We start from the raw sequence: 545,992 nt of genomic DNA, 5'->3' as shown, positions 1-545,992 counted from the left end.
CGATGGCAGGAGCCAGCAGCCAGGTGCTTTTCCTGGTCTCCCATGGGGTGCAGGGCCCAAACACCTGGGCCATCCTCCACTGCACTCCCTGGCCACAGCAGAGGGCTGGCCTGGAAGAGGGGCAACCGGGACAGAATCCGGCGCCCCGACCGGGACTAGAACCCGGTGTACCGGCGCCGCTAGGCGGAGGATTAGCCTAGTAAGCCGCGGCGCCGGCCCATCTACATACATTTTATAAATCCGTTCTTCTCTCACTTGCTACAGCTGTTAGCCAGGCATCCATTATTTCTCACCTGGATTATTGCAATAGCCTCCTAACCAGTCTTATTTTAGCTCTTGCCACTTACAGTCAGTTCTCAACAAAGCATTCAGAGTGATTGTTTGAAAGTTTATGTCAGATTATGTCAACTCCTCTGCTCAAAATCTTGCAGCGGCATCCCATAAGATGAGTAAAAGCCGAAATCCTCTCAGTTCTATGAAGGCCCTATGGGAATTGTATTCCTTCCCCTTTCTGTGTACCTTGGGTGTATCTTCTGTCCCCTCATCTTAATCACTCTGCTCTAGCCAGGTTGGTCCAGTACTATTCTTCAAACTTGGCAAGCATTCTACTTACTCTTTCTTGCTGTTCCCTCTCCTAGAAGGCCTGGAATTTCTGACTTGCTACCTCACTTGTTTCAGGTCTGCTCAGATGTGGCTTTATTAGGGATGTCTTTTGTGAACAGCCTTCTTTATACTGAAAAACTTAAAGATTACCCTCTTCTGTGTTCTTTAAGAATTCATAGCTAAGGTACTATAAGAAAACAATGAAAAGATATTATAAAAAAAAAAAACATGAAAAAGTTCATAAAATTTCCTGAAGGATAAAGAAACTCAACAGGAAAAGGTTGACTCAGCAAGAGAATGACAACCCAGGATCCCAACACTAACTTTTAGAAATATAATGCTTCCATTGAATCTGAGAAGGGAAAATATACAGCAGAAGTAAAAGAACCCAGGGAAGAAATAGCCAGATAATAGGAGGGACAGATAGATGATGGGAGAGGTGAACCAGTAAGCATTAGATAGAACAAAATAGTAAGTAAAACCATTTTAAAACATAAAGACTATCCCTTTAATTTCTTTTTCTTGCCTAATAGCTCTGGCTAAAACTTCGAGAACTATATTGAATAGCAGTGGTGAGAGAAGGCATCCTTGTCTGGTACCAGATCTCAGTGGAAATGCTTCCAACTTTTCCCCATTCAATAGGATGTTGGCTGTGGGTTTTTCATAAACTGCTTTGATTGTATTGAGGAATGTTCCTTCCATACCCAGTTTGCTTAGAGTTTTCATCATGAAAGGGTGTTGTATTTTATCAAATGCTTTCTCTGTGTCTATTGAGATAATCATATGGTTTTTCTTCTGCAGTCTGTTAATGTGGTGTATCACGTTGATTGTTTTGCGAACATTGAACCATCCCTGCATACTAGGGATAAATCCCACTTGGTCTGGGTGGATGATCTTTCTGATGTGTTGTTGCATTCTATTGGCCAGAATTTTATTGAGGATTTTTGCATCTATGTTCATCAGGGATATTGGTCTGTAATTCTCTTTCAATGCTGCATCTTTTTCCGGCTTAGGAATTAAGGTGATGCTGGCTTCATAAAAAGAATTTGGGAAGATTCCCTCTTTTTCAATTGTTCTGAATAGTTTGAGGAGAATTGGAGTCAGTTCTTCTTTAAATGTCTGGTAGAATTCAGCAGTGAATCCATCTGGTCCTGGGCTTTTCTTTGTTGGGAGGGCCTTTATTACTGTTTGAATTTCTGTCTCAGTTATGGGTCTGTTTAGGTTTTCGATGTCTTCCTGGTTCAATTTAGGTAGGTTGCATGTCTCCAGGAATGTATCCATTTCTGATAGATTTCCATGTTTGCTGGCATACAAGTCCTTGTAGTAACTTCTGATGATTCTTTTTATTTCTGTAATGTCTGTTGTTACATTTCTTTTTTCATCTCTGATTTTATTGATTTGGGTCTTTTCTCTCCTTTTTTTGGTTAGTTGGGCCAATGGGGTGTCAATTTTGTTTATTTTTTCAAAAAACCAGCTCCTCGTTTGGCTGATTTTTTGTAATGTGTTTTTTGGATTCAATCCTGTTGATTTCTTCTCTGATTTTAATTATTTCTCTTCTCATACTAGATTTGGGTCTGGTTTGCTGCAGATTTTCTAGATTCTTGAGATGATCTTGTGTTAGACAATAAATTCTTAGCTACAACACCAAAATTCAATCCAGGGCCGGCACCACGACTCACTAGGCTAATCCTCCACTTGCGGTGCTGGTACTCCAGGTTCTAGTCCCGGTTGCTCCTCTTCCAGTCCAGCTCTCTGCTGTGGCCCGTGAGTGCAGTGGAGGATGGTCCAAGTGCTTGGGCCCTGCACCTGCATGGGAGACCAGGAGGAAGCACCTGGCTCCTGGCTTCAGATCGGCACAGCACCGGCCGTAGTGGCCATTTGGGGGGGTGAATCAATGGAAGGAAGACCTTTCTCTCTGTCTCTCTCTCTCACTGTCTAACTCTGTCTGTCAAAAAAAAAAATCAATCCAGAAGAGAAAAATATATATATGTATAAACTGGACTTAATCAAAATTTAAAACTTGTATTTCATAAGACACTGTTAAAAAATGAAGACAAAACTACAGATAAAATATTTGTAAATCATATTTCTGATAAAGGAATTGTATCTAAGATGCATTAAGAATCCACCCAGTAGTAGACAATCCAGCTTAAGAGTGAGCAAAATATTTTAATAAAGCATTTTTAAAGTATGTATCAATGACTAATAAGCATATGGGAAAATACAATCATTAGTCCTTAGGGAAAAATAAAACCACAATTTTACACCCACTAGAGTGGCTATAATTAAAAAGGCAACAGTATTGGCAAAAATGTGGAGAAACTGAAACCCTGAGCTATTGCTGGTAAGAGTATAAACAACCACTTTGTGGGTGGGTATTGTGGTAGAGTGGGCTAAGCAATTGCTTGGGACACCAACATCCCGTATGAAAGTGCTATTTGGAGTCCTGGCTAATCTGCTTCCTATCCAGCTTTCTGCTAATGCATCATGAGAGGCAGCCCCTGCCACCCATGTGGGATTTTCAGCTTTAGCCTGGCCCAGCTATGGCTGTTAGGGCTGTTTGCAGAGTGAACCAATGAATGGAACATCTCTCTTATTCTTTCTTGCTTGCTCTTTCAAATAGATGAAAATAAACATTAAAAAAAAAAAACTTTGGGATACAGTGTGGCTGTTTTTAAAAGATACGAACATACAGGTGACACAGCAACTCCAATACTAAATATCCACCCAAGAGAAATTGTATCTACACAAACACTATTAAGCAGATAGTCATAGCTGTATTATTCTTAATAGCCCAAAAGTAGAAACAACCAGAATGTCTACCAATTGATGAATGGATACAATACAGGATAGGCAATTCTCATGTGCAGGTTCCAGGTTTGCCTACTTGCTAACATTTATTTGTGACTCCAAACCAATAATGCTTCTTCCCGGTCATTTGTAGACATGCACATGTATAAAGTGACAAAAAATTTTAGTCACCCAACACGTGTTCCCACCTGAGGTTGCAGCAATGTTCTATCTTGTTTCAGCTCTTATACTGTAAACAACTGTCATTTTTACAGTCTACTTAGTGCCATATTTTTTGCATTTTTGTTGGAGATTTTATTATTTAAAATGGCATCTAAGCATCACAGTGAAATGTTGTGTAGTACTCTAAGGACAAATAGATTATGATGTGCCTTACAGAGAAAATGAATGTTTTGAAGAAGTTTCATTGAGGTGCACAGTACACTGCCATTGGTTGAGCTCAATATTAATGAATCAGTAAAATAAGCAAGATGCTTTTAAACAGAAACACAAATAAAACACAGTTATGTATTTTATATATTGATGGGTTGATGAAAATGTAGAATTTTGTAGTAACATAACCTTGTAGTTCTCCCAGAAGCAATGGTTCAGTATTTAATAACTCAGTGTTCACAGGTTTATAAATATGACTTGTAGGACTAATGAGAATCAAATGTATACTATACAATGAAGTACTGTTCAGCAACAAAAACAAACTACTGAAACATGTTATAACATACATGAACCTCAGAAACAGAATACTAAATATGTAGGGGGAAGAGAAATTGAGACCCAATGGAATGTGCCAGTTCATAAATATGGAATAAAATAATAATTTCATTATTGAACAAAAATAATATATTGAACAAAATATTTGCTAATATTGAACAAAAATAATTGGGCAAAATTACAATAATTTCATTATTGAACAAAAAGCAGAATGCATGTAGGTTTCCTACAAGTGGCTACAAAGCTAGAGGATTTTAGCTTTATTTATCTGGAATTAAAGATACAGTCATTATATATTATCCTAGTTTAATAAACAAGCAGTTTTTCAATTTGTGTCAGTATTTATACTGAGCTTTCTCTGACATCTTTTCATAATTCTTCAGCAGGCTAACTGTGATGTCTTGATTTTTGTGATTTGTCAGGTATACTCTGTTCTTCATGATTCTTTACTAATACTTTCTATAGTTGCCTCTGGATTGCATTCAATACCACATAATTAGTTGCAGGCTTCAGCATTCTTCAATAATGTTAGATAAGTTCAATTTCCCACATGTGAAAGAAGCCAGATGCAAAATACTACATAGTGTATCATATCATTTATGTGAAATGTCCACGAAGGGCAAATCTATAGAGACAGAAAGCAGGTCAGTGATTGCCTGGAACTGGGAGTAAGAATAGGGAAGGATTGATTTCAAATGGACATGAGGATAATTTGGGGGTAATGAAAATGACCCTATATTGGATTGTAATAGTTGCACAGCTATGTAAACTTACTAGAAATCACTACATTGTACACTTAAAATTGACATACTATATATTATACTTTGTTAACGATGCTTTCAAAAGGAGAAACAGGAGGCTGCCACTGCTCCTATCCTAACACCCTAGCTGAGTGACACCATCTTCACAGGAAAAGGTTTCTATATGTAAAATATTAGAACTGAGGAGGCCGGCTGAAGGAACACTTCATAAAGAAGTGAGCAGAACTGCATATGGCACAGAGACACTGAAAACCAGCAGAGAGAAAGACAGCAGACTGCCACTTACACTGCCTGCTACCTCTACCTGCCCACTCCTATCCTGGCTCCCCAAGCCAGATAACACCATTCTGCCAGGAAAACTGTTCTGCATTAGAACTGAGCAGGGCCGGCACCGTGGCTCACGAGGTTAATCCTCCACCTGTGGTGCCGGCATCCCATATGGGCGCTGGGTTCTAGTCCCAGTTGCTCCTCTTCCTGTCCAGCTCTCTGCTGTGGCCCGGGAGGGCGGCGGAAGATGGCCCAAGTGCTTGGGCCCCTGCACCCGCATGGGAGACCAGGAGGAGGCACCTGGCTCCTGGCTTCGGATCAGCGTAGTTCCAGCCATAGCGGCCATTTGGGGGGTGAACCAATGGAAGGAAGATCTTTCTCTCTGTCTCTCTCTCACTGTCTAACTCTGCCTGTTTAAAAAAAAAAAAAAAAACTGAGGAGACTGGCTGAGGGAACATTCAAGTAAAGAAGTGGCAAAAATTGCAAGTGGCACAGAGATTCTGAAGGTCCACAGAGATAGAGGAGTAAAGCATGTGGTCTGCTGCCATCACTGCCAGGGACACCATCTCGCCAAGAACAAGTAAGAAGAAAGCACCATGACCTCTGCCGCTGCCACAAAGGAACAGCCCTAACTATGGGAGAATTCCACAGTCCTCACTGACTTTAAATCAAATCTAGGGAACTGACTGAGGGCAGAGTGAAGAGTTTGCTTCAAAGAGAGAACCCACACTGCATCCCTCTGCTCCCAAAATGGCAGACTCATGTTGCTGCTGAGAAGCTGCTAACCTCCACCCTGTCTTAGGAGGAAACAAGTAGCTCCTCTGCTACAAGAAGCTCTGGAAGACAGCAAGGGCACTTTCCAAGGAAGAGAGCATGCCCCAGTGAATCCTGCATCCAGGGGAGCTCTGGGCACAAGCCCTGGAGCTACACTCACTAGGGACTCCTTGTGGCTCTTTAGGGCTAGTTCCCAGCAGTAGCCCATACCAATTACAGACCTGAGGTAACCCCTTCTTCAACTCTAACCACGGGGTGCTGGGGTCCCAAAGAACAAGCCCCAGCATCACCCTTGCATGTCCTATGGAAACTAGAGGCACTCCCTTCTGTACCCTGCAGTTCTGGGACTGTTGGTGGTTTAAAACCCCTGGAATCAGTCATACCTCTGAGATCTAGAAGGCCCTACCTGCATTCATCTGCTTCAGATGGTGATTGCCAATCTTTTTCCTGAAATAGCTGACACCCACCCTATGACATCTGGCTAAGAAAACCACTGTATTCTGCGGCCTGAGACTGTGACTATTAGTACTATATTTCCCAAGAGTCATCAGAACATACATTCCAAGACCTAGAGAAGACCCTACCTGCAAGACTTAGAATATGTCAAACAACTCTTTTGGCATGTAGGGTTTTCTGCTGAGAAGTCTGCTGTTATTCTAACTGGTTTTCCTATATATGTAATGATGTTTTTCTCCTATTGTCTGTTAGCAAACCAAATCCAGTACTACATCAAAAAGATCATACATCACTATCAAATGTGATTCATCCTAGAGTTGCAAAGGTGGTTTAACATTCAAGGATCAATCAACTTCATAAAGCACATCAACAGAGTGAAGAATAAAAACCATATGATCACCTCCATATATGTGGAGAAAACAATTGATAAGATTCAATATCGCTTCATGTTAAAAATATTCAGAATAAATTTGGTATAGAAGGAATGTAATTCAACATTATAAAGGCTATATATATATGATGAACCAACAGCCAATATAATACTGAACAGGGAAAAACTGAATGCATTTCTCCTTAGACCTGTAACCAGACAAGGATTTCCAGTTTCACTCAGTATAGTATTAGAAGTGTTAACAATAGCAAATAAAAAAGAGAAATAAAAGGCATCAAAATTGGAAAGGAGAGGGGCTGGCTCTGCAGCATAGTGGGTAAAGCCACTGCCTTCAGCACCGGCATCCTATATGGGCAGTTGTTTGCTCTGCTACCTATCCAGTTCTCTGGTAATGGCCTGGGGAAAGTAGTAGAAGATGGCCCAAATGCTTGAGCCCCTGCACCCATGTGGGAGACCCAGAGGAAGTTCCTGGTTCCTGAGTTGGGGGGAAAAATCAAGCTGGAGACATGATAATACTTTATTTCAAAGCACACTACAAAGCCATAGTATTTAAAACAGCATGTACTAACATCAAGATCATCACATAGATCAATGGAACAGAATGGAGAGCCAAGAAATTAATCCACATACTGATTTTTGACAAAGGTGCTAGGAACACACATTGGCAAGAGGATAGTCTTTTCAATAAATGGTGCTAGCAAAACTGGATATATGTATAAATGTAGAAGCATGGAGGCCGGGCTGTGGTGCAGTGGGTTAACGCCCTGGCCTGAAGCACCAGCATCCCATATGGGTGCCGGTTTGAGTCCTGGCTGCTCCACTTCAGATCCAGCTCTCTGCTATGGCCTGGGAAAGCAGTAGAAGATGGCTGAAGTCCTTGGGCCCCTGCACCTGCGTGGGAGATCAGGAAGAAGCTCCTGGTTCCTGGATTCAGATTGGTGCAACTCCAGCAAAATGGGGAGTGAACCATCTGATGGAAGACTTCTCTTTCTCTCTGCCTCTCCTCTCTCTCTGTGTAACTGACTTTCAAATAAATAAACTTTAAAAAAATAAATATAGAAGAATGACATTATATCCCTACCTCTTACCATATACAAAAATGAACTCAAAATGGGTCAAACACCTAAATGTCAAACTGGAAACTAAAATTGCTAGAAGAAACCATAGGGGAAACAATTCAAGACAGTGGTATAGGTGACCACATCTTGGATAAAACCCTGAGAACATAGCCAACGAAAGCAAAACTAGACAAATGGGATTATATCAAACTCAGAAGCTTCTGCCCAGCAGAGGAAGCAAAGTGAGGAGACTTCACTAGATTGGATGGAAGAAAATATTTTCTATTTAGCTGACAAAGGATTAATATCTAGAATATATCAGAAATAGAAAACTCAGTGACAATAAAATGACCAATCCACTTGAAATGGGCAAAGGATCTGAATAGACAGTTCTCAAAAGAAAAAAATGCAAATGGCCAACAAATACAAGGAAAAAAGCTTAGAGTTGGCACTGTGGCATGGTGGGTTAAGCTGCCACCTGCAGCACCAGCATCCAATATGGGTGCCGATTCAAGTCCCCAGTTGCTCCACTTCCAATCCATCTCCCTGTTAATGCACCTGGGAAAGCAGTGGAAGATGGCCAAGTGCATGGGCTCCTGAACCCACATGGAAGACCCAAATGAATCTGCTGGCTTCTGGCTTTGATCTGGCCCAGCCCTGGCCATTGTGGCCATTTGGGGATGGAACCAGTGGATGAAGACTTCCCTCTCTGTGCCTCTGCCTTTCCCTTTCTATAGCTCTACCTTTCAAATAAATAAATCTTTGTTTAAAAAATGCTCAATATCACTAGTCATCTGAGAAATGCAAATCAAAGCCACAAGGAGATATCAACTCACTTCTGCCAGAACAGCTATTATCAAAAAGAGTAACTGGCCGGCGCCGCGGCTCACTAGGCTAATCCTCCGCCTAGCGGCGCCGGCACACCGGGTTCTAGTCCCGGTCGGGGCGCCGGATTCTGTCCCGGCTGCCCCTCTTCCAGGCCAGCTCTCTGCTGTGGCCCGGGAGTGCAGTGGAGGATGGCCCAAGTGCTTGGGCCCTGCACCCCATGGGAGACCAGGAAAAGCACCTGGCTCCTGGCTCCTGCCGTCGGATCAGCGCGGTGCGCCAGCCGCGGCGGCCATTGGAGGGTAAACCAACGGCAAAAGGAAGACCTTTCTCTCTGTCGCTCTCTCTCACTGTCCACTCTGCCTGTCAAAAAAAAAAAAAGAGTAACATGCTGGTGAGGATGTGGAGAAAGGGGAACTCTTACATAGTGTGTTTGGAAATATAAATTAGTGCAGTCAGTGTGGAAAGCACTGTGGAAATATCTTAAAAAAAATAGCCTTGGAAACTCATGACTGGAGCATAGGGAGATTACTGATGCCATAGACAGGAGTGTCAATTGGTAAAGTCAACAACAGGAGTCACTGTGCACTTACTCCTCATGTAGGATCTCTGTCCTTAATGTGCTGTGCATTGAGATTTAATGCTATAACGAGTACTCAAACAATATATTTCACTTTGTGTTTCTATGGGGGTGCAAACTGTTGAAATCTTTACTTAATGCATACTAAACTGATCTTCTGTAAAAAAAAGAAATTATCAATTCCCAACTTGACTCTCACTGGGATTAAACATGACAATAGGTCTGATCTGATTTCATCATCATTTAAAAAAAATCATCTATTATTTTTCACTTTATGTTTCTGTGTGGGAGCAAACTGTTGAAATCCTTACTTAATGTATACTAAGCTGATCTTCTGTATATTAAGATAATCGAAAATGAATCTTGATGTGAATGGAAGGGGAGAGGGAGTGGGAAAGGGGAGGGTTGTGGGTGGGAGGGACAGTATGGGGGGGGAAGCCATTGTAATCCATAAGTCGTAATTTGGAAATTTATATTCATTAAATAAAAGTTAAAAAAACTGGAAGTAGAATTGCCATATGATTCAGCAACCCCACTACTGGGTATATACCCAAAAGATAGAAACTCATTGTATCAAAAAGATACCTAATCCACCATGTTTATAGCAGCACTGTTCACAGTAGCCAAATGTGAAATCAACTAAGTTGTCCCTCCCTCATCAGATGAGTAGATGAATAAAATGTATGTATACAGGCTGGCGCTGCGGCTCACTAGGCTAATCCGCCTTGCGGCGCCGGCACACCGGGTTCTAGTCCCGGTCGGGGCACCAGATTCTGTCCCGGTTGCCCCTCTTCCAGGCCAGCTCTCTGCTGTGGCCCGGGAGTGCAGTGAAGGATGGCCCAAGTACTTGGGCCCTGCACCCCATGGGAGACCAGGATAAGTACCTGGCTCCTGCCATCGAATCAGCGCGGTGCGCCGGCCGCAGGGCACCGGCCACGGTGGCCATTGGAGGGTGAACCAACAGCAAAGGAAGACCTTTCTCTGTCTCTCTCACTGTCCACTCTGCCTGTCAAAAAAAAAAAAAAAAACACACACACAAACACACACACACACACACAAAAGAAGCGGGGCAGCTGGGACACGAACCAGTGCCACAGCGCTGGCCCCTTATTTTTGTATTTGAAAGACAGACAGAGACAGATGCAAAACATGATAGCAGGAAGTTGGATTGGAAGCAGAGCCAGAACTCAAGCCCAGGAACCCCAATGTGGAATATGTATTTCACAAGCTGTGCCTTAGCGCAGGGGCAAAGCCTGCCCTCTCAACATCTTTTTTTTTTTTTTTTTAGCTCTAAATATATATATATATATATTTTTTTTTAGCTCTAAATATATATATATATATATTTTTTTTTTGACAGGCAGAGTGGACAGTGAGAGAGAGAGAGAAACAGAGAGAAAGGTCTTCCTTTTCCGTTGGTTCACTCCCCAATGGCTGCTGTGGCCAGTGCTCTGCGGCCAGCGCACCGCGCCAATCTGAAGCCAGGAGCCAGGTGCTTCCTCCTGGTCTCCCATGCAGGTACAGGAAGGACCTGGGCCATCCTCCACTGCACTCCTGGGCTACAGCAGAGAGCTGGCCTGGAAGAGGAGCAACTGGGACAGAATCCGGCACCCCGACCGGAACTAGAACCCGGTGTGCTGGCGCCGTAGGCAGAGGATTAGCCTAGTGACCCATGACGCCAGCCTCTAAAAACTTTTTTTGGGGGGATTGCGGTGGGGGAGTGCTGTGGCTGGGCCTCTACAGCTGTGTGTAGGCTGGGCCTCTACCTGTACTGCCAGTATCCCATATGGGTGCCAGTTCATGTCCTGGCTGTTCCTCTTCTTATCCAGCTCTCTGCTGTCCTGGGAAAGCAGTGGAGGATGGCTCGAGTGCTTGGACCAAGTGCACTACGTGGAAGATTCAGAAGAAGCTCCTGGCTCCTAGCTTTGGATTGGAACCTATCTCCGGCCATTGTGGTCATTTGGGGAGTTAACAAGCAGATGGAAAACCTTGTTCTCTGTCTCTCCCTCTTTCTGTAACTTTACCTTTCAAATAAATAAATAAATGAATAAAATTTAAAAAAAATTTTCAAGACTGTTTTTTAGAAAGCTTTTATTTAATGAATACAAATTTCATAGGTACAGCTTTAGGAATATAGCAGTTCTTTCCCCCATACCTGCCCCCCCACCCCTACTCCCATCCTTCCTACTGCTCCCTCTGCCATCCCATTCTTGATTAAGATTCATTTTTAATTAACTTTATATACAGCATACCAACTCTATACTAAGTAAAGATTACCACAATTTGCACCCATACAGATACACAAAGTACAAAGTACTGTTTGAAAACGAGTTTTACAGTTAATTCTCATAGTACAACTCATAAAGGACAGAGGTCCCACATGGGGAACAAGTGAACAGTGACTCCTATTGTTGATTTTACAATTGACACTCTTATTTATGATGTCAGTGATCACCTGAGGCTCTTGTCATGAGCTGCCAAGGCTATGGAAGCGTTTTGAGTCCACAAATTCCATCAGTATTTAGACAGGGCCATAAGCAAAGTGGAAATTCTTTCCTCCCTTCAGAGAAAAATACATCCTTCCTTGATGGCCCCTTCTTTCTACTGGGATCTCACTCACAGAGATCCTTCGTGTAGATAATTTTTTGCCGCAGTGTCTTGGCATTCTATGCCTGAAATGCTCTCATGGGCTTTTCAGCCAGATCCAAATGCTTTAAGGGCTGATTCTAAGGTCAGAGTGCTGTTTAGGGCATTTGTCATTCTATGAGTCAGCTGTGTGCACTGCTTCCCATGTTGGAATATTCTCTCCTTTTTAATTCTATATATTGTTATTACCAAAGCCCTTGATCTTATTTATGTGATCTCTTTGACAATCCTATCTATGTGATCAATTACATACTTAATATGATCCCTTTAACATGTAAGATGGCATTAGTACCACCCAGCTTAATGGGGTTTGGAGTCCCATGGCAAATTTTTAACTGTACCCTTAGGGGTAAGTTCATGGGAATGTATGCCAAACTGTACATCTCCTCCCTCTCTTATTCCCACTCTTATTTTTTACTGGGATCTATTTTCAATTGGATTTAAATACCTATGAATAATTCTGTGTTGAATAAAGTTCAACCAATGGTATTAAGTAGAAAAAGAAAATAGTAAAAAAATAATAGACTATTACTTGACAGTCAAGACTGTTGGCTGTTTCAGGGCCAGCATTGTAGCATTAAATGAGTAATGCCACCTCTTGTGATGCGAGCATCCCATGTGGGCACCAGTTTGTGTACCAGTTGTTCCACATCCGATCCAATTGCCTGCTAATGGCCTGTGAAAGCTCATCCTCAAATGTGATTTTTATATGCTTTTCATGGAAAGTTTAAGTGAATACTTAATTATATTGAATAGCTCTTTGGTAGAATTTCCTTATGAAGCTATATACGTAGGGGCGGCACTGTGGCATAGCAGGTAAAGCCGCCGCCTGCAACACCAGCATCCCAGTGGGCACTGGTTCCAGTTCTGGCTGCTCCGCTTCTAATCCAGTTCCACATTAATGTGCCTGAGAAAGCAGAAGAAAATGGCTCAAGTCCTTGGGCCCTTGCTACCCTCATGGGAGACCCACATGAAGGTCCTGACTCTTGGCTTCAGCCTGGCCCAGTGCTGTCTGTAATGGTCATGTGGAGGGTGAACCAGCAGATGGAAGATCTCTGTCTCTCCCTCTGTCTCTGTGTAACTCTTACTTTCAAAGTAAGTAAAAAAGTAAATCTTTTAAAATAAATAAATAAATGAAAATTGTGAGGATAATACACAAAAGCAAACCATTGTTTCTTTAAAAACATTGGAGAGTCAAAAACATAGCCTCTTCCCAACATTTATCTTTGTTTACAAATACAACAGTAGATGGTAAATCCTAATGTCTCAACAGGTTGCTTACTGTGTGTGATATAAGTAAATATTTGTGTTCTCACATATGTCTCAAGCCAAATTTTACAGTTTAAGTTAAAATAAACAATTACAATTACACTTAAGTTAAACTAGACAATTACAATTTAAGATAAAATAGACAAATACACAATTTACATGTGTTAAATTTGTCATTTGAAAGCTAAGTAAAACTCAAGTTTGGGAAAAAATATGAAGAACTTTGTGGACATGCATTAGAATTCAAGTTTACAAGAATTCTTTTTTTCAAAAACATAGTATTTATCACTGAAAAATATTTAAACATACAAAGTAATGACATGTTTTCCTCTCACTTTTTCCTGGATGAAGGCATTGCCACAATTTGTCACTGAAAAACAGATACTAGTTTGTTGCAAATAATAAACTTAACTCTTGCATTAACTAAAGGCAGAGTTGGTAATTTACCCCAAAGTAGGACAATCATAGTTTACATATGTTTTGACCTGGATTTGTATTTTAATGTTAATTTCCATAAATAGTAGTTGAGAGCTGTATGACCCATTTAGCTAAAAATAAGACAGATCAGGTAGAAGAAGTTTACTAATCAAAAATTAAGAATTAAAATGAGCACTGGCTAATGGACTCAACACCTGACAATAGATACTGATAGTTTCTAAATGTGTATTCCTAATTATAACTCCAAGAGGTCCATGTTTATTCTATAGGTAAAGTAATCGTGTGTTTAAATTATAACACAATTATTTTCAAAAGTGTGTTTCTTGGGGCCAGCACTGAGGCATAGCAGGTGAGGACACTGGCTGCAGTGCCGGAATCCCATATGGGCACTGGTTTGAGTACCGGGTGCTCCACCTCTGATCCAACACTCTGCTATGGCCTGGGAAAGCAGTAGAAAATGGCCCAAGTCTTGGGCCCCTGCACTTTTGTGGGAGACCTGGAAGAAGCTCCTGGCTCCTGGTTTTGGATTGGCCCAGCTCTGTATTTTGCAGCCAACTGGGGAGTGAACCAGCAGATGGAAGACCTCTCTCTCTCTCTCTCTCTCTCTGCCTCTCCTCTCTCTGTGTAACTCTGACTTTCAAATAAATAAATAAATAAATCTTTTTTTAAAAAGTGTGTTTAGGGAAATAGTGATTATAGAAAAATACTTGAAATAATTTGCCAATGAAGTTGAGTCTAACAATAATCCACACCAACTTAGATTTTAAGTATATAGTTTCTTTTTTGTTAAAAGATTTTATTTATTTGAAAGGCAGATTTACAGAGAGAGAAAGAGAAAGGAAGGATGAGAGAGAGAGATCTGCCATCCACTGGTTCACTCTTCAAATGACTGCAATGGCAAGGTTTGGGCCAGGCCGAAACCAACAGTCAGGAGCTTCATCCGGGTCTCCCATTTGGGAAGCAGGGTCCCAAGGACTTGGGCCATCTTCTGCCGCTTTCCCAGGCACATTAATGGGGTGCTGGTTCAGAAGTGGAACAGCCAGAACTCGAACCAGTACCCACATGGGAAGCTAGTTTGCAGGCAGCAGCTTTACCAGCTATGCCACAGGGCTATCCCCTAAGTATATAGTTTCATAAGCAAATTCTACCAAAGATCTATTCAATGTAATTAAGTATTCACTTAAACTTTTCATGAAAAGCACATAAAAATCACATTTAGGGATAGGCATTTGGCCAAGTGGTTAAGACACCAGCATCCCATATTGGTGCCTACCTGCCTCTGGATTCTAATTCCAGCTTCCTGCTAAAGCAAGACCCTGGAATCAGTGGTAATGGCTCAAATAATTGGGTTCCTGCCACCCATGTAAGAGATTTGAATCAAGTTTCTGGCTCTTAATTTTGAACCAGACTCTGTCCCAGCCTTTGTAGACTTTTTGGAGAGTGAACTAGCAGATGAAAGGTGTCTCTCTTTGCCTCAAATAAAATTTTCAATTGAAAATCACATTGGAATGAGTGTTCTTTTGTGAATACTCTTCAAGAATCATAAACGCAGCAAATTTTACATATATGTATAATACATTTATTTATTTATATACTTTCAAAGGGACTAAAATGGCCAGACCTAGAACAATTTAAGCAACCAAATGGCATGGTATTTTATTACACCTCAAAATATAAGATATGTGTCCATGAATTCATCAGCTATAAATAAAGGAATGGGGGCCATTGTGGCACAGTAGGTTAAGCTGCCACCTATGACATTGGCTTCATATATGAGTAGCACTTCAAGTCCTGGATGCTCCTCTTCCAATCCAGCTCCCTGCTAATGTGCCTGGGAAAACAATGAAACATGGTCCAAGAACTTGGGCCCCTGCCACCCATGTGGGAGATCCGGATGGAGTTCCAGACTCCTGGCTTTGGCCTGGCGCATCCCAGCAAATGCAGCCATTTGGGCAGTAAACAAGCAGATGGAAGCTCTCTCGCTCGCTCTCTCGCTCCCTCTCTCTCTCTCTTTCTCTGGCTCTTCCTGGTCTCTCTGTAATGCTGCCTTTCAAATAAATAAATATTTTTTAGAAAATAAAGGAGTGAATGAATAAATGGAGAAGAGAAAAATATCCCATACAAAAGAACTGCAAAACTTCATGGAGCTATTTTTCCCCTCAAGCAGATGGAGCATAATTCCCCTACTACCGTTGAATGTGTGCTGGTCTTCCAATTAATCAGGTAGAAAAGCGGGCAGGAAAATGTAACTTTATGGTGAAAAAACCCTGCAGCCTCTACCTCAACCACATGATCAAAATTAACATCATGAATGGTAAATCATGCTGATTTATGTACCCTTGATGTGATGTAATGAGAATGACATTTTACTTCTGTGGTCTTTCAATAGCCTATAGCCCCAGTCAATACATGAGAAAAACACCAAACAAAAATGGAGGAATATTTTATAAAATACATGACAAGTGCTCCTATAAATTATCAAGGCCATCAAAAACAAAGAAGCTGTCACAACCTGGAAGCATGGGTGGGATCCTGGTATAGAAAAACATTAGAGGAAACCTAATAAAATCCAAATAGAGTGTAGATTTGAGTTAGTAGCAACGTGTCAGTGTGGGTTCCTTAGTTTTCACAAATGTATCACAACAATATAAAATGTTAATAATAGGGTAAACTGGATGACAGGTACACAGAAAAACACTGTACTGTTTTTGCAACTTTTCTGTATATCTGTAAGTCTCCCAGAATCAAAAGTGTTATAAGGAAAAAAGTAAAATTATACAAATGCTGGAAGAAAACATGGTGAATTTCTCTTTGGGGAGTGTGAGACATTTCTTAACTAAGCCTCAAAATTTAGAAGCAGTAAGAGAAAAGATTGATAAATCTGATAAAAATTTTAAAAACTTGTGAGTTGGTTAGAAACTACCATAACAAAACACCACAGCCTGGGTGGCTTAAACAACAGAAATGTATTTTCTCATGATTTTGGAGGCTAGAAGTTTGAAAACAATGTGTCATCAGGGTTAGTGTCTCCTGGAATTTTTCTCCTCAGTTTACAAATGACTTTCTTGTATTATTTTTGTCTTCACATGGTTTTTCTCTGCATCTGTCCTAATCTCAGACATATTGGATTAAGGCCTACTAATAAGACTTCATTTTTACCTGCAACATACATCAGAAAATGTTAATATTCTTAATATATAAATAACTTCTAAAAATAGAAATGATAAAGACTAAGAATCTAACAGAACAAATAAAAGATGTTGATTAGATAATTTACAGAAAGAGCAATGCAAAGACATTGGGGAAAATGTTTACTTTGGCCTTTCTTATATGAACTGTATCTCAGGACAACCAAATGGTTATGAATGAGATCTCTTTATGGAAGTATTCTGGCTAATAAAAGAATGGTTGACAAAAGTAGAATGCTATCATTCTGCAAACCGTTAATGAAATAATGGGTCCACCAAGGATGATGATCAGCAACAGTGCTAACATCACAGAAAAAGACAAGTCTCAAATGCCTGCTGATAGAAATATGCACCCTGCCAATGAAGGACGATTTCTGCCATATAATCAAACTGGAATCTGATCAAATCTCCAGATCTTACCAGAGATTTTCAAAACTACAGGGACAAACTGAATGTAATAAATAATAATGTAATAATGAAATAAGAAATGCAGACCATGGGAAGTTCTTTAGACAGAAGAACTCATTCAGTCAACAAATAAACTGCAAGGGGAAAAAAAGGAGGAGGAACATACAGATGAAGAGATTTAAGAATCCTACCAACCAAGTGAAGTTATGAGCCTTGTGACATTATGATATCTATATATGGTCACAATATATATTGGATATTGGCCATAGTTTTGGCTCATAACTCCCTCCCAAGGCAGGCAATAGTAATTCCAATCTTTCTTATATATGGTCATAATATATATTGGATATTGGCCATAGTTTTGGCTCATAACTCCCTCCCAAGGCAGGTCATAGTAATTCCAATCTTTCTCCACCTTTTTTTTTTTTTTGACAGGCAGAGTGGACAGTGAGAGAGAGAGACAGAGAGAAAGGTCTTCCTTCGCCGTTGGTTCACCCTCCAATGGCCGCCGCGGCCAGTGTGCTGCGGCCAGCGCACCGCGCTGATCCGATGGCAGGAGCCAGGTACTTATCCTGGTCTCCCATGGGGTGCAGGTCCCAAGTACTTGGGCCATCCTCCACTGCACTCCCTGGCCACAGCAGAGAGCTGGCCTGGAAGAGGGGCAACCGGGACAGAATCTGGTGCCCCAACCGGGACTAGAACCCAGTGTGCCGGTGCCGCAAGGCGGAGGATTAGCCTAGTGAGCCGCGGCGCTGGCCCTCTCCACCTTTCTGTCTTGGATCTGACCATAAAGAAATTCTGTCGGTTACCTTGTCAGATAGATCATAAGCCTCTCATTTCAGAAGGGGTCCTGCCCACACCCAGTAGGAAGGAGTGCTGCATGGAGGCCAGGAAGAATCAGACTGGCCTGGCTGAGTTTCCTGACTCAGTTCATTAGCGTTAGGTCATACTCTTTTTGTCCAGTTGCATTTGTGGTTATCCATGCTTCAATCATACTTATTTATGCAATGACATCTCCATAAAAATCCAACAGTGAAGCATTCTGAGAACTTCGGGACAGCTAAACACACGGAGACTTACTGGAAGGTAAACAAAGACTCATCCACATGCAGGAAGGGGGCATACCCCAACTCCAAGACGACCAAAGCTCTTGCACTCAGGACCCTTCCAGACATCATCTCATGTTTAGCTATTTATTTATCTTTAAAACAGACCTTGATTATCCCCACTTTACAGGTGAGGAAACTGATAATAAGTGAAGTAAAGACTTGCCCCACGTCACATGGATGGAGAGTAACAAAAATCAAGTTCATAACTTCTGATTAACAATGATGCCCCCAACATAAATGCATTCCACAGTGTTGATTTGCTTGCTTCTGATTTGAAAAGCACTTATTTTATTTATTTATTTATTTTGACAGGCAGAGTGGACAGTGAGAGAGAGAGACAGAGAGAAAGGTCTTCCTTTTCCATTGGTTCACCCCCAATGGCAGCTGCAACTGGCGTGCTGCGGCCAGCGCACTGCGCTGATCTGAAGCCAGGAGCCAGGTGCTTCTCCTGGTCTCCCATGCAGGTGCAGGACCCAAGGACCTGGGCCATCCTCCACTGCACTCTCGGGCCACAGCAGAGAGCTGGCCTGCAAAAGGAGCAACCGGGACAGAATTCGGCGCCCTGACTGGGACTAGAACCTGGGGTGTCGGCGCCGCAGGCGGAGGATTAGCCTATTGAGCCACAGTGCCGGCCAGTACTTAGTGTTTTTACAGAATTTTTTAAAATTATCAAGAATGTAAAAATAACCTTGAATCCCATCACTAAAATAAAATGTTAATATTTTGTGCATATCTATCCAGTATGTTTAATGCTTCTGTTATGTATATACTCAGATTTGGACTTTTAAATATCATTTTTGACCAACAAAGGAACTCTGATTCTTTTTGAATCCATCCATTTTTCCACTCATTCATTTATCCAGTTAAATTTAGCACATGTTCAATTTGTGCCAGGTAGAGATGCAATGGATGAGATTTTGTAAAAAAAAAATGGCTGCAATCACAACCCTTGTGAAGCTAACAATCAAGAAGAGATGGACACATAACCATGAGGTAAACCAGTGCTCCACAGGAGGAGCAGTTCCAGGAGAACAGGTCTCCAGGGAAGCGAGGCTACACTGGGGGACCACGGGGGATTCCTGGAGAAGGTGGTGCAGCTCAGACACAGACAGCTCAGGTGCCCCTGTTGCCCACGCCCACAACCAACTTTCCCAGTGAGTTGTGGCTTCCAGGAGGAAGAGCCTCTCCTCCTCATTCTCTTCCTGCTGCTCATGCTGACACAGACGCCGATGCAGACGCAGACACAGACACAGACGGGTTAGTCCGGCAAAAGCAGATGGGAGACTGGGAGTAAGACATCACTCTTCTCTTACTGCAGGCACTCTAATAATTCCAAGGGATGCCGGGGACCTCCCCTGTCTCGGCCCTAGGGAGAGGGAAAACTTACTCAGACACTGCGCACTTCGAGGCTTCAGCGGTGGTTCAAGTGAGTCAGGTGTGGCTTGTTCTGGCAGCAGACTGTGGCGTCCACACGATGCTGGTTTTGCAGTTGTCCAGAATGTGAGAATTAGAGGGTCATGACATTTTCCACAAGTTTTCAAAGAAAGGCCTAGGAGACCAGGCAGAGTTGTGCTGTAGGGTTGGAGCCCATGGAGTGAAATGATGAACGTGGAGCTGCAGGCAGCCCCCTGGCAAGCCTAGGCAAGCGGCAGTTATCAGCATATAAAGCCATCTCAGAGCAGCCTTGTGGGCAGAGGCTAACAGAGCCAGGAAGCTTCCTCCTAGATTTCAAAGGATGTTTCAGACAACCTAAGGAGAGGGGAAAGGGCAGACAGCAGATAGAGGTCCTGTAGCAAGGGTGAAGGTGCTGCAGAGATCTTCTACTGGGGCAATCCCAAGCAGAAATACAGGACCCAAACTACTGCAGACTCCCACCAGGGCAACGCCTAGTGGAGCTGCAGAAATGAGACCAATCCGTGAGAACTGAAGCATGGTCTTCAACAGCAAAGGCAGAGGGGAGGGGATCTCCGGGCTGCTGGAAGCCCGTCCCCCACCGCAGCATACCCCCGATGCCAGACATGGCACTTGCCTTGCTTTATTTTTTCTTAATTTGGTCTGATTAATCCCATCTATTCTCCATCCCCAGCTTAGGAATGGAAATATGTACCCTCTGCCTGTGCTACCACTGCAGCTTGGAAGTTTGTAACTTGAATGCTTGTAGGCTCATAGCTGGAGATTTCCTTGAGTCCCAGATGTGGCTTTGGACCTTTGCATTAATAAATTTGGGCTGAGGTCAGACTTTGGAATTGTTGGGGATGTAATGATTGTATGCTGTGTGGGAAAATATGTGTATTTTGAGGAGCTGGGGTAGAATGCCATGAAGTTTCAACATGATTTGCCTCTTGAACTCATGTAGGATTTTAAACCACAGGTTCATGGGTTAGTGGTGTTGGGAGGGTGGAGACTTGATCCAATTATGGTGTTTAGGAGGTAGACCTGGTGGGCGGTCCTTAGGTTGTTATGGGCATGCCCTCAGAAGGTGGTTCTCATGAGAGGGCTTGTTATATAAGACAGAGTCGGGCCCAGCTTCTCTCTGTCTCCTGGCTCACTTCGTGATCCTGCCTCTGCACATGCTCCACCACTGCCACTCTGGTTCCACCGGACAGCTGAACAACTTGGGCCTGCTGGATCACAAACTGTGAAACTTCAAAACCATGAGCCAAAATAAACCTCCTTCATTTCATAAGCAACTTGAGCTAGATATTTTTGGTGATGAAAAAAGTACCTAGTACACACCTCTTATTAAGCCCACCTCCCAGCACTGTTGTATTGGGGATTAAGTCTCCATTTGGGGAATGCATTCAAACCATAGTACTATATATGTTGATGTGTATCTTTGTATGTAAGTTTTTATATATGTGGACTTACATAATCAAGCATGCCAAAGGTCACAAGAAATTCTGGGTTGTGGCTCTCCCTGAGGAGGAAGGGAAGAGGATGGAATTGGGGAAGAAAGCAAAGGGAAAGTATCAGTAAATTTGTCTTACAATAAAAGACTGAAGCAATTACCTAGAGATGATCTGCTGAAAGGTTTGACCAAGCTAATAGCGTTGTTGGAGCTATTCTTGGAAACACTCATTTTAGGGCCCACTGTAGGATAGATTAAGAAGCTGAAAGAGAAACCAATTAAGAGGTTCCTATTAACTATTTAGATGAGAAATAATGAAGGACTGCACTAGAATCAGAGTTACGGAGTCAGGAAGGAGAGAAAAGGTGACTATAGAAGACAGAATAATGTTCCCCAAGGATGTACGTATCTCAATTTGCAGAACCTGCAAATATGTCTGTTACTTGGCAAGCTGGAGTGAAATTGTAGACAAAATTAAGATGCTCATCAGCTGGTCTTAAAATAGGGCAATTATACTGGATTCCCTGGGTGGGCTCACGGTATTCAGAGCTTCCTTAAATAGTGAAGGCAGAAAAGACTCAATAGGTCATAGCTGACCTTTATTTGGTAGGAGGCCATGAGCCAAGGCTATGAATGCAATAACTTCAAGGGAGTGGAGAAGGCAAGAAAGAGTTCTCTCCTCAAGCTTCCAGAAGGAACCGCCCTGTTGACACTTGACCAATATTAGGCTTTTGACCTCCAGAATTATAAGATGATAAATTTGTGCTGGTTTAGGCCACTAAGTTTGTGGTCATTCATTATAGCAGTGTTGAAAAACATGTGACAAAGACATTTTGTAGGAGGAAGTCACAATTCTGGAGGTCTTGGAGATATCTAGGTATCAGTGTTTGGCAGGAAAATGAGTGAGTGTGGGGAAAAAGATTGGGACTAGACGGAGATAGCAGAAGCTCTGGAAGTTTATATGATGCCAAGGAAATAAGTATAAAAATAGAGAAAGTAGAGAAACCATGGGGGGCATTTAGGTCTGGGAGTTCACAAGGAGAAAGCTGCATCGATGTATAAAATGGAGTGGTTAGAGAGGTGCCAGGTAATCAGAAAACCATCTCACATCAGAAATCAAGAAAAATTTTGAGAGGGAGAAAAAGGAAGGGAACAGTTTTAAATGCTACATGAATATGGTGAGCGACATGGTCATTAGCAGCCTGGTACGCAGGCAGTAGTTTTAAAACTGTGAGACTCAGGCACAGCTTCAGATCACTTAGTCAGAACTTCTGAGGGCAATGCGCAAAGATCAGGTGGTTTTCATGTGCAGTTAGGATTGAGAATGGTGGTGTATTTGTTGAGCAGGCCTTTGCCTGTAACTCGGGAACTGACACCAGGACCTCAGCTGAGGACTGTAGGCACTAGTTCTCTCCAAAGGGAGGTAGACACCAGCAACCGGGGCAGATGCCTGGATCCCTCAATAGTGAAGCACAGTGTTGGCGGTGAGCAGCTTTACCCTCGCTAGGGCCGAGACAGGGGATGCCCTGGCATCCCTTGGAATTATTAGAGTGCCTGCAGTAAGAGAAGAGTGATGTCTTACTCCCAGTCTCCCATCTGCTTTTGCCAGACTCACCCGTCTGTGTCTGTGTCCGTGTCTGTGTCTGCATCTGCATGAGCAGCAGGAAGAGAATGAGGAGGAGAGGCTCTTCCTCCTGGAAGCCACAACTCACTGGGAAAGTTGGTTGTGGGCGTGGGCGACAGGGGCACCTGAGCTGTCTGTGTCTGAGCTGCACCACCTTCTCCAGGAATCCCCCGTGGTCCCCCAGTGTAGCCTCGCTTCCCTGGAGACCTGTTCTCCTGGAACTGCTCCTCCTGTGGAGCACTGGTTTACCTCATGGTTATGTGTCCATTTCTTCCTCCTTTTTTTCCTCTTCCTTCATTTGAAAGACAAAGCTAGGGGAGAAAGAGGGGAGGGGGAGGGGGGAGATGGGGGGAGTAGAGAGAGAGGGAGAGATCTTCCATTCATTGGTTCACTCCCCAAATGGTGGCAACGGCCAGGGCTGGGCCAGTCTGAAGCCAGGAGCCTGGAGCTTCTTCTGGGTCTCCCTGCATGTGGGTACAGGGCCCAAGCACTTGGGCCATCCTCCACTACTTTCTCAGGCACATTAGCAGGGAGCTGGATTGGAAGTGGAATAGCCGGAACTTGAACCAGTACTTATACGGGATACTGGAGTCACAGGCAGAGGCTTAACTTTTATACCACAGCACTGGCCCCCATCATTTCTTCTTGTTGATTGTTAGCTCACTAGGGTTGTGATCGCCACCATTTTTTTTTTTTTTTTACAAAAGCTCATCCATTGCATCTGTACCTACCACAAATTAAATATTTACTAAATTTTATTGGGTAAAATGGATGAATTAAAAAAGAATGGGAGTTCTTTCATTGACCAAAAATGGTATTTAAAAGTCAAATCTGGGTATATACCTAACAGAAGCATTAAACATATTGGATAGCTATGCACAAAATGTTAACATTTCATTTTAGTGATGGGATTCAAGGTTATTTTTACATTGGTAATTAAAAAAAAACAGCAAAGACTTTAAGTTCTTTTCAAATCAGAAGCAAGCAAATCAACACTATGGAATGCAATATGTTGGGGCCATCCTTGTTAATGAGGAGTAGACTTGAGTTCTGTCTCTGCTACTCTCTACCATGTGACCTGGACCATGTCCTTACTTCATTGACTGTTAGTTTCCTGGTCTGTAAGATGGGGATAATCAAGTAGCATGTGTTTCTGAAAATTGAGATAATTCATGTGGTCTGAATGACTGCTCCTGAAGTGTTGATTATTATTACTACCTTTGGGGAACATACCTGTTGCCTTTTGACATTGTATGAATTTCTACTGTAAATATATGTGTGAATTCATTGGGTTGTAACGTTTAAATACTTAACCAAGTTAGCTTAAAATTTAAAATAATTCAAGCCATCACCAACAGGTGGCAGCATACTGTGGTTTCTTTATAACAGTTGGGCTGGTCCTGGTGAACTTGGACAACTTTCCCTGTTAGAATCTGTTTCAAAAGGGATGAGGCTTCAGAGTTTATCAGATTCAACTCTTTCGATGTACATATATGAAAACCTGAATGAACTGAAATCAAAGAGCACAACCTGTTTGGCTAGGAATGGGCAGTATTGGGGGCGGTGGGAAGAAGAGTGTTCTCGTGTACTTTGTGCTGAATTTGCATTATATCTGCAAGATCCCTTAGAAAGCATGGCATATTTTTAGAATGTCATTTTCCAAAAAATATGTATTCATATGTATCAAATATATGTTCATATATATAAAATATATGAATTCATTATAAAATGTTAAGTTATATGGTTAGTGACCCACAACTGGGTAAATAACTTTCTTTTGGGGGGAAAAACAGGGCAGAAAACATTTTCTGGTTGTCAAATGGAAATACCAATTTGGAGGGTGAAGAACATACCCTAGATTGGTACAGTAAGTGATTGATGAACCTCAAAATACAAAGATTCCCCCCACGCCACCCCTTCTTTAAAGAACTTTCTTCCACAGAAGCCCCTTGCCATGTCCCTGGGATCTTACCTGCATAGTCAGGGTTATCATTGTATGACTTCACATCCATATTACTGGCTCATTCATTCATTCACTAGGTGCCCATACTATGTGAGCTGCAGGAATATATAAGTGAACTGCGAATGGAAAACTCAACTCCCAGAAGTCACAATCTCTGTCCTTAAAGGGCCTTGGGGTCTGAACTGCTTGACACCAAAACACACAGACACACACATGCAGACAGTGTGCTGCACACACTGTAGACACCCAACACATACCTGAGAGAAGAGAGGTCTTCAAAAATTTCATATATCCAAGTGCATTATAGAAAAACCATATGGATTTCAACTTTTTTTTGGTATCAAAATGAGCTTCTAGTTCCAATTTCTAGAAACTTTTTGAAACACCCTCATATTACGCAGCCAGGGAACGTCACCCAAGACCTGAGGTCACTGAACTGCACTGGTGGTTTTACCATGTGAGTAAAGTTTTACAGGCTCAGACCTGATTTTTCAAATGTCTAGGGATCTGATTGTTTATACTCTGTCAGCGCTTAGGGGCTTCAGGGTGTTCGCCGACCCAAGGAAGTCTTTGTGTGCTAGCATAATAGCCCCAGATCTCTTTCAAAATGCCCAGCAGAGCTGAAGCTGTGCAGCCCCAGTGTGACTGCCAGATGGCAGCAGCAGCACATGCTGTGTTAGACTCTGGTTAGCAAATCTCAGAGGGGAAGGGGCTGGTTTATCCCCTTCCATTTTACAGATGGGAAAGCAGAGCCTCTCCCTCCCCAGTGGGAAAGGCACCAACCAAGGCTGGGTAACTAGTTAGCCAAACCATCTAAAGCTGATGAGTTGTACATAGTCACTTTTTGTGATTTCGTGGTTACGGGAAGTACTCTTTGTGTATACAATAAAACATGATTTCTTTTCATGTAAAAAGTCTTAGCAAAAAACACAGTAATATGAAGGAATGGGAAATGAGGTGAAAAGTCCGTCTCCTTCCTGCCTATCCGGTCTCCTCAGAGGAGGAGTTTGCTACCAAGTTCTGGAATAACTACCCAGAAGTATTTTAAGTACACACACAGCTGTGGTGCATTTGCAATATCCAAATTATGTATGTGTGCATTTGATCAGATGAATATCATGCATGCATGGAGCATAAAATCGTATGAATAAGCTGTGGTCCCCAGGAACATGTCCCCTCGCCCTTCCAGCCTCCCCTAAAAACAAAACAAAACACGAAGAAAAAGCCCACAAACTGGTTTCCAAACTCTGCAGTGGCTTTACTTTTTAACCATTTCTCTGTTGATTCAACAGATTAAGCTCTGCCAGGAGCACCCATAGTATCGATCTTGGAAAATCCTGCCTTCTGAAGCCCTCCCTGCTGTAATTAAATTACTGTAAATACAATTAGAAGGTCCCTCTAGGTGGTCTGTGTGACACCAGCCCTGAAGGGATTGTCCTCAGATATTTGAACCAAAAGTAAAGAGCAGAGTGGCGGAATCCCCTTCATCTTGGGGGCAGTCTTTGGAGGATTTGTGACTGTGGAGTAACAGGTGGTGGGGTTTAGGTAGAGCAAGTGGCACTTTCAGGAGACAGTTGCCTCAACCATCACTGGCCATCCGGTGTGGGGGCTCCCGCCTCTGTGGCCTGCTTCCTGCCCCCACGCACCCACTCCCCCACCCTTGTCTCCCCAACTCATGGTCTCTGCCAGCCTCTACCAGCAATTTGCAAATTTTGCTTGCAGTCTGAAGGGGCTAACCAGGGTGGTGAGTACTTTGCACCCGACACTTTTGCATGGTGTTGGGCTCTGTTGCTATGTGGTCCACGTGTGTTGCTCAACAAGCTTAAACTTTGCATAGCCCGTGCTAAACTAATTTGCGTCAATTTGTCTACATCATGCCAACAATCGTTCTGAGAGTCTTGAATAGAACATACAAGGCTGCTGATAAAGGCCCTCGGAGCAGATGCTGCCGACCATTCTGCGAGGCCTGGCCGTCCCTAGTGCTTCACCATGGTTTCTCCATATCCTAGTGACAATGTTAGTTTTTCCACTGGGAAGTGAAAACTTTTTTTTCCCCCTAAACAAAGGACAGGGCCTATACAACTGGCACTCCAGCTGATTTTTTTTTTTTTTTTTTTTTTTTTTTTTTGTTAAAGGATGTGGCTGAATTCTAGTCCCAGTGTTTCCTAAAAACTTTTTTTTAAAGACAAGTTTTGGAGAAAGCAAATCGAGTTAGGTTTTTGGTTTTAGAACATTTATAGAACTGGGGCCTGGTGCTTTTCAAATTCTGTCAGTATGCTAGAATAAAATTTTAAGCCTAAAAAATGTACTTTTTATGGTGTGGTATCTTTTTGTAAATAAGAAAATAATTAACATTTAGTACTAAAGATATGCAGTACAAAGTGAATACAAAGCAAAACTAAATATAAATTGTGCTATATGAACTGTAGGGAATGATAATGCTGTTGGGACAAATTCCCTTTTTTGCCCAAAGGCAGATCCAGAAATACATTGTTCCAGTCAGGGGGAGGGGGGCTTCAGAGACCTCTGGAAAGCTAATTTCTACAGGAAATTCTGTTCAACACTGGCTTATTCACCTGCTTGCCAGTTTTGTCTTTCTGTCATGCCTCTCCTTATTTATCAGAAAGCTGAGAAATGGCCAAATGTTTACATTTAAATGTTGTGCTGATATGTTAGAGTATGGGCAACTAGTGAGAATTCATGCAGTTCAACAAATTGCTATTGAGTGCCTACTACGTGCTGGCTACCCTTCTGGGTCCTTGCATGTAGCCATGAGCAATCGGACACACTCCTTGATTTTGTGGCTCCTAGAAAAGATGAAATAGTTAAGGAAACCAGCGAAGACACAGCAGACAACATGGATGTCCAGTGGTGAGAGTGCTAAGAGGAAACAGGGCTCTGGGGTCACAGTGGTACTTTAGCTACAGAGGCTGGAGAACTCACCGATGAGATGAGATGGGGCCCAAACTCAAGGTAGGAAGGGAACCAGCCTCGGCGTGGGGTCCAGGCAGTGGGAACAATCAGTTCAAACCCTGAGGAGGGAATGACACTGCACGTTCACGGAGAGGGAAGCTGGGGCAGCAAGAAGCTGGGAGACGGAGCTCCAGAGATGAGAATAGACAGGAATGGCAAGCGCTGTGGCCATGGCTCTGTCCACTACTCAGTGTCACAGCTCATCAGGACAGCTGGGAACCTTGCAGAGCACCTTTGAGAAATGTAGGCTGGGTGACAGATCACTTGGGTGGATTCAGAGCTGCCTGATGCACACAGGTGTAGGAGAAGGTGTTCAAAATCATTAGTCATTTAAAAATCACAAATCCAAGAACAACTAGATAAACTTCTCTACTGGTGATCTGGTCGAAAGGAGAGCTCGGAATCATGTCAAGAGTCAGCAGGTGTGTGGAGGGTGGAACCCTCACACCGAGCGAGAGAGCAGCAGTCATTCTAAAGGACAATCTAGAATCACTTAGGCAGCTAAGTACCTGAGATACCCTAAGACCCAGCAGTCCTGTTTCTGGTATTCACATTATGAGTTCCATGGAAATCCTGTTGTAGGGATAAAAAAATACAGCTTTGGAATTTAACAGGGCTTGGGGAAAAGCACGCACTGCAGGCAGAAAGGAAGGAGGTGTTGGCCAATCATCTGGGGACTGCCTGTCCTAGTGCCATGTCACACCACTATCCTTTCCACCCCTGTACTGCCCGTGACCTCCAGGAGTAGCCAGAGCGGCTTGCCTCCTATTGGGAAGGCTGACCACTGCTTCTCCCTCCTGGAGTGCCACAGCAGTCACTACTGAGGCCAGTTCCCTCCACCCCCTCTGGGAGCCCTGAGGGACCTGCTCACAAGTCTCCCACAGGAGCCAAGGCTGAGGAGCAGTGTCCCCAAAACATGCAGGGTCAGGGTTAGGGTGATGGAAGCCACTTACCATGACTGAATACCGGAAGTGTATAAACCCAAGTTAAACATGTCCACTACTACCTGGGCAAACATGCTGTCGTGACAACCCAGAAGGCGACAGGTGATTTTAGAACCCATGGTTTCTCCAGAGCTTAAAGGAACCAAGCTTCTGGGTTAAAGCCCTTACCCTTGCTCTTCCTCTCTGGATGCCAGTCCACACCAGGGAGTATGGACACCCAGTCTGGAAGTCATTTCCCACCTGCCCCCAAGCTCAGTGAACGGCTGCCACAAGGCCACTCTACAGGCCTGGGGCATTTTTTTTTTTTTTAAGTCTAGACCCAGGAAAGGGGCCTGCACTGCCCTGTGTATGAACTTGGGACATTCTGAGGTCCAAGTCAAGTGAGTGTGTCTCCTGCACCCGAGGCATTCCTTATCCTGTGAGGAGGGACACGGTCCAAACACAATGCGGATAGCCCTCTTTAGCTCTCTGAAGCCAGGGGACCAGAGCAGTGGCCCTTCTTGCCACGGTATGAGGGTGGTGTTCGTGGGTAGACAAGTGGAGGCTGGTCTGTGACAGGGCCTTAGACGCCATGTTAAGAAATACGGACTTTATTTCTTGAGCACTGGGGAACCGTGATGAACTTCAAGCAGATTTTTGAGATAATAAAATTAAAGATGATAGAAACAGATCCACTTGGAGATCGTTAAAAGTCAGCCTTTCCAAAAGATGAAGAGATTACTTCCGAGCTGTGGGGTCTTGGACCTCCATTTCTCCACGTGTGAAGCAGGTATGCTGGACAAGAGTCGCAGTCTCAGAAGCCTCTTAGCCCCCAATCGTTCTGTCTTAGAGACAGGTGAGAGCTGGATCAGGGATTCTCAATTTGGGTTCCACTGAGGTTTCTGCACACCCTGCCCCCGTTTGAATTAGAATCTTTCAGGTCCTCCAGGGGAGGCTATTGCCACCAGGATTGAGATCCACTGGGCCTGACAATGTCCTGGCGGGGCCACACACCTCTGCCTGAACGTCTCTAGAAAGAGCACATTGTGGGGCAGGGAGTTCTCCGTCTCTTGTCTTCCTTTCTTCCTGGGGCAGAAGGCCTCTGAGACTCAGTATTTCAAACAGCTTTTATTTATATATATATATAATTTATTTATTTGAAAGAAAGGAAAGACCAATCTTTCCACTGGTTCACTCCTCAAGTGGCCGCTTTCCCAGGCACAATAGCAGGGAGCTGGATTGGAAGCGGAGCAGCTAGGACTCGAACCGGGGCCCACGTGGGATGCCAACACTGCAGACGGCAGCCCAACCCACTGCGCCACAATACCGGCCCCAAACAAACAGCTTTGTCAGAAGAGCCACAGGCTCTGAGGGAGGCCCTGGTCAAGGAGTTGCCTGCCTTTGTTGGAAGTGGCAGCAATGGGAGGTGGAGTTTGAGGCCTGGGCAGACAGGTGCTGCTAATGAGAACCAGGCCCCTGTGATGGAGCTGCCAAGGTTGGGGCTTGGCACAGAGGAGGCCACTTCTCAACCAGCATGAATGGGCCCAGGCTTTCTTGGCAGCTCCTCGGCCTCCACCCGCACCTGCAGGCCCGGGCTTGTTGGCGGGTGAGGAGGAGTGAGGAGAATAGGGCTGTGGGACAAGGGGTGGCAGAAACAGGCTGCTGTGTGTTCATCTGGGTCCCAGAGAGCGCAGCGTGGTGGGGAGGCAGGAAAGGGAGTTGGGGAAGTGCTCCTTTCCAGCTCCGGAGCTTAGCATGTTCCGGCCGTGAATGAGACCAGCTGATGCTTTGTACCAAATGTAAAGCAGTCTCTCTTCAGTGAAGGGCTGAGGACCAGGATCCAGAGCTCTCTGGGAGCTTGGCAGAGCCGAGCCTGGGCCCTGAATCCTGACTCTAGGGGCAGCAGAGACAATGCTGCCTGCTTGGAGAAGCTGTTACCATGAAGCAGGAGTCTTCAGCCTGGAGGTTCCTGCCAGGGACAAGCAGACTGACTCTGCCACCCGCCACCCCTCCAGGGCCACATCCCAAGGGCCAAGACCACAGATTCCAAACCAGACTCAGATGTGAGGTTTCAGGTTGGGGAGATGCCTGCTTGTACAGGATAATGCCCCTGGTGCTGTGAGCAACAGGATCAACTGTGGCAAGGAGTGGCCCCAAGAATGGGAGGATCAAAGTAAAGCAGTGTTGGCCGCTTAGTTACGCCTTCTCCGTGCTGGCTTTGTGCAGTCCTCATCTGTGCTCCCATATGTGCAGCTGAGGAAATGCTGAAGTTCAGGCTTGTGAAGTTAGTTGTTCAAGTGTCCAAGCCAGGATTCAGGCTGAAATTCCTCCTTTAGGCTGTGTGTCTTGTAATCCCAGAAAGCAGCTGGGGGGAGCTGTCTGGCAGAGCTTGTCATCGGAGGAAGACAAGGGTGGGAGAACAGGGCCTCCCTCCTAGACCGCTCACACAGACAGCTGTGTGTCTGAGATGTCATAAACACGGACGTTTCTGAAAAGTGAGAGATTAAAGAATTAGATTTATTTGTCTTTTAAAAATTTGTATATTTTAGGTGGGCACTGCGGCTCACTTAGCTAATCCTCCACCTGCGGCGCCGGCACCCCGGGTTCTAGTCACGGTCGGGGCGCCGGATTCTGTCCCAGTTGCTCCTCTTCCAGTCCAGCTCTCTGCTGTGGCCCGGGAAGGCAGTGGAGGATGGCCCAAGTGCTTGGGCCCTGCACCTGCATGGGAGGCCAGGAGGAAGCAACTGGCTCCTGGCTTTGGATCAGCGCAGTGTACCAGCCGTAGCAGCCATTTTGGAGGGTGAACCAACAGAAGGAAGACCTTTCTCTCTTTCTCTCTCTCACTAACCCTGCCTGTCAAAAAATAAAAAAAAAATTATATATTTGAAAGAGCGAGTGTGCACATGCTCCCCTATTCCCAAATGCCCACAACATCTAGGGCTGGGCCAGGCTGAAGCCAGGAGTGAGGAACTCCATCCAGGTATCCTGTGTGGCTGGCAGGACTCAAGTACCCCCATGGTGTGCATTAGCAGGAAGCTGCAATCAGGTGCGGAGCTGGGACTCAGACCCAGGCAGGCCAATGGCAGCATCCCAAGTTAGGTATTAACTGCTCGGCCAAATGCCAGGCCCTGTTTCTGTCTGAAACAGGGTTCATGTGTCTGCAAAGACCCTCTCACCCTGGTTAATCAATCAAAGCCAGTGCATGGGAAGGCTGTGGGGATGTCTCTTGGCCTCCAAGGATAGGAACTGAAGTCAAACGTCAGAAGAGACCAGAACCAGCAAGTGCCATAGCCCCTTTTCTACCTTGTGTTTGGTAGACAGGTGCTGAGGGCTTTGTAGGAAGATTCTCCAATCTGGTGTGGACTGAGCAGTTTGTGGATTTCCCATTTGGAGAGACTGGGATTCCCTGGTTTGCTGATAGGGAATCTTAACACCAAAGACAGTGGCAGTTCTAAAGCAGAGCTGCAGAGTGGAAGGCCCCCAACTCCAGGCACCAGGACAGACAGGGTATGCAAGCAGACTGCAGCCTCCTTACTTTCCTGCAAATTCTCTGTTGTTCTGAGTCCCCCTCCCCCAATTCCAGCTTGGAAAATGAGGATAATCAAGCCTGTTTCAAATAGGCTGAAGAGGCACGGTGCCTCCCAGTGAGGGCCAGCTGTTTCTCGCTTCTTCTCCCCATCACTTCCTGGGGTGGACGTGGCATCCCCTGGAGAACCCCTCCAACTTTGTCATCACCCAGGAGTTCTCAATGTGAGACAAAGCACAGGCTGCAGCTGGGGGATTCCAACTGTTACTTTGGAGCGGCGCCCTGAGCTACTGTGTGGGCATTAACCCTTGAGCTGGGTAGGAATCTGTTCTCTGCTCTTCACAAGAATGGATTTCCTCTGCTGCTTGAGTTCCAGAGACACTGGCAAGGGTCTGGGAGAACTAAGAAGTAGACTGTCTACCACAGAGTTTTCATAGATGGATCTATTGGAGGGAGGAAAGGGGAAAGGGTGGCTTTGTATAGGACTTTAGCAAAATCAGGAACCTATGCAAACCACCATTGACCTGTATTTCAGCTCTTAATTGCTTATTTTTATTTTTTTATTTAAAAGGAAGAGAGTCAGAGATCTTCCATCTACTGGTTCACTTCCCAAGTTCTCACAAGAGCTGGGCTGGGGTCAGGCTGAAGCCAGGAGTCAGGAACTCCATTTAGGTCTCCTAAGTGGGTAGCAGGGACCTGACTACCTGAGCCTTCGCCCTGCTGCCTCCCAAGGTGCACATGAGCAGGGAGCTGGGTCAGAAGCAGAGCCAGGACTGGAACCTAGGAACCCTGATAGAGGATGTCAGTGTCCCCGGCAACATCTTAACCATGTAGCTGCATGCCCACCTTGATCTACATCTGAAAGGTTGTTTTTGTTTGTTTGTTTTTTGTTTTTTTGACAGGCAGAGTGGACAGTGAGAGAGAGACAGAGAGAAAGGTCTTCCTTTGCCGTTGGTTCACCCTCCAATGGCCACCATGGCTGGTGCGCTGCGGCCAGCACACCGCGCCAATCCGAAGGCAGGAGCCAGGTGCTTCTCCTGGTCTCCCATGGGGTGCAGGGCCCAAGCACTTGGGCCATCCTCCACTGCCTTCCCGGGCCACAGCAGAGAGCTGGCCTGGAAGAGGGACAACCAGGAAAGAATCCGGCGCCCCGACCGGGACTAGAACCCAGTGTGCCGGCGCCACTAGGTGGAGGATTAACCTATTGAGCCGCGGTGCCGGCCTAAAGGTCTTTTCTTACTAGGAGACTTCAAAAAGTTTGTGGAAATAGAATTAAAAGGTAAGCTTATTTGGATGCCCAGAAATTGCATAAAAAGGGTCTTTCAAAAAGTTCATGAAAAATGCTAACTGTGAAAAACTATTCATGGACTTCAAAACCTTTTTGCACCAAAATGAGCTCTTTTAACCTATTTTCTCGTGGATTTATAGAAGTGCCCTCACCACTATCATTTTGTAATGCCTAGCAGAGCCCCCACCTAGGGAGCAGGCAGTTGTTAGCATTCGTTTCCTTTTTTTCCAGGGAAGAAAATGGGTGCACAGGTAAGGTAATGGGTACGCCCAAGAATGCAGCCAAGAGGAGGAATACTGATGCCCTATATCCTGACTCAGTTTTCAGAGTTCTCACTGATACCCTGTCTTGAAGGAAGGAAGACAATGATCTTTTTTTATTTTTTTTTTATTTTTTTTATTTTTTGACAGGCAGAGTAGACATTGAGAGATAGAGAGACAGAGACAAAGGTCTTCCTTTGCCGTTGGTTCACCCTGCAATGGCCACTGCGGCCAGCGCGCTGCAGCTGGTGCACTGCACTGATCCGTAGCCAGGAGCCAGGTGTTTCTCCTGGTCTCTCATGGGGTGCAGGGCCCAAGCACTTGGGCCATCCTCCACTGCACTTCCGGGCCACAGCAGAGAGCTGGCCTGGAAGAGGAGCAACCAGGACAGAATCCGGCGCCCCGACCGGGACTAGAACCCGGTGTGCCGGCGCCGCAGGCGGAGGATTAGCCTAGTGAGCCGCTGTGCCAGCAACAATGATCTTTCAAAGGGAATGAGAGACCGTACTGGGCCTGCCTGACCTGTGCCCCTTCACAAGTGGGTCAGCCAGGGTTCTGTAAGATGCACCCTTTTAACCTTGTCTCTTAAGGACCTGATGCTAGGCTAGAAGCTGAGCTATACAGAGCTCAGGGCCCTGTGGCCACTGCAGAAGCCATCAGAGGCCACAAGGGTCTGGCCAAGAGCTGCCACCAAGGACTCTGCTTTCTGCTGCACTTGACATGGGGTCCAAGGACATCAGTGATCAAAATTAGAGGTTTCTGGAAAACTGATGAGGGGAGGAGAGAGAGAATGGGAACAAGAACTTGAATGTACTTCTGTAAAGTCTCAATGAAAGTACACCCACTTTGGAAAGCCACTTGCCATTTTCTACTTGGCTGGAAATAAGCAGATGCCATGGTTCAGCATTGCACTCATGCAGACTGTAGCATAGGCTACAAAGTGTGTGCAGGATCATCAGTGATATGTTGGAATGTCCATAGGCACATTTCTTGTATTAGCACCAATCTGGAAATCCATCATGAAGGGTCAAGGTCAACCAACACCCCTATAACAAAAAGGTTAACAAGACAACAACACTAAAAGTGTATTTGATCTTTTTTTTTTTTTTAAGATTTTATTTGAAAGACAGAGTGACAAGGAGGAAGAGACAGGGATCTTCCATCTGCTGGTTTGCTCCTCAAATGGCCACAGTGGTTGGGGCTGGGCCAAGCTGAAGCCAGGAGCCTGGAACCCCATCTGGATCTCCTACATGGGTGGCAGAGGCCCAAGTGGCTGGGCCATCATCCACTGCCTTCGCAATATTAGCTGGGAGCTGGATCAAAGTGGAGCAGTGGGCAATCCAACTGGCGCTCTGATATGGGATGCCAGCATTGCAAGTGGCGACACAACACTAACCCCTTCATCAAAGTTTGACGTGAGCCAGTAGAATGAACTTCCCAAAGACCCAGGGTGAACTCTCCATGTTCACGCTATGGTTTGATGGAGTGTGGATGGCTATGTAGCTTTAGTGTTGGACATAGAGGGTGTGAGCTAAGAGGAACAGGCTGAGTGGTAAAACCCAGCCAGGTGCGGTGTTCAGATTCTTCTTGGCCCCTGCAGGATTCCTTCCTCTCTGGGTGTGGGGTAAGAGGACTCCCTCTGAAACAGTGATGGTTCAGACAAGGTAAATGGATTTCCTTGGGGTCGGCTCTGAGACTGAAAGTTAGGGAAAGAGCAGAGTGATATTTCTAGGCTCCGTGGGTAGCTCTGGGAGAGGGGGATTGGGTTTCTCTGACGTGCCTTAGGGAAGAGAGATACTGCTTCTGTGGCTTGCCTTGGGAGGAGAGAGCAGAACTGGAGGAGATCAGAGACAGACCCTGCTTAGGAGACCTTCCCTTTGGGGTATTGTTTTCTGAGCCCCAGCAAGGGAAAGAAACCAGAACAAAAATGATTTGTCCTGTGGGTTTTCCATTTATTCGGAGCCCAAATAAGCAAGCGTGGATGGTGCACCTGTAAAGAGAAGCATGGATGGATTCTGGTACCAGTCAGGGATGACCCTGGAGGAAGGGTGTGAGGGAAGTTTCCGGAGTGCTCCCCATGCTCTCATCTCTCTTCTTGGGTGCCCCAGGGAAGTGCTTGATGATAATTGGTTATCCTAGCTCTCTGCATGTGTGTTCGCCCGTCCTCCTGCTCACCCCCAAATCTGCCGCATACAGATTCTCATCTCTGGCTATTATGGGATGGGCTGGAATTGATGGATGAGCCTTCCACTGTGCCAGTTCTCAGCCATGGTGTTGGGACCCTGTGTCAGGCCTTCCTTAATGAAATTCCCTGGGCTGTTCTGCCAGGGGTTCCTAATGCGAGGGCTGCAGTGTCTTCTCAGGGGTCTGTAAACACCGCCCTGCCATGCTATTCGCTACACTGTGTGCACATGTGTACCTTTCTCTGTGTAGTGGTTTCATGTCTTCTTGGGATTGCTAGAGCAACCTATGGCCCTGAAAAGGCCAAAAAGCATTGCTAGAGCCCACTCAGCTAGCTTAAGCAGAAAAAGAGAGAGAGAGAGAGAGAGAGAGAGCAAATGAAAGGACAGTGAGGTCCTAGAAAGCCTGGGGCTGCAACTGCTCCTGCACCACAGGTCTCTGTCCTGTCTGGGTCTGCGCTCAGCTCTGTGTCCTCTTGGCTGGGTCGGGGCTGGCTCACAGATGTAACCAGAAGGTTCTGAGTTGGGTGAGATGGAGACAGCCCTGGAGGGATCAGGTGCAGCCTGGGCAGGCACCCAGGCCACCTCTGCTACAGTTGGGAGCAGAAGCCACACTGACCAAGGAATCCAGAATGCCTCCTGTTGGAGGTGATGGTCTTTCCCTGTGCGCCTCGGCGGGGTTGGGGGAGGGGGAGGAGGGGTGTTCCAGAAGATTCTCAGGCCTATTCTCAGCTCATGCCTGTTTGTTAAAGATTCAGGTGGGGGTCCAGGAGCCCAGGGTGGCTGTTTCAGGCTCTCATCCTCGGGCTGGGTGGCTGTCCCCAGGGCTGCTCCTCTCCCAGCACCAGTCGCTCATTTGCATACGGCTTCCAGCAGCTCCTGCAGGCTTTGTTTTCTGACCCCACGCAGGCCCCCCATGCCAACCACACTTTTCTCACCCCTCTGGGTTTCCGCTTTGTTCACAGACCTTATTCCCCTGAGACCCTCATGCCTGGGGGACCCTGACTCAGGACTTCAGAAGCCAGGTCCCAATGGGCTGGCTCACTTCTCAGTTTGAGTGTCTCTGGGTGGGGCATGGTGGTGCAGACCCCTGCGGTGAGCCTCACAGGTACCTGGCACTTGGTTCCTTGGAGGTTCCTTCAACATCCAGGCAGAGCCCCCTGCCCTCCTCGCCAGGTTATTCCAACACAGGAGGGCTGCGGGAACGGCTCCGGTTCGGCCTCGGAGTCGACTGGAATCAGCCACCCTGACTGCCACTGTGGTTCCATCCCAGCCTCGGGCTGCATCCTCCCTCCGCCCTGGGAACCTGGCTCTCCAGAGTCACCTGTCTTTGACTCCTCCCACCTGGATAAAACACTTCTTAGGGATGCACTGGACCTGAGCAGCTGGGGTACCCTCTAGGGGTACCCCTGGGGGTGGCAGCGAGGGTCGTGTCTCACCTCTTGAACCAGTTCTTTCCAGCTGGGGGAGCAGAGCCAGGTGAGAGTCTGCAGGCACCAACCAGCCTGAGTGGGGTTGCTCAGATGGAGATAAGCATAGGGTGCTTGGGCCGGAAAGGGACAGGGGGCACCTGCCATGGCCTTTGGGAACCAGGCTTTCTTAGGGGAGCCTGTGCTTGAACTGAGCTTGAGAACAAAGCAGAAATGAGAAGGCTTGGGGCTGGGGGGCAGAAGGCAGGAGGTGTGGTCTTGGACAAGCCTCAGTTTTCCCTTCTGTAAATTAAGGATGATAATAGTACCTATCTCCTAAGGTGGTCATGGGGATTAAATGAGAATGCCTCTATGCCACTCATGCTGTTGGAAGTAAGCTCTTGGTAAATGCCTAAGATGATGTGGCCAATATGGAGAGGTGATCAGGTGTTGTGGGTGAGAGCATGGATGCTAGCCCCTAGAACTGGGTTCAAACTCTGCTGTGAACCCCTTAGCGTAGGAATAAAAGTAGAACCTAGCTCAGCATGTGTGTGAGGATGTAGTGAGGTGACACGTGCACAGTGCTGGAGCCCAGAGCCCTGCTGGTGTAGTGTGGATGGAGTGGGTGCTGGATGGGGTAGGAGGTGACAGCGTAAAGGAGCAGGCCATGCCCTTCTGCTACAGGAACACACATCTGATGCTTATGTAGTCTTTGGTGCTCTAAGAAAAGTATGAATACAAGGTTAAACAGGAAAGTGAACACTTAAATACAGATTTAAAAAGTTAGCCAGTACCATAAACGTAAGAACTCAGCAAAATACCCAACTGCTTACTATCACCTATTATAATTCCTTTCCTTCATTACCTGGCTGCATACTCTTTAATAGTAATAGTAATAGTAATAGTAATATTATAACGCTAATGTTAATAATAATTAATAATCTTTAGACCATCTTGCCGTGGCCTAAATGTTGGTGCTGTTCTGAAATTCCAGTGGTAGAACCCACATCCCCATGTGCTGACAGGAAGAGGTGGGGCGTGATACCTGGCTGCATATTTATTACTAATAATATTAACAATAATAATATTACTAATCTTTAGACCGTCTTGTTATGGCCTAAATGTTGGTGCTGTTCTGAAATTCCATTGTTAGAACCCACATCCCCATGTGCTGGCAGGGAGCGGTGGGGAGTGATTCGGTTGGGAGGGCTTTGTCCTCGTGAGACCAGTGTCCCTACAAGAGGCTTGAGGCTGCAATCTTGTCCATTCAACCGTGCAAAGAAATGGCAGGAAGGAGCCACCCTTGAAGCCCAGAGCCATGCCCTCAGGGACACTGACTCTGCCAGCACCTTGATCTTGGACTTCTCAGCCTCTGGAACTGAGAATTAACTTCCTGTGGTTTATAAAGTACCCCGTCAAAGATATTTGCTACAGTAGTCCGAATGGACCAGCACACACCTCTTCATAGTAACAGTGATTGTGTTATGCTGCCTACAGAGCAAATAAAAAATCAGTCTGTCTTTCTAGCGTGGTCGATCCAAGTTTTATGTTTTAAATTGATAGCTTGGAAAGATTTATTTAAACCCCTCAGTAAATGTCATATACCAGCATGATTTTTTTTTATTTTTATTTTTTTTATTTTTTATTTTTCAACAGGCAGAGTGGACAGTGAGAGAGAGAGAGACAGAGAGAAAGGTCTTCCTTTGCCGTTGGTTCACCCTCCAATGGCCTCCGCCATGGGGTGCAGGGCCCAAGTACTTGGGCCATCCTGCACTGCACTCCCTGGCCACAGTAGAGAGCTGGCCTGGAAGAGGGGCAACTGGGATAGAATCCGGCGCCCCGACCGGGACTAGAACCCAGTGTGCCGGCGCCGCAAGGCGGAGGATTAGCCTAGTGAGCTGCGGCTCCGGCCACCAGCATGATTTTTTAGGGCTGTAAAATTTGAGGCAATATCAAGTTCTTGCCTTGAATAAACTGTAAGCATTCAGGGCATTTCAAATTTTCTCGCACAGTGAGTGCTACCAAAGACTCATGAGTGACACCAATAACCAGTGTGTTCCAGAATGTCTTTGTTGCCACATAATGCAGGTGTTTGATATGATCTTCAAAGCTGTCAATTTCTTGACAAAGCAGTAGGAAATCAACGCCTATTTCCAATGAGTCTCTGACTCACTCTTTATCCTTTGATGATCAGACATTTCAAAAGTCTAATGATTACTGCTATAGGAAATGTGCCTCCTACTCTCACTGAATTATTGGCTTTGGTTTACCTGAAATTGATTTTGTTGTGTGTCTCAGCATCAGAATAATTTCTCTCTGTTATTGTTCATCTTCATTTCACATGTCATTTTTTATTGTAGGAATTTTCTTTAGATAATTTCATAAACACATTTAGAAGCACAAAGGAAACTTAAATAGATCCATATCAGAAATCTGCAAATTTCTTTTAAAAAATGTTTATTTTATCTGAAAGAGTTACAGAAAGGGAGAGACAGATCTTCCATCCACTGGTTCACTCCTCAAATGGCTGCAACAGTTAGGGCCAGGCCAAAGCCAAGAGCCTGGAACTCCATCCAGGTCTCCTGCATGGATGGTAGGGGCCCAAAGACTTGGGCCATCTTCCTCTGCTTTCCCAAGCACATTAGCAGGGAACTGTATGAGAAGTAGAGCAGCCGGGGGTCCAACCAGTGCTCTGATGTGGGATGTTGGCTTTGCAACTAATGGCTTAACCACTGCACCACAATGCCTGTCCTGGAATCTGCAAATTTCTTATTTGTTTCACTGAAAAATTCCCAAAGCACCTTGCCAAATTTTGGCTAAAAGAGAGTATGCTTAACCTCTCCTTAAAGACCTCACCGACATAAAGGAGATGTGATAAAGAAAAGATGGAATAAGAAACCGTGATTTTTTTTTTATTGACAGGCAGAGTGGACAGTGAGAGAGACAGAGAGAAAGGTCTTCCTTTTGCCGTTGGTTCACCCTCCAATGGCCGCCACGGCCGGTGCGCTTGGCCGGTGCATCGCGCTGATCCAAAGGCAGGAGCCAGGTGCTTCTCCTGGACTCCCATGTGGGTGCAGGGCCCAAGAATTTGGGCCATCCTCCACTGCACTCCTGGGCCATAGCAGAGAGCTGGCCTGGAAGAGGGGCAACCAGGACAGAATCCGGCGCCCCAACTGGGACTAGAACCCGGTGTGCCGGCGCTGCAGGTGGAGGATTAGCCTATTGAGCTGCAGCGCTGGCCAGAAACCGTGATCTTAACAGATGACCATTAAAATATTTTTTGAAATTTTGCAGCAATATGTGATCATGTGAACCTTTTGCAAGGGTCTCTCTCAGGGGCTTAGCCAGTCCTACAAGCTTAATCTTTGGGTTCAAGGCGAGCACACCCCTGTTAGCAATCAGCCCCTCCAGAGGCTCCCAGTCCACTGCTCACATTCCATCGTAGTTACGGACTTACTCTGTGCCAGCTTTCTGAACGCAAGGCCCCTTGCCTCTCTATCAACCCAAGAATTCCTTAAAATTCATTTGTGCTGTGTACCAAGCTCTGGTGTAATTACTGTCTACCACTGCCCTTATAGATATTGATCAGATTTGATTTTTTTTTTGTCCTCAAGCACTTTCTGGGACACAAGAAATACATAAAAAGTACACTTTTAAAATTATCTTGTTAGAAATTATTTTTTAAAAGATTTATTTGAAAGGCATAATGGTAGCTGTGTATGTGGCAGCGAGGGGGAGAAGTGATGGAGAACAGAGGTCCTCCATCTGCTGGTTCACTCCGTCAATGCCTGCAGCAGCCAGGAATGAGCCAGGCTGAGGCCAAGAGCTGGGAACTCCATCCTGGTCTCCCCCATGGGTGACAGGGGCCCGAGTATTCGAGCCGTCATTGCTGCCTCCCACGTGCATTAGTGGGAAGCTGGATTGGAAGCGGAGGCAGGACTCCATCCCGGGCACTCCAACATGTGAAATGGGCACCCTGCTGCACCACCTACCCCTCTGGAAAACTATCGTGAGGTAGTCGTGGATTCAGATGCAGGCCTCAGAAGTAAAACATTTAGTGTGATTACATTGCAATATTATAGTCAGGAAATTAACATTGATACAATCCTCTGAATTTATAGATTTCCCCAGTGTAATGTAAGTTTGCGTGTGTACTTAATTCTATGCAATTTTATCAGATACATACAAGTAGCCTTTTAAAACAACTGAACGCTTACTTTTAAAAGACTTAGGTATTTGAAAGAGAGAGTGATGGTGGGGGCAAGGAGGGAGAAAGGAGACCCTCCATCTGCTGGTTCACTCTCCAGATGTTCCCAGGGCTGATGAGGCTGGGATCCAGGAACTCAATCCCGGTCCTCTACATGGAAGGCGGAGTCCAGCTACTTGGACCATTGTCAGCTGCCTTTGCAGGTGCATTGGCACAGAGCTGAATTGGAGGCAGAGCAGCCAGGACTCCAGCTGGTGGTGCTCCCGTAGGGGATGCTGGTGACAGTGGTGGGTTTAACCCACTGCACTGAAGCCCTGGTCCCAGTGCTCAAATATTAAACAAGCAAACCATGAGCAACTCCCAAGTAGTAAGAGCTGATCTGAAATGGAACTGAATAAAGATGCTAATTATCTTGGATTTAAGATTGGGATTTTGGCTGGCGCCGCGGCTCACTAGGCTAATCCTCCACCTTGCGGCGCCGGCACACTGGGTTCTAGTCCCGGTTGGGGCGCCGGATTCTGTCCCAGTTGCCCCTCTTCCAGGCCAGCTCTCTGCTGTGGCCAGGGAGTGCAGTGGAGGATGGCCCAAGTACTTGGGAGACCAGGATAAGTACCTGGCCCCTGCCATCGGATCAGCGCAGTGCGCCGGCCACAGCAGCCATTGGAGGGTGAACCAATGGCAAAGGAAGACCTTTCTCTCTGTCTCTCTCTCTCACTGTCCACTCTGCCTGTCAAAAAAAAAAAGGGGGGGGGGGATTTTGTTCTGAAGACTAGAGTCAACACGACGGTTAGAATGAACTTTTCCAAAAGTTCAGGGCTGACATGGTGGAGAAAGGAGTGATGGAGAACCGGCGCCGTGGCTCAATAGGCTAATCCTCCACCTTGCGGCGCCGGCACACCGGGTTCTAGTCCTGGTCGGGGCGCCGGATTCTGTCCCGGTTGCCCCTCTTCCAGGCCAGCTCTCTGCTATGGCCAGGGAGTGCAGTGGAGGATGGCCCAGGTGCTTGGGCCCTGCACCCCATGGGAGACCAGGAAAAAGCACCTGGCTCCTGGCTCCTGCCATCGGATCAGCGCGCTGCGCCGGCTGCAGCGGCGGCCATTGGAGGGTGAACCAACGGCAAGGGAAGACCTGTCTCTCTCTCTCACTGTCCACTCTGCCTATCAAAAAATAAAAAAAAAAAAAAAAGAAAGGAGTGATGGAATGGGATCGGCAGTTGCCCAGGAACTGGTCAGCGGCCCCATCCCCTCCCCTGGAGTCGTAGTCTCTTGGGGCAGCTCCTGAGTGAGTGCCAGCCTAACTGACCCCTGCCGACACCTGCTGCTGAGTGGAGCCTCTCACCCAAGGCCCTGCCCACCACCCATTTAGATCCTCCCCTTAGCTCATGGTGGGTTCAGCCTTCCTCTTGGAGAGATGTCAGCCACTCTAGAAACTGGGCTGGTTTATGGAACATAGAATAGTCAGGAAGAAGTTATCCACGCCCCCACCCCCAGTCACCCCAGCATGGGACAGTACGCTGGGGTAGGGGGTGGGGCTGAGTGAGGGTCGGGGCCTTGGGAGGAGCGCGCCCAACGCAAGAAACTGAACAGCAAATCTTTGCTGATCGTGTCCAGAGCTGTGTGTCCTGAGAATCTAGTGGTGGACAGCCCTAACAGCCTGGCCGGGAGACAGTAAACAGGGCTCTCCAATACATAACCAAGGGGGAAGTATTGTGAAAAGAAAATACAGCCGACTGGGCGAGTCTCCCAGGGTTCCTGGTAGACTTCCCTCTGAGTGCGTCCAAGTCAGATCTGGACCCCAATCCTGGCACCACCACTAGCAGCTGGGGGTCCTGCACAGGAAGGGTGGTCTGGCTGGGCCTTGGGCTTGGGGGTCAGAAACAGAAACAGGACTTCCAGATAAGTGGGCTCTGAGGGCACCTCCAGAGCACAGTCCAGAGAGTCTGGGACCTCAGCAGCTCTTGGAATCAATCCTCTTCCCGTCCTAAGCTGGGTTAGAATCCTGTCTTCCTGGGGGCCGGTGCTGTGGCGCAGCAGGTTGATGCCTTGGCCTGGAGTGCTGGCATCCCATATGGGCGCTGGTTCTGGTCCCAGCTGCTCCTCTTCTGATCCAGCTCTCTGCTATGGCCTGGGAAAGCAGTAGAAGATGGCCCAAGTCCTAGGACCCTGCACCCATGTGGGAGACCCAGAAGAAGCTCCTTTGGATTGGCGCAGCACCTGCCGTGCGGTCATCTGGGGAGTGAACCAGCGGATGGAAGACCTCTCTCTCTGTCTCTACCTCTCTCTGTAGCTCTTTAAATAAATACAATAAATCTTAAAAAAAAAAAAAAAAAAAAGAATCCTGTCTTCCTGATCCCACAGCGCCCTGTGCTGTATTCACTTAGGCCTCCGTGTCTGCAGACTCAACCAACTGCAAACCAAAAGTATAGGGGAAAGCAGTGTACTGAACATGCAGACTTTGTGTTGTTGTTGTGGTTATTCCCTAAACAATACAGTAAACAGCTGCTTACCTAGTCAGAGCTGTTAGAAGTAAGTTAGAGGGGCCAGCGCTGTGGCATAATGGGTAAAACCACTGCCTGCAGTGCCGGCATCCCATATGTATGCTGGTTTGAGTCCTGGCTGCTCCACTTCCGATCCAGCTCTCTGCTATGGCCTGGGAAAGCAGTAGAAGATGGCCCAAGTCCTTGGGTCCCTGCACCCGTGTGGGAGACCTGGAAGAAGCTCGTGGCTCCTGGCTTCTGATCAGCACAGCTCCGGCTGTTGCAACCAATTGGGGAGTGAACCAGCAGATGGAAGACCTCTCTCTCTCTGCCCCTCCTTCTCTTTCTGTGTAACTCTGATTTTCAAATAAATATTTTTTTAAGAAAGTAAGTTAGAAGTGACTTAAAGTATACAGAGGATGTGTCCAATCAAGTGCAGATCCCACACTGTTTACATAAGGGACTTGAGCGTCAGGGGCTGTGCGGTGTGCGGTGTGTGGGGAACCCATCCCCCACTCTGCTGTTGCTCGGGATTGTGATGCTGCTTATTTACATAGCCATCTCTTATTCATGTACTTATTTGTAAATTGTTGTCATTTCTAGCTATTCTTTGCTTTAAAAATTTTTATTTCATGTGATTGGAAAGAGTTCGAGAGAGGCAGGGAGCTGGACAGAAGTAGAGCAGCCAGGTCTTGAATGGGGACTCACAGGGGATGCCAGCATTGCAGGCGACAGCTTTACATGCCTGGCCACAACACCAGCCTCTGTTGTAATTTCCTGTGGGCCTTTTCTCAGCAACTCTGGACTCTGAACTGGGGTGGGCATCGGGCACAGCAGTTAAGATGCTGTTTCAGGCCGGCACCGCGGCTCACTAGGCTAATCCTCCGCCTTGCGGCGCCGGCACACCAGGTTCTAGTCCCGGTCGGGGCGCCGGATTCTGTCCCGGTTGCCCCTCTTCCAGCCCAGCTCTCTGCTGTGGCCTGGAAGTGCAGTGGAGGATGGCCCAAGTCCTTGAGTCCTGCACCCCATGGGAGACCAGGAGAAGTACCTGGCTCCTGCCTTCGGATCAGCGCGGTGCGCCGGCCGCAGCGCGGTAGCCATTGGAGGGTGAACCAACGGCAAAAGGAAGACCTTTCTCTCTGTCTCTCTCTTTCACTGTCCACTCTGCCTGTCAAAAAATAAATAAATAAAAAAAATAATAAGAATAAAAAGATGCTGTTTCAGGAGCCCACATCCTTACTGGAGTGCCTGGGTTGGAATTGCAGCACCACTCACTCCTGCAGCTTCCTGTTAATACACACCCTGAGAGGCAGTAGATGATGGCTCAAGTACTTGGGTGCCTGCCACCCACATGGGAGACCAGGATTGTGTTTTGGGCTCTTGGCTTTGACTTGGCCCAACCCCAGCTGCTGCATGCATTTCGGGAGTAAACCAGTGGATGGGAGATTCCCTCCCTCCCTTCTCTCTCTCTCTCTCTCTCTCTCTCTCTATCTCTCTCTCTCTCTCTCCCTTTCCCTCTTTCCCTTTCCCTTTCTGTCTCTGCCTTTCAAGTAAATAAATAAAATTTAATTAATTTTTAAATATTTACTTAAAAGGCAGACTTACAGGGGGCAGAGAGACCTTTTATTTGCTGGGTTATGCCCCAGATGGCCACAATGGCTGGGACTGGACCAGGCTGAAGCCAGGAGCCATTAGCTTCATCCAGGTCTCTGACATGGGCATAGGGCCCAAACGCTTGGGCCATCTTCTGCGGTTTTTCCAGGCACATTATTAGGGAGCTGGACCACAAGTGGGGCAGCCAGAGCTCCCATAGGTGCCCATGTGGGATGCTGGTATCACAAGCAGTAACTTTACCTGCTGTGCCACAATGCCGGCCCTAAGAATTCAATTTAAAAAATACTCTTAGAATCATGGGGTGTGTGTTTCCTTATCTCTCAGATATCCCCCAGCATCAGCATCTCCGTCATCAGTATCACAGCCAACACATTTACTGTGACTTCAGTGCATTCTGCGCTGTTCAAGACTCTTAAAATGTGTTCATTTGGGGCTGGCACTGGTGCCGCAGGTTAAGCCGCCACTTGCAATGCCGGTATCCCCCGTCAGAGCGCCAGTTCCAGTGCTGCTGCTCTGCTTCCGATCCGGCTCCCTGCTAATGCACCTAGGAAGGCAGCTGATGATGGTCCAAGTACTTGGGACCCCGCCAGCCACATGGGAGACCCAGATGGAGTTCCAGGCTCCTGGCTTCAGCCAGCGCCCAGCCCCAGATGTTATGGCCGTCTGAGGAGTGAGCCAGCAGATAGAAGATCTCTCTCTGTCTCTCCTTCTCTGTCACTCTGCCTTTCAAATTACATTCCTTCATTCTAATCTTCATCCTGCGTCTCTCACTGTAGCGTTGTATCCCACAGAAAAGGGGTGTTGAGCGAATGAGCACAAGGAAAGCAGAGAACCTCTGATTCCCTTCCCCCCAGGAGTCTTAACCTTCACAGAGGAGATGAATTTTAAGGTGAACTTTGAAATCTGGGTTCAGCGAGCAGAGAAGTGGGGATGTGTCATTCCAGAGTAGTTTGGGCGATTGTAAAAGGCACATCAGGTGTTCGAGGGGTGGCGATTAGGTGTGACTGGACAATTATATACATACATAGGGGTGAAGATGGGGGTGGAGAAATGCAAGGATTGGAACAGCTCTTACTGGAAGATAGAACTTGAGGCAGGCTCGTTGTGACAGCTGTATGCACATTGTGTGTGTGTGTGTGTGTGTGTGTGTGTGTAATCCTCTGTACAGCTCAAACATCTACAGCAGTGACCTCTAAGGGAGAGTGTAGGGTGGGTGGTTAGCCTCGTGGTTAAGGTGCCCATGTCCCACATTGCAGTGCCTGGCTTCAATACCTGACTCCGGCTCCTGGCTCCAGCTTCCTGCAGATGCAGGCCTGGTGCAGCGGGTGATGGCTCTAGCAGTCGGGTTCCTCCCACCCACATGGGAGACCCAAACTGAATTCTCAGCTCCTGGCTTAGGACCTCGGCCAGCCTCAACAGTTGTGGGCGTTTGGGGAGGAAACTAACAGATGGGAATTCTATCACTATCTCTATCTCCAATTAAAAACAAAACAAAAAACCAGTGTAGGCACCCATCCTACCCCACCCCAGATGGGGTCTTCAGGAGGATGGGTGGGAAGAAAATATTGGAATTTCTATTTTAAGTTTTTATCTCGCCCTTTAAGCACCTGTGTCTTGGAATGAGGTTCAGAACAGCACTGCCCAGTGGAGGTTTCGTGCAAGGGTGAATGTTCTGTCCCAGCACTTCACAGGGAGCGGAGTGTATGGCTGCTGACTACTTGGATAGCACAGGATTATATTGTCCATTTATAATGTAGTTTACGTGTATAAATCAATATGAGGAGGCAGGTGCAGCTCTGTTTCTAATGCCGCACGCCATTATGACCATTTGCAAGGGTGCACTTTTCATGTTGCCGCGAGGACACCTGCCTCCCAGGTCAGAGTGCCAGGGCTCTGCTTCCAGTCTGGTTTCCTGCTCACTCACAGGAAGATGACTTGGATATCTGGATTCCTGCCATCCATGTGGGAGACCCAGACTGAGTTCTGGCTCCTGGCTTGAGACTGGCCCAGCCCTGGTTATTGTGGCACTTGGGGAGTGGACCAGGGAATGAAGATCTCTGTCACTCTACCTTTCAAATAAACAAAAATTAAAAAGAAAAAACAACTCAACTATTATTTGCAGACTGTTGGTCCAGAGATCAAATTTAAGACTTGGAGCCAGAACAAAAGTTACTGAAAATTTGCAGAGATGGAGGTAACCATGGGGGTGAGTTCTGGACATCTTAGCATTATAAAATCTAGTTTGTTTCTCTCTGTGTGTTTCTCTGCCTTTCAAATGAATAAAAACATTTTTAAAAAAGGGAAGGCATGGGGCCAGCACTGTGATGCAGTAGGTTAATCCTCCAGCTGTGGTGCCGCCATCTCATGGGTGCTGATTTTAGTCCTGGCTGCTGCTCTTCTAATCCAGCTCTCTGCTGTAGCCTGGGAAAGCAGTGGAAGATGGCCCAAGTCCTTGGGCCCCTGCACCCACATGGGAGACCGGGAGGAAGCACCTGGCTCCTGACTTCAGATCGGTGCAGCTCCGGCCATTGCAGCCATTGGGGAGTGAACCAATGGATGGAAGACCTTTCTCTGTTTCTCCCTCTCACTGTCTGTAACTCTACCTCTCAAATAAAAAAATCTTAAAAAAAAAATGGGGGGGGGGAGGCATTTGGTAAAGCATTTAAGATGCTGCTTGGGATGCCAGCATCCTATATCAGAGTGCCCGGGTTCAAGTTTCAGTTTGCTACCCATGAGCACCCTGAAACGTGCCAGGTGATGGATCAAGTATTTGGATCCCTTCCACACATGTGGGAGACTAAGACGGAGTTCTGGGCTCCTGCCTTTGGCCTTGTCCCAAACCTGAAAATAAACAAAATCTTGGGATTGGAAGCGTTCTTAAAGATACACAGTTTTGCTTTGTGGGTTTTTTTGTTTGTTTGTTTTTCCCTGTTGGGCCAAGACAACAGACTGGGACACAGCATAGCTTTAACCTCTGCCTTCCTAAGTACAAGCCCCACCCTCTCACCGAATGTTCTCTCTCTAGCACTGGTTTGGTTGTGGTTTGTTCCTGCTGAGATTCATGTTGAAATTGGATCACCACTGTCAAGTGTACAGAGGCGGTGCCTTTAAAGACAGTTAGGTCATGGGGCTCCTCCACCTTGGATGGATTAATGTCTTTCTCTGAAAACTGGATTAGTTCTCTTGGAAATGCAAGAGCACAAGAGTGGGCTGGTACAGAATGAGCCTGGAACCTTCCCGCAGGCTCTCCCACGTGGACTGTTGCACACACCCACTCTCTTCTGCTTCTCCACCACGTGGCTCTTGCCAGATCTTGGGATTTCCAGCCTCCAAGATAAAGCTCTTTTCTTTATTGATTTCCCAGAGTCTTAGGGGCGGGTGTTTGGCTTAGTAGCTTACACTGTCATTTTAGCACCTGCATCCGACAGCAGAGTCTTGGTTTGAGTCTTGGTTTCTCTGCTGATCCAGCTTCATGCTAATAAACAGCCTAAGAGGCAGCAGATGATGACACACATACCGGCGCGCCTGCCTCCATGTGGGAGACCAGGAAAGAGCTCTGGGCCCCTGGCTTCAGCCTGGCCCAGCCCTGGCTGTTGTGGGCCTTTGGGGAGCAAGCCAGCAAATGGAAGATCTCTCTGTCCTTCAAACAAAAGGAAAATAAATTTCAAAATATTTCCCAGTCTCGAGATTCTGTTATTGCAAACCCTTAGCTAATTTATTATGACATCACTGTGTGTTTGTTTGCCTCCAACGACTCCACTCTAAGCTTCACAGAGGCAGGCACCATTTGTGTGTTGTTTGACACTGTGCTCCACAGCCTTCCCGTGGGTAGGTGCTCAAAATGTATTTGCGTAATCTGTGGCAGAGGGGAGGAGAGTGGGCTCACATTGGGCACTGCTAGAGATCAGAGTAAAATAGATGTTAGGAGTTGAAGAAAGGCTTTGATTAAAGGGCCTTGAATACCTCTTGGAGCAGTTACTGCCGGAGGCCCACCTCTGTAGCCCAGGGGGATGGCCAGTGTTGGCTGACTGGGGAAAGCCAATGGGCTTTGGAGCTAGATGGTCCGGGTTTGGATTGTGGTTCTACCACTTTTATGATCTGAACTTGGATCATTGACTTCCCTAAGGATTTGGTTTCTGCTGTGGTTTGGGTATGGCTTCAATGTGTCCCCCAAAATTTCATGGGTTGGAAGCTTGGTGCTCAGCGTAGTGCTGATAGGAGTGGGTGTGCGACCTCAGAGAGGTTGGACCCAGAGGGGGGTCGTTGAGGGTGTTGTCCGCAGGAGGAAATGCTGCAGTGTTCAGTTCTCAGGAGAGTGAGTTGTTCCGGAAGAGCAGGACTTGTCTCTGTGTGCCCTGTGGCTCCCTGTCTCGACACAAGATCTCCCCAGCTTGTGCTTACTCCTGCCCCAGTGCCACCCACTGTGATGAATGCAGTCGGGGGCTCCCTTGCAAGCGCTGTATTTGCAGCCCCCAAAGCTGTGAGCTGAATGCGAGCGATCTGCGAAAGCTCATGGAAAATGGAATTAAAAGATGTTAATTTTGGTGCAAAAAATTTCAGAATTCAGTTTCTCTACAACACACGTTTTCCAAGAACTTTTGCAGATCTTCCCTAAGTCCTTTATGAGTTTCCCAGCCTCAAAGTTTTGTTACAGTAATGGAAAACTGACCAATACAGTTCCTTGGCTATAAGATAAACATGATAACCATATAATTTTATAGTCATTAAAGAATATAACAGGGGCCAGCATTGTGGTGTAACCACTAAAGCCACCATCTGCCATGTCAGTATCCCAAATGGGCACTGGTTCGTGTCCTGGCTGTTCCACTTCTGATCCAAAACTTTGCTAATGTGCCTGGGAAAAGCAGCAGAAGATGGCCCAAGTGCCTGGGTCCTGGCCACTCGGATGAGAGACCCAGATAAGCACCTGGCTTCGGCCTGGCCCTTGTAGCCATCTAGGAAGTGAACCAGAAACAGAGGATCCCCCCTTCCTCTGTAACTCTTTCAAATAAATAAATATTTTTAAAAGAATATAGTATGTAAAAATGCTTTTGGTAAACTTCAGTTTATTTTTTTTTCTTTTGTTGCTCGTGCTGTTTAAAAGTTCGTTCATTTTTATTTATTTGAAAGGCAGAGTGAAAGATTGAGCAGTCTGATTTGGATCAGAGGCAGACGTGGGATTCAGTCCCAGGCACTCTGAGGTGGGACACGGGCATTTCAAGCAGCAACTTAACCTGCTATGCCCACCCCATATAAAAATATGTTGCTGTTCTTAAGATTTGTTTATTTAGGGCTGGCATTGTGGCACAGCAGGTTAAGCACCCACCAGCTATGGGCAGCATCCCACATGAGTCCTGGCTGTTCCACTTCTGATCTAACGCCCTGCTAATGCACCCGGGGAGCAGCAGCTGATGGTCCAAGTGCTCAAGTTCCTACCACCCGTGGGAAAATCCAGATGGAATCCCTGGCTCCTGGCTTTGGTTTGGCCAGGCCCTAGCCATGTGGCCTTTTGGGGAGTGAATCCATGGATGGAAGATCACTTTGATCTCTGTCTCTTGCCCTCTGTAATTCTGCCTTTTAAATAAATAAATCTTAAAGTATTTGAACAGCTGAGAGGGAGGGGGAGAAGGAGGAGAGACAGACAGATCCTCCATTGTTTGGTTCACTCCCCAAGTGTCTGCAGCAGTCAGGACTGTACCAGGCTGAAGCCAGGAGCCAGGAGCTCCATCTAGGTTTCCCACATAGGTGGCGCTAACTCAAGCAACTCCTGGGTGTATTAGCAGGGAGCAGATTGGAAGCAGAGTAGATGGGGCTCCAATGTGGGTTGTGTGCAATGCAAGTGACAGCTTAACCCGCTGCTCCACAGTGCTGGCCCCAAAAATGTTTTTAATACATCACACGTGTATGTGTGTGTGTGGCAGCTTTTATTGAGTGTTTTTTTAAATGAGTGAATGATTTGAATGAGGTGCCAGATAGAGACGTAGGATGGGAAAGTGACCTTGGAATAACGGGATGAACAAACTGTTAAAGCCCCATGTGTAGCTAGTCAAATAGACCTTTAATCCACGAACTGATCCCTTAGCAGAAAATGTTGGATTGCTTACTGGGAAGCGGTTTAGCGGGATGTAACAAAAGCTATAAACATGTTTATTCCTTATTATCCACTAATCCACTTCTAGAAACCTGCGAAGAAGTAATCAGACATACAAGGATTTATTTACAGAACTATTGGAGCTATTCATTGATGCCATTATACGAAGTCCCAGATGGGCTGGATCTGAGTGGTAAGGGGAGTTAAGACCCTGACTGTTACCCATACAGATGAGTGGTCTGGTTTCGTACTGTGTGTAAACAGACTCATACAGTAGGTGGTGTTGGTTCAGCGTTGTGCTTACGAGATTCATGCGTGTTGTTGCACGTGCTACAGACGGTTTATCTTTTTTTTAAGATTTCCTTTACTTATTTGAAAGGCAGAGTTACAGAGGGTGGGAAAGATGGAGGAGAGATCAGTCTTGGCTCTGCTGGTTCATTCCCCAGTTGGTGTCAAGGGCCAGGGTCTGGGTCAGGCTGAAGTCAGGAGCCTGGAACTCTATCAGGGGCTCCTGTGGGTGCAGGGCCCAAGTATACAGGCTGTATTCAGGCACATTAGCAGGGAGCTGGAATGGAAGTTGAGCAGTCTGGACTCGAACTGGCCCTCATGCTAAGCTGGCCCTGTGATGCAGTAAACCATCAGATTTACTCTTTTTGGACAGGCAGAGTGGACAGTGAGAGAGAGAGACAGAGAGAAAGGTCTTCCTTTGCCGTTGGTTCACCCTCCAATGGCTGCCGCGGCCAGTGCGCTGTGGCCGGCATACCACGCTGATCCGAAGGCAGGAGCCAGGTGCTCTCCTGGTCTCCCATGGGGTGCAGGGCCCAAGCACTTGGGCCATCCTCCACTGCACTCCCGGGCCACAGCAGAGAGCTGGCCTGGAAGAGGGGCAACCAAGACAGAATCCGGCGCCCCGACCGGGACTAGAACCCGGTGTGCCGGCGCCAGAAGGCAGAGGATTAGCCTAGTGAGCCGCGGTGCCGGCCACAGATTTACTCTTACTGCTGTGTCCATCTACCGCCATTATTGACCTTGGCGGGCACCGAGGTGGCTCACCAGCTTGAGGCTTTGATAAATACATTCATGTTCTAGTACACATGTTGTTAGGGTGAATTCTTTGGGTTACAGTTGCCAGAGCAGGGAGTACACATTTCTCAGCTTCGGGAGAAAACCTGCCTTGACACATTTATAGGTTTAATGGCATGAAGAGTGACCCCACTCGCCTTGATCGTAAGTGGTTCAGGAGTGGGCTGGTGACGCGACTCTGTCCCAACAGGCTGCAGGTGGGCTCGGAGGAGGTTTCCTTATTCTTCCCAGGGAGTCAAGGGGAGGTGCAATGGTGGGTGGGTGCGATGCCCACTTTCTGCGCTCGCTCCAGTGTTGAGGGGAGACCCCGACCCCTTCCCTGGAAGCCACCCAGCACAGCCATGTTCTCTTGCACGCCAAGCTGCCGGATCAGCTCCCCAGGACTCGCAGGTGCTGCGGGTGAAGCCGGTTTCTGTTCTTTGCTAACGATCTGCGTGGATGCCCAGCGTCATCTGTGGGAAGCTCACAGCTTCCTGCTGGAGGCTTTCCCTGTGGGGGTCCGGGGAGGGAAGTGGCTGTCTGCGCTGGCATTGGTGATGGCTGCAGAAGGCCAGCGTGGTGGGAAAGGAAGGGCCCGTGCCTCAGGGCCATGGCTCCTCAGACCCAGCCTGCCTCTGGCTTGTTCTCACGGGACCCTGGGTAAACACCTGTTTCTCCGAAAGCCTTAGTTGTCTGGCTGTGAAATGCAGGCCAAGGATCCCAACTCACGTCCCGGGGTGCTGGTGGGATTCAAGCAAGATGCTCTGCACGGGGGCTGAGGCTGGGTCTCCTGACCCCAAGGTCACGGAGGTGTTTTTCTGTCAGACCCAGAACCCGCCCTACCGCTTGGGGGTCACGTTCTGGGCCCTGAGACCCACCTGCGTCTGTTTCCTGGAGCGCCTCTCGAACCACAGTGTCCCCGCCCCTACCTTGGCCGGGCTCCCCCCAAGCCCTGCTTGGCCAACCCTGGCGAGCGGGGGCCTTTGTTGTCCCTGGGCGACAACCCCCTCGCCGCGGCCACTTCTGCTCATTTTTCTCGGGAGCTGCCTAGCTGCAGAGAAAGGCCTTTGGAACACTTCTGCTTTCGCCGGTCTTTATATCACCTCCATTTCCCCCCTTCCAAACGGGAACATCATTTATCTTGGACGTTAAGGGCTTTCTCTCCTCCCAGCTGCATTTGTTGACACGCAGTTAATCTGTTTCTTGCCTCGGCTCCCCTTTCTCCCTACTCGGCCCCCCAGACAAGCCATAAAGTGCCTACAGCTGTGCCCTTTATTCCCCTTCCCATTCTGTGCCCACGAGGGGGACGAGCTGAAATATAGCACAGCCATTACCGCAGACAAAAAGGGACAATTTTAAAACATTTTTGCTTTTCATCAGGGAAGCCGCTGGCACAAAAAGTGCATCATTTTATTGTAAATGCTTTTTAAATATGGGTCACTTGGCCATCGGCAGCCCCAACGGGTGGAAGAGTTCAAAGCCCGCAAAGCAGTCAACGCAGACATCAGGTTTTTCCCGTTGCCTTTTAAATTATGCTGATTGACACCGAGACAAATGGGGAGGGGCTTGCTCCCGCAACCCCCACAGCCGGTCTCCACCTCCCTTCGCCGGGAAGGGCACGCCAAAGGGGTTTGCCAGGCTGAGAATGGCAGCCCCCAGAGTCATGGAACTCCTTTTGCTTTTTTTTTTTTTTTTTTTTTTTTTACTTCTATTTCACAAAGTATTGAGACCAGGGGGTTTGAGGTCTGGTCTTTCAAGAGGAGCTTTTCCTAACCCTGGCAGTGAAGAAGTTCTCCCGTGTTCCCTGCCGCCTCAAAGGTGGAAGGCTGTTGGTGACTGATTGCTGGGGTGGGTCTGGGATGGCTGGCCTAGCCAGGCCAGAGGCGGAGTGCAGTGGAGGATGGCCCAAGTACTTGGGCTCTGCACCCCATGGGAGACCAGGATAAGTACCTGGCTCTTGCCATCGGATCAGCGCGGTGCGCTGGCCGCAGCGTGGCAGCCATTGGAGGGTGAACCAACGGCAAAGGAAGACCTTTCTCTCTGTCTCTCTCTCTCACTGTCCACTCTGCCTGTCAAAAAAAAAAAAAAAAAAAAAAAAAAGTCTGAGACTGGTTGTGAGCCAGGAAGTAGTCCCAGGATGTGACATCTGCACTACAAGGATGGCTGGACAATTTGCTAAGACATCCATACTTGAAACTAACATGGCGTCAGAGGACGCTGAAACTGCCTGTTGCTTTCCCAGGCACATTAGCAGGGAGCTGGATTGGAAGAAGAGCGGCCAGGACTCAAACTGGTGCCCATATGGGATGCCAGCACTGCAGGCAGCAGCTTTGCTCACTACACCACAGTGCCAGCCCCTTTATTTTTAAAAGATTTGGGGCCGGCACTGTGGCATGATGGGTTAAGCTGCCACCGGCAGTGCCAGCATCCCATTTGAGCACCGGTTTGAGTCCCGGCTGCTCCACTTCTGATCCAGCTCTCTGCTATGACCTGGGAAAACAGCAGAAGATGGCTCAAGTGCTTGGGCCCCTGCACCCCCGTGGGAGACCCGGAGGAGGCTCCTGGCTTCGGCCTGGCCCAGCCCCAGCTGTTGCAGCCATTTCTCTGTATCTGTATCTCTCTCTCTGCCTCTCCCTCTCTGTAACTCCACCTTTCAAATAAATATTTAAAAATTACTCATGTGAAAGGCGGAGTTACAGTGAGAAAATGAAGGGTACGGAAGCAACGGCTGTCTGCACTCCTGTCTTCCTGTCTGTCCTCTCTCCTGTAGCCTGGCTGGTCTCCCTGGTCCTTCCTTGTCCACCTGAGAAGCACAGGATGCTGCTGCATCCATCACACACTGAGCTCCTGCTGGTCCTGGGCACACACTATGCACCTTTTGCCCACCAGGCTTTGCTTGAGCCCCCTGTTGTGGTAGAACAGCCTTTCTCCTGGACATGGCAGCTCAGGCTTGAACTTGACCATCACCTCTGAAACTCGCTTGCCCCCACCTCCTCCCGGCATCCTGGAGTACTTAGCACGGTCCTGCATTACGGCTTCTCCCACTGTGGACCCTTTGTGGACGGGGGCTTTGAGTCACATTTGCATCCCCAGGCACCTTGAACAAGACCTGGCACAGTCGGTGCCCAGCAATGTTTGCTGAACAAATGGATGTGGATTGGTGGTTCCAAGTGCGGGTTTCTCTCTGAGACAGACCAGAATGAAGTGAGAAAAACATGTGATTCCTCCAATTCCTTAGTCCTCTTGTAGTCTCCTGAGGTTTTTTATTCCAAATAAGACTTCAGTGTGTTTTACTGATTGCAAAAGCAGTACACAGGTAGCATAGAATTTAACTTGGATTCTGTGAGCAGAGTCAGGAATCTGATTTTTGCTATGTATAGCAAATAAGACTGTCTGCCTTGCACATAGTAACACCTTTGTCTTAGCTTTCTCACTAGCAATGGGTGCTAGAAGACTGCTTGCCTCCTAAGACTGCTGCGAAGATCGCATCAGAATGTGCAGGTAGTGCTCAGTAGTGCCTGGCACAGTGGCCACTCACGATGTATTTTCAGCTCCCACTGAAATTCTGCTGTTCCTACGACCACTCGTGAACACTTTCCAAACAGCAAGATGCAGAAAAGGCAGGGGCCTCTGAGACCTGGTCCCAGCTGCAGTCGCTGTCTCAGGACCTCCACTGTTTCACGAAAAGGACACCCATACTTGACTCCAGAGGCCTTGGGAATAATTGCGATCTTCTGTCCAGGGCATCGTGTCCACAGGACTGAGTGACTGTACTGGACCGTCGTGGGCTCCCTTCCCAGGGTGCTGCCCAGCAGTGACGTGACCCCCAGGAGAGAGGTGCGCTCCTCGGTACAGCACGCCTGAGGCAGGCAGGTGCCAGCGTTTCCCGTGCTGTCTCTTCCAAGGTTGCTCGGGTGCGCACGGGCTCAGCGTAGTCCTGGATCGCACTCCCAGGTTTCTCTGGAAGCATTTGCCTCTCATCCAGTCGTTCTGCTGTGACATTCTCTTCTCCCTCACCTTGTTGGTTCTTAGAACACTATTCATTTGGTCCTTCTCCCTGTCGCGCTCATCACGTACAACCAGCTCTGACGGCGTCACCTTGTTCTTCCTGTCACTCCCCATTTCTGTGCACCCCTGCCCTCTGGAGTTCAGTGTGTGGCATCTAAGAAAACGAATGCCCACCACTGGACTACACCCTGAATGTGGCTGACGTTTGCCCCTTACGTACACAGAGGGCCCTCTGCGTTGTCTGGCTGCCCTGCACGTTCAAGTGGCTCTAGCTGACAGATGCTGGGGCTCCGTGACACCTCCCTCAGCTGTGCAAGGCTGGTGCTATGTCCCTGTGCTCTCAGTGCTGGCCAGGCGGGTGCTGTCTTCCAGAGGGGCAGCAGGCACCTTTGTCTTTTGGGAAGGTGGGGGAGGGGGTGGTAAAGGTCATGATGTCTTCTCTGCTGGGAAAAGAATACTGAGTGCAGGCAATTAGCAGTGTTTGTCACCATTCATGTAATGGAATATCATGTAGCCACTAGTTTTTGAAGAATATTTATTGACATGGGAAAATGCTCACAATATGTTAAAGAAGAAAGCAGGATACAAATCTGTAAATACAGCATGATCCCAATCTTGTAGTAAAATAAATTATATATGCATAGAAAAAATACAGGAAGGACATACACTAAAACATTAACAGTGGTGGATTTGGGGTAAATTTTATCGTTTTCTGCATTTTCCAATCTCTCTCTGATAGATGTATTACTTTTATAATCACTGGGAAAAAGGAAGTTGATGTGGGCCAAACCTCGTCCTGGGAGGCAACAAGGTTGATGGGGTTCTGAGGGGCTGCTGACGGCTGCAGCCTGTGTCCTCCTTTATCAAGAGTGGCACTCTGTAAAGAAGGGACAGGAAAGTGGGGCCTGCCTGCCTCCCAGCACCGCTGGGCACGCGAGGTCACAGATGTCTGGTGATTGTCGTAGAGCGGTAGTCCAGATAGCGTACTTTAGGACCCATTCCTCTGTCCCCTACTTCCCACGTCTGGAGGGCAGTGGGCAGACGTGTCACAGTGGGATGGCCAGTGACTTTTGGTCGTGCCCACTGCAGGAGGGGAGGCCTGTGGCTCTAGTCTCTGACTCGTCCTAAAGGACTCCTGGTCTCCAATTGAAACCCAGGGCTCACTGAGCAAGTGTCCCACTCAAACTTCCATTCCAAGTTACCCCTCTCCTTAAAAGTTCTTTAAACTGGCCTGCTGAAATAGTTATTGCTTAAAATGGCCTGAGAACAACCACCCTCCCACTCTGCTCCCAGCATTGGGCCCAGGTATGTGGTAGGGAAGGGAAAGGGACAGGAGTGGCGTGGGCTCAGGCTGCCCGAGGCAGACTCAGGGTCACTGGCTGTGCTGCTGGGTAACTTGGTCAGTCGGCTAGGAAGGCCATCTCACGTGAGCTCGGGCGCAGCTCTGGAAGGTGACAGACCTAGCAGGCCCAGCATATCATAACAGATGTTGTTTCTTTCAGCGTGCAAGATGAGGTCACTTTGGTCTTCACCCTCTGCAAATTCTCCCTCTTGAAAAGCACAGGGAAACGCAAAAGTGGAACCAAACTGACTGGTAGCAAAGAGTACACTCCTGAAATAGGACTGCTGAAGCACTTCCTGTGTGTGAAGCCGCTAAGATGGCGTTCACTGAGGTAAGATGACACTCATGCCAAAGCTACTGACGGTAGAGATTACAAAAATACTCTGAAAATGCACTTGTAGAATGAAATAACAAAAATACTTAAATTTCTTTTTCTGAACTTTTCCCATTTAATCTGCAACTGGAAATTGCCAAGTTTCACTTTATTTACTGTTGGTTAAGACTCCCGCAACCACTTAGGATGAATATGCTTTTATTCTTCCTAGTCTTTTGTAACATATTCTGGATTTAAATTTTTTTTTATTTTAAAGAAACTCATGGTCATCATAATGAGAATTAATCTACGGGCCATACTACTAACACACACACACCTTGAATATCTTTTCTTTTTCCCCCCATCTCCCTATCTTGTCTTTAGCTGGCTTTTTTGTCTTCAATACAGCAGCCTCCTTTGCCATTTGTGTACATGTCGGGGGAGGGCTTGAAAGCCTGATAACTAAACATGTCAGAAACATATGCAGATTGTAGTAAAGAGGCTAAGAGTGATATTCTTGAAGATCTCTCCTATGAGTAAATTATAAGAAACTTTGTGACATCTCTTCTGGCAGCTCATAGGCCTTTTAAAACTTAATTCCTGATGTGTTGCTTTGCCAGAGAAGTAACTTTTAGGTATAAGATATTTTCACTAATACTCCACAAACTGTACATATCCTTACAAAGGCTATTATGGTAAGTGAGATAATGGACATAAAAGCACTTTTAAAAAGTATAAACTGTGAAACAGTATTTTTTTAGCCCATATATCTATAAAGAAACACACACAGATGGCTAAATTGAATCAACCCCAATGTTTTATTTAAAGTTGTAAAAGGCAGTGGTTAAGCACATTATCTATGTGTGTGTGTGTATGTGTATGTACACACACACATACACACACACACACATACATAAAAAAGGAAACCAACCCCTTTTCAACTTTAGCCACTGATCAGCTAGGTCCACTGTTGCATGATTCGGTTTCTACTTCTTCATAGGACCAATTCAAAAGTAAAAATAAAGTCTTAATCAGTTTAACTGTAACTATTTGTGTTTCTTTTTTTTAATAAATAAAGTTACCATTAAACTGATCACATATGGTAGAAAGGTAGAACATACACACACAAGTGCACACACACAGTCCCCAGTTTAAAACGTGACATATGAATGACCTATATGTACAAACGGGTACTGCTGCCTCCCTGACTCTCCGCAGAGGCCACGAAAGAGCCTCCATTACTCAGGGAGTCCCTGTTCCCACTGCTGGAGCACTGTGCGTTAGACTCCAGAAGGCGCGCTCCCAGTGAGTGCTACAGATGGTGGTTCAGTTCTACGGTACTAGTGTTCAGGTACATTAGGGAATAAATAGGCACTGTAGCTGCCTGGGAACTAAACCATCATTTATAACTCTTTACAGGGAGATATGGATTCTGAAGTTTTAGCTAAGTGACATACACACTTTTAGAGTGTGACCAGTTTGTAAGTCTGGGGCTCTGTGTGTGTGTGTGTGTGTGTATTTCTACGTATTTATACAAAATTGAAATGAAGAACAGGGCTAAGTTTACAGAGCAGCTACTTGGCTTCCATTTCGTCAGTCCTGATCTGAGGAGTCACTGGCTTCAGCCCTTGTTTTACCAGCTCCTTCCGCTTCTCACGTGCCCATAGCTGCTGGAGAGACTGAGAAGGGGCAGCCACCCACGTGGGAAGAGAACATGGCTAATCTTCTGCTAAGAATCTTGGCAAACAGAATTGCCAGACTCACTCAGGGCTGCATGGCAGAGTAAAGTCTTCCAGTCCCAACTTGATGAAATGGATTACATTTTTGTCTGTTTCTAGTCCCTGGAACTCCGTCTAACTGCAGCTCTGTATGAATGCCTCGATATCGCAAAAAACACAGGATCACCTCTTAAATATGCTGGATTCTCAATGAGTAAACCAGTTAATGTGTTTCTAGCCAAAGCAAGGGCATAAATGTTTTAGAGAAAAGATTCCCTGGAGCTACAGAGAAAAGATGCTGATAAAAGCAATACTGAGAGCTGAGCAGGTGACGCTTTCAGTCTGTGTCGGAGCTGGTCTCTTCGATGACAGAGTACTGGTTGAGTGCTTCCTCCAAAGGCGTTATTGTCCCATCAGGTTTTAGTCCCATTGGTTTAAGCAACTCCTCTCTGGAAAAAGAGATAAAAGAGAAAAAAAAAGTATTCACCAGCATCACACACACACACACCCCTCCCCCCACCCAAATCCACATCCTTTTTAAAAGAAGAGTCGTTAAAAACCAAAGTATTTTCCCTCAAGCTCTCTGTGTGTTTGTAATAGGAAAGATGAAAGGGGCATGGAAAGAAAAAGAGGCAGATAAAAGACTTCATTCACACAGGCCAAACCTACTAAGCCAATTAAAAGTATGAAAAGTCAAGGTCTAAATGGGCTCAGGACAAGGAGCAGGTCTCTTCTGTTTTGAATAATTAACTGCCCCCCACCCCGTTTTGTGGATTCATTTTGTTTCGGTGAAGTTGAAGCAGCCAGCACTTCACCTGCCCGGGTGGGTGAGGCACCCAGCTCAGGGCTGACTGGATGTGCAGGCATCCAGTCAGTGGAGTCAGCCTGTCACGCTGCATTTCATCTCCACCACCTCCAGTGATACAGAAGTATTTGCTGATCATCTGGTCTTCTCCAACTTTCCTTTCCTTTTTTCTCTCATGCCTTTCCTTTGTTTCTTCTTTAAAAAAAAAAAAAAAAAAACCATTGCTTTTGTTTGTGGCAGTTTAATTATGGGATTGACAGCCATTTTAATCTCTTCAAAGCTGCCCAACTACCTTTTTTTTAGCTAATCCAATTATATCTACTCTACAAGTTACAGCCTCATCTAAAGATGATTAATTATTGATTAAGCCAATCAAAAAGCATTAGGAGTTAATCTTTTCATAGGCTCTTATTTATTACACGGAGATTATGGCAGATGCACCCATTGCGTTGCTAACTTCAGTTCTCTTCCCACCCTGCAGGTCAGTAGTGTACTTAAAAGTGGCCTTGAAGAGGCCTGTTTCTAACAGAAACAGGCACTGCCCCTTGGAAACAGGTCTATAACCAAAAATCCGTATGACAGCTGTTGTAATGGTGGTAGGATTTACAGTGAAGGAAAATACTAAGCTTCTCCCTCTGCCTCCTTGCTGTTGTCCCTTAGGCCAATACAAAGAGGGGCTCCCTCCTGGGCAGAGGCAGCCACATGCTGTGTATGACAGTGTTACAGGCATAGCGCAACCTCCTGGGAGACAGGGGAGGGGCTGGGGTCACTGGTTAAGCCAACAGGAGCCTAATGAAGCAGCTCTGGCCAGCTCCACAAGACTGCCTCTGAGAATATGAAACACCTGAGAAATGTGGATGGCTGACTGGCTAGGTTGAGGTTCCTCAATGTTCTGAAGTGCGAAACGTGTTTCTTAATCTAAGAAATGGGGTCACAATCAAGGAATTTAATGTTGGAAGGGGCCTCAGAGATCATTTAGTCCAACCCCTTTAAGGAAACTGAGTGACTTACCCAAGGTCACTTAACTAGTGGCAGAGCTAGGTCTTGGCCATGGGTCTCCCCTGAATTCCAGTGCTCCTTGAAACACATCACATCTGGTTTAACTGCCCTCGGTGCACTGGAGGAGCAATAATTATGTGATGGGAGCTATGTCATATATGGAAAAAGGTACATCGGGTACAGCTGCTGCCCTTGAGGTGCAGGTAAAACAAATCAATGAAACAGTAACTTAGAAGACAATGGAGTGGATGCCTGAGAGAATGATGAACGGACGCTGGCAGCGCCTGAGATGAAGCACTTATCAGACTGCCTGGGGAAGGCGAGGAGAGGCAATACCCATGAGATGTTTGCTGAGGTAGCCTGTGCCAGGGCCCAGGTCATTTCAGGCAATGGAGACTGTGTAAAGAGTTATGTATGGTCCAAGTGACCTGTGTGATTTTGTGGAACCCTCTGTGATTGTCAGTTCATCTGTCCCATCTCTGCTCTCATGAAACTGGGAAAGGGCCCACTGTTTGGGGAGGGAAGAGGTTCAGTGAAGGAGTGGCAGGAGGGAAGGCTGCAAGGTAATTTGAGATCCAACAGCCAAGTGTTTTAAATGCCAAAGTAAGGAACTTAGATTTGACCCCGTAACGAGCATTCGGTCCAGTGTGTTTAGGAATGCACCTCCGGCAGCAGTGTGGCAGACACAAGTCATTAAGAAGTCCCGGTGATGGTGTGGAGGAGAGGAGACAGAGCTGGATTAGGGCCGAGGTCATGGGAAGAAAAGGCAACACTGCGGAGGCAGGTGTGACGACCCACTGACAGGAGAAGGGCGTGGTGAAGGTGAATAAGGAGGAGTGTTTCTGTGGCTGCAGCTTGGAACCAAGTGGGTATGACACAACTCGGTGCAGCCAGAACGCAGGAGATGGAGCAGATCTGGTGGGGAGATGCTCAATCTTTCAGGACACACAGAGCTTGAGGTGCCTGCATGACAACCAGGTAGAAATGTTGCTAAGTGGAGAGCAGGAAACCATCTGTTTCCATTGAAATGTCTCTCCAGCACAGATGTAAACATGCTACAGCTATATTTTACAATATGCATTGTATGTATTTTATAATAAACATTTTCCTAGTTCGGATTGTGCTGAAGCACTTGGTGCTATTGGAAACTACGTACTAGTAACTGATAGAAAAGGAGAGGGGACAAGCTTCTGGGAATGAACCACGGAGGGGTAAGAGTTGAGGTCTACAGGTTTGTTGAACTGAGGGCACCCTGAGGTGGGATAGGAATTTAAGAGCAGAGAGAGGCAGAAGTAGGACTGGCAGATGGGACTGCAGGGATTCTACCCAAGACAGTGATGAATTGTTGGGTGGATAAACTATCACCCCTGAGGGAGACTCGCACTACTGCATCTCTGACAACGTGATACCAGGGTTAGCTCCCAACATCTGGGAGTATGTTGCAATCAAATGCAGTCTTACCAGATTCATCCCTGTGCCCTAATCCAATTTTATAATGGTAATTAAAGTACACATTAGCTTTATGGCCAAATTGTGGGAATTTATTTACAGAAGGGCCCCATATTCTAATTCTCACTTGTGAACTATTTTTCTCAGGTGCCTGTTTTTTAATGCTTTGATTCCCTATTCCACTCTCCTTCCCCCTGTCCTTCTGCCCCCGCCATTAAAATGGAAGTGCCTTCATGTGATGCTTGGACTGGACATTTCTGTAGGAAAGGCATCTGTGAAAACTGGCCACGTAATCATGCATGTGTGCAAATGAATTAAGGCAGCAACATGATGTTGTAGAAAGAACTAAAAGATCCGGAGTCAGGAAGTCTGGCTGAAGTCCTGATTCCTCCACTTACCAGCTGTGTGATTTTGGGCAAGTCTCTGAGTTTCAATACCCCCATCTGTGAAATGGGGGTCATAATAATACTAGATATGGTAATAGTAATTAAAATAGTACAGCTCAAAGAGCTCTGTGACTGACCAAGGACTTAAATAGATGTTGTGGTACAGTGAAGAACACATACAAGTGTTTGGAGTCAGGCAGATCTGAGTTCTAATTCTGGATCAGAACTAGGACTGCATAATGTATACAGTATAATGAATGACCATCGTTGGAACCCACATGTTGCAGTGCACTTTCCTTCATGCTCACAGGTTTCCCCATGCTAGGGAGGAATAAGCAGGGGAAGAATATGCAGAAGCAAATTAAAGACATGATCCCTGTCCTTAAGAAGCTTTCAGTCCATCCAGAAGATAAAACACACACACATTAAACAATAGTGAAAGAATTACGGAACAAGCCTGAGATGATTAACAGGCAGAGCCCTGCTTTCCCTCAGTTTGACAGTTCATCAATACACCCTTAATATATTTGAATTTGTTGAAAGATTTCTTATCCTTTTTGGGAGTAGGAGAGGCTCATTTCCAGATGTGAGTTTTTTTCTTATGGGTCCCAGGCTTCTTTCTCATATCCCTATTCTAATTTTTCTGATCTTCTTCCTTGCTATCTTCTAACTCTCAGCCCACAAATACAAAAGTGAAACCTCTGATACAGAGACATATTCCTAAAAGGCTTCGTAATTGATCTGGTTAGACTGGGTTGTTTCATCTCCTGTCTGTTGTGCTCTAAATCAGCAAGAAGTGGACGGAGAAGGGGAAGCTTTAATAAACACCACGGAGATGTCCCTTCCCCAGTCACATAGGCCATGCACATGTGGGCAGGGCACAGGGAATGGGGACGCTGACCATAGGCTCCTTGTGGGAGGTGGATGTGGGGCCAGACTGCAACAGCAGCGATGGACATGGAATCATGGAGAGAAAAGCATCTCAGAAGCAGAATTAGTTGAGCAGAAGCACAGAAGCAAGAGTTAGCCGTGTGCAGGGATGGGCAAGCAGGCTGGCTCAGCTGAGGCAAAGGAAAAAGAAAGCTCAAAACAGAGACTGAGTATAGAAGAGGATTTGAAGAGAGACCCTGAATCCTAGGATGACAAGTCTGCGTTTTAATAGAGGTAATTTTGTCCTTTTTTTTTTTAAGTTCCCCACATTTAAGAATATTTACTAAAAATGACTCATTAAAAATTTGAAAACTATGAAACACTGTCCTGGCAAGTTCAAAAGAAAATATACTCTATGCTTTAATTAGTCAATCTTCATATCCCTATGTGTAGCACAGTGCCTTGCAGAAAGCAGATCCTCAGCAAGTATTTGTAAACTAAACTTTAACTTGCTTGTGACATTACCTGGTATTTTCACACAGAGAATAGAAATGGGGGTCTCTTGCTACTCCTAATAACTATAACAAGAACAAAAGAAAAGCTAAATCCTTGGCTAAAAGATGACTTTCATCATCAAGATTTACAGCATTAGGAAAGATGTTAACATTGCATAGGAAATGTTGCATGATGCTTTCTGGGGATTTTCTAATCTCTATTAGACTATAAGCAACTTGAGGGTAGAGTCCATGTCTCACCTGGCTGTAGTTTGCCAGTATCTGGTATAGGAGAGAGCACTCAGTAGGTGCTCAGTAAATGTTTACTGGAAGAACACAGTACATGGGATAAATGGAGAATGATAGAGAACCATTTCTCATGAATCCTCCTCATTATTTTAACCCTGGTGAGTTACTTCCATGATGAGTGAATGGCGTCAGATGTTCTGACAGCCTGGCAGAAGGTAGGCTCCCGTTTTATCATACAACATGGTATTCCCAACCACTAATTGGTATGGACTTGGCTTCTTATATTTGGGACTTCAGGAAATCTAGATTCTAGTGTCATATCTTTGACTAATGTACTAGGTGTCCTTGGGCAAGTCATTTGCCTCACTGGGCTTCAGTCTTCCCATTTATAAAATGAGAGGTTGGACAAGATGATCCCCAATATTCTAAATGAATTTTAAGAGTCTTAAGTATTAGGCTACTAAATAGTTTTAATCGATTTTAAAAGCTGCTGTTTAATGATGCTCAAACTCATTACTGCTAAGCCTTTGTTTCTAATCAAGATATTCTAAACCTAATAGCCACCCAAAGCATCCTACCTAATTGTCACCGACATACACCGAGACCGCAACTCCTTCCTGGAAATCAACCAGCAAGTGACTACAATGATTATAGAGGTAAAAGTCCAAAGCAATGGTAAGTATTACAAAGAAGGATCCAAACTGAATCCTGGCTCTCAAGGAACAGGTCACTTCATGAGGAATTACTGGTCCTGCATCATAAAGGTCTTATCTAAAAAGGACGGCTAAGTGTCCGATAGATGTATGTCATGTAAAATGGAGATAATATATATCGAAGTGTGTATCAGAATTAAGGTTCACATAGCAACAACTCCTTCATACTTACCTTCAATGCTATACACAGGCCTTAACACAAGTTAAGACTGCCCTCGTTATCATCAAAAAGTACAGTGATGTCTACTGGATAAAGAGCCCATTCTAGGCACTGTGACAGTATCATGGCGGGCTTCTCATCTGATCAGGCATCTGGCCAGGGAAGAGATAAGCCTCCAAGAATGTTCAACTGGAACGAAACATCATTTAGAAATTTGATCTTACTAAACGATAAGGAACCATAATCTATAAGGGCTTGGCCAGGCAAGAGGACACAGATAAAGCACGTCCAAGAAAGGAAACCCTATTTTGCCCCGGTCTAACCCTTGGGACTGCTAATGGAAACCAAAAAAACTTTCTTAAAGATCTAGGGTGGGAGATGATGGGATTTATACCATATTTAAATTTATCTCTCTTTTTAAAAATTTTCCAGATATTTTTAAATGTTTTCCTGAGCCACCATTTCTCTGTAAGTATTGTACTCTGGGGTACTTGGATTTATGTAACTTTTCAGAACTTTAGATAAGGTCCTCTCTCTTTTTGTTTTTGTTTTTAAAGGCTTGTGGGTTTCTGTGTGACTTTTCCCCCACAAATGACAGTGCAACATTGGGGCTCAGATACTAACATACCCAATCGCACATGGCAGAATAGGTCAGATGTGTATGTGTATAAAACACCTTACTTGACCCGGAAGCAAGAGAATACTCTTGCCCACAGCACATGTTTTGTGCAATACAAACAAAGCATTCAGTTCAAGTGTACTTGTTGAAAAACAGGACATAATTAAGCAGTTGGTAAAATGCATTCTTGTTTCCCACTTGCAGATCTCCCAAGAGTCCCTTCGAATTTACCTATACGAGTTTCAGCTTCCCGCTTGCCACTTAGCTTGATAACGACTCAAAAATCATTCCCTTGTTTTCAAGGGCTCTTCTTTCTTGTCTGCTCTGTGTACTACAGGGCAGTATTGACACATGGAATTAATGACAGGGTCTGTAATGAAACAACAGTCATGCAAACACCAGTCTGCTCTTTTGATAAAACAGCATGTTAGAGACCTATTCACCTCCCTCTAATTGAGTACTGCATAATAGTTCCGATCCTTTTATGTAACATATTTTGTTCTATGATTAGAAAAGAAGAATGGGGGGGGAGGGTCTATGAGGCATTGCTTCCTTCAATCACCCCTTGATTAATTCTCTTTTTAATGAGGGTGGCTGCTATTTAGACAGGTTCTGTTACATACTTGTTTTGTTGACTTCTGTACAATGTATAACAAAACCCAAGACAGGATAATTGGGAACCATTTCTTTGGCACGGAGATTCCTGCTCTTAATGTAAGGTTGACTTGGAAAAAAGAACCCTGACATTTTAAATTAGCCATTTCATATTTAATTCCTTTTCACATTTGAAAGATGTAAGATAAATTAGTGTATAAATAAAGCATTTTAATTAACAGAACTTTTCCAGACATGCCTGCTACAATGGAGCCGCTGATAGCCCCAAGGAGGAGGCTCTGTATGTGTAGCCTTGGCTGTCACTCCGAGTCTGGGGTGCATCTCATATCAAGGTTTCAGTTTGTGCTGAAGTGCAATGGATTTCTGAAGAATTTGTGATGTTGTTTTTAGCCTGTTTTTTCCCACAGAAATAATACAACCTTTGTGGCTGGTTAACATTTTCAGATACTGTGAAAGATACTCTACAGTTCATGGCTTCCTAGTGCTTTCCGGTGAGAATCATCTTTCACAAAGCCACTTATCCAGTAGAATGGATGAGTCTGGTGGCTTTCCCACAGCAAACTCAAAATCTGCAGGCTGCCTCTGTTAAACATGATCCTGGAGATCCTCTCCTCAGCCCTCATACTTTGGGTATGGGTGCAATGGGAAAGGTAAAATGTACAGCATAAAATATTCATTCACAAGACAAATGGATATGGTGTATTATCCACATCACCATGTCTGGGAACTTTCTAAGAAACAGTCCTATTGGGAAGTCTTTTGAAAGTTGGTTTTTATTACATGATGACATGAATAGGAATTTGTTAGATTATTCGTATTTATTCTTCCTAAAACAATTAAGAAACACATTATTATAGTACTAGAAATTTTACTGATTTCCCTCTTAAAGCTGGGGTTTTGTTTTGTTTTTCATATGAGTCATTTATTTAGCATTAAACCTGATATTCAAGAAGAGCTGAACAATGCAATGAAAAAGCAGGCATGCATGTCCTCTGCATCTTAATTCTCTTCTAAGATAAATAATCCCACTCTTTTGTTTTCTGCATTTATTTAAAAATTTATTTTTCTTATTTCAAAATAATCAGACTGATAACCTTCAGAGTTGTTGGTAACGTTTCAAAACGGGATAAGGTCTGGAGTCTGAAGACAGAACTGAGTTGTTCTTAACTGGATGCCTGGTCTTGAGTTAGTCACTTTATCTTTGACACATTTACTCCTTAATATCTCTTACCCTATTTAATTCACAGGGCCATTTTAACAATCACTGGAAATAATATATACGGAAATATTTTTTAAAGCTTAAATCACTATATAAATATTAGTCTTTTATTATTCTCATTCCTGTTAGAGGAATTGCATGCAAAACTTAAATTGCTACCCACCTCACATTAAATAGCATGGTTATAAGAAAATATAGAGAAAGATGTCAGAGATAGTTCTGGAAGAATAAAATTCAGTTTTATTCTTAAGTGCTGGTGTTCTTTATTATTTATTGATAATTTATTTACAGAAATTTTCTATCCTGTTGTCTACATTAGCAAAATAAACATTAATAAGTGGTCAGCATGCCAATTGACACTGCTGAATAAAACAGCAGAAAGGAGTTCTCATATACTCTGCCCAATCAGGAAGACTTTAAAAGTTAAAGGTGGGGGTGACTAGGAGAATAGTAAGTTGGAGATTATTCTTACTTGATGTTTCTCTAATGGCCAAAAGTGATTTCAGCTATTGCTTTAACTATGAACTCAGAGTTGTTATTCCTACTCCAGATCTAAAAGACAGTGGCTGCCAACAGGCAATACAAAGGCAGTGTGATATCCTACTCAGAGCTGTCTAGTCACTGGAAGGAGTCCTCTATAACCTCACAATATCAACCTTTTCACTTTAAGAGTGTTTTAACTGTTTGCCACTTTAAGAGTGTTTTAATCTAACTGGATCCAAGTCCCCTTAATTTAATTTCCAAGCAACTTTACAATGCATTTTAATGCTATAGAGCAGAGCTGTCTAATACAAATATAATTGTAAACCACAGGGTAAGCCATAAATGGTATTAAACATTTAGTAGCCACACTGAAAAAGAATAGGTAAAATTCATAATATATTTTGTTGGCTCTAATACTCATTTCAACATGTAATCCATATCAAACACTTAATGAGATATTCTACATTTTGAGGGTGGGGAGACTAAGACTTTGAAATCTTGTAAGTATATTCCAATTGGGACTAACCACATTGCAAGTGCTCAACATGGCTGGTGGTTACCATATCAGTGTAGACATAAAGGATTTTCTGATGGAAACAATTATGATTTTTAAATTTTTGTATCTATAATAGATCTTACAAAGCTTTAGAAATTGGGTCATGTTTCTGAAATGCACCTGAAAAGAAGCAAATTAAACCTGTCTATCTTACCACACAGGTAGGGATAAACAGTTGTTGAATTTTTTGTGAGGAGAGTAAAATAACTCACCTATAAAGAAAAACAAAGTATTTATGCCTGAAAAGTAACAAGTCCCTCTTGTGTTAGCAAGTTTAAAAATAAACTTTCAATTAAAAGTCATTATTCCTCTATTTAATGCCTGCATGTATTAAGAAAGCCATGTTTCAAATAGTATATAAAATGGCCATCAATCCATCAATAAAAATCAATTATCAGCTAAGAGTAAGAAAAGGAAGAAATAGTAGGATAGCTACTGATTCATTTACTTAGATAAACATAAATTTTAAAACAGTAATGGAGTTAGGGCTGAGTAGAGGATTAATCAGTTCTGTGTCCATTTAAGGAACTAAAGGGGATTACAGAAGTCAAAGTAACTTGAAATACTATTTTCTTGGGTTAGTTTAAGCTTAAGTCAATGTTTCTCCCTTTTCTTGGAAAAGGTACCCTTATTATATATGAGGTGTGTGCTGTTGTCAGGGCAAATGCAACTCTAACCATACTGGACTTGCTTAACCACACACAATCCCCATTCTAATCTGCTGGAGTTGTAGGGGCTTATTTTTTTCCAAGTGAGAGAAGGAAAGAGGGGGTGGAGAAGTGGGTAAATTTTACCCCTTCCCATCCTGTTCCCACATTAAAAATGTCAAATGAAGCTTTCTATAGTCTCATGCCCGGGCCTTAATGCTTGTACCTGATAGATATTACAGTTGTTTTATATTAAAGGAATTCTGTATCTCGATACTTAAGTTAGCCAGTCATGACCCAAAGTACTTTAGGCAATTCCTTTGCAGCCTTGAATTTTATGATGTTTCGCCAAGAAATGCAACTGACAAAGTATACTTTAAAGTCTTGCACCATGTAGGCTATTATAATAGAGCAATAAAATTGACATTCAAATCTGGGTATCAGCTGTGTCATTATTTCATTATCACATGTGGGGAAACCTTGGGGTATAAAGCACTGTACTAGCTAAACATGATGGGATTTAATGGGTTCAGATTATTCTCAAATGCTTAAGCCCTCCAGATATACTGCCAATGCCCTTATCTACAAATGTTACAAAAATATTCCTTTTAGTAATACTAAAGAAGAAAAAAACTGCTTGGAATACTACTAAGTCAACTGGTACTCAGAAGAAAATACCTGATTATTAATCTCTCTACTAGAGTCTTTGCACATTCTGGTGAGATAAAGTTGCTAAGGTGCTGCGTTCGTTGAGGCAGTAGTTACGTCCAGCATAGAGGCAAAACAGGGATTTAATTTTAAGTTTTACATTGGTGGTTTTACAATTTTGAAAGTGAGTAACATCTATGCCCTACACCAGGCTCAGTAATGGTACTTGGCATGACCAACCTTAGTCATCACTTTGGTAAGTGCTTTGGCACGGGCCACTGTTGCTAACCACCATCCTGGTGCAGGTCCTTCACATCTGCTCTCCTATGGATGGAAAAAAGGAAGTGTCTAGTGTCCATTCGTTGGCCACGTCACCTCCAACCCTATCCTTTTACTCACACACCTTTTAATTCAGGAGGAGAAAATGATTTCATTTTTGAGAAGGAAAAATTAATCAGACAAAACTACATGACACTCTCAGCACAACAGAGACTTGGTTGAATGCAGAACATCCTAGATGACAGCTGAGGGAATGAGGAGGAAGTGTTCTGGTAAACACTGTGACAGACAGACACAGTAGCACAGTGGACAGAGCAAAGGTCTTGAGTCCTAGAAAATGAAGTTCCTAATCTGACTTTATTAGGAAGCTAGAAAGAGAATGTATATGAAAATGTTTTGTGTATTGTCATAGGAAATGAATTACCATTGGTCATTAGCTTGGAAATATTTTGGACAATTCTTTGGTCCCTGCTTCCCCCAATGATAAATCTGATAAATTTGATTACTATGGTAACATGTTAACAAAACAACCTGAGTTTTTTGCAAAGATGGAGACTATGAATACCAAAGAATGATTAATAAGATTTTAAATTTCCCTCTACCTGGAATGAATGGTCATTTTTCATTTTTCTATCAAATACCTCTTAAATTTTAGGATTAGCGCAAATGCTGACATTGCCTGTGAAACACTCTCTGAATCATCCAGACAGAACGAACTGCTCCTTTTCCTGGGTGCTTAGAGTTCAACACAGCCCTCATTTTGTCATTTCCTTCTACCTTGTATTCTAGAATAGGTTAGAGCCAGTTTCTTCACTAGAATGTGAGTTTCCTAAAAGCAGAGACTGCCATGTTCACCTCTGAATCTCCCTTGGCTGCCTTGCACAGAGTGGCAGCTTTGTCAATGTTCCCTGAATTGTACTAAATTTAGTCTACTTAGACTGTACGCCATCTCTCTCTCCTTTTTTTTAACTTCAAAAAAAAAAAAAAAAGAGAGAAGAAACTTAAGACTAATGAGGAATATAGCACAACAAACATGTAAGATGCATAAAGAATGGCTTCATTCTTTGCATTCCTTCTTTGAAATGCCCACTGCTAATCTTTATACAGATCTGTCATTGTTATTAGTGAGAGCAAATGTTAGAAAGCACACAAAGGCAGACAATGTAAAAAACCCACCACACATCAAGCAAAAAGTTTACATGATTTAGGACTATTCTCAAGGATGCCTTTTGCTTCAACTTTAATGGCAAAATTGGTACCATCAAAGCCAACACAAGACATATTTGCTCTGCTTTATACATGCAAAAATCAGCATCACCTTCAGATTGAGTTGGGCATCTGCTGGGTGTTTCCAGGTGAATGTGCATCTTCTTTGAGGCATAGTTTAAATCAGGTAGAAGCTTGGGTATTTCAGACTTGACGTTTGTGTATTTATTTGTTGGCAGCTTCTAGGATATGTGGATTCCCCTGAGATTAAAAGGAGAAGGACCTAGCACCTTTGGTTTCTGTGCCTGTTGAGAGGGAGGCCTTATGAAATGCTGGTGTCTCTCCCAGTAAGCCACGTAAGTAAATTATACTGTACTGTCTGAGGCAGCTCCTTCCCTCATCTAGCTCAGCGTAACCAGGGTAGATGGGAAGTTGAACAGCATTGTTTTTAACCATTAAAAACTCATTATTCAAAATTGGAACTTACGCAACTTAACTGATTGACTTTGCTAACCCTCTAATGTGCTCCACTCGGGTCCTTGCTACCACTTTGCCCTGCAGCTTCCTCCAGATGGACTCTTGTACAGATACCACTGAGTTTCATTAGCTACATCAGATCCCTTGGAAGAGGCTAACCACATAGATGTTTCATACATATATACACACATATTTAGAAATTGTTATTTTTGCCACAATTACTGAGTTCTAGTCAAACTTTGCAGATAAATGAAGCTACCTCTAAACAACTTCTACCACAAAACCAGCATCATTAAAAAAAAGAAGTTGACTGCAGAACGCCAGAATACCCACACTTGTCACACTCCTGTCAGCCTCATGCTCTTGTCCATTTCCCAGCTAAGTCCCTGCTGTGCCCTCTCAGCTGACTGCTTTGTTATAGCTTTCCTTTTTCATGGTTGGCTTTCCCTTTCCATTTGCTACTTCACCGAGTCATATTAACCTGGCATATATAGTTAAATATATATATATATATACACACACACATACATATATATATTATTGATCTAGTTATTAGGAAAAAGCAGATGACCAAAAGAAATGCACCTTTAAGTGACAGCTGCCACTAACACACAGCACTCACTCAAGATGGCTTAAAGGAGACAGTAACTCAATGTATGATTGGAAAACAGAGCAATTCAGCCAAGTATAAAAGGAATTATTTTCTAATAACTCCTTCAAGATGACTAGTTGCTTATTAGTATATACTTGATTTAATTATTTTCAAAACTAGTTACTTTTGGAGGGGAAGAGGGGGGTGAAACAAGAGGGGGAAGGGAAATTGTTTTTAGAGGCCATAATTAATAAAAATGCTTGCTTTTAAAAAATATTTCATTTGAGCTATTTCTTTTTACCTTTTCCTGCTGGGTATATGACATTTTAGAATTCCTGGTTTCAGCAGCAACCCAAAAAGGCAGAATTGCAAACTTGCACATCAAAAATGGGGTGTGTGTATGTGGAGGGGAGCGCAGTATGATTTGGAACAAAAACCAAAACAGAATAAAACAAAAATACAAGAAGCAGCAAAATCATTGAACCTAACTCACAGCATCTTTTTGAAGACAGGGCGGTTAGTTGGTTAAATATTATAGTGACCTAGTAGTTACTATCGTAGCCTGAAGAGTTTCCATGTTTAGGAATGCACATCCAGAAGCGGCACTTGTAGAAAAGCCAGGGGAGCCAAGAGGTCTCTGAACTACCGCTGCCTGGGCCACCCTGCTCGAATCAACATGGATTTCCAGAGTTGCTGTTCTATGGTAACTCTCAGTGAGAGAGACAAAGAAATAGAACATTTTTAGAAACCAAGCAAAAAATGGATGGTAATACAATACCTGGAAAGTTTATCAAGCATGTTGACAAGTTTCATGGCTTCATATTCTTTTTGTTCTTCTGTCATTTCATCTATGGGGTTTGGCATTGGTTCCTCTAAATGACCAGTGATAAGATTAATGCTACAAAAAGAAAAAAAAGTTATGCTGTATGTTTTAAATTTATGCTCTTTCTATACTTCTCTGGTCCAAGTTTTAGGTGATAATAAGAAAGAGTATAATAGCCAAAAAATTGGCAATTTCAATCATTATTTTATGGTATAGCACTGCTGTAGGAATTTTTTAAAAATGGACTTTTTCTATTAATTTGCTTTGGGATATGGGCTAAAGTTATTGTCTTTTTTAAAAAAACGAAAATTGACTTGCCAACTTTAAAAAAAAGGCATGGCTGCTTTTGAAAAATACAAAATTTGGTGCCGTTGGATAAATATCCTTGGATGCAAAGCTTATTCATTAATTATAAGGGGACAAATGATTTCAGAGAAGGTGAAATGAGGAAATCCATTTTGTGATACAGCATAAAATAAACATCAAAAAAAAAAAAAGAACTGGAAAAATGACAGAGAGGCTGCGATCTGGAAATGAAAGCATGCCAATTTATAATCTCAGGAAATTAGTCCATTAGTGAAACCACAGAGGGCAATGAGTGTTTAAATAAAAGATAAAGCAGAAGATAATTTTAATTAGATCTGATCTGACCTAGATTTAAAAAGAAATAAAATCTAGCCTACCAGAAAACAAGTGTACCATCTTAGCTTTCTAGAAATAGATTTAATGCTTGTACAGTACTTGAAATGAATACCTTACGTAAACTTTGAATGAAGCTCTAATATCAAGCATTCTCTTAATTAAAAGCTGAACTTTTTTTCCCTGAGGGGAAATGAAAGATAACTTTTTCAGTAGCTGCTCAAGTCTGTAACTTAAACATTTTTCTGGAGAAGACGACAACAGGTTACACTATCTTGGTACCAGCCAAATACAGATTATTTTTTTAAATAAGAAAATGAAATATCCTACAAATAGCAAATTACTAATAAATTGCTTTCTAGAGTCAACAAACACCCAAAGCTTTCAGGATCTAGGACTTCAGTATAGGCAAATGACTGAGTAGATCAGTAATAAACAATGTAGAGTGATAGAGACTTGGGTAAACTGACTGGAACACACTGTCAGCCTGATTTTGAAAAATCATGTGGGCCACAACAAAGACATCACAGTAAGATTTTCTGGTGGGCAGCTTGCAAACCCTCCTTGAGACTTGCTTGGTCAAGTTACTTCCTTTGCTGACCCTGGCTCTTCTCGTTTCGTATTAAGGCCAGCTGACTGAGTACTGTTACCTGTTACTATCAGGTTTCCTTTCCTTTTCCTACATTGGTCAGAGGCTACAGGACGCAGAGATTCTTCTGAAGGGACTCAGTGCTCAACTTCCTAAAAAATCAGACTTAAAACCCGTCTTGCTATTTTTACATAAGACTTACGTGTAGAGCTATAGTTTAAAAAGGTTTTTTTTTCCATTTAGAAACCCAGTACATAAAAGAGAACCACAACTTCTCAGGTAGAAGAGGAGATAGGGACAGCAAAGAATAGGGGCCTAGAGCCCCTCTGTTTCTCACGAACATACTACCTCTTAGGGTAGCCTCAAGGCACTTTCAGGCACTCTGAAGCAACCTGAAAACACACAAGCTTAGCACTGAGTCTTAACTTTGATTATACATTAGAATCACTTGGGAAACTTTAAAGAAAAATCTTGGATTTCACCACAGATCAACAAAATCTCAGTTTCTTTCTTCCTCTCTCACTATCTCTCTAGTTAAGTTTTTCGAATGATTCTGATACACAATGAAGTTAAACACTACTGGGCTGCTTCAGACACAAATTGTATACTATTTCATATCCTCTTCTCAGGTATTCATAAAACAAAAGGGCTTCTAGCTAGAGGCCATTGACAAAAATACCTAATTGGTCATCTTATGTCCTAAAAGTCAGGAACAAAAAGGAGAAAGACAAGGCTTCTGAGTGATGTGGAGGTATATCCAGATGCCACACTGAAAATGCACTTCCATCACACACCTATTATTTGCTCCAGCCTATAAAACAAGACATCAGTTTTCACTGGTTTCTTTCTTGCCACCTGCTAAATTATAAAAACAACTAGTCTTAAAAAAAAAAAAAAAGGTACTTATTCTGGATATAGACCATGTGCCAAGCAGACAAAAGAAATCAGGCCTTAAAAGAAAGAAGGGAAGATAGATATATTAACTATGTAGATCATGCTCATTTGCTTCTTAAGATTTCCCTCAGATTCACTGGAGGCATGATTTAAACAATCAGATCTGTAGACTGCTTTGGAGTATGATGACATTAGCACAAAGCATCATTGCTAATGAAAGAAATCTGTCAGGAGGACACACTGGTAAGCCCTGTGCTATTGTGGGTACCGCAGCACACAAAGTCAGGATAGGAATTCCTGGATTAGGACACATTGGATTTTCTCTTGGTTCTCTTATGAGTTAATGTAAATGATGTCTGTTTTCCCTAAGTCCCTGTCAAGTCCCCTGGCTGCTAAGATGATTTAACAGCTTGCTATGAAGTTGGCTACTAAAGTTAACAAAATTTTTTGGTATCTGAGCATAAAAGCAACAGTCAGAACTCATCCTTTACCTGTGGAGTAAAACATTCTAACCCCTGCCCCAAATCTCTCCAGAGAGTTATGTTTCATTGTTTATTTTAAAAAGACATCTCCCCACCATGATACTTGGAAGAAGGTAAACAAACGCACAGATACACAAGATAGGGCTGTGAACTGCACTACTCTTATGGGAAAAAGGTCAGTGTGCTGTGGCGAAGGCACGCAATTTTTCCTCTTGTGCTTCCTTCACTCCACAGCCTCATGTAGCTCCCCTACCCAGAAGTCAGAGAAAACAAACAACAGTCACCATGACAACAATGATGTACAGTTTCACAAAATAGATAATTTTCAGTTGAACAAACACCAGGCACCTTTACAGCCTCAAGTAGTATGGTCTATCAGTACAGAGACTTAAAGTTTAAGGTTTCCAGATCTTGACACTTATTCAGGGCTACTTTTTTTTCTTCCAAGACTCTGAATCTTAAAATGCTTTAAGGACACCAACTGTGGAATACATTTTATTGGGTAGTTGTATTTATAATTTCTCTCACTTCATCTTTGTTTCCCTCCCCATACCCATCTTCCCAGCACTCCAATCCTATGGCTATTTTGCCTTCCAATTAGGTGACAAGGTATCATTCCTATCTATGATATTTCACTATGAAGTTTATATTATATAACCATTATAAGAACTGATAGAAGCTATATAGGCCTGGAGACAAAAGGATTAAGACATAGTAAAAGGTATGAGCGAATGAACACACCCGTAATAGTGAAAATATTTTTCAGGACTTTTGCTCGCTCTTCATATTGTTGCTACCTTTGGCCAATATCAACAGCACTAGGCCATTTAACAAGAAACAGCCATTAAAAGTTCACTCATGTATGTGAAACTCCAATATCTAAAATGTGTGGCTGAAATTTTACTGAAAGCATTCTGATTAAAGAAGAGACTCTCATGTCACATCCCTACAGGGGCTAGGCAGGTAAGATAAGTGAAAAAGAAAAGCTGTCAAACCAAAGGTGCTTATGCCTGCTATGAAGGGGATGGGATCGCAGCTACTCAGATCCATAAGTTGGCTGCCATCTGAGAATGCGGGCCTAAGATACCAAAATTTGCATTTTTCCTAAAGAAGGCAAATATCCAGATTTTTATCTGAAGCATATGAATCCTAAATCTTGGCAAGTAATTTTTTTTTTTAAGATTTATGTATTTACTTGAAAGAGTTACAGAGACAGAGAGAGAGAGAGAAATGAGAGAGCTTTCATCTGCTGATTTACTCCTTAGATGGCTCCAAGGGCCAAGGCTGGGTCAGGCTGAAGCTAGGAGTCAGGAGCTTCATCGGCGTCTCCCACATGGGTGGCAGGGGCCCAAACACTTGGGTCATCTTTTGTTGCTTTTCCCAGGCAATTAGCAGGGCGCTGGATCAGAAGTGGAGCCGTGAGGACATAAACTGGCACCCATATGGGATGCTGGTGTTGCAGGCAAAGGCTTTACTCATTATGCCACAATGCCAGACCCAGCAAGTCATTATTTTAAGAAGCACTGTATAAAACAAAAACACAATCCAAACAGTACTACATGGGATAAGCCAAACAAAACATACTTGTGAGCTAAATCAGTCTATGTACTGACAATTTGCAACCTTTCAAGAAGGAGATCAGTGTTTTTAGGAAAAGGCATTTTGTAAGCTTAGACCAGGAAAGAAATGGGGTAGGTGAAGTGGGGAAGGAGATGTGACATAGGAATGAAACTAAAAATGTCTTCACGGGACAGAAAACAAATACTCAAAATATTTGCCCCAACATGCCAGTACAAACAGCAAAATGGAGGTTTCTTGAATTTCATTCCCTTGGTTCCCACTCCCCTACCAGATGTGAAGCTTGCTAAGGGTAGGAAGGTCAAACATTTTGATATACTAATGCTGAGTACTGGCTGAATAAAAAAATTATTCAACATCTCAAAAAACTCATTCACCAAAAATTTACCAAGTGCTTACTACCATGTGCCAGGTACTATTTTTGAACAAAATCAGACAAAATGAAAACAAAAACCCTACCTCACCTCTCCTAAAGGAGCTTATCTTCTTTGTGGAGAAAACAACAGACTTAATGAGTAAGGAAGCTTGTGTTATATGTTAGAAGGTGACAAGTGTGCAAGAAAAGAGTAATCTAAGTGCAGGTAAAAGAGTCACAACTGTTCATAATGCTTCTCTAGAAAGTGATATTTGAGTAAAGTGAGAGGTGAGGGAATGAAACGGACTAGCTCTCAGGACAACAGGCATTCCAGGCAGAACGGACAAAGCAAAAATCTGGCACAGGAGCATGTCTGGAGTGTCGGACAAAGAATACAGTTGTCAGCATGGCAACAGCACAGTACAAAAGGGGACAAGCATACCACTGCACAGACTCTGGTTTTTAGCCAATGAAGAGTTTTGAGCAGCTGACACGGTGTGACTTATGTTTTGTAAGGATCACCACTGACTGCTATGTTGAGAATAGAATGGAGAGGGGCATCTGTAAGACCAGTTAGAAGGCTATTAAAATTTTAACTAATACTAATTAAAGGTGACTATATTTTCAATGTATTATGAAAATAAAGCCAGAACCACCTGTACATATACAAGGGTCCTTCAAAAAGTTCATGGAAAGGGGTCAGAGTTGTGGTGTAGCAGGCTGTCATCCTCTGCAATGTTGGTATCCCATACGGGCACCAGTTCGTGTCTCGGCTGTTCCACTTCTGATCCAGCTCCCTGCTAATGGCCTGGGAAAAGCAGTGGAAGTTTGCCCAGTTTTTGGGTTCCAGGCACTCATGTGGTGGATCTGAAAGAAGCTCCTGGCTCCTGGCTTTAGTCTGGTCCAGCCCTGGCCATTGTGGCCATCTGTAGTATAAACCAGTGGACAGAAGATCTCTCTTTCAAATAAATAAATATTTTTTAAAAAATGAGAAAAAAAGCCGGCGCCGTGGCTCAATAGGCTAATCCTCCACCTTGCGGCGCCGGCACACCGGGTTCTAGTCCCGGTTGGGGCGCCGGATTCTGTCCCGGTTGCCCCTCTTCCAGGCCAGCTCTCTGCTATGGCCAGGGAGTGCAGTGGAGGATGGCCCAGGTGCTTGGGCCCTGCACCCCATGGGAGACCAGGAAAAGCACCTGGCTCCTGGCTCCTGCCAGGATCAGCGCGGTGCGCCGGCTGCAGCGGCGGCCATTGGAGGGTGAACCAACGGCAAAGGAAGACCTTTCTCTCTCTCTCTCTCTCTCACTGTCCACTCTGCCTGTCAAAAAAAAAAAAAAAAAAAAAAAAAAAAAAGAGAAAAAAGAAAAAATTCATGGATGAATGGAGTTAGAAGATAAGTTTATTTTTGGTGCAAAAAAGGGTTAATATCATGATATTTTTCATAATATACATTTTCTAAGAACTTTTTGCAAACACCTCTTATGTGAATATTTATTGAATTAGAATGGGTCAAATATAACTTTTGTGTTTTTAGGGGTTTATACAGCTACATTTACTTTCTCTTATTTTTTTTATTTTTTTATTTTTTTGACAGGCAGAGTGGACAGTGAGAGAGAGACAGAGAGAAAGGTCTTCCTTTGCCGTTGGTTCACCCTCCAATGGCCGTCACGGCCGGCGCGCTGTGGCTGGCGCACCACGCTGCGGCTGGCGCACCGGGCTGATCCGATGGCAGGAGCCAGGAGCCAGGTGTTTTTCCTGGTCTCCCATGGGGTGCAGGGCCCAAGTACCTGGGCCATCCTCCACTGCACTCCCTGGCCACAGCAGAGAGCTGGCCTGGAAGAGGGGCAACCGGGACAGAATCCGGCGCCCCAACCGGGACTAGAACCCGGTGTGCCGGCGCCGCTAGGCGGAGGATTAGCCTAGTGAGCCGCGGCGCCGGCCATTTTCTCTTATTTTCTAACAAAGAAAGATAAATATAAATGCCCTGAGGACCAAGAAGCTAATTAATGGGCAACCTCATCCTTCCCTTTGATTGGCTTGGAGGAAGAATAAGAATCAGTTGAAACACAAGCTTTGACTTCACATCCATTAAGATGACTATACAAAATATACACACCCAGAAAATAGCAGGTGTTTTGAAGACCAGAAAAAAGAGAATCCTTGTGCCCAGCTGGTGGAAACATAAAATGGTGCAGCTGCTGCATAAAATGGTATGACAGTTTCTTAACAAATTAAACCTAAAATGCCATGAGATCTAGCAATTCCACTTTTGGGTGCATACTCAAGAAAGGTGAAAGCAGAGACTTGACTGGGTATCAGTACACCCATGTTCAGCATCATCAATCACAACAGTCAAAAGGTATACACAACCCAAGTGTCTACTGATGTTTGAATGAATAAACACAATGTCACTGGGAAGCAGGCCACACAGCAGACTCATAGAATGACAAATGCCCTAAACAGCACTCTGGCCTCAGAATCAGCCCTTAAAGCATCTGGATCTGGTTGAAAAGCCCATGAGATTACTGATGCCATAAACAAGAGTGTCAATTTGTTAAGTCAACAACAGGAGTCACTGTGCACTTACTCCTCATGTAGGATCTTTGTCCTTAGTGTGCTATACATTGAGATTTAATGCTATAACTAGTACTCAAACAGTATTTTTCACTTTATGTTTCTGTGTGGGAGCAAACTGTTGAAATCTTTACTTAATGTATGCTAAACTGATCTTCTGTATATAAAGAGAATCGATAATGAATCTTGATGTGAATGGAAGGGGAGAGGGAGTGGGAAAGGGGAGGGTTGCGGGTGGGAGGGACGTTATGGGGGGGAAGCCACTGTAACCCATAAGCTGTACTTTGGAAATTTATATTCATTAAATAAAAGTTAAAAAAAAAAAAAGCCCATGAGAGCATTTCAGGCATGGGAAGCAAAGACATGGTGGCAAAGAATGGCCTACATGAAAGATCTCTGTGACTGAGATCCCAGTAGAAAAAAGAGACCATCAAAGAAGGAGGAACCTTTCTCTGAAGGGAAGAGAGAACCTCCACTTTGCTTATGGCCTTGTCTATAAATACAGTTTATGGCCCTATCTAAATAATGTCAGTTTGTGGAATCAAAGGCTTCCATAGCCTTGGCAGTTCATGACAAGAATCTCAGGTGATCACTGACATCATAAATAAGAGTGTCAATTGTTAAATCAACAACAGGAGTCACTGTGCACTTGCTCCCCATGTAGGACCTCTGTCCTTAATGAGTTGTACTATGAGAATTAACGGTAAAACTTGTCTTCAAACAGTACTTTATACTTTGTGTGTCCGTGTGGATACAAACGGTTGAAATATTTACATAGTACAGAGTTGATCTTCTGTATATAAACATAATTAAAAATGAATCTTAACAAAGAATGGGATGGGAGAGGGAGTAGGAAGCGGGACGGGAGTTGGGGTGAGAGGGTGGGTATGGGAGGAAGAACCACTGTATTCCAAAAGCTGTACCTATGAAATTTATATTTATTAAATAAAAGCTTTTAAAAAAACACAATATATGGACATACTGATTGTTATGCAACCTTAAAAAGAAAATTTGACAAATGCTACAATATATATGAACCTTAAAGACATTATTTTAAGTAAAATTAATCTCAAAAGGACACATACTGAATATGATTCCACTTACATGAGACTCCTAGATTCCACAGAGACAGAAAGTAGAATGGTAGTAACTAAAGGCTGGAAGGGGTGGAAATGAATATAGAGTTTCACTGAGGAAGATGAACAAGTTCTGGGAATCAGCTGTGGTAATGGTTGTAAAACAGTGAAAAGGTATATAATGCTATGATAGGTACATTTAAAATTGGTTACAATGGTGAATTTTATGTATGTTTTACTCCCAAAAAGCAGAGTGAAAGACAAAAAAAATTTGCTTTGCCTACTTCAAATGACAAAATTCTCCCAAATCACAAGTGCTACAGTCAGGCCACTTGACCACTTATGAACTGTTTGCCCTGGACAAGTTTTTATGACTTCACTCAGCTTTAGTTTCCTAAAGTCTTCAATAACTAAAGAAGCCATGCAACAACTACAAGTTTTTGTGGAGTTTACTATAATTAAATTCAGATATAAGATATTTTGAAGAGATACCAGTTCCTAAGGATTTTGTATAAATGTAACACTGATTCAACATTAAAGTAGAGTAAATAGGAAACTGCATCCTAGTATTTACAATATATCAGCAATGGAAGGAACGAGGGTAATGTGGTATCATTCTTTAGCTACACAAATATATGAATACCAAATATACATACATATGTGAATACCAAATTTTATCTAGGCAATTAAAAACTCCAAAAATGCCTTTTTAAATTAGAGTACTTTCAAAATGTCTCCTATATTAGGCTGTTTGATGAAGAATAATATCCTTAATATAAAGGACAGAAAGCTAATGGTTGTGAATCTAAAGGAAAAGAAAATGAAGCAAAGCTCAGCTCAGTTAACACACTTGGCCACCTTGCTGCCCATTAATTCAAACTATAATACAAAAGAAAAATTAGGGAATGCAATTTTGAAGTGCAAAACTGTGATGTGATCACAAATATCACATATGATAGTAAACTTCTGGAAATAGTATTCATGGCAGAAGTGATAATGATTTTATTTTCAACTCTGGTCTTTCAGAGATATTTCAATATGTTTCACGATTGCTTACAATAAATCCCAGTTCCTAGAAATGGTAGTTAAATCTTATTATACACCATCACAACCCAAACTGGGCAAAAAGAAAAACATTCAATTCTTGATTTCTGGTTCACTTCAAAAATACTAAAAACAGGTAAGTTATTTACCTAGTCCCAACAAAAATAAGACAACTATAATAGGACTTAAGAAGCATAACAAAATCATAACAAATAAAGGAATATTTTTGTCTTGTGCTGAAGAAATTATCTGTACAGCTGGTATCATGGTAGCAGATCAGAATAACAAAGTCAAGAAGGCAACACTACTGAGTTTACCTGAGACAATGCTTTGTAAGCTTTTGGATGTACTTGTGAACTAGTGTAGAGTGTGAAGAGTGTCAGGAGCTGTGGTAGGGTTCTGTCCACTCTGATTATTCCCATCTCCTATCCCACACCAAAGTAGCCCTTTAAAGTCATCACTTTGGACCCATACTTGCCTATGTATCCAGCCTAAAAGTCACTGGTCTACAACAAACCAAACTTGATTAGACATATCTCTCTCCATGTACATGCCATGTTAGTCAGTCAGATCACATACACTGTCAAGGGACCTCCAGGCTCAATGCATAAAAGAGACGTGTAGAAGTTAGAATTTAGAAATTTGGTTTCCACTTTGCTGTAACGACCAAAGATTACCTGAAAACTTTTAATAAACCTGGCGAGACAGACTCCAAAAACTTATGTGTCATGTAACTTGATTCTGTGAGTGTATTTTGCTTTAAATCTGCTAATTGCAGAAAGCCATTTCCAGTCCATTAAATACATTTATTTTGACACAAAAAGGATTACTGTGATATTATCTGTCTCCCATAGCCTGAATGGTAAGCTCCATACAATTCTTGGGTTCAGATTCCAGTAAAGGATTACAGGTTACCTTGGTGCATTAATCAGAATCCACTTACATTTTTGACAATGGGACCAGGGCCAACTGGATGAAGGGTTATTTCTCTGCTTCTGCCAATACTAGCAACTACTGTGAATAAATATAAGAAAAGCAGACTGGGGTCTTGGGAATGCTAACTGCTGAAGGGTAATCAGGGAGTAGAGAAGTAAGCAATTCTTTCAGATTCTGACTCTACATTTGACTAGACTGGTAAAAAGTCTCCTAACAAGTTCTTTGAGCTCTGTGGATCAGTCCTCAGAGCACAAAAGATTGTATTCCTTGCAAAGAAGTTTGTGCATCATCACTTCCACAGGGGCCATTTCAAGAAGTCTTTTAAAGTAACTATGAAGTATCCTACCATACTTTTTCCACCTCAAATAGGGAAGGTTTAAGAGAAAGAGACACAAATCTATCTGAAGAGGGAAGATACACCACTTGAAAAATTCATACTTGTAATGAATAATGTTTAAGAAACACAACAAAATTTCACAATGATGACTATTCTGATCATACTAACACACCATTCCTATGAAAAATATATGTCAACTCCAAAGGTTAGAAAAGATTTCAATTAGGGAAGTAAGGTCCAAGTATAGGAGCTTGTCATGACACAGTGCCAAGACAACAACAAAATCAAACATCATGGTTATTGATGTAAACAAAAAATGCTTTCCTGAAATGTAACACTGCTTCCGCAATTTAATCTAAGTCTGTTTGCTGTAACACTGAAAGAGACACACTGTCCTTGTGCTTTCTTTGAGCTTCTTAATATATAGTAGCATTCTGGCACCTGCTAGATAGATGACCATGACCATTTTAGAAGTCTTCTACTAAATAAAGTCAAAAATACACACAGAGGTGCAAAGATATCAACCATCCATGAAAACTCATGAGCTTTTTCTTCCTTGACTTCTCTTCCACATACGCCAGGATTCTAGGACTGTCTAATGTAATTTCCACTTTGATTTAAAAATAAGAAACTTTTCAAGTGGTATATTTTAAAGTCTGAAATGAAGAGATATAAAACTGTTAAATTGAAGTGGAAATATAGTTTATGGGATAAAAAAATCAAGAGCTGGTAAGACTAATTTAGAATGATGACTTCTATAATTAGAAATGAAATAAATTGATACCTCTATCTGAGCTTAAAATACATGATAGGTATGTTCAATTTATAGCATCTAAATAGTGGTAGTATTATGAACATACTTCTTAGAGTCATCACTAGCTTTTTTTCCCCAAAAACCTTTTTTACTAGAACACTTTGCAGAGGCTGATAGTATTGGGGATGCTAAAAGTTAACACTACCTGATCAGCCCTGATTTGCTAAGAAATAGGTCATAGATGTCCTGCTGATTGAGGGTTGACTGATCATTTCCCTCTCACATACTGATATCCCATTACTTGCATGTTAACAGGACACAGCCTATGCTTTTTTATTTTTAAATAAAGGATTAATTCTGCAGATGATACTCTATTCTCAATCATTTACTATATGATCCACATCACACCTGGTTGTTAAAAAACACAGCATGTCGATCTTCTGTATATTAAGATAATCGAAAATGAATCTTGATGTGAATGGAAGGGGAGAGGGAGTGGGAAAGGGGAGGGTTGTGGGTGGGAGGGACGGTATGGGGGGGAAGCCATTGTAACACATGAGTCGTACTTTGGAAATTTATATTCATTAAATAAAAGATAAAAAAAAAAAAAAACACAGCATGTCAATCATCACTGATAATGCCAAAAGGGAAGGGCTTACTTTTGAATGTCCAGTAATGGAACCTAGAAAAAAACTGAGCTTAAATAATTCCTAATAAGTGGAAACTAAGAAATTCACCTGGGATGGAATTTGAGAGGGGAATGAAAAGGATGGGGAAGAAATAGAAAGGAGAGGTAGTTTGTCTTGGGATAAAAGAGAAGAATTATTGTCTAATTTCTAAGTAGTCACCAGAGAAGACTTCAGAGAGTCACTGGTTTGCTTATTCACTGCATTACTGCATCAGTAAAAATATGATTCCCTAAGTATGTTAGATTAAAATTCACTATAGAGTAAGACTTACTTCCTTGTCAAATGTGTCTTCATTGCCTTTTTTTTGGGGATCAGGGGATGGTGCTCATAGGGCTATTATGTAAGAGGGAAGTTCAGAAAGTACAAGACCTATATTTAGATTTCTAAGAAGACTGAAGCATCAAATCATCAACTTAAATACCTGGTCTTGTTTATACCTTTAAAACCTGAACCTATAGAAAGGAAGGCAAATGGTAATCACTAACACTTTTCCAATGTATGATGGTAGATATCTAAAAACACCAGCTCCTTAGTACTTGGGGGAGAATAATGAGCACTGAAAATACTCTGTGGCAGAACAGCTCCTGCAGTATTATCCTTCTTCAGTCACTTGAAATCATACTCTAAGGAACTAGCTGTGAAACTGCCTCTAAAACAGCATTAAATGGAAAGCTTCCAAATCCACAAGAGAAAATTAACACTGGAAAATTAAAGGAAGTGAAAAGCAAATAACCAACTCAAAGGCACAGCCATAGTTAGGTAAAAAGAAATTAGATACTATACTTTGGTTTTGCATTTTTGTATTCTTCAGTGTCTGTGTCCTCATCCTCTGAGTACCAATTATCGCCTCTTCCGCCAGCCAAGAGTCCCCTGGCAGCCAAGAGTCCTGCAGCATTCCCATAGCCAGTGTATTTCAGCAGACTGTCCACTGCAAAAAACAGAACAGGGTTTGAGACAGGGATCTTCAGATTCTCATTATCATCACCAGCCACTCAGCTGCAGGGAGGCTGAAGAGACATACCATGACACAGAGGTTTACCCAAAGGGTGGCAGTGAATACCCACAAGGCCTCCTATGTATTCTGAGGACTAACAGCCTTGTTTAGGTATCAGAAATTCAAACAAGGTTGTTCTGAACACACTTTTGGCAGGAGTAGGGTCTCTGTGACTGCTAGGCCATTGATAACTGTCATGTTTTAAGTTTTTAACTTCAAATTTTAAAATCCAGATTCAGAGAAATAAGAAATTAGAGACAGGAGTCAGATTGGGATTTTACCAATACGGCAAGTCATATAAAATTTTTTTCAAGGCTATAAGAAATAAGAAAACTTAAGGATATTAGTATATAGAATAACTAACTTACTGCTTTTTAATAAAAAGTTAGCAACATAGGGTCTGTGTTGTGGCACAGCAGGTTAAGCTGCCACCTGGGATGCTGGTATCCATATGAGCACTGGTTCAAGCTCTGGCTGCTCTAATTCCAAACTAGCTCCCCACGAATGCACCAGAGAAAGCAGCAGAAGATGGCCCAAGTTCTTGGGCCCCTGCCATGCATGTGAGACCCAGATGGGTTCCAGCTCCTGGCTTTGACCTGGCTCAGTCCTAGGCATTGAGGCCTTTTAGGAAGTGAATGAGCCAATGGAAGATCTCTGTTTGTCCCTCTCTCTGTAACTCTGTCTTTCAAAATAAATAAATAAATCTTCATTATTTAAAAAAAAAAATCCCAGGTTTTTTTCTTATTATCGTTTTCTTTTTTTTAAGACATTTATTTATTTGAAAGGCACAGTTACAGAGAGGCAGAGGCAGGCAGAAAGAGAAAGAGAAAAGAGAAAAAGAAAGAGAGAGGTCTTCCATCCACTGATTCACACCCTAAATGGCCACAATGGCAGGAGCTGGGCTGATCCAAAGCCAGGAGCCTGGAGCTTCTTCCAGATCTCCTACATGGATACAGGGGCCCAAGGTCTTAGGCCATCTTCTACTGCTTTCCCAAGCCATTGCAGAGAGCTAGATCAGAAGTGAAACAACCAGGACTCAAATCAGCACCCATTTGGGATGTCTGCACTACAGGCAGTGGCTTTCTTTACCTGCTATGCCACAGTGCTGGTCCCAATAAATAAATCATTTAAAAAATGTAAATATATATATAAAGTTAGCAATAGGTAAGCATTTGAAATCCACTGAGAAGGTAAGGCTAGATTTTAATAATGGCTCTACCACTTACTAGCTGGTTGACCTTAGACAAGATATTTTGCAGTTTTACTCCAGTTTTCTAACCTGTAGAAGCAGAATAGTAACTATCATCTTCATAAGTTAATACATGCAAAGTGCTAAAGGAGTACCTGGCACAGGTAAACACTCATTCTTTTTCCCTAATAATTTTGGGTAAAATGGTAATTTTAGAGTTTTAAAAAGAATCCCAATGAAATATTTGATGCAATTCCTCTGCAGTTGGTATTCTCCTGCCAACAGTGTAAGGCAGTATCTCTGAGATGAATAGACATAAAACTTTTGCAAGAAAACCCTGCACTGTAGGTTTTTTTTTAATTTTGGGTGATTTTAAAATATCTTTAAGGAAGATACAAAGCAATAAATGGTAGCTTTAATAACCAGTACTTCCTTTTCTTCAGATCAATTTCAAGGTAAACACCAGTATATTTAATCAAATGATAAAAACAGGCAAAATTTATTTCCTACTATCTTATAGTATACATCTTATCCATGTATAAAGCCAGAGGAAAGTCTATATCTGGAATACTAATATAATTCAGGTGATTTACAAAATAAAGTTGGAGGAGATACAGACAAGGATAATTAAAATCACTTTGAAGGGGGCAGGTGCTATGGCGGAGCAGGTTGGGACACAGCCGACAATGCCAGCATCTTCTGTGGGTGCCAGTTCGAATCTTGGCTGCTTTGCTTCCTGTTGGATTCCCTGCTAATGGGCCTGGGAAAGCAGAGGAAGATGGCCTGCCTACTTAGGCCACTACTACCCACATGGGAGACCTGGATGAAGTTTCAGGTTCCTGGCTTTGGCTTGGTCCAGCTGGGGCCATTACAGCCATTTGGCAAGTGAACAAGCAAATGGAAGATCTCTGTCTTTTCCTCTCTCTGTAACTCTGTATTTAAAACAAACAAAGAAGCAAATAAATCTTTTTAAAAAAAGTAGTTTCGGGACAAATAAAAAGAAGCCCTGCTCTCAAAGAATAAAGCAAACTAGTAAGAACCGTGTAAAAGGAAACATGCGTTAATAATATAAGTAAATGAAATGACATTTACCCTAGTCATTTTCTTCTTCTGTTATTTTTATTTTTATTTATTTATTTGAGAGATAGAGCTACAAAGAGAGGGAGAGACAAAGGTCTTCCATCCCTGGTTCACTCCCTAAATCGCCGCAATGGCCAGGGCTGGGTTGATCCAATGCCAGGAGCCAGGAGCTTCTTCCGCATCTCCCAAGTGAATGTGGGGGCCCAAGGACTTGGGCCAACTTCTACTGCTTTCCCAGGCTATAAGCAGAGAGCTGGATCAGAGGTGGAGCAGCCAGGACATGAACTGGTGCCCATATGGGATGCTGGTGCCAGAGTTGGAGGCTTAGCCTATTATGCCACAGCGCCAGCCCCTACCCCAGTCATTTTCAACCTTAAAACCTACTGGTGGGGCAGGTGTTAGGTCCAGCAGTTAAGATGCCTGTATACCATACTGAAGTGTCTATGTTTCCATAACTGGCTCTACTCCTGATTCCAGCTTCCTGCTAATGCAGATGCTGGGAGACGGTGATGGCTCATGTGATTGGGTTCCTGCCACCCATGTGGGAGACCTGGACTGAGTTCTTGGCTCCCAGTTAGGGGACATTTTGGGCATTTGGGGAGTGAATCAGCCAATGAGAGAACACTCTCTGTGTCTCTAACCAAATAAGTAAATCATTAATTTAAAAAGAATACTTAGGACAGGCATTTGGCACAGTAGTTGGAATGCCTGTATCCCTTATCAGAGTGCCTGGGTTTGAGTCCCAGCTCAGTACCTGGTTCTAGATTCCTGCTAATACACATCTTGGGGGGCAGCAAGTGATGGCTCAAATAGCTGGGTCTCTGCCATGCAAGTGGGAGACTTAAAGTTCCTGGTTCCCAGTTTCAGCCTGGCCCAGCTCTGGCTGTTGTAAACATTTGGGGAGTAAACCAGATAAATGGATGTCTGGATGAGTAAACTCTAAAAACAAATAAACACACAAACAAAAAACCTTATTGAAAACCGTAGTTTCTTTGGTAATATTCTCAATGGATGATGCACAGGATCATATTTCAAGTAAATGAATCCTTAATAAAAAGTCAATGTACAGTATAAACAGGCATTTTCAATATTCATGGAGGTCAAACATGATCATGCACAAAACCACTGAAGACAAAGGATCACAAATCTAAACATATGGCACTAATGCTCTCACTGCAAGCATTATTGATGAGGCCTTTTATTTTTCTTAAACAAACAAGTATGTTTTGCACTCTGGCCTCAGAGTCAGCCCTTAAGGCATTTGGATCTGGCTAAAAAGCCCATGAGAGTTTCTTAGGCATGGAAAGCCAAGACACTCTGGGGAAAAAATGACCTAAATGAAAGATCTCCGTGAGTGAGATCCCAGTGGAAAGAATGGGCCATCAGAGAAGGAGGTACCTTTCTCTGAAGAGATAACTTCCACTTTGACTATGGCCTTGTCTAAATAAGATCAGAGTTTGAGAACTCAAGAGGCTTCCATAGCCTTGGCAGCTCATAAGAGCCTCAGGTGATTACTGACGTCATAAATAAGAGTGTCAATTGTTAAATCAACAACAGGAGTCACTGTGCACTTGCTCCCCATGTAGGATCTCTGTCCTTAATGAGTTGTACTATGCGCATTAATGTAAAACTACTACTCAAACAGTACTTTATACTTTGTGTGTCTGTGCGGGTGCAGTCTGTTAAAATCTTTACTTAGTACATACTAAGTTGATCTTCTGTATATAAAGATAATTGAAAATGAATCTTGATGAAGAATGGGCTGGAAGAGGGAGTGGGAAATGGGAGGGTTGAGGGTGGGAGGGAAGTTATGGGGGGAAAAGCCGCTATAATCCAAAAGTTATATTTTGGAAATTTATGTTTATTAAATAAAAGTTGAAAAAAATTTTAAAAGTAAAAAAAAAAGTATGTTTAGTAGCTCCAGAAAATAGGTATTCACTGAAATTATGAAAATCTAAATTGAGGTTATATAAATGATTTAAATTAATATACCTAAAGACAAAATAACAATAATAAAAAATAGCTAACAATTAAAATAATCTAAAAATGGAAAGATCAGGAAAGGTCAAAATAGGCTAAGCAAGTGAACAGAAAATGAAGTATTGCTTTATGTGGAAAATCTCTGTGAAAGCTTGTCAACAGTAAAAATCTGTGGCACATTTAGGGAAATAATGTTTACTGCTCTTTCAGTGGAACAAATATTGTATGCCAACTCTGACAGCATAGGTTACAAAGATGATTTAAGACACACTTTGCCTTTAAAACAGGTAAGGCTATAGGCAATAGTTTAAAAATAAAATGAGGGCCGGCGCCGTGGCTCAATAGGCTAATCCTCCACCTTGCGGCGCCGGCACACCGGGTTCTAGTCCCGGTCGGGGCGCCGGATTCTGTCCCGGTTGCCCCTCTTCCAGGCCAGCTCTCTGCTATGGCCAGGGAGTGCAGTGGAGGATGGCCCAGGTGCTTGGGCCCTGCACCCCACGGGAGACCAGGAAAAGCACCTGGCTCCTGGCTCCTGCCATCGGATCAGCGCGGTGCGCCGGCTGCAGCGGCGGCCATTGGAGGGTGAACCAACGGCAAAAGGAAGACCTTTCTCTCTCTGTCTCTCTCTCTCACTGTCCACTCTGCCTGTCAAAAATAAAAAAAAAATAAAAATAAAAAAAAAATGAGTTTTTATGAAATAAACAGCTAAAATATCTGAAAATGGATAGAAATGGAACACAAAGTCCTCAGTTAAAAGCACTTAGTAGAGCATCTCTAGCTCCTTTTTAGTCTGTTTTCAATATACCACATAGGAATCAGCATCAGCAAGCTAAGCTGCTGTCTGCAATGCCAGCACCCCAGTCTGAGTGCTGGCTCAAGCCCCTGCTGCTCTGCTTCTGATCCAGCTCCCTGCTAATAACGTGCCTAAGAAAGCAGCAGAGGATGGCCCAAGTATTTGGGCCCCTGCCATCTACACAAGAGACTGAATGGAGCTCTGGGTTCCTGGTTTCAGTCTGGCCTAGCTTCGGCCATTGTGGCCATCTGGGGAATGAACCAACATATGGAAGATCGATCAATCAATCTCTCTCTCTCTCTCTTTCAAATAAATAAGCAAATCTTTTAAAAAATCAGATACACCATATTCTTTTTGACACTGGATAAGAAATAAAAGGAGGGCTGAACTTGGATGTTAAAGTGAGCTACTAAGACACCGAAGATTTTCTGGGCAGTCCTTTAAAAAAAGCACATAAGTACATTTGTTCTTTGTTGTAGCAATCATTTATACACTTCTGGGAGAATGCTTCCATCTTGGCATCCAGTCAAAATGCTGCAAGAAATACTTCCCTAGACGCTACAGAACACTAGGAACAGAGCAAAACAGCCACCAAAGTACTGTGCAAATCAGAACTTCACTGGTGGTCAGAGAATTATTGTTCACACAGTGTATCAGAAAAGCAGACAGTTTGCTCTTCTGTCAAGAATGGCAGAACCAAATTCTATCCAGAGTCCATTTCTCTTTTTGTGTAAATCCTTTTTTTTCTAGTCAAATACTGCCACTTTTAGAAATCCATACCAACAGCTTCCTTTGACTAGTGTCCTTATTCCATTCCTTATTCCCTCTACTATTTCTTAAATGCACACAAGTGCCTGATATCTTTGTAAATCAAATGATTTCATTGCCTTCCTGCATCAAACCTCTAATTTATCCCCTAAAGGCTAAACTCAAATTCAAAAACAGAGCCTGGGCTCTTAATTTTATGACTTCTGTCTTCTTTACCAAACTTGTCTCCTCCATTGTGGATGCCACTAATCTTGAACTAGTCTCTAGTCAAGGCTATCTCCCATTCCTTTGTGAAGACTTTCTCTGACCTCTACATTCCCAAGTCATTCCCTCTTCTGGAATGCCATAGTTCCTGGCACATTCTCCTTACCACTGTGCTTACCACAGTGTACTTTTTATATTTACATATGTAAATATATATTTACAAATTATACTTTTATTTATAATTATTTGCAGGACACGGTACTACACCAGTCTGCACTGAGAGAGAGCACAAATGTTGGCTCTTTTATTTAGCATTTATTGGGAACAACTATTTGTAAAGTACTTATTTTATTAAGCAATGGGGATCCAAACATAAGTAAGGGATGGTCTCCAATCTAAAGAAAATAGATGTCTGGAATGCTAGTTTAACAAGTAAGAATTACAACATAACAATTTTCAAAAGTATTAAAAGCAGAGATAAGTAAAAATGATACAATGAAAAGAATGATTAATGATGGATAGAGAAGTCTTCACAAAGATGATGATGAAGCTGATGTTCAAGGATAAGTAAAGCTCTCTAGCCTATCACAGGTAAAGGCACTGCATGCAAAAAGGAACTGTATCTGCCAACCATGGAGATATATCAAGAAATGGGGCAGTATAATAAGGCAAGAATAAAGAATTCAGTGTTGTTATGCAAGGAGTGTAACACATACTACAGAGGTAAGCCATGGAGTAAAATGTGGATTTTATCATGCAGGTGATAAGGAATCACTGAAAGTTTCACATGGGAGGAATGACCAGTATATTTTTATTTTAGAATGATCCCTCTGTTAACCATGTATAAGACAAACAGAAGAAAACCTGACTAAATACAGAAAGATTGATGCTATTACTTTATTAACAGCTTAAGGAAATTAGTGACCAGCTTAGTAGCAGATAAAGCTGTGGCTGCCACTTAAGATACCGACTGGCATCCCATATGGGCGCCAGTTTGAGGCCCAGTTGTTCCACTTCCCATCTAGCTCCCTGCTGATGTGCCAGGGAAAGTAGCACAGGACAGCCCAAGTCCTTGGGCCCCTATACTCATGTGGGAGACCTGGAAGAAGCTCCTGGATTTGGTATGTCCCAGCCCTGGCTGTTGCCATTTGGGGAGTGAAAAGAAGCTAGGAGAACTCCTAGGTTTCTGGCTTTAACAACTAAATAGGTAATGGTGCCTTCTGCAGATTAAGTGATCAAATGATAAAGAAGAGGTTGAGAGGCATGAGAAAGGAGATAGTACTCAACTTTAGACAGGAATTTGAGACATCTGTGTGAAACTGAGGTGGAGATGTCTAGTAGCAGGTAGAATAACATGACTAAGATTCAAGAGAAAGGTTGGGATTGGAGATATACAGATTTGGAAATCCATTCAGCAAACTGGCTGAAACAGACACCAAGAGGATGAGATTACTCAGGGAGCGATGTGAAGTGAGAATTGGAACCTGAAGATAACTTAAGGGAACACTAGCAATTAAATGTGGACATGGAGGGCCAGCACTGTGGCACAGCGGGTCAAACAGTTGCCTGCAGCACCAGTATCTGATATGGGTGCTGATTGGAGTCCCAGCTACTCCACTTCCAATCCAGTGCCCTGCTAATGTGCCTGGGGAAGCAGTAGAGGACGGCCCAAGTTTTTTGGCCCCTGCACCCACTTGGGAGGCCTGGACGAAGCTTCTAGCTCCTGGCTTTGGCCTGGCCATTGTGGCCATTTGGGAAATAAACCAAATAAAAGATTTCTTTCTCTGCCTCTGTCTCTCCCTCTCTGTAACTCTGCCTTTCAAATAAATAAGTAAATCTTTAAAAAAAAAAAAAATGTGGACATAGACAAAGACAGAAATGAAAGAGACTGAAGAGAAAAAGGTTACTTATGAGTGTGTAATAGCACAGAAACAGAGTGGTCAATAGTGTCAACCAGTACCAGATTTGCAAGACTAAGACCTACCTAATTGTTTTTGAAAATTAGGACATTAGTGACCTTACTGAGAGCATTTTCAGTGGAATCTGAAGGTGGGATTGAGATTGGTGATGAAAAGCAAGGTCCACAACCACTGGAATTTGGTGGTAAGCTGTGGACCCGCAGCAAGTTGAAGACTGAGTAGGTAGTAGGGATACTGAGAAGAAAAACAGGTGAGTTTTTTTTAAATGCTAAGATGTGAAGGACAGTGATATGAATATGTATACAGCTTGAGGAAAGCACACAGGGACAGTTATAAAAACAAAACAGAAGGTAACAACCAATTGAGCACACCTTCTACAAAGACAAGAAGATAAAAGATAACAAGGAAAGGGAGATGGTTTAGCCCTGAGCTAAAGAGACAGATACCTCTGGGACTGAAATGGATTACTCTAAATTTATAGGTATGGGGCTATGTACAGAGAAAATTCAAGTCTAATTTATCTGCAATTTATCTTCTACCACAATGCCTACCAGATATACTGAGAATTAATGAACAAGTAAAAAGGGGTGGAAGGAAACTCAACAAAGCAAGTAATTATTTTATAAATAATTTATTTGTTTTAAAAAATGTATTTATTTTTATTTATTTGAAAGGCAGAGTTACAGAGAGAGAGAGAGAAAGAGAAAGGAAGGGGGAGATATCTTCCATTCACTGGTTCACTCCCCATACAGCCACAACGGTCAGGGCTGTGCCAGTTAGGTCTCCTATGCAGTGGCTCAAACATTTGGGCATCTTCTGCTGCTTTTCCCAGGCCTTTAAGCAGGAAGCTGGATTGGAAGTAAAGCGGCCATGTCTCGAACTGAAGCCCCTATGGATGCTGGTGTCACAGGTGGTGGCTTTACCTGCTACACCACAACGCCAGCCCCAAATAATTTCTTTCTCATTAAACTATGTAAGGCTTACCTTCAAGCTCCTGTAAAAAGTACACAATTTGCAAAGCAATAACAAAAGTTTTGTTATGTTAAGTCTCAACAGAATAAGTTGACAGCCTGAGCACAAGTTAACCTGCTGGTCAATATCAGCTAGAGATGCAGCTTGGCTTCTGTTGCTAACTTAATCTAATTGCTGCTTGCTATCTCTACTTAGTGGTCCAAACTTTAAACCTTAATCAAAGTACCTTTACTTTTCAAAGTTAGCTTTGCAAATCCTTGAGAGAAAAAATCAGGGGCTGGCATTGTATCACAGGAGGTTAAGCCATTGCCTACAATGTCAACATCCCATATGGATGCTAGTTTGAGTCTCCGCTGCTCCACTTCTGATCCCACTCCCTACTACTAATGGGCCTGGGAAAGCAATGGAGGATGGCCCAAGTCCTTGTGCCCCTGCCACTCATGTGAGAGACTTGGATGGAATTCCAGGCTCCTGATTTCCATCTGGCCAACCCCTGGCTAAAGTGGCCACTTGAGGAGTGAACAAGCAGATGGAAGATATCTCTTTGTAACTCTGCCTTTCAAACAAATAAGTAATTTTTTTTTAAATAGGGCAAAATAAAAAGTTCAGCCACTCTGATAAATTACTTGAAATGTATTTCGTTTTGATAGTCTAACTCCAAACATAAGCTCCCAAATGTGATGACCTTTAACATTGAAGGTAGACTGCAAACATTTTTTAGACCAAGTTTTAAATTGTAATTAGTTGATTATACTTAAAAAGGTCAGCATCTGATGTAGCTGCTATGACACCACTTGGAATACCTACATCTCATAGCAGAGTGCTTGGGTTCAAATTTTAGCTCTGCTTCCAGTTTAAGCTTCCTGCTAATGTGCACCCTGGGAGGCAGCAAGTGATATCCAAGTACTTGAGTCCCTGCCATCCACAAGGGAAACCTGGATTGAGTTCCCAGCTCCTGCCTTCTTCCTGGCCTACCATGAGTGCTGTAGGCATTTGGAGTGTGAACCAGTATATGGAAGATCTTTGTTAGCCTGCCTGTCTCTATCTTTGCTTAGTAACATAAATCAATAAAAATGTTAAAAATCATTCACTGAATAAAAGCCTGAGAGAGTTTATGTAAAAATTCAATGTTCTAACCATTCTTTTTTTATTTTTTTTAGATTTATTTATTTCTTTGAAAGTCAGCACTACACACAGAGAGGAGAGGCAGAGAGAGAGAGAGAGAGAGAGAGAGAGAGAGAGAGAGAGAGGTCTTCCATCCGATGGTTCACTACCCAATTGGCTGCAATGGCCGGAGCTGTGCTGATCCGAAGCCAGGAGCCAAGAGCCAGGAGCTTCTTCCAGGTCTCACATGTGGGCCCAGGGGCCCAAGGACCTGGGCCATCTTCAACTGCTTTCCGAGGTCATAGCAGAGAGCTGGATCGGAAGAGGAGCAGCCGGGACTAGAACTGGTGCCCATATGGGATGCCAGCGCTTCAGGCCAGGGCATTAACCTGCGGTGCCACAGCGCCAGCCCCTCTAACCATTCTTTTGAAAACTTTCAAAGATCTAGTTATATTGGCTACATATTACCTTATGGTAATAATCAGCTGGAACTAAATGCAAGAGGTCTTCAAAAAGTTAAAAGAAAATGTATATGAAAAAACTATGGATTTCAAAATCTTTTTGCACCAAAAAATTTTAATGTCCCCACAAACTTTTTGAAGTGCCCTCACAGCCCCAGCAACATCCTCCTTCCAGTCTCCTCCCATCTGTTGTGTGCCCCCCATCCCTTACCTCAGTGTTTCCCAAAAATGTGTTCCTGCAAAGTGTCAGTTTTCATTTATCAACCTACATCTAGTACACCTGACTTTTTTCTTCTCTCTCTCTCTCTCCCTCCCTCCCTCCCTCCTTCCCTCCTCTCTCTCTCTTTTTTTACCAGCCTGCCTACTACTGGCATTTGAATCAGTGACCCTTGCAAAAGAAAGTCAGTAACACAAGAACAGAGGTCTTATTTATTTTGTACACATCTATAATCTCAGGATGTAGCTCTAAAAATCTTTGCTAAATGAATGAGTTTGTATTCCAGAGGAATGTATCTAAACATATAATCAAATCTGAAATAAAGAAGATAACTATATAAAGAACTGTCAAAGGTCAAATGAAAAGAAAATATTATTTTACTACTGTGAGTTGGCTTTGGGCACAAGCTTTGGGCTCAAAGTTAGCACTAAGCAACTTTAAGTGTTATGTCCATTGGAGTACAAAGTTAACCATTTCAAGTGAAAAAATTAACAAAGTTCACTTACAAATGAATATACATTTTTTATACCACACTAACTCATGAATAAGGTGATTATATTTAGACAGACATGTAATGTATTGATCTATGGAGTCAAAGATGTAGAAAATGTGTATTATGAAATGACGGTGTAGGGGCCGGTACTGTGGCTCAGTGAGTTAGCCCTGGCCTGAAGCACCAGCATCCCATATGGGCACCGTTTCTAGTCTTGGCTGCTCCTCTTCCAATCCAGCTCTCTGCTATGGCCTGGGACAGCAGTGGAAGATAGCCCAAGCACTTGGGCCCCTGCACCCGTGTAGGAGACCTGGAAGAATCTCCTGAGTCCTGGCTTTGGATTGGTGCAGCTCCGACCGCTGCGGCCATCTGGAGAGTGAACCAGCAGATGGAAGACCTCTCTCTCTGGCTCTACCTCTCTCTGTAACTCTTTCAAATAAATAAGATAAATCCCCCCACCCCAAAAAAAAAAAAAAAAAAAAAAAAGACGGTGTATGTATTTCAAAATGTTTTGCACCAAAATAATCTTAACAAATTATTTTAATTCATGTATTTGATGAATTCATGTATTATTTAATTCATGTATTTGAAAAAGAGAGAGAGAAAGAGAAAGAAGGAAAGAATGAATGAGTATGTTCCCATCCACTGGTTTACTTCCCAAACGCCCACAATGTCTACAGTTTTTTTTTTTGGGCCAGATTGAAACTGAGAGCTGGGAACTCAGTCTGGGTTTTCCACATGGGTGGAAGGGATACAAGTACTTGAGCCATCACGTGTTACCTCCCAGGGTGATTATTAACAGGAAACCAGAATCAGGAGTGAAACTAGGATTTGAATCCAGGAATTCATTCCAAAATGGGATGCAGGCATCTTAGAATAACTATGCCAAATTCCTGTGCCTAAACTTAATTTTTTAAAGATTTATTTATTTGAAGGGCAGAACAAGAGAGAGAAAGAGAAAAAAAATTTTTTTCTACCCACTAGTTCATTCTCTAACTGACTACAAAAGCCAGGGCTGGAACAGGCTGAAGCCAGAAGCATGGAACTCTATCTGGGTCTCCCACGTGGGTGGCAGGGGCCCAAGTACTTTGGACCATCATCTGCTAACTTCCAAGGCGCACTGGTAGGAAGCTGGATCGGAAGCAGAATGGCTGTAACTTGAATCAGCACTCTACTATGGGATGCCAGCATTAAAAGTAATGGCTTTATCTTCTGTGTCACAATGCTGGTCCCCTAAACATACCTAATTCCATTTTTCAATGAACTTTTTGAAATCCCCTCATAGTTAGTAGAAAATTATAATACAGAGAACAAAAAAATTATCAGAAATATTATACTTCAAGGTAACAATCTATAATATTTCAGTGTATACTTTGACAAACTTTTTCAGTGAATAGGTACAAATGTGTGGTTTAGGCTTCTTATACCTACATACATAATGTCATCTTAAAAATAGCTCATTTCTCATCTTGGAAAAATTGATTCAAAACAGTCAATATTTACAGATATATGTAACCACTATGCTAACCAGGATTACAAATCTTCCTTTTTTCAGTTATTAAAGAAGCAAACTGTTTAAAAGAACAAATGCTAAGTAAACTAACCTATAATAATACCTGAAGATAATTATTATAAGAGGAAATATGCAGGATGTAAAGAATACAGAAGTTCAGGCTTCAGCCCTAAGCTTGACCTTAGATAAGTTGCTAAAAGGCTCTCAAACCAGACTGCTTCATTTATAAAGCTGAAATAACAGTATTTACCTTAGATGGTCCCTAAGAGATGAAATGAGATGATGTTCCCAATGTCAGGCACATAGTATCTCATTCTGTAATAGTTATGTTTACTATCATTATGAAAATGATCAATTATACTATTATATCATCTTAACAGATTAACTTAAGTGGTTGGATTAATAAGTCAGAAATGAAGTTTCTGAATACAATTGACTTAAGATTTTAAAAAACATCTAGTTATTCAAAAAAGAGAGGGCAAGCATGCCAGACAGAGAGCTCCCATCCACTTCTTTTTTTTTTTTTTTTTTTTTTGACAGGCAGAGTGGACAGTGAGAGAGACAAAGAGAAAGGTCTTCCTTTGCCGTTGGTTCACCCTCCAATGGCTGCCGCTGCCGGCGCACTGTGGCCAGCGCACTGTGCTGATCCGAAGGCAGGAGCCAGGTACTTATCCTGGTCTCCCATGGGGTGCAGGGCCCAAGCACTTGGGCCATCCTCCACTGTACACCTGGGCCACAGCAGAGAGATGGCCTGCAAGAGGGGCAACCGGGACAGAATCCAGCGCCCCGACCGGGACTAGAACCCGGTGTGCCGGCGCTGCAAGGTGGAGGATTAGCCTATTGAGCCATGGCGCCAGCCCCATCCACTTTTTTACTTCCCTAAATGCTTGCAATGGCTAGGGCTTAGCTGAGGCAAAACTTGGGAATTCAATACAGGTTTCCCATGTGGATGCCAGGGACCCAATTACTTGAGCCATCACTGCTGCCCTGAGGATCTACACTAGCAGGAAGCTGAAGCTGGGAGTTGGAGTCAGGTACCAAAATTCAGATATGGGATGCAGGTATCTTAACCAGTGTCTTAACTGATAGGCCAAATGCCTTTCTCTGAGTTAGTATTTTGAGAGAGGTGAAGCATCTATCTCACAGGACTAGATCACTTTCAAAAAATGGAATAAAAAACCTTCTTGGAAGAGATTTTACATTGGTATAATTAAACTAGGAGAAGAAATAGGTGAGAAATCTCAATAATTTAATCAATAATCCGTGTTTAGAGAACTTGTTTTTTGCACAATAATCCATAAAAATTTATGAAATTTTTAAACAAGATTTACTTATTTATTTGAAAGGCAGAGTTACAGAGATCAAGATAGAGAGATAAAGATATAGAGAGATAGACATGAGACAGAGACATAGATCTTACATCCACTGGTTCACTCCCCAAATGACTGCAATGGCTAGAGCTGGCCACTCTGAAGCCAAGAGCCAGGGGCCTCCTCTGGATCTGCCAAGTGGGTAACAGGGGCCCAAGCACTTGGGCCATCCTCCGCTGCTTTCCCAGGCACATTAGAAGGGAGCTGGATCAGAAGTGGAGCAGCTGGGACTCGAACCAGTGCCCACATGGAATGTTGGTGTTGCGGGCAATGCTTTACCCACTACACCACAGCACCAGTCCCTTTATGAAACATTTTTAACTGCTGGATCTCTCAGTAGACAATAACTTTATATAAACTGACATTGTATTATTACATTGTACTATAGTTATTTTAAAAATTCTCTCTAGGCCAGCACCATGATGGAGGTTAATCCTCCGCCTGCAGCGCCAGCATCCCATATGGGTGCTGGTTCTAGTTTTGGCTGCTCCTCTTCCAATCCAGCTCTCTGCTATGGCCTGGGAAAGCAGTAGAAGATGGCACAAGATCTTGGACCCCTGTACCCATGTGGGAGACTGGGAAGAAGCACCTGGCTCGTGGCTTCAGATCAGCACAGCTCCAGCTGTTGTGGCCATTTGGGGAGTGAACCAACGAATGGAAGACCTTTCTCTCTGTCTCTTTCTCTCACTATCTGTAACTCTACCTCTCAAATAAATAAAATCTTAAAAAAACATTCTCTCTACCACTGTTTTACCCTTAACTGAAGAGTAAGGGACATGTTTTATGCATTATTATTATTATTTTTTTTTTTTTTACAGGCAGAGTGGACAGTGAGAGAGAGACAGAGAGAAAGGTCTTCCTTTGCCGTTGGTTCACCCTACAATGGCCGCCGCGGCCGGAGCACCACGCTGATCCGATGGCAGGAGCCAGGTACTTATCCTGGTCTCCCATGGGGTGCAGGGCCCAAGGACTTGGGCCATCCTCCACTGCACTCCCTGGCCACAGCAGAGAGCTGGCCTTGAAGAGGGGCAACCGGGACAGAATCCGGTGCCCTGACTGGGACTAGAACCTGGTGTGCTGGCGCCGCAAGGCGGGGGATTAGCCTAGTGAGCTGTGGCGCCGGCCTGTTTTATGCATTATTTTTAAAGATTTTATTTATTTATTTGAAGGTACAGTGAACAGAGACAGGGAGAAAGAGACCTTCCATCTGCTGATTTACTCTCCAAATGGCCACAATAGCTGGAGTTGGTCCAGGCCAAGCCAGGAGCCTAGGCTCTACTCATTAGAGTGAACTCTCCTACATGGGTGGTAGCAGCCCAGGCACTTGTGCCATCTTCCACCATTTTCAGGCATATTAGCAGGCAGCTGGATCAGAAGCAGAGCAGCCAGGACTGGAACCAGAGCTCTGATACAGGATGCTGGCATCACAGGCTGTGGCTTAACCCACTGTGCAACAATGCCAGGGACATCCTATATACTTTTGTACTTCTATCTAATATACTATATAGTTTCACATTCACTATTTATTGATTGAGGAAGTAAATGAAGAAACCACAATGTCTACAGCTTCAATTCCAAGAGGAATTAAATAGGGAACTAACACGGGCCTGTGCCTTGTTATCAAGATAGTAGTACCTAAATTACTTAAGCAGACTTTTTTACAATGGCTTCAGGTTCTACCCCATCAAGACTAAGTCATCTGGGTTAAGGATACAGAAGATAAAGTTTAAATTTGAGTATACTCTGTAGTGTCTCTGTCTTTGCATTCAAGTCTTAATGGATTCAGAAGCATATACATGTGCTTCTTAATTATTAATTTTTGTTATCTCCTCAGTTCATCTAATAGAAGCACTGCATGTTAAGCTCTTCAAAGAGTGAAATGAGGTGGTACTACTACTAGGAAGATTTCTCAAATTCTCTCCCAAAAACAAAAGCAGAGGGCAAAGAGAGTTTAACTTACCTCTTTCTTTGCAAAGGACAAAAAGGAATTCAGCAGCAATTTGCTTGACTCCAAGGTCAACATGTGTCATGAGGCGCACCAGCTTATTTCTCACAGTTGAGCCTACTTCAGGTCGATTTGTCACATCCCTCAAAGGTGGTAAAACCTGGTGACACAAACGTAAAAACCAGCATTAATCAAGGGTACTAAAGTAAGTGAGAATGGTACTGTGCAACTGGCCAGTTTTGCAAATTTTATTGGGTTTATTTTCCTAAGAGAGGGAAAAATTCTAAAATATAAGTATGGGTTAGCTAATAAATGAAATAAAATAAAACAATACAACAACAAAAAACTGGCCTCAAATACTTTCATGCCTATAATAGGGTTTCATTTGAACAGAAACATCTCCACTGTACCGCCATGAGTTTTTACTCATCTCAGCACCAGGAATACCTTGCCCCTATCAAAATCCATTTTAAAGGCTGGGTCAAGTTTCTCTTCCTTCCACAGAGGCTAGCCTGAGTCATAGTGATTTTCACCTTTTTAAAAGTCCAGCAGCATTTTCAGTATTTACTAAAAAAAAAAAGAAATCTGTACTTATATTTTCTAGTTGTTTAATTTTACAATAAAAAATGGCTGTTAAAGGTTGGACATCCCTAATATGATATACTCCAAAATTTGAAACTTTTTGAGGGCCAATATGAAATCCTAAGTGGAAAAATTAACACCAGACTTTGTGTTGCAGTCACATGTAGCTGCACTAAAAATACTGTATAAAATTAACTTCAGGCTATGTGTATAAGATATATATGAAACATAAATTAATTTAGTTAGACTTGGGTCCCATTCCTAAGATATCTCATTATGTATAAGCAAATATTACAAAATCCAAAATATCTGAAATCTGAAATACTTCTGGTTAATGTACTTTGGATAATACTCAGCCTGTAATTATTGAGCACTACCTATACACTAGTTGCTCTAATATGCATATATTACTTATAATCCTTAAAATGACCCTGCAAAGGAGGCAGTAATATCATCTTATACCTACTCTATAGACTAATCCTCTGAGGGCACCTATACCTTGCTTAGTTTGTCTGTTCCTTTGGTCCCTCACTTACCTACCCCACCACCCAGATACCTCTCTCCTGGTTCTTCTCTTATCTCATTGGTGGCTCTGTCTCAGCCTCTGTTGCCAATTCTCTTTTCTCTATCTTGTAAATGTTGGAATATTGAAGTGTTGAGTTCCTGGGCCATTTTTCTTCATTATTTTCACTTAAACTATTGGTGATCTCCTCTTGTTTTATGGCTCTCCACAGTCTCTACATCCTGATGACTGCCTAAATTGTATCTCTGTGTTGAATTCTTCCCTGACCTTCAGACATTTTCCTAACTGATAGGAAGAAATATACTTAGAGGATTTTATGAAGGGCTTGTTGAAAGAAGCAGACTGAAATAAGGGCAGAAATTATATTCAAATGATCTCTTCTTAGAATTTTTCAAGATTTTACTTTTTTGGTAAATCTATATAAAGAACAGTCAACATAATACAGTATTAACTATGCTGCCACTACCTTAACTACAGACTGATTATAGAACAAACTACAGTGTCATAAAGTCATCTTACTAACCTTTAGGCTAGTGCTTCTGAGACAGCTGTGCATACCAAATACCTGTGGATCTTATTAAAATATAGATTCTGGTTGACTAAATCTTGATGGGATCCATAACTGCATTTTTTTTTTTATTTTCAATTACTTGAAAGGAAAAGTAACAGAAAGAGAGAGACAGAGACAGATCTTTCATCTGCTGGTTCATTTCCCAAATGCCTACAACAACTGGGGTTGGGCCAAACCAAAGCCAGGAGCCTGGAATTCCATCCAGGCCTCCCACATTCAGGGTCCCAAGCACTTGAGCCATCATCTGTTGGTACTCAGTATGCATTAGCAGGAAGTTGGACTGGAAGCAGAGAGACAGGACTAGAACCAGGCACACCAATATGGGATGTAGGCATCCCAAGTAGCAGCTTAACAGGCTGTGTTACTATGCCTACCCCTAGGGCAGGAATTTCTTTGTTTTTTTTCACTGCTATCTTCCCAGTGCCTAACATATTATAGGTGCAACCAACAATAAATATTCTGATTGAAGGAATAATGAATTAATTCAACTTTTACTAAATGCCTTCTATATAAATAGTTAGGCAGTATACTAGGACATGAGGACAGAAACATATTCAAATAATAATTTTCTGTGTACCTATTATGTGCCAAACCTTCTATGTACATATGATTTATCTGAGTCCATTCAAATGACTTTTTTCCTTCCCTTTCTATACTGAGTTCCTACATCAGGAGGTACTGAAGACACTGGAGATATAACTATGAACAAAAATGGAAATCAACCCTCAGAAAATTGAATAACCAAAATGTTTACAGAGTCCAAATTTCAGTATCTCTCTGACAGAAGAGAGACTACAACACTTGGTACGAAATAATTACACAATAGATGCTTATTTGATTGCATCAACCATACTGATTTGATCTCCCATCTCTGGAAGAACGAGATATGTTAACGAGTGATCTCATATGTGTTTACAGTATCCAGAATACAGAATACATTAACAAAGATTATCACATAAAAACTCCGAAGCTGTGTTTTCGGTTCCTTAAAACCACTTCTTAGGGGTGGGCATTGTGGTGCAGTGAGGTAAGCTGCTGTTCACATCCCATAACAGAAAGCTGGTTTGAGTACTGGCTCTTCCGATTCTGATCCAGCTCCCTGTTAATGCACACCCTGGATATTTTAAGCATTTGGAGAGTGAATCAGCTCTCTCTGTCACTCTGCATTTCAAGTGAAAATTTAATAAAACCTTAAGAAATTTGTTGTTGTTACTGCTAAATATCACTCTCTGCATATGTAGAGACAAACTGCATATGTATTCCCCTCCAAATACTACCTGATAACAATTTTTTCTTTGACATATCTTGCCCAGCTTCTCGGTTTGTGTTTTTTTTTTGTTTTGTTTTGTTTTTTTTTTTTGACAGGCAGAGTGGACAGTGAGAGAGAGAGACAGAGAGAAAGGTCTTCCTTTTTGCCATTGGTTCACCCTCCAATGGCCGCCGCGCTGCGGCCGGCGCATCGCACCTATCCAAAGGCAGGAGCCAGGTGCTTCTCCTGGTCTCCCATGGGGTGCAGGGCCCAAGCACTTGGGCCATCCTCCACTGCACACCTGGGCCACAGCAGAGAGCTGGCCTGCAAGAGGGGCAACCGGGACAGAATCCAGCGCCCCAACCAGGACTAGAACCCGGTGTGCCAGCACTGCAAGACGGAGGATTAGCCTAGTGAGCCGCAGCGCCGGCCCAGCTTCTCTTTCAAATGCATGGAATACTCATCACTTTTGTAAGTCAGTCCAGACTAATGCAACCTGGGTCAATAATTTCTAACATCTGTTTTCTTTCCTATATATCCAAATACAGAATACTCAAGAACATTTTTTTAAAGCTTTATTTATTTATCTGAGAGGCAGAGTTACAGAGAGAAAGATCTTCCATCTGCTGGTTCACTCCCCAAATGGCCACAATAACTGGGGTTGGGCTACAGTGAAGCCAGGAGCCAGGAGCTTCTTCCGGGTCTCCCACATGGGTACAGGGGCCCAAGCACTTGGGCCATCCTCTGCTGTTTTCCTAGGCACACTAGTAGAGAGCTGGGTTGGAAATGGAGCAGCTAGGACTCTTACTGGCACCCATGTGGGATGCTGGCAGCGTGGCAGGTCACGGCTTTAACCCACTGACCCACAGCACTGACCCCTCAAGACCAACTTTTGGGGGATATTTGTGGAGTTGGATTTAATCAGGTATTCATTACAGAACACAATAATTAATTAACCATGGTTCCATTTACACTATTATCCAAACTTATCTGTTACTTTAAGATCTGCCTTTCTTGGGGGAAAGCACTGTGGTGTAGCAGGTAAGGCCACTGCCTGCAGTGCCTGCATCCCATCTGGGTACATTTGAGTCCCGGCTGCTCCACTTCCAATCTAGCTCTCTGCTATGGCCTGGGGAAGCAGTAGAAGATGGCCCAAGTCCTTGGGGCCCTGCACCCGCCTAGGAGACCTGGAAGAAGCTCCTGGCTTCGGATCGGCGCAGCTCCAGTCATTGCAGCCAACTGGGGAGTGAACCATCGGATGGAAGATCTCTCTCTCCCCCTCTCTCTGCCTCTCCTCTCTCTGTGTAACTCTTTCAAATAAATAAATAAATCTTAAAAAAAAAAAAAAAGAAAGAAAAATGTAAGCCGACACCATGGCTCACTAAGCTAATCCTCCACCTGCGGCGCCAGTACCCCAGGTTCTAGTCCCGGTCGGGGCGCCGGGTTCTGTCCCGGTTGCTCCTGTTCCAGTCCAGCTCTCTGCTGTGGCCCAGGAAGGCAGCGGAGGATGGCCCAAGTCCTTGGGCCCTGCACCCGCATGGGAGACCAGGAGGAAGCACCTGACTCCTGGCTTCAGATCGGCGCAGCCCGCTGGCCGTAGTGGCCATGGGGGGCGGTGAACTAACGGAAGGAAGACCTTTCTCTCTCTCTCTCTTTCTCTCCTCTCTCTCTAACTCTGCCTGTCCAAAAAAAAAAAAAAAAAAGAAAGAAAAGAAAAACAAAAATGTGAAACTATAGGAAACAAAGTATTTTCACTTATTATTATTATTATTATTCACCAAGTCCTTCTTTACAAGGAAGAATGTCTCAAAATCATCTACCATGGAAACGGCCTTAATCCATTAATTAATTAGTTTATCCTAGTCAATGATTATTCATGTTATCTCTTCTGTCAATATGCCATAAATTCTAAAACCAGAGTCAAATTTCTTTATCAGCTTTATTTGCGTGCTATACTCATAGCAAGGTGCTTACTAAATCCTGACTATAAATGTAGAGAAAGGAAATGGACCTGGTTCACGTATTAGGGGACATTCTAAATGATGATAAGTGGACAATGGGGCGAATGGTGGTACCACATACCAAAATGAGGAAAGAAGGGGAACAAATAGGTGGGGTGATAGAAAACTAAGATATTAGCTTGAGATATATCAAACTTAAGATACCTAATACATATCTAGGAGGAGGAGACGGGTAAGTATAGTTCATTACATACATCTACAGCTTAGGGACAGGCAAGGGCTGAAGATATAAATTTTGAAGCCATCAGTACACAGATGTTTTTTAAAACCATTACTCCTGAATGACATCACTAAGGGAATAGGGACAGAGAGAAGCCAGCATTGCCTTGGGCACTCAAACATTCAGGGTTGGGAGGAGGAGGAAGATCAGTAAAGAATAGGTTCTCTATTGTGTTCTAGAAATCAAGTGAAGAAATATTCTAGGATGAGGGAAGATTTACATCAAATGCTATTTGGAAATAAAAGGAAAAAGCTTTGAGAACTATCAGCATTGGCAATACTGGGTTGGTGACTTTGATAAACACCTCTACATTGGGATGGAATTCATGAAAATCCAATTACACAGGATTCAGGAGAGAGTCAAAGATGAGTAAAAATAATGGAGAGGGTAACTATAGAAAACTTTTTTTAAACAATTTTTTAAAATTTTATTTATCTGACAGATGGAGTTAGACAGTGAGAGAAAGAAACTGAGAGAAAGGTCTTCCCTCCATTTGTTCACCCCCAAAATGCCTGCCTCAGCCAGTGCTGCGCCAATCTGAAGCCAGGAGCCAGGTGCTTCTTCCAGGTCTCCCACATGGGTACAGAGGCCCAAGCACTTGGGCCATCCTCCACTGCCTTCCCGGGCCACAGCAGAGAGCTGGACTGGAAGAGGAGCAACTGGGACTAGAACCCGGCACCCATATGGGATGCTGGCGCCGCAGGCAGAGGATTAACCAAGCGAGCCACGGTGCCAGCCCCATAGAAAACTTTTTAGAGGAACACTGCAGAAAGAGGGGCAGCAAAATGGCATTAAGGGAAGGATTCTTTTTTTTAGATGGAAGATGTGTTTAGGTGCTAACAGATTAGTCAGTATAGTAAAAAAAAAAAAAATCTAAGAATAGAGGGGAAATAAATGAAAGGACAAAGTTCCTAAGAATGTGAGAGGAAAGGGAATCTAGAATAAAGACTACCACAAACTATAAACAGAAGGAGGGATAATTCATCCTTGATACAGGGGGAGAAAAAGTAGCAATGGTACAGATGCAGACAGAAAATAGATACAGTGGTAGAAAGATCAAGTTTTCCCTTTGCAGCAAAATAGGAAACAAATGAGGAGAGTAAGCATGGATGTTTGGAATAAAAAAAAAAAGAAAAAGGAGTTGTGAAATAGCCACCTTGAAGTGTACTGGAGAACCATGTTGGGTGGCTGGTCTAAAATTTAGAGTAGACTAATCAATATGGTTGTAGTATTTGCTCTTGTCATGTTCAAATGTTCCATGGAAATCCAGAGCAGATAAAAGGCTAGATGTAACCAATTTGTTGAATTTTCCAGGTGATTATGAGTTAGGGAGAGTGAGAATGATTGGTTAAAGATCTATGGGGAAGGGGCACAAGTTAATACTCAGCCTTTGGCACCAGCATCCCATTGGGTGCCAGTTCTAGTCACAGCTGTTTCTCTTCCGATACAGCTCTCTGCTATAGCCTGGGAAAGCAGTAGAAGATGGCCCAAGCACTTGGGCCCTTGTACCTGTGTGGGAGACCTAGAAGAAGCTCCTGGTGCCTGGCTTCCCATCAGCCCAGCTCCAGCCATTGCGGCCATTTGGAGAGTGAACCAGTGGGTGGAAGACCTCTCTCTGTGTCTCTCCCTCTCACTGTTTGTGGCTCTACCTCTCAAATAAATAAAAACTTAAAAAAAGAAAGATGTTTGGGGAGCTAGCATTGTGGCGTAGCAGGTTAAGCTGTTGCCTACAAAGTTGGTATCCCATAGGGGTGCTAGTTGGAGACCTGGCTCCCTGCTAACACACATGGGAAAGCAGTGGAAGATGACACACATACTTGGGCCTCTGAACCCACATGGGAAGACCTGGATGAAGCTCCTGGCTCCTAGCTTTGGCCTGGCCTAGCTATGGCCATTGCAGCCATTTGGGGAGTGAATCAGCAGAATATTTCTCTCTCTCTCTGTCCGTCCTTCTCTGTAACTCTGCCTTTAAAATAAATAAGTAAATATTTAAAAAAAAAAAAAAAAAGAGAGAGAGATGTATGGGGAAGAATGATTATGGCAATAAATATGTGGAATCTGGGCTGAATCATGGGAGAGGTAAAGATGAATGAATGAAGGACAGTGAAAAAAAATGATCGACTGATCACTTGCATGGCAAAAGAACATTACATTAAGAGTAATCAGAGAAGGGGCTTGAAATTGGGATTTTAGAGGCAAGTTTCAGTTACTAACTATGCATGGATGGTTTATGAAAAAGCTATGCACGGATTTCAGTTTTTTTGCACCAAAATAAACTCATTTTTTAATTCAATTTCCATGAACTTTTTGAAGTACCTTATTTTGCAGCCTCATCACATATATCGTCTTACTTTAGCAACTTTGAACTTATCTCTAGTACATTTTTTTATTATTATTTTATTTGAAAGTCAGAGTTAAACAGAGAGAGGAGAGGCAGAGAGAGAGAGAGCAAAAGAGAGAGAGGTTTTCCATCCGATGGTTCACTCCCTAGATGGCCGCAACGGCCGGAGCGGTGCAGATCTGAAGCCAGGAGCCAGGAGCTTCTTCCAGGTCTCCCACGCGGGTGCAGGGGCCCAAGGACTTGGGCCATCCTCTACTGCTTTCTCAGGCCATAGCAGAAAGCTGGATTGGAAGTGGAGCAGCCGGGTCTCAAACCGGGTGCTTCAGGCCAGGGCGTTAACCCAATGCGCCACAGCGCCAGCCCCTCTAGTGCATTTCTTTTCCAGATATTTTCAGAGATACTTTTATACTTTGTTTACTTATTTCAATTTCTGCTCAAGTGTTATCACTTCAGAGATGCATTCTCTCTCTCTCTTTTTTTTTTTTTTTTTTTTTTGACAGGCAGAGCGGACAGTGAGAGAGAGAGAGAGAGAAAGGTCTTCCTTTGCCGTTGGTTCACCCTCCAATGGCCGGCACGGCTGGCGCCCTGTGGCCGGCGCACCGCGCTGATCCGTTGGCAGGAGCCAGGTACTTATCCTGGTCTCCCATGGGGTGCAGGGCCCAAGCACTTGGGCCATCCTCCACTGCATTCCCGGGCCACAGCAGAGAGCTGGCCTTGAAGAGGGGCAACCGGGACAGAATCTGGCGCCCCGACCGGGACTAGAACCTGGTGTGCCGGCGCCACAAGGCGGAGGATTAGCCTAGTGAGCTGCGGCGCCGGCCAAGAGATGCATTCTCTTATTCCCTTTTCTCTTCCCTTGCTTTATCTTTTTTCAGAACATTTATACTACCTGCCATTATATATTTATTTGTTAACATTTTGCCAATCCACTATAAAGGAAATTCATTAAGGGCAGAGACTTGATCTGTTGTTCAGTTCTCAGAACAATGCTTAGAACATGGCACACAGTATTTCTCACAAATATTTGTTAATAAAATAACGAGTGACTCAAAAAATACACAAGTTCACTTATTTCTTGATAAGAAAGAGTTCAAAGATTAAACTAATTTTTCTGATTTTCTGAAAGAAAACATTATCAGTTAATTCATTAACTCCATATAAAAAAAACAATTTTGAGATGTAATACTCATAAAGTGGTTACCTGGTCTTTGAGAAATTTTCTGATGTTTCGATGGGCTCGGGAACACTCTGTTAATAAGCTGAGAACTGGAGTTAGACCCTCTCTATAGCTGCTTCCCTATAAAGAAAATCATACATGCTACATTAGTTTAGTTTTTAACAGTATTATTTTCTTCCATGTACCTGAGCACATTAATACTTCTTGGTGGGGTTGAGGGGGAGGGTGGCAACTTCATGTTTATGAATGCCTGTTTTGTCCTTCCTGGATTTTCCTACATTTTCTAGGGTTCCCACTGGCTCAGTCACTGGGCTTAAAGGAGGCAAAAGGTTTTGGTAACCTCTTAAACTACTTTGCTACCTTTTAATACAGTAACATGACAAAGTGAGTTATACAGCAAAAAAAAAAATAGCTCACATTAAGTACAAAATTGAAAATGTCTTTTTTTTATATAAAGATAACTTTTAGGTATGATAGAAAATATGTCTGTAAGGGGCCAACTTTTTGGACTTATAAAGTCTTTACATGGGGCCGGTGCCACGGCTCAGTAGGCTAATCCTCCGCCTGCGGTGCTGCCACCCTGGGTTCTAGTTTCGGTCGGGGCCAGATTCTGTCCCAGTTGCTCCTCTTCCAGTCCAGCTCTCTGCTGTGGCCCAGGAGTGCAGTGGAGGATGGCCCAGGTCCTTGGGCTCTGCATCCACATGGGAGACCAGGGGGAAGCACCTGGCTCCTGGCTTTGGATCGGCGCAGTGCGCCGGCCGTAGCGGCCATTTTGGGGGTGAACCAACGGAAGGAAGACCTTTCTCTGTCTTCTCTCTCACTGTCTAACTCTGCCTGTCAAAAAAAAAAAAAGTCTTTACATGGAACAGCAATTAATTTTTTCTTTGTTTTCAGGAACTATTTTCATTTTGGTGTTACATGAACATACTTTTCAGCAGTGAACCAAATACATTCACTTGGTTTCAGGAATTTATCATATATGGTAATAAAAAATTATAATGATTATATCACTCATCAGTTACAAGTGTAAGAAAAGCTTAGATTTAGAAATCACGCTCTGGTGTGTGTTTGTATGTATGGCACACTCATATGCTTTAGAAATGGCTTCTCAAGGCGTCTATTTTATTAGCCTTACCTTGTCTATTCTCTTCTCCATAAAATTGAGTAAAACATGAATGGCCTCCATATTCATACCATTGTAAACCATGGTATTGTTTTTCAAAACTGTTTCTTTTGCAGCTGTTTTCTCACTTGGCAGTTCATCTAGAGTCGTTGCCTCTTGGGCTGTTTCCTCATGGGTTAATGGACAAATAAGAACATCCAAACAAGAGACCGGAACGTTGCTTAAAAGGTTGACTGCATTGCTGAAAAGCAATTTAAAAATACAGCATTTTAATTTGATTGGAGAAGCAACAAGCATAGTAAGATCAGAAATGACTTTTTGGAATCAATTAAAATTTTTCTTTTTCAAAATGAGCCATTAACATTAGTTAGAATTTACTAAAAGAGAAAATAAAGAACTATTTCAAATACATATGACAAATTACAAAGAACAGATGTTAAATGGACAGACACAATCACATAACGTCATGTCACTTTCTGAAATGCTAAAATAGGAATTAGTGAGCTTTAATGCCAGCTCTTAAATTAACTATGACAACACTGCTAGCTTTGCATTTTTTCCATGGGGTTTTAGATCCTTTTGTAGATTTACACTTGTTTTATTGTTCCTTAGATGACAACATAAAACATTTGAGAAGTACTGCATATAAGCAGCTTACCACAGAAGTAACAACATTAAAAACCAAATACTGTAGGTTTATGTTTTGTTCTTTCCAGATGCAGAATATACAATTTTTAAATCATCCCATTTTGGGTAAAACATTTGCAGGAAAAGGGAAATGGTGCTCATTTTCCCTCTTTCATCATTGGGTCTCTTTATATGAGGCCAACATAGCTAGTTAGCCTTTCTGCTATGCATTACTGAATACACAGCCTAGGATGCAAACCAGTAGGGGGAACCCAAACCTTGTATTTTTGGCATTCCCTGTAAGTCTTGTTCTGTTACTCTGTGTAGACTAGATTAAAATGATATCTGCAATTTCAAAATTAGAAATGTTCTTAATGAACATATTTTTTTCCACACAATATTTCACATGTTCATTTCAAAGGAGAGACGATGTTCTATGCTAACTGGATCTTACATCTCTGTGCCTCAAAACTTCCCGATAAACAACAATGGAAAGACAGGCATTACATTTCCTAGTGACAGAGAAGCAGATCTAAAAATAACCATATCCTCACTAAAAATAAACTCTTGCAAATATAATTTAAAAGTCTAACCACTTGGAAACTAAATTCAGGGCCTAATCCATCGGATGCTGTCTTAATTTAGACCACTGTAGTCTAAAATTTAATTTAGATTATACTGACATCCTAATAAACAGAAGATAAAAATACAAAGAAAAAATAAAATACAAGAGTTTTTCTTTCCTTTGCCCTGCAGTGTGGTTCCACTGCCCCAAGAATAAATATTTCCTTTTTTTTCCTGTTATGGAAAAATTTTAAATTGGTAAGAAATCAATCTAGAAAGTAGGTAACACTGAACAGTGAGTGGAAATGGACAGGGCATCAAAAAATAAGAACCATGAACAAAAATTAACCAATCCTATGAATAAACAGTTCCTGGTAAAATAGAAATTATTTGATTGTCTTCACTAAAACCTACTGCTGTGATTGCTACTGTTACACAAAATCCCTAATTTTGGTTATTTGTAAATTATCAAGGGTAATTGAAATATAATGCTTTTCCATAATCTTATAAAGAAAAATTTCCAAGCATCTGTAGTTCCTTATCTATAGTTTGAAATGTTTCACTTCTGACTTAAGCAGTTGGAAATTGTTACTGAATACCAAGAAGATTCACTAGGGATAAGAGAAGAACAAAAATGGAACTCTACCTTAGAATTATTTTCTAAAACTATACAAGCCATTCTGAAATGTTGGGATTTTTCCTACACAGGGCAATAGGCTCTGGAGTCCATTGACAGTATGAGTCCCTGAACCTATCAGACAAAACTAAACTGAAAAGTTTAAGATGGGTCATTTCATTAAAAAGGAATGTTTCCCCTTTAAATTCATTTAAAGCAAACAGTTTCCAGGAATTCAGTAAATTTAAGACATCAAATACAGTTTCACTTGATTCAACAAATATTTGGAGGTTTTAGGCTTTTCAAGAAAAGTTCCCATTTTCTCATTTCTTATTAAACAACCAGGTTCCCAAACAACTACAAAATTAATTTTCTGGCTCACTGTGTTTGAACTATTCTTTTTAAGTAAGGAAGGCCAGCTTTCTGAGCTCTGTCACTTCTCTGACAGTTTTATTTGTGGTAGAAGAGTGTATGAAATTCTCCAGCTACCAGGAAGTCAGTGACTATGCACAGATCTGCACAATGGTGTTTGCATTCCTACTCCAGGGGGTAGAAATACTGTGTATATTACTCTCTCCTTTTCAGCTCCGTAGAGATCATTAATCACTGGGACATGACATCCTCCTGCTCCTGCTCCCAGCCCCCTCCTGATATGCAGATTCAAAAGCAAGGCCTATTTAGAACTCCTTAATTCCTCGATTAAAGCCTTGTTAGTTGTGGGAGACGGAAGGCAATCTTAAATCTAGTCCTCTATCAAATGCTGAACTAAACGTAATTTAACACCAAATGACATCGAAGAGCATGTTAATGGCTTATGTAGATTTACAGTAACAAATCTCCCCAGATTGTATCTTCTTTCTATTTGAGGCTTTTTTTTCAAGGCTAGCAAGTCTATTTAAACAAATTATAAGATTTCCAAAAGATATTGCTTCTATTCTCTTAAATAAGAAGTGTTTTCTAAAGAATATTTTTTCTTTTGTGGTAAGAGTACTTAACATTAAGAACTATCTTAGTAGCAAAGTATACGATATAGCACTGCTAACTCCAGGCTCTATTGTACAGCAATCCCCAGAATTGATTTATCTTGCATACCTGAAACCATTTCCCACTCCCTCCAGCCTCTGGTAACCACTGTTGGGTTCTATGAGTTTCACTATTTTAGATTCCTCATAAAGGAGGGATCACATAGTATCTGTCCTTCTGTGTCTGGTTTATTTCATTTATCGTATCTTCCAGATCCATCTTTGTTGTTGCACACAGGACAGGACTTCCTTCTTTGTAAGGATGAATAATATTTTCTTTATCCATTCATCTACTGATAGACATTTAGGTTGTTCCCATATCTTGGCTATTGTGAATAGAGATGTAATGAACATGGAAGTACAAACACCTCTTTGAGATAGTAATTTTATTTCCTTTGGATATATCCAGAAGTAGGATTGCAGGATCACATGCTAATTCTACTTTTAATTTTTGAAGAACCTCCATACTATTTTCTGGAATGCCTACACTAATTTACATTGCCACCAACAACATATAAAGGTTCCTTTTTCTCCACATCCTCACCAACTTTTTTTTTTTTTTTTCCAGAAATAGCCATCATAACATGTGGGAGGTGATACCTTATTACAGTTTTGATTTCATTTCCCTGATGATTAGTGATGTTTACCAACCTTTTTTTAAAAGATCCACTTATTTGAAAGGCAGAGTGACAGGGGTAGGGGAAGGTCTAGCTACTAGTTCACTCCTCAAATGGCTGCAATAGGTAGGGCTAGGGTAGGCCAAAATCAGGAGACAGAAACTCCATTCAGGTCTCCCTCGTAGGTGGCAGGAACCCTAGGACTTAAGCCACTATCCATTACCTCCCAGGGGCATCGGCATGAAGCTGCCACTGAAACAGAGTAGCTGCGACTCAAACTGGCTGTCCATTTAGGATACAGTCATCCCAAGTGGCAGCTTAACCCAGTGTGCCACAATGCCTACCCCACTGCTGAACACCTTTTCCTTTAACTGTTAGCCAGATGTATGTCTTCTTTGGTGAAATATCTATATAGGTCCTTTGCCCATTTTTAAATCAGGTTGGTTTTTTTGGCTACAGAGTTAAAAGTTTCTAATTCACTTTGGAAATTAATCCGTTTACAGATAATACAATTCAAAATTATATTCTCCCGTCCCATAGATTTTTTTAAAATTTTGTTAATTATTTATTTTGCTGTACAGAAGTTTTTCAGTTTGATTTAATCTCATTTGTTTATTTTTATTTTTGTTGCCTGTGTTTTTGGTTTCACATCAAAGAAATCATGTCAGTACCAATGTCTCAAGTTTTTTCCCTATGTATTCTTCTCAAAAGATTATTATTTCATATTTTACATTTATGTCTTTAATCTATTTTGAATCAACTTTGTGTCTTGTGTAAAATAATAGTCCAATTTTATTCTTTTATATGTAAATCCAGTTTTCCCAACACCATCTGTTGAAGAGATGATTCTTTCCCCATTATGTATTCTTGGCACTCTTGTCAAACATGAGTTGACTGTATATGCACGGGTTTATTTCTGAGCTCTTTATTCTATTCCATTTGTCTGTATGTCTCTTTTTATGCCAGTACCTTATTGTTTTGACTAGTATGGTTTTATAATATTTCATGAAACTATGTAGTATGATACCTCTAGCTTTGTTCTTTTTGTTCAAAATTTCTTTGGCTATTACGTGTCATTTATGATTCTCCACTTCCTCCTACTCAAAATAAGGAAGGAAGGAAGAGAGGAAACAGAAGAAAATAAGTTTTTTTAAAGATTTATTTATTTGAAAGGTAGAGTGAGAAATACAAAGAGAGAGAGAGACAGAAAGATCTTCAATCCACTGGTTCACTCCCCAAATGGCTGCAATGGCTGAGCCTGGGCCAGCCTGCTGGGAGCCAAGAACTCCATTCAGGTCTCCCATGTGAGTGGCAGGGGCCCAAATACTTGGGCCACCTTCCTCTGCTCTCCCACATGCATTAGCAGGGAGCTGAATCAGAAGTGGAGCAGCTGGGACTAGAAGTGGTACTAGAACTGGCACTGTGATATGGAATGCTGGCATAATAAGTGGCAACTTAACCCTTTGTGCCACAACATGGACTCCCGAAAAAAAAGTTTTTAAGATGACAGCTGATAATTCAAAGTTAGGCCATGATGCTAGAATATGAACTCAATGTGAACAGATTCATACTACTGTGATACTAAGAACAGAACAGTACTAAATCTAGAGAAGACAGAAACACCGCTGCAGTCAGCTGTGCAGCACAGCCTGCTGCTGGCTACAAGCTGCCATCTTACTACATTCAAGGTGCAAAGAAATCCCTGTGCTCCCGCTGCTTGCAGTTTTAGCTGACGGACATTCCACAGTCACCCACTGACTTTACTGCAGCCTGGGGAGCTGACAGGGGCGTGAGCAACCACTGGGCTCGGAGCAAGGAAGCCACATTGCTTCCTTCCCTCCTCTAATCCCACAGAGCACCATGCTTGTCAGGGGAAAGTTACGCAGTGAGCCTCTGTTCCACTCCTACCAGAATCAGAGTCAGAGTCAGGCAATGTGTAGGGCAAATGACAGAAGCCCTGCATCCTGCAACTGTGGGAGAGTTTTACGGCATTAGCATTTCACAAGAGCTGGGGGGTATTCACCTTAGCTTCTGGGAGCTAACACCACAAGTAGCCCATAGAAAAATCTGCTCGACTCTGTGAGATCTGAGTAATGACTCCACTACACTATGAAACACCAGGACTGTAATAATTCATTCTAGATTTTTCAGTGCCACTGCAATGTATCCACTGGACTCAGGGAAGAACCTACCTGCATTACACCACTCTGCACTCAGACCCTCATGAGAAAAATCTCCTGCATACCTTGTAGTCACCCTGTAGGATTGGGGCAGGGCTCAGTTCACATTCCCTAGTCCTAGGACTAGGGCTGTTGCTGTCATAGCCACTGTACCGGTCGGACTCTCTTAGCAAGACCTGAGGAAGGGTTCATCTACATCACACAACCCTAGAGCCACAGCAATTGGTGCCACAAGCCCTGGAATCACTCAGGTTTGCCAGTAGAACAACAGGACAACAAACCTTGTCTCTCTCGGAGTCAAGAATGAGGCCTTCGTTATCACAATCACAAGGGAGACTAAGAAACTCTCTGTGGACCAAAGGTACACACCCTAGGAAACCCATGTTCATCTTGAAGCCACATAGAAATCACTAAGACCTGCAGTAGACTAGACCACAGTGTCACTTACAGACACAACTGATATTAAGACAAAAGAAATCACTCCAAGAATATATTCCTGGGCACACCTACAGCCAAAGCGAAAGCCAAAGGAATAAGCCAAGTGATACTGTGGATTTCAGCCAATCCATAGACTCTTTTCCAATAAAACTTACTCCATAAATAACAAGGGACAACTACACCACACGCACAGACATCAATATACAGATACATTAAGAAGCAACATAGCATCAGGCCTCCAAAAGAACAATAATCTTCCAGAATTAGATCCTAAACAGAAGAAAAGCTATGAAATGACAGATAAAGAAGTCAAAATGATGGTTGTAAGGAAACTCAGTGAGATGCAAGAGAATACAGATAGATTAAAGAAATAAGAAAATCAATGCATGACATGAATGAAACTATTACCAAGGAGATACAACTCATTAAGAAGAACCAAATAGAAATTTTGGAGATGAAATCTTCAATCAGTGAAATAAAAAATATGACTGAGAGCTTTAACAGCAGATCAGACGAAGCAGGGGAAAAAATTTCTGGCCTCTAGGACAAGACTTTTGAAATAACCCAATCAGACAAAACTAAAAGTGAAAAGAATTAAAAAGAATGAACAAAGTGGGATATGAAACATGGGATAGCATTAAGTGACCAAATATTCATATTATAGGTATTCCTGAAGGAGAAGAAAAGGAAAAAGCTATTGAGAACCTGCTACATGAAATAATAGTTGAAAATTTATCAGATCTTGAAAGAGACGTGGGCATCCAGATACAAAACTCAAAGAACGCAAGCAGACTCAACCAAAAATGATCTTCTCCAAGGTGTATTACAGTCAAATTATCAAAAATTAAAAGACAAGGAGAGAATCCTAAAGACAGCAAGAGGAGATATGTAATGAAGCATCTCTAAGACTTAGAACAACAAGCACAAACCAAATCCCAAATCAGCAGGTGAGAAATAATAAGGTTCACAGCAGAAATAAATGAAATTGAAACTAAAAAAAATACAAGAATAACAAAACAAAAAGTTGTTTTTTTGAGAAGATAAACAAAATAGATAAACCTCTAGCCAACTAACAAAGAAAGAAGGAAAAACTCAAATAAATAAAATTAGAGATCAAAAATGAGACATTACAACCAACACCACTGAAATACAAAGGATGATAAGAAACTATTATGAAGAACTATATGCTAATAAACTAGAAAACCTCAAAGAAATGGATGAATTCCTGAATTCATATAACCTATCAAGATTAAAATAAGAAGATATAGACAACCTAAACAGACCCATACAAGCAGTGAGATTGAAGCAGTAATAGAAAGTCTTCTATCAAAGAAAAGTCTGGAACCTGATGGCTTTACTACTGAATTCTACAAAACATTCAAACAGGAAGTAGCTCCAATACTTTTCAAACCATTCCAGAACATTAAACAGGATGGAACTCTGCCAAACTCTGTATAAGGCCAACATCACTTCGATACCAAATCCAAAGACATGTCATGAAAAGAATACAGACCTATATCCTTAATGAACAAAAATGCAAAGATTCTCACCAAAATACCAGTAAATTGAATCCAAAACCACATAAAAAAGGTTATACATCATGATCAAGTGGGATTTATCCCAGAAATGCAAGAGTGATTTAACATTTGCAAATCTCAATATATGTCTTAAATGACATCAGTAGAATGAAGAACAAAAACCATATGGTCATCTCAATAAATGCAGAAAAAGCATTTGATAAGATTCAACATTCTTTAATGAAAAAAAAAAACTCTACAAATTAGGTATAGCAGGGACATTCCTCAAATTTATAAAGGCCATATATGACAAACCGACAGCCAATAGCATACTGAGTGGGGGAAAACTGAAAGCATTTCTTATCAGGTCTGGAACAAGACAAGGATGTCTAGTTTCACCACTCTTGGTCAATATAGTATTGAAAGTTTTAGGGGATGGCACTGTGGCACAGCAGGTTAATGCCCTGGCCTGAAGTGTCAGCATCCCATATGGGCACCAGTTCTAGAGCTAGCTGCTCCACTTCCCATCCAGCTCTCTGCTATGCCTGGGAAAGCAGTAGAAGATGACCCAAGCCATTGGGCCCCTGCACCTGCGTGGGAGACCTGGAAAAAGCTTCTGGATCCTGGCTTTGGATCAGCGCAGCTCCAACCGTTGCAGCAAATTGGGGAGTGAACCATCAGATGGAAGACCCTTCTCTCTCTGCCTCTCCTCTCTCTCTGTAACTCTGACTTTCAAATAAATAAATAAATCTTAAAAAAAAAAAGTTTTAGCAAAAGCAATTAGGGAAAAGAAATAAAGGGCATCAAAACTGGCAAAGAGGAAGTTAAATTATCTATGTTTGCAGATTACATGATGTTGTACACAGGAAAACCTAAATACTTCACCAAAAAGCTGTTAGAATTGACAAACCAATTCAGTAAGGTTGCAGGATACAAAATAAACATACAAAAAAACAGATTTTTAAATGCTAATCATAAACTTACAAAAAGGAAAATCAAGAAAGAAACTGCATTCACAATAACTACCAAAAATATATAAACACACACACACACATATACACACACATATGGAAGAATGAAATTAGATCTATACTTCTCACCATATACAAAAACCAAGTCAAGATGGATCAAAGACCTGAGACTATGAAGTTGCTGGAAGAAAACATAGGGGAGACACTCTAAGACACTGATATAGGGGACAACTTCTTGGACAAAATCCCCAAGCACAGGCAACAAAAGCAAAACTAAACAAACAGGACTATATTAAACTCAGAAGCTTTTGCACAGAAAAGGAAATGATCAACAGAGTGAAAAGACATTCAACAGAATGAGAAAAAATATATTTATAATCTATCTGACAAAGGATTAATATCCCAAATATATATCAGCAACTTAAAAATTCAACAACAACAAAATAATCTAGTTAAGAAATGGACAAACGACCTCAACAGACAATTCTCAAAAGAAGAAATACAAATTGCCAGCCAATATATGAAAAAAGTACTGAATATCATTAGCCATCAGGGAAATGCCAATCAAAACCACAATGAAATATCGCTTCACATCTGTCAGAATGGCTACAATCCAAAACACAGAAAGTAACAAATGCTGGGGAGGATGTGGACAAAGGGGAACATTTATATACTGTTGGTAGGAACGTAAATTAGTGCAGCCACTGTGGAAAACAATGTGGATATTTCTTAGAAAACTAGAAATAGACTTGCCATATAATCCAGCAATCCCACTACTAGATATATACCCAAAATACATGAACATGTTCTATCAAAGAGATACCTGCACCACCATGTTTATAGCAACAGTGTCTACAATAGTCAAAATTTGGAATCAACCAAAATTTCCAACATCAAATGAGTAAAGAAAATGTGTTATACACACACAAAATTTTACCATTTACAGCAAAAACAAATACAACTGGAGGATATCATGTTGTATGAAATAATCCAGACACAGAAAGACAAATACCACATGTTCTCCCTTATATATGGGAGCAAAAATTTTTTTTTTTTTTTTTTTTGACAGGCAGAGTGGACAGTGAGAGAGAGAGACAGAGAGAGAAAGGTCTTCCTTTGCCGCTGGTTCACCCTCCAATGGCCGCCGCTGCAGCCGGCGCACCGCACTGATCCGATGGCAGGAGCCAGGAGCCAGGTGCTTTTCCTGGTCTCCCATGGGGTGCAGGGCCCAAGCACCTGGGCCATCCTCCACTGCACTCCCTGGCCATAGCAGAGAGCTGGCCTGGAAGAGGGGCAACCGGGACAGAATCCGGTGCCCCAACCGGGACTAGAACCCGGTGTGCCGGCGCCGCAAGGTGGAGGATTAGCCTATTGAGCCACGGCGCCGGCTTGGGAGCAAAAATTAAAAAAAAATAAAAAAGAGGGGCGGGCATAGTGGGTAAGGCTGCTGCCTGCGATACCGGCATCACATATGGGCACCAGGTCATGTCCTGGCTGCTCCACTTACAGTCCAGCTCCCTGCTATTGTGCCTGGGAAAGCAGTGCAGAGTGGTTCAAATCCTTGGGCCCCTAAACCCACGTGAGAGACCTGTGAGAAGCTCTGGGCTTCCGGCTTTGGCCTGGCCCAGCCCCAGTCATTGCAGGGGGAGTGAACCAGTAGAGGAAGATCTCTGTCTCTCCCTCTCTCTGTGTAACTCTGCCTTTCAAATAATACGTAAATCTTGAAAAAAACAAAGGCCTGCATGTATCAGTACTGCTATAAATATAGTTTTGTAAAGCTTTGTTTTATACCTTTGTCGAAGCAATGATTCAGAATGTTATAATACTAGAGATTTAATAATATGTGATTGCTTCAAAATTTACTGTATATGAGTGAAATGGCCATTTTTCCATTCAATTACTGACTACAGCTCTTGTCTATATTCTCACTACACTGGGGTCTTCTAGTTTTTTTAAACTTCTTATTCAGTGAAGTACTAAGCCTTTTTACTGTAATATAAATTTAAAATGTTATCTCAAAAATTAAAAATAAAAAGGAGAAAAAGGAGAGTGGGAGCAAGAAGGGGGATGGAGGGAGAGAGGAAGGGAATCTCATTATGTTCTTAGAATTGTATCTACAAACCACATTGAATCTATTAAAAACTAAATTTTTTGAAAAAAGATTAAAGACAAAAGGTACATATTTAACAATGACATAAAAAAAAAAACAATGGGAAACACTATAGGTGAAGCAGATTTTAGGGGAAGATTAAGAGTTCATTTTGGATATATTAAGTGTGAATTGTCTATTAGACCTACAGGTGGAGATGTTAATAGAAAATTGGTTGTGAGTCTGGAGTTCAGGGAAGATAATCCACAATAGAGAAATACACTGAGAAGTCACTGACATATAGCTAGTATTTAAAGAGAACAGATGAGATTAGAGCAACAAAGGAGTGTGGATTGAATGACTGTAAAGGCTGAGTCTGAATCACTGTAGTACCTAGAGGCTGAGGAGAAAACAACTTTATAACTAGTGAGATATTTCAAAAATAAAGGGAGAATAAACTTACCCACCACTTTGATGTATTAAAAAAGGTAAACAAAGCACTCCACTAGGCACACAGTATGGCAACTATTATGCAGCTTTTGAACAATGGATATATTCCATTATAGAATGGAATAGCAAAAATAACAGAGAAAGAGACTATAGCACCTATGGAAAAATGAAAACAAGTCCCTATGTTTAAACAAAGGATAAGGTCTCTAAAGGAGACAACTTAGTAGACAGTAAGACCAGAAAGGTCTTTGTATTTACGTGTGGAATTGGATGGGACATTAAAAAGAGTCTTAGATGTTACATTAAGATAGTTTACTGATGACCTTAAATCAGAGGTATGCTGGCAAAGGATATATAGAAGCCTAATTAGATTGGGATGAAGAATGACTAGGGAAAATAATAGGTACAAATCAGATATCTGCAAAGTGGAGTGGGGTGTATGCAACCGTGGAGAGATACAGAGGTCCTCCATCCACTGGTTCACTCCCCAGCTGGCTGCAACAGCCAGAGCTGTGCCGATCCAAAGCCAGGAGCCAGGAGCTTCCCCCGGGTCTCCCACACTGGTTCAGGGGCCTAAGGACTTGGGCCATCTTCCACTGCTTTCCCAGGCCATAGCAGAGAGCTGGATTGGAAGTGGAGCAGCTGGGACTCGAACTGGCCTCCATATGGGATGCCAGCACCACAGGCAATAGCTTTACCCACTACACCATAGCACTGGCCTCTCTTAACACCTATTTTTAAAAATTAATCTTCATATTGTCTCTTTTTATTATTTATTTTTATATACAATTGTCATGATTTACTTCGTACAATCATTAGCAGTGTATGTAAGGTCTATACATAAGAGGGGTCTTAAAAATTCCAAAGGTGGGCCGGCGCCGCGGCTCACTAGGCTAATCCTCCGCCTTGCGGCGCCGGCACACCGGGTTCTAGTCCCAGTCGGGGCGCCGGATTCTGTCCCGGTTGCCCCTCTTGCAGGCCAGCTCTCTGCTGTGGCCAGGGAATGCAGTGGAGGATGGCCCAAGTGCTTGGGCCCTGCACCCCATGGGAGACCAGGATAAGTACCTGGCTCCTGCCAACGGATCAGCGCGGTGCGCCGGCCACAGGGCGCCAGCCGTGGCGGCCATTGGAGGGTGAACCAACGGCAAAGGAAGACCTTTCTCTGTCTCTCTCACTGTCCACTCTACCTGTCAAAAAAAAAAAAAATTTTTCCAAAGGTATGCTTTATGAAAAAATTGAGTGGACTAAAGAAGTTTTCTGCACCACAATAAACATCTTTTAATTCCATTTCCCATGAACTTTTTGAAGTACCCTTGTACGTGAATATTTATATAATAGAATATATATAATCATATATATAATATTACGATATATTTGTATTTATATCAATACAAATCAATACATGGGAAGGTATGTTTAAGCATCTTTTCTGATTTAGGGATTTAACCAAAATGTTTGGACATAAATGGTACAGGCAACACTGTGAAAAATCTTAGCTGTCAAGGAAAGGAAAGAAACAGGCTGATAGCTCTAAAGAGCGGATCTGATGAAAGATTTACTTCTACTCCAAATGGGAGAGATCTCAGCATGTTCATATTTTGAAGAGATAAAGCAAAAAAAAAAAAAAAGGCTAAATATCTATAAGAGGAGTTAATGGTAGAATAAAGTCTGAATTTCAAGATGGCGGAATAGTCAGCTTGCTGTTCTAGTCTAAGGGGAGATAGTTTTTAAAAAGTGGAGAAAGTGCAATCTAAGGGAAGAGTTAGGGAGAAAAACGCAAAGGAAAAGCCATGCAAATTAGAGAGACACTATGGATCTATGTGGAAAGTGCGGATGTGCACAACTCAGGACCCCAAGCAGCCAAGAGTCTCAGCAACAGTTTTGGAGAATGAGGTGAGACCTGACTGCAGCGACACAAGCCACTGGTGATAAAGTTGAGGGAAGAGCCTGGTGTGAGTCCGCCATTAAGCCCTGTGGGGAATAGTGTACCTGCCAACCTAGAGGGAAAAAGAAAGGGGCACATTTCTCTCTTCCCAACCACAGGGCACCGGTGTCTTGTAACTAGTCGGTTGACATATGTAACAGCTGCACCAGCTTGTGTCCACATGCCCAGCAACCAGCCAGAGGAGACAACCAAGCATGGCTGGGGGGTGCTCTGTGCTGGGACTGTGAAAACACTGTGGCTTTGTGGGAGAGCACAGGGAGTGGCTGGGTCTTTGGGCAGTCACTGTGGGTGGCTTTACATTCTTGGTGCTCCCTGATTCCCTGGTGAAGGTCACTGCCGTGGGATCCATGCTCACACTGAGGACTGCATGGATCCTTTCTGTGGTTCTTGTGGCAGCGTGGATGATACTGCACCCACTGGGGCTAGTACTTGGGCATTAGTCTCCTTGGAAGAGACAAGGTGAGCGATGAGCGGGAGGCTACACCAATAGAGCCGATTAAACCTCCTCTCTGATTTAAAAAAAAAAAAAAAAAAATTTAACACGCCCAACTTGGGTGTCACCTTGGATACTCCCCTCAGCCTGGAGCACTGAACAGAGCTCCCTGGCCACACCCAGAACACACCTCTGGGTATTCACTGAAAGAGCAGAAAATCCATTAAGCCACAGAAGAATAGACCAAAGATAAAAGTCATCACAGGAGAAAACCAAACCAAACAAAAAAGCCAACAAGTATTTCCACAAATGCTAAAAATAGATGCAGCAATTCAAGAAACAAGAATAAGGAACACACCATGACACACCCAAAAGAACACAACACTTCAATACTAGAATGTGAAGATGAAGAGACTGAAGAAATGCCAGAAAAAGAATTAAAAAAACTGATAGTAGGATTACTTAGAAGTAATTAGAAGTAAATCCACAAATTAAAGAAATCCATGCATGACATGAGAGAAAATTTTTCCAATGAAATTGACATTTTTAGGGGGCCGGTACCATGGCGCAGTAGGTTAATCCTTCACCTGCAGTGCTGGCATCCCATATGGGTGCCGGTTCAAGTCTTGGCTGCTACTCTTCCAATCCAGCTCTCTGCTGTGGCCTGGAAAAGCAGTCGAAAACGGCCCAAGTGCTTGGGCTCCAGGCTCCTGGCTCCTGGCTTCGGATTGGTGCAGCTCTGGCCAGTGCGGCCATTTGGGGAGTGAACCAATGGAAGGAAGACCTTTCTATCTCTGTCTCTCCCTCTCATTGTCTGTAACTCTACCTCTCAAATTAATAAAATCTTAAAAAAAAGAGAAAGAAATTGACATTTTAAAGAGAAATCAAAATGAAATATTGGAAGTGAATGATTCAATAGATCAAATAAAGCATGCAGTGGAAAGCATTAACAACAGACTTGGAGAGACAGAAGAAAGAATATCTGAGTTAGAAGACAAATCTCTGGAAATTTTATAATCAGGCCAAAAAAAAAAAAAAAAGAAGAAGAAAAAATTAGAAAACTTAAAAACCGTGTTGGAGATTTATGGGATACTATCAAATGACCCAGCATATGGATCTTAGGGGTTCCTGAAGGCATGGAAAGAGAGAATGTATTAGAAGGTCTTTTTAGTAAAATATGGCAAAAACTTCCCTAATCTGAATAAAGAAAGGGATGTTCAAGTACATGCAGCACACAGAACTTTATTAGACATACCCAGAAAAGATCTTCACCATGACACATTGCAGTCAAATTCTCTATAGTAAAACATAAAGAAAAGATTCTAAAATGTGCACAAGAGAAATGCCAGATTATTTTTAGAGGATCTCCAACTAGACTCACAGCTGACCTCTCATCTAAAACCCTACAGGACAGGGGCTGGTGCTGTGGTACAGTAGGCTAAGCCTCCACCTGTAGTGCTGGCATGCCATACAGGTACCAGTTCATGTCCTGGCTGTTCCTCTTCTGATCCAGCTCTCAGATATGGCCTGGGAAAGCAGTGAAGGATGGCCCAAGTGCTTGAGACCCTGAACCCACTTTGAAGACTCAGCAGAAGCTACCAGCTCCTCGCTTCAGATTGGCCCAGCTCCAGCCACTGCGGTCATTTGGGGAATGAACCAGTGGATAGAAGACCTTTCTTTCTGTCTCTCCTTCTTTCTGACTATGGCTCTACCTCCCAAATAAATAAACAAAATCAATAAAAAAAAAAAAAAGGAGAGACTGGTGATATATATTAAAAGTCTCAGGAGAAAAAAAAATGCCAACCCAGAACACTGTACCCTGCAAAGCTCTCATTTATGAGTGAAGGTGAAATAAAGACCTTCCCTAACAAACAGAAATTGAAATAATTTGTCACCACTCATCCAGTCTTACAAAATTTGAATGCTTAAAGATGTACCACACACATAAACACAGAAACATGGTCATCACTATGAAAGAAAGTGAAGGCAGAAAATCTCCCAGTAAAAGTACAAAGGAAATCCAAAGTAAACAATAGGTATATTTATGGAAAAATGGCAGGGCAGGCGCTGTGGCATAGCAGGTTGAAACCCTGGCCTGCAGTGCCGGCATCCAATATGGGCGCCGGTTCAAGTCCTGGCTGCTCTACTTCTGATTCAGCTCTCTGTTATGGCTTGGGAAAGCAGTGGAAGATGGCCCAAGTCCTTGGGCCCCTGCACCTGCCTGGGAGACCCGGAAGAAGCTCCAGGCTCCTAGCTTCAGATCAGCTCAGCTCTGTTCGTTGTGGCCATTTGGGAAGTGAACCAGCGGATAAAGACCTCTCTCTCTCTCTCTCTCTCTCTGGCTCTACCTCTATCTGTAACTCTGTCTTTCAAAATAAATAAAATAAAAATCTAAAAAAAAAAAAAAAAAGTGGCAGGACAAAGTCATTACATATTAATAATCAGCTTGAATGTAAATGGCCTCAACTCTCCAGTTAAAAGAACGGATTAAAAAACAAAACCCATGTATTTGCTGCCTACAAGAAACACATCTCACCAAAAAAGATACATGCAGACTGAAAGTGAAAGGATGCAAAAAGATATTCCATGCTAACAGAAACCAAAAAACAGCTGGTATAGCCATCCTAATATCAGACAAAATAGACTTTAACACAAAAACTGTTAAAAGAGACAAAGAAGGATACTATATAAGGTTTAAGGAGATGTGACTATTATAAATATATATGCACCTAATTATAGGGCACATGGATATTTAAAAGAAATGTTAATGGATCTCAAGGGAGAAATAGACTCCAATACAATAGTAATGGGGGATTTCAATATTCCCCTTTCAGCAATGGACAGATCAACCAGACAGAAATTCAGCAAGTAAGCAACAGAATTAAATAACATTATAGACCAAATGGACCTAATGGGTATCTACAGAACTTTTTATCCTAGAGATGCAGAATATACATTCTTTTCACCAGAGCATGGAACTTTCTTTGGGATGGATCACATGCTAGGCCATAAAGCAAGTCTTAGCAAATTCAAAAAAATCGAAATCATACCATGAATCTTCTCTGATCACAATGGAATGAAGCTGGAAATCAACAACTTAAGAACTTCTAGAACACATGGAGACTGAACAACATGCTCCTGAATGAATAATGGGTCCTGAATGAACAGTGGGTCATAGAAGAAATCAAAAGAGAAATAAAAAAAAACTGGAAAAGAATGAAGATGACAATATAACATATCACAAAAATCCATTCAGAATGGATTAAAGACCTAAATCTATGGCCCAATACTATCAGATCAGTAGAGAACATTGGAGAAACCCAATTGCAAGGCATTGGCAATAGGCAAAGAGTTTTTGGAAAAGATCCAGAGACACAGGCCATCAAAGCCAAAACTGAAAAATGAGATTACATCAAATTGAGAAGCTTCTGCACTGCAAAAGAAACACTCAGGGAAGTGAAGAGGCAACTGACAGAATGGGAGAAATTATTTGCAAACTATGCAACTGATAAAGGATTAATAACCAAAATATATAAAGAGATCAAGAGACAACAGCAACAAAACAAACAACCCAGTTAAGAAATGGGCCAAGGACTCAAGTGGACATATTTCAAAAGAGGAAATCCAAATGGCCAATAGACACATGAAAAAATGCTCAGGATCTCTTGTCCTGACAGTTGAGTACAATGTAATACTTTATCCATTTTAGTATTTTTTTTTGTTCTAGTACCATTGGTTGAACTCTGTAATTAACACACAATTATTCTTAGGTGTTTAAATTTTAACTGAAAAGTGATCCCTGTTAGGAATTTGGAAAACATTATGCTGAGTGAAATAAGCCAATCCCAAAGGGACAAATACCACTTGTTCTCCTTGATAGGTGACAACTAACTGAGCACCAAAAAGGAAACCTGTTAAAGTGAAATGAACACTATGAGAAATGGTGACTTGATCAGCCCTCACCCTGACTGTTGATGAGCAACTTGATATGTTATGCCTCTTAGTATTTTTGTTTGTTTGTTCTACTTAATACTTTTGGTTGAATACTGTAATCAATACACAATTCTTCTTAAGTGCTGAAACTTAACTGAAAAGTGATTGCTGTTAAATATAAGAGTGGGAATAAGAGAGGGAAGAGATGTGCAATTTGGGACATGCTCAAGCTGACTTACCTCAAACGGTAGAGTTAGAAACATACCAGGGGATTCGAATTCAATCCCATCGAGGTGGCATGTACCAATGCCATCTCACTAGTCCCAGTGATCAATTTCTGTTCACAATTGATCGTAATGATAGGACTAAGAACCAAAGGGATCACATAAACAAAAATAGTGTCTGCAAATACTAGCTGATAGAATAAAAAAGGGAGAGAACGATCCAACATGGGAAGTGAGATACACAGCAGACCCATAGAATGGCAGATGTCCTAAACAGCACTCTGGCCTCAGAATCAGCCCTTAAGGCATGCGGATCCGGCTGAAAAGCCCATGAGAGTTTTTCAGGCATGGAAAGCCAAGACACTCTGGGGAAAAAAAAAAAAAAACCTAAATGAAAGATCTCTGCGAGTGAGATCCCAGTGGAAAGAACGGGTCATCAAAGAAGGAGGTACCTTTCTCTGAAGGGAGGAGAGAACTTCCACTTTGACCATGGCCTTGTCTAAACATGATCAGAGTCAGTGAACTCAGGGGACTTCCATAGCCTTGGCAGCTCATGACAAGAGCCTAGGGTGATTACTGAGGCCATAAACAAGAGTGTCAATTTGTTAAGTCAACAACAGGAGTCACTGTGCACTTACTCCTCATGTAGGATCTTTTTCCTTAGTGTGCTGTACATTGAGATTTAATGCTATAACTAGTACTCAAACAGTATTTTTCACTTTATGTTTCTGTGTGGGAGCAAACTGTTGAAATCTTTACTTAATGTACGCTAAACTGATCTTCTGTATATAAAGAGAATTGAAAATGAATCTTGATGTGAATGGAAGGGGAGAGGGAGTGGGAAAGGGGAGGGTTGTGGGTGGGAGGGATGTTATGGGGGGGAAGCCATTGTAATCCATAAACTGTACTTTGAAAATTTATAGTCATTAAATAAAAGTTTGAAAGCAAAAAAAAAAAAAATGCTCAGGATCACTAGCCATCTGGAAAATGCAAATCAAAACCACAATGAGGTTTCACCTCACCCCAGTTAGAATGGCTTTCATTCCAAGGGAAATTAAATCAGCATATGAAAGTGTTATCTGTACCCCCATGTTTACTGCAGCTCAATTCATAACTGCTAAGATATGGAATCAACCCAGATGTCTATCAACTGAAGACTGGATAAAGAAATCATGAGATATATACACCATGGAATACTACACAGTGGTTAAAAAAAAAAAGAAATCTTGTCATTTGCAAAAAAATGGATGGAACTGGAAAATATCACACTTAATGAAATTAATCAGTTCCAAAAGGACAAATACCATATGTTCTCCCTGATCTGTGATAACTAACAGATCACATAAAAGGTAATCTATAGAAGTGAAATTAATACTTTGATATACAATGACTTTGAACAGCCCTTGTCTTGACTGCTGAGGAACAAGTTTTGTTCTTTTTGTTCTTGTTGTTGTTTTTTACAATTTGTTGAACTCTTAGTATAGAGATAACTGTATGAGTATAAAGTTAACTGAAAATAGATTTTAGTAAAAAAATAAGCAAAGGAATAGGAGAACAAGGAGGCAGAGGGGTGGGAGTGCAGGTGGGAGGGCAGCTACAGTGGGAAGGATCACTATATTCCCAAATTCATGAAAAGCATGAAGTTTGTATTCCTTAAATAAAAAGTTTCTGGGGGAAGAAAACTTACTACAAAGCTACAATAATCAGAAGAGTATGGTACTAGTCTAAAGATACATAGACCAATGGAATAGAATTAGAGTCCAGAAATAAACCCTTATATATATATATATATATATATATATATATATGGTCAAATAAATTTTGACAAGGGTGCAAAGACCATTCAATAGAGAAAAGCACCATCATTCCAATAAGTGGTAGCTGGAGAAACGGGATATCTACTTACAAAAGAATGAAGCTGCACCCTTTTATAAAACTTAACTTAAAATAGATTATGGGCCTAAAACTGTAAAATTCCAAGAAGAAAACACAATGCAAATGCTTCACAAACATTGGATTTGGTAATGATTCTTGGATATGACATCAAAGACAAGAATGACAAAAGCAAATATAGACTAACTGAACTGCATGAAAATTTAAAAAGTTTCATGCAGCAAAAGATAGTATCCACAGAATAAAGAATAACTCGCAGAATGGGAGAAAATGTTTGCAAATCACGTATCTGATAAGGGATTAATACCCAGGATACACAGAAAAGCCCTAAAACTGAACTTCAAACAGTATGATTAAAAAATGGGCAACAGACTCAAAAAGACATTTTCTCAAAGAGATAAAAATGGCCACTAAGCACATAAAATGATGCTCAACATCACTAGTCACTAGGAAAATGTAAATCAGATTTATAAGACAGCTACTATAAGGGGGAATAAAAGAAAATAACAAATGTTGACAAGGATATGGAAAAACTGGAAACCCTGTGTACTGTTGGTGGAATGTAAAATGGTATAACACTTGTGGAAATCAGTGTAGTGGTTCCTCAAATAATTAAAAATATATTGCCATATGATCTAGCAGTTTGGTTTCTAGGTATATATCCAAAAAGAGCTGAAAGCATGTTCGTAAGAGCATTATTCACAAAGGTAACATGTAGAAGAAACCCAAGTGTGCACTGATAGATGAATGCATAAACGAAATGCAGTGTAAAATATACAATGCATTATTCTCCAGCCTTAAAAAAGAAGGAAAAAATATAGACTTACACTATAAAAGGTTTGAAACCTAAGAACATTATTCTGAGAAAAGCCAGCCATAAAAAGACAAATCCTATATGATTTTACATAAGAGGTCCCTAGAACAGTCAAATCTATAGAGACAGAAATTAGAGTGGTGGTTCCCAGGGTTTAAGGAGAGTCAGTAATGAGAAATTAATATTTAGTGGGTACAGTTAATTTTACAAGAGGAAAAGCTATGGAACTGGCTGGTGGTAGTGGCTGAACAACATTATGAAGTATTTAATAAAAGTGAATGTTTACTTAACAATTGCTAAAATGGTATATTTCATAATTGTATTTTACTATAATAAACAAATTGGGAGGTAGGCACTGAGGTACAGATTAAGTTGCTGTTTGGGAAGCCCTCAAACCATATCAGAGTGCTAGTTGGGAGTCCTGGCTACTCTGCTTCTCATTCTGCATCCTGCTAATGTGCCTGGGAAGGCATTAGATGATAGCCCAAATAGTTGGGTCCCTGCCAACAACTGGGAGACCTGGACGGAGTCCCTGGATACTGGCTTCACACTATCCCAGTCCCAGGTATTATGACAATTTGGGGAGTGAACCAGTGGATGGAAGATCTCTCTCTGTCACTCTGCCTTTCAAGTAAATCTTAAAAAAGAAAAAAGTTTTGTGTGGGCACTTGGTCTAGCAGTTAAGATGCCCACATCCTATAATAGAATGCCTTGAGTCTTGGCTTTGCTCCTGATTCCAACCTGCTAATGTGCATCTTGGGAGGCAGCAGGTGATGGCTCAAGTGGCTACATTCCTGCCACTCATGTGGGAGACACAGTCTGAATTCTTGTCTTTTGGCTTTGGTCTGGTCCAGCTCCAGTCATTGGGGAACAACTGGGGAATAGACCAGTGGATAAAGGGTCTCTCTGTGTTTCTCTCCCTTTCAAATAAATAAAATTAAATTGGAGGGGTAGATGTTTGCCCTTGTGGTTACTATGCCAGTAATGCAGTATGCCTGTGGCCACATTAAAGTACATGGATTTGATTCCCAGCTCCAGCTTCTGAGTCCTTCTTTCTGTTAATGTGGACCCTAGGAGTCAGCAACCATGATTAGTTCAGTTTCTGCTACACACATGAGAGACCTGAATGGAGTTCTTGGCTCTTAGCTTTAGCCCTGCCCAATCCTGGTCATTCCAGGTATTTGGGAGAGTGACCCAGTAGATGATCTCTCTAACTCTCCCATTTCTAATAAATGGGGGAAAAAAAAGGAAAAAAATCTGTCATATGTAAGATATGTTTAACATTGTTTGTAATAAGATATTAAATTGGGACCGGTGCTATGGCTTAGTGGGTAAAGCCACCACCTGCAGTGCCAGCATCCCATACGGGCATCGGTTTGAGTCCCGGCTGCTCCACTTACAATCCAGCTCTCTGCTATGGCCTGGGAAAGCAGTAGAAGATGGCCCAAGTCCTTGGGACCCTGCACCAATGTGGGAGACCCGGAAGAAGCTCCTGGCTCCTGGCTTCAGATCGGCGCAGCTCTGGCCGTTGCAGCCAATTGGGGAGTGAACCAGCGGATAGAAGACCCCTCCCCGCCACCCCCACCCCGTGTGTGTGTAACTATGACTTTCAAGTAAAATAAATAAATCTTTAAAAAAAAGATATTAGGCCGGTGCCGCGGCTCACTAGCCTAATCCTCCGCCTAGCGGCGCCGGCACACCGGGTTCTAGTCCCGGTCAGGGCGCCGGATTCTGTCCCGGTTGCCCCTCTTCCAGGCCAGCTCTCTGCTGTGGCCAGGGAGTACAGTGGAGGATGGCTCAGGTGCTTGGGCCCTGCACCCCATGGGAGACCAGGAAAAGCACCTGGCTCCTGGCTCCTGCCATCGGATCAGCGCGGTGCGCCGGCCGCAGCGCGCCGGCCGCAGCGGCCATTGGAGGGTGAACCAACGGCAAAGGAAGACCTTTCTCTCTGTCTCTCTCTCTCACTGTCCACTCTGCCTGTCAAAAATAAAATAAAATAAAATAAATTTAAAAAATAATAAAAAAAAATAAAAGATATTAAATTGATGCGTTCAGTTTGCGAGACAAAATGAATTAGTCTAAACAAAGAGACAGCAATATAAAGCTTTATAAGTGCCAATGTATTAAGTAAAAGAAAACAGATTGAGAACCCAAAATAAATTAAATCAGATCTATTCCCACCCACTCCTATACTCATCAGGGTATATAGGTCATCCCTATTCTGCTCTCAAAAATAAAACAAAACCACATCCACATATAATTACTTTTAGGCTTTTTAGGCATAAGCTTATTGATTATGGCCAGGGGTACTGGAAATACTTGAAGGCAGACTATAGAGAACAAAATAAAGATGTTGTTTTTTATAGCAAAAGAAAGGTGGATCATCCCACAACCTACTTGTTTCCATTAGTATAGTCAAAAGGAAATGAAACAGAACAAATACATTTTAAAAACTTTCTAAAATGTTGATTAGTGAAACACAAGGTCAAGGACTGCTGTCTTTGTGAGTGAACTAATTTTATCTCTACGTCCATGTCCTCTTGATTTCTCTGAAAAAAATTGGCACTGTCTTACAGAGCAAATAATCAAAAATGACTGCCAGGCTATTTGTTTTTAACTCACTCTTCTAAAGCAGCTTTATAGGCACCAGATGTGCATATATCATAGACTCTATCTGGCTTCAGCAAAAAACAGATTTCTTACACAATCACAGGATAAATATAGAAATACATTTCTAAACAAAATATCAAAATCAAGAAATAACTAAACATTTTAGAACTAAAATATCAGATCTAAAAGGCATTATGTTTATTATAATAATAATAATAACAGAAGTAGCATGCCAGCAGCAGCAACAATTAGCTCTCATTTACTGAGAGGTTACTTAGTGCCAGGGACAGGGTACTTGACAAAAACGTATAACCAAATACTCTACTCTCTAGGATTACCTATGTCAATACATTTTTCCTTCAAACAAATCAAAGTGTCCCCCAAAAAAGAGTAAAAAAGAAACTTAGAAAGTAACTTTAAAATACTGAATGAGAGATGTTACTTTAAAATGTCCTTTTAAAAAAAATCATCTCTTACACACACATACCCACCCAGAAACTGTTCAGGGCAGATACAGAGGAGCAGATTTTAGCAGATATTTTAGTAAGGCTCCTAAAATAGCCCTCTGAGGTTGGTGCAGTTTTCTCTGTATTTAAATGGATTAACCTAGAGTCATTACTACTCAAAATGATACTAATCAGTTTAATTCTGATTAAAGGGACATACAAGGCCACTCCAGACAAACTGTTAAGTCAGCAGCAACCTCAATCTCCTAGAAAAGCATTTGACAAATACTAATGAATCCTCTCTATGTCTCTAGAGATATTCTTTATTTACAATCAAACTAATAGATTTTTATCAAAGCAACTTTTAAAATAAAGCCACAGTAAAAGAAAAAAGTATTATAAATGAAAATTGGTTATTTATTATGTTAATAAATGTATTTTAAATACTTTTATACAGTTTTTGCTCTCTTTTAAGAAATACTGGGTGTTGTGTTAAGGAATTAAATTCATTCTTCAAAGAAATCCTTGGCAATGTATTTGACACTTCCTGTCAAAACATTTTCTCCTAATATCCTTGTATGACTACTATTTAACCTGTGATCTCTGATTTAGAAAAAAAAAAATGAATTTATTCCTGAGTTTATAAGCCAGTTTTCTTTTGGGTTTAGTGTCTAGATTTCTAATATCTCTTGATTACTTAAAAAAAAAAAAAGTTACAGTGGGGGAAAATGCTTAATAAAATCTTTTCACATTATTATTTATTACAGTTAATATGATTACTTTTAAAATGACTTTTAAAAAGATTTATTTACTTATTTATTTGAAAGAGTCAAAAAGAGCAAGATCTTCCATTTACTGGTTCACTCCCCCAGTGCCTGCAATAGCCTGAGGCTAAGCAAGGCCAAAACTAGGGGAGACCAGAAGCTCAATTCTGGTTTTCTACATGGGTGGAGCTTGATACTTGGGCCTTCACCTACTGTCTCCCAGCCACATCCACAGGGAACTGAATAGGATGCGTGGAGCTGCAAGGATTTGAACCAGGCTCTCCAATATGTGATGTGGTAAACCCAAGCAATGTAGCACAACACCAGTCCCGTGATGACTTATTAAAGGTACAGTCTCAAAATATTAAAGAAGTGTTTAATTTGGCCGGCGCCGCGGCTCACTAGGCTAATCCTCCGCCTAGCGGCGCCGGCACACCGGGTTCTAGTCCCGGTCGGGGCGCCGGATTCTGTCCCGGTTGCCCCTCTTCCAGGCCAGCCCTCTGCTGTGGCCAGGGAGTGCAGTGGAGGATGGCCCAGGTGCTTGGGCCCTGCACCCCATGGGAGACCAGGAAAAGCACCTGGCTCCTGGCTCCTGCCATCGGATCAGCGCGGTGCGCCGGCCGCAGCGCGCCGGCCGCAGCGGCCATTGGAGGGTGAACCAACGGCAAAGGAAGACCTTTCTCTCTGTCTCTCTCTCTCACTGTCCACTCTGCCTGTCAAAAAATAAAAAAAATAAAAAAATAAAAATAAAAAAATATTAAAGAAGTGTTTAATTTATAGCTATAGAAAAAAATTATACTTCTTAATCATGAAGTAAACAATCTTTTGATGGCTTACAGGGCGTAGAGTACCTAAAAGTAACCTATCAACAAACTTAGTATCATGGCGAATAATAAACTGTTGATCATGACTAAAAACATGGATTTGACTAAAAGATAGTAATCACGTGGATATTTAACTTTTTTTTTTTTTTTTTTTTGACAGGCAGAGTTAGACAGTGAGAGAGAAGACAGAGAAAGGTTTTCCTTTCCATTGGTTCACCCCCAAATGGCCGCTACGGCCGGCGCGCTACACCGATCCGAAGCCAGGAGCCAGGTGCTTCCTCATGGTCTCCCATGCGGGTACAGGGCCCAAGGACCTGGGCCATCCTCCACTGCACTCCCAGGCCACAGCAGAGAGCTGGACTCGAAGAGGAGCAACAGGGACAGAATCCGGCGCCCCAATCGGGACTAGAACCTGGTGTGCCGGCGCCGCAGGTGGAGGATTAGCCTAGTGAGCCGCGGCGCCAGCCGGATATATAACTTTATACTTTGGTTGTATTTCACCTATATTTTGAAAACAGAATATTTAAAAGGCTCAAAAGGTAATTCCTACTGTTAGGAGGAACTATATGCTTTGTAAAACAAAATTTTTTCATTGCTTAAGATAAACAATTTCTTAAATAGTCTTGAAATTAGTGAGAATAGTCATTAAATGTAGTAAAAAAGCGAAGTCCAAATCCTGGCTCTTTTACTCATTAAGACTGTGTCATCTCAGAGAAATGCTCTGTCCTTTCTACGCCTTGGTTTCCTCATTGATGGAAAGGGAAAAATAGAAACCACCTCATAAGGTTGGTATGATGATCTAAAGAAGTCAATCTCTATAAATCACTTAGCACAATGCCACACACAGTGAACGTTCAGTAACTGTACTATTATTGTTGTTGTCCTGGGTTTTGCTGTTATATGCAACAAATGCCAAATTCTCTTCTACTTGGGCATACTGTAACAAAGTAGACAACCTGAAATTTTCTCATCAGGGCATGGCTATATTGATTTCTGACCTACCAGTACATCTGATTTACTTTAATATTCTCACTGTGCTTATTAGATGCTTAAAAAAACTGATAATGTCCTTCATTGACAGATCAATACAGAGGTTACCCACCTGTGCAGCTCTTCTGTTTTGTCTTCAGTTGGACCTACAATTAGTAAACAATGGCGAAGGACAGCTGCCATGACACGGAACTGATGAGAATCACTCTACAATAAATAAAATAAAAAAAAAAAAGAGGAAAATTGCGAGTTGAATGCCTTAATAAAGGAGTCAGGGGCATTACAATGTCATTTGCCCCACAAAACAATAGTTCTTATACCATGCACGGTAGATGGCAGGATATTCTAAGAGGAATTCCCAAGGCAATACTAAGTAGTCACTATCTTACATGAACAGCCACATGACCTCCAGAAACAGTCATTATCAGTAACTGATCTAGCTATAATGATTTACCCTGAGATTCACTTCCAAGAGTGATTCTTTTGTTAGATCATATTCTGCTCCAGTTTACCAGCCATTATAAAAATTTAAACAGATGTAATGTTATCAATTATTTTAGTAGTTGGCTTTCCATCCTTAATAAAAATGTCTCATTTCTTAACTTTCAAAAGCAATGACTCCATTAATTCCATTTAATCAATCTTCTTAATCTTCTAGTTCCTCCAGAACTATCAGCAAGTGATGAAAACCAAGTTATCTGAATTTCATCTTCTCCTACTTTTCCAATGTTTATTAATTAGCAGTGGTATTAAAAAGACACAGGGAGTCAGAGAGAAGGCAAACAGTAGGAAATAAACTAAGCTCTGAATAATTATTTGGTTTACATCATTATTTCTTGGGTCACTACCATTTCTTTAATCATCTGCATCAAGGTTGCATCTCTCTTCATTCAGGTTTTAATAAAGGCAAAATATGAAATTATACATAATTATGATAGGAAACTGGATATGTTATACTTCAGGAAGACTCCAATTACTTTAGAAACTATTACAAAGTTCTAAAATTTATTAGTATTTAAAAGATTTCAAGTCCGTATAAAGTGAATTCTATTTACATATTATACATATATCTTATATTCGTAAAAATAACTCATCTAGCACTTTTAGGAAGATGTTTTATAAAACATAAAATCTAGGAAGCAATAAAGTGCACTTTTGTTACTCACAATATGGAGGATGTTATTTTAAGCATAACATCATCATATGCTGATCTGAAAGAAATGAAGGCCTTAGTGGCATAACAGAAAAAAGCAACACAATTGGGGTCAGGAGTCTAGGCTATGACCCTTGACAATCATATAGCTACTCTGAGCCTGTTTCCCTACATGAATCTCTACAAACACAAGATTCTGTTAGAGTTGTAAAGCGATTAAATTAAACAATATGCATAAATGTGCTGTAAAGCTTTCTGCAGGAGGTGGAGGTAGAGGAGTAGGAGAGGTGTGCGTTTGACGTAGAGGCTAAAATGACCCTTGGGAAGCCCCACAACCAGTTTTAGAGTTCAAGTCTCAGCTCTACTACCAATTCCAACTTCCTCTTTATGCACATCTTGGGAGGCAGCAAAGGAGGGCTCAAGTGTTTGGTTGGGTCCCTGACACTAACGTGGGAGACTAAGACTGAATTCCTGGATCCTAGCTTTGGCTTAGTCCAGCCCAAAATGTTGTAGGCATTTCAGGAATAAATGATGGGAGATCTATGTCTGTCTCTTTGCCTTTCAAATGAAACAAATAAATACATAAACATTTTTAAAAAACATTTGAAGGTGAAGAGAAAGGGAGAAGGAGGAAGGAAATAAAGGGTAAGACTGACAGAATTGACACACTTCATAAACGAAGGAATGGGAAGAGTGACAATAAGACCAATGGAGACTGGTGGGGTTGGAATGAATGTCATCCCATTCACCATCCATCTCCAAAAGCTAGATTAAAGATTCTTTCATATTTAGGTTACTTTTACCTAGCCCTATTACATAAAGTATCATGTAATACTCATACATTACCTAACTTGATAAAATCATATTTTCCGTGGTTTTGGAAATTAATGGAGACACGTACTTTCTTTTCTTATGCTGATGTTGGCAAGTCTCTTGTGAAATTACCCATTATCTTTTCCATTACTTGCAAAGGCAAACCAAAAATCCCACCTTCTATTCCATTTCCTCCTTTTCCAGTTTTCCTAACAGTTAGTTTCAAGTTGTACACTATGTCTGTGATGCCATCTTTTATTCTAAATTTACTAAATTCTCTTAATTTCTCTATTCAAAATGACTGCTGAAATGCCTGGATTGTTTACCTCTGCTCTTTGCATTGCTGATTCCTTTTCATCCACTAGGTCTCAGTTAAAAACACTTTGTCAGAGAAGCCCCCTCTTTGACATCTTATCTAAATGGATTCCTGCTTTCATCATTCTTTACAAGATATTGTACTAAGATTTCTATCATGAAACCATAATCTGTAATTCCACATTTGCTTGTTTACTTGCACATACTTCCTTTCCTCTAATCTAGTTCCTTCATGAAGAGGACATGTTCAATAGGTGATCAATAATTTAAACGAAAATGTGAAGTACACATAAACAGACAAGAGCCCAGCTAGATAAAAGTTCATGAAATATAACTAGTATGAAATCATATACTGCCAAGGTTAAGGACCCTAGAATTCTTATGCTAGGAGCTTCACCCAGGTCTCCCACATGGGTGCAGGGCCCAAGCACTTGGGCCATCCTCTGTTGCTTTCCCAGGTTCACCAGCAGGGAGCTGGATCGGAACTGGAGTGGCTGGGTCTCAAATCACCACCTATCTGGAATGCTGGTGTCACAGGTGGCAGCTTTACCTGCTATGCCACAACACTGGCCCCTATTTTTTTTTTCATATAACCATATAATTCATCTGGTAACATTTATTTTTATTTTTTAAAGATTTATTTATTACTTGAAGGGCAGAGTTACAGATAGAGAAGGAGAGACATAGAGAGATCTTCCATCTACTGGCTCACTCCCCAAATGGCCACAACAGCTAGGGCTGGGCCAGGCTGAAGCCAGGGGCCAGCAGCATCTTCTGGGTCTCTCAAGTGGGTGCAGGGGCCCAAGGACCTGGGCCATCCTATGCTATTTTCCCAGGCATGTTAGCAGAAAGGTAGATTGGAAGTGGAGCAGCCAGGACTCAAACTGGCACTCACATGGGTGCCAGTGCTGCAGACCATGGTTTTAATTCGCTGCGCCATAGGACCGGCCCCTCTGATAACATCTATTAATAAGTCCTTCCTTTTCCCATTGTATTTCCATGCCACTGTTATCATAAATCAGCTGTGTATGTGTAGGTTTATTTATAGACTTAATTAGTTTATGTCACAATAAATATTTGTTGGATAAGTGCTTTCATTTAAGAATTCTTTCTTAACAAAGGTTAGAGTGGACAATATTTCCTATTGTTGTTTATTGTTGTGTGACTTTTCATGTCATTTAAAGTCTTTGATCTTTAGTGTCCTCATCTGTCAAATGAGGCTAGTCCTCTTGTCTCACAGGATGCCAGGAGTATTAAATGTAATTGCTCTTATTATAGGACATTATACAAACACAGCTTATACAACAGATATTTACTTGATTCATGATTTAGTTATAATATCTTTCAGGTATTAATATTTTCTCCTCTGAAATAATATTGCCTCCAAAAGTTGAGAATGAAAAAAAGTCCTTAAGAACAAAGGATAAAGGAATTTTGAGTGGGCAATCAGGATGATTCTGATAGTAGAAATTAAAAAGGAAGACAAAAATTCAGGAAATTCTTTGGGATCTCTTTTTATAGCCTTCATTTCTTATTTTTTTAACTTATTTATTTGAAAGGTAGAATTAGAGAGAGAGAGAGAGAGAAAAAAAAAAAAGAAAGAAAGAAAATCTTCAATCCATTGGTTCACTCTCCAAATGGCCACAATGGCTGGGGCTGGGCCAGGCCAAAGCCAGGAGCCTAGAACTCCATCTGAGTCCCCAGGTGAGCACAGGGGCCCAAGGACTTGGGCTATCTTCCACTGCTTTCCCAGGTGCATTAGCAGGGAGCTGGATTGAAAGTGGAGAAGCCAGGACATGAACCAGCACCCATATGAGTTGCCAGCATCACAGACTATGGCTTAACCTGCTACAATACACTGCCGGCCCCCAGCCTTCATTTCTTAATCACACATTCTACAACTATACCATTATTTTATTCTCCTGTGTGCAAATTATGGAAGATTAAAATTTATATGACTAAAGTTTCAATTTTTTCACCCTTTTTATTTCAAAATATCTGCCTATTCTATCAATGGCTTAGAGAAAGCACAAAGACAGAATTATGGCATTAGAAGCTGTTATGCATTGTTGAGGTAATTCTTTTTCAGCTTCAAATATATAGAATGTGTATAAAACAGTAATAAGTAAATAAAAAATCAGGCTGAAATTTGATTGCCATTGTAAAGGTACTGGAAGATGGGACTTTTAAGAAGTGTTTTGCTCTTGAGCATGCTACCTTTAGGAATGGATTATTGCCATTATCAAGGGAAGGGTTTTGGATAAATTCTGAGAAGTTCTGGCACCCTTCTGCCTGTGAATGCACTCTTTTGTCATATGATGTCTTCTCCTACATTAATACAGCAAGAAAGCTCTCACCAGATGTAGCCCCCTTGATCCTGACCTTCTATCCTCCCAAATTTTGAGCCAAATAAATCCTTGTTGTTTCCAAACTACCTAGTCTGGTATCCTGCTACAGCAACAGAAAGTGGACTGAGGTACAGCTGTACATCCACCTGTGTTTATGACTGATTTCCATATTAGACTGTTTGTTCCTTGAGGGCAGAATGATGTTTGACTTTCTATTTCGTGTGCCTGACACGGTGATAAGTGTGTGACTTTTCATAGGTCATTTAAAGTCTTTGATCATGAGTGTCCTCATTTGTCAAATGAGGTTAGTGCTCTTGTCTCACAGGATGCTCTGTGCTCAATAAATCTCTGTTGAAAATATGATTCAGAAGGCTAGTGTTGTGGCGTAGAAAGCTCAGTTGGAGTCCTGGCTGCTCCTCTTCTTATCCAGCTCTCTGCTAGTGGTCTGGGAAGGCAGTGGAGGATGTCCCAGGTGCTTGGGCCTCTGCACCCACTTGGGAGACCCAGAGGAAGCTCCAGGCTCCTGGCTTCAGATCAGCCCAGCTCTGGCCACTCGGGTCATTTGAGGAGGGAACCAGGGAATGGAAGACCTTTCTCTCTGTCTCTGCATCTCAAGTAAATAAACTTTGGGAAAAAAAAAAAAAAGAAAAAAGAAAATATGATTCAGCAAGAAAACACTGTATAGGCTAAAGCTTTATTTTTGTTTAATAATACTGTGTTCTTTTTTCACATTTCTTTCAAAGTCTCTACAATCATGGAACCATCCTCTTCAATTACAATGTGATATTCCCAATTAACTTCTATGGGCATTCACTTTTTATCTCATTCAAATGACATCCTTTTCACTCAGATATTTGGATTTCTCTGTTTGTATTTGCCTGTTTGACGTTAGCAAATCTGTTAGTTCTTCTACCTTTTTAAAAATATTATTATTACACTGCACTGACACTTAGGAGCACCGGAGAAGCAAATGAGTCTAAATGAGGACTCCCTAGAAGCATGCTGTCCCTCTTCATCAGCAGAGAGACTGAGGAAAATGTTAAAGCAGGAAGAAGACAAGGCTGTTCCAATCAACCTTTTAAGAACTGACTTTATGTCCTGCTAAAGGAATCATCTGACCTTTTCAAATCTTCTCCCTTTAGGAAAGGGAGAGAGAGGTAAAAAGGGAGACTCACCCTGTTTGTGGAACTAAGACCAGATATATTTCCCACTCAGTGGAAAGGAATCTCCAAATTAATCCACTGATAGTATCAGCAGGCAGGCAGGAATTTAACACTGAGGCCTGAATGTAAAATGAGCCAATGGCACTAATTTGCTAAACCTCAAGAAAAACCTAGTGATTAATTTCCTGTTTCTGGTGGACTGTAAATGACAGCAGTCATAAAAATATCTGCTAAAACAATTACAGGCAAACCCAAATATCGCTATTTTCTATAATTGCTGAGCCATGAAAAAGGCAAAGATTGTTAAAAATTAGATGCCCAGGATTTGAAAAGGCATATATCAGAAGTACTATTTTTTGAAGGTCAATCTGGCAATATAACAAAAACACCTTAAATTTTTGAAACTCTTTGGTCCAGGATACAGAAATGTATCTACAAAGACTGTACAACAAGAAAGCTCACTGAAGGTTTAAAATAGCAAGAAACTGCAAATAATCTAAGTGCCTCTACATAGGGCATTTGTTGAAGACTGGTAAATCCTTATGAAGGAATACTCATAATTATTTTTCTATTTATATTTATGGGTATTATTTGTACTTTTTAAGAGTGTTCTTTTATAAGAATTTCTCTCCTTATTAAATAGCAGTTGGAAGGTGATTGTCAAAAAATTTTTTGGGTTGCAATTATCTTTTTCAGTCCCCACATGAAATCTTAGTTACAATTTAAATTTAAAGAGAAACAACAAAAAATGGCAACAACAATCAAAGGTGCACTCTTTTTACAGCTGGAGTAGGGAATTTGGAACACTATCCAGTTACCCCCACAGCATTCCTAGGAACCTTGTGACTTCAAAGAACACATTTTGAAAACTACTGCTCTTCAAGAACATTTATGTGGGAGAAAAATCAAGATCATAAAATAACTACATTTTTGTATAAAAATGGATATATGTCTTTCTGTTTCTTATACAACAGAGAATGGGTAGAATGGTTAGAAAAGATAAACATCAAAATGCAAATAGTACATAAATCTGAATGGTGAGTTTACGATAATTTGTATTTATTGCTTTTATGTCTTTTTCCTAGATCCTCTACAATAAACATGCATTATTTTAATAAAGAAAATAGCATTATTTATTTAAAAGCTTGTATTCTGTATATTTTTCCATTATTCCTTTATTTCAGCTAGTGTTTTCACTCTCTAAAGACTTATTTATTTATCTGAAAGACTGAGTAACAAAAAGAGAGATAGAGAGAAAGAGAGAGAGAGAGACAGAGAGACAGAGACAGAGAGAGAGTGAGCGAGAGCGAGCGCTCTATCTTCCATCCACTGGCTCCCTCCCCAAAGGGCTGAAACAACTGAGATTGGTCCAGGGCAAAGAGCTCAGAACTACATCCTGGTCTGCCTACATGGTGGTAGGGGGCCAAGTATGTGGGAAATCTGCTGTTTTCTCAGGTTCATTAGCAGGAAACCAGACTGGAAGTGGAGCACTTGGATATGGGATGGCAGCATCACAAGCAGCAGCTTAGTCTGCTGTGTCACAATGCTGACACTTTATCTATTGTTTTAAAGCACTAATAATTCTTCAGGTGCTTGTTCAAGTGAAGTAAAATGTCCTTTATCTGACAATCAAGAAGATATTAAAATCCCAGCATGGCAAGTTTCTCTACCCTGATTATAGATTTTTTTTATGCTAAGTTGTGAGTACTCATTAAAAGAATTCTGTGCTCTGGGCCGGCGCTGTGGCTCAAAAGGCTAATCCTCCGCCTGTGGCGGCGGCATGCCGGGTTCTAGTCCCGGTCGGGGCGCGGGATTCTGTCCCGGTTGCCCCTCTTCCAGGCCAGCTCTCTGCTGTGGCCAGGGAGTACAGTGGAGGATGGCTCAGGTGCTTGGGCCCTGCACCCCATGGGAGACCAGGAGAAGCACCTGGCTCCTGCCTTCGGATCAGTGTGGTGCGCTGGCTGCGGCGGCCATTGGAGGGTAAACCAACGGCAAAGGAAGACCTTTCTCTCTCTCACTGTCCACTCTGCCTGTCAAAAAAAAAAAAAAAAAAAAAAAAAAGAATTCTGTGCTCTGGTTTCTCTCTCTTTTCATGTGTTTTTTTTTTTTTTTTTTTTTTTTTTTTTTTTTTGACAGGCAGAGTGGACAGTGAGAGAGAGAGACAGAGAGAGAAAGGTCTTCCTTTGCCGTTGGTTCACCCTCCAATGGCCGCCGCTGCAGCCGGCGCACCGCGCTGATCCGATGGCAGGAGCCAGGATCCAGGTGCTTTTCCTGGTCTCCCATGGGGTGCAGGGCCCAAGCACCTGGGCCATCCTCCACTGCACTCCCTGGCCATAGCAGAGGGCTGGCCTGGAAGAGGGGCAACCGGGACAGAATCCGGCGCCCCGACCGGGACTAGAACCCGGTGTGCCGGCGCCGCAAGGTGGAGGATTAGCCTATTGAGCCGCGGCGCCGGCATCATGTGTTTTTTAATACCTAGACAATGTTCATCCCTCCATTCTTCAGTTTCCAATCCCCAGAGACCTTCAGAAGTCTTCTCTGAATGTACTGAGTACACTAAATCACTGCAATTTTTCTCTCCAATTACATAACACAATTTGAATCATATATTAGTTAGTAAGCAAATTTATTATCATCCTCACATACAAAACTGAAATTTTATGAAAGCAAATACTATGCCTATTAGTATTTGCCAATATATTACACAGTGCCTAGCATAACGCTTAGTAATTGTCCATAAACATTCATTGACTGAATAACTAAATGTTTGCTAAAAGCTGAATTTACAGACTGATGAAGACATTCTTATCTAAATGGGTTGGCAAGGATCCTATTTTCCATAGTTTAAATTTCTGAAAACTTCAGTAGTAGCCCAGAGTCATATTAACTATGCACATTTTATAACAGCTGTATCAACTGATTCATAGACTGCAACAGGCTCTAGGCCTGAGATAACTGCTCCAGGACTACTGACCCTTATCAGCAGATCTTTATATTTTGGAGAATAAACATTTTATAACACAGAGTGAGAATTTACCACTTCAATGTTTCTGAAAGTTTTTTCCACCCCCACTATTATAACTGAAGCATCCTAACGAGGGCAAACCTCAGTCTACTATTTATTACATGTCAATACATATTATAAACCTTTCTGTCAGAAATCTGAACAGTGTGAGCTACTATTTTCAGTATAATTTAAATAACAGGAGATCCAACAATGGCAAACCAACAGTCTCAGGGGAGTTCTTGCAACTAAATGGAGAACTTAAAAACACCAAAACAAACAGTATAAGAAAAATAACCATAGAAGGTACCAAATAAGCATAGAGACATAACATTTTAAATACTTCTAAATATTTGGTTTCAAAGCATAAATGGAGCATCTGAGCCTTCCACATCTTTTCTTGCCAAATCCCAGGAAAAACTGACCATACTACAGTCATCTAAAACAGCTGTTAGGACTGATCTTCAAATATTTGTTTCAAAATACAGACCTATTTGCACTTTAAAATCAGATGCCTGCATACTCCCACTGTAGCACTGCACTGAGATAATCCTTTTAAAGTAGATTGCTGGAAAAAACAGATCTTTATTCATGGGTGAGAACTATTTCAAATGGACACAATAAAATGTTAACTTGAATATTTTTTTTTTCTTAAGGCAAGGGCTGAATTTCACATTATTTTAGTTTAAAGAGTAAATGTGAAATGTTAAGATTCTAGAAGGATGGAAAAGAGTTTATGATTGTTCACTTAAAATTACTGACTTCTTAAAATGAAATTTCTTGTTTTGCATATTGTTCTCGTGGGTACACAAATCAAACTATGAAATCTGCCTCACTTTGGGATACTAGAGGGTCCAAGACACAGAAAAGGAACCTGGTCTAGAATTAAGTCAAGTGGTTTAAAATAACCTTTCCCACACTCCGGTGTAATGATGCTTGCTTTCTAGGCTGTTTATAGGCACAGATATCTAGTTGCAGTCCTATACTTCTTATGGTTATCTAATGCTATGAAGTAATATCCTTGCAGAATGGAATGATAAAGAATACATAAGCCATCCTTTAATCTTCTGAGAAGACACCATTCCCATGATCAATTTCAGTTGGCTTGATTTCTCTGAAATTTTAAAATAGCAGACATTAAAAATGCCTACAGCTTTTATCACCCACATTATTTCCATTCAAATCTACCATTTAAACCTCATTCTTGAAAAAAAAAGTACAACTCAGAAAACTACATTTGGTATCTTAAAAAACAACAGTCAATCTTCGCTATATTCTCTTCATAGGTTTTACACTTAAATGGAAAGAATAAAATTTGTAACAGGTCTTAACACAACCGATTAATGGGAGAATGGGAAACTTTTTCCATTTTTCAACTTAGCATTTTTCCCTTCCAGGCAGCTCTACAGATGGACCCCAGCCAATTAAATTCTAGATAGGTAAGAATATCATTCTCAACCTTACCTCTTTATGCACCTTCCAACTGTCTACCGTCACATTGAAGAGAGCTTTGAGGGCCTCAATGGCACAGTCTGTCTCCTGAGGTGAGAGAGGAGGTCCATTATGGTCTATGGCCGATTCATACTCATCGGTCCACTTGATACTAAAGGCACTTTCCAAAATCTGGGTTAGCAGCGGTAGTCCCTGGAGCTCATAGCGCAACTGTGACCTGATATCAGTGTGCAAAAGTGACAGGAGGAAGAGCAAGCGCAAGTCAAAGCACTTAATGTCATTGATAAATTTTCGGTCCTTGCATTTTTTCAGAAGGTTACAGAGCTTTGCAGCAAGATTAAGTTCCAGGCTGAGCTGCTGTGCCATCTGACTGTTGAACACTATGTTACACAGACATTTTAATGACTCCACAATAACTGGGAACTCTGACACCTTCTCCAAAGAATCATCCGACTCATTTAGTTTAGCTAGTCGCAGCAGGATCTGCATATTTTCCTTAGTTGTTACAGGAACTAAAATCTTTTTGTCTCTGGAGAGAATGCGGAGTACTTCCAGGCAAGATACTTGACATGTTGTTGGGACGTCCTTCACAAGGACTTTAAATATGCCTTCACAGAGTTTCTGAAAAATAAGAACGAGTATGCAAAAATCATTATTTGACTCAAATGACTTAAAACAGAATGTTTCTCCACCAATGTTACTTAATAGAAGTTAAAGACTTGGCTAGAAAAGGTTTTTTCTTATCATAAACAGAACTGAAAGAGATCTCACATTTAGTGCACTTTTTTCACTGGACAAATATGGAAACTGAGGGTCAGAGGGGTTAAGTTACTTGCACTGGGTCAGAGTGAATTAGTGGCACAGTAAGAGCTAGAATATGGGCTTCCTACCTTCCAGTCTAATGTCTAATGCTGTTTCTATAAAATCACTTACTGTATTTTTAAAAAGATTTATTTTATTTATTTGAAAGGCAGAGTGATAGAGAGAGGGAGAAACAAAGAGAGAGACAGAGAAGATATCTTCCATCCATTGGTTCATTCTCCAAACAGCTGACAAAGCCAGGAGCTAGGAACTCCATCTAGGTCTCCCAAGTTGATGTCTGGGGCCCAAGGACTTGGGTCATCTTCTGCTGCTTTCCCAGGCACACAAGCAGGGGACCAGATTGGAAGCAGAGCAGCCAGGACTTGCACAGGCACTGATGTGGAATGTCGGAGTCACAGGTGGTGTCTTAAACCAATGCACCACTATGCCGGCCCCCACTTATTCTGCTTTAAATTAGCTAGTTTAAAATATCTCCTATAGCTTTATTCTCAATGCACTTTTAAAATTAGGCTCAGTATAGTTTTAGGATAGAAAGCAATCAATCTGAATCACAACTGTTCTCTTCCCAGAAGTAAGATGAACTTTGGTTCACAAAAATTGTCCACAGTAAAGACTTTTGTAGAAAGACTTGAAGAAATATGTGTATCTGCTGGATCTCAGTTATGTTATTTTTCTGAATTTACAGTTCTATGGCAGTAGCCCCACATTTTAGAAAGTCTGGAACCCTTTTTACCTAAGATCTAATAATATTTAGTCATCAAATCATCCCAGAGAAGAACTGTTGCTGACAAACTGATGAAAAATTATTCTAAGTATTGGGGTCCAAAGGGAGTTCAGTTATCACATATTATGCTTTGAGCCAAGGAATCTTCAAAAAAGTTCATAGAAAATGCAGGTTATAAAGAAACTATGCATGGATTTAAAAATAAACCATTTTTCATGTACTTTTAGAAATATCCTTATAAAGAGCAAGGAAATTTTTCTCCAATTTCAAATCTTTCGTATTTAAGACAAAAAATTTTAAATACTACTTCAAATATGGTAATATGAAAGTATTTCAAAAAATTGATGGGAAAATGGAATTAAAAGATAGGCTACTTTCCATAAACTTTTCAAAGTATCCTTATATCCTGAGTGGAATTAGATCACCTTTTCTCCCACACAATTTTATCAAGACAGGAATCATCTACCTTCGTATTTAACTTAAGAATTACATAATAAATGCATTATAAAATACTATGTATGTAAATTTGGAGTTATGCATATCTAGTAGTATACAGATCTTTACCTCCTTCTTTTCTAAGCAAAAAGCAATGGCAACAATAAAATCAAGAAAAATCTATGGGCAATGTGGTGGGTTCCTTTCCTCTTCTACCTTCAGACTCAGAAAAAGAGCACAGCATAAAAACAAATTGGAATACCCAGGGCTTTGTATAAAACAAATGAACTGGGATACTCTGGAATGTAAGGCCATGAAAGAGATTTTATGGTACCTGCAAAATTTATAGTTAAAAACCATTTCATTTAAAAGCTTTCAGGAGATCACTCAGCAATCAAAGACTAGAGCTTTCATTCTCAAGTACAGTATTCAATCATTCTGAAGTACAATATTCTTGTAAATACCATTTCTCAATGCAGAATCACCTCACATAACGACTATTAGGTAGCTTTTTGCTATGATGTCTCTTAAAAAGCAATACCACTTTTTGGATAATTACTCCTTTTTCTTTTGTAGTACAATTTAAAAAACAAATAAAAACACAAACCTGTGAAATTTAATAAAAGAAGTGATACTCAACATAATCACCAGCTAGTGCTGGTGGTCCAGAAATCACACCATGATAATCAGTAAGTTATGGTTAACAGTGGACTGACATAACTGGCCAGATAAACATAGAAAGCAGGCAGGTGAGTTCAGAAAGGTAAATAAGGACTGAAAGCCATTAGCACAAATACTTTAACATCTTCACTGCCCCATGCTGAAGATGTAGAAGGATGGCAGCATGGGAATGAGATTAATACTGCCTGGTAACATTACATTTCTTAATATAAATGTTAAAAATAATACTAGAGGTATGAAGCTCATTGCTTGCTCAAAGTCAATTATAGGCTTGAAAGTTGTCCTACGATGGACTCTGGAAGCAGAGAGTGTAGTAATTAAGAGCAGTTCTGGCTGGCACCACAGCTCACTAGGCTAATCCTCCGCCTGCGGTGCCGGCACCCTGGGTTCTAGTCCCGGTTGGGGTGCTGGACTCCATCCTGGTTGCTCCTCTTCCAGTCCAGCTCTCTGCTGTGGCCCGGGAAGGCAGTGGAGGATAGCCCGAGTGTTTGGGCCCTGTACCCGCATGGGAGACCAGGAGGAAGCACCTGGCTCCTGGCTTCAGATTGGCGCAGTGCCGGCCGTAGCAGCCATTTGGGGGGGGGGGGGGTGAACCAACGGAAGGAAGACCTTTCTCTCTGTCTCTCCTGTCTCTCTCTTTCTCTCACTAACTCTGCCTGTCAAAAAAAAAAAAAAAAAAAAAAAAAGCAGTTCTAGGGGGCCAACGCTGTGGCACAGTGGGTTAATGCTCCACCTGTGGCGCCAGCATCCCATATGGGTGCTGGTTCTAGTCCCAGCTGCTCCTCTTCTGATCCAACTCCCTGCTATGGCCTGGGAAAGCAGTAGAAGATGGCCCAAGTGCTTAGGCCCCTGTATCCACATGGGAGACCCAGAAGAAGCTCCTGGCTCTTGGCATCGGATCACCTTAGTTCCAGCCTTTGCAGCCATGTGGAAAGGGAACCAGTAGATGAAGAGCTTTTTCTGTCTCTTCCTCTCACTGTCTGTAAATCTATATCTCAAAAAAAAAAAAAAAAAAAAAAAAATCTTAAAAAAAAAAAAAGAGCAGTTCTGGATTTAAATTGTCAACATTCAAATCCTGACTCTTTTTACTAATGAGGTAACCTTGACAAAATAGTCTCTTTGGGCCTCATTTACTGTAAGAATTAAACAAGATCACACATACACAGCTTTTAGAATAGTGCCTGGTACATGATAAATGTTCAGTACTGGTTATCTAATACATATTATTATAAGAGAAAATTTCAAAGTACATTTTCCTTTATTACCTCCCTCTACATGCATCATGCCCTTTCCTTCTCTGACAATTTAAGGTTTAACCATCTTCCAAAGCTAAGTTTAAAATCCACTTTCAACAAAAAGTTTTCCTTAACCACTTCAGCCTCCAGGGTTATTCCTTTTTAAGGAATATTCAAACCATGATTTGTAGCAATTATTTCATACTTAGCACATTTGTCCTGTTAGATTTCTGACTTTGCCTCAACTACTAAAAGCTCTCTGAAGGTAGAAAGGACATCTCTTTTTATGAAAGAAAAAAACGTCATCTAATGGCTTTTGAATTAGAAAGACTTGGGTTTTATACCTGGCTTTATTACTGTGTGGGGTGTTGTTTTTTTTCTTTGATCCAGTTATATGATTTAGATATATTATATATATATATATGATTTAGATATATATTATTTAACTTCTCTGTGACCCAGTTTCCCTTCTGAATAAATATAAGATAAAAAAGCATAAGATAGTTAAGATATTAGAATAAAAGGTCCATATCTCACAGGGCTGTTACAAAATAGACTCTGGGACCTAATAAGCACCCGTTTTTTTAAAAAAATATTTATTTATTTATTTGAAAGTCAGAGTTACACAGAGGAGAGGTAGAGAGAGAGAAAGCTCTTCCATCCGCTGGTTCACTCCCCAGTTGGCCACAATGGCCAGAGCTGCACCGATCCGAAACCAAGAGGCACGAGCATCTTCTGGGTCTCCCATGTGGGTTCAGGGACCCAAGGACTTGGGCAATCTTCTACTGCTTTCCCAGGCCATAGCTGGGATCAGAAGTGGAGCAGCCAGAACTCAAACCGGCGCCCATATGGGATGTCAGCACTGCAGGCAGCAGCTTTACCCACTACGCCACAGCGCTGGCCCCAGAAGCATCCTTTAATGGTGATGATTATTGTTTATTTCTTCATAATCCACAAAGCCCTTAGGAGGAAAACTAGAATGCAATAAACACCTCCCCCAAGTAAGATATCTGAATTAAGATATTCCCCAAATCTCATGGATAAGTATAAGTCTACTAACATTGAATTGACACTTCTCTAAGATTTATTTATTTACTTGAAAGTCAGAGTTACACAAAGTCAGGGTTATACAGACAAAGAAGGAGATGCACAGAGATCATCCATCTGCTGGTTCACTCCCCAAATGGCTGCAACAACCAGGGATGGGCCAGGCTAAAGCCAGGAGCCAGGAGCTTCTTCTGGGTCTAGCACATGGATACAGAGACCCAGCGACCTGGGCCATCCTGTGATGTTTTCCTAGGAGCATTAGCAGGAAGCTGGGTTGTAAGTGGAGCAGCCAGGACTTGAAATGGCACCCATATGGGATGCCAGTGTAAGCTGTGGCTTAACCTGCTGCACCACAGTGCAGGCCAACACTTCTTTTTTAAAGTGTAAAGAAAATAGTACAGTCATTCTTGTGATTGCACTAAAAGGGTGGCTTGTTCCACCGGGTAAAAGTATTTTCATAATAGTAGTAAAAGTTATATGCCATCACATAAAGTTATACTACTTAATACATAATTTCTTTTTTTAAAAGATATATTTATTTATTTGAAAGTCAGAATTACACAGAGAGAGAAGGAGAGGCAGAGAAAGAAAGGTCTTCTATCCGCTGGTTCACTCCTCAGTTGGCCGTAATGGCTGGAGCTGTGCCGATCCGGAGCCAGGAGCCAGGAGCCAGGAGCCAGGAGCCAGGAGCCAGGAGCCAGGAGCTTCTTCTGTGTCTCCCACATGGATGCAGGGGCCCAAGGACTTGGGCCATCTTCTACTGTTCTCCCAGGCCATAGCAGAAAGCTGAATTGGAAGTGGAGCAGCCGGAACTTGAACCGGCGCCCATATGGGATGCTGGCACTGCAGGTGGCGGCTTCACCCACTATGCCACAGCACCGGCCCCCATATTTTCTTTAAAACATAAAATTTGGGGTGGACATTTTAGCATAATAGCTAAGACACTGTCTCTCAAGTAAAAAATAAAAATGAATTTAAAAATCATAAAATAAAATAGAAAAACATGTATAATTTTAAAAGCTGCTATATTTTATTCATTTATTTTAAAGAGTTACAGACAGAAGGAGAAACAGAGAGAGCTCTTTCATCTGCTATTTCACTCCCCAGGTGGCCACAATGGCCAAGGCTGAACCAGGCCGAAGCCAGGTGCTTTATCTGGGTTTGCCATGTGGACAGCAGGGGCCCAAGTACCTAGGCCATCTTCCAATGCTTTTCTCAAGATATTAGCAGGGCACTGGAATGGAAGTGGAGCCGGCGGGACATGAACTGGCACCCATATAGGATGCCAGCGACACAGTTGGAGGCTTCTCACACTATGCCACAATGTCGACCCAACATATTAATTAACTGTGATATTGAGCATGTCACTTTATTAGGCTTCTTTCTTTCTTTATACCATGCATAAAGACTACATCCCTCTAAGGCAATTTTCTTTCCAGCTCTAGAATGGTAGGGTTTTCATTATGAATCTGTAAAAGTAGGATAGCTTTGACTTTAGCTATGAACCAACCAAAGTAGGCTACAAAGCATATGCCAGCATTCAAATAACCTATCATGATTTATATGCTGTTTTAAGAGGTGATTTCCAAAAATATTAAAAGTTTATACATAAAGAAAAGATTTATGCTTAAAAGACTGACATCATAGTTAATCTCTTATACTTTGGCAACTCAAAAGTTGTCAGAAAACACTTTCAAGATAAATACCATTTGGCCAGCACTGTGGCGTAGTAGGCTAAGCCTCCGACTGTAGCACTGGCATCCCATACGGGCACTGGTTCATGTCCCAGCTGTTCCTCTTCCAATCCAGGTCTTTGCTATGGCATGGGAAAGCAGTTGAAGATGGCTCAAGTGCTTGGGCCCCTGTACCTGCATGGGAGACTCAGAGGAAGCTCCTGGCTCTTGGCTTCAGATCCATCCAGCTCTGGCTGTTGCGGTCATTTGGGGAGTGAACCAGTGGATGGAAGGACTTTCTCTCTGCCTCTCCCTTTCTCTATCTGTAGCTCTACTTCTCAAATAAATAATAATTTTTAAAAATTCCCCATATTAAAAAAAAAGATACGTGTCATTCAAAAGTGTTGTTTGTGGACTAGTGCCAGTACACAACTGTTTTGTTAACAGATCATGTTGAAAAGGTTACATAAAGTTGAGATAGTATAAAAAAAAGGATAACATGCACTTAGAAACTTTCATGGTAATTTTACATGTAAGGATGTGATCATTTCTTTCAGTGATTAATTTTTATTGTCTTTTTACAAAAGCATTGGTCTATGGCAAATTGGGACACCCATACTGGAGAGGTGGTTCAATTTCTGGCCACTCTGCTTTCTATCTAGTTTTCTGCTGATGTACTTGAGTAGACAGCAGATGATGGCTCAAGTACTTGGATCCCAGTCACCCAGGTGGGATCCCCAGAAGGAGTTACTGCCTCCTGGCTTAAGCCTGGCCCAGCCCCAGCTTTTGTGAGAATTTGGGAAGTGAACCAGTCGATAGAAGATCTCTCTCAGTCTCTCCCTCTCAAATAAATAAACAAATCTTTAAAAAAAAGAGAGAGAGAGAAAAAAACCACCTTGATCCTTAATCACAAATAATTTGAGAAGCATTGTTAATGTCATCATGACAATCAAAAATGTCTTCAGAAATTGTCAAATGTCTCCTGGAAAGCGAAATCAATACCTCCTTCCTCCAGTTGAAAACCACTTATCTAAACATTAAAAATGTCATGACAATACAAATCTAAGGTGCACAATCTTAGAAGAGGAAGTGGATCAATTCAGGAAAAAATTTCCTAAGGACATGGCATCTAAGAGAATATCTTTCAATTTCCTCTTGGTCATTTTAAAAATATTCAGAGTACCTTCTATATATTCAAGGATTATGTGAAGTGATATGTGTACAGTGGTGAATGAAGACATCATTTGGTGTTTTGAAGATAATATTTCAATGGGCAAGATAGAAAATAAATGGAAAGACATAATTAAGATATTTTAAGCATTATAAGGGAAATGAAATGTTTTGATAGAAAATAACTGGAAGAAATTGCAAGGTTAGACAGAGTGAAGCAAAATTCTGATAGGGAGAAGCTGGTAAACATGCACAGAACAGCAGAGCAAGCAGTACAGGGTTATATATTCCCTTTGTATAAACTCTTTAATGACTCTTCAAAGCATTTAAAGTAGTCTAATCTGCTTATCATATTCTGTAAGATTCCATATGATCTGGTTCCTGCTTACTCTCCAGTTTCATCTCACAGCATTGTCACATTACCCACAGTGACTTAAGCAACATAGTGTTATTTATTGAGAAGGGAATGACTAAAGGAAGGAGAGGTACAGGGGAAATTCTGTGAGGCTACAGTAAGTTTGAGATGCCTCAGAAATGTCAATAGGAAGTTAAACATACATGGCTGGAGTGGAGCCCCAAGCAGTCATTAGGGCTATGCTTTCTATGCAAGTAAGGCATTTCGAGCTATAGGAATGGATGAGATTCAGAAAAATAAGTAGAGAAAAGGGACACTAAGAGCCCTGAAAAAATGTCAACACTGATAAAGGAGATTTTGAGGTACCAGCAAGAAGAAATTTAGAACTGTGGTATTCTGGAAGACAACATACAGAAAGTGTTATGGAAGGAGTGGTCAATTATTTCCAATGCAGAGAAAGATCAAATAGCATAAGGATTTGGCAATAATAAAAGCAGTTTCTGCTCTTCATCTCTGTCTCTCGATATCTCTCTCTCTCTCTCTCTCTCTCAATCTCTCGATCTCTTGATCTCTCTCTTACACTATCCTTCTCCCTCTTTTTCTTCTTCACCCCTTCTCTCCGGACTGGTGGGTTTCCCCATCAATAAATCCTTTCCCTTAAAAAAATAAATAAAAGCAGTTTCTGAAGAGTACTTGGGAGGTGAGAAACTGAAGAGAGAAGCAGATACTTTTCAGGACCTGTGGCTATAAGGGAAGCACAGAAATGGAATGGTTCTAAGAGGAAATACAAGGTCAAGAGAGGCTGTTTTTCTTTTTCATTTTTTAAAATGAGAATATATTACTCTATGTATGAATGATGAGTGGAATGAAGAGCTTGGAATTAATCCAGAGGGAAATAAGGAAATTACTGTAGGGTATTAAGCAGGGGAACCACATTAGATTCGTACTCTGGGATTAACACTCTGATGTTAATACGGAAAATGAGTTAGAAAAGGGGCAAGACCAAAAGCAAGAACATCAGTTAAGAGGTTGTGGCAGTAGTCCTAGCGAAAAGTGACCAACGTTTGAAATAAGGCAGCAAGAGAAGATTTTAAGGAAGTAAAACTAACTGATTGGTCAAGGGTGAACAAAGAGGAGGCAAGGAACCTCACAGGTTTTCAACCTGGCTGGCAGTGGTATCATTCACTCCTATGAGAGTGGACTTATTTCCTCAAGTTGCAGCAAAACGAAAATAGTATTGCCAAGTAGACATTCATTTGTTTGCCCCACAGCAAACACAAATAAAACACATTCAAACTCACTAACTAGGAAGGGGTCATCAGACCCTTCTCCCCCAAATTCTCCTTTCTGTAACTCACATTCAACTACTTACTGTTATAATAGCTTTCATCCAGGTACAATAACTTACACTTTAATAACTGCAAACTTCTGTGCCTTTTCTTGTTATTTCTTGCACTTAGAATGTCTACCGAACCCCTGGACCTTCTTCAGTTATTCCTATGTTCAAAACAAATACCATTTCTTCTGCCATTCTGCAGCAGGAAGTAATCTCTTCCACCTCTAAATCCAGAGCTTAATCTCTACCACTTTTACAGCACTTAATGCCTCTGACCTTGAATTATGGAGACAACTCTTAATCAACTTTAGAGAAAAGCGGGACTTGCTATTTCTGTTCTTTGAAAGGTACTAAGATGATGTTGAATACTAACACATATATATACTGTAACATCTTCAAAGCAATGTATGCTACAGAATATTATGTCCCAAAATTTAACAGGTCATTAAAGCTCTAGGTTTAATTCCCACCTGTCACTTAATTGTGTGGCTCTGAATAGATTGGGAAATTAAATGTGTATGTGTGTGTGTATGCTGCACTAGAATTAATTAATAAATGTTACCACTATAATTGTAATCCATATGCCATTACTATAATCATTTACTTTAGTAAACAGAGAATATAAATTGATGTCAGTTAGATATGACTTTGTTATTACTTCTGAGCTCTGGGCAAGTTATTTAGCTCCGGAGCTATAGTTTTATTACCTATAAAATGGGGATAATACTCCCTATATTACAATGCTATTTTATTAAGTTGGATAATATACAGTAAGAGCTAAAATTTTACACTTCCAAGAACATGATCTGTAATTAAAGACCTCAACCAGTGTATTGAGACAGACTTCTTTCTCTGATTGAAATAATAAGTCCACATGTAGATTTGCCATGGTTTTCTGATTTGAGTGCTTATCAAAAGGATTTAATGAGCTGAGGGCTTCAGAAATATTTATTATTAGTTGGTGAAATTCAGCTGAATGTAAATAATTAATTTAGAATAAAATGAGTCAGTGATTATTTAAAGTAAAACAAAAGTGAACAGAGAAAGTAAATATTGCAAAAAACAAGAACTGATGTTTGTGTTATTTACAAAAAACAGGAAAATGATTTCAACTTTCCAGTTCAAGCTGGCAAGAAGGGCAGGGTATACACACAGCACAGACACTGAGTTCAATTTGGCAGTAGCCCTAGGATAACTGCAGGCCAGAAAAGAGCTGAAGAGCCAAACAACACGAGTGTGATTTCCAGAACCAGAATGTCAGGAGTTAGCAGGCACTACAGTAACCATTCAATATTAACAAACACTAGAAGTGCTAACAGTTCTATTAAAAAATTAGTTTTGTGAATAAATAAATTTGGGAAACTTATATACTATGGAATAGATAGCTGTTTAATTTTTAAACTGGTATTTCATTGGCTTGACCACCAAACCCTTTTAAAAAATAACATATTCTAACATATTTAGGACAATGAAGTTTTTTTCTCACTTTGCAGATATGAAAACTGACTTCCAAAGAGGCTAAATGATTAACTACAATGTCAAATTTTTACTTGACTCTCACTTCTACTCTTTTCATCTTATTAGCACTTAGTAATATATAAGAAGTAAAGCAAAAATGAGGGTTCCTAACATTAACAGCAATTTTGGTTAATCTAGGCCCATGAAGGGAAAAAATGAGGATGAATTTTTTAATCCCCTTTCTTAATTGAACAGACCTAAATCCTTAACGATAGTTCTAATTTTTTACTGTTTATATTTCTGTTCTTCTATTGTAGTGGTAGTGAAATAAATATCTTTACAATCTGCCACTTTCTCGTTAATAAGAACTGACTTTCCTCAGCTTTCTGCTCATTAGAATTAGTGTTAGCCACAAGCTTGGATTGTACTCTCACTTCAACCGGTACTCCTACAGTGATGGGATAGGACCCTGCTCTTAAAATAGGCTATGCACATTCATCAGGGAGATGTGGCCCAGTGCCAGAGATATTTAAAGTTACAGGATAATCCTGGTACATCCTCTTGAATCAATATTTTACTAAGATTTATGGGTGGGAGTTCGGGGGGTAGTTCTTAAATGAAAATAAATGCATTATAAATCACAATACAAAAGTCACCAAGAATTTTTAAGGTAAAAAAAAGAAATGTCAAAGGAATTTTTGCAGTTAAGGCAGACTCCCTTGGATGATGTCTTACTGGCCTCTCAAGGTTATGCCTACACTCTCCTCTGATGGATGTCAGTGGATATATATTCCACAGGGATCTAATTTTAGTTCTTAACTAGAGCTGAAGGTCAGCCACCTAAATCTGATAGTTCTAAACTTTTGCCCTCTGTTTTCAGCACATGACAGAGAGTGTGCATGTGGGAGATGAATAGAGAGAGAGAGAGGAAGAGAAAACATATAAGAGTGAACATGTTAAGACCTATTCAAAATTTGTATTTTTTTTTTTTTTTTTTTTGACAGGCAGAGTGGACAGTGAGAGAGAGAGACAGAGAGAGAAAGGTCTTCCTTTGCCGTTGGTTCACCCTCCAATGGCCGCCGCTGCAGCCGGCGCACCGCGCTGATCCGATGGCAGGAGCCAGGAGCCAGGTGCTTTTCCTGGTCTCCCATGGGGTGCAGGGCCCAAGCACCTGGGCCATCCTCCACTGCACTCCCTGGCCATAGCAGAGAGCTGGCCTGGAAGAGGGGCAACCGGGACAGAATCCGGCGCCCCGACCGGGACTAGAACCCGGTGTGCCGGCGCCGCAAGGTGGAGGATTAGCCTATTGAGCCACGGCGCCGGCCTAAAATTTGTATTTTATAAAAATATCAGTTAATGACTTATTGCTGGACTTCTAAAATGTGCTTTAAATAAAGGTTAGAGAATATTCTGGAGGCCAAATTTGGAACTTCTTTATAAAAAACTAAAGTTGAGATTTTCTAAGTGAATACTCACATAACTGAGTCTATGTATATTAGCTTAATATTACAAACTTTGGAGTTTTTCCTACTTGTAGTATGGAAAGCAGTGGTAATTCTCAGTTTTTACTTAATGGATATTGCTTCTGTGAATGAGGTTTTATCTCACTCCTAAATTTCTTTCCTTTTTTTTTTTTTTTTTTTTTTTTTTTTTTTTTTGACAGGCAGAGTGGACAATGAGAGAGACAGACAGAGAGAAAGGTCTTCCTTTACCATTGGTTCACCCTCCAATGGCTGCCGCTGCCGGCGCGCTGTGGCCAGCGCACTGTGCTGATCCGAAGGCAGGAGCCAGGTGCTTCTCCTGGTCTCCCATGGGGTGCAGGGCCCAAGCACTTGGGTCATCCTCCACTGCACTCCCGGGCCACAGCAGAGAGCTGGCCTGGAAGAGGGGCAACCGGGACAGAATCCGGCGCCCCGACCGGGACTAGAACCCGGTGTGCTGGTGCTGCAAGGCGGAGGATTAGCCTAGTGAACCGCGGTGCTGGCTCTCACTCCTAAATTTCATCTCTAGCTTCCCTTTCTGCACATGAACATTTTTTAGCAATACAATCCTCCTGGCTATGTTCTATATTATACTTACACTGCCAAAAAAGATTGAAAAGCGAGCTCTGAGAAACAACAATTAAATATGTTTGGCTCAATTTTCTCTGCTAATTAGCAATCCTAAGAAAGACATGTTGCATCACCAAGAATTCATTAACAGATGGGAAAGACAGCTTAGGTGCAAATGCTAGCTTATACGACCAAGCAGCTACTCTGACTGATGTAGGGTAGAAATGGGCATGTCAAAACATTTTACTTATTTTCAAACACTGCACCAGTCAATGTTGCTTCTCTCACAAATTGAATCTTTATTTTTCAAGAAATCTTTTTCTCTACTGCCCACGTGAAATACTTTGTAGTCTTTCCATATATTGGCAGGTACAGAAGTAACTTTGCTGCATATTAGAATTTACCAAATGAGAGAATACTACCTCATGTAATCTTCAGTGAGTTCTTAGTTTAAGTTATAGCTTGATTTTGCAGCATACTAACCAGCCTCCAACACAGGCACTGTCATGACAATGTATACATCTTATATTTGTGGTTGATATAGATCCTGTTCCCATGGACTTCTAGAGGCTCTTTCCCTTTTCAGTGTTCTTTGCTATTCACAACCCTTTTAGAGTTTCCTTACTTTGCCTCCAATGCTAATCTACTCCATAACGCTGAAGTACTTACTCTGAAATAGTCCTATCTTGAATCACTGGTTATCAGTTCTATAGCTCAGTCATGTATAGAAGACAGACTCTGATGGTAAGCTGATGTATGAACTAAATATTTCTGCCTCCTTTCACTCCTCACCCTTCCTCATTCATATAAACTAAAGCCCTAATCCACAATGTGATAGCAGATGGAGACAGGACTTTTGGGAGGTAATCACAGTTAAATTAGGACATGAGGGTGAGGGCCTGGTCTGGAAGGATTGGTGCCTTTAAAAGAGAGCCTGTTGGGGCCAGCGCTGGGTCACGGCAGGCTGAGGCCCTGACCTGAAGTGCTGGCATCCCATATGGGTGCCGGTTCTAGTCCCAGCTGCTCCTCTTCCAATCCAGCCCTCTGCTGTGGCCTGGGATAGCAGTGGAAAGTGGCCCAAGTCCTTGGGCCCCTATACCTGTGTGGGAGACCCAGAGAAAGCTCCTGGCTCCTGGCTTCAAATTGGTGCATCTCTGGCCACTGATGGCAATTTGAGGAGTGAACCAGCAGACAGAAGACTCCTGCCCCACCTCGCCTCTCTGTAAATCTGCCTTTCAAATAAATAAATAAATCTTAAAAAAAAAAAAAAAAAAAAAAAAAAAAACTCTCATTTTGTAAGACACAAATGCATCTCGCGGGTGCCAGCACCGTGGCTCACTTGGCTAATCCTCCGCCTGCGGCGCCAGCATCCCATATGGGTACCAGGTTCTAGTCTTGGCTGCTCCTCTTCCAATCCAGCTCTCTGCTGTGGCCCAGGAGGGCAGTGGAGAATGGCCCAAGTGCTTGGGCCCTGCATCCACATGGGAGACCAGGAGGAAGCACCTGGCTCCTGGCTTCGGATCGGCGCAGTGCTGGCCGTAGCGGCTATTTGGGGAGCGAACCAACAGAAGGAAGACCTTTCTCTCTGTCTCTCTCTCTCACTGTCTAACTCTGTCAAAAAAAAAATGTATCTCTCAGGCTTACTATAATTAACATAGGCAACATCTGAGAGAACACTGTATAGAGTAAAAGATACCTTATATGTAACTAATGAAAAACAAAACAATTGAAGTAAAGAGAGCACCTGGATTTAAACACTAACTCTGCTCCTTGTAGATTCATGATCTTAAGCAATTTTTTTTAAATCATTTGAACTTCAATTCATTATCTATAAAAATAGGGATGAGAACCAGGATATATAAATGTGAAATGAAGCAGCATTTTTAAAAACCTCTCGCATAGTGCTTGGGGAAGAGTAGGAGACTAATGTACACTTTCATAAAGATGGTCAAACAGATGAAGAAAGAATACCAGACACATTCTACAAAGCCAAGAGTTATGGATTTTTAAGAGGTTTTTAACCAATATTTACCTTTTAATGGCAAAGCCTTCTGAGAAAGATAATTGGTAATGTATAAACATAACACTGCAATTCTGTATTAATTCTACAGATCCTATGGTGTCCATTTGTGAGTGCCTATATACACAGCCTAGATGCAGGCTCACATGAAAATTCTTCCAATTTAAAATTCAATGCATGCAAATTATTCAAGAGAAATATATTTTAAGTGACAAGAAGCCTATTTTAGGTTAAGGAGCTATAAAAGAACATAATTCAAGTAATTTACATTATTAGGGAGACCAGATATGTGTAAAATGAATAAGGAATGCTATCTTACTATATATATTATAAACGTATATTATTATATATTATAAGTATATATTATATACTTATATTATTATATATTATATATATTAAAAGGCTGATGGAATATAAAATTCAGCTACAGTAAGCTTCCTAATAAATGTATTGGGTAGTAAGTAAAGAAAAAAATAAAAAGAGAGACAGCAAGGAGGTAGGCAAGTAAGCCAAATGTTGGATTATATGAACAGAAGTAGAGAGGAATATGAGTAAACTAACACAGTCAACCAAAGCAGATTTGGAATAAATCTAAGTAAAAGCTTTCTAAATCAGAGCTACCCAAAAGTAGAGTGGCTGCTGTGAGCTTCCTATTACTAAAAGTATTGAATCAGACTGTGATGATCCTTAGTGTGGGATACTTTGGATAGAATCACTGTACCATGAGATACTCTGAGTTCCTTACTAAGGTGCTGAGTTCCTTGATGCTGACCCTTGCAAAGATCCCCGAAGACAAGAAAGGAAACCAAACATTTGTTTGAGTTCCAGCTCTTCCACTCAATAACTGTGACTCTAGGTAACTCAACCTTTCCATTTTCATCTACAAATAGTAAAGTTGAGAACACTGGAAATGTATGGTCAGCAAAGAACTCTTTCAATCCCCTAAAGGTTTTCCATTAATTGAAAAATGTACAAATTCTCCATTTACCTTAACATAAGATAAAAATTTGTAAGGAAGAGCTAACCGTTGGTTAAAAAAAAAAAAAAAAAAAAAAAGGCCTGCATTTTTGGCAAATGAAAAAATCAATCTGAAGCATCTAAAAAGAATCTACAACATGCCTAGGTCCTAAAAGTCAAGTACTGGATTGCCTGTGGGAAGAGTTGACAGAGATATCTTCACTAGTTATCCTATCCAGTCACTTACACTGGAAGCATACTTTTCTGTTTTCTGTCAATGGTGATAAATAGTTCAACATCAAAGATTTGTTTATGCTCTGCACCAACTCTCAAGTTTTGGATGCCTAAAATCAGAAAATGAATACAATCAATTCATAAGCTACACAGCAGGTCAATCCAATTATTAATAAGGGACAGAATGGTGGAGCACTGGGCTGTGAGGCCAGACAACTTAGGTTTCAATCACAGCCTCCTACTTCACTAGTTTAGGCAAGTATTTTCTCTGCATGCCTTTGTTTCCTCATCTGTAAAATAAATGAAATAAAAGCACATACTTTATAGCTTTGTTGTGAGATTAGATGTGTTAATACACATCTGATGCTTGGAATGGTGATGGACATATATGCTATCTACTAGTACTTATGTTAAAAAAAGCTTGAGATATAATTCATATGCCATGAAGTTCACTGTTAAAGTATACAATTCACTGTTCTACAGAATATGTATTCACCATGTGCAACCATCATTACTATCTAATTTTAGAACATTTTCATCACACTCCCCAAAGAAACCCAATATGCATTAGTAGAAACTCTTGATTTCCCTCTTCATAGCTCCTAGCAAAAACCACTAATATACTTGATCACTACAGACCTGTCTATCTCAGACGTTTCATGTTAAGGGATATGTGGATATGTGGCTTTTTTGTGTCTGGTTTCTTTCACTTAGCATAATGTTTTCAAGATTCATCCATGTTATGGCATGTATCAGTTACTTTATTCTTTTTTATGGTCAAATATAATCTTGTATGGATATATTTTTGTTTATCCATTTACCAGATGATGAATGCTTGGGTTGTTTCCAACCCAATAATGCTTCTATGAACATCTGCGTGTAAGTTTTTGTGCGAACATGTTTCCATTTCTTTTGGGTAGATATCCAGGAGTACAATTGCTGGGTCATATGAGAGTATTTCTAAAAGTTTGTGGAAGATGAAATTTAAAAATATGTTGGGGCTGGCATAGTGGTACAGTGGGATAAGCTGCTGCTGGCAATGTCAGCACCCCATTTCAAGTGCCAGTGTGAGTCCCAGCTTCTCTACTTCCAATCCAGCTTCCTGCTAATGTGCCTTGGAAGGCAGTACATGAAAGACCAAGTGCTTGGGCCCCTGCCAACCATGTGGGAGCACCAGATAGAGTTCCTGGCTCCTAGCTTCAGCGTGGCCCATCTCTGGCTGTGCAGCCATTTGAGGAGTGAACCAACAGACAGAAGACCTCTGTCTCTCCCTCTCTCTTTTTTAAAAAATTTATTTATTTATCTGAAAGGCAGAGTTACAGAGAGCCAAAGGCAGAGAGAGAAGAGAGCAAGAGAGGCCTTGCATCTGCTGGTTCACTCCCTAGATGGCTGCAATAGCCGGAGCTGCACTGTAACAAAGCCAGGAGCTTCTTCCAGGTTTCCCACATGGGTGCAGGGGCCCAAGGACTTGGACCATCTCTCACTACTTTCTCAGGCCATAGCAAAGAGCTGGACTAAAAGTGGAGAAACCAGGACTTCAACCAAAACCCATATGGGATGCCGGCACTGCAGGCAGTGGTTTTACCCGCTATGCCACAGTGCCAGCCCCTCCCTCTCTTTCTGTAACTCTGCATTTCAAATAAATAAAAAATTAACCTTAAAAAAAAAAAGACAGTCTTGGTAAAAGATAACCTCACTGAATATAAAATTCTTGGTTAGTTTTTTTTTTTTCAAGATTTATTTATTTGAAAGGCAGAAGAACAGAGAGGGACAAAGAGAAAGAGATCTTCCATTTGCTGGTTCACTGCCCAAATGGTTACAATGGCTGGAGTTGGGCCATGCCAAAGCCAAGAGCCTAAAATGCCATACAAGTCTCCCACATGGGTGGAAGGGACTCAAGTACTTGGACCATCTCTCACTACTTTTCCAGGAGCATTAGTAAGGAGCTGGACTGGAACAGGATATGGAATGCTGGCATTGCAAATTGAGGTTTCACCTCTCATACCAGGGGATTTACTTTTCTTTGATTTCTGAGTATGTTATCCCAATGCCTCTGATCGCTGCTTCTTTTCCTTTTTTTTTTCTTTTTCTTTTTTTTTTTTTCCTGATAGGCAGAGAGGACAGTGAAAGAGAGAGACAGAAAGGTCTTCCTTTTTCTGTTGGTTCACTCCCCAAATGGCCGCTATGGCCGGCACGCTGCGGCCCGCATGCTGCGCTGATCCGAAGCCAGGAGCCAGGTGCTTCCTCCTGGTCTCCCATGTGGATGCAGGGCCCAAGGACTTGAGCCATCCTCCACTGCACTCCCGGGCCACAGCAGAGAGCTGGACTGGAAGAGGGGCAACCGGGACTAGAACCCAGGGTGCTGGCGCCACAGGCGGAGGATTAGCCTAGTGAGCCACGGCGCTGGCCTTTGTTGTTGTTGTTGTTGTTGTTTTTAAGATTTATTTATTTATTTGAAAGTCAGAGTTACAGAGACAGAGAGATCTTGCATCCACTGGTTCACTCCCCAGATGGCTGCCAAGGCCAGGAGCCAGAAGCTTCTTCTAAGTCTCCCACAGGAGCCCATTTGGTCCATCTTCTACTTTATCCAGGCCATTAGCAGAGAGCTGGATCCGAAGTGGAACAGCTGGGACATGAACCAGCACCCAAAACACTGGCCCATGACCTCCATTTCTGTTGAGATGTCAAATGTGAATTTCAGTTGAGTTTCTCTTGTGAGAAGTCATTTTTCTCTTCCTGCTTTCAAGATTTTCTGCTTGTTTTTGGCTTTTAGCATTTTTACTATGATGTATCTACTTTCAGATCTCTCTTGAGTTTTGGCACCGTTTCTGAATGCATAGTTTCCAATAAGTTTAGGAAGTTTTCAGCAATTATTTCTTTCAGTGTTTTTCTCCCCTTTCTTCCTCATTCTGGAATTCCCTTTACGCATATGTTGGTGTGTACTTGCTGTCTGACATTTCTCTGAGGTTTTCTTCATTTTCTCTGTTGATATATATTCAAGTCTGCTTATTCTTCTTTCTTCCAGTTCTAATCTACTGTTGAGCTTCTCCAGAAAATTTCTGTATCAGTTGTTGTACTTTATTAAGCTCCAGAATTTCCTTCTAGCTTTTAAAAAAAATCTATCTCTGTATCAGTATTTTCCATTTGATATAGCACAGTTATACTTTCCATTACTTCTTTAATCATGGCTTCCTTTAGTTTTATGAACATATGGATGATTGTTATTTTGAAGTCCTTTTGTTACTTGCTTTTTTTTTTCCTGTGTATGGATCATTCGTTCCATGTTTCAGTTTTTCTGGGAGACTGGATATTTTCTGTACTGTGTCAACTCCATGTATTCTTCAACCCAGAATTCATTCTTTCCCCTGTTCTAGGACTTGCTATTGTTATTTGCTTATTTTTCTTCAGTGACTGGTTGAATTACTTGAGTGACCCCTATTCTCCTCCCTCCCAGTAGTGTGAAGTCCCAACACTGTACCTTAGAGAGCATAACCATGGTTATACCACAGTAGTCCTAGGATGACAGTGGCTTTGGCAGTCCCTTCTTTGACTTTTCCTCACAGCACTCAGATGACAATACTAATTGCTGACTGATTGCCCTATTGTCTTCAACAATTTCCTGGAGTAAAACTCGCATGACAAATTGGTCCAATCTATTAGGGCTCTTTCAATAAACTCTCCCAGAAGACCTCATGCACAGTAAACCCACCCAAAATGCAACCTATTTGTATATTCAATTAGGGCACCATTGGAGGTGGGAGTCCCTTTTTTTTTTCCCCTCTCGTGGTCTCTCCTCACAGGCAAGCATCTCTTTCTCTCTTTCTCTCTCTCTCTCTCTCTCTCTCTCTCTGAGCTTTTTTCTTGGAGGGGTCACCAGAATTCACACCTGGAGGTATACTCACTTTAAATAAATTCTGCTCTCATTACTGTACTTTACTTATGCCTCTGCTTTGAATTCTTATCTTACACAGGAGCAAGAGCCTGGAATAAAAGCTGGGAAACATGTTCTCACAACATTTACACAAAATACCTGTGCCCTGGCTCTGATACTCAGGGCAGGGACAATGACATGCTTCTGAGGGGCACTCCCACTTTAGGAACTGAGAGAACTGAAGGGGTACAGCAAGCTCAGACCTCCTTGGCTTGCCACTGTGGTCCCAGTATTCCCAACAGTGTCATAACCAAGTTACAGCTTCCATCTCATGAGTGGGGGCTGGATGTAGGGAAGGGAATCCCTACCTCTCAATTTCACTTCTTCAGAATTTAGTCTCAGCAACAGGTAGCTGAAAACAGGGTAAGAAATGCTGAGAAGGAAAGCCCTCCACTGGGAGCTAGGAGAAAAGGGAACACTGTTTTTAGCTAAAAGTTTGGAGGAGACTTTCCATTCCATTCAGCTGAGAGAGTACAGGGAGTAAGCAGATGTCAGCTCAAATACTACACATTTTCACTTTTCTTACCAAGTGTTAGGAAACGTTCTTAAATAACTATTTTTATTTTAAATTGACTATATTCTCTTGGGATTATTACAAGAGACCTTAAATGGTGGCTCAAAAAAATAATTTTCAACAGCTTCACTGGGCAGCAGGTGTATAGCATTCCACACACTGTCAAGGATGAAATCTCTTCAGAAATTTTTATATGAAAAACTGCATATGAAACTTAGGTAAAAATCAAAGATACTGTTTTCCTCATGCAAGACAGAAATCCTAAAACAATGATCCAAAGATCATGCATGGAGGCCACACCAAGGGCTGACCTAAGTCAGAAGAGCTGTTCCACCCTTTCAAACTGAGGCCTTTAATGTTTTGGTAAAACAACTAAAATGAAAAGCAAAGTTTGGAATGATATTTTAAATTGTTTTATTTTAATGACTGTGAGGATTCATCTTGCCCTATGATACAATTCAGTACTTTTAATTCAAATATTGTGCCAGATTCCAGCTGGAGAGAATCTTTAAAAAGTTAAAAGGTATCAATGTATTTGGTATTATATGTGTATGTTTTAAAGAGATCAAGATATTGAAATTTTCCTTTAAAGCTTTTGGTTTCAAAGTGAGAACTGTCCTTGCAGTGTGTATCAAAATATGCCCTCAGGTGAAGACATCAAGTAAATTTTGAATCAGATTTGCAAGACATACAAAGTTCATTTTGTTTTAATAAAAACTAGAGTTTCACCATTTCAAATGACCAAAATAAGTATAAAGGGCTTTCAGAATAAGCATCTGTGTCTCAAGCTATTTTCTAAGCACAGCCTCATCATCTAGGATTAAAGGTTCTATGTTGACACATTTTCCTTCAGGGGATTTAATATAAATAATCATCCATTCAGTTTCTATAGTCCACAAAGGCAATCTTCAGCATGCTTCTGTAACTCAGAGAGTGCCAAGCCAAACACCACAGGCAAACAGCCAACTTATGAACCTGGGACTAACATAGGGTCTGGCACACAGGAATTGCTGAAAAATATTTGTGAATTATAGAGATATTCAATATGTGAAGTATATCTGAGTCCAGGGAAAAAGGTGGAAAGATAAAATGTTTAAATAGAAAAACAAATTTTTGTATTCATACACTCACACATTTATTTCACTCCATAAACTGGCCTGGAAAGTAGCTCCAAATTTAATAATATTTTTATGATCCCCCAAAGAAGTATATTAGGTAATCAATATTCAATTTTAGAGAAAATACATAATTAAAAAATGAAAGTACTAGTCTTTGCTTATGCCTCCACACTATTATAACATGCTATATAATTACAGTCTAATATTATAATCTATAATATAAAAGTTTAAAATACAGAAAACAGAAATATTATCCACAGCATTTAGTGAATTTCCTTGTAGTCATGTTTCATTGTATAGAGTTTTTACTGGTCTTACATGGTTGTGTGCTTTTGTATCCTGCTTTTTCAGCGAACATTATGATATGTTCAAGTCATAAGAATTCTAGGTTCCATTAAATCTCTAATTTCCCTTCACTCATCAACTATTTACTGCATGGTCTGATTTCATGCCATAAGCAGTGATAGGGTCCAAAATACAAGCCAGAGTTCTTGTCCTCAGAGAGTTCACAATCTCAATCTTGGCAATTACCCACACTTTCACAGAAACAAGGGCTGTACCAGCATGAGTTTGAAGACAACAAAACATGCTTGAAACCTGACTATTTTTAATTTTACTCCTTTGAGGAAAATTACTATGTACGCAAAGATTTACCACAAACAACTAAACTTTTTTCACATTTAATAAAGTTGTGTTTTTACATTACAGTGAAATAGCTGCAATTCTTTTACTTGTTTTATGACATGTCTTTTCCAACACTTATTGCAAATTAGTATTCTTTATTTATTTTGAGGTCAGTTTTGTTTTTAAAACCAACATCAGGGCTTTCATTTCCTCAAGATGTGAATTTTCAGATTACTCATCACATTCACCCCTCCTCTCCTACGTATTTGCATGATATATTTGTTTATGTGCTGGCAAATAATCACAGACTACCATTTTAAGAGGAGAACGTAATGCAAATGCTTATATACAAATATGCAATGATCCAATGCACCTGTAATTATTTGCATTATATGCACAAACATGAGTAGTCACATTTGACTTTACCTCTCTAAAAAATTTAAGCATGCGTAGTTGGTAATTTCGTTGCTATCTTGGCAATTTAAGTCTAATTGTCTAAATGGGATCTTGAGAGATAAAACAAGGCATTAGATCATAATTTCAAATCTGCTGAAATACATCTAAAATGATAATACAAGTGTACTTCAAAGTTAGTGGAAACTGGAATTAAAAGATAAGTTTATTTTGATGCAAAATTTCTTAAGTCCACACACCAATATTTTCCATGAAACTTCTGAAGTACCCTTTTAAGATGGAACTATGGAGCAGTGAGTACTGAAAGAGTTGCATATAACAATCTATTTTCTGCATCAGGCTCCACTACTTTCTAGCGATGAGAGTTGGAAAGTTGTCATTCATGTAAGCCTCAAGTTTCCTACTGTAAAACAGGAATGGTGATGTGCTAGCACTACTGGCACAAAATAAGTCTCCGTAAAAATGCAAAGCACAACATGTATGTTGAATCAGGACTGAGGATCATTAAATTATAACCATCTTTTTAAAAGTTTAGTATAATCAGTTTTATTTTTTGGAGGCCACTGTTTCTTTAGACTTCTAAATTGTCACAGGCTTTTTATATAACAAAGTTGTGTTCTTCAGTGACAGTACATAGTTTATGGAAAGGAGTGCTGCTGTCACCAAGTAGCAGCTGGAAGAAGGCTCCAGAGACACACTTAGGAAAGAGAAAAAGAGAACTAATGCAGAAAAACAAATTGTGCAGTAATCTGAGTTCCTTTTATTTTTATATTAGGCTTAATGTGGAGAAATACCTATTCTTCTACATGTTTCTACACTGAGAACTTCAATAGTTTTGATGTCAATATCTAAAAAGAGCTTTAGGCATGAAAGAATCTCTAATGGTTTTAACCCTTAGAGACCAAAATAGATTTGTTTGCCAACATTTTTCCATTAAGGAAGATTATTACCTAGCCAGGTCCCTAATGACATTTGTTTATAACAGACCTCCCAGGAAACAGATATCTATACACTATGAGAATGAGTACTACCATAGTAGTTACTGTCTCCAGAAATCTAAAAGTCAATACAGGAAAATCTTTGTATCTGCAGAGTCAACCAACTGCAGACTGAAAATATTTGGAAAAAAACTGCAATTGAACTTCAACATGTATAGACTTTTTGTCATTATTTCCAAATAAGTACTAGTTACCTTAAGTACTCTAGAGATGGTTTAAAGTATGAGGTATCTTCAAAAGGTTTTTGGAATATGCATATTATGAAAAACTATGGGGCTGGCACTGTGGCATAGTGGGTTAAGCCTCTGCCTGCGGTGCCAGCATCCCATATGGATGTTTGTTCTAGTCCAGGCTGCTCCCCTTCTGAGTCAGCACTCCACTATTGCCCAAGTCCCTGGGCCCCTGTACCCGTGTGGGAGACCCGGAAGAAGCTCCTGGCTCCTGGCTTTGGATTGGCCCAGCTTCAGCCATTGTGGCCATTTGGGGAGTGAACCAGTGGTTGGAAAACCTTACTCTCTGTCTCTCCCTCTCTCTGTCTGTAGCTCTACTTCTCAATAAATAAATAAATTTTTTTTATTAAAAAAAAATACATGTATTTCAAATTTTTTGCACTGAAATAATCTTATCTTTTAATTCCATTTTCCATGAACTTTTTGAAGTACCCTTATGTAAGGGAGGATGTGTGGTTATAAACAAATACTATGCCATGTGATACAAGGGCTTGAGCATCAGAGATTTGGGTATCAACAAGGGGAGTCATCCCTTCTGAAAACGGAGAGAGGACTGTACTTTAAAAATGTTAGGTTTTTCTAACACCCTACAGGAAATAAACAACATCCTTTATTAACAACTGTGGGAAATTTCTACCCCTTACCTGAAATTTACACGGGGTGAGGGTATCTCTACCTTACTATATTTATTTTGACCAGCCAAAGCAGTCAAGTCAGATTTCGAAGGCACCATCAATCTATAGATACAGGATAATTTCTTCAAATGAAGATATACATATAGCAGCTGCCTTCCTAACCCTTCTATCTATCACAAGTTTGTCATAAATGATACATTCTTTTTAAATGCTTCCTTTCCATTTTTCACTTAACTTCCTTTCCCATTAGCATATAATGGCATTTTCTGTTCCTATTTTACAATATCACAGCATTCCATCATGTAAATATGTCACAGTTTTATCAAGTATTCCCTAATAGTTGGATACTTGGTCATTTCCAATCTTTTGCTATTATATACAATACTTCAATGAATAACTTTGTTCACTTGTATTCAATCTATTCATGGAATACATCTCTAAAAGTGACACAGCTTTGCCAGAATTAAAATGCATCTGTAATTTTGACAAATCTCCAGAGGGATTGTACTATTTTGCACTCCAAAAAAATGTAAGTATCTCCTGAAAACTAAGCATAAAAATACACCTGCCTGGAGCCCCATCCCCCAACTCCTGATACAGTATGTAAGTAGCTGGGTCTGAGAAGGTCTATCTTGCAAAAGCTGCCCAAAGAGCAAATCCCAGATTGAGAATCCCAATTCTAAAAGGTATTCTCGTCTAAATCCAAAAGAAAGGTGGGATTAAGTTTTCAGTCTCCAAAGTTTATACTCCATGGTCACTCATTCAACAAAGTTTTTGAGTGCTTATTATGTGCTGGGCATTCTAGATGTCAAGGACATAAAGAACGGTACCTGTTGTCAAGTTTTCTCAAGATCTAACATCAAAAGACACATGTAATTGTGAAAAAAATGTGTATGCTTTAGTGGTAGAGATTTAAATGGAATATTATGGGAAAACTGGAGAGCATAACTTCAAACTAACTGGAGTGCCAGAGGAGGCCTGCTGAAGGAGGTGCTCCTGAAATGAGCCGGAGTTAACCAGGAGAAAAGGAGAAGGTACAAGAGGGCGAGGGCATTCTGGTTAGAAAACAAAATATACAAAGGTAGACTGGAAGAAACAGAAGGGATGTGCATGTGTGCCTAACTGGAAACATTTTATATTGCTGGACTAAAATACATGGGAGAGAGAAGAAACAGACTACAAAGGCAGGCAGACATCAGATCACCAAGCACCTAGTATGTTACACTAAGAAGCCAGAAGTTTATTCTGTATCCAAGAAGAGTCCCTGAAGGGTTTTAAGGGTGGGAATGACATGGCCAGATTGCTGTTTAAATTTATGGCCAACTGACTGGAAGGACACATAACTAGGAAATGTACGAACAATTAGGAAACTGATGGAGTAATCAGATGGAGCTTGAGTTAGGGCAGAGCAAGGGAGAAAGGACTGAAGAAATCTTAGGAAGTGAGATGAGCAGGACAACAGAGATTAGATGGGGGTGGGGGAGGAGGCGGACAGAGGGATGAGTTCAAGGTGTTATCAATCCACTATAGGCAAAGTACTGAATTTAGGCTATTTTTCTAGCAGCAGTGATGGATTCACATTGATTCAGTCAAACTATTATCTGGTGCTGGCATCTGTGAGGCCAGGGAGAGATGCATGGAGCCCAGCAAAACTAAGAAGTTTATTCTCATTAGCATCAGGCTTTAATCAACTGACTATTATATTCACAGCAACCCCCAACAGGCAAACTTAACATTAAATGGTCATTTCTCAGATGTAACCTCTCCAGTAAGAACTCCTCTACTGGTGAGTCTCTTGACCTCATTTTATTTAGTGCCCATAGAGCCATGACCTAGACAAGTGAGAACATAAATAATTGCTAGCACAGACAGCTCCTTTCCCAAAACAGCCTCCTTTGGCCAAGGTTTAATCAGCAAGGCATTTGGGGCAATCTGAACACCAAAGTCAATCTCTGGGAGTGAGAAGATATGGGGGGGAGAGTCCCCTGTGAATTCTTTCCACTTTCTTATTTATGCAAATCTAAAGGTCCTGTAGGGATGGTGCAAGGAGGGAGTTGTGTATGACCCACAGGAAACACAGAATCTATCTTTCTTCTCAAAGTTCCTAAAAAAGCAAACTAGCCAACAACATATGAGAACAAGTCCACCACTTGGAAAGTCCATAAATGAAACACACACACACACACACACACACAAACATAAAGGCTTACCTTTCTTTTCTCTTCATCTGTTGTTTCGAATTTGAAAGTAGCCCTATGCTGAGAGGGGGAAAAAAGGAAAATAATGTCATTTTATATACACAGGTTTCAAATTTTGGCTATGTTTAAAAATACAATATGATGACTATATAAAGATGTTGCCTTTTCATATGCTGATATTCTGATTAAAGGGATATGTAAAAGATAGGCATGTAAGTAAATATTAAGTAGTATGAAAGGATTACAGCAGAACTATATACGAAAGAATACACAGAACCAGACCATCTGCTGCCCAAGAAAATCTGGAATGCTTTTTTTGCATCGTGTATAGACCATTTGAGCTGGACCTTGAGGATGAAGAGGAGTTTGCCAGGAGGCAAATGGAAAGTATTCTAGGAACAAAAACAAAGGCTCAGATATGTGAGACTGTATGATATACGCATGAAATAAGCAGTTCTGTGAGAATGAACAGAGGACACACATTAGGGGATGGGGAAGGGGAGGAACATAAAAATGGAAAAGTAGACAGGACAGAATTTGGAAGGGCCTTCCAATGTTCATATGGCATTTATACTTTCTTTTTCAAATGTAACAAGAAATCACTGGAGAACTGTAGACATGGACAGGACCTGACAGTTCAGTATTTTAGAAAAGCAATTTTCTGAAAATGAGTGCTTAAATCACAGTTATCATGATGAGGATGCCAATGATAGTGAAGAAAAAATAACTGGAAGGAATGAGTATCGTAGAGCTCCTCAAAGTATTAGCAACACTATTTTTCACTCTGTGGCTGACAGAGAAGACAAGCGAGAATAAACTGGCTTGACCACTGTCACAGAAAGAGAGGTGGTATTCAAAAAACAGAGCACAGAATTCCTTACTCTCCTCTCAAGTTTTAGTCAGGAGAAACAAATACTCTTATGCATCTTACATCTTCCTTTAAAAAATAAACTCTGCACTGAACACCTTTCTATTTTTCTTTTGTATTTCTCTCACTGACCACACCGACAAATATTTATTGGCAACTCACCAGAAGTTAAGTACATTAGGTACTAAAGATATCATCATTGCAGGTAGTTCTGTATTGACAGCTTTGTAGAAGCAGCATTAAAAGAAAATGTTTATTTAATTACTTTCATCTACTTGAAAGGCAGAGTGACAGAATAAGAGTGAGAATAAGAAAAAGAAAATGTTCCAGCTACAAGTTTACTCCCCAAATGCCTGCAACAGCTGGAGATGGGCCAGGCTGAAGCCAGGAGCCCAGGTCTCCCACATGGGTGGCAGGGGCCCAAGTTCATATACCAACATCTGCTGCCATCAAGGATGCATTAGCAGGAAGCTAGACTGGAAGCAGAGTAACCAGGACTCAAACTGGCATTCTGACATGGGATGTGGTTGTCCCAAGCACTGGTTTAACCAGCTGTCTGTCCACAATGTGCACCCAAGAAGCAGCAATTTTTTAAATTAAATGAGTTGGAGAAATGTTGTCAAGAGCACTTCTGAATATAAGAAATGGTCAGAGAAGATTTAGAGGTAAGAGATGCGGGCCATTTAAGGAAATCCAAGGCAGGCTACCTCAATAAGATGCAAAAGATTCAAATGAAGTCAGGTGGGAAGGGCACAAATTCAGAAATTTATACCTGAACTGACAGGTGACAACCAGGGAAAGACTATGAGGAACATTTAAAAGCACTCTGGAAGAATATTTTGGGTAGAAGCTCACAGGTCAGATCAAAAGAGAATAAGACTGAGGACATAAAGTCATGTGAAGAAGGAGCATCAATAATCCAGGCATGATACTGCTAATGGCAGTATACACTGACACAAACTTTAAAAGGCAAAGTGATTTGGCAACAAATATTAGAAGCCATAAAGATAATCATACTCTGATCCTGAACTCTCACTCCTACGAATTAATCCTAACAAAATGATATAGAAGGAGAGAAAATTGTATATGTAAGTATATCTATCAGTGTTAAAGCATCCTGAATGTCCAATAAGGGAATGATGAAATATTGAGTGTAACAATATTCTACTGAACATACTATATCATCAACCTAACAGACTATTATATGGCAATTTTTAAAAATGACTCATTGTTGGTATATTATAATAAAAGTAGAAATTTAAAAAATAAAAGTATAAAAATGAATGAGGTGCCAGCACTGTGGCGCAGCGGGTTAAGCTGCCACCTACAGTGCCAGCATCCCATATGGACACCAGTTCAAGTCCTGGCTGCTCCACTTCCGATGCAGCTCTCTGTTATGGCCTAGAAAAGCAGCAGAAGATGGCCCAAGTCCTTGGGCCCATGCACCCATGTGGGAGACCCAGAGGAGGCTCCTGGCTCCTGGCTTCAGATTGGTGAAGCTCTGGCCATTGTGGTCATCTGGGAAATGAACCAGTGGATAGAAGACCTTTTTCTCTCTCTCTGCCTCTCCTTTTCTCTCTGTGTAACTCTTTCAAATAAATAAATCTTAAAAAAAGAAAAGAAAAGAAAAGAAAAGAAAAGAAAAGAAAAGAAAAGAAAAGAAAAGAAAGAGGCAGACAGGCCTAGGAGCTTACGTACCACTTTAAAAAAAATGAATGAATGAGCAAAGAAGAAGAAGAAGAGGAAGGAAGGGAGGGAGGGAGGGAGGAAAGAAGGAAGGAAGGGTTGTCAGTCTGAGGCTATACTTGGGAATGTATTTACCTGAGTTTTAATAAAAATTGGCGTTAAAAATAAAGAAGCACCAGGCATTAAAGTTGTAGACTGCAGCTCAGTTCAATGCAAATGAAAATAAATTAAATAAATCATTAAAGAATGATTATTTTGTGCCACCATGTATAAAATTAATTCAGTGAATTATCCTAGTTGTTAATATAATAATTTTCCTAACCTTATTTTGGCACTGCAGTGAGGACAGAAAAATAAACTGTCTTTTCAAAAAGATAGCCATTAAGTTACGAAACTATTTAATAGTTCCAATGTAGACTTAACCTCTTATAGTGATTTAGAATATTTAGGACAGTACCAGTACCAATTTTGCTTTTCAAGTCCAAGGCTGATCCTGTCATAAACCATAATATTAAAAAACATGCTTCCAAAAGCCCTCTCTTAGTATTAGGGCTTAATTTTAATCAGTAAATAAACTGGTATGTGAGGTACTTATTATTAATTGAATTCTGAATGTGTCGATCTATTCAGAAGCTCAATCCTGTAAGACTACTTGGATCCAATATATGCTGGCTTCAAAAAGGCTAGCTTCTTTTATCCAATTTAGATCACACCTTACTTACTCAGTACTTCTAACCCTATTCTCCACCCCACCCCCCTTTCTAATGCTGAAAGCAGAGTGGGGAGGGAACTAACAGTTCTGGTTGTAAATGCCTCTCTGGAACAGTTAGTCAACAGCCAACCACCTCACCTTCTTTATACATTTAACTTCCAGAGGAACAGGAGCAACAAGTCAAAAATAAATTAAAAAGCAAAACCATTGTTAAGTTTGGAAACCAAGCAAGACAGAACAGCTCTGTAACACACCAGACTCATTATGAAGACTCCCCAGGAAGGTTTTATCCTCTTTTTTTTATAAAGATTTATTTATTTATTTAAAAGTCAGAGTTACACAGAGAGAGAAGCAAAGAGGGAGAGGTCTTCCATCCACTGGTTCACTCCCCAAATGGCCACAATGGCCAGAGCTGTACCAATCCGAAGCCAGGAGCCAGGAGCTTCTCCCAGGTCCCCCACACAGGTGCAGGGGGCCAGGGACTTGGGCCATCTTCTAATGCTTTCCTAGGCCATAGTAGAGAGCTGGATTGGAAATGGAGCAGCTGGGACTTGAACTGGTGCCCATAAGGGATGCTGGCACTGCTGGTGGCAACTTTACCCACTATGCCACAGCATCAGCCCCAGTTTTATCCTCTTTGAATGAGCTCTAAAAAGTGCAAGTGTCAGACAACCTTGAGTTTGAGCCCAGTCTTGCCACTTACTAAAAGTGCAACCTTGGTCAAGTTATTCAATTATACTGTCTTATTTTCCTTATCATCATATATGGCACTATGCCCATAGTAGTTGTTCAATAAATGGCTACTATTATTAGTAGTACATGGCCTATGATGTGGTGTCTTATCAAATAATGACCTAATAACAAACACAACTAGGAGTTGCAAATTTCTAAACAAACACTTAAACTTCCTCAATACAAGAGAATTAATCTATTTGGGATACTGGGTGTTATGTTATTTCATGAAAAAATATTATTTCTAGCACTAAAATCAAGTAACATTATATAACCCAATCTGCAAAGAAGAAGGTATAACAAAGGAACAGCCCGCTAAACATGCTCCTCTGCAAATGCCCAGAGAGCTCACTCACAAGTAGAAAGCAGAAAGTCCTCTTACATAGTCCAGCATATTTATACCCTACTCAAGCACAGAGGTATATTTCTAGCACTGACCAGTAGTAGACCTCCATCGAATAGGCTCCTGCAGCACATAAATGAAGACTTCAGCTATCAGTGAGATTTTTCCTCTCCTATGAAGACTACTCTGGGACAACTACCCACTTGCATCTTAAGTAACTTTTACCCTTCATTTGGCCATAAACTTGACTTACTTTCAAATTCTATTCGCATTTGTTATAGGGTAGTCACACACTCTCAGGTGGTCTCCATGGCCAGGCAAGCCACCTCTTTGGTTACCATAGTTGACGACTCTAGCCCTCAGTTTCTTCTCCTACCAAATGAGAGGGTTGGGTCCAATAATCATTGGGGTTCCTTCTAGTCTAAACAACCCATGATTGACAGAATCATGATACTACTGAGCACCTAGGGCCCTTGATCACTGTTGTTAATAATCATAAAAATGATAGCAATCAAACTCTACAAAATCTGTTCTCAGAACTGGCCCTGAAAGAATATGAGCTTGGGTGGTCTAGACTGGAACAACAAATACTTCTCAAAACTAATAGCTCATTCTGTAACCTAAGCAGAGGTGATTAGGACCCCACAGTTAAAAAGGAAGTAGTGTACTGCTCCTGGAAAAAACTTTGTGCTCAAAAACACAGAATCAACAGGGTAAAGGCAACGCAGCTGCGCAAGAGTCCTGCATAGCAGAATCTCAAAACTAGATCTACTTCCTAGTTATGCGCCCTTGAGACTTTATACAGCTACTGTGTCTTGTCTTTCCGAACCTCAATTTCCTATCTCCCTCCACCTAAAAAAGAGACTACTTCAGTCTCTCTCATAAATTTTAATATCTAGAAGATTATATTGATGACACATGGTAGTTCTTCAATAACACACAGTACATAGAACCAGTAACAACCATTCCTTCTATTTAGAAAAAAAACAAAAACAAAAACTTTCCTATGCTGCTCAACTTGCATTATGGCCCTGACAACTAGACAAACTTTGTTCTTCATGGAATATAAATATCTTCCTTCTTTCTCACAGGGGTGGAAAACATCTGGCCCACGGGCCGTAGAAGATCCCAAAACCATTTGGTCTGGCCCTGCCAAGGCAACCACAGACAGGATTCGAAATTCAATAAATCCATAGTAGGCTAATTTTTAAGTTGATAATTTTGTACGGTCCACAATTGTGTTATAAATATCCATATGGCCCTTGGCAGAAATAAGGTTCCTCACCCCTGCATAACAATGATCAGTGAATTAAGCAAGAAGTCTTGGAAATGAGTCTTTGTAACAGAGTAGAAATCAAATGTTGTTTCCAGGAACCAGATAAGTAACTGTTGCTCTAAACATGGTACAAGGTATTCTGCTACCCATCAGAAAGTGCAACGGTCAGAGAGAAATAATGAAATATATTCTCAATTTTCTTATTGTGACACATCAACGTTTTAGTGCCATATATTTAATTTCTGCCTTTTTGGTCAAAAGCTAACAGTATGGGATGCTTCCTCAGCAGCAGGTACTGTTCTAAGGGCTTCACCCATGTAACTCAATCTTGACAACCTATGATATAGGTTATTTTTATACCCTTTTACATACAAGAAAACTAGGCCACAGCAAAGGTAAGCAACTTGTCCTCCACCACATAGAGTTGAGAATTCAGAATCCCAGGGGTCTGGGTTCCAGGGTCTAAGCTCTGGCCACATGACCTCTTCAGTACCTTGATCATTCTAATTTAGTGAGTGCACTGTCCCTAATGTTTGGCGTTACATTTCATTTATTTTAATCTTTTCAACACTTTAAGAGAATGGACTATCATGATTTTACATCTATGGCAACAGACTCAGAGGCCTAAAATATCTATAGTCATGAGCTAACAATCTGAGGTTAATCCCAACTTCTTTGCACTATACTTGACTGCCTCCTTTTAAGATCCGGCTTTAGGAGATAGGCCTGTGGTACAGCAGGTTAAACCACTGCTTGGGACACTTGCATCCCATATCCAAGTGCCTGGGATGAAGCCCCTCCCCCCTTCCCTGCCAATCCAGCTTCCTGTTAATGCACCTTCAGAGGCAGCAGATCCCTGCCTCCCATGTGGAGGACTCTTCTGGCTTTGAACTGGCCCAGCCCCAGCTGTTGTGAGCATCTGAAGGGAGAACCAACAGATGCAAGGTCTCTCTCTCTCTCTCTCTCTCCTCTCCTTCCCTCTTCCTCTCTGCCTTTAAAATAAATAAAAATAAACTTAGGGAAAAAAATACACTGCCTTAGGGCTCGCGTTGTGGTTCACGAGTTAAGCAGCTGCCTGCAACATCAGCATCCCATATAAGCACCTGTTCAAGTCCCAGCTTCTCCACTTCCAATCCAGCTCTCTGTAAATGTGCCTGTTAAGGCAGCAGCAGATGGCCCAAGTGCTAAGTGCTATCACATGGGCCCCTGCCACCCATGTGGGAGACCTGGGTGGAGTTCTAGGCTCCTGGCTTCTGCCTGGCCCAGCCCTGGCTATTGTGGCCATTTGGGAGGTGAACTAGCAGATCAAAGATTCTCTCTCTCTTTCTCCCTGTCTTTAAAAAAAAAGAAAAAAAAAAAAGACTAGCTTTATTAGAGAAATAAGGTCGCATGAAGAACCTCCCTTTTCTCTCAAGCAATCAAGCCATCATTTTCTCAAACCCATTTTTTCAGACAACATAACTGAAATACACGGTACCCAGCTACTTTTTCAAGATTTCAGACTCCATGTACCGTAGAGCTGAGCAGTTTAATTCCACCTCTCCGTTCTTATTGCTTGACCCCTGCGATCATACTTCCCTTCCCATTCACCTGCCCCCAAATTCTTTACCCTTGAGAGGCAAAACCTCACCACAACAAGAAGCTCAGCTATTTCCTCTGCACTGTATACTATCCTGGTCCTACTATAATCTTCCCAAAGAGCTGCTACCTCACCTGGTTCACATCAAGTCAGGACATTCTCAGGCTTAGCTGGAAAAAGTACAAGCGTTTGGGAATCCTCCACAGCACTTCAGGATGCCACCTTAAACAATACGCATCATCCACAATAACTTTGAAAACATTCCCAATACGAAAAGGGGAGCTGAGATGTCAAGGACTTACGTTCTGATAGCACTCAGCCAGAGGTGGTAAGTGGAAACCAACCCAGAGGGCTACCAAGAAAAGGAGATAAACTGAAGGAAGCAAATCTGGAGTCCACTTAGTTTAGCCAGGAAGGGAAAGAAATATTGAAGGAGGTGCTAAGATCCAACTGGAGGTTTCTGGACCTCCCTCCTTTAAGAAGAAAGCTTCTATTTATTGCAGGGTATCTGGCATGTAGTAAGTGCTAAATAAACATCAGCTGATTCAACCCAGTGGGCAAGTTCTCTGTTGTACTTCTATTTAAAAAATCAGTTTGTAGCTGCTTCATATCTTCTGGAAGCCGGCAATAAGTCAAATGTTAAGAATCTAATCTTCACAACATGTAGACTTATGCATTGAGTTTCTCCAAAATTAGGCCAATACGCTCAACAGTAAAGCATATCAGAGAGTGAGGGAACTAAGAAATGAACAGAAGAGATCCATGCAGCTTCCAAAGAAAGCAGCGTAGTACTGTAGAAAGAGCACTGGACTCGGAGTCAGACAACCTAGACTCAAATCTCAGCTCCAGCTCCCAGTGGCTGTGTGAACGGCATTATCATCCTAAATTTTCGCATTTGTAAAATGGGGAATAACACCACCACCCCCCACAGGGCTGCTGCGATCAAATGGGAATGAAGGCTCTTCGTAAATCAGGACTGTGTCTTATCTGCGGGTCTTTCCCATCCATGGAAGAAGTGGCACGCTGGGAGCTCAATACCCACCCCAATGTATGAAAGCACGGGGCGGGGGGGGGGGGGGGCACGGTGCAAACCCTGGAGGGGGAATTATGAATGGAGGCAAAGGGAAGGGACAAAGATGTTACATGGACGTTGTGACTTGGTGTTGGGTGTGTTTCCACGGAGGGGAGCAGTCAGTCATTCCTATAAAGTAGTGCTCGAAAGGGAATAAAGGTGTGGTGACGCTACCTATTGAAGTGAGTATGTAAAATTCCTGGAAGGAGAAGCGAGGGAGAACTAACGGTTCTTGGAGAGAGATTGAGAGACGGGACTGGGGTTTACAAGGCACCATTTCACCACAGGGTTGTAAAGTGGAAAGAACAAGTTTGAAGGCCTGGGTGGGAATCCTGACTTCCAAGTATGACCTTGGGCAAGTTACTTAACTCAAGTAGTCTCAATTGCAAAACCCAAATAATACCTCACAGGATTGCTGTCAAGATTAAATGAGATAATGGATAGGGAAGCTGTTAATGCGATACAAATAAGAGGTGTTATTAGGAGTTAGCCTGGCCACCCACTAACAACATAATATGTCCATGACCTTGGGCGTGATTTCAGTTCTTTGCACCTCAGTTTCCCCATCTTTAAAATGGGGACGATGAGACCATCTACACTACAGTCACTCCTGATCCAATGAGACCACGTAAGACATACCACCCTCTTGAGAACCACAGGGTGCTACAAGTATACAAAGAACTGCCATCGTTGCTGATACGTTTTGTGCATGTCCAGGGCCATGTTGAAGCAGAGAAGCACGTATTTTTATCCCATACAGGTGAGGAAGCCTCGCATGCATTTACGTCTCCAAGAGCGGGGCACGGGGCACAGGCGCACATCTACGGATTCCGGGGGTGTGCCTTCCACGCCTGGGAAGAGGACCGTAGGACCGGCTGCTGGGCCGGGCATCAGAGGAGTGGGCGCTCGAGTGGGGGCAGGGGGATGCGGGATGCAAGGATGGGAAAGGCTGGGGGCGCAAACACGCATGCCCAAGCCGGAAACGTTTTCGGGGGAGAGCAATGCGCATCCCCGGAGTGAGGGGGGTGGGGAGGGATGCGATGTGCAAGCCCGGAGGGCGGCCCGGGGGTGCGGTACCGCACGCCCGGGGCCAAGGGCTCTTTACCTTGTCGCTGTAATCCCTCAGGACCCGCTCGATAGCCCCCGCCTCGCCGGCCCGGACGATGTAGAGGGCGCGCTCCTCATCCATGGCCGCAGGTGCGGGGGAGCCGCGGCCGCTCTGCGCGCCCAAGCCGCTGCCTCCAGGTAAACGCCTCGCGCCCCCGCTCGCTCGCTCCTTCCCAGCTTCCTTCCTTCCCTCCTTCCCTCCCTCCCTCCTGCCTCCAACCCGCCAGCCTCCGCCCGGGCAGGCCCGACGTCACCGCCCCTCAACTTTCACCCCGCAACGTCACCGCTCCCCCAGCAACCGGCGCCTCGCGGCCGCCCCCGACAAGGCCCGGGAGTCGGCCGAGGCCTGGCGGGCGGCCTGAGGCGGGGTCAGTCTCGGGGTCCTGCTAGCTCGCCTGCCTCGCCCTCCCTCGGGGAAGAGCCCCGTCTGTGGAGTGGATTTTCACAGAGAGAACTGTGCTCCTCTCCTGACCCTCGTCTATGAATCATTCTCCTCAGCGGACGGGAGCGACCCGGCTCTTCCCCGCCCATCTGTGAGCCCGCAGCTAAGTGGACTGCAACTCCCGGCATGCACCGGGGCCAGCCCGCTCTTCCATCCAGCTTACTGGCGTGCTGAGTGGCATGCCGGGATTAGTAGTCATCCAGCGGGAAAGACTTCCCGCCAAGGGCATGCTGGGAATTGTGGTCCTGCGAGAGCCGGAAACCGGAGGCCCGCGGCCACTTGAGGCCAGCGAAGGGGGGGACCGTTAGGGGGCGGGTCTAAGCCTGGGTTTTGTTCCCTGCGCCGCTTGCCTGGCCCTCGGCTGGTTGGATTGGCTGACCATCGCGGAAACTGCCACCCCTTGGTGGGAACTGACAGGAGCCGGTTTAATTCCCTCTTCCCTCGCTTAGCGGTTTCGGTCTCTTTGAAATGCTTTCCTTTCTCCCTTGTTTGCGGTCGTGTTCTGCATTCAGCGGAGCAGTGTGGGAAACTGAAGCAGCTATCCGGAGAAAACGGGGCTTGGTGTTTCATCTAACTTAATTGTCATTCAGATTATTGAGATATTGGTGATAGGCATTTTTCATGGAGAATAGTTTAATGTTCAATAAAGGTGAAACACATTTTTTTTAAATATTTATTTATTTATTTGAAAGTCAGAGTTACACAGAGAGGGAAGGAGAGGCAGCGAGAGAGAGAGAGAGAAAGAGAGAGATCTTCCATCCGCTGGTTCATTGTTGGCCGCAATGGCCGGAGCTGTGTCGATCCGCAGTCAGGAGCCAGGAGCTTTTTCAGGGTCTTCCCACGCAGGTGCAGGGGCTCAAGGACTTAGGCCACCTTCTACTGCTTTCCCAGGCCATAGCAGAGAGCTGGATGGGAAGTGGAGCAGCCGGGACTCGAACCGGAGCCCTTATGGGATGCTGGCACTGCAGGTGGCAGCTTCACCCGGTATGCCACAGCGCAGGCCCCAGGAAAACTGAATTTGAACAGGAAACCCAGGCCTTTTCTGCTCTCCCAAGCTGCTTTGGTAGACAGTGGATGAATTCTCCAAGTAACTTCGGGTTTCCTATGCCAAGCCACCTCTACCAGTAGTCACCTCCGATGCCTCTCCTGTAAGCTTCTCTTTCCTGAGCTGTGTGAAGAGGGACTAGAGGGGGCAAAAATGTACTCGTTGAATAGTTGAGCTTCTTCTGTGTTGTGCTAGATATGGTGGCAACGCTGGGAATTTGGAACCTGAGCTCACGGAGCTGTCTGTCTTGCTGTGGATTATACTTTCCATGCCGACACATTTATTGAGTGTATTTATTGAGCTAGGTATTTGGGTAGGTACTGTGTCTGTAATAGAAAGCTTTTAATCTGCCTTTTGAAAAAGCACACTTCTTAGAAAGGTCATGGAATAGTAAGCTTTCAACCCTAAAGTAGTAAGAATATCTTGCAATTGCTTTTGAGAGGTTATAAAACGTCTTATGTACATGCATACAGTTGGATGTACATTGATCTCACTGGAGACTGAATTGTATTGTTCCCACTTTAGATGAATTAAGTAACGTGCCAACTAAGAGCCAGTAACATAACAAAGTATTTGGATGCCTGCTCTGTGTTAAGTGCTTTCTGGGTAACTATATTTTTACCTTTTGGAGCAAGGGACTCTTGGAGAGGATATTAACAAGCATAAAGTATCTCGGAAGAGATGTTCCTGTTAAAAAGTCTCTTACACATATCTTTGAGATGTCTGTTTGCCAGGAATAAGTTATATTTTTAGGCTCTAACACTGTACTTCTAAAAAGAGACATATAAAATGTGAAACCACATGAATTAACAGCTTGGGAAACTGTACTTTAGTAATTTTAATTAAGCGTTAATACTCTGATTTTATAAATCAAAAAGAGCTTTGACTCTAATTCAAGTCATCCTTTGACCACTGACGAGACTCTGGTCCCAGAAAAATTAAGTAGCTTGTCCAAAGTCAATAGTTCAAAGCAGATTCTGGGAATAGAGCCTAGACCAGCTAAATCCTGGGTCGCTACAGCACCTTACCTCCTGAACATTCCTAGTATGAATCTTTCAGTGATAGGAAACTCTAGTCCAGCACTCACTCCAGGTCCTGCTGATGGGTGTCACAGTACCAAGGAATTGGGTTTTAGAGCCGGAGTAATCAAAGCAACAAATATTTATCCACAGAGCCCTGCAGAGATAGTAATACAGCAACTCTTTTTTTTTTTTTTTTTTTTTTTGGACAGGCAGAGTGGACAGTGAGAGAGAGACAGAAAGGTCTTCCTTTGCCGTTGGTTCACCCTCCAATGGCCGCCACGGACAGCGCGCTGCAGCCGGCGCACATCGCTGATCCAATGGCAGGAGCCAGGTGCTTCTCCTGGTCTCCAATGCGGGTGCAGGGCCGAAGCACTTGGGTCATCCTCCACTGCACTCCCGGGCCACAGCAGAGAGCTGGACTGGAAGAGGGGCAATCGGGACAGAATCCGGTGCCCTGACCGGGACTAGAACCCAGTGTGCCGGCGCCGCAGGCGGAGGATTAGCCTAGTGAGCCGCGGCGCCGGCCGTAATATAGCAATTCTATACATACATATGGATAGTGCTTTACTCCTCTGAAAGTGTCTGCGCACGGATTCCCCAGTTTAAACCTTACAATAGCTGACTAATACAAGGTCAATAGGACAGGCACTATCTTCTTTTTTACAGAGAAAACGGAAGTTCAGGATGTTGATTAGCTTGCCCATAGGCAAATCAGTCTGCTAATAAGGGGTAGATACAGGTAAGGGCTAGAAGTGCTCTGGACTCTGATAACATAAAATGTTATGGACTCTCAGGCTGGAGCCAATGAAAAAAACCTGCAAATAGATACTCGTCATTTATTTTGGACTTTGATATATCCTGCTGTGGCATTTCCTCCTGCCATGACAATGGGCTAGTTGGAACGTGCCAAATTGAAGGTCTTTAAGGAGTACCTGGTGCTAACAGCTTTTAAAATTCAACTCTTCAGCATCTAACTCTTTTTATACATTTTGAAGACTAAATCTCTTGGTCTAGTGGCTACAGCTCCAGATTGGAGTTGAGAGAATTAACATTCATTCAAGATCTTACCTATCATTCAGCAACTGCCTCCTCACTGTGTGAGGCCAGTCACTCATCCTCTCTAAGCAGTATCCTCAGCTGTGAAACAAAGGGATTGATCCAGGTATTATTTTAGTTCTCAGTTCCACATTTGAATACACTCATTCTTTAGAAAAATCTATTATTGAGGGTGGAGTTTGTGCAGATCAGTATGTATACATCATTGCTTGGGCGTACCTGCAAAGATTCCTGTGCAGTGTGTCTGTGGTGAAGCCTGGGTAGTGATGTTAAAAGTTTCTCAGCTGATTTGAATAAGAAGCCGGGATTGAGAACCACTGAGCCAGTATTTTGATAGAAGATCAACCACTGAACTAGTGTGCTGATACACTACCAAACTCATACACATGTAAGTCATTCGTTATTAGTTGTTGAGAGATCAAAATGACCTGGCAAGATGCAAGTTGTTTCATTTCATTTTCTATCAAGAATGAAGTATTTATTTCATAGAAATATTAACAGTTTGTTCTTTACCATATTTAGTATACAGCATTGTCTTAGGTACCATAAAAATAAAAACTGGTCAGGGACTGGCACTGTGGTGTAGTAGGTTAAGCCTCTGCCTGGGGCGCTGGCATTCCATATGGACACCTGTTTGTGTTCCAGCTGTACCACTTCCAATCCAGCTCCCTGTGGAAGGTGGCCCAGGTCCTTGGGCCCCTGCAGTTGCATGGGAAACCCAGAAGAGGCTCCTGGCTCCTGGCTTTAGCATCAGCTCAACTTCAGCCGTAGCGGCCATTTGGGGAGTGAACCAATGGATAGAAGACCTCTCTGCCTTTAACTATGCCTCTCAAATAAATAAATAAATCCTTAAAATGATAGAAATAATCGATCCCGTTCTTTGGAGATATAAGAAACAAAAAGTAATTTTTACTGATTAGAACAGATTGAACATAATACTGTGCAAATCAATGCAAAGTAAATCTATCAGAGAAACCTTCTTGGAGGAGGTGAGCTATAAAGAGAGAATGGTGGCAGGAACTTAGAGGGCTCCCAGATAGAGAGAAATGCTATGAGAAAAGGTCAGGAGACCAAAATTAACAAGGTAGTCACTGAGACATGATACCAGCCATGAAAATTTCTTAGAGGTCATTTTTTTCAGTGGAATAAGGAATAGTTAGCTGAGAGATGTTACATAATCAATCCAAGTTCAGCTTATAGTTTGTTTCATTCCTGAAAGCGTTACCTTATGATGTCATATGACATAAATTGAATAGAACTGGGAGATAGGAGAGGGAATGTTGCTAGCCAGCTTTGGATCCTTATGCATATTATTTTACCTCTGGATCTCATAAAATTAGAGTTGGACTAGATGACTTTGGAGTTTCATTTTTTAACTTTAGAAAATTATGAGAAGCGAGTGTTTAGCCTAGCGGTGCAGACAGCAGCATCCCACATCAGAAGGCTTGGGTTCAGTTTTGGGCTCTGGCTCTGGCTCTTCCCGCTAAAATAGACCCTGAGAGGCAGCAAGCGATGGCTCAAGTAATTGGGTCCCTACTGCCCACATGGGAAACCTGGATTGTGTTCCTGGCTCACAGCTTCAGCCCCCCTCCATGCCCTTGACATTACAGGTATTTGGGGGTGAACCAGTAGATGGGAGCATGCACTGTCTTTCTCTCCTTGTCGCTCTGCCTCTCGAAAAATAAAATTTTAATTATGACTGTTTGATCCAAACTTTCAGCACCTTTATGAAGTACTTTATTAATATTCTCAGTTTTCTAATTGTTGAAATTGAGCCCATGCCATTAGTCCTTGACAAATGTACCCAGAGGTGTTCAGTGTTGATTGGCTGTCCACAGTGGAGCTCTCAAATTAAGCATATAAAATGGGCTCTGCCCTTTAGTAGTTTTTATCTATCCAAGAGCTGGACTGTGGGCCAGGCCTATTTGCATCTTGAAGATTTGGAATGCCATCCAAACCCCTCTTGGGAAAACCCAGTACTCTGGGTGGCAATGCTGTCATATGGTGCATGAACCTGGACTGGGCACTGGAACACCAGCTTTCTAGCTCTGACTTAACTGTGTGAGCCTGCAAAGCTGATGATTTATCAAATTTCTTGAACCCCTTCTGGCAACCAATTCCACGTGTGTAACAGGCAAACCTGAAAGCCAAAGACTCCCTTTTAGATTTTAACCTGGCTCTGGGTGTTCAGGGGTGAGTCCCTTGTCCTCTTTGGGCATTGATTTTTCCAAACTGTCATGAGCTTAATTGTATCTATTTTGCAGCATGCTAAAAGGGTTAAAAGAGATAGCTGTCAAATGGCAGACCTGTCTTGGGGTGACCACTCAAATACTAGCCTGGAGTGGAATAAAAAACGCAACCTTCTTCACAGAGAGGCCATGTTACTCATATGAACGCACAAATGCTTGGATTCTGTTGTGCCTGCTGCTGTTTTGAACAACAGAAAAGTAATTGCAACACACAGCTTTGGTGTTTAAGCCTTGAAGTGGACGTCTTTAACACTGCTAGGCTGTGATATGGTTTGGAGATGGTGATGGGTCAGTTGTGGGTGTAAATAAGGAGTCTAAAGCACTCAGTATTCCCGCCCCATAGCCATGCCTTAACAATTCCGTTTATTGAGATTCTCATGTCAGAGGAAATATATTCTCACAACCCTTCTTCCGGCCACCTCCTTTTGCAGTAGAGCATTAATTTACTTACCAACATTTGATTAAACTCTTAAGATCCAACCCTAGGAGGAGGTGGCACTGGACAAAGGATTATTGTCATTCATCATCAACACATTTCAGTCTTCCCTATGAGGGATTAGCATTTCACTGAAAGGAGGACGACAGAATAAATTGCATCTACAGCCAAAGAACTGCCAACTCCTTTCAGCTGGGGGCACATACCGGGAGCCTTTCCCATATTAGTCAGCTTTATCTCAACTTCTGGGCAGTGCCTACATCTGAATTTCATGGGTTTCAGGGTCAGTCAAAACAGAATTGTAGGGTTGTTGAGGTCAGAGGCCACCTCTGTCAAAGAGTAGTGACCTTAACAGCAAGAGGTAGCCAGCCCCCTCTTGCTCTTTGCTCCCCTCCCCAGCCCCCATACCCCCATGGCTTCCTTCTCCTGAATTCTTGGCTCATGGCACCTCCCCCCGCAGAGCTTTTTTTGACCTGGTAATAAAAATCCTCCTGTGACCTGTTTTTGTTGTTGGTTTTTATACATCGTTATTGATTTTCTTTTGTTCCTGTTTGTCTATAGAATAATCAAATCTTGGTTCTTGGTCTTGTATTGGTTTATAGGTTCCTTAGGAAATGGTAGAGGGAAAGCGTATTGTGCCGTTAACTCGGAGTGAGAAGGCTGCCTGGGATGCAGAGCAAGACCTGGCTAGGAGACTGCCTTCACTGAGCACAAACATTTTTTCCCAGAATATCTGAAATTCTCCTGCCACCTGATGGGGTCTATTACCACGGTCAAGGTTGATTTAAAAACTGCAAAGCTGCTTGGGAAAGGGGAAAGAGGGTGGGGTGCGGTGGGAACAAAAGTAGGAAAGAGGAAGCAGACCATGTGCCACAGTAGACAGTGCAGGGAGGGACTTGGGAGTCACTTTCAAATCCCAGCTCTGCTGCCTTAAACTGTGTGACCTTGGGTGAGGCGCTAACCTGAACAGAAGGGATTATACCCTTGCCTTGGCGTGGAGGTAGGGAGACGTGGGGCTGATGGGTCTGCTGTGACTGGTCCACAGTAGACTCCAGTGACTGGGAACCTGCACGGATTAAGGCAGATCAGTTTCAGAACTGTGCCCCACTTCCGTGTGAAGGGAGGCGAGAGCCTTGCAGAAGAGCTGTCTACCTTGACTGCATTTCGGTTCTGAAGGTGACGGTTTGCAGCTTGCTGTTTCTGAGAGGTGTAGCAGGCACAGGATGCCCTGCAGCCATCCCTCTTAGGGGCAGCTGGGCAGTTCCTGGAGAATTCCCCCGGAAGCTTTCCATGTCTATTAGGAGACGATAATAAATCCCCAGCACTGGCACTGTAGCTGTTTCTGAACCCATTGTCTCACCTCTGCTGTCACGGTCAGACCTCATCATTTTTCATAAAAGATCTTAAAACAACTGATTTTAGCTCTTGAGGCATTTATGATGAGAAAGGGAGGGATAAAACTGGGGAGTCCTATTTTTCCCGCCTACCACCTCTCGTCACCCACACTCCTTTCCTAGCAACGGCTCTTTCTTCAACTCTTGTGGCCCACGTCTTCCGTTCCACCTCCACCAGCAGCAGCAAAATACGGGGGCGAGAGGGCCGGGTGGCGGGGGGAGCTGAGGTGCAGGAGGAGGAGTGGGGGGAAGAGCCCCGGGGAGGAGGCTAAGGAAGCACAAAAGGTTCTGACCTCCTTGGAAGAAGAGGAAGCCCCAAGGACTGCATCCAAGCTGCCTGCGTTTGGGAGGTGGCCAAGGAACTGGAGCAGAGGAGTTCCAGGTTAGAGTGGCAGGCGGCTGGGGAGGCTGGAGTGCCAACAAACCAGCTCAGCCGAGGGAAAACTGTAAATACCGTGGGTGGCTGTGGAAGTGCCACTATGCTTGGCACTCTGGCCAGGCTGGCACGCTGTCAGAAAGAAACCTGGGGTGCGTGTTTGGGGAACAGCAGTCTCTGAATCTCTGAAGGAGATTATGTGTCTCAACCTTGGCTGCATATTAGAATCACCTGGGGAGCTTCAACACTACTGATGGCAGGATGAGCATTTGGTGGAGTGGTTAAGACGCTGGCTAAGGGGCTGGTGTTGTGGCCCGGTGGGTTGAGTCGCCGCTTGGGGTGCAGGCATTCCCTGTGAGCATTGGTTTGAATCCCTGCTGCTCTACTTTTGATCTAGCTTCCTGCTAATGTGCCTGGGAAAGCAGCAGAGGCTGGCCTCAGTGCCTCACCACCCACGTGGGAGACTATGATGGAGTTCTAGCTTCTGGCGTCTGCCTGGTCTAGGCCATTGCAGCAATTTAGGGAGTTAACCAGCAGATGGAAGATAGATCTTTCTCTCTCTCCCTTTCTCTCTCTCTAACTCTTTCAAATCAATAATTAAAAAAAAAAAAAAAAAAAAAAAAAAACCTGCATCCTGTATTGGAGCATCAATAAGGACACCTTTCTTTTTTTAAGCTCCCAGTGGCGATAATTTGCACACTGAAGACTGTTGCTGAAGTCTGAACTGTCCAAGGAGTTTTCAGAATTTCATGGAAAATGTGTTATGAATGCATGATATCAAAACTTTTTGCACCAAAATAAGCTATCTCTTAATTCCATTGTCTATGAAGTTCTCACATAAGCTTTCTCTCTTGCTAAATTTCAGAGAGCTTTCTTCCTTGGCTCCAGGAGATCTGTGGCCACCCCTCCGCAAAGGGGGTGAGATATTTATACTGTCCCCTTTCCCAGGATTTAATTTTTAAAAAATCTTGACAGCCTGCCTTAAAGAGATACAAGAAGTTGGAACAAACAGCCTATTGGTGCTCTCTTTCCTTCTCCACATTCACCATAGACATTTTATTATAAAGCAAAGACTATGGCATGTTCTGAGAGGAGGGGAAAATTATGAGCCCCCCCCCCCTCCAGAATCACGCCAAGGAGGAAGAGGTTGGACAGGAGGAAGGCCGTGCATCTTCGCTTGGTGGTGGTGGTGCGGGTGCATGGGCTGAGCTCCTGCATGTGAACCCCCGTCTTTGTTCTGGCACCAGCTGGTGGAGCCGTTGCCTTCTCTCTATGGCGGCCACCCTGAATGAATGCCCAGCTGCCAGTGTAGCCCACTCTGTTTTCCTGAGCTGTCCACCCTCTTCACCCAGATCTGCCAGCCTGGCCCATCAGTACACAGACTATAATGTGGAATGAATGTCATAGTCACGTTTCACAGCTGCTAGAGGTCCAGAGGTCCGGAGTAGGGAGGTGACCCATCCAAGGTCACATGGCAGGTGAACCCGTGGCTCTTGCCACAACTTCGGTTTCTTGCCCCCACTGAGGTTGTGTGTACTCAGTGGCAAACATTTTGGATTGATCTGCCATAGGTCGCAATCCCAGAGCGGACACAGATCCCCCTCCTGACCTGGGCGGGGGTATACAAGAGGCCTGACAAAAACCATAGCAGTGTAGATGCTGAGACCGCCACAGGCCTGCAACGTGGCTGAGCCATCCTGGCTGCTGTCTATGACTTGTCAGTGTCAAGCTGGCAGAGTCCTTTCCAGCAAACGTCCTAACAGGGGAGTGTCCCCTCATTGCCAAGACTCCTCTGCTCTTCAGACAAGTGACTGGCCTCACTCCCAGCTGCCAACCTTGCCCATTCCCATTCTGGTGACTGGCTAGGAACCATCAGAGACAGAGAAAGAAGCTGACTTGGAGGCCTGCGCTCACAGCAGCTGTTGAAGGTTTTGGAACTGTGGGAATACAGGCGGTACTCTCAGCTCCCAAGAGATAGGCACCCTGTGGTCTGGAAAGAACTCCCAGATACTGCTTGCCCGCATATAAAGCTGCCTTCTTTCCCATGGTGCTGACAACTCAGTTCTTGGTTGTGCCATGAGGAGAAGGCCAAGTTCTCTCCTTCACAAACTTCCTGGAGTGGCCTTTGTATTCTCAGAGCCCCTCCGATTGTGACTGATGTTGCCCAAAGTTTTGTGCAGTTAATGAGCTTGTGGCTGTTCCTTATAAATGGGCATTGTTTCTTACATGCGGCCACTATCTGGGTAGACAATTTGGCCATTGCTTAATTTTTTTGTGCTTAGTAAATCAAGAGTCAAACTTACTGTGACCTTTCTTTTTAAAAATGTATTTATTTAGAGGCAGAGAGAGAGAGAAAGAGAGGAGGGAGGGAGGGAGGGAGACAGGTCTTCCATCTGCTAGTTCACTCCCCAAATGGCTGCAAAGGCCAGAGCTGCGCCAATCCAAAGCCACGAGCCTGGAGGTTCTTCTGGGTCTCCCACGTGGGTGCAGGGGTCCAAGGACTTGGCCCATCTTCCACTGCTTTCTCAGGCCATAGCAGAGAGTTGGATCAGCAGTGCAGCAGTGGGGACTCAAACTAGCACACATATGGGATGCCGGAACCACAGACAGTGGCTTTACCCACTATGCCCCACTGGGCTCTTTCATGTATGGATCAATTTGAATTGATAGGGAGTTACAGGTCAAGTCATCCTCAGGCTTATTCTATACCTGAGATAAATCTGAAATTTTACTCTTCCTGTCCCTTGCTTTCCTCATATAAAGCCTAGTGGATTGTGGATGAAAGAACAAACTAATTCACCATCAGAGAGTGAAACCCAGTAGCTACTTTATTTTAGTAGAATAACATAGCGAAGTATATTTAAGGGTTGCTATGAGTACTATGTACATAATTTTGATCTTAATACAATTTTCAGGGGGCTGGCATTGTAGCATAGTGGGTAAAGCTGCTGCCTGCAATGGTGGCATTCCATATGAGTACCCATCTATGTCTCAGCTGTTCCGCCTCTGATCCAGCTCCCTGCTAATGGCCTGGGAAAAGCAGCAGAAAATGGCCCAAGTGCTTGGGCCCCTGTACCCATGAGGGAGACCTGGATGAAACTCCTGGGTCCTGGCTTTTGGCCATCTGGGGAGTGACCTAGCAGATGGATGATCTTTCTCTGTCTCTGCCTCTCTCTTTCAAATAAATAAATGCATCTTTTTAGAAAATAATTTTCAGATATAAATATGTAATAGTAAAAGATTGTTTTTAAAAATAAATCTTTCAAAATGCAAAATGATTATCAAATCCTCATGCTTTTTTGTTAATTTAATCACCATTGCCATTTCTGGACATCTGTAGCTCTGAATGGCGTATAGATCCTGTCCTAGTTGCTCAACATTTTGGCAAAACACAATCATTTCACTTCTGTCTCTCATTCCTCCTAGCTGCGGAATCAAACTACAGTGCTGGGAAAGAATTTGTTAATAATTATTAAGCATTCAGTCATGTTATTGTTCTGTTCCAGAAGTTTATTAGCATGTAAAGCACTGTACTTGAAATATCTTTACACCCGGTGCTCATTGAAGCATAATGAACTAAGTACCAGGGGACTTCTTCGTGATGCTGGTATGGAAGAATAATATTCCCTGTAGGAGCTGACACTAGCCACTGTGCAAACTTAGTACAAGTCCTTGTATGCAGGAGAACTGGTCCCCTACGAACCTCAGTCAGGCTGTCGGTATGATACTTAATCATTATTTAACAATGTGATGTGTGGCCTATCCACATTTTAATTTTCATTGGATGGCAAGATGATGGGCATACAAGACCACTTTGTTTTGTTCCACCTAAGTACTCAGAATGATATTTGTATTGCATGTGCATACACACACACACACACACGAGGTCATATCAGATGCAAAATGAAAAGGAAGAAAGCAGGTCATTTCAATACTTTTTATTTGAGTGTGAAACCATTCATATGTTGCGCAACTGTACAGATAAAACTATTTCCATTTTAGCTGTAGACATGATTATCACACAGAGTGGTGTGATCAAAGATTTTATTTACAGAACAATTGCTAAAACATCCGATGTCATATTTCCATTTATTTCTTACCCATAGGGTAATAGGTCCACCATAATTGCTTGGTGCATTTTATAATACAGAAAGAAAACCTATGTTAATCTCTAACAAACCTCACAAATTGCTACAAATCTGACGGAAAAATGCCTACGAAAAAAATTTCCAAAAGTACAATACATTTTTATTTCCACACATACACAGAATAGTATAGGCTCAAAGGCACAGCTCTGAATTTTATCAAAGTGTCGGGAAATCATAGTCTTATGAAGGAACCATGAAAGTGATTTTCACACTTGCTGCCAGGTAAGTTAAAAGTTTGGTCCATCCAGTTTCACAAAGTTAACACAGTAGAACTGAGTGTGATATTCAACACCATAAATCCACATTCTCACAGAATTCAAAAAGTCCCTCTCCTGCCTTATGCTGACACTAGCCATTGTGCAAACTTAGGACAAATCCTTATCTGTAGAAGAACCGGTCCCCTACAAACCTCAGTCAACTTAAGGCAATACAGAACAGGCCTCTTCCTTCCCTCCAGACACTGCTCACATTCCAAGACAATGCAGGTACTGTGACAGACACCCGGAGGACAGGGAATCCAGAGTTTCCAGACACCTCCCTTTAGCCCTGGAGCTCCAGGAAGTAGCGATGCTACCAACAGGAAGCAGGGAGGCATAAAACATGTCTGAGGACTGCTCATCGTATGATAAGATGACAGACAGATGGCAAGGCGAATGCTCTTGCATGTGCCCATCCAAGAACACAAACCAGATTCCATTTCCAGTATCCATCCTTCAAGACTAAAGAGCTTTTGTCAACAGAAAATAAGTAGCTTACTGGGAGTGGCTGCCAACACAACACAAAGCAAAGTCATGGAACAGAGGGAAAAGGCACAGATTGGCCTGCCCGAGATAGTGCTCTATAGAAACAGTCTGGCTTGGCTACAGGAACCCAATCCCACTGACTTTTAGTAAGTCCTGTTTCTGAACTAAATTTTATTTATCCCACATTGAATCCCATCCTCACATTCATTAGGAAAATGGACACTTAGAAACAGCCCATGAGTTATGATGTATAGAGATAAAAGTCTTCTGGGGAGTGGGTATTGGGTTTATTATTATTATTAATTATTATTAATATTAAATATGGATTTTCCTATAATAGCAGTCATTTAGCCCATCCTGTGGAGGCCTCTCCGTTGATGTAAGCAAAGCCAGGAAAGTGTTGCATGTGCTCGTACTCAGAATTCCTGCGCGTGGTCAGGGGTGTGTACATGTCATTAGAGTTTCCATACCTCGTGGAATGCACAGACGGGCTTGTGTAGCACGTGTTGGCTGTGGGCACTTCTGGCCATCGGGGAGTGACTGGGGTAGGATGCAGTCTGGGAGTACTGCTCATCAAACAAGGTTCCATCCGGGAAGTGGGGCTATTGAAAGGGTACTTGTCGAGGGAAAGAAATTCCATAAAGTTAAAATTAGCTTGAGGTTGCATTTATACAGTAACAGTCATGTTTACAGTTCAAGTTAGATTTCCTAAGATGCTATTAATGAGAGTTAATAGAAAGTAATCAGTGAACTTCAGCAAGATTGAACCTTGGTAAAGGGAAGTCACCGTCAGCAAGAGAAATGCAAGAGTCAGGCTAGTATTCACTCAGACAGGAACATGGTCCTTGTTCTCCTAACCTGGACAATTTTGAGAAATCAGAAGCAAAGGGAAGAACAGCCTCAGTGGGTAGACACGAGTATGTGTGCTCTGTGTGTGTGTGTGTGTGCACGTGTGCATGCTAGCAACAGCATGTCCAGATACGTATGGATGTATGGATGTACGAGTTTTATCATTAGCTATGGAGATGTGATAGGTCCCGCTCCATTAACCAAACACGACAATACTGCCAAGTAAAACACAATGACATTATTAAAAATAGCATTTTACAGCTGAATTCAATTATGAACTGCAGCCTAAAAGCAGGCTGTTGAAGAGGAAGCAAGTCAACAGCTACAAAGATTATTATTAGTGCTTATCATTAGAGAGTATCTTTCTTTTAGGTTCACATTCCCTGAAGTCCTGGAAGATACACTGGTAGGGAATGTAAATTACTGGGCTTGGGGAGAACGTGGAGGAAGGAGTCAAGATAAGCCCGTTGCGAGGGGAGAGGGAGGGAGGGGCTTTTGTGGAGGTCAGAAGAACAGGTGTTAGTAGCTGCAAGAAGAGGGGAAGCGGTTCTAGAAAGGATTCTGAGTAGAAGTGCCTCTGAAGTGCTGCTTCTTTGACATTCTTTCCTGTTTCCAAGACAGCTATGCAAATAAGCCCCTTGTAATAGGATCACAGGGAAGGAAGGGGGGGATGCTTTAAACCCCCCTTGAGAGCCCCCACTTTGCAGAGCAGTTAGCACAAAGATCTCCTTGCTGTGCTGAGAGCCACCCCAACAAGAACGGGAGCCAATCAACAAAGATGGCCAAGGCAGCAAGGAGGAGACCGGGGGTGTGTGTGTGTGAATGTAGGGATTCTTCTGCTTCCCATCTGTCTTCCTGACAGTTGGAGAGTGGAGCCCCAAGGGATTAAGTGGGAGGCTGCCTCCTGCGAGGGAGACAGACAGGCTGAAGCCTAGACAGCAGGGAGAAGGGCTTCTGACAACAATGGCTGCTCCCTGGAGCCCGTGTGGCCAGAGGGAGCTGCTCTGCCTCTTCTGAGTGGGAGCCCAAGGCGAAGCCGGGCAAGGCTGTGGGGCCTGAAGCAAATGAAGAGAACCGGCTCTTCGGAGGTCAAGAGAGAGAGACTCAAACCCTGGCAGTGAGCTGGTTTCTCCCCTGCACGGGACAACATGCCTCACAGAGCCCTGTGCAGCCACTTCACAGCCACTGGAACCGGGAGGAAAGGGGGAGGGTGGAGGTGATGTCTGGGACCTCAAGGGCGAAGGCGCCAAGCGCTGTTGCCAAGGCGACTGCGGACAGCACACCCAAGGCTTCCCTCATCCCAAACCAGATCAGAAGCAGGGCTGGGCACCCCTGGCTTGCCGTGTGTGTGGCAGCGATGGCAGGCCCTCAGGCCTGACTGGTGGCGTTCGAGCCTAGGACCCCTTCTAAATCCAAAGAGACTGCCCTGCCCGAGATAACAAATCCCAGGTGTATTAAACAGACCGCATTAGGAAACAGCATTACAAAACAGGCCTTTCGTTACTCCCACTCCTGACTTCTCCTAAGTGAGCTCCCTGGGCACCCGGCCCCTCCCCGGGGGTGTCCTCCCTAGCGTAGAGGCGTCCTCAGGCCCTGCAGCATTGCCAAGCTGGTGCCCCTTGGGGCGAACTTTGTCCTCCCCGCCCCCTCTGCCTAGAACCCTCCTCTATCCCTTCACCCCCATCTCCTGGCACACTTGCCTTTTTGTCATTCTTTGGATCTCAGCTCACTTTTCTGGACATTCCTATCTCAAGAAATAACACCCTACCTTCTGTCTCTCGGGTCAGGGACCCACCGTCCTGCTGGGCAGCTGACTTTTCCACTGGCTATACCCTCGTGGTGGGGCTTTGTCGTGTTCACCACTGCCACACTCCCAGCACCTGCTGTCTGCCTGGCACCTAGCAGGTGCAGAATAATATTCAGTCACTGAACTTCGGGACGCTACCCCCAGAAGGAACGCCAGGGATCGTGCAGTCTGACCCTGGGTTGCAGATGGGAAAATTAGGACCCCAGGAGGTGAAATGTCCTGTCCGTAGTCACACAGCAAGCCAGCGAAAGCCTAAAACCCAGTCCTGTTCTGATGCGTGCTGTTGGACCAGGCTGCCCCGTCACTCAGCAATCACACAAGAGGAGCAGAGAGCTTCAGAGCCAGCCCATGAAGCTTTAATCTGTCAATCTTCACTAAGCTCCCGCCTACTCTACGGAGCAGCCCCCAGGGGTCTCAGAATTCTGAGCCCGCCTCCGTGGGCTGGTTCTGCTTTGGCTTGTGTAGGTAAAATGTCACAGGATGGACTGGTAATGCCTTCCCAGAGAACCCAAGAGAGTGTGGCTTTTGTGCCTAGTGAAGGACCCTCAACGCAGCTGTGCCCAGAGGTTGTGTCATAGACTCAAAAGAGTAATTGCCTGGAAATGAGATGGGCTCAAAATATCTCCAATGTGACAATAAAATGCTGTTACCACAGAAGCCGGCATGGAAAGTTCTGTCCTGTTAGGTCAGCTAATTGCAAATGAGTCAGTGACTCGTTTTCCCCGTGGTGAAGAGACCATTGAAAGGCGACATGGCCACAGCGCCGCTGCGCTGGCCTGCTGACTAGCGCAAGCAATGGGGCTTCTATTGAGTCTGGGGGGAGTGGCACCCGCCTCACCTTTCACACTTTACATCCGGTGGCACGCAGGGTCCCAAAGCAGGCTGGGCACAAACCCTGGGGTCTGGAGCGCCTGCCCTGACCGGAATAAAGGCGCTTTTTGTTGAGGGCTCGTGACAGGAAGTTACCGCTCTCTGGGGCAAATCACATCACTGTTGCTACTGATTTCAGAATGGCGCTAAGTCCCCGGTTAGGGCTTTATGAGAAGGCTTAGGTGAGGAGTAAGTGTGTGCACACGGTGCCTGTGTGTGCACGGTCACAGGTTCCCTCAACAGCTGCGGCGTAAGTCCATCTCAGCTGGAACCAACTCTCGGCCTATTTGGAGCCGTCTTAGGAAGTTCTATTTTGAGAAATGCCTCCCCACACCACGGCTGACTTTCCTGCCCCAGGAGAGGGAAGAATGAGTGCTTTATCCCTGACCCTGACCGAGCGGGCTGCCACTTGAGACAGGGGTGAGAGGTGGCCCAGTCAGGAGCACAAACTGTTTGCCTATGAAAGGCGGCTCTGACCGCACCAAAGCGAGGCCTGGCCGGGCTGGAAGAGAACGCAGCTCCCCCCAGCTCTTTGTCAGGCTGGCCACACCTGCTGAGCTGTTAGGGCCAGAATTGGACCTGGGAGACATTTAAAGCCACCACGTACTAATGTTTCAGCATATGATAGCTGTTCTTCACGTTCTTCTTCTGAGAATCATGGGACCGTGGTCCCCTAGGGACAGGAACAGCCTCTGTGACTCACTCACACCGGTCCTACCTCTTGTTTTACAGATGGCAGAATTGAGGTGGAGAGGGGAAAAGACCAGCTTGAGGTCAAAGAGCAACTTAGCACCAGAGTAAGGATCCATGGATCCATCCATCCGTTCATTTCATCTCATTGAGCACCCACTATAGGCCAAGCTCTGCACTGGGCCCTGGGACATAACAATGAGAAACATGGGACCTGGTCCTTGCCCTCACAGAGCTGGTGCAGTGAGACAGACAGGTAGTGATTATGATATTACACAAAATATGATGCTATTCTAACTCTGGTGTTATAAAAGATGATAATAATATATGCAGAAGTAGTGCTCACTACTGTCCAAGTCCTGCTTCTAACCTTTATCAACTCACTCAACCCTCACAATAACCCTGTGACGCAGGCAGTATAATTATCCCCGTTTTGCAGCTGGAGGAAGTTGAGGTAGAGCGCTAAACAGAGGCAGAACTGAGATTTGAATCCAAGAGGCCTGGCTGGGCAGTCAGAGGTCTCAGCACTATGGCTGACATTTTTTCTTCTCTGTGGTCCAGGGTGCTCTAAGTGGAATGACCCAAGTAAGCACCCGAGCACCCAACGGCCCTGGGCTGGTATGGGCCAGGCTGCGAGAGGTGGTGACGGGCCGACAGGGCTGGGCCTTGGCCATGCAGACGAGATGTAAGGGTCGGGCTTCTCATCTCCCCTCGGTAGTCTAGCCACAGAGTTCCCGGTTGGTCACATGGCTTTGGAGTCCAGGTCCCAGGGCACAGTACTGGCTGCTGCCAGGGACGGGGCTCAGAAATGTGTGTGGCTGTACGCTGGCTGTCTGGGTGAGCATGGGAATGGGAAACCCGAGAAGGGTCAGGTGATACCATCCCTTGTTCCCTTCCTTTGATGTGAAAAAGTACAGCATAATTTCCAAAAAAAAAAAAAGGTGAATTATGAAATCATTCAAATGTTACACTGACACCTCACTCGTCTGGACTTCCCAGATCAGAAGTTAAGATAATTCAGGCAGGGCTGGGATGCTTCCTTTTGTGTTACCCAAGAAGAAAGCATGTGTTGTGTAACTTAAGTATTAGAGGGCTTAAAAATTCATAAGTTCATAGAGAACTCACATTATCTGTTAGTTCCATTTTCTACCAACTTGTTGAATCTCCCTCATAGTATAAACAAGGAGAGACACATTCTATTTCAAAAAAAATAATCACTTAAAGCTCTTTTGAGCATATCCATGCTGGGAAGCCGGGAATTACTGCACACGATAGATGTACATGTCAGATCTTTAGGGCAGACCTAATGGGCATATATGTGCAGAAGACAGTTTCAGCTACTCCTTTGCTGGTGACTAATTGCATTTCTTTAACCAAATTGTATAATGGCAATTTTTCTTCAATTCAGATTGGCCTTTTTTTCCAGTGAGTCTAATATAGTAAAGTGTGATATTCAGTTAGCATGGGGGCAGCTTGACCGCTGTTCTGGAAGGCTCAAACTAATTAGCCCTGTGGTGGATTTCCCTCTGTATGCTCAACCTTAAACCAAAGAGCCAACAGAGCAAAGAAAGAAAGAAGGTCACTTGGGTGTGTGTGTCTTCTCTTTGGCAACTTGAAATTGACTGAGAACAGTCGCAGGAACCTCTTCCACCCTTCCTAGCACAGTAGTACCCAGTGCCACTGGCTTGGGCTGGGGTTGAGAGCTGGAGATGTTGCATTTGAGTCTGCTTTGTCGTTTACTGAATGCATGAGCTGGTGCACATGGCCTTCTGAGGCTGTCTCCTCATCTTTAATAGCTGGAGAGAAATGCCCTCTTCCCAAGGGTGTCGTGAGAATTACATGAACCCACGCATTTGAAAGGCCTAAAACGGACCTTGATGCAAACATGTTAATGAAAAACAAAGCAACAGTACATTTTTAGCATTGAGCTCACCTATCAACCTGCGTAGAGCTGTGATATGACATGTTTCTCCTCACTGTACACATGGAGACTAAGGCATGAAACATCAAGTGCGTGCGTGTGTGTGTGTGTGTGTGTGTGTGTTAGGGTAAGGGTGGCAGAGGCCCCTGTTTGAAGGCCATAGGCTATGCGCAGGAGAGAGGCAGGCCAAGGACCCCGTGGCCTCTCCCACCTCATCTGGATTTCAAGGGTTCCCTCCTGGGCTTTCACTTAGTCCTTGGGCCTCTCATACTTTTTTTTTTTTTAATTTACTTACTTATTTTGAAATTTAGAGATACAGAGAGGGAGAGTAGGAGGGAAAGAAAGAAGGTGAGAAGAGGGGAAGGAGGGGGAAGAAGGGAGGGAGAGGGGAGAGAGAGAGGGGGAGATGGAGAGGGAGGGAGGGAGAAAGAGAGAGAGAAGGAGGCAGGGAGAGAGGGAGGGAGAGAGGGAGAGAGGGAGAGAGGGAGAGAGGGAGAGAGGGAGGGAGGCAGGGAGAGAGGGAGAGAGGGAGGCCCTTCATATTAAATGCTAATGTCCCAGTTGTGGGTGTTGTGGCTTCCAGAGTGGATGGGGCCGACCTATCTTTGTTCTCCAGAGACTGCCAGGGCCTTCAGGAGAACTTGGCTTTTTGTGGCAATGGCTTTAAAAATATCTGCCCAGAAAACCAGCTCCCGAAGTCTCCTGAGCTGGGCTGAGGGAGTGAGAAAAGCGGGGTGCTAATGCAGGCGCCACGGTTTGGTGCCGGTGCCACCCACTGGAGCACAAGCTCTCCAAAGCCCACTCCCTTCTCTCTCCTCCCATCTGTGTCCCCAGAGGCAGGAGCGGTGCTCGCACACAGAGGCACCCAGCAACCACTGGAGGAATGAGTGAATGAATGAATGAGTGAGTGAACCAGCGGCAGCGTGGAGTGTGCTGCGGGTGAGCCAGGCTGCAGCCCCACCTCCAGGTCATTCAGCCGAGCTCAGCGAGGGGACAGACTCTGCTCCCTAGGGAGGCAGTAGCTGAGGAGCTGGCATCTCAGGGTGACGCAGTTGGAGACCTCTAATGAATGCCCCAGGTGATGATTTAGTGGAATCAACCTCTTGGCTTGTCTGGGGACGTAACCATTCCCCTTGGGAATGTGGATGGAAATCAAAACAGACGCCTGTTTGCCCTGAGTGCCCGTGTGTTGTGGATACATTCTCCTCCGTGCCCTCCCTCGGAGTCAAGTCTGTGTGCTGACAGCTGATGTAACTGTGGCCTCCACCTGGCTGCAGTCCTGCCCTCTCTCCTAGGCTCCTGTGACTCTGCTGTGGGGCAGAGCCCCTTGCCTCCACCAGTACCCCTTTCTGGTCCATCCTAGTGTGTGTATTGTCGGGGAGGGGTTGCGAGGCATGAACACTGACTTTCCTTAGGCATAGCTTTTATCTTGCCAATCCCTGGCTCAGAAGCTCGTTATGGTTTCCTGTGCCCACCGAACAGAGTGAGCATACGGGGCACACCACACTGCCATTCACGCCAGCACTGCCTCCCCACACGCTCATCTGCTCAGTAAACACATGGCGAGTGCCTACATCTGAAAGTCGACCCAGGGTGGTGCCTTTGGGCCTGGATGGGAGTCTCACTGCCTGGATTCAACTCCTTGAGCTGCTGTCCTGAGTCCCCCTTCTTCCACCAGGGTTAGCTAGAGCTGTGGCAAGTGTCTGGAGGTCAGTTCGGCACACCCAAGGTTTGGGGAAAGTTAGTTGTTCTTGATGATGGGTGCTATGGCCCAAGGGTGGTAGACTTAATCTTTGCCTTCAGCGGTCTCCTGTGGGGCTCAGACAGAATCACTGATGATGGACAGAGGGTCAGGTGCTCGTGAGAGAGGAAGCCCAGAGAGTGGCACCTAGTAAGGTCCTAGAAGAAGCAAGGAGGTACAAAGACAAGTGCAGAAGAGCCTGGGGAAGAGACTCCAGCCAGAGGAATGGCATCTCAGAGGTGTGTGGGACCTCAGTACGTGCAGGGCAACTGCATGGCGGCTGGCATTGCTGGGGCAAAAGAGGACTTGGTGGGTAGACCAGAAAGGTAAGGAGTCTTGTGAGACATGCTAAGGAATTGAACTTGACCTGAAAGCAAAGATACGCTAACAAGGGAGACTGTCATGGTGAGATATTTCTTTTCCCCAAAAGACTCTCCCAGCTGCAGTCTAGAGGGTGGACCAGAGACGGGCAAGCTTTAGAGACAGGGAGACCACCAGGAAGGCTCCTGTCACCACCTAGGTTAGAAACGCTGGAAGCCTGAGCTGAGGCTGCGGTGACACTTAGGGTGCAGGATTGAGTGGAACTGTGGACAAGTTGTGTTTGCAGCCAGTGCACGGGAGAGCATCTAAGAAGTAGACTGCCCGGCACTGGTCTTCCAGGTGCCATCACCATTTCCCTCAGCACAGGCCACGAGGTGGCCAATGTGGTGTGTTAGACGGCAAAGACCCAAGGAGACATGCGATCGGAGAGTGATGGAGAAGGGGTGCACTTCAGAAGGTCTGTTCTGGCTAAGATTAGGTACGTGGGTGAAAAGAAGCAGGCCTGGGGCACTAGGGGACCAGTCAGAATGATGCCGTCGCACTTGATCACCACAAGTCTCCAGGATGGTCTGCACCAGGAGCGTGGTGACGCAAGAGGAGACCAAAGGCCCAGCGTGGGGTGGCTGACTGAGCAAGGGCAGCAGGACACGTGGCTGATGGGATCCCGACATTGGAGAGGTCAAAGAGGGGGCAGAACCAACGAGCACTCAGGTGCAGAGAAGGTGGACCCTGGACGCTGGCTGAGCACCCACTGCAGGGCGGAAATGATGCTTGTGGACTGTCCTCTCCCGAGGGACACACAGGTGGCACACACAGTGTACAGAAAGTACTTCATAGTTGTGTTACGTTAGCCCAGGCTTGGCCCAAGCACACGAAGGCCTGGGCAAGCCAACAGGAGCACCGACTCACCTGTGCAGAGCTCCGGTGGTAAGGGGAGTAGTGGAGTGGCCCAGAGATGGCTGTGTCATGAGGGAGGGCTGGATACTGGCTCTGCATCGGATGCGGATGCTGGTTGCCATAGCTCCCGTAGTTGTAGCTTCCTGTGTATCTAAAACGCATCAAGCACATTGAAGCGTGTGACTAAGAGCAGGCAGAACAAATCCATTTGATACCTTCAGAAATCCATCTCCTCTCTTTTTGTTCCTTTTTTTCCCCCTTTGTTCTATCTTTTTCTTCTTCTTTTTGGTTCTTAGCATCTCCACTTTGTGGCCCTGTTGTGCGAAGTTTGAAACCCCAGGTGGATGTTCCTTCTCCCTCAGCTCACCTCCGGCCTGCCTCCCTCACCACTCAGCAAGCACTCAGGGAGTGAAGTCTGGCCCTGAGCAAAACATAATTAACGGTGGAAACTTCTCCTCGTGTTGTGCTAAAAAGTCCCATGCTATGTCCTGAAGCCAAACAGGAAAAACAGAAGAAATTACTTTGGGATTTCTCTTGTTGCGTTACTCAGGCCTCTGCTTCCCCGGCCTGTGTTTCTGTAAGCTGTCTCCTGGAGAAAGCACTGTACTGTGGTCCACCAGGTGTGAGAGACCCCGGTTCAAGGCCAGGCTCCCCACTTTCTAGTAGGGAGACCCTGTCCTTGGCTGCTCATCTGTAAAAACACTACACACAGTTACACTGACGATCCTGTATGGGAAGACACCCTGTGCCACGCAGCCCTGTGTCCCCATGGGCCATTGACATCACTGTGGGCCTTAGAACATCTTTACGGCAAAGAGGCTGACATATGACTGCCTGACCACCTGTGCTGCCTTTCCTGCCCAATCAGAAAGCTCTGTCAAACTCTTTTCTCAGAGTCCATTCTAAATGTGTGGGAAAAAAAGTCTTCCCAAAGTCCCCCAGAGGCTATAACAGGTGTCCTGCTGAGCCCTCAGGGGCACTGGAACCTATGGAGAAATACACTCACATCCAGGGATGCGTCCCCACTCAGGATCACTGCCTGGCTGCTCCGGGCTGGCTGCCTGCGTGGAAGGGAGCCGAGAGACCCTCCCCCGGCTCCTCCCACCGCTGGTGTGTTGGAACAGGGCCTGTGAGCCGCCGCAGCTCAGACTCCCGCCCCATGGTAGTGTCTGTTTATAACGTGGTGTTTTCTCAGATCCCTGCTCCTTAGACACTGTAAGGTCAGTGTCTTTTGATGAAGGCAAAAAGCCACTAATTCAGGTAGCATGTTGGAATGGAGCCACAGTCCACTCATCACTGTGACAGCGCTATACAGAGTTGAAAGCGGGGATGGGCACCTACCCGTGCTCCTCCCTGTGGGGATACACTGGTATCCTGTGTGTGACCGAGGACGAAGGCACGTGGGTGCTCCTCATACAGGGCAGCTGCTGGGGGTTTTCAGCTGGGGACCCAGCCGCCGTCGTCACCGTGTATGTCAGAGACCACGTGTAGGACTGCATTGCTCCTGCAGAGACAAAGGAAGATGTGTGGGTTCTTCGCACAGTTCTTCCTTAGAACACTTTAATGGTTTCCCATCACTCTTAGCTAACGGCCAAAATCTTTACAAAGGGTGTGCATCTGCCTCTTACTGACCTTGCCAGAAGTGTCCCTGCCTTGGTTCTATCTGATCTAGACACAGTATCTTTCTTTTTCTCCAGACGACCATCATTCGCAGCACCACAGGGCCTGTGTACGTGCTGTTTCTGCTGTCTGGACTCCTCACTCTTCATTTAGTACCCACTCATTCTGTGTATCTCAAGTGTCCTAACCTCAGACGAGGTCAGCTACCCCCCACCCCCCACCGCGGGCCACCTTCAAGGCACTACTGCAGTTTCTCATCTTGTCCCTGTGAGTGAATGGGATCTGATTAATGGCTGTGCCCCACCAGACTGTAACCTCCATGAGGATAGGGGCCTTGTGTCTTTTGTTCACCATTAGATCCCCAGTGCTTAGTTTCAAAAAGAAGAAAAAGGAAAGGATAAGAAGGAAGAGAGGAATGGAAGGAAGGAGGGAGGGGGGCAAAAGAAGGAGGGGCAATGTAGTCCCAGCAGGCACCGCAAATTAACTTTTCACCACTCAACTCAACAGGTGTTAAGGATCCAACAAATTGCTTTAAGCAACATAAGTAGATTATTGGGTTCTGCCTGCCCAGGTCTTTTTGAAGATTATTAGACAGTGACCTGGACGGTGACCTATCCCATACATATTATTAATTCCATTTATTTCCTTTTAATTGGATACCTCGAAACTTCTAGGGGTTGGGGGGGGACTGGCAAGATTAAAAGCCCTGAAAATGCTTAGAATTTTAATGGTTTGAATTTTTAAAAAAGATAATTTAAGACATTGCTAGTGGCAATAATAAACTCATCAGACAGCTTCTGCTAACATTGTTAAATATGTTAACATAGTAGAAATAATTAAGCCCATTTTAGAAGGCAGAGGAACTAGGATTCAACAACCTCTTTTAGGCACTTGGAAAACTCAAGAATTGGTGAGGGGAGACTATTGATAAAGTTCGGCAAAAGAGAAAACTTGCTCCTTCTATTCTGTATTTTCTACAGCAGACCATTTCTATCTTAAAATTCCCTTCCTCAGGGAAGAAATTTTTAAATTCCAACCATTCCATCCCATGGACTTGGAAAATAGCTCAGGAGAGTAGTTGTCTTGGTGTGGAATAGCAATAGGAGGCAGAGTTGCTGGATCAGCACTGAACCCAATTATGCAAAAGAGACTCAGTGAATACCCTTCCAGGAATGTGACAATGGAATCCTATTTTAAATACATTGGTATATTATTGAAAGAACCCTGTGGTGAGCCCTCTGTTTATTGGAGAATCTTTTGGAATGCAAATAATGTCCTTTTGAACATGAAGTGACAAAGATTCATCCCAAGAGCTTGAAAGGAGACACCATTTATTGAGCATCTAATATATGCCAGGCACCTTGTGAAGTGTTTTACAGACAGCCTTAGGAGTAACGTTATCCCCAGTGCATAGGGCAGGAAACTGAGGGTTTATTGCATAGTAATTCTAGGGAGTTGGTACATGTAGGAATACAGAAGATCCAAGAAGATAATAAGAAAGTGGGAATGAAAGAGAACAAAATTGGAGGCAGAAAGTGCAATCAGGAATGAGCAAAAACGGATACCCTACAGGTCCAAATTCTTCCCATCAGCGAGCTTTAGGGTTAGCTCTGAGTTGTCTAGGAGCCAATGCTGAAGGAAAACCTGACCAGTGAGGTGCATAAGCTAGTGATTTGTTCAGGAGAATATTGTCCTTGGGATTCTGACCAAACAGGAATTTCTCTCAGATGCCCTCATAAGGAGGCAAAGTGAACTATTCAACAATGTCCTCAACAACACCCTCATAGTGGACTCTTAGGACTGTTCTGTATGTCAGCACCAAGTACAGGCTAGTAGCATCACAGAGAAATCTAGTTCCCAGGCAACTTTGAATGTTATACAGCTTGCCCAGGTCCCAGATTGAGTGGGCAGATGGCCCAACAGGGCTCTGAACCCAGGTCTACCACCCATTTTCAACCCTGTCTACCACAGTGTCCCTCAGCTCTGGGTACTGGTTCTGCCATGAAATTGGCAATCTGAGAGAGCCTCTCAAACTTTTTGAGCAATGTCTCATCATTTGTGAAACAGAGACAATGCCAACAATAGCTTCAGGACTGCTGTGTGAGGATTAACTGAGATAATGCATGCCAAAGAGCCGGACCCATGCCAGGCTGTTACCGATATTCAAGCATGCTTCTTTATGAATCTGGGCATGCTTATGTGAAACCTTTACATAAGAATCTTCCCATTCCAGATCTTAGGGAAGAAGGACAAGTTTCCTGGGTCAGACTCTATTACCAAGAACAGAAACCTGTGAAGAGCAATCATAATTTTACCACTTACAATAAACTTATAAACACACTTTTCTTCCAGATCTCTAGTGTTCTGATTTAGCAGTATGCTTCGCCCATCTGCATTATATTCTTCCTCTGTCTTTGGCAAGCTAAATGTGTTGGCCATCATTGCTAAGAACTACAAGAACACCGAAGGAAAACCCCCAAAGGTATCACATCCCAGGTGACTAGATTACGTGAGACTGCCCTCCTCTCTGTTTTAAACTTCATGTGAAATTAAATTACTGTTAGGATTTTTCAAAATGCCCTTCCTATTACAACACACTAATACGTGGTGGGATTAGGATGATTTTAAAATTCGTTCTTTGTTTTGCTTATCTGTATTTTTCTGTAGTGAATTGTGTATTGCTTCTGTAAAAAGGCAAACATTTATGAAATGGATTGAACAAATTTTGCAGTAGGAAATGGAACTGGAGAGGGGTGAAGAGTTTGGGAGAATAATGAGCCAGCCACAACAAGCAAGGAATTAACCCCTCAAGCCCGCCTCGGACCTTGGGGGTGCACAGCACGGTCAGTGGATATTCAAAGCAGCCAAGGAAGCCAGAGGGATTTTTTTTTTCCAGGCAGTAGGGAGACCTCCTGATAACAGCCATCACCTGCAAGAATGCCGCAGGGCCAACTGTTCCTTATTAATCTCTGTGTCCCCAACAGAGGCTCTGCCAAATAGTAGGTGTGCAGTAAATTTTTGTTCCATTGAATTTGTTGTGGAAGGAGTCAATGCTGCCTGAAGTACACGTTATCAAACAAAAAGCGAGTGGAACTCTTGGGAAAATGGGCTCCTGTGGTCTGGGGAACAAAACCTCTAAATGGCCGTGTGCCAGCAATCTAACGGGTCCACTCAGGCAGGCTTAAGCAGATTAACACCTACTGGCTTGGGTGAGAAACTCTTTTTGCCTGGGGCGCAGGAAAGAACACCCCTTGCATTCCCTTTCCTACTGGTGGGACCTCCAGTGAGAAGTGCTACTGCTGTCCCTTCTTTTCCAGGGAAACCAACAGAAGAAGATCTGTGCTGCTAGCAGTTAGCGCTTAATTTTCAAGACGGCCCTGACACTTTGTATTTATTGGCGGAACAGTAACAAATCTTCCCTATTTGTCTAATTCCCACACCTTTTTCTCTTAGTCTCTGTCCCTCCCCCTCATTCTCACATCCGTGTTTCTTTCGAGGTTGAGAGCAGTGGTGGAAGCCCCTGATCTTTGAGAATCCTGTAAAGACCCCGAAGGAGGCAGTTTGGACCACTTTCTATTGCAGCTGTCAGAGGGGGGCATTATCCCTTCCCAGCCCACACGAAACCTTCTTCCTTGAGCTTTTCGTTTTGATTTGTTTGGGAAGGGGTTTTAAACATAGGATAGGGTGTAATCAGTCGTGATTTGCTGAATAAATGAATGATTCTCCAATGTAAACCAGTCCTCATGCTAGTTTTTTTCATACACGGACTCATTCAATCTTCCCAGTAACTGTTACCTTCTTTTGCAGGTGGGAAAATTGAGGTCCAATAAGTTAAAAGTCTTGCCAAGGTACATGGCAAACTTGGGACTTGAATGCAGATCTGCCCAACTCCAAAGCCTTTCCACAATGTTGCTTCCCAGTGTGCAATGTGCGTTTCACTCCTGGGAATCTTGTTAAAATGCAGATTCCCCGGGGGCACATGTTTGGCACAGTAGTTAAGTCCCTACTTGGGATGCTTGCATACTGTATCAGAGTGTCTGGTTCGAATCCCAGCTCCTTCACTTCTGATCCAGCTTCCTGCTAATGCACACCCTGAGAGGCAGCAGACGATGTCTTGAGTCTTTGGTTCTTGCTGTTTAAGTGGGAGACTTGCATGGAGTTCCGGGCTCCAGATTCAGTCTGGTCTAATCCTGGTAGTTCTGGGCATTTGGGGAGAAAACCAGCAGATGGAAGATCTATTTTGATTTCTTTCTTTATCTCTCTCTCTCTCTCTCTCTCTCTCTCTCTCTCTAATTCTGTCTTCCTTTCAAATAAAGTAAAAATAAATCTTTTATTTTTAAAACAGATTCTGATTTAGTAGGTTGGGAGTGGGACATTTTAAAAAAATTTTTGTTTATTTTATTTGAGAGGTAGAGTTACAGATAGTGAGAGGGAGAGACAGAGAGAGATCTTCTTCCGTTGTTGGTTCACTTCCCAATTGGCTGCAATGGTCGGTGCTGGGCCGATCCGAAGCCAGGAGCCAGGAGCTTCTTCCAGGTCTCCCACATGGGTGCAGGGACCCAAGCACTTGGGCCATCTTCTACTGCTTTCCCAGGTCATAGAAGAGAGCTGGATTGGAAGTGGAGCAGCCGGGACTAGAACTGGCACCCATATGCGATGCTGGTGCTGCAGGCAGAGGATTACCTACTGTGCCACAGTGCCAGCCCCATGGAGTGGGACATTTCTAACAGGCTTCTAAATGATGAGAATTCTGCGGGTCCCCAGACCACACTTAAGTAGCAAAACTCTGTAATATACTATTTCCTTGAAAGGCTGTTTGACTGCTGGTTTAATTCTGTATGGAAGATTTCTCTCTTTGTCTCTCCATCTCTCTATGTTAAGTCTTTCAAATAAATAAATAATTTTTTGTAAAAAAACTACCACTTAAATTAAAAAAAAATCTTTTTAAAAAACTTGGGAGGCAGAGGGATGGCTAGATAGAGAAAACTCCCATCTTCTGGTTCACTCCCCAAATGCCCACAGTGGCCCAGTGGGGCTTAAGCTTAGAGCTGGGGCCACAATGCAGCTTTCCCACATGGGTGGCAGGGACCCAATTACTTGGGCCATCCACCTGCTACCTCCTCCCAGGATGCACATTTAGCAAGGAGGTAGAAGCAGAAGCAGAGCCAGGCACTCCAACAAGGGATGTGGAATCCTAATCACTAGGCCACACGCTAACCCTGCTTTGCTGCTTCTGTACCCCCAAGACACGGCACCGATCATACACAAAATATACACTTGGTCAATGGAGAAAGCAGCGGTCCAACACCGAGATGAGACATCATAGAGGGAAGTCAAAGCGTGGCTCAATCCTGGTTGATTTTCCCTAACACAGTTCCTTTAAAGAAAAGGAAGCAGCAAGAATGGGAGTGGGGTGTGGGGGTGGGGTGGGGTGGGGGATCAACGGTGGTGACAACCCCAAGCATCTGCAAATGACTCATCTGGGGCTCGGTGGCAGGGCTGGTGTCCACCACATCCCACTCAGCTGAGCTGCCCTTGGAATCACCGGGCTTTTGTTAGCTTGCAAAGACTGAGGGGTCAGTTTTCTGTGGGACATCCCCAACAGATGTGGAGAAATCGCAGCTGGCAGGCCAGATGTTCTCCCATTAAGGGAGAGTTACTATGAGGAGTTCGCCTTTATTTCATCAGGCCTCCCTACTATCTCAAGTGATTTAATTTGCTGGTTTTGTGTTGCAGGGAACCCATGGTGGGAAGTTGAAAACATGAGTTTAATAGTTAACTTTTATTGTCATTGCTAAAGGAGGGAATACTTAAAATGACATCGTAAATGAGGTTTGAGAACCCTTCAACCTTTCCGGTGGCCAGCTCTGACAGAGTGGGGGCTCAACATCTTGCTTGGAATGACAGTGAAGAATTGCAGCCCAGTGTCATGTTAAATGGACTGATCAGTTTGGCACCACCTGCCACACTCCTGAAGAGGAGAAGAGCCGGTTTTCCTTAAAGTCAAGGTTTTGGAACTTTGCCAGGCCATGAGGGAGGTGGCAAGCCCACAGAACCGGTGAGAGGGCTTGCTTCTGCCTGGTGGAAATCTGTTGAAGTGGAATCCTTTAACTAGTCCCTTATCCTGGCATCCCAGAAACTAACAAAGGCAATCAACACTGGCCATACATCAAGTTAAATTTTAGGTACCTCTTCTTTTCCTTTTCTTTCCCTTTCTTCCTCTTCTTTAAAAACAGTAACTACAGGCTTAAGAAAATATATTTATAAATACTGGTTAGTATGGACATGGACCTAGACACAGATCTGAATAAACAGAGTGGCTATTTTCCTAGTGAGTCATAACTCATTATCTGTACTACCTTGTATTCCCTTGTCCCTGCATCAAAGGATGCCAAAAGGTTATGTGCAATGAATTAATTTTTGCTCTGTGCTCACCAAGCAGACGTGATACTGTTCTCTTTCTCTTAGCTGAAAAATAGGGAAGTGTCCATCATGCAGAGTGAGACACTGACTTGTTGAAGAGTCACAGGTACCTGGCTGGCCTTGACTCTCAACAAGTCAACCCGGAAAATACATCAAATGCTCACTGATATTTAGAGTACACTGGAAACCCAACTGAATAACTACATCACATGAGAGTCCACTTAAGGTTTTAATAAAATTTTTAAGCTATCATAACAGGTTTTTTTGTCTAATTTTCCCTCACCTTTTAAAAAATATCTTGCTTTCTAGTATGAGTCCTTTAAAAAAATTGGTTTTCCTGTTTTTATTGTAAACTAATTCAGAAACTTTTTAGAAAATAGATGGGATATAAATCAAGGAGAAATTTAAAAATAGAAATAAAATTAACTGTGCTTAAAAACCATGTGATGAGTTTTTTTTTTTAAGATGAAATATGACAAGGAGATGGCATTGTGGCATAGCAGATAAAGCTGCTACCTGTGGTGCTGGCATCCCATATGGGCACCAGTTCATGTTCCAGCTGTTCCACTTCCTATCTTGCTCTCTGCTAATGGCCTGGGAAAGCAGCAGAGGATGGCCCTAGTACTTGGGCCCCCACCACCCATGTGGGAGACCCAGATGAAGTTCCTGGCTTCTGGCTTCTGGTTTCAGCATGGCCCAACCCTAGCTGTTACAGCCATTTGGGGAGGAGTGAACCAGTGGATGGAAGAGCTCTGTCTCTCCCTCTCTGCACTCTTTCAAATAAATAAATAAATCTTGAAAAAAAAAAAGAAGAAGAAAAAATAAGAAACATGACAAATGCTTAAGATTTACATAACCAAGACCAGCACTATGGCATAGTAGGCTAAGTCTCCGCCCATAGCACCAGCATCCCATATGGGCGCTGGTTCATGTACCAGCTGCTGCTCTTCTGATCCAGCTCTCTGCTATGGCCTGGGGAAGCAATAGCAGATGGCCCAAGTGCTTGGGCTCCTGCACTCGCATGGGAGACCCGGAAGAAGCTCCTGGCTCCAGGCTCCTAGCTTTGGATCAGCCCAGCTCTGGCTATTGAGGCCATTTGAGGAGTGAACCAGCAGATGGAAGACCTTTCCCTCTGTCTCTCCCTCTCTCTCTCTGTAACTCTACCTCTCAAATAAATAAATAAAATCTTTAAAAAAAAAAAGATTTACATAACCATTTTCCAATTTACAAGACTATTTAAAGAATGTTGCATAAACTCTCAAATTTAAGGAGCCTATCATAATAAATATCCTAATATTTAGGTGCATATTGTGGATAAATCATATGTGCTTTATAATACTTGTGTAAAGCCACACATATTGTTAGGAAATTATGTTTCTGTTTCCTCTACAACTGGGACTCACATTGCGTGCCAAGGTCCAGTCTCATTTAGCAATGGAGCATTTCAAAAGTGGCACTTGAGAAAGCTGTTAGACACAGTTGTATATAGGACGACATTTTTAATGCCCCCTAGAGATGTCTGAGAACAAAGCTGGAATGTGCCAAAATCTTCAAAGCTTACAAGCATCTGAAGAGAACCTGTTTCACATTTGTATTTCTAAGAAGCTTTTATGACTCTTGAACGCATTGCACAGAAATCTCTGAGCACATTTATGATATTCTTGCGGCCTTGACCATCACACCCGCATCACACCGCTCGAGGCCCTCCAGCTGATACAGAGCCAGGCAGACTTATAGCTGGGTAAGAATCATGAGGTGACCCTAGAAATCTTCCCTCCCCTCTCCTCCCACCCCCTCGTCCCCTTACAGTCTCCCGGCAGGTCTTGTCGCCACATTGTGGGAAATGTTTCACTCATGCTGTCTCAGCTGCGTGATGCAGACATGTTTTCTTTGCGTTATGTCCCTGCTTGCTTCAGAAGTAAGGGCGTTAACACGGGCAGACACGTGTGTGTCTCCCTGGTGGTGACGGCGATATACGGGCAGGATTATTTGGGTCAATGGTGCCTGGCCCTTAACACCTTTGCTCCTTTCCGAGGGACGCAGGAAGGAGACTGGTGGGGGGGGGGGGGATAGAGTAGGATGGTTGCTCGGTGATTCCAATCTTGGACAAACCACTGAGCGACTGAAGAGCTGCGAACCGAGCTTGGATCCCTTCCTCTTTCATTCTCAGTGAACAAAGTAGCTCTGCCCTGTGCAGCTCCTGCTCCCGTGCCTTCTAAGCAGGAACTACTTGTACAACAGCCCACTGTGGAGAGCGAGTGGGAGGGGGAGCGTCTGACCACATTCTTCCTCCTCAAAGGAGAAAACCAAATACGATTTCAGGTGCATCTGCGACAGCGAGGCCGCACTCAGCCTCAGTTTCCACATTAGACGAGGACTCTCGAGCTGTGCACTCGGAGTGCGATCAAATCGCCACCTAATGCCGTGCCCTGGCCGAACCCGGCTTTTCAGTCCTTTGAAGAAGCCGATCTCCTTAGCAGTCCCTGATGGACACTGAATTTGTTGGTGACTTTCTGCCCCTGGAAAAGTTTAGAGCAGGCACCCTACGGCACTCAAGCATCCACTGATTCCCTCCTTGACTAGCTGAGGATCTGGAGAGAGAGGAAACTTTTGGGAGAAAGAATTCATCAAACGACTCTGGGGTGTGTACACTTGAAGATGCCTGAAGATAACTCTCTGCTAGTCTCCAGGCCTGTAAGTTAGCTACTTCCTCCACCTGGGACACCGTCTTGCCATTCTTCAGCCCTCCCGTGCCTTTCACATACAGGCCGGAGGGTCCCTTGCGCTCTCACAACACCAGGCTCCCGACCAGCACTACCTGTAATGGCCGATTCAGTCATCAGAAGCCTGACCTCCAGACATGGACGCCCGGGGGGCAGGCACACAGATGATCTCGTTCCCCACTGTGTCGCTGGCTACGCGGAAGCTACCTGAGAAATATGTCTGGGCGGGCTGTGTGCATGAGTGGTAAAAGACAACATCCTGAATGGGGCAGTCTGACACTATTTATTTGGCCCAATGAAGATCATCTAGTTCTGTCTGTTCTGAGAACAGTCCTATTCTAAGTAAAAGTAGGATGTAAGTAAGCCCAGCGAGGATGAGAAGGAATTCATCAGGGAGCGGATGCAGATAGTTGGCGGAGGAGCAATGGTGTGTGAGAAGCAATCTGGAAAATGAGAGCTGTTTAAAGCCGAGGGTTCTTCAGCTCAGCACTTCGAGGAGGCATGGACTTTACCGAAATAAGCCTACTAGGCAGTGTGGAAGGACAGACGAGGACCTGGAGCAGGTCACCGGCTTGAACGTCACTGTGGACGTCCTTGGGTGAGGAAGGCCTGAGCCATGTGGCATGAATGGGAAGGGAAGGAATGGATCAGTCGAGATTTGTCCCAGAACAGCTGGCCTTGGGAGGCATGACAGGCAATGCCAACTCCTGTCCCCTGTCCCCTAGCCAGCCACACACCATATTCCACATTTCCTAACCTCCTTTGCAGTTCTATGAGCCATGTGCCTGAGACCTCACTGAATATTAATCGAAGTGGTGTGTGCCACTTCTAGGCCAGGACTTTGAAGGGAGTGGGGTTTCCGGCTCTGTGCCTTCTTTCCACCTCTGGGAGCTGGTTGCAGGCATGACAAAGCCCCCAAGGCGGTGGTCCTCAAACTAGTGAGCATCAAGGTGACCAGGAGGCTCGCTGAACTGCTGGCTGGGCCCCACCCCTAGAGTCTCCGATTCCAGAGGTCTGCAGCAGAACCTGAGATCGGCATTTCTCCTAAGTTCCCAGGAGATGCTGATACTGCTGGTGTGTGGACCACACTTTGGAGTATGGTGGAGCCCAGTACGGAACGAGTTTGTTCTTCTAGATGGCTGCATTACAGAGGGCCTGCCTGGAGACTGCATATACTGATGGAACTATTTTCAAACATGAAATAGATATCTATTGTGTTAGTCCCGTCTGTTTGGAACTTTTTCTCTTACAGCAGCTTAGCCTACCCTGAAGAGTACAGGAGTTGAGAGAGAAGAAAGATTTGAGGCTGACTCCCATATTTGGTGCCAAGGTTACGGGAGGGTAACAGAACAGGTTTGGGTAGAAAGATAATGAATTAATTACCATAGCTTTACCAAGTACTGTACTCCACAAACACTGGAGTCTATGGGTCCTTCCTGATACCTCCAGCCAGGCAGAATCTCCTCCTGTGGGATTAATTTATTCTTCACTTCCTGCACATGCTACCTTCTGCCTCCATTAGTTGTCTTTGTACTTCTCCTTATCTCTACGTTGGCTTGGTAGTAAGACCTTGGCACATTAATCTGTGTAATTCTCCTAGCACCGAGCATAGGACTTGGCACACAGAAAGTCCTTATATACACACTGACATGTATGTACACATATATGCACATGCCTGTATGCATGTATGTCTATATGCATGTATCTCCAGGATTGTGGATTCAAGGTTTTCAATGCATTTTTTCTTTGTACTTTTTAAACACTCTGTTTCAGATGTTGAACATACTGTTGCTATTGAGAAGTCCCCTATCTGATTCTCTCCCTTTTGGAGGTTATCTGTTTCCTTTTGGGGGCTAATATGATTTCTTTTCTCTCTGATTTTCTTCAGAGGACTTAGAAGTGAGTGTTTCTTTTTCCACTTGTATAGCACAGTATTCAATGAGAGCCTTCAACCTCAGAAGTCTTCTCTTCTTCCCATTCTGTGAAACTGTCAACCATGATTTCTGTACTTCCTCTAAGACATTTATTCATTAATATTGGAATTTCTGGATTATCAGCTCTTTATCCTAGCATTGCTTTTGTATGTAACTTTTCTGTATCTCTTTGCATCACATCATCACAGAATTCCTCACTCATGCTTTTGGTTCACTAATTCTCTCTGTTGGATCTAATTTTCCATTTAACCTCTCCATTGAAAATTTTATTTCAATAATTATGTATTTCCTTTTAAAGCACTTTACTTCAGGGGCCAGCGTTGTGGTGCAACAGGTTAACCTGTGGCCTGTGACACCAGCATCCCATACTGGAATGCCAGTTCAAATCTAACTGCTCCTCTTCCGATCCAGATCCCTGCTAATGCACCTGGGAAGGCAGCAAAGTGGGCCCCCGAACCCACATGGGAGACCTGGCTGGAGTTTTGGGTTCCTTGCTTTGACCTTGCCCAGACCTGGCTGTTCAGGCATTTGAGGAGTGAACCAACACATGGAAAATTATCTTTTACTCTTTCTCCCTTTCTCTCTGTCACTCTACCTTTCAAATAAAAAAAAAAAAAAAAAAAAAAAAAACCTCTTTGAAAAAGCAATTCACTTCCAAAGTAATGTGAAGTCCTGAGTATGATTTCTTCTTTTTAGTCCCCATCTTAACAGTTCTGTTCAGGTTGTCCATGCTTTCACTGTTTTGAATATAAACTCTGCCTCTTCTTAAGCTTATTGGCCCTCTTTCATGGGACTGGGCTCTGACGGATGCTCTGGTGATTTTTATGGTGATAAAATATATGTAACAACATTTACCATGTAATCAGTCTTAACCGTACAGCTCTTAGCATTACATACATTTATATTGCTGTACACCAGCACCACCATCTTCCCCAACTGAGACTGCATAACCACTAAACGCCAGCTCCACATTCCCCGCCTCGCTGGCCCCCAACAACCAGCCCCCTTCTACTCTCGCTCTTTACAGATTTGACTGTCCTAGAGACTGCATGTAAGTGACATCATATAACATTTGTCCGTTTGCGTCTGGTTTTTCTTCACTTAGCATAATGCTTTCAAGGTTCATCCATGGTGTAGCCTGTGTCAGAATTCAAGTCCTTTTAAGGCTGAATAATATTCTGGTGGATTTATATATAGATCAGATCAGATTTTTAAATCTGTTCATCCATCAATGGACGCTTGCGTTATTTCCATCTTTGGCTATTGCAAATAACGCTGTTAATTATGGATTTACCTTTTGGTTTTTATAAACAATGCTGTTGTGAACATTGCTTCATAAATATCTGTTCAGGTCTCTGCTTTCAGTTATTCTGGGCTTAGGTAATTCTTGGTTGTGACTTCATCCTATGAGGATTCTGGGCTTGTCTTGGGCTATGTGAGCCTCTCATCAGAGCAGCCTCAGGGTAGCATCAGCCTCACAGCCACGAGCAGGACAGCCCTCGCTTGCCTCACCACCAGCTCTGTCCAGAGCTCTGCCTCATTCACGCTGCCATGGCTTAGCATATGGCTTCTTGTCTGCCCTCTTCCAGAGATGCCACTCAGCTTTTGGTTCCTAGGGAGTTTCCTTTCTTGTGTTCGAGAGTGGCTATGTATTAATTTATGTGTTTGAGTGATTTTAGCAGCTTGGTTTTGGGGGTAGAGATTTTACCATGTGCTTGACCTGTCAAAACAGCAGTGAACAGGGTATATCCCAATGAGCAGATAAGTACCTGCAAGTTATCCGCCAATCCAGGAAGACACCAGGCTTGGGCATTGGATTTTAGAGATCGGAAAGAAGACTGCTTTCCCAGAAAGCCCTTGCTTGAGATCAGCTCCCCATCCAAAGCTTTTGAAGGACTTTTTGTTACCTGTAGTGCTGAGCCCAGTGTACTCAGGGGATGGATTGCTGACAGGGGAGGAAGGAGGCGGCACTTCCACAGATGTGGCAGATTTTGCTGGAGAAAACGACGGCACCGGTGAAGGGGTTGGCGGGGTGGCCTCCGTCAAGATGATTTCTTCTCGGACCTCCGCTACGAATAGAGAGAGGGCGAGTTCTTAGAGCCAGATGTCAAGATAGGTTGTCCTTGAGGAACTTGAAAAACTGAAATATTTATTCTCATTTGGGTCATGTCTCTCTCTTCTGCTTAAAACTCTTTGATAGCCGGCGCCGCGGCTCACTAGGCTAATCCTCCGCCTAGCGGCGCCGGCACACCGGGTTCTAGTCCCGGTCGGGGCGCCGGATTCTGTCCCGGTTGCCCCTCTTCCAGGCCAGCCCTCTGCTGTGGCCAGGGAGTGCAGTGGAGGATGGCCCAGGTGCTTGGGCCCTGCACCCCATGGGAGACCAGGAAAAGCACCTGGCTCCTGGCTCCTGCCATCGGATCAGCGCGGTGCGCCGGCCGCAGCGCGCCGGCCGCGGCGGCCATTGGAGGGTGAACCAACGGCAAAGGAAGACCTTTCTCTCTGTCTCTCTCTCTCACTGTCCACTCTGCCTGTCAAAAAAAAAACAAAAAAAAAAAAAAAAAAAAAAAAACAAAAAAAACTCTTTGATGGTGTCCCCTCACCGTCATGCCCCTCGGGGTAATTCCCATACACAGATGCCCACTCTAGAAAGGACAATACTGGCTTCATGTCACTTGGACCCATTTCCTATTCCTGAATTTTTTGGGAGGATACAGACTTAAAAGAAACACAGAGCACAGAAGTAGAGGTACAGATCAAACCGTGTGAATGGGGGCTTACCAGTGCTCCCTTCTCCCTTCATGGCTCGCATGAGCTCATTGGCCCGCTCCTGACAGTGCAGAGATTCTAATAGGTAGAGCACGTAGTCGTCAAACATCAAGTGAATCAGGTGAAAAGACCCTGGCGAGAACAGATCAAACGGCAAGGTTAAGTCACATTGTCCCCTGCGTTCCCTCTCTGCCTGGTCGATGACACACGTTCTCCCGTGCCATCATCATCTGTTCAGGCATCTCCTCTCTCCATTCAACATTGATCTCCCCATGGTCAGAGGTTGATTTTCTTCACTGTGCATGGCATAAAGTAAGTGCCATTAGTGGTGTGTGGCAAGCAAATCTTTTCATTGCTCTATTAATATGACACCATCAGAAATGGCAGCCATCAAGCCATCTGCCCAAATGCTTCTGGGCTCTCACATACCCACTGGCCTCTTCCTGAGTGCTTTTAACTCTGTCCAGCCTTTATTGACACGGTGTCTTTCATAGTGTCTCCTCCCCAAGCAAACCTTATTTCCCCAAGTATGTCCACAGCAGAGACTTTGTGTTCTAGTTCATTAGTATCTACCAGTACACCTGACATGATTCTGGGAGCAGAATTGAAATTTCAAATTTGCAACAACTGAATTATTTCCTTAAATGTTTCTGAGACATGCATGGTTCTTAGAAAAAGTACTGAATTTAAAAATATTTGGTATGTTTAAGTAGTATTCTTCATTTTCAATTTAGGGTCGATTATTTTACAAAAGGGAATATAGACAACCATTTTTAAAGGTTTTTCCTTTGTGCCACTCTCTGTATTCAAGCTCTCATATTCTCTAGTTTAAGCTCTGCAAAACCCTGTTTAAGGAGGATATTTTAAATTCTATTTTGCAGGTCAAGTACTTGTGAAAGATGACACAATGAATAAATGACACATCATTTCAAAACCACCATTTTTTGCATGTAATGCTGCCACCATGGACATGGAATGTAGTGGGGGCTCAGTTAATGTCTGCTGCAATCCAAAACTCAAGTATGCAAAGTCAGAGAGAAGTGCCGCACTTCACTGCTAGTTCCATAGTTCCGTCTCCCTCTTCCTGTTTCGCTCTGGTTTGCTCTTTAAGAGACCTAAGGAGTCTCTCTCACACTATTTTTCTTTTCAGTCCATCATCATCATCATCATCATCATCATCATCATCATCACACCTAGTGGTTATTGAGTGCTTACTGTATACCAAGAACTCTACTAAGGTCTCTTCCTTACAACAAACTGGGAGATAGGTGGTATTTTATCCTTCCTTACACATCAAGGAAAATCTCTCTCCATCTGCAGTTGAGCAGGGATGTGCCACAGTTTGGTCTGCCTCCAGAATCTGTTCCTGCACCTGTAGAAATCCTCTGGCCTAATCTCATAGCACAAGTAGGAAAACAGGGCATAGACGACATAAGTGAATTGGTCCTCACAGGGGCCACTTGGGTTGGGAGCTCTGTCTCTCTGCATCACGGAAAAAGGTGCTGAGGGCCAGTTGGGGATTTTGAAGGACTCCTTGGTAGAATTTCTCAATTTTTTTCCCCTTCTTAATTGCACCTGGCTTCTGCACACACTCACACGCTGCATCTAAGATAGATTTACTATTTTGGTCCAGGAAAGCTACAGAGCAAAATCCTTGCCTTGACTATGAGGCTGCTTGCTTCCCAGCAGGTCATGCACATTTGCTCCTCTCCCCCTCTCTGAGGAGCCTGCAGAGCTCGAGGCCGAGGTCTACTGTCCTGACTTCCCTCCATGTTCTTCTTCCATCGGCACTGCTGTGTCTGCTTTTCAAGTCCATTTGGCATTGAGCAAGATTCAGGCTCTGCTGAGTCATTGTGAGGTGCATTCTCCTACACTAAACTTTCCATCCACTTACCCACATGTGAACTGCTAAGCAAGGCATTATGGGTAACGGCAGTGCTCTGGGATCAACCTATCTAGGCTGAGATCCTAGCTCTAACCATTTAGTAGCTGAGACCGCAGATGAGTTACTTCAACCACCCTAGTTCTTCTAAATGTTAAAAACCAGGAACAGACATTTATTGAGCATTTTTGTGTGGGAGCTACTATGTTAATCCTGTAGATTTTTAAAAAGATTTATCTATTTATTTATTTTAAGGGAGAAAGAGAGAGAAAGAGAGAGAGAGAGAGAAGGGAGGGAGGGATGGAGGGAGGGAGGGAGAGAGGGAGGAAGAGATATCTTTCATTCACAGGTTCATTTCCCAAATGGCCACAATGACTGGGGCTGGACCAGGCTGAAGCCAGAAGCCTAGACCTTCATCTAGGTCTCCCACATGGGTGGCGGGGTCCAGGAACTTGGGTCATTCTCTGCTGTTTCCCAGGTACATTATCAGGGAGCTGGGTTGGATGAGGAGCAGCCAGGACTCAAACTGGCTTTCTGATATGGGATGCCGATGCCAATGCTGCAAGCGGCTTAACCCACTGTGCCACAGTGCTGGTCCTGAGATTTATCATTGCATTTAATGCTCAGCACACACTTGTAGAAGACAAGTGATACTCTCTTCTTACTGAGAAGAAGTACACACTTGATGCTTAATAAATGGTAGTTATTGTTGTATTATCTCTAAGTTCCTGTTTGCTACTAATGTGTAAGATCCTATGAAATCCCTGATTTGTTCACAGAGTTACTGTCAAAGAAATCAAAAGACAGCTTCAAATACTTAGACGAAAAGTCTCCATAATAGAGAAATTATTCACTGGGATGCTAACCTAAGTCAACATGGACGGAAAGCGAGAAAACATACCATGAAATAATAAATTAGAATGGAAAACTTTCAATAGTAAAAATAGGGTTAGTCTAGTAGCACAGTCAGCACCTTGGAAAGCATCTATACAACCCTCCTGTTTTATAGACAAGGACACAAAGATTGGGCTTGGAGAAGTGGCAGGGAAGAGGTCAGATATGTTTATATCCGAATCTTTCTCCTTTGACTTTAATACTCTGGAACACAATTCATCCATACAGTGTTCAAGAATGAGACCTTGAGAAGGGGAGGCAAGTTTCACGTCAGCTTGCCTTGAGCATCTTTGTTCTGGGTCTGTACTCTAGTTGTCCAACACAGAAACCACACATCATTACTTTATAATAAACCTGAATATCAGATGAGAAATTCCCAACTCTTGCTGTTCTTTAGCTTCAGAATCTCTTTAATATTCTGAGCCTCTTGCTTTCCCATATGAATTTCAAGGTTTGATTGTCAAAAATCAAAGACAAAAATTGCAATTTGGAGCAGAATTCCATTAAATTTTATATCAATTTGAAGAGGATTACATCTTTTTGATGTTGAGTCTTTTCCAAACATGAATATAGGATATTTCAATTCAGCTTAAAATTTCTCTTTGAAGAACTTAAAATAATTTTTTAGAATTATTTCTGGGTGCTTTTTAGCTTCTATTGCTATTATGAGTGATACACACACACAAACACATAAGCACATACATATGTGTATTTTAATTATATTTCAAGTTAGCACTGAGGCTGCCAATGATTTAATAAAAACAATCCAGTAATCTATCTGAACTGTTATTTGTTCTGTTAGTTTGTAGGTTCTCTTTATCAAGAACCATTACATCTATAAATAAAGATAATTTTGTGCTATCCTTGAAAATTTTCTGTTTCATTTTCTTAGTGTTGGTTAGGACCTCCAGTACATATTAGACATATTGTTGCTAGAAGATGTTCCTATCCTTTTAAGACTTAAGTGGGAAAACTTTTAAAATTTCACCCATTAAGTCTAATATTTGCTGCAGAGTTTTAGATACCCTTTAATATTAAATAAGTTTTCTTCTATTAGAGTTTTTCTTCAAAATCATACTTGAGAGAGTTTTCTTCAAAATCATACTTGAGAGCTGAATTATAAGAAATGCTTTTATGCTTGGTATGATTTTTATCTTACTCTATTAATATAGTATGTTAATTAGTAATTTTTTTAGACTTTTTAAAAAGATTATTTATTTGCAAGGCAGAGTTAGAGGGAGACAGATAGATAGACAGACAGACAGAGATCTTCCATCTGCTGGTTCATTGCCCAAATGGCTGCAACGGCTGGCACTGCGCTGATCCAAAGTCGGAAGCTAGGAGCTAGGAATTTCTTCCTGGTCTTCCACATGGGAGCAGGGGCCCAAGCACTTGAGCTATCTTCCACTGCTTTCCCAGGTGCATTAGTAGGGAGCTGGATTGGAAATGGAGCAACAGGGACTCGAAATGGCACCCATATGGGATGCTGGCACCTCAGGCGGAGGCTTAATCTACTGCAGCACAGCGCCAGCCCCTCTTGCCAGATCTTGACATTGAAATTAAAGGGCCCATAAAATGAGTTATATGTTTCTTTTGATTTTGTTCTGTGAAATACTGATTTCTGTAAGTTTACAAGTTTAGTAAAACTTGCTTGTTAAAGCATTTGTGCCTGTCACTTTTTGAAGGAAGAGACTTTCTCATTTGCTGTGTTATTTGGTCTTATTTCTGCTATCCTATATTTTGTGTTTTTCACTTTCTGTCTCCATTTTCTATGCTTCTTCAATCATCTTAACTCTTACCATCTCAAGTTTTCATATTCTTCCATTTTTCTCCTCTATAAATTATGATTCTATCCTTTTTTTAAAGATTTAAATATTTTATTTGAAAGGCAGAATTACAGAGAGGCGGGGTGGGGCAGTCTTCCATCCACTGGTTCACTCTTTTTTTTCCAGAAGGCCGCAATGGCTGGAGCTGCACCAGTTCAAAGCCAGGAGCTTCCTCTGGGTCTTTCCACATAGGTACAGGGGCACAAGGACTTGGGCGATCTTCTGCTGCTTTCACAGGCCATAGCAGAGAGCTGGATGGGAAGTGGAGCAGCCAGGACTTGAACTGGCACCCATAAGGGATGCCGGCACTGCAGGTGGTGGCTTTAACTGCTATGCCACAATGGCGGCCCCATATAATGCTATCCTTTCAGTAATGATCTCTTTAATTAATATTTGTACACCTATTTTAAATGTTTAATAAAACTATGAAGTCTTCCTGCAAAACTTAAGAGTTATTCAGTATTCCTAAATAAGACAAAGACCTTTTTTGTTGTTGCTATTTTTTGAGAAGGAGCCAATACAGTGGCTAATGGTTACTGGAAAGAAGCAACTTGGTGGCACATTTTCATTACATTAGCGCAGGGGCTCAGGGAGGCTTGTAACGGGCTCCATCGAGAGGCACTGCTGGGTTCTCATCCTTGTGCAGCCAGAACCAGATGTCAGCACTGTGGGCTTCTTCACAGAGGCAGCCCGCTGGTCACTTGTTGATGCCAGAGGGGACTAAATTAGGGTCTTCTTGGTGCCTTAAGCTGGCTTAGTGGGTGATATATTGCAGGGGTCCAGCCCCTCCTGTGCAGCTCTCAGGACCTCCCTGCACCTCATCAGTTGGACCACCACCTCCAAGAGCCATGGAGTGCGCTGCAGCTGCCCCTCTGGGACCTGCAGGGTCAGTGCCACAGTTCTTGGACGTAACCTTGACGCTATCACACCCATGACAAACAGCCCTTAGCAGCCAAGGATGGCCCAAGTGCTTGGGACCCTGCACCCACGTGGGAGACCCAGCAGAAGTTCCAGGCTTTGGCTTGGCCCAGCTCTGGCTGTCGTGGCCATTTGGGGAGTGAAACAGCAGATCAAAGATTGTACTTGCTCGCTCTCGCTTGCTCTCTCTCTCTCTCTCTCTCTCTGTCTTTCCTCTCTTTCTGTAACTCTCCATCTCAAATAACTAAGTAAATTAAAAAAAAAAAAGAGGAAAAGACAGTTGGGTGTCCACGCATCCTCTTGGCTCTTGGTGAGGCTGTGACTTCTTTGGCCAGTAGAGTATGAAGGAAGTTGCACTGTGGCTCAGAATGGATCACAAGAGCAAGGTGGATTCACATCTGGGGCAGTGGCATGTAGAGTCCTGGGCCACCACGTGATCCTGACCCTCAGAATTCATAAACGAAATGCAACGGTTGTTTGAGGCCTGGAAGCTTTGGGTGATTTGTTTTGTAGCAACAATAACTAGGACATTTTGTTTCTTGTGTTCCAGGCCATTGCTATGGCTTCATTTTTCTTCTTGTTGAAATGCATCCTTTTATAGTTTTCTGGTTGGTTATTCGGTATTTTTAAGTGAATATCTGTGGGTGTCAAATTCTCTTAGTCTCTTAGTCTTCGTGTAACTGAATATGTCTTTATTTTGCTCTCCCCCACTAATAATAGTTGATGGATCTTTGTTCCCAACACTTAAAAGATATTATTCCATTGTCTTTTGGCATGAGTTATTACTCACGACAGTCTAATTATTGTTCTTTTCTCTTGTGGCCTTAAATTTTTTATCTTAATATATTGATATTGTTTAAAAAAATCAGTGTGTGGATTAAATAAATTTGTCTAGCCCTTTTGTGCCATGCAGCTGAGATGAGGCTGTTTGCTCTAATGCTGATAATCAAAAAACCACAGGCTCTGTGGTCAGGCAGATTTGATTTTGAAACCAGAGCTCACCTCTGCTGGAAGGCACCTATTATTATCTGCCTTGCAGAATTAATGTGAGAATTAGAGATAGTATGTGCTCCCTAAATATTTGTTACAATAATGATCATTATCGTGTCTTTGCTTCTTAATCTTAAGCAAGTCCTTGAGTTCTGCCTCAGCTTCCTCATCTGTCATGTTGAGGGCAATCATGCAGACCTTACAGGGGTGTGTGAGAAGTAAATGACAAAGTGCTTAGTGATGTCGAAAGTGCATGAGGTCCTCAATAAGTGTCGTTTGTTATTATTAGCTGAAGAAAGGTAGCAAGGCGGTGGCAGTGTAGCCTAGCAGACGAATGCCTGCAGAAGCACAGGAACAATGCCAGGCTGGACACAGTCTGAGCCTCCCTAAGAGTACACAGGCAAGCTCTCTCTCCTCTCTGGTCTCGGCTCCCTCCCCTGATTACAGGAAAAGCAATTTCTGCCCCTAGGGCTGGTGAGGGCCCAAGTAACACTGCGGACATTAAGGTCCTGCAGCTTAGCAGGTTCTGTGTGAAGGAGAGCCAGGTCAGGACATCTGCACATAGAGAAGCAGTTTGGAAGTCTCCGTCATGGCCACTTGGTCTGGGAGTCGCTTTCTGACAGGGGCCCACGTGGTCTCTCTGGCCTCCCAGGCCCTGCATGAGTGAATGAGCTTTGATGCCAGGCCAGAAAACAAGCAAGCCAAAAAGTGAACCCGAAAGTGATGTGCAACCCTGCCCTCGGCCCCAAGATTACACCCGGGCTGCTTTGCAAACTGTTGCATACCCAAGTACTTCCAGGAACTCTTGTCGTGGTCTGGATGTTCCAAACAGTGAAACAGGCAGGCATTTGGTGAAGACCCAGGATGCGGTGGTAAAGGGGCCAGTGCTCACTGGGGAGCCAGGGCTGAAATCAGAGGGATCAGCTGAAAATAGGGCGAGTGTGCACACATGCACACGCATGTGTGTGTGCATGTGCGTGCATGTGTGTGTGAGAGAGAGAGAAAGAAAGAGAGAGAGAGAAGAAACTTTTAAGTTGCTCAGCTCCTCTAGGACCTAAAGTTCATTGCCTGCTAGCCTACCTTTGCTGACTGATTTTACTAGAAACTGCTGCTTGCAGCAAAGAAAGAAAGTTCCTGGCTTCTTTAGTGCACAGCATAGGCCCTTTCAGTGAAAAGGAATTAGGGAGAAAAGAGTGAAAAGGAATTAAGGAGAAGAAAGGAGTCAGCTACCTTTGAAAGGGGCTGTTCTGGAAAGAGGTGATAGAGTCCCCCACGGGATCATTGTGATATTGCACACGATCATTGTAATGGTCAGTCTGCTACGCTGACACACAAACCCTGCACCCATTCACGGTGACAAGGACCGTGTGGGAGTTATCAGATAGATAGAGCTGGCCCCTGCGGCTGGAGGAGGGGGCCAGGGAACACAGGGCTCTTTTTCCTAATTAGTTGTTTTCATACAGGGAACACATGACCCAAACACAACCACCAACTGGGTCTTTGACATATACAGGCAGAAAGGGGGAGCCGGGCTTTTGTCTGTCACCCCAAGCTGCAAAATTCAACAATGAATCAGATGAGCTGGACCATTTCAGATGGTCTGCTAAATGGACTTAGAGACAGGTATTATTTCACACGCTGAGGACTGAAAAATACTCTAAAAATGAAATTGGGTTAGTATCTCTTTATTTCCTAAATGATTTGTGATTTTTTTTTTTTTTTTTGCCATTTGCCTGAGTTTCCAGTATATCCTAAAGTTCTGTGGGTTTGAAAAGCAATAAATATGCTTTAAGGAACCATAGTCCTTAGTAATAAATTCAACCCATTCATAAATCCTTATTGTTCTATTGTCCAAACTTTCTTTTTTACGTTGACTGTTAACTAAGTAAAAACAAATGGATTTCAGACCACTGCAGAGGGAATTATTTTCCCTATCTAATGAACAGTACTTAACGGTAAACTTGGTTTAAAAATCAGCAAATTAAGGAATAAGGGATAAAGTACGAGGAGGATGCTCACTTAGTGAGCGTGCTTGTCTGTGATATCCTTGCCTCTTTGATTTTGAAGCAGTGAAAAAAATCCAAATTTTGTTCAACAGTTCCTGTAAGTGAAAGCAGTTATGCACAAATGATCTTTCCAGAGCTAGAGGTAACACATGTTAACACTAACGATGCTAAACTGGAAGCCATCAACATGCCACGCCTGATGGCACTGCCCAGGTACAGTCGGCGGAACATTTCCACCTACAGCTCGGAGAGGATTTCCATCTGTAGGCCTGGTGCAGGCAGGTTCAGGGAACTTCCAGTGCTCAGATTAAAGGACTCCACACAAAAAGCTTCTCCGAGTGGGTAAACACAGTCTTTCAAGGCCAGAGCTATGAAGAAAAAATAGTGCCTTTTTGTGTTTCACCACATAGTCACTTCATTGTATAGCACAACTAGAAAATGGTGATGGGACCATAAAAAGCTAGATGGAAAAGTGTCAAATTAAACCCGGAGCAAAACACAGAGTTGATTGGCTTAACTGGAGATCATGAGAAACGAAACCACATCTCTGCTTGCAAAGTCCAATTCTCCCGAGAACTGAAGCAATTCCCCTGAACCTTTACCAACAATTCTTTGGAAAAGCCTAGAAAACTGAGGTCAATGTGTTTCAGGACTTCAAATGTCCAGATATGCCTTAAAGTCCCACCTTGCTTTGCTAATAAAGTCTTGGACTCAATGCCCTCAGGTCTTCCCACAAAAGATAGAAAGCGGTACCCTGCAATGGAGCACAGCACTCGCACCGAGTCAGTGCTTGGATTTCTGGCTACAGAGCCCATTATCAGCTTTTAAGCCCTGTCGTCCTAGAATTCAGTAGATGAGGACTTGGTGTGTGGCTATCTCCTGGAGGTGATGAAAATGTCAGGGGCCAGTAACGCAAAAAGGGAAATGGATGCAAAAGCCCTGTTCCAAGAATTAAACTAGAGTACCTTTTTAAAGAAATGTCAGTCAAAAAGTCAAATATCAATCATTTGAAAATTAAAAAAAAAAAAAGTCAATAAAAAAAAAGGAGCACTAATCAAGCCACTTGCAAAGAAAATGTTCAAACACAGAGGTGTCTTCATGTGCTCCATCTCGGGAGGTCTACAACCATGGAATTCGACACATTTGTCCCGTGGAAGCAGCAGCCACTTGGGGCATTTCACAACTGGGGAACACTGCTATTAATTCCGCTTTAAAGTCAGATCACCCTCTGGAGGCAAACCTCTCCTTTTCAGAGCAGATTCGTCACCTTGGCATGCTAGGGCATCTTCCTCCCTCAAAGTCCTAACATGTAAGAACAGATGCATTTCAGGGTGACAACCTGGTGGCCTCAGAAGCACAAGTAGGACGGTGGCTGACCCCACAGAGGTGCATTCAGTGCCCGAAGCCCAGAGAACAGAGGTTTGGATGTGGGGAGGGCTGGCTGGCCTTACCGAAGCTCGGAGCACTGTGCAAGGTCATGTCCCGGATCACCCTTGTGCCAAAACACGACCACATTAAGAGGAACTGCTGAGCCACCTTCTTCAGAGACCCTTGTCTCTTGGCAGCCACCTACAAGAAAGTAAACAGCTTTAATAGTGACTGACATGGCCTTTTATGTTACTCTTTGAAAAATAACAGGAACTTTGGAGTCTCCAAGTTCAGCATTATGGAGCAACACTATTGGACATTTTTGTTTTGGACAGCAAAATCATGCTTAAAAATGAAATATTATGCTAAGACTCAGTGGACACAACAGATAAAAGAGCCATTGGCCTGGGTGAATCAGGACGCCCAGAGTTGTGCCTTCTGTCACCTCTACCTTCTGCGCATCGGGGGGGCATCCCCTCCGTTCCCCAAGTGCACCATGTCTGCCAAGGAACAGTCAGCTCGCAGCAGGCTCTGCATTAGCCAGGTGTTCACGGAGGTGAGCACTGGGCTGCAGGACCCAAGGCTGCCCCTTAGCTCCAGCATACCCACCTTCACAACACACCGGTCCACCATGGTATCCAGCCACTCGATGTAGGACTCGATGGGAGACTGCTCCTCCAAGAGGTGGTCAAACTCCTGGTACACTGTGGAGCCAAGGAGAACCCCGACACATCACTGCACTTGTGTTTACGGAGAGATGGGTCTTAAAGGAAGACAGCTTTGAATACAATCACATAAATACAATGCCAAAGTCTCAGCAGGGACATTCAGGGCTTCTGCATGCATGTAAACAGGTTAAAATCTGGCCACCCCATGTTCCCTGACAGGGCCTGCCCTTCCCGGTCTAAGTCCTTTTTACAGGCCCCTCATGTACTGCCCGGGCTGCTTGGTCCTTCATGGGCCAGCCGAAATGCCCCTTGTATGAAAGGCTTTTAACTTTCCATGTGCCCCTTGCCAGCTAAAACTGATCACTGCTCTTGAATACTGTTCTAGCCCTTTATTTTTTGCATTCTGCCTTTGTCGCATCACTAAGGACCCCATGTCGTGGTTGGGTGTGTATGTGTCTCCCTGCTGGTTCCTTGGTATCTTTATTATCTAGACATTATCTGCGATATAGCTGTTATCCAATAACTTACCCAGCGACCTCCTGCTTGAATGAACAGGCGGACACAATGCCGCTGTGTTGCTCTCTGCCCCGTGGGAGAGCACATTTGAGAATTCAAAGGTTTCTGGACCACAGCTATGCTGGGCATTTAGTTGCCCAGCCTCTCCGGGTTCCATGTGCAGTTGGTGCTCAATAAACATTTGTGGAGCAAATGAAACAATCTCTCTGTTCCTCAATTTATACACTAGTCCAAGGGCAAGGATTGTAGCACTTACAAACCTGTCTTCAGCCTCCAGTTAGATAACTGAGGGTGGTCATACTCTGTAATCCAAGAAACACTGCAGAAAACAGACACGTGGCTGTGGTGGTCTCCAGTTGGAGATATCTCTTTTCATTTTTGTTTTTTACTGTTTTTATTTGTAGATCAGGCCATAGTTCAAGGACTACACATTTTCCTTGTTTTCATTTGTCTGAGCAGTTTTGTTCTCCCATTCTAGAAGACTGGCCAGTTTGCTGTTTTACTTGGTGGGTGTGTGCCACATCAGGTTACCTTCTGAGACCAGAAGGTCCTAACACTTTGTGATGAGAACAAACTTCAGAAGTCCAGTTAGTGGGTGGGCATTTAGCCTAGCAGTTAAGCCATCTATTGTGACACACACATCCCATGCCTAGGTTCAAACCCCAGCTCCATTCCTGATTCCAACTTCCTGCTGATGCAGAACCTGGGAGGAGTCCCTGCCACCCATGTAGGAGACCTGGATTGGGTTCCTGGTTCCTGGCAATAGCTTGGCCCAGGCTGCTGTAGGCATTTGAGAATTGGAATGTCTGTGTCTGTCTTTCTCTCTCCACCTCTCAAGTAAATAAATACAATTTTAAAAGACTTGAAAAAATCTTTTTGTAAAGTCAATTTGGTTGGTCTCTTTTTATAGATGACCTATGTCTTAGATTAAATGACCAACTTGAAGTCAGAAGGTAAGTAAGTGACAGGGCAGGGACTGGAACCCAGGTCTTTGGATTTCTCCTTGGCGTTCTTTCAATCTTCACAACACTGCATCTGAGTGGCTGTGCTTCAGTGAGCAATGATGATAGTGATGGTGTAATAGGAACGCTAACAGCTAACATTGTTGTGCCCTTGCCACGCAGGGGTCCTCTCCCAGATGCTTTACCTGGATACACTTGATTAACTTTAACACAAGCCCAAGAACATGGACACCACAAGGACGGGACTGTGCTGCGTTCACTGTTTTATCCCAGCATCTACAACAGTGCCCAGTACGAAGCAGGCGCTCAAATAGCTGTTAAATGAATGAATGAGCAATCCAAGGAGGCAGCCACTATTATTATCTCCCATTTTACAAATGAGGAAACTGAGGCACTCAAAGGTGATTAACTTTCCAAAGGTTTCATAGCTAGTGTACAGTAGAATCAAGTTCAAAAACAGACTGACTCAAGCACTTGCTTGCTAAGCACTTCATTATACTAGCCCTGTACTGTGGTTTTTTTTTTTTTTTGATTTATTTATTTGAAAGCCAGAATCAGAGAGAGAGAGAGAAAGACCGAAAGAGAGAGAAATCTTTCATTCACTGGTTTACACCCCAAATAGCTGCAATAGTCAATGCTGGCCAGACTGAAGCCAGGAGCCAGGAGCTTGATCCAGGTCTGCCATTTGGGTGCAGGAGCCCAAGGACTTGGGCAATCCTCTGTTGTTTTTTCCAGGCACATTAGCAGGGAGCTGGATCAGAGGTAGAACACCCAGGACTCGAATTAGCACCTTTAAAAAGATTTATTTATTTATTTGAAAGGTGGAGTTACAGAGAGACAGGGGAGGGGAGAGAGAGAGAGAAAGAGAGAGAGAGAGAGAGAGAGATATCTTCCGTTTGCTGGTTCACTCTACAAATGACTGCAACAGTCAGGGCTGGGCCAGGAGCCAGGAATTTCTTCTGGATCTTCCATGTGGCTGCAGGGCTCCAACACTTGGGCCATCCTTGGCTGCTTCCCTGGTGCATAGCATGGAGCTGGATCAGAAGTGAAGAGCCAGGACAGGAACTGGCACCCATATGGGATGCCAGCATCACAGGAGACAGCTTCAGCCACTCTACCACAATGCCTCCTGCCCCCTACACTGTGTCCTAAGCATGTAACACACATGATCTCATTTAATCCCTCTACATCATTCACATTTTACAGAGATGGGAACCAAGATCACAGTGACTGGAGAATGATCGTGTACTTTCTAAACTCAAGGTAAGTCAAGTCTTCCCAGCAAGGATTTACATCATGGATGCAGTGGTTAACTTAACCCCTACCGCAAGAATCTGCAGATTTGTTAACTGGTTGTGAGGAGAAGAGAGTGTAATACCGAGTTGCCCCACCCCACTCAGTGTGGCTTGTGGCCAGCTCACTATGTGTTCAGGGACTTCCTAGCTGTCCACTTGGGAAGTGCAAGGGTAGCACCCACATGCCAGGCCATCTACCTTCCAGCTTGGTATCTTTCTTCAATACCCCGTTCCTGTGACTGCGTCACACAGCATTGTTCTCTCTGGCAGGATGCCACACATCTGTAAGTTACTTGCTCAGCTTCGGATTTGCATTAACTCTACCCTGCATGTGGGCAGGGCAGTGTCATCTTACTGCTCTGCGCCCAGTGGCTAGCAGAGTCTGACCACAGACAGGCATTCAGTAAGGACCACCTGGGTCCTTTCCTTCCCCAGAGGAAGACTATATTGAAAGCTCAGGAGGGCACCATTCTCTCCCAATTGTAAGGGAACTTAAAGAGAAGGCCCTTGAAGGTTGTCTCCTGGGGAGAGAAGCAGCAGTAACTGCACTTGGAGCACAAGCTCAGAGCCTGCTCCCTCCAGCTGCCCACGGCTGATTGTATTTTTCCCTACAAGTCTCGTTCACATTTTCTTCCCCATCAAAGGCACAGAGGAGAGAAGAGAATGGAGTCTAAAGCTGCTACTGTGAGGAGCCGGCGCTGTAGCACAGTGGGTTAAAGCCATGGCCTATAGCACCGGCAACCCATACGGGCATGGGTTTGAGTCCTGGCTGCTCCACTTCTGATCCAACTCCTTGCTAATGTGCCTGGGAAAGCAGTGGAGGATGGCCCAAGTATTTGGGCCCCTGCACCCATGTGGGAGACTCAGAAGAAGCTCTTGGCTCTGTCCTGGCCCAGCCTTAGCCATTGTGGCCATTTGGGGACTGAACCAGCAGATGGAAGAGCTCTTTCTCTCTATAACTCCACTTTTCAAATAAATAAATAATTAAATCTTAACAAAGAAGAAAAAGCTGCTATGAGTGGTTAGCAGAACTAGGAACCAGGGTCACTCATCTCCTTGGGCCTCCACGGTTGCTACTGGACATGTGCTGTGTGCCTGGCCCATTGGGAGGCTATGGGGACATGGCGATCAGAGAGCCTGGTGCTGTCGGGGTGCTTAGCGCCGTGATTTCTGCTGACCTTCCAGCTGGGTGCAGGGAAGAGCAGGACAGGAAGCTTCTCTGCAGCTCGCTGATCCGCGTCGCAGCTGGGCTCCTGGGATTGCACCCACTCAGCAGGTGAGAGTGGGTGCAACAGCGTGCTTCAGCACCAGCCTTTCCGAGACCTCGTGCAGGAGTGCTGAGTCATCCTTTTTGCCCTCCTGTCCCCCTTCTCCCTCTGAGTGCCAGGAAGGAAGGCTGACCCAAGTGTAAAGAGGTAGCGTGGGCTCCCCAGGCCATGGGCATGTGCCGGGCAGCCGGCTAGGATGGGTGGTGGAGGAGGTTTGCTAACAGTGGCAGTGTTCTCTGGCCCTCTCACCCTGCCTTACCACTAGGAGAAAACAACCTGGCACCCACATCAGGGTGGTGTTTGGAACAGTTTGCCTACAGTTGCACATTGAGGTTCTTGTCCACAGGGACGTGAACTTCCACCCCAGAAATAAAACACCATCCTCCCCCTTCTCGGACGTGGAGTGTGACAGAAAGGTTCACCTGTCAACAGGTGGGCTGACCCATGGGGCCCTCCGCTGAAAAACATGCAGTGGCTCCAGCTGACTCCAGGCTGCCGTATGGAAAGAGAGGCAGTGAGCTTTGTTCTCACTTTCCGTGCTACTTCCATGGAACTACGCCTGGCATTCGGGTCACACGCAGGGTCCTTGGCACCACATTGTGTGCTGCCCCATTACGCAAGAACACTTTTCCCCAGCGGTGTTGACATATGTCCTCTTAAATCAATCAGCCTTCCCATCTGGGCCAACCCATTTACCAGGAACGAGAAGGAGGGCATCCCAGGGAGAAGGACATGATGTTCTGGACACGGCACTGCTGTATTTACCAAGATACTTTTTCTACCTTTCTTTTAAAAAACAGAAACTGAAAGACAAACACTCTCGGGTGTGACATCTTACACTGGATGATGAGTTTCCGGTGTTCGTCGCGAGAGTCTTCCATGGTGTAAAGGGTTTGCTTGGTGATGCTGTTCAGGTCCACGTTCCTCCAGTCCTCCAGCATTTGGAACGTGATGTCTGCACTGTGGATCACTGTTCGGGATGCCTGTGATCCAATCCAAGCAACTCATTAGCCTGAGAGCTGTTAGGTTAAAACCCCTTCATTTTAGTCCCCTCTGTGTCTCATGGGATCTGCTTATGGTATTTTGCAAACTACTTTGTAATTCGGGAAAGTCCACAGGCAAGAAGGCAGCAGCTGACTCCCTGACTCTGAAGATCCAGACATCTCTTCCTATCTCTCCTGCTCTACAGGAAACCATCGAGGTGGCCTAGTGCAGTCCAGACACTGCAGTTCGCAGCCCCTTTGGTCTTGACCCCATGAACAACAGGACGAAGCCCAGAGATCCGTGAGCTCTCTGATGAAATCTTGCAGATGGGGCTCTGCACTTCAGAACCTTTTAGGTTTCAGAATGGTCTCGCTACCCTTGTGATAGATTTGGCCCCAGAAACTTCAAAACGTTTGCTTGTCATATGAGTGCGTTCTGAAGCAGCTGAGGCTCTGGTGTTCTCCTTTTAAGTAACTAGGGTGATTAAAGTAAATAGGAATAACTAAGAAGGAGGAAGAGGGAAACTATACCACAAGTCTCTCTCTGAGTGTGTATATCCTTTAAAGCTGTGGCTTCCTAGCAAACCCTCATTAGCGAGCTTAAATTTATAAGTTGGATACTTGGAACAACATCACCAAGTTGGAACAATCATGATAGAAGAAAAACATATCAGGGTCATTTCCTTCACTTGCATGTTTTCAAAATGTCTTTTAATTAAAATTTTAAAAGGATATGAAATTCACAAGGACCTTGAAAGTCTCCTAATGCTTGTGAATTTCCAGGCAAAGGTAAAAAGATAAATACTGATGATCCCTTGGTACACCCCGGACTGTCTAAGCACAGGTCAAATGCTATTTAAAGAACTGTACAACCCCTCAAAGGTCACAGAGGCCTGGGGTCATTCTGTGATAAAATAATGGAAATAACGGAACATAAAGGGCAGGCGTCTGGATTCAAACAGGCCTAGGTCAGAGCCTGGCTCTGCTGCTCATCACTGACTGATTTGGGGCAGGTGATTCCTGATCTGTGAAACAGAGATGTAATAGTACCTCCCTCCCTTCCTGGGAGGGTCCTGGCTGCTGTTGTGGGACCCTGGAGATGATGTTTGGAAAGCCTAGTGCATGGCACAGAGCTAAGGGCTCCATCAGGGTGACTGCTGGTACTCAGGTTGGTTTTCTCTGCAGTGAGTGTGCTGACACCTCAGGGACTTTGCATATGTGTTCCCGCTGACTGGCTGGAACGCCCTCTTCCCTCACTGCCCTGGCAACCCTGCTAGCATGCATGCTCCAGCCGAAATGCCGTGCACATGGAGAAGACTTTGCTGACCTTTTTATCTGAACAGGACTTGAATGTCCTCCTAGTCCCTACTTCCATTCTATTTCCTTCCTAACACTAAGACTTATATAATTTTTTTGACATATTTTTTCTTCTAAGGGCAGTACCACCGAGCATGGTGTCTGGCATGCAGCAGGCACTCCAAAATATTTTGTGCGCTAAGAGACTGAGATATGAATGCCAACTTTCTTGTGTGATTAGTGCATCTGAAAGAGCCCAGATACGTGCATGCTGGGTCCAAGTATTTGGGATGCATCTTCGGCTGGATGTTGTTCAGCCTGACTGTGTGTGTTTAGGAAAGCTGCCTGGGGCACCGGCACTGTGGCATAGTTGGTTAGGCCTCCACCTGTGGTGCTGGTATCCCACATGGGAGCCAGTTTGACTCCCGGCTGCTCCACTTCCTATTCAGCTCCCTCCTAGTAGCCTAGGAAAGCAGTGGAAGATAGCGCAAGTGCTTGGGCCCTTGTACCCCGTGGGAGACCTGGAGGAAGTTCCTGGCTCTGGTGTAGTGCAAGCCCAGCCATTGAGGCCATTTGGGGAGTGAACCAGTAGATGCAAGATCTCTCTCTCTCTCTGGACTCTTTCAAATAAACAAAATAAATCTTAAAAAAAAAAAAAAAAAAGGCAGGGCAGGTGCTGTGGTGCAGTGGGTTAAAGCCCTGGCCTGAAGCACCAGCATCCCATATGGGCGCCAGTTCTAGTCCTGGCTGTTCCTCTTCCAATCCAGCTCTCTGCTGTGGCCTGGGAAAGCAGTAGAAGACGGCCCAAGTCCTTGGGTCCCTGCACCCACAAGGAAGACCTAGAAGAAGCTCCTGCCTCCTGGCTTCGGATCAGCGCAGCTCCAGTCATTGTGGCCATCTGGGGAGTGAACCAGCAGATGGAAGACCTCTCTCTCTGGCTCTACCTCTCTCTGTAACTCTGTCTTTCAAATAAATAAATCAAATCTTTAAAAAAAAAAAAAAAAAGCTCGCTGGGATGTTGGCTCAGCATTGTGTCATTGTCTGTTGGTTTAGCCCCAGCACTGCACCGGGACTGACTGCCCTGGATGTGTCCGAGAGCTGTCGAGTGAGGATGGCAAGGCAGCACCTGCTCACTAAGCTACACACTGTCTGCCTGGGGGAGCTGTGCAGGGGTGTGTTTGTGTGCATGTGCTTCTGTTCTCGGGTGTCGATGACTTTACCTATGTGTGCATTATAAAGACCAAGTCCTTACTAAACTGTCTCAGCCCCAGAAAGAGGCATCAAAACGCCAAGAGGAACTAAGAGCCACTCTGCCAAGTTGGAGAAAGGAACTAGAGGGCCAGGCTGGCATGCACCTCAGAAATGTGGCAGCGTTTCTTCGTTTTGTCAGCATTCGTTTTCTTCCCTGAATCCTGCAGGCTCTGCCCATCCCCCGCACAGTGCCCTCGTGTCGCCTCTGTAGCAGTCTGCGTGAATCTGGTGGAGTTCCTTCTGGTCTCCACGTCCCCTGCACCCTCTGTTCCAGGAGCAGGACAACTGTGAGGGGGGTTGGGGTGGACACTGCCCCAGGGCCTTTCTTCAGGCCACTCTAACAGGACACCCATTCCTCCCACCTTGACTTTGAGTAACCAGCACAAACCAGAGCCAGTAACACCTTCAGGAGCAGTTACGAAGCCAAGCACAAGCAGGTGACATACGTGAGTGAATGGGCCAAGTGTAAGACAGAGCTGGGGCTGAAGCTGTGGCACAGCAGGTTACGCTGCAGCCTGGGACTCCGGCATCCTATATGAACACCTGTTCAATTCCTGGCTGCTCTGCTTCCAATCCAGCTAATGCACCTGGGAAGGCAGCAGAAGATGGCCCAAGTGCTTGGGCCCCTGCCACCCATGTGGGAGACCCAAAAGGAGTTCCAGGCCTTGGCCTTCGTCTGTGCCAACCTTAGCCATTGTGGCCATTTGAGGAGTGAACCAGTAGATGGAAGCTCTCTCTCTCACACTGCCTTTAAACTAAATTAGTAAACCTGAGAGAGAGAGAGGAAGAGAGAGAGAGAAAGTAAGTTGGCATGACAAGGACAGTGCTTGCTAGAGAGAAGCTGGGGGCATCTAGCTGGCTCCTGTCCTGGGAAACACAGCTCTGGGGCAAGTTGAAGCTCTTGAAATTTCTCTACAGAAAATTTGGATATTTAGCTCTTAGCTCCCAGTTTTGACTTTAAGTAACCAAGTGAAAAGTGTTTTTAACAACGCCAATCAAACATTAACCCCACACATTCGAGGGCCAGATTTGGCCTGCAGCCACTTGTTGGCCAGCCACCTCTGCTGTGAGGTCAATTTTAATGTCATGTTCATGGCTTGCCTCAGCAGATAACCTTCTCTCAGGTGCAAAATTAATAATAGAAATGTCAAGTAATATGCCACCCAGTTCAAACTACAGAGTAGATAGGGGCATGGAGTAGGATCTCCCACTTTTACATTTGAATTTATACACTTTTACATTTGAATTTTTTATAAGGATATGTCACTTCTGAGCTAAAAATAATGCAGATGAGGAACACTACACAAAAGTGAGCGAATACTTAATATACTATGTGGCTTTGAACTCTTGTAGATGACACAACAAACAACAAATCATCTCTTGATCTGATTCCTGTGACTCAGTGGTTAGAAACAGGGGTATGGACGGTGAGGGGGGATGGGATTTCACTGGCATTCTTGGTCATCACAGCTGGGGGTGGGTGGGTGGTACTGCTGGCATCTGGTGGGTGGAGGCCGGGGATGCTACACAAGCAACTCCCTACAACAAAGAATTATCCAGCCCCACATGTCAATAAGGGGAGGGGGCACTTAAGGGAAACATACAATTGTGGACCTAGACCATATCTGAAAGGTTCACAGACACTTGATGTCAGAAATTATTTTGTGTATTAGTTGAAACTGGTTATTAACTAATTAAAATTTTTTTTATCTGTAGAAATTGAAAATAATCGAGTGCCCTGTTAAGCAACCGGATAGATTCTGCAGGCTGCTTTTGTGGATCTGCCCCTGTGTTCACAGTGACTCAGCCATGGTGAAAACCCATTACGGAGGACAGCTACCTGGCAAAGATGATTTAGTGATGTTTGCCGTCTCAGAATTTGGGAAAACCTTCTCGACACTGCAAGAAGAAAAGAGATAGTTTGAAACATCCGCATGCCTATGATGGTACCTGGTGTTTTGAGGCAAATTTCAAAAAAGTTCCTTCCTCATTTTGCCTAAACTTGTCAGAATGCCCAACCCCATTTGTCTACCCACTGGCAAAACTCTGCATTTGGTCTTTTGTTCTCCTATTTGGGCTTCCCCAGCCATTTCCTAATGGTGGCGTCTGATGTACAGATTTCAAAGTCACACACACACACACACACACACACACACACACAAACACACTCGCAGGTGTGAGAAATCATGGCGTCAATCAACCGTGAGTAAAAGGAATTATTTACTTGTCTTTCATTTTGCTAATTGCAAGCTCAATCACTTCTCCCCACAAATAATTGCAGGAATCAAGTGGAAGCTTTGAAGAAGCCCCTTTAAAAAGTAGTGTGTCTAATAGGAAACCTTGATTGTGCCTCACCATTGCGGGGCGGGGTGGGGGTGGGGGTGGGGGGGCAGCTAGCAGGTGCTTCGTGGATAGAACCCTGGCAGCACCTTGATTTTTTTTTTTTTTTGGCTGATCACTACCTGTAGGAAAACTCTTGTTTCCTACACTGATCATTTCAAGTGGGGCGACCCATCTGTGGATTGGATCTTAAAGCAGACAAGCCATGTGCCTGTCCGAGGTCTTCATTTCTCCAGAGCCATCTGGAGAGGTGTTTGTTTCCACCCCTTGCACATTCCCCACGCGCACTCCAGGCTCCCTGGGAAGAACGACTTCCTCCAAGCATGAAGCAGGCGCAGGTGGAAGCCCGACACACCTCCTGGGTGCGCTGCTGCCGACTTTGAACGGGTTTGTTTTGTCTGCATAATTAAAATGGGCGCGGGGCATTCTTCTCATTAATTTCTGAACTGGTCAAGAAATGGTCAGAAATTTCCCTCGGATTATTCTAATTTGTACACAGAGCGGGCTTGGTTTGAAGAAATAGGGTGTGGGGTGGAGGCATGGGGGTTGGGGGGGGGCGGGTGGCAGATGAACTTCTAATTTTCCAGGCCGATCAATCGTTAATCCTTCTCCTTAATTACTTTTTCTTTAACTTTGTGATGTGGAATTTAGTGCTCGTGAAAAGAAAAGAACTGAGAGGCGTGAAATAAAGCGGGCTTTATGGGTGAGGGGCTCTGTAGGCAGCCTCCCAGCGCCTCTCAAAGGGCTCCCTTGGCCTGTGGAGAGAGAGTAATTTGATCGCCTTCCTTTCCCTCGCTGGCTCCTCTCTGGGACAAGAACAGCGAGCTGTATTCAAATGGGGCTTCAAGACACGTATGTCTTAAGACTCTGTTTGGCTTAAAATCGGTTCATCTTTGTCTGAGAGCCACCAATGAGCTGCACCTGAGTCTTCCCCAAACCCCAGCCAGAAATACAAGACCAGTTTTCTGGGGAAGGAGTGATGTTAGCAGCGAAGATCCGCGGCCCCGGGCCCCTCCCCGCAGCAGTAAGATGCATTTGGCTTTGTGATTTAGGCCCAGAATGTTAGGAGCCCTGGCGATGGTCTCTGTCTCTTGCTGCCGCTGTTTTTGTGGGCAGGGAATGCAAAGGCATCTCAGAGCTTGGAGGTCACACAGTGTGATTCCTGGCCCCTGTTTACTGGCTGTGTGAGGGGCTCTGGTTCCTGGGTCACACTGGTGGCGGTGGGAGGCTCAAACAAGACGAGGAGTGGTGGGTGATGGGCAGAAACAGGCCTCAGACAGATCTGGGAGCCATCCTCTCTGCCACTCACTACCCCTCTGAGCCGGATCCCTCCTCCGCGAGTGGGCCACCCATAATACGCATTTTCTGTGGTTCAGTAAGTGTTGGCATATAAAGTTCTTAGCATAATGGCTGCTGCTTTGTAGGCAAACAGTGAGTGGCTGCTGCTATTGCTGGTGTTTCATGAACAAGGGGTGTGAAATATTTGGCTCTGAAATGTATGGTGCCCTTGCCTCCTGCGCCCACACCCTGGTACCTACATTCAAACTTGATGTTGCGCAGGTTTTCTGGGAGGTCATGGAGAGCCACTTTTAGCCACTCGTCCAGCTGCTTGGCAAACTTTCGGATCACCTGAGTTAAGCTAGAAAGAGAAAGGATGCCTTGTGAGTGCCTCTTGTGTTGTCCGGTCTCCCCGCTAGGCCTGCACAGGGGCTTGGGTCCCCCTCACTGGGCTTTAGCTGCTGCCAGTAGGTGCCACTCGTAAGAGCAACCTTAGAGATAGTGCAGGTGACCCAAGTCCTGTGGGAGACCTGAGCATCTGGGAAGGGATGCCAAGAGGGTGCTCTGGTGCCAACGCTGGCCCGCAGTGCCCAGCTGTGGGGAATGGTTCACCTCCTTCTTCTCAGGACAGACAGACAGCAAAGGAAGAGCAGGTCAGTGTCACACTACCTGCAGAACCAAGGGTGATGCCTCCTCTTGTCCCAAGACCAAACCCCATCCAGTCTCCTCCTGCCGTCTCAGGAGCCTCGCTTTCCATACACTACTGTTCCCTCTCTACTCCATCACTCCTCTCAGCATTTTAATGCATTAAGAAATAGTAATAAAATAAAGACTGTTATTCCCTTAACTGTGTCTTCTCAAGTCACCACCCTCCCCCTCACTTCACAGACCTCATGGAGTTGTCTGTCTCCTTATCTGCTCTTCCTCACCTCCCAGTTCACTCCTCACCTCACCCCTGCTCCTTGTCCTCGACAATGCTCCCTTGGGCAGCGACCCCGTCCACAACACCAAACCGGGCAGGCTCATTTTGGTCTCATCTTGCTTGGCGTCTCGGCAGCATCTGACTCTGTCACCCTTTTTGCAAACACTTGCTCCCCCTGGCATCTGTGACCCCCTTATTCAGGCTGCTCCTCGAAAATCCCAACGTTTCCCTCCCTGTACCTGGCCATTTCTTCTTCCAGTCCTTCCAAGTCCAGCCCTGGGGTCTCTTCTCATAAAGCTTTATTCCTTCTCTGGGTACTTGATCCACGTCCAGAGCTTCAGTCACCGTCTACGCTAACTTGTATGTCTCGGGCACAGAGACAGAACCCCAAGCCAACTGCATATGTGACTCCTGTAGCCCAGTCTTTATCCAACTTCCTCCATTCTCTCAAATGTCTTTTAGTTTGAATCAGGATCCAAGCAAGGTCCATACATTGTATAAGGGATATAACATTGCCTTATTCTACTTCATTTTTCATTCTCTTTTGTGCCATTGATTTACAGGTTCACTGGAATGTCCCATGCTCTGATTGGATTGATTTCTTCCTTCCTGTGTGTCGTTTATTCCAGTCATCTACCCTGTGTGCTCCCAGTACTCTAGCTGACTCGATACAACTCGGTTCCAACTTTTCAGGCAAGCAAACTGCAATGGGTGGTCCCTGTGCTCCCTGCTGCACCACATCACGAGGCTTATAAGGTCTGGTTGTTCTTCCTCTAGTACATCAGGTTCTGTATTCACTATCTGAGATTTGGTCTCTCTTCCCAGTAGCAAATATTGCAGATTTTCCCTCCAAGTTGCCTCTTGGGAGCATCCATTTTTCTCGCCAGTTCAAGCTGCCATCATCATCCCTCGCCTGGGCTCTTCCACTAGCTTCCTGCCCCCCTGCCTTGCCACATCCACCCAACTTCTACATTTTTTCCAAAATACTTGCAATCCTGGTCTATTTCACCTTCTGATTAAAACTCCTCAGTGCATTCGTTTTATTCTTAGGATAAAAACCCAAATTCTAACCACAGTCCCTGACGGCCACACTCCAGCCCTCCTCCCTCTCCCACCCCACCTTGCACTTCCTCCCGTTTTGGCACCACCAGCCTCTGCCCTGTTCTCTCCCACCAGCCTCTGCCCTGTTCTCTCCCACCAGCCTCTGCCCTGTTCTCTCCCCTCTCACAGCCTTTGCCCCTGGCGTTCTTGCAGTCAGGAGCAGCTTTTCCTTCTTCATCTGTTCAATTCCTGCCCACCATCAGAGTTGAGACCGGATTTACTCCCAGAGGAAAACCTTCTCTGAAGCTGCCCTAGACCAGGGCAGAGCCCATTCTTTCTCTGGAAAGGCCCCGTGGCTGTGACAGCCTGCATGACTATCTCGTTAATGTGGACCTTCTCTTTCCCCCTAGACTCTGTACTCCATGCCAGGGCAGGGACTAAGCCTCCTTTCCTTACCGCTGTATCCTTAGCCCCCAGCATGGTGCCAGGCGCATAGCAGCCCTGAACAAGCGTTAAACAGAAGAAAGAATGAAAGGCTTCCCATCCCCAGACGGAGCGACCTCAGCTATATTCCCTACAAGGTCCTGCCCACATTGTGCCCCCTCTCCACCCTGTTCATCGCTGGTTGCAGCCCCTCCAGGACCACCCCCTGGCTCACTCCACTCCCACAACACGAGCCGCCTCCCTGTTTCTCCAACACTCCAGGCCTTTGCCTGCCTCCCCAGGGCCTCCGTACCCACTGCTTCCTCTGCCTGGGAAGCTCTTGCCCCAGAGAGTGGCATGGCTCCCTGCCCTACCAACTTCACTTACACTTAGTTCAAGTGTGGACCATGATATTTCAAACCGGGGGCCTCCCCACTCTCTCGGCTCCCCCAACTCAACACTCTGCATCTTACCGTATGTTTGAAAAGGATGACTTTAACTACAGGAGGGCAATCACATGACTGTAATTATCCAGCCAAGATAGCAGTCTGGGGCCAGTACTGTGGCACAGTGGGTAAAGCTTCCACCTACATCACTGGCATCCCAGTTCGAGTCCCTGCTGCTCCATTTCTGATCCAGCTCCCTGCTAATGGCCTGGGAGAGCGGTGGAGGACGGCCCACACCTGCACCCACATGGGATACTGGGTCCCTGCACCCACATGGGAGACTGGGATGAAGCTCCTGGCTCTTGGCTTCAATCTGGCCCAGCTCTGGCTGTTACAGCCATTTGGGGAATGAACCAGTGGGGTGGAAAATCGATCTCTCTCTCTAACGCTGCCTTTTAAATAAATAAATTTTTTAAAAATAATAAAATCCGGTTTTTTGAAGGCAGAGCCAACAGGATTTTATGGTAAATGGATGTAGGTGTTTGAGGAAAGGATGGAATCAAGTTTGTCTCCTGAGAGAAAAGGGACAGAAGCAGCCGCTGTGCCCAGCAGGGTGCCTGACAGGCAGGAGCTGATTCCTAAATGGTAAATACTGGGTGGGCTGTAAGGGCTGTAATACAGACAGGGCCCACATTCAGTACTCGTCATCTTAGCACCCTGGACCCAGCTTCTAAGGGAGAGGCTGCTCCCGACAGGTCAACAGTGAAAGAAGTCCCAGGGTTAACCTTCCTGTGGCTGTGGCTGTGGCTGTGGCTGTGGCTGTGGCTGTGGGCGTTGGCACAGGTGCTGTGCCACTCTCCACCCATGACACACTGCCCTCGCTCCCAGCTGGAGCTGGGGAGCAGAAATAAGCAGCAGGACTGCAGGTGGGGCCCCTCACGTTGAGCTAATGTTTTACTTTATGCAGCTGCAGAAAAGTGAGGAGGGCTTTAGCCCAGAAAGGATTCTATCTGGGGCTCAGACTCGGGACTACAGGACTTGTAGGAGTCATCGGAGCATTCAAGCTGCTATGCTGTGGTGTCAAATGAGCAGGGGAGGAATCGCCTGCCCAGCCTCAGAGATGCGCCTCTAGCCCAGCCTGCTCTGCCTCCTGCAGGATCCGCTGATGCTGCCACACCCCCTCCCTGACAGACTTTCCTCCCGGGGGTACCCTGCAGCTGACAGCTTCCCCCGCTCCTCCTTCCTCCTAGCTCAGCCCTTGGCTGGCACTCCCCCCGTCTGCCCTGGGCTTGTAGTGCTACATTCTCCTCTGTTTTGTGGGGATGGTTCCCACTCCGACCGCTTCAGCATCAGCCCTTCCTCCCCATCTTCCCTCCGCACTTGTAACTCCCTGAATGGCTTCCAGCGGTGATGCTGTAGCAACAGCAAAAGCGGTGACAATAGCAGTTACACTTTCTAAGAGTGCAATGTGCTCAGCGCTAGACACTTCACCAGTACTTTTCTTATGTGATCCTCACTTCAACCCTATGAAGGAGGTACTACTGTTAATCCTTACACAGAGGTAAGAAACCAAGGCGCACAGAAACTTTTTTTTTTTTTTTTTTTTTTTTGCCCAAGGAAATGCAGCGAGTGCATGGCCAAGGCTCAAGCCCAGCTCTGTATGAATTCTGTTATCCTTCTGCAGTCAGGTGATGAAGGGATCCACATGTGCACTTTCAGATGCTTTGCTCCTCACTCTCCCCAGTGCCTTCTATGCAAAGGCAGGCGCCTCCAAAGGGAGGAGGCCATGTGCCTTGGCTCACTTGTGGAGGAGGGAAGATAGAAGAGTATCCCTACAAGTGGAGTAAAAGAATTCTGCTAAAATCTCCAACAAATTGCTGAAGGCTAGGATGAGAGCGTAGAACTCCGGGAGCCACAGGTACAAGGGAAGTTCACATCCATTTGCAAACTTCACAGATCTCTCGAGTGTTCTGAGGAAGACTGAAGACAAAGGAGAAGAACAGAGAAAGCCTTTCGCAGGGGTGCGTGTTTGCAGGAGAGGAGAAAACAACAAACAAACAAACAACCTGCCCCACAGCCAACCCCAACTGGCTAATAAGCACCAAGTCTCAAACAGGTGTAGCAGAGGTCCACTGGGAAGGCCTACAGCTGGGGGTGGAGTAGGATCGTGGAGAAAAAAGCCCAGGGGCTGCAGCTGTGGAGCCTTGTGTTAAAGCTACAGCATGTGACACCACTTCAAGTAGTGGCTGCCCCACTTCCAGTCCAGTTCCCTAACAATGGCCTGGGACAGTGGAAGATGGCTCAAGTCCTTGGGACTCAACCACCCATGTGGGAGACACTGATGGAGCTCCAGGCTCCTGGCATCAGCATGGCCCACCCCTGGCGTTGTGGCCATTTAGGGGAGTGAACCAAGGGATGGAAGATCTCTCTTCCTCCGCCCCCACAACTTTACCTTTCAACTAAATCTTTTGAAAAAAAATTTTTTTTCTTTAAAGCCTAAGAATATTTACAAGCTAAGCACAAGACACCTTAAGAGAATTTGCATCTGGTGGTAGACTGAAGATAATGGCAGCAACAAGAAAAGCCAAACCCAATTAATCCCCGAATATACTGATTGACTCCTTACATTCAGAGCCAAGAGAACAGGCATGTCTGTTTCTAAACATAAATACTATCCACCTCAGTCTATACTGTTCTGAGCAGTTTTGCAGTCATTGAAAATTACAAGGCACATAGGAAACCAAGAGTCTACTGTCAAGAGACAAAGCAGTCAACATAACAAGAGTGACCATGGCTCACTCAATGAAAAAGGGAAACAGTAAGCATGAGCAGATGAGGAATTTCAGCAGGACGCAGAAATTACCAACAACAATAAAATGAAATGGCAGAAACCAAAATGAAAAAAGCATACGTGACAATGTTGAGTCATGCTAGGACCTTTAACAGATAACCAGGGGCCGGCATTGTGGTGCAGCGGGTTAAGCCTCCACCTGTGATGGCAACATATGGTGCCAGAGGCGAAGAATGCCTTCAGCAGCATCAATACTAACACTGACAGACCGAAGGAAAGAACCAGTGATTCTGAAACAGGTCAATAAGAACGGCCCAATCCAAACTCAGAGAGAAAAATAAGAGGGCGGGGTGGGGTGGGGGAGCCAGAGCATCCAGGAGTTGTGGGGCAATGTCAAAGGTCTAACTTCTTGAGCCTGAAATTCACAAAGGAGAAAACAGAGCAGAAGATAATGGCTGGGAGACCTTCAAAAAATAATGAAATTCACTAAAGCACACACCTAAGAATCTCAGGAAGACCAAGCAGGATTCAAAACAAAACACCTACGTCCATTACAGATGAACAGCTGAAAGCTAAACACAGAGAACATTTTGAAGGCAATTAAGAAAACAAAGGCGCATTTTATACAGAGGAGCAAAGATCTATGAAAAAGCCAAATGTGTGGGCCAAAAACAGTAAAGCAAAATCTTTAAAATGCTGAAAGCAAAGTTAAGCAAACAACACCACCACCACCACCCTTGTCAATCCAGAGTCCCATTCCCACTGAAAGTATCTTTCAGAAATGAAGGAGAAATTACGATTTCTAGAGAAGCACAAACTGAAATAATTCATTACAACCAGACCTGTAACACAAGAAATGTTAAAGAAAATTCTGTGGGCCGAAAACTATGACAGATTTACACAAAGAAAGGAAGGTCAGGAATCATTATGATGACGATAGGTATAAAATGTTATTTTCCTTATCTTTAACCATTCTAAAAGATAACTGTCTACAGCAAAAATAGTCCCAGTATTGTGTAAGTTTATAGGATGTGTGCTATGGTTTGTTCCACCAACACTCATGTTGACATTTGACTCTCAGTGTGACAGTGCTGAGTCTTGCTATGACTGTAAGAGGTAATCAGAAGCTGGCACTGTGGTGCAGTGGGCTAAGCCACCACTTGTGATGGCAACATCCCATATGGGCACTGGTTCATGTCTTACCTTCTCCACTTCCGATCCAGCTTCCTGCTAATGTGCCTTGGATTGGTTGCCACAAGAGCAGGTTGTAATAAACTAAGGTTCCCTTTGGTGTTTCGGCCTCTTCCTTACTCACTTGCTCACCACTTGTGCACTTGCTCTCACCAAGTGATGCCGTCTACCATAAAGCCCTCACCAGCAGCCAAGAACTTGGCTCTTTGATCTCCAGAACTGCAAGCCATATAAATCTCATTTCTTTGGAGATCGAGCAACTTGGAGCATTTTGTTATAGTAACATAAAGTAGAATATATAAAAATAAAATTACAAAATAACAACAGCACCAAAAAATTGGATGAAAGAATGGGAGTATACTATTGTAAGATTCTTATACTACTTGTGCAGCAATATAATAATATTTAGTATAGTACATTGTAAACTAAAGATATATAAACCCTAAGCAATGACAAAAAATTTAAGAGGTATAAATAACAAGCCAATCATGGAGGTAAATGGAATGATAAAAAAAAAAAAATAACCAACCTGGTATGGGTGTGTGGCAAAGATCCTGATCAGGATGCCCACATCCCACAACAGAGAACCCAAATTCAAGTTCTGGCTCCACTCCCCACCCTAGCTTCCTGCTAATGTGCACCCTGGGAAGGCAGCAAGTTGGAGCTCAAGTACTTGGGCCCCTGCCACCCATGTGGGAGATGCAGATTGAGTTCCTGAATCCCCCGGAACTGGATCTGGCCCAGTCCCAGTCAGTGCAGATATTTGGGGAGTGAAATAGCAGATGAACACTCTGTTGCTCACTCTGTCTCTACCTCTCACATTTAAAAAAAAAAAGGACTATATTTTTGACTATATTTATTTATGTGTAAGGTAGAGTGACAGAGAGAGAGAGAGAGAGAGAGAGAGAGGTCAATTTTCCATCTTATTGTACATTCTCCAAATGACCGTAACAGCCAGGGCTGGGCCAGGCCAAAGCCAGGAGCCCAGAACTGCATTTGCATCTCCCATATAGATGGCAGGGCCGAAGCACTTGAGCCATCATCTGCTTCCTCCCAGCATGCTCCCTAAATGGGACTCAAACCAGCACTCTGATATGGGATGCTGGCATTGCAGGTGGTGGCTTAACCTGACAAGCCACAACACCAGCTCCAAAACTAAAGAATGTATTTTTAAAAATAGCAACCCCAAACCAGGAAACAAAAAAAGGATAAAAGGAATAAAACCCAATGAAACTCATGGAAAGCAAGATGCAAGATTTTAATTCAACTAAATATTATATATATATATATATAATATTTAGTTGCTAGATAAAGCAACTGAAAAGGGAAATTGACAAATTGTATAAAAACTGGCTGTAAGAAATATATTTCAACTATAAAGTCAGAATAACAAAGTAGAAAAACATGTCATATAAACAATGATTTCTTAAAAAGGCTAAAGTATCTGTTTTACTGCCAATGTATATTTCTAAACAAGAAGGATTTTAAAAATACATTATATTATTAAAAGGAGTCAATTCACCAAGAATACATAACCATCTTAATTTGTACATATTTAGTAACAAAATTTAAAATGAGCCTCAAAATACATGAAGTAAAAACTGCTAGACAAACCCTCAAAGCTGAAGATGTCTATATTTTTCTCAATCAATAGAACAAATGGACAGAAAATCAGTAAGGACAAGGAAAATCTAAACAACACTATCAATTCACTTGACCTAATTGAGTTTTATAGAACACTTCACCAAATGATAGCAGAATATACAGCCTTTCCAAGTACATATAGGACATTCATGAACATATTCTGGGCCACACAAAACAAGCTGCACTAAATTTAAAACAATAAAAATATGATGTATTAAATCTGACAACAGAGGAATTAAACTAGAAGTCCATAACAGAAGATCTTGACAATCTCAAATATTTGGAGATTAAACAAATGACTTCTACATAACCCATGGGTCAAAAAGGAGGTCATGCGAAAGTAGAAAATATTTTAATTGAATTAACATGAAAATAATATATCAAAATTTATGGGATGGAGCTAAGCAGTGATTAGAGGAAAACTGATAGTATTAAATTATTTCACTAGGAAAGCAATGACTTAAATCTTCATGTAAAGAAACTGAAAAATGTGGAGCCAGCCTTGTGGTATAATAGGTTAGACTGGTACTTGTGATGCCAGTATCCCATGTGAGTGCTAAGTCCCAGCTGCTCCACTGTCAATCCACCTTCCTGCTAATGTGCCTAGGAAAGCAACGTAAAATCGCCAAAGTATGTGTGCCCCTGCCTCCCACATGAGAGACTGTGATGGTGTTCCAGGCTCCTGGCTTCACCTTGGCCCAGACCCAGCCATTGTGGCCATTTGGGGAGTGAACCAGCAGCAGGGAGATTCTCTCTCTCCCTCTTTCTCTGTAACTCTGCCCTTCAACTAATGAAAGAAAGAAAGAAAGAGAGAGAGAGAGAGAGAAAGAAAGAAAGAAAGAAAAATAGAGAGAAAGAGAGAGAGAGGAAGGAAGGGAGGGAGGGAGGGAGGGAGGGAGGGAGGGAAAAGAAAAAAGAAAGGAAAAGAAAAGAAAAGAAAGAAAAAAAGGAAAGGGGAAGGGAGGGGAGGGGAGGGGAGGGGAAGGGAGGGGAAGGGAGGAGAAGGGAGGAGAAGGGAAGGGAAGGGAAGGGAAGGGAAGGGAAGGGAAGGGAAGGGAAGGGAAGGGAAGGGAAGGGAAGGGGAGCATAAGAAAAAGGAAACTGAAAAACCCAAAATAAGCACAAAGAAAACAATAAAAGGGGCCGACGCCATGGCTCACTTGGTTAATCCTCCACCTGTGGCGCCAGCATCCCACATGGGGGCCAGGTTCTAGTCCTGGTTGCTCCTCTTCCAGTCCAGCTCTCTGCTGTGGCCCAGGAAGGCAGTGGAGGATGGCCCAAGTGCTTGGGCCCTGCACCCTATGGGAGACCAGGAGTAAGCACCTGGCTCCTGGCTTCGGATCCGGATCGGCGCAGTGCCGGCTGTAGCGGCCATTTGGGGCGTGAACCAATGGAAGGAAGACCTTTCTCTCTGCCTTTCTCTCTCACTACCTATATCTCTACCTGTCAAATAAATAAAAATAAAACAATAAAATAAAACCATAAATTAATAAATTGGAAACATAAAAACAAGAAGAGACTAGAGAAATCAAAAGCTGTACACTGATAAATCTCTTGGCACACTAATCAAGAAAAAGAAGATACAAATTAATTGCATCAGGAATGAGAAAAGGGACATTACTACAGATCCTACAGATAGCAAAAGAGTAATAAATAAATATTATGAACATATTTCTTCTAGAAAAATAGAAAAGAGAGAGCACCACCCAACTCATTTCACAAGACCAGGATTACTCTGACACCTAAACCAGAAAAAGACATTATACAAAAAAGAAAAGAAAAGATCAATACTTTCCTCAATATAATATTAGCAATTTTGATCTACCAAAATAGTTTGTAAAAGTCATAATCAGGGCCAGCACTGTGGCATAATGGATTAAGCTCCCATCTGCAACCCATGTGGGCACTAGTTCGAATCCCAGTTGCTTCTCTTCTGATCCAGCTCCCATCTGATGCACTTGGGAAACAGCAGAGGATGGCCCAAGTCATCGAGCTCCTGTACCCCTCTGGGAGACCTAGAAGAAGCTCTGTGCTCCTGGTTTTGGCCTGGTCCAGTCCCAGCTGTTGTGGTCATTTGGGGTGTGAACCAGCAGATGATCTCTCTTTCTCTCTCTCTCTCTGTAACAGTATCTTTCATATAAATAAATCAATTTTTTTTTAATTATGATCAAGTAAGTTTACCCTGGGGATCAGAGGCTAGTATAAGAATTTTAAAATAAAACAATGTAAAATCTACCATATTAGCAGACTAAAGAGGGAAAACTATATGATGACCTTAGAACTTTTAAAAAACATCTGTAACAGAAACTCCTATTGTGATAGGAACTCTTAGCAAACTAGGAATGGAAAGGAACTTTTTCAACTTGATAAAGGGCATCTATAAAAAGCCTATAGCTAGCATCATATTTTATAGTGAATACTGAATGCTTCCCCTTAACAATTAGGGAAAATGCAAAGATGCCTCATCCTTACCTAGGCTGGGACAGCATCCTAGAAGTCCTAGCAAGTGCAAAAAGGTATGGAGGAAAAAAGATACACTGCCTGGAAATAAATAGAAGAAATGAAGTTTTCTCTAGTCCTACATTACAAAATTATGGCAAATCCCAAAGAATCTAACAAGTGAGTTTAATGCTATCTCACAATGTAACATCAACACACAGAAGTAAGTCATGTTCTGAAAGCCAGCATTGAGCAATTGGGAACCGGGGTTTTAAAAACATTGTTGGGGACTGGAGGGAGGTGGGAACTTCATGCAGCAGTTAAGATGCAGTTTGGGTGGCCAGCGCCATGGTGCAGTAGGTTAATCTTCTGCCTGTGGCGCCAGCATCCCATATGGGCACTGGTTCTAATCCTGGCTGCTCCTCTTCCAATCCAGCTCTCTGCTATGGCCTGGGAAGGCAGTGGAGGATGGCCCAAGTGCTTGAGCCCCTGCACCCGCATGGGAGACCAGGAGGAAGCACCTGGCTCCTGGCTTTGGATCGGCGCAGTGCCAGCTGTGGCAGCCATTTGGGGAGTGAACCAACAGAAGGAAGACCTTTCTCTCTGTCTCTCTCTCCCACTGTCTAACTCTGCCTGTCAAATAAAAAAAAAATAAAGACTTTAAAGCCACCATAATCTAGATTGTGTGGAACTGGATAAAGAAATTATGGGACATGTACTCTATAGAATACTATACAGTAGTCAAAAACAATGAAACCCAGTCATTTGCAACAAGATGGAGGAATTTGGAAAACATCATGCTGAGTGAATTAAGCCAGTCCCAAATGGACAAATATCATATGTTCTCCCTGATCGGCGACAACTAACTGAGCACCAAAGGGGAAACCTGTTGAAGTGAAATGGACACTATGAGAAACAGTGACTTGATCAGCTCTTGTCCTGTTGATGTACAATGTAATACTTTATCCATTTTAGTATTTTTTTTTGTTCTAGTACTATTGGTTGAACTCTGCAATTAACACACAATTATTCTTAGGTGTTTAAATTTAACTGAAAAGTGATCCCTGTTAGGAATTTAGAAAACATTATGCTGAGTGAAATAAGCCAGTCCCAAAGGGACAAATATCATATGTTCTCCCTGATCGTTGACAATTAACTGAGCACCAAAAAGGAAACCTGTTAAAGTGAAATGAACACTATGAGAAACGGTGACTTGATCAGCCCTTGCCCTGACTATTGATGAACAACTTGATACGTTATCCCTCTTAGTATTTTTTTTGTTTGTTCTACTTAATACTTTCGGTTGAATTCTGTAATTAATACACAGTTATTCTTAAGTGTTGAAACTTAACTGAAAAGTGATTGCTGTTAAATATAAGAGTGGGAATAAGAGAGGGAAGAGATGTGCAATTCGGGACATGCTCAAGCTGACTTACCTCAAATGGTAGAGTTAGAAACATACCAGGGGATTCCAATTCAATCCCATCAAGGTGGCATGTACCAATGCCATCTCACTAGTCCCAGTGATCAATTTCTATTCACAATTGATCATAATGATAGGACTAAGAGCCAAAGGGAGCACATAAACAAGACTAGTGTCTGCAAATACTAGCTGATAAAATAAAAAAGGGAGAGAACAATCCAACATGGGAAGTGAGATACACAGCAGACCTATAGAATGGCAGATGTCCTAAACAGCACTCTGGCCTCAGAATCAGCCCTTAAGGCATGCGGATCTGGCTGAAAAGCCCATGAGAGTATTTCAGGCATGGAAAGCCAAGACACTCTGGCCAAAAAAAAAAAAAAAAAAAAACCCTAAATGAAAGATCTCCACGAGTGAGATCCCAGTGGAAAGAACAGGTCATCAAAGAAGGAGGTACCTTTCTCTGAAGGGAGGAGAGAACTTCCACTTTGACTACGACCTTGTCTAAATATGATCAGAGTTGATGAACTCAAAAGGCTTCCATAGCCTTGGCAACTCATGACAAGAGCCTAGGGTGATTACTGATGCCATAAACAAGAGTGTCAATTTGTTAAGTCAACAACAGGAGTCAGTGTGCACTTACTCCTCATCTAGGATCTCTGTCCTTAATGTGCTGTTCATTGTGATTTAATGCTATAACTAGTACTAAAACAGTATGTTTCACTTTGTGTTTCTATGTGGGTACAAACTGTTGAAATCTTTACTTAATATATGCTAAACTGATCTTCTGTATATAAAGAGAATTGAAAATGAATCTTGATGTGAATGGAAGGGGGGAGGGAGAGGGAAAGGAGAGGGTTGTGAGTGGGAGGGAAGTTATTGGGGGGGGGGAGCCATTGTAATCCATAAGCTGTACTTTGGAAATTTATATTCATTAAATAAAAGTTAAAAAAAAAAAGTTGTAGGCCGGCGCCGCGGCTCACTAGGCTAATCCTCCGCCTAGCTGCGCCGGCACACCGGGTTCTAGTCCCGGTTGGGGCACTGGATCTGTCCCAGTTGCCCCTCTTCCAGGCCAGCTCTGTGCTGTGGCCAGGGAGTGCAGTGGAGGATGGCCCAGGTGCTTGGGCCCTGCACCCCATGGGAGACCAGGATAAGCACCTGGCTCCTGGATCCTGCCATCGGATCAGCGCGGTGCGTCGGCCGCAGAGTGCCGGCCGCGGCGGCCATTGGAGGGTGAACCAACGGCAAAAGGAAGACCTTTCTGTCTCTCTCTCTCACTGTCCACTCTGCCTGTCAAAAAAAAAAAAAAAAAGAAAAGAAAAAAAAAGTTGTAGGGGAGACAACAATGAAGTAAGTTGGTACACATTTGTAGCAAGTCTTATTTTTCCACAGTAGATCTAAGGGGACAAATGCTAACATAGTGGAAGAACTACATCACAGTAAAGCTGATCCAAATAACACTATGTCAAAGTCTACACCTTGAAATCAGAAGTGTTTTTTTTTTTCTTCAAGTGTCAATGGAATACCCAGAAAACTTGACTATATTACTAAACAAAGAAAATCTAAGCAAAGTTTCAAGAAGAAATCAGCTAGTCAACAGTCTTTAATTACGAAGCAATAAAAATTAAAGTGAATAGCATAACCATAAGACAACAGTTCCTAACACATTGGCATTTTAAAATGCTCCTTTTAAATTCTTCCTAACCTGCTCACAAATGTAGTGAAATCCCTGACCTCCCCAAATATACAAGAGAACTTCAAAAAGTTCACGGGAAACTCATACTGTATTTTAATTTCAGTTTTCCACAAACATTTTAAAGCCTCTGCATATGTGTGTATACATAGGTATGTATATACATGTATATGTAGACACGCTCATATTTAAGTAGATAAGTTGATACTAAAATACTGCATATAGAAAAACCGGTAAGTGTCAGCAACAGGAAAATTCTGAAAAAGGAAAGTGATAACAAAGAGCTGGCCTTGCCAGATAGTTGGACATGTTTACAGATAGCAGACTTAAAACAGAGGGCTCCTGGAAATATCAATGGGTGAGGGAAAGGAAGTTCGGAAGTAGTCCCAAGTACACATGAGAAACAGTTCCAGGTACATATGAGATGCATCGCACAACAAAGGAAGCATCTCCCATCTAGGAAAAAAAATGTAATCACTCAAATGTGGTATTGGGACAACAGGAGAGGTACAAGCGGAAAAAATGGAGCTATTCTTAATAGCTTATATTAGGGTGAAACCCAAACTGAGCAAAAAGTCAAAAGATAAGCATTATACCGCAAAGTGACTGAGACCTACTATGGGAAAATTATATAACTGCAGTGGGAAAGACTTAAAACAACAATACAAAATCTAGGGATCATAAAAACAAGACCAATAAATTCAATGACATAAATGTATTTTCCGGGCCGGCGCTGCGGCTCACTAGGCTAATCCTCCGCCTGCTGTGCCGGCACACCAGGTTCTAGTCCCGGTCGGGGTGCCGGAATCTGTCCCGGTTGCCCCTCTTCCAGGCCAGCTCTCTGCTGTGGCCAGGGAGTGCAGTGGAGGATGGCCCAAGGACTTGGGCCCTGCACCCCATGGGAGACCAGGAGAAGCACCTGGCTCCTGCCATCGGATCAGCGCGGTGCGCTGGCCACAGCACACCGGCCGCGGCGGCCATTGGAGGGTGAACCAACGGCAAAAGGAAGACCTTTCTCTCTGTCTCTCTCTCACTATCCACTCTGCCTGTCAAAAAAAAAAATGTATCTTCCACATGACAAAGACAAAAAACCAAGATGAATTTTCGCAACTCTTAACGTAAATTGTTAATCCCTAATAAATGTGGAGTTCCTAAAATCAATGAAAGACCAAACACCAAAAAGAAAATTAGGTAAAGATTAAAAACAGAGTTCACAGGAGAAAAAATGCAAATAACCTATAAATATATGAAGAGAGATTCAAGTTCATGTTAATAAGATAATTGCATATTAAAACTTCACTCAGAAAAGCACAAGTCATATATCCTTTGATGCAGGAATTCTGCCCTCTGGGAGTTAGTTTATCCTACGCATAAATTCCATGTAGTGGGATGAATAGTGGCCCCTAAAATCCACGCAGAACCATGAGAACAACCTTATTTGGGGGAAGGGTCTTGGCAGATCTGATGAAAGACCTTCAGTTGAGATTAGCCTGGATTAACCAGGCAGGCCCTAAATCCAATGGCAAGTGCTCCTGGAAGCAACAGAACAGGAGAAGGCAGACAGACACACAGAACAGAGACCCTGGAAGACAGGGACAGAGAGTAAGGTGATGCGTCCACAAGCCAAGGAGCACCAGGTATGGCCCTGACAGCTCCCTAGGGAGCCAACCCTGCTGTCACCTCCATTTCAGACTTCTGACTTGTTTATGAGGGACAGGCTGTGAGGTGTGGACTTGTGTACAGGAGCCCACAAGGGAGACTCCTGCACACCGGGGCTAGGAGCAGCTGGGCTCTCAACCGACCTGTACCTGGAAAGAGAGGGCTGGAAGGGAGTGGAAGCCTGTGGAGGAATGGCCGGCCCCCCAGGACCTCATGGGAAGAGTCAACCTCTTGCCTTCATTTTTCCATTCCTGCCAGCACCATGGCCACAACTAAGGTTTTTGTTGTTGTTGTTGTTTCTTGTTGGTTTTTTTTTTTTTTTTTTTTGGTAAAGCAAGACATAGAACAGTATATACAGTGCCACAATTTCAGAAAGAGAAAATAGTATACACACTGATTCCATGTGCACAGCAGATCTCAACAGACCTCCCTAGTAAATGATTGTGTCCGATGCTCCAGGGAGGGGCTGGGGGTCTGGGGAGCAACAGTGCAGGAGGAAACTTCTCACTGTGCACCATATTCCACCTTTTGAATTTTAACCTCACATGGTTCAACATCTAGACATTTTATTTCTATTCACAAATATCAGTCAACTCCAAAGTTCAACACCAGTGGTCCTTGCAAGGGAGGTCTTTGGGCAGTGCATGGTTATCAACAATAAATGGGAAGAAGGGATAATCGGCCCTCAGGAGTAGCCCCCGGGGGAGGATGGGGACCAGGGTGCCCACCTGTCAGGTAGCGCCTGGAGCACGGTGGGCATCAGCACCCCGGAGATGGCTTTGTAGAGGATGGAGTCGCACACGCCAACGATGTTCACCACGGTGGAGGAGCCCAGCACAGGCAGCATGTGGGGCGGCATTCCTTGCCAAAAGTGCAGAAGGAAGCTTTGAACCTGTATCGACCCACAGAGAGAAGAACCATGAGGTGACACGGGGCTCTCCCAGCACAGCTCTGGAATCCCGCCGAGGCCAGCCCGGGCTGCCGTGCTGCTGTCTCCTTCCCCCGCGGTGGCCCACGCCACTCCCGGCCTGGCTTGGTGTGGGAGCCCTGGGCCTTCCTCCTGCACACAGCTTGAGCACTGCCGGGACTGGCAGCCTAGGGCCAGGAGCAGCACCGTAAACCCAAGGGCGCCTTCAGGGCTGGCTGTGGTTTCGAGTGTTTAAGGAAGGGAAGGCGAGGCCCCCACTGGGGTCTCAGGGACCCCCAGCTGTTCTGGGAGGGAAGGGAAAGGTGTGGGAGTTACACATGAGTGGGATGTTGTTAAAATGAAAATATGTGTCATACACAAGATCCTTGTGGTTCAAATCTGTGCGCCCAAATCCAGGGAATGCACAAAGGATATCCCCAGAGCCCTGGCCAGTTGGTGCCATTATGGGATGCTGGATGGTGCTTCCGGGCAGTTAACTTCAAGTGAGCAGGTGAAGTATATGTGATTGACTTTTCCTTTTTATCCCCAAACCACCAGGCCAGAGCAGGAATACACTGGATACTCAAAGATGGAATGACTCTTATTAAAGCAACTCATGTCACGTCTGCGTGGAATAGCCAAAGCAGAGCCCTTGGAGCAGAATAGGACACACACAAGTGGGACAAGGCGAGGGAAGAGAGCAGTAAAGATGCTTGGCTCATGGACCCAAGGACATTCACAAGCATCTAGACTCAGCTAGCCTTGAGGAGCAGCCCACCTTGAGGCCAGGGAACCCACAAGACTGATGTTTTATGAATTCTAAGAGACCTAGCTTGGTTTCTGACAGATGGGCACCCTCGAACTCCACAGGTGTTGTTATCCGCATATCCCTGGTTCCCAAATCAATCCTGACCCAGTGTGGGAGATAATTTTTCCCCTCTGGTTTAAGGCCCTAGAGCTGCCATTGCTACCGTCATTAGCTTCCTTTATTGAATGCCTGCCATTTGCCAGGTACTCTCGGTAGGTTCTCTCAATACTCGTACTACCATTGCAGCTCAGGGTCATTGCTCCAGTTCACAGACATGCCCTGTGCAAAGCCAGGCAGCAAGTCAGAGAACGGATGCGCCTGTGTTTGTCTGCTTCAGTCCTTGGCCCAGTCAGTCCTTCAGGTTCTCCCTGGAGTAGGGTCTCGTTCTCTTCTGGCCAGGCTGCCTTGGGGAAGTGGAGCCCTGCCCTGCCTGCAGCCCGGTGACCAGAGCTCCGCCTCCTGTGGACACACTCCCCTGATGCTCCCAGCTTGCCTGGGTTTCCCAGTGTCAACACTGCATGGGAAGCAGGGGAGAGAGAGATGGGGAGAAAGGCCACGCCACTCTGACCTCCTAGGGGGGAAGAGTGTCAATGAGGGCAGGTCTGTGTGTAGTGAGATGAAGTTCTGTTTACTCCATGATGATGACAATATAGAAAAGTTTCACCCAGATTGAAAATTCAAATAAAGAAAATCTGGATGTGTGAAGCCTTCCTGAGTTCAGTCTTGGTTCCACAAACAACTAGGGATGTTATATCTCTAAGCCTCATTTTTCTTACCTGTGCAATGGGGATTAAAGTAGTGTTTATTGCACAGGATTCCTAAAATTTATTTAGCATAATGCTCGGGCCATGGTAGATGTTTAAAAAGGAATAGTAGTGGCGATGATGATGATTATGATGAAGAAGAAGGACTACAACTACTAGGCCCCAGAAAGCATTGTGCTTCCCTAAATGTTTGGGACACTTTCCCAAGTTTCTGAGGGCCACCAGCCTGCATCCCCACAGCCAAAGATCTTGTTCTGTCATTGAGACGCCTGGTGGCTGGCCAGGCTTCAGCTCTTAGGCAAGGTGCTTGTCCTCCAGAGGGCCTTCCGCTGTCCCCTGATCCCAGCTTGTCCCTGAGCTTTGGCCTCTGGTCAGGTCCCAGACTCCCTTCCTGCTCCTCTGACTGAGTTTCAGGCTCTGCCGAGCTCATTCCTAAGAGTGGTAGACTCTGAATTCATTTGCCTTACTTAGCTCTCTTCCCATGCAGCCCTACCCCGTTTTAATATGAGCAGCCAATTTCTAGCAGAAAGTCTGGAAAAGATCGGCTGCTGTGCAGGTTCAAACAAATCTGGGGAAAATCAATGTCTTTAGCAGGCATCCGTCTATTCTGAGTGTTCTAGCTGCACAGGGACCCTGCTCAATCCTGTTTGCTCAACAGCTTTTGTAGATGGCGTATCATCCAGGTTTGACTTCCCATCCTACTCTCTGCATTTGAGGCCATTTAAGGTCCAGTGGCACCAGTTCCTCTGGGCGAGAAGGAAAAGGAAGGAAATGAAGTGATATGAAGCAAGAGGTGAGACTGGCAGTCGGATGTGGACAGACACGGCTTCGATTCAGATGGTGCAGCTGCCAGGACTTCCAGGGGACAGAGTGTGAAGAGGGAAGGAAGGGAAGATCCACCGGCTGAGTGGAGGGTAGTGTCGACCTGAGTCTTGAGAGATTTGGAGCTAGAAATATTTGGAAATTGAAAATTAAGAGCTCTGATTTGGCCATGTTCAGTTAGATGCTGAATTGACTGCATCTGGAGCTTAGGACTAAACACGGGGAGAGTTTTATCAAACAGAGATAATGACACCCACCTGTTATTAGGATGGAATAAGATGACTTATGTAAAGTGCCTGGCATCATATAAGCATTTAACAAATGGAAACTTCTTATGATACAGAAGGGAGAATTCTGAAAAGTTCTCCTTCCTCCCTACAAGTCTAAGTGGTTGAAGAACCAGAGATAAATGATTGTTTAACGTTAAGTTTCCCGGATTACTCTCACAAGCTTTGTTGTTAGAAATGTGGCAGAGAGGGTCAGCTGTCCTTTGGAGAGTCGAGCTCCTCTTCTGCAGTGGTGTAGGCTGTCACCCCTGAGAGACCACAGTCCCTAGCCTCCCGCTGGCTGCATCAAGGTGGGACCGTCTCCTGTCAATCGCACAGTGGTAACATGTTTTATTCCTGGGATGACAAGGTCCCTGCCATTCTTTTCCCCACTCATCAGCTGAACAAAGAGGGTTCCAAGGCTCTAGGGCAGGATGGAGCCACAAGATGAAAACAGCAGGTGTCTGGACCACCCCAGCATCTAGCTTTCCAACCAAGGCATCCACACTAGATTGAGACATGAGAGCAAAATAAGTCTCTAAGGTGTTAAGATTTGGAGCGTTATCGATCATCATTGCTTGTGTTGCCTGAACCAATCACGACTTGGGATTTGCCCTGATCTCAGTGGAATGCAAGACACAGCCAATCCCTGCCAAGGTTGCTCAAGGAATTTGGGAGATGTTCAAGGATGTTATAGAGTGCTAGTGGATCAAAGTCGAGATAAGGAAGAAGAGAACTTCTTTACGAACACGGTGCTTTCTCTTTCGGAGTTGTGTCCGTGAGCCAAGTGACATTAAGCGCTCAATAAACACAGCTCTGTGGCACAGCAGTGGGAGGGGCAAGAAATAGGGAAGGGCATTTTGCAGCTTCATCCTTAGATCTCGCCGCCTCCAACACCACCCTTCCCTGGACACACACAAAGGGAAGCTTCGGGCTCTTTCCTACAACTAACTGCTGGTTTATATAGCCCTTTTAGAGCTCACGTAATCTTCTTTGAAACTGAACGTCCCCTCATCCTTTTTCAGTTCCTCTTCTCGATTCTTTCTTTAACTAGAATGCTTTAAAATTAACAAGTGAGATGGTATTCTTAACACTGTGTTTGTAGGTGGGATTTGTAGGAAACGTGGACCAGACCTTGCGAATGGAGGGTCATCTGCACCAAGGAAGAGGAGCCGTGGGGAAATACTAAATCCAAAAATATACGAAAGTTTTTCTTGAGTGTGTCTGAGTCTGCACTTCTGGGTGTAATGACATGCTGGCAAAATGGTCTTTCCAGTTTGCTAAAAGGGCAGGATGCAGTCCACCAGTTAAATCAAGGAAAAGGCCATGCCCACCACTACAAACACATAAGAGTTATAACATAAGGACAATCCTAGAAACTGCTTTGTGGGATTCCTGTGAGTAAGTTGAGTGAATGGGGCATCAAGGACTTCCAAATGTCAGGCCTCACAGCTAGCTGCAGCTCTGGAACTAGGAGCTAGTGTTAATGGTGGTATTTTAATACAAAGTATTCACAGCTCGACACTTGTTGACCTACCTCATCAAAGTTGGCTCTTATTACAGTGTCCAGTATTCTCTGACAGTGGGTTCTGTACATCATAATAAAGGTAGAAACCTGTGGGGGCGGTGGAGGACCAACAACAAAGGCACACATTAATACACATTGCTGCCGCCCTGCCAATTCCAGTTGTTAAGTCATTGTATTCCCTGTTGGGAATTCACCTACCACCTACTCATCCTGCAAGACCCAACTGAGACTGATTTTCATAAGTAGGGCTCTCTGCCCTCAGCCCCTCCTCTGCTCACACAACACCTGAGTGTGGAGAGCCCTCGCCCTGAGGGCATTGGTTTCTCACTCTGCCTCCACTCTCCACCTTCTGAGGCTGTGGGCTCCAGGAAAATAAAAGTGGAGTGTTGCTAATACTTGTGCATCCTGACCCTAGCAAGGTGCCTGGCACACAGAGATCAGCAGGACTTATTAAACTGATTTCTCTTCATTGGATAAGATAAGTGCTTCTGCCCAAATCACCACAAGACATTTGGGAAACTGTTGGGAATGTTTAGCAAAAAATCTTTAATCTCGGTATATCTAAGAATTTTTTTTTTTTTTTTGACAGGCAGAGTGGACAGTGAGAGAGAGAGACAGAGAGAAAGGTCTTCCTTTTGCCGTTGGTTCACCCTCCAATGGCCGCCGCGGCCGGCGCGCTGCGGCAGGCGCACCGCGCTGATCCAATGGCAGGAGCCAGGATTCAGGTGCTTTTCCTGGTCTCCCATGGGGTGCAGGGCCCAAGCACCTGGGCCATCCTCCACTGCACTCCCTGGCCACAGCAGAGAGCTGGCCTGGAAGAGGGGCAACCGGGACAGAATCCGGCGCCCCGACCGGGACTAGAACCCGGTGTGCCGGCGCCGCTAGGCGGAGGATTAGCCTATTGAGCCACGGCGCCGGCCCGGTATATCTAAGAATTTTAAAGTCAAGATGTAGGATGTTTGCTTGTATGAATGTTGGTGGACAAAAAAAAAAAAAAAAAAAGAAATTTAAAAAACTTATCTACTTCTTAGATTTAAAGCATCCTTTACAGATACAAGTTCATTTCTTTTCTTTCAGAACACACACATGCATTTATTTAAGTTTAAGTTTGCTTATACAAGCATCCATCTCCCGATGTGACTGTCAGCTTCCTGTAAGCAGGACCGGGTCTCGGTCTCCACTGCAACCAGCTTGTAGAGTGATATATAGACTTAGTGCAAACTCCATACCTGTTAGAACACTGCTTAGAACCACCATCAAGATAGGTGCTTTAGAGATGTGATACTCCGAGGGAAGCTTATCCAACTTTGTTTTCCCAGTAACTTGCTCCAAATACCCTAAGATCAAAACTATCTGATTCACTATATATATAAAATAATTTTTTTCCTGTGGGACTATGATTTCACCAAATGCCCTGCAGCACACAGGAAAATGAACTATATCCAGAGAGTGGCTCTTCCCTTGTGAAATGAGACTGTGTGGCATCATCTGACAGGTGTGCAGGTAGGTAGATACACAGATAGAGAACTATATAAAAGAGAGGGATAGACAGATAAACTCTCAAATTTCAGAATGGGTTTGGGTTTATAGAAAAGTTGCACAGGTTGTTCCCATATATCTCATACACAATTACCCTTATTGTTAACATCTTACACCCATATGGTATATTTGTCACAACTACCAAACCAATACCGATGCATTATCATTGACCAGAGCCCATGTCTTTTTTAGGTGTCTATATTTTTAAACCACTGTTTTTTTTTGTTTTTTTTTTTTTTTTTTTTTTTTGACAGGCAGAGTGGACAGTGAGAGAGAGAGACAGAGAGAAAGGTCTTCCTTTGCCGTTGGTTCACCCTCCAATGGCCGCCGCGGCCGGCGCGCTGCGGCCGGCGCACCGCGCTGATCCGATGGCAGGAGCCAGGAGCCAGGTGCTTTTCCTGGTCTCCCATGGGGTGCAGGGCCCAAGCACCTGGGCCATCCTCCACTGCACTCCCTGGCCACAGCAGAGGGCTGGCCTGGAAGAGGGGCAACCGGGACAGAATCCGGCGCCCCGACCGGGACTAGAACCCGGTGTGCCGGCGCCGCTAGGCGGAGGATTAGCCTAGTGAGCCGCGGCGCCGGCTTAAACCACTGTTTTGTAATAACAGCATGTGCATGTGTGAGCCAGGGGGCTGGGGGATACCCCTACCCCTGGAAATCACTTCTGATGTAGTTACCTTCTCCTCAGGCAGACTGGCTGGCAGATTGAGATCCTTGACATTGGGAAATTCAGGCAGCAACGTGCCTAGTTTGGACCGGGGTGAATACGCCACAGTCTGCTTGCTCACTTCCTTCTTGCCTGTCTCGCTCACCCAGGCAGCTCCTTTCTTGGAGTACATCACATCATAATACTGGGAACTCTCCTTCACTGCAATGCCATAGTAATGGTACCTGAGCCACAAAAGAGAGAGAGAAAGTGAGAGATACCTCCAACGTCATTAGGTGGGGCTTCCTGAGTTGGGAGTGGGATTGTTGCCCATGGCTGGGTATGGCTGGGCTTATCCTCCCCAGAGCTCCAAGAGTTAACTCTCCGGTAAGCCTTGATATCTCTGAAATCCAGAATTAAACCAAAGTTCCATGTTGCCAGCCATCAATCAGGCAGGTAAAAATAACCAAAATTGCCTCCTACAGAAAATGTTAAATCAAATACTTTGCAGAGAACAGATGAAAAATTTTCCATTTGTACTTGATCTCTTATGTCTAGTCAAATCTGATCCCAGGAGCACAGCACTTGAGTGTGCCCCTGTGAGGACCCCAGCAAAAGGATGTGTTTTTGAACACCAGCCAAAAGTCACTGGGCCTATGTTTTTCATAACCAATAAATGTTTTTCATAACCAATAATGATCATTGTATTTTCTAAAAGAGAAATACAGTGTTTCAGTTGACACTAGATGTAAAACAAAGACCAGAACTTTTTATTAACTCAAAATGAGCTTAAAAATAGCTAGGTTTTCAGTTAAGTCTGATTAAGGGATGAGGCTGTGTTTTGTTTGGAATTTTGCTACCATCTATTAAATCCTTGCAACGTGCTGGGCACTTTGCAAAGTGCTTTCTGTGTTTTTATTTGAAAAATAACCCAGTGAAATAGGGATAACTTTAGTCTTTCTAGATAAGGAAATGGAGGCAAAAACACTCAAGTCATTTGCTTAGGGTCAGATAGCTGTTTAGGGAAAGAACAGGTTCTTAAACCCAGGTCTGTCTGGCTACAGCACCCCTGTTCTCCACTCACAGAAAACACTGCATGGTGGGCCTAAGATGTGTGTCAGAATCACTTATGGAGCTTAGTGCAAACACAGATTCCTCAGCCACCTTCCAGGACCTCTCTAGGATCAGGGCCCCCAAATCAGCTTTGAAACAAGCAGCACAGTAATTCTGGGGCACATCAGCTTGATACCTGTGGTGCTAAGTGCTTGATGCACCTTATCTTCTTTAATCTCACAAAATCTCCATGAGCCTGGACCTAATTGTTAACACCTTTTACAGGTGGGGAGACCAAAGCCCCAGAGAATGTAAGTAAAACCCCCAAGATCTACCAGGGAACCTAGGAGTTGAACCTCAAAAGTGCTTTTAACCACCATACCAGTGATTCTCAAGCTTTCCTAACAATAAGAATCATTTACAAAACCTATTAAAAATAAAGATTCCTGGTCTCACCCCCAAAGATTCCAATTTAGGAGATCTAAAGTATAAAGCAGATTTTCACAGTCCCATGGCAACACTAATGTTAGTAACGGGTGGACCTCGCTTTCAGAAACACTGTCCCACATATGAACCGTTTTCCTCGCCCCACGGAGCTAGGGTGACAGTCATCAAGTGCAACGAGGGGAGGCGTTGGAGGGGAGGGAAGAGCAGCACAGGGGACAGCCCGGTCCCGGCCCCCTCACGCAGGATACCATTCTGTGATATTTGTGCTCAGCGGACATCTCGCCTCCAGCTGCACCCCTCCGGGGATGAAGAGCTCAGAGCCTTCGAAGGCAGCCCAGTTCATTTTCCGGCGCTGTAGTTATCAGAAAGTTCTTTGTGTTGAGCTAATACCTGCCTTCTGTGCCTTCTACTTCCCAACTGTCATAACTGTCTTTCCATCTGAAAGGCACGCCGTGGGGGAGGGGCGGGGAGGGGGAGGGGCCGGTTCTGGTTGGCTCCAGTTGTTCCAGAAAAGCTCTTCAGGTGGGAAGACGGTTATGACATGCCTCCTTAGCTTCAAAAAGTTCCCCTTTATTGTAATTTCTCAAGATCAAGATGGTCAAAATATACTTGGTCTAGACCAGTTCTGAACAATTCAGAGGGAGTGCTGTTCAGATGAGCAACACAAATCAGTTGCTCTGATCCCTTCCTGGATGTCTCAGTTCTGTGGAGTGCATCAAGCCCCTCTCTCTCCTCTAATCACCCCCCAGGTTTCTTCTGCCCCAGCTAAATTTGCTGAGGCATTTTTCTCTGTAAGGCCATGTGTCCAGTCGGGAACTTCCCATTGCCTTTTGATTGGTGAAGGACCTGCCAACCTTGGGGGGTCCTTAATGGAGAGGACACAATAAAGTTGGTTTCACAGAACTTCTAAAGAGGCTATCGCCCGATTTGCCAGCCACTAGGTTAGAGAGAAAACACACACAGCCTCTCACATAAAGACAAAAGGGTACCTTCTCCAGGACTGGGTAGGATGGGAATTCTCCGCTCTCTTTTACCCCCTGACTTTGCTATCTTTACCATTCTTTCCCTTTTTAGAAATGAGCAACAATGTATCAGAGCCAGGGATTCTTCAAAGACTGTGAGCTGGACAAAAACAACTCATTTCCATTCACCCAACATCCATCAGTCCAGGCACTCATCTGTTCAGCCAGCTGTGGGAACTGCCCGCCCTGGGCTCACCTGCAAACAAGGAGAGCATGGCTTTTGTGTGCTATGATCCTACCAAGACTAAAACCTCATTCGACACAGACACCACAGTTTTTCATTATGAATGAGGTTTGTTTTCCAGACGAATCATCTTGGAAAATTACTAGGAATGTATTCCAAGAGGTTCTTCTGCTAGAAACTGTTTTGGACATGCCTTTGGAATTAGCCCATGAGCTTCTGAGCCATACCAAAAAAAAAAAAAAAAAAAAAAAAGCTCATCCCATTATTTTCAGAGCTTAACTAAAAATGGTGTCCCCGTCTGATGATCTACTTTCTTTCCCTAACTTAGTTTCAAAGTGAAATCTCCCCCACCCCCTTATTTCCCAACCCAGGACAGGAATGTGCTGCCCAGGGGTGACGGGAGACAGTGGGTGGGGCTAGGACTGTTACTCAAGGTGATAGTATTGGACACGCTTTTGAAACACCCTTAGAGACAGGGCTTGTAAATCCTATACGGTTGCTTTTTAAAAATGTTTCAGTGTTTTATAGGTCACTGTATGCTGACCTGCTCAGCATAGAAACGCTGCATAATAAGACACCCTCTAGTGGAGTCACCATGCACATTAGCATAATAAAGGTTCTGAGAAGTCTTGCAGAAAGGAAGCCATTTAACTCACTGCTTACCAATGGTACGGCCACCCACTCTTGTTCACGGAGCAGTTATTCAGGGCCAACAAGGATGTTTTTGAAGCATCCTTAGCAGCAAGTCCTATAAACCCAGATTTTCATGAAGCCTGCACGGTTATAGGCAGAAATTCCTTTCCTCCGAGTCAGAACGGGATAGGCAGGCATCCAAGCCCCCCAATGTCACCTCATCACCTCCTTAGAAAGCACCCCCCCAGCGCCTCCCCTCGTTTTTGTTCCCCACTATCCCCCTCTTCACTGAAATCCGATTCTTTTTTTCTTGTCCGTCTTCCCCACCAAAATAAGTGCATGTTCTCTGCAGGCCATGGCGGTTGCCAACACCGAACACCACGTGTCTGACGCACGCAGGACGTGCAGTAAGGGTCGGTCGATGAACTGGTCAAGAGGGAGTGGTGCGCCCCATGGGCCACAGCCTTTCTGCCTCAGCTGGGCACTAGCAGAGCTGAGCGAGTGCTCGGAAAACCAGTCCAAGTCATCTGGAGGGTGCCCAAGCAGCCCCAGGGTGCTCCTGTAAATGAGGCTCAAACACGCCCGAAAGGCAGGTGGCACAAAATCAGATTCCATCAAAAAGCTGGGCCACAGGACCTTGGGCTTTGGGACGGCCACTTGGTCAGGCCCTGGGCTTTGGGGGCCTGGCTGTCACAAAGCTCTTCCATGTTCCCTTTAGGCACAGACCTCCCTCTGGGCTTGTGGACGGAGTTTCTTGGTGCGACAGGCCCGAGACTCAGACTCACTCAGCCCGTCTCAGAGCTCTGCCTTTGGGATGGCTGTCCGGTGCTTACTTTGACTGTCCTCGGGTCCCGAGTCTTCTGGTGGTTAACTGAGGGAACTGCTGCCTTATGATCTGGAAGGCAACAAAAGAATTGGTTACGCACGAGAAGAAGCGGCGCCGTGACCAAGCTTCACAAACAGCGATCTCAGAAGCAGGGGAGACACAGACGGCGGCTTGCCCTGACTAATCAGGGCCTGTTGGGACCCTGGGGGAGACTGCTGGTGTCCGGGAGGCCAGTGGGGAGCCTTCGGGTGATGGTGGGCTCTGGGTCCCTGGAGATCTCACTCCTCCATTCTTTGTTTCCCCCTCCTGCTCCCAGGGTAGGAGATTGGCTGGCCCAGAAAGTGCCGGCCCTTGCCTAAAACCCTCCAGTGGCTTCCATCGCAACTGAAACCAAAACCCACACTTAGCCACCGTGATGGACCCGGCTCACCTACTGGCCTTCCTCTCCTACAGCGCTTACCCTCTGTCACCAGATCCCAGCCACAGGGGCTTCCCCTCACCCCTCTTCCTGCAACCCACCAGGCTTACATCCCACTGTGGGGGTGGGGAGGCTTTGTACCATTGTTCTCACTGCCAAAAATGTAACTGCACCCAGCTCTTCTCAAGATTGGCTCCTTCCCTAAAACCTTCCAGGCTTCTGGGCAGTGTCCCTGTGTCCACGCCTTCCTCTGACCAGCCTGTGTAGAGTAGCACAAGCAGTCCCTTGCCACCGCATGGCCCTGCTCTTCTGATCACTGGGCGCTCTCTGAGACTGTCTTGTTTGATTGCCCTATGAGTGCTTGGATTACGGCTCTTCTTCCCTGAATGCAAGGTCATGACAGCAAGGACCTTGCCCAGGACTTGACACATCCCAAGAGCTCAAGCCCTATGCGTTGGATGAAGGAATGGAGCTCTGATCCTTGCAGGATAGCCACTGCTGTTCCCAGGACAATGCACAGAGTCACAGGAGACCCGGAGGAGAGACCATGTCCCACAGTGCACTCATAGCAAGGGCCTCTTGCCCTGGTGTTTACAGAAATGATGACTGTACAGAGGCAGTACCACGTAGGGCTCCTGTACAAGAAATTTGGAGCTAAACTACCTGGATTAGATCCAAGCTCAGCCATTTGTTGGTTGGGTGCCTCAGGCTAGTCATTTAACAAGCACTGACTCAATTTCAGGGAGGAGAAGGGAGGGAGGATGGAGAGAGAAAGAGACAGAGAACATCTTCCATCCATTGGTTCACTCCTGTAAATGCCTGTAACAGCTGGGACTGGGCCAGGTCAAAGCCAGGAGCCAAGAACTCAAACCGGGTCTTCTATGTGGGTGGCAGGACTCAGACCCAGGCACACTCCAATGGGATGCAGGCACCCCCACCGGCATTTTAACTGCTTCCTGGGGCTCCAAGCTCACACTGGTCCTGCTGCTTCCACCATCATGCACGCTGCTCCCTCTGCCTGAAATGCCCCAGTGGTCCCCACAGCCCCTGAGGGCTCCTCTTTCCTGAAGCCCCTCCTACTCCCCCCGAGAGCCAGTTTCTGGTTCCCAGCCAGTGGACAGCACTGCACGCAGCCTTGGGCTCACCCAGGTTCTAGTCCTGGCTCGGATGCTGTGCCATCTCTTTACTGTATGAGCCCTGTTAGTCATCATGACGACCCAGCATGGCTTCCACTGCCGCTCCCCTGGTGCAGGTGAGTCAGCTGGGGCACAGCGGGGCCGAGCAATCCACCCGCAGCCCCGTGTCTCCCAAGATGCAGACCTGGGATTTCAATGCTCCCAGCCTGACTTGACGTGAAACCATAACAACCTGACTTCTGGAGGAATCAGAGTCCCCCAGTCCCTCAACGGCAGCCTTTTTTTATGTTGTATTCTTGCATTCAAACATTAGATGTGTTTCAAGAATGAAAAGATTTCTTGTTCCCTTCTACTCTTCCGTGAAGAGTTCTCTGTTCCTTCCCCCACCCTGGCCTTCTTGAATGTTCTAGTAACTTCTACTGTGGAGAGGATCCGCCTTTGCCCGTCCCCATAGGCTAGGGACAGTGGGGAACAGCTGAGGGAACAGTGACATCAGCAGGCAGCCCAGTGCCTCCTCCGTGATGAGATCTATCCACAGGCAGTAAGGTGGAAAACTGAAACAGTTCTCCTGCGTAATAAAAATGCCAAGGAAGAGTCATGCCGCTTGGATAATGGAGGCCCCTCAGTGGATTTATGGAAGGAGCAGCCCGTATCAGCACCCGCCCACTCAGGGCCTCCCACACTCCCTGCAGCCACTCAGGGGTGGCTCTCTGCTTCCATCTTGTCTACGTGTCCTCACGTGAACCCCGTGTTCCATCCCAATCAGACGACCTGGAGTCGCCCCATCCTCTGAACTCCCAGGTCCACGCCCCTGCCACCCTCCACACGCAGCTCTGCCTCCCTCCTCACCACCTGGGCCCTCCAAGCCTGCCCTCCTACCCACGGCTTACACGGCACCCTTCTGTGAGCCTGCCCCGGTTCCCTGAGAGGGGAGAGCTCTTCCTGCCCCACACCACGACTGTACTTGCTGTGTGACCAAGCTGTCCTGCTCCATCCTCACCACATTCTGATTCTACCCACGTTTTCCCATCGCTGCCCAGTGCCTCAGTGCCCTTGCTTCCAGTCATGTCTCTCCATGGAGCTTCTAGACTAGGTGCAAGCTTGCAACCTGATCAGCCCTGCGTGCACTGCACCACTCTCCCTCCTCTCCCAACCCCTGCATCCTGACCACAGGGAGCTCACTCGAGTGCCAGGAAGGCACTGTGCTGACTGGGGATCCTCCTGCAGGCTCTTCTCAGGGGCTGGAGCCCTCTCTTTGTGCCCCTCGTCTGTCTGATGTCTGCTCATCCTTAAATCTCAGCTCCTACCTTATTAATCCCAAGAAATCTTTCCTGGGCCACTTTTTTGGTGATCATAGTTACATGGTCTTACAGAATTTTTTTTATAAATGGCAAATACAAATCATAATTACACATGTATGTATATGTATGTTATGCAGTATGGTGTTCTGAAACATCTACAGGGTATAGAATGGCTGAACTGATATATGCATTATCTCACATACTTACCATTCTTTATGATGAGAACACTTAAAATGTACTCTCAGTAATGTATAAGGATAGAATACATGTTATTAGCTACAGTCACCATGCTCTATAACAGGTCTCTTGAACTTAATCCTCCTAACTGAAATTTTGTCTGCCTTGGCCATCACCTCTCCATAGAATCACAGTTATGGTCTATTCCGTTCTGTAAAGTTCCTACCTAGACTGATAACACTGCATGGCTGCATCTCTGGCCTCATTTTCTAGTACTCTCCCGTGTTCAGCAGGCTTGCACCCTCAGTAACCACAGTGGGCTGGCTAGAGGTACGCCATTTGGGTTCACTGAACACCGATTGTCTGTGGGGATCTCTATGCTGAACAGCTTGCAAAGCACAGAGGGATACAACCACTAAGCAAAACACACACAGCTTCTGGCCAAGAAGCTTACATTCCAGCATGGGAAAACAAATGAAAAAGCCAACGTATCTTCCATCAGGTACGTGCTACCGAGGGGAACCAAAAAACAGAGTAGAGGGAGCAGGGACTGTTCAGGGTGATAAGGATCCTGTGATCATGTGGCCTTTGATGGGTGAACTAAGGAAAGTGAGGGAATGAATGGCATGGCTATCTGATGTAGAAAGTTCTTGCAAGAACTTTCTACATCAAAGGCCCTGGGGTTGGAATTTTGTTTTGTTTCAGGAAGAACAAGGAGGCCCGCGTGGGTGCAGCAAAGCCAGCGTACAGGAGGGTGGTAGAAGCAGAAGTTGGGAGGCAGGGATGTGTCGCTGGGTCAGGGTTCATGTGGGGCCTCGGAGGCCTTCCTGGGCACCTGTGGTTTTACTCCCAGTGAGATGGGAAGACAGTGGAGGGCTGTAAGAAAGGCAGTGGGGAATGACAGCTGACTTACCTTTCATAAGGCTCTCTGGCTGTTGAGTGGAGAATCAAGGCAGGGGCAAGGGCAGTAGCAGGGGGACAGACAGGAGGCAGGTGATGGTGTGGCTCAGTGCATTAATTTATGGACTTGATAAATGAAAAGAAAGCGAATGATTCACCCCTCCGTCGTTGGCCATTGCTGTTTCTAGTAATCTGAGATCAGCGGTAACTTTGTGCATTATGGGTTTAGTTTTTGTTGTTGATATTTTGAGTTTTCTCCTTAATAATGGTTTTTGAAATGTGAAGCTGCCTGATCAAAGAAGGGAACCATTTCGATATTTTTTAAAAGACATTGCTGAGTTGCTTTCTGTGGAGTGTAGGATATTAATGCTTTAAGAAAATGTGCTAAATTGAAAAGCCGAAAAAGGTCTTTGTTCTTTCTTCTGTTTGAGCATCAGCTTTTCTTCATCGATAAGATGGGTGGATAACGCTTGCTCAGCTCCTCTCACATGCCTGTTGGGCTTATCAGAGGAGTTGGGAATGGGCCCCTGGCTTTCCTCCTGGACTTCATTGGCCAGGAGCAGGACAAGGGTGTAGGGCAAGCGCTCAACCTCGGCAGGCTTTGTAGGACCGGGGGGCTGCCCAGTTGGGGTCGGTAGTGAGGGGTCCTTGTTTCTTAATGCCCCTCTGTGCCTCTCTTATTGCCTCTTCCTCAAGTCACCTAATTTTTTTAAATATTATTTATTTCTTTGAATGGCAGAGAGTCAGATATCTCCTTTCCAATGGTTCACTTCTCAAATGCCTACATTAGCCAAGGCTGGGCCTATCCAAAGCCAGGAGCCTGGAACTCCAGCTAGGTCCCCAGGTGGTTAGCAGGGACCTAAGTCCTTGAGCCATCAACTTTGCTGCCTCCCAGGGTGCACATTAGCAGGAAGCTGGAATTGGAAGCGGAGCTGAGGCCGGAACCAGGCACTGCTGTGTGCTATGTGGGCATCTTTACTGCTGTGCTGAATGCCTGCCCCCAAGTCCCTGTCCTTTTCCTGCCCACGCTGTTCACTGGCAGAATGAACACTCCATACCACCCCGTTTAAAGGTGTCCAAAGGTTCTGTGTTCAGTCCAGGCTCCAGGCTTCTCTGGCACCTTGTGCCTTCCCAGCAAGCTGTGTGGAGAGAATACTTGATTCTCTTGGTGGACATTCTTTTACAGAAAAATATTTGATGGTCGAATCATCCCTTCCTCCTCCTCCCCAAAAGAAAGGTGATTTCCAGCAAAGAAACAGAGAGGACAGGAAGCTTGGGAAAAGTTGTGGTGGGGCCTGGGTGGAGGTGCAGCCATCCCACACCAGGGTTCACCCCGCTGGAGGTCAAGACTTCTCCCACTCTGAGCAAAGGAAGGGCCTTGCGGACAGCACCTCCTGTTCGCCGTAGCAACAGAAACGTACGGGACAGGGCTTTGGCTTTTTCTTTTCTTTTTTTTTTTTTTTAATAAGTGTTTCTTACGGGCTGCAAATTACAAATTATTCTCTGCTCCTTTCACCAAATAATCAACTGGTGCCTGCCGCTGAAAGCCCAGCACAATTTCGTTTTGAGTCTCAAAATGCAGGGTCGGTCCAGCCCCGCGAAGGCTGTTCAGCTTTTAATTTCTGGAGCAAGACTCAGCAAACAGTAAAACACTTTTGTGGAGCTGTGAGAGTTGAGCTTCGCTGTTTGATAAATGAGCAGACGGGCAGGCAGCCCCTCTTTCTTGTTTTGTATGGATTCAATGAAGCCTGCCTAAAGAACGCCGCATGCTGTTCTAGCTACTGATCTAACATTCCGCAACACCCGGGCCTTCCAAATTCCCTTTAATTACTCGGGAATCCCACCCTTCTCCCTTTCAGCCTGGGCAGACGGGGCCGGGGGTGGGGGCTCCACGGGGCCGGGCTGGGAGCAGAGCAGCCCCGGGGAAGGGGCTGGCAGAGAGCTCTTGAGGCTCCCGTGATGGTGGGGGTGCGCGTGGGGCCCCCTCCCCATCCACTCGCCCCAGGCTGGAGGCAGCCCGGCAGAGCAGGACAGCCTGACGGCCTTTTGTAGGCGTAGTTTTTTAAGAAATGTGAGTTTTCGGCACACGTCCCTGAAACAACACATTCGAACAATGGCCCTCCTTTAAGTCGGGAAAGGGAAAGAGGGGAGGGAGGGACTGACATGCACTGAACGTTGCTCGGCGCCGTGCACCAACAGAGGTGTTTTTCACACTCAGTATTGAATGTCATCCTGAAAACACCCAGGGGAGCACGCTCATTTCACAGATGAGGAACAGGGGTCCAAGGCGACCCAAGACTCCCGGGGTTCACAGTGGAAGAAGCAGGAATCCGGTTGCACTTGCTCTCTCCTTTGCTTTTCTGCATTCTCTCTGTCTCTGTCTCTCTCTCTCACACACACATACACACTCACATCAAAGTGTCCACTAACGGTGCACGTCCTCTCCTGGCATTGCCTCAAGAGACGCCTGGAGAGCCACACAGGAAAGCCATTCAGCGTCGCCACTCTGCATGCAGCCTCTGGTTTGGACCCTGTGGCTGCTGGCCTCCATCTGCTTTATCTCCAGACTCAGTCGTCAGGCTTTTGGTTATTTCCAGAAACTCAGCCCACACTCTGTAGGCAAAGACTTGCCCCCAAGAAGAAGAGATCTCTAAGGAGTTCGCTGTGATGGAACGGGACAGAACCTCCCACGTGACAAAGCAGACAGATCCGCGTGCAGAGAGAGGAAGGGGGCTGAGCACAGTTTAACACTGAGGGCCGTGGGTCTTACTGCAGGGGTTCTTAGGGTGTGCAGAAATGGGGATTTTCATATGGAAAGGAATTAGAAAACAAATACATTGGCAAGTCGTTGTTTTATAATTGTGCATTGAGGAAGTCTTGTGGCTTCTTTTTAAAAACGTACATAAGAATTTTTTGAACCAGAGAAATGATTAAGAAGTTGGTTAGAGCCGGCACCGTGGCTCAATAGGCTAATCCTCCACCTTGCGGCGCCGGCACACCGGGTTCTAGTCCCGGTTGGGGCGCCGGATTCTGTCCCGGTTGCCCCTCTTCCAGGCCAGCTCTCTGCTATGGCCAGGGAGTGCAGTGGAGGATGGCCCAGGTGCTTGGGCCCTGCACCCCATGGGAGACCAGGAAAAGCACCTGGCTCCTGGCTCCTGCCATCGGATCAGCGCGGTGCGCCGGCTACAGCGGTGGCCATTGGAGGGTGAACCAACGGCAAAGGAAGACCTTTCTCTCTCTGTCTCTCTCTCTCTCACTGTCCACTCTGCCTGTCAAAAATTAAAAAAATAAATAAATAAAAATAAAAAAAAAAAAAGAAGTTGGTTAAAGGGGTCTAATTATCCAAAATTTAAGTCTGAAAGTGGAAATGTCACTTTCTTTTTTGACAGTAAACCCAGTCTCCTTTTTAGAGAAGGAAGAATAATAAAGCCTGGTGGGATGAATGAGGACTTTTAAACATCCTACCTCAATGCATCCATCTTTAAATGGGAGTATGCGACAGTGACTTCAGGATACAGATGGAACTCGATCCATTTGATGACTGGGGGTGGGGGGGAGCCTGGCATTTCCTAGGTGTCAGGTACTAGGTGTTTAAAGGCTAGCAGAATGTTGCAGGGGTCACAGGAAGTTTCCCCAGAGAAGTTTCAAATTTCTGTAGTTCATGTCTCTGGTGCAGTGAGACAGAAGTGGAACTCAAAATGGTGCTGTATGAGCTGATGAAAGATTCTGTGCAAGTCCTCGGGGTAAAAGGGTGACAATGAGTCTGCTGTCTCTTGAGGGGCACCATGGCTGGCAATCACGAGATGTCCCAAAAGCCACATGTGAACCTGGCATTGTCTTTAGGCAGACTGGATAAGTTGTCATGTGTGCAGTCATCACACACCAATTCAGCTAGAACAAGGAAAGTTACATAAGCCATGGGTTAAGTAAAAAAAAAAAAAAAAAGGAATAATTCTGAAGAGGTAATAAGAGAGAGTGAGGGTGGTGACGGCAGCGTGTGTGTGATGTAGGAAATTTTTAGAACAATTGTTCTCAAAATTGTTCAGAAGGAAGAGCACCTAGCAGGGTTGGAACACAGATATGTTAGTGATGATATATTAAAGTCAGGAAAAGTGGCTATAGAAACTGACACTGCAACTAACATGCATTGGGTGTTTACATTCGCTGTGGTAAGCAGCACTTGTTCCGCCATCATCGCAACAACCCCACAGGTGGCTGCCATCACTATTCATTTTACAGACAAGACTGAAGTTGAGAATTATTAAGAAATTGCCTGAGCACACACAGCTTGCGACTTGTGGAGATTGAATTCAAACCCGAACAACTGGACTTCAGAGTTTTTACCCCGCACCATGCTGCACTGAAAAATTCTAAAATACCAAAGACATTCTAATGCGGGCACTGGAGGGCAGACCCCAAAGGTATGAAGGATAAAGTGAAGGCAACTCTATGCAGGTACTTAACTTTTTTCCTTTGAAGACTAGAAAGAAACCCTGATTGAAGGGTCTAACAGGCCCCCCAGGCACCCTCATGTGCTGCTGTGTGCCTGGGTGATTGTGCAAACTGCCCCAGGCTAGGGTGGGAGGCAGATGTGGGCGGGTTGCAGGAACTCCAACAAGGGAGAGGGCTGTCAGGTCTGATGAGAGCAATCTTTCATGCCTGTTTCTGTTCCAGGGATAGCTTCTGAGACACAGGTCCCCAGAACACATGTGGCTCTCCCCCCTATTGCTCGAAGCAAGAAGGAAGGTGCCAGATCTTCAGGGAAAAGGTATCCACAGCCCAACCTGCTGGCCACCTCAAGTCCTCTTTGAAAAAGGCAGCATTTAAGTGCACTCAACTCATCCAAGTTCAGTATCTTTGTCGCCCGTTTCCCGTTCTCCAGTGTCTACCTCATCTTCCACTCCACCCACGCCATCTGCCGCAGTTCACAAGGGTCTGGCTTACGAACTTGAGGAAACCACCCAGACCCTGTGAGTCTTAATTTTCTCCACTAGCAAGTGAAAGGCTCCTGCCAGCAGCTGTCTAAGCCTCCTTGATAGAGTGAACTCAGGCATAGCCAGCTGCTGGTAACTGGTAGGCATTCATGAATTATCCCACCCGGTTCTACTTGCAGTTTTACAGACTCGGGGAATCTGAGACATAACAAGCCTTCAGGGAAGGTATATTTTTGAGCCTACGTGATCTCTCTATGTGTTCCAGTTACACGGTCCTGTCTCCTGCCTGTCCATACATCTGCCTTTTCCTGAGAAGGTCACCCAAACCGCAGACACTGCACCACTGAAGCTACTTCCTGTGGGCTCCTAATTTGAAGGTGCACAATGGTTTCACTTACATGTTCCTGTGAAAGCAATACATACTCAGAGACTGTCCATCACATTGTGAAGTTTGATCTTGGCCTTGTGATGTGCAGTTCAGTACTCCTGCGATGGTGGACCATGGCAATGACCCACAGCTGCCAATGGGCCCATCACGAGAGGAAATGACTGATACTCCAGTGTGTACTGTGTTGCCAGCAGCTTTTGAATGTAGGTGCTCAATAAATTACATGAGCTAGTCATTGTGTCAGATGATTTTGCCCAACTGTAGGCTAATGTAAGAGTTCTGGGCAAGTTTAAGGCAGACTGGGCTAACCTGTGATAATTGGTAGGCAAGGTATATTAAATGCATTTTTGACATAATATTTTCACCTTGTGATGAGCTTATCAACATGTGACTCTATTGTAAGTTGAGGCACATCTACATTCATTCAGGAACATGGGTTCTGTTTCATCGTGGTGACAAATAAGAGGGTGCATGGATGTCTCAAATGCCCTCATGGACATTTGCCTACCTCTTCCTCTTTCTAATGAAATCCTAATGATTTTTTTATACTAGGAGACAATGGACTGCATTGTCCTGCCTTCCTGATAGTCAAGGGCAACTAATGAGATGTAAGGGAAAAATCATAGGCCTGGGCTCTGGGACAGTTCCTAAATGAGTCAGGGGCTGACGCTGTGGCATAGTGGGCTAAGTCTCTGCCTGCAGTGCCGGAATCCCATATGGATGCCGGTTCCCAGCTCCAGCCATTGCAGCCATCTGGGGAGTGAACCAGAAGATGAAAGACCTTTCTCTCTGTCTCTCCCTCTCTTTGTAATTCTTATAATTCTACCTCTCAAATAAATAAATAAAATCTAAAAAAAAAAAAAAGAGGGCTGAGTCAGTTGTGGGCTTTGACCTATCTCCTCTTACCCTCTTTTTTTTTTTCCCCATTTTTTGCCTTTTTTACCCTCTTTTTCCCCACTTTTTGTGGAGTTCAGCAGCCCTTTTGGACACGCTATGATGTAGAAATCAGAAGCCTCTGCTAGGGTGGCAGAAACATAAAGATAGAAGGAGGCTGGGTCTCAGCTTTCTACCAGAGCTGGTTGTCTTCTCGTAGATGTAGTTCACGTAGGAATAGTAACAGCATGAATTTATTTAGGGCACTGTGTAGGGATAGGGAGAAACATCTTTTATCCTCAGTGCCAACACAACTCCTAACCGATACACAGAGTTCTACCCAGGATTTACTTCAAAGAGAAGGCTCCAGGGTTAAGCTCCTTTGGATTGACCAGAAATCTCCTATGAATAGTGGAGGTCCCGGAGTCAGCTATCCCACCTCTCAGTGGGAATGAGAGCAGCATCGGGACTTCTGGTTTCCAGTTCCAGCTTGGAAATGGCCAGGACGTCTTTAAAACAAGTGAAAAACAAAACAAACAATAAAAAAAAAAAAAAAAACTAAATGAAACTGAGAGAATCAACAACTCTTTTTGGAACTTTAAGGGAGAAGAGGACATGGGGCAGATGGTGGCCGTAAGACTGGAGAGACAGGGAGGGGAGTGCAGGCAGTCCTCTCCTACTGGAGAGATTCACGAATGGAAATGGCCGCAGGACCCAGGGCCAGGGTGGGAAAACCTGAACTCTCAGTGATGAGTTGCTGGAGGCTCAGTGCAAACCAGCCACAGAGATGGGGCCCAGGCATGGGAGGTGCAGCCAGTATAGTGACAGTCACCTCCAGGATCCGGAGCAGGTGCCCACAGCCAATGTCAGAGGAAAGTCCCCTGGTGCTTCCGGCATGGGGGGTGCAGAAGGAAGCATTTCTGAGATCAGCCAGAGCACGCTGTCCTTACCAAGGCTTGCCTTTGCGAGAACTTTATTAACCAGAGTCTACTCCGCTGGGGGATTGTCAGAGCCAGAATGACTTGGAGAAAGGGGAAGGTCAATTGCAGCCACTTGCAGCCCACTTGTCCCATGGAAAGGGGAGAAAAAGCTGAGGACGCTGGTGAGGTTCACACCCAGAGGCAGATTCACTAAAAAACTGCGACATAATACTTAGATTATGTCTAAGTTATCCTTAAACTGCCACGTTATCTTAGATCCTAGAATGCGTCCCCTCCCCTCGCACCTTACCACCACAATCCTAAAGGCAGATTTCCTTGTATTGGGTACATCATATGCAGTCAGCAAGAAAAAAATTAAAAGGTGGGGGCTGGCGCTGGGGCGCAGCAGGATAAAGCGCTGGCCTGCAGTGCTGGCATCTTCTGATCTAGCTCTCTGCGATGGCCTGGGAAAGCAATAGAACATGGCTCAAGTCCTTGGGCCCCTGCACCCATGTGGGAGACCTGGAAGAAACTCCTGGTTCCTGGCTTGGGATTGGTGCAGCTCTGGCCATTGTGGCTAACTGGGGAGTGAACCAGCACATGGAAGACCTTTCTCTCTCCCTCCCTCCCTCCCTTCCTCCCTCCCTCTCTCTCTCTCTCTCTCTCTGTGTGTGTGTGTGTGTGTAACTCTGATTTTCAGATAAATAAATAAATCTTTAAAAAAAAGACAGTGGCCAGTGCCGCGGCTCACTAGGCTAATCCTCCACCTAGCGGTGCCGGCACACCGGGTTCTAGTCCCGGTCGGGGCGCCGGATTCTGTCCCGGTTGCCCCTCTTCCAGGCCAGCTCTCTGCTGTGGCCTGGGAGTGCAGTGGAGGATGGCCCAAGTGCTTGGGCCCTGCACCCCATGGGAGACCAGGATAAGTACCTGGCTCCTGCCATCGGATCAGCGCGGTACGCCGGCCGCAGCACGCCAGCCGTAGCAGCCATTGGAGGGTGAGCCAACGGCAAAAGGAAGACCTTTCTCTCTGTCTCTCTCTCTCACTGTCCACTCTGCCTGTCAAAAAATAAAAAATAAAAAATAATTTAAAAAAGACAGTACAGTATTGGCAAAAAAAAGAAAAACAGATCACTGAAACAAAGTAAAGAGCTGATAAGCAGACCCACGTAAGTGCAGTCAACTGATCTTTGCCAAAGTGATAGACTGGAGCAGAGTCTGTTTGACAAATTGAACAGGTGGACATTCACATGCAAAAAACCAAACTTACATGCCTCACACTGTTCACCAAAATGAACTTCTAGAAGATAATACAGGAGAAAACCTAGATGACTTGGGTATGGCAAAGACTTTTTAGATACAACAGCAAAGGCAAATCCATGAAAGAACGAATTGTTAAATTGGACTTCATTAAAATTAAAAGCTTCTGCTCTGTGAAAGAATGTCAAGAGAATAAGAGAAAGTCATACACTGGACAATAATATTTGCAAAAGACGTGTTTGACAAAGGACTATTATCCAAAATGTATGCCCTCAAAAATCCCTCTTAAAATGCAATGACCAGGGCTGGTGTTGTGGTGTAGCAGAGTTAAACCTCTGCCTACGATGCCAGCATCCCATATGGGTACCAGTTTGAGTCTTGGCTGTTCCACTTCCAATCCAGCTCCCTGCTAATGGCCTGGGAGAGCAGCAGAGGATGGTCCAAGTGCTTGGGCTCCTGCACCCACATGGGAGACCTGGAAGAAGCTCTTTGCTCCTGGCTTCGGCCTGAGCCACTGAGGCCATTTGAGGAGTGGATGGAAGATTTCTCACTCTCTGTCTCTCCCCCTCTCACTCTCTGTCTCTCCCCCTCTATTTATTCAAATAAATAAATAAATAAATCTTTAAAAATAATAAAATGCAATAATAAGAAAAAAAATAATCCAGCTAAAGAATGGGCCAAAGAACTTAACAAACACTTTACCAAAGAAAACACATGAGTACAAATGGCAAATAAGCATGTGAAAGGATGTTTCATAGATGTTAGCAGGGAAATGCCAATTAAAACATGACACAGCATCACACACCCACTAGAACGGCCAACACCTGGAATACTGACAACACCAGATGCTGGTGAGGTGTGGAGCAACAGGAACTCTCATTTATTGCTGTCAGAATGCGAAATGGTGCAACCACTTTAGAAGGCAGTTTCTCATACAAGTAAACATATTCTTATCATTCTGCTCAGCAACGTACTCCTTGGTATTTACCCAAAGGAGAGGAAGACCTATGTCCACACAAAAACCTGCATGTGGATATTTGTGGCAGCTTTAGTACACACTGCCAGAACGTGGGAGCAACCAAGACACTCTTCACAGAGGAGTGGAAAAATAAACTGTCCGATATCTAGGCAATGGAATATTACTCTGCACTGAAAAGTATTGAGCATCAAGCCATGAACAGACGTGCAGGAAACAAACGCATAGAACAAGGTGAGAGAAGTGAATCTGAAAAGACTTCATACTGCATGAGTCCAATTCAGTGACATTGTGGGAAAACACAATGCAGAAAGATTAGTAGTGCCAGGGCTTCAGGGCCAGGCAAAGATGAACAGGAAGCGCAGTAAGCAATACTCCACATGAGATGACAAGGATGGACACAGATCACGGAATGGGCACCACTGAGAAGGAATCCCAGCTCAGCGGTGGATTCTGGGAGATTTTCATGCCTCAGTGCAGGTTCATCAACAGCCACAGGTGCACCACTCTGGTGGGGAATGTCTGTAACACAGGAGGCAATGCATGCACGTGGGAGGTGTATATGAGAAATCTCTGTCCCTTCCTTCTTAAGCCTGCTGTGAACCTAAAACTGCACTGAAGATGTCCTTAAAACAAACAGACAGATACAAAACCACAGCCCCTCATTCACAGGGTGTGTGAGGATAAAATGAGATAATGCAGGCAAAGGGCTTGCCTGGTAGTGTTAACTCTTAGCACTTTATAATTTCTAGTGAAAAAGTATTTTTCTTTTTTTTAAAGATTTATTTTATTTATTGAAAGAGAGAGAGGGAGAGAGAGATCCTCCATCTGCTGGTTCACTTGGCTACAATGGCCAAGGCTGGGCCAGGCTGAAGCCAGAAGCCTGGAATACCATCTGGGTCTCCCATATGGCTGGGAGGGACCCAAGTACTTGGGCCATCTTCCACTGGTTTCCCAAGGTGCAGTAGCAGGGAGTTGAATTGGAAGTGAAGAAGATAGGACTTGAACTGGTGCCCATATAAGATGCCCCTGTGCCACAATGCCAGCCCCAAGGAAAAATATTTGAGGCTAAAATGACAAAGATCCTCATGTGTCTGTAGACTAATGTTCCATTTGATAGATGGATGGAATGGTGTTCAGAGAAGGAAAGGGATCTGGTTCATGGTTCACAAAGGGTGACAGGTCCTCAGGTTCAAGGTCAAACCCTGACATTATTGCAAATTCCTGGCCCTACAGTACATCATAGACACTCAATAAATGCTAATGAAGAAGAGTGTTCCCCCTGAACCTCTGCTGGAACGCGTGTTATAGATGCTTGGGAAGCAACACATCTATAAACTGGAGATGTTCTCCTTGCTCAGAAGGCTGAGACCCCGTTTCTTTGTGAAAAAGGCTTAGTTTGTTGTCTAAATGCAGCAGCACTCCACCTTCAGTGCAGGTAGAAATTTTCTTTTAGAGTTAACAGAAGACCAGGAGAAAAGCAGTAAAGAAATGTTCTTGGTGAACTGAAAACTCGCCTGCTTTGGCTGGTATGGATCCTCCATGGCTGGGGACCGGGAGAAGGTATTCTCAGTGCCTGGGATTTTTCAAGGCTGACCCTTTTCTCAGGTTGTCCTTGCCCTCAGGCCTACAGTCCCTCTCCTCTGTGTCCTTCCAGTGTGTGTGTGTTCACAACTCAGGAGGCGCATTCCCATCCTGCTCTGCAGTCTCCTGTGCACACGTCCCTTCTGCAGGGCCCTTCCCTTGGGGACCAACTTCCTTATTCTGCATCCTGCTTCCCAGCACAGAGCTGGGCTCGCTGGTGCACATGAGACTAACATATACCAAATAAGGTGGGTGAGCCCGGGGCTGCGGAAGAGCGCGCGGGGGACACTGGCAAAGATGGCCACAGTGCCCAGAACAGCTCGGGAAGAGCTGAGAGGATTTCTCAAGCAGAGTGACCAGCACACCTGAGCCCTGAGAAGCAGAGAGGCTGCGGCTGCTTTCCCAAATCCTACCAGCTGGCTCTTAATGATTACGTCCAAGTCAAAGGGTCAAACGCTTGCAGAAAGCCTGCCTCCACACACACTCATCCTACTCCAGAAATAACCTCTTCTATGTACACGAGACAGTTAAGGGCATGGACTCCAGAGCCAGACTGCCCAAGTTTACATCTGGAGTCTACCACTTCCTGGCTGTGTGACTTTAGGAAAACTGCCTAACTGTCCTGGGACTCAGTTGACTCCTCCATGAGATATGGATAGTAAAGAGTTGTCTGGAGAATTAGATGATATACATAAATACAAACACACAAATAAAGTGCTTAGAACAATGCCAGATACACTGAAAGCCTTATGAAATGCTTGCTATTTAATTCGATGGGAACTCTGAACGCTGCATGCCAAATCTGAGCTGGACATTTTGCTCATCTGCTAAATCAGTATTGCTGATGTCACGTGTGCACCAGTTCTGATTCCTGTTACCTTGTGCTTGTTTCCATTCATAGTTCTCCTAAAACTGATCTCGCGTTTCTGCTGGAGAGCTGTCACTGTGTCTTAGAATGATGAGCCTACAGAACCGAGTAGCAGGAAGGACCAGACCACACCTGCCATTCCACACAGAGGTCCCTAAGCCACACGTGGTCTGAGGGAGGCGCTCCCAAGAGAATGTGCCTGTAGTTTACAAACAGAGGATGGGACTGGACTCCGGAAGTCGAGAAGAGACTGAAATATTGAGCAGGGGCTTGTTCTTATAATCAACAACTGAAAGCATTCAGCCTCAGGAAACCATCAAGGATCAGGGAAAGGAGAAAAATGCTTTTCGATTTGTTCTTCATGGAGCCAGCTACACCTGCTGGGGCTTACTCTGAGCATCTCTGAGAATCGGAGGGCAACGCTGGGTGTGCAGTAAGCTGGCCAACACCCTCTCACCCAAGAACAGAGCTGCGGGGTGACTTCCAAAACTGAGTGGACATGGTAGGAGAATGGCTGGAGAGCACATCCCTCCAGCCAGCGTGGGACCCCTCCCCCGGCATGAGTGGGAGTCATACGGCACCCTAAGGAGCACCAGCTGCTCAGTTGACACTTGCTGCCTTTCCCACTCCACCCCCACCCGGCTCCCTCCCCCAACCCCGGCGAGGGGGGGTTAGAAGAGGAGACAGAAAGAGTCGCATCCCGTTCCTCTTTCCCAGAGCAAATTCTGAGGCACAGGGAGGGAGCAGCTCTGGCCTCGATTGAGACTGAAGTTTTAAATTGGACTGAAGCAGACTTTTTAATATCCGAGAGTAAGTTGTAATTATCCAACCAAGACCGCTGTGATGGCTGAATGCCGTGGGAGGCTGTGGGATTTCCCTGTCACAGGTCATCAAAGGGCAGGGCAGGGACACCCGGAGAGGGAGCTTTGAGGGCAGCTCTTCAAAGGAAGCAAAGAGACAGCCGGGTTCCATTGGTGCCTCGGCCAGTTCATTCCGTGATACCAATTTCATGCAGTGGCTGTGAGGGTTAGACAGCTTCACGTGCGTGAAAATGATCTCCATGGTCTCTGGCGAGGAGTGGTGCTATCAAGTCACTCAACGCGGGCCAATATCTGAGTCCTGTGTGTTGGGGGTGTACAGTGAACCAGGAGTCCTCCTGGGGCATCTCTAGAGGAGGAGGCAGAAAAACAAAGCAGCTGGTCACGTAATCAGCATGCTGTTCTTTCTCGACCTGGGGAGCCTGGAGTAGGGGAAGATGGCCAGGTAGCAGTGTATATGCTATACAAGTGTACACACACACACACAGATATACAAGTTGATGATACGAGAGGCATCTTCATGAGTTACAGAAAATGCATATCACGAAGAAACTATGCCATAGATTTCAAGTCTCCCTCCAAATAAATATATCTTTTAATTACCGTTTCCACAAGCGTTATGACCATCCCCTCATACATATTCAAGTAGCAATAAGGGCAATGGAAGCCTGGTGAGGCAGAAGAGATGGGGTGCAGTGGGACGGGGTTTTCATCCTGGTGGAAGGGCACTTCCCAGTGGCAAAATCCACTCTCGTGCATAAGCACTGTCTCATTGGCCCCCTAGGGGAGCCTGGGGAGGATTATTCTTATCTAACGGTAAGGAAATGAGAGCTCAGAAAAAGCTACACGACCCCAAGTTGGGTGACCTTTCATTACGCTCGCTAACAGCAGAACGCAGGCCCAAGAGCAGTTCACCTGGGGGCTGCAGCCGTCTCTTAGTTCCGGGCCTCAGAGTCAGCACCACGTTACTGGAAGCCAGTGCTTACGGAAGTGGCCCACAGACTTGGAAGGAGGACTTACATTTCAGACCTTACTTGCATTGCATCGTGGAGACCACTGCCACCCACCCCATCAGGAGCACCCGGAGCGGGACAGCTCCCACCCCGCTGATGCCTGCTTACCAGCTGGGCTGGGGACTACGAGCACGTTTTATCTCCTCTAAAAATTCAGTTGGAAATTGAACCTTGACTGCGCTGAGTTAAAAGTTCATAGATGAATCATAAGTTTGGATGGATCTGCTCAAAGGCAGCCTGTCCACAGTGATGCCCCGAAGACTCAGAGAACAACCGGCCCCTTTCTCTCACGGGCATGGCAGCTGCAGCAGGCCTGAGCCCTCAGGGAAGGCAAATGTGTCCGCGGCTTCAGTGCAGCCAGCTAAGGGTGGAAACCCTATGCAGACCCTTGGGTCCTCTGTGGCTGGACGGAGAGCCCCACCTCCCAGTGCCTTTGATATTGATGCAAGGCACATTTGTGTTGTTGATACCATTAGAGTCGTACCTTACTTGTGGACTGAAGGTAAGATGGAGTTTGGTTGCTTTGCATGACTATTTTGGAAGCAACTGTCACTTATTCTTATTAGGGAGGAGCTTACTACTTGGGAAAACTATTTTGAAGAGCCATTGAGGGTACAGGAGACACTGACGGACACATAGGTTTAGAAGAAGCCAAGGCTATGAGAAGAGAGGATATTTGGTAGGGGTTGGCCCTAGAAGAAGGGGGAGAAAGAATTGAGAGGGGAAAGAGAGGAGGAAAAGGAGCTGGCCGAATTATAGAAGCTTTGGAACTCGTTGGGGGTACTGGCAGGGGTATACCAGTAGTCTCTACCTGGTGGGACTCTGGGAAGCATTACCATCAGGGTGGAGGCGTCTGCCTGGAAAGACCCTGTTTGAAACGTAAACCCCTCCTGCAAACCTCAGCCTCCTAGGATCACAGAGGCTTTCTGTGGGCTGTGTTGGGGAAAGCCAACAGGACGCCGAGCTCCATCCCTGGCTTGCCCTGGCCGCCGGAACTTCCTGCACCGGCCAGCATGGCAGCCTCTATGGCTGTTGAGCACCGGCAATGTGACTGATACAACTGCGGGTGAGCTGAATTTTTAATTTTGTTTTATTAAACAGCTATGTGTGGCCAGTGACTACCATGCTGCACGGCATGGGCTGGAGAGAGGTGACATACACGGCAGGAGGAGTCCTAGGGTAAAGTGACCCTGAGAATACACATGCCTTAGGATTTGCTGAAATCTAGTGGCAGGCTTGGGGCTTAAAATGGGAATGAAGCTGGGAATGAAGTTGAGCCATTTTTACCTAGATCATGAGGTCAAGGAAACTGCAAGCTAACAACAGGGTTACAAAAATATTTGATTTTTAATTTTTATTTATTTGAGAAGCAGAGAGAAAGAGACAGAGAGACAGAAAGATAGAGCTCCTCCCAGTACATTTACCAAATGCCCACAATGACTGGGGCTGGGCCAGCGCTGCAATCCAGGCCTCCCATGTGGGTGGCAGGAATCCGACTCTCTGAGTCATCACCACTGCTTCCAGGGTCTGCATTAACGGGAAGCTGAAATCAGAGGCAGAGTCGGGAACCGAACCCAGGTACTCCAAGACAGGGTGGTGGCACCAGAACCAGTGGCTTAACCATAGGTCCAACACCCACTCCCACAAAAGCATTTGCAAGAAAAGGAATAGAGTGTCATTACACAGGCAAATTGCGTTTTGTTTTTTTTTTTTTTTGCTTTTTTTTTTGTTTGTTTGTTTTGTTTATTTTTTTTTGTTTTTTTAAGAAGAGTGGTGGTGGGTTGTTTGTTCCTTTTGCAGAATCTAACAAATGGCTGTTTGAGTCTGTGCACGAACATCTTGTGGAGAATTCCTAACAGTCACGAAGGCGCGTGGTTGGGTACTTAATAATTACCCGAGTTACTGGATGACTCGGTACACAGTACCTTACTTCATCCACTTACACCATTTCACTGAATCTTGCAACATCTCCACGAGGCAGCTGAGGCTCAGGAGAATCCTGATTCCTGGTCTCGGGGTTCACCCAGCCTGTCACTCCATCCTTGTCTAAAGGCCCTGTCTGGGCTGAGCACGTAGATGTGGGTGCCTGTTCCGGGACTCAGACCCCTTGACCCAGCTCTGGCTTCACACACATTCACAGCAACTCTTGCTTCGCCCACCCGCGAGCCCTTCCGCAGCCGAGCCTGCACCGGGCCCCTTTCTGAGTCCTCACCGCCTGGCACAGTGCCCACCACACAGCCAGACCCAGCCAACACTGCAGGACTGAAGAAATGAATGAATGGAACAGCAAAGCGCTTTCTGCACTGACCTTTCAAAATTCTTTCTTTACTTTGGAGGAATAGCATTAATGCATCACAAAAACCCGCCCCATCCCCATCCCAAGTCGGAACAGAGCACCCTGCTTTTTACTGAATGAAGACAATTCCCAGCCACTCCCATTTTCAATCTCTCCAGGGCAGTTGGCTCTTGGTTCTTTGTTTCCTGCTAATGATTTATCTGTTGGGGATCTGAAAAGGGAATTCCTGAAACGTATACACTGACCTCTCTTTGCCACCTTGGCCTGCACTCAGAAAATGAGTGAGGAGCAGGGGTGCAGAATAAGCTTTTCCTGTTTTCTTTGTTAGCAGGTGCAGTAGAAATCATACATAGAATTAAGCAGCTGATAAAAAAGAGGGCAACATTTAGATATACAGACTCAAGGCCCATTTAGGGTCATTTTTTGGTATAGGAACTACTTTTAGCCATCAAATAATTAAGTGATCCATCTTTAGGAATGCCCCAACAGCTCTCCTTAACTAAAGAGGAATGATCAGCGCTAACAATGTTTTGCAGACACAACCCTAAGCATGGAGTATATGTTTTGCAGACACAACCCTAAGCATGGAGTATATGTTTTGCAGACACAACCCTAAGCATGGAGTATATGTTTTGCAGACATAACCCCAAGCATGGAGTATATGCTGACCTTAAGGTGGATGAGGAACAGTCAGGCCTGCAGGGATATTACAAACAGCGCCACTGCCAGCCGAGGATTCCCAACCCCACCCTTTGAGATGAAGCCATTTCCCAATTTGCCCAACATGTTCCTATTACCAGCCTAACAGTGTGCCTGTCCCAGGCTCACTGCCATCCACAAAACTCACTTGTGACTTCAGGATGGGAGAAAAGAAGTTACTTTGTGCAAATTAAGTTCTGAGGAGGTTCAAATGAGACATTGACTTCTTACTTGGTAACATTTCTAAATTGTGTGAAAGTTGTACAGGAAACTATTACCACGAATTCTGCTATCTGTGGATTCTACCAGTTGCAAATCAGAAATGTCTAAGGGGTGCTGGCATTGTGGTATAGAAGGTTAAGCTCTGCCTGAGAAGCTGGCATCTTATATGGGTGCCGGTTCCAGACTGGGTTGCCCCACGTCCAGTCCAGCTCCCTGCTAATGCACCTGGGAAAGCAGCAAAAGATAGCCCACATGCTTGGGCCCCTGCACCCACATGGGAGACTTGGAAGAAGCTCTGGGTTCCTGGCTTCAGCCAGACCCAGCCCCGGCCTTGTGGCTATTTGGGGAATGAACCAGAGGATAGAAGACCTCTCTCTCTCTCTCCCTGTCTTTCCTCTTCTCTCTGTAACTCTGCCTTTCAAATAATTTTTTTTTAAAAAAAAATCACAAGGCCAGTGCCTTGGCTCAATAGGCTAATCCTCCTCCTGTGGTGCTGGCACCCCGGGTTCTAGTCCCGGTCGGGGCGCTGGATTCTGTCCTGGTTGCTCCTCTTCCAGTCCAGCTCTCTGCTGTGGCCTGGGAGTGCAGTGGAGGATGGCCCAAGTGCTTGGGCCCTGCACCCGCATGGGAGACCGGGAGGGGCACCTGGCTCCTGGCTTCAGATCAGCGCGGTGCGCCAGCCACAGAGCACTGGCCACAGTGGCCATTGGGGGGGTGAACCAACGGGAAAAAGGAAGACCTTTCTCTCTGTCTCTCTCTCACTGTCCACTCTGCCTGTCAAAAAATAAAAATAAAAAAAATAAAAAATCACCAAAAAATTGTATTGTGTTGAACACCAACAAACATTTTTCCTATTTATTCCATAAAAAATATATGAAAGTAACTATTCACATAGCATTGACATTGTGCTAGGTGTCGAAAGCAAACCAGAGGGGATTTACGGTATACAGAAGGAGGTATGTAAGCCATATGCAAATACTACACCACTCTTAAAATAAGGAATGTAGCATCCTCTGACTTTGTTCTGCATTTTGATGTTTGATTTGGTATGACTTTGTGACAACTGTTTGAAACTTTTATAGCCAAGTATCCCAATACAGTTAACACAACACTTATTTTGGTAACTTCAAACAACAACTAAGATAACTTTCAATGGTTTAAAACCTGTGCCTAAATTCCTTGACGTGGGGGCGCAGATTGAGCCTGGGGAGCTGGACTCACCTTTCCAAAGCTGGCGGCATTGACGGGCTGCGTGTCGTTCTTCTCGCAGAAATCCAGGTAGTGCATGTAGAGAGCGCTGCGGGGAATGCACACGCCTTCCGCGATCTCGTAGTTCTCCTCCAGCCTGGGGGAACAAATGCCCCATGAGCAAACGGGCGCTCCCTGCCCCACGCAACAAGGGGCTGCTCCTTCCAGCCCTCCTCTGCAGCTGGGCATTAGGAAACAACTCTTCCTACAGATGGGGGACACTGAGTTCAGGAGGACCATGGAAGCTGTCCAAGCTCACGCACAGAGTTAGTGGGTGCTGAGCAGGCTTGGGATCCTGACCCCTTCAGCTACAGCCTTAGGCCACTTTTTCCAGCCCAAATTCCCAGTCTCTCTGCTCTCTGTGCCATTCCTGGCCTGGCTATGGCCGGCTAGATCAGGTTTCCCCAGGCTCCATGAACTATACAGCGTCTTGCAGGTGCCCCACTGTGCCAGGCTTCAAAGCACACACCCATTGTGGAACCATTTACAAAGGTACCTGACAAGGTTCATGGAAAATGGAACTAAAAGATAAGTCTGTTTTGGTGGAAAACATCTTTGAAAGCCATGTGTATGAAAGGTCTTCAAAAATGTCACGGAAGTGAACATTACAATTACATTATGCATGGATTTCAAAAATTTTACACCAAAGTAACTGTATCTTTTAATTCCAATTTCCATAAACTTTTGGAAGTCCCCTCATAAGAGAGTAAAAGCCTGAGGATGTTGGTGTCAACATGTTGCAGCCTCTTGGCTGACTAAAGCAATGCAGAGGACATTGATCTAAAATAGATCTACCATATGACCCAGCTATCCTGGGTAATACCAGCCTATGAAAGAGATACCTGCATTGCCATGTGTATCAGAGCAGTAGTCACAACAGCCAGGAAACACAATCAACCTACGTGTCCATCAGTGGACAAATGGATAAAGAAAATATGGTATATATACACACTGGGATATGCAGTCAGTAAAAGAATGGAAGCTGGCCATTTGCAGCAATACAGATGGAATTGGAGATCATTAAGTTAAGTGAAATAAGCCAGGCACAGAAAAACAAATACCACATATTCTCTTTGATATGTAAGTTTTTTAAAAAAGTAATCTGAACATAGTGGTTACTCGAGGTTGGGAAAGGTGATAGGAGGGGCAGAAGAGGAAGGATGGACAGTGGGCACCAAAACACTGTCAGAGAGAAGTCACCAGTCCTGGCGTTCCACACACGGCGTGGTGACTGTAGTTCACAACAATGTGTTATATACTGGAGGAAGACTGGACAGGAGGAGCTGGCGGGCTCCAAACAAAAGACAAGGAAATGGAAAGGCCAGTTGCCCGGTGCGATTGCTCTATGCTGTGTTTAAATATTGCACTGTGCCCCATAAAGTGTGCAAGTGTTATGTATTAATAATAAGGTTTTAAAATAGACAGCTGGATAGCCACTAATCACTGCCTAGGGAATGTTTCATACCCAAAGTAGGCAGCTGACCTCTTTTATAAAATTATTTGTTTAATCATCCACTTATTTCCATCTTTATTTGAGAGGTAGAAGTAGAGACATAAAGAAAGCGTCTATCTTCTGGTCTACTCCCCATATGGTCACAACAGCTGGGGCCGGGCCAGGCTTATTCAAGGTCTCCTATGTGGGTAGCAGGGACCCAGATACTTGAGCCACTCCCACCTCCAAGGGTGCACATAAGGAGAAAGCTGGCATCAGAAGAGAAACTGGGATTTGAACCCAGACACTCAGATATGGGATCTGCTGTCCCAAGTGGCAGCTTAACTACTGTGCCAAATGACCACCCTGGGAGCTGGTGTCATTTGCTTTATCTCCTCTTCTGTATTGGGATTAAGGATTCCATAGCTATTACCTTCTTAATGAGTACAGGTTAGGGACCCTATAGGAGAGAGTTCCTACTCTCCCAGCCATGTCCCTTGTTGGGTTGGTGAGCTTATGAAGGTGCCTTAACCTTAGGCCTCTGTTTCCTGTTAGAGATGGTAATTTGTAATTTTGCTTGCTAAGGTGGCTGTGAGGGTCAGACAAGGTAATAAGTGACACACATCAGCTCGGTTCCTGACACGAGCCCAGCGAGCACTTAGCAGGCCTCAGACCTCAACGTCATCCACTCTTCCTTTTCATAGAACATCTGGGGCACCTGGACTCTGTGTTAGACATCAGACATATTGGAGATACTACAAAAAAAGAAAAAACTAGATACAGTATTTAAAAAAAAAAGATCTATTGATTTATTTTGAAAGATTTACAAAGAGAAAGGATGAGACAGAGAGGTCTTCCATCCAATGGTTCATTCCCCAAATGGCCTCAACAGCTGGGACTGGGCTAGGCTAAAGCCAGGAGCCAGGAGCTTCATCCAGGTCTCCCACATGAGTACAGGAGCCCAAACACTTGGGCCACCTTCCATTGCTTTCCCAAGCACTTTAGCAGGGAGCTGGATTGGAAGTGGAGCAGCCGGGGCATAAACCAGTCACCCCTATTGGATGCCAGCATCAAAGGTGGTGGTTTTATATGCTATGCCACAACACCAGTCCCTAGATAAAGTTGTTCAAAAATTGTATTCTCTTTTAAGATTTTATTTATTTATTTGAGAGGCACAGCTACAGACAGAGAGGGAGAGAGGGAGAGAAAGGTCTTCCATCTGCCAGTTCATTTCCCAAATGGCCACAATGGCCGGGGCTGGGCCTATCTGAAGCCAGGAACTTCCTCCTAGTCTGCCACACAGGTACAGGGGCCCAAGCATCTGGGCCATCCTCCACTGCCTTCCCAGGCCATAAGCAGAGAGCTAGATCAGAAGAGGAACAGCTGGGACAGGAACCAGCATCCAAATGGGATGTTGGCACCGCAGGCAGAGGCCTAGCCTACTATGCCACAGTGCTGGTCCCTAAAATTTTATTCTTTAACCCAACATCAGAATTTAGACATCCAAAGAAATCATAGCTGCACTGTGATAGACGTGTTGGAGAATCAAACACCTCCTCCAGGAAAACTCTGGCAGCCTAGGACAATGTAGAAACTTCTTTTGGGGCCTTGCCCACATACTACTCAATCAACGCACCAACAGAAAACATTTCTTCTTTGATCGTGGGCTGGCTTCTAGCAAACAACCCACAGTTATCCGGGAACAAGTTTGGGAAATAAGGTGACTAGAATAACCTCTGTCTCCCAGAATTGCTTTTTTTTTTTCTTTTTCTTGTCTTTTTTTTTGGTCAAAAATAAGGCATGATTCTAACACATTGAAATAAATACTCTCAGGCAGCTTTGAACTGACTCTGAGTGCAATTGCCAAAGAAGTGGTCCAGGGCTGTCGTAACCCAAGTGGAATGAGGACACGGCCTCCCGAGGTGCCCACTTGAAAGGGCAGCACTCATTCAGCTCATTCCAAAGAGTGACTGAAAAGAAAATCAATGCAATCATTTCATATTCAAACCCCACGGATGAACGCAACCCTAGGAACACCAGAGCAAATGAAGAAGCTTGGTACCGAGCGGACCCAGGCCGCCTCATCCGTGTCCCACTCTTCTGGGAAGGAACACTGAGTAAATCCTGATGAGTTTTAGAAATGTTCCAGGAAGTAGTTTATGTAACGTTTTCTGGGTGACAAAATTCCTGCAGGTTGGGATGGTGTCCGAGTCACCTCTGCATCTGTAAGAGTCCAGTCTAATCCTTGGCACGGAACAGATGACCAATAAGAGACAGATCATTTCAGTTACTTGTTCATTCAACATATACTTATTGATCTCTTATTATCTACTAAGCTGGGGATATTACAGTGAACAAGACGGTCCTTGTTTGCATATAGAAAACAGAGTAATGGGAGACAGATGGGCACAGACATGACTCAGCAAGTCTTTACCGAGTGCCAGGTGATGCTCTAGACAGCAGGGGAGCAGTGGTGAACACAGCCACGGCTGTCTGGAAAAGGCTTACATTCTAGTGCGTGCGGCCCCGACATCATACACGGGAACTCTGGGTATCGCTGTGGGAAAATGGCTCCGCGGAACAAATAAGTTTCTTAGGACTGTCCCAAGCTTTGGGTCCAAGATGAATGAAAATCAGCCCGTGAGGTTAGCCTGGAACCCAACCTGCCATTCATGGTATTGTTTCTCTATGACAGTGAGTTCAAGGGTCCAAATAACCAGTTTATGCACCAACTTGTAGGGATCATCTGAACAAGACAGCTTTCACAAACTGGGGTCGCACAGGCATGCTTTGTTTGGCCTGAACACTCCTGGCCCAACTTTTAAAATCCAGGACGTTTCTGGATTTCTGGCTTGTTTGAAAAAGCTGAGTTCTGGCAGCCCTGGACTCATATTCCCGCATGACAACAGTTGGCCTGAGTTACATGCGCCCTGGGGTTGGCCAGAGTCCTTACTCCTCCCTATTTTTCTTACAACCAGTCTATTTTCTGTTCCTTGCCCGGCTCCTGGAAGCATCTGTGTTGGCATAGACGCGATCTATGTCATAGTTCACTTTGCAGTCTGCTGGGGGAGAACTGTTCAGAAGAAATAAGAACGTGGAAGCACTACAAACTCCTGAGCACAGGTGCAGTGGAAGGTGGGAAGACAGAGGTCGGTGTGGAGATGGGGATAGATAATGAAGACCTCACGGAGGAATTGGGATTGGAATTCTATGATGATAAACTAGCAGCAAGCATTCGTTGAGCTCTGACCAGGTGTCAGGCATAAAGCATCCTTTATCCCTTCTGATCCTCACAATAACCACATGAGGTCAATCTTATACCTGTCTTCCAGAGTAGGCCACCGAGGCTCAAAGAGCATGGCTCATTTGCCCACGGTCATGCGGCTGCTTAAGAGGAGAGTCTGTCTTGGAACTTCTGTGACATTTTGCAAGGGTTCCGGGCAAGAGGCAGGATGAGAGGCAGATGTGCTGTGTGCTTTGGATGGTGGAGACGCTGATTGGAGTAGAGGGGTGGGGCCTCAAGAGAGGTGTCTAAGAGGAAGAGCTCTGGGGAGGGCTGCTGTCACACGCAGGCGTTGAGGAGTTCCTATAAAATCCTCTTTTACAGAAGAAGGCAGGGTGGCCAGAGAAGACTGAAAAACAGACTCAGAGGCAGGGGAGACCTGAGTGTTTCTGGGATGCTACAGGAATAAAGACAATGTAATCAATAACTAATACTGAAGCGCAACGCATTCTGTTCATCAGCAGTGGGTTGAGTATAAAATAACAAAAATTAATAAAAAGGGGTGCCGGCACTGTGGTGTAATAGGTAAAGCTGCCACCTGCAGTGCTGGCATCCCATATGGGCTCCAGTTCGAGTCCCAGTTGCTCCACTTCCAATCAAGCTCTCTGCTGTGGCCTGGGAAAGCAGATGATGACCTGAGCCCTTGGGCCCCTTGCACCTGTGTGGGAGACCCAGAGGAAGCTCCTGGCTCCTGGTTTTGGATTAGTGTAGCTCCGGCTGTTGCAGCCAAATGGGGAGTAAACCAGCAGATGGAAGAACCTCTCTCTCTGCCTCTCCTTCTCTCTCTGACTTTCAAATAAATAAATAAATCTTTTAAAAAAATAGCAAAAAAACAAAAAAAAAAAAAAAAAAACAACCTACTCAAGTTTCCTAAGTTTCATGTCCTGAGAATTCCATTAAGCAATGTGCTCAGGTAGTTTTTGACTTCAACACTTTAGAACACCATCTGTAGACCCCTGTCATCTAACGTGGACAAGTGAACAACCTGGGCAGCTGGACCTCTGTGCAGCTCTGGGGAGAAGAAAAGTGTCCCTTTGTGCTTGTCTTTGCTAATGATTTCCTAAAGTTTATCTTGGCCAGAAAAATCCATGGATACATTTGACAAATGCACCCTTCAAATCATTCATAATCTTACACAGGATCCTTTAGAATGACTGGGAGCCAATTAAGTTTCTCTAGACGTGGGTGTAGTGTGATCAATTTGATCTTTGGAAACGTCATTCCACACCTCTTTGGCTGGTGGCCAGGATGGACCAATGAGTCTGATTATTTGTTGAATGTCTGTGTTGAATGAACGAATCAACAAATAAGGCCAGTTAGGAGCTGCCATATCAGCGCAGGCAAGAAATGAGGGGGCAGAAACTGAAGGGTGCACAGATAACTTTAGGGTCTTGCATTGCCTGGTGTGAGCTGGTGGAGGTAGGGAGGCAAAAAGCAAGCTCTCAGGTTCCCAACTGGGCCAGGTGGGTAAGGGGGGAGGGTCCCTATCCCCCAAGAAGAGAGATGCCAAAAGGGGAGGCAAGTTGGGAGAGGGGAGGGAACAAGACTCCAAAGCTCTTGGCTATGGTGTCAAAGAGCATGGATTCCCAGCCTGCACTGAAGCCACATGTGCCTCAGTTTCCATTTGCTGTCCCTGTGACTTGTCTGCTCACTAAATCTTGCTGAGATGGCAAGGTTAAAATACAAGATCATGGTTAAAACACATCCCACTGAGCCACAGATGATTTGAACTGGATGGGTGGCAGTTACAGCTCACACAGGCTGAGCTCATTAAGCAGTCACCGTCAAAGGCCAGCGCCGTGGAAGGAAGTGCATTTCTACCCATGTTTTGTTTCTCTCCCTGGAGCATCCGAGCCTGGGTATCCAGGTAGCTTATGACTATGAAGCATTTTAATGGGTCCCATGAATGAATCGAGGTAATTGGCGTGGAGGGATGCCTGATGAGCGCGCACAGGAAAGCATCGTGACCCTCTCCCCAAACCTCCCCACAAAATCCAGAGGGTCTGCGTGTGGACTGAAGTTGCTAATTGGAACGTCCGCTTCCTTGACCAAGGCACGGCAGAGAGAAAGGCAGTTAATTATTTCTCTCCATATCTGATGAAATTTCCCCTCTTCCTCCTCTCTTTTAGACACATCATTAGTCTGACATGGTGAACAATGGTCCATTATACCTGGATTTTTTTTTCTTTTAATGATCACACACACACACACACACACACACACAATTCCTTATTTCATTTTCGTATCTTCTATTTAACAACTTGATCATATGTGAATGGAGCCTATCCTGTTATGGAGAGATAATGAACTCGGCCGCTCGCTGACACAGGTCATTATCGGAGGTGCATGTTTCTGAGAAGACTTCCTCGCCAGGTTCCAGCGTGGGGCCTCCTGGGGCACACAGAGGAAGCTTTGTATCCGCCCTTCATGGCCAGGGGCAAACGGTTTAGCCCACAGGGTGCTGTCCCTTCCGCCTTCCTTTCAAACCTGTGATTTCTGATACGGGCACAGCGGATGGCCAGTGCAAGGTGTCCACTCCTCAAATCCTTGCAGATGTGTCTAGAACAGAAACTTTTTTTCTCCTGTTTTACCAGAAGACAAGAGGATTTTCAAAATTCAGAGATCTGAGACGGAACGAAATCCTCCCGGCTAAGCAATCAGGGAAGACAGCAGTCTACTTCTTTCAGTGGCTCCCTCGCCTCTCCACTCACGTCCAGCAGCAAAGCTCCCACTACCTCGGCCCTGACTCCTTTTCAGGCTTCTCTCGCCCTGCTACCCTACACATACACCTCTCTCCATCTGACCGGAAGCTTGGTCACGCCTCAAACGTACCTTGCCTACTCCTCACACAAGTTCTGGGGCCTTCCCACCAAGGGGGCTGACCCCTCTGCCACACTTCACCTTGCAGAACTCAACTCAGATTTCTCTCCCATGGACCAATGTCTGATGCCCACTCCGCCCCACCTGCCCGTCTCCTCTTAATCATTTCTTCTTTGATGAATTTGCTCATGAACTTGACAACATGTAGAGTGCTTCAACTGTGTAGACACCAGGTATAGAGTTTTGTCCCTAGAGGAGAATATTTTGACAGAGCAGGCCTAATCTCTGCCCGTAAAGCTCTGTAGGAAGGGCCACAGCTCTTCATATATTTTTATGGCTCTAGGAGGCTTCATCAAAATATAGCCTTGGTTCCTGCCTCTACTACTTAAAGCAGGAGAGTCCAGGACATGGAACTTGAACTCTAACTCCCTTTCTGCATCTGTAAAATGAAGGAAATGCTACCCCCATTCCAAGGTTGCTGTGTGGCCCAGACAAGGGCCCAGGCACACTAGCGGGCACGTGGGGGACACTCAGTAAAGGGTGACAATCAGCATTATTCCATATTGTTGGAGGACAGACAGGTAACATTCTATATCTCCGATTGAAGTCCTTTGGAGGCAGGGGCCAAACCAAGTTCCTATTGATGTTAGCATAATTCCTAGGATTGCGCCCTGAACAGTCAATGAACACTGTGGAAGAAAGGCACGGGGGAGGGGACAGGATGAAAGGAGGCCTAGAGGCAGGAGAGCTGGCGTTGGCACAGCTCAAGGGACTCTGGTATTGTTTCATTATCAACATACAAGGGGTTAAAGGAAACACTTGGTTAATGTTAACTTATTGGCTTTATATTTTCAAATGCTGGCTCAGGGCCAGCCATGTTCATATTTGTTCTCACTACATTTCTACTCATGACATGGAAGAAGAAATGGAGGGGCCAGTGGGGCGAAGTGACTTAACACAGTCACTCAGCTCAAAAAAGCCAGGCTTGGAGTGAGAACTCAACTATGGGGGCAGTGCTGTGGTGTAGTAGGTAAAGACGCCGCCTGCAGGGCTGGCATCCCATATGGGTGCTGGTTTGAAGTCTCTGCTGCTCCACTTCCAATCCAGCCCTCTGCTATGGCCTGGGAAAGCTGTAGAAGATGGCCCAAATGTTTGGGCCCCTGTACTCATATGGGAGACCCAGAAGAAGCTCTTGGCTCCTGGCTTCGGATTGGTCCAGCTTTGGCCACTGCAGCAAATTGGAGAGTGAACCAGCAGATAGAAGACCAACCTCTCTGCCTCTCCTCTCTCTGTGTAACTCTTTCAAATAAATAAATAAATCTTTAAAAAAAAAAAAGAACTATGGTGTCCCTAAAGCTCCCACTGTGTACCAAGGACTAATGTGCTTTGGGTCAGTCAGTTGCCATATGTTTACTGAGCCCTTACTAGGTGCCAAGCATTGTAGAATATGGCCATGAACAAGAAGGCACAACTCCTGTCCTGCCTTTAGGAAGCCAACAATCTACCAGAAGGAAGATGGGAAACAAGGAGGTAATATCACTAGACAACAATGAGTAGAAAACAGTGGAGGCTGGCTCCTGTGGGCCCTGGTTAAGCCTGAGGTTGAGTCTACAAAAGGCCAACAAGAACCAAAAAAAAAAAAAAAAAAAACAACAACAACAACAAAAAACCACACAAACAAATAAAAAAACCACCAATCCCTTTTATTAAACAATCACAGCTAAGCCTGGGATTGGCTGCTGGGTAGACAAGCCAATCAGAGGCCTGTGTCCAGTGGACCCTGTGATTCCTCCCAGGACATGGCTGGCCCAGTCCCCTCTTTGGTGAGGGTCTGCTTGGGAGTCAGTTACTCCCCACATCGGGTAGAGTTTAGACTGTGACCCTCTGTAGTGCTTAGTCACTTGTCCTGGTTTCCTACTCTTGAAACACAGGTGATATTATCCTGCCTACCTGAAAGGGTTTTCATGAGGGTTAAATGAGCTCGCTGGTGACATCACCCAGCAGGCCCGGCACTTATTGGTAAATGTTAAACCTGTTGGTTTGGCTGGCACTGTGCAAAGGACTGAATCAGAGATTTCTCTCTGCTGTTGTAAAGACTAAATCAGATGAGAACACAGAGCAGCAGAATCCCTTTTCAATGCTTGGTTTTCCAGAAAAACTAGGGCCTAGCCAGGTCTTGGAATCCCCCTGTTCAGTTGTCAACTATTCAAGTCTATGGGGAGTAGGCGAGGAACAGAAGCTAACAATGTCACAAGTTTTGTGCTGGTGCCAGTGTTCCTGCCGGGTCCTAGGCTAGGGGCTGTCAGCCCGGAACTCTGGTGGCCCCAAACAGCAGCTGAGGTGACTCTGCACCTACCCTCTCCTTTCTTTTACCACCTAATCCTTATGTCTACGCATCTCTACTCTACCTCGCCACCGCAAACAAGGCCCCAAAGGCCGTCTTTGCACGTGCACGCCCAGTGCATTCCAGTGTTCTCCACGTCAAGATGCAGATTGCTGGGTGCACACACTTCAAACGGTAAGAGGATTGCAACACTGCCCATCAAACGGTTGTACCATGTCACACGGACACGTGCAGTACTCAGAGCTTGGTAACCACGCAGGGCTTCATTTCCACCATTTCAAAAGAAGGGCAAACGGTTCCCAGGCAAAGTGACGCTTTGATCATCTATCGTCTTCCCTACCCGTAAGCTGCTCAAAGGGAAAATGTCGCCACCTTGACAGCACACAGGAGCCTGGGATGCGGGTGGCAGGGGCGTGGTGTGAGGGGGCGGGTCTGCGGAGGGGACAGGCACTGCTGCAGGGGGCCGGGAGAGCAGAACGGGCTGCTTTCCATTTCGAAACCCTTGGCGTGAATAGGGGTCATTGTGCAACCGGGATTCCAGCAGCGCTCACCGTCCCCAGCGAGTTGGGATTTACTAACCCTCGTGACGGAGGATGCTGCACAGGGTTTGGCAGGAGGCATCTGACAATATTTGCCTGTTTTCTGCTGGGAGCTGCCTCCTGATCACGTGGCCCTGATTATTTTAGGCTGCTTGACTGCTGTGTTATTTGTTCTTAGAGCGGGCATGGTTTCTAGGGTGCTGGGGAGGGGACCTGTGGGCAGGAGAGGGGCGGAGGAGAAGCAGAGAGCTCCTCACTTGATTCCCAGAACCAGCCAAGGGTCCCAGGAGGGCTCAGGACTGTTGGGCAGGCGCCCCGGCAGGGAGGCAGTGTCCTTTCCTGGGGCTGGGCTGGGGCTGAGGGGCGGCACACTGCCGCTGGACAGAGGGGACCACGTGAAGGACGTAAGCGCCTCAGAGAATGAGATACTTGTAGTGCTACGTTCCTTTTTATTGTTTTTAAAGAAAGTATTTTGTACAGTGAGTTAAGACATAAAATGGTACAGCCACTGAAGTGGGCAACTTTGCAATCCCCTTAACATTTTAAGTGTGTACACTCTGCAATTCTGCTTCTTTTACTCTTTTTGAAATTTATTTTCAACTTATTTGAAAGGTGATGAAAGAGACAGATCTTTCACCCACTGTTCACTCCCCAAATGCCTACAACAGGAGGGCTGGGTCAGATGGAAACCAGGAGCCTGGACCTCAGCCCGGGTCCCCCCACGTGGGTGACAGGGACCGACAGACTTGAGCCATCATCTGCTGCCTCCCAGGGTGTGCATCACAGCAAGCCGGATCAGAAGCTCAGGAACCGGGGCTGAACACGTGCCTCCAAGTCTGATGCTAATGCGGGGAAACTCTCCCCCTGGTTTGCAAGGCGGCACATGTGAAGATGTTCTTTGGGGCACTATTTGTAGTTACTCCCAGGGACATCCCATGGACAACAGGTGGGTGGGAAACTAGGACCCAGGTGCATGGACTGGAATAACCCCTGAAGGTCGACTGTGGCATCAGAACTCCCTGTGGGGTCCGCTGGAGCCTCGGCTATACCCTCCTTCAAGCAGGCCCCCTCTGCCCACATCAGCCTGCCTCACCCCCCCAGGCGTGGACACTCCCACGCACAAGCGTGCACGTCTCTGCTCAGTCTGGGGAGCCTGGCGTGCAACAGCAGGGCCTTTGGGAAAGCGTTTTCCTCCATCTGGAGTGCTTGCCCTGCCTTTGGTTTTCACAGAGTTGTGTTGTCAGTGAGGTCTTGTCAGACATCTGTCTGTTGAAAGGTCACCTCCTCAGAGAAGCCCTCCCCTACGCCTCACCTGACACAGCCTCTGAGACACTGTCCTACCAGCCAGCTCTGCTTATCGCAGGGCACTTACCACTATCTAATACGGTCCTTGTTTACTCACTATTTGCTTTTCAGAAATTGTTACCCTTTTCTTCCTCCTCACCCACTCCTACTCTAGATCTGTCTTATCCACTGATGCCTACAGCAGGGCCTAACAAACAACAGGGGCTCAATTTCTTGAATTAGTGAATGACAAACTCAATCTGAAACATACAATGGGCATCAGAAGACAATTTGTTCTTTGAACAACCGTGATAATAATAAGACTAACAAGTCTTCAAACCTGATTTGGCCTTGAAAGCAGATGTATCTTTAAGAAAAAAAAATCTACTGCCTGCCTGACCTTGTGGACTGGAGGATGATGTGTCTCCTGGAATGATCTATGTGACCTTTAATTTAGAAGAACAGATCATTTGATACAGCGGAAGGCAGAAAGCTTGTCCTTATGCTAGGCCATCCTTGGAGAGCTCAGAAGGGAGGGAGGTAATGAGGGGCTGACTGAATCCACAGCCAGTGGCAGGCACTGTGGACGCGCTTGGTACACAATGACTCACTTCGCCGTCACATCTACACCTGAGTTGGATTCTCTCGTTGGACAGGTGGCTGCTGGCAGCCTCGCTTCAGGGACTGCACCGTCCAGCAGGTGTCAGAGAATCCCAGGAAAAGGCACAGGAAGGAGGCGCTTTCCTTCCAGCTCCTTGCAAGCGTTTTATTCTGAAAGGCGCATGCTCAGGTGACGAGGGTGCGCTATCTGTCTCTTCCTCGCATTTCTAGAAACTCCCACTCCCAAAGGCCTTCGTGGCGATGCCTCAGTGACTGTCCTGGCACTGTGGGAACTGGCACGGCTACAGTATTCAGGGAGATGCACAGCGGGGATCGGAGCTGGGGAGTTGAGTAGAATTTTAAATAAAGCCAAAAGCAGCAAAGGCAACAGAAAGGAACGACATGGGGCAAATGAGGAGAGCGAGAGGACAGGTTGCAAACCAGCTCCTGAACACAACCTTCGCTCTCCTTGGAGCCAACAAGCGGGCTGTGAGGCGCTTGCTGGAGCAGATTGAGTTACATTCCCGCGTGCTTGCTTCCCTCTCACCTCCGCACAGATTAGAGCAGAGACTCTAATGTGATTTGCTCATCAAAGTCCAGCTGCTTCCTTTTCTGATCTCTCTTCTCTATTCTCCCTGATTTTTCTTTTTCCTTTCTTCCTACGCATGGGCTTTGCAGTTCAAGGGACCACACCAAGTTCGTCTCTGCCACGTAAGGGCATATTCAGGCGAGGGAAACAACCACCTCCACTTGATTTTCCTCATCTGCACAATGGTCACAGCAGTACCACGTTCACGGACTGGGGAGAACGACATGAAGCAGGTACACACAGTGCACGGAGCCCGGCACAGAACACATCTCCGCTCCTCCCTCCCTTTATGCCTGAATTCCATCAATTTTCTGGGCAGCACCGCCATGGAAATAACAGCCTTTGACTGCCAAGATCCTTTGAAAGGTGAATCTTGGCCGTCAAGAGAACTGAGCATAACCTAAGTCAAGCTTTCAGAGAATTCATCTCTAAGTATCAAACACAAGGGCAACCACTTCACTGTCAGTAAATATTTCATCAGCTCCAGGAGTTCCAAGTATTAAAGAGAAAGCCATTCTACTATTTTATTCTTGTTAATGTTATTAGTGTTCAAATAATTGTAATATAGTTGCCATCAACTATTAATTCACTAAGGGCCCATTGGTAAGGGGAACATTCCTCTGTTTTCTATAATTTGCTACAATATTATTAATTATAATAATGGATTTTATTAAAATCAATTCATGACATCCATGTGGAATACAGCCTTTGCCAGGGTTTTGATAATCAAAAACAATCTACAAAAAAAAAAAAAAGACAGAAATTCGAATATCCAGCTTTATCCTAAGTGGAGCATTTTGCAGATGCCCACATGTTAGATGGATTTCCTGCGGGTTACTGGATGCAAGTTATCCTAACAATGTGAACCTCTCTCACCCTCTCTCTCTCTAACTTTACCTTTCAAATAAATAAAATAAATATTTATAAAAGAAAAAAAGGTGGAGGGGGGCAGGGTGGACAGGGGCTGGAGTCATGGTGCAGTGGGTTAAGCAGCTGCCTGCAGTGCCAGCATCCCTTATGGGCACTGGTTTGAGTCCCAACTGCTCCACTTCTGATCCAGCTCCCTGCTAATGTGCCTGGGAAAGCAGCAGAAGATGGTCCAAGTGCTGGGGACCCTGCCACCCGTGTGGGAGACCCAGATGGAGTCCCTGGCTCCTGGCTTTGGCCTGGTCTAGCCCCAGCTTTTGCAGCCATTTGGGGAGTGAACCAATATTTGGAAGACTTCTCTCTGTGTAACTCTGCCTTTCAAGTAAATAAACCTTAAAAAAAAAAAAGAAAAGAAAAAAGAAAAGATCAGCGTGAACACACCCAGGCGACAGGCGATCTCCTGTACTCCAGGCAGAAAGCTGTGAACATCCCATTAAGAGAAACTTGTTACCAATGGAAACTCACCATTGCAGAGTCGCAGGAGTGGAGTGGGGCTTGGATGCTCTATTATTTTCTTTTTCCTCATCTGTTAAAGGAAAGAAAAATGAGCTAACTTCAGTAAGGAGCAGCAGGGGTAAGTAAAAGTCTTCTCAGCTCTCCCAAGATTTAAGACTATGTGTTCAACCCTTATGGAAAACAGTATGGCAATTCCTCAGAAAACTGAAAATGCATCTACCACATGACCTATGTGTCCCACTCCTGGAAATCTTTCAAAGCAAGTGAAATCAGCAAATAAGCAAGTTACCCACATTCCCATGTTTGCAGTAGCTCAATTCACAACAGCAAAGATAAAGAATCGACTTAGATATCCATCAATTAATGATCAGATAAAGCTATACCACGGAATAATACTCAGCCATAAAAATGAATGAGAGGGGCTGGCACTGTGGTGCAGTGGGTTAAAGCCCCAGCCTGTAGTGCCGGCATCCCATATGGGCACTGGTTGTAGTCCCGGCTGCTGCATTTCTGATCCATCTCTACTATGGCCTGGGAAAGCAGTAGAAGATGGCCAAAGTCCTTGGACCTCTGCAAGTGCATGGGAGACCTGGAAGAAGCTCTTGGCTTTTTTTTTTTTTTTTTTTTTTTTTTTTTTTTTTTTTTTTTTTGACAGGCAGAGTGGACAGTGAGAGAGAGAGACAGAGAGAAAGGTCTTCCTTTTGCCGTTGGTTCACCCTCCAATGGCCGCCGCGGGCAGTGTGCTGCGGCCGGCGCACCATGCTGATTCGAAGGCAGGATCAGGATCTCCTGGTCTCCCATGGGGTGCAGGGCCCAAGCACTTGGGCTATCCTCCACTGCATTCCCTGGCCACAGCAGAGAGCTGGCCTGGAAGAGGGGCAACCAGGACAGAATCCGGTGCCCTGACTGGGACTAGAACCTGGTGTGCCGGCACCGCAAGGTAGAAGATTAGCCTATTGAGCCATGGTGCTGGCGCTCCTAGCTTTGGATCAGCTCAGCTCTGGCCGTTGGGGTCATTGGGAAGTGAACCAGAAAAAGGAAGACCTTTTTTTTCTCTCTCTCTCTGCCTTTCTCTGTAACTCTTTCAAAGAAATAAAGATAAATCTTTAAAAAAAAAAAAAAAAAAGAGGAATGAGAGCCTGACATTTACAACAAAAGAGATGCAACTGGAGATCGCGATGCTGAATTAAAGAAGCCAGACCCAGAAAGTCAAACATCATGTTTTCTCTTATTTGTGGAAGCTACAGGGTTCAATGTGTCTGATCTGATGGTATTTGGTGGGCCTCTGAGAAGCGATGAAGGAGCCTTGATGAGTGGGATTAGTGCCCTTATAAAAAGGACTCCAGAGAGTTGCCCCACACCTGCTGCCATGTGACGACACAGGAGGCGGGCACCAGGTATGAACAGGAAGTGGGTACTGACCAGACACCAAATCTGCTGCTGCCCTGGTCTTGTACCTTCCCAGGCTCTAGAAATGTGAAAAATAAATTTTTGGGTTTTGTAACCCAGCCAGTTTTATGGTGATTTGTTATAGAAGCTTGAATAGTCTATGACGCACCATTTGCCCTTTGTATTCCCAAAGGATCACTTAGTTAATGTAAGGCAGAGAGAATGTGAGTGTTCGGGAGAGTCAGGTTAGCAGCATAATACAGCGGAGGTCAGCACACTTTTTTTGTAAAGGGCCAGATAGTAAATATTTTAAAGGTTGCAGGCCAAGAGGCAAAACCAAGAATATTATGTAATATTTATAGGACAGGGGCCAGCTTTGTGACGTATCAGGTAAAGTCACCACCTACAACACAAGCATCCCATATGGAATCTGGTTCGTGTCCTGGCTGCTCCACTTCCGATCTAGCTCCCTGCTGATGGCCTGAGGAAAGCTGCAGAAGATGGACCAAGTGCTTTTGCCCCTGCACCCACATGGGAGACCCAGAGGAAGCTTCTGGCTTCTGGCTTCAGCCTGGCCCAGCCCTGGTCATTGTGGCCATTTGGGGGGTGAAACAGTAGGTAGAAGATCTCTCTTTCTCTCTGTTTCTCCCTCTCTCTTTCAAATAAAAAAAGCTACTCTTTCAAATAGGTAGAAAAATCTTAAAAGACAAACAGAAAAGGATTTATAGGACAAGAGAAAAAACAAATTTCCACCAATTTTTTAATGATAGTTTATTCATTACATTATTTTGGGGGGGGGGGTAAATAACATTTACGTTAAGTGGGATACAAAATTTGTGTTTCCTGACACTAAATAGATTGCAACAGATATCTGTAGAAGCCATTCTTAGCATACAGCTCTCCCGAGAGTTTATCAGGCCTTGGACCGTGGGGCCCTGGTTTGCCAACCTCTCCTCTATAACAGTCTGAACAACAGATGAATCTTTGCATAGTTAAGAAGAATTATGTTCACTTCTATTCTGGATTAACTGAGAAATCCTGTAATCAGTCTTTTATCAGCTTATAGTGAAAACCATTCAGGAAAATAGCCCACAAGGAAAAAAAATCCACAAAATTTGACCCAAGATAATTGGTATAAATAGTCTCAAAATAAAATGAACAATGTCAAAACCTACAAACATAATCAGTAAAATTTAATATGGGCAAATGACAAAGATCAATGAAATCAGTCTGTGGTATAAATTTTATATGGAAAAGAACTGGAACCCATGGAAACATTTAAGTAAAATGAAAATGAGATAAAATGCATATATAGTATATAGAAAGACTTTTCTAAAAGTAAATCAGCTCATAAAAGTGAACCCAGGGGCTGGCGCTGTGGCGTAGCAGGTAGAGCTGCTACCTGCAGTGCTGGCATCCCATCTGGGCACTGGTTTGAGTCCTGGCTGCTCCACTTCCGCTCCAGCTCTCTGCTGTGGCCTGGGAAAGCAGTAGAAGATGGCCCAAGACCTTGGACCCCTCCCCGCACCAGCCTGGGAGAACCAGAAGAAGCTCCTGGTTCCTGGCTTCAGATTGGCACAACTTCAGCCACTGCGGCGATTTGGGGAGTGAACCAGCGGATGGAAGATTTCTCTCTCTCTCTCTCTCTCTCCTTCTCTCTGCATGTAACTCTGACTTTCAAATAAGTAAATAAATCTTTTTTTTTTTTTTTTTTAAAAAGGTAAATCCAGAAAATACATTCTCATTGAAAAGGCACCACTCTGGGTAGAACTCTGATGAAAGTGTCTATTCATTAGCACTGTGGTACGTACTACCATTGCTCACTCAACAGTCATATGTACTTACTTTCTTCCTTATTAATAGAATCCCAACTTAGAGGGCACCATGTGTTCAGCAAGGGTGATTCCCCTCTCAAATCCTATAGAAGTGGGTGAAATTGATATATTTCAACCAGTAATGGTACGTGTCAGGATAGGTGGGCCATGTGACATGTTGCTGGCCTACCACATTTGAGGAGAAAACCTTATGCTCCTCCCCTAATTGAGTGTCCCATTGTCCTATATACAGCACACCTAAAGACCTAATAATTTATAGGGCGATAAATATACCACTTATGATAACTTAGAAATAGATGTTGCATCATTGAAATCATCCCAGAACTGCTAACTTGGGTTCTGATGAGTTAAATGGACAAGACACAGGCTCTGGGCATGGCAGGAAGACAACACAACTGGAGGAGGTGGCAAGATTGCGACTGGGACCCGAGCAGTCTAAGGGGAAAGCCAACGCCTGGGAAGGCCGGGGGCGAGATGGAGGGGGTGGTGGACGTCACGTTGTACTGCTGATGAATCCACCATAACAATGGCTGCCCCCTTGTTTGGTGAGAAGAAAACCTCCTCAGTAACTAGGCCTCCTTGCATTGGCTGTTCTCTTCCCCGCCACCAAAAGCATCGAACTCATTCAAACCAAGGCGCACTTCTAGCTAGCTTGAACTGACAAGTGATTCATGTTTTTACTTTCTGGGGCTGGTGCTGTGGCTCAATGAGTTAAACTGCCATCTGCAGTGCTGGCATCTCATATGGGAGCTGGTTCGAGTCCCAGCTGCTCCACTTCTGATCTAGCTCCTTGCTAATGTGCCTGGGAAAGCAGTAGAGGATGACCCAAGTGCTTGGGCCTCTGCACCCATGTGGGAGACTGGGATGAAGCTCCTGGCTCCTGGCTTTTGCCTGGGCCATCCCCAGCCATTGCAGCCATTTGGGGAGTGAACCAGCAGATGGAAGATCTCTCTCTCTCTCCCAAGTCTCTTCCTCTCTCTCTCTAACTCTAGCTTTCAAAAAAAAGAAATAAATCTTTAAAAAATATATTATTGTTCCCCTTAAAACTGAGTTTGCAGCTTTTTCTGCTTCTTTAATACAGTTTTTATTTTTTACTTATTTATGGAAGAGAGAGAGAGGGAGGGAGGGGGAGAGGGAGGGAGGGAGGAACAGAGAGAGATGAACAGAGCTGTCATTCTCTGGTTCACTCCCCAAATGTACACAAGAGCTGGGGCAGGGCTAAGCTGAGGTTGGGATCCAGGAACTCAATCCAGGTCTCTTGTGTGGGTGACAGTGACCCAGGTATTTGAACCATCACTTGCTGCCTCCAGGATGTGCATGAGCAGAAGCTGGAAAGTGGAGCTGGGACTTGAACCCAGGCATTCTGACATGGGCATGGTTGTCTCAAGCAGCAGCTGAACCACTAGGCTTAACACCTCCCGCCTTTTGCTATCTTAAATTTCAGCATTTCAAGATACTTCCAAATTTCAAGGGAAAATGGAATGAAAAGATAAATTAATCTTGATGAGAAATTAGAAATTTGCATAATGTGTTTTCCATGAACTTTTTAAAAAAATACTTTATCGGAAAGTAAGAGTTGTAGAGAGAAAAGGAGAGACAGAGAAACAGATCTTCCAACTGCTGGTTCACTCCCCAGATGGCCACAACAGCCAAAGTTCAGCCAGGCACTTCATCCGGGCCTCCCACATGGGTGGCAAGGGTCCAAGCACTTGGACCATCTTCCACTGCTTTTCCCAGGCCATTAGCAGGAAGCTGGATCAGAAGAGGGGCAGCCAGGACTTGAATTGGTGCCCACATGGGATGCTGATATTGCAGACGGTGCCTTTACCAGCTACGACATAGCACCGGTTCCTCCATGAACTTTTTGAAGACCTCTTATGGGACTAGTATAAGTACTATATTAATCAATTCAAATAGCATGTATTGAGTACCTAATGTGTGCCGGCAAGATGCTGCAGATGAAGAAATTCAACTCCTGCCTTAGAGATTGGTTGGAGAAAGAAAAAGATCAACAGTGGAGAGGAGGTCCCCATTGAGTAGAAGTCACAAATGCTGCGATACAGGGAGGGAAAGAGTGGTCCCCCAACTCGGACTGCACAGAAAGCAGGCCTATCAGAGAGGGCTTCCTGAAAGAAGTGACAACTTAACCAAGTGCCCAAGTCAGCACACGCCACACGGGAGGTGGCCCTGGGCTGGGCCTTGCAGGGATAGTCAGAGTTTTCTAGAAAGCATTATTTATAAAAGCAACATGTGATTAAAAAAATTAGAAAATATACAGAAAACCCAAATCTCTAGAAATCCAAGCCCGCCTGGACAGAGGGAACTCCTGTTCACTTCTCACCTTGTTTGCCTTGGGTCATTTCCCACTGCTCTCTTACGCGCAGACACGGTACCTGACCCAAAACACAGGAGAGCCGGACACCAAGGGACAGGACGCAGGACGACACTGAGGGAGGAAGGGCCTCATTCTGGGAGCCCATCACAGCATCTCCCAGCCTGGCAATACTTGTTGCTACTCTGTCAAACTTTCCTCTCAATTAACTTTGTTATGGCTCATTGCTCTTTTGTTTATTATTTATTTATTTATTTATTTGAGGGGCAGAGTTGTATACGAAGAGAGGGAGACACAGAGAGAGAGATCTTCCATCCGCTGGTTCACTCCCCAAATGGCTGCAATAGTTGGAGCTGGGCGGGTCCAAAGCCAGGAGCCAGGAGCTTAATCCAGGTCTCCCTCATGGGTGCAGGGGCCCGAGTACTTGGGCCATCTTTCATTGCTTTTCCAGGTCCTGGGCGAGAGCTTGAGAGGTCACGGATGCCATGACATTGCCAAACACAGCATGTGAGCGTGATCATGGGATCTGGAGGAGGAGCAGGCACCGAGGCCAGGAGCGCACATTCTAGGTAGAAGGGAAAGGCTCTCGCTCGTGGAGACTTCAGGAACTGGCACTGCCAAATGTGCCCCGAACCAAGCAAGAGTCACCCTAGAAAATGCAATATCCAGGCCAGCAGGGTGCCAGGAGCCGTTCACAGCACGCGCTGAGCCGTCCCCCTCTGATACCCAGCCTGCGTCCTGCCAAAGCCAGGGAGCAGAGGCTTGTTTTTAAAAGCCTCCCACCAAGATGCTGCTGGTCCCTGTTTTTTTCACTGCTCTGATCCGAACCCACTTCAAAGCTGTGCTTCCCAACCCACCACAGGGGTCTCAGTCTACTTCCCAGGCGGGCATCTCTGCCCCACCCCGCCTAGCATCCGCCTCCCAATGTAAACTCTGCAGCAGGATTTCCAGGCTGCAGTCCTGGCTCTACCCCCTTTCTAGCTGTGTGACCTGGAACAGTCTTTTTGTTTCTTGGTGCCCCTATCTGTAGAATAGGGCTGGAACTCAACAACAGAACCAGGCACTTAGGGCCATCGTGGGGAGTGACAGAAGTGGTCCTGGAACAAGGTACCAGCTATGTAAGGGTTCCCTGTGGCTGTCACAGCTGTCACTCCCCTGGATCTGTGTCCCATGCACTCGGCTGGGTTGCGAGTCCCGCATTTGGGATGGGCTTGTCCACTCCGTGTTCCCACAGCACCTGGTGGTGCCCAGGCAAAGCCCCGGTCACGAAGTGTGTCAGCGCTCACTGATTGGTCTAGTCTGTTTGGGTTGCTGTAACAATACACCATTGGCCAGGGGGCTTGGAAACAGCAGGCACGTATTGTTCACAGTTCTAGAGGTTGGGTGGTCCCAGATCAAGGTGCCAAGACACTCAGTGTCTGGTGAGGACCCGCATCCTGGCTTACAACAGACAGTGTCTTCTCACACTGAGTTCTCGTATGCTACAGGGGCCAGGGAGCTTCCGGGGGCCTCATCCCATCCACGAGGCTTCTACCCTCATGACTTCATCGCCTTCCAAAGGCACCACCCCCAAATATCACCACACTGGGGGTTAGGATTTCAACAGACAAGCTTGGCCGGGGTATGGGGAGGGGTGTGGAACACATACATTCAGTCTACAGCATCGCCCAGAACCAGAAGTCCGCCTTGCTGGGCTGTCAGCTCAGTCAGGCACAGACCTCCCTCACCCTGGTGTCTCCAGCCCCCATGTGTGGGAGGAGCTTAGGAAGTATTTGTGGGCCAGCACCGCAGCTCAATAGGCTAATCCTCCACCTAGTGGCGCCGGCACACCGGGTTCTAGTCCTGGTCGGGGCGCCGGATTCTGTCCCGGTTGCCCCTCTTCCAGGCCAGCTCTCTGCTGTGGCCCGGGAGTGCAGTGGAGGATGGCCCAAGTGCTTGGGCCCTGCACCCCATGGGAGACCAGGAGAAGCACCTGGCTCCTGCCTTTGGATCAGCGCGGTGCGCCGGCCGCAGCGCGCCAGCCGTGGCGGCCATTGGAGGGTGAACCAACGGCAAAAGGAAGACCTTTCTCTCTGTCTCCCTCTCTCACTGTCCACTCTGCCTGTCAAAAAAAAAAAAAAAAAGAAGGAAGTATTTGTGGGACGAATATATGACCAATATAGTACCGCAGTCAAACACCAAGGTATCCACCTGCCGTCAGTGAACGAAACAAGAACACCATGCGGGGAAGGTTTACTGAGGATGTGGGATGGGCCTAGTCCTGTGCCTCACGTTATTTCAGTAAATTCTCACGGCTGTCCTAGGAAGTGAGCGTCATAGCCCCTGTGAGGCATCACGTACAGAGCCTGGAGCATCCTGGGCTCCATGGGGGTTAGGCCTAATTACTAGGATTCTCCCCTCGTACAGGGGAACAAAGTGAGGCGCAGAGGCAAAGCGCTTTGTCTGAGGTCACACAGTTACTGGCGGGGCAAAGGCAACGACCCAGGCTAGCAGACACCAAAACCTCCCCAGCTCTAGACGCTTCTGCACTCCACACACTTCACGCCTGTAGTTCCAGACTGAAGATCTCAGGGAACTTGCAAAATGTATAGGAGGAAGAAAGTCACGCGTGGATTTCAAACACTTGTTTCCACTGAAATAAATTTCTCTTAATTCCATGTTTTCATGAACTTTTTGGAGTTCCCATGGAATAGCTGGCCCGTCCTTTCTTACTGCCTCTGTACTGATTGAATTCATGATATTTGGGAGCCTTACACTAGAGTATTTCCTGCCTTGAGCCAGTTCGGCAGAGTTTAATATTGAGGGACAACGTTTCTAAATTAATTACTTCTCTTCAAATCCCAGGAAATGTTAGGTTTATGTGGGTCTTGAGTTTCACCTCAAAGTTCTAATTCTATTTCCTTTCATTACGCCGAGCTGGCTGCACCTGGCCAGAGCTCACCTGTTGGGAACACGTAGCTGCCAAACGTTTTATTTCCCCCACCCGCCCTCCCTCCCAGTCCCTGCACAGGGCACCAGCTGATTATCAGGGTGCTGGCACCTAGGCCTCTGGCAGTGGGCACTGCTGCTGGCAGCCAACCCTGCTCCCCGTGGGAACAGGGCTCAGTCCCAAACAAAACTGTGATACTGGCAACACTGCTTCCAGGGGCCCCACACCTGCTCCCTTCTCCTGCTCTTTCATAATCTTAGAGAAGGAACGGGCCTAACTTTGATACAAAATCCCAAATTCCGCCCCCCCAAATTGATGCAGTTTATCACATTAAAAAAAAATCTAAACTTTCTCTGTGGGAGGTAAAAGAGAATACAACCTAAGTACAAAGATGATGACTCGCTTAGGAAAGCTGCAGGCATACTACAGATAATGTTCTTGTCTGTCCACTCTTCCTTCCCGCTGCCCCACTAGAGAAAAGAGCTCCCGTGAAACCAGCAGGAGAAAGACCAAGAACCAAGACAAAAACCAGGCAGGACACACAGCATGCAGTTGATGGGGAAAATACTCAGTAACTATCATTGAAAACAGAAGCTATACTGAGAGCATTTCTCACTTAACAGATTGACAAAACCCAAACCAAGACCACAGGCCACTGCTGCGCAGCTGTGGGAGGCAAGCTCCCTCCTACCTAGTGACAGAGGTGTACAAATAAATTGGTGCCTCGTCACTTGGGAAGGTCATTTGGCAGAATCTACTCCAATCCACACACCTTTACCCAGCAGCCTCATGGCTGGAAACTGATTGTCCAGCTCCCTGGACACACCCAGAATGATACATAAGCACAGTTGCTTGTTACAGCTTGTCTGTGACAGCAACCATGTGGAAGCAGCCCAAGAGCTTATCCAGTTTCCTCAATTATGATGCATGCTCTCACTGGAATACTGTGGAGCTATAAAAAAAAAAATCTAAACCAGAAAAAGAACCAGATGTTCTCTAAGTTCTACTGACACAGAATGCTTCCAGGTTTATCACAATAAAAAAACACTAAATTATAGCACAATGCATAGTGTGCTACTTTTTTGTGTGTAAGAAAGTGGCAAATGTTAAATATTTTACTTGTATAATGAAATACATAATAAATGAATAAAAGTATTTACTACTAGGAAGCTGGCACATAGGGTTGGAGAGGTAAGATAGAAATCAGATCAAGATTTCTCAATGAGTATATTTTATTATTGATTTTTTTTCATTTGAGAAGGAGAGATAGTGAGTGAGCCCCACTTGTTGGTTCACTCTCCAAATGCCAAGAACTCAATCCTCCCACGGGGGTGCTAGGAACCCAACTACCTGAGCCATCATGGCTGCCTCCCAACGCCTGCTTCAGAGCTGGGAGTTGAACCCAGGAACTTGATACGGGACAAGGGTGTCTTGACCAGTGTCTCAGTCACTAGAAATGCCACACTCCTCAATGAGTATATTTTAGAACACCTTGAATTTTGAATCATGTAGATGTATCATCTATCCAAAAGCATTATAATTAAATTCAAACAAATTGAGAAAAGGAATAATCTACTGAAAAAGTTAAAAAGTCCTACAGTACCCAAACCTGGAAGCAAATAATAAACACCTGCAACCTTGTACAAGTTTGTTCATCGTTTATTTTGCTTTCCTAATATCCAGGTATGAGGGTGGGTCTTCAAAAAGTTCATGGAAAATGCATATTATGCAAAAACTATGCCCGCATTTAAAGAACTTGGTACCAACATTTTGGTGCAAACATTTTACCTCCATTTTCTGTTCATTCCATTTTCCCCACAAACTTTTTGACACCCCCTTATACTTAATGAACACTTGACCAAGCAGCTCCTGAATCCCAGACCCTTTGATACTGAGCCGGTGAGTCACAGTCAGTCGTGGGTGCCTCCCCCTCAGGGAGCTATGGCCCTGTGGAGCGTTCAAGTGGAGGCAGAGATGCCTTGGCTGTGTGCTGGAAGCACTCGGGAAGGGAACCTCATTTTCCAGCAGAGCAACGGAGAGCAGGAAGACAGGCAGGCCAGCCAGCCAGGGGTGGGAAGGGCAGCCCAGGTGATAGGGTGGGCATGGCGGTGAGGAAGGAGAGGAGCCTAGGATGGTGTCCTGTCGCTCCCCCTCTTCGTGGAGGAACGACACAGGACCCTGTGCTGTTCTTTCGTCTGCTCGGCCCTCCCCGGGTTTGCTGCTGGTTCTTCCCGGGTTGGCTACTATCCCTTCCACCTCCGTGGAAGGGCAGTTCCCCCTGGCCACATTCCCCACTTCTGCAGGGGAGCGGCACACCGCCGGCCGGCTTTCTCGGGGGCTGCACGGGTGTTCCTTCAGCTAGATGTTCCCCTTAGATGTTCCCCATAGATGTTCCTGGTGCATGCCGTCTCTCTCCTCCTTTATAGTCCTCCTCCGCCAATCCTAACTCGGCTGCCCACACGCCGAGTACGCTGCTCTCCTCCAATCAGGAGCAAGTCCTACAGTTTATTAGCTGAACTGGAGGCAGCTGTGCGGAAGCTGTTTACTTCTCTCCCAGCGCCATATTGTGGGAGAGCAGATGCATAGAATAAGTCTTAATTCCAGTAACTTAGTCTAGTCCGGATTGCTCCCCACAGTGTCCTAGGTCACAAGGTCAGCGCGGGAGCCGGCTGCAACTGCGTTCCCAGCCAGGATGCGCACTGTGGCAGACACTCCCAAGAGCCACGCTGTTCTCTCTCTCTCTCTCTCTCTCTCTTTTTTTTTTTTGACAGGCAGAGTTAGACAGTGAGAGAAAGAGACAGAAAGGTCTTCCTTCTGTTGGTTCACCCCCCAAATGGCCGCTATGGCAGGCGCACCTCGCCTATCTGAAGCCAGGAGCCAGGTGCTTCCTCCTGGTCTCCCGTGTGGGTGCAGGGCCCAAGCACTTGGGCCACCCTCCACTGCCTTCCCGGGCCACAGCAGAGAGCTGGACTGGAAGAGGAGCAACCAGCGCCCCAACCAGGACTAGAACCTGGGGTACCGGCACTGCAGGTGGAGGATTAGCCTAGTGAATTGAGGGGCCGGCCCCACCCTGTTCTCTGAAGGCAGCCTCGAACCCTTCCCCAGACTGCCAGTCCTCACGCCAGCTCCGGGCGCTGTCTGAACCTTCGGCCCCAGGCTTTGATGGAAACATGTGACAGCTCCTCTCCATCCCGGACTCCCTGGGAGAAAACCACAGCCCTCTCTGGTCTGTGGTAAATAAAGCCACGCAGCTCCTTCATCATATATAAAAAGGATTACGAATATGGTTTAACTACATTTCCTCTTCTCTAGGGCTCCTTTTATGAAGTTATGAGACCCTAAATTCAGATTAAAAAACCAAGACATGCTCAGCGAGTTGAATGCGGTGAGAGAGAGAGAGAGAGAGAGAGAGAGAGGTAACTTCCGCTCCCACAGCCCTGAAACAGGAGGTGGGTTTAACACGATAATGCTGAGTCGCACGACGCCGTGACCCACTGTGACCCCAAGTCATCGCCTCATCAAACCCAAACGTTTCCCTTCCCTGTGCTGTCAGCGTCCTCTGTCACCACCCGACAGCAACAGCCATGCTGGAAAGGAGAGAGTGAGGAGGGAGGGCAGGAGAGAGTGAGTGAAAACAGAAAGTCAGGAAAACAGTAGTTGTCAGGAGCCAGGAGAGAATGGAGGGGACAGGGTGCGGTGTGGACAGTCTCAGGAGAAACGGAACCCTGCCCCACCCACCCACACCCACGCACACCCACCCACCCACACGCACACACACCCACACACACACATGCACACACACGCACCCACACACACCCACGCATACACCCCCACACCCCCTCCCATACACCCCCCCACCCCCCCACATGCACACACACCCACACATACACATGCACACACACACACGCACACCCACGCATACACCCCCACACACCCCCACATGCACACACACCCCCACACACACACACACATGCACCCACACACACCCACGCATACACCCCCACATGCACACACACCCACACACACATGCACCCACACACACCCACGCATACACCCCCCCACACCCCCACATGCACACCCCCACATGCACACACACACATGCACCCGCACACACATGCACCCACACACACCCATGCATACACCCCACACACACACCCCCACATGCACACACACACACCCACACATGCACCCACACATGCACACACACGCACACACACCCACGCATACACCCACACATGCACACACACACGCATACACCCCCCACACGCACACACACGCACACACACCCATACACACCCACGCATACACCCCCACACTCCCCCCATGCACACACACCCCCACACACACACGCACACACACCCCCACACAAATGCATACAAACACACACACATGCGCACACACACCCATACACACCCACACTCCCCCCATGCACACCCCCCACACACACACATGCACACACACCCCCACACAAATGCACACAAACACAGACACATGCACACACACACCCACCCCACACGCACACACACCCCCACCCCCACACCCGCACACCCCCCCACACACACCCATACCCACACCCATGCACACCCACACACTCTCGGAGTCTGCTAACTTGTGGAGACAAAGGGAGGAGAGAAGGCTCTGGACCCGCATCTACGATACACAATGGAGGCTGGACCTTGGTTTCAATATTACAGAAATGGTCACCTTTAAGGCTAAAGGACTTGGGTAGCTCTGGGGTTACATTTGGCTTGTTCTGTTTCCCAGGGAAGGAAACGGGCATGCCGCAGAGTACCACGAGGTTCCCCCTTACACCCCCACCCCAGTCTCTGCATTTTCCTCCATTGCTCTTATACCACCCTAGACCACAGCCCCGTGTCCTCCAACCCAGGTGAGATGCAAGCCCCCACAGTGTCCTCCTGGCCCCGCTCCACGTGCACACAACTTCCACGGTAGTCCAAAACGATACTTTGAGCCATGATTCCTCCAACCAGTTTTTGAGTGACAACTTAGCCAGTGAATTCTAAGACTTATTTTTGGAATCCAAGTCTCTCAACATTCCCAGCTTGTTTTCCCATGGTTCCTCAACCTCTCAGCTCAAGCCAATGTGGAAAACTCTCCCAGCTCAAAACCTGTTTCGTGGCTTTCTGCCCCCATCCCCGTAACCACCATTGCTGGAGCCACATGGACCCTTCAAGGCCCATGCAAATGCCACCTCCCCCAATATGCCTTCCCCCCTCACCTCTAACCCCATGACATCTCCCAAAAGCTGGAGTCCAGGACCACATCTGGCATAGCAAGTCTTAAGAATATTGTGCATTATTTGAATGAAATTGAATATACATGGTTTGTATTGCTAATATTTCTGGTGTTTGCCTTAACTTCCCTTCTAGAACAAAAATTCTTTGTGGGATCAGTGCTGTGGTGTAGCTGGTAAAGCTGCTGCCAGCGGTACCAGCATCCAATATGGGCTCTGGTTCAAGTCCTGGCTGGTCCACTTCTGATCTAGCTCCCTGCTAATGTGTCTGGGAGAGCAGCAGAGGTGCTTGGGCCCCTACACCTAACAGGAGACCCAGAAGAAGTTCCAGGCTCCTGGCTTCAGATTGGCCCAGCCCCGGCCCTTGCAGCCATTTGGGGAGAAAACCAGTAGATGGAAGATCTGTCTTTCCCTCTCTGTAACTCTGTCTTTCAAATAAATACATTTAAAAAAATCCTTAAGAGTAGGGACCCACAGAAGAGGAAAAAAAAAAAACAAAACAGCGCTCAGTTCCAGTTTTAAGTCTACCACTTACTTGCTAGATATTGACTGAGTCACATAACCTCTGAACTGCAGTTTTCTCATATTTAACATGGAAACAAAAATATGTTCCTCCCAGAGAATTAAAGGAAACGGTGGCTGTTACTATGCCTAATGTACTGCCTGATGCTGAACATATTTTAATTTTGGCTCCCAGCTCTTTCCTTCTTTATGTAGCTTTGGGCTTGTCACAGAGTCTGACATGCAGTAAGTGCTCAGGGAATCTTCTGGACCCAACTTCTACGGAAACTACTATTCTACTGGTACAGTTCTTGATCCACTATCATGCGCTTTCCTCTCTGGACACAGCACCCCAGCCAGGCCCAGACTTTATAGCACATTTGCAGTCACAGTCCTCCTGCTCGCTGGTGAGTATACCACGAGAAGCAAAAAGATCTGCTAACATCTGCCAGGCAGAAAGTGCCATGAGTTCTGGTTGGAGGTGAGACTCTCTGATACCTGAGTGGAGGTAAATCACCTGTCCACTCCTGGTCAGATTCTTCACTCATCAGGCTAGTAGCACTTGACCATGCTGCTCCAGGGTTTTCTTCCTAACTGCTTTCCATCAAAATATATCAGTCCCCTATTCCGTTTCCTGAACCTTTAGCTAACGGAGCACTAGACAGAAAGCAGGAGACATGGGTACCAGTGCTGACTCTGCCACTAACTAGGAGTGTGATCTTGGGCAAACCACTTTCCTCCTCTGAACCAGTGTCCTTATCTGTAAAACAGGAGACTGGACCAAGATGATCTGTACTATCGCAGAGTCTGATTCTAGGCTAATAATTGGACGATTTTCCATTCCATTTTCATTTTACTAAAATCCCTTAGTGCTAATGCCCAGCCCTAGCATATGCAGTGGAGTAAGTATTTTCAGCAAGTACAAGTTTGATCTCTCTCAACCACCTGGCATGGTTCAGTCCAGACATACTGTCTGTAGCAGACCCTTCAGCCGGCCACCCAATAGCCAGTCCCTCATTCTTCCTTGCTTACTAACTGAGTCCTAGTTTTATTAAAGGCGGTAATGATTTACCCAGAGGTAAACCACTGGGTCGCTGATGATGCTAAGCTGTTGAATAAACCCTGGAATCTTCTACCTCCCACCTTTAGATAAATCATATAGTAGATATCTCTATCATTTAAGCCACACTTAAATTGTGTGTAAAAAAATTGTCCACCCAGAATACTGTACCCTGCAAAGCTCTCATTTATGAATGAAGGTGAAATAAAGACATTCCCTAACAAACAGAAGTTGAAAGAATTTGTCACCACTCGTCCAGCCTTATAAAAGATGGATAAGGCTGTATCACAAACAGAAACAACACTGTCATCACTAGGAAAGAAGATGAAGGCAGAAAATCTCCCAGTAAAAATACAAAGGAAATTCACAGTAAACAGGAATATTTATGGAAAAACAGCAGGGCCAAGTTCTTACTTATCAATAGTCACCTTGAAATGTAAATGGCCTCAACTCTCCAGTTAAAAGATACAGACTGGCTGAATGGAAAAAAAAATCTATTTGCTGCCTACAAGAAACACATCTCACCAACAAAGATAATGCACACTGAAAGTCAAAGGATGGAAAAAGACATTCCATGCTAGCAGAAACCAAAAAGAGCTGGTGTAGCCATCCTAATATCAGACAAAATAGACTTCAACACAAAAACTGTTAAAAGAGACAAAGAAGGGCACTACGCAATGATTAAGGGATCAATTCAATAGGAATATAATAAATATTATATATTTATACAATAAATGTATATGCACCTAATTACAGGGCACCTGGCTATTTAAAAGAAATGTTAATGGATCTAACAGGAGTCACTGTGCACTTACTCCTCATGTAGGATCTCTGTCCTTAATGTGCTGTGCATTGAGATTTAATGCTATAACGAGTACTCAAACAATATATTTCACTTTGTGTTTCTATGGGGGTGCAAACTGTTGAAATCTTTACTTAATGCATACTAAACTGATCTTCTGTAAAAAAAAAAAAAAAGAAATTATCAATTCCCAACTTGACTCTCACTGGGATTAAACATGACAATAGGTCTGATGTGATTTCATCATCATTTAAAAAAATCATCTATTATTTTTCACTTTATGTTTCTGTGTGGGAGCAAACTGTTGAAATCCTTACTTAATGTATACTAAGCTGATCTTCTGTATATAAAGATAATCGACAATGAATCTTGATGTGAATGGAAGGGGAGAGGGAGTGGGAAAGGGGAGGGTTGTGGGTGGGAGGGACGGTATGGGGGGGAAGCCATTGTAATCCATAAGTCATACTTTGGAAATTTATATTCATTAAATAAAAGTTAAAGAAAAAAAAGAAATGTTAATGGATCTAAAGGAAGACATAGACTCGCATACAATAGTAATGGGGGACTTCAACACCCTACTTTTAGCAATGGACAGAAAATCAGAAAGGACACAATAGTTAATCGACAATATAGACCAAATGGACCTAATGGGTGTCTACAGAACTTTTCATCCTACAGTTGCAGAATACACATTCTTCTCACTAGTACATGGAACTTTCTCTAGGGTAGACCATAGGCCAAGACATAAAGCAAGTCTCAGCAAATTAAAAAAAAATAAAATAAAAAATCGAAATTATACCATGCATCTTCTCTCACCACAGTGGAATGAAGTTGGAAATCAATGACTCAAGAATCTATAGAGCATACTCAAACACATGGAGACTGAACAACATGCTCCTGAATGAACAGTGGCACAGGTCATAGAAGAAATCAAAAGAAAAACAAAAAACTGTTGAACAGTTTTTTTGTTCATACTATTTGTTGAACTCTTAGTATGGAGCTAATCTTCTGTGTATAAAGTTAATTGAAAATAGATCTTAGTAAAAAATAATAATGGGAATAGGAGAGGAAGGAGGAAGATGGGTGGGAGTTGGGGTGGGAGGGTGGGTACAGTGGGAAGAATCACTATGTTCCTAAAATTATATTTATGAAATACATGAAGTTTGCATACCTTAAATAAAATGTTTCTGGGGGGAAAATCCAAACTAGGGTGCTGGCACCTGTGGTGCTGACATCCCATATGGACGCTGGTTCTAGTTCCAGCTGCTCCTCTTCCCATCCAGCTCTCTGCTATGGTCAAGGAAGGCAGTGGAAGATGGCCCAAGTGCTTGGGCACCTGCACTCATTTGGAAGACCTGAAAGAAGCTCCTGGATCCTGGCTTCAGATTGACCCAGCTCTGGCCATTGTGGCCATTTGGGGAGTGAACCAGTGGATGGAGGACCTCTCTACCTCTCAAATAGATAAATAAAACCTTTAGAAAATAAAAAATAATAACAAAAGAATCCAAATCAGGGCTGGTGTTATGGCACAGTGAGTAAAGCCTGTGATACCAGCATCCCATATGGGCGCCATGCCAAGTCCCAGCTACTCCACTTCCGATCCAGCATTATGGGGTAGTGGGTAAAGCCGCTGACTATGAAGCAGCCATCCCATATGGGTGCCAGTTAGAGTCCTGCTGCTTCACTTCTGATCCAGCTTCTTGCTAATGTGCCTGAGAAATCACTGGAAGATGGCCCAAGTACTTAGGCCCCTGAATCCACATGGGAGACCCAGATGAAGTTCCTGGCTCCTGGATTTGGCCTGGCCCAGCCCTGGCCATTGCAGTCATCTAGGGAGTGAACCACTAGATGAAAGTTCTCTCCTTATCTCTCTTTCTCTCTGTGACTCTTTCAAATAAATAAAATAAATCTTTAAAAAAAAAAAAACTTGAAAGCACAGAATCAAAGTGTTCAATGATAATAATACAAGAAAATATAGCTATCAAACATGTATTGTACATCATTGTCAAATTGCTGAAAACCAAAGACAAAAATAAAAATCTTAAAAGTAGCCAGAGAAAAGAAGACACATTGCATTTGAAGGAGTAAAAATAAATTTAAAGACTAACTTTCTTTCTTTTTTTTTTTTTTTTTTTTTTTTTTTGACAGGCAGAGTAGACAGTGAGAGACAGAGACAGAGAGAAAGGTCTTCCTTTGCCGATGGTTCACCCTCCAATGGCCGCTGCGGCTGGCGCACCGCGCTGATCTGATGGCAGGAGCCAGGTGCTTCTCCTGGTCTCCCATGGGGTGCAGGGCCCAAGCACTTGGGCCATCCTCCAATGCACTCCCTGGCCACAGCAGAGAGCTGGCCTGGAAGAGGGGCAACTGGGACAGAATCCGGCGCCCCGACCGGGACTAGAACCTGGTGTGCCGGTGCCGCAAAGCAGAGGATTAGCCTAGTGAGCCACGGCACCGGCCTAAAGACTTTCAATAGACATATTTGGAACCCAAAAGACAATTAATGATAACATTAAAGTGCTGAAAATAAAGGATAAAAAAAAACTTCACTAGAATTTTACATCCAGCAATTATATATATCCTTTAGTGCAATGGTTAAGATGCTGTTTTTTGGGGGCCAGCGCTGTGGCGTAGTGGATAAAGCCACCATATGGGTGCCGGTTCCAGACCTGGTGGCTCCATTTCTGATCCAGCTCTCTGCTGTGGCCTAGGAAAGCAGTAGAAGATGGCCAAGTCCTTGGGCCCCTGCGCCCGCATAGGAGACCCGGGAGAAGCTCCTGGCTCCTGGCTTCAGATAGGCCCAGCTCCAGCCGTTGCGGCCATTTGGGGAGTGAACCAGCGGATGGAAGATCTTCTCTGCCTCTGCCTCTCTGTGACTTCACCTTTCAAATAAATAAATAAATCTTAAAAAAAAAGATGCTGCTTGGGATGCCCACATTCCATATCAGAGTGGCTGAGTTCAAGGCCCAGCTCTGCTTCAGATTCCAGCTTCCTGCTAACGCACACCCTGGGAGGCAGCAGTGCCGACTCAAGCACTTGAGTCCCGGCCACCCATGGTGAGACCTGGATTGAGTTCTTGGCTCCTAGCTTCGAGCTGACCTAACCTTAGCTATTGCAGGCTTTTGGGGAATGAGCCATGGGATGAGAGGTTCCTCTGTCTCTATCTGTGTCTCTCTGCTTTTCAGATAAATAAAATTTATATACATATATATATATGTATATATATATAGAATACAGATGCTTTTTTGTGATCTACAATATACTTCATTACAAGAAATATAAAATTTCCTCCAGTTAAAGTAAAAATATCTTAGATCAAAGCACAGAAATGCTGACAGGAATAAAGAATAAAGGTAAATATGTAAATAACTAGAAATAAATGTTCACTGTTCAAAACAACAAAACCAGGTTATATGGGGCTGACAACACATGTAGAAGCAAAGTACGTTAGAGCCAGAGCTCAGGGAGTGAGGAGGAGGTAAATGAGGTTAAACTAGGAAAGGGCTCCTGTAGTGCACTTGAACTGAGGGAAAAAACAGTGAAGTAGGTAGACTAATCCCCAAGATCACCGCTCTAAAAGAATGTGTAATTGGAAAGCCAGCAGAGGAAAACACTACAGCAATCTTTAAAGTCTATTAATCCCTCCCAAGAAAGAAAAAAAGGAGGAATACAGGAATAAAAACAGATGGGTCAAATAAAAAGTAAATAAATGTGTTAATTTAAACTGAACAATGTTAGCAGCAACATCAAATGTAAATAATCTAAATGTTCCAACTACAGGTAAATATTATCATATTAGTTTTTCAAAAGATATATAAAAAACCTTAATACTGAATACAGTAAGATTGGAGATAAAAAGAAGAGAAACCACAGCCTAACAATCCAAACAGAAAGAAAATTGGTGTAGTTGTACTAATGCCAAAAAACAAAGAATGTTCCAAAATTTCATGAAAAATATGAGTTATAAAAAAAGCATGGATTTCAAAAAACTTGAGCCAAAATAAACATCTTTTAATTTCATTTTCCTTGAACTTTTTTAAGTACCCTTATACACTTGGAGGTAAAAAATATTATGGAGATAAGGTAGAAACAGTTGATAATGATAATGATAATAATAAGGGTCATAGCAACAAGAAGATATAGCAATCCTAAAATTTTAAGAATATCTTAAGAATATAAAAAAGACATAAATGAGAAGATCTATAGATAGATAGATGATAGAACAGTAATCAGAGCTGGAGATTCTATCACACTTATCTCAGTACTAAGAAAACAAAAAAAAAAAAAATCAGCAAGAATATGGAGTATTTTATTAACTTAATAAACCAACCTGACCTGATATCTAAACAACATGCCATATGTTGGGACAGAAAGTCAGTCTCAGAAATTTCTGATACTGCTACCACACAGAGTATGTTCTCTGATCACAGTGGGACTGAAACAGGAAGCAATAACAGCTAGGAAAATCCCCAACTTTTGGAAATTAAGAAGCAGTTTTCTAAATAAAACATGAGTAAAAGAAGAAACCAAACAGAAATTTAAAAATGTTTAATTACTAATAACTACTAATAATTAATTACTAATAAGTGTTACTCAGAAAAATTAGGGTATGTAACTAAGTGGTATTTAGAGGAAAATGTCTAACTTTAAATGTATATCTTGTAATGATCTAAGCATTTGATCTTAAAACTAGAAGGGACAGGTGTCTGGTGTGGCACTCATGGCGCTACTTGGAGTGCCTGCTTCCCAGACATCCTCTGTCTGAGTGTCTGGGTTTGAGTCCGGGCTTTGAGTCTGATTCCAGCTTCCTGCCAGCGCACACCTGGGATGCGGCAGGTGATCACTCAAGTACTTGGGTCCTATCATGCACGTGAGAGGCCTGAATGGAGTTCCAGGCTCTTGTCTTTGGCCTGGCCCAGTCCTAGTGGGCATTTGAGGAATGAACCAGTGAATGGAAGATGTCTAAGTGTCTCTCTCACTCTCTGTCTTTCAACTAAATAAAAATTATACAGTAAAAATAAAAGACAGTAAATTAAAGTCAAAGAAAGTATAAAGAAGGAAATAAAGATAAGAGCAGAAATAAATGCAATTGAATAAAAGATAGAAACTCAAAAAGCCCAAAAATTGGTTCTTTGAAAAGATGAATAAAATTGATAACATTTGCTTAGACTGACCAAGAAAAAACATAAACACCATTATCATAAATGAAATAATGTTACTGTAGATGCTTAAAAATGATAAAAGTAATATAAAGTCATATAAATATGAATATGTAGATAAAATAGATTTCTTAAAATTAAAAATTATTTAAGGTAACAAAACAAGACATAGAGCTGTTTGAAAAATTGAATTCATCTTTAAAAAGCTTCTCAAGGAAAATCCCAAATGTAGATCACTTCAGCGTTGAATTCTTCCAAATATTTAAGAAAGAAATCAATATTATACAAACTCTTCAAAAGAGAAAAATAGGAAACTTACTATCTCTTTGTATGAGGTCTGTATAATCTTGACAACAAAACTTGACAAAGACAGATTAAGAAAGAAAAATCATAGGCAAGAAAGCTCATGATCAAAGATGTCAAAATTCTTAACAAAATAATAATCAAATGAACCCAGAAATGTATAAATAATACTTCTGACCAAGTGTGGTTTATTTCAGGAGTGCAAGATTGGTTAAATATCCAAAATTCAATCAGTGTAATTCACAATACTCACAATACTGACATAATAAAGAAGAAAAACACAATGGTGAATGAAAAAGATTCAGAAAGTGTGTTTGTCAAGAATCTATACCCTGGGGCTGGTGCTGTGTTCTTTCTCTCTCTCTGTAACTCTGCCTTTCAAATAAATAAATAAATAAAATCTTAAAAAGAAGATTCTACACCCATTCAAGAAAAATATCACAGCAAATCAGATATAGAAAGGAATTTTCTCAGTATGATAGTGAGTGTCCCTTAAACTCCACAGCCACTATCATACTTCCTGGTGAGATACCAGTGCTTTTCCTCCTGTGGTTATGGACAAGGCAAGGGCATCTGCTATCACCACTCCTGCTCAGCACTGCCCTGCAGGTTCCAGCCAGTGCATTAAGGCACAGAGAAAAATGAAAATATACAGATTACAGAGGAAGGCAAAATCTCATTATTATTGGGTGACAGGATTATTATCCATAGAATATTTAAAAATGAATACTCATAAGTAGTAAACAAGTTAAGCAAAGTGGCTGGATATATGAAGTCATTATATACAATAGTTGTGTTTCCATGTATTAACAACTAACAACATGAAAAAAATATAAATACTACTACATTTATTAGCATTGAAAAACATGGATTACCTAAGACTACATCTTACACCTGTACACTGAAATCTATAAACCATTGCTGAGAAAAATTAAATGATCTGAATATACAGAAGTCTAATACCATGTATGTAAATTAGAAATCTGATGTTGCAGCCGGCACCGTGGCTCAATAGGCTAATCCTCCACTTTGTGGCGCCGGCACACCAGGTTCTAGTCCCGGTCAGGGTGCCGGATTCTGTCCCGGTTGCCCCTCTTCCAGGCCAGCTCTCTGCTGTGGCCCGGGAGTGCAGTGGAGGATGGCCCAAGTCCTTGGGCCCTGCACCCCATGGGAGACCAGGATAAGTACCTGGCTCCTGCCATCGGATCAGCGCGGAGTGCCAGCTGCAGCGCACTGGCCGCGGCGGCCATTGGAGGGTGAACCAACAGCAAAGGAAGACCTTTCTCTCTGTCTCTCTCTCTCACTGTCCACTCTGCCTGTCAAAAAAAAAAAAAAAAAAAAAAAAAAAGAAATCTGATGTTGCTAAGATGTTAGTTCTTATCAAATTTATTGTAGAGTTAAGGTAATTCCAGTCCAAAATCCTAGAAGTTTTTTTGGTATATGTGAAAATTCACAACTGATTTTAAAATCTATATGGAAATATAAAGAATGTAGATGAATCGAAACAATCTCAAAGAAGAATAAGAGATCTTATACCACCAGATATTTCATTTTTAAAAAGATGTAATCATCAAGACCGTGATTTTACCCATAAAATAAATAAGACCATAATTCATAAAGGTCCAGACACAAATCCAAATTTATATGATCTACCAACTTATGACAAAGGTGCCACTGGAATCCAGTGGGTAAAGAATAACCTTTTTTTTTTTTTTTTTTTTTTTTGACAGGCAGAGTGGACAGTGAGAGAGAGAGACAGAGAGAAAGGTCTTCCTTTGCCGTTGGTTCACCCTCCAATGTCCACCGCGGCCGGTGCGCTGCAGCCAGTGCGCTGCAGCCGGCGCACCGCGCTGATCCAATGGCAGGAGCCAGGTACTTATCCTGGTCTCCCATGGGGTGCAGGGCCCAAGCATTTGGGCCATCCTCCAGCAGAGAGCTGGCCTGGAAGAGGGGCAACCGGGACAGAATCCGGTGCCCCGACCGGGACTAGCACCCGGTGTGCTGGCGCCACAAGGCGGAGGATTAGCCTAGTGAGCCACGGCGCCAAGAATAACCTTTTCAACAAATGGTGCTCCAGGCATTGGAAAATTAACATCAAAATACAGCTTTGACTCCTTCCTCACTACATACACAAAAATTCCAACCAGACTGTTGCCCCAATAAAAATAACATCTTCATGACGTTGAGCTAGGGAAAACTTCTTAATAGGACATACAAAGCATGACTATTCAAGAAAAACACTGATAAATTAAGCTTTATCAGAATTAAGAACTTCTGTTCATCAAAAGTTACCATTAGGAAATAGAAAGGCAAGTCACAAGCCAAGAGAAGATATTTATATACTTTTACCTGACAAACATTTCCTACTCAGGATATAAAAACAAATCACTAAAGACAAAAAACACACTTTTTAAAAAACATTTAGGAAAAAGATAGAACATGTAGTTCACAAAACATAACCAAATGTCCATTAAACTTATAAGATGCTACACTCACTGGTTGTCAGGAAAATTCAAGTTAAAACTACGATGTCATGCAGCATACAACCATGAGAATGGCTAATATTAAAAAGAATGGTTAATACCAAATATTGGCAAGGAAGTGAAACAACTTCAACTTTCATAATCTGCTGGGTAGATTCTAAATGGTCACAAACACTTTTAAAAACTGTTTGGAAGTATCTACGAAAGCTAAATACACATTTACCTTTTTGCAATTCTATTCCTGGGAATATACCAACAGAATAACTGTTTGTATTCACTCTAGACATACAAGAATGTTCACCAACACTTAAACTCTTCCAAATAACAGAAGAAGAGGGAATATTCCCAAACTCATTCTATGAGGTTGGCATCACCATGATACTAAAGCCACACAAAGACACTACCAGAAAACTACAAACCAATATCCCTTACACTGATGCAAAAAATCCTAAACAAAATACTAGTAAACAGAATTCAAGAGTATGGTAAAAGGATTATACGCCATGACCAAGCGGGATATATTCCTTGAATGAAAAAAGATGGTTCAACATCTGAAAACCAATATAGTACCACCCTGACAGAATGAAGGGAAAAGTTCACATGATCTTCTCAATTAATGCAGAGAAAAAAAATTGATGAAATTCAAACACTCTTTCACAATAAAACCACTCAACAAACTAGAAATGGAAGAACACTAACACAACATAATAAATAAGGGTCATGTATGGGAAAACCTACTGCTAACATCATACTCAAGGTGAAAGACTGTCGCTCCCCCTCTTCGTGGAGGAGCAACACAGGACCCTGCGCTGTTCTTTCGTCTGCTCGGCCCTCCCCGGGTTTGCTGCTGGTTCTTCCCGGGTTGGCTACTATCCCTTCCACCTCCGTGGAAGGGCAGTTCCCCCTGGCCACATTCCCCACTTCCGCAGGGGAGCGGCACACCGCCGGCCGGCTCTTCTCGGGGGCTGCACAGGTGTTCCCTTAGATGTTCCCCTTAGATGTTCCTCGTGCATGCCGTCTCTCTCCTCCTTTATTTTCCCATTTCTTCCCGTTTCTTCCCTCCTAAGTTTCCTATCCGTCCTAGGTTTCCTATCCGAGTCACGGCACCACTTGCTGCTCCTCCGCACGCGGAGGAGCCGCACCGGACCGGGCGCTTGTTGTTCCCTTTTTTTACAAGTCCTTTCTATAGCAAAGTAAGAATAAGTAAACAGCAAACTCCCAAAGCAAGAATGAGTAGAGAGAAATGAGAAAGAACGAAGTAACGAACTTCCCCGCGAACTCTCCAACGCACTCTCCAACCAACCCACACCACCATGCCGTCTCTCTCCTCCTATATAGTCCTCCTCCGCCAATCCCAACTCGGCTGCCCACACGCCGAGCACGCCGCTCTCCTCCAATCAGGAGCGGCTCCTGCAGCTTGTCAAGTTGGTGAGAGGCAGCTGGGTAGAAGCTGTTTACTCCTCTCCCAGCGCCATATTGTGGGAGAGCAGATGCATAGAATAAGTCTTAATTCCAGTAACAGTCTAGTCCGAGTTGCTCCCCACAAAAGACCAAAAGTCTAAGACTTGGAATAAGACAAGGTCCTCTCACCACTTCTGTTCAACAAGTCCCTAAGTCCTAGCCAAGCTATTAGCCAAGCAAAAGGAATAAAAGGATTTCAAGCAAACAAGAAAGGAGTAAAATTATTTCTGTTCACAGATGACATGATATGTTCAAAACCCCAAAGATTCCACACATAGACAAAGAAAATTTTAGAACTAATAAAATAATCCAGCAAAGTTTTAGGATTCAAACTCAACATACAGAAACCAGTTGCATTTCTATATAATAACAATGAATGATTCAATAATGAACACTGGAAATTCAGAAAACAATTCTAGGGGCCAGCATCGTGGCACAGCAGGTTAAGCTGCCTCCTGTGATCATGGCATTGCATAGTAGAGTGCCCGTTGGAGTCCTGGCTGCTCTGTTTCTGATCCAGCTCCCTGCTCAAGTGCCTGAGAAAGCACCAGAGAATGGCCCAAGTACTTGGATCTGGATGGAGTTCTGGGTTCCTGGCTTCCGTCTGGCCCAGCCCCAGCTGTGGCAACCACTTGGGGAGTAAGCCAGCAGTTGGAAGCTCTCTCTCTCTCTCTCTGTCTCTCTGTCTCTCTGTCTCTCCCTCTCTCTCTGTCACTCTGCCTTTCAAATAAATAAGAGAAATCTTTTTTAAAAATTCTATTTACAATAGCATCGAAAAGAACAAAATACTTAGAAATAAACTAAAGGGGCAAAAGACTTATACATGGAAAACTATAATATGCTGCTGAAAGAAATTAAAGACACGGTATGCTTAAAATCCATTTTAAAATTCATATGGAATTTCAAGGGACTTTGAATAGCCAAAATGATCTAGAAAAAGAGCAACATTTGAGGTCTCACATTTCCTGATTTCAAAATTTACTACAAAGTTACAGTGTGGTTCTGGCATAAGGCAGACATATAGACCAACGGACTAGAATAGAAGGCCTAGAAATAAGCCCTTCTACAGGTGGTCAAATGATTCTTGACAGGGGTGCCAAGGGCACTCATCAGGGAAAGGACAGTGTTTTCAATAAACTGTGCTGGAAAAACTGGATATTCACATGCGAAAGAATGAAGCTGGGCCCTTATCTAATACCGCATACAAATATTAACTCAAAATGGATCAAAGACCTAAATGTAAAACCTAAAACTATAAAAGACTTCAAAGAAAACATAAGGCAAGGGCCGGCGCCGTGGCTCAATAGGCTAATCCTCCACCTTGCGGCGCCGGCACACCGGGTTCTAGTCCCGGTCGGGGCGCCGGATTCTGTCCCGGTTGCCCCTCTTCCAGGCCAGCTCTCTGCTATGGCCAGGGAGTGCAGTGGAGGATGGCCCAGGTGCTTGGGCCCTGCACCCCATGGGAGACCAGGAAAAAGCACCTGGATCCTGGCTCCTGCCATCGGATCAGCGCAGTGCGCCGGCTGCAGCGGCGGCCATTGGAGGGTGAACCAACGGCAAAAAGGAAGACCTTTCTCTCTCTGTCTCTCTCTCACTGTCCACTCTGCCTGTCAAAACATAAAAAAAAAAAAAAAAAAAAAAAAAAAACACATAAGGCAAGATCTTCACAACATTGGATTGGACAATGACTTCTTGGATATGGAATCAAAGACAATGAAAGGAAACAGCTAAGTCGTAATCAAAAGACAAAGCAGATATCAAAACTTCTGTGTATCAAAGAACACAAACAGTAGAGCGACAAGGCAGCCCATAGAATGGGGGAAAATATTTGTAAATCATCTATCTGATGAGGGGTTCATATCCAGAATATGTAAAGAACTCCTACAACTTAATAATAAAACACAAACTGATTTAAACACAGCCAGAGGGGGCAGGCACTGTGGTGCAGCGAGCTGAGCCAGCACTTGGGCTGCCTGCATCCCATGTCAGAGTGCTGGCGTGAGGCCTGGCTACTCTGCACTTCCTGCCAATGTGCCTGGGAGGCAGTGCGTGATGCTGCACTTGGGTTCCTGCAGCCATGTGGGAGATCTGGATGAAATCCAGGTCTTTAGCCTGGCCTGGCCCTGGCTGTTGCAGGCCTTTGGGGAATGAGCCAGCAGTTGGAAACTTGCTTGCTCACTCTCTCTGTCTCTATCTCTGTCTCTGTTTCTCTCTCTCTCTCTCTCTCTCTCTCTCTCTCTCTCTCTCATTCTGCCTTTCAACTAAATAAGAGAAATCTTAAAAAGATAAAAAAACAAAATTAAAATAAAAAAAGCCACCACCTGCGTCACCAGCATCCCATATTGGTTCCAGTCCAAATCCTGGCTGCTCTACTTCTGATCCATCTCCCTGCAGCAGAAGATGGCCCAAATGCTTGGGTGCCTGCCACCCATGTGGGACACCCAGAGGCAGCTTCTGGCTCCAGCCTGGCTTAGCCCTGGCCATGCAGCCACTTGGGGAGTGAATCAGTAGATGGAAGATCTCTCTCTCTCTCTCTCTCTCTCTCTCTCTCTCTGTGTGTGTGTGTGTGTGTGTGTGTGTGTCCTCTCACTGCAACTCTGACTTTCAAATAAATAAATAAATCTTAAAAAAACACACAATAAGAAACCACTTCAATACTCATTAGAATGGCAATTATGAAGCAAACAGAAAATAAGCAGTGATGACCAGGATGGGAACAAGTGGAACTCTCATGTGGTATGCCCACACAGTGGACTACTGCTGATGGGGATGGAAAATGGTGCAGCCACTATAGGAAGCAGTTTTGCAGTTTCTCTGAAACTAAGCATAGAATTACTATGTGATTCAGCAGTTCCACTTTTGGGTATATATCTAGAAGAATTGAAAGGAGGGAGTGCAGATATTTGTACATCCACACTCAGAGCAGCAGGATTCACAACAGCCAAAAGGTAGAAACAACACAAACATCCATCAATGGACGAATGGATAAACAAAAATGTGCTATAGCCACACATGGAATATTATTTGGCCCTTACAAAGAAAAGACAGTCTGACGCATGCTACAACATGGATTAACCTCGATGGCAATATGCTAAGTGACGTAAGTCAGTCACAAAAAGACAAACACTGCATGACTCCACTTACATGAGATACGCAGTCAGATTCATAAAGGCAGAAAGTGGAATAGAGGCTGGAGGAAAAGGAGAATGGGGAGCTCACATTTCATAAGAACAGAGTGTCAGTTTGGGAAGATAAAAAGTCCCAGAGGATGGTGGTGACAACTGTACGATGAGGTAAATGTACTTAATGTGCCTGAATTATACACTTGGAATGGTGAAAAGGCCCAATTTTGTTATGTATACCTTACCACAATAAAATTTAAAATGTTTATGTTCACAGATGTTTTATCCTTAACAGTTGAAAACTTGAAATAAATACCATCAACAGTTAAATGGCTATGCAAATTATAGTATATTCCTACAGTGGAATATACACAGCAGTAAAAAAATACAGAACCATTAACTATATATAACAACATGAATGAATCTGACAGAAATTATGTGAAGTGAAAAATGTTACATACAAAAGAATACAGAGTCCATGATTCCTTTTATATGAAGTTTCCCAAACAGGCAAAATCAATCTAGGGTGAAAAAAGTCAGGACAGTGGTTACTGACAGGGAGGAGACACGAGGACCTCCCTGGGGGCTTAGTGGAGCTACAGATGTTCTGTATATTTCTCAGGGTAGTGACAACGCAGGTGGATCCAATATGAAAAAAAAAAAATTTACCCAACCATTCATGCAAGATTTGCATACTTCATGTTCAACTCCTCTCAAGTTTATAAAACGAGGAAAATGGTGACGACAGAATGACAAAGCCAGAAGGAAGCTATTCACCACATCCAACAGGCTAGGGGACCGTGGAGCAGGTGGTCTCGGGCTCTTGCTTTGAGAAAACTGGACCAAGGAGATGACCTTAGCAACTAAGGGAGAAAGATCCTGCTGGGAATTACGTTCATAATAAGCCCCACCTCCACTTTTTTTTTCTTTAGTTCATAAGGGGCAAATACAAGTCTCACGTAGTTCTTCTGTCCTTAAATAGAAGGGATCCAGAGGCCTAACATAATATAGGAAAGATGTAAACACAGCTTAAATCTCTCTACTAACTCCAGATTGCTAGTCCAAGATCAGGAACAAACTTCTACTTGTGACAGCGAGGGCATGTGTGATTCTAAAACAGAAATCCCACAGCACAGCTACTTTAAACTCAGTTGGCCAGTGCACATGGATGATGACTCTTCCCATTCAGGGTCCACATCTGCCCACCTGGGGCATCACTATAAAGGAGCTTTGGGGACCCAGGCTGACAAGTCCACTGCAGAAGACGATTCTGCATACAGCGTGCTTTCCCCGTGTCCACCTGACCAGACTCCACTCCCTGTTGTGGAATGCTATGGGGAGGGGCTGGGGCACTTCATAAATGGCTGGAGAGCTTCTCGCTCCAGGTGGCACCCCGCAGCCTAGCAAACAGCCTCCCTGTAGGACATCGGCTGTGTCTGGGACATCATGAAGAACGAGTTTCAAACACTTACTTTCATCATTAGAAACATTCCCCAGAGATGTGTGGCTGGAATAACGTTTGTTTTCACTTTCATTGAGACATCTTTCAATCCAGCTCTCTAAAAAAAAAAAAAAACAAAAAAAAAAAAAAAACAAAAACAAAAAGGAGAGAGAGAAAGAGAAATCACCAAATTGCTCTTGGTGTTTCTGAAGACACACAGACATCATACATATAAAAGATGTAAATGCTCATTGCCTTTCATATCCCATCTGCCCAGACCAGGATTGGATCCTATAGGAAACACCACACGCACCATTACCGAACCTGGCACTACCAGCTGAGGGTTCTCTTTCCTTGCAAAAGAGACATATTCCTGAGAAATCAGTTGTAAAACCACACTGGATCAACTGAACCGTTGATCATGGTTCGTAAACTTGCAAAACCCTTTCTTGAAATGAAAATGAAAAGAATAGCAAAAACAAAACAAAACAAAACAAAACTGAGGATTCTGTTTGAAATGGGGGGGAATAGGGAGCCATGCCTGGAAGGGGCTCTTCGGAGCACAGATGTTCTGTGCCACAGCAGGAGGAAGAACTAAGGCACTAGAGTAGTGACCCAGCACTTTTGAAACCCCAAAGATGGTGGGCTTTCATCCAATTCCAGAGACCAGGAGCATATTTTTTGCAATGTAGTATAACACTTATTTCATTTTCTAGAGCGCCTTCTCTTCATTCACTCATCCAGGCAGTCATTCAATATCAACTAAATACACCCAGTTCTGCTGTAGAGTTTGTTTGAAAAACATCAGTGTATGCAAGTGATGTTTTAGGGGGAAATTGAAGCCTTGTGCAAATGCTGTGTTATCTCGCGCTCCATTTCTTCCATAAGAAACATTAAGTAAATGTAGGAAACCACACCTTACCTAACTGAGCCCCAAAGAGATATGCAAAGTGCACACACATACACACAAACACACATGCACACACCTCAAAGATCTACCAGCTACTGCCACTTACCAACCTGTCGTGCATCACATCCGGCCAGATAACCCAGCTTCTACCACTTTCATAACCCACAGCTGCAACCCTTCCAACATCCACTTCCAAAAGCTGTCTTCAGGTCTCTTCCAAGGCCAAATGCCACAGTTAGTGCATCTGTGTATCTCTAAATCATTTAACGTGAAAACTGTTCTGTCGTTTTTCAGATTACTGTATTCTTTATGTACCACTGACATTCCTGAGTATTATACCCCTAAGCTTATTTTTCCACTAAAATTCTGCAGTTTTAAAGAGTTATTTATTTGAAAGGCAAAGTGAGAGTGAGAGAGTGAGAGTGAAAGAGAGAGAGAGAGAGATCTTATCCATTGGCTCACTTCCCAAATGTCTGCAACAAAAAGGTGTGGGCCAAGTCAAAGCCATGAGCAATCAACTCCTTCCTGATCTCTCACATGGGTAGAGTAGCAGAGACTCAAGAACTCAGGCTGTGTTCTGCTGCCTTCCCAGGCTCATTAGCAGGAAGCTGGATCAAAAGCAGAGCAGCTGGGACGCAAACGCGTTCTGATAAGGGGAGGCCAGTGTCCCAGGCAGTGGCTTCATTCACCGTGCCACAGTGCGATTTGGCATAACGTAGGGACCTGCAGCAGTGCACGTGGTGTCGGGGCAGGACTGACTCTACCCACGCTATGTGCTTTTGCATGGTGCCATCTCCAGTTGCCTCCTTTAGAATATGGAAGCAGCATTTTTGAGCGTCTATGTTAACATGCCAGGCCCTGGGCATATGTTGTCTCACTGAGGCCTCCCAACAACTCTCTGAAGCAAGGATTTTAATCTCTAATTTTTCCTAGAAAGTAACTGAAACTTGGAGGGATTGAGTGACTCCTCCTAACTCAGAGAGTGGAGGAAAAGAACACTCGCTAACGCCCCCAGCCACATAACTGCCAAAAGAAGCCAGTTCCGATCTGCAAGTTCTGTGGAGAGCAGGAAAGTGAATGCACACAGCAGGGAGAGAAATGGGATTTTCCCTTTGTTTTGTGTTTTCTGTCCCAACAAGCTGCTCTTTCCAGAGCTGTTTCCAAAATTATAAATAAGCTGGGGGAAAATATCCAAGGGGAGGAACAAGGACCAGCTTGTGAGGGGGATATGGAAATCTGGCATTTCCAAGGAAATATTGAGGAGCGGAGAAATGCAAAACATTCAAACACTCCCTTACAGCTCTCACATTCACAGCCAGATGCGAGGTGGGAGTTTGTCTTCATGCTGTGTCCATGAGCACCTCTGATGACAGATCTCCAGGATCTTCTCAGGATTCTCCCGCAGGTCTCCACACTCAGATCTCACCTGTCACGTCCTGGCAGATTTCACACGGCCAAATACTGAAGCGTGCAGCCCTGTTCTCACAACCCCAAGCAAAGCCTACTGTTCTGGGCCAGTGCCTCGTGTCCCTAGAGAGGTGCACACACCTAGCTACCCTCAGGTGTGTGCACACACACACAAACACACATGTCCCTGCCCCACCTTTTTTCTACCAGAAACAGAGACTTCAGGAAACACTCTCCCTTGCACCCACTCACCTGTGTCAGCCTCAAGCCTATTGAAAAAGCACCCATTCTTGCAGGTGAGAACCCTCAGTGGTTGGTAGGACACTTCCGAAGAAGTCACGGCAACATCCCAGAGAGCTGATCCAACACAGTGCTAAACCCACCCACAGGACTTCAAGGCCAGTAAGAGTCTTCTGACAGTTGTGCTTCTTCCACCTGCTGCCCAGCCTCAACACTAGAGAGAGACGGGAGCAAAGGTACGAGATGGAGGACAGGGTGGGAAGAGCCACGAGACAGAGAGAAGACTTCTCACCAAGCAAGCCTTTCTGCCACTCAGTGCACCTGCTCAGCTCTCGGACGGCACACTCGGTGCCTATCGCCCACTGCTACCCAGCTCTGCTCCCTGGGACAACGCAAAATAAGTTGAGCCTTGCTGGCATGAGACAGATAGGAGACATTACCCATCATGCCTCCATTTTTCTGGTCTAAGCACCCAATTTGTTTCAGCTCTTCCTTAGAAGATATTGTTCCCATTTGTTTGCCATCCAATCCACCTGCCTCTGGACGTCTTCTAGTTCATCAATGTCCCTGTGAACATCTGGCCCCATGGATAGACTCTGAGAGTCTGGTGTCTGAACAGGAGAACCATCACTGCAGTTGTCCTGGACACTTGGCATTCTCATGCACTGCAAACTATGTGAATGTCACACTCTGAGATATTCAAACAAACCCAGGCCCTCAGATCCTCAGGATCTGTATTAGGCAGTAATGTCTGCAACTTACATCCCCTAAGTCAGGTTGCTCCATATGACTGGAGGGTCTCCATTTAGGTCAACAGAAGTAAAATTTATGTATGTATTTTAAAATGAATTTTTAACAGTTGATCTTGGTCTTGCAAAGGCCAAAACTTAACCTGGCCAGAATGACTTACATAATGAATTTTGAACAAAGTACTGTTCATCCACTTTATCTGTGGCTTAATAATAATAAAGCCTATCATATAGTGAGCCCTTATGTACAAACATACTACCCCCACCAACATATTAATCTTGTTACAGGAAGGGTATTAATGTGCACATTTGAAAGGCCAGCACTGTGGCACAGGTGCCAGTTCAAGTCCCATATGCTCCAGTTCTGATCCAGCTCCCTGCTAATGCACCTGGGAAAGCAGAGGAGGATGGCCCAAGTCCTTTGGCCCCTGAACCCACATGGGAGACCTGGAAGAATCTCCTGGCTTTAGACCAGCCCAGCTCTAGCCATTGCAGCCATTTGGGGAGTGAACCAGTGATGGAAGACCGCTCTCTGTCTCTCCTAACTCTGACACTCAAATAAATAAATAAATCTTTTTAAAAGATATGCATGGGAGCCGGCGCCGCGGCTCAGTAGGCTAATCCTCCGCCTTGCAGCGCCAGCACACCGGGTTCTAGTCCCGGTCAGGGTGCCGGATTCTGTCCCGGTTGCCCCTTTTCCAGGCCAGCTCTCTGCTGTGGCCAGGGAGTTCAGAGGAGGATGGCCCAAGTGCTTGGGCCCTGCACCCCATGGGAGACCAGGATAAGTACCTGGCTCCTGCCATCAGATCAGCGCGGTGCGCCTGCCACAGCGCGCCGGCCGCAGTGGCCATTGGAGGGTGAACCAACGGCAAAGGAAGACCTTTCTCTCTGTCTCTCTCTCTCACTGTCCACTCTGCCTGTCAAAAAAAAAATATATATGCATGGGACTTTGGCACAGGTTAATCCTCCATCTGTGGTGCTGGCATCCTGTATGGGCGCTGGTTCTAGTCCCGACTGCTTCTCTTCCAATCCGGCTTTCTGCTATGGCCTGGGAAAGCAGCAGAAGATGGCCCAAATCCTTGAGCCTCTGCACCCACGTTGGGGACCCAGAAGAAGCTCCTGGTTCCTAGTTTCGGGTCGGCGTAGCTCCAGCCATTGTGGCCATTTGGGGAGTGAACCAGTGGAAGAACCTTTCTCTCTGTCCCTCCCTCTCACTGTCTGTAACTCTACCTATCAAATAAATAAAAATAAAATAAAATAAAACAAGATATACACATTTGAGAGATGGAAAAGGGAAGGCTCAGAGTGGTTAGGTGACTTGTTGGAAGTCACCCAGCTAGTAAGAGGCAGGGTCAGCCCTCAAACTCAGGCCATACCACAATGCTCACTCCAATGTGAGCTGAGCTCTCACTATGTCCCATACAGTCCCTAGAACACAGTGCCAATTTTGCAGCACTGGTCACAGTTTGCTTGTATTAGAACTTCCGCTAAAATTCTACTTACCTGTTATAGTTTTTACTAAACTCACATATTTCTCTGTCAGCCTTTGTCAAACACTTTGGTTTAGATACAAATTAGAGTGGAGCCCATTTTATTCTATTTCTTTGGCCTCTCCAATAGTGCCTGCCACAGAGTCTTTCCTGGAAGAGTCTCAATAAACATCGTATTAGTAACACACAAACTATGGGAGATGCGTAGCCTAAGTAGACACAGCCGCATCTCTGCAGAATTGTCTAATTAGTTTGCAGCCACGTAAGGCATGGAAAAGCACAAAGGCAATTTTCCAGAGAGAGCAAGAGAAATTCAACAAACATCTATTTTTGTGCCTGCTAGATGCAAGAGGCTGTGCTAAAGGAAGATGTAAGCGACACAAACCTAAGACTGGCCTATGCCCTCTCGTTGCTGTCCATGACGCAAGAGGTGCTACTGCCCCAGCTCACAAGGACAAGGCCTTGGCATTTCTGTTACCATCTTGCACTGAGCAGCTGGCCCCATGGATGCTACACAGTAAATATATGGTGTTGAATGCATCACTTTTTCCTAAAGACAATAGTAAGTGCCTACTGTCTGCCAGGCGCTCTCACATACGTGGTCTACACTAGACAACAGAACAATATTACGCAGTATGTTTTAAGATACCTCCTGATAGTCATGGGAAGTTAGGATCGAAGCAAACACTCGAACACAAGGCAGACTGTGATCCATGTGGCAATGCTGGCACCGTCCTGGGGATCACACGCGACATAGAGGAAAGAGGAGTTCAATTCACAGTTGAATAATTTCCTGTTCACTATTGCCTCGTTCCGGATCCAGAGAAACCCTCCAGCCTTTGAGTAAGAACCAAGCTTGTGCTAACCACTCACAGGCTACCCCACGGCTGTGAGTGCGGCCTCCTGGGCTGCACGGCGTCCTTCCCCTGCTTCACTGGAGGTGTGTCTTCAACCCGAGGAAGGACCATGTGGACGGTGCCTGTGGGTTTCTACTTCACAAGGCCCTCACGCCACAGCCCTTGGAGCAGATCTGTATGCCTCTGCACCTCACCTGGAGGGGACTTTCTCCAGTTCCTAGAGTGAGGTTGAGCGGATGATGGGTTTCCTAGGGAGGGCTGTGCTTTCACTACAGCCGCCGCCTGGGGGACACGGCACATCCAGGGGACGCACAGTGGCCCTCACCAACACGTACTGATCTGGCAGGAGCCGATTAATATGCTCACCAAAAGGTATTCCTTAAAGCTTACAGGGCACGTGGACAGGGAGTTCTTCCATTTTTTTCATTCATCCTTTCACTCATTTTTCAAACAATCATTAAGTGCCTTCAATATGAAGTTCTAACAGAAGAGGTGGACAGAAGCCGTCCATGGGAAGCCAACATACATCAATCACAGCAAGATATTTCTGCTGGACTAAAGTCTTAAGACTGGTTGCATCTTGTTGATTTATTCCTGGTTTTAGTGACTTATTTTTCCCACCCTTAAAATATAAGTTCTAATGGCTGGCATTGTGGCATAATTGGTTAAGCCGCCACTTGTGGCACTGGCATCCCATAGGGGCACCAGTTCAGGTCCTGGCTCTACTTCTAATCCAGCTCCTTGCTAAAGCACCTGGGAAAGCAGCAAAGGATGAACCAGGTCCTTGGGCCCCTGCACCTACATGGGAGACCCAGAAGAAGCTCCTGGCTGCTGGCTTTGGCCCGGCCCAGTTGTTACAGCCACGTGGGGAGTGAACCAGCAGATGGAAGACACCCTGCCCCTACCTTTCAAATAAAGAAATATTTTCTTAAAAAAGTAAGTTCCAACAACCTTGTCTACCTTGCTCCGTACGTGGTCCCCAGAGAGCCTGGAGGAGTGTCAGGCACAGAGCTGGTAGTGGTGATTGTAAGGAAGAAGAGGGAGGCGGGAGAAAGGAACGGAGAATGATGGACAGGGCGTTCCTCCTCCAGCAAGGCGCCTTGGGCAGCCTGAGGAGCCCAAGCAGGGGGCAAGGCCTTCGGAGGGTTACAGAGAGGGGACCGCAAGGACGAAAGGCCCACGGCAGGCCCCTGCTTGCCTTGCCTAAGGAGCGGCAGAAACACCAGTGTGGCTGAGGGCAGTGACCGAGGGGGCGGTGGAACAGTGAAAAAGACAGCGGCAGGCTTGGCAGATCGCGAGCCTGGAGTTAGAGTAACTGGGCTTCAAAGCCCAGCCCAGCCACTTCCTAGCTGTGAGGGCATTTCAAAAAGCTTGGGGGTTGGGGGAGAGAAGAAAAGAGAGAGAGAGAGAGAGAGAGAGAGAGAGAGAGAGAGAGAGAGAATGAAAAGATAGTTTATTGTGGTACAAGAAAAAAATGGAATATTTTCTCTGTGAACTTTCTGAGGACTCTGCAAACAACATTGGGATGAGCCCTCCACCTTCCAGCTCCTACCTGAGCACATTTGCCCCAGAGAGGGACTGAACTCATACAAGGGAAAACACTCAGCATGCTGCATTCTGTGGGGCACAGGAGACAGGCACAGACCCCAGGCACTGGGGACCTGGTGCTGAGAGCCGGGGGACAGCCCCACTCCTCACAGCGTCTGAGGTGGGGACTTAATCACCTCCCCCAGCCAGCTGGTTGTCCCACTGGGCCAGGTCGGTCTGACTCCCCCACTGGTGAGCTCTCCTCCTGGCACCCCGTCCCCCTAAGCGAGCAAGCAGGGGGCCCGGAGGTGCGGCTGGTGTGACAATAAGGGGCTGTGCGGCCGGCCGAGAGAAGGCAGCTTCCAGCCCAGCCTGGCTGCTTCTCGCAGGCAGCCAGGGCCCTAAAGCCTCTGCACCTGGCAGGCCAAGGAGGGAAGCAGCACGTTCCAGGCCAGAGGGCTGCCGCCAAGGACAAAGACACAAAGGCCTGACAGCCTGGTGGGCTCTGGGAGAGCTGCTGGCTTCCCTGACCCATGCCCCCACGGAGCAGGGAGCAAGAGCGAGGAGGGGGCCAGCAGGAACGGCTTGCCCCGGCCTCCCCATCCGGCCAGGAAGGCTGTGGGCAGCAGGGCCCGGCCAGCTGGCTCAGCAGTGGGGAGGGGCGTGAAGAACACGCCCAGCCGGGCTCCTGAGCACTGGGGGTCCAGGCCTCGGCAGCACCTGAGGGGAATGGCCTAATCCCCCCAGCGAACCTGGTTTCCATAGAGGTTACTCGTGCTCTTATATCAGCAGCCTTCCAGGGCCCCATGCTGGGCCTACTGTAGGAATGGGCAGCTCTTGAAAAACGACATAAGAGTGGACAAGCCACACTGGCAGCTACTCTGGGTCCTTCGGGGGGTGTCGGGATGGGCCCCCATCTCCCCTCCCCAGGCCCTGTCATTACCAGTGGAACCATGATAACGCCGTGGCCTGCTGCTGTCGCCTCTGGCGCCAGGCTGTGCCTTCCTCCTGCTTGCTCGCCCCCAGCCCCGTCTTCTCTCTCCCCTGGGTTCTGCCATGGAGATCTGGGTCCCAGGAGGTCACAGCTGTGGCCTCTCCAGGGAGGCCCTCAGGTCAGTGGGTTGCCATGGCGACGTCACAGGCCCTGCCCCAGGGGCCGCTGGGTTCCAGGAAGGGGCCCTGCTCTGCCTCCAAAGAGGCAGCCCCTCTCTGTCCCAGCTTTTTTATTCCTTCTGTTGCTCACCAAGTATGGATTTAGCACCTACTGTTTGCCAGGCTTTGGGGGTGTCCAGTGATGAGCATGGCAGATGAGGGCCCTGCTCTCAGGGGGCTCCTGCCCTCCTGGTCTGGGGTGGAGACACACAAACCAATCAAAAAGCAGCAGCTGTCAGGGAGGACAAGGAAGCCCTAGAGCGGGATCTAGAGAGAAGGGGGTGCTGGCTGAGGGGGCGGGGACCCCGAAGGCCTCTCCAATGAGACGTTGGTGTGCAAAGGCTGAGGAGCAGCCGGAAGGAGCAGGAGAGCAGCAGGAGATGAGGTCAGATGGTCCAGAAGGGCTCCCAAGTGTTCAGAAGAGCCTCGAGCTTTTTATTCCAAGTGTGCTGGGCAGGCATTGGAGGGCTTTGAACAAGTGACCGGAAATGCCCTGGCTGAGAAAGTGATCCATAGCCATCCTGCCTGCTATTCGGTTATCAACTATTTAGGGAGTGCCAGGTAGGGGACGCACAGTAGGGGTACAGCTCTGACAAGAAAGCCACAGCCGCCACCCTCACAGTTAGTGCCGTGTGGGCATCAGCTGTAAATAATTACACAAATAGACACGTGGGGCTGGCGCCATGGCTCAATAGGCTAATCCTCTGCCTACAGCACCGGCACACCAGGTTCTAATCCCAGTTGTGGTGCTGGATTCTGTCCCGGTTGCCCCTCTTCCAGTCCAGCTCTCTGCTGTGGCCCGGGAAGGCAGTGGAGGATGGCCCAAGTGCTTGGGCCCTGCATCCCATGGGAGACCAGGAGAAGCACCTGGCTCCTGCCTTCGGATCAGCGGGGTGTGCCGGCCATTGGAGAGTGGTCAACGGCAAAGGAAGACCTTTCTCTCTGTCTCTCTCACTGTCCACTCTGCCTGTCAAAAAATAATAATAAAAAAAAAATAGACACGTGGATTCCAAGGGTGCCACGAGAGAGAGAAAGGGTGGTCTGACCTCAACACGAGAGCCGGGCATCTTCTTGCAGGGGTAGTGTCACACTGGCGGCTAAGGCGAAGAAGGCATGGGCCAGGGGCTGAGGGAGGCAGCGTGTTCCTGGAAGAGGAACAGCATGTGCAAAGTTGCTGACGCTGGGGGAAGAGCGAGACGCATGCAGGAAACTGACAGGGAGCCAGAGCATCTGGCCAATACTGAACACGCCATGTGGTCGATGAGGTGCCTGTTGGATCGGCACTCTGTAAGATGCCACACGGTGGGCTGGATTTCATCCCACGGGTGGTGGGGAACCTCTGACAGTCTCTGGGTGGAACGGGACCTGGGCAAACAGTTCTGGGAGCAGCTCCATGTGGGGCTGCTAACTCCAGTCTAAGAGGAGAGACCCAGAGGAAGGAGGTGTGGAGAGGCTGATCGCATCACTTGTCACCCAGACCTAGCCACTTCTGAGACGGAAAAGCAGCATTCGGAGCAATTTTTCCAGGACCATATGCATAAGCCAGGATTGTCTCAGGCCAATTGGGACTTACTGATGCCCTCGGTAGGAATCCGCTCTAACAGTCTAAGTCTGAACGGCAGTGGGTGTAGTTAGATGGAAAGGAAGGCCCGGGTGAGAAAAGATCAGGAACGGTTCCGTCTTTCTAGTTAGCCGCGTTCATGCCCCTGGTCGGCCCCCGTGAGCCGTGTCTAACCTTTGCCTCAGCAACTGAGGGCGCTCTCAATCACAGCCTGATGCTGGTGAACCCAGGGTGGCACTAATAGCGATCTCCTGAAGCTGGCCCCAGTGCAGGCACCATCATCTTCATCACCTGCCTCCTACAGCAATGACTTGCCCCACATCCCACAGCTGGTAGGCCACTGAGCCAGGATTTGAATCTGACTCAAACCCGCGCAGTTATCTACACTACAACACCCACAGTCAAACATGCATAAAGTCCCATTGTGAGGACTAAGCTGTGTCTAACACCAAATGTTAGGTGCTCGGATAATGTGGTTGTTTTCGCGTTAGGGAAACTCAATACAGAAAATTCCAAACTGGGCCAAGAGTTTAATTAAGGGGTCATTATTTGCAAGGTACCAGAATTAATGAGGAAACTCTCAAGGGTGAACCAATGTCATTTGTTCACAGATCATGAACTCCACAGAAGTCTCCAGAAAGACTAAAGAAAATTAAACCTAAGGTGCTCAGTGCCATCTCCTGTCTAAGATAAATTCAGTGTAAAAGCAGCTCTCTGCTCTGAAGATATTCCTGGGAGCTCCAGGATTAATGTATGTTCTTGCATCATCAGGTTGAAACATTTAATCTCCCCTCGACTTTTGCAGGGGAGCCCACCTACCACCCACTAAGATCAGCAGACTTTTCTCTTTGTTTCCATTTCTGTTACTAAAAATTTTTTGATCATTTATTTGAAAGGCAGAGTTACAGAGAGAGAGGGGTCTTCCAACCACTGCTTCACTTCCCAAGTAGCTGCAATGGCCAGAGCTGAGCCAAGCCTGGAGTCAGGCACTTCATCTGGGTTCCCACATGGGTGGCAGGAGCCCAGGAACTTGGACCATCTTCTACTGCTTTGCCCAGGCCATTATAAGGTAGCTAGAATGGAAGTGGAGCAGCAGTGACACAAACTGGCACCAATATGGGATACTGTCACAGGTGGTGGCTTTTCCTGCTACACCGCAATGCCAGCCTGTTTTTAAATTTCAGATTTATTTATTAATCTATTTGAAAGGCAGTTACAAAAGGGGGGGGGGTTTCTCCCATCCTCTGGTTCACTGCCCAAATGGCTGCAACTGAAGTCACGAGCCTGGAACCCCATCTGGGTCTCCCACATAAGTAGCAGGGACCCAAGCACTTGGGCTGCTTTCCACTGCTTTCCCAGGCACGTTGGCAGGGAGTTGGATTGGGAGCAGAGCAGCCAGGACTTGAGCCAGCACTCTGATATGGGATGCTAGCATTGCAGGTGGCAGCTCTACCTGCTGTGCCACAATGCTGGCTCCTTATTGTCAAAGCATAAAATCACAAATGATGGAGCCGAGGCTGCTTGCTCTGCATGGCATCTGATATTATCCAATTCTTGACACCATTGCCTGTTCTAGTTTTAGGAGTTTGGTTTTGTTTGGTTTTCTTCTTTCTTCTCCATCTCTTCTCACCCTCTCTATTAGAAGATGGGGATTCCCTCGAAAACTCTGGAGGCAGGCATTCCTGGCTACAGGTTCCAACCAGATTTCAACCTAGGCTGAACTTCTGAGATAAACCTTCTCTTGGCCATAATGCTGTTTACTTTCCAGTTTTATGATGGCCTGGAAACTACATTTTAAAATATTGATGGGGCCAGAGTTTTGTCACAGTGGGTCCTGCAATGCTGGCATCCCATATCAGAGTGCTGGTTCGAGTCCTGGCTGCTCTGCTTCCAATCCAGCTCCCTGTGTAGGTGGCTGGCAAGTACTTGGGCCCCTGCCACCCATGTGGGAAATGTGGGTGGACTTCCTGACTCCTGGTTTCCACCTGGCCCAGTTCTAGCTGTTGTGGCCATTTAGGGAGTGAACCAGCTGATGGAAGATCTTTTTCCTCTCCCTCTCTGTCACTCTGCCTTCCAGATATAAATAGATTGCTAAGAAATAGTTGAGACAGTAAAACACAAATAAATCTTAAAAAATAAAATGTTGAAGAGAGAAATATATTTGCTCACAGCCCCGCCCCTCTAACCTGGCAATGGGACTCTCCTTATCTGCGTTGCCCCCCCGTCTCGCACCCAGGTGAGCACAGGCCTGAGCTGTCATACCAGCAAGCACAATTCCGATTCCTTCTCCTCTCCCTATCCTATCAGGCAGATTTTTCCTATGTGGTTCCAGTCTACATATCCATGGTTGTTGGTTAGACATCAATGTTCTACTAAGCTCATATTCCCATTTTCAACAATGTTTTCACGAGCGACTTAGTGCACAGCATTCTTTGTTTTGAGCCATTTGCTGAGTCACCAGGAGGAGGAGAAGCAGGTGGGTTTACTGACTAACTGCAAAGGCATGGCCACTTACTGGGTGAATGGCTCAGGCAGAAGAACACCTCTACAGTTCAGCACCCCTCCCCTCCACCCCCGCATGTAAGACAGGGATGGTGTGAGATTTTGGTGACCAGGGCATGAACAGCGCTGTCCAGCACTGAGAAAGTTCTAGAAATGTAGACCACTATGATTTCCACATCCTTGCTTGTTGGTGATGGAGTCACCACTTTTTTTTTTTTTTTTCATTTTTTTTTAAATTTTATGTTAGTGTCATAGGTAACAGCACAGACTGTGGAGCCTGACTTGGGACCTAAGGGCAAGCAAGGGACTCAACCTGTGTCTGTATCAGCAGCACCTCAAGGATTTTGTGAGAGAATCAGGTGAGTAGAGCATGCAACATGCTTACAGGATAAGCACTGTGTCTGAGCTGCCAGTCTTTATACCCGGCCCTCCCCTGAGGCATCCCCCTGTAGTCCCTTGTTGTTATCAGTTACGCTATTTGGTTCTTGGATCTCAGTCTTAGAAGCTAGTAAGACACTGAATCCTCCCCTTGCAATGGGCCCAGGAAGCTCTGCGCCCCTAGGCAAATTACTTACCCTTGTGGGCCTCAATTCCCTTCTTATAAAAAAAGAATCTATCCCGTGAGGTTATTACCAGGATTAGGAGAAATAACATCAACTCCTTTAGAGAGCTGATTTGTGCTTTATTCCGCATACTTTGAATGGTGCTTGATGCCGAATAACAGCTCAACAAGGAGGAGAGGAAAGGACGGAAGGGAGGAGGGAACATAAGGAGTTATTGGTGTAGCCCAGTACCATGCCTGGCACATAGTGCAGTCTCCGGAGAGCTGGTTCATGGCAGTGACTTTATCAAGTGCTTGTTGGCATGCAGCCTGAGCCAGGCATCCCAGAAAGCAGCAAAGAGCTGCAGCATCCTATGTGCTATTCAGGCTGATTGATCCACACGTTAAGGACGTATTGATTAGGGACTGACCGCGTGCAAGACACTGTGCTGTGCGCTGTGGTCAGCACCAGTAATGATGACACAAGCGGAAATCCTGAGAAACAAATGAAGAAGCTTCATGTAACACATAAAATAAGGGCGGAAAGAACTTGTCCTTTAGACCCACAGAGGTAAGTGCACTTTGAGGTGAAACTAGGATGGAGGACCCTGTAGAAGGGAGACTACCGGCCCCTTCCTTACAGCCATGTGCTTCTAACAGGTGTGGAAGTGAATAATCGAAACAGAGAAGGAGCAGCTTCGATGCCACAGAAAACCTCAGTTTGGATACTCAATCATCGTATGAACCAACACACGTAATGGAACACCCTAAGCCTCCGTTTCACTGAGTGTAAAATGGGAATGAATGATCATGCCAACTCACACTTATGAGTAGAAGAACAAATCCTATAAAATCTTGTATTGTGTGTGTGTGTGTGTGTGTGTGTGTGTATACCAAATGGAGTGGTGTCTTGAGAGCCACTAGGGGACCACAGGAGAAGCACGTGGCACTCAAAGTCCCTGCTGTTTATTGAGCTAGTGCAATATACCACTGGTGTGTTGAGTCCTTCACATCATCACCTCATGTAATCCTCACAATATCCCAACAGGTGGGGACCTGAATAACCCCATTTTACTGAGCAGCAAACCGAGGCTTAGAGAAGTTGCGTGACTTGCTATGTTCATACATCCAGTCCATGGCAAAGCCACTTCTCGTCAATCTCACCAGATTCCACAGCCTGCACTGTGCATGACTCAACCTGTGATCACAAATTAACAGGCCACGCAGATGGAAAGTGCTAGAATTTCAGCAGCAAGGTCTGTGTACTGAACCTACCCATTCAAAGTGAAGTTGTGTCTGTAAGCAAATAGATGTGAAGCCCCTAATGTGCTTAAGATGAAAGATTTGCCAAAGCAACAGGCAAATGGAGAGGTACCGACTGAGCAGAAGTGACGGCTTCCACTCAGAAACGCAGAAGGATTCGAGAAGAAAGGCACACTGAGGACAGAGCCACCCCCTAGCGGAAGGAGTCTCTGGGTGTCCTCAGCCAGCAGCCTGCTGCCCAGGTCACATCGCAGTGTTGGTGGCAGCCAGTGCCCCAAGGACACCCATGGACAGGGTGCCCCATGGAGCTGCAGGTTTAGGGATGACCTGACCGCCTGAACTCTATGTATGGAGGAGTTAGCCAGCATGCGTGTTTCTAAGGTCTTCCTGCTAGTTCTAGGTTTTAGGAGACGAGAGTAATCTGTGTTCAAATTCCAGTTAGACACTAGTGATTTGGCCTGGACACGTTAAACAGGCTCTCTCGGCTTAAGTTTCATTGTCTGTAAAATGGGGATAATAATACCATAGGTTCAGTAGGAGAATTCAGTGAAGTCACATGTATAAATATTTAGCCAAATGCCTGGGAAAAAAAAAATTCCAAGTTTTATTAATCTGCCACCCGATTTCAAAAAGGGATTCACTTGTATATATAAAAAAAAGATCATTTGAACACAATTCATTGCCACCTGCTGCCAAGGAGCAAATGGTTTTTAGTTTCTTTCTTGGTGCCCTCCTTCCGTGCCTGCCTGCCTGCCTGCCTTCCACTTCCTCTCTCCCTCCCCCTTGGCTCCTCCCTCCCTTCTTTCATTCCTTCCTTCTTCAAGAGGGTCTGTGAATCGCCAGGCATTGACAGACCCTCCTACAGAGTGGGTGCTTTCAAAAGTCCCTCTCAATAGCAAAAACAACTATGAACAGTGCACGGGATCTACAGGGAATCCTCTTTGAGGTTCTCCAATCCTTGGACCCTTCCGGATGTTATCTCACCCTGGAGTTTGTCCTGTCCTGCAGGGCTCAGCTGGCCTTGGCGAGAGACTCTCCTTGTGCGTGCCGTCTGGGCAGAGGGAGAGCTCTTCCGGCTCCGGAGCCTCCTCCGCGGTGCCCTCCCTACACAGTAGCCGCGGCTGAAGAATGCCCTGCAGCCTGGGCACCCAGAGGAAACCCCAACGAAGCTGCGAAAGAATTCATTCCTCTAATCACAACAAAGTTTTCAAACTTTAAAACGGAGCCTTGATTAGAAGAAAAGCTGTGCTTTTTTTAACTAAAAGCCTGACGTTTCTGACAAGATCCTTACCCAAACCACAGCAACCTCAGAAACTCTGCCCACTGAGGAGAAAATAAAAGTTCACGGAGACCAAAGGCCCTCTCACAACAACTGCTCAGTGCTTTACAAATCTTCTTTCCAATGCTTACAAGTTGTAAGGTTTCAACGGAGGGCCTCAAGCCTTCTGGAATCTTTCTTCCTTGGAAACTCCCAGAGCTTTCTCAGCCAGACGTATTTATTTTCTATGATGTCGAACAATGCTTTATGGAGAAACTATTTTGCTTTTGAAAAAGCAGTCATTGAGTAAAAGAAATAAAACTCCTAGAAAGAGAGATTTTAGTCCATTTGGTAGTTGTATAAGGACAATATAAAATTAGCTGATTTTTTTTTTTTGGAACAAGAACTTTATACAAGTACCCTAATTTATGCCTCACCCTAGATTTATTTTCAGCATGGAACTGAACACTACAAAGATAACTTGGCAAAACATCTAAAGTGATTAATCAATTCCATCATAAATAGCTTTGGGTGGGTCTAACTCATGGGCTCAATTCTGAAATTTTATAAAATCCGAACTTCAATGCAAACTTGACCTGTTCATGAACATTCAGATTCAGTACTTAGAATACTTTTATTCACTCCAAATTTAAGGTAACCATCCAGAGAAAGACAATAAGGAACTCAGGTCACTCAGGCTCATTTAAAAAAATATATGGATTCTATAAATAAAGCATTGAAAAGAAACACTTCCTGCTTCAAAAGAAACTTGCAATGATTTCACGGCAGGATCAAGAAACAAAACAAACATGTTGACATGATTTCCTTCACCAAAACGCATCTGTGCCCCAAAATTTAGATGCTGGCTTGGTGGTGCGATGAGCAAGCACGCTTTCGATTATTCAGACAACCCTGTTCAAGCTCTAGTTCAAAGACGGAAGCACTGGTGTTGACCAACAGCACATTTCCCCCAGCATGATGGGTGTGAGGGAGCGATGCTGAGGAAGTAGCAATTCTCCATCTCGATGGAACAAAAAACTGCTATATTCAGCCACCTCACATTGGCTGCATCTAAACAACACAAGTCCAGCACGGGTGGGTAGTTGGAAAACACAGGACACAGGGTGCTAACTGACCTTCCTCGGGTTGCAGCCTTTTCAAAGGTGTCTTTATGATCCCTTTAAATTAAAACACACAAGTCGCAGTACAAGAAACCCAACAGGTCCAGGTTCACAGATCTACTCACAATTACGATTGTACAGGGAAAATCACGCCTTTATGCTTACTGAAGATTGACCACCCACAAAAGTGGACATTACGCATGCATGTTCAGTGTTCCTGACTTGAGGATTGATTATGACGCAGCAGAAAGCATACATTCTGCTGGCCCAGGCCAATTCAACCCTGTTTGCTGACATTTGGACCAAATTCAACAGACAACAAAACAGCACTGCATTTCATTCTTTTTCTGCTTTTTATGATCTCCTTTTCTCTTTAACATTTCAAGAACTCCAAAAGCCACAATGTAGGTAAAGATCAAATTCTAAAGACAGAAACAGAACAAACAGAAATGTTATCCATATATGCAACAGAGGCAAGACTTAAATCCTTTCCCTGTACCCTGCTAAAATGTGCTTCAGAGGGTGGCTCACTGGAAGACGACTTTTTGACTTCTGGAAAGTCAAGTATAAAACAGTGATGCCGACAAGTCTAAGGGGGAGGAGGTGTAGAGGTGAAGGGGAGGGAAGAATGTGGGTCATGGAGCTTCCGGAACCGAGAGGGCACCGGCGGCCTGAGGGCCTTGGCAGGGCTGGGTGGCACCCGCCTTCGCTGAGCGCTCCGAAGGGTTTTCCTCCAGGACACCGTGTCAAGTCAACAGGTGGTGTCTCTGTAATGACGCCGTGCTCACCTCCTCTGGCAGATAGCACGCTGTCTCAGCAAACAGGCACGTAAAATGCCTTTTTTGTGGGAAAGACAGCGAAATAAAAACAAAATTCCTTCTGCGGTATAATTCCTTTAGAAAAGAATGATGTATCTTGATGTTAAAATTGAGGATGTGCCTACACAGTACAGAAAACATCAATATATTTGAAAAATTTTTTTGAAAAAAATATTTTGGAATATATATGTTTTTGAAAGTCCAACTAACAAATGTATGTAGAGTTCTTAGGATATGCTTAGCATATAAAAAGCATTCAAAGAACTTTAGTTTTTAAAATACTAACAAAGGGGTGGTTGGTGGGTGTTTGGTTAAAAGGTTAAGACAGCATCTGGGAACAGCTACATTCCATATATCAGAGTGTCTGGATTGAGGCCTGCTCTGCCTCTCAAGGAAGCAGCAAGTATGGATCAAGTCCCTGGGTTCTTGCTATCCACACAGGAGACCTTGACTGAGTTACTGGCTCCTGGTTTCAGCCTGGCCCAGCTCAAGCTATTGAAGGAATCCGGGGAGTGAACCAGTACACAGGAGATCTTTCCAGCCCTCTCTGTGTCTCTGCCTTTCAAATAAATAAATATTTTTTTTAGAAAGGATAGGCACACAGGATAAGCATGATCTTACTCCCCATGCAGTCAAGGTGGGCCTTGCCAGCCCAGCTTCCAAGGACCCAGAAGAAGGTCATTTAACACATCAGCTTCCAGTTTTGACTCTGCCTTCAGCCTCCTGCCCTCCTCATTTAAACCTGAATAACACCAGTTCCTTGCAGAGGGTTGTTCTGAGCACGACATCGGCAGTGCGTTTAAGTTAAATGCTGAGCAAGCGAAGACGCACGGTAGGTACTGGTATGTGTCATCTATTACCACTTTTGCATCACACTCACAGCAGCCCTATCAGATGGTTGTATCGGTCCCATAAGAAAACCAAGGCTCGGCAGCACTAAGCATCACTTGGTACTACACCTGCTCTTCGAGCATTAAACATCTAGACCAGAGGTATCAGCTGACTGGGGCAGACCTGTCCTGGGGGAATAACAAACAGCCTTCTTCCCATCACCATGCTCTATCTCTATTCCTCTGGGTAGACTTCTTCTTCGTGGGGCTTACCACTCACTGAAATTTCCCATTTTTGTACTTTCTCATTGGTCTAGAATTTACAGTATAGACAAGCAGAGACAGCATTTTTGTTAAACCTGGCATGCAGTGCTGGGAACACAGGAGACATGTAGTTTTTTTGAGTAGATGAATGAATGAAGAAAGCCAAGATTTGTCTGTGTCCCAGATCAATCCCCCACAGCTGTGAGAATACCCTGCAATTCTCTACCCTTGCCCACACACTTCCTTCTCACCAAGCGGCATTCAAGCCCACCTTAAAGGCCAGCATGAAAACCAAGCCCTGACCCGGCACTGTAACAGTGTCACTTTTCCCAGTCTAGTGTCCTATCTCTGCTGCGTACAAGCTGTGACCTGGTGCAAGTTCCAGACCCCCTTTCATCTTCCAAAGGGACTACTGAGTAATGGCAAGACCCAAAAAGCCCCTGCAGGAAAAGGAGCCTGGTCCAGTTCTCACACAGGGTGGGCACTCAGCCAGAGAGCATGGTCTTTCCTCTAGGCTCCCACAGGACTGTCCTGTGCCCTTTGTAGCGCTCACCACTCCCAATGTGTCCACCTCTTCTCTCAGCACACACATTCTGAAGCCCTCACCAGCAGGAACTGTGGCTCTGCCACCCGACAGGGACTCAGGAAGTGAGATGGAAGAAAATCCAAAATATTATTGTTACTTGACACCTCCAAATAATGCCTCCAGGGGTTCCTTCTTTCTCCCCCAAGCTTCCTGAAACTGCAAATATCTAAAAGAGAGTGGAAGGGGTTAACATATGAGTGATTTTTCCCACCTTTTCCATCCTGGAGTACCTTGGGACTCCCTGAGGGTGCAGCTGAAGAGAGCCCTAAAAGACCTGGAGACAGGGTGGGTGGCCCGGGGGCCTGGGGGAGTGGAACTCTGCCCAACATTCCAATCTGTGATGTCACCATTGAATCCCTTCTCAACCTATTTTGGCAAAAGACACCAAGGCAAGCAAACACACCAATCTGGCGTGGAACCATGGTCTTACAACTGTTGGAAATGGGAGGGAAGAAACTATGCTTCACGCCTCACTCGTGCAGACCTGAGAATTGATGTCCAGGAAACCATCTGGCACACCACGTGCCCTGCAGATTTCACACACTGCTAACGTCCTAAGACACACACAGACCTGGGCGTGGGGTCAGACGGCAGGATGTCAGGTAGACGACAGCGATCTCTGGGAGCAACCCGCTCATTTACAGATAGCACAGTGGAGTCTCAAGGAAAGGAAAAGCACTCGGAGGGTGGCAGGTGCAAGAAGCAGCTTGAGCGGGGGCCGTGAGCCTGGTTTTTCTTTGACGTCAGCATTGTGGCCCTTGGCCAGCGTTGTGTTCTGTCCAATACACCTGAGGGTCTGTGATGCCGGCTTCACCACCCAGAAGGATAACAGTGTTTCCTAAACGGGCACTGGGGACAGCCCCATAAAGTCTAGTGTCTTTTAGTCCATTCTTTGGGGATGCAGGGAGTTGCCCAAGGAGGTTAAGGAATGCACCTCAGGTGCCACTGAGGGCTTTTAAAAGGGCTCTTACAATCCTAAGTGGCAAAAATTTCTTAGGATATGTTTGGGAAGAGATTCACTAACTGTGCAATGGTCAGATGGTGGTACCGGCTCACGTACTGCTTCTTCCATCCTGCACAAAGGGCCTACGGATAGAGCTGTGCTTCACTTGTCCCAGAATCTCAGCCTGGGAGCTGTCTAACCCTTCATTTTACAGCCAATGAAAAGTGATCTTGGCAAGGGTGGAAGACCGACCTAGGGCCACATTACAAGCCGCTGAGTTCGAATTATAATTCAGAGCTTTGCCTGCTGCACCAAGAAGGGGACACGATCATCTCCCCAGCCCCCCAGCCCCCCAGGCTCCCGCGCCTGGCCCGACACCCCCTTGCCCTTCTGGTTCCCGCCATATCCTAACTCATCACCCTTTCAGATCCGTATTGAGTGGGGGTGGTGGGGGTGGTGAGAAATTCATCCTGGGCGACCCACGGGTCGTGGGGAAGAAACGTCAGAACCTTTCTCGTCGGTGAGCCTGCGGCTGTTGGGGAGGCGGGCGCACTGCCCAGCTGGCGCCTACCCTGGGGACGGGGAGGGAGGTTGCAGGGGAAGGCGGAGAGGAGGGGTGGGAGCCCGGGGCGCGCAGTCGGGCTGTGAAAAGGTGTAGCTGCTGGAGAGAAATTAGCCTCTGGGAAGCGGGATGGTCCAGCACTCACACAGCGGCGGGGAGGCCCCGCGCAAACTGCTCTCTGCTCCGCGCACTCGGCCCTTTGTTGTCCGCCCCTGTCTCTGGCTCCCGTTCCTGCCCTCCGGTCCCCCGCCCCCTGAAGTCACCCCAACTGCACTCATAATATTTTGCTTTGCGCCGGGTCTGTTTTCCACCACCAACTTCCAGCAGTCTCCATGGCGACGCGCTGGGGAGGGGGGTGGGCGAGGCCCTGGAAATCCCAGGCCGGAGCTGCACGGCGGCCCCGGCAAACTTTTCCGGATCTCTGCGTCCTGCGGGGCCGGATGGGAAAACCGCGGTGTTCACAGCCGCGGCGCGGAATACCGTGCGGGATTCCACGCTGGCGAGGGCTGTGGCAGCCGGACCCAGGAACCCCGCGACCGCGCGACATTTGCTTGACCCTGCTGCCAACTCAGGGCCCAGCGCTTAGCAGGTGGCAGAGGTGGGGGCACGCATGCCCCCTCTCCGGCCACACACGCGCACGGCCCGGCAGGGCGAGTCGGTCGGGTTTGGGCTCGGGAGTACCGCTCACACCTCTGGCCCCTGGCCCCTGGAGTCCGCACACCCGTTCCCGGGGCCGGAGAAGGTGGCCTTGTCCCCAAGGCTGTGCTAGGGGAAGATGAAGGAGACCCTGGCCCTTTTCCCTCGGGGTGCGCTCTGCCCCGTGGACTCAGCGCCTAGGCCACTGTTGGATGTCCCCAACTAGAGAGCCAAAGAGCCGGGTGGGGTCTCGTGTTGAGCTGGGGCCCTGTAGATCACTTAGCCCTGGCCACCGACCCAGCCTGGGTCAGGAATACTTCGATCGCCCCAGCTCTGCGTTCTGGAGACGTGGGTAGAAAGTGGGTGGAGACAGAAGTTTCCAATTCGAGTTCGGCAGTGTCCCCTCTCTAAGCCGCCGACCCGCGTAACAAGAAACGACCCTTCTGGTGCGTAGGCGACGAACCTGGCCGCCGGGCCACTTTGCAGAGGTCCTCGGTGGCCTAAAATTCTACCCACTTTACCCCCTCGTTCTCGAATTTCCGGGCAACTTGAGTAACTGAGCAACGCTCGCCGGAGTAGGGCAGACTAGACGGGGCCCGTTCCGCGGCCCGCGTGGGCAGGGGTGACTACGCGCGGTTCAGCACCCGCCGGTGCGCGCGAGTAGGGCTGTAGCGCGGGCCGAACAGACGCGCGCCCCCTCGCCGACTGCGAACCACGCGCCGGCCGGACGGCGCGTCCACCGCTCCTGAGTGCGCCTGCAGCCTGTGGCGCTTGCCCGGGCTCCGTGTCGCCGCCAGAGTCGCCTCTGGCTTTGCTTTGTCGGGCACGGCGGCGAGCGAGCCGAGGGCCCTGGAGGCGCGCGCCGGCTCTCCGACCTCCCCCGACGGGGCCATTGTCTTTAGCCCTACACTTGTTGAGTATTTTGCAATAACCCGAGGAATATATTACGGGCTCGGTGCGCGGAACAAAGGGGCGCGTTTCCGAAGGTCACGCTGAAGTGGCCCCAAAGCCGGCCACTAGAGCCCCGGCCCCTGCAAAACAGTCCTCCCGGGCCGAGACACTTGGGGACTTTGCTTTTAAGAGTAAGGGACGGTGGCTCTGCTGGCCGGCCTCTCTGATCCTGGAGGCTCCCGACTTCGCCCCTGCACTTGTTGTGGGTGGTTGTTCGAGCCCTTTCGGAGTGAAATAATAACAGTAATATTCAAGTTTCTGGTCTCCTGCAATCTTATATAAGAGGAGCAGAATCTAGCAGCTCCAGGGAGCGCTCCTCTCAGCAAGCCGGGGAGAAAGGACCTTTACATAACAAGGGGGACGCAGAAGAAAAGCTAATTGGATTAAATTCTCTGGGAGGGACCCTGCAGCCCCAGCAGCACTTTCCTGGGCTTGGGTTTTGCACGCCCAGGGGACTGTCACCTGGTACATCTCGTGTCATCTCTCACTGCTGTCATTTCCCATTTTGAGTTCAGGATGGCGACCTGGGGAAAGCTCAGATACTCGAGAGGAGGAGTGGCTGGGGGAAAGGACTGCGGTTTCAGAACCCACTGGGGTGTTTGCAGTCTAAGTGGAGATGCTCAGGTGCCCCCCAGGAACACCAGCTACAGTGACGCAGGAAAGAGAATGCATCCAGAGCCCCCAGCGCTCCCCAAAAGGGTCGAGTCATGTGGAGGGGCTGACCACAAACCTCAGCTGGGCCACCCCAGGCTCAGGTGCTAGGAGACCCCAAGTCCCTGCTTATAAATACTTGACTACACACTCTACAGAGAGGAGTTTAATTTTTGTTCAAAATATTGGCTGCTCGTGTTGGGGTGCTCAACAGGTATGCAGCTGTGCAAGTGCGGGGCAGAAAAATATGGAAGAAGGGCTCTTTTCCGTCTCTGGGCTCCTGCCTGCTTTGCCGCCAGCCCTGGAGACCCTAGCAGGGCCCGCTGTGCCAGGGCCGCTGGGCAGGAGACACCTTCCCTTGCTTTCGCTTGGCATCACACCTAGGAGGAGGACTGAGAGGGCTCGGCCTTGCCCCTGACTCTGTGGGGCTTCACGTCCACCTGGGCAAGGGCAATCACGGCGGGGATGGGATGAGTACTTGACTCTGGAGATCGCTGATAGATTCCCCCTGCCCAGGGGAGACCGGGCCACCAGGGCCACAGCCGAAGCATCTTTCTGCAGGCACGGAACAAACAGTATCTGGGGCGATCCCCAGATGACCCATGCCCCCACCCCACACCCCTTTCCAAGCTGCCTGTGGGTGGAGGTGGGGAGGCATCCAAGTGGAGTTTGCTCCGGGAAGGGCCATGGATGTGCTACGGGCAGCGAGACTGGAAGGCACTTGTTGCTCGGCACTGCCCTGTCCAGCAGCGCTCAAGTTCCCAGGCACCCCCTCCAGCTCCGAGGCCAGCTGCCGGCCTCGGCCCAGGCTGCAGCCACGGCCGCCTCGCTACCTCTCCCTGCACCTCACCGCCCCCCAGATCCCACAAGGATGCAAGAGAGCAGGGATAGGAGCAGCCTGGGAAGACTGCGAACGGGATGAAGGGAGAGAGAAGGACCGCAGGGAGTGTAACTCAAACCCTGAAGTTCAGCGGCTCTTCAAAGATGCCGGGACAGGGGGTGCTGAGAACTGTACCGAAGACAGAACGGAGACACTGGGCATTTTTCGTAGTAAGAGATTCCTTGACTTCCTTCCTGCGTCGTTACCGACTGCCGGGACCCTAAAACCTGACGGCCTCCCAATTACAGAGCAGTTTGCAGACCGCCACGCCTGGCCTCGCGGGCTGTCCCGCGCCCTGCCTGCGCTCCAGCAAGGCTACAGCGCGTCGTTGGCTGCCCTCGCCAGCAGGAAGGCTGCAGCCGCCTCCGGCAGCCCTAGGCTCCCACCTCCCCACGCAGCGGATTCCCTGAGACCACCGGGCTCGCTGCCGCCACTCCCTCCAGCTGAGCGTCTCCAGCAGCCGAAGCCTCGGTCGCCACCTCCTAGGCTCAGAGCAAAGCCGCCACCCTCCCCCGCCTCGGGGCGTTCCGCTTGGCTTCCCGGTCCTCGCCTCGAGACCCTGAGCGCACCACTACTCCCGGGCCCCCAAACCCCAGGGAGGAGCCCGGGCCCGGGAGGGGGCGGCTGGCTCGCGAAGTTCCTCCTAGTGGCACCTCGAGCTCGCCGCGAGCCAGCGCATCTTTACGTAACTTTGTGTCCAGGGCAAGCGAAAGCGCGCTCCTTAGCGAGCGCATGCACGCACGCACACACAGACACACACACACACAATCACGCATACACATAATCACACACACACACACAAACTTGCACGCATCATCCACTTCGCGCGGGATTAAAAACTGGGCGCTCTGCCTTCTTTCCTGGGATTCCAACTGTCAAGTTGACCCGTCTGAACTTTTTGCAAACTCTTTCTAAAAGTTGCCTTTCTCCCTCCTCCTCCCCTCCGACGCCCCCCACCCCCGGTAGGACTAACCTGTGGAATCCATGTCGGGTTCCTCCAGTAACCCACAATGCATACTCTTCCCATGGAAAGCGCAGGCGCCCCCCGAAAGTCCTGATGCGTGGGGATCCCCTGTGCTAGCGATGCCCAGGGAGGAAGGGGGTGAGGGAGAGGAGAAGGAGAAAGAGGTGGCGAGAGTGAGAGGACACACGGATAAAAGAGTCAAGAGAGAAAAAGAAAGAGAAAGAAGAGGAACGAAAAGAGAAGAGCAAAGGAGAGAAGGCACGGGGAGAGAGCGCAGGGAAGGCGGAGAGAAAGAGCCAGCGATCGAGCGAGCAGGGACACTCAGTAATCCAGCCGGGCAAAGCCAAACCCGTCAAAATGTTTGCGGATGTTTCATGGGAAAAAGCATCATTTTATAGGAGCCCCGACGGGAGCAATGTCATTGATAGGCCAGCCGGCCTGATGAATGGCCGCTCGTCAGATGGGGCCGTGGCGAGGCGCACTGTGAAGCCCATTGTGGGCCTGTTTTGAATAAGAAAAGCGGCCTCCGAAAAGGGGGGCTCCGAGCGACGCAGTCCCGGCCCTCCGACTTCCCCCTTCTATTATAGCATTAGCAACGTTTTTCTTATTTAAAGTTCCAGAGGCCTTCTCCAGCCTTCGCCCGGCACTCATTATAGGCGAAATCAAAATTGGCTTAGATGTGGCCCCCTCCCCCCGCCGGTCCCTCCCCGGATCGGGCCCCGCGCCGCGCAGGCCTGGGGCTGGGGGGCTGGGGGGGAGGGTGGCAGGAGACTCGGAGAGCCGGGGGAGCCGCACGCGCGGCCACGAGTGGGGCCCCGCTCCCCTCTCTTCCTGTGCCTCCCGTGTTCGCCCTGGGTTAGATTTGGGGGGGCCCTGTCCTGATTCCCTTCCACGAGGACCCGCGGACACGCGTGGGGGTGGATCGCGCCGATGGCAGAGGATGCGGAGGGGGAACTGATGTCTTAAGACACTACCCCACAACCTGAGCGGCGCGAAGGCCGCCTGGAAGCGGGAATGAGGGGCTGGTGGGCTCCTCCGGAACTTTCTGTCTTCTGGGGCGCAGGCCCCTCACCCTTTCTCCCCAGCTCTCTCCGCTCCGCCGTCTCTCGCTCTCTGCCCTCAGTCTCTGCCTCCCTCCCGCTCTCGCTCTCTGGCTGCCTGCGCCTCTGTCCAGCCCCTGCCCCCCGCGTCTCTTTGTCTCTCCCAAGACTCTGCCCCTCTCCGTCTCTCCGCCCCCCCCCCCCCCCCCCCCGGTGACTCTTCCCGTAACTCTGTCCGTCCGTCCGGCGGTGTCTCAGGCCCTCCCTCCCTCCGCCCGCCCCCTCCGCCTCTCCCGCCCCTCGCCTCCAGTGCCCCCAGCCAGCCCCGAAGTTTGCGAGAAGCCCCTGCGGCCCGGTAGGGACGCGGTTTTCCCAGGGACCCCCTCCTCGGCGGAGTTTAAAGTGCAGGACGAGGGGGGCGAGGGAGTGGGGGGCTGGAAGTGGAAGTGGGGGGGCCGGGCTGCATCTCCTGCGGGCCCCGATAAAGTGGCCGTTCGCGGGCCGGCCGCGCTGTGATTAGAATATGAATGGGGCTGGCGGGCGGAAGAGAAAGGCGGATTACCCGGGTGCTTTGACCATGGACAGAGGCAGCGCCGGCCCGGCAGCGCAGGGGAGGGGGGCGGGGCGGCCCGGGTCCCTAACGCCGTGCGGGGGTGGGGGTCTGTAACCCGGGACCCCAAGCTGGGCACTGCTTCCCGCGATCCTTCGGAAAGTACCCCTCCCCCAAAAGAGGGCTAAGTGGGATAATGTGTGTGTGTGTGTGGGGGGGGGGGGGTTGGGACCAGCACGTGCCGAGTTAAGGTCACCATGCGGGAGGAAGGAGGCGGCGCGGAATGCGGGCTGGACAGAGCCCTGGCGTGGCACATTGCAGCGCGGGGTTCGAATCCCAGCCCTGCAGATTCCTTAATCTTTTTTGTGGGGGGGAGGGAGGACGGGTCTGTGAAGTGGGGCAAAGCTGCCCCCGTCAGGGGTTGGGGAAAAGATTCAATGAAGTGGTGGATGTAAAAGCAGCCTGGGACTCTGTACCCCTACTCCTCGGAGAGATGTGCCTGGCCACTCTGCGAAGGTCCGCAGGTCCTCGCGGCAAAGACGCGGGCTGCCGAGTGAGAGATCCGAGTGGCCGGGTCCCTCTCTCGCAGGCTCCACTTCTCTTTGGGTGAAATGCGGCAAACGGTAAAAGCCTCTGTTGGCCGACTGGAGGGGAGCTGGGCCCGCAGGGAGCGCGTCGTCGTCTGGAGAGCCTGAGCTACTATGAGCGCTTCGGGGTGACCAGGGGGAGTCCTCGGTCTCCAGAGGACGGAAGGAGGCTATTATTACTGTTGCTATTTAATCACCGCGGTGCAAAGTAGAGGTGGCCTGCGACGGGGTGGGCAAAAGAACCCCAAGGTGGAGGAGCAGCCCCGCAGTGGGTGGGTGAGAGCCCCTGAAGGCTCAGGCCGCCAGCCCCGCCCTGAGAGCTTCAAGGAATGAAAATAAGGATCATGCAGTCCTTCCTTGGCAAATTTTAGATTGAGCGCCTACTGTGTGCCTGGCAACATTCGAGGAGCTGAGACTACAGCAGCGAACAAGACAGACTTGTACACCAACAGTTCTGGGCATCTGTCTGAATGATTTTAATAATTCAATAGCATGTTTGCTTAGGTCTGATGGTAACGCTGTACCGAGAATGGCTGCCATTTACTATTTATGTATTGACTGTGTGTTTCTATTATCTCATTTAACCATTCATCCCAATACAATCTACACCTACCTAACTGTTGTCCCCTTTCAGAGAAGAGGACAGCTGGGGTTCACTGTGGCTCTCACCCTTGACAAGGCACTGTGGGCACATAATGAGCTTGTCCTCCACAAGCTCCACGCCAGAGCAAATGCAGAATAGGGTGGCAGTGCAGAAAAGTGTGGGTACTGTGGGAAGCAGGAGGGAGGGACATGTGACAGCCTGGGGGGCTGGTGTCAAGGCGGGCATGGGGGTTGCTGAAGGGAATGATCATTGAGAAAGAGGGACCGTGATGGCCTGAAACAGGGCCAGGGCAGTCGGGGCAGGGAGATGAATGCCCAGCTGTGGAGCTGATTGGTTGCGGCCAGTGGAGGAGTGGCAGGAGTGATGTCCAGGTTCTGACTTGGGCAATGCATCCCTAACTGATTCATTCACAGAGCTGGGCCAATTGCATATTGGGGATGGAGAGAGAGGTGGGCAGCAGGGCATTAGCCTGTTTTGGCCAACAGAATATGATCAGACAACCACAGAGACCTTCAGTGTACTGGGGTGGTGCTGTGGTTTTGCTGTGGCTTGAGTGTCCCCTGGGATCCATTGTCATTGGAAGCTTGGTCTGCAGGGGGGCAGTATTGGAAGAGGGTGTGGGCCTTTAGAAGAGGGCTGGGGCCAATGTTGTGATGCCACCATCTCTGGCATCCCATGTGGGCACTGGTTCAAGTCCCAGCTGCTCTACTTCCAATCCAGCTCCCTGCTAATGCTTCTGGGAAAGCAGCAGAGGATGGTTCAAGTGCTTGTGCTCCTGCACCTATGTGGGGGATGTGGGTGAAGCTCCTGGCTTAGACCTGGCCCAGCCCTGGCTGTTGCAGCCATTTGTAGTGTGAACCAGCATATGGAAGATCTCTCTCTCTCTCTCTCTCTCCCTCTCCCTCTCCCTCTCCCTCTCTGACTCTGACGTTCAAATAAAGAAATTTTTTAAAAAAATTCATTGAAAACAAGAGGGCTAATGGGAAGTTCTTGGTTCAGTTGTGGTAGGACTTCAAAAGGGGTTGTAGGGCCCCAACCTCTCTTCTCCCTGGCTAGGGATGTCGTCGGCTTGCTCCCACCATTATGTAACTGTACCTTCTGCCCTTACCAGAGGCCAAACCAATGGCCCTGTGTTGAACTGTGAACTTCCAACACTGTGAGTTAAATCAACTTTTTCTCATCATAAACTGGCTGCCTCAAGCACTTCACTGTAGCAATACAAGGATGATGAGTGCAAGGGTTGGGAAAGTCTCTACTTTTGGACTCTTGCTTTGCCCCCAAGTTGTCACTGGTTCCAGAATGAAGGACCCATGGAGCCAGAACCTACTGGGCATCCTGAAGAGCTCCTCCCTGCCCAGGGAGCTACAGACCTGTGAGCAAGAAAATAAATGTTGCCATAAGCTATCGAAAGTTGTTAGTAATAGTCTTAAAGGGAAAGACAGGTGTTATCGGTCAGGTTTTTATATATTAATGTTGCCTTCTCCTTTAAGACAGAAAGACTATCACCAATAATAGCTGGTGTTTACTGAGGGTTTACAGTTCTAAGTGATTACATACTTTTTTTTAAATTTTTTGACAGGCAGAGTGGACAGTGAGAGAGAGAGACAGAGAGAAAGGTCTTCCTTTTGCCGTTGGCTCACCCTCCAATGGCCACCGTGGCTGGAGCGCTGCGGCCAGTGCATCACACTGATCCGATGGCAGGAGCCAGGTACTTCTCCTGGTCTCCCATGGGGTGCAGGGCCCAAGCACTTGGGCCATCCTCCACTGCACTCCCAGGCCACAGCAGAGAGCTGGCCTGGAAGAGGGGCAACCGGGACAGAATCCGGCGCCCCGACCGGGACTAGAACCCGGTGTGCTGGCGCAGCTAGGCGGAGGATTAGCCTAGTGAGCCGCGGCAACGGCCTAAATACATTTTATCACTTGGTCATCACGGCAACCCTGTGAGATAGGCACTATCACTATCCCCATTTCACATGTGAGACGGCGAGAAGTCAAGTAACCACTTTAGTAGCAAGCAGTGGCAGAGTCGTGATTTGAATCGAGGCAATCTACCTTGAGGAAGAGCAGACTGTTGCAAGGGAAGCCTACAGAGGTGCTGATGAGGCCCTCTCTCCGTCGATGACCTCTCCACTGTGAGCTGCCTAGGAGAGTAAGCCCATGGAAGAACCACCCTCTGCGCGCAGTCCAGCTGGAAACAATTTGCATCTGGGCAAGAAGGAGGGGTCACGATGGCCTGAAGTGGGCACATGGCCGTGGGGGCAGGGCTGGGAGGCACTGGGAAGAGGACACTCAGCGTCCGTGTCCTTGTAGGTACACGGCTGTGGGGGCAGGGCTGGGAGGCACTGGGAAGAGGACACTCAGTGTCCGTGTCCTTGTAGGTACATGGCTGTGGGGGCGGGGCTGGGAGGCACTGGGAAGAGGACACTCAGCGTCCATGGCAGTGGGAGTGCGGCTGGGAGGCGTGGGGAAGAGGACACCCAGCGTCCGTGTCTGTGTAGGTGGGGGTGGGGCTGGGAGGCGTGGGGATGAGGACACCCAGCGTCTGTGTTGTTGGTGTGGCCAATGAGCCTACAGCCTGTGCCTCATACTTGAGCTCGGCACCCGAAGCTGCCAGAAGCCAGGTCTCCCAGGCCATCCAACTCACAAGGACTTCAGTCCCCACACTGCAATTCGAGGCTGACTCTGTCCTCCCAAACCCTTCCCTGGACTCTGGAACTCATGGCCCTCACCAGCAAACTTCTGTGCACTCACAGCCTCTCTGTGCTTCTCTCACCTTCTTTTCCTAACCGGAATCTGGCTGTCCCCTGAGAACAGCACCCTGTGCACAGCCCTCTCAGCAGCAGACCTCTCCCCTCAGCTACCCTACACGTCCTTGCCCCACGTGGTTGTTTAAAAACCACTTCAAAATACATTATCTTCACCCGAAAGGCAGAGACAGCGAAAGAGAAGGAGGAGAGGGAGAAATGGGGACTGAAGAAAGAGAGTGCTCAGATCTGCTGGTCCATTCCTGAAATGCTCAAAACAGCTGCAGCTGGGCCAGACCAAAGTCAGGAACCCAGAACTTAGTCTAGGTCCCCCATGTGGATAGCAGGGACCTAAATACTTGAGCCATCACCTGCTTCCTCCAAGAGTGTGCAGGAAGCTGGCATTGAAAGTAGAATCATGGCCGGCGCTGCAGCACTCTAGGCTAATCCTCTGCCTGTGGCGCTGGCACCCCGGGTTCTAGTCCCGGTCGGGGCGCCGGATTTTGTCCCGGTTGCCCCTCTTCCAGTCCAGCTCTCTGCTATGGCCCAAGTTCTTGGGCCCTGCACCCACATGGGAGACCAGGAGAAGCACTTGGCTCCTGGCTTTGGATTGGCGCGGTGCGCCGGCCACAGCGTGCCAGCCGTAGCGGCCCCTTGTGGGGTGAACCAACGGAAAAAGGAAGACCTTCCTCTCTCTCTCTCTGTCTCTCTCACTGTCCACTCTGCCTGTCAAAAAAAAAAAAAAAAAAGTAGAATCAGGACTTGAATCAGGCATTCCTATATGGGATGCCAGCAAACCAAACGGCATCTTAACTGCTGCTCCAAACACCTATCCCCACTTCAAAATCCAAACTCCTTTGAAATTCATTTCATTAGACTCTACTATGCCCAAGTACTTGAACCATCTTGTGCTGCTTTCCCAGGCACATAGCTAGATCAGAAGTGGAGCAGCTGGGACTTGAACAGACACCCATAGCGGATGTCAGTGCTGCAGGCAGTGGGTTTACTGGCTCACCACAGAACCAGCACCTGGGTGATTTCTTATGTGGAATTATTGCAGCACCAATTGCATTGGGATAGGAATAGGTTAGCATTAGGGCCCAGGCAAACTGTATGGTGATTTGACAAATAAATACAGGTGTGGAGATAGTAAAAGAGATAGATTCAGAATATATGTTGGAAGCAAAGCAAACAGGACACACAGATGGACTGAAGGCATGGAATGAGAATAGGAGGAGAAAACCTGCAGGAGAAACTATGGTCCTATTTACTAAAATGAGAAGCTCAGTAACAAACGAGTTTTGTGCAAAACCAGCACCTCCTTTTGTCTATGAAGAGTTTGAGGTCCCTGTTGGGTGTCCATGTGCAGATGTCAAGCTGATGTTTTGAGGATTAAGTATGGAGTCCAATGGAAAAGTCAGGACCAGAGATATGAATGGGAGGGGGTTGTCATCCACAGAACACTGTTTCCTAAACTTGCTGTGTTGCAGAATCAGCTGGAGAAGCTGTTAATGAAATAAGCCAAGGAGTCTTGTGATCAGAGATTTTGATTCAGAAGGTCTGCTGTGGGCCCAGTAACTTCAAATAAATATAAAGCAGGAAGGATCATGCAATGAATACCCATATAACTACAGGCAGTTAATACCAACATGCGGCCAACGTTGTTTCTTCTATGAGAGTATTTCAAAAAGTTTGTGGGAAATGGAATTAAAAGATAAGTTCATTTCAGTGCAAAAAAACTGAAACCTGGGCCAGCATTGTGGCCCAGTGGGTTAAGCTGTGCTTGCAGTGCTGGCATCCCATATGGGTGCCAGTTCGAGTCCTGGTTGCTCAGTTTCTAAACCTGATCCCTGCTAATGCACCTGCAAAAGGGGCAGAAGATGGCCCAAGTGCTTGGGAAGCTATTACTCATGTGGGACACCTGCAGGGAGATCCAGGCTCCTAGCTTTTGCTGGTTGTGGCCATTTGAAGGGTGAACCATAGGATGGAATCAATTCTCTCTCTCTCTCTCTTTCTCTCTCTCTCTTTTTCTTTCTATAACTCTGGCTTTCAAATAAATAAGTAAATATTAAACAAAACTGAAATCCATGCATAGTTTTCTCATAATACATATTCTCCATAACTTTTTAAAGAAGTCTCATATTCACAGATTTTAATTTTTTTGCACCAAAATGAGCCTTCTTTTAATTCAATTTCTACAAACTTTTTGGAGTTTTCTCAAATAAATTCACTCCATTACCCTTCCTACCCTCCCACTCCAAATGTGCTATTTTGACACAAATTTCAGACTTCAGATCTTTCCACAACAAATAGTCTTAGTACATATCTCTAAAATACAAGGACTAATGAAACCACAACTGTAACATATTTATCACAACTAAGACGTCAATAATAATTTCAGGACCACCAAATATCTCCTGTTCAAATTTGTCTAATTCTCTGATACCTTTTTAAAAGTTGATTTGTTTGACTTAAGATCCAACCAGTCTACACAATGCATTTAGTTGCTATATACATCTCTTAATCCTCTTGAAATCTTGACATGCCCCTCCTTATTTTATGCCTTCTATTTATTTCTTGCCAAAACCAAGTCATCCATCTTGGTGTGTACCCAACCTCCAGCAATATGGCTGCATTATTTAACATGCTCTGTGGTCCCCTGTAGTTTCTGTAAGGTGGCAATTGGATCTAGAGGCTTGATCAGATTCAGTTGAAGTTTTTGGTAAGAATAACACATGGGTGGTGATGTGTACTTTATGTTCCATGGCGTTGAGGTTCACATATTGTCTCTGTTGTTAAGATGATCAGTGGGCTCAGGATTACCAACTTGATCTGTTGTTATGAAGCTCCCCATCAGCTGCTCACCTAATGGTTTTAGTATCCATGCTTGACCAATGCCAAGATCCACTGCTTTTTCTTAGGGGTTGCAAAATGGCAATATTTCATTCTATTACCCTTTCTGCATTCGCTATGAAAAATGTTTCTATCCAGTATCTTGTTGCCTTGCAAAGGAGATCATACTGGAAAAGCACAGTGAACGCTTGACTTTCCCCCTTCACTGAACCAGTTTTCAAAATAATAATTTTGCTCCTAGATTCCTCCAAAAGTGACCTTTATTGCAAATTTTATTGTGGTAGTGTTATGACCTCATAGAATTTGACCAATTTGATGGGCCTTAATCCACGGAGTTACTAAGTTTGATTTTTAATTGGCCCCAGAGCCTTTTGACATGACCCCCCGTTATTGATAGCTTCCTTGCTGCTTGGCAGAAGAAGAGCCAGGTTCATCATTTACACTTCCTGCCCTAGACGTGGAACCAGCCCTGTTCCTGTCAGTGGGGAGTGGTATTTAGAACAGTTGTAAAACAGTGTTTCTTTGCAAAGCAGATGGATGGATGGAGAAAAAGAGAGAGAGAGAACTCATTCAGGCAGTAACCCATCTACTTAAGCCATCACCTGCTGCCTCCCAGGGTACCCCTTAGCAGGAGGTTGGAATTGGGAGTGGGGCCAGAGCTTGAAACCAGGCACTCTGACATGGGATGTGGGTGTCCCAAGTGGCATTGTTTTCTTTTTAAAATATTTATTTATTTTAAAGGAAGAGTGGCTTAGAGAGAGAGAGAGAGAGAGAGAGAGAGAGAGAGACTGAGACTCTTTCAATATGCTGGTACACTCCCCAAAGAGCCATTAGGCAAGAGAAAGAAATTAAAGGGATACAAACTGGGAAGGAAGAAGTCAAAGTATCCCTCTTTGCAGACGATATGATTCTTTATTTAGGGGAGCCAAAGAACTCTACTAAGAGACTATTGGAACTCATAGAAGAGTTTGGCAAAATAGCAGGATATAAAATCAATGCACAAAAATCAACAGCCTTTGTATAAAAACAGGCAATTCCTTGCCTGAGAAAGAACTGCTAAGATCAATCCAATTCACAATAGCTACAAAAACAATCATATACCTTGGAATAAACTTAATCGAGGACGTCAAAGATCTCTACGATGAGAATTACAAAATCTTAAAGAAAGAAATAGAAGAGGATACCAAAAAATGGAAAAATCTTCCATGCTCATGGATTGGAAGAATCAATATCATCCAAATGTCCATTCTCCCAAAAGCGATTTATAGATTCAATGCAATACCAATCAAAATACCAAAGACATTCTTCTCAGATCTGGAAAAAAATGATGCTGAAATTCATATGGAGGCACAGGAGACCTCGAATAGCTAAATCAATCTTGTACAACAAAAACAAAGCCGGAGGCATCACAATACCAGATTTCAGGACATACTACAGGGCAGCTGTAATCAAAACAGCATGGTAGGCCGGCGCCGTGGCTCACTAGGCTAATCCTCCACCTTGCGGCGCCAGCACACCAGGTTCTAGTCCCGGTCAGGGCGCTGGATTCTGTCCCGGTTGCCCCTCTTCCAGGCCAGCTCTCTGCTGTGGCCAGGGAGTGCAGTGGAGGATGGCCCAAGTGCTTGGGCCCTGCACCCCATGGGAGACCAGGAGAAGTACCTGGCTCCTGCCTTCGGATCAGCGCGGTGTGCCGGCCGCAGTGCGCCAGCCGTAGTGGACACTGGAGGGTGAACCAACGGCAAAGGAAGACCTTTCTCTCTGTCTCTCTCTCCCACTATCCACTCTGCCTGTCCAAAAAAAAAAAAAAAAAAAAGCCAGCATGGTACTGGTACAGAAACAGATGGATAGACCAATGGAACAGAATAGAAACACCAGAAATCAATCCAAACATCTACAGCCAACTTATATTTGATCAAGGATCTAAAACCACTGCCTGGAGCAAGGACAGTCTATTCAACAAATGGTGCTGGGAAAATTGGATTTCCACATGCAGAAGCATGAAGCAAGACCCCAACCTTACACCTTACACAAAAATCCACTCAACATGGATTAAAGATCTAAACCATCAAATTATTAGAGAACATTGGAGAAACCCTGCAAGATATAGGCACAGGCAAAGACTTCTTGGAAAGACCCTGGAGGCACAGGCAGTCAAAGCCAAAATTAATAATTGGGAATACATCAAATTGAGAAGTTTCTGTACTGCAAAAGAAACAGTCAGGAAAGTAAAGAGGCAACCAACAGAATGGGAAAAAAATATTTGCAAACTATGCAACTGATAAAGGATTAATAACCAGAATATACAAAGAGATCAAGAAACTCCACAACAACAAAACAAACAACCCAATTAAGAGATAGGCCAAGGACTTCAATAGACATTTTGCAAAAGAGGAAATCCAGATGGCCAACAGACACATGAAAAAATGTTCAGGTTCACTAGCCATCAGGGAAATGCAAATCAAAACCACAGTGAGGTTTCACCTAACCCTGGTTAGAATGGCTTACATACAGAAATCTACCAACAACAGATGCTGGTGAGGATGTGGGGAAAAAGGGACACTAACCCACTGTTGGTGGGAATGCAAACTGGTAAAGCCACTATGGAAGTCAGTCTGGAGATTCCTCAGAAACCTGAATATAACCCTACCATGCAACCCAGCCATCCCACTCCTTGGAATTTACCCAAAGGAAATTAAATTGGCAAATAAAAGAGTTGTCTGCACCTCAATGTTTATTGCAGCTCAATTCACAATAGCTAAGACATGGAATCAACCTAATGCCCATCAACAGAAGACTGGATAAAGAAATTATGGGATATGTACTCTATAAAGTACTATATAGCAGTAAAAAAAATGAAAATTCGGTCATTTGCAACAAAATGGAGGAATCTAGAAAACATCATGAAATAAGCCAGTCCCAAAGGGACAAGTATCATATATTCTCCATGATCAGTGACAACTAACTGAGCACCTAAAAGGAAACCTGTAGGAGTGAAATGGACACTATGAGAAACAATGACTTGATCAGCCCTTGTCCTGACTGTCGAGGGAGTGCAGTGGAGGATGGCCCAGGTGCTTGGGCCCTGCACCCATGGGAGACCAGGAAAAGCACCTGGCTCCTGGCTCCTGCCACCGGATCGGTGCGGTGCGCCGGCCGCAGCGCACCGGCCACGGCGGCCATTGGAGGGTGAACCAACGGCAAGGGAAGACCTTTCTCTCTGTCTCTCTCTCTCACTGTCCACTCTGCCTGTCAAAAAAAAAAAAAAAACTTTATTCTTTTTAGTATTTTTGTTCTACTTAATACCATTGGTTGAACTCTTTAATTAACACACAATTATGTTCTCTAATGGGTCCGAAAAAAGTCACTGCTTTTCTGTTTGTGCAGCTTTTTCTTGTCATGTGGATGGGAGCGACTGCTACCAAGCTTAAGAGTTGAAATGAGAAGCTGATTCATCTGTTCCATTTTGTTTATCATAAAAAAAAAAACTCACAATAACACATTTACATGTTTCCAAAGGCAAATATGCAGATCATATCTGTAAAACAAGGTCTGTTAATATGATTTCTCCTTCCATCCCTCTGCCATCTACCCCGTATCCTCCTTCCTCTGTAGTATCCGTTTCTTTACAAAAAGCTTTTGGCTTATCCTCCCACTGCTGTCGTTGTGGGCTCCCCACAAATGCCACGCATGGTTTTGGTGCTAAAAGTTCTTGGACCCATTTTGAGAAATACTGTCCTGGGGAGATGGCTTACAAAGGAATCAGTAAATATGCATTTATTTGTGAAAGAGAGAGAGAGCGGGAGAGCGGGTGAGCAGGAGAGAGGGAGAGGTAGAGGGAGAGAGAGAGAGAGAGAGAAGGAGGGAGGAAGGAAGAGAGGAAAGGAGGGAGGGAGGAAGATGAATTTCCAGTTAAGAGAACTGCAAGAAAAATAACCATTTCACTATTTCTATCAATTTCTAGAAACCTAACTCAAATGGCTGAAATCACAAAAAGTCTGGTCATTAGAGGATTCCAGGCTCAGCTAATTCAGAGGACCAAGCAGGTCACCATGGTCCCCCCAGGCTCTTCCCAGGCTCTTTGCTTATCCTTCCTCATGCTCGCAAGGTGGCTGCAATTGCTAAAGACTCACAACCTTTCTCACACATTCCTCGAGGACAGAGGGGAGGAAAGAGAGTATGACACTTCCTTCTTCCTTTCTTAAGAACTAGAAAAGTTTCCCAAAAGCCTCTTGCAAGATTTTCCCGCCTGTCCCATTGGATAATTGATATTTAAAACAACCACCACCACCATGCATTCCTTAACCAGTAACAGGAAAGGGGCAAATAAATATCATGACAGGCACAGAGCAACTACAACCCTCCCCTGGGGATGGACTGGTGTCTGTCTTCCTCTGAAACTCACGACACCAGGTGCCTGAACCAGATCTGTGTTCAGTCACCAGGAAGAAGGGGAGGGCTGGGTGGGCATCCAGAAGCCCGTGCCAAGCCCTGTAAAAGGCCAGCCTTGCATAGCTTCACACTGTGGCATGGGAAGGGCCCCTCTACTCACGTCACAAAACACACATCCTCTCCAGGAATACCCCAGGTCCCAGTCTTGCAGAGCACGTGGCTCTGACCCTCCCCTCTTTGGTCTCCATCAACAGTTCCCTTGTGAGCAGCAATATTCACTACAGATGGCACAAAGCCTTGTGCCCCACCCGTTTCTCAAGGTGGAATCTCCCCAGTTGGGTTCGGTGGCTTGGCTTGAGAGGTCCAGTGAAGACCCAGGTCCCCAGCCCTGCAAAGTTACCCATAGTCAAAGGCTCTGCTCCGCTCCAGTGCTTCTGCATAGACAGGCCAGATGCAGGGCACACACATTCAATGAATGCATGAGTGAATGCTTTTAAAATGCATAAATAACAGGGAAAAACAATTTACACATTTAATGCAGTTCCAAGATAAATTCCAACGTGAGTTCAGTTCATCAGGAAGTGTGAATTGCTGAACTTTGTCAAGAAAATTTTCTTTGGTCTTTTATAAAAATCGTTTTACCTTTTGTTACTAAATAACAAAAGCAATACATGTTGCTATAAAAACTCAAATTATACGAGAGTGTACTGGGGTTAGTGCTATGGCATAGTAGGTTAAAGTCTCTGCTTGCAGTGCTGGCATCCCATATGGATGGTGGTTCAAGTCTCCAGGCTGCTCCACTTCCAATCCAGCTCTCTGCTATGGCCTGAGAAAGCAGCAGAAGATGGCCCAAGTGCTTGGGCCCCTGCACCTTTGTGGGAGACTCAGAAAAAGCTCTTGGCTCTTGGCTTCAGATCAACCCAATTCCAGCCTTTGTGGTCATTTGGGGAGTGAACTACCAGATAGAAGACCTCTCTCTCTGCCTCTCAAATAAATAAATAAATCTTTAAAAAAAAAAAAAAAGAGGGTGTTTTAAAAGTTAATAATGTTGGGCCGGCGCCGCGGCTCAATGGCTAATCTTCCGCCTGCGGCACTGGCACCCCAAGTTCTAGTCCCAGTCGGGGCGCCGGATTCTGTCCCGGTTGCCCCTTTTCCAGGCCAGCTCTCTGCTGTGGCCAGGGAGTGCAGTGGAGGATGGCCCAAGTGCTTGGGCCCCTGCACCTTTGTGGGAGACTCAGAAAAAGCTCTTGGCTCTTGGCTTCAGATCAACCCAATTCCAGCCTTTGTGGTCATTTGGGGAGTGAACTACCAGATAGAAGACCTCTCTCTCTGCCTCTCAAATAAATAAATAAATCTTTAAAAAAAAAAAAAAGAGGGTGTTTTAAAAGTTAATAATGTTGGGCCGGCGCCGCGGCTCAATGGCTAATCTTCCGCCTGCGGCACTGGCACCCCAAGTTCTAGTCCCAGTCGGGGCGCCGGATTCTGTCCCGGTTGCCCCTCTTCCAGGCCAGCTCTCTGCTGTGGCCAGGGAGTGCAGTGGAGGATGGCCCAAGTGCTTGGGCCCTGCACCCCATGGGAGACCAGGAGAAGCACCTGGCTCCTGCCATCGGATCAGTGCGGTGCGCTAGCCGCAGCGCTCCAGCCACGGCGGCCATTGGAGAGTGAACCAACGGGAAAGGAAGACCTTTCTCTCTGTCTCTCTCTCTCACTGTCCACTCTGCCTGTCAAAAAAGTTAATAATGTCCCTGTCCCTCTGTAATTCTGTTGTGGTAACACATGCTAATAGTTTGGTGTATGTTATTCCACATCTTTCTCTAGGCTCAAACACAGAGATTAACCAGAAAAGAATTTTTTAGTTTTATTGGATTATCATTTCTCCACTCTTTCCCTACTGACAGACAGAAAGCAAGAGATCTTCCATCCACTGGTTCACTCCTCGAAATGCCCACAACAGCTGGGGATAGGCCAGGCAGAAGCCAGGAACCTGGAATTCAATCCAGATCTCCTACGTGGGTGGCAGGAACCCAGGTACTTCAGGCTTCACTTGCTGCCTCACAGCATGCAGACGGGCAGGGAGCTGGTACTGTACGCAGAGTCAGGACTTGACCTCAGGTAGCCCGCTATGGGGCACAGCCATCCCAAGTGGTGTCTTAACTCTGTGCCAGACATCTGGTCTCTAGTGCCTTTATTCCTGTTAAATAGATTGCTGTGAAGGAGATTGCCAGGTCACTTAATATTTTAATGACTCTGATGTCTGGGTTTTCCCAAAAGTTTAATAGCTCACATTTCCATCACCAATATTTAAGTGCCAGCTTCTGGAGTAGACATTTTGCCTAGAGGTTAAGACACCTGCGTCCCGTATCAGAATGCCTGTGCTCGATTTCCAGCTTCCTGCCATGGCAGACTTGGGAGGCGGTGGTGATGGCAAAAGTAATTGAGTTCCTGCCACCCACATGGGAGACTCAGACTGAAATCTGGGGTCCTGGCTATTGTGGGCATTTGGAGAGTGAAGCCAATGGGGTCTCTGTTTATCTGGCCTACCCTCTCTCGTTCTTTGCCTCTCCAATAAATTAAAATTAATAGTGAAAAAAATAAAAGTGTCAGTTCTGTGTGTTCTTCCATGAACTATTACTTAAAAATTTAGCTAAATGTGGAATAAAAATGATGAATAATAGTGATTTAATTTGTATTTTTCTTGAGTGATACTGAGGTTCAGCATGTTTTCTTGGGTTTTGCGGTCTTCTGTGAATTGCCTGGCTTAGGTAACCTCTAAGATGGCTCCCAGGAATCTCCCAGTATTCGAACACTTGTGTGGTCCTCTCTTCTTGACTGTGAGAAGGACCTAGTGGTGCCCTTCTATAGAAGAAAGAATATGGCAAAGGCGGCAGGAAGTCATTTCCAATTCCACTCCTCCTCCCCACCCCAGTTGTATTGTTTGTTCTATGAGGGTCTTATTGAAGAGATCTTTCTTTGTTTGAGGGTCTTATTTAAGAGATCTTTGAGGGTCTTATTTAAGAGATCTTTCTATCTATCTACAAGCTTGTAACGATAATTTTCATTTTTCTTTCATTCACTCAATCTTTCATCGTTCCATCCAGACATGTAATCCCTCTAATGTTCACCTTTGTATGCATATTTTCCCCCCTAGAATATTTAACCAAATTTTTCCCCACTAAAAGTACTGTCCTAGCCAATCTGGGTTGCCATAACAAAGTAAGGTAGATTGGGTGGCTTAAATAACAGAAAATAACTTTCTCACAGTTCTGGGGGCTGGAAGGCCAAGATCAAGATCGCAGCTAATGAGGTTTCTGGGGAGGGCTCTCATCCTAGCTTGCAGACAGTCACCTTCCTGCTATGCCCTCATGGGGCCCCTCCTTTGGTGTGGGTGTGGAGAGTAAGAGTTGTGTCCCTCCCCGCCCCCTGTCCTTTGTACTAGCACACACATTGATTCCTGCTTCCCTGTTCTTCAGGGAGAAAATATTAGTTTCTGGAGTCATTAATCATAACAAGGGGAAACCCAGGTCCTCACGTGATCAAAATAGGAGACCCAGGGATCACTATTCCCTGGTGGCCAGTGGCCCGATTATACATAGAGGGAGTCAGGGCAGCTGCTGGACACTGACCTGGAAGACACACTTGCGGGAGGCCGTGGCCCAGGTCTGTGAAATGAAGGCAGGCTGCCCAGTGTGACGCCACCACATGAGATTCTCCTCCTCCGAATGCTCGTCAACCCTGCCCCCAAAGCAGCCATGCAGCCATCTGCCTGGTGTGTCCTGAGATGCCCCAGAGGACCTGGATACGATGCCCCCAGTGCAGAGCAGGTGCTTCCTGGCCTCCATGCGGTCTAGATGTCCCACACAGCCTTCTGCCAAGAAGATCATTCCCATACATGGTTAAGCTCCGGGAAACATTTGGGAGCAACGAGAGATGAATCAGGTGGTCTGTCAAATTCTCTCTCTCTCACTCTCTCTCTCTTGAATATATTTGAGAGACAGAGAGATCTCCCATTCACTGGTTCACTCTGCAAACGCCCACAGTGTCTGGCACTGAGCCAGGCTGAAGCCAAGAGCTGGGAACTCAATCCAGAGCTCGCACATAGGGGTCAGGAATCCACCTACTTGAGCCATTACCTGCTGCCTCCCAGGGTACCCAGTAACAGTAAGCTGGAAGCAGGAGGGGAGCCAGGACTTGAGCACACGCTGATATGGGACACGGACATTCCAAGAGGTGTCTCGACCACTGCACCCAACACTCCGCCCCAGACTGTTTCTTTGTTCACCTCTCAATTTCTCTCAAAGACAGACTCTTGAAACTGGCCCAAGGAGCTCCATGTGTGGGGTTTGCTCTGCAGCCCAACCTCCGTGCCCTGGTGAAGAGACAGTTCCAGTCAGAGGAAGGGCAAGGTACAGCAAGCAGATGCAACTGGGCATGCTGGTTCCAGTTTTTATCAAGGTAGCTTTTTATTTTTTTTATTATTTTTTGACAGGCAGAGTGGACAGTGAGAGGGAGAGACAGAGAGACAGAGAGAAAGGTCTTCCTTTTTGCCGTTGGTTCACCCTCCAGTGGCCACCGTGGCCAGCGTACCACACTGAGACGATGGCAGGAGCCAGGTGCTTCTCCTGGTCTCCCATGGGGTGCAGGGCCCAAGGACTTGGGCCATCCTCCACTGCACTCCCTGGCCACAGCAGAGAGCTGGCCTGGAAGAGGGGCAACCGGGACAGAATCTGGTGCCCCGACAGGGACTAGAACCCGGTGTGCCGGTGCCGCAAGGCGGAGGATTAGCCTAGTGAGCCGTGGCGCCGGCTTCAAGGTAGCTTTTTAAAAAGTAGTAACAGTGCATGGAAAGGCACACAGACACTCGCCCTTGCTTTATTCTCCTCAGTTTGCTTGTTCTTTCACTTTTAAATTGGTTTTTTGCTTTATCAAAGAGATACAAACATAGGTAAAGGCAAAAATAAACAAAGCTGTTATCTCCATTTAGATGCTATTTTCTCTTGATATGGAAGAATAGAGGACTCAACAAAATCATTATTTTCTATAGAAAAAAAAAAGGAGAATCTTGTCCTATCAGCTATTAGGACTTATTGTGAAACTATAGTAGTTGATCAACTGGCCTCAATAAAATTAAGAATACCCATTCATCAAAAGACACTGGAAAGAAAGTGAATATGCAGGCTGAATGCTGTCTGCTTTAATATTGCTATGCCAACAGCTCTCAAAAAGCCCCTCCTTCACATATATGTTTCTTATCATTGATTTTGATCTTTATATGTGATTTATCTTTTAAGTATGCCTTTTGCAATCAGTGTATAGCTGGATTTTAAAAATCCAATTTGGCCGGCGCCACGGCTCACTAGGTTAATCCTCCGCCTTGCGGCGCTGGCACACCGGGTTCTAGTCCCTGTCGGGGCGCCAGATTCTGTCCCGGTTGCCCCTCTTCCAGGCCAGCTCTCTGCTGTGGCCAGGGAGTGCAGTGGAGGATGGCCCAAGTCCTTGGGCCCTGCACCCCATGGGAGACCAGGAGAAGCACCTGGCTCCTGCCATCAGATCAGTGCGGTGCGCTGGCCGCGGCGGCCATTGGAGGGTGAACCAATGGCAAAGGAAGACCTTTCTCTCTGTCTCTCTCTCACTGTCCACTCTGCCTGTCAAAAAATCAAAAAAAAAAAAAAATCCAATTTGACAGCCACTTTTTTTTTAAGTTAACCTATGTAGTGATTTGAATAGTGGCTCCTAAAAAGATTATGTCAACTTCCTAACTCCCACAGCCTGTGACTGTAGCCTTAGTAGGGCAGAGTGAAAGAGAAGGACCTCATCTCGGCCGGCGCCGTGGCTCAATAGGCTAATCCTCCGCCTGCGGCACCGGCACCCCAAGTTCTAGTCCCGGTTGGGGTGCCGGATTTTGTCCTGGTTGCCCTTCTTCCAGGCCAGCTCTCTGCTGTGGCCAAGGAGTGCCGTGGAGGATGGCCCAAGTCCTTGGGCCCTGCACCCGCATAGGAGACCAGGAGAAGCACCTGGATCCTGGCTTCGAATCAGTGTGGTGGCCATTGGAGGGTGAACCAACGGCAAAGGAAGACCTTTCTCTCTGTCTCTCTCACTGTCCACTGTCAAAAAAAAAAAAAAAAAAAAAAAAAAAGGACCTCATCTCAAGCTGAGTTCATCTTGGGCTGTTTAGATGGGCTCGGTGTCCTTCCAAGAGACACACAGAGAGAAGAAGAGAAAGAAGCAGAGACGAGTTAGGTAGAGCCCACAGAAGCTGCAAGAGGTGAGGAAGGAGCCTCCCCATTTCACTCTTCAGCTACCAACTTCGTGGTACTTTGTTAGCCTGGCCCTAGGAACCTAACACAACCTGCTTACACTTCTTTTGATAACTAGCATACTGGGATTTGTTCTTAACATGTTTTTGTTTTGTTTCCCATCCTGTTCGGTGCTTCCTTTCCTGATTTCTGATGGATTAATGAAGTTTTCTATATGCTTTCACACACACTCTCCCTCCAGCTCTGAGTGTATTCAGTTCTTCTAGTGGTTGCCCTTGATGTTTTAGCTATATGCTTAAGAGAGCTTCTTATAAAAAGACTAAAGTCACAAACAAAACAAACTGTAATATGTTTGCCCATCAAACATAACTCCCACTTAATATTGACTTCTAGAGTTTGTTTCATTTTTCTATATGTACAAATGAATGTCTTTTACAGTCTATAGTTATATTTATCCACACATTTATTAATTTCTGTGTTCACTTTGTTATCTTGAATCCCACAGCTTTCTTCTTCTCTGAAGGACACATTTAATGGAGAATAAATTTCTTTCATCTTTGTATGTTGTTAGATGTCTAAAATCGTTATGTCTATTATATCCACAATAGTGTCACTAAATTAAACTTTAGCTGGGTATAAAATTCTAGATTGATAGCTATATTTTTACATTGAATATTGAAGAAATTACCCCATTTTCTCTGCCTTCTACTGTTGTAGATGAGTAGTCTGATGCCAGCCTAATAATTGTATCTGTAGATAATGCTATTCTTTCTTTTAAAATTTTTTAAAAACTTTTGCTATCCCCAGACTTCCTCTTTCTCTTTGATGTTCTGCTGTTTTACAATAGGGTGCACAGGCACAGATTTGTTTTTATATTTCAGTACTTAAAGGGGACTTTTTAAGGACACTTTTTTTAAACAAAACTTTATTTATTTATTTGAGAGAGAGGGAAAAGGAGAAGGAGAGGGAGAAGGAAAGGAAGAGAGAGGAGAAAATGCTACCATCTGCTGGTTCACTCCCCCAGATGACCTCAACAAAGCATGGCAGCTGGGGACTCAATCCAGGTCTCCCATGTGGTGGTAGAAACCCCATTGTTGCAGTCATCACCACAGCCTCCCAGGGTCTGCATGAGTAGGAAGCTGGAGTCAGGAGACAAGGCTTGAATCCAGGCACTCCAGTATGTGACGCAGACACCCTAACTGATGGCCCAGAGACCCACCTCACTTACTTTCTTTTTGTTCATGTGTATTATCAGTCTTACGTCTTCAAAATCTGTTTACCTAACGTTCCCTCTATCTTCTTCTCCTGGTACTGTTAGATACATGATGGAGATTTTAAGACCTGTTTTTTGTATCTCTTTATGGCTGTTCCATATTTAAACCCCCACCCCCAACTCCTGTGTTCTGGATGTAGACAGCACCATTTTTCAATACTTAACACTATTTTTCTCTTCTACCAAGACTGCTGTGGAGTTTATTTCAAAATGGAATTTTTCATATGCATAAAAATTTAATACTTATTTTTTATTTCTGTTTCTATTTTATGCTAGTAGTTCTCCTTGGATGTTATTTGCATGTGCTTGTTAAAGATACTAAATAGACTGATTCATAAGTTTTATTTTAAATATTTATTTTATTTTATTTTATTCATGTTTTATTTACCTAGAGTGAATTGGTGTTTCAGTTTTAAATTTCTAAAAAATATTTTTTTATTTTATTTGAGAGTTAGAATCACAGACAGTGAAAGGGAGAGACAAAAAGGTCTTCCTTCCATTGGTTCACTTCCCAAATGGCCGCAACGGTCGGAGCTGTGCTGATCCGAAGCCAGGAGCCAGGAGCTTCTTCCCGGTCTCCCACATGGGTGCAGGGGCCTAAGGACTTGGGCCATCTTCTACTGCTTTCCCAGGCCATAGTAGAGAGCTGGACTGGAAGTGGAGCAGCTGGGACTAGAACCTGCACCCATATGGGATGCTGGAGCCAGAGGTAGAGGATTAACCTACTGTGCCATGGCGCTGGCCCCTAAATCTTTTCTTTTTTAACACAAAGGTTCCTTAATATGCTTAAGAAATTTGACTGCAGGCTGATTTTGAGTAGAGCCTTGTCCCCCCATCCTTTGCCCCTGCCCTCCCCCTCGGGCCCCATCTCTCCTTCTTTCTTCCTCTTATCAGCTAGCATAGGGGTCCCACCCAGTCCCCTTGGCCTGAACTAGATCATACTTGGCAATGGAGGGTTTCTGCCCCATGGTGATATGGAAGAAATGGCAAATATGCTGCCCAGCCGTCAGCAGACAGCTTGATTTAGCTCCTGCTCATAAACTGTGCTGTGGTCTTGGCCTCCCTAGGATCACAGCTTCATGCAAGCCTTGCTCCAGGCAGCAATTGGCAGTGATTTTCCAGCCTCTTTTCACAGGCTGGGAGTCCTGATGCATCCTCAGGCTTCTGTAATGACCTTGGCTGCCTAGCATCATGATTAGACCCAGTTACCTGCAGAAGACAAACCCTCACTGCCCCGTGGCCAGTTCTGAGTCCAGCTCGCCTTTCTTTAGCTAAGATTCTCACTTTGTGCTATTGTCCTGCTTGCCTGTGCTTGGAGATATTTGTTTATGAGCCTGGCTAGGTTTGGTTACTCTTCTGTTTGTGCATTTTGCTCATTATTGCTATCTGTTGGGGGTAAAAAAGAGGACAAATCAGTGTTTTGATTTACAGAGCTATATGCTTTCATGTTCTAGAATATTTCTTAAAAAGTATTAGGGCTTCTAAAATTCTGGTTTGATTCCCACTAGGAAGCCACATGGGACTTTTTTTTTGCTGGAAAGTACTTGACTAAAATATTTGAAACTTTATTTTTTTTATATATAATTGGTTTCTCTAGATTTCTGTCCCTTCTCTAAGGTATTAGATGTTAGCATTTTCCTGGAATTGGTCTCTTTAGATTCCTCTCCCTTTTCTAAGGTGAGTATTAGGTATTCATATTTTCCTGGAAAATCATCTAATTCCATTTTAAAACTGAACAAATATGACATATAATTATTTTAGTTTATTCTGGAATTATTGTCACACTTCTTTATTATTTTGTGTTTTGGGGCTTTCTCCCCTTTTCTTGACTAGATTTTGGTTTCTTTTTTTAAAAAAAACCCTTTTATTATAACTATCTCTTTAACCTTCTAATACATGAAATTCTGTCTTGAAATTAGTTTTCTTTCTGCAATTATGTTTATCCTTTTTCTGATATCTTGTATTAATTTTTCATTCTTTGTTATTTGTAAGTATTAATGTCTTAGGCTATGAATTTTTCTCTCAATACTTCAGTCATATCTCATAAGTTTAAACATGAAGTGTTTTCATTATTTTCTAAATATTCCCTATTTTTTGTTTGATTTCCTCTTTGATTAAACATCTGTAGTGTTTTTTTTTCCCTCTGTTTTGTCATTAATTTTTAGTTTTCTTTCATTGTGCCTGGAGAATGTTGCATATTGTATGGTTCTTGAAAAGATATTGACTATTTGCATTGGTTGTATAGAGTTTAGTGCATAAAATTTGCGAATTTTATTTAGGCTTTTAATTAGCTTGCTTATAATTTTGTAAACTATATACAGACTGACAGAGATGAAGTCTCCAAATTTTATTCTACCTCTGCTTTTATTTTCTTATGTTTTTGATACATGAATTTGGATAGTATTGTATTTAATGTATGAATATATATATATAAAAATGTAAGGCCTTTGATCAATTGACCTTTTAATCTTTTTTTTTTTTTGACAGGCAGAGTGGACAGTGAGAGAGAGAGAGACAGAGAGAGAAAGGTCTTCCTTTGCCGTTGGTTCACCCTCCAATGGCCGCCGCTGCAGCCGGCGCACCGCACTGATCCGATGGCAGGAGCCAGGATCCAGGTGCTTTTCCTGGTCTCCCATGGGGTGCAGGGCCCAAGCACCTGGGCCATCCTCCACTGCACTCCCTGGCCATAGCAGAGAGCTGGCCTGGAAGAGGGGCAACCGGGACAGAATCCGGCGCCCTGACCGGGACTAGAACCCGGTGTGCCGGCGCCGCAAGGTGGAGGATTAGCCTATTGAGCCACGGCGCCGGCCCAACCTTTTAATCTTAATTGTCCTTCTTTGCCACTTGAGGTTTTTGCCCCAAATTTTATTGTGATAATTTTTGTTTCTTTTTGGTTATAATTGCCAGAATTTTTCCCTCTTTTACTTCAGACTTCCTAGGTTACCAAATGTTGTGTCAAATGGCAGAGTTTTGCTTTGTGATATAGCCTGGATATTTTTATTTTCAATTATTTTTTTCAATTATTATTTCAATTATTTTCAATTAGCAAATCCATTTGAATTTATAGGTGGCAACAGATACAACTGGTGTTAGTTTGGCTAAATTGTATTTTGTTATACTATGCACTTGTATTCCTTTAAAAACTATTTATTATGCAATTTGTGTTTTCTGAATGTTGTTTTGTGTATGCAGGTTTTTTTTTTTAACAATTTGGAAATTTTTTAGCTTGTTTTTTAACTCTTTCAGTGGCTTAGTATATTAAAAGTTATTTTAGTGGTTTAATTAATTCTCTTTTTCTTCAAATAGCAATTATTGACCCTTGACTATGTGCAGCACAAAAGTGACCATTCGTTCACTGCCTCCCACCTGCTACTGTCAGTCTGCTCTGTCATCCACATTTTAATTATTATATATAGTGATTTTTAGTTCTTCTAGTATTTCTCCATCATATATTGTAATACAACTTTATATCCTAAAATGTCCTTTTTCATCTATTAATTGACTTATCAGCTTTAAGTATCCTTTGAACTCAAGTTATACAAGATAAGTTAATGGGACTGGTGCTGCAGTATAGTGTATTAAGCTGATGTTTATAGCGCCAGCATCCTACATGGGTGCTGGTTCCAGTCCTGGCTGCTCCACTTCGGATCCAGCTCCCTGGTGATGTGCCTGGGAAAGCAGTGGAGGATGGCTCAAGTGCTTAAGTCCCTGTACTCACGTGGGAGACCTGGAAGAAGCTCCTGGCTCCTGGCTTTGCTTGGCCCAGCACTGGCCATTGCAGCCATTTGGGGAGTGAACCAGTGTATGGAAGATCTCTCTGTGTGTCTTTCCCTCTCTCTCTGCAATTCTTTCAAATAAATAAAAAACTTAAAGAAATTTTTACACCAGTTTAAATTTAGGGAACAACTGCAAAGATCATACAGAAAGTTCACATATACCTCACACTGTTTCCTTTATGATTAACATCTAACGTTAGGACGGCTCACTTACTAATGAGTGAACCAAGGTGATCCATTATTACTAACTAACCTCAATACTTCATTCACACTGCCTTGTTGTTTTCCTAGTACTTTCCCATCAGAGACAGCACATTATATTCAGTAATTCTGTCCCCTTGAGGCCCTCTTGGTTCTCTCTTACCCCTCCCACTCCAACAGGGAGAAATCTGGTTCCCACCAGAGGACAGGACCTCAGAAAGTTCATGGAAAAATCGAATGAAAAGATAAAATTATTTTGGTGAAAAAAATAGATTTTTATACATGATTGTTTCATAATATACATTTCCCATGAGCAGTTTGAAGTCCAACCTCTCATAGCTCATCATTTGCTTTCCAGGATACGTGGATAGCAGCACCATAATGGTTAACTCATGCCCCTGTGAGAACTTCATCAACTAGGACACATATCACATGCGGTTTGTTGTGTCTAGAGACTTACAGATGCCATTCATTTCTGAAGTTACTTAGGTCAGTACCTTTTCCTTCCTTCTCATTCAGTGAAGTTGCTTCACACATGTGTAATACAGTCTGTTTTGTCTACATTTCTATGTTGGGATTCTATATTTGGTCTGCATTCTATATTGGGATCCTGCAACTTCCTAAATGATTTTCACATACCCATAAAGTTTTGTGATTTTTGGCGAATTCATAGTATCATGTATCATATTCCATATGTTACAGTATCATATGGAATGATTTTTCCACCCTTAGAAAAATCTCTGCTTGACCTATTCAACTTCCTCTTAACCTCTGACCCGAGGCAACTACTGATGTTTCCATTATCACACTTTTATCAAAAAGTTTTGCCTTTTCCAGACCCTGGGAGGTAGCAATATACAATCAAGATCTGATCATGCCTTTTAGTCACTTGATATTTGTATTTTGCATTTGTGATTTGTATGGTCCACTTTTAAAAGTTTTCACCACTCTACAGGTATGTAGTGGCATCTCATTTTAATTTTAATTTCCTAATGACAAATTATGTTGAGTATGTTTTCATACATTTGCTTAACATCTGTTCATCTTCCTGTTTGATGTGTTTAGATTTGCTCATTTTAAATTAGGTTGTTTATTTTCTTATGGTGGAGTTTAATGAGTTCTTTGGATATTTTGAACTCAAGTCCTTCATCAGATATGTGCTTTGCCAATATTATCTCCCATTTTGTGGGATGTTTTAAATGTTAGTGAAGCCCAGGCCGGTGCTGTGGCACAGCTGGTTAACGCCCTGGCTTAAAGTACCAGCATTCCATATGGGCACCGGTTCTAGTCCCGGCTGCTCCTCTTCCAATCCAGCTCTCTGCTGTGGCCTGGGAAAGAAGTGGAAGATGGCCCGGGTCCTTGGGCCCCTGCACCCACATGGGAGACCTGGAGGAAGCTCCTGACTCCTGGCTTCAGATCGGTGCAGCTCTGGCTGTTGTGGCCATCTGGGGAGTGAACCAGTGGATGGAAGACCTCTCTCTCTGTCTCTACCTCTCTGTGTAACTCTGACTTTCAAATAAATAGAATAAATATTTTTTAAAAATGTTAATGAAGCCCAATTTGTCACTTGGTGCTTTTATAGATAATAATTTTGGTATTGTATCTAAACAATACCAAACTTAAGATCACCTAGATTATCTGTTTTCTTCTAGATGTTTTTTGACTTCACATTTTAAAATTTAGGCCTATGATACATTTTGAGTTAATTTTTGGAAAAGATGTAAGGGCTGTGTCTGAATTCTTTTTTTACACATCTGTGTATCAGCTACAGGGTGAACATGATTTGTTTCCCCAACTCATGCAGACATTTAAACTTAAAGATACTGGAGAGGGTGGAGGCTTCATTCAATTATGGTAATTGGGGGACTGGTGCTCTGGCAGTGCAGTGCCTGCATCCCATATGGGCACCAGTTCAAGACCTGGTTGCTCTACTTCCCATCCAGCTCTCTGCTATGGCCTGGGATAGCAGTAGAAGATGGCCCAAGTCTTTGGGCCCCTGCACCTACGTGGGAGACCTAGAAGAAGCTCCTGGCTTCAGAATGGCACAGCTCTGGTCCTTTTGGCCAATTGGGGAGTGAACCAGCAGATGGAAGACCTCTCTCTCTCTCTCTCTCTCTCTGACTCTCCTTCTCTCTCTGTGTAACTCTTTCAAATAAATAAAGAAATCTTTAAAACATTATGGTAATTGGGAGGTGGTCTCTAGGGACAGGCCCTTGGAAAGCCTTCTCATAAGAGATTGGTTACATAAGCTGAATTTGGACTCTGATTCTGATCTCTGCAAGTGATGGTTCTACTGTACATGTTCCACCATTGCCAGCCCCTACCTTCCTCAAATGCCAGACTAATGCAGTCACTTGATCTTGGACTGTGAACCTCCAAAACCACGAGTCAGAAACAAATCTTTTTCCTTCATAAGGAACTTCTCTCAGGTATTTTACTTGCAGTAACAAGAAGTGACTAATCCAAACAGCCAATTGTGCCAGCATCATTTGTTGGAAAGACTATTTTTTCTCCACTGATTTATTTTTCCTCTTTTGTCAAAGATAAATTGACTATACACACACACACACACACACACACATATATATATATATGAAAGTCTTGAAGTTCAGTAGTGTGAGTCCTCCAAATTTGTTCTTTTTCAGGATTGTTTTGTCTATTCTTGGTCTTTTGCTTTTCCATATAAACTTTAGGATCATTTTGTCGGTAGCCGCGAAATAAGTTGCTAGGCTTTTGTTTTGGATTGCATTGAATCCATTCAAGTTGGAAGAATCAGAAACTGAGTTTTTTTGTTTATTTTTAAATTTTTTTTTTGACAGGCAGAGTTAGACAGTGAGAGAGAGATAGAGAGAAAGGTCTTCCTTTTTCCGTTGGTTCACCCACCAAGTGGCCGTTATGGCCGGCATGCTGTGCCCATCCGAAGCCAGGAGCCAGGTGCTTCCTCCTGGTCTCCCATGCAGGTACAGGGCCCAAGCACTTGGGCCATCCTCCACTGCACTCCCAGACCACAGCAGAGAGCTGGACTAGAAGAGAAGCAACCGGGACAGAATCCGGCGCCCCAGCTGGGACTAGAACCCGGGGTGCCGGCACTGTAGGCGGAGGATTATCCTTGTGAGCCGCGGCGCTGGCAGAAACTGAGTTTTTTTTAATCCAATATAGAATTATGAACATGGAATATCTTTCCACTTGTTTAGATCTTACTTGATTTCTTTTATCAGAGTACTACAGTCTCCTTATATAGACCCTATACCTATGTTGTTAAATTCGGTTTTATGGCCCAGAATATAGTCTATCATGTTGAATGCTCCAGGTGAGTTTGAGAATGTATGCGTTCTGCTGTTGTTTGATGGGTGTTTGCTAAATGACAATCAGACCAAGTGATTAATAGTGCTGTTAAAGTGTTGTAAGGGCAGCTATACCCTTACTAATACAGTCTACTTGATCTATCAGCTACCGAATCAGGGGTGTGAAAACCTCCAACTATAGCAATACTTTTGTCTATTTTTCTCTTGTGTTCTCTCTGTTTTGGGTTCTTGTATTTTGATGTTCTCTTATTAGGTACATACAAGTTAAGGGTTGTTTTGTATTGTTAGAGAACTGATCCCTTTATTATTACATAATGTCCCTCTTTTTTCCTGACAGTTTTCCTTATTCTAAAGTCTGCTTTGTCTGAAAAGAATACAACCACTAGATTTCTTCTAGTTAGTGTTAGAGTATTGCATCTTTCCCCATCACTTCATGCCCCCTACTCCTCCCACCCAGAAGCGGTATGGGTAACAAGACAACCTTTATGCTTGCTTCCATCATATTTTTCATCGTGTTCCAAATAAGCAGAAGACTTCCTCAACATGCATTATTTTTAATTATCTATACAAGGTGTATGCACATATTATCTGGTCTATGCTAATTGTAGTTGCCTAAGGAGTACAAATTTATACTCTTTGGACTGCAAGTAACACTAGATATAGCTTAAGAAAAAATTGGAAATTTATTTTAAGGCTCTCAGGGGCATCTAATGAAATTCAAGAATATAGAGCTAGTAATAATGTCAGGACAGAACCTGAGTCTGAATACTTAAATTGGGTTTCCTGTATACAAGATACAATTGGATCTTTTAAATATGCTCATGTGTTTGTTTTCATCTACTTGAGAAGCAGAATGTCAGAGAGGAACAGCGAGAGACAGAGTCAGAGAGGCATCTTCCATCTGCCGGTTCACTATACAAATGCCTGTAACAGTCAGGACTGGGCCAAGCTGAAGTCAAGAGCCTGAGACTCCATCTAGTCCCCAATGTGATGGCTGGAACCTCAGCAAATCGAGCCATAATCTGCTGCCTCCTAGGACGCGTTAGCAGGAAGCTGGATCCGAAGTGGAGTAGCTGGGACTGCAGCCAGCACTATGACACGGGATGCCGGCATTCCAAGCAACCACTTAATCTGCTGCATCACAATGCCTGCCCCTTGGATTGGTAGATTTCTGTATGTAAGCCATTCTAACCAGGGTCAGGTGAAATGTATTTATTTGAGAGGCAGCACTGGAGAGAGGGAGAGACAGAGAGAGAGGTCTTCCATCTGCTGGTTCACTCCCCAAGTGGCCAAAAGGGTTGGAGCTGGGCCAATCTGAAGCCAGGAGCCAAGAGCTTATTCTGGGTCTCCCACGTGGGTGTAGGGGCCCAAGCACTTAGGTTATCCTCCACTGCTTTCCCAGGCCATTAGCAGGGAGCTGGATCAGAAGAGCAGCAGCCAGGACATGAACCAGTGCCCATATAGGATGCCAGCGCCACAGGCAGAGGTTTAGCCCACCACAGCACAGCACGGGCCCCTCTCTTTTTTTTTTTCTTTTGCTCTCTCCCTCTCTCCTTTCGGTTTCCTCCCTTCCTTTCTCTCTTGATCTGTCTCTGCCTCTCTTTCTTATCTCTACATTTATGCTTAAGAAGTTTCTGTTGACCCAACTTCAAACTCATTTGTTTTTGCCACACTGTGTTGAATCTACTTATAACCCCAACAAGCACATTTTTCATTTGTTAGGGCACTTTTGGTCTCTAGCATTTTCTTTTGATTTTTTATCCTTGAGTTTCCATCTCTCTTCTTACGCTGCCCAACTGTTCTTGGATTTTGTCTATTTTTCCCATTAGAGCTCATAACATATTAATAGTTATTTAAAATTCTTTGATAATTCCAGCATTTGTGTCATATCTTAGTCTGGTTCTGATGCTTGCTCTGTCTCTTCAGACTGTTTTTTCTTGCCCTTGGTGAGCCTTGTAGTTTCTTGTTGAAAGTTGGACATGTTGCATTGGGTACTAGGAACTGAGTCTCTAGTGTAAGGATTATGTTAATCTGGTTAGGAGTCGGGCTGTGTTTAATATTTGCTATAGCTATAGGTGTCCAAGGATTCAAATTCCTCTAGTGTTCTTGGTTTTGTCTGCTATTTTCAACTTGATCTTTTCCTAAGCACCCCTCATCAGAGAATCTGGATCTTGCAGCTTTTGCAGCTGTAATCTACTGTTGTTACACTGGAACACTGTTGGAGGGGTGATATGGTGTGAGTGAGGCAGGAACATTCTATAACCTGCAATTACATCTCAGTGTTCTAGGCGGATGAACAGGAAAGAATGCCCTTCCTGCAGGTGGGTTAAATCTTTCGTAGCCTTTCTCTCTAGAGGCAGGTGTTGGTTACGGAGAACACTATAGGTGCCTTTCATTATCATAACTCTTCTACCCCTGTCACAGCCACGAGGGCCTCTGTCTTGCATCTTCAGCGTCAGAACTTGGCAGTCACTAGAGGAAGAGCCCACAAAAGTGTGAGTGGCCCCCTAAAACTGAAGTCCCCAAAAGTTCCTCAGTCAGTCCAACACATCCTCTAGGAATTCAACAAAATTACCATTGAAAACTTCTTTCTTTCTTTTTCTTTTTTACTTGACAGGTAGAGTTAGACAGTGAGAGAGAGACAAAGGTCTTCCTTCTGTTGGTTCACTCCCCAAATGGCCGCTACGGCCAGTGCACTGAGCCAATCCGAAGCCAGGAGCCAGGTGTTTTTTCCTGGTCTCCCACATGGGGTGCAGGGGTCCAAGCACTTGGGCCCTCCTCCACTGCCCTCTCGGGCCATAGCCGAGAGCTGGACTGGAAGAGGAGTAGCCGGGATTAGAACCCGGTGCCCATATGGGATGCTGGTGCCGCAGGCAGGCAGAGGATTAGCCAAGTGAGCCATGGCGCCGGCCCACCATTGAAAATTTCTCACCAATCTATGGCTCCCATGGCTTCTGCTGCAGGTAAGTAGATCTCGGATGTGTTCCAGTATCTCCAGATTTCACTGTACGCACTACAGTCTCAGTTCTCTGAGGGTCCACGTTGTTGATTTCCAGTTTTTTTTTCCTTGCTGTAAGGATGCAAATGACAGAATCCATGACATGGCCTTTACACGTGAAGTCTTCTAATCCTTCTTAACACTTTGATCAGCTCTGCCCCATGTTAAGGAACTTAGGTGAGTGCCATTAATGAAATCATTATATAGAAAGCCCGAGCTATACTGATTATAATGAAAAAATAATCTCCACTTCCATCGGCTCTTTAGATCTGCTTGTGGGCTAGTTCTATCCCTAGTTTTGGATGAAATCTTAGGCAAAATTAGTAACTTTCTGGCCAGTATTATGTCTAAAAAAATCAAACTGCAGAGATATAATTTACATACTATACTATTCACCCTTTTAAAGCATATAATTTGGCCGGTGCTGCGGCTCAATGGCTAATCCTCCGCCTGCGGTGCCGGCACACCAGGTTCTAGTCCCGGTCCGGGGGCCGGATTCTGTCCCGGTTGCCCCTCTTCCAGGCCAGCTCTCTGCTGTGGCCCGGGAGTGCAGTGGAGGATGGCCCAAGTCCTTGGGCCCTGCACCCGCATGGGAGACCAAGAGAAGCACCTGGCTCCTGGCTTCGGATCAGCACAATGCGCTGGCCGCAGCGCACCGGCTGTGACGGCCATTGGAGGGTGAACCAACGGCCAAGGAAGACCTTTCTCTCTGTCTGTCTCTCTCTCTCACTGTCCACTCTGCCTGTCAAAATAAATAAATAAATAAATAAAGCGTATAATTAAGTGGTTTTTAGTTTATTCACAAGGTTATCAACTACCACCTTAACTAGTTACAGAATATTTCCAGCAACCTAAAAAGAAAAGCATACCCATTAGCAGTAACTCCCAAGTCTCCCCTTCGTCCAGCTCATTGAAACACTAATCTACTTTCTCTCTCTACCTCATCTAGATATTTCATCTAAATGCAGTCACATAATATACGGCTTTTTGTGCCTGGCTTTTTGTCACCTGGCATTATGTTTTCAGGTTTTATCAGCACTTCATTCTTTCTACAGCTGAATAATATTCCACTGGATGGATAGACCACATTTTGTGTATCCATTCATTAGCTGATGGACATTTGGGTTATTTCCACTCTTGGCTATTATGAATAATGCTGCGATGAACACTCATGGGCAAGTTTTTGTGTGGCCATATGTTTTTAATTCTTTTGTGCATATATACTTAGGAGTGGAGTTGCTGGGTCATATAAAAACTATGCATTTTTGAGTAACTGTCACTATTAGATCTTTAAAGGTCCTTCAGGCACTTATAAAGGCATCAATAGTTTTGTTTTGGTGACTTAAAAAGTCAAGTCCAGAATAATAATTTTAACATCTATGCTCTTAGCTAATTGAGAGATCCTTCTCTCCACAGCTTGGGCTAGACCCGTGCCTGGAGTGTGGTGAAGGTTGTTACTGTCTTTTCTCATGGAGTTCCTCCTCACTCACGAGCCATGATCTCTGACTCATCCAACGTAAGATCTGGGGATAAAGATAGTTGGGGAAAAGAAGGCTCCACCTTGCATGGTTCTGTTGCCATCTACATTGGTGGTGATGATTCTTCTGCTCATGGGTTGCTTTTGAGAACGTGTTTGCCTATGCTCCTGCTTCGACCTGGGTAATGCCTCTGCTATGCCTAGCTCCTTACAACTCAACTCTCAATCCCTGGGCAGCCAGGCTACCACTGCGAAAGAGTTTGCTAACTGTTCCCCAATACTCAGTCTCTCTTTCTTCTTCAGAAATAGAAGCTATAAGTAGCGAAACACATGGTTACTTGGAATAATGAAATTCCCCAGCCTCTCTTGTAACTACACGTGACCTACATCCATGCTCTAACCTTGTGAGTGAAAGTCACATGCATGGTTTCTGGGAATCATCTTCAAATGCTGGGACTCTTCTTCCTTCCAACATAGAACTGATGGAAGAAGCTAGAATAGTCATGTTGGGCCCTTTGGTGCAAGCCTGTGTCTTAGTCCTTTTTCTGTTGCTGTAACTGAAAGAGAGTGAATAATTTATAAAGAATGAAGGTTTATTCAGCTCTTGGTTCTGGAGGTCCAAGGTCAAAGTGCTGCATATGATGAGGACACCTTGCTGGTGTGGACTCTGCAGAGTGGTAAGACAGCACAGAACATCATATGGTGAGTACAGCAAGTGTGCTAAGTTGAGTCTCTCTTCCTCCTTGTACAAAGCCACTAATGCCATCATGAGGTTCCTGCCCTCATCTAGTCCTAATTACCTCCACATGCTATTAACACATGAGTTTGGGGATTATGTTTCAACATGAGTCTTGCAGGGGACAAACCGCTAGACTATAGCATCATGTGTTGAGTAAGGCAGAGCAATAAGATGGAAGGATCAAGGATCTCTGATGAGTTGGAGACCATCATATCACCTCTTGCTTGTTTACATTTGCTTGACAGAAATAAACTTAAGTTATTGCCATTGCTGTTTTTTTTTCCCCTCGTTTGCAGCAAACCAAGTCCCAACTCCCACAATCCTGCTGACTCCCTCCTAAAGTCACATCACCTGTCCAAACAGTTCTCCACCTGGAGTGCCCCAAAAGACAGCATTAAGCAGCTCCCCTATGTGGGTCCGCCTGGCTCTTGGGAAAACTCGCATCCCTGCCCCTATCCATTAGTGGAGGTCTGATCCCTGTCCCTCTCCTGTGTGCTCTCAGTCCAGTGGCCTCCAGCGTCCTCATTTGGCTCTCAGGCGTGTTTCAGACTTCAGATTTGACTCCTGTCAAGCCTCTAAATGGTCCCCCTGACATCCCTCTCTTTTGAATTAGGAGGAGGGAAGAATACCCCTACTGGGGCTGGCACTGTGGCTTAGTGGGTAAAGCTGCCACCTGAAGTGCTGTCATCCCATATGGGCGCCATTTGAGTCCTGGCCGCTCCATTTCCGATCTAGTTCTCTGCTATGGCCTGGGAAAGCAGTTGAAGATGGTCCAAGTCCTTGGGTCCCTGTACTCATCAGAGAGACCTGGAAGAAGCTCCTGGCTCTTGGTTTCAGATGGGCCCAGCTCTGACCATTGCGGCAATTTGGGGAGTGAATCAGCAGATGGAAGATTGTCTCCCTCTCTCTCTCTCTCTCTCTGCCCCTGCCTCTCTGTAACTCTGCCTTTCAAATAAATAAACAGATTTTTTTTTTGACAGGCAGAGTGGACAGTGAGAGAGAGAGACAGACAGAGAGAAAGGTCTTCCTTGGCCGTTGGTTCACCCTCCAATGGCTGCTGCGGCCTGCGCACTGTGACCGGCGCACCGCACTGATCCGAAGCCAGGAGCCAGGTGCTTCTCTTGGTCTCCCATGTGGGTACAGGGCCCAAGGACTTGGGCCATCCTCCACTGCACTTCCACAGCAGAGAGCTGGCCTGGAAGAGGGGCAACCGGGACAGAATCTGGCGCCCCAACCGGGACTAGAACCTGGTGTGCCAGTGCCGCAGGTGGAGGATTAGCCTATTGAGCCGCGGCACTGGCCAATAAATAGATCTTTTTTTTTTTTTTTTAAAAAGCACCCCCTACTTCATTGTCCTTATAGGTGAGAAAAAGGGAAAATAGCACAGCAATCCTCCCACACTTGTGTGGCCCCCTCCCACACTGACTCTGGACTTGGCCATGTGACTTGTGTTAACCAATGGGACACGAGAAAATGTGACACGAGCGAGACCTCTCTAGTGCTTGTGTCCTTGTGGGACGTTCCCCTGCCTTTGGTAAATGTCCAGATTCCTGCTGAGGAGCCACGTGAAGAGAGCGATGAGAAATGCCATCAGCCACTGCAGACACCCAGAGGATGAGGCCTTCGTGCAGGGTGAACGCCGCCAACACGGCACGCGGCAGGACAACCACCTGCTCCAGCCCTGCACACGCTGCTGACCTGAGGAATCACCGCAGGTCCTCTCTCAAGCTGCTAAGGTTTGAGGCAGCAATAGAAACACTCCACAATCCGTGTCCACAGCTGTCTACTGGAAATGCCCAAAAGACTGGACAGGCATCCTCACCTACGCTTCCAGCCATTTATCATCAAACTCCACATAAATCCTGGATTTTAAAAAACGGCAACTATCAGCCCCTTACATGGATTTTAAACAAGTGGAAATAATTTAAAATATTGTTTTTATTTTTACAAAGTATGTTGAAAGCCTATTCATTATATAACCTAAATTGTTGGGCTCCAGATGTGGAGTCTTTACCTGATGAGTGAAACTCCACGCCTGGGAAGCCCCGCTGTGCAGCCCTTCCCTGCCCCCCACAGCTGGCTGCACGTCTGCTATAGGGCCAAGACATCAGAGGAAGGGAAAAGAAGCTCCTGCCTGGGTGTTAGGTGGTGAGAGAGAGGCTGTAAGACAGTGGAGGCCCATCTCCTCTATATACTTAGGACCACAGAGGGGGTCCTACGGGTATAATGTTGGGTGGAAAAGCAAAATGTACATTTCTATCTTTCAAAGGGGAGGAAGATACATGTATATATTTAGAAAACAATAAAAATACAAAAATTAAATGGTTATTGAATAGTGTAGAGAGGACAGGCACAGAAGTCAGACGTCTCAAAATATATACCTTGTATTATAAGTTTGACTTTGAAACTCATAAATATTTTACTTTAATATAACCAAATTTTAATAAAAAATAAATTCCTAAAACCCAAAACCAAATGAAACAAATGAACCCAATTTTGTGTATTATTGGTGATAACCTCACAAAGAACAATTCTAAATTACTGTATAACCAGCAATTTGACTGCTTATCCCTAGTGTGTTACACTGTATAAACAGAAAGAACTGTAAAGCCACAAGCATGTTAAACTCTCAGTAACCATACGTTGGTGGTAATGTTGGCTGTTCTGAGACTGTTGTGCATACATTCTTGCATAGCAAGTGAGTAATTATGTTGGAATTGTTAAGAATAGGGAACTGGGAGCTTTGGCGTGGAACAAAAGGGAACTTTTGATTGAATTTGGTAGGTTCAATACAGTTAACAAACCTTGTAGGGGCCACTGTTGTGGCATAGTGGGTAAAGCCATCACCTGCAATGCCACATCCCATATAAGCACCATTGGAGTCCTGGCTGCTTCGCTTTCAATCCAGCTCTCTGTAATGTGCTTGGAAAAGCAGCCAAGACAGCCCAAGTACTCGGGCCTCTGCACCCATGTGGGAGACTGGGAAGAGGTTGCTGGCTCCTGGCTTTAGTCTGGTTCAGCCCTAGCTGTCATTTGGGGAGTGAACTCGTGGATGATAGATCTCTCTCTCTCTCCCTTCAAATAAATGAAAAAAATTTTTTCAATAAATAAATGCAAAATAAAACCTTGCATTTCTGAACTGGAATGGGACATATCAGTATGAACTCCTATAGCTAGCTCGCTCTATCTATCTATCTATCCATCTGTTCATCTAATCTTAGCTGGTTTGTGCTGCTGCGACTAGGTAATTTATAAAGAACAGAAGTTTATTTCTCACAGTTCTAGAGGGTGGGGTGTCCAAGATCAAGGCAGCAACATTTGGTTTGATGAGGCCCTTGTTACTCTGTTCTTACAGGTGGGAGGCAAAGCCCACCAACTGCTGTGGGAAGCCTCTTTCTAAAGGGCCTTGTTCCTATTCACGAAGTAGCCTTTATAGCATACTCCCTTATTAAAGGCTTTACCTCAATACTATCACACTGGCAACAAGTGAATTTTGGAGGGGACACACTGAAACAGCTATCTATCTATCTATCTATCAACAAGATATCAATCATCTATCTTAAATTTAGCCATCAAAAAGGCCTAGAAAACAATGACTTACTCAGCAGTACTGAGCATCTCTAACATATGGATTGTGGTCTTGAAAATGAAATATTTTCCACAAAAAGGAAAACTCAGTTAATTGGAGAAATGGTTGAATCCAGGCCTTGGGCAGGAAATAAACAGGAGAATGGAACATCATGTCATATTTGAAAGCAAGGACATTTTCTGGGCTTCTGAGTTTGTAACAGGAGCTCATCTGAGTGGCTTCTCCTGGTTAAGGTGAGGCAATGTGAATATCAAAAGCCCAACCCCGGGATGCATAGAGTAAGCTTACTCCATGGGTTCTACAATGACACCAAACTCATTGGATAATATGGAATGATGCTAGGAAAGAACTCAGCATGCTGGTAACTGGTGAGTAAAGGAAATGAATCAAATGTGAGGGGGCCGGCACTGTGGTGCAGCAGGTTAAAGCCCTGGCCTGAAGCACCAGCATCCTATATGGGCACTGGTTCCAGTCCCGGCGACTCCTCTTCTGATCCAGCTATGGCCTGGGAAAGCAGTAGAAAATGGCCCAAGTGCTTGGGCCCCTTCATCCGCATGGGAGACCAGGAATAAGCTCCTGGCTTCGGATTGGCACAGCTCTGGCCATTGAGGCCATCTGGGGAGTGAACCAGCGGATGGAAGACCTCTTTCTCTGGCTGTACGTCTCTCTGTAATTCTGTCTTTCAAATAAATAAAATAAATATTCAAAAAAAAATGTGTATGTGGCCTCTATCACAGAAAATATACCTCTGGATAACCAGAGTCGATGAGGGGAAGTTTCTCTGAACAGGTGTACCCACGCTAATCAGGGAGGGAGAACTGAGAGAATACCACCATTCTGTACTCTCTGTTGAGTAAAGGGGGCTAAGTGTCAAAGGCTGCTGACATCACAAAAAGAGGCAAGAGGCATGTGTCACATCCACCTATTAATCTTGTCACAGCAGTGAAGAGCTTGAATAGCCTTTAGATCTATCTTCAAACTCACAGAAGACACAGAGTACAGAAAAACCTGTTGAACTATACTAAAGAAATACAATTAGCAGAGGACAGGTTATGGGACGCTATGTGACATGATCTGGTTTCTTCCAAAACAGACTGCAGAGTGGACACTATGGTGCAGCAGGATAAGCTGCTGCTTGGGACACCGCATTCCACACTGGAGTGCTGGCTAGAGCCCCGGCTGCTCTGCCTCCAATTCAGCTTCCTGCTAATTCATGCTGGGAGGCAGTGGATGATGGCTCAAGTGCTTAGGCCCCTGTCACCCATGTGGGAGAACTGGATGGAGTTCTGGGCTCCTGGCTTTGGCCTGGCCCAGCCCTGATTATTGTCAGTATTTGATGGGTAAACCAGGGGTTAGACATTCCTCTCCCTGTCTGCCACTCTGCTTTTCAAGTTGGTGAAGAAATAAACGTTTTCCAAAATAAATAGCAAATAAAAAAAGGAGAGGGGGACCTGGGAGATGGGAGAGACTACTGAGGATTATAAGAAACTACAAACTTGTTAACTAATACAAATTATCTGGATTCCAGTTCAAACAAACAGCTGGAAAAAATATTATGAGACAACTGGAAAATGGGAACACAAACTGCACATCTGATGACAGTAATAGACTTTTGTCAACTGTTATTAAGTATGACAATGGTGCTGTGGTTATGGTTTTTTTAATTTTTTAAAAATAATTTTCTTTTTTTCTTTTGACAGATAGAGATAGACAATGAGAGAGAGAGAGAGACAGAGAGAAAGGTCTTCCTTCCATTGGTTCACACCCCCAACCCCCCCCAATGGCCGCCACGGCCAGCACTGCGCCAATCCGAAGCCAGGAGCCAGGTGCTTCCTCCTGGTCTCCCATGTGTGTGCAGGCACCCAAGCACTTGGGCCATCTTCCACTGCTCTCCCAGGCCACAGCAGAGAGCTGGACTGGAAGAGGAGCAACTGGGACTAGAACCCGAAGCCCATATGGGATTCCGGCACCGCAGGCAGAAGATTAGCCATGGCGCCGGCCCCGTGGTTATGGTATTTAAGAAGGGAATTTTCAATAGTCTATTCTAAAAATGTTTGTTTATTTTATTTTTCATATGTTTGAAAGGCAGAACCAGAGAGACTTTTTTTAAAAGTTTGTGGAGAGCCCAGCATGGTATGGCGGGTAAAGCCACGACCTGCAGTGCTGGCATACCATATGGGCACCAGTTTGAGTCCCAGCTGCTCCACTTCTGATCTAGCTCTCTGCTATGGCCTGGGAGAGCAGTAGAAGATGGCCCAAGTCCTTGGGCCCCTGCACTCACATGGGAGACCAGGAAGATGCTCCTGGCTCCTGGCTTTGGATTGGCACAGCTCTGGCCATTGTGGCCAGTTGGGGAGTGAACCCTGGATGGAAGACCTCTCTCTCACTCTCTGCCTTTCCTTCTCTCTCTGTGTAACTTTGACTTTCAAATAAAAAAAGTTTTTGGAAAATGATATTAGGATGTGTTTATTTTGATGAAAAATTTGAAAGCCATGCATAATTTTTTCATAATATGCATTTTTCACAAACTTTTGAAGTACTTCGTGTGTGTATATGTGTGTGTATACGGAGAGAGGGAGAATTTAGCTGGGTACAGATACACATCTGGACGGACAAGAGTTAAGAGTGGGATGAGGGAAGGAAAAGAAGGACCTTAGGAACAGAATTATCCTTTCTGTCTTTTGTTCGCTTATGTTTACTTTATTTCATTTATTTTCTTTTGTGTCATTTAATTTCTTACAAACATAGCTTTATGATATAAAATACTTTGCAAAAATACAACAAATTGGGCCTCTCAGACTTTCTTCTGTACATAATTCTATGACTGCACACACACATACATGCACATGCATACACAATCTCTTTTTGAACTTCAGTCATGGAAAATTAATAATAGTTCCAGAACTGTAAACAAGAATAGACTCCCATGTACTCATCACCCAATTTCAGCAATTATCAATCCATTACTCATCTTTTATCTATAAATTCTACCCACTTTCCCTTCCTAGAATATTTTGAAGCAAATCCTGGATATATAAATATCATTTCATCCATAAATATTTCATATGTATATCATTAAAAAGATTTTCTTTTGTGAGGCAGGGGTTGTGACACAGTGACCTGAGCTGCTGCTAGGGACACCTGCATCTTAGAGTGCCAGTTCAAGTCCCAGCTCCTCCACTTCTCTCTCTCTCTCTTTTTTTTTTAAGATTTTATTTATTTATTTGAGAGGTAGAGTTACAGAGAGAGAGAAAGAAAGAGAGAGAGAGAGAGAGAGAAAGATCTTGCATACATGTACTTTTTTTTTTTTTCAGAGTTCTCTACTTAAAAGATCTCCTGCTATGAGACTAGTATCCTGGTCACAAAAGTTTGGGGTTTTCATAAAATCTGAGGAACTTGTAAGTTTAAATCCTAAACTCCTAATATCTCCTTGGGGTGGACTCTGGCCATAAAACCCAGATGGCGACCCCAGTGATGAGGGATCAGTGACCTTCCAACTCGAGTCCAAGGACCTGCCATTGTGGCCATTTGGGGAGTGAACCACTGGATGGAAGACCTTTCTCTCTTGTCTCTCGTCCTCTGCCTCTGTAACTTTGCTTTCAAATCAATAAATCTTAAAAAAAAAAAAAAAAGAAAGAAAATACAGAGAATTCTGCATCTTAATGTAAACACCCTCCCCACCCCATCACATCAGATCAAAAGAGAATAAAATGGAGAACAATGCCTACATAACAGGGTGGGGTAGGAGGATAATTTATGTAAAGGGACCAGCCTTAGTAGGTTCTCAATGAATTTAAGTTTCCTTGTCTAGAAGGATTGGTCAAACTCAAAACCATGGAAATCATGAGACATGAAGTTCTCATATCAGCTCCTTCCCCACTCCATAAATTCAGGAGCTCCCATTATGGAGGGGGTGGGGGACAGTGGGGTGGGGTCTGCTCACCTTGCCCCTCTCTTGCTGCTCTCACACCTTCCTTCTGCCTGCCCGCAGGGGCCAGGGAAGGTGGGTTAGGTGAGCTCATTAGTCTTCATACTAATCAGGTATTAGTTAATGCGTCACCCCAGGGGACTTGCCTGTGGATTGTCTAAGGTGGGGCTTTCAGGCTGACTGATGGGGAGAGAACTCTGGGGAAGGGTGCTATCCCATCACACTAGCCAGTGTCTCAAGGCCAGCAGTGATCCTTGGTTTGTTTGGCTCTCTTGGAACCACTAAGAGGGGCTGGAGGAGCCCTGTGGCACCATATGAAACTGCCACCTTCTACTCACCTTTCCAGCCCTGTTAGCCCCTACCCCTCCGTGTTCTTGAATTTGCAAGATCCACTGGATGCTTTTCAGATCTCTTCTTCCTGGCCCCTTCCACAGCTTTCAACTCTTGAACTTGCTCCTCTTTTGCAACTCTTCTTCCCCTCCTTTCTAGACATGGCACTTTTCTGGTTTTCTTTTGCTGCCCTATTCAGACTGCTTTGCAGGCTCTTCCCTCTATGCCACCTCCCATGTGTTGGTGTTCTCAGGGTTCCCTTTCTGGTCCTCTTCCCTTCCCTGGGGTGTGTGTGTATGACACTCATTCTTATGCCCTCAATCACCAGTGACTTCCAGACCTGCCTTGGCAGCTGATGGGCTGCCAACTCAGGGATCCAGTAGGCGCCCAACCACCACCACTGGCTTTCTGCTGGTCGCTCTTTGTCTTGGTAGTTCACTACCACTTAGCTGTCCAAGCCGTAACGTCAGTGCTCCCCCTGGGTTCCTTCCTCTCTCTCATCTGCAAAGTCTCGTCGGTTCTACTTCCTTACTTTCTCCCCTGTCCTCCTCACCTCCAACTCTATTCTGTTGGAAAATGTCCACTTATTCTTCAGAAGTGCTGTTACAGTCACCAGCTCTGGGAAACCTGTTCTGACTGCTTGGAATCCCACTCTAGGAAGTCATGGCAGGCGTCCAGTCCCCTTGCAGAACAGAGAGGTCTAGTCTCACTGTCACGATTCTTCAGTCAGCATTTAAAGTGAAAACCTCACAAAGTGAAATCATCCTTGAATAGAACTGAAACCACTCAGCTCTGGAACAGCTGAACACTCAATGGGACAGCACCTTAGATTTAGGGTCCATAAAGCACCAAACCAAACCAAACCCCAGAATCTCTTAACTCTAGAGATTCAACACCAGAGCAGTGATACTTGTTAGAAGCACATGGAGACAGACCTTTCACTCAATCTGGACTTGACCATGGTGGGGGGTGGGGGTGTGGAGGGTGGGAGCTGCCTGCCCTGTGTATACACGACTTTGCCCTCTCTTTCCTAATGCTGAGCTTGTGGGAATTTGCCAGAGCTACATAGGTGAATGGTAGCCTCCCCTCGCTTATAGCTTCTCTGTCTTACTTCCCAATTCTGAGCACCTACGGCCATCATTAGTTCACAACCACAATTCAGAGCCCAGCAGAGCACTCCCTACCTGGAAGAGGCACAAAGAATGCTGGTTTGAATAGATGAATGGTTTAACTTCCTCTTGGACCTCAAGAGATGGGGAGCGCCACAGACAATGAAACAACCCATCTGTCAGAACAAAGGACACGGACTCACTGATTCCAGGTCTCTGTTGGCTTACCACAATCCTAACTGGAATTAACAATATGGAGCAGGGCTTCCCAAAGAAGATCAGGGCTGGAAGGCATAGCAGGCTCCAGATCAGCTGATCAGCAAATAGTACTTCTTTGAAGCCTGTCTCGTGGCTGGACCCAACACATCGGTGGGCCCTGGCTGGGTTCCAGCTGCTGGTCTGGCTTACACCTCTCTTCCCTGATCCAGGTTTAACAAGTCGAGCACCATTAAGAAAGGCAGGGCAGTTATCCTTTAAGTGAGCAAAGTGACTCTTCACAGAAGGACTGATTTTAATAATCCAGTGCAAGACCCCCTTTAAGGTACAGAATGATTCTGGCACATCAGTTAAGTGTTACACAAAACAGACGTGAGCATTCAAAATCAAAGGCATTTTTCATTCATGTGAAAAGGGATCAGCAAGTTGCACGAAGACTGGGGTGCGTAAAGTCCCCGGGGCCTCTGTCCACAGCAGGAAAAGCTCAGAGCAGATTGGACACAGGGGGAGGCAACCTTAGCCATCCATAATTCAGAGACAGAAGGCGGTGATCCTCCCACACCGCCTCCGTTTCATGTGCGGGCTCCTGCCTCAGATCTTTCGGCAGTTGCCTAATTGCCAATGACTGTTTCTGTGGCCACGAGGGTCTGCTAAATGTGTAAGGCCTGCATTTTTCCAGGGCAGACTTTTTCCTTTGCACATAAGCCAAAGATTCCTTCATACACAAATTCTTTCTTACACAGGTCATCAGATTCTTTCACGGGGGACATTAATGCTGAGTTCAAGGCGCACAGCTGAATGCGTATCTATAAAATCTAACGTGAGGGTGGGGGAAGCTGGATGGGAAGACCAACGATGCCATATGCATGTCCTGAGTTTCTTGTACATGTGAGGACTGCACTCCTAACCCAGTATTAGGCATGTGAGTCAAGACATTCATGAGAAGATGGAATTCATTTTGGTACAAAAATATTTCTAAAACCCATGCATAGGTTTCTTATAATATGCATCTTCCATGAACCTTTTGAAGATCCCTCATATGCACAGATTTCAAATTTTTGGCACCCACATAAACTTATCTTTGAATTCCATTTCCGTGAACTTTTTGAAGTACCCTGGTACTTCAAGCTGCTTTCTGCGCATGGAGATGGTCTTACGTCCAACCAGCCACAGCCTGGACCCATCAGTCTTCACTGCAGCTGAAGGCAAATGTTTGGAAGGTTTGTTTTTCAACAGGAATGAGACTCTCTGGCCTTATTAGGGTAACTGGCTGCCCCACTGAGGTAAGGAATTGCACTGTTACATTGAAGCTGATTTAAAAAGGGAAGAAGTGCTATTAAGAGGGCTGGCACATAGATTTCACAAGGAAGCCGCTTCCAATTACTCATAACAAAGGCTGGTGTTCACTGAGCATTATTATGTGGCTCACGTAATAACTGACTCAATGAGCTTCTATGAGCAGGTGTTATTATTATCTCATTTTTATAGATAAGGAAACTGAGGCAAAATCATCGTCCAAGATCATTGAGCTGGCTGTAGGGTCTGAAGGCAGAAGTGTGATTACTGAGTCCTTGCCCTTGACTGTAGCACGTTCCTGCCTCCCCGCTGAGGGTTCGAGAATCTGAGGCCAAGTTCAGGTTGAGTACAGTAGACTGCCTTGAGTGGTTAGGGAGCTGCCAAGGGGATCCTGACGCAGAGTGGAAGCACACGTGTATTTGCCATCCCTGAATTTATTTAAAAGCAAAGGCTTGCCAGCATCTGTACTGTCGGAACTGTGCCTGTCTCATAAGCTCTACAAATATTGACTCCCAGAGTTTTGTAACATCTGACATTAGAGGAGGTAATTAGAATAGCTCTCCCTGTGGGTGGAGCAGGTAATAAATCAAGAAAAGCCCCGTTTCATTTTCTGGACGAATGTTGATGCCCTTGAGGTCTTGACAGACTGTGGAGTGCGTGGGACAGGCAAGTCGCAGTGTCGTAAGGAAGGACATTTTCCAGGAACTCGCAGTCGCTGGCACTATTTCTGGAGCTCAGCTCTGCTGTCATCTGGCAGTGCAGGCGGAGTGCTCTCCCAGGACCGAGCGCCTCGGCGACTCTCACGGGGCCATGCGAGGGGAGGGCAGTTTGTGGTTTTCGGGGTACTGAACAATCTCTGCCACATGGCAGCTAGGCAGCTAGATGCAAAGTGGGGGGCTGTAGGGTAGCTGATAACAAGCAACAAAGGGGTTTGACAAAAAAGACTAGCCTGGATCAAGGACAAAATAGGGATGAGGGCAAACGCGAGAAGAAAGAGATATAACTAACGTCACTTTTATGAGTGTGGCCTTATCATTAGATATATAAAAGAACATTGCTGGGGGCTGGTGTTATGGCACAGTGGATAGAGCTATCGCCTGCAACGTTGGCATCCCATTGGCTGCTCCAATTCCAATCCAGCTCCCTGCTAATGGCCTCGGAAAGCGGTGGAAGATGACCCAAGTGTTTGGGCCCCTACCACCTACATAGGAGACCCAGATGGAGCTCCTGGCTCCTGACTTCAGCCTGGCCCAGCGCTGGCCATTGTGACCATGTAGGAAGTGAACCACTGGATGGAAGGTCTCTCTCTGTCTCTCCCTTTTCGTAACTCTTTCAAATAAATAAATCTCAACAACAACAAAAAGCACAATGCACAACAGGAGTGGAACTTATTTAACTTAATGACCATCCGATTGACACTGGCTTCATCTGATGCCATCCTAACTGCTGCCCTGAGGCTCTGGGTTCATGCTAACATGTGTTCGTGCAGTCACCCCTTTATCCAGAAGCTGATCAGCTGTCGCTTTTCTGAGGGTGACTCTGCCTGATGATCACAAAGTGGTGTGTGTGTGTGGGGGGGGGCACGGGGCTGCTGGCATCTAGTGGGTAAGGCCAGGGATGCTGCTAAACATCCTATAATGTACAAGACAATGCTCCCCGCCTCCCCATACAAAGAGCTGTCCAGCCCAACAGTCAATGGTGCTTCCGTTGAGAAACTACGGTCCAGTTGGAGGTTTATATACAGACAGGAAAGCTAACCTTGACTGAGTATACAGCAAGGGCAGGTGCTGTTCTGAGCTTCTCCAGAATTAATTCTTGCAGTTGTCACAGCAAATTGTGGGGGTGCTGCTGCTCTAATTCCTGCACATTGCAGGTTGGGGTGGAGGGGGTTGGTGGGGAGGCTGTGCTCTTTTAGAACAGAAGAGGAAGCTGAGACACAACGTGTTAGTGCTAGAATCTGGGTCTTCCACAGTAGCCTCTGTTGTGTCCACATGCACAGAACCCAAGGCAAGGCAAAGTGGCTCAGCGCTCTTCTTCTTTGTTGACAAACCAGTGCCAATTCATTGTGAGGACAGAAGTTCTAATGTAAGCTGCTCTGGGGCTCCCTGATTCTTGCAGGCTCAGCTACCTGGAAATTAACTGAAAAACTTTAGCAGCAAACCACCAGCGACCCCAAGAAGCTGTGCGGCACCCCCACTATCTCTGCTGACTGAAGTTTTTGGAGAGACAATGTTGTCATGGGGATGGGAACAGCAAACTACAGTGACTGACTGGGAAGATGATAGGAACTGTGGCCTCCTGAGTGACCAGATGCCAGGCATCCCGGGCACCCCAGGCTGCTGCAGAAGACCTGTTCCTGCACAGATCCGGCTTTTCAGGCCGGTGCCCTCTGCACAGTCGCTCCCAGCAGGGGTGGGCTGGGGCTGGCTGGGAAAGTGCTCTCGAGCACTGGCCAGAGGTGGTGAGTTGGGCTAGAACCCCGTAGAAGGGGTGGGCAATACGATCCCAATACGATGCCTAATGGGAATTCATGCTTAGCAAGTGAGAGAGGGAAGTGTTCAGCTAGTTCCCATGGGAAGGTGCTCTGGTACCCCTACACATCCAGAGAAAAGAGGGCGTGATTCAAAGCTCTTCTTAAACGGTAGCTTGCGTTGGAAGCACCCGGAAGGCTTCTTAAATCAGACTGCGGGGCCATCCCCAGGGTTTCTGAGTAGGCTCGGAGAGGAGCCTGAAGCTTGGCATTTTTGAATTTCCAGGCAATGCAGCTGGGCCGGGAACCACACTTGGAGGACCAGTGGCCTAGAAGATCCCAGCTGACGGGTTACTTCATTCTCCCAAAGATCTGTCATCATAACTCGGCCAGAAAGTGCCTTAGTATCCAGTTTCTCCCAATACAGTGTCCACTGGAGTCACTATTTGAAGTATAGCAAATTCACCAAACCAACGCTCATATTAAAAATATGAATGCAAATTTCATCTTAGCATCCAATACTACAGAGTTTGGCTCTGTCATCTGTTTTTTTTTTTTTTTTTTTTTTTTTTTTTTTTTTTTGGACAGGCAGAGTGGACAGTGAGAGAGAGAGAGACAGAGAGAAAGGTCTTCCTTTTACCATTGGTTCACCCTCCAATGGCCACCGTGGGCAGTGCGCTGCGGCTGGCGCACCACACTGATCCGATGGCAGGAGCCAGGTGCTTCTCCTGGTCTCCCATGGGGTGCAGGGCCCAAGCACTTGGGCCATCCTCCACTGTCATCTGTTTTAATTTACTCACACCACTCCTTGGCTCCACGAATGTGAGTTAACTAGACTTAAAATTTATTATGCATGGGACGAGAGCTATTACCTGCACTTGGAAAATACTTCAGCTCCTTTGACCATGGTGTGGGATAATTAGACTCATGAGCAAAACGGTGAGTTGAATTGAGGCTTTTCCAAAAATTCTGCCATTGACATCCTGATCACAACCTGGATCTGCTGCAGCAAATCTCTTAGGAGCCTGTGTCTGAAATCTAAATTGCTAACAAACAGTATACTATAAACTGTTATACATCTATGCTTCTAGGTTACCATTGCTTTTTCTGTCTGCTTCTGCCCCCAGCTTAAAACTGCCTCTTTAAAACTTGATTTTAATTTCCCACCAACATTGGCCCTGTGGACTGATACAGTAAAAAACCCAAAAAGTCAACAACAAATGAAATACACAGTTTTCAAGACACATATGGAGTAAATATGGATGGTAAAGAGGTGCTACTTTTACAGTCACTTTTCTGACCATCCATTTCACAACAGAATTATTTACAGGCCTCTCAGAAACCGGCTTCTCTGTTACTCAGAGAGGGAGAACGGATGGGCCCAGCCACCACCAGCCCTAATGTACTTACTCTCATGTGACTCGTTACCGCAGATAAAGGTGTTGACCAAAATGCTCCGAAGCATCTGAAAACTATCCCATTCTGCAGCACCCAATCAAGGACCTTGTCTTGATTCTCACCACATGGAAGTGTTTTGAGGACTGATTCGCTGGGCTTCAGGAAACGATTCTGTGACTCCCACACCAACAGGCTTCACTTTGATGTCGGTGGCCAATGGCTGTTCCAGAGAAGGGGGTTCTCTAACCCCACCACCTTCCTTCCTGCCCATCGCTGTGAAGCAGGCTGGCTTCCCAAGGAACTTCTGTAAAACCCTACAGTTCCTGCCCTTGGTCCCAGCCCCAGACTCCTTCCCAAGGAAACTCAGCATTTGCCTTTCCTAACCTTCTGAGGACGCTGTACAGGACAGGGCCAGGGCTGGCAGTGCTGTTAGGAAGGTACATGATGTGATGGTCTTTGATTATTATCAATGAAATCCTCACAAACAGATACAACAAACCCATGCTACACCAGGCACTGTGCTAAGCCCTCGAGATGCTTTATCTCATTTAAACTTAAAAATAGCCTTAGGTGTTAGTACTATTATTGTCCTCAGTTTGAAGACAGAAAAACCAAAAAATACAACTGGGGACGGTGTTGTGGCATAGTGGGTAAAGCTGCTGCTTATGGTGCTGGCATCCCGCCCAGGAGCTGGTTCATGTCCCAGCTGCTCCACTTCCAATTCAGCTTTCTGCTAATGGCCTGGAAAAAGCAGCAGAAGATGGCTCAAGTGCTTGGACCCCTGCCCCCCATGTGGAGACCCGGATGAAGCTCCTGGCTTTGGCCTGGCTCAGCTTTGGCCATTGTGGCAAGCTCTCTGCTATGGCCCGGGAAGGCAGTGGAGGATGGCCCAAGTCCTTGGGCCCTATGCCCACATGGGAGACCAGGAGAGAGAAAGGTCATCCTTCTGTTGGTTCACTCCCCAAATGGCCGCCACAGCCAGCGCTGTGCCGATCCAAAGCCAGGAGCCAGGTGCTTCCTCCTGGTCTCCCATGCAGGTGCAGGGGCCCAACCACTTGGGCCATCCTCCACTGAACCACTAGAACCTGGTGACCATATGGGATGCTGCCACCGCAGGTGGAAGATTAACCAACTGAGCCACAGTGCCGGACCCAAGGATGGGTTTCTAGGTACAACATCCTTAAGGGAAGAAAAGTGCTGTCAAGTCAGTAGTGCAAAAGCCACCTGAGGGTCAGGCGTGTGGCACAGCAGTTAACACGCCACTTGGAGTGTCAGCATCCTGTACTGGAGTAGCTTGGCTCAAGTCTCAGCTCCGCTTCCCATTCTAGTTCCCTGCTGTTGCACACCCTGGGAGGCAGCTGGTGATGGCCCAGGAACTTGAATCCCTGATACCCACATAGGAGACCCATATTGAGTTTAGGCTCCTGGCCCAGTTCTGGCTATTGTAGCCATTTTGGGAGTGAACAGTAGATGAAAGATAATCTCTATCTCTCTTTGTCTCTATCTCTCTGCCTTTCAAACAAATGAAAAATTAATTAAAAGTTTACAAACAAGTAGCAGATACTACATTTGAATAGCTTTAAAGAAAAAAAAAAAGCCGGCGCCGCGGCTCACTAGGCTAATCCTCCGCCTAGCGGCGCCGGCACACCGGGTTCTAGTCCCGGTCGGGGCGCCGGATTCTGTCCCGGTTGCCCCTCTTCCAGGCCAGCCCTCTGCTGTGGCCCGGGAGTGCAGTGGAGGATGGCCCAGGTGCTTGGGCCCTGCACCCCATGGGAGACCAGGAAAAGCACCTGGCTCCTGGCTCCTGCCATCGGATCAGCGCGGTGCGGCAGCCATTGGAGGGTGAACCAACGGCAAAGGAAGACCTTTCTCTCTGTCTCTCTCTCTCACTGTCCACTCTGCCTGTCAAAAAAAAAAAAAAAAAAAAAAAAAAATTTTGATCCTTAGAGAGACAGATAGCAGATAGACCTCTGTCCTAAGGTTCACTTCCTAGTTGCCTACCATGGCCTGGGTTGGGCTAGGCCAAGGCCAGGAGCGGGGAATTCAGTCTGGGTCTCCCACGTGGGTAGCAGCTACTTGAGCCTTCACCTGCTGCCTCTCCAGGTCTGCATTAGCAGGAAGATGGAATCAGGAGCCAGAGCTGGGATTCAGACCCAGATACTCCAATACGGGATGTGGGCAAGTGTCCCAACCAGCATCTTAGCTGTTCGGCCAAATGCCCACCCCTGAATAGCTGTTTGAGAACTACGTTAATAAAAGGAAGCCAGAATTGGTAAGCTAGTCCTAAAAGAGTTTTGTTTTTTAAAGTTATTTTCAAGTTTGTTTTTAAAAACTACCAATTACATTTCCATTTCCAAAATGGTAATTTGTAGAGGCCACCCTTGAAGCACTTTTTCCATCCATGCTTTTCCCGGGTTGCAAGTGGCACAGGGGTGAAGCTCAAACGCCAGGCCAAAGCCACTAAGAGGCTGTGACCCTCACATGAGTTTTGGCAGAATCAAGAGCTGGGGGCTGGGGAGACAAAACTGGGCTCGGAGTTGCCAAGACACCAGAACTGGGGATGCCAAACAAAGTGAACACCCATGGAGGTGAGCTCAGCTTCTCCACCACATTTCCTCTGGACATGTCAGCCCAGGCTGCTGTCACAGAGCGCACTGACTGGGGGTGGAACGGCAGAGGTCTAACTTCTCACAGCTCTGGAGGTTCAAGTCCAAGACAGAGGGTTGGTGTCTGATGTGGGCTCTCTTCCTGGCTGCTGACAGCTGCCTGCCTTCCCGATGTGTCCTCACATGACCTCTCTTAGTACACACTTGAAGAAAGCAAGCCTCAATACGGACACTGGTCCTACCAGATTAGGATCCCATGCTGACCACCTCGTGTGACTTTAATTACTTCCTTGAAAGCCCTCACTCCCGAAAATGGTCACAGTGGGACTTGGGGCTTCAACATGGGTTTTGAGGGCACACCACTCAGTCCATCATACTCCCCAAGGCACTGGACAATTGCTAGCAGCACAGACTAAACTGTTGGCAGTAGTCATTAAAACTGAGATACCCGATAATTACTATTTGCATGTGTATGGCCCACAGAAACATGTACATATGTGTTACCATTTGATGCGTACAAAGATGTTTATGGAGGTATTATCTGTAACAGCCCCAAGTTGTAAATAACCCCTATCTGTTCACATTAGAATAAATCACAGTATTGTCACACAGTGGAACCCTGCAGTAATAATAATGGATTGCTGCTATGTATCATATCATAGATAATCTCCAGTATAGAATATTGGAGGGAAAAAGAGTTACGCCCCAACTGCACTGGCAGTTCCTTTTAAATTTAAAAACAGGCATGACTAATCTATTATATAAGAAACGGTGATACGGAGGAAGCTCCTGGCTCCTGGCTTCAGATTGGCCCAACTCTGGCTGATGCGGCCATTTGGGGAGTGAACCAGCAGATGGAAGACTTCTCCGTGTCTGTTATTCTGCCTCTCAAAAAAAAAAAAAAAAAAAAAAGTGGTGCTAATAGTTGCCTGTGTAGAGTGGGTGGCTAATGACTGTGAGGGTGCAAGAGGAGTTTTGATAGCATGCTGGTGGCGGCTTCTGTTTGTTTTGTAACTATGTGTTCATTATGTGAGTGTGTCCATTTTATGGAAATTCATTAACATGTATATATATGCTGGCGCCATGGCTCAATAGGCTAATCCTCCGCCTTGCGGCGCCAGCACACTGGGTTCTAGTCCCAGTTGGGGCGCCAGATTCTGTCCTGGTTGCCCCTCTTCCAGGCCAGCTCTCTGCTATGGCCTGGGAGTGCAGTGAAGGATGGCCCAAGTCCTTGGGCCCTGCACCCCATGGGAGACCAGGAGAAGCACCTGGCTCCTGCCATTGGATCAGCGCGATGCGCCAGTCGCAGCGCGCCGGCCGCGGCGGCCATTGGAGGGTGAACCAACGGCAAAGGAAGACCTTTCTCTCCGTCTCTCTCTCTCACTGTCCACTCTGCCTGTCAAAAAAAAAAAAAATGTATATATAGAGAGAAACTCAAGATTTTTCTCCTTTCTGAATGTATTATTTTAAATAATACATTAAAATATTATTTTAAATAATATTTAATAATAAGTTTTAAAGAAACCTATCAGGTGACTAAGTGGCTAAGAGTACAGGCTCTAAACCTGTGTTTTAGTCTTTTTTATAAAATGTCACCCTAAAAGCATACATTATTTGTCCTTGTTTCTTTCTTTCTTTTTTTTTTTTTTTTTTTGACAGGCAGAGTTAGATAGTGAGAGAGACAGAGAGAAAGGTCTTCTTTCCATTGGTTCACCCCCAAAATGGCTGCTGTGCTGCACTGATCCAAAGCCAGGAGCCAGGTGCTTCCTCCTGGTCTCCCATGCAGGTGCAGGGCCCAAGCACTTGGACCATCCTCCACTGCCTTCCCGGGCCAGAGTAGAGAGCTGGACTGGAAGAGGAGCAAGCGGGACAGAATCCGGCGCCCCAACTGGGACTAGAACCCGGGGTGCCAGCGACGCAGGCGGAGGATTAGCCTAGTGAGCTGTGGCGCGGCCTTGCCTTTGAAGACTGAGCAAGGCCTGCTCAACTCAACAACTTCCTTTTGCTTTTACTGCAAAGTCTCCGTGATTGCTGCTACAGATTTTTACTGCGAAGGAAGGAAAATGAGGTTGACTTCTTGAGTCAATGACTCGTCTAGCTCCCCAGAATGTTTTTCTTCTGTAGAGTCCCAGTACACACTAGCTTGGGGTCATTAAAAGCTGTGAAAATGTCCTGTGTACGATTCACTTGATTACAGCCAGCTTCCCAACCTTGATTCTTGTTGGTGTGTAATAACTACTTAGACGTGACACGATGGGCATGCGGCTGCTGTCTATTACTTGGAGCTTTTCTGACTTACTGTGAACAGAAAGTGACAGAGAATCCAAGGAGTTTTATTCAGCTCTTTACCACATAGGATTGCACGGTACCATCGTGCAGGTTCAAAACAGTGATAGAGACCATCAGAAAAGACGACATTTTGGCTTAACAAGGTAGCAATATATTTATTATATCCCACCAGGATTAAAAGGACAAGGTTTGGGTCTGTGAGGGTGAGATTCAACTGCAGGGAACACTTATGGTCTCACAGCACCAGGCAGGAAAGCTGGCACTTTTCTGGCCGCTGCCATGGCTTCCCACGGTCCTCTTTCTTCATATTCTGCTCAGGATCGGCCACCTCGACAGAAGCCAAGCTGATGGAGTCACAGGGATTCTTCATACCCTCCAGAGTCATGAGAAGCTTCAGTTTCGTCAGCCAAAAGATGCCAAGGGAAACTGAAGCGCAAGCATCCTTCTTAATGGGTGAGGTCTTCCTAACAAGGCCGCTGCAAGGTACCAGACACAAACAGCAGCTCATTTACCCCTTGGGTCATGTCTCCTTGTTAGTCAAACTGCACTGCAGGCCGTGTGTCAGCAACGCTCCCATGGTTTGGGGTCCACTCACTGGTCAAGGTCGTCCAGTCCATTTTCTGGTATATAAAAAACTCTTGCCAACAGTTCTTGTTTGTTTTTATGAGCCAACATTCAAAGGATTGACTCACAGGAGCAAAAGTAGACCTCCATTCCTTCTGCTTTCCACTGCGTTGGATGTGTCTATTGTTCTCCTTAGTTAGTCATCTCTTCCATCCTTAGTCATTGTACTTGGACAGTTTTAACCTGGGGATAATGTTCATGGACTGCAGCTCCTGGAAGAGCAGCTTACAGGCGTACGGGATGCGGAGGGAAGACACATGACACGATGACTTGCAGTAATGACACCTGAAACCCAAGTCAGCACGTGTTAGAGGGACAGCAGTGCCAAAGCGAAGGCCTCCATGGAGGAAATGAGAGTTTTCTCTATACAATTCTACTAGCATTCCATCAAATCAGTTATTTTTCTATTTCTAAATGTCCACACTATCAAGTATGTACATAAATGCTCGGGAAAATAGAAACATCCATGGAAGCAAAAGAAAAAATAAAAACAAATCCCACTCCCTCCAGTTTTAGAAGCATACAACTTGAATCAGTTACTACCATACTTCTAGACCTTTCTCCTTAAAATGCAAAACACTTGCCTACATGCCCAAGCACTGGAAATTTACTCAGACTCTTCAGATTATATTTTTTGTTGGTTAATAGAGTTTTAAATTGCTTCAATCTCCATGTATTTGATAAGCAGCCACTACACTGGCATACTATTCTAGGTAAGATGTGAAACCATGACTATCCTGAGATAGTCAAAGTCTGAATGTGAGCGTGTATCTAATCAAATGCTAACTTCCCCAGCGTTCTTCAGGCTGGGTTATTTCTGTCAGCTACTGCACTGACAGCATGCAAGGCTTTGTGCAATAAGAATATGTATGTGCACAGATATGTGCATATATTCCCACTTAATCCTTACAACAGCCCTGTTCCTAACCAATATGCTCGCCATTCCAACTAGGATTTTTTTCTTTTTTCTTTCTTTCAGAAGAGCAGATGAACTGAACTTAGGTCTTTTTTTTTTTTTTAATTTATTTATCTGAAAGAGAGGGAGAGCGAGAGAGAGCGAGAGAGAATCTTCCACCTGCTAGTTCACTCCCCAAATGGCCTCAACAGCCAGGGGTGGGCCAGGCTGAAGTCAGGAACCAGGAGATTCTTCTGGGTCTCCCACATGGGTGGCAGGGGTCCAAGGACTTGAGCCAACTTCCACTGCTTTCTCAGGCACATTAGCAGGGAGCTGGATCAGAAGTGGAGCAGCTGGGACTTGAACTGGCACCCTTATAGGATGCTGTCACCAAGGGCAGTAGCTTAACTTTCTATGCCACAGTGCTGGTCCCTGAACTTAGATCTTAATAACTAAACTGAACAAGGGGTCCCAGGAGAAAGCGGAATTTTATTTCAAGTTTTAGGCCACAACAGGATGTTAAACTACTACCCAGGGGTCTGGGGCAGCTAAGACACCAGGTACCCCAGGTATCCAGCACAAATGCTGGTATTTAATAGGGAGAAAGCCAGGTCCTCCAGGTAACGGGAGGAGGAGAGGACACAGGTGCAAGAAGACCTGCAACAGAGGCTCAGAGATGCCATGCTGATGAGAAGACGTGGGCAGTAATGCCTACTTGCAGGAAATGTGTGTAAATGCACGTGTTCTTGGGTCAAGTGAGCACAAAGTGCCAGACACGCGTACAAGACCAATCTCAATCACGCTATGCCGTGTGCGACAGCATAAAGCAGACAAGTCACGTGGCCCCCGGGCCAGTGGTCCTGTGAGTACAGGACATTACACAGAAGGACACTGTGCAGCCATACCGAGACAACATAGATCATATTTATGCAGATGTAAGGTGTGCAGGACACACTGCAGAGTGAAGAGGGCAGTCTGCTAAACAGCGCAGTAACAGGAGGCTGCAGATGGGTTTCAGTGAGTGTACAGGGCCCTTAAAACAGCATGTGAAGTGCTAGAGATCTTTTCTCAAGTGTATATTTGTATTTTTCTGCTGTTATCAGAATCTTGAAAGGATCCCAGTCAAATAAAAAAATTAAAGAACTACTGGCAATCTGAGATGTCTGAAGTCACTAAGATGCTAACAGGGGTCATCTCTGGGGATTAAGACGACCGTCACCTTTTCTTTGTATTTCTGGAACTACTGAATATTTTGGGATGGTTTTAGCAACTGGTAAAACGAAACTGTAATGTGTCAGGGCTGATCTAGTCTCTGCAGGATCACATTCGTGCTCTAATGAAATCGGGGACATGGATTCCACAGGGTAACTTCCTGCTGATTCTCCTGTCTCGGATATGTCCCTGACTTCAAGCTAACCTCTCTAAAATTTCCAAATGTACTGATTCATAATCCAGATAGTCCATTAATCTTCTCTAGCATTAAAAAATTTTTCTATCATGGAAAATGTTCCAATGAGTGTGTGTGCATATAACTACCTCACCCTGTCTCTGAACAACTTCCAAAGCTAGAAACTTGACATGAACAATGAAATAGACTGATTTTTTTTTTTTAAGGACAAAGGCGGCAGCAGCAGGACGAGGCCACGGCTTCATACAGGAAGCGTCTGCCTGCTGAAATACCTGCTAGGGGCTAATTATCTCACAGGGACCTGCTCATCTGCCGTGCTCCTTCTGAACCTCTGTCCTGACTTGCGCCCTTGGCGTCTTCTGTGGAGCAGGTCTTGCTGTAAACATCCCCATAGCAATGCCGCACTAACGTGCAAATCACTGACAAAAGGCCAGTTTCAAGGTTCTGAACCGCTCTAATTACCCAGCCTCCACTGTGCTGCTCATTACAGAGCGACTTCCTGAAGACGCCCGCACTCCCTCCCTCCCACACAGCCAGCGGGACGACAGCATCGCCAGGCTCAGGGAGGCTGCCGGACCACCAGAATGGCGAGGCAGCAGGGAGTGAGCAGGCCACTCAGAATCAGACATGTGGCAGGTAGATTAAGGTCTAGTTTAACCACAGCAAAGACCCTCAAAAGGTATAACCTGATACAGTCCTCGTTCAAAGGATTTCAAATACAGAATACTCTGAGCACATTAACCTTCAAAGCTGGGCACTGCCATCAGGCAACCTGGAAATGCCAAGGGACTCAGCAGCCGAGGACAGGCCTAGAACAGAACGGTACTGTGATGGACCCCTGCGTCCGGGGGCCTGCCTACACGCCTCATTCCCTGAGCATCCGGAAGCCGGCACAGTGCAGACGCAAATCTGGTTTACTGTTGCTTTTCTCCTTTGGAGGATAGGAGGGAGGAGGACAAGAAAAGGGAACTCTTTTTTGAATGAGATGGCTCTTCCGTCCCATCCTTTCAAGGTAAATTACTTAAAAACCCTTGTGCCAAATTTGAAGACTTGACCTAGTGGAACGAGGTTCCAGGTGTCTCCCTATTACATTATTTCTTCTCTCCACCCCAGACTATGAAAAGCAAGCTCAATATGCATTTCAAAAGACACACAGACATCTCAGGATGGAAACAAACCGCTGCCTCACTGCTAAAGAAAGGGCCAAGCTCACCTCCAGAATAATGTCGCCCATCTCACAACCAGATGAAAAGGAGGAGCTGCAGAGGCCACCACGCCCGCTAGCTCATAAATGAAAAGATTTCTGCACAGACAGACTCATCAATTCCTCTACACCCAAAGCATACAATAATTGGCTCAAAGGTTTTGTCACTGAACAAGCAAGGTATACACTGGGTTCAAAGAAGCCCCCTTGTTCTGAACTCTTGATTTGCTTTATTTAACCAAGACGCTGGCAGCTAAGGACAGCAAGAGGTTGGGCTCTGTCCAAAGGAGGCTTTCAATTACTTATGGGCAATCTGACAAATGCAAGATATTATTTTGTAATTATTTTTTGTGAACCATGGACCAGGTCCCAGGCTGGAGACGCAGGGGTCAACAAGACAGAATGTAACCACTCAGAATGAACTAGAAGACAAGTTCCCCGTGAGCAGCCATTTACCTGTCCTGGTCACTACTGTACCAGCATTTCTGAGGCCTGGAACAGCCACGTGACACTTGATAGTGAGATACTCATTAAATATTTGCTGAATGAATGACTAAGACAGACATGGCTTCTCTCGTGGAATGTACAGAGCAAGGGTGAAGTAGCTGGCCACAGCAGAGAAAACAGACAAGGGGTCATGGCACCAGACCCTGGTCCTTTGGCTCTATCATCAATTTATTTAAGGCCCGTGGCAACCTACCTGGTTCTCTGTGTCAGAGGTTACAAATGAGGACATTTTACACAATGCATCTGCTAGGAATTTTTTGGGTAAAGAGTGTTATGAAAGGCATTTGAGATAACATTAAAAAAAAAAAAGATAAAAGTATCTACTCCTTGGAAGTTTAAATTCTAGTAAATATAAAAGCAAATTGTTATGCAGATAAACAAAACCTACAGCTTCCTCAATTACAGGCACATAGGGGGAAGGGCATGTTGGTGATCAGAGGCAGAGATGGGACAATATGGATTATCCAGGTTCAATTCTTGAGCTGTGATTTTAGAGGCAAGGGGTGTGGTAGGAGAGACACATGGGATCTACTTACCAGCCAGAATACCCCAGAAGTCCACACTGGCCACAGACATCAACCTCAAAGGCATCACTTGAAATCATTAGTCTCTCTAGCAAAAGCATGCTGGCTCCATAACCGATTAAACAGTCACGTTCCATTTCTCCAAGACGCAAGCCACCATCACGAGATCGACCTTCTGTAGGCTGCCTTTGAAACAAATTATTAGACAAATGTGTTATTATAGTAAAGAAACAAAGAGTGCCACACGCTGACTAGGAGCACAAGGCTTTGGAGCTGGGCTCACCTGGATCCAACTCACTTACTAGACAGTAACCTTGAACACTGCTGCTTAGCCTCATTGTGAAAGTGCAAAAAATTACCCATCCCAAAGAGCCTCCAATGAGAAAAGACATACTACTGGTGGTTATTAATAAATACCATAATTATATCATATGATGCAATAATGTGTTAGTATATTACCACATAAAACATTAGTGCTAGCAATATCCCAATAGTAAAGTCCTCCAATCACGGAACGATGTCTGAGCGTTCTCAGAGCTGTCTTGGTATTCTGTTATTTAAAGCAGAAAAACTCAGCAGAACAGACAGTGGCTGAAACAAGAGTCCCCTAGTAGACAGGTCTGTCCCCTGAATGGACTCCCTGTGTTTTAAATATATGATGGGAAAACCTTAAAAGGTTAAATACCCAAGAACCAGTGATGGAGGTAAAATTAGGGAATTCCGAATAATTCAGGCAACCTCACCTCAATATTAACCACACAAACTGTTTGAGAAAAGGAAAACCAAGGGAGACGTGAACTCTGTGGTTGGCTTACTTTGGAGTGATTTCTTTAAAAGACTTATTTTTATTTATTTGAAAGGAAGTTACAGAGAGAGAGAGAGCGTGCGCGAGAGAGAGGGGGGGAGGGAGAGAGAGAGAGAGAGAGAGAGAGAGAGAGAGAGAGAGGTCTTCCATCAGCTGGTTTAATCCCCAATTGGCCACAATGGCTGGGGCTAGGCCAGGCCAAAGCCAGGAGCCTCTTCCGTGTTTCCCATGTGGGTGGCAAAGACCCAAACACCTAGGCTGGACTCCACTGCTTGCCCAGCACATCAGCAGGGAGCCGGATTGGAAGTAGGGCAGCCAGGACTCAAACTGATGCCCATATGGGATGCTAGTATTGCAGGCAGTGGCTTAACCCTCAGGGCCACTATGTTGGCCCCAGAGTGACACTTCCTGGAGGAGCTCTTGGAGCAGCGTGGACCATAAACTCCAGGTTTGCTTTATTCCACAGCATCTTTTAATCTTTGTCATTGTCACTAGCTTTCTAAAGAATTAAGAAGGTGAACACAGTGTATGCCAATGTGTGTAGAAATTTTAATGCTGTTTTTGGCATGGGATTGAATGTTACAATGGAGAATCAAAAAAAGCCATAGATTACTTGTTGAAAGAAACTCTACACACGAAAAAGTCAGGTTTAAATGAACACATTATAGTAGAAACTGCATAACCAAGCACAGCATTCATACAACTTTATCTGTGGGTAGAAATAGTCACGGGTAGGTGCTCCCTCCCCTTGAGGTCACCAGATAAGGAGAGGGCAGACAGACTGACTACATGTGGGCAAGGCCTTGGATTTTAACCAACTAAGTTAACTGACTACAAATAAATGTACTTCAACCAGTCTTCAAATGGAAGACACAAAAGCAATTCAAAAAACATAACTTCTGGAACCACTGCCGTGGCGCGCTAGGTTAATCCTCCGCCTGCGGTGCCGGCATCCCACATGAGCGTCGGTTCTAGTCCCGGTTGCTCCTCTTCCAGTCCAGCTCTCTGCTATGGCCTGGGAAAGCAGTAAAAAGATGGCCCAAGTCCTTGGGCCCCTGCACCCACATGGGGGACAAGGAAGAAGCACCTGGCTCCTAGCTTCAGATCAGCATAGCTCTGGCCATTGCGGCCATTTGGGGAGTGAACCAATGGATGGAAGACCTTTGTCTCTGTCTCTCTCTCTCACTGTCTGTAACTCTACCTGTCAAATAAATAAAATCTTAAAAAAATTAACTTCTTCTACACAACAAAGCAGTGTATAGGAAGTAACAGCTCTGACATTTGTGTTACTCTGAAAGAGCGTTGGGGCTGCCACTGAAATGGCAGTGCAGGAGGGGACGGCTACTAAAGAAGGTGAGGGGAGGCCGGCACCATGGCTCACTAGGCTAATCCTCTGCCTGCGGCGCCGGCACACCGGGTTCTAGTCCTAGTCGGGGCACCGGATTCTGTCCCGGTTGCCCCTCTTCCTGTCTAGCTCTCTGCTGTGGCCCGTGAGTGCAGTGGAGGATGGCCCAAGTGCTTGGGCCCTACACCCGCATGGGACACCAGGAGAAGCACCTGGCTCCTGGCTTTGGATCAGCGCGGTGCGCCGGCCATAGCGGCCATTGGAGGGTGGACCAATGGAAAAGGAAGACCTTTCTCTCTGTCTCTCTCTCTCACTGTCCACTCTGTCAGAGAGAAAGAGAGACAGAGAGACAGAGAGAGAGAGAGAAAGAAAGAAAGAAAGTAAGTAAGGGGGTCGCTCTCCTGACCGCAACCTCTCTTCCATCAGTACAACAGATGCACATCCACTTGGCTGTACACGGGGAAGGGGCTGAGTCATCCACACCTCGCCCTTGGTTGATAAGACCATAGAACCCACACCTTACTGCTTTACTCTTCTTCCCCTACCCCCGTACGTTACCAGCCCGGCAGTACTCAGTGACAGCAGGGAGGGAACTGGCTACTCACTGAGCACCTCTTATGGACTGGTAGGGTGTACGTTCTGTATTTAAGGACCTGACAGTCACAGCACCCTGGGAAGCAGGTACTGTCATCTCTGCTTTATATTTGAGAAAAACTAAAACAGAGAGAGGCTTGTGATGGTGCTTAGAGGTGGAGAGGAGGCCATGCCCAAGCCTACCTGTCTCAGTAGCAGGGCCACACCGAGCCAGGTAACTCTCTTCATTGGCTGGGTGGTCCTGTGTGCTTTAGGATGCCAAGTAGCATGGCCAGCCTCTACCCCCTGGTGAAAGTAGCTCCCTTCCCAACCCCAAGTTGTGACAACTAAAAATGTCTTCAGATGTTGTCAAATGTTCCGGGTGGTGTGTTGAGTGTGTGTGTCGGGGTGGGGGGAGGGGATTGTGGCAAAATCAGCCCTATTGAGATCTACCGCCCTGAACTATGCTTCTCCAACTCCAAAAAACATTACTAAGAGCACAAGAAACAGCACAGCTGTCCCTCACTATCTAGGGGCACTGGTTCCAGGCTTACCTGAGGACAACAACATCTAAGCCTACTCAAGTCCCCTATCCACACCCACCAGTGTACAGTCATGCATCACTTGACAACAGGGGTATGTTCTGAGAAATGCAGAGTTAGGTGATTCTCCTGTTGTGTGAACACCACAGAGTGCACTTACACAAACCTGTCGCTCCCCCTCTTCGTGGAGGAGCAACACAGGACCCTGCGCTGTTCTTTCATCTGCTCGGCCCTCCCCGGGTTTGCTGCTGGTTCTTCCCAGGTTGGCTACTATCCCTTCCACCTCCGTGGAAGGGCGGTTCCCCCTGGCCGCTTTCCCCACTTCCGCAGGGGAGCGGCACACCGCCGGCCGGCTCTCTGGGGGGCTGCACAGGTGTTCCCTCAGATGTTCCCCTTAGATGTTCCTGGTGCATGCCGTCTCTCTCCTCCTTTATGGTCCTCCTCTGCCAATCCCAACTCGGCTGCCCACACGCCGAGTACGCTGCTCTCCTTCAATCAGGAACAGGTCGTGCAGCTTGTCAAGTTGGTGAGAGGCAGCTGGGTAGAAGCTGTTGCCTCCTCTCCCAGCGCCATATTGTGGGAGAGCAGATGCATAGAATAAGTCTTAATTCCAGTAACTTAGTCTAGTCCGAATTGCTCCCCACACAAACCCAGGGGGAAGTCTACTGCACACCTAGGCTATATATATGGCATATGGCATACATGGCATAATCTATATGGCACAGCCCACTGCTCCTGTGGCCATGATGAACAAAACACAGGTGTGATTAAATCAAGCATGAGAGAAAAGGATGCAATCAAGAGATGTGGTAACCACGAGATGTACGAGGCTGCAGACGGTGTACTGGCGTTCTGTTTTACAACAGACTTTTTGTAAGTAGAAATAAAATAAAGATGAAGAAGTAGAGAAAACATATACACCAGTAACGTAGTCACTAATTATCAAGTATTATGGACCTTACATAACTGTATCTGCTAGACTTTTTGTACAACTGTTAACACAGTTGTATTTGTACTACAGTTGCTTGTGCTACAGTGTCCCTGGGTGACAGAAAGTTCTCAGCTCCATTATAATTTTAGGGGACCCTCATCATAGATGTAGTCTTCTGACTGAAATGTTGTTATGCAACCTATCTGTACTTTGAATGATCTCTAGATTACTTGTAATAGCTAAAACAATGTAAGTGCCATGTAAATAGTTGTCTCGTTTGGGGAATACTGATAAGAAACAAATTCCATACATTGTCCAGTACAGGCACAATTTTTCTCCCAAATATTTCTGATCCATAGTTGGCTGAGCCTGCAACATGGAACCTAAAGACACAAAATACTGATACAAAGAACTTGTGATTTCCTTCCCCAATAAAGTTACCCACTCATCAACACAGACTCTATGCTTGGAACTGAGGGCATGCTGGGGAAGTGGGCACTCACAGGCCCTCTCCTCCTGGAGCTGACTCAGATAAGCAAGTGGCATTCTCGGTCATGTGTGGCTGTTCAAGTGATCACGAGGGACAGGGAAGATTGGTGGGAAAGGGACAGGGAGAGGCTGGACAATGCATACCAGAATACAGACAGATGGCAGTAGTCGGTCCTGGTGTTTCACAGCACAGTGGGGCAGGAGAGAGGAGCTGACAGGCTCCAAACATAAAGAACAGGAAATGGAAGTGCTAACTGCCTGATTTGATCCATTGATCCATTTATGATTATGTATGTGTTGAAATAATGCACTATACCCCCAAAAAAGGTACAAGTATTAAATGCTAGTTGAAAATGAAAAATAAAATAAACAAAAACAAATAAGCATGCAAGTACCGGAGCCTTCTGTTTCTATTACAGTCTTAGAAGTACAAATGTGGTTTGGGCGTTTTCCATACATGCATGGGTACATGCAGGTAAACTGATACAGGGTACTTGGAAGAATTCATGGAAGTGTGTATAATGAAAAAACTATGCACGGATTTCAGAACTTTTCACGTCAAAATAGACTTAGTTTTAGCTGCATTTCCATAAACATTTTAAAGTTCCCTCCTTGGAGCCCCTCGGAATAGGAGTGCATTTGCAGAGCGTTACACTCCAAATGGCTGTATTTAGGAGGCCACTGGCAAGACCTACCAAGTGGGTTTGTTCTTGTGCCTGCAAAGTGATTTTTAATTGGTAACTTCTTTTTTGAGTTAATAATACATACGTTTCCCCCTCCCCAGTGCTTAACATTCCAAATTTTAACATCCAGGAAAACAGAAACTTCACTGAGTCTGCTTACTGCTCTAACTGAAAACTGCAAGGTGGACTTGACGGTACTACAGATTCTTGCAATGTTTTCCTCTTACCTGGTGAGGACGGCACGTGGGCCCCGGGCGCGGGCGTGCATCTTATCCAACACCATGTGCTTCAGTTTCTGATAGTACACGGGGCCAAAGTAGATGTAGGCTTCTAACGGCTCTCTGGAAGACAGGTCCGCATGTTTGGGTTAGTTAACAAGTAATGGCTTTTTCTAAGATTCGTCCTGGGCTGGTTGCTACTTACATACGACTGACTGAGTGAATAAAAAGGCTAGATCTGAAAGAAATAAAAGCACCACAGCTACACTGAAAGATAAATGGTTCACAGAGAAATAAACACCTGAAGCAATGTGTGTAAGATGACCCATCCTTCATGGCTTCTACTCCAGTGAGGCCACCATCCCCTCTCGCCTACCCTACCACAAACAGTCCTCTAATTGACCTTCCAGCTTCTAAACGTATCCTTCGACAGTCCATTCTTCACATAACAAGCCAGGGCCATGCCTCCTAAAATGTAAATCACAATAAACTCCCCAGTGGCTTCCCATTAAACTTACAACCTATAATGGCGAAATTCTGTCAAACAGAATTTGGTTCCATCTGACACCAGACTCACTTCTCATTCCCTGCTTGGTCACTCTCTTCCAACAACACCAGCTTCTTCATTACTCCTCAAATGCAGCCTATGACATTATGTGACTTTTCCTGGTGCCTGCCATTCCAAATTTTGATATGCCAGGAAACATTCTTTCACCAGGTCAAACATTTCCCCTCTTCAGAGAGCCCCTCTCTGCTCAGCTCATCTAGAAGAGTTCTCTTCCCACCCCGCACATCTCAACCTCACCCTCCAGTGTACTCAACACCTTCAGGGACTGTAGTGCACACTGATTTCTTTGATGACTGCTCGTCTTCCCCACAAGAAATAAACTCTGCACTTTGTCTCCTTGGTCCCTAGGGCTCCGCACCCATGACCCCAAGTGTCTAGTAAACATGGATTCCATGCAACTTTGGAAGAACTGTCATGGAAGTTTTTAAAGTGACTGAATATATAAGTGCTTTGACAGAGACATCTTTTTTTCTTTAGTCTGGAACCAGAACTGTCTCAGAACTGCCTTCCTCAAAGGAAAAGAAGAATCCACATGCTCCATTTAATCCACATGACAATTCAGGAAGGGAGCATTGCTGTCCCTGTTCTGAAGATGCAGGGAAAAAAGCACAGAAGGTCTGCGACGCTAACACGAGCTGGTGAGGGGTCAGCATGGATTCAAAGCCAATGCTCTCCCTGCCACACTGGCTGGTCTTGAAACAAGCCAATTTGGGGCTCCAGTAGGAAGGGCAAATGAAGCAATACACACAGCAGAGCGGCAATGAAAAAGGTTTGGTCCTTGTTTGCTCGCTGCATGTGACAACACAGTCAGCCTCATTCAGAGGCCTCTGCAGTTACCAAGCCATTCTGCTGGCTCACGTGCAACCGGATTCTCGGAAGCCACAGAGGAGGGTGGGAGGCACAACGGAGAGGACATCTTGGGACCCTGTTTTCATCTCAGCTCTGTTGCACAGTAATTGTACAATCTCACTCTCTGTTTTCTACAATCAAATGCTCAGATCAAGGTTTTTTCCATGTCTGGTAACAAATGATTCTAGTCCTCAATAGCATGGCTGCTCATAGAATTTAGAGAACTGTCATGCAGTGCCCTTCCACCACCAACAGAACAAAGCCTTTTCCCTTCCACTTACGTAGAACGTCCCTTCCAGCTATGTTCAAGAATAAACAAGGGACAAAAGCTCGTGGGTAAGTATGTCTGCAGGCCCTCTGCGGAATTTTCATCAAGCAGGCTAAATGGTGTTTCTCAACTTTGCCATGAAAAACTCTGGCTGGGGACCTTGGGGGAGGCAGTGTGGACTGGGGCACAGACTCCTGCGTCCATAGTAGGCAGCACACAGTCTGTCCAAGTCTTTCACAACAGTGATGTTTAGGAAGTTTCTACTATATTGATTCTATGGCTTTCACACTTTCTGGTCAACATTTGTATTCTTTGGGTGGATAAGTAGAAAGATGATCAATTTAGCAATAAATACTGTTTTTAAAAAATGAACTTCCATTATTATACTGAACTCTTTTTTTTTTTTTTTTTTTGGACAGGCAGAGTTAGACAGTGAGAGAGAGAGAGAGAGAGAGAGAGAGAGACAGAGAGAGAGGTCTTCCTTCCATTGGTTGACCCCAAAATGGCGACTACGGCCAGCGCGCCACACCAATCTGAAGCTGGGAGCCAAGTACTTCCTTCTGGTCTCCCATGTGGTTGCAGGGCCCAAGGATTTGGGCCATCCTCCACTGCACTCCCGGGCCACAGCAGAGAGCCGGACTGTAAGAGGAGCAACCGGGACAGAATCCAGCGCCCCAACCGGGACTAGAACCCAGGGTGCTGGAGCCGGCTTTTTTTTTTTTTTTTTTTTTTTTTTTTTTGACAGGCAGAGTTAGACAGTGAGAGAGAAAGACAGAGAGAAAAGTCTTCCTTCCGTTGGTTCACTCCCCAAATGGCTGCTACGGCTGGCACAGCAGAGAGCTGGACTGGAAGAGGAGCAACCGGGACAGAATCCGGCACCCCAACCGGGACTAGAACCTGGGATACCGGCGCCGCAGGTGGAGGATGAGCCTAGTGAGCTGCGGCGCCAGCCTTACTGAACCGTTTTGAAATAGAATGTTAGTCTTTTCCTACCATGTCATCTTGTCTTTTTTTTTTTTTTTAAAGATTTACTTATTTGAAAGGTAAAGCACTAGAGAGAGAGAGAGAGAGAGAGAATGAATGAATCTTCCATGTACTGGTTCACTCTCAAAATGGCCTCAAAATAGCCAGGGCTGGGCCAGGCCAAAGCCAGGAGCCCGGAACTCCATCCATGTTTCCCATGTGGATTAGTCCATCATCCTTTGCCGTCCAGGCACATTAGCAGGGAACTGGATCAGAAGCCGAACAGCCGGCATTACTTAACCCTGTTGAGTCAAAACCCCTACCGTGATTCTAGAACACCTCAAGTATCATATACCTAACAAATCCATAGTACCATAGTATGGCTAAATGATTTCATTATTTATTTTCACTTTTATTTGACAGAGAAAGAGAATGCTTTCATCAGCTGGTTCACTTGCTTAAGGCATGCAAAAGCCAGCGCCAGGCTGAAGCCAGGAGCCTGGGAAGGACTCAAGTATTGGAGCCATCCTCTGCAGCCTCCCAGGATGCCCATTAGCAGGAGGCTGGATAGGAAGAGGAACAGCAAGACTTAAACCAGGCATTGACATGTGAAGTGGGCACCCCAAGTGGCAACTTAAGTCACTGCCATCAAATGCTTGCTCCCTGAGAGACCACTTTAAAAAGCACTCCATATTTTTAACAGAAACAGGTCCGACCAGTTACCCTTGCAGGGTCTATCTGCAATGCCAAAACCAATTCTGTGCTGCTGCTGTGTAGTATGACTTGTGCTTAAGGTCTCTGACCTCTGTCCTAACGAACCCATTCTTCCCCTTTGGGTGACCCAACAGCCTACTCACCCTGTGATGCCGGAGGTGACATAGTCCTTCCCCAAGTAGTTGTAACCATGGCGAACGAGGTCTTCACACACATCCTTCACTTTGCTCCCTCCAAATGCAGTGCCGTAGTGGAACCTGCCGTCCAACACGCCAGCCTTGCCGGCCAGCAGCTCAATCAGCTTTCCCACCTGTGGGAAGGGAGCAGCTCCAGTGAGTACCTCCCCGTGGCACAGGGATTCTCTCTGCCTATTTCTCTCTGGCTCAGATCCTCAAACAGACATGAGACGACTGCTATTACAATAGTGATAAATCAATAGCAGCCAAATTTCTGGCTTTCTTGCCATGTGTCAGACTCTTTGAAAAAGCCTCACACGTGTGAATAAATTTTACGCCTCTCAAGTCTGCCATGAGATAGGTACTGTTATCCCCTCAGTTTACAGAAGAGGAGACTCAGGTACAGGGAGGTTCAGTGACTTGTCCAAGGCCATTCCGCTGGTCAGAAAGGGGAACCCTGAGTATGGAAGGATGCACCTAGGTTCACCACAAGGTTAAGTTCAGCAGAGAGGTGTGGCCCGGAGTGGTCAGGGGCTGGGGACCTGTTTATCCAGCAGGGGATCAAAGGGCTCTTTCTAAAATCCAGCCTCAGGGGCCCATCACCCGCACTCACTCTAACTCCACTACCTGCCTGCTTTCTTCCTTCAAAGTGGCACCCCCGAGAAACCCAAAGGTAACTGACCGTCATTCTCGATGGGAAGCCGTGTGGGTTCATTATGATGTCCGGACAGATGCCAGAATCACAAAACGGCATGTCCTCCTGGGGGACGATCAAGCCGCAAACACCTGGGGGACAGAAGATTTCATGCCACGTAAAGCGAATCGGCAGAAAGGAGGACTACAGTACTTAATTGGCATCTCCCTGCTGCTATCTCTGTTTCCACTGCTCGGAAACCTTCCCCACGGTCTCTATCACGAGCAACAAAGGCAATTTCCAACACTCCTGCTAGACAAACGGTACAGAAATGAGTCTCCTTGCGGAAAAGGCGCTGCAGCCTGCGGCCTGCCCCATTGGCCTGACACACAATGATGCCGCCAGGCTGCCTGCCCACCCTTCCAGGCCGTGGAGACAGAGGGGCAGTGGCTTCGCTGAGCCCTGGGCCTGTCAGCGGCCCTGAGGCGTACAGTCTGGCAGCGATTTTGCTGCTCACTGGCGAGTTTCTGATCTGCTAGGTTCTGCACCCAAGTCCCAGGAACGCAAGTTCTCTGACCGGCAAACACAGACTGAACAAGGGAGTGCGTTTAAAACACAGACTTAAAAAGCTGCGACAAGAAGTCCTCGTGTGTGGCTGATGTGCTAATAGGTCTACCGCTTGGCTACAGACTGCTGGTTGCCTGGCTGATTCTTGCCAGGGCTGCCTTGGCTAAGCCTAAACTGCCAGCAGGAATTTTAATTCCTATAGCTTATAGCACATTAGAAAAGCGATCTTTGATTGAACTTGTAAAGTTGAACAAGAAAATTAAATGCCAAATCATCCTTGGAGAAAAAGGCTAGACTCAGAAGTGGAATTCTAAGAATGAAAACAGAACAAAATAGAAAACCTACTAACTCTGTGTTACCCTACTGGTATTCTCCTAAATTAACTGTCCTTTATTATGTCCTTAATATTATTCTAACCTGTAAGGGACTTTTGTGGCTAAATAGTTCTTAATTCCTCTGATTTCTCTTTCTTGGGAGGAGAAACAGGGGTAGAATTTAGAGTGTTAACCACCTCTACACAATCCAGAAGTTGAAAACAAGTGTACAGTGGCACTGCACTAAGAACATGCTTTTATACTGGAAAAAGACAAAATTACTTTCCTTGTGCTTAAAAGTTGCCAACCATCTGCACCTATTGAAAAGACACTGCTGTTGATTTTTTTCATTCTATTCAAACTACTTTAAAATAAAATTTTAGTGATTTGTTATCATCACCAGGAGGTGAAGCCTGTAAGCAAAGGAGTCTGTGTCTCTTTGACTATTAATATTCTGACTTCTGGTGGTGGCCAACAAAACGGTGACTTGGCTTGTAGAGCTGAATTCTAGGGCCGGGGGCTTTTTGGCTGAAATAGTATTGTTTATTATAAAGAATCTATGCTTTCTTACACCAAGAACAGAGACACCCATTCCGTTCACTTGATTTCAACTCCAGCCATGATGTGTTAGAATTTAAATCAAGCAGAGCGTGTGTCCTCCAAAAATCCATCTTACCCACACTGGAATTATCTGACAAAACCCCAGGGCTACTGGGAAATCTGCCTTGAAAGAGATCAAACTGTAAATCTAAGTGCACGGACAACAACATTGTTTAGTAGTGAACAAAATGTTAAAAACGGCAATTCCGAAGAGGGGCCAGAGTCCCAGGCTGTCTGGATGAGAAGGTGGAGGGCTTAGCTACACCCCTTAAAAACAAAACCCAAGACAGCTCTGGGCACCCCTGAAGCAGCAGTTCACAGGGGGATGCCGGCGTCTGCTCAGGAGGAAGCTGCCCCTTGGCTCCCAAGAGAAGGTGGGAGTGAGGGACAAGAGGTACAAAAACTGAGCGAGTGGGAAGGAGGCCTTTCTACGGGGGGAGGGGAAGGAGAGACTCAGAGTTTGTGTTTTCAGTCCCTGCATTTAATCAAGCGAACTCAACTTCATCATGCTGCTAAAATGAAAGAAATGCTCGTTCCCCTGAAATCTGAATCTCTAATAACTCACTAAAATCTGATTAATATTTAGAGCGCACAGCTTCCTTTTGGGGAAGTTGTTCTCTTATCAGCTCCTTTCTGATAGTTCCTTTAAAAAATACATGTTAGCAGCTTTCGGATTTTTTTTCTCCCTTCCATTACAGGACCTGCTGGGTTTGTCTCCGAACCAAGGGCACCTGTAAGCCAAAAATTAAATCTTAGCTAACTTAAAATTACTTTAGGCTCTGAAAACCCTTTTATATGCCAAGATGGTTCCCATAGCAGACAGCCCTGTGTTGTTTGTTTTGTGTGAAAGTGAATGATAAAAGATCCATGAAATCGACACAGAAAGCCAGAACAGCAGAAAGAACCGAGGGCTCTCCATCACCGCGGCTTCTACCCTCTGCTGACTCGCGGGACAATGGGAGCTACACATCCAACTGCAGATCTAACACAGCTGTGCATTTCATTAGATGAAGAGCACTAGTGACACAAGTAAATAATTAACTTATTCTGCTCCGCTGGCTGTGCTTATGAGACCAGTCATAGCTGACAGATTTTAATACAAGTTAACACAAAGGGACCGTAATGAGCTTAGAAGTTAAAACAAAATATTTAGACAGAATTTGATGATCTCGAATCTCAAATTAGACAGATGATTTTTAAAATCACTGAATTCATTAGGGTAAAAAGTGAGTTCTCAATCTTAGAACCAGACTTTTTTTTAATGGTATTGCTCTGCTTTCAAAATTATTTAAATTCTAAATCAAAGTAGGGAGATTTCTTATTTTCAAAGGGAAAAGTCCGACTGTTTTCCTCCAGGGACAGGGGCATAAAATCCATTCCAATATTTAGTGCTCTTAAAAGTTAGGGTCACTTTCCTTTAATGCTGGTTAAAAAATGTAAATGATATGCAGGCCGCTTCAGTGTGTTAACACTCCCCTGGATCCCTGAAAAGAGGACGGACTACAAATAAACCATATCTAATGGAAGCTGTTGTCAGACAATTACCGATTCATACCCTAAATGCTTACACAGCATTTCAGATTTTAAAATAAAATTTCATCCCCTGGCTCATGCTGGTGGCTCAACCTCATTGTTTACAGCACAGCCTCCTGGCGGTAAAATGCAAACACACCAATTTAACAAGCCCAGGAACACTTCACAGCCCCTCTAGGGCCAGCTGGGAATTAGACCACAGACTACACTCTGCAACTTTGCACAAAAATATATGATAGGGAAACAGTGAATCACAGGGAGCAAGAGGACTGTGGCTACCTAGTCAACAAAATGTGATTCTATCCCCATCGATCTTAATTCCAAGTTGTAAAGGGAGACAGTTTAGGGATCCAAACAAGTCACAAGTGTGAGAGCCCAATCTGCTCAGCAGAGGCATATCTGGAACACCCGGCCACAGAGCTGCGTCACAGCCCAGAGACTGCAAGCTTCCACATCAATTTTCTATTGCTAGTTCCACAGCTTCACAGAACATAGAAATCACTGAAGAAGAGATTAACCCTGCTAAAAGCCCAGTTAATCTTACAGTTCATTTGATTTTCTTATAAAGTACCTGAAACTATTAACAGCAACTGACTTATTCCCAAGTCATTTTTCACTTTGCAAAAATAGTGTTGGGGTGAGCATTTGGCCTAGCAGTTGTATAGTCCACAGCTCATATGGCAGTGTCTTGGAGCCCTGGTTCCACTGTGGATTCCAGTTTCCTGCTAATAAGCACCCTGGGAGGCAGCAGGTAATGGTTCAAGTACTTGGGTTCCTGCCTCTCATGTGGAAGACCTGGATTGAGTTCCCAGCTGTGAGAACTTGGGGTGGGAGGGTCAGTGCAAGAGAGCTACATCTGTCTCTCTCCCTCAAAAAAATTACTAGTTTTACTGTCTTGAATCTGTGTAATGGAATGTCTTCATTCAAACAAGCTGGATTTCTATTTTCTTGGTAGTCACTGCTAAGTACATGCTGTGTGACAAGTGCAGTAAGAGGTAGGGACAGAAAGAAATGCGGGGCCCTAACTCCAGAGAGGCAGAGGCAAAGCCTGTGCAGAGTCATAGGGGGGAATGATGACAAGGAGAACCTTTATACAATTCGGCTTGCCACAGCCTAATGCTGGGACGATGCCCGGCTCACCAGGCAGGACAATCTAGCCACCCACCTGTACTTTCTGCAGGCAGGGAACCATCAGACAAGGTACTGAATGAATAGGGAATGACACTGTGACTTCTCTCAGCCACAGTGCCACAACGCGGCTGTCGAGGCGATAACACTCTAGCACCAGTGCCCAACATTCATGAGGTACATCAGTGCAGGCTAAACGCCATCTGGGAAGAGTTCTCACCACCCTGCCCTCAGACCTCAGGAGTGCAGGACACCAAGGCATCAGGTGGCTGTAAGGTCAACTTAGCCTTAGGGTGTGGATGGAGCACCACTCTGTGGGCGAGCCTTAGTCATCCAATCTTTGTAATGGGAATAATTAGCACTGACCTCACGGGGCAGTTGTGTTAGAAGAACAGATGAGCTAATGTCTGAGAGGTACTTTAAGGTCCTTAGAGAAAGACTGCATCTAAATACAAGGAATCATTATTATATAAGAAACCTAATTACTCCCAGCAGGAAGCAACAAGCTAAGTGAAGGAGCCCAACTTAATGTCACACTCAGGTCGGCTGAAGCTCACTCCTTCGCAGGTTGTTCAGGTCATTTGCCATCACTGCAGAACTTCACAGGGCCTGGGGCTGCCAACTGCTAGTGGGAAAGAGTTTACTGCTGATGAACATGGCGGTAAATGGGGCCAAAGCAGCAGCAGGAATGCTTTCAAGTTTGTTCCTATTAAGTAAGAAATGTTTTGTTTTGAATAAACTCATCTCCATGAGCCTTTACACATTCACAAATGTAAATCTCTAAATCAAAACACGAAGGCCAACACAGGTGGTTGCTCCTTTCTTCCCTTCCTCCTTTCCAGTTATCGAATTAACCTCCTTTTCTTTTTCACACCACTACCTTAAATAATCCCAAGGGGCAGGCGAGAGCAGACAAAAACTGTTGAATCATACGAGCTTTGTTCTCTTGTTGAATCACTTCCAGACCTATCACATCACTTGCCACATCCCGGCTGACATAATTTTAATTCAGCTCTTCCTTACATGTTAACAGATAAATAATGCATAAGAAAACTTGATTAGCTTTCTTATTAAAACATCACTCTAAATGAGAGGAGGCGCTAGAAGACAATACAGTTTTTACACGGCTTTCCCAGGAGCTGTTGAATGGTTTGATGTGATAAATCTGCATAGTCCAAAGCCCACAAAGGGCTGATTAATTGAAACCCTTACAATGCTTCTGGAAGCAGCTATTGTAAAACAATAACCATAGGAACTTTACAAAATACACACGGCTGAATGTGTCAAGAGCTTAATAAAATGTGTTGAGGCTACACTATTTGGAAACAGAATTGGAGATTTTTATTCTGGGCCATAAAACACTAAATACCCTAATTTCAAAGCTTTAGTTGGATATTTACTGAAAGGTCAGAGGGGTTACAGGCTAGCTACTGAAGACCAAAATTTGTTTGGAAAAAGTAAATTACATAAAATCTTCTTACAATAAGGGGTCTATGTGGACGGAATAATCCTGATTTCCAACATGAAAGTAAGAGTTGATGAAATTTCTCTTTGGACCCAACTCTGAGGGGAGCTTTGGCATCATGCACCTTATCTTGGGGCTCATGCTGTCAGCTCCATCGGCCCCGGATCCCCTCCCACTTAGAAACTCCCATTCAAGCAGGATCAAGCAAAGTAGGGAGCCAAAGATATCCAGACTGTTTGAAGCTTCAGAGGATTTCAGACAGTCTCAAGTGCTACAAGGGTACAAGGTGTTATTATTATTACACTAAATCAGGGCCCTTTCACTCTATTTTAGAAAACATAATATTTAGCAAAAAGAACCAACGAAGGTCTGGCAAAACCAGTTTGTAACCAAGCCCCATTTAACAAATACACTTTCTTCTCAGTTTTGCTACATGTGACTTCACATTTTCTTAGTTTTCACAGTGCTTCCTGCCTACTGTGTAAGGATTCTTTGACGTGCTGGGAAACTACACTAAGTTTTCTTTTATTCTAAGAAACAGTCAATCAAACTGTTCCTAAATTAATTTGGCAGGTCAGTAAATAATTTTTATTATTGAAAAATGAAGGCAAATGACCTTATAATGCAACTTATTTTGAACAACAGAAGGGCAAAGATGGAACTTTGTAACAACTTTATGCATAATTCTTCTCAACCAGAGATAGATATGCTAAAGCCTTACATGGAAAACTCCATTTTTGGGAGGCTGGATTTTATTGTAAAACAAAAGGTGACTTTGCTCCCTTTAACCTAGCTGTCTGGTCCTTTATGGTCTGGTGGGGGCAGGGGTGTCAGCGAGCGTATGCCATTGTCTCAAACTCCCCGTTATTAAAGAGCTCCTGTTTGCCAGGACAAACACTCCAGCTCCAGCGCAGTCCCCCTCTGCTTAGGAAGCCTGCCTGGTGCTGCTGCCCGATGCTGTGATCTGCAGGACCTTTGTTGGAGGTGCTAATCCTTTTTCACATGAGAGACTGAGAAATGTTCTTTCAGGGAAGTGATATATTGCTTTTTTTTTCCCTTCTCCACATCAAAGGAGCCCACTTTTTCCTCCCTCATTGTGAATGGCAGCAAAAGTCAGAGGAAATCTGGAAATATAATAATTTGGTTTGCCTGAATACTGAAATGCAACTTAACTTGGGAACTCCAGAGAGAGAAAATGTTTGTTAGAGAATTAAAGAGAAAGAGAGAGAGAAAGCAGGAGATCTTCTAATAAATGCTCAGAGGAAAGAAGGCACGAGAAAAAATATTTGCCCCTTGACTTTCCTCCAGGTAGAATTCATATCAAAATTAAAGACACTTACACAAGTTACTTCAATTTTAATAGAAAGTCTAGTTTCAGACATTATTCCAATCAGCATTATATGTGAATCTCTATGTTTAACTCTGTCTATACGGCTGATCATGAAAGACTATGAAGGACCCATGTTCTGTTCTACTTCCCCTTCAGAACATCACTGTGCATCGACTGTGTAGGTCCTGCGTTTGCTCTTAAGTACTCGGAGAATCTGGAACAGTGGGGAAAGGAGATGAGGACCTCAAGGTTTACATACTTCTCCCCAGCTGAATTTAAAAACAAAACTTTCCTTCTTTTGTAAACACATACAGCAAGTTCACAAATTTGGCCTATAGAAGGTCATTACTGAAACATCTGCCTCCCGCTGGCCAGTGCCCTGCACACCGCTGACGGATGAACTCTCCAGGGATTCTCAGCAGCAAAGGCGCAGCTCCTGGGGGAGCCAGTACACTGCACGCCCACTGAAGAGATACCTGAGTGACCTCACAAAAACCCAGCCTAAGGTTACCTGAATGTCTTATGGGAAGAAGGAGCTGAAATCCCTTCATGGAAAAAGTGCTCAGCAAGAAAATCCTGCCTGCATCTGGGCCGGAGGGCTTCCTGTTCATTGTGACGCTTTCTTTTGTTTTTCATAAACACTTTCTCTCCTCATCACTAGGCTCTCTGCTTAGTCTTCCTCCATTTGGGAGGTTATGAAAGGTGATGGGTCTGCCACATCTTTAACAACTACTGAAAAGATATTTGCATTTCTACAGTGGGCCTCCTCTGGCCAATCACACTCAATACTGCTTATCATACAGCACTGATGCTGATCCCTGCCTACTGGGAACCAGTGCTTCTGGCGGTGGTCAACCCACTCTGTCCTCCCTTCTGCGTGAGCTTGTTCATCATATACAGCAAGTAACATCCTGCCGACCAGCCTCCTTTCCACATGTTTCATTTAGCCCTTAAGTATCCTACAACCTTGGAGGTGATAAGGCTCAAGTGGGACAGATACTCATGTTCCATGGAGCCAGATTCTCAAGGCTGCTAATTGTTAGAGAGGAAATGTTAAGAGGCATTAGGCAGAGACAGACAACCTACATATTATGCATGTATAAAAAGAATCCCCCGGGAATAAGCAGTTAGCCTAGTGGTTAAAACTCCAGAGTCCCACATCAAAAAGAATCCCCAACGACAGCTTTCTCAAAGTAACCAGTTCATCCATATCACACTTGCCAATATCCAACTCTCCCAGGCCTGACCCTGCTCCTCTCTGGGTCCCCCACTATAGCTTGGGTTAGTGAGTGACTCCTGCCAGATACCTGCCAGCTGTGCAGGCTGTACGGAGAGGTTCAAATTCTCTCTTCAAGTACGCCCCCCTTTTGTGCTTTAACCCTCACATCTTGCCAGATGAATTGGGAGAGGGGCCAAAGATGAGAGCTCAAAATGCACATCCCTTTGTATCTGTTCAAATTCTTGATAGATTTTGAATTTTAACCAAGGCTACTAAAGGCTGATCAAAGGACCAACTAAAGAAGGCAGCAGCAATTTGACAATGAGTTGATTTTAGAAAGAAAGGGATACTGGAAAATGCAGCTCCATTTGAGGAAGATGTCTTCATCTGGGAGTTTGGCAGGTGTTTCTGGAATAAGGTGCACAGGGTGGGATTTATTCTCATTAGTGGCAGAAGAAAAGCAACTTACGCAGGAAGAATGAGAATTCTGACAAGATGCTCATCTTAAATAGGAGGCACAGAGAAGAATATTAAGAGCTATTAGGATTTTGTCTCAGGAAAAGGCTGTCTTTTCCAAGGAGAAATCCTTGAAGTTGCAGCCATCTCAAGGGCAGTGCGGTAATGGGATACCTGAAGGCAGAAGAGTCTCTCCACATTCCCACTGCTGTTCTCCTGGTCTGGGCCACAGAGATGAGCTCCCTGCCGCCCTCCTTGCCCTTCTCCTGGTTGAGCTCTTAGAGTTATAAGTTAGAGCTTGTCACCCCTTAGGCTACACTTGCTATCCAGTAGTCCTATTGGTTCCCAGCATATATGCAGAATAAAGCCCAAACTCTTGTTTTTCCCACAAGGCCTGGAGGATGTGTTTCTTTTCTTTTTTTTTTTTTTTAAAGATTTATTTATTTATTCGAAAGAGTTATACAGAGAGAGGAGAGGGAGGGGGGAGGGGGAGGGAGGTAGAGAAAGGGGTCTTCCATCCACTGGTTCACTCCCCAGTTGGCTGTGATGGCCGGAGCTGCACTGATCTGAAGCCAGGAGCCAGGAGCTTCTTCCAGGTCTCCCACGTGGGTGCAGGGACCCAAGGACTTGGGCCATCTTCTACTGCTTTCCCAGGCCATAGTAGAGAGCTGGATTGGAAGTGGAGCAGCTGGGACTCGAACCAGCGCCCCTATGGGATGCTGGCACTGCAGGCAGTGGCTTTACCCGCTATGCTACAGCGCCAGCCCCAGAGGATGTGTTTCTATCCTATTTCTCTGACCACTTCTTATATCATGCTGCTCTTCAAGCATATAACTTACCAGACCTGCCTTTTTATTTTTTCTTAAAATTTTATGTATTTGACAGAGTCAGGGAAAAAGATATAGAGATAGGTAGGAAAGTAGGTACGTAGCGAGGCAGGCAGGTAGACAGACAGATAATAGATATGTGGAATTCCTATCTACTGGTTCAGATCCCAAATGCTGGCAATGGGCTCAGGCTAGGGACCAAACCTGGGATTCAGGAACCCAGCTACTTGAGCCCCAGCTGCTGCCTCCCAGGGTGTGCTCTAGCAGGAGGCTGAGTAAGGAGTAGAGCTGACACTTGAATCCAAGCACTGCAATGTGAAATGTGGTCATCTCAAACAGCAGCTTAAACCTCAGGCCAAATGCCAGCCCCACTTGGCCCCAGCTGCCTTTTCTGTTCCTTGAACGCAGTCTGTGCACTCATGCTTTTGTCTGAACGGTTCTTTCTCCCCACCTAGAACTTTCTTCTTCCAGACTTCCGCTGGCTCCTTGTCCTCCTTCAGGTCTCAGCTCTGCGGCGCCTTCTTCAGGAGGCTGCTCCCGCGAACACCACTCTCCGACCCCCAACCACTCTCCCATCCTCTGCACACCCAGCACTTCTCACTATCCTTAACTAGCCTGTCCTAGCTTTGTTTGTTTCTTTTCTGTCTCTTCCCCCAAGAGAAGATAAACTCTGACACAGCAGAGATCTTGCTGTCTTCTAGGATCTAGAACAGTGCCTGGTACACGTGAACATGCAAGCAATAGATGAATCATGCAATAGCGTATGCACTTCAGAACCTGAGTCCCCATCGACTAAGCTCTGTGAGATACATGCTGCTGTGTGACTGTGCCACTGTTTGCCAGCCTTCCAGCCACAACCGCTGTGGCACCTTTTCTCTTAGAGTCAGTCAACAAGCCCCATCGGTTTGCTCTTCTCTGCAATCCTCCATTTTTCTTCCACAGTTTCATCAAAGCCTCCAGTTCTAAACCCCACCTAGTCTCTGAGCCTCCCCTAACTGCTGGGCATGCAGGAGCAGTTACAGGGCAGACCAGAGTGGCTCCCTTCACCACTGCTGCCCGTGCACCCGGGCTGAGCTCTCTGCTTCACTTCACCATTTACACCACTGGTCACAACCCTCCCAAACACTCTCTTTCAAAGACCAACCCATAAAGGGACAAAGTAGCTCCTCCATTTAGCTTTATGTCTCTCTGCTGTACTTTATCTCAACCTGAAGGCTTTCTGTACATGCTAAACAGAGGGTAGCCACGAAGAAGAGAGGAATGTGTCTGCGAAGAGGGGGAATGTGTCTGTTCAGCATGGACCATGTAAAAGGGTGGGACTGACAGGCGCAGACTAAAACAAAGCACACTTCAGATGAGATGGCCATTAGAACGGTGAGGCTACAGGACAGGTTGCTCAGAAAATAGTGAGGGCCTCCCTTCATAGGCCACACACAACACCGAAAACCCTCTCCCAAATATAGTCTAACAGGAGCTCTTTTTTTTTTTTTTTTAAACAGGCAGAGTGGATAGTGAGAGAGAGAGACAGAGAGAAAGGTCTTCCTTTGCCATTGGTTCACCCTCCAATGGCCACCGCGGCTGGCACGCTGCGGCCGGTGCACCATGCTGATCCGATGGTAGGAGCCAGGTACTTAAGCCAGGTACTTATCCTGGTCTCCCATGGCGTGCAGGGCCCAAGTACTTGGGCCATCCTCCACTGCACTCCCTGGCCACAGCAGAGAGCCGGCCTGGAAGAGGGGCAACCAGGACAGAATCTGGCGCCCCAACCGGGACTAGAACCCAGTGTGCCGGCGCCGCTAGGTGGAGGATTAGCCTAGTGAGCCACGGCGCCGGCCTAGGAGCTCTTATTCTTATACTAGTAGGGTGGATTTATATGAGACTTCTAAAGACCTTTTAATCACTAAGATTCCATTCCTAGCTATAATAAACTCTAAACTTCTCTATCATCAGTGTTTTTTCCATGTAATTTAGTATTTAACTATGTAATCCTTTTGTATCCACACCTTGACCTCAGGTGTACAATGAATTGTCCATGGAGTTAGCCAAGGGGTGAATTTCCTTTTTATCCCCTGAAGAGCCCCAGCTCTTAAATACTACCTGATAGATTTCCCCAGGGACTGTAAAGACAGTCTCACTTGTGCCCAGCATCATGGGTATTTTTCAGTCTTTTATGATTTTATTTATAAATGGAAAATAACTTCAAAAAAACAGACTTGCGGCCGGCGCCGTGGCTCAATAGGCTAATCCTCCACCTTGCGGCGCCGGCACACCGGGTTCTAGTCCTGGTCGGGGCGCCGGATTCTGTCCCGGTTGCCCCTCTTCCAGGCCAGCTCTCTGCTATGGCCAGGGAGTGCAGTGGAGGATGGCCCAGGTGCTTGGGCCCTGCACCCCATGGGAGACCAGGAGAAGCACCTGGATCCTGGCTCCTGCCATCGGATCAGCGCGGTGCGCCGGCTGCAGCGGCGGCCATTGGAGGGTGAACCAACGGCAAAGGAAGACCTTTCTCTCTCTGTCTCTCTCTCTCACTGTCCACTCTGCCTGTCAAAAAAAAAACAAAAACAAAAACAAAAAAACAAAAAAAAACAGACTTGTGCCATTGTCATGCCTCTGACTTCAGACAGATGACATTCAAGGAGAGGATTAAAGAGGCCAACTTTAAGTTAACAACTCTAAAAGAAGATAAGCTATCCTCAGATAATTAAGAGTTGAAAGTGTGATAAGTACTCTACCAATGACTGCTATTAACATTCAAGTATAGTGGCCGGTACTGTGGCATAGCAGGTAAAGCCACTGCCTGCAGTGTCAGCATCCCATATGGGCGCTGGTTCTAGTCCTGGCTGCTCCTCTTCCTATCCAGCCTCTGCTATGGCCTGGGAAAGCAGTAGAAGATGGCCCAAGTTATTGGGCTCCTGCAGCCGCCTGGGAGACCTGGAAGAAGCTCCTGGTTCCTGGCTTTGGATCAGCTCAGCTCTGGCCATTGCGGCTAAATGGGGAGTGAACCAGCGGATGGCAGCCCTCTCTCTGTGTGTAACTCTTTCAAAGCAATCTTGTACAACAAAAACAAAGCCGGAGGCATCACAATACCAGATTTCAGGACATACTACAGGGCAATTGTTATCAAAACAGCATGGCACTGGTTCAGAAACAGATAGATAGACCAATGGAACAGAACAGAAACACCAGAAATCAATCCAAACATCTACAGCCAACTTATATTTGATCAAGGATCCAAAATCAATCCCTGGAGCAAGGACAGTCTATTCAATAAATGGTGCTGGGAAAATTGGATTTCCACGTGCAGAATCATGAAGCAAGACCCCTACCTTTCACCTTACACAAAAATTCACTCAACATGGATTAAAGACTTAAATCTACGACCCGACACCACCAAATTATTAGAGAGCATTGGAGAAACCCTGCAAGATATAGGTACCAGCAGACTTCTTGGAAAAGACCCAGGAAGCACAGGCAGTCAAAGCCAAAATTAACATTTGGGATAGCATCAAATTGAGAAGTTTCTGTACTGCAAAAGAAACAGTCAGGAAAGTGAAGAGGCAACTGACAGAATGGGAAAAAATATTTGCAAACTATGCAACTGATAAAGGGTTGATAACCAAAATCTACAAAGAAATCAAGAAACTCCACAACAACAAAACAAACAACCCACGTAAGAGATGGGCCAAGAACCTCAACAGACATTTTTCAAAAGAAGAAATCCAAATGGCCAACAGACACATGAAAAAATGTTCAAGATCACTAGCAATCAGGGAAATGCAAATCAAAACCACAATGAGGTTTCACCTTACCCGGTTAGAATGGCTCACATTCAGAAATCTACGAACAACAGATGCTGGAGAGGATGTGGGGAAAAAAGGACACTAACCCACTCTTGGTGGGAATGCAAACTGGTTAAGCCACTATATGGAAGTCAGTCCGGAGATTCCTCAGAAACCTGAATATAACCCTACCATACAACCCAGCCATCCCACTCCTTGGAATTTACCCAAAGGAAATTAAATTGGCAAACAAAAAAGCTGTCTGCACATTAATGTTTACTGCAGCTCAATTCACAATAGCTAAGACCTGGAACCAACCCAAATGCCCATCAACAGTAGACTGGATAAAGAAATTATGGGACATGTACTCTATAGAATACTAAACAGCAGTTTCAAATAGTTAAATAAATCTTAAAACAAAAACAAAAACAAAAACATTCAGGTATAATTCTTAGGTGTGAACGTCAAACATTTTTAAGGTAGGTTTCAATCTTACAAGTGGTTAAAACAGCCAAAAAGTCTTAGAGGCAAAGATCTGGTAAGCAGACAAAAGGTTGGTGTTCTACAAATCCTTCTCAACTTTTATTACAATCATTCTGTAAACCACAGTGAACACAACTGAGTGTATCCCTAAGCATCCCTGTGTTGACTATTCCCAAATATTAGACATATGGATTTCCAGTTCAACATGAAGATGGAATGTATGTATTATCTCCACTGTTTCCTCAAACCTAACAGGGCAGTTTAAAAAGTTAGGTATTAACCTATCTATTAAAGTAGGATGAGCAAAGTAGCACTCTGAAAGCTGATATGAGAGTAAGTGACTAAACAAGAGAAAAGTTAGACCCAAGCGCCTGCAGAAAGGTGTGGAGAAGAGAGCTGACTTAGCCTTATTCCAACTTCTGGGAGGCTCAGAAAACAGACTCCAAGTACTGTGAGGAACATGGCAAGGTGTCGGGCTGAAAGCAGGGAGACTGACTCAAGGCCACCCAACTCGGCTGCCAGGTCGAGGGCCTCTACTTCAAATGTGCCCACGCCCTGACCCCTTCTCATCACCCTCCTGTTGTCACGCTCTCCCAGCCCCTCCAGCTCTCACCTGGGTTACTGCAATAGCTGTTTAGCCACAGTCACTGCTCTCTCCCTTACCCCGAACAGTCTCTGTCCACAGAGTAGCCAGGACAAGTCCATCATCTGTGTCACCTGCTCAAACTCCTCCAGTGGCTTCCCTCCCCGGCAGAGCAAAAGCCGGAGTTCCTGCAGTGCCCTCCAAGGCTTCACCTCTGACTCCTTCCCCGCACTTGCTCCCTCCCACCACCGCCTCCCTGCGAGTTCTCTACCATTCAGTGAGCTCCAGCCGCAAGCCTTCCTTCCACTTCGGATGAGCTGTAAGGCTTTGCTCCTGTATTTTTCTCAGATCTTCACTCAAATGTCATCTTTTCAATAAAGCACTAGTCCCCAACCACTTAACCTAAAATTTCCAACCATTAACCACACCCCCTTTCCACTACATGCTTTCAATCCCCCTCCTCTAGCTTTTTTTTTTCCCCCTTCCCTTCTTAGGACTTATTTCAGCATTTACCATAACCTCTTTTGTCCATAAGAACATAAGGCCTACCACGGCTGGACTTTTTGTCTATGTTGTTTACCCTCAGGACCTAAAACAGCACCAGACACTTAGAAGATAACCTAATAAATACTTGTAAGAGAGATGTCTACACAAGAAATCAGATAACTAACATTCTCCCCAGCCCTTACTGGAGTGAGTGAGCCACAATGGTGTGAGACCCAAGGACAGCAAGCATTGTAGGGGCTAGGGTGGGGTCCAGCCTGACACAGAGCAATTAGATAAAGTCTCGAAGCGGAACAGTGAGCTCCCGCCCACTGCGCCCCTGCCTGGTGTCCTGATAGCAGCTGTCCCTTTTCAGCACTGTCCCCCTCACTTCTAGCTCCACCCTCCAGGTAGGTGTCAGAAACATGGTACTATGTGGCACAAGCAAGAAAATGGTTCACTACTTGACTGCCCTAACAATGTCCACAAGTCAGTAACCTCTACTATCTATGGGCCAAAGGGCTTCCAAAGCTTTTAGGGTTCAGGGGTGTGCTAGACATTAAATAAAGCCTCCAACACCAGCAAACCAGACACTAAAACCTATCCAGGGGTAAAAAACAGAATTAGGGAGAAAAGAAAATGATAAAGAAAAGTAAAAGAACACACTAAAATAAAAATAAAAATATAGAGCCATTGCTATTAAAAAAGGAAGAGAAAAAACTATATTTAAAAATTTAATTCGAAGGTAAAAAGATGACAGGTAAAAAAATAAAAACTGGAAAATAAAGTTGATTATAGCTCCTAGAAAGAAAAACCTGAGGCCGGTGCTGTGGTGTACCAGAGAAACCCACTGTTTGTGGCGCTGGCACCCCATATGGGTATCGGTTCAGGTCCCGCTGCTCTACTGCCAATTCAACTCCCTGCTAATGTGCCTGGGGAAGCAGCAGAAGATGGCCCAACTCCTTGGGCGCCTGCATCCACTTGGGAGACCCGGAAGATGCTCCTGGCTCCTGGCTTTGAAGTGGCCCAGCTGCGATCATCACAGCCATCTGGGGAGTGAACCAGCAGGTGGAGACTCTCTCTCTCTCTCTCTGTCTCTGTCTCTGTCTCCACCCTCCTCCCCTCTCTGTAACTCTGCCTTTTGAATAAAAAGAAAGGGAGGGGAAAGGGAAGGAGAAAGAAAAGCCCAAGAAATAGACAATGGGGGAGAAAGAACATTGATCTAGAAGACACAACACCTCATCGGCAAGAGAACCTGAAAGAGCACACAGAAAAAAGATGACAAGGGAGTTATTAACAAAATAATGCAAAATAGTGTCCAATAATTAAAGGACCCAAACTTCAAGAATGAGAGGGTATTTGATTTCTCAGCACAAAAAATGAAATTAAGTCTATGAAATATCAGAATCTCCAGAAAATAAGGTAGCAAAATCCTCCAAGAGAAGAATGGAACAGGAAGGAGGCAAAGAGAGAAACAGGACACAAAAGATTAAGAAGCAAGATGACTATAACTTATAGGAGTAACATGGAGTCTAGATATTATTGTAATGCCATCAAAATCCTTAGGGAATACACATTTCAACCAAAGTGTAAACCAAGAACAGGGAGAACATGTTCAGAGATTTGTGACCTCAAAAAAAAAAAATAAATTTACTTCTCCTGTGATCCTTTCTCAGCAATTTAACAAGCAGAATAGTCTACCAAGAGAAGGGGAAGGGCAGAGGGAAAAAAAAAGAAAAGAGTTGGGGCTGGAGCTGTAGCGCAGTGGGTTAATGCCCTGGCCTGAAGCGCCAGCATCTCATATGGGCAACGGTTCGAGATCTGGCTGCTCCACTTCCTGTCCAGCTCTCTGCTATGGCCCGGGCAAGCAGTACCACTCACATGGGAGACCTGGAGGAGGCTCCTGGCTCCTGGCTTCAGATCGGCGCAGCCCCGGCTGTTGCGGCCATTTGGGGAGTGAACCATCAGATGGAAGACCTCTTTCTCTGCCTCTCCTCTCTTTGTGTAATTCTAACTTTCAAATAAATAAATAAATCTTTAAAAAAATAAATTAAAAAGAAAAAAGAAAAAGAAAAGAGTCCAGGAAGAGGCACAGGGTGTGCTCTGGGCTTTGTCCTAACCCCTAGTACCTCAAAATGTGACTGTATTTGGATACAGGGGGTTAAAGAAAGTAATTAAGGTTGAATAAGGCCATAGGGTGCAGCTTAATGCAATGACTGGTATCCTTAAAGAGGCACAGACACTAGGAATGCATGTGCACAGGGAGAAGGCAGCCATTTGCAGCCCAGGGAAAGAAGGAAGCCTCAGGAGAAGCCAGTCCTACTCAGCCGTTGATCTTGAACTTCCAGCCTCCAGAATGGTGAGAAAATAAATTTCTGGTAAGTGACACTGTCTGTGGTATATGTTATGGCAGCCCTGGCAAACTAATACAGAGTGCTGACCAAGCTTTTAGAAAACAGTTCCAAAGCACACAGTAAGAAAGGCTGCTTACAACCAGGGCTGGCCCAGGCTCTGCCCAGCACAGTGGTGGACTATCGGACCCACCTGCCAGCTCACCTATGGTAGAAACCACCACACGAGCAGGGAACAGCCACCAGTTTGGAGCAGGAAGAGCAGGAGCTGTATACAAGAGATCTTTTCGGGAAAAAGAAAGACTGTAGCAGACTACTGACCACGTGAAAAATTATACTGAGAAAATGTGGACATTACAGAAGAACAGTAATAGGAATAAAGAAAAATAGACAAAAAAAAAAAAAAAGAAAGAAAGAAAATTAACGTAGCATAGCAGATAAAGCCACCGCCTGCAATGCCAGCATCCCATATAGGTACCAGTTCAAGTCCCAACTGTTCCACTTCTGATCCAGCTCCCTGCTAACGGCCTGGGAAAACCAGTGAAGATGGCACAAGTGTCTGGGCCCTTGTCACCCACGTGGGAGACCCAGACGGAGCTCCTGGCTTTGCCCCAGCCATCTGGGGAGTGAACCGTGATGGAAGAGCTCTCCCTCTGTAACTCTTTCAAAAAAATAAACTAACAAAGAAAATGCACCATTACTTAGTTGGCACGTGAACAACAAAATGGACTTATTACAATGCATTCTAAATAATTAGGTAATGCAGAATTGTGATGAGCCTAGGCTGGGAGTGAGGGTAAGGAGTGGGGACAAGAGGGAAATGCTGGGTCTTTCTATCCATCATAACAGGAAATCAACAGCTACAATCCAAAATGAAAGATAAAATATATCCAGGTTTGGAGATATTTAGATGTATGAAGTTCAAGAGTAGAAGAAATTGCTTCTGGGAAACAGAATTGGAGAAGCAGCAGAGACTAATGTTTTTCAGTACAGGAAAACCCTTTTTTGTGCTACCTGACCTTTTAAAATCATGTGTATTTATTATTTGATAAAGAAATGAGTCCTATGTCATTTCTTTCATTGATCTATAAAAGCTTACCCTACCTAGTCTTTGTCTGTTTTATTCCCAATCTTTTCAACAAATCTGATGCAGTCGTAAGAGAAGCGACCATTGAAGGGATCTAGGCTAATCAGAAGGTTTTTACCCTTGGATTAAAAGCCATCTGGAAAAGGAAAACTAGCAAGACGAACTCCTCTCTACAAGTGAAAGGTCAGCAAAACCCAGGAGGGCTTCTTCCAGTTTTGCATAGAGATGCGTAAGGCAAAGCCCCAAAGGCTGAACAGATCTCTCAATTCTATTGCTAGAAACCATGTCTTTCAAGGAGCATCATGCTGATCATTTTAACAATTCAGAAAAAGGCTGTGGTGCAAAAATTCCCTGGCATTTTACTTGGAGGTCTCTACTTACAGAAGCTTACTAATAAGGCGTGCTTTGATTTTCAAAATAACTGCTTTGTCTACATATACATGTACTCGCACATAATGTATAGACCAAACAAAATCAATCTATCGGGGCCAGTGCTGTGGTATAGTGGGCTGAGCCTCCCCTTGTGGCACCAGCATCCTGTATGGGCGCCGGTTTGTAGCTCAGCTGTTCCACTTCCGATCCAGCTCTCTGCTATGGCCTGGGAAAGCAACAGAAGATGGTCCAAGTGGTTGGGTCCCTGCACCCACATGGGAGACCCACAAGAAACTCCTGGCTCCTGGCTTTGAATTGGCCCAGCTCTAGCTGTTGTGGCCATTTGGGGAGTGAATCAGTGATGGAAGACCTTTTTCTCTGTCTATAACTCTACCTCTCAAATAGATAAATAAAACATTTTTTTAAATCAATCACTCATGACTCGAGAATCTGTTTCTTGTCACTCCCCCTATATTCAAATCGTTCATTAGTTCATTTTTAAGTATCTGTTGAGTGTGCTATGAAAAAGGCTTCTCAGGCTCCTTGGAAAATAGAAGCACGTGGGCTCAGCCCTCAAGAGTGGAGGTAGGACACCGTGGATAATCTCAGAAATGTCTTTCAGTCTCCAGCTCTCTACACGATACTCTCATGGAATACAGACACAGGATGTGGGCATGGAATGCTTATAAAGTGGCTCAGAACGATGGATATTCTTTCACGCCATGCATTCTTGTAAAGCTTCCAGTGTCAACATCTTAAGAGTATCAAGCTTAGCCCTTGTCCAGGTAACAGGTCGAGTAAGACAGGGACTGTAAATGGGGTTATGAGCATCCCCAAAAGGACGTAGCAGTGTATCTCAGAACCTGTCAATACCAAGCGAAAAGGAGAAGCAGTTGTGATACAGAGAATTTGATTGTCACTGGCAAGCAGTAGAAAACATTAGAACTTCAGCTATTTTTAAAAACACTCCAAGAGCATTAAGAACCATCTCAGGGGATATGGGAACTAGAGGTGTCAAATTCACATTAATAGATGGAACAAATTCTTCCTCAAAAATATTGACAGGCTGAAATAATCCTGCTTCTGTCAACAGAACTGAAAACACTTTTTATGAAATAGTATCTTAGTCTAAAAGAGTTTCATTGGCAGAATGATAACTCAGGCTGGATTTCTTTGACCAAATAAACTATAATATTTGATTTACTTGCTTAGCAAATAGTTAACAGTCAGCAAGAATATAATGTGCAGCTATCTTCAAACCAATCCATCAAAACAAGGAGATAACACACTAATTTATATGGAAAGGAGAGTCAAGGTTGAAAAGCAGAAGTGACATGTCTCAAGTACACGCCAAAAGAACATCAGCCAACGTCCGCAGGCATTGCTGCCACTTCTTGAACACTTACTATGCATCGGGCACAATGCCAACTGCTTACCCATCAGGGTGGCCTCGTAGTTGGGCAAGAGCTTGGACTCTGAAGTCAAGTTGCTGGGGTTCAAAACATCAGTTCTTCCACAAACTGTGGGAACTCGGGCAAGCTGTGAATCTCTCTCTGTGCCTCCATTTCCTAATTTGTAAAATGGAGCTAACAGTGGATTCCAGCTCACAGGGTGTGTGAGAATCAGATGAGTTATAGATATAATGTAATGAGAACACTGCCAGGTGCACAGTTAGTGCTACAGAAGTGTTAGCTGTTGTTGCTCTTAAAGCTAAGTGGCAGGCACAGCCAAAACTCAAAGATGAACCTTCCACTCTTAAATACTACGTATACTGACTAAGAGAGACTCTACTAAAAATGAATTATCAATAGTGATCAGTGCTCTGGTTATGGAAGATAAACAGAACACAAGGCAAACGGATGAAAACTGAGCAGCAGCTATCAAAGGAGAGAGTGGCTTGCCAAGCAGGCTCAGAGGCAGGAGACTGTCCATATAGAGCAGCCTGCACACTGCACTGGGCCAGGAGGTTCAGGTTCTTTTCTAATTTGAAAGACAAACACATGGGAACAGAGACAAGCAGTCAGATCTATCCACTGGTTCATGTCCTAGATGATTCGGTCAGGCCAAAGCCAGGAGCCTGGAACTCAATCCAGGTCTCCTATGTGGGTGGCAGGAACTCAAGTGCTTGAGTCATCACCACTGCCTCCCAGGGTGCTCATTAGCAGGAAGATGCAGTTGAGAATAGACCTGGGATTTGAACCTAGGAATCCCAAGTATTATCTTAGCCGCTTAACAACTGTCCTGGGACTCAGGTTCTAACACCAGCTCAGCAACCAACTCACTGTGTTCCCAGAATGTATTCATAATTATAATTCTGGGTACAGCAACTCATATAGAACGAAAGAAAAAACTACAGAGAAGCAATTCTACCATATCATCACTAAAATATAAGCAGGTTAATCTGAAATGAAGCAGGAATAATTTTTTAATAACTATGTAATAATTTTCAAACATGCTATATTTTGAATAGGGAGAAGTTATAAACTATTTCTTACATGTATGGTTGATACATCCTTTAGCATCGTCAGTTTTATAAAGAAGCTGAGAAATGTTACAACTCACCTTTCTGCCCGTGACGGCTGCTGAATTTATCTCCGATCTCTGGTCGCCTTGTCTGCCTCAGTAGCATTTTGATCAGAAAAGCGTCCTCAGCATTTGAAGATATCATCACTTTCTCAATATATGAATCTGTGGCCCCCTTGTAGCTAATATTAAGAGAAAATCACAAAACGGTTTTCGGACTGCAGTTTGTGAACCTGTCACCAACATGGCATTCTATTTACTGCCCTCCCCCCCACCCCCGCAGAGTATTTTGACATTTTCATCCTGGGCACTGGAAAATAAATTTAAACATTAAATTCAAATTTTACAATTTCTCTTTACAGCCCTGTACATTTATTATAAGGCAAGCAAAATACAGTTTGACCCTCACAACAGTCCCCTATGGTTATTTTCCATTACCAAGAGGCTAAGGAAAGTGTACAAAGGTACAAGGACACAGAGCGGACTAGGACTTGACTTGAATTTGTCAGACCCAACTTCAAGTTTTTAACCATTTTATAACAATCTTTTGATCTACTCAGCTTCTCCATTATTTTTTTTAAGATTTATTTATTTGAAAGAGAATGACAGAAAGAGATCTTCCATCCACTGGTTCATTCCCCAAATGCCCACAACAGCCAGGGCTGGGCCAGGCCAAAGGCCAGGAGCCAGGAATTCCACTTGAGTCTCCCACATCAGTGACAGAATCCAAATATTTTGGGCCAACATCTGCTGCCTCCAGGGCACACATGAGCTGGAAGCTGGATTGGAACTGGAGTAGCAGACTCTCTGATATGTGATACGTTACACCCTCCATGGGTGTGTATTCCACAGGGCAGGGACCTGCAGTGGCTTTGCTCACTGCACTAGCCTATGCCCCTAGGATGTAGTTCTGGATATATCGTTAGTGTTCAGAAACCATTTTGTGAATAAAGTGAACACACAGGAGGTCTGTGGTGGCCTCTCCCAGAGCTGTGGCAGTGGGCTAGTTCGGAGCGTTGAGGAGTGAGAGGAAGGTCAACAGTAGAGACAGAGCTGACAGAGTTCGTCCAGAGCTCTTCAGTGAATGAAGAGGAACATAGTGGTTGCTAGAAAGAAACCCAAAGTCCAGGAAAATTTCTTTTGCTTTTTTTCCTAATAAACTAAGGAATATCTGGGCACATTTCTGAGCCGGTGGGGAAGGAGTCAATAGGAAATGGATGGAAAATAAGGCAGGGTGGAAGAGAAAATGACAGTCAGGGATACAATTAAGAACCCAGGAAGAGAGAGCTTTGAAAAGAGAGATCCTGAAAGTCAATGTGCACAGCCACCTGCTCCTCTAAAATGCCTTTTCCTTTGGTCCAACTCCCGTGGCTTGCTGTGCATGGAGCACCGGCTCAAGAGCAAGGCTCTAAGGCCGGACTGCATGGGTTCAAATCCTGATTCCACCAATCTGGAGGCCCTGCTAGGTTATTTCACCTCTTTATGCCTCAGTCCATATCTTTTTATGAGCTACCAAAAGAACACAGCTTATGGGGTAGTGGCAGATGAGCTAATATACGCAAAAAGCCCAGAATGGTAATGGTACAGTGTGAGTTCTCCATTAGGATACTATGGCCGTGAAAATTTTAGCTCTATTTTTGGTGTGTGGAGGTCTTTGCAGACATGACTGGTTTATTTCAGCTCTATGTCCCTGGTAGGCTTGGAGGTTGGCACATGATAGGCCTCAAGAACTGAGTGTTGAATGGTCAGGGAAAACAGCATCTCATTGCTCAGGAATCCACTCTCCTGTTACCCTCATCTCCTTCCCATAATTGGTTAACCTAGTTCACCTGGAATAGGTCAGATACCTCTTCTAGTTTGTGTGTTTTTGTGTGTGTGTGTGTAAGATTTATTTTATTTGAAAGGCAGAGGTAGAGAGAGAGAGAGAGGGAGAGAGAGAATGGAAAGAAAGATCTTTCATCCTCTGGTTTACTCCCCAAACAGCTACAATGGCCAGGGAAGGGCCAGACCCAGGCCAGGAGCCTCATCCAGGTCTCCCACATGGGTTCAGGAGCCCAAACACTTGAGCCATCTTTTGCTGTTTTCCCAGGCCTATCAGTAGGGAGCTGGATTGGAAGTAGAGCAGCTGGGACTTGAACCAGAATCCATATGGGATGCTGGCATTGAAAGTGGCAGCCTAACTCATTACACCACAATGCAAGCCCCATTTATTTAATTTAATTTAAAATTTACTTAAATATTACAGTGGGGACTATCCTGGTTCATCTCACGAAGTTTCATAATTTATTATATTTTAGAGCTAAGAGGGAAGCCAGAGATTAGCACTCTCTTTCATTGTACCTATGACAGAATTGAGGTCAACAGAGTTTGGTGTTCCATCCTCACGAGCTAACCCGGTGCGAGCAGTGCTGGAACCAGGCTGCATTCCAGCACAGCAGTAATGTCACCCTGCAACCAGTGTGTGTGTGTTTGAATACGAATCTGATCACGTCACTCTCTACAGAATAAATTCCTAACTCTTCCACAACTTAGCCCCAGCGAGCTGCACTGACCTCCCAAATGCAGGCACCTTCATGCCGTGTACCCCTCATCTTGCTGTTTCTTCAACCTGAAACTCCAATTTGGTTCGCACCTCAAACCTAGACTGAAAGGCTCTGTGATTTCTCAGTCCAGTTTTATCTTCTAGTCCATGCTGATCTCAGCACAAGGTCTAGCACCCTAAGTTGTTATTTCCAGTTATCCTGCCCAAGACCTGAATTCCAAGTTCCCCAGGCTTCCTCTTTGTCTAACCTTCCTATTTATTCCCAAGGCACTGGTGATACATACGTGATGGGCACATCTTTGTACTGTGGCTGCTGTGGCACGTTACTTCCTTCCAAAGGAATCTGAGTCACTGTGGGCATAGACTTATTCACAAGCACTTGCTTGTTTTCTACTTTCTCACCTAAGAAAAAGAGAAAAGTGTTGCACATATCCTCAGAACTATAAGCAAACAGTAATGGGGCATACAGCTATGTAGTTAGATTTGGTCCAGGAATTCCAGACACTGAAGAAAAATATATAGGTCTACACAGTGGGAACTAGAATCCAACCAGTTAAAATTGAAAGCTGTTAGAAATAAAATTAAGAGGTGACTTAAGGGACCACATTAACAATGGACACACCTTAGTAAATAGCAATTTTTTTATACCTCTCAGGGTGTTAGAACAAGTTCAGACCACTTATTTATTTATAGTTATATCAACCAGAAACAAGTCACTGTCAACCTAACTTGGCAGTAAAAGCATTTGTTTACTTTTCCTGCTAGACCTACTTGTGCTTTCTGTCTCTTCTTGGTAAGCTCAAAGATCAGCTTCTCACAGTTCTGTCACAGCATTTATTTTCTAAGCCACACTGACAGGTGTTACTAGTGAGAGAAATTCTCCAAGAAACAAAGGCAGAGGAGAGGGGTCTCCATGCACTGTGTGCCCCGTGGAAGCCCACTCAGTCAGTACTCACCACCTGGATGCCAACCATGACAAGCTCATCTGGATTTTCCTGACCAGTTTTCCAGGGCAGCTTTTCTCTCCCACCTTCACTGCAGCTCCTGGTGCCTGGCCTACTGAGAGGATACTCAGTAGGTCTCCCCTCTGTTCTGTCTCTTTCTAATCCCTTCTCCACACTATACGAAGTCTGAGCAGCTTTTGAAGTTGTCCGATTCTTCCCTTGCTTTTGAGATCATCATGAAAACAGTGCCATGGCTGCTGGGCCTTGCCTAGTATGACCCCTGTCCCACCCTCCCTGCCCCCATCTCTCTAGACTCCTGTTCACCTCACTCTACTATCCTTTCTTCCTTATTTTTTTTTTGTTAGGAAAAAAATCTAGCATTTGATTTATTATTTTTTTGAAATTTTTATTAGTTTTTAACAGATTCAACACAGTTTGTGGATACAATTCTAGCCACACTGGCCTTTCAGATCTGTCAGCTGTCAAGTCTGACAACACTTGTGCAAGTTTTTCTCACTGCTGACAACACATTCCCCATTCCCCTTCCCTCCCTCTCTCCTCCCCCTTTTATTAGCTAACTCTACCCATCCTTCTGATTTCAGCTTAATTCCTTGGGGGAGGCTCTGCTGACCTTCCTAATTAGGTCGAATCCTCTTGCTACCTATCTATCAAATCCTCCTGCTCTGATTCCTCAACATGGTTATAATTTGACCTATGTCTGTGTGTGATCCTTTGATCAATGTCAGCGTCCCACTCCAGCCTGTAAGACTCCTAAGGGCAGCAGCGACTGCGGGTTGCATGAACAACTCATTACAAGACTGCAATTGCAACGAAGAAACGCCTTTTAGGGGAAGAAAATTCTATAGTCAATTCGTAAACAAAATGTAGAAATAAAGACATACTAGTGTGGATGCAAGGACAAGGTTCTAGTCTAAAAAATTCCTTTACAGTGGCTTTTCCAGGATTCAAAACTGTAACTAGAAAATTATCATTTGAATAGGTAACTGCTATGTAAAAACATGGTGCATAGAAAAATAGATTAGAAGGAAATTAATAAAAAATGATGATATTGGTTGAGTCTAGATAGTGGTATTATAGGCTTTTTTTCTGCTCTGTCCACCAAATATTCAGAAATATTAAGGAATAGCTTTCATAATTTTTAAAAGTATACATTAAAAAAATTTTAAAGGCTTTTACCTGGAGAACAAATACCATCTGCATCTAAAATTTCATGTCGCCAGATAGGTTTCCTTGTAGCAGCATCCAACATGGGCCCCATCACTTTATCGAAAGTCTGATTGGTATAGCGTTTCAATGTACATTTTGCATTTTTATATACTAGGCAACGCCCAAAGCCTAAAATAAAACCAAAATGTTTAATTGTGCTATCCAACAATCCATACTACCTTACTCTCCCAAAAAATCCCAAACTGCTCTACATGTGGATAACCTAGGCCTGCCACAAACCAAGTAACAACTTGAAGAAATGGCTCAGGACCACTGCCCTACCTATTGTCTGTATAAACACCGGAATCTCCACAACAATTTGTTGGCATGCATCTTGGAGAAGCGAGAGAAATCTAAGAGTAACAGTATGACTCTTTCAGAGTACAGAGCCACAGAGTATTAGAATTAGAAATCACCTGGCTTAATCCCTCTGCTTTACAGGCACAATAAGTAAGGTCCAAAGAAATTAAAGGACCAAAGTCAGACAGCTGGTAGCAGAGCTGAGAACAGGCCAGGTCTACCAACTCCTGAGCCAGGACTCTGAGTATACATCCTTCTAGCGCAAGACTTCCATTAACCTTTCCTGGAAAAAGTTTTTTCCCAAATATTATCTCTTTATTTGTTTTTATTTGAAAGGCAGACACACACAAAGATAAGAGAAAGAAAGAGGAGCAAGACAACAAGAAAGATCTTCAGTCTGCTGGTTCACTCCCCAAATCCCCACAACAGCCAGGACCGGGGCAGGCCAAAGCCAGGAGCCCAGAACTCCATCCAGGTCTCCCACACAGATGGCAGGGACCTAAGTACTTGAGTCATCACATGCGGCCTCCCAGGATGAGCATTAGGCAGGAAGCTGGATGAAGCAGAGCCAGGACTCAGAAAACCCAAGTACTAGGACATGGAATGCAGGTGGCCCAACTGGGTGGTTTAACTGCTGTGCCAAACTTACCTGTCTCAGAAAGTTTCTTTTTTATTTGTTAATTTTGACAAGCGTGCAAACAAAAAACAAATTTTCTACAGAGAAGAGAGTAAAATGAAGCAGCCATCAGATGTTGTTAATAGGACAGAATGCCTCTGGTGTAAAGATGAGAGTTTAATTACAATTTTAAATGACATTTATCTGATGGATAAAAGAAAAGCTGGGAGATCAATTAACAATCTAAACACGAAATAAGCAAAATGGACAGAAGAAAAAACTCTGGATAGAGCAAAATACTCAACTACTGAATCCCTCAAAAATATCTATCAGTTGTAAAGTTATCAAGAAAGCTATAATTCCTTCAACATTAAATATCATTTCCCAAGATTCTGTGAAAGCATTTCTTTCTTATTTCCCCTTTGGCCAACAAGTTATTTTAAACTGGATCCTCTAGGGGCAGCTCTTTGTGTAGTGGGTAAAGCTGCCGCCTGCAGTGCCGGCATCCCATACAGGTGCCAGTTTGAGTACTGGCTGCTCCACTTTCTGATCCAGCTCCTTACTAATGCACCTGGGAAAGCAGTGGGGAAGATGGCCCAAGTTCTTGGACCCCTTCACCCACATGAGGGAGTCAGAGGAAGCTCCTGGCTTCGAACTGGCCCAGCGACAGCCATTGCAACTGTTTAGAGAATGAACTAGAGGATGGATGATATCTCTGTCTCTCTGTGACTCTACCTTTCAAATAAATAAATAAACCTTTTGTAAAAAGAAACTTGATTTTCTCTCTCTATTCTCCTGAGGATATACCGAGCCATATGAGAATTTACTTAAAGAACAAAAATGTCTCAAGACTAGTATCTCAGGATTAAATGTCAGCTATTGGGGTAGGCATTTGGCAAGTGGTTAAGTTGCTACTTGGGATTCCCCTATCAAATATTGGACTGCCTGGTTCGGGTCGTGGCTCCCCCACTTCCAACCTAGCTTTTGCACCCTGGAAGGCAAAAGATAATGATTCAAATGCTTTGGTCCCTGTCACCCACAGGGAGACCTGGATAGAGTTGTGGGCTCCTGGATTTGGCAAGGTCTAGTCCTGGCTGTTGTGGGTATTTCGGAAGATTTCTCTCTGGCTGTTTCTTTTCCTTTCAAATAAAATAAAAATAAATATATAAAAATTTAAGAAAAAGAATGCTAGCTATTACGAATGCAACAAATGCATAGCTATAAAATCCTTCACTTATAACTTTCTACCAAAAGCAGGAACTCTTAAGAAATCTATCAATGTGACCTTAGAAAACTAGTCAGGTAAAAGTAATTTCTAAATAGACTCTCAGTGTGCTAATGTGATTTTTTTAAAATATGAAAGTGATTGTGTAATTAAATAAATGTCTGCCATTAATGGCAGATGAAAACTCTTGTGTGTCTTCAAGGCAGGTTTTACTCATCATGGATCTAGTAAGTCGTGTATGACCAGAACACACTGAGCTCAGAGAGACAGCTGGTTTGGAAACACTACATGATCTCGCAATTTCCTACAATAGCCATTACTGCATCAGGCTGGGGTGTGGTGTGAGTCTGAACTGCATGCAATCAAGAAGTGTTCTAAGTGAAAATGGACATTTTAGTCACAGGTGCGAGTTCAAGGCAAGGGGACAGTAAACTCAGATCATTACACTGTGATGTGGAGTTGCTGACAGACATCACAAAGTCTGCAGATTTCCACATACACGTTACCAGTTAATCAGAAAGGAAAACATCTAGTTTTAAAGCATGGCTGTTGTCATCTGGAGGAAAAAAAGAGGCATAAATTAAGTGCAGCCAACATTAACGCCAAAGACACATGTCTAGGAGTACTATTATGGCTGCCTAGCAACTGCAGAGGGAAGGGGAAGCAGACTGGGGATGCCAGAGAGCCAGCAGCCAGAGAGCAGCAGCAATGGTGAATAGAGAAGTCAGTCTTCAGTCAGGTGACAGCCCGCACAACCCAGAAAGGGAGACTTGCCCCAGGAAACTGTCAAAATACTGAGAAATAACGTAAAACTACAAGCCAGGATTTGCATATGTGTATTTTGTTTAACTTCTGTCATTGGAAAATTTAAAAAAGGTATAGATTACAGAGTTATGATATGAAATTTAAAATTGCCATTTATTTCCCAACATTGCTTGTTTGTTGATGACTAGACTTTTAAAAATTTACTTCAATTACTGCAATTCCTGCTCGAAAATAAGCAAATTTTTGTATTCTTTTCTCTTTGAGAAATTGTCTCAAGTCACTAATAAAATAACACCAACAAAAAGATCCTATAGGAGTGAATTTACAAAGTTATCTCCATATAATATTAGAAATAAAAATGCCAATAACAAAACCCAACTGCTCCTCCATTGGTATATTACAAAACAGAAATCAACTGCACCAGGTGTTTTTACATTAATTATCCCTTTATTTAATTTTGTAAAAGGCACCTGTAGTGTTACAGCTTTGAAAGTTCACCCACCTCTGTCCAGGGAGGCCTTGTTTAGAACAAGAGCATCTTCGATATCATAGCCACTATAACTCATCACAGCAACTGTCGCATTCTGTCCAGCTGGCAGCTTCTCGAATTCTATCAGCTCAATGGTTTTTGTCTTAACCATGGGCTTCTGTGGATATGCTAACAGATACATCAGAGTATCAATTCTGTTCCGCTGGTTATATCCAATGGTACCTTCATTGACGTTGGAGAAAACAAAATGCAAAATTCCATTATGTGAAACAAGTAGGTAGTAATAAACAGATATACACACACTAACTTTTTAATAAAAAGGAATAAAATCCCTAGGGCAAACATTTCTTTTTAAAAAAATTTTTTTTAATTTATTTGACAGGTAGAGTTACAGACAGTGAGAGAGAGAGAGAGAGAGAAAGGTCTTCCTTCCATTCTCCCCAAATGGCTGCTATGGCCGGTGCTGCGCTGATCTGAAGCCAGGAGCCAGGTGCTTCTTCCTGGTCTCCCATGCGGGTGCAGGGGCTCAAGCACTTGGGCCATCCTCCACTGCCCTCCCGGGCCACAGCAGAGAGCTGGCCTGGAAGAGGAGCAACTGGGACTAAAACCCAGCATTGCAGGCGGAGGATTAACCAAGTCAGCCACAGTGCTGGCCCTCTTTTTTTTCTGTTTTCTTTTTTTTTTAAGATTTATTTATTTATTTGAAAGGCAGAGATACAGAGAGGAAGAGGCAGAGAGAGAGATCTTCCATCTGCTGGCTCACTCCCAAATGGCCACAATAGCAGGAGGTGGGCCAATCCAAGGCTAGGAGCCAGGAGCTTCTTCTGGGTCTTCCATGTGGGTGCAGGAGCCAAGGAACTTGGGTCAACTTCTACTGCCTTTCCAGGCCATAGCAAAGAGCTGGAAGTGGAGCAGCTGGGACTCAAATCTGCACCTATATGAGATGCCAGCACTGCAGGAGGCAGCTTTACCCGCTAAGCCACAGTGCCAGCTAGGACAAACATTTCAAAAACAATACTCTCACAGTAGCTACCAATTTTTAAAAGCAATTTTCTCACTGATGTTTAAAATCCTATAAGAAAAATTATATTCAAGATATATTACTAATTAAATAATTTCCACTTCTAAATTTTTATAATTGATCCTGTTTGATAAACTTCAGTTTATCACTAGTTAAGTTCACAAGCAATTTGGAGGCCAGCACTATGGTGTAGTAAGCTAAGCCTCTGCCTGTGGCGTCGGCATTCCATAGGGTACCAGTTTGTTCTGGCTGCTCCATTCCCAATCCAGCTCTCTGCTAATGGCCTGGGAAAGCAGTGGAAGATGGCTGAAGTCCTTGGGCCCCTACACCCATGTGGGAGACCCAGAAGAAGCTCATGCTCCTGGCTTTAGATTGGCCCAGCTCCAGTTATTATGGCCATTTGGAGTGAACCAGTGGATGGAAGACCTCTCTATGTCTGTAACTTGACTCTCAGATAAATAAATGAACATTAAAAAAAAAAAGTTCATAAGCAATTCAACAACTCTGCATTTGATTCTATTAATGTTCCAGGCACATCTCCAGTTGTTGAGGAAAGGTAATGGGAGAATCAGATCCAGTGTTCACAGACAAGGAGTTTATACAGTGTGACAAACAGATGCATTTCATTAAAAAGCAATTTCAAAATTCAAAGTGAAAAAGAAAGCAGGAGAGAAGGAATGGAATGAAGAAAGAAGAATCCAAGTGAGAGCATGGAAGAGTAGATTTATTGAGTTATTTCAGTTATTTATAACTTAATAAATACTTATTAATACTAATAAATTATACAAATACTTAATAAATATTCATTTATTACGCAATTAATAAACATCTCTTCTGTGCCAACACTGGAGATAAAATGAAGGAAAAGCCAAGTTCCCCTTCCCTAAGGAATCTAGGGTATGATCCAATCAGGATGGGCTCTTCCTGCCTTAACAATCAGCCTGCTAATCTGACTGGTCTTTGCAAGGGTGTTACTAGGTGACTGTCAACTGAAAATTAAATCAGAATGCCAACCCTATTTTTCTCTTAGAAATACATTGGGGCTCATGGACCTGCCCACAGAAAAGTCTTTCAGTCTTTTGGCCTTGTGGATATACACTTGATCCTACACAGAGTCCTTACAACTGGGAAACTCAATCTTGCCTACTTTTGAGCTGGGGTTTGAAATACCAAGTCTCTTAAACTTCTAGGCTGAAAAGAAGGTGAATAAGGAGTAAAGAAGGTAGCTTTAAGTCTCTCTTGCTCTGGCCATGCTTCCATAGTGACACATACATAACACTCACACAATCCCAGGTACTCAGGTGCCAGTTATGGAGGTATGCCCTAGGCTAAACAGATACCAAAACTATTTACTCCCTTTCACTTTTTCTCCATACTCATATTAAATGGTGATTTCAATCCAAGATGAAAACAACTATTCTAGCAGCAATAAAATGGTATTCCTTAACAATCTCTATTGAAAGCAATAATAAAATCTGTAGACTATATCAAAGAAATGCACCAAGTACAGAGCTGGGCTCAAAAGAGGCACTCAATGAATATTAAGTGAATTAAATCAAAGAATCTCATTACACTTTTTTTGACAGTATGTATTTGTGCTTAAATCTCTAGAAAACATACCAAGATTCGGCTAAAAAACACCAGTCAGATTGAATCTCATGAACTATTTGTTGACTTTGCACTATAAATTGCCAATTAATTTATGCTATTTTTGTGCCAACTAATAAACTGGGCAAGACACTTGGCAATAGATCACTTACTGTGTGAGAATAAGATTACTGCTGCTGAGATCATGGTAAAGTTCACTGACAATAAGTTTGTTCTTTTGCATGAAATAATTCAGAATTTATGTTGAGATTTCAACTCCAATTGTGTACTTTACCCAGCTTGAGACAAGGGTCCAGGCAATGTCCCACCAGGCTGCCAAACATGTCTTCTGAAACCTGAGCCCAGCATTCTTATGCAGCAGGGAGGCATAAAGAGCTGTACCTCGAAACAATGGAGAAAGAGCCTGGATCCTGCTATAAATTGTGCTATCAGGCCCCGGACATAATTCTTGAGCATCACAACTCACCACTGAATGGATGAAGAGCAAAATGGCTCAGCCCATGTTTGGTGCTTATGATCTCATCAGAAAGTTCTCGTTAAGGACTTTTTAAAGAACTTGTGGGAGAATTAAAGGACATATATTGTTTGCACTACTGATTATGGATTTGTGAGGTAAAACTATGACTTCTCTCTCATAAAGCTTCACACCTTCAGACTTTCATTATTTTATAAAAATTATGATGCCTTTCTAGCTATTCTGCCAAAAAAGCAACCTTTCTTTTTGAGAAAAAGTCACAGAGAAATTAAATCATAAGGCTTGCTTGTGCTCAAATTAGGGCACTCCTATGACTGTTTCCCGCTTCCTTTCAAGAGGGCCTTCCACTTGTACATATAACAACCAACACAAGGACAATGTCCACAAGTATAAACTGTCTTCTACATCTATTGCCCCATTTTGCTATAACCATAGTCACCAACGATTTCTTACTATACAGGACATAATCTTTCCTACATATTTTCTTGACAATAATAAAATTCTTAAGTCACAAATTGGTATAGCAAGGTATACAGGTATAAGTTTAAAAAATGCTTTTTCTCTAAGTGGTATGAGAAAGGTTAGTAAGGACGTGAATAGTTTAGAAAACATCTATTAAAAAAAGAAGCTTTATGCATTGAGCTGTTTTTTTGGTGTTTTTTTTTTTTTTTTTTTTTTTTTGTCTTCCTTTGCCCAATTTTTTGTCCCTGGCCCCAGGAAACATTGGAACTGTTTTTATCTTTACAGATTTGCTTGCATTTTCTAAAATTTTATATAAGTGGCATATGAGAGCACTTCAAAAGTTCATGGAAAATGGAATGAGAAGATTATTTTGGTGCAAAAAAGTCTAAAATCCATGAAGTGTTCTCAGAATACACATTCTCCAGAAACTTGCTGAAAACCCTCTCATATGCATGATTAATCTTTTCATTCCATTTCAACAAACTTTCTGGTGTCCCCTACAGTATGTCTATTCTTTTGCAGGTATATTTCACTTGGCTTACTGATTCTGAGATTCATCCATGTGACTGTCTGAACTGTAGTTCATTTCTTTTAATTCCACATAGTACTTCAATGTATGAATATACATTTTATTTCTCCATTCACCTACTGATGGACATCTCTGCTGTTTCTGGGTTTTGGTTACTGAGAATAAAGCTGCTATAAACATTCACATACAAGTCTTTGTATGTCCTCAATTCTTTGGGTAAGTAGTTAAGGAGTGGGATTTCTAGGGTGCTTGGTAAGGGTAGGTTAACTTTAAGATACTACCAAACAATTTTTTTTTTTTTTTGACAGGCAGAGTTAGACAGTGAGAGAGAGAGAGACAGAGAGAAAGGTCCTCCTTTTTCCGTTGGTTCACCCACTCAAGTGGCTACTACAGCCAGCGCGCTGCGGCCGGCGCAGTGCACTGATCGGAAGCCAGGAGCCAGGTGCTTTCTTCTGGTCTCCCATGCAGGTGCAGGGCCCAAGGACCTGAACCATCCTCCACTGCACTCCTTGGCCACAGCAGAGAGCTGGACTGGAAGAGGAGCAACCAGGACAGAATCCCATGCCTCAACCAGGACTAGAACCTGGGGTGCTGGCACTGCAGGCGGAGGATTAGCCTAGTGAGCCGCGGCGCCAGCCCACTACCAATTTTCCAGAGTGACTGCACTACTTCACATTCCTACTGGAGCACAGCAGCCTTCTGCTTGCCCTATGTTAGCACTGACATTCTGTATTTACTGTCAGTCTTTAGTTTTCATCAAATAAGCACAGAGTAATATATCACAGTGGCTTCAACTTGTATGGACCTGACAACTTACAATGTTGGACATAATTTCACAGGCTTATTGGTCACATGTATAATTCTGTGATGTTTGTCTCATTAATATATACTATATACAAATCCTTTATAAGATATAACCACAAATACTTTCTCCCATTCTATGGCATGTTTTTTCATACTCTTAATGGTACCTTTCAAAGGACAAAGATTTACTTTTGAGAAAGACCAATTTATTATGTTTTCTTCTTAACAGTTGTGTTTTTTGTATACTATCTCAGAAATTGTAGCTGAAGCCATGAAGATTTTCACCTGTTTCCTTTCTCATGTTTTATGTTTTAGCTCCTTCACTTAGGGCTATGATCCATTTTGTATTAATTTCTTATATGGTAGAGGTAGAAATTGATGTTCATTTTTTTCCACGTAGATATAAACATTTGATTTTGTTGAAAATCTCTTTCCCTTGGAATTGCTTTGACATATTCATTGAAAATCAATTCCCCTTAAATATATGGGTTTGTTTTTGGACTCTTAATTCCAATGCACTGACTTACATGTCTATCCTTCTGTCAACACCATACTGCATTACTGCAGCTTAACAGTAAGTCAACATCAGTTTGTGGAAGTCCTCCAACTTATTCTTGTTCCAAAATTCTTTTCAAAAATCTGTCCCTAATTTCTTAACAATTCTAATATGCCTAAGACTTACTCACTAAATTTTGAAACATTTACTGAGTACTTATACCACCTACTAGTCAGGCACTAGGCCAGGCTCAAAGGATACACTAACAACACAGTCCCTTCATGCAAGGGGCAGGGAAGGTACCTGACCATGATCCATTGCAACAGAATCTACTATGAGCAAAGAAATCTGTGTCAGTTGAGAACAATTTTATAGAACAACTTCCATAGAAGGCACAATGTAACCTTTTTTTAAGTTACACAATCAAACTGGGATTCAGCTACCTTGTTAGATTAAAAAAAAAAAAGGTATGCATGTATGAATGTATGTATGTACTATTATAGTGATTAAAAGAGGACACATATGTGAAGAATTTGAGTACTCAGTGCCAAGATTCATTATGATTAACAATATCAGTAGTAATGATAAAATATTTATCCTTGCACCTTACAGTATCACCCATTCTACCTCCAGCTAACTCTAACCTACACGCCGCACTGGTTTTACCTCGGTTAACTATTCACGGCCTATATTCTCACCTTAGAATATGCCCTATAAACTTATACCTAAAACAGCTACAATGGTTAAAAAAATTTTTTTAACCAACATTTCTAAAAGGGAGTTGCCAGGAATATTTTGACCAAGACATATTTTGTTCATTTTATGTCCTTAAACGGATAAAGAATAAATAAGTTTAAAAAATTCAAACAGAAAGAGGGGAGAAGTTGTAGAATGAAAGAAAATTTTATGAAGATCTCTGTATATCATATACTTCCAATATTTCAAAATCCTCCATCCTGTTTCCAGGACATCCCATCCCTACTGTAAAATGGAGAGCACAGAAAAGAAACTATCTCCTTAGAAATAGAATCTATTGAAAGCAAAAACAAAAACAGAAGCTGCATTAGCTCCTGAGTTAAAAAGGCAAGTCCCAGCAATTTGGGAAGTGGGGCAAGGGGTGGTGAGAAGAGGCTGTGGGAGGAGGCTAGGGGAGGTCTGTGATGCATATTCATTAACTGAGCCAATAGTGGCTGAGAGATCCCTTTACAAGGGGAAAGTGTTTCACTAGACGATTGCCAGCTAATAAAATGGGCAGGATATGAAAGCGTGACTCATGTGAACTTGGCATCGGGTGCAGTGAGAGTATACACAAGACAGCTCCAACACACAGCCTCTGTTCGTATTGCCGAGTGACCTGGATACCTTGCCATTTCCAGATGTCTACCTGGCTTCTTGCTCCAAACCATGTCACACACACAGAGCCAGAGCCATGGAATGGAGGGATTTCTTAGCACAGAGAGTCGCTGTGGGGCAACAAACTTGATCAATAATTTAAAGCACCAAAGATTTAAGAAACACTCTGTGCTGGTGTTTTATGTGAGATTTGCTTCCTTTAATATGCAAGGTAAGACTTCTGGTCTCTGTGGTTTGCACCAGTCTTGGTCTCCTTCACAGTGACAGAAAATGTCTTATTTCTTCCCTGCGTTAGAGGAGGTAAAGGGCAGGTGTTGGCAGATAGGAAATTTTCCAGGTTGGCTAGATTATTTCATGAATTAACTCTGGGCTACTTTCTTTCACTTTCTACATAGATTATCAGACAGACAAACTTTAGCACATCTGCAGAGAATCTCTGAGATTTAAATAGTCTTCAGCAATCGTTCATATTTAAAGTGAGACAGAGCGTGACTGTGAGTTATCAGCTATCCAGACTGCATGGAATTAAAATGATGCATAGAAGTGTGATTCCAAGGGTTGGGTTTGCTTGACAGACCTGGGTCTTTGCGTGGGCTCTCTCCCACTACTGACTTTTCTCCTTGTGTGATTTTTCATACAGACTTCACTCAACACTTTGGCAGCTATGTCAGGGTCCAAAGAGAAATGTGGCTCTGGTATGTGCCAACTTTAAATGTACTTTTATCTCGCTGCTTTTCTTTCCAGTCAGGTGTTTTATAATAACCAACAGTAACAAAGGCTTTTTCTTATTACTTAAGATATTCAGTGGCTTTTGTCTTCCCAGCGTCAGCAGTAACGTCAGAGGATTGTATCCAAGGAGCTAAATGTGCAGGACCCAGGGTCAGAGCAGCTGAATACACCAACCTCAGAAAACACAGACAATGAATTGCAAATGACACTCAAAACAAAACGAGAAAAAAACCCTTCACACAGAAAACCACAAAAGAACTCTACAGACACTGAATTGGCTTTCTGTACACACTGATCCTGCTTAACTGTGTGTGGTAACTAGCAGTGATTCAGATACTCATGGCCACAAAGTAAAGGGTTTTTTTTCCCCCTCTTTTGTGGGGAGGAGTTATAAAAATAAAAATGTTATTTCTTTCCTTCAAGTCTATTCTTTAGTGAGAAGAAAAAAAAAAAAAAAAAAAGAGCTTCCCTAAACAGAAATGGATGTGAGTCTCTGTTTCCATCTTCAAGCACACTGGAGAGCAGCACTGGAGACCAAGTGATTAGTCTTCCGTTAATTCTGCTGAAGGTTCTCCACAAAAGGTATATTGTTTCAGCTGGGATTCACATCATGAAACAAAATGGTTTGGTAAAGCCAATAGAAGTGATAGTCCTTTCAAGACACACAGGGTGCAGTACTGTATATTTCTACTTGTTAGCAAGTCAGAAGCACAAGCGGGAAATCAGCCTACACTGCTGCTGACGATGAATGGGAAAAGTGAAATTGATGAGCTGCTGTTTAGATTTTCCCACTGGGAATTATTCTGAACTGTCCAGGCATTACATCATTCAGGTAAGTGGTAGTAGGACAATGCACTTATTTTATATTACATCATTCAGGTAGATGGTAGTAGGACAATGCACTTATTACTTCTTTATGGCTAACCAAAGAGCAATATGAAAATTTAAAAAAGATAAATATACACACACATATACACAAACTGTGCACCCACACTGAAGAGACAGAATTCCTGAATCGTCAGGCTGTAGTCAGCACATCTGGTTGCAGGTAACTGACAAGCTGGCTGTACCCAGAGGTAACGCCAAAGCCCCCCTCCATGTTTTTATGGTCTTTTTATGAAGCTCCTTCTATCATACTTTCAGTCAGAGCTGACAAGTCACACGGATGTCCAGGCATGTCTGATAACAGTATTTATTAGATTTACGTGATTTAGAAAATATTTTGAGGGTGGGAGGGTAGGTATGGGGGGAAAAAACCGCTATAATCCAAAAGTTGTACCTATTAAATTTATATTTATTAAATGAAAGCTTTCTACAAAATAAAAAAAAAGAAAATATTTTGAAAAGGCTTAGAAGCAAATCTTCTTGCCTGAGAGCTGTGTATTACCTTTAGGACACAACCCCAAGTCCTCAGTGGGACCCCTCTAGCATACCTCTGCATAGACACTACACCAGACAGCCACACCAAGGACTCCACAATCCTGCCTGTACTTCCACTGCCTTTGAAATACACGTCTTTCAAGACATCCTTCAGAAACAAATCGTGCTCTAACTCCAAGTGATCTTCCTCCTCTGATTCCCTGAGATCCCAGCTGCTGGTCCATTACAGCACTACTCACACCACAGGGAATTCCTGTTTTATCTTCTGGTCTCCCCTACTAGGCTGAGAACTCACTGAGGCTGTCTCATTTCTTTATGTTCAGATTCTGGTCCCATGCTGGATCGATAATTATGTTCAGAAAGTTTTATAGGGAGGATAGATAAATTAATAGATGGACAGTTGGAAGGAAAGTAAAATAGCAAAGAGAAAGGAACATGAACTCAGCAATTGGTGTGACAAGGACTGGGTAACTTTTAGGAGACACAGCAGCAACTGCAAGGAGACAGTGGATTCAATGTCTCACCCAGGCAATTAAGAGAACAGTCTAATACTGCGCTACACATGTTCTCCTAGTCCTCCCCGCTCTTTCTACCATGTTTCCTGGTTAGCTGCTTACATCTTGCAGGGCTTGGCTCCTCGTATGTACTTCTTCAAAATTCTGTGACATTTATTATAAGTTGCTTTTTTTAGTCAAAGAAGCAAGTTCAGAGCAGGTTTCTTGGGTTTGTTTCAGCTTTAGACCTGACAGAGCACCAGCAAGCACTGCACAAGTTCCACAGGCAGCCCTCGGTGCTACATGACTGCCTGATCCAAGCCTGTAATACTAGTGAGGCAAGAATAAAAATAAGCCTTTTCCCCAAGTATTTAAAACAAAATTCAAGGAGGGAAGCTTACCCATTGCTTGCTTCCCCATGGCACACTGATAGGTATTTCTTGGGGACTGGTTATGATGAGGGTATGGAATCAGGCCAGCACAAACGCCGAGAAGAGTGAAGGGTTCAATCTCTAAGTGTGTCGTATCTCTAGGAAATTAGGTAAGAATTAGAAGATTGAGACATCAAGTACTAAAGTCAGTGTGTCTCAAAGGTTATAATAATATTATCTAGCTTGCTAAGGGATTTAGAAGATTAAAGTTTAATGTTAATAAACCAGTAAAACAGAAATAAAATAAAATAAAATAAAACATAACAACTTATACTTTTTTAAGTGATAGAAATATAAGAGAATGGAGGTTGCATGTCACACCTATACAGAAAATAAAGATTACACTACATACTAATAACACATTAAAGAAATGACTATACTGCACCTTTAGAAATAAAGTATCAGCAGTAACCACCTGTACTCCTAGCCTGCTTTTCTTACTCATCCAGCTTATATCAATGACAAAGGTGTCTCATCGTTTTAGAGAAAGAAATATATATCTTTCAAGAAGAGTTACTATAGACCTATCAGGATCAATACCACAGCCATAAGCTAGTGTGAGCAAGGAACTAAATGTTTAGTTTTACTTAATTTTAATTATTTTACATTTTAAAACTCAAATTTAAGTGTAAATAACTCACTTTAGTTATTTGAATCTTTTATTATTTTCAGAACTTACATTTATAAATTATTTTTTTGATTGAAAATGTTCTGAAATCACAGTGAGCATTTCCAATCAAAACCTGGCATCTAAACTGAGATGTGCCCTAAATATCTATCACGTTTTGAAGATTTGTTGAAGGAGGAAAGTAATCAATCTTAATATTCTATTTTGATTACATGTTGACATGATAGTTTAGACATACTGGGTTAAATAAAATGAATTAGTTTTACCTGCTTGCTTTTACTTTTTAAATGTGGTTACTAAAAAATCTGAAGCTATACAAGTATAGGTTTACAGGAGTTTTTTATTTTTTTGATAGCTCTGCTATATTTATTGAACACAAAGTCAGATTTTATCTAGGTGTTAGAATCTTAGTTATTTCCATAACATATCTCTTCATAAAACTCCGTTGTGGAATCACTGAAAGGAAAAGAACAGCCAGATGATTTTTAGGTTTCTGCTGGAAATGGCAGATATCACATCTAGGATCTGTGGTCTCTGCTGACGCCCCACTCTTTCCTCTGCGCTTGTCATGTGGAACCTTAGCAACAATTGTGTACGTGGAGAGAAGTGATTTCTAAGACAGTCAGCCTTGAGGCATGGTGGAAATTCAGTTTCAATGTACCCTGGTGAAGGAGGCCCCCACTCATCCATCTGTTTCTTCTCAATACACACGCACTGAGTGATGTCCCAGCCCAGTGAGACGGGACTCTCCTGCAGCCCTGGTTGAAGAACACCTCTGACCTTATCAGCTAGCAGTCCCCGCCTAGCAGACACCCTGGTCTTGTCTGCAGGCAGGGGAAGGACTCTAGGTTTTGTTTTGTTTTAAAGAGCATCAGTTTACAGCTACCTTTTCCTTAAAAGGCATTTGTTTCAAATATACTATTTTGTTTAAACACTGGCTAGAGACAACCTTCTCCATGTTTCGAAAGGTAAAGATTGAGTTAAAAGTTGGAAAAATAAAAAGGAAAACATTTGAAGTTTCTCTTATTATCATGCTTGTAACAAATAAAATCATATAGTATCTAATAATTATTGAAAATCCAAATACTCTGGGTATTTTGATTTTCTAAAAAATCATTTTCCTTAAAACCATAACTAATTTAAGATTCTATCCTGAACAGAATTGGGTTTCCTATTTACTGTGGGGAAAGCATTTAAATTTAGCTTAAATCACAACTAATTAATTATTGTTTATAAATATAGGAAAATCAGAAATAACCTAAACATTCATCAGCAAGGAACAAGCTAAATAAACCATATGTAAGCAGATAATGTAAAAATAGTGATTTAAAATAATAATATATTTATATATAAATAAATATATACACACTAGTATAAAAAATCCAGAATATACTGTTATGTTTAAAGTCAGGAAATGAGGCTGCTACCATTATTTTATACACACACATTGTATGGGCTCCCAAATAAATGCTCATTTGGAAAAAAATCTGGAAGAACCATATTGAACTATTAGTACTATCTAGTTTTGTTTCTAAAGGGTAGAGTGTGGTGGGATGGGGAAGAAAGGAGATTCATTCTTTTTACTTTACATGTTGCTGTATTTTGAAAAACTTCATAGGTATGAAAAAGGTAATATAAAAATGTTTACCAAACAAAACAGATTTGATAAGTGGAACAGGTTGGCAACTGGGTTAATACTGATAGGAAAAGACTCTAGAGGAGGTGACATCTGACTTAAAACTTGGAGGAAGTGATGCAGTGTGCCACACGGGGGTGCGTGAGACTGAGTATTCCTGGAGAGGAAAGGCACTGAAGCAAAGGCACGCTGGAGTGTTTGGAACAGGGGTCCGTGTGGCTGAACCAGGGAGGGAGAGGAGCAAGGGCAGGATGCTGCAATGGTGAAGCGGCCAGATCATGTAGGCCTTGAAGGCCTCTGTAAGGGCTTCTGAGGGCGATGGGCAGCCACTGGCCGGTGGGAAAGTCCTGACATAAGCACGCTGCTCCCTAAGGAACAGACTTATGGTATTAAGTGCAAAAATAGTCAGGAGACTCTTGCAAGAGCCCAGGTAGCCACGGGAGTGGCCAGGACTAGTGCAGTGGGTGGCAGATTTTGAAGACTCGCACAGCACGCTAAGGAACTGATGCGGACATAGGCAAGGAGATGAATCACGGCTGACACAGCTTTTGGGCTTGAGTAACACAAAGGTCAGAACTGTCACTAACAGGGTTACTAAAAACTAGTTCTCCTTTATGTTCTGCCAATTCTGAAATGGGAGGTATAAAGTAATTTGAGAGATTCACATCTTTAAGGAATGAAAAGTCTGATTAGGATGCATTATTTATTGCGTTATAATAGTGTTGTACATTACATCTGGTAAAAGAAAACATAAAAAAATACTTGTTCTTTACTGAAGATACAAAGAATTATCAGGTGCTAATACTAAACTCCCTAAGTATTTAACAACATAAATGCAACAAGTCCAATTTCAGGTAAGTGGTTCCTTAGTTACATACATCAGATAGCAAGGTATGTACATGTCCTCCCATATATTCCAAATGGAACATGGGTGTTTCTAAAAATATCACTGCTCTAGAGGCAATGCTGCAAACATAATACCATTTCAAGTTTACACTGCTCTTAGGTTTCCTGTACTGACAATAAGAATTCAGAGGCCCATTGGGAAAGCTCTCTAAGGAAGAGACAGATCCATTTCTATGTAACCTGACTCAATGGTTCAATTTTGGCAGTAATTAAATATTAAAGATGACCTGTTAGCATCTCTGTGATAATCTCAATTGGAGTAAGTGAAGGGTATACTTTACTATGAGACAGTTTACTTACAGCAATTCCTCCTCAAAGAGTACATGACAGAGAAATAGAAGATGACAAGGAAAAAGAGAAGATAGTAGCTATTGTCAGAATAGGTTTCAACTACACTTGTTACAGATTTTACTTACTTATTAATTGTGTGTTCATATAGTGCAATGTTGCAATCATTTTCTTCATTGACATCTAAATATTCAACCAGACTCTCATGTAAGAAGTCTTCAAAATTCCTGAGAAATAATGGTGAAGAGACATTATCAGAAAGCATTTTACAGGGGCCAGCACTGTGGTGCAATGGGTTAAGCCACTTCCTGTGATGCAAGCATCCCATATGAGTCCTGGTTCAAGTCCTGGATGCTCCACTTCTAATCTAGCTCCCTGCTGATGCACCCGGGAAAGCAGCAGCAGATGACGTATATACCCAGCCACCCATGCAGGAGCCCCAGATGGAGTTCTAGGCTCCTGGCTTCAACCTGGCCCCACTGAGGCTGTTGTAGACATTCGAGGAATGAACCAGAGGATAGAAGATTTCTCTCTCTTTCTGTTTCTCCTTCTCTAACTCTGACTTTCAAATAAATAAATCTTTTTTTAAAAAAGCATTTTACAGCAGTATTTTATTATATAAAAAATAACAAGACACTGCCTTTCATTCAGGCTAAAAGCACCTTTCTCTCCCAAACAGCAGCAGTACATTGGGATACTGATATTCTTGGGTCACAGAGTGATTACAAATCACTGAAACAAAATTAGTACAGCTTCTGTGATTCTTGTCAATCTGGTCCCCACTTCTAAAAAACACATCTAACTTAAAAACCTCCATGGGATGCGAGGCCCTCAGCATCCACATCTTCTCTCACTAGAAACATTAACAGTACACAGACTCACACTGGGCTCTGCAATCCTCAGGATCTGAACTGCTAAGTATTTTACCATGTCCAAGCAGGTGGGAAGGAATAAAGAGACTGAAAATGAAAAGATACTTCTCTTGAAAGCACAGATCCAATGGCCTTGTTACTGACTCATTATTGGTTGACTAAAGCGTACATATGTGTGTGAAGGAGATCTATGTACTTTTTTTTTTGACAGATAGAGTTAGACAGTGAGAGAGACAGAGAGAGAAAGGTCTTCCTTCCGTTGGTTCACCCCCAAATGGCCGCCACGGCCGAAGCTATGCCGATCTAAAGCCAGGAGCCAGATACTTCTTCCTGGTTTCCGATGCAGGTACAGGCACCCAAGCACTTGGGCCATCCTCCACTACCTTCCTGGGCCACGGGAGAGAGCTGGACTGAAAGAGGAGCAACCAGGACTTGAACCTGGCGCCCATAAGGGATGCCGGTGCCGCAAGTGGAGGATTACCCAAGTGAGCCATAGCACCGGTCCCAAGATCTATGTACTTTAATTGGGGCTGCTTACCTGTATCCCTGAGCCAGCTCTTCCATATGCTTATTCGTGACTGCTGGTTTCTGCTTCTTGACAATTATGTAGGGTCTAGAATGCAGAAAAGAAACAAATTAATAGGTGTTCCATGCAAGAATTACGTTGGCAAATTAGTTTACTATAGAGAAATGAGGGAAGAGGTAGATACAATTAAACTTATTACTAGACTGTTTGAGGCCATCAGGTATTTTTGCATGTGTCAGCATGTAAGGACCCACCCTTTCTTTCTTATATAAACATACACACATAAGCCTATATGCATGCAAATATGTGTGTACATACACAGGCACACACAAAATACTGCCTCCAAATATCTCAGAGAACATTTGGTTTTGAATGAAAAGTCAACACAAAAATAATAAAATCTTGTTTTGCTTCCCAGAGTTTCAGTTCCATGGTCTGAAAATATTAAATGGAGTATTCTAGAAATAAACAATTCATAAGCTTTACATTTTGTGCTGTTTTGAGTAGTGTGTCAGAATCTCACACCTTCCCCCTCTGCCCTGCCTGGGATGTGGAGCATCTCTTTGTCCAGCGTTATCTGAGTTATATATCCTACCTGCCCATTAATCATGCAGTAGCCATCCAGGTTACCATGTTGAAAAAGATAGTTTATCTAAGATTGGCATACACTGGGGGGCTTAGAATGTATCCCCACGGATAAGGGGGGACTACTATACTATCCATGGATTCTGCAGGCAAAGAAACATTGTCCCTCAGGACAATAATGACATTTTGTTATGAGGGCTGGAGGACTACCCATATTTGATTAGGATAAACACCACTGAGCTACACCCGCAGGTTACTTAAAGCTACATGTGTCCTGGAAAAGCAGCAATGTGACTGCGACTTTCTTACTTTGCGATTCTTAGCAATGCATGTGGTTTAAGGTAGTGAGCTCCTGAGCAGATTACCTGTAACTGTCAGTGGGGACTTGTTTCTGAGGGTTTTGCCACCACAAGGAAACACTGACACAAAGGAAGGCATGTGGCCATGAAACGTGAAGGGCGGTTGCTATTTGGATAAGCAGCTCTTACCGGGAGGAGCAAGTCACCAACAGACACTTGTGTGCTCTGCCCTGAAGCCCCAATAACCACGGCAGGACTAACAGCACTTCCCGACAGTTTGGAAGAAGAGCTGCACAATGACAAGAGGGGACCAAAGCTGCTGACAATTGAACTGGGTGAGCTTTTCATGGAAATCCACACTATTTGGAAATTCTGGCTGCTTCTTGGTTGGAAGCAGAGCAATCTGCTGTCTCAGTCAGGAGCGGCAGCGTGCCTCAGGTGTCGCATCAGCAATGATGACGGGAACAGGAGAAGGGGCACACGTAGCTACCTGGGTTCCTCTTCACTCTCTAAGTTCTACTGATTCCTACTGCCAGAATCACCTCTAAAAACCAATGTTTGCTTTTAGAGAATGCTACATCATATTGGATATAAGGAAAGAAAAATGATGTACTGTATTTCCTGCCCCTAACTGGACCACGTTAATAGCTATGAATAGTGATCAAGTGCCAATGTGTGCCTGGCACTCTACAGGCACCACAATCTTGTTATCAGTTTTCAGGACAATCCCAGGTAGAGATTATTATTGACATTTTACAGCCAAGGAAATCAAGGCTTGGAGACTTAAGTAACATACATGGACTCACACAAACCAATAAATAAGAACTTGGGATTCAAACATGGGTATATCATCAGTTAGCCATTCTTTGGCTGTAAAGAAGAGAAACCAATCCTGGTTACTTAAAACAAAAATGGAATTTACTGGAAGCATCAGGAATTTACTGGAAGGAACAGAATCCAAGAAAAAAGTATAATCCTCAGCCTCTGAAAGAAAAGGAACCAGAGCAGTCAGTCCCAAGAATCCAGAGTGAGGCTGGCACTGTGGCACAGCGGGTAAAGCCACCACCTGCAGTGCCAGCATCCCATATGGGCACTAGTTCAAGTCCCAGGTGCTCCACTTCCGATCCAGCTCTCTGCCATGGCCTTGGGAAAACAACAGAAGATGACTCAAGTCCTTGGGCTCCTGTACCCACTTGGGAGACCCAGAAGAAGCTCCTGGCTCCTGGCTTCAGAACAGTGCAGCTCTGGCCACTGCAGCCAATTGGGGAGTGAACCAGTAGATGGAAGACCTCTTTCTCTCTGCCTCTCCTTCTGTCCCTGTATAATTTACTTTCAAATAAACAAATCTTTAAAAAAATAAATAAATAAAAGCAAGGCGTCCTGGGCAGTCTCTTCCATGCATCAGCTGGTACGAAGCACCTCCTTCCCGTGATTCACTCCAGCTGGCATTCACGTTTTCATAAGAGAGTCTGGCAGATCTCGCTTGGGTCATATGCCTGATCCTGGGCTAAGGAGAATACACCGAAGACTGTGGAAGAAGGAGAGTCCCAAAAGGAAAAAGTAGCGGAATGGGAAGGAAAAAGGACTCTGGACAGACCCAAACAACCACAGTCCACCTGCCTAGCTCATACTCTTCCAGCCACTTCTAGCTCTCTGCCTACACAGGATGATTAGAGTAAAACAAGAAAAGGCTTGTGAAACACAGCAATGACCTCAGGTGATAGCCCACATGTCCCCAAAAGGCCAGACACTCCATTACCTTCATCTCTAGACCTCTGGCTCCTAGACAGGACTTGTGCATAACAAGCCTTTAATAAAAGTTTGTTGAATGAATAAAAGCAACCCACTCTTCTGTGCCTAATGCTGTTTTTATTCCTTCATGTCTCTACCTTTTTATTCCTGCTTTTCTGCTCTCTTTATATTCAAGTGGCACAACTCTACTACTGTTTTAAAGCTAAGCTTGCAGCAACAGTATATAGTGAGTAAAAATCATGACTACTGGAGTCAAATTAATTCTAGGGACTTTGGAGTAAAAAACAGACGCTTACTCTTTAGCTTTGAGTAAGTTACTTAGCCTCACTGAACTCATATCCTCATTTATAAAATAAAAATAATAATCTGATCTGAGGGTTACATGAAGCAAAAGCATTATACTTATAGTACATGCATTATGTTCAAACAATGGCCAGTATCAATTATTAGCACAATTCTCTGTTCTTCTTTCTGCCTCTCTCAGCAGACTGAGTTCTCTGAGGGCAGAGACTGGCTCCCATGCATCTCAGAACCACCCATTAATTGCGGCTCCCATTAATCTCTGGAGCGTTGGCTAAGCAAATTAATCTTATTAGTGAAAAAAAGTTAAAGCAGCTTCAAAAATAAAAACAAGTCTACTTCTTTCAAAAGTGAATATAAACTGATTCTTAAAAACCGCTTTTGCAATAATTACCTGCACAGCCTTCCTCCATCAGAGGAAATATACACACACCGATCTGTAAGATTTGTCGAAATGGAAACAAATTCATTGATGTATCCTGCTCTCCGCATCAGTCGAAATGTATTCACAAGCTTTTTATGGTCTCGAATGACTCCCAGGATGTTTCCTATGGGAAAAAGAAGAAGAGGTAAGGCAGAAATAAAACATAAACCCAATCTGATTTAAAATATCTACTAAATAAAAACAATAAGCAACAAAAGAATGGTCGTTTGAAAACACTGTTATTAACTCCTGCAGCCAGTGCACAAGCCATAGGAGAAAACACAGGGAGGAGGGTGGTCTGAGGGACATAGAGTCCAGGGCAGGTCCTGCCTCAATGTTGGCTGAGTAGTACTGGAAAGTTCGCTTCATGGTTCTCCTCTCCTCAGCACAGTGCTGGCATCATGAACTTGGGATCCAGGCACCTGGGTTTGAACATTGGCTCTATCTCGTCAACAGGAGTGGCTACAAAGGTTAAATGAGTTGAACAATGTAAAATACATTTGCCTAGCACCTGGTTAGTGCTGTTACTTAACTGCTCTTGTGATCATTGGTTAGGGTGAGGATCCCAAAAGGTACCAGGAGAAGATGCAAAATAAGAGCTCACTTAGCCTCAACTGGTGGCATACGCTAAAAATGGCAGTCAGGGAGCAGCTCTGCCCAAGTTCTGACCCCTTCCTCACCAGCCCATAAGGGCCCAGGGCTAATGCCTCCCAGAGGGAGATATCTGTCAGTAAGCAGCACACAGACTACCAAAGTAAAAGCAGAAAGGGTGAGGTGCACCTACTGCCCAGCTCTGGGGGATGCTGAAGGAGGTGAGAAGAAGTAGGTGAAAGGAGCATCTGAGGCCGGCGCCGTAGCTCACTAAGCTAATCCTCCACCTGTGGCGCTGGTACCCCAGGTTCTAGTCCTGGTTGGGCGCCGGTTCTGTCCTGATTGCTCCTCTTCCAGTCCAGCTCTCTGCTGTGGCCCGGGAGTACAGTGGAGCATGGCCCAGGTCCTTGGGCCCTGCACCCCCATGGGAGACCAGGAAGAAGCACCTGGCTCCTGGCTTCGGAGCAGAGCAGTGCGCTGGCTGCAGCGGCCACTTGGGGGGTGAACCAATGGAAAAGGAAGACCTTTCTCTGTCTCTCTCTCTCTCACTGTCTAACTCTGCCGGTCCAAAAAAAAAAAAAAAAAAAAAAGGAGCATCCAAATTCTCGCCACAGGCTGTTGACGTACCCATTATCAAATGGCTGAATGGAAGTCAACTGACTCTAAAGGCTGATCTGATTGTTTCTTCAGAATGATGTAGATATTAAATATGCACTTAGAGATACTATATTGAGCCTTATTCCACCGTGGATACACTAGCACTTAAAAAAGATTGAAAAAGAAACCAATTTCTGCAAATTACCTTTCAGCTATGGCAGCTGTGTCTTCTCCAAAACTTGGATAACTCAGGCAATAGAATAATTCTGTTATCTTTTTCTACCTTAAAATTAATGTCAACCTGGCCCAGAATTAAAGTATATTTATTCTTTAAATGCACAGATAGGGGCTGGCGTGGTGCAGCAGGTTAAGCCACTGCCTGTAACACTAGCATCCCACGAAACACTGGTTCAAGTCCCGGCTGCTTTGCTTCCAATCCAGCTCCAAGCTGATGTGCCTGGGAGGACAGGGGAATAATTGGGACCCTGTCACCCATGCGGGAAAACTGGATGGAGTTCCAGGCTGCTGGCTTTGGCCTGACCCAGCCTGGCCATTAGAGTGATTTGGGGAGAGAATCAGCGGATGGAGGATCTCTTTCTTTCTGTCTCTCTCTGTCCCTCTTCCCTCTGCCTTATAAATAAAATAAATCTTAAAAAAATGCAAAGATAATAATGGATTCCCTCCCTGTCCCAACAGGTTGTCCGGATCAACATGTCTCTCTAATGTACCCACCATTCAGGAAGACGAGGAACACACTTGGGTACGAGAGCTCTTCCCCACACAATAAGTTGACATCTTCTACTCCCAAGTTGCTGGCTAATTTAACAATAGGTCCATCTTCCATGTCAGTTGTGATATGTGTCATAAGGGCCAAATTTTTAACCAAACCACATGCCTAAGAAACAAGATAGCCATCTTTAAGGATAAATATTAGTAATACAAGGTCCAGTTTGTGTCTGAAAACAGCTCACCTCTTTGTTAGCAGCTATACATACATAGATATATAAAAACTAGTACAATATATACTATTTTACAATAGTTTACAGTACAGTATATACTCTCCATATATACACTTATATATATATAAACAGTACAATCTTCTGTGAGACACTCTGGTGATTCAAACAAAAGCCTTTCAAAGGTACATATCCTTTCACCCAGGCAAGGAAACAAAATAGATTTAGCTGCAGAATTGCTCAGCACAGTACTATTTGTAATTATAATCATGATGACATCATAAATGTCCAAGACAATATTACATAAAAACAGTAAAGGAAAACACTGAAAAACACAGCTCTATAAAAATATTAAAATGCGGCCGGCGCCGCGGCTCACTAGGCTAATCCTCCGCCTAGCGGCGCCGGCACACCGGGTTCTAGTCCCGGTTGGGGCGCCGGATTCTGTCCCGGTTGCCCCTCTTCCAGGCCAGCTCTCTGCTGTGGCCAGGGAGTGCAGTGGAGGATGGCCCAGGTGCTTGGGCCCTGCACCCCATGGGAGACCAGGAAAAGCACCTGGATCCTGGCTCCTGCCATCGGATCAGCGCGGCGGCCACTGGAGGGTGAACCAACGGCCAAGGAAGACCTTTCTCTCTGTCTCTCTCTCTCACTGTCCACTCTGCCTGTCAAAAAAATAAAAAAAAATAAAAATAAAAAAAATATTAAAATGTCCAGCCTAAAATGACAGACATTTAACAAAATATCTGGCCAGCACTAAAGTTTCTTGGTCATGAAAGGCAAGGAAAGACTAAGGGACTGTTTCATTATAAAAGAAACTAAGGAGATGTGATGACTAAAAGCCATGTGGCAGAAAGAAGACACAAGTGGGACAACTGGTGAGATCTATATAAGGCCTACAGATTATAGTCTTTATCAATGTTCACTACATGAGGTTGAAAACTGTGATGGCTATGGAAGAAGTTCATACTGTGGGGAATCTAAGTGAAGGATTATGGAAAATCATTTTATATACTTGTTTAGAAATTATTTTATCTTATGTTTGAGAAACAGAGCGATTGAGCACTGTCATCTGCTGGTCCACTCCACAAATGCCTGCAATGGCTAAGGCTGGCCCAGGGCTGAAGCTGGGAGCTAGGAACTTAACCCAAGTCTCTTACATGGCAGGTGGCAGGATGCTGGAATCAGGAGTAAGAGGCAGGAAATGAACTCAGGCTTTCCAAAATGGGAACATGGCTATCTTAACAGCTCATCTAAATGCTTGCTGCCATAGAAAAATCTTTCTATTTTTTTTAATTCGACAAGCAAAGAGACAGAAGGAGAGTGACAGGCCAACAGAGAGCTCTCATCTACTGGTTCACTCCCTAGATGCCTCTAATGGGGACCAAATGGAGTCTGGGGCCAAAGCCAGGAACAGCAGGAACACAATCCCTTGAGCCATCACCACTGCTTCCCAGGGGTTCCATTGGTAGGAAGTAAAACGGGAAGCACTGCCAGGAATCAAACCCAAGTGCTCCAATATGAGATACGGGCATCTTGACTGCTGGGCCAAAAGCTCCCCCAAAATAGTCAGGGCTGGGCTAGGCTGAAGACAGGAGCTTAGAACTCAGTTCAGGTCTCCCACACAGGTGGTGCCTCCTTGGGTGCTTGGATCTCAAATAGGAGGTGTCCCAAGCAGCATCCTACACTACATCCTGCACCAGATACTCGCCCTGTACTATTGTTGAAATCCTTCTTGTATGTCTGAAATTATTTCAAAATGAAAAGGAAACAAATAGTTTTAAACGTCTATATAACCAGAAAAAAATCTCCAACAAAAATATTAACAAAGATGGAACATAACAAACAGAAAAAGAGACACACATGACATGTGAAGAATTTACTTTCAATTTTTAAAGACTACCTGCTGTAGTAATGAGCAAAGCAGCTACTTTGTTGACATTAGCTGGAGCAATCTCTGGGAAATTTAGTGTTTCTAACTTCAAGACGTATAAATTATGCAAATTTGACAAGTTGCATAATTTAAGTGTGAATTTCCATATGGTTTAAGACAAATTAGGAGAGTAATAATATCTAAAAATCACAACTCTACACGGATTCCTATTTTTCACCCTTCTAAGTCATAACAAGTTCCTGTACTTTGGCACCTATGACTTTTATTTGTCTCAGCATATATGAAGGGGTCTTCAAAAGGTTCATGGAAAATATGAATTATCTTTTAGCTCCATTTTTCGTGAACTGTTTGAAAGCCCTTCATATTCATGGGCCTCAACTTTGGATGAGACTCTTTCTGAACCTGAGAAACAATGGTGATCCTTCCTTTCTCCAGAAGTTCACAAGTTAGAGGGAACAGACCCAAGTGAAACAAACAGTAGTAACACAAAGGAGAAAAGGCCACAACATGGGGAAGAGTGAGTGCTACAGAGGCAGACCCACTCAAACCCCTTGGTTTCATGTTTAGGTAACTGCTGTGCTTCTGAGATAAGTGAGTCAGAATTCACTTTAGGACCTGGACTGCACACTCCTAGTTGGCTGGAACCAAGTGGTTGTTGTGGACTTTTTCTGTTTCTAAAAAGTGAATTAACAATTTTTATTTCATTCTCTCAACAAAAGGTTTTTTGTCCTATCTCAATTTTTTTTCTTATTTAAATCACGATGGCCTATAACAGTCGTACAAACAAAGAAAGAAATAAGTCAATAAATATATACACGTATATATATTTTTAAATTACACGTTAAGAAAATAAGAAGCAGGCAGAGCATTTGGCCCAGTGGTTAAGATGCCGCACGCCGCATCAGTGTGCCTGTATTTGAGTCTCGGCTCTGGCTTCCTAGCAATGCAGACCACGAGGCAGTAGTGATAGTTCAAGTAATTGGGTTCCTGCCACACATGCACATGTGCGAGATCTGGATCAAGAGTGCCTGGTCTGAGCCCCAGCTACTCTGATTCTGATCTACCTTCCTGCTAATGTGTACCCTAGGAGATAGCAGGTGATGGCTCAAGTACTTGGGTCCCTGCCACCCACACTGGAGACCTGGAATAAATTCCAGGATCCTGGCTTAAGCCTGACCTAGTCCTGGCTGTTACAGGCATTTGGGGAGTGAACCAGCAAATGAAGATCTCTCTCCATCTGACTCTCTGCCTTTAAAATAAAATGAAAATATATAAATGATTTTTTACAAGCACACAAATGTGGTTATACTGTTTATGGTATCATCAGGTGACAGGAACAATGGATAAATTACCCCGGGGTACAACTTAACAAAAAAGAAAGAAAAGAAATGAAGGAGCTGGATCAAGAAAGGACTCTAAGCATCAAAGCGGAGGAGTCTCTCAGTTCTCCTTCACATTCTCACCCCTCTTCTTCTTCTTTTTTTTGACAGCAAGAGTTAGACAGTGAGAGAGAGAGACAGAGAGAAAGGTCTTCCCTCCTTTGGTTCACCCCACAAATGGCTGCTACCGCCGGCGCACTGTGCCAATCCGAAGCCAGGAGCCAGGTCCTTCCTCCTGGTCTCCCACACGGGTGCAGGGCCCAAGCACTTGGGCCATCCTCCACTGCTTTCCCGGGCCACAGAAGAGAGCTGGACTGGAAGAGGAGCAACTGGGACTAGAACCCGGCACCCCAACCGGGACTAGAACCCAGGGTGCCGGTGCCACAGGCGGAAGATTAGCCTAGTGAGCCACGGTGCTGGCCTCACCCCTCTTCTTTACATAGGTTGATGCTTGTGATAAAATGCACGAGAAAATTCAGATCACGTTTCCATTTAGTTAAAGCAGTACATCCAATGCATCTGTTAAGTACTGGTATTGCAATGAAACTGATATGGTCTTTACAAGATGCACCAGTAGTTCTTTGCCAGGGAAGTGGCAAATTAAAAAAATATATATCATATGCGCACACACACGGCCTGGGGGATGGGAGCAGGAGGAGACCTCCCCCCACCCTCAACAGGTGTTCCCTCTGCCACAACACGGTGATTCCTCAGGTACCTTACCTCTCCTTCAGGGGTGTCTGAAGGACAGAGCATCCCCCACTGAGATGGCTGGAGAGAGCGAGGACCACTCACTTTTCTTGTTTTTTCAAACTGGGATGAGATTCTCGTCATCATACCAAGAGCAGATATATATGACAAGCGTGACAGCACCTGGGTCACACCCTGGCGGTCCATCTTAAATCTCTTTAGAGACCAATTTCCCTGCAGAGAGAAGGGAGACGTAAGACTACTTTTACATGGTGCCCAACACTGCAGTCACTCAGAGTTAACAATAGGAGCTACTTGCCTATGAAATTATAGCCAGGATTATCCAGAAATAAAAAATATTACAATTAAAATTAAATTTTAGTCAGGTCATGCCTGGGATTTTCTCAGGATATGATAAAAAGACCCATGTCCAGGGATCCTCTGAGAATGCTTCCCTCCACCAACCTCACCCCATCAGAGCTCGTGCCGTGTGAGGAACTAACTGCATACCGCACAAGCCAGCTCAACCAGAGCTTCCCACTGGAAGCAATAAGCTGACTGATACAACACCAGCGATTCCTATGCACATTTAAGGGACAACTAATTTGAAGCTCCAAGAGATAATTTCATACTGGAATGTATTATTCTTTGATGTCTTCCAAACCTGGCCCTAATTAGAGGAAAATATTGTAACAGAAATGACTCTGATAGCAGACAATGAATAAACTGTAGGCTTTTTCATCTAGGCTTGAGGAATCTAAAATTGCACATGTGTTCATATGAAGAGATATTCTCTGTGGTTATCACGTCAATGCTAAAATAGAATCGTATAGAGTACATTGAATACTTAATTCACTTTCTCTCTCATGCATTAAATATTTTATATATCATATATATTATTTTATAGTTGTATTAATTTATACATTAGGTAATACTCTCCAGGGTAATTTAAATTCATAGTAACATAAATTGACTGTAGAAAATAGTATGTATCAAAAAAGCTAAGTAGAAAACATCAGTAAAATGGTTGGCTTAATACCTTCCTGATTCTAAAGAGAAATTCTCCATCTGCTATGGCTCTTCACTCTCCTTCATGAACCTGATGAAAGCTAAGAATGTTCTCCTGAAAATGCACCAAGAACCAGGAATACCAAATTTTATGTTCAGCTTCATGAGTGCACTCACACACGGCAGATTAAATACCCTCCTAGTGCAAAAACCTCCTAGGGTTTCAGGAGATTAGGTGATCTGTTTGCATGAAATTACATGACTTTAGGGCAACTCCTTTACAAGTCAAAGTGCGATCATTACCTAAATGAATATCTACCCCTTTATAGGCCTGAGTTTTTGATAAAATAGAAAAGAGGTAAATTCTAGGAAGAAACTCTGCTATAAAGCAAAGAAACAGAGCAAACACATATATCCTATGAGTTGACTTCCCGTACTGCTTACTCAGTTAACTCCTTTCATCCTTGGAATGAGAATGAATCCAGTGGACTGACTTACACTCACACAGTAAAAGTAAATAAGGTAAACAAACATTCAGTGCACAGCTAAAATAAGGCAGCAGCTGTTGCAAACAGGAAGTGGATGGGGAGTGAAGCCAAGATGTTCAGCAAGAGAGTCTGTCCTCATATTCTGCAGGAGTATTACAAAAGGGAGGGGGTGGAACAGAGGGCTGAAAACTGCTCCAGGGAGAGAATATACTTGGTGAAAACACCATACCAATGGCTCATTGTAACGAGTTGCCCACGGATTGGGACGACAATGCCTAGCCCTGTCAGGAACATAAAGCAGTGTCATTTCATCCAGGGGCAAAAGGATGACTCAAAATAGCTGTTAGGACCTGAAAATCACAGGTCAGGAAGCAAGGAAAGCAAATCTAACAGGACTGTGCCCAAGTACTCTTGGGAGGCTTCTTCTCAAATATTCAGGAACCTATCTTTGGACAAGTTTGGGCCATAAGAACTTAATGTTCTCAACAGGCCCCTTGGCCTGGTTCACTTCAAGTGTGGATGCAGCTGTCACTCCATGGCTGCTCACGTGGACCCAGTGCACAATTCCAAAGTCAAGGACGGAAGCGAGGCTCCACTAACTCTTTGACTGTTAGACTATACTATCCTTTTGTTAAACAAAATCCCATCCATAACACTAATTTTATGTCTGGCACACAAAACAGACAGCAGACTTCATCAGATAGACCTACAGTTGTCATGCTTTTAAGAAAGGGAGCAAAAACCTCTCTGATAACCTTTTTTGAATAGCCTGAGGCCCTGAATACACAGCAGCTGCTGAGGACTGAATTCGTGGCTCGCTGCAAAATAGCCGACAGGCCTCCGAAGAGTAGAAGGCTACTATGAGAGGAAACATGCTTTACTGTTTTTGGCAAAAGTCACCAATGAATAAATTTGCCTGAAATATGTCAATTTTATTACAGGAAAAAAATGGGGGGAAGTTAACATTAACAGAATGACTATAGTTTTTTTTTTTTTTTTTTTTTTTGATAGGCAGTTAGACAGTGAGAGAGAGACGGAGAGAAAGGTTTTCCTTTTCTGTTGGTTCACCTCCCAAATGCCGCTACGGCCGGCGCACTGCGCCGATCTGAAGCCAGGAGCCAGGTGCTTCCTCCTGGTCTCCCACGCAGGTGCAGGGCCCAAGCACTTGGGCCATCCTCCACTGCCCTCCCGGGCCGCAGCAGAGAGCTGGACTTTAGGAGGAGCAACCGGGACAGAATCCAGCACCCCATCCGGGACTAGAACCTGGGGTACCGGCACCGCAGGCAGAGGATTAGCCAAGTGAGCCGTGGTGCCAGCCAACAGAATGACTATGAAACTATGGCCAACGCTGCGGCTCACTTGGCTAATCCATCAGCACCCCGGATTCTAGTACCAATTGGGGCGCCAGATTCTGTCCCAGTTGCTCCTCTTCCAGTCCAGCTCTCTTCTGTGGCCCAGGAAGGCGGTGGAGGATGGTCCAAGTGCTTGGGCCCTGCACCCACGTGGGAGAGCAGGAAAAAGCATCTGGCTCCTGGCTTCGGATCGGCGCAGTGCACCAGTGGTAGCAGCCATTTGGGGGGTGAACCAACGGAGGGAAGACCTTTCTTTCTGTCTTTCTCTCTCACTGTCTATCTCTGCCTGTCAAAACAAAACAAAACAAACAAACAAAAAACCAATGAAACTAAAAGACTTTTTTCCTCTATGTAACAGGATCTGTTTTCTTACTGCCTCATGTAACAATAACTCTCATTTGGCAGAGAAGTTATAAAGCAGTCCTCCTTTCTCAATGGGGAATGCTTTTCAACAACCCTATGGATACTTCAAGCCAGAGATAGTACCTGAACCCTAAGCATGCTGTTTTCTCCTCCTATGCGTGTATGATTAAGTTTAGTTTATCAAGACAATTAGAGGTTAATAACAGTAATGAGTAATAAAATGAGGCAGCTGTATCAATATATTAAAACAAAGTGATTTAAAACTTATGAATTATTTCTGGAACTTTCAGTTGATTATTTTTAGACCATCGCTGACTATGGGTAAATAAAACTGCAGAAAATGAAACCAGGGATGGGGGAGGGGGGAAAAGTATAATGATACAATTCTCACTAGTAACATTTAGGCTTTAGAGTACCTTTCAAAACAGAAAACGTGTGATTTGTGAACATTCCTTTAAATAGGTGTGTGTGTATAGCTCCTGGATTCTCAAGATACTCTGTTTCTGTTCTACTACAGAGATTTTCACAGAATCGTGACTCACGGTGGAAATGGCATTCACCATGCCATTGGTGATCTGGTCTTGGCGCATGTGCTTCACAACATCAAACTGTGCTGCTCGCTGCTTAGGAATCACCTGGTCTGCAATCTTCTTCATTTCAGAATTAAACTTTTTGAACAAATCTTCAAAGAGAAGAGATAAAAGCTGGAAAAAGAAAAAGATTACATGGTGATCTTTCAAAATGCATTACTAAGCTATTTAATAAAACCATAGGTCATGATTTGGGCACTGTTAAAAAAAAACACAAAAAAATGTATAAAACTAACAATCTATATATATTTAAAATTCAATCTGACAGATATGTACATAATTTTCTATGTGCTTAACACCACACTAGGTATTAGGAACAACAGTAAAGACGATGACATATGCTGGCATTCGAAGACATTTAATTACACCAGTTACTCTCAGACTTTTGGATTTCACTGATGAGAGACCTAATAAAGACATCAAAACCCAAAAAAGGTAGAAGGAAGAAATAAACATTAAGATGTCTGACAACACCAAAGACATAGCGACATGTGAACTTCCCTCTCATCATTGGTGAAAATGTAAATTTGTGCAACCACTTAGAAAACAGTTTGCCATCATCTACCTATCCCTCATGCTCCAACAGGTCCTCTAGTAGATGTACCCCTACAGCAGTGGAAATCACTGCTTGAACACACTCTGTTGGTCTCATCCTTACAGTTTCTGATTCAGGAGATAGAGGGCAGAACCCCAATAATCTGCATTTTTTTTAAAGATTTATTTATTTTATTTGAAAGGCAGAGGTACAGAGAGGCAGAGGCAGAGAGAGAGAGAGTTGTCTTCCATCTGTTGGTTCACTCCCCAAATGGCCACGATGGGCAGAGCTGCACCAATCCGAAGCCAGGAGCCTGGAGCTTCTTCTGGGTCTCCCACATGGGTGCAGGGGCCCAAGGACTTGGGCCATCTTCTACTGCTTTCCAGGCCATAGCAGAGAGTTGGATCAGAAGAAGAATAGCCAGACTCAAACCAGCACCCGAATGGGATGCCAGCACTGCAGGCGGTGGTTTTACCCACTATGCCACAGTGCTGGCCCCAAAGAACCTGCATTTCTAACAAGCTCCTAGGAGGTGCCAGAGCTGCTGGTGGAAGCGGGTACTTTAAGCATCAGCACTCTGCAGAAACTTGCATTAATTATACCAGGACACATATACAAGATATCTGTAGTAACATTTTTAACAGCTGAGAACTGGAAACCATATCAATAACATTTAGTTAGACAAACTGTGGCATACTAAAATAGAACAGTAAAGCCCTGAAAATGAACAAAAAATGATCACAAAATCATGACTAAATTTTTTATTTTTAAAGATTTATTTATTTTACTTGAAAGACAGGGAGGGAGAGAGAGAGGGAGAGGGAGAGGAAGAGGGAGAGGGAGAGAGAGAAATCTTTCATCCACTGGTTCATTCTCCAAATGGCTACAACAGCCAGGGCTGAGCCAGGCTGAAGCCAAGAGCCAGGTTCTAGTCCTGGCTGCTCCTTTTCGAACCCAGCTCTCTACTATGGCCTGGGAAAGCAGTAGAGGATGGTCCAAGTGCTTGGGCCCCTGCACCCACATGGGAGACCTGGAGGAAGCTCCTGGCTCCAGATGGGCACAGCTCCGGTCGTTGCAGCCATCTGGGGAGTGAACCAGCAGATGGAAGATCTCTCTCTCTCTCTCTGTCTCTACCTCTCTCTGTAACTCTGTATTTCAAAATAAAAAAAAAAAAAAAAAAAAAACTGGATCAGTATTTGGTGGAGTAGTTAAGACATCCCTTGGGATGTTCACATCCCCAAAGTGCCTACTTCCGAGTCCCAGCTCCACTTCTGATCCAGCTTCCCGCTGATACACACCTTGAGAAGTAGCAGTTGACAGCTCAAGTTTGTGGGTTCCTGCCACCCATGTGGGAGACCTGGATGGAGTTCCTGGCCCCTGGCTTCAGCCTGGCTTAGCCCTGGCTGTTCTAAACATTTGGGGAAGAAACCAGTGGATGGACAATCTCTCTCTAACTCTTTCTTCCCCCCAGCAGTCTTTTGAATAAAATGAAAATAAATAAGTGAAATTTTAAAATACTGAAAAAGTTTAAAAATGAAAATAATTTTTAAACTATAAAAAATTTAAAATTTAAGTGAAATTTTAAAAATTAAAAAAAGCTGAGGGGCCAGTGCTGTGGTGCAGCAGGTTAAAGCCCCGGCCTGCAGTGCCAGCATCCCATATGGTTACCAGTTCAAGTCCTGGCTGCTCCACTTCCAATCCAGCTCTCTGCTATGGCCTAGGAAAGCAGCAAAAAATGGCCCAAGTCCTCAGACCCCTGCACCCACATGGGAGACTCAGAAGAAGCTCCTGGCTCCTGGCTTTGGATCAGCATAGCTCCAGCCGTTGCAGCCATCTGGGGAGTGAACCAGTAGATGGAAGACCTCTCTCTCTCTCTCTTTCTCTGACTCTACTTCTTTATAACTCTGCCTTTCAAGTAAATAAATAAAAAATCTTTAAAAAAGGAAGGATGGGAGGGAGGGAGGGAGGGAGGGAGGGAGGGAGGGAGGGAGGGAGGAAGGGAGGGAGGGAGGAAGGGAGGAAGGGAAGGAAAGAGAGGGAGAGGGAGAGGAAGGGGGAGGGGGAGAGGGAGAGGGAGGGAGGGAGGGAGGAAGGAAGGAAGGAACAAACTTCTAGGGCCAGCGCTGATGGCATATCAGGTAAAGCCACTGTCTGCGGTGCGAGCATCCCATATGGGCACTAGTTTGAGTCCTGACTGCTCCACTTCCAATCCAGCTCCCTACTAATATGCCTCAGAAAGCAGCAGACAATGTCTTAAGTACTTGGACCTCTGAACCCATATGGAGACCCAGATGGAGTTCCAATGACCAGGGCTAGGCCTGCATTGTAGGTGGTGGCTTAATCCATATGTCAGCCCTCAAATGTATAAGCTTTGATGAAATTGTTTATTTGGGCCAGCGCTATGGTATAACGGGTAAGCCCCTCTCTGTGGCACTGGCATCTCATATGTGTGCCAGTTTGAGTCCTGGCTGCTCCACTGCCAATCTAGCTCCCTGCTAATGCACCTGGGAAAGCAGTTGAAGATGGTCCAAATCCTTGGGTCCCTGCACCCACATAGGAGACCCAGAAGAAACTCCTGGCTCCTGGATTTGGATCAGCCCAACTCTGGCCGTTGTGGCTAGTAAGAAGTGAACCAGAGGACGGAAGACCTCTCTCTCTCTCTCTGTGTGTGTGTGTGTCTCCATCTGTCCCTGTAACTCTAACTTTCAAATAAATAAATCAATCTTAAAAAAAAAAAATTGTTAGGGGCCAGGGCTGTGGCTCACTTGGTTAATTCTCTGCCTGCGGCACTGGCATCCCATGTGGGTGCTGGGTTCTAGTACCGGTTGCTCCTCTTCCAGTCCAGCTCTCTGCTGTGGCCCGGGAAGGCAGTGGAGGATGGCCCAAGTGCTTGGGCCCCTGCACCCGCATGGGAGACCAGGAGGAAACACCTGACTCTTGGCTTCGGATCGGTGCAGTGCCGGCTGTAGCAGCCATTTGGGGAGTGAACCAACAGAAGGAAGACCTTTCTCTCTATCTCTCTCTCTCACTGTCTATAACTCTGTCAAATAAAAAAAATTGTTAAAAAAAAAAAAGCTGACTGAAAAAATTTATGTGTGAATCTACTTAATAAAGCTCAATAATAACCCAAACTTATATTGTAATAAAAGATTTTATAACTTTAAAATTTAAATATTAATTTTGAAGATGTAATAAATTAAGAAAATTACACGGATAAATAAGAAGCTTTTGTAGCAGTCTAATTCTTCAGTTGAGTAGTAGTTTTGAGGGTGTTTAATTTATTTGTAACCTTTATAACACATATGTAGCATATTTTTATTTTTATGTCCAAAATTAGGTAATAAAATTAAGCGCTATTAAAGCACAGTGAGGTATTTTAAACAGCATGACCATGGAAGCCAAACTAATGGGAAAGAACGGGAGGTCATCAAAAAAGACTAGCATGGCTCTGTTTCCAGATCGGCAAAGTAGCACCTATCAGATGGCCATGCCTGAGATACTAATTATAATCTCTGGATGAAACGTTTACAAATTCTCTGGAGGAGCTACAGCATCTAGCACCCAAAAGCAGACACAATTGGAGGGTGAATGGCACTGGCTCTCTCCAAGGAGAGGTCACACTGAAGGTAAAACAGGCTCACAGTGTTGTTGGACTGAAGAGCCACAGGAAAAAGATCTGAGGTACAGGGAGAGCTCCCAGAGAGGAAAGAACCACAGGAGAAAACCCCAAATTCTGTAAATAAACTGCCCAGATTTCTGGAACTACACATTGCAGGCAGACAAACTTCTTCAATAATCAAATACATTAGATATTACAGATACTAATTCCCTGGAATAATTAATTGTCTTAGTTTTTTTCCCTTTGTAAGCATTTTTATTTCTTTAAAGAGGAAAAAAATGTTCAATATAGTTGTGTTCTAAACTAATTTACAAAACAAAATAATATTGGGAGGGCATTATAGTTACTCTAATTATTTGCTTAAAGAGGAATCCTAGACTCAGTGAAAACTTCTGAAGCTAAAAATTTTCCAAATTCTATATTCCTGAATGTTTATAACCAACAGGTAGTTTTTTGACTCCTAAAGAAGAAGATATTCAAAGCAGACAAGCCTCCTCCAACAAAGCTAACAAAGAAAGCATTTCCCAAATGGGAACTGATTTCATGCTTCTCTCCCTTAAGTTAGACATGTCCTTCCACTTTTCCACTGAAATCAACTTGCAGATAGGAAAGTCAGGATCTTGGACTTGAATCTACCACGTCAGAAGTGCTCTAAAAAGAAGACTTCCTCCTCTGAGAGCTTAATCCTCTCTTACAGTCAGACCCAGCAGTTTCACTCATGGAAAGAAAGACTACGGGAATGGAAGCAGGTGCAGAGGGGTGAGAGGGGATGAAGCAGCCCATTGCAGCGACTTCCTGTGCAAACTGGCAAAAGGAATTTGAATAAGCATCCTGAACAGAATCAAATGCCCTCAACCTAAACCACAAAAGCTCAGTGCTCTTGCCATTAGCCCCTTACACTCAGACACTTTTGTCTCAAATTATGACAAAGTTTTTTTTTTGGGGGGAGGGGATCCCAGCTGAATGCACTGAAGCCTCCCCCAGTGCCCCAATTCAAACACAAGCAAATGCCCTTGGTACTCAGCAAGTAAAAAGTAGGAGCACAGTCAACAGAAATACTGCCTCATTAGTAAATTTCCCCACTCTTAAAATTTCAACTTAAGAGAATTAAGTGTTGTCCAGTTCACAGAGCTGTGAGAAACCACAAGGCCAAGTCACAAAATAAACCACAGTATTCAGGTCAAAAGAAAAATAATAAAAAAAGGAAGCAAAGCTGGTGTTAATATTCAACACCTTTTATTGCTAGTATGTGGTCTTTCTGCTTGCCTGAGACAGGAGCACTAAAGGGCAAATCATATTGAAGGAAAGAATGCTGATAGCTCATCAATTGATTTTCAATGAAAATGCTGAAAAAATTAATAAAGAAGTTAAGCTGCTGAAATACAGTTTCACCAATTAGCTTAATGTCAGAGAATTCTAATTAGGCGTCTTGAGATTGCTATTTAGTGTTTAAGCCTTCAGAGTGCCAAATTCTCCTTTTCACACAAACTGGTTGCAAAATTAAAGACATTAGGCAGCCTTAATTACATTATCAGAACAGCTGGGATTAGCCAATCTCTGAAGTCAAGACGGCATTCTTTTGTCACAGGGTGGAAATCCCTGGCTTTCCAGGGTGCCGGATTTTGGTGCCATTCCATATCTCACCCATACAAAGCAAGCTGCATTAGAAACAAAAAATTTGCAGACAAAGAATAGAGTAATGCTCAGCAAATAATGAACACATTACCGAAAAAGAAAAGGTAGGTGAAGAGATTAAGCCTGGAATCGGTAGGTTTTGCTAACACCTCTGCTGGCGGCTGGCCTGCCAACCCCCTGGCGGCAGTAAGACTGAGGGACAGCTCTGTGAACCCCCTTGGCCAGTGGAGACAACTCTGTTATCTAAAGCTGAGGCACATTTATACTCCCTCATCCCATGGGGTGTGAAATTAGCAGCTATTGTTTCTACACATTTTTGCCAACACAATGCCTTTTATGTCTTTACATTGTTTATAAAGCCATGCTGTCTTGCACATGGGAAGGCTTTTTAATTCTAATTTTTTAAGCAACAGGATAGTCTCCTGTCTCCCCTCCCTACGCCTTTCCTAGTCCTCTAAACAACTTTTATTTATTTATTTTTAAATGCACTCTTTTAGCAGCAATGATTTTTTTCCACTTAAAAACAGTGAAACTTGGGACCCAGGGTGGTAGAGACACCTAAAATTCCTTGCCATCGTCAATCCGACGCTGGCCAACAATCCACCTGCTAAGTGGCAGCCATTAACCAAACAGAGCTGTCCTGGCCTGATAGCTTTCCAAAACTGAAAATGCTGTCATTTCTTAATTCTAGTTTTTGAATTTTAACTGTAAAACATCTGCTATTATCCCAGTCACCATCGTCTCCCATCTGAAACACTGCTACAGCCTCCCAGCCAGTTCACACTTGGCCTGACTTCAAATCAGACCTTTCTACGCTAAAAATCCAATCACATCACTCCCTTGGTTAAAACCTCTAATGGTTTTCCACTGCATGTAAAATTAAATCCAAATACCTTTCCATGGTCTACAGAGTTTCAGACAATCCAGCCTCTGCCTTGGTCTTCAATGTAACCTCTCACCACCCTCAAACCTCACTCATTCCAGCCACCCGCACCTCCTTTCTCCAGGCCCTAAACTTGTTCCTGCCTCTCCTTGCTGGAACGCAGTTCCTTAGGTTGCATGAGACTGATTTGTCTTCCTGATTTCGCTTGAATGTGTGAGGGCCTGGCTTAACATACATCACTTTTTCAAAGGTTAACTCCTGACTTCTTATCAGCCTTCCCCTACCAACACCCCAGTATTCTGTTAGGATACAATCCAAGATTATTGGATATAAGAAAAACATGATTCATATTTGAGAAGAATAGGGAAATAGTAGAAAAGGATTTTAAAGCAACCATCAAAATTCAAGGATGTAAATAAAAACATGGTTGTAACACGAACAAACAAGAGCTCAGTAGAAAAAAAACCAGAAACTATGAAAAAAGTCCAAATAAACTTTTTACAGCCAAAAAATACAGCAACTGAACTCAAACACTGACTAGATAAATATAACAACTTGTTAGAGATGACATAATAATAAGTGAATCTGAAAATAAACCAATAGAAATCATTCAATTGTAAAAGAGAACAAAAGTGAAAAAACATTAACAGGGCCTCAATACTAAAAGGTCTAACAGTATAAACTGAGTCAGAGAAGAGGTGAGACAGGACAGAAAAAAATATATACTTTAAGAAAGCTTGAGAATTTCTCAAATTTGATGGAAGACATACATTTTTAGACTTAAAAATTTAGTAAACCCTATGCAGGATAAAAATAGAAAAAAGCCACACCAACCATTGCTTTAGAACCAAAGGAAAAAAAAAAACCACATATCAACAACAAGCAGGTCTCTATTCTAGATCTTTGACTTAAAGGCAATATCTGATTGAAACACTGAAAAATGAAAAAATTTTAGTCACATGCTACCTAGCTGAAAGGGATACACACTCTCAAGACAACACCTATCACCTATCAGCTAAGACTCAAAATGAGATTAACACATCCTCACTCATCTGTTTTTACATCACCAAGAAAGGGGACTGTTTATTGTCTCTCTCGTTCTCTCTCTCACACTAGACTATAAAAGTTAAAAGAAAAGGGACCTCTGTGTTACTCCTCTTCATATACCCAGTACCTAGGAGTATATATAGAACATAGTAAGTGTTTAATAAATATGCTAATTGAATGAATGCTATGAACTCATACTTCTATAGTACAGAGAATGAGGGGTAAACAAAGGATATAACACAGTAGCACCAGTAACATTCTTAAAGGATTGCAGCATTTTCATACTTAAATTCTTTTTTTATTTTTTTTATTTTTGACAGGCAGAGTGGACAGTGAGAGAGAGAGACAGAGAGAAAGGTCTTCCTTTGCCGTTGGTTCACCCTCCAATGGCCGCCGCGGCCGGTGCGCTGCAGCCGGCACACGCGCTGATCCAATGGCAGGAGCCAGGCACTTATCCTGGTCTCCCATGGGGTGCAGGGCCCAAGCACTTGGGCCATCCTCCACTGCACTTCCTGGCCACAGCATAGAGCTGGCCCGGAAGAGGGGCAACCGGGTGCAGAATCCGGCGCCCCAACCGGGACTAGAACCCGGTGTGCTGGCGCTGCAAGGTGGAGGATTAGCCTAGTGAGCCACAGCACCGGCTTCATACTTAAATTCTTAAGCAGAAGAGATTTTAAGTCATGTGTGAAATGTTTATACTTCCAACATACAAGTATGTAACCTCTATTCCATTCAAATAGCTCTTTTTCCTATCTAAAATGAATACAGTTAACTTTTATTAAAAAGAATAAGATTTGCAATACAAAATATTAGTTAAATTACCTGTCCTGCCAATTCCAATCGCTTGTTACCGTAATAGTCTCTGTCATCAACTTTATTATCTCCTTGTGCCAGAATGACTCTTCGAACCATCACGGCAGTATAGATACATTTAGCTCGGAAATTGAACTCCTTTACCTGTAATTCAAAAGTAAGAAATTTTTTGAAACAGCACACACTAAAAGCACCCAAGAAAAGAACCAATGGTATAACATTTAAATTTAAAAAACTACTGAACTGTTGATTCTCCCTATTCAAAGAAATACAATTATCCTGAAAACTTCCTGAGAGCTAGAAGGGGACTAAGCATCTCTGCACTCAGTACCTGTGGTGGCTGTACTTCAGAGATGACTGCTACCAACTCCGCCCTGTCCTATCACCCTTCACACCACTCCGTCCTCACAGGTAGAGTCCACTGCCCCTTTGGGATTGGCTCGGGATTAGTCTGACCATGAGAAGATAGCAGAAGGGAAGCCAAGTCAACTGCAGGCCTACCCTATAAGTAAGCTGGTAGTCTGCACTTCCTTCCTTCGAGTCCTGAGATACCTTGTGAGTGCAGGACACTGTTATACAGAGAGGCTACATGGAAAAGCACAAAGGGGCCAGAGACAAGACATGCTGGACTCCCGCCCAGTGAAGACTTCGGATGACTCCAGCCTCAGCTGCTCCCTATTTGCAGACTCACAAGAGATCTAAAATGAGAACTTCCTCTTCCACCTTAGGTAGAGCACAAACCACAGAACCTTGAAGTACAATAAACAGTTAAGTCTTTCAATTTTGTTGATTGTTATCCAGCAACAACAGGCAGGGTAGTAAACAGTGTCTGGCACACAACAAGTACCTATTGAATGGACTGCTGAATGAATCTGCTGCTAACATCCTGTCAATCCTCTCCATGACAAAGCCTCAAGTCCATTGAATAAATCCAGCTCAATCAGTAATTTGAATCAGAACTGGTAAATTAGTCACACTGGTTTATTCTGAGAGACAAAAACCTTTGGCAGATTCTTTCCCTACAACTAAAAAGATGAATTCTGAGAACGTGGCCCAAGTGTCTGACAAGTTCAAGAAACATTTTAAACTTTTCCATAGAGGATACATACCATACTATTAAAAATTTTCAAAAAAAAGATTTTTTCCTTTTCACTCCCCTTAATCATTTATAAAATCCTAATGAGACCCTTTTATTATTTTCCTTTATGCATTATGTAATTGCTGTTAAGGAATTCCACTAAATAACACAGAATGTTAGAATTCCGTATGTGTTTCCAAAAGTTCATTTCCTTCACAGTAAATCTTTTTCTTCTCTAGATCAGTTTATTCCCTTCTACTGGGAGATGTTAAAAAAATAATGCGTCTGGGGGCCGGCGCCGTAGCTCACTTAGTGAATCCTCCGCCTGCGGCACCGGCATCCCATATGGGTGCCGGGTTCTAGTCCCAGTTGCTCCTCTTCCAGTCCAGCTCTCTGCTGTGGCTCGGGAAGGCAGTGGAGGATGGCACAGGTGTTTGGGCCCCTGCACCCGCAGGGAGACCAGAAAGAAGCTCCTGACTCCTGGCTTTGGATAGGTGCAGTTCCGGCCGTGGCAGACATTTGGGGAGTGAACCAACAGAAGGAAGACCTTTCGCTCTGTCTCTCTATCTCACTAACTCTATCGGTCAAATAAAAAATAAAAATAAAAAAAAATAATGTGTCTGAAATGTGGGAAATGAAAAAAATTCACAAAACCTACTTTATCATCTTGCACTTCAAAAACCACTTATATCAATAAGAAAGGTCTCTAAAAAAGAAAAATGTCTTGTTTTCAAGAAAAAAAAATCTTAGAACCATAACACCAATTGCAATACCACCAAGCAAAAAACCCTAGGCCTGAGCAGCTTTAAGTAATTTATATTTCAGTTGGATTTATTTATTTAGTTGAAAGGCAGAAATAGAACGAGAGAGAGAGATCTTTCATTTTACTGGTTCACTCCCAACTGGCCACAACGGCCAGGGCTGGGCCAGACTGCAGCCAGGAGTTAGGAGCTTTCTCTGGGTCTCTCATGTGGGTGTAGGGCCCACTTGGGCCATCTTCTGCTGGTTTCCCAGATGCATTAACAGGGAGTTTGGATTGCAAGTGGAACAGCTGGGACTCAATCTGCAGCCCATATGGAATGCCAACACTGCAGGTGGAGGCTCAACCTTCTATGCCAGAGTGAAGGTCCATTCATTGACATGTAAAAGTTGCATGGCCCTCCACTGAGGTACATCTAATGTGCACTATCTATGATCTTACTGTGGCAAATTAAATTTAATATCTACTTTCTTCTAGCTGTATTTACTTTTTTTATTCATGAAAAAAATGAAGCAAACTTTCATGGATCAAATTTCAATTTTTCTTTTGCATAAATACAGGTATATTCTCCCTAGACATTTACATATACAAAAAAATACAGATACTTAGAGTAAATGTCCCTGTTGCACTTTAAAAGGCACTAAAACCCTAAGTCATTTCACTGCTCCACTGTCTTAAACTACAAATGCTGAAAAGCAAACCCTAGTTCTAAGCTGAAATAATGAGTTAATACCTAGCACATTTTCCCAGGACTATTCCCAGAGTCATATGGACAGGGAGAACCCTATCATCTAGTGGCTGACATCACCTTTTGGTAGAATGCCAATAGTGTTCAATATTCTTTTGTGGGATGTTAACCTCTGGATTCTGTAAAAAAGGGACAGAAAGAAGATCTGACAAATGAGGTTGAAATGCTGAGACAGAACTGCTGTCACCAGAACTCTGGACACTTCTTAACATGACTTTGGAAAGAGGAGTGTGGGGCTCAGACATTTCAGAGTCTCATCACCCCCAGAGTAGTGATTTCCGAACGTCAGTATGCAAGGCCTGTGAAAATATGGACTCCTGGGCTCCACCCCCAGAAGTTCTGGTTCAGTAAGTCTGGGGTAGAGTTCAAGTACTTCTAACAAGTTCCCAGGTGACGCACATGCGGCTAATTCAGGGAATACTCTTTGAGAACAGCAGCCCTGAGGCATGCCAAGACAAATGCCAAGTGCATGTGCTGGGAGCTCGTGGACACCCTGCACATACTTCTCCCTCCAGGTAGATAAACCAAAGCAGTACCAAAGCAGCACCTTGAGTACTGCCATATCTCTGTAATAGTTATTTACTAAATATTTTTAAACAACTCACTTGAAAGTAAGCTTCATCATATGCAATAATACCATAAAATATCAAGTACCACAAAGATGCATTTGATATTTGATGTGCTAGTTGTATTTTTTAAAAATATTTATTTATTTGGAAAATCAAAGTTACAGAGAAGGAGAGACAGAGGCAAAGAGAGAGAGAGATATCTTCCATCCGCAAATTTGCTCCCCAAATGGCCACAGTGGCCAGGACTGGGCCAGACTGAAGCCAGGAGCCAGGAACTTCACCTGAGTCTCCCATATGGGTGCAGGGGCCCAAGCACTTGGGCCATCTTCCACTGCTTTCCCAGGTGCACTAGCAGAGAGCTGGATGGGAAGTAGAGCAGCCAGGACCTGAACAGGTGCCCATGTTGGATGCTGGCGCTGCAGGCAGCAGCTTTACCCTCTATGCCACAGTGCTGGCCCCTAGTTGTATTCTTTCTAATAAGTACATAATTATTTACATCAAAATGCCTCTGAATTACCTAAAAATCATCTACATCCAATCATCCTAAACCATTCTGGAAAGTAAAGCTCTTTTTTTCATCTGCCTGACTTCATTCCCACTGGAATGTATATAACCAAACTTTTATCAGGATCGTTTTAGGCTTACTGCAATCACGAAATAGTGAATATGATTGTCTTTATCAACCTAACTAAAGAAATATCAGTGGGGCCGGCGCTGTGGTGCAGTGGGTTAAATCCCTGGCCTGAAGCACCGGCATCCCATATGGGCACCGGTTCTAGTCCTGGCTGCTCCTCTTCTGATCCAAATCTCTGCTATGGCCTGGGAAAGCAGTAGAAGATGGCCCAAGTGCTTGGGCCCCTGTACCACGTGGGAGACCCAGAAGAAGCTCCTGGTTTCAGATCAGCTCAGCTCCAGCCATTGCTGCCATCTGGGGAGTGAACCAGTGGATGGAAAACCTCTCTCTCTGTCTCTACCTCTCTCTCTGTAACTCTTTCAAATAAATAAAATAAATCTTAAAAAAAAAAAAAAAAAAAAAAGAAAGAAAAGAAATATCAGTAGAGCCAGCGTTCTAGCAGCCAAGGCTCTGGAAGGAGCCATAATTTCTCTATAGTTAGAGAACAAAAGCGAGGGTCCCACTACAGGCTCCACAGCTGTGTGAGAAGATGTAGAAAATGCAGATTTTTATGTACGCCTTATCACTGCATCACCAGAAGAATCCTGTAAGGAAGTGGTGTTACTCCATTACAGAGACAAGAAAACCGTAAGTTCAGAAAATTTAAAATTTGTTCAAAGTAAACCAGAAAGTAAGAAACCAGGATTTGAATAATCATGTATTTGGGCCCATGCCCTTGTTTCCACTTTCTTTTGCCTTTTTTTTTTTTTTCCTTAAATTCTAGAGGCAGAGAAGAGGAGAGAAGGAGAAAAGGAGAGGAGAAAGAGAGAGGGAGAGAGGGGGAGAGAAAAAGAAACATTCTCCCATCTTCTGGTTCACTCTCCAAAGACTGCCAACACCTGGGACTGGGCTGAACCTAAGCCAGGAGCCACGAATTCAATCCAGGAGTCCCGTGTGGGGTGCACGGAACTGAATGCTTGAGACATCGTCTGCTGTCTCCAAGGGCCTGCACTGGGAGAAAGCTGCAGGCAGGAGCAGAACTGGAATCAGACCCAGGTACTCCAGTTTGGGATGGAGTGTTTTAACCAGCATCATAACGACTATGCCAAACACCACTCTGATTTTTGCTATTTTGAGGTTTGACCCAAAAACTGTTCTAAAAAATTCACTTTGGATCTAGCTTTAACATTAAGAATTTTCTAATTCTTTGGAGTATATCAAAGACACACACAAGGGCGGGAGTTTGGTGTAGCAGTTAAAACATCACTTGGGACAACCCTGTCCCAAATTGGACTGCCGCAGTTAGAGTCCTGGCTCCACTTGTGATTCCAGCTTCTCAGAATGAGTGCCCTTGGAGGCACCAGGTGATGGCTCAAGTAGTGGGTCCCTGTCACCCATGTGGGAGACCCAGATTAAGTTCTGGGCTTCTGACTTTGGCTTGACCTAGCCCTGGCTATCGCCAGCATTTGGGGAATGAGTTAACAGAAGGGAGATCACTGCCTATCTCTCTCTCTCTCTTTGCTTTTCAAGTAAAATAAATAAAATTTTTATAAATTTTAAAAAAATAGTAAAGGACAAACACAAATGGCTACCAAAGGGCAGAATGAAAGACCTGAACTATCTGGCTCACAAAGTGTTGTTGTTTCTTTCTTTCTTTCTTTTCTTTTTTTTTTTTTTTTAAAGATTTATTTATTCTTTTGAAAGGCAGAGTTACACAGAGAGAGAAAGGGAGAGACAGAGAGAAAGATCTTCCATCCACTGGTGCATTCCCTAAATGGCTACAACAGCTGGACCTAGGCTGATCAAAAGCCAGGAGCCAGGAACTTCTTCCAGGTCTTCCACGTGGGTGCAAGGGCCTAAGTACTTGGGCCATCTTCTGCTGCTCTTCTCAGGTACATTAGCAGGGAGCTGGACTGGAAGTGAGACAGCCTGGACTCGAACTGGCACCCATATGGGATGCCAGCACCATAGCAGCAGCAGTAGCTTTACCCACTACACCACAGCACCAGCCCCTCACAAGGTGTTTTAACTTAAGAAAGTTGAATCTGAATGCATTTGGACACTCTCCACTTCCACAGACTCTCCCATTACCATACAATCAATCCCTGAAGATAGGGCTTGCAACCCTTTATCATTAGTGAATGGAATCCCTAGTAACTCACAATAAGCCAGATTATTTGGTTAATAAAAGTGTGTAACAAATGTTAATTCTATTACTCAGAAAGAGTAGCATACATATTAAGTGGAGGAAGGGAGAGGGAGTGACTCCTTCCAATATCCCACATGCCAACACGGTGATCTGGTGATCTCTATTTAATGAAAAGTTGATAAAAAAAATAAATAATATGAACAAGTTCAAGGGTCAGAAGATAGGTGCTAATCCTCCTACTGACCCCTAACCAGCTGAGTAACAAGGCAAATCCCGAGTCTGTTGATCACAGAATCTTGGCTGTAAGTGAAGGAAGCTGGACAATGGGAACTCTAAAAGTCAATGTCGAGGGGATGGGGGTTTAGCTAGCAGTTCAGACACTGGTTAAGATGCCACATCCCATGTCAGAGCATAGACCCAGGTTTGATGCCTGGCTGCAACTCCCGACTCCAACTTCCTGCCAGTGTAGAACCTCTGAAGCAGCAGGGATGGCTCAAGTAATTGCATCCCTGCCACCCATGGGGGAGGCCCAGAGTCCCAGCCATCACAGGCACTTGGGGAGTGAGCCAGCAGATGTGAGTATACTCTCTGTCTACCCATCTCTTCCTCCTTCCTCTGCCCCCTGACTCTCAAAAACAGAAACAAAAAATAATAAAAAACAAATTTAATGCCTAAGAGATTAACTCATCAAATAAGCATCTATCATAGTAACGGTTGCACAATTACGGGAATGCACATAATGCCAAGGAAACTCTACAATTCATGTCTATTTTCACATAGTTTTTAAAAAGTATAGGGGAAAACCAATGTAAGCTTGTTTTAATTTATTTTACAAGTATGTAAGATACTATCTCTGTCAAACCATGAGATCCAGTAGTGGAACTAATTCTTATCTATGAATATAAAATAACAGTAATTTAAGAGTAAAAGAACCAGGAGAAAATTACCATATGATGTTGGCACAGCTAACATTCTCTGAGCACAATGTACCACTGATAATGGAAGATTATTTTCAGTGGGCACTACTGTCCTCTTCAGGAGCGTCTCCTGAGGAACTCCACTTTATGCAAGGTAAACGCCCATTCACAGCTACAACAGCACTACTTACTGGAACGTGGGTCAGAATGGTCGAAGCCAGGAGCTCTCTTGCTTCCTCTATTTTGGTTTTCTTTGGTCCACCTCCCCACATTCTCTGCCTTCTGACTTTGTTCCCTATATATTTCAATGCCTGTGAGAAAAGATGACAGTAACGACTGAATGACATCACTGAAATAATTTACAAAATATCTACCAAACACACACCATAAGCAAAAAAGATCAAGAACTTGGTTATAGAGAAAAATCAATATTTGTTATAAACCAATGACAAAAGAGTATAACACACTTTTAACTTTGTGTTAGAAAGCTAATACAGGATCATTTTAGGAAATGTAGGAGATACAGATAAGCAAAACATGTGCCATCAATCCTTTATCCAGTGAGCACCACAGGAAACATTTTGTAGTAGTACTTCTTTTCCTCTTGAAAAGAAATCACAAGATATAGTACTTCTATGCTGAAAGCTACAGAACATCATTGAGAGGAGAAACACCTAAATAAATTAAAAGTAAAGACATTTTTGTGGACTGCACAACTCAATAGTGTTAAAAGTGATCTACTGTTAAAATTCTCTCCAAATTGACCCATAAATTCATAATTACTAATTATACGCTTAGCAGGCTTTTTAAAAAACAGAAATAGACTAATTCTAAAATTTACACAGAAATGCAAAGGTCTCAGAAAAGCTGAAACAATACCGATAAAGAAAAGTTGGAGTATTTACATTACCTGATTTCAACTGTAAAGCTACAGTAATCAAAACAGTGTGACACTGGCTGAAGGACAGCCAGCCAGATCAATGGGAGAGAATAAAAAGTCCAAAATACATTCACACTACATGGTCCACTAATTTGTGACAAAAGTGCCACAGCAATTCAATGAAGAAGGGAATCTTTTCAACAAATGGCACTGAAACATTAAATACTCACAAATAAAAAAAATTAACCTTGACCTCTACACCTCACACCAAATGGAAACATTAGTTTAAGACAGATTTTAGAGCCGGTGCCGCAGCTCAACAGGCTAATCCTCCACCTAGCGGCGCCGGCACACCAATTTCTAGTCCTGGTCGGGGCACCAGATTCTGTCCCGGTTGCCCCTCTTCCAGGCCAGCTCTCTGCTGTGGCCAGGAAGTGCAGTGGAGGATGGCCCAAGTGCTTGGGCCCTGCACCCCATGGGAGACCAGGAGAAGCACCTGGCTCCTGCCTTCGAATCAGCGTGGTGCGCGGGCCGCAGTGCGCCGGCCGCAGTGCGCCGGCCGCGGCGGCCATTGGAGGGTGAACCAACAGCAAAGGAAGACCTTTTTCTCTGTCTCTCTCTCTCACTGTCCACTCTGTCTGTCAAAAAAAAATTTTTTTAAAAAAGATAGATTTTAGAGCTGAATGTAAAAACTAAAGCTATAAAGCTTCTACTAGAAAACACAAAAAATGGTTTCTCATATGAAAATAAGTAAAATAAAGATTTATATAAACAGGACACCAGAAACAATAACCATAAAAGACAAATAAATTTTAAAAAAAACTCTTGAAATTTAATTATTTTCAGAATTAAAAGACAGTTAAGAAAAATGAATAGGGAAGCAATGGATGGGGGGAAAATATCTGTAATACATAAATCTGACAAGAGATTAAAAAGACTGGCAACACCAAGTATTGTGAGGACACAAAGTAATCAGAAATCTCACATACCACTGATGGGAATGCAAAATGGCACCCTCATTTTGGGAAAAGTCATATATAAAAGGTATATACACAACTGCTCTCTGATCCAGTAACTCTATTCCAAGAGAAACGAAGACATGTCTACACAACGATGTGTTTACAGCAGCTTTATTCATAATATCCAATGGTGGGGGCGGGGGGGGGGGGGAGGCCACCAAATAGGAAAACAGATAAACTGTGGCGTTTTCATGCAATGGTGCAATAAAAAGAAATGAACTACATGAACAAATGACATAAAATAAAAAGGTACAGTTCATACAAACCTCAGAATATATGCTGAGCAAAAGAAGCGACACAAAAAGGTTTATATTGCCAGTTACAAACAGACAAAATTGGTGAATAAATATGGTGAATAAATATGGTGAAAATATGGTGAAAAAAGCAGAATAGTGAGGAAAAAAGGACAGAAGAAAATATTGACTAGAAGTTAGTATAAGGGAACTTTTGAGATAATGGAAATATTTTAAGTCTTGTAAAAGTTAAATCTGCACACTTTAGTGTATGTAAATTTTACTAAAAATAAAAGAATGGATTACTAAAAGACAATCAAGTAGCAGGGTGAGAAGTGAGTGGAGATTTAGATGAAACATTCTGCCAAAGCTGGTAGCTGTTGAAGGCAAGTGATAGGTGCATGAGAGTTCCTGATGCGATTCTAAATACTCTGTACATGTTGAAATCTTTTCACGATAAAAGTGTTTTAAGAAAAGGTGATGGGGGCTGGTGTTGTGGCGCACTAGGCTAAGCCACCTCTTATGACACCAGCATCCCAGGAGTCCCAGATGCTCTGCTTCCAATCCAGCTCCCTGCTAATGCTCCTAGGAAAGCAGCAGTTGCTTGAGCCCCTATCACCTACATGGAAGACCCGGATGGAGTGCTAGGTTCCTGGCTTCCACCTGGATCAAACTGGGCTGGCCGTTACAGCTATTTGGGGAGTGAACCTGCAGTTGGAAGATATCTCCCTTTCCCTCACTGTTATTCTGCCTATCAAAAAAATAATAAATATTTAAAAAAAAAAAAAACCTGGTTTTCAGTTCATCAGGAGAAACAATAGCATTCCTGCACCAATTAGGTTCCTTTCTTCTTTGTGCTTCAAAATCCAGATGGGTGATCACTTCCTCTGAAGCTTCTCCTAGCCTACTCCTCTTTTCTGTAATTTTAGTGCCTATGCACAGAGAACTGGGGTATTTTCTTCTCGTTCGCATCACACTACATTGTAAATACCCATTTACTTATATTCCTCTTACTAGACTTTGAGACTGGGAACTCATCTTTTTCTTTGACTCCCAGACACTAGTAGAGGGCCTAGAACTGAATGGAACTCCTTCCCTTGTGACTAGATGTAGACATCAAATCTAGGCTCTTCCTGCTACAAGGCATTAGAGCACAAGATGAAAAAACGACCCTGGGAACACTGGCTGAGTGACCTGGAGGGAACTAGTAACTAAGTAACTCAGAAAAACAAGTTAGCAGTTGGCAAGAAGCATCAAGGGATGGGGCAGTTTGGTTTTCCCTAAACTGAGCCGTCTTGCTAAAATTTTGGCCTGCTAGTTCCCTTGGGAAAAAAACACTGAAGAGCCTTCATTTCTTTGAGAGGAAACAGGAACACAGGGGAGCAGCAGAGCCCTTTTGATACAGCAGAAAACCACTTCTTCCTGGACTACCTAAGAACTGCCAGAGCTTCATGGTGCCAGGCTTGTGTAACAGCCTGAGTTGTCCATCAACACTCCCAGTGTACCCTACTCCACTCCCCTGGCAAAAGTATTAGTAATAAATTACTTCTCCATGTACCAGAGCCTTAAGCAAGGGTGACATAAAACCTACAAGACCAATACAGAGCAAAGGTTTCATAAACAGAAGAAATGCGGGAGGGACTACAAAGGGAAACATAAAAAACAAAACAAGACAAAAAATCCACAGATTTTAAAGAGTCCAGTAAATTGCCACATCGTCAAGGGTTCTAATACTTAAATAAAGTAAAGCATATCCACTATGTTTCCATTCAGAAAACCATACATCATTCATGTTTTTGTAACTGATAATACAGGTTCAATTTGTCAGCCATTTTGGATTACTCGTATCTCTGTACTCCTTTGTTAGTTGCAAATAACTAATCTACACCTTGATCCAGAGTGCAGACCCTTTCAGAGTTATGTTCAGGGAAAAGGAACACTTGTCTTTTCTTACATCAAATAATTATATAGTCCTTCAACCTTTTCACTGGTCTTATATAACTCAGTCAGATGAAATTTTCTATCACTACTTTTTTAATAGAAATAAGTGAATGGTTTTCCAATTGACTGTTTAGCCCCTGCTCACAGTTTTGCAATGCTAGGGTTATTTGATCAATGATGATGTTTGCAATAAAATGCACACTGGGCCTCCTTGAAGTCACTGGGATATCACTAAGGTAGAGTGCCCTGCAGGGCACTACCCAGCTTTGTGTCTCCCTAAACTGAACCTGAACCAATCACTCCTGTTCACAGGGTAGATTATATATTTATATTCCTGGACATTTCTTATTGCTTTTTCTTCATGTTCTTGGGACTTGGAATAGTATCCCTTCAGTTGTTTCAAAGATTCATGCTGTCAAGGATTTTACTTTGTGTGTGTGTGTGTTTTTTTTTTTTTTAAGATTTATTTATTTGAAAGACAGAGTTACAGAGAGACATAGAGACAGAAAGAGAGGTCTTCCATTCGCTGGTTCACTCCCCAGATGGCCGCAATGGAAGCCAGGAGCCAGGAGCTTCTTCCAGGTCTCCCACGCAAGTGCAGGGGCCCAAGCACTTGGACCATCTTCTACTGCTATCCCAGGCCATAGCAGAGAGCTGAATCGGAAGAGGAGCAGCCGGGACAAGAACTGGCACCCATGTGGAATGCTGGAGCTTCAGGCCAGGGCGTTAACCCGCTGCACCACAGTGCAGGACCCAAGGATTTTACTTTGAATAAAGGACAAAAATAGAATCTTCTAAATCCAAACAACTTTTCCTGGTGCTTCCTGTCCAGTGATTTGAGTTGACTAGTAATTAACCATAGAGAAAGAGAACAGCAAGAATGGGAATAATTCCTTCTGATTTGTTTCATAACTATACATACCTACGTAACAGATTTAACTTTCCTAAACATTTCGCTTAGTCCATAAAGATATCAAGACTGATTTGACTTCGGAACAGACACAAACAGACCCAAGTGGGGCATGCTATCTCTACAAGCACCCTGGGTGACGAGGAAAAAGCAGTCTAGAACTTTTATCTTTAAAGAACAGAGACTGTATCACGGCTAAGTTCAAACTGTTTACTGTGGTTTTGTTGTAGTGAATTCCTACCTCCCAGGATGGCCATGAGGAATGTTACTACTGATTTACACTCAGCAAAGTACCTTACAAATAGGAGACTAAAAATCCCAAGTATGGCTACTAGAGCTCCCTCTCATCTGGGAAAGGAGGTATAATTATCTGTGTTATGTTTAACATACGTAGTGCTCCCCTATCTTCATCTTTGAGTCTTGTGCCTAAAATCCCCAGGATACAACCCAGAATGCCTGAACAGATCAATGAACAGACTGCAGTGGTAAAAGGGCAGCTCCAAGGACCAGTGAAGACCAGTGGGCATTCAGGAAAAGCAATCAGGAGCACAGTGCATAGCTAAAGCCCATCAAAGCAGGGAATTAAAAGGGCTAGTAAGGGGAAATGCATGAAATTCCTAAATTTGAGTGATTTTAATAAGGGGGAAATATTTGTTGGTATATTAGAACATCAAGCTCTTTGTTATTATCCCATTTCTAAGATGCCATAGGCTGATCATTTGTACAGGCAAACCCCTTCCTTCAATCCTGAAACTTCTCTACTACTTCTCCCATCTTCCCCACACTCTTCCTAGATCAATAACCCTAAAGGCCACTGCATCTGATGTCTTATCAACGAGCATTAAATCTCTGGTTCCATTTCATAGCAAAGGACAGTATGAAAAGACACACCTGCATCTGTGTGAAAATCTGAGCTTTCTGGCACTCTTCCAAACTGGGCCCAAATGCAGCCATCACGTGCTCCTCTGTCCCAATCATCTGCACAATTTCCTGGTCACTTTCAACACCCATGGCCTAGGAAGAAAAGAAAAGATAGAGTGTTGGCTTTGTGTTAACTCAGTGACATTTGCTTATGCTAATTTGGCATTGTTTGTGGGTATTACTTCTAAGCAAAAGCTAGCTCTTCTCTCAGAAATGGTGCCATCTGGCATTGGCAGCATCTCCCCAAGCTGCAGGAGAACCTGAAACAGAAATTTTGATCAGCAAGAGACATTCTTAAGCACTGTGTGTGTGTGTACTATCTTCTCAAATTTTTAAAGAGTCTCAGAGTTTCATCGTGAAAAATGGAAGCCAGGAAGTACATCAGAGGCTATGGACAAACTGGAAAGAAAAAGAGTCCAAAAATCAGTGAATCAAAAACCATGCATTGCTGAAAGAAGCAAAACCCCGATTAGTTTTGTCACAATTTTTTTTTTTTTTTTTTTGAGAACTGTCAAGTCGTTTGTATTCAGGCTAAAAGAATTTTTCCTAAAAGATCTTTTACTTTAGTGTTCTATGACTTCTCACAAGTCATATTTTATGCAGGTTTTAAAAGATTTTTAAAAACTAAGCACACACTTAACAGGTTTTAGAAGCTCTCTAAGTGTTTCAAGGTGGCAGCGGCTGCACAGGTCTCTGCAGATTCCCATATGATCCAAAAGCTCACTCCTTCCCACGTTTGCCTAGAATTCTGCTCTTTGGAGAAATACAGCATCATCTCACCAAACCTTAACTGGCAGAGGAATATTCTGCTTCTCAGAGTCGGCTGGAAAGTTAATGTTTGCACTAGAATTCTTCCCACAGCTGAACAGAGAAGACAGAACCAGCTAACTGACCGGGTATGCTTTGATGTTCCGGTTCTCAGCACTCCTCCACACACAAGAGAACAGGAATATGGAATCCCAAGTCCCAGGGCAGAACATCAAGGGCAGCTCTAACAGCAGAGAGATCTGAGGTGCTCATCCTAATGCAATGCCTACAACAGACACCAATATTTGCTACTGCTGCTGTTTCGTAACCTCTTCCACAGCATTTGTGCCATGAGATGGCACAACCCGGTTCCTTCCAGCTCAAAATCCTATGATTACACCTCTGAACTACAGCATCATATATTCTATAAACTCTATTTGGATACTTTAGGATCAGATATAAACTTACTGACAAGTTTTGAAGGTTTGGGGGATGCAAAATAGATGCTACATCCCTTCCTAGTCAATTGTGGTGGTTTTTCTTTATTTTCTAAAAGACTTATTTATTTGCAAGGCAGAGCAACACACACACTGATCGATCTTCTGTTTGCTGGTTCACTCTCCAAATGGCTGCAACAACCAGAGCTGGGCCAGGCCAAAGCTGAGGGCTTCATCTAGGTCTTCCATGTGGGTGCAGCAACCCAGGCACTTGGGCCTTCCTCCACTGCTTTCCTAGGCAAATTAGCAGGGAGCTGGGTGGGAAAAGGAGCAGCTGGGACTTGACCCGGAGCCCATACGGGACGCCAGTGTTGCAGGCGGCAGCTTAACCTGCTGCACTACAATGCCATCCCCTGTGGTATTTTTAAAATGGTCACAAATCCTTTGACACTCCCTTTGAGAGGGGGAGGCAAATTCCTGTCCACCTGAGTGTAGGCTAAACTTAAAAGATCCACTTCCTAGGAAAAAAGCAGAAACATACATATTGGAGGCTTGGTCATAAAAGGCACTGTAGCATCCACTTTGCTCCCTCTGTCACAGTGCTTGCTCTGGGGGAGGTCAGCTGCCAAGTCTGAAGACACTCACACATTTTCCAGGACAATGGTCTAATGGTGGGGCACTATGGCTTCTTATTCTTAACAGCCAAAGAGGACCCGAGGCTTTCCCTTTTAATTTTTTTGTTGTTAAATTTTATTTTAATGGGTCTCAAAATTCTGTGACAGATCTTTGGTCAAGTTGTTTCAATTAAAAAGTACTGATTTTAAGAACTAATAACTGAAAACTGCTATATTCTCTCTCTCTCTCTCACCACACACACGAGAGAGAGAGAATGATCAGAGTTCAAGAACCCACCTTCCAGCTTCTGACCAGAATGGCAGTCAATCTTGTCCTTCAGCCTAGCAAACTTGCAAGCAGTGTGAGCTGTGTGACAATCCAGTACAAGGACACAGCCAGCACGGATTTGGCCTGGAAGGCTGGGATCATCACCTGAGCAGGAAAGCCGGCCAGCTGCTCCTACTGCTGAGTCATTTTTGCTGTCATCAGCAGTGTTGCCACAACAAACATCACTGACAGACATGTTTTTGATTTTAAGGCCTCACAGTCTTGGGCTGTGATGTCAATGGAGTAAAGTGACCACCATGCCAGTTTTGAGAACACCCATTTCCACTTGGCCTATGGGATGAACATCAACACCACCAATTCTGTGGACATCCTGGAGGGGCAGACGGAGGGCTGTCAACTGGACCAGTGGTGGGAGGATGGAGTGCTGGGCTTCATGAAATGTGTTCCCATTGACACTGCCACCCTTATGGGTGACTTTCTCTTTCCTGAACCAAGGCATGTTAGCACTTCGCTCTAGCAACTGGAAACTGGCGCAAGTGCTACTGTGTCAGGGTTGCAGCCATTTTCTTAACTTGAGTGGAGACTTCCTTAAAAATTTCCTCGTATCTCTTCTGGCTGTAGGGTAGCTCAGAGGAATTAGGTTTTTATGCTTGTTTGCTTTTTAAAAAAAAAAAAATTAATTAATTTATTTGAAAGACAGAGTTAGAGCAGGAGAGGCAGAGGCAGAGAGAGATCTTCCATCTGCTGGTTCACTCCCCCAATGGCCACAATGGCCAGGGTCATGCCAGGCTGAAGCCAGGTGCCAGGAGCTTCCTCTGGCCTCCCACGTGGGTGCAGGGGCCCAGGGCCTTGGGCCATCTTCCACTGCTTTCCCAGGTGCATTAGCAGGGAGCTGGATCAGCAGAAGTGGAACAGCTAGAACTCAAACTGGCACCCATACTGGATCCAAGCACTGCGTGCTGCAGCTTAAACCGTTGTGCCAAAGTGCTGGTCCCTCCTTTCATTTTTTAAAGATCTATTTATTTGAAAGCCAGAGTTACAGAGAGAGGGAGAGAACTTCCATCCACTGGTTCACTCCCCCAGATGGCTGCAATGGCCAGCGCTGGGCCAGGCTGAAGCTAGGAGCCAGGAGCTTCATCTGGGTCTCCCACATGGGTGGCAGGGAGCCAAACACTTGGGCCATCTTCCATTGTTTTCCCAGGCCATTAGTAGGGAGCTGGATCTGAAGTGGAACAGCTAGGACACAAACTGTCACTCATATAGGATGCAGGCAGCACAGGAAGTGGTTTTACCCTCAATGCCACAAGGCCAGTCCCTAGAAACCATTTTTTTTTAAACACATACCCCGTGTGTAAGCCAGAAGGGCATGCTCAAGGTCTGCCCATTTTTGGAGATACCAGGTGCAAACTCCCATCTCCTGCAGCAGCAACAGAGCAGCACAGTCAGCCTGCGATGTGCCTGCATCTTTTAAATGAAGCTGCTGTGTCCTGGGGCATTGAGGACAGTCACATAGTGCCTGCTGGTCTTAGCTGTCAATGGTGATCACATGCTCACACTCAGCTCTGGTTTATCCAAGAAGAACCCTTCCCGTGTCACCAGCCTCCTTCTCATTTGTTTCAATGGTTCTTTTTTCAACCTCATCACATTTGTACATCAGATGGCCAGCAGTGGCGGATCTGCCCAGATCTATGTGACCAACAATGGTGATATTCATAGGATCTTGTCGTTTCCTTTCCTATTTTGTCTCTGATTTAGCAGTGGTTTTCATGACACCTGTGTTCAGGTAAAAACCTGTTGCAAGAAAAAGCAGACCTGCAGGTTTCTGCCAACTGCCATGAGGTGGGTCATTATGGAAGAGACCCCCAGCTGCCAGGTCAGCCTTCAGATGACTGCCACCTTGGCTGACATCTTGTTGTACGGAAGACCCTGAGACAGAACCACCCAAATTCATGACCAATAGAAACTGTGCTATAATTTGTCACACAGCACAGGTAACTAATATACCAACGTTTGGAATTAGATAATTTCAACTTAAAAAATTTTTAAGTGCATAACTAGTTTTGTTCAATATTCTTTTGTTTAACAAAGTTTTCAGGACACAAAACCTCCACTCCCCCTCCCCCTTTTTTTTTTACTTTTAATTTTTGTAGTCTTTTTACTTCTAATTTGACATGATACATTTATTTAAAAGGATAACTGCAGAGCAGGCACTTGGTGCAATGGTTAAGATGCCTTTGGGGACACCCACATCCAATACTGGAGAGCCTGGGTTCAAGTCTCAACCCCAATTCCAATCCAGTTTCTTACTAATGCACACCCTTGGAGGCAGCAGGTGATGGTTCAAGTACTTAGGTACTTGCAACCTGTGTGGTGAACTGGATTGAGTTCTAGGCTCCTGGCTTCAGTCTGGCCCAATCCTGGCTCTTGCAGACATTTGGGGAGTGAACTAGTAGACAGAGGATCTCTGTTTCTCCCCACCTCTCTCTATGCCTTTCAAATAAGCAAAAGTAAATAAATAATTTTTAAAGCAATACTACTAACAAAAAACACAAATCATTAACACACTTAGTCTATATTGGATCAAAGGATAGCAATCCTAAAAACTGATCAGTTTTACTTTTTAAATGAACGAAAACCAGGTTATTCTTAGCTCAAGCACACTGTGTTGCATCTACTCAGATAGTGATGGCACATAACGGTACTTCAACAAGCACATGGCAAATGTGCATTATGAAAAAACTATGCGTGGACTGCAAAAACATTTTTCCACCAAAATAAGCTTGTCTTTCATTTCCATTTTCCACAAACTTCTTGAAGTGCCCTGTATGCTGTATACTTTTCTGTGTGTTCTGCAAGTAGCCAGTCAAATATCAGAACAGAATTTCTCTCTGTGAAAAGCTAACAGGAGTATAAGATAATTTTTACTTGTCAATCTCTCTATATAATGTTACAAGGGTTTCAACAGAACCAACATGTAGGAGACACAATACAAAGATAACTAATTTGCAGTGGAAGCCATCACGTTCCTCTGAAATCTTTTATTTTTTATTTATTTTGACAGGCAGAGTGGACAGTGAGAGAGAGAGAGACAGAGAGAAAGGTCTTCCTTTTGCCGTTGGTTCACCCTCCAATGGCCGCCGCAGCCAGCGCACTGCAGCTGGCGCACCGCGCTGATCTGATGGCAGAAGCCAGGTACTTATCCTGGTCTCCCATGGGGTACAGGGCCCAAGCACTTGGGCCATCCTCCACTGCACTCCCAGGCCACAGCAGAGAGCTGGCCTGGAAGAGGGGCAACTGGGACAGAATCCGGCGCCCCGACTGGGACTAGAACCCCGTGTGCTGGCGCCGCAAGGCGGAGGATTAGCCTAGTGAGCCACGGCGCCGGCCCCTCTGAAATCTTTTATATAAAACGTTTAACCAATGTACGTCACTTCAGAGAAGAAAGCCCAAACGCTACAGGAGAGCTACGGGACAGACAACAAGCATGTGGAACGACACAGCAGAAAAGGAACTGAAACAGAGTCCCAGAGGTGAAGGGGGAGCAGCTTTCTGGACAAGCCCCCATCACCATCAAAGTCATGTGAGCTGAAGGCCACCTAGATGACCTTGATAATTTTTACTTCAGTAGACTGCAAGTGAAAAAGACTATAAACTTGATTGCCAAGTTTGATGTTTAAAAATAATGAAAGTAAAAATTCTTCATTTGCCATACAGACAGCCACTTCAAGTTGTACTGATGCTGAATCTAAGTGGTAATTATATAATTGCATAAAATTCTCGAGTGGTCCAACATGAATCTAAACAGACTGCTTAGGCTCTCCAAATATGTCTGAGCAATGAAAGCAAGATATGCCAAGCACATGGTAAATGACACCATATGTGCATAAGCACGCTTACTGCCAAAGCTTTCGTGCCAAAGGACAAAACTCTTCCCACACTGCCCCACTCAAACACGGGGCCATCACTCAGTCAAGCTATCATCGAAAGTGCTCCCGCTCCAAACACCGAACTGACTTTATGACTATTTAGCCTTTGGTAGCGACAGCTACAAATAAATGACATATTGCCATGGAAACGACAGCAAAATGCCCAACCATTCTGCTTTACAGACATAATTCAGACATCTGAAAATTAGCTTTATATGGAACTCTTTTTACTCCAGATATCTGAAGTCATTCCTGCTAGCTAACAAGCCAAAAGTAAGTGCTATAAAATAAGCTTATGAAAAAATAATAGAGAATGTGTGTTGGCAAAAGGTCACACACAGTGTGGCAAGCAGCAGTACCAGTGAACAAAAATAAAAATAGGTGTTCTTCAAAAGTGACATGAAGTCTTCTCCTTGGATATCCACAAAGTGTAACTTTTAAAGACAGAAAGAAGAAAAGAATACTAATGAGCAGAAAAGAATAACATACACACTAACAGCATTACAGCATAAGTTTATTTTGGTGCAAAAAAAATTTGAAATCCAGGCATAGTTACTTCATATTAAGCATTTCTCATGAACTTTTTAAAGAACCTATATATGACTGGACTTCAGGTTTTTGCAACAAAATATATGTATCTTTTGATTTCATTTTCCACAAGTGTCATCTATTTTATTTCTCTCTCTCTCTCACACACACACACACACACACACACATATACACATAAAGTTCACTCCCTTAATGCCTGCCATGGCTGGGTTGGCAAAGTCAGGCGCCAGAAACTCAATACAGGTCTCCTGTGTGAGTGACATGCACTCAATTACTTAAGCTGTTATCACCTGCTGCCTCCCAGGATTAGAAAGAAGCTGGAGTCAAGAACCCAGCCACAATACTATGGGCTATGGACATCTTAACTACCATGCCAAATGCCTGCCCCTCCAAAAACTTTTTCAAGTACTCTCATATGTCAAAAAATATTGTGTGAAGGCAGGAAAGAAGGTACCTTGTAAAAACATCTGTATTTGGGAATCCCTAATTTTCTTTAAAAAAAAGACTGAATCGATCTACTATTACTAAGATCAGTCCCAAGTGATAATGAGAGCACTGTGACGATCCTGTTCGACTCTGCTAACTGTTTCTCTGTAAAGATTAGAAACTTCCGTGGAAGCTGGTTCCCAAGAAACAATGCTCCGCACCCTGACATCTGATCCTCTTTTCTGCGAAAGCCTCCAGCCCACAGATGCCACCATGGTGCCTGGGAACACAACATGTAAAGCAGGGAAGATTCATGGGTAGGAGAACCTTTGTAGCGATTCAAGTCCATAAATAAGGCTGATCTATGTCTTAAAAGCTTTATGCATCATATTCAGATGCAGCAGGGAATCCGGAGACCCTGCTGCTTCTGTCACTTTTAGCCAATTGTTCGTTACAATCAACAACCATCAAGGCCTAATGACTGTCAAGGTCTAAGTTAGGGCCACACAAGGCACAAAGAGAAATGATGTGCCTTTTCTGGTATCCCAGTTTATTCTCTCCATCTTCTGACAGTGAATGGTGAGGAGAACTAAGGAAAGAGAAAGGGAATTCATCTTCCAGGTACTCTGCTTTTCAAAAAAATACATGATCTCATTCACTCTTCACAACAACTCTCTTAGGTGGACTTCTCACTTTATGCTTGAGTTATCCAAGTCTCAGAGACTGGAAAATTCGCCCAAGGCCACAGGGCTATTAAGTGGAGAACTCAGATTCAACCTAGATGTGTCTGATTGTAGGATATCCAGTTCTCTAAGCTGCCTGCCAGATGGAAAAGTCTAATGGTGAGCAGACCAAGTTCCCTCAGCTTATAAAAACACCCCAAATGTGGGAGACCAAAATCCGTGACTACATCTGACTAAAATACTCAGCTCCCTTATCTGAGCTAAAGTTTTTTAATTATTTATCTTAATTTTTATACACTACTGGTTAGACTATAAATGGATACATTTCAGGGAAAAATTTGGCAATGTGCCCATGTTACACTCCTATTCCCAGGACTAAATTCTCACAGAACATAAAGTCAGAGGCGTGCACAGACATGTACGGGCAGGGCAGTCAGCAAGTTCCACACAATTCACCTAAACTAAGGATGAGTATTCCTATGTAGACACGGGATTCCTATGTAGTATTCCTACATAGGAATATTACACAATTCACTCTTAAGTGAAAAAATAAAACAAAACTGATGTGTACATCACAAAAGCACTGAAAAAATGCATCTGAATGTAAAATGTACTTGTACTGATTTTCAGTGGCTTTCTAAATGTTTACAATACTCTGGCTTTGGCCTGACCCAGCCGCAGCTGTTAGGATCATTTGGGGAGTGAACCAGCAGATGGAAGATCTCTCTGTCTCTCTTTCTGCCTTTCAAACAAATAAATAAATCTTTTTAAAAATAAGTTTTCTGATTTTAATGCACGCACAAATCTTGTTATACCTTTTCTACATGAGTGACAAAAGTTTATATATATAATAATTAGTCTTTGATTTCAGGTCTAAAGAAAGCAGTATTACATTCATTAAGTGTCTAAAGCGTTCTAACTCCTGTGGATACATGGGAACATGCTGCCCTCTGCTGGAGAAGTAATTCTACATCAACAGGCACAATCTGGTTTTTTGTTTTTTCATCACTATATACCTAAGACACTGTGTTGGGCACTGTAGGATCCCTACAAGAAAAGGCAAAGTTAATTCTGTTCTTAAAAAATACAAACATCAAAGAAAGAAAATAAAAAGTATATGTATTTAGGAATTCTGTTTGGGCTCCCTTATAGAAAGGTACTTTTATGCTTATTATCATCATCATTCTTAAAAGAAAATAAATAGCTCCATCTCATTATAGAACTCAAAAGCACACTGAGCTATACTAAACATAAAAAAATAAAAATACTTCCCACAACCTCTTCCACAAACTTGCAACTGGAACATGCATTTCCTGCACGAGAGCCTGACTTGAACGCATCTATCCCACACCTGCGACCCAGGCACGCTCCCTGGCTCCCGGCCACCGGCCTGACTTCCTCTCTAGCTCCTGGACACTGCAATCTGGCTCAGCTTTAACAGCAGGACAGCCAGGACTGGCTAAGCCACAGAGGGAAGCTGGGAACTCAAGCCAGGGCTCTCGCACATAGGGACAAGGACTCATCTCTCTGAGCCATCACTCGCTGCCTCCTGAGTCTGCAGCAGCAGAAAGCTGGGACTGGCAGCCAGAGCTGGCAATCAAATCCAGTCACTCCAACATGGGATGTCGGTGTCTTTATCATTAGGCAAAATGCCACTCATTTTTCCCTCAGAGGATCTTTTCCTATTGTGACTCAAAACTATTGAACATACATATTCAATTCTGAAGTTAAATGCATGAATTAAATGATAAATAAAAGTTATCATTCTGCAAAATTATCTGACGTGACCAGTATTTCATTAAATAATGTAGCTTGTTGGGGATGGTTCTGCGGTACAGTGGGTTAAGGCACCGCTTGCAATGCCAGCACCCCATATAAGCGCTGGTTCAAGTCCCAGCCACTCCACTTCTGATACCGCTCTCTGCTAATGCTCCTAGGAAAGCGGCAGAAGGTGGGCTAAGTGCTTGGGACTCTGCAACAGTGTTGGAAGCCTGGGTGGAGTTCTTGGCTCCTGGCTTCAGCCTGGCCCAGTCCTGGCCATTGAAGTCATTTGGGGAGTGAACCAACAGATGAAAGATCTCTATCTCTCTCTTTCTCTCCCTCTCTCACCTTTCAACTCCTCCTTTTAATTAAACAAACCTTTAAAAATATATATTTCTTTTAATTTTACTAGTCATTAAGATTCATTTTACACCCATATACAGTTCCTTGTCATTATCCTAGGTGGTTATGTTTTATAAAGTTGCTGAATTACACTGAACTGTCAAATAATGAACTATTAAATACTAAATTTTTAAATAAATACATGTTGTACCTGGGGAAAACACAGGGTTAGGTTTCTTCAAGCCTATACTCACCACCTTTTCCTCAACTAATCAATAGGAACTTTTTAAATGTATGTTTCTGTTTAAGAACCCCTTATTTAGGGGCGGACGTTGCGCTCAGCAGGTTAAGTCACTGGTAGGAATGCCCACATCCCACATCAGAGCACTTGATTTGAGTGCTGGCACTTCCGCTTCCCATCCAGCTCCCTGCTAACGCGACTGGGAAAACAGCAGCAGATGGCCCAAGTAACATGGGTTGCTGCACCCATGTGGGAGACCAGGATGGAGTTCCAGCTCCTGGCTTTGACCTGGCACAGCCTGGCTGTTGCAGCCATTTGGGAAGGGAATTAGTGGATGGAAGCTCGCGCACGCTCTCTCTCTCTCTGTATGTGTGCATGTGTGTGTGTGTGTAACTCTGCCTTTCAAGTAATAAATATTCATTAAAAAAAGAAAATAATATGCTCTTGAGACATTAACAGTGAACTTACAAGCCAGCTTCACTACAACTCATGCCTGAACAAAACATATGTGACACCGTTTACTCTGGAAGTCTTGTGCTCAGGAACTCGGATAGCACTTCAGCGTGTAACTCAAGGGCCATCATACACAGGAAAAGCACCAACCAAAATCACAGAAATACGGAGACCACAGCATTAAACACTCGAGATGACAGACGGCCACCTTGTTCCACCTCGGCTGGGAACATGCACCTTGGGGTGACTCAGTTTTTTTCTTTGCTCTGTGCACACACTTATCTGTGAACAGCCACAAAAGTACCACAGTACTGATTTGGGGTTATAAGTAAATTTTAGTGAGCAGGCCAATTCGCAAATACTGAGGATTAACTGTATCATGTAATGCCACTCTCTTTCTGTTTACTGATTAAAACTACAATTTTAACTGTTTATAGACTGTGTATAGTATTTATATGTCAGAGCATGTTAAGCACGTCACTATGCAACCATCTGAGAACACTATACTACTTAAACATTATTTCTATAGGAAGTGCATTTTGGGTTATCATCCAACAATTCACCAACAAGCTGAAAAATAAACCAGTTATAGATTGAAGATTTATGTTTATGCAGGATCTCACTGGAACTTAGCAGTATATTAAAAAAAAAAAAGAACAATAAGCTTGGTCCACATTCTCTGTCATGTGCTGGGAATTTAGTCTACAGTTGGCCTTGCCCATGTGTAACAACTGTCCTTACCCATGTGTACACCAGCTTTATTACAGCAAGAGATGTGTATGTTCATTGATTGAGTTAATTGGTTAAATAAATTACCGGATGCCCATCAACGGGAACACTGCAAAAAGAACTCAGAAGGTATGTATGCACCAATATAACAGCATCTCCAAGATGTAAGTTACGAAAAGGGAAGATAAATCAAATGCAAAACAATACGTAATATATGTAACAAACCAAAACACACGAAAAAAAAAAAAACCTAGTATATACTCATGTGCTTGGATATGCAAAACTATCTGCTGAAAAGACACACAGAAACCAGCGATAGTGTGTGGGGAAGGGAACTGTGTTAGGTACAGGGCAGTGGGGGGTGCTTACCTACCACTAGATATACCTTTGTGCTTTTAGAATTTTTTATTACACATCTTTCTTTTGATTGGTTAATATTTTTTTGAAATATCTAAACATCAGTCTTAATTTTCAATCTAAAATACATCATATGACTGATAAACTTATCTATTGCACAAATCATTTTATTCTTATAATTCCTTATCTTCCACATTTCTAATTAATATGAAAATAAATCAGAGAAAGAATATGATTTCCTGAAGACAGCTGCACCCTTACCTTAAAAATGATGACAATGGGTATATCTTCTGACAAAGTATTGTGCCTCAAATAAAATCGCCCTTGTTTCACAGCCATGTTGGTTCTGCTTTTTTTCTCATGGGTTGAGCTACAAGTGAACACACATTGGTTAAACTGCACCCTCACTTAGCTTCAAGCTGGTACCATGCTATAGCAATGATCACCAATTGAGGAGGTTCAACCAATCAACTGATCACCACGGTCCTTTACAATACGTTGTTTTGTAGAGATGCACAATCCTTCTCCCACCCTGCTGTACCCCCATGACTGGTAAGTGCTGGATAATCGGACATTGTAACTGCCTCTCCATCACAAAGAACAATGCAGACTCTAAGGCAATCAGTTCTTTACTGGTTGTCAGAAGATAAACTCATCTTACCTATGCCACAAATCTTTCTCTTCTAGGAATGCAGTAACCAAATTTCAAACTGATGTGATAATAAATCAGAGGAAAGAGGTAACAGAAATAATATAAGGGAAGCTGTTATTGAAAACTAGTATGTGAAGGAAGCTGGCCCAGAAAACTAAAACTCAGATGTGAAGGCCCTGTTATACTTCATTAAATAACACTTAAATGTTTAATGCTCTGATTATATGGGTGCAAGAACATACATATAAATGGTCAAGAGCTGAAAGGGAACATAAAAAGCTAAATGACTTTATATTTTTTTTCATTTTTAATAAGTCCCTTACATGCGGTAATAAAAATAATAAAATGGTAATTTTTCAAATGACATATCACTCTCTCATCACTAAAATTTTACAATCAATATTCAGAGCTGTGGGGAGCAACTCGGACTAGACTGTTACTGGAATTAAGACTTATTCTATGCATCTGCTCTCCCACAATATGGCGCTGAGAAGGGAGTAACAGCTTCTACGCAGCTGCCTCTCGCCAACTTAAGTGATGACCTGCAGGAGCTGATCCTGCTCCTGATTGGAGGAGAGCAGCGTACTCGGCGTGTGGGTAGCAGAGTTGGGATTGGTGGAAGAGGACTATAAAGGAGGAGAGAGACAACATGCACCAGGAACATCTAAGGGGAACACCTGAGGAACATCTGAGCAGCCCCCGAGAGAGCCGGCCGGCGGTGTGCCGCTCCCCCGCGGAAGTGGGGAAAGTGGCAGGGGGAACCGCCCTTCCACGGAGGTGGAAGGAACGGTAGCCAACCCGGGAAGAACCAGCAGCAAACCCGGGGAGGGCCGAGCAGACAAAAGAACAGCGCAGGGTCCTGTGTCGTTCCTCCACGAAGAGGGGGAGCGACAAGAGCTTACAGACTGACATAATAAGGTGAAAGCAAATGGTTTTTTAAAATTATACTGCCTGTTAGAAAATCCTGGCTAGTGAGTATCTGAAGATAGTCCTTGGTTAATAGTGAAATTACCATCACTCATACCTGGTAACAGAAGCTCCAACAGTCCCTTTTCTGTCGGCCTCCACAATGATCCTGTTCTTAGATAGCTGCTCTTGGATAAGAATAACTTTTTCTACTCCCTTCACAATGAAGTAGCCACCTGCCCAAAGGAAACCAGAAAAGCTTCACCACCTGTTCTTTAAGCTGTGTGACTGATGACCAGCAGGCATCTCCTGGGTTCAAGGTCAACCAACCCCCCCACCCCCACCCCCTCCCACCCCCACCCCCACCCCCGCTTCCTGGCTTTGGCTTTATGGACTGTCAAGGGTGTCAGCACAGGATTTTACACATGTGAGCCACACAATGATGAACTGCCTGAGGAAAGGGAATGTATCTTATTTTAGTATCTATCACCAAATCAGATATAAAAGAAAAAATACTTTATCTTTTAGAAATATAGTCTAATAGAGGCCGGCGCCGCGGCTCACTAGGCTAATCCTCCGCCTAGCGGCGCCGGCACACCAGGTCTAGTCCCGGTTGGGGCGCCGGATTCTGTCCCGGTTGCCCCTCTTCCAGGCCAGCTCTCTGCTGTGGCCAGGGAGTGCAGTGGAGGATGGCCCAGGTGCTTGGGCCCTGCACCCCATGGGAGACCAGGAAAAGCACCTGGCTCCTGGCTCCTGCCATCAGATCAGCGCGGTGCGCGGGCCGCAGCGTGCCGGCCGCAGCGGTCATTGGAGGGTGAACCAACGGCAAAGGAAGACCTTTCTCTCTCTCTCTCTCTCTCTCACTGTCCACTCTGCCTGTCAAAAAATAAAAAATAAAAAAAAATTTTAAAAAATTAAAAAATAAAAAAAGAAATATAGTCTAATAGAATAAAGTTGGAACCAAATTTCTGGGCATTTTGTCAGAATAGCTTTATACAACAAATTCATTAAAAGGCAGAATGGTTCCCATTGTTTTTAAGGGAAAATGTCAAAATAATAGCAATAGCAGAAGAAAAGGACAAAAAAAAAAAACACACAAAGAAGAGAGGCAAATCGATAGCATCTCATGTACCTGGATCTAAAGGACATTCGTTCAGCTTGGCAAATTCTGCTGGTGTCTTCCCTGTAAGGACGCAATTTGAACTACGCAGCATTATGGGCATTCTGTTTAAAATAAAGCAAAAGAAAATACCACATTCAGACTGCCACTGGCAAAAATGACAAAATGTGCAGTGCACACATCACTAAAGGAACTGCACTTCTATTATTTCTGCATTTCATGTTAGAAAAGAGGAGGAATGGCAACTCATGAAAGAGCCAAGCAAAATGACAGTATTTTCTCAGGTACGCTGCCTTCTAGACAGATAATAAAAACTCAAATGCCTGATTTACTTAAATTTTGCATATAGGCTTCAAAAAATTATTCACTTGTTTTTTATTTTTATTTATTGGAAGGGTGGAAAGACAGATAGAAAAAGACAAAGAGAGATCTTCCATCTGCTGGTTTACCCCCTTGGTGCCTACAAGGGCCACGGCTGAGCCAGGTCGAAGTCATGAGTCTGGAACTCAATCTGGGCCTCCCAGGGACCCAGATATTTGAGACATCATGTGCTGTCTCCCAGAGTGCACATTAGCAGGAAGCTGGAATTGGAAGCAGAGCTGGGACTCGAACCCAGGACTCCGACATGGGAAGTGGGCATCATAAGCAGCACGTTAACTGTTTTTCTAAACACTTGCCCTTGCATATGAAAGTCAGAAACACCAGCGATTCTTCATGGTAAGGGAAGGGACTCTTCATTGCTATTTTTGTTTGTTTGCTTTCCTTTATTACTGTCTCAATTGATTTGAAATTATGTAATACATATTATCTGTACTAGAGAGCAGTGTGCCTGAGGAAATATTTCATTTCATTGACTCTTGTGTCAGTTAAAAACCCATTAATCCAAAAGGCAAAATGAAGAAATTGAAATATACATAAAAGACCAAAAAGATTTAAATTGTAGAATAAAATGATAGAAAATGCAAACATATAAATATAAATGTACGCTATTTTCATGACAAATGTTTAAAAAATCTAGTCATTTGCAAAAGACATTACAAGAGATAAATTAGATAATGCATAATAAAAGGTACAATTCATCAGGAAGAAGTACCAATTCTAAACTTCTATGCATCTAATATCATAGCTTCAAAAGCCAAAATATAAAAAAAAATAAAAGAAATGGAAAAACTCACAATCATAGTGGGAGATTTTAACATAACTAGCCTGGTAATTAATAAAACAAATCAAAGATCAGTGAAAATACATAGCATCTCAACAACACATCTGACAATCTTGATCTGAAGGAGAAAGAGACAAAGCACAGAACATCTACAGGACATCCTTCGTTTCCACACAGCAAACACTTACAGGAACAGGCCTCTGCAACATTCCCCACAGTGACATAGAGCACCAATATGGAAACTTGAAGTCCTTTAAAGAACTGATAGGTTAAGAAGAAATCATAATGGCAGGCAGGGATAATATTTTCTTTTTACATAAGGGGAAATCAAGACACTGACTAGTGAAAGAATATGTAAGAATATTAAAGCTACTACAGCAACCAAAAGAACTAGACAAGTAGCCAAGTGTGGAAGAGGAAGGAAGAAGTCAAGCTGGGTGCCATAGAGAAGCTACGTGTATCTAGAGGAAGAGCCAGCAAAGGGTGTCTGAAGGCGCTCATCAAGAAATAAAGGTGGCCAGCGCCAAGGCTCAATAGGCTAATCCTCCGTCTGCGACGCCGGCACACCGGGTTCTAGTCCCGGTCGGGGCGCCAGATTCTGTCCCGGTTGCCCCTCTTTCAGGCCAGCTCTCTGCTGTGGCCCGGGAGTGCAGTGGAGGATGGCCCAAGTGCTTGGGCCCTGCACCCGCATTGGAGACCAGGAGAAGCACCTGGCTCCTGGCTTCGGATCAGCGTGGTGCGCCGGCCACAGCGGCCATTGGAGGGTGAACCAATGGAAAAAGGAAGACCTCTCTCTCTCTCACTGTCCACTCTGCCTGTCAAAAAACAAAATAAAACAAAACAAAACAAAAAAAGAAATAAAGGTAAGGGGCCAGTGCTGTGGCACAGCGGGTAAAGCCGCCACCTGCAGTGCTGGCATCCCGTATGGGCACCAGTTCAAGTTCTGGCTGCTCCACTTCTGATCCAGCTCTCTGCTATAGCCTGCGAAAGCAGTAGAGGATGGCCCAGGTCCTTGGTCCCCTGAACCCCCAATGGAGCCTAGAAGCAACTCCTGGCTCCTGGCTTTGAATCGGCCTGGCTCTAGCTGTTGCAGCCATTACTCCCCTTTGGGGAGTAAACCAGTGGATGAATGACCTCTCTCTCTCTTTGCCTCTGCCTTTCTGTAACTCTGCCTCTCAAATAAATAAATCAATCTTAAAAAAAGAAAAAAAGAAATAAAGGTAAAAGCACAGTGTTAAAAGTAATGACTGTAAAAGCCACTAAAAGAAATAAAAGTATTTCCCAAGTGGGAAGGGGATTTGGACAAGGAAGGGGAGGGAGCAGAGAGGGAGGCTACTGTTCTGTAAAATGTTCTTAGGAATAGTATTTGGATTAAAGTAAAATCTTGGCTCAAAAACGAATTGAATGAGATGACATATTTGACAGTGAAGGTACGTATGAGCACTGAGTAGCAGAGGCCATCTTTATGAATGCAGGGCTAACAAATGAAATCACCTACCGCAGTCTCTGGCACAAAGCAGGTAATTCAACAAATATCAGTCACATGACTGCTCTGTAATTTCAGGATTTAAACTCTAAATCTTCCTATTCACGTTTTTTTGCCCCTCAGTCTTTCTGGCCTTTCCTTCATAATATTCAGTCTGGTTCATAATTTAGCAACAGTCCAAGATTTAACTGGATACCAGTATGGTATGTATGCACCAGAAAGAAAGACGTTCTCATCTTAACACTGACAATCAGTCCTAGGAAAACAAAGATTAATATATGAATGTCTCCATGTATTCTCCTAACTGAGCAATGAGAAGAAAATACAGAAGCCCCTCCTTTGGGGGAAGTACAGAAGGATCTGTGAAACCTGTATGTTCCCTGGTCTGGTCTCCCCTATCACAGTACCAGCACTTACCAAACAGTGCCATGGGCACCTACACTTGCTTCCCTGGCAGCTGTGAGGGGATGGAGCTAACAGGAGCTTTAGGTTGCTTATTTCTACTCATCTGACTACCCATGAATGGTACAGGATAGATGACAAGTAGTTGGTGCAACAAATGGATATTTATTAAGCTTTTAGCACTCTGAGGGGAGAAATCATTTGAATAGGAATCATGTGAACTAAGCTTGAAGTCCAATAGCTTCATTAAAGTCACAATACTGTAGTTGTATCCATTTCTACAGGAGGGTTAATGTACTTTTCCTGATTAGGAAGAGCAGATTGCAAAACTGTAGCTGACACAATCCATGATCATTTCAAACTTGCTCTGGGTAAATAAGTAACTTCTCCCTTAAAAACTGCTATGTGGGAAATAAACTTCCAAAAAACTCAAATCAACATGATCTACCAAGAATACCAGCCCAAGAGAGTTCACTGAAATTTTCCTACCCAACGTATCCCCAACATCTCAGTTATTAGGATAAAAGAGAAGTATTTTCCTTAGCTTTACAGAAAATGTCTATATGTGCTGAATGTTACTTTAGATGCTTTACATTGTGTAGACTCATCAGATTCCAAAAATACTTGCAGGAAATGGGGTACCATCTCCCACATTTTACAGATGAAGAAATGGGGCAAGGAGAACTTGCATCAAGGTTATGTGGGCTGGAATCCAGGCCGTGTGGCTCCAACACGGACTGCATTGCTTACCTGCCAATGGGTAAGGCGTTGCGGATGACCCTCTGACTGCCTCGGGTGTATTCGATGTCCACTGTGATGGGGGCAGAGTACGTCATGTCCCTCAAACGGCACTGGAACAGAATCACAGTTACTGTCCCTCCCCTCCACAAAGCAAAGGGTCCTGACCACATGAAATGTCTCCACCTCTAGAAGTACGGCCCTGGTGAGCATTGCTCTACTGAGCTGTTCCATGTGCTGCCTTAGGGCTTCCAAAGTTCCAGCTCACCTTGTCCATGAGGGGGATGACAGCATGTATGGATCCAGACATCGCCACAGATCCCTGGCTCTGCCAACCCAGGGATGGGATAATATATCTATTATCAATTCTCTCCTCATTGATCTGATGCCATCATCAGCCTGCTCCCATAGCTTTATTTTATCTTATTTTAGAAAGATTTATTCTATTTGAAAAGCAGAGTTACAGAGAGAGAGAGAGACAAAGAGAGAGAGAGGAGGAGGGAGGGAGAGAGAATGAGAGAGAGATTTTCCATCTATTGCTTCACTCCCCAAATGGCCATTGATAGTTAGGATTGGGCTAGGGCAAAGCCAGGAGTCAGGAACTCCATCCAGGTCTCCCATGTGGTTGGCAGGGGACCAAGCACTTGGGCCATCTTCCCCTGCTTTCCCAGATGCATTAGCAGGGAGCTGGATCAGAAGCAGAACAGCCGAGACTCGAACTTGCATTCCAAGTGGCAGCTTGATCCCACTGCACAACCCTGGCACCCACCACATAAGTTTTAAAGAACCTTCTGCATGTCAGGCTCCTCATCTGTAAAATGGGGATGAGGAGGAGAATCTTCATTCCCAAAGAATAAACAAGTATATGTTTGGCTTTATATATATATATAGTTATTTCTACTGTTATGTACATTTTACTTGTACACATTTTGTTATTTTAACCTCTCCACAAGAATAGAAACTCCTTATAGAAGGACATTGCGTTTCATGTTTTCAATGCTGAGGCACAAAACCAATGTTCAGTAAATACTTGGTGATTAAACACCCAACTTCACCTGTATAGAATGTCTAGTTACTAGTTGGAATGTCATACTATTTGTTCAGTCTTACACAAAAACCATAAAACTCTAACACATTACTTGTTCTTTAATAAAGATTTCTACGCTACATTCGCTAAGTGCTATTTTGGCTTTAACACAAACCAAATGAATCTACAAAACTCATTTTCTTTCCTGATTCAATTCCTAACTATGGACACTAAATGGGGGAATTTGAAGAGGAATCTAGAGTCTGTTAAAAGCCAGCACGTAGCCCTGTCCTCCTAGAACTCCTTGTCTGCAGCTCTAGTAAGATCCTTACATTTCTATTTTTCTTTCATCTGTCTCTTCTGTTAACACGGTGTGTTCCTAGTTGTTGGTCTTCTCTGCCTAATGCAATGCCCAGGTGACCCTCAAAAAATGTGGTAAGGAGCTTCAGGAACGATTCCTTATGGTCTCCCTATTCGCTGTAAATAAATTATTGTGTGTGATCAAATAAAAGGGGTGGAGGAAAGGCAGTGACTGCTGCAATCAGCAGCACGCCACGTGAGGCACAGTGGCAGTGTCGGCTCAGACATTGTCAAAAGTTCAGCAACGGGGCATGTGTTCGAAGCAGCAGTTAAGATGCTGCTGGTTATGCCCACATCCCAGGAGACCCTGGGTTCAAGTTCAGGCTCTGCTTCCCGATGCAGCTTCCTGCTAACACACACCCAGGAAGGCAGCAGGGATGGCTCAAGTGCTTGGGCCCCTGTCACCCATGCGGGAGAACTGGATTGAGCTGCAGGCTCCTAGCTTCAGCTTGGCCCAGTACAGGCTGCTGCTGACATTTGGGGAGTAAGTCAGTGGACGGAAAACCTCCCCTTCCTCTCCCCATCTCCCACCCCCCACCACCAGCAGGGATTTCGCTTTCTCCCTGCCTTTCAGATAAATTAATTTTTTTTTAAATGTTTAAAAGTTTAGAAACAGGATATATATAGGACATTGTTATATAACAGTGCAAACTGATTAGAATTAAATGACAAAATAAATAGTACAGAATCGTTTCCTAATACAGCACAGGATACAGTGCTTATTTATATATTGGTTATCTTCGTCTCAGAAGAGATTTCTTTTGACCTGCTTTTCAGTCATCTGGTAAGACTATGTATTAAGGGAATACTCTTTTGAGTTAAAGCAAGCAAGTCCAATTAAAGAAGTAAGGTTTATAATTACCTCATGAGGGGACACTGGCCTAGTTACATTGAAGCTCTCTTCAACGTCAGGAAGCCCGACATAGATATTCAGATACCTGAAAAGCAAAGTAGTCCATTACCAACCATAACTCTTTAAACAACATATAAACAAATAAGCCACTTTCCTCAAATAGAGGGATTATGCTTAGGCAAATGTTTATCTCTCTGAAGGTGACAAAAATGTTAAAAATTATAATTGGGTAGAGCTGGCATTGTGGCATACTGGATTAAGCCGCTGCCTGCAACACCAGCATCAATTATGGGTGCTGTTTTGTGTCCTGGCTGCTCCACTTTCTAAGCCAGCTCCCTGCTAGTAGCCTGGAAGGGTGGTAAAGAATGGCCCAAGTACTTCGGCCCCTGCACACAGGTAGGAGACCCAGATGAAGCTCCTGGCTCCTGGCTTTGGGTCAGCTCAGCTTCAGACATTGCAACCATCTGGGGAGTAAACCAGTGGATGGAAGACCTCTCTCCCTCTCTATGCCTCTACCCCTCTATAGCTCTGCCTTTCAAATAAATATATAATTATTTAAAAATAAAATAAAATAAATCCTTAAAAAACTGTAACTGGAGATCTTCCTGAAGTGATAGCATATATACCTTTTTTTTTATTATTATTATTTGACAAGCAGAGTTAGACAGTGAGAGAGAGAGACAGAAAGAAAGGTCTTCTTTCTGTTGGTTCACCCCCAAATGGCCGCCACGGGCAGCGCGCCCAAAGCCAGGAGCCAGGTGCCTCCTCCCGGTCTCCCATGTGGGTGCAGGGACCCAAGCACTTGGGCCATCCTCCACTGCCTTCCCGGGCCACAGCAGAGAGCTGGACTGGAAGAGGAGCAATCAGGACAGAATCTGGCGCCCCAACCGGGACTAGAACCCGGGGTGCCAGTGCCGCAGGTGGAGGATTAGCCTAGTGAGCAGCGGCGCCGGCTTCCCTCCTTTTTAAAGGTATATATGCTGGCTGGCACCACGGCTCACTTGGCTAATCCTCCGCCTGCAGCGCCGGCACCCCGGGTTCTAGTCCCGGTTGGGGCACCGGATTCTGTCCCAGGGGCTCCTCTTCCAGTCCAGCTCTCTGCTGTGGCCGGGAAGGCAGTGGAGGATGGCCCAAGTGCTTGGGTCCCTGCACCCGCATGGGAGACCGGGAGGAGGCACCTGGCTCCTGGCTTCAGATCAGCACAGTGCACCACCCACAGCAGCCGTTGGGGGGTGAACCAATGGAAAAGGAAGACCTTTCTCTCTGTCTCTCTCTCTCGCTGTCCACTCTGCCTGTCAAAAAAATAAATGAATAAAAAGGAGGGAAATATTGTCATCAAGTATTTTTTAAAAAATACTACAAATCTCTTTACAAAAATAGAAAGACAGCTCCCTAAATATAATATTTACAAAAGCACAAATACATATCAAGGGTGTAGTAGCACAGCAGTGAACAGGGCGGACAGAATAAGGAGGGGAGCAACGATTTTCTGCAGATATTCCTGCACAGGTTTAACACTTACAATCACACTGCTTCTCATACCCTCAAAGAAATCCAAACTTAAAATCAACCAGAACGTAGGGGAACCCAAAAGGCACCACAAACCCAAATCCCTGATAAAGCAGTACCATAACTGCATTCAAACAGGCAGAAAGGACAGAATAATGATAACACTGGATTATAATCCCTAGAATAAAATAAACACCTACATGTCCAAATCGATACAAATAGAGAGATGAATGAGAAGGGAAAGCTCTTCCTCACGACAGAATTCCAATATTAACACAGACAGAAGGTTGGGAATAGAGAGTTATCATTAGATGAACACCACAATAACAACACGACATCAAAATGCTAAAATCAGTGAAGATGTGACGAGAAATAAGAAATTTGTAGAGTCTCAATGGATTTCCCCATAAGATAGTCATTAATTACAAAAAGAAAGACAGTCATTTCACAGTGGAGAAATCAGGCAGATACCACTTTACTCAAGTGAACAAAGTTAAAATCGCCAGTAATAAATTACACAGACATCTGCATGCCCTGAGATGAATCAAGGAGAGAGGCAGAAAGCAGCCCTTCTTTGGGTTCTTGCCAAAATTCATAAACCAATCTCATCCTGAGCAAATACACAAAACCAAATGGAAGCACTTTCTACAAAAACTGATTAGCGTATTCATGTGTCAAGGTCAAGAAAGACCAAGGAACTGGTCAGCACTGTGGCATAGGGGGTTAAGCCACTGCCTGCGTTGCTGACATCCCATATGGGTGCCGGTTCTAGTCCTTGCTGCTCCACTTCTGATCCAGCTCTTTTCTATGGCCTGGGAAAGCAGTGGAAGGTGGGCCAAGTACTTGGGTCTCTGCAGACACGTGGGAGACACAGAAGAAGCTCCTGGTTACTGGCTTCAGATTGGCTCTGCTCCAGCCTTTGCAGCCATTTGGGGAGTGAACTAGTAGATGGAAGACCTTTCTCTCTCTTTCTCCCTCTCTTGGCCTGTAACTCTGCCTCTCAAATAAATAAAATAAATCTTTAAAAAAAAAGAGAGAGAGAGAAAAAGACCAAGGGACTGTCACAGGAGAGTGACAGTTGAAGAGACGAAGGAAAACAATAAAACTAAAGACACCATGGGTTCCTGGACTAGAAAAAGGATGTTAGTTCAAAAATATCAACTAAGGTCAACAGATTAAGTTGACAGCATTGTATCAATGCTAATTTCTCTGGTTTTAATAATTCTGCTATGATTATGTAAGATGTTAACAGTAACAGAAGCTAGGTGAAGAATATATGGGAACTCCTTTTCCTAATTTTGCAATATTCCTATAAATCTAAAATTTTTTTAAAAATATAAATTTAGTTAAAATATTAAAATCTTATTAGGTTCAAAATAACTTCTGAGTCACAACGTTACTTGTTATAATTGGTTCATCAATTAAAAATTAAATCTGAGCACTCGGGGTGGGTGTTTGGCATGGTGGTTAAGATGCTGCATAGCCGTTAGGATGCCACGGCTCATTCAGAAAGCCTGGGTGTGAGCCCTGGCTCTGCTCCTGATCCCAGCTTCCTCTTAACGTGCACCCTGGGAGCCAGCAGGAAACGGCTCAAGTAGTCTGCATGTGGGAAACCTGGGTTGCGTTCCCAGCTCTTGGCTAAACCCTGACCCAACCCTGGCTGTTGCAGGCATCTGGGGAATGAACAAGCAGATGGAAGATCTCTGTCTCTCTCTGCCTTTCAAATAAATTTTTAAAACTTTTTTAAATTAAAAAAAATAAAAAATTTGAGCACTTGAAAATTATCTTATTAAACAGATAAAAGAGAATGATTTCAAGAGTTTCCAGAGCAGCTCATTCACTTGGAAAACTGTAAGACATAACCAAAATCGCACAGTAAGAGCAACTGATTCCTTACTTACTTTAGGTACCACATGGGGTCGGCATCACTCGTAACCTTTTCATTGGCCTTCATTATCTTCTTTATCTGCAGAGGAAAGCGCAGCTTGAGGAAAACAGCCAGTTCCCAGGGAATCCCTGCCAGATGACTACCTCTAAGGTCTGGTGCTTACCTCCACATTAATGAAATAGTTGAAGGAATCTATGTGCTGCTTCACGAGGCCTTTCACCTAAACAGAAAAGGAAAAATCAGATTAGCAACAAAATAATAGATTCTGCAACAAACTCTAACCATACCTGCTCCTCAATGTTTTTACTGAAAACCCAAGTGGGGTTTAGTGAAAAAAAAAAATAAGGATCTCTACTAATAAAGCTGAAATAATTGCACTGGACATCAAAAGCAGGGTGGAACTCAGGGAACTGAGGTCTCCTTCCGTTCACCTGGCACAATGCTTTCAAGATCCACCATACTGCAGCATGGATTAGTACGTGATTTATTTTCCATATCAAATAATTTTCCACTGTATGGATATACACATTTTATTTATCCACCCATCAGCTGATGTCCACGTGTGCTGTTTCCACTGTTTGGCCATTACGGGTAATGGTAAAGTTTTTACACACAGTTGCGTTTCCATTTCTCTTGGGGACAATCGCTGGACCATATGGTAACTCTATGTGACCACCTGAGGAACCGCCAGTTGTTTACCAAAGCAGCTGCAACCACTTGTACCTTCCCACCAGTACAGCATGAGAGTTCCGATTTCTCCACATCTTTGTCAACACTTGCTACTGCCTTACTTTTCAGTTACAGTCATCTGAGCAGGTGCCCAGTGATCTCTCACCGCAGTTCCCACTTCTGCTTAGCAGGAGCCCATTCAAACTGAAGGGAAACTTTTCACCACATTACATTATACCCAGCAGCTCCTCTGACCACACACAAATCTGCTCCAGCTAAACTGGGTGCTGTCCCGCACACACCCTCGGGAGGTATCCTGATTAAACCAAGCTCTCTGCATCCGACCTTTCAGATTAGGTCATTCCTCTTCTTTTAAGAAGTGCCTTATGTCGGGCAGCCCTCTCTGACCATGTGTGCCATCAGTCTTTTGCCAACAGGCTTTGGGTTTTATTGTTCCCACGCCACGCTACTAAGCAGACCACTTCAATCATCAGACTACCACTCTCCCAACCACCACCTCACAGGCAGGGATGGTGCCTCCTAATTCCATTTATTTCCAAAACCTAGCCAAGTATAACAGTTGTATGAAGTTAAAAAAAAAGTTATTTGGTGACAAAATTTTAGTCTCCAAAAAAGCTATTTCTTCATTTTTCTCATCTGAAAAATAACCAATTATTACTAAATGTGAAACAATTACCTTTAAAAATGCTGGAAGCAGCCTCCATTTTTCCTGTGAATCAAAGCAACAAGAATATCAGAACACTGTGCTAACAATCATAAAATATAAAATAAGAACTTATTTTACCACATGTATTAGACTTCAATAAAAAGGTTTTTTCTTTTTTTAAGAAGAAAAAATACTGTTCCTCAACAGTAGAGACAAGGGCTGTAAACAATAATCAATTCTCAAAATGTCAATTTCACTCAAATACAATACATTATTTTGCACATAATTAGTTACCACAGATAAAACATATAGTATTTGTCTTTTGGGGGCTACCCTATTTCACTAAGTATAATGGTTTCCTGTTGCATCCATTTTGCTACAAAAAAAACAGGATTTCATTCTTTTTTACAGCTGAGTAGTGTTCCATAGTGTACCTATACCACATTTTCTTTATCCAATCATCTGTTGATGGGCATCTGGATTGATTCCACATCTTAGTAATTGTGAATTAAGCTGCAACAAACATGGGAGTACAGATAACTCTTTCATATGCTGATATCATTGCCTTTGGGTAAATTCCCAGGAATGGTATGGCTGGGTCGTATGGTAGCACTATTTTCAGGTTTCTGAGGAATCTCCATACTGTCTTCCACAGTGGCTGTACTACTTTGTCTCACCAACAGTGGATTAGGGTACCCGTTTCCCCACATCCTTGCCAGCATTTGTTGTTTTTGGATTTTTAAAAAATATTTATTTATTTGAAAGGCAGAGAGAGGTCCTCCATCCGCTGGTTCACCCACCCAGATGGCCACACACCGGCAGAAGATGAGCCGATTCAAAGCCAGGAACCAGGAGCCAGGAGCTAGGAGCTTCTTTCAGGTCTCCCATGTGGGTGCAGGAGCCCAAGGACTGCTTTCCCAGGCGACAGCAGAGAGCTAGATCAGAAGTAGAGCAGCCAGGACTCGAATCGGCACCCATGTGGGATGCTGGCACTGCAGGCAGTGGCTTTACCTGCTATGACAGCCAGCTCAGTTTTTGATTTCTGTACAACAGTCATTCTAACTGGGGTGAGGTGAAACCTCATCGTGTCTTTGATTTGCACTTCCTCAATAAAAAGGCTATTTTCTTTTTTTTTTTCTGTAGAATAAGAACTCATTTTATTTTATGAATCTAGAATAGTTATTGGATTAAATGTATTTCTTATTTGGTAGTAGAGTGTATACAGTCAGCTTTGCACATTCTTTTTTTAAAAAAAACTTTTATTTAATAAATATAAATTTTGAAAGTACAACTTTTGGATTACAGTGGCTTTCCCCCCATAACCTCCCTCCCACCCGCAACCATCCTGTCTCCACTCCCTCTCCCATCCCATTCTGCATCGAGATTATTTTCAATTATCTTTATATACAGAAGATCAACGTAGTAAAGATTTCAACAGTTTGCAACCACACAAACACACAAAGTATAATACTAGTATTACCGTTAATTCGCATAGTACAACACGTTAAGGACAGAGATCCTACATGGAGGGTAAGTACACAGTGACTCCAGTTGTGGATTTAACAATTGACACTCTAATTTATGACGTCAGTAATCACCCGAGGCTCTTGTCATGAGCTGCCAAGGCTATGGAAGCCTCTTGAGTTTACAAACTCTGACCATATTTAGACAAGGTCAAACATAGTCAAAGTGGCAGTTCTCTCCTCCCTTCAGAGAAAGGTACCTCCTTCTTTGATGGCTCCTTCTTTCTACCGAGATCTCACTCACAGAGATCTTTCAATTAGGTCATTTTTTGCCACAGTGTCTTGGCTTTGCATGCCTGAGATACTCTCACTGGCTTTTTAGCCAGATCCGAATGAAAAAGGCTATTTTCTAAGTAATTAATTAAAAAAGAAGTTATTTTTTAATTTATTTATTTATTTTATTTATTTATTTGAAAGGCAGAGTAACAGAGAGAGAGAGACAGAGAGATCTTCCATCTGCTGTTTCACTCCCCAAATGGCCATAAAAGCCGGAGCTGAACTGATCCAAAGCCAGGAGCCAAGAGCTTCATCCGGGTCTCCCATGTGGGTACAGGGCTTGGGCCATCCTCTGCTGCTTTTCCCAAACACATCAGAAGGGAGCTGGTCAGAAATGGAGCAGCCAGACTTGAACTGGCACCCACATGGGATGCCGGCATGACAGGTGGCAACTTAAACCATTAAGCCACAATGCTGGCCTCAAAAAAGTTATTTTAAGGTACCAAAATCAAGCCCCTGCAGCATGATGTGATTCAGATGCACAGAGCCAGGAAAGAAATGGTTATTTCTGAACCAGAAGGCTGGAATCGTGGTACTGGTTCCCTTCAGGGCTGTGCAAATTCAGACAAGAAACAGAAATCTTCTACGGCTGCTTCTTCAGCTCTCCAGAGAAGGGGTCGGTCCTGTCACCAGTTAAGGATGCAGACTTGGGGCTGGCACTGTGGTGTAGTGGGTAAAGCTGCCGCCTGCAGTGCCAACATCCTATATGGACGCCAGTTCAAGTCCCGGCTGCTCCACTTCTGATCCAGCTCTCTGTTACGCCCTGGGAAAGCAGTAAAAGATGGCCCAAGTCTTGGGCCCCTGCACCCATGTGGGAGACCCAAAGAAGTTCTTGGCTCCTGGCTTTGGATTGGCACAGCTCCAGCAGCTGTGGCCAACTGGGGAGTGAACCATCGGATGGAAGACCTCTCTCTTTCTCTCTCTGCGTCTCCTTCTCTGTGTAACTCTTTCAAATAAATAAATAAAATCTTTAAAAAAAAAAAAAAAAAAAAGACTGGAGTCACACTGACAAGTCCAAATTCTACATGGGCCTTGGCCCAGCCTTCTAACACCTAGCCAGCAAATCTTTCCAGCTAAATGCGAGTGAAAATAAGATTTATTTCAGAGGATTAAACAACAAGACACATCATGGCAAAACAGAGCCTGGTACAGACAAGTACTAGTAAACACTGGCTTTGATAACCTCTTCAGGGTACTGCCTGGTGATCAGCACGCTTTGCACACACTCATAGACTGAATCTGTTGGAGTGATTATAACTCAACTTTGTAATACTGCCAAGTAATTATAAAGAAGTTCTAATAATCCAATAGACTCACTGACCATGTCACTGTCCTGCTAAAACCCTCCAAAAGCACTCCACTGCTCCCAGGAGGAAGTCCAAACTCCTTCAGATGTCTAAGAAAATCCTTCATAATCAGGAACCTCCCATAGCCTTCCTCTCGTCCTCTATTTTTCTTCCCTCTAGTACTACTAGATTTCCCTCAGTCCCTCGGTAACATCACGGCTCTTCTCGCCTAGAGGTTTCCAAGTATCCTGTCCGCTCTGCCAGTTCTCTTCCCACTAGCTCCTCCCGGCTCACTACTTCTCTCCCTCAAGCCAGCGAAGGTCCTGAAGCTTAGGGAGGTTACAATACATGGATTTGGGGGCAGGCATTGTGGCACTGCTGGGCAGTGGAAGATGGCCTATGCACTTGGGTCCCTGCACTCACGTGGGAGACCCAGGCTTCTGGCTTCGGATCAGCCCAGCTCCAGCTGTTGCGGCCATTTGGGTAATGAACCAACGGGTGGAAGCACTCTCTCTCTCCCTCCCTCTCTCTTTCTCTCTCTAATGCTACCTTTCAAATAAATAAATCTTAAAAAAAAAAAAAAAGACTGCTTGGGATGCCTGCTCTCATTCAAGTGCCAGCCGGAGCCCCGGGACAGCCCCTTCCAATCCAGGTCCCTGCTAATGCACCCTGGGAGGCAGCAGATGATGTCTCAAGGGCCCCCGCCACGCACGCGGGAGACCAGGATGGAGTTCCCGGCTCCTGGCTTCAGCCTGGGCCAGCCCCAGCTGTTGAGTGAAGCGGGGATGGAAGATCTCTATCTTTCCACCATTCAAATGAATTAACTTTTTTTTTAACGGTGTTTTTTCAGGAAATTAAATTTGTCAACAGCTGCACGTGACTGGGCAGCTCACTGTGGGGCAGTTACCTTTACCTTCCGAGAGCCGGATGAAGGCTATGGGGCTTCTCCCCAGAAAACACACAGGCCTATAGCTGAGTTAATATTCAGCGTGTTTAAACATCGCTGAGGCCAAAACGTCAACCCTGAATTCGGACTTCGACACTGGCCTAAGCTCCCTGGAACTCGGTGTCCGCCACGGGCCCACCAAGACGCGATACGTCTCTCACAGTGCCTACGCGGGCCCGTGCCGTAAGGGTTCCACAGCGAGAGCCACCGAAGCCGCGGCGCCACACAGCTCCGCCGGGACCAACCGGTCCATGAGCCCGACTCGCACGCGCAGGGCTCTGAGCATGCGCGGAAGCCCTGCGCATGCGCAGAAGACACCAGCCGGCCTCCCTCAGCCCCAGGGCTCTTTGGGCAACGCCCCCTCAGGAAGCGTCCCGGTCCCTTCCACAGCCCGCTCGCCGTACACTCACCTCTACAGTCGGGATCGGCGCAGCAAGCTCCTCTGGGCTCAGGTTTCCAAACTCCTCCGCTAGCACGTCCATGCTGTTCACGACGAAGGAAAAAGCACACTGAACCTCCACGCCGGCCTTCGGCAAGCAAGCCGAAGCACTTCTGCAGGTCGGTGCGCAACGGCCTAAATGGTCCCCGCCGCGCTTGTTCACAGGTGGCACGACAGAAAGGTTCCGCCTGCTACGGGACGAACCTGCGGTGGAACCCGGATGTGGTCGAGGCCGAGCTGGAAACTGCGCCCCCTGGTGCAGCTCCGAGGTCGTGCCCGAAAGATTCCAATTTCCGACCTACACGTGTATTGGCCAATAATTGAGGGCAGCGGAATACAGTGGTGGTAATTTTAAAAGTAATTCGAGGAAGAGTGCGAACGGATAATTTGCACAATTTGAAGCACTAGGAGAATTCATTTTGTTCAATCCAAAACGCACTATGTAGTCTGGAAGACCAAGAAACTTCCCAAATGCCTAGAAGTAGGGTATTGATTACCTAAACCGCGGTACATGCGTGTGGTGGGATAGCATACAGCCATCACAGCGGACACAAAGTGGGGAGAAATTCGCACTACAGACTAGGGCGTAACAGCACAGTAAGACCAAGGAGTAAGTTCGATAACCAGCACAAGTAGAAATACAATAGGAAAAGATGATATTTAAAGCAATAGGGGAAACCCAATAAGTGATGCTGGAACACCTGACTAGCCATTTGGTTTGAAAAAAAAAAAAAAGGCAAAACACAAGTAAATCCTATAAGGATTAAATATTTCACTGATAAAATCTCAAAATGCCAGTGAATGTATTTGTAATGTGAAGATAGTGAAAGCAGCAACCCGGAAGTCTTTATAAAGGATAATAGAATTCTAAACATGATTTTATGATTCTTTGGAAGATATTTAATTTTATAAACATTTTTAAACATCATAGAGTTTCTTTAGATACACAAGTTGGGGGAAGATAAAGGATTGGTCTCCCTAATTCAGAATGAGCTCTACAAATCAATAGGAGGAAAAAAATCCCACTGTGAAAAACAAGGCACAAGATACCAATAGTTGCTTAATAGATAGAGAGGTAGTGTTTGGGGAGCTGGATGTTTGCATAACTGTGAATATGCTTAATACCAATGAACCTGAACCATTTTTAATGATTAAAATAGCAAGGTTTATGTGTATTTTACAATTTTTAAAAAGTTCATGAAAATTGGTAAATATGTGTAGTACTTTCCAATCCTTCCCCATACATGTAGAACCCTTGCATCGTGTCTCAGCTTGCTTTCTGTGGCTATGATGAAATAGCTGAGGCTCAGTCATGAAGAAAGAGATTTGTTTAGCTCACAGGTTGGGAGGTTCAAGGGCATGACGCTGGCTCCTCAGCTCTGGTGAGGGCTCCCTTGACTGCATCACACAGCACGTGGCACATGGCAGCATGGCGAGGGAAGGGTCACAAGGAAAGACAAGAAGCCCAAGAGCAGTTGAGAGAACTAAATCCTTTCCCAGGGCAGTGCTCCTAGTCACCTTACTACCTGCCACTGCACCCCATCTCTTACAGGTCCACCCCCTCCCAATATCACCGCATTGGGGACCATGCTTCCAACACGGGAACTCTTGAGGGTCTCACTCAAACCAATCACATTAGGTTAGTCTGATGTCTTTTTTTTTTTTTTTTTAACTTGACAGGTAGAGTTATAGAGAGAAAGAGAGAGAGAGAGAGAAAAGTCTTCCTTCTGTTGGTTCACTCCCCAAATGGCCGCTATGGCCGGCACTGTGCTGATCCAAAGCCAGGAGCCAGGTACTTCCTCCTGGTCTCCCATGCGGGTGCAGGGCCCAAAGACTTGGGCCATCCTCCACTGCCTTCCAGGGCCACAGCAGAGAGCTGGACTGGAAGAGGAACAACCGGGACTAGAACCCAGTGCCATATGGGATGCCGGCGCCGCAGGCGGAGAATTAACCAAGTGAGCCATGGCGCCAGCCCTAGTCTGATTTCTGAAATAAATTTCACTGCTTGTATCTTCTAAGTAGTATGCTGACACCTGGAAAGAAGGGAAAGAAAGAAGAATTAGCTCCTGGCTTTGAAGTCCTTAGAGCTTACTAAGAGAGACAAGGTATATCTGCGTATTGTCCTTGTGAGTTACCAGAGAACTACCTATTTAGTGTGGAAGGGACTGGGAAAGTGATCCATGGACGGCAGAGGGGCTCGAGGTTGGCTCAGGAGTGTTGACTTTTGTACACAACATCCTGTTTGCTTTTTTCCACTATTCTCATTGGTCCTCCAACTTTGGCAGACATCAGCCTGAGGAGTTTTAAACAATCCCAGCTTTCTGATTGGTAACTTAGGGCTGGGGCCTGAAATCTGCATGGCTAACAAGTTCAGTGATCACACTTTGGAAATCCTTGCTCTAAGGGAAGGCTTATCACTCGGACGGTCATCCTCTGTCAGCCCTCCCTTACCTGGTGATGTGTCTGGTTCTGCAGGATGTAAGTTCCTGAAACAGGAGCTGTCTTGTTTGTGTTTTGTATTCCCGGGTTCTAACCCATTGTTTGCTCCTGAATAAATCTCTGTTGAATCAATAATCTGAAAGAAATAAATGCAATGAGTGATAACAAATTTGACATTCTATGAGGGGACTTCAGAAAGTTCATGGAAATGGAATTAAAACTGATTTTGGCACAAAACTATTTTGAAATCCATGCATATGACAGCTCTTCAAAAAGTTCATGAAATTCGTATTATGAAGAAACTACACATGGGGGCCAGCGCTGTGGCATAGTAAGGTGAGCCTCCACCCCTGTGGCACCAGCATCCCATATGGTTCAAGTCCCAGCTGCTCCACTTCCAATCCAGCTCCCTGCTGGTGGCCTAGGGAAGCAGTTGAGGATGACCCAAGTGCTTGGGCCCCTGAGTCCACATGGCAGACCTGGAGGAAGCTCCTGGCTCCTGGCTTTGGATTGGCCCAGGTCCAGCCATTGTAGCCATTCGGGGAGTGAACCAGTGGGTGGAGGACCTCTCTCTGTCTCTCCCTTTCTGTGACTCTGACTCTCAAATAAATAGATGAATCTTTAAAAAAAAAAAAAAGTAAAAGAAATTATAAAACAAAAAAAATACACATTGGATTTGAAAATTGTCTTTTGCACCTAAATGTATCTTTGTTTTCCCCTAGTTCTTGTGAAATACAGAAGGCTCTTATCCATGATCCCGAAGGCCTACATGGAGATAACTGGCTGACGCTCACAGCTGTCAGCCCTTGCAATCCTCTCTGAGTTATACAGGCACCCCAGGTCAAATCTGTGACTTCTTTCTAATCCTCTAAGTGCTGGAGTTTTGAAACCAAAAGGCCAGGAACAGTCTTGTGATTTATGCTTGCTGCTGTCACAGCCTTTTCTTGGGGTATTAGTATATAGAAAGCCTCTGGGGCTGAGGCTGTGGTGTAGTGGGCTGAGCCTCTGCCTGCGGCACTGGCATCCTATATGAGCACTAGTTCGTGTCCTGTTGCTCTTCTTCTGATCCAGCTCTCTGCTATGGCCTGGGAAAGCAGCAGAACATGGCCCAAGTGCTTGGGCCCTGCACTCTCATGGGAGACCCGGAAGAAGCTCCTGGCTCCTGGCTCCTGGCTTCAGATTGGCCCAGTTCCAGCCGTTGTAGCCATTTGAGGCATGAACCAGTGGATGGAAGACCTTTTTTTAAAAAAAATTATTTATTTATTTATTTATTTGGACAGGTAGACAGTGAGAGAGAGAGAGAGACAGAGAAAGGTCTTCCTTCTGCTGGTTCACTCCCCAGATGGCTGCTATGGCCGATGCTGTGCTGATCCGAAGCCAGGAGCCAGGTGCCTCTTCCTGGTCTTCCATGCAGGTGCAGGGGCCAAGCACTTGGGCCATCCTCCACTGCCCTCCAGGGCCACAGAGAGAGCTGGACTGGAAGAGGAGCAACCGGGACTAGAACCCAGTGCCATATGGGATGCCGGCACCGCAGGCGGAGGATCAACCAAATGAGCCACGGCGCCGGCCCGAAAGACCTTTCTGTTTGTCTCCGTCTCTTTGTCTGTAACTCTACCTCTCAAATAAATAATGAATAAAACCTTTACAAAAAAAAAAAAAAAAGTAGAGTAGTTTGAATAGAGAGAAAGGAACATCCCAGAGGGGAAAAATGGTTGGAATATGATCCCATCACCAGTGACAACCAGGTGAGAAATTGAACAATGCCATAGGATGGGGGTAGAGAACAGGAGACACTGGTTAAAGGTCGGCAGGGGAAAAGCCAACCCCTCTAAGCTGCACCCTGAAATATTAGAGACAGCTTCTATTTACTGAGTGTTTACTCTTTGCCAACCATTGGAATAACCCCACGTCTATTCAATATTTGAATGATCAACCGCTGGGGGATAAGTATAATTATCCCTACTTGACTGGTTAAAGACCAAGGCTAACAGGAGTTAAGAAATTTGCCCAGAGTTGGAATTTAAATCCATAATGATCTGATCCCAGAGCCCATGCCATGGGGTGGCGGAAGTCATTTCAACAACCTGAACAGAGGCATGAGGGCATCAGAGCGCATCCCACTGATAGGCTTGTGCTGGAGGGTAATTCTCTCCTACTTGACAATCAGAGTACCCCTTTTCCCAGGACGCCTTTGGGGGAAAGTTACTCTACATGGAATTTTCTGGAGGTGTCATAAAACTCCCAGGGGCCTACGCGACTTCATACAAAGGAGGTATTGGGAGGTGCTCCTTCCTCTCTCGTTGGAGACCAAGACTAAAGGAGGTCCTGAGGTACTATCTCTGCCTCCCTTCACCCACCCCTTTTCTCCCTCTGGCCCACTCCACTTGTCAACTGTGCCCACGAGTGTGTGTGTGTGTGTGTGTGTCTGCTTTCTCAACTTTTAAGTAAACATGATCACTTTACACCCTGTGTATGTGCCTATACTTAGAATGCTTTTCTAAGTAGAAGGCAAGGACCTGGGATGAGAACTAGACCCCACTCCCCCACTTGCCAACCACGTTCCGGCAATGAGTGTGGTGCTCACACAGGGCTTGTCAGGGGAAGTGGCTAGGTGACACGAGGAAGGTGCACTGGAGCTCTGCCATTCATGGCCTTGATGCCATGGTCAACAAATTAGACCTTATTCTGAGAGGTTTCAATGTGAAGATGCAACTTAGGAAACAAAGGAAAAACATTTTCTTAAAATCTTGGAGCATCCATGTTCGGGGAAAAAACACATGTGGTCCTCATTTCCATACATGAAAAATTCGTAATAGAACTGGAGAATACCAGAAACAATGTTGGAGAAAGAATGACTCTTTTTAAAGGATTTATTTATTTATTTGAGAGGTAGAGTTACAGACAGAGAGGGAGAGGCAGAGAGAAAGGTCTTCCATCTGCTGGTTGACTCCTCAAATGGTTGCAATGGCTGGAGCTTGGCCAATCCAAAGCCAGGAGCCAGAAGCTTCTTCCTGGTCTCCAACACAGGTGTAGGGGCCCAAGCACTCAGACCACCTTCTGCTGCTTTCCCAAGCCGTAAGCAGAGAGCTGGATCTGAAGAGGAGCAGCCGACACCACAGGTAGAGGCTTAGCCTACCATGCCATAGCATCAGCCCTAGAGGGAGGACTCTTAAAGGAAAATCCTCAAAGGCTAACATTTCACCAATGGCAAAGTGAGAGTGGACACTAACTCTAAGTATGGTAGTCACAGAGTATTTCACATTTTGAGCAAGACTGATCCGTCAGCCAGCGCCGTGGCTCACTTGGCTAATCCTCTGCCTGCGGCACTGGCACCCCAGGTTCTAGTCCGGGTTGGGGCACCGGTTCTGTCCCGGTGCTCCTCTTCCAGTCCAGCTCTCTGCTGTGGCCTGGGAGTGCAGTGGAGGATGGCCCAGGTCCTTGGGCCCTGCACCCGCATGGGAGACCAGGAGGAAGCACCTGGCTCCTGGCTTCAGATTGGCGCAGTGCCAGCTGTAGCAGCCATTTGTGGGTGAGCCAACAGAAGGAAGACCTTTCTCTCTGTCTCTCTCTCTCTCTCTCTCTCTCACTGTCTAACTGTCTAACTCTGCCTGTCAAAAAAAAAAAAAAAAAAAAAAAGAAAGAAAAAAGAAAAAGAATCATCCTGTCAAAACCAACAGCAAAGGAACCTTGCCAAAAAGAGTTAGGTAGGATGGATGTTAAGAGGCTAAGGTGGGGGCCGGCACTGTGGCACGGTGGGTTAACGCCCTGGCCTGAGGCGCAGACATCCCATGTGGGCACTGGTTCTAGTCCCAGCTGCTCCTCTTCCAACCCAGCTCTCTGCTGTGGCCTGGGAAAACAGTAGAAGATGGCCCAAGTCCTTGGGCCCCTGCACCCATGTGGGAGAACTGGAAGAGACTCCTGGCTCCCGGCTTCGGATCATTGTGGCCAATTGGGGAGCGAACCAACGGATGGAAGACCTCTCTCTCTCGCTCTCTGTGTAACTCTGACTTTCAAATAAATAAATAAATCTTAAAAAAAAAAAAAAAGAGGCCAAGGTGGCTTATCATGAAAACCCTGCTCAGTGCCAGGGGCAAGTCCACACTGATTAGTGGAAACAAACGCAAACGTAGATTCTCTGTCAGAACATATTTTTAATTAAGACACACCAAAAGGAAGGGCAGCAACAGAAGTGGAAGAGTAAGCGCTGAGTCAGCAATCAGTAACAACAACGACGGCTACTTTGATTGGATGACCTAAGGAGCCAATATAGAGACTCCCTTAGGTTCAAATATACTGAATTAATAGCTCTGGGACCTTACCCAGTGTCTTAACCTATCTAAATCTCATTTTGCACCCTTGGAAATAATGATAGAACATGCCTCACAGCAGATTGCACAGGTACAGGAGATAACTTACATAAAATACCTAGGCTAGTTCTTGCCATGTAGTGCTTGGTGGCTATTACTATTCTATTATTTTCTGAAAGCTAAAAAAAATTACATTCAGGTTCAAGTGCAGCCTGAGAGACAAATTCATGGATTTCCTTTCTTTTTTATCTTATAATAAATCCTTATGTTCCTTTCCCTTCACTTTGAAAGACAGTAACATAGTGGTCTTAAAATGAAAAGACAAAGCTTCACTCTGAAAATAAAGAAGAGGAGGGCACACATCGATAATACAAATACATTTTTGAAAGATTAAATTGTGGAGGATAAAGTCATAATTACTAACTGAAATTAGAACATGTTGGATTTTGTCGCTATCCTTTGAAGCTGCCATCAAGGACAATAACTGCAGCTTTCTGCATACCCTTGGGTTTCTCTGCCAGTGACAATATTGGGTTTAATGAGCCATGGTTCTGATGAGAGATGACAATTTTTGTTCTTATGTACTTAAGCACTTAATCATCACATCTCAAAATACTAAAACCCCTTGAAGCTTGAAAGAGATTTGGGACTCATAAATTACAGTTATTATAATGTGTTCTGGTTGTATTACGCTGTAGAGTTTGCAGACAATTTCAAATGTGTTTCATTTGATCCTCATAATGATTCTGGGAGGTAGGCAGCTAGTAGGGTAGGTGGGTAGGTTAGAAAACGGAGTCCTGGCGATTAAAAGACTGATTTGAGCTCATATAGCTATTGAGTAGTAGGAGTGAATTCCAGTTCAGGTCTTGTGAGCCTCAGTTCCATGCTACTTGTACCGAACCATGAATGGCAAACTTTTCAAGTTGACATCCCCAGAGACAGAACAGGCTGAACTTAAGTTCTGAGAAAGAGGCAAGCAAGAAATAAAATAATGTTGCACAAAAAGTGGCATCCCCTATGCCCATGGCATCAGTTGCCAAAGAACTAAAGAACATCTTAGCATCACCTTGGATCTGGTTTCAAAATCCTCAACATAGTGCTCTGTGGAGCTACCACCAAAAGATCAGAGTAGACCCAAGATTTTAAATCTATTTGCATGAAGCAAAGGTTCTTTGGGACTTAGGGAAGCTGAAGGGGTCTAAGGTGGAGCCTGCTAATGCTTACCAATATCCATGCCAATCTCTTCCTCCTATGTACATTTCCCAGCATCCCTTGCAGTTCCATGAGGAGCCAGGTGCCTCCTCCTGGTCTCCCAGGCAGGTGCAGGCTCGCACTTGGGCCATCCTCCACTGCCCTCCGAGGCCACAGCAGAGAGCTAGACTGGAAGAGGAGCAACCAGGACAGAATCTGGCGCCCCAACCGGGACTAGAACCCGGGGTGCCGGCGCCACAGGCAGAGGATTAGCCAAGTGAGCCGCAGCGCCAGCCCAGGACCCTAAATCTTAAACAAGTGAGGCAACGCAGCAAGGACACTTGAGAAATCAACCTCAA

General features: G+C 44.5%; 3 protein-coding genes and 2 long non-coding RNA genes across 27 annotated transcripts; 2 read left to right on the top strand and 3 right to left on the bottom strand.

Annotated features, from left to right (window-relative positions):
* Window positions 1-59,198: 59,198 nt before the first annotated feature.
* Window positions 59,199-185,743, bottom strand: RIC8B (RIC8 guanine nucleotide exchange factor B). 14 transcript variants are annotated; one of them, XR_011380256.1, is made up of 14 exons: window positions 185,608-185,743; window positions 176,247-176,294; window positions 149,387-149,995; window positions 139,239-139,333; window positions 113,172-113,400; window positions 112,061-112,156; window positions 103,368-103,512; window positions 87,134-87,278; window positions 74,362-74,481; window positions 72,627-72,819; window positions 71,270-71,353; window positions 67,093-67,231; window positions 66,255-66,431; window positions 59,199-60,566 (listed from the first exon to the last, which is right to left on the bottom strand). XR_011380256.1 is itself a non-coding variant. In XM_017342125.3 (11 exons), exons 1-10 carry the CDS (start codon window positions 185,689-185,691, stop codon window positions 71,314-71,316), a joined length of 1,611 nt encoding a protein of 536 aa, XP_017197614.1. In that variant the 5' UTR covers window positions 185,692-185,743; the 3' UTR covers window positions 59,199-60,566; window positions 71,270-71,313. The 14 variants fall into 14 exon arrangements, 4 of the variants coding, with proteins under 4 accessions (XP_017197614.1, XP_002711470.1, XP_069908906.1 ...); XR_007919774.2 differs by having other exon boundaries at window positions 72,627-72,775; XR_011380257.1 differs by lacking the exon at window positions 66,255-66,431.
* On the top strand, window positions 185,611-257,922 carry LOC138844426 (uncharacterized). Its single transcript, XR_011380261.1, has 3 exons — window positions 185,611-185,747; window positions 242,922-243,407; window positions 256,097-257,922. It is a non-coding gene; the product is annotated as an uncharacterized lncRNA (long non-coding RNA).
* RFX4 (regulatory factor X4) lies at window positions 197,550-363,354 on the bottom strand. 7 transcript variants are annotated; one of them, XM_070052804.1, is made up of 19 exons: window positions 362,923-363,353; window positions 338,282-338,368; window positions 337,271-337,330; window positions 308,192-308,252; window positions 293,882-294,005; window positions 271,888-271,949; window positions 267,747-267,960; window positions 265,540-265,617; window positions 261,164-261,327; window positions 245,084-245,184; window positions 243,046-243,104; window positions 238,514-238,658; window positions 233,576-233,670; window positions 233,050-233,167; window positions 223,095-223,214; window positions 222,224-222,385; window positions 208,958-209,120; window positions 207,629-207,767; window positions 197,550-199,136 (listed from the first exon to the last, which is right to left on the bottom strand). In XM_070052804.1, the coding sequence occupies exons 3-19, from the start codon at window positions 337,287-337,289 to the stop codon at window positions 198,864-198,866; spliced, it is 2,097 nt and encodes a 698-aa protein (XP_069908905.1). In that variant the 5' UTR covers window positions 337,290-337,330; window positions 338,282-338,368; window positions 362,923-363,353; the 3' UTR covers window positions 197,550-198,863. The 7 variants fall into 7 exon arrangements, with proteins under 7 accessions (XP_069908905.1, XP_008255331.1, XP_008255335.2 ...); XM_008257109.4 differs by lacking the exon at window positions 337,271-337,330 and having other exon boundaries at window positions 362,923-363,354; XM_008257113.3 differs by lacking the exons at window positions 337,271-337,330; window positions 362,923-363,353 and adding an exon at window positions 357,538-357,691.
* Window positions 363,355-391,591: 28,237 nt separating this feature from the next.
* LOC138844235 (uncharacterized) lies at window positions 391,592-399,755 on the top strand. The gene is made up of 3 exons (XR_011379797.1): window positions 391,592-393,452; window positions 393,567-393,664; window positions 394,904-399,755. It is a non-coding gene; the product is annotated as an uncharacterized lncRNA (long non-coding RNA).
* A 15,307-nt stretch (window positions 399,756-415,062) lies between these two features.
* On the bottom strand, window positions 415,063-537,846 carry POLR3B (RNA polymerase III subunit B). 4 transcript variants are annotated; one of them, XM_002711427.5, is made up of 28 exons: window positions 537,668-537,846; window positions 533,257-533,289; window positions 532,054-532,110; window positions 531,904-531,968; window positions 528,503-528,578; window positions 526,266-526,366; window positions 522,478-522,569; window positions 521,464-521,581; window positions 520,049-520,157; window positions 508,204-508,326; window positions 502,521-502,640; window positions 495,505-495,639; window positions 486,916-487,077; window positions 483,196-483,396; window positions 478,979-479,141; window positions 477,029-477,182; window positions 473,711-473,785; window positions 472,429-472,527; window positions 468,813-468,940; window positions 459,073-459,282; window positions 455,635-455,793; window positions 453,778-453,895; window positions 450,991-451,133; window positions 429,903-430,006; window positions 429,188-429,354; window positions 425,692-425,805; window positions 420,109-420,282; window positions 415,063-415,843 (listed from the first exon to the last, which is right to left on the bottom strand). In XM_002711427.5, the coding sequence occupies exons 1-28, from the start codon at window positions 537,737-537,739 to the stop codon at window positions 415,714-415,716; spliced, it is 3,402 nt and encodes a 1,133-aa protein (XP_002711473.1). In that variant the 5' UTR covers window positions 537,740-537,846; the 3' UTR covers window positions 415,063-415,713. The 4 variants fall into 4 exon arrangements, 3 of the variants coding, with proteins under 3 accessions (XP_002711473.1, XP_008255338.1, XP_008255339.1); XM_008257116.4 differs by lacking the exon at window positions 537,668-537,846 and adding an exon at window positions 537,225-537,527; XM_008257117.4 differs by lacking the exon at window positions 537,668-537,846 and adding an exon at window positions 537,419-537,516.
* Between the last annotated feature and the right edge of the window lie 8,146 nt (window positions 537,847-545,992).

Source organism: Oryctolagus cuniculus, chromosome 11 (genome assembly GCF_964237555.1).
Source record: "Oryctolagus cuniculus chromosome 11, mOryCun1.1, whole genome shotgun sequence".
Classification (NCBI taxonomy): domain Eukaryota; kingdom Metazoa; phylum Chordata; class Mammalia; order Lagomorpha; family Leporidae; genus Oryctolagus; species Oryctolagus cuniculus.
Note: the sequence above shows the minus strand (reverse complement) of the source record. Positions and strands in the feature narration are given on the sequence as shown.

Excerpts from the sequence above, each read along its gene's own strand:
- RFX4 (XM_008257113.3), bottom strand. The coding sequence starts at position 357,676 with ATGGTGACATCACAGATTGGAATGTTGGGCAGAGTTCCACTCCCCCAG. Across the intron at positions 308,253-338,281 it reads GAATGTTTCTAATGATGAAA|ATGAGGAAAAAGAAAATAAT; the intron begins GTAAGTGTTTGA and ends TTCCTTTAACAG. Across the intron at positions 243,105-245,083 it reads GCGCAACATCAAGTTTGAAT|TGTCGAGAAGGTTTTCCCAA; the intron begins GTAGGTACCAGG and ends TTCTTCTTGCAG.
- POLR3B (XM_002711427.5), bottom strand. The coding sequence starts at position 537,739 with ATGGACGTGCTAGCGGAGGAGTTTGGAAACCTGAGCCCAGAGGAGCTT. Across the intron at positions 533,290-537,667 it reads CGCCGATCCCGACTGTAGAG|GAAAAATGGAGGCTGCTTCC; the intron begins GTGAGTGTACGG and ends TTTGATTCACAG. Across the intron at positions 528,579-531,903 it reads GACCCCATGTGGTACCTAAA|GTATCTGAATATCTATGTCG; the intron begins GTAAGTAAGGAA and ends TTTGCTTTTCAG.
- RIC8B (XM_002711424.5), bottom strand. The coding sequence starts at position 185,691 with ATGGATGAGGAGCGCGCCCTCTACATCGTCCGGGCCGGCGAGGCGGGG. Across the intron at positions 176,295-185,607 it reads TGAGGGATTACAGCGACAAG|CATAGGGCTACTTTCAAATT; the intron begins GTAAAGAGCCCT and ends TCCCCCTCTCAG. Across the intron at positions 112,157-113,171 it reads TGGAGAAGAGAATAGACAAG|GGAAGCAGCTATAGAGAGGG; the intron begins GTAAGGCTAATA and ends TTTTCTTTATAG.